This window comes from Carcharodon carcharias, chromosome 6, assembly GCF_017639515.1.
Source record: "Carcharodon carcharias isolate sCarCar2 chromosome 6, sCarCar2.pri, whole genome shotgun sequence".
NCBI lineage: Eukaryota > Metazoa > Chordata > Chondrichthyes > Lamniformes > Lamnidae > Carcharodon > Carcharodon carcharias.
In genome coordinates this window covers 71,233,106-71,652,106 of record NC_054472.1, presented here as the reverse complement: position 1 = coordinate 71,652,106, position 419,001 = coordinate 71,233,106, and the positions used below count along the sequence as shown (strand labels likewise).

General features: G+C 43.0%; 3 protein-coding genes, 1 long non-coding RNA gene and 1 other non-coding gene across 9 annotated transcripts; 1 reads left to right on the top strand and 4 right to left on the bottom strand.

Moving 5' to 3' along the window:
- Window positions 1–2,109: 2,109 nt before the first annotated feature.
- On the bottom strand, window positions 2,110–234,078 carry pag1 (phosphoprotein membrane anchor with glycosphingolipid microdomains 1). 4 transcript variants are annotated; one of them, XM_041190024.1, is made up of 7 exons: window positions 233,872–234,076; window positions 220,121–220,197; window positions 62,466–62,677; window positions 53,317–53,368; window positions 46,580–46,673; window positions 45,610–46,133; window positions 2,110–5,383 (listed from the first exon to the last, which is right to left on the bottom strand). In XM_041190024.1, exons 3-7 carry the CDS (start codon window positions 62,612–62,614, stop codon window positions 5,012–5,014), a joined length of 1,191 nt encoding a protein of 396 aa, XP_041045958.1. In that variant the 5' UTR covers window positions 62,615–62,677; window positions 220,121–220,197; window positions 233,872–234,076; the 3' UTR covers window positions 2,110–5,011. The 4 variants fall into 4 exon arrangements, with proteins under 4 accessions (XP_041045958.1, XP_041045957.1, XP_041045959.1 ...); XM_041190026.1 differs by lacking the exon at window positions 220,121–220,197 and adding an exon at window positions 20,514–20,621 and having other exon boundaries at window positions 5,341–5,383; window positions 233,872–234,078; XM_041190023.1 differs by lacking the exon at window positions 220,121–220,197.
- LOC121279430 lies at window positions 180,436–180,554 on the bottom strand. The gene has a single exon (XR_005943383.1). It is a non-coding gene; the product is annotated as a 5S ribosomal RNA (ribosomal RNA).
- Window positions 234,079–234,254: 176 nt separating the features above from the next.
- Window positions 234,255–262,062, top strand: mrpl53 (mitochondrial ribosomal protein L53). The gene is made up of 3 exons (XM_041189076.1): window positions 234,255–234,408; window positions 254,009–254,121; window positions 261,584–262,062. Exons 1-3 carry the CDS (start codon window positions 234,317–234,319, stop codon window positions 261,709–261,711), a joined length of 333 nt encoding a protein of 110 aa, XP_041045010.1. The 5' UTR covers window positions 234,255–234,316; the 3' UTR covers window positions 261,712–262,062.
- Window positions 262,063–272,632: 10,570 nt separating this feature from the next.
- On the bottom strand, window positions 272,633–285,178 carry LOC121278771. Its single transcript, XR_005943279.1, has 3 exons — window positions 285,118–285,178; window positions 281,742–282,007; window positions 272,633–272,779 (listed from the first exon to the last, which is right to left on the bottom strand). It is a non-coding gene; the product is annotated as an uncharacterized LOC121278771 (long non-coding RNA).
- A 77,097-nt stretch (window positions 285,179–362,275) lies between these two features.
- Window positions 362,276–366,769, bottom strand: zbtb14 (zinc finger and BTB domain containing 14). Of its 2 annotated transcripts, none has more exons than XM_041189006.1 (2): window positions 366,609–366,769; window positions 362,276–365,126 (listed from the first exon to the last, which is right to left on the bottom strand). In XM_041189006.1, the coding sequence occupies exon 2, from the start codon at window positions 365,108–365,110 to the stop codon at window positions 363,785–363,787; it is 1,326 nt and encodes a 441-aa protein (XP_041044940.1). In that variant the 5' UTR covers window positions 365,111–365,126; window positions 366,609–366,769; the 3' UTR covers window positions 362,276–363,784. The 2 variants fall into 2 exon arrangements, with proteins under 2 accessions (XP_041044940.1, XP_041044941.1); XM_041189007.1 differs by lacking the exon at window positions 366,609–366,769 and adding an exon at window positions 366,434–366,455.
- Between the last annotated feature and the right edge of the window lie 52,232 nt (window positions 366,770–419,001).

Sequence of the window (419,001 nt, the reverse complement as noted above, 5' to 3'; positions counted from 1 at the left end):
AACCTGCCATTGTTCTTTCATTGATCCATAGTTTCCTGCACTTGAAAGATATGTCAGCAGTACAGAAAGGACTCTTAAAATTATTGACACACTAACTCTCCATGTGGCATCTTATTGTGCATTATACATTGTCAGCATTCATATTTGAACTACAATTACAAGACATACCTTGTCAAAAAACACCAAATTGACCTAATTGACTAAACGTGCTATCAATGTTAACTGAAACTTGTGAGTTTTAAATATTTAATTATGATACGGACCTGAAACAAGTTCAAATTGAAACAACTTAAGATTCTATGTATGGCACTAATATTGAGGCTTGTGTTTCCCTAGGGGCCAATTTGTGCATAGTAAGTACCAATTCTATCTATAGTTGCCAGTTTATTTCATTGACTTCCAGGTTCTACAAAGGGGCAGGACCCTGACTTTGCTGTCTAGGCATTACCATTTTGAGTGTGTGAACAACCCAACATTGATTCAGGACCATCAAGAAAATGCTGGAATTGATTAAGGAAGTCTTAACAATGCACTTAGAAAACCACAGAATGATCAGACAGCGTCAACGTGGTTTTATGAAAGGGAAATAGTGTTTGACAAATTTATTAAGACTTTTTTTTGAGGGTGTAACTAATAGGGTAGATAAAGGAGGGGGCACAAAAGCCACTTCCCTGCCCTTGCCTCCAACCCCTTGCAACACCCCAAACCCCCCACACTGCAACACTCAACCAGCCTTTGGCCTGGAGTTTCTCATTGATCCTGGGTGAATTACCAGAAGGTGCCACTGCTCCCAGTGGCACTGACAGCAATGTGGTGCTGTCACTGATTGGCCAGCAATTCTTAATGGGTGTGATTTCCGTCCAGGGGTCCTGAATCCTGGGGAAAGCCTAACACTAGCCAGTTAAATACCTGATGGGTCCTTAATTCTGTTGGGCCTCTCCCATGGAACTGATGGGGATTCCCCACCCATTCTCCAACCTGTAGGCAAGACACCTCTTGGGCCCATTAAATCCCACCCATTGACAGGTCAAGTAAGTGGACAAGAAGGTGACAGATTGTGTATTATGTGGGGAAATGTGAGATTATTTATTTTAGTAATAAGAAGAGAAAAGCAGAATATTTTTTAAGGTGTGAAACTTTTCAATGTTGAGGTTCAAAGACACTAGGGTATACTCATACAAGCAATGCAAAGTTAGCATGTAGGCAGAGCAAGCAATTAGGAAGCATGTTGGCTTTTATTGTGAGGAGACTGTAGTAAAAGAACAAAGAACTCTTGCTACAATAGTGTAGGGCTTTTATGAGACTACACCTGGAGTACTGTGCACAGTTTTAGCCTTGGCAATGGAACAGTCAAGGTTTCCTAGATTCGTTTCTAAGATGAGAGGATGGTTCTCTGGAGAAGCTCAGTAAATTGGGCCTATACTCTCTGGAGTTTAAGAGAGATCTCATTGCAACATACAAAATTCAGAAGGGGTTTGACAGGGTTCTTTCAAGCCTGGAAAGTATAGAACCATGGGGGCAGAATCTCAGGATAAGGGGATTGAGATGAGGATTGTGACCCTTTGGAATTCTCGGTTGTGGATGCCCCACCTTTGAACATATTCAAGGCAAAGATAAATAGATTTTTGATCTCAGGGAATCAAGAGAAAAGGAATGGGTTGTAAAGTGGAGTTGAAGCAGCACATCAGCCATAATCACAATGAATGACAGAGCTTGAGGGGCCATATGGACTACTCCAGTTCTGAAAACCAGATGCATTTCTGTTACTACCACAAAAAAACACAAAATACCATTTAATGATGGATAAAGCAGTCTTTGAATTCATAGCAAATGAGTGGTAGAGGTACCACTGTTGGACTGTTAATGGCATTGGAAAAATTACAACAGAATTGGCTTCAAATTCTGAAATCCATTGTTCTTCTTCTTGGCGTGATCACAAGATAATTATGAATGAGGAAGCTAATTTGGCCCATCATAATTCATCTGTCTGGAGAAATCCCAAAGTTCATCTATTGTAGAAACCAATTGTTTCTCAAATGTTTCTAAGGCTTTTGCCTCCAATTTTTTAAGTGTTTATTCCTACATGTTGAAACCAAATTTCCTGATAGCAGTTGTACAATTACCTTTTATTTGTCCTATTACTGTAATTTGAAACAATATTCTGCATCTTTTTCTTCTATACTTTAATCAGAACACTATAATGTTTCCTTTGACTTGTATTTTACTGTTTTGCTAATGTAGTCAACATTTGCTATTTGCTGGTCTGCATTGGTCAGGCATGCTTAATGTCAAAGCTACAAAAAGTCTCCCAGGCCTCTTTCAGCTTCATCCTTAGTTATTTTGCCATAATTCATTGAGTATGCATGCAATCTATTTTACCTTCCAATCTGAAACATTTCACACTTGTCTGCATTAAATTTCATCAGCCATTATTCTGTCCACTTACATATTTTATCCACCTTGTATTGTAATTTATAAGTTTCCTCTTCCAATTCCTATAAACTTGGCCACTTTGCATCGAATTTCTAAATCCAGTGTTTTATCCCCTCTCCAACATAACTCCTTTAAATGAGCATTCATTGTTTCCTACTTATTAGCTTTTCCTATCCATTCTCAGGGTTTACTCTGAGTCCCCCCAACTTTGTGTTTAAGACTTACATATAGAACTTTATCATATGCCTTTTGGAAGACAGGGCACACCATACCATAAGATTAACTGCAGTACACATGGGTTATAACTTCCTCAAAGAAGTTCAATCAATTGGTTAGGTAGGATCTTCTCTTTCTAAATTCATGTTGATTGCAGTAAACTGATAGTAGACAATTATTCTTGATATTCCAGTATTGAATTAAATCCAAGTAATGAAAGGCTGCCTGATGTTTTGTAAATTCCGCAAATTCTACATGTATACTGTCTGTATTAAAATTTTTTTTTAGGTTATGTTAGAACAAAGAACAGAATGAAAAAATGACAACTAACATGTTCCTCCAATTATATAATCTAATTTGTGAACTAAGCTTGTGAAAATTCTAGGGGTAACACACTGTAAAGATTCTCTTTAAAAGCCAAAAATAATCAGGTAGAACTCCAAACTACTAACTTAATAATGCTATTAATCTACCGTTGTTGATCGTTTTCATGATTTCCGAAATCTATTAGGTGTTGTTTACTTAGCAGTCTTTTATCTCCATCTAATCTTAGATTACAACATTCAATCCTTGCTGGTTAATCCAATCTCCTAAACTAAGGTTCAGCAAAGTTCTTCCAAATTGCAAAGGTAATCAAATGAAACAGTGAAACATTCACCTACATTATTTGAACCTGGTGTGTTGCTTTCTGAAGATGATATTGCCACAGTTCCAGCAACATATTTTGATGCTAGACTGTAGAAATGTGATGAAGGTTACGATCCTCACAAATGTAAAAGGGCAGGAATTACAAAACAATGGAGGCACCTGTTAATTGGGATCTAGCACTCAAAGGGCACAGCAAACTAAACAAGATTATGGTTCATAATGCAAAGCACATGTTCATAATCAAACCAAGTGCCTTGTACATTTGGAATTACTAGGTCTTAACTTGGAAGCTTTTGAAGATGACTAACATCTTCCTATATCTAGAAATGCAAAACCCTTATTTAACAAACTATTTACTTGAAGAATGAATCTGGAGGAATTGTGTCAGATTTGACATGACAATATCTAAAGCAGACCCATGCTTATTTCTAACTGCCTGCCCTGTTTATCGACAGGTCAAACCTACATCTATTTAGGCCTGAAGGAGTTGTGGTGCTAACCATGTTGCTCCAATGAGTTACAATACACTGCATGTCTAACATCTGTAGGAGGCAGTGGCAAGCAATTTTTGGAGGGGCTGTACATTGAAGCTGATATATGGGGTGACTGAGTTTCTTTTTAAATATTTCTATTATATCAACATTCCAAGAGCAGTTTTCCTTTAAATAAGTGATCCGACAGTTTACCTAGTAGCTCTTTAGCTAAGTCTGAAATTAGTAGGCAGACAAGTCTCTGGTGCAAAAATGGAGGAAGACTACAGGGATATAGAAGAGAATTTGTTTACTTCCCAGTCATAACAAATGTTCTGTGTTGAATAAACATGTCCTGGAGATTTTGTGCTTTGCTATTATTTGAGCTGCAAGTGCAGTTCTGAAGGTTCATTGCTGGTACATGAAATGAGTTGGGTGAAGACATCATGTCTTGTGGCTCACTTTCTACATTCTTATGTCTGTCCTTTGAAAAGTAGAAATAAAGTTTGCACTCAATGCAAGGCAACAAAATCCTTCATGATGGTTTTCCAGTTAGAGGAACAGTAAGATACTAGTACCAGTAAGGGAAATTAACTGAGAGCTGGTTCATATCCAGGTGCCAAGCTTAAAACAGGAAAATCTCTTACTGAGATGTGTCACTGTGATTGAGCCCTGTTGAATTAAAGTACCTAATTCTAACTTATTTGGAAAATAATTGTTTAAACTTTAACTTTCTTCCTACTTGCTTATTTACACAAGTATTCACTTTCTAATGATTGTTGTACCACATAGCAATTTACTTATGCACCTCCACCAAAAGAGAAATGCTCATTTTGCTGTGCACTCAGAATTCATTAATTTATGAAAATAAAACCACCTTTCTGTTCCCCAATTAAAATATACCAAATGTAAGTGCTCGGTTCACTTTACTGCATTCTGTAAAGAACACAGCTATTTACTTCTGCAATTTAATGTTACTTTGTGCATAAAAACAGGCTGAGAGGAAAAACATCACCAATAAACTCCTCCCATTCAGACACCCAGGAAACATTCTTCTTCCCCAAAAGCCTGATTCAACAGAGATAAAACATTCATTAACGGACTGGAGCACGAGTAGGTGTAATCAGGAATTATTTCCTCCTTACATGTTGTTTACAAGGTGCTTCTATAAGAAATGCCAAGCAAATAATTTTAAAATAAAAGCCTAAAATTTGTGTCTCAGATGTGCTAAATAATTTCCACAGTTAGACATTGGGGTTATTCATGTTTTGTTTCTGTTGCAATTCATGGATGCTTTCATAATGGTTCTCGCCTTCTGTGCGCAGAGATTGGTTTCCAATAGATTCAGCTTCCTGTTCTGGAGATTCCTCTTTCAGAGCTCTGATGGGTTCATACCCTGGATCAATGTCCTCCCCCACATCATTTACAGGTTCATTCTGATCTGCAATTTTGGGTTCTCTTTCATAGTCAGCTACAGATGCATAAAGATGACTGGCTGTAGATGGACTTCTTTGAGGAGTTACCTCATCAATGCTGGCATATCCACCTTCCTGCTCTGCCTCTGCTCGAGACCATTGCTTTGCTGGTTTATTCACAGTGGAGTACATGGCTGCAATCTAGAAAGAAACAATTAACCAGCATTAGAATTCCAGATTGTCAAACCGAGCCACATCAAAAAATTTTGGGTGCATTGCATTATGAGTTCGAAAATACCACTTTCCAAACTGATGCTGACTGAACAAATATAAATGTCAACAAACTCCAAAAATAATTCATAGTTAGTATCCTTCCACTTGATTGGTACTATTGTAATGCAAAATTCAGGAACTCTTAGCTTATCTGATAACCAAGAGGTTAAAGGTACCATCCATTGTACTATCTAAAGATTTATGCTGTTTGGGTTTTGAAATGTAATCATTACTACATCTGCTACCTGGCTTGCCACAATTATGTGGCCTCTGCCATGAGAGAATGTCTGGGGACAGCCATGATACATTCAGTTCAATAAAGACACTACACTAGAAAGTCCGTAGTCTTTGAGCTCAGAACATGGTGTCAGGAGTGGAGCTGAGGTTGAGTTTTGAAAAGTTGGAAGAGCAGCCACAGCACTGTAATGTTGCAACCTGCTACAAGCTGCTGAAAAAAGACAAACAAGGAAAAACTAACACAAGCTGAAGGCTGCAAGTAAAATACTGGGCGAGAGAAAAATGACTAAATTTCCACTCCCAGCTCCTGTTGAAATGAAAGGAGATATACAACAGAACTGGCAATGTTTCCACTTGCAATGGCAAAACTACAAGACTGTAACAGATTTAATTAACAAGCTGGAGCCGATACGAGTAGCAACACTTAACACTGCTGGGGAGGGACCGCTACAAATTGTATTCCACCCTAAATCTATCCAAAGAAAAACAGACCTCAGAAACTTTGAAAGCCTTGAAGACATAGATTGAACACCAAGTGAACATAACTTATGAATGCTAGATGTTTAATACTAGGGCTCAAAGTGAAAGAGTCCATTGATCAGTAGTGGTCTGCAGTAACATAGCTTGCAGAATCATGTGAATTTGGGCAATTAAAAGATGATCTTATTAAAGATAGAATTGTTTTAGGCATAAGAGGTCTGACAGTGAGAGCAAGTCTACTGAGAGAGGAGAAACTTAATCTCAAGAAAGTGATGGACATGCGCAGAAGCATGGAGGCTGTAAAACGTCAGAACAGACCAGGAGATACGTTATACCGAGATACATTCCAGGTCAAAAAAGCAGAACAATCGGAGACAAAGGGCAGGATGCAAATATCATGAAGGGGTGGTTGGGGGGGAGCTGGCATCATGCAAAGGAAGAGCAGGATAGCAGGATTGTCCAGCATGGAGAAAGCACTGTTTTAGCTGCAAGAATTTGATTCATTTAGCACACAAGTGTTTGGCTAGAAAGAAGGAAAACAAGCCTATATAATAGCCACTGGAGGGATATCAGCCAGAGTCTGGTGAAGTAATATACACCATACAACAGGTTAGTTCCGTCAAGTCTATAGGTGATAAATGGTTTGTGACTGTTAGAATGATGACTGCAGGAGAACATCAAGTGATAAGAGAAATGTCAGGTAGACACTGGTGCAACATGCAACATCATGACCATCACAGACCTGTGCGACATGGCTCAACATGACAATCCAAAAATGAAGCCCTCGGAAGTAAGGTTGAGGCAATATGATGGCATGATACTCATATTGAGAGGACAAATTAGTCTAAGAGCCCAATGCAATGGCAAAAATGAAGATCTAGAGCTCCTGATCATTGTCGATACGCAACAGCCACTCATCTCAGTTGGAACAAGTCTGAAGCTTGGACTGGCAACCTTAACCGTGCCAACAAAGATTAACGTGATAGCACACAAAACCATTGACTGCTGAACAGATCCTAAAGGAGTACAAAGGTGTGTTTACAGGGTATGGATGTTTACCTGGAGAATATCATCTCCAAGTAGATGAGAGTGTAAGACCAATTCAGCATCTGCCAAGAGGAGTTCCACTTCCTCTCAAGCCTAAGAAACAAGATAGGAGGTCTGGAAAAGAAGGGAGTAATCAAGAAAGTGACAATTCCTACAGACTGGATTGGCAGCATGATAGCAGTGAAACAGCTTAGAAAGCTGCAAGTATGCTTAGACCCAAAGGATCTAAATAAAGCACTGAAGAGATCTTACTACCCCATGCCATCCATCGAAGGAATTTTGCTGCGACTTGCCAAAGCAAAGCTCCTTACTACCCTAGATGCTAAGGATGGTTACCAGCAAGTAAAGCTGGATGAATGCAGCAGTTTTCTAATAACATTATGGATGCCATTTGGGAAATGCACATGGCGTTTGGCATTTCCATGGCTCCAGAAGAGTATCAATGCAGGCAGCATGAGATAGTCAGTGATCTTCTCGGAATGGTAGTGGAAGCCATAGTGGATGATCTACTATTCTAGGATGTGGAGACACAATGGAAGAAGCCTTGCTGATCATGATCAGAATATAATACGACTGCTATAGAGAGCTCGCCAGATGAACCTGAAGCTGCACAAGAAAAAGTTACAATTGAAGACGCCTGAAGTCAAGTACATAGGTTATGTACTGACTGCAAAAGGACTTCGTCCAGATCCTGACAAGGTGAGAGCTGTAGCAGAACAGTGTGATGTAAAGATGACCTGGGACTCGAGTCAATTGTGGACTTGGCAGAGACCTGTGTAGAAGCATGCATGAAGTTAGCGCATAACTTGGGCTATACCCTGTACATATGTACATGATTACGCGTTTCACAGAATCACAGAATCTTCACAGTGCAGAAGGAGGTCATTCAGCCCATTGAGTCTGCACTGGCTCTCTGAAAGAGCATTCTACCTAGTCCCAATCACTTGCCTTATCCCCGTAACCTTACACAGTCTCTCTTTTCAGATAGCAATCCAATTCCTTTTCGAATACCTCAATCAAATCCACCTCCACCACCCTCTCAGCAAGTTCGTTCCAGATTCCAACCACCCTCTGTGTGAAAATGTTTTCCTCACATCACTTTTACGTCTTTTGCCAATTATTTTGAATCTGTGCCCTCTAGTTCCTGATGTATCAATAAACACTTAACGTTCAACCATACAAGACGCAGAACCTCTATGTGAGACTTCCTGAACATATTACATACGATATGATGGCAACTAATGGAAAAACCCAGAACTTCAGAGAAGCTGGAGCATAAATTCAAAAGTTGGTAAACTAAAGGAACAACATTCTGACCTGACTGAAAGCACCTGAAGTGAAGACACAGAGGGAGATCAACTGAAAGAAGCTGCACTGAAGAACTGGAAGCAGAAAGGCAGCAGAAAAAACTTCTCTGTGCAGCTGAAGGCTCCACATGATCTATTGTGAATGCCCACAGAATGCAGAATCAAGGACCTAGCCAGGATGAGCAAAACATTTAGTAAAAAGCCAGGACTAGCTTAAAAAGCTTCAGTGCTGTAAAAAAAAGGCAGAGCAGCCTGTTTCTAAAATCACTGCAGCTAACCGGGTTCAGTCTGCGTCACGTGGCTGAGCTTGTTGTAAAAGATAGATTGTAAAACGCCCGAAAATCTTCCGATACCACAGGGACGTCCCCAAATCGTTGATTTCACAAACTGCTGCTAAAAGCTAAATCCCAAAGAGGTCGGAACTGCCATCACTGTGGGAGCCTGCCAAAATATAACAAGCGCGGGACACCAGACATCACCATCACCATCCCTGGATATGTCCTGTCCCACCGGCAGGACAGGCCCAGCAGAAGTGGCAACACAGTGGTATACAGTCGGGAGGGTGTTGCCCTGGGAGTCCTCAACATTGACTCCAGACCCCATGAAGTCTCATGGCATCAGGTCAAACATGGGCAAGGAAACCTCCTGCTGATTACCATGTACTGCCCTCCCTCAGCTGATGAATCAGTACTCCTCCACGTTGAACGCCACTTGGTGGAAGCACTGAGGGTGGCAAGGGTGCAGAATATACTCTGGTGGGGGACTTCAATGTCCAGTGGCTCAGTAGCACCACTACTGACTGAGCTGGCTGAGTCCTAAATGACATAGCTCTAGACTGGATCTGCAGCAGGTGGTGAGGGAATCAACAAGAAGGAAAAACATACTTGACCTCATCCTCACCAATCTGCCTGCCGTGGATGTATCTGTCCACGACAGTATCGGTAGGAGTGACCACCACACAGTCGTTACGGAGATGAAGTCCTGCCTTCACATTGAGGGTACACTCTGTGTTGTGTGGCACTACCACCATGCTGAATAGGATAGATTTTGAACAGATCTAGCAACTCAAGTCTGGGCAACCATGAGGCGCTGTGAGCCATCAGCAGCAGCAGAAATGTACTCGAGCACAATCTGTAACCTCATGGCCCAGCATATCCCCCACTCTACCATTACTATCAAGCCTGGGGATCAATCGTGGTTTAATGAAGAGTGCAAGAGGGTATGCCAGGAGCAACACCAGACATACCTAAAAATGAGGTGTCAGCCTGGTGAATCTATAACACAGGATTACTTGTGTGCCAAACAGCATAAGCAGCAAGTGATAGACAGGGCTGAGCAATCCCACAACCAATGGATCAGATCTAAGCTCTGCAGTCCTGCCACATCCAGTCGTGAATGGTAGTGGACAATTAAACAACTCACTGGAGGAGAAGGCTCCACAAATATCCCCATCCTCAATGATGGGGGAGCCCTGCACAGCAGTGCAAAAGATAAGGCTGAAGCACTTGCTACAATCTTCAGCCAGAAGTGCCGAGTAGATGATCCATCACGGCCTCCTCTGGAAGTCCCCAGCATCACAGATGTCAGTCTTCAGCCAATTCGATTCACTCCATGTAATATCAAGAAACGGCTGAAGGCACTGGATACTACAAAGGCTATGAGCCCTGACAATATTCTGGCAATAATACTGAAGACTTGTGCTCCAGAATTTGCCGCACCCCTAGCCAAGCTGTCCCAATACACCTACAACACTGGCATCTACCTGGCTATGTGGAAAATTGCTCAGGTATGTCCTGTACACAAAAAGTAGGACAATTCCGACCCAGCCAGTTACTGCCCCGTCAGTCTATTCTCAATTATCAGTAAAGTAATGGAAGGGGTCATCAACCTGCTATCAAGCAGCACTTGCTTAGCAATAGCCTGCTCACTGACGTCCAGTGTGGGTTCTGCCAGGGCCACTCAGCTCGTGACCTCATTACGGTCTTGATTCAAACATGGACAAAAGAGCTGAACTCCCAAGGCGAGGTGGCAGTGGCTGCTCTTGACATCAAGGCAACATTTGACAGAGTTTGGCATCAAGGAGCCCTAGCATAACTGGAGTCAATGGGAATCGGGGGAAAACTCTAAGCTGGTTGGAGTCATACCTAGCACAAAGGAAAATGGTTGTGATTATTGAAGGTCAATCATCTCGGTTCCAGGACAGCACTGCAGGAATTCCTCAGGGTAGAGAGCCCAACCATCTTCAGCTGCTTCATCAATGACCTGCCTTCCGTCACAAGATCAGAAGTGCGGATGTTCGCTGATGATTGCGCAATGTTCAGCACCATTCGCAACTCCTCAGATACTGAAACAGTCCATGTCCAAATGCAGCAAGACCTGGACAATATCCGGGCTTGGGCTGACAAGTGGCATGTAACATTTGCACTACACAAGTGCCAGGCAATGACCATCTCCAGCAAGGGAGAATCCAACCATCACCCCTTAATGTTCATTGGCATTACCATCACTGAATCCCCCACTAGCAACATCCTCGGGGTTAACATTGACCAGAAACGGAACTGGGCTAGCTATATAAATACTCTGGTACAAGAACAGGTTAGAGGCTAGGAATCGTGTAATGAGTAACTCACCGCCTGACTCCCTAAAGTCTGTCCACCAACTACAAGGCACAAGTCAGGAGTGTGATGGAATACTCCCCACTTGCCTGGATGAGTGCAGCTCCAAAAACATTCAAGAAGCTTGACACTGTCCAGGACAAAGCAACTCACTTGATTGACACCACATCCACAAACATTCACTCCCTCCACCACCAATGCACAGTGGCAGCAGTGTGTACCAACTACAAGATGCACTGTAGGAATTCACTAAGGCTCCTTTGATAGCACCTTCTAACACACGACCACTACCATCTAGAAGGACAAGGGCAGCAGATAGATGGGAACACCACCACCTGGAAGTTCCCCTCCAAGCCACTCACCGTCCTGACTTGGAAATATATCAATATTCCTTCACTGTTGCTGGATCAAAATCCTGGAACTCTCTTCCTAACAGCACTGTGGGTGTACCTAGATCACATGGACTTCAGCGGTTCAAGAAGGCAGCTCACCACCACCTTCTCAAGGGCAACTAAGGATGGGCAATAAACACTGGCCCAGCCAGTGAAGCCCACATCCTGTGAATGAATAAAAAACTCTTTAAAGATGGCACCACAGTAACCATTTTTTTCAAAACTTGCACAGCATTTGAAGCTGTACTTGAACTTTAAAGCAACCATGGACAACAAATCAACATTATCAAACTAATCTGGACAGATTCAAGGGCCAGACCAAACACAAAGCTGGAGATTTTGGCAGAAAGGATTCTTTAGATCAGGGACCTTCAAAGAGAGGGTGGCATTTGTCTGTATGACCAGCCAAGGTCATACTTCATCCAAACACTGGAAGGTACAATCAGGAGGCGGCTCCTCCTCATCCCTCAAAGCAAGCTTCCTACTATACACTTGAGCAAATTAGAAGACAACCAAGTGCCAGAAACACAGAACACAACTCAAACTCTGAATCAACAAAGGTTTCCCAAATCAATACAGTTTATCAATCCTCTGAATGTGACCCAAACAATTGGGAAGAATTGTCAAGCCTGCAATCTGTCTGAATTTACTAAGTCAGAGACTTGAGGTGGAGGCGAGGGGAGGAAAGAGGGGTAGCATGGTTGTAATGTAAATACTTGGGTAAAAATTTGGATGGGCAGGTGTAGTCTAAGCGTTTCTGGGACTGGGAAACAGTACTGCCCACATCGTGGTGTAAAGATTAGAGTTGGTTGTGGACTGGACAGAGACCTGTGTAGAAGCAAGCATTGAGTTAGTTCATAGCTTGGGCTTTCCCCTGTATATATGTACATTGTTATGCGTTATCAATAAACACTTAATATTCAACCATACAAAACTCAGAATCTTTTTGAGACCTACTGAACATACAACTGCAGACTCCAAAATGGCAGCGTCACAATTCAAAGTGTTCTGAGGGAGCATCCCCATGGGAAATAAATCTCATGTCTTCCGCATATCCTTATTCAATAATTTACACATTGCTATTCCTGTGCTTTATCATACTGGACTTTAAGTAATTAAATATTGGGCTATTTGCTGATTAAATTATAACAAGCATGTGACCCATGTGTCCCTCTGCATTTCAGACTAACCCCTTGTCTTCATATGCAATAAAGTCTGTTGTCAGTGCTATTTTCAAGCAGTTAGATTGTTGGGGTTGTGTTGACTTTTGCTAGATTTGGAAGAATTGGATTTCTCAGGTGCCTGTAAGAATTTGTCATATGGACCATTTCAGATAATGGCCGATAGCCATCGTCACAGCAGATTCATCTTATCTCAAAGTAGTGCTATGATATTGCCATTCATATGTTACATGATAGATCATGTGACTTGGGGCATCAAAAGAAATGCAGAGTCATTAATGACATGGTATTAATGTTTCATAGTTTAATATCCACTAATGCTTCTATGATATGCCCTTTGACAGAGGATTAGGATTACATGCTGCAAAGTTGAAGCACATCATATATATGATCACAACTGGTTAAAATATGCTTTTATTCTACTTTCACAAGATGTTCCTGCAAAATTATGACTTGGAAAAACTAATGCCTGGGAGCATGAGTATAAATACTTGCACAAAGAGGATTAACATTGTTTTTGTCTCTTGTTGCCAATCTGGTAAGTAAGTTGTCAGGGCGAGGTAGAGATTATGCAAAGGGATATATATATATATATATATATATATATATATATAAACACAAGTGGGCAAAAATTTGGCAGATGGAGTATAATGTGGGAAAATGTGAACTTGTCCAATTTGGCAGGAGGAATAGAAAATCAGCATATTATTTAAATGGCGAGAGATTGCAAACTCTGAGATACAGAGGGATCTGGGTGCCCTTGTACGTGAATCACGAAAACTTAGTATGCAGGTACAGCAAATGATTAGGAAGGCAAATGGAATACAAACATACAAACCAGGAGCAGGAGTAGGCCACTCAGCCCCTCAAGCCTGCTCCACCTTTTAATAAGATCATGGCTGATCTGATAGTAACCTGAAATTGGCCGATAGCCTATCGACCACTTGCTTACCAAAAATTGATCCACTTCTGCCTTAAAAATATTTGAAGACTCTGCTTCCACCACCTTTTCAGGAAAACAGTTCCAAAGACTCTCAAGCCTCTGAATGAAAAAATTTTGCCTCATCTCTGTTTCACTGCCTGGGCACGGGTGTTGACCACTTCTACATACTGTTCACTATTGTCAGTAAACTCTTAAGAATGTCTCCTTGTCTATGGCTCCTTGTTCAGATGAGCATTGTCCATGTCACTCAGATGTGAAACCTTTCTGCACAAGATAAAAGCAGGTGTCTCAGTCCAGGGCCTCTTCTCTGTGCCCTGTGCAGCCTTCAGACCACAATGATGGTCCAGCCTCACACTTCCTCGAAACATTACTGACGCCTGCATCTCGACGGTGCTGGTCATTGCCACCAGAATGTAGTGGGCAGGTGCAACACACTTCTCTCATTCTCTCTGCATACTCTCAGCACCTTTAAAGTGGAGCTGGCCCCCATCACACCATCTGCGACCAGTGATCTGTGCACCAGCTCCTGAAGGGCTGAGGTGCTGAAGGCGGACACAGCATCAGACGTGTCTAAAGTTTCATGGCTGATCATGGAGCGCAAGCAAGCTGCCCTCAAGCAGACAGGAGTCAGACATTCTCAGAGGCTATGTGAAGATCTATGGAGTGTCCTCACTGCATGTTGTCATCATCCTTCTGCAATCAAACAACTATTAGGGGGCTCCACTGCATCTCCATGACAGGAGCATTATCACAGAGGGTATTGGCACTGCCATAGGCCAGACTGGAGTCAAACGTTCACAACTGCAATGTGAGGATCTATGGAGACACCTCGCTGCATGTCGTCATCATCCTCCACAAATCTGGCAGCTATAAGGGCCTCTCGAGTGCAGCTACCTCGTCTAACCAGTGTGAGAGCCTCATCCCTGTCAACATCACCACCAAGGACCCCCTCATCCTCGTCCCTGTTGGCGGCGTCCTCATCCGAGGAGACCTCTAACTCCTCAGCCAGCTCATCTCCCCGTTGCAGCGCCAGGTTGTGAGCCACCAGGTCCCTAGACATGTGCAGTAGTCAGCGACAGTGGTTTTCAGTTATCTGCAGGAATGGCAGGCAGCGTCTATAGACCCTGGGTGTCGCTAGGCACCGACCAGCCACAGCTCAATGTCGCTCCTGGGCAGCGTGTGTGGGAGCCCCTGCTGCCCCTTCTTCATAAGGCTGCTGCTCCTGCCACTTGCGTAGCCAGGAGCCTCAGTCGCTGTCCCTTCAATCTACGGTCTCTGTAGGCCATCAGGCATACAGCTGGTCACCACAATCCATGATCCTGATGTGGTCGTCCTGCAGCATGAAAGAGAGAGAGACGTGGTTATCATGGCTGCACTTAGCACCTTTCTTGGTCCTGTGTGACCACCCCTTAACGCTTCCCAGAGAGTGCTGGTCACCCCTCGGATGGCCAGAGATGAGTGCGCTGCATGGCTGCCCTGTCAACCTGCGACATGGGGGACACTGGTCCAAACCAGGATGCTGAGATTGCAAGGGGCTGTGAACGCCTCCAGCAGTGACTGCTACATGGCCAGTGTTGGCGAGGAGATTGTACATGTGCAGTCCAACTGCTCTGCTGTCCAATTAAGTGGTGGCGAACTCTAAGTCTGTGCCAGGGTGTGGGGTAGGAGGGGTAAGGTATGAAGCACATGGCGGCCCTTTGGTACCACCGAGTTGCTTGCATGGGCGGGCAGGCTAGGAACCTGACCCCAGTCACATCACTGTGGCTGCACTTGATCTGCCTCAGTTGCAGAGGCATGGTCAGTGTATACAGGTATCCCTAACGCATGGGCACTTCCCTCGCTTACCCTGACCCCCGCCTTGATTGCTTGTGCACGAGATGCAGTGTCAGGGCAGCACTTGACCTTCTAGCCCCCCTCCCTCCTGCCTGGCAAGCACTTGCCCCCAGACACTGCCCCCCCATCGGTCGCCTCTAAGGCTGGCCAGCACTTGCCCCAGAACACCCCACCACCCTCCACCCCTCAGCAGTCTCCACTGGCACCAGGCATTAGTTTCCCTCAGCGCCCCTTAGGCCTGTAAACAACAGGCGAGCTATGGAGATCGCAGTTGTTCACTTAGTTCAGTTCCTCCAAAGTGAAGGCTGCCAAGTACATGTAGCCTGCGTGCTGTTGTGAAACACGTCGGCGTGCTTTCCCGCCAATGTGGATGGATTATATTGTGGGGTTCCAAAAGGCTGGCGGGGTGGCCTTTTAATTATATGCTAATGTAATACAATTAGCTCCCCGCCAGCCGATGGCAGGAAATGTGGCCCACCATTGGTGAGCTGATCGGACGATCGCGACCTGCCTTCACGCCATCGTGAAGCAGGTCGCCCCATACTTTCCATGCACACCACCTATCACGCCCGCCTCCAGCAGGCTTTGAAAATTCCGCCCATAATATAGAGCTCTGAGTAGAAAATTGAATGTCTCACATTTTTATTAAGTGCATGGTAGGTCCCCTTTTGATCACTGATAGTTAGATTTATTTCTATCAATTCCATAGTAAGTCAAATGTTTGCTTCAGATGCACTGCAGAGTATCTTTAGTAGTTGTAGTTAAGTTTGCAAACCATAAATCTGTTTTCTAAAAACAGAAGAAGGTACACCACTATATTTAAAAAATATATACAGCTACTTCCTCCTCCTTTTCCGTCCTTCACTGCAGGATCGGTTTTGATTTTAGGCATATTTTTATTTAAAAGTTTACACACATTAAGTAAATAGGGTAGTATTTTCAGCTTACCACCATTGATCTGATAAATGATTTGCAAGGCTATGAAAATGTTGTATATTTCTAATACAACAACTGAAGGATCCTCAATTCAGAGAATAAAACATAGGATTTCTTAAAAATATGCATCAGCAATATTGCTTCTGAAAAGCATCACTAAAGACAAGTGATCCTTTTTTCTCCCCAATCACTGTCATTTCATAAATGCGTTTTTATATCTCCATTTCTGCCCACTGTTGATTGGCTTAACATTAAAACTCTTTAAAATACTTCATCGTCTAGGATTTGTCATATATAAGTAAAGAAAGAGGCATTGGAATTAAAGCTTTGCAGATTATCAAAATGCCCAATAGCATACTACTTGAAAGTCAGAGCATTCAGTAAGCAATATATTTTTCCAAATGTTTATTGGATAACTATTAACTTAAATAATCAGATAAAAAGTCAACTACTAGGATAATTCAATGGTATTTTAATTAAATGGTCATTTGGTAGTACAGATGAGTACAATACGATAAACTGTGACAAAAATTCTTTTTTTTCAGCAATTATTTGAATTAGTTATTTGACCCACACTAGTATCATATGACTTATTGTTAAACCTCAACTAATGATTTCAACTACCAGTCTGTAGACTCGCTGGGAAGCAATAAAAAAAATCCTGCTCATTCCACTCTCCTTAGGATATTAAGAAATAACATGGAAACATTAGGAGCAGGAGTAGGCCATTCAGCCCCTGAAGCAGAGTTCTAGGAGGTTTATCTGACTGGGGAAGATTACATGAACAGGAAGGCGCAAAGCCAAGAAGGGGCTTGAACACAAGGGTGGGAATCTTAAATTGGAGGCTTTGGGGCAGTACAGGTTAGTGAGCACAGGGGTGATTAATGAGTAAGACTCAGCTCAGATCAAGATATGGAAATGGTGGCAGGGCATGAAGATGTCAATTCTAGTCTTTCCAATTGTTTAACTGGGGGAAATTGCAGCTCACCCAGGACTGAATGTCTGACAAGCAGGCTGACAGCTGAGACAGTGGAGGGGGATCAGGAGACTTGAAGAGGGCGAGTTGGGTTGTCGGCATATATGTTACGAATGCTGAACTTTCTGAAATGGTTGTTTTAAACGTGATTAATTCAAGGTAAAATGGAGTTATGTTGCGAGGGGAATGGGACCTTCTTACAAGATTCTGCCTGGAGGCAAACCCATGTGACCTTATTATGGAGACTGAAACCCAAATTGGAACTTATTCAAAGGTGCAAGCTTTAATACCTAGACACAAAGGAAGAGGCAGCTGGCCCTACCATCTCTTTGAAATTCAAACTATCCTAATTTATCTATAAATGCAAATTTTCCTCACAGAATCACACAGTGCAAAAGAGGCCCTTCGGCCCATCAAGTCTGCACCGATACGTGAGAAATACCTAACCTTCTTACCTAACTCATTTACCAGCACTTGGCCATAGCCTTGAATCGTATATAGGCAGTGCATTCCAGACTGTCACCACCCTCTCACACCTCACATTCTAAAACTTCAGCGATGTTTACGTATTTAGCATTTCAAACCTAGCTTCTTGTTGATGACTCAAAACCTCCAGACCAACTGTCTCCAATTCAATTAAATCCCACATACACAAACTACTCAAACCCCACTAGTAACCTACCTTTACAATAAATCCCAATAATACTTTGGCAATTATTATATTTTCATGACAGAGTGAAAAACAGGTCAAGTAAGAATAAAAAATATCAAATTTGTCATGTTTAAAATTTATTTAAAAAATTCACAACCTGAAAGAAGAAGGAGACTCCAAACTTAAAATTATTTTCTTTCTGGCAAGAGAGGTTGATTGTTAGTCATCAACATTGATCACATTGTTAAAAGTGTATTTGCACTGTTAATTACAAGACTTAACTTTCTGACGCGTGTTTAATGGGCAATTGATGTGCAAATGCAGCAACTTCATGAAGAGTTGACCGTGAGATTCCATTTTCACAAAACTAATGGTGGAACATTGCAAATCAGCTAGCAACTTTTGAGCATTTCGCAGTTCATGGGTATCACTTCCTTGCTGCAAGTTGCTGAATTGTTAATTAATTTCATCCTGTCTCATTCATGCAGTTATTTGTTCAGGACTTTATTTACAGTGACTTTATTTAAAATAAGAATTTGGAGGAATCAAGATAATATTCTGGCATCAATTAGCCAGGACAAAATAGAAAACACATAGAAACATGAATTAGTTAGAATGCAGCAGTCTAGGTTTACAAATGGGAAGCCATGTTACAGAAATGCAATAGAATTTTCTGATAAAGTAACAAAGGTGTGGAAAAGGGCATGAACACAATATGCTTGCATTTCTACAAAGCTTCCACAAGATTCCTGTGGCAAAAATGAAATAAGTTTCATTTTAGTTTTGTAGAGATTCCTTTAATGCTGTTGCAATAAATTAGTAGTTTAAAAAAACACTAAACTAATGTAGGTGTTGCAAGGATAGTTCTATTTGATCGCCAGCAAATAGCTTCAGGGTGGATTCAAGCACAAACATCAATGAATTGTTCAGTTATGTGTATGATGAATAGATCCTTTTCAATTTAGCTGACAATTATTTAAACCCACAATTCAATGGCAACATTTTTGTGGGTATTTAATAAGCCTAAGCTATTCAAAACAATGCATCAAGTCAGCTTATATGACTAATAGATGGCTGACAGCACTGTCATCTCAGCAGTATCAGCATGAGCAGTGGTCACAGCTGGGACTATAGGTAGTAGTCCCACCATGCCACGGAACCCAGTTAAGTCTGAAGTTAGGGGCCTTGATGAGGAGGGTGGAAGGCCAGGTTCAAGAGGATGGGGAGCAGGGGAAAGGGTTAAAGAGAGGGATGACCTTTGGGAGAGCGAGTCCGATGGGTCCAAGGGGCCCATAAAAGAGACCCCCTTTCTTGTCCCGCTGCAACCTGCGCAGCTAAAGTTGTCAGGCTTCCCGCATGGTGTGGCCACGCCCCCCCCCAACCCCCCCCAAAACTGGCAGGGGCGGGATGAGGCCCCTAAATAGCCATTAACTGACTGGTTAAGGAACTCATTAGGCCCAAGGGTGGGCGGGCTGGCCACATCTCCCCCAGCCCACTTAAAATTTAAGACCAGTTGGGGCAGGAAGGCCACTCGCTGGATTTTTACATGCCCCCTGCCTTCAAATCCACCAGTTGGGGAGCGTAAAATCCAGCTCCCTATTATTTATTTTTAAAAATCTCTTTGTTGTTTATCTTATGCTAATTCAATTTGGTTTTAACTTTCAAATAAATTTCTGGTGTCATGATGTGCTACCACAAACTAGCTGTTCCACTAGCTGTTATTTATACCACTCTCTGTACCCTGAGCTGCTGTGGTTACTTTAACACATTCCCTTGTGTGTTTAGAAGAGTTTTGAATTTTTCTTCGAACGATAGGTCTGTAGGTCTTTACGAAACGAACTACTTTCTGATTAGCTGCTCTTTTTGGTTGACATTTTAGGACAGAGATAGTCCTGCATAATTTTACACAACCTGGCAGGAATCTCGAATGGCAAGTTAATTGCATGGTAGTAAGGTGTTTATATTAAATACAGCATATGCAGTGAGAAATTTTGAGTCCTTATGACTCGAAATAGTCTGAAGAAGTCATAAGGACTCGAAACGTTAACTCTGTCTTTCTGTCCCTAGATGCTGTTAGACCTGCTGGGTTTTTCCAGCATTTTCTATTATTTAGTTTGTAAGGTTAGTCTGGAGTTTTGCAGAAAATGTTAATGAAAATATCTAGCTGGCAAGTAATACGCTTATGAGTAGTCAAGAGAAATAAAGATGATACTATAATATAAATCAGTGAACCTTCTGGTGCTTGTTAAAATACTTTGAATATAGTACAACACAGTGAAGTACTAGAGCAGATTTAGCTAATTCAGGATAACACTTGAAAGACAAATCATCTGGAAAATAATACTTTATCTGCTCAATATACATCAGAAGTATTCTGAAAATCAAATGAGATTACAATTTTTTTGCAGCCTAAAGTACAGAACACATGAACCAAATTATGATTAAAGATTAATACCTACTCTGAATGAAACGAGGGCTGATTAAAGCTGATAGTGTCGATCGTCCAGATCCATTATTGCACTTGTCTTGGAATCAAACACCTCTTCACTGGTATTAAAGATAGCTGCCTATTCAAACAAGTTGCAGGATCACTTAATTATTTATTAATAGGCCAACTATTTCATTTATCAGTGTCAGCATTTACATTGCTGCACTGACAGCTGCCACACATATAGTACAGAATTTGAGGTACAAACACACCAAGTACCTGACTTTGTCTAAAACTAAATGAAGTTTATATGAGGCTAAAACTAACAGATGGATAATCATGAAGGGGTTGGAGGAAATACGACTGAATCCCAATATGTCTTCCTAGCAAGTGGAGTTTTGTGCCAGGAATGCGAGAGATGGAAACTTATCACTTGTAGTAACTAGAAAAAGGAACAGAACTTGCAGTTTTCCTTAACAATTACATATTTTCATGTATGGAATCCACTTTTAAGGTCCACATAAACAAAGCAATGGTGTTATGGCACAGTGGATGGCAAATGCCGACCTGATCAAATCTCAGAGGGAAACTTGAAACAGCTGCCACAACTATTTGCAATTTGTATTTTATTTCGAGATGCGTGCTTTGAATTCAGTAGTAAAAAGACCACCGAGTCTTAGAGGGTTTTTACAAAACTAGATTAAACATTTACTAATAGAAGAAAAGACTTTAAGCACATACATAGGTCTAGAAATTACTACTATAATAACTCCTAAATCCCCTAATTATCTAGCTCCCAGTTACACCTCTATTAAGGCAACACTAAAACAAGATAGATTTCAACAGACCCAGGCAAAGCACTCAATACCTTGGACAGGGATATTCATAGCGAGTTTTCTTAGCTTCGGTTTCTGTAGGCAGCAACTTGATGCATAGAAGCTGGAGGCTTTTCACACTTGTTAGATCTTTGAATGCCTTCTGCTTACACATAACCTCAGCTCATTTATACATGTTTCTCCCTTTTTAATGTGAATCCCATTGCTCCAAAATGTCTTTGCAACTTTACTTTTTCCATAATATAAATCTTTCAAAGCACTCATATTATCAGTAATCATTGGGAAAATAAACACACTGTTTTGACTTAGCCTCTTATGGCTAAGTGTATCACCTTGCCATACCTTTGGAATTCAAACTACTCATTTATCTAAAAATGCAAATGTTCTTCACACCTCACATTCTAAAACTTCAGCCATGTTTACGTATTTAGTATTTCAAACCTAGCTTCTCTTCTGATAACTCAAAAGCTCCAGACTAGCTGTCTGCAATTCAGTTAAAACCCCACACACACAACCACACACAGAGAAACTAATCCAAACCCCACCATTACCTATCTTTACAAAAAATTACAATAATATTATGAAAATTATATTTTCACGACAACAGAAAATCCTAACGTAACACTGACTTACCATTGCAATGCTATTTTACGGACAATGTGCTCACACCAGTAACGCATTGTGCAAATAATGAGAATCTTTTTAAAAGAAAAAGTACCTATGTGAAGCCAAAAGAAAAACAATGCAGCTCTCTACTGCAAACATTTAAATGGCCAAGCCTAATATCTTAGTTTGGCTTCATTTATTTAAAACCTTTAGTCATGACAGCTCTACTTAGCTGAAATTGGTTATTTACAATGAGGTTTACAGGTTAGGCCAGAAAGTATAATATTAATTGACCAGAAACTAAACTGAATCAACCATATAAATACTGTGACTACAAGAGCAGGTCAGAGGCTGGGAATTCTGCTGTGAGTAACTCACCGCCTTCCTGCCACCTATAAGGCACAAATCAGGAGTATGATGAAATAGTCTCCATTTGCCTGGATGAGTACAACTCTATCAACAAAGAAGCTCAACACCATCCAGGACAAAGCAACCTGTTTGATTGGCAGCCCATTCACCACCTCCACTACCCACTCCCTCCACCACCGACACAGTGGCAGCAGTGTGTGCCATCTACAAGATGCACCGCAGTAGATCACCATGGCTCCTTCGACAGCATCTTCCCAACCTGAAACCTCTTAACACATAGAAGGACAAGGGCAGCAGATGGGTGGAACACCTGCAAGTTCCCCTCCAAGCCACACAACTTCCTCACTTGGAACTATATCGCTGTTCCTTCACTGTCGCTGAATCAAAATCCTGGAACTCCCACCTAAATAGTACTGTGTATATACTCACACCACATGGACTACAATGGTTCAAGAAGGCAGCTCACCGCCACCTTCTCAAGGGCAATTAGGGATGGGAAATAAAATGCTGGCTGAGCCAATGATTCCCATATTCCATGAAGGAATAAAATTAATGTCATGTAAGAAAGTACTAAAGATATGTACAAGAAAGCAAATACCATTTAAAATACAATAGGTGTTAATAAAATAATAATTCAAAATGCGAATGATGGATAGTCATGTACATCTGCCTGCCTGTCACTAACAGTTATAATCACCAGCTACAGTTGAAAATAAAAGCTGTCAAGTGTCATTTTGGTCCAGCCAAGAGTGACAAGTGGCCTTCTGGGGGGTAAATAAAACTGGCAAAGTGCTCGAATGGGCAGAGAGGCGGGATGGAAGAGAAGGTAAACACATTTAGAAAAGCAACACAGTCTACTCATAGTAGTCACCTCACTACAATATTTCATTTGGGAGCCAGCCAAAATGCACATTATAGTGAAATACACAACATCTCAGGAGAAACAGCATGGGCCCATTAAAGGGGCTGGGAAGAAGTGCTCTAACAATGATGTTTGAAAACACTTCAAGTCTTTTACTGAAGCCAAGGACTCATTTCTGCAATAAACTGATGGTATTTCTCAGTCTCTTGTGAATTTATATTCCAGGCTTTTTTTTCTTCTCAGTTTGGTTTATGGGCTTGTGAAAACCAGCATTGTGCACATGCAATATTGAATGTTATTTTCTAGCAGGAAACACAGTAAACCCTGCAATGGAAGAAGCATTGCGAATGAATGAAAGGCAACATTTTCAGTAATTCCTGAGTGTTTTTGAACTTGTACACGGTTTTGGAAAGATAATTTGTTAAACTGACCAGAAATGGCAACCATTTTCCTGAAATGCTTTTAGTGCATCTTTGGAGTCGGATCGGGACACCTGTGTGGTGTGACACCAGTGCAGGTGAGACAGGTTTAAATTACTCCTTTGAGCATATTTTAAATGTTGAGACTGAAGATACACACAACCATACTTTCAATACATTTACAGATCCTGCAGATTTGACAACATGATGCCCATTCATGTGACACCTGAGCACTTTTGCTCATAATTTTGCACCAGCATCTGTTGTTCAATCAGTTCCAAGAACCAGGAGGTCACCCAAGGGCAGGGAAGAAGGGAAACTGATGGCAGGGATGTGGTGAGAACCAGAAGTTGGAGGAACTTTGATTATATCAGTAACAAAAACTCACTGAAAGTGATAACAGACACCCCTTATTGTCAACAGTAACACAATAGCTCACCATATTTAAATAGTTGTAATAGCTTGCATACCCCAATATCCTACCTGTATCCTTCACCTTGAAACCAGAGCCTGAATGCCCGGCATTCACACAGTGCAGTCAGGGTCCCCAGTTGATACCACCTTTAATAGGCCCAATCTCTCTTCCATTCACTTTGGACTCTCGTTCTATGTGAAGGTGACAACTTTGAACTGTGAACTTGAGTCAGAGTTGATCTACATTTAGTCATATCAAAACTGGGTGGCACAGACTGACCAGAACCAAAATAAAAGGCTCCACCAAGGGTAATGGTCTCAGTGTTGGAATAATTCTCACACGTCTTATGGTCTTATAGGACTGCACCTTAAACACAGCTCAGCACCAACATTTCTAAACCATTTCCATGGCTCAGACTAGATAAAACAAAAATTTTCACAAGATTATAGAAATTACAGCACAGGAGGATACCAATTATCTCAGTGCTGGCAATCTTTCCTGGAATCCCATTATTGCAACCAAGGATCTTTTTATATTTCTTTTAAAATATATATCCTATTGCCTTTGAAATGATAAGCACTAGCCACATACTGTTGTGCCCAAGCCCTCAGTTTAAGAACTTGCCTCCTGCCCTTCATCCTTGTCTCTTTCAATGAGAATCTTCATTTTCTATCCCTAGTTCCCCATTCCCTCACCAATGGAAACAATCTTTTTGAGTTAAGGACTTCCCAAATGTACATCCACAATTCCTGAGCCTCCTGTCAACTGAGCTCCATGTAGTTGTGACTCTCTGTTGCTCCAGTCAGGTGACATCACTGAGCTTGAGGTTTTATCATAAGGCAGTGACATCATGACGTTGAAGGGGGTTGGGGTAAAGGGGCAGGTGCACTGTGGCAAGAAATTTAAAGCGCTAGTCTCCCAGGTTGTTGGAGGCAGAATTTGTGAGGGCTAGCCCATTAGAGCTGATGGCGCTATGCACATGGCTGAGAGAATTGTGCATGTGAGGGGTTAAGATCAGACTGCTTACTGGCTTGAGGCTGCATCGGATCCACCTGGCAACATCTTAGCTTCACCGACTGAGGTTGGCCAAGGATCTCACTGCAGGCAAATGAGGGCCTTACTCAATTTGAAAAATTGCAGCTTGATGAGGTCATTGGTGCAACAATATGATTTTTATATTGCTCAGTGTCAAGATGCAGAAGAGTGGCCAGAAGACTGCAACATATGTAAGATTTTTATAGCAGGAAGAAACCTCAGGCCTTTTTTGTCCTGGTCCACCCTCTTCCTCTTCACACCAGCATGTGTTTGGGAACCTCCCCTGGAAGCCCCCCTCGTATCTCCCCCACCCCACCCCCCAACAACACTTACTCTAAGCTGGGGCCTATTCTCATTGGTCTCTGGTGACAACTGGCTCTCATCATTCCTGCTCCCACTTGCTGGTCCTGACGTTATTCCTGCCGTCTTGGAGCAGGACACCAGTTTCAAATATCTAATGCGTACCTTCAGTTAAAATCAACAGGGCCTCTCTTCCTTCAAAATTGCTGAGAGCCAACCTCCCACACTTCAAACCTGACCCGTTAAAATAAGGGCCTCTCTCCAAAGAACCTATCAGACCTAAATATAAACACTTTTTTTGGCTATAGTTTGGGGGAGGCAATGGTATTGTGATATTTGTCAGTGGTACTGGCATTGTCACTGGACTAGTATTCCAGAGACCCAACATAATGCTCTGGGGGCCTGGGTTCAAATCCCACCACGGCAGATGATGGAATTTGAATTCAATAAAAATCTGGAATTAAAAAGTCTGATGATGACCATGAAACCATTGCTGATTGTTGTAAAAACCCATCTGTTTCACAAATGTCCTTTTGGGAAGGAAATCTGCTGTCCTTACCTGGTCTGGCCTACATGTGACTCCAGACCCACAGCAATGTGGTTGACTCTTAAAAAAAAATGCCCTCTGAATGAGGATAATTAGGGATGGACAATAAATACTGGCCTTGCCAGCGATGTCCCCATCCCATGAAATAATTTTTTAAAAATACATGAAAATAAAATTACACATTTTATATAAAACAGCAGCAAATCAGATCTAATGTCTTGATTTGCTTATGTAAGCAGAAATTGTTTTAGAATCCATGATGTATTTTGCTGGTCCCAAACAATTAAAATTTTGTGGGTCCGTAGTATTTAAAACATACCACATACCCTTCATTATTCATTCTACTCTGGCAGTGAATACAGAAGTACATGATTATCAATCAATTAAAACATCAACAAAGTGTGAGGCATCTTTAAAGCAAAAGTGCAACAAGCATAACAGTAGTAACATTGGAGAAACTGTGGTGCTTTCCATGAAGGTATCATCAGGCTGTGTTTTTTTAAGTCTCCCAAATGTAAAACAAACAAATGGAACATCAGAATTAACAACTGGGGATGGCTTCATTCTCCAACTGGATTTTATTCTGCAGCGTTTTAAAGTAAAAACAAATTTTTCATCACTTGCTGCCAAGAAAGCTCTGTAAAATCAGGATGCAATCAATATGGATGGATGGGTTCACAAAGCGCGCTGATTTTTGCTTTAACAGCAATAATATTTAGCAGAGCTCAGTAAACGCCTTCAGAATCATTGACAGGACTTCAGGGCTTGCCCTTGAAGAAGTTGTGGTAAAATCTTTAATACAGTGATGGGCAGTTGTTAACACACACTTTAAAATATATTGTACCACTCAATAAATGTTACAAGAATCATCAAAATAAACAGGGACTGAAGTGTTTATTTGTTCATTGATTTTCCCTGTGGCTAATATCGTCAGGATTTCACTGCTCCTGTGTAGCAGTGGAAATTAAATCTCAGTTGGTTTTACAGACAGAGAGAACCAGCACAAATTTAATGAACTGCAGCTACTCCAGTTAATTGCAAGAAGATAGGATAGTACAAGAAAATGCCTCCTAAAATATCAATTTAAATCTGCACCTATTCTCAATCTCAATTTAAAGCTCCAAAAAAAAACTGACTTAGTTTGCTCGTGTGAATTTTGCATTCTTCAAAGTGAGTGCTATTTTTGGTCCTGAGTAGACAACCAGCATTAACATCAAGCACTCCCAGGTTAGGCAGTGCATGCCTGAAGACAATAGTAATCTTAATCTCAGAAAAGCACCCCACACTGTTCCAGTGTGATATTTCCTAATTCCCATTCTAGCTTTCCTTTGACATTTTTGAATGAGATTACCAGTTTAATGCTAAATTAAGGGCAGTTTATTTCACTGTGAGGGAATGAAATGGAGGCTGCCCAAAATCCATTTCACATTTCCTTTTCTTTTCTCTTACACTAGCTGCCAAAGGCAATATTCATCCCATCATTCCAGTTTGCATTCAGACAGGATCAGAAATGACAGGTCCGTGTCCAACTCACTCACCATCCATTTCCAAAGCATACTTTTAATGATCACATTACTCCTAATTAGCTAGAGCTGCCATTACAGTATGCTGTAAATCAGAGATTATTCAGGTAATCAAAATAAAATAAATCAGACTGCTCAGAACACATTTACATAAACTATTTGTACAAGACCCTTATAGTCCAGTTTTACAGGAAATGCCATAACCAGAAGTCTGCCACATATGTTAAACATAATTCCATAATTTTCCAGATGCACTAGATCACATGAGGTGCTTTGTCAAGTTTTGGCATTGTAAAATTAGGATTTATAGAGTAAATGTGTATTGAAATGGTATGAAAATACAGCAAGTATTTTAATTTAAGTATTGCTAGAAAAAAAGAGGTTTTCATCTTGCACTGATCAGGACACTTCACAAGAATACCAATATAAGGGGGAAAAAACAACTTATACTGTATGAGAAGAGAGTGCTGATTGGTTGGCGCTCTGACTGGCAGAGGTGTTGCCATGGAAAATGCATGACTAACGTTAACTGTCCAGTATTGTTTGAAATTTAAACCAGGCAGCTTGACCCTGATTGGTCAAAGTATCACCCTGAGGAATGAGTCAGCGAATGGCTGTCAACTATTTTGTTTAGCTGAAGTAAGCACAATATATGTACATGTTCTTTCTGTTTTCAAAGAACAGGGCCCTGTGTATTAATATATGCAGCTTCGGGTACATGCAAATGTGCCACACTGCAAGCCTGACGGACAATCTTAATTTGGTTGTCTGTGTAATTATTAGCACACTTGAGGGTTATTTAGCAAATGTTGTCCAATTGCAGAATCACAACTAATGTTGGATACTGTTTTAAGTTTTGCAACCATGGGCTGGTTGGGTACGGTTTGTACTTTGCTGTTGCGAACAGTGGCTGGGACATGCTGTTTGATACAATCCATCAGTCTTTGAGATGTACGGCCTACATACCTATCATCACACTGGCACTGAAAATCGTATAACCACATCACTCATTTGTGTGATAGGCAGAACATCTCTTTGGCTTAGCAGCAGCCTGTTAGAGGCAAATACCACTTGTGTTGCCGCTGCATAGTAGCAGTGTGAAACAGCTAGCTTCAACCGTTGCTGAAATTTTTGAAATACTGTGCCCTTCCAGGGTAACCTGAGGAAGATGGGCACTTTTCATAAATAATGTGAATGTGTTAAGCATTACGCTGACAACTAATTTAAGATCATCAGTCAGGCTCGCAATGTGGCGCATTTGCATGTACTGGTATATATATTAATACACAGGGCCCTGTTCTTTGCAGAGAGAACATGTACTCATATTGCGCCTGTTTCAGATAAACAAAGTCAATGACAGCAATTTGCTGCCTCATTCCTCAGGGCAATGTCTTGACCAATCAGGGTCAAAAGCTGCCTGGTTTAAATTTCAAACAATGTTAGGCGGTTAACTATCAGTCACCACCAATTGGTGCATTCTCCATGACAACACCTCTGCCAATCAGCACTTTCTTCCAATGCAGTATAAATTGCTGTTTTCCCCTTATATTGGTATTCTTGGGAAGTGTCCTGCTAAGCATAAGTTGAAAAGCTTTGATATGTCTCTTTTTTCAGTAATACTCAAGTTCTGTACTACCAAACGAGTATTAATTTTAATTTAGAAGTTATCAATCATAAATTAAACTTTTTACATCTGGTTATTTGAAAAAAAATGGTATTTTTAAGAAAATAAATTACAGGCACCATGATGGAAGTGTTTAATATCATGAAAGGATGGGACAGGTCAGAAAACAGACTGGTTCCAGCAGTTGAGGAATCTAGAATGAGGCCACAGAAATAAATTCAATGTAAGAGATTTAGAACAGCCAACAGGAGAAACTTCTTCACAGAGATGTGTGGCTGTGAAATTCACTTCAAGGGCTTGTGACTGAAGCAGAAACTATGTCAACACGGAAGATTAGATTGGATGGGTGGATGAAGAAAAAGGTGAAGGGATACAGGAACAGATGCAGTGGAAAATGTAATTAGGACGATTAGCTCACGTAGAGGGTAAATGTCAATGTGGACTTCCTGGGATGAATGGCCTGTTTCTTTGTTAAAGCTACCCGGTACAGAAATCCCAGCCTGTGGAATCAGTAGAAAAGATTTAATATTCCAACTATTGTGCTGGACAAATACTCGGGGTGGATGTTGGAGGAAATGAGAAAGAAAGAGTTTTGAAAACAGCTTGAAGTTATTTAACAGTAAAAACATTACCAAAATAACTGTTTTTGCAATATTAATATGGAGTCTTTAAGGTTGGTGGGCAAAAGTGGGATAAAATAAACACATTATATTCTTCCTTCACCTTATTCTAATGAGCAAACATGAAAAATTAAGTGCCAAATATATGTTTAAAGAAAACTGCACATGTAATTTTTTGAAGACTAATCACTCTTCATTTCCTATAACTAATATAGGGATTCCTGTTTTCTTTTTCCCTCTACGAGAAGAACACTCATTCAACACTTGGACCAAATTTTTATCAAGTTCTGGTGGATATCTCTTTAGACATCAGTTATTGTGCATAGCAAGGTTAGTAGCTGGTTAATGTTAGAAATCCCACAGAGCTAATTTCTATTACAATGTTGGATAGCTTGATGTTGTGGTCCCCCTGGTAACAGGCTGGAGAGTCCAACACACAGGCCTCGAATTTTCTGTATGGCTGCACCTCAGAAGTTGGACCTGAAAATATTTTCTCCATCAAACACAGGGAATTCAGCCATTCTAATTAAGATATGTCCAGGCAAAAGAAAAGGACAAATTTGCATAACGTGTCCAATGTGATCAGAATATAATCAAAGCAGAACCAATGGTGAAGAAAACATTTGTCCCTGAGTGAGGCAGAGGAGCAGCACGCAGTTCTTCGATTTTAAGATTTTTAAGCAATTAATTTAAGTAGCTCATACAGGTCTCAATTGTCTTGAATCTTTCCCTTCTCACAAGTGACCGACACACAGGATAAATGCAGCAAAGCGAAGGCATTTAATTTCTTAGATAAGGAAGTGCAGACTCTGCTTGTTGAAACTGAAAGAGGGAGGAATCGGCTCAACTCATCCCAAATATCTCAGCCCTCATATGTAATGAAGATGACGACATGCGTGGAGGTATAGAGTGTGATATGTATCCACTGTAAATAGGAAGGTAGAAGAGTGAAGAAAGAAGTTCAATGACCCGACCAGAGCAGGTAGAGCATTCACTATGCTTTCTTTTTATTCTCTGTCCACTATGAGCACCACACAAGTCCTTGGCAGAATGGTCTGATCAATGATTTTGCATTGAAAATCCCCATAGATGCAGAATAGTAGCCCTTTTGGAGCACATAAAATGAATTTCTCCTTTACTTTGTGTTTGAAGGGTAAGAATGTGCAAAACACCTGAGAAAGGGCAAAGAGTTGGGATTCTCTCCCACACGTTGGCACTCTGATGCCTCTACAATTAGGGGAAGGATGAGGAACTGTTGCTCAACTTTGGATGTTGAGGCTGGGAGAGGGTGGGTGAGAAAAGATTCCAGATTAGGTCCAGGTAAGTACCTATCTATCTGTTAACTCTCAATGCTTCAGGACAGAGGCCCAGGCTTCTCTCATCCATTATCCCCATGGGGCATGTCAGCGCTGGCAAAGGTAGCCATTATAACCCTTTGGTTTTGGTTCCCACAGTTCGCATTAGATGCTGGAAGGCTGCCATGTGGAATCTTACAGCTATCATTGTTCCACTCATGAAGGTGCTAAGTGCTGCTGCAGATCAAATCAGCATTGGAAGGGTGAGTGGTACAGCGAATGTACCTGCTGCCTCCACCTCTCCGAGCAGCAGCACCAGCCTGGTCTCTGGTTTTCCTACAGCAGACATGGTGTCACATGTCTGCAGGTTATGCAAGACAACCCTGGATGTTCCTCCTGGGATTTAGGAATAAGTCCTGGTCTCAGAAAACACAGTTGCCAGAATGGACCAACCACTTACCCACATCAACACACCAGCATCATCGTTTGGATCGAGGATTGGTTAATGGACAGGAGGCAGAGAGTGGGCATAAATGGAGCATTTTCAAGTTGACAAGCTGTGATTAGCGGAGTGCTGCAAAGATCAGTGCTGGGGCCTCAGTTTTTTACAATCTATATTAATGACTTAGATGAAGAGACAGAGAGTAATGTACTTAAGTTTGCTGATGACAAAAAGCTAGGTGTAAAGGTAAGATGTGGGGAGGACACAAAAAGGCTGCAAACAGACATAGACAATTTAAGTGCATGTGCAACAAGTTGGCAGATGGGGTATAATGTAGGGATGTATGAAATTATTCACTTTGGCTGGAAGAATAAAAAAGTAGAATTTTTTAAAAAGGTGAGGAACTTGTAGGTGTTAATGTTCTAAGAGACTTGGGTATGCTTGTACAAGGAACACAGAATGTTAGCATGCAGGTGCAGCAAACAATTAGGAAAGCAAATGGCACATTGGCCTTTATTGCAAGGGTATTGGAGTACAGAAATAAAGAAATCTTGCTACAACTGTACAAGGTTTTGGTGAGACCACATTTGGAAGACTGTGTGCAGTTTTGGTCTTCACATTTAAGAAAGGATATACTTGCATTGGCGGCGGTATAGCGAAGTTTCATTAAATTAGTCCCTGGGATGAGGGGTTGCCTTAGGAGGAGGTGCTGAGTAAATTAGGCCTATATTTTCTGGAGTTTAGAGGAATGAAACATACAAGATTCTGAAGGGGCTTGATAGGGTGGACGCTGAGAGATTGTTTCCACTGGTTGGGGAATCTAAATACAGATGAACAGTCTGAGGATAGAGGGCAAATCATTTAGGACTGAGATGGGGAGAAATTACCTCATTCAAAGAATTGAGAATCTTTGGAATTCTCTACCCCAGAGGGTTGTGATTGCTCCATTGTTGAATACATTTAAGGCTGGGTTATACAGGTTTTTGCTCTCTCAGGGAATCAAGGGATGGGGGAGTGGGCAGGAAAGTGGAGTTGAAACTCAAGATCATCCATGATCATATTGAATGGTGAAGCAGGTCCGACAGACCACGTGGTCTGCACTTGCTCTTATTTCTTGTGCTTGTGCTCTCACACCAATTCCCACTTCTCTGGTCCCATTTGCTGCAGGACTGTGCAAGGAGCAGCTGGCCAAAGAGCTTGTCCATGGCCAAGGTCAAGCAAAGTCCTTTCATGGAGTAGGGGTAATTTATTTTTTTTCTCAGCTATCTCCTCCCTTCTCAGGAAGCGTTGGGGAAGCTGCCTGACTGGACTGTGACCCTCGTTGGTGCTGTGTGTTATTGCAGCGAGTCAATAAATTCATTGGTTCCACAAAGTTAAATATTTATTAAACTTATTCAAATGTTTCAAAATATATATTAAATGTTTGCATTACTTCAATTCTGTGGCCAATGGCTCCAAACTATTTTTATTGTTCATTGAAAATTAAATTGTTGTAAAAGCTGTTCATAGAGTTTAACATTGCAATAAACCACTGGAAATTAAGTTTACTTAACACTATGTTGTAAGTTCCAAATACAGTTTAACTTTGTGAAAATAATTGTATTTTGATATAGCATTTTCCATTTGGGCTATGACAAATTTCTTGTAACAATAAAAATGTGAAGATAAATAAAACTGCCTCCTCCCCCCACCAACTTCCTCCCCCCACCAGCCCCCCTCCACCAGCCCCTCCGACCAACTTCCTCCCCCCATCAGAACTCCACCACCGACCCCCCCCACAAACCAACTTCCTCCCCCGACCGGCTGTCCCGATCAACTTCCTCCCCCAAACAGCACTTCCGATTAACTTCCTCCCAGCACCAGCAGCCCCAATTAATTTTTTTCCACCCCCTGAACCCCCATCCCCCTAAATTGCAGTTCTCTCCCTCTCTCACCCTCCCCCTCCCTTTCCCACTCACCTGTCTCTTTATGCCCTTCCCTCTTTGCCTCCTGCCCCTTCCCTCCTTAACCCCCACCCCCCAACTTCCCTTCCCTCTTTTCCCAACCAGAACTCAGTTTGCAATGCCGGCCGGAACTGGAAGTGGTGGTGAGGCCAGCCCTAATACAGTTTTGAGCCAGCATGGGAGTAGTGATGGTGCCGGCAATGAGGTAAGCATTCCGGAGGGGCGGTGGTGAAGAGAGTCGGCGGCAGCCTGGATCTTCGGGGGTTGGCGGCCAGGATCGCCAAGTTTGGCGGGACATGAGGCCTGGAGTTCGGCAGCGACAGCGGGGCCAGAGGATGGAAGGAGAGAGGGGGCAAAAGATTGAAGGGAGAGGGCTGTAAGAGTTTGGAGATTGGAGGGGGGAGGGGTAAGAGTTTGGAGAGCAGAGGGCAATGTTGGGTAAGAGTTTGGAGAGCTGGGAGAGATGGTATCAAGGGAAGATTTTAGACCCTGAGACTGAGGGGGCAGAGGGGAGGAGATGGTTTAGATCCCAAGACTTTAGGTTGGGCAGGGAGAAGAGAGAGAGAGAAGAGTTGAAGAGTTTAGATCCTGTAACTTGGGGGTGGGGCGTAGGGGTAGCATTTAGCCTCTGAGATTGAGGTGTGGGTTGCTGGAAAGTATAGACCATGAGACTAATATGAATTAAGAACTGATGGGGATCTTGGGGGGTTCTCTCAAGAATGCACTGTATAGTGGAAAGATTTTCTTTAGAAAATGAAAAAAAAAACGTTATAAATTCAGATATTAATTAAGTAATTAAATTCCTTGTATTTTTCAATGCAGGTTGTTGAGTGTATTGGATATCTCTGAGCGCACTTGATGCCTTTGAGCGTCTTTTGCCATTTGATGTCAAAGATGGTAAAACGCTGATCTGTGCTCAAACTCATTCCAAATTAGAATATTTGTTGTTAAATTATCGCTGATTATTTTAGCATTCAATGCACTCAAAACCTGGTTCAAAACTTTCAGGTAGGGATGCACTCTGATCACCTGACTTGTTCAAAACCTGCCTCCTGTTGTACTGGTTATGGCAGTACAGTATTTTCTCCTTTATTTGGCTTCTCTCTGGGTATATCAGGTTCCGGACCTCATGCCATTCCATAAATAACATATCAACTATACTCGCTAATCTTCCTGGGGAAGATTGGAGGACAACTTCCAATTCGCTCTTTGTGCACACCCCAAATTGCGTGGTTTTTCAAAGCCTACCAATTGTCAGATCTAGGTATTTGTGAATTAGATGGTATCTTAGTGGGTGAGGCCTCACTCTCCTGGTTTCCTGACTCTTAACTCTGTCACGAATGTATAGTTGTGATATTATAGATTTTGTAAAAAAAACACTAACCTTCCTTTTTAAATGGACACAAGAAGCCTTAAAAATGGCTACCAAAATTCACCTGACCTTTTCAACTGCAGTGTGGTCAAGCTTCCAGAAAGTTTTAAGAGGATTGTAAGCAGACATACCTAAGCATGAAAAGACTTTTGAAATTCGATGAATCCCCAAACAGACAATAGTTTTCCCTGAAGGTGAGAAAACCTTGGCCCCTTTTGAACACTGTGGCTGATAAGGGGTCTCCGGATTGCTAAATGGGGTTGTCCTATTAGGAAGATGACTTGACATTTTGTCCAGATCACAACACAAAATGGCTGCTAATTTTTTGAACTGCATAAAGATAGGCTGTGAATATCCATTTTGTGTGCAGAACCATCTTGAACATCAGGAGAAACACACCCTGAAATGGAAATTACTTCTCGACAGTGACAGACTGAGGAAAGTTTCCCGAAATAGCCATCAGACTGCTCTTCAAAATCAAGATACCAAAAGCCATCATCTGCAGTACCGCAAAAGTGAAAACTGGAGCCTTTACTCACTCCCAGCACCTGTTCTGCTTGTTGAGTCCACTTGAAAAGGTAAACTCCAACTCCTCAACTACAGCAGCTGCTAAACAGAACCTCAAGTTTTCAATCCTTTCACTTTGGAAAGGAGGAATTCAAGCAACAGGCCCACAATAATGTCTCAGCGAGAATCACTTGAAATCTCATTTTTAAGTATAGTTTCATCTTTATCTGCTTTTAATCTTTGTACCTGTATTTTAGGTAATAACTTTCACTTTTACCTAAGTAACTTTCAGCAGCAGTATTTGTAACAAACTAACCTCCTTACTTTGTTTAAGGCTAAAGCTTGTTTGCTGGATTATTTTTAAATTGAACCACTTGTAAAGTTAAAGGGAGCTACATAAACACAAATTCTTAGCTCACAGACCACTTTAAGTAAACATCTCTGTTCCTCCTTCTCTATAGAGCATAAAGCAGGGGTAAATCCAGCAAAAGTGATTCTATTAATCTTTAAAAATCAAGCTTAAAATAGCCATATGCACTATCAAAGATGATAATGCCTCACACCTGCTTGAGGTGACTATGCACATCTATGCACCTGAAAATCTATTATATCTGAGGGGTGCTCAGGTCAAATGCAGGTTACTTGCAGTTGCAACTGGGATAGGGCTTAGTTTGTGGATAAAGATGTGTTAGCGAAAAAGATCTGTTGACAAATGTAAAAAATAACAACTTTTAGTCCTAAGTCAGTTACACACTTATACTTAAAATTTACCACTCTTTATGCTGTGTACCTGATTTAAAACTGGATTTTGTGTGTTTCTGGGTGCAAATAACCAGAAAATTCAAGCCCATGGTTTTATATGCAGTATTTACTGACTTCAGGATTGAATCAGTTTATGCTTGACTGATAGTTTTCTTAATCAATCTGAAAAATCAGCTATCCAAACTGTGCAAGTTCTATTTTTCCACAATTCCAAACCCGCCCCCACCCTCCAACCATTCGTTCACAGACAGTGGGCATCGCTGATACTTCTTGGGTTTAGAAAGTGCTGTAAACCTTGGTGAGTTGCTACAGTGCATCTTCTAGATGACACACATGTCAGCTGTTGTGTTACTCCAACCAGTGGAGGGTTTTCCCCCTTATTGCCATCAACTTCAATTTTGCTATGGCTCCTTGATCCCACACTAGGTCCAATGCTGCATTGATGTCAAGGGCAGTCACTCTCACCTCACATCTGGAATTGAGCTGTTTTGTCCATGTTTGGGCCAAGCCTGTAATGAGGTGTGAAGTTGAATGGTCCTGGTGGAACCCAAACTGGGCATCAGGGAGCAGGCTATCGGCAAGTGCTCCATAGCATAGGTGATGACACATTCTATCACTTTCTACTGATGGACAATGGACTGTAGACTGCCAGGGCAGGAATTGGCCAGGTTGGATTTGTCCTATAAGGATTGGAAATATCTCAGCGACTTTCCACTTTCTAAAGTAGGTGCCAGTATTGTAGCTGTACTGGAACAGTTGGAGCACAAGTCTTCAGTACGACAACTAAGATGTTGTTTGGGGCCATAGTCTTTGCCGTGGACATTGTGCTCAGCTGATTCTTGATAATCACATGGAATGACTGAATTGGTTGAAGACTGATAGCGGTGATGCTGGGAATTTCAGAAGGAGGCGGAAAAGGATGATCCATCCACACTTCTGGCTTCAGGAATGCTTCAGTCTTGTTTATTGCACTTACGTGCTGAACTCTGCCATCATTCAGGATGTTTGCTGAGGCTCCTCCTCCCATTAGTTTTTTAAAAATTGTTCACTACTATTCACAATTAGATATAGCAGGACTACAGAGTTTTGATTTGATCTGTTGACTATGGGATCATTTAGCTTTGTCCATTGCATGCATGTAATGTTGTGTTGTAGCTTGACTAGGTTGGCATCCAATTTTCAGGTATGCCTGATGCTGGTCCTGGTACACTCTTCTATACCGTTCACTGAACCAGGGTTAAGCTCCTGACTTGATTGCAATGGTACAGCAAGGAATGTGCCAGGCCATGAGGCAGATACAATTCTGCTGCTAGTGGTTTAGGGAATGACAGGTTTAGAGTGATTAAATCTGTTCTGGTTCAATCCCATTTAGCATGATGATAATGCCACACTACAAGATGGAGGTTGTCAGGGTGTATTCTGTTTTGTGTTTGTTGTACCCAGGATCCTTTTTCCAAGGGGTGTTCAACATGGAGGAGCACTGATTCATCAGCCAAGGGAGGGCAGTAGGTGATAATCAGCAGGAGGTTTCCTTGCCCTTGAGTGCCCTGATGCCGAGAGAGTTCTTGGGGTCTGGAGATAATCTTGAGGACTCCCAGGACCACTCCCTCCTGACTATACACCACTTTTGATAGGTTCGTCCTGTAAGCAGAATAAGACATACTTGGGGATGGAGGAGTCTAGAACATTTGTTGAAAGGTATGATTTGGTGGCTTTGTTAGGCTGCTGCTTGACTGGTCTGTGGAACAGCTTTCCCAATTTTGCCCCAAGTCCCCAGATGTCAGAGATGAGGATTTTGCAGAGTCAACTGGGCAGAATGTGGCTTTACCTTGCCTGCTGCTTAGGTCAATGTCAGGTGGTCCATCTGGTTTTATTCTTATCAGGCTTTCTCGCAGTGTTCAGATACAACTGAATGGCTTGCTAGGCCAATTAGGAGGGCAGTTAAGAATCAACCACGATGCTGTGGGTCTGGAGTCACATACCGGCCGAACTGGGTAAGGAAGGCAGATTTCTTTCCCAAAAGGACATTAGTGAACCAGCTGGATTTTTAATGACAATCTGATAATTTCATGGTCATGATTACTGATACTGGCTTTTTATTCTAGATTTATTTCATTAAATGAATTTAAATTTCCCCAATGACCTTGTTGAGATTTAAACTCCTGTCTCTGGATGTCCAGTACTCTGAATTACTAGTTCAATAACTTTATCATTAACCACCGAATTTCTAACAGAGACTTCTCTCAAAGACTGTGGCAGTTCAATCATTAAAGGTACAGTTTTAAGGGTGACATTGTTCTCTGATATTAGCACAAAACAGGTTCATAGGGAAGAAATATCAGATGGGCACCTGCAGCCCCTGTGAACATGACAAGAAACATGAACTCTTCAACCAGATCGAAGAATACTCACTGAAAGGTGTAGTCTAAACTAGGAAGTATAAAACAGGAAATAAAATTAGATTTAAACAATGTGAAGAATGCGAAATAATCATCGGGAAATAGAGATAGAAGTAAGGGAGAGAGATAACAGGGAACAAGTACAAAAAAGCTCTTCCAATTTTCATTTAAATCTCCAACACTAACTTTCTTCTGAGGAAATGAGATTTCACAGTTGTGAAATTAATTTTTCAGAGCCAGAGAGGTTGTTCATGATTAATTATCATCTATCACACAATTTAAAAAGTACACATTTTTGAATTCAACATCCCTTACTTCTTCAGTCATCTTCCAGTGCTGAACTAGTGGGCAAATATATCAAGTTCACACTGTTGCAGTTGTTTCAATGCCAAGCCTATCAGCAAAGTCTGCAACAGCATAGGCTGTGGAGGGGCTGGGTATCTCTGATAGCAAATTCTGGAATTTCATGTTTAACTGCATGTGTGGACTGCAGAAATTGCTGTCAGATTTACAGCATAACAACTGTTGACAATGAGCGCTGATAGTCTTACTGTTATTATTACAACAAAACCCTGGCCCCACTATTTACTTAAATGCCATTTATACAGATTAGAATAGAATAGAATTGCAATCTTTGTTCTTTCATTTACTTGAGATGCAAGATATTTTACTGTGTAAAAATAACATTGCTAAACTATTTTTTGTTCTTGCTCATTAACATATGCGTTAGATTACAAACTTTTCCTGAACAAGTCTTTATAGAGATATAAAGCAATTTCATACCCAACACAAGTTATCAATCAAGGTTTCCTAATCCTTCACCGAGGTATAGTTACCAATTTGCTCAATTTCATGGCAATAACCACCATTCTCAAAGGTTTGAGCAGTTTGGACTACCCATAAGATGGATGTAAAATAATTAAGAAAGTTTTAAAAAGACTCAAAGACATTTAATACAAATCAAGTTGGGGGGCGTTGGGCTGGGGATGGCTGAGGGGTTAACTTTTTAAAAAATGGAAAACTTGGCCCCAACCTGCCGAGAAAGCACCAACTCCCAGTTTAATTAAGGTAGATTGGGGCCTGTAATCTGCTCGAGAGGGCAAGTCATTTTAATATGTTAATAAGGTTGCAAGCGTCAGATTTTAGCAGCCATGTAAATTTAATGGCTGCCAGTCAGGTTTCTCAGGGCTTGGGGAATCCAACAGCTGAAGGGAGTGAAGGATCACTGGATCCAGCAGGTAATTGATTCTTCTGCTTGCAGGGCAGGAGGAGCAGGATTGTTTCCCCGCTAGCTAAGCAGACTTAGAATTGTAGAATGGTTACAGTTCGTGTACCTGCTGGCTCTGCAAGTGAAATTTAGCTCACCCTTTCCCATAGCACTGCAACTTATCTTATCCCCTTCAGATGCTTAACCAAATCTCTTTTGAAAGCCATGATTGTATCAACCTCCACCACCCTTCCAGATTGTAACCACTTGATACGTAAAAAGATTTCATGTCACGTTTGCTTCTTTTGTCACTTGCTTGAAACCAGTGTCCTGTGGTTCTTGACCTTTTTGACAATGGGAACAGTTAATCTCTATTATGTCTAGGCCCCTCATGATTTTGAATAGCTCTCTCAAATCTCCTCTCAAGGTTCCCTTCTCTAAGGAGAACAGCCCTAGCCTCTCCATCAATCCACATAACAGAAGTCCCTCATCCCTGGAACCATACCCTTAAATCTTTTTTTCACCCTCTAAAGCATTCCCATCCTTTCTAAAGTGCAGTGCCCAATTGAAGTTGGACCAGCGTCTTATAAAATGTTCAAGATAACTCCCTTGCTTTTGTATTCTAAAAAGGGGTTTAGAGAGAGGAGTTGCTCAGGGGAGTGAGTTAATTGCTGAGGTGTTAAGTAGGTAAGGAGCTGAGGGGCAAGGTGTGAATGTGGCCCAAGGGAGAGTTTCTCAAGAGGGGGTTAAACCGATTAAGAGAGGGTTGATGCTGTGGGTGAGGACATGAAGGAGAGGAGGAGTACATTCCTGCAAAAGGTTGAAAGAGGCTGAGGGGGCTGGGGGAGTGAGTGGAGATGGAATTCTGGGTTTTAAGGGAGACTCTCTGCTCTCCCCTCACCCTTGGCAATTTGAGTTCTGCTGCTGTCCCAGGCGGCCTAAAAGCTGCACTTCATCCTGCGGCCCAAGCCTCTGGGACATAAACTGCCCAAATCTGCCCTTGTAAAGTGCACCAGTTAAACTTACCTGCCATGATTTGCTTCCCCTCCTGTGATTGGTTGACCCTCCCCATTCCCTCCAGCAATATCATTTCCAGTCCCGGCTATGGCCTTGAACCTTAAACATCAGACTTTTCCTGATGGCAGCCAGCTTCTCAATCTGGCCAGCTGCAAAATAACTCAACATTCTACTTACCTAGGGCTGTTTTGGTGCTGTGCGAAAGATGGAAGTCAACTGAGTGATTCAAAAAGGAGCTACAGGAGAAATAGGCACAAAGTTCAAAGGGGATCCAGCTCATCCCAGATTTTACATACCCAACGTGGCACCAACTTTGTGCTGATATACTCCAGACAATCTGCATACTTATCTCTGCCTACTTTATCTCATGTGCTAAACAATTCCTTTAAAATTTAGAGAAAAGCAAAATACTGCAGGTGCTGGAAATCTGAAACAAGAACAAAAATAGCTGGAAAAACTCAGCAGGTCTGACAGCATCTGCAGAGAGGAAGACAGTTAATGTTTCAAGTCCGTATGACTCTTCATCAGAACTAAAGAAAAATAGAAATGAGGTGAAATGAGGGGGTGGGACAGGTGGAGCTAGATAGAGGGCCAGTGATAGGTGGAGGCAAAGAAGAGATTGCCAAAGATGGCACAGATAAAAGGAAAGGGGGATGTTGACAGTGGTGATATTAGCTAAAGAATGTGCTAATGGTGACATCCTTAGTGAAAGATGGCCCTAGTGGGGTTGGGGTAGGGGGAAGAGATGGAAATAGGCTAAAAGGTGGAGATAAAACAATGGGTGGGAATAAATTTAAAAATAATAATAGAAATAGGTGGAAAAAGAAAAAATATGTTTAAAAAATATATAAATTATTAAAAAAAAGGGGATCGGAAAGGGGGGTGGGAATGGAGGACAGAATTCATGATCTGAAGTTGTTGAACTCGATGTTAAGTCTGGAAGGGTGTAAAGTGCCTAATCGGAAGATGAGATGCTGTTCTTCCAGTTTGCGTTGAGCTTCACTGGAACATTGCAACAGGCCAAGGGCGGACATGTGGGCATGAGCAGAGTGGAGTGTTGAAATGGCAAGCGACAGGGAGGTCTGCGTCATGCATGCAGACAGACCGAAGGTGTTCCGCAAAGCAGTCGCCCATTCTGCGTTTGGTCTCTCCAATGTAGAGGAGACCTCTTTGGGAGCAGCGAATGCAGTAGACTAAACTGAGGGAAGTGCAAGTGAAGTACTGCTTCTCTTGAAAGGAGTGTTTCAGCTCTTCACACCCTGCTTCCTGTAAGGACTCCATCCCATTCTCTCAGTTCCTTTGCCTCCATTGCATCTGTTCTGATGATGCCATTTTCCAAAACAGTTCCTCTGACATGTCTTCCTTCTTCCTTAACTGAGGTTTTCCATGCATGGTGGTTGACAGGGCCCTCAACCGTGTCCGGCCCATCTCCCGCACATCTGCCCTCACACCTTCCTCTCCCTCCCAGAATCATGATACCATTTGGTCCTCCTCATCCTCGCTTATCACCCCACCAGGCTCCGCATTCAAAGGATCATCCCCCGCCATTTCCACCAACTCCAGCAAAATGCCACCACCAAACACATCTTCCCTTCACCCTCCTTGTCAGCATTCCGTAGGGACCGTTCTCTCCGGGACACCCTGGTCCACTCCTCCATCACCCCCTACACCTCAACCCCCTCCCATGGCACCTTCCCATGCAACTGCAGATGGTACAACACCGCCCCCTTTACTTCCTCCCTCCTCACCGTCCAAGGGCCCAAACACTCCTTCCAAGTGAAGCAGCATTTCACTTGCACTTCCCTCAATTTAGTCTACTGCATTCGCTGCTCCCAATGCATTCTCCTCTACATTGGAGAGACCAAACAAAGACTGGGTGGCCGCTTTGCGGAACACGTTCGATCTGTCTGCAAGCATGACCCAAACCTCCCTGTCGCTTGCCATTTCAACACACCCACCCTGCTCTCATGCCCACGTTTGTCCTTGACCTGCTGCACGTTCCAGTGAAGCTCAACGTAAACTGGAGGAACAGTACCTCATCTTCAATTAGGTACTTTACAGCCTTCCAGACTTAACACTGAGTTCAACAACTTCAGATCATGAACTCTCTCCTCCATCCCCACCCCCTTTCTTCTAATAATTTATAAATTTTTAAAATATATTTTTCTTATCCTATCTATTTCTATTATTATTTTTAAATTTATTCACATCCATTGTTTATCTCCACCTTTTAGCCTATTTCGATCCTTTCCCCTTACCCCACCCCCACTAAGGCCATCTGTCACTTGCTCTTCCTGCTTTCTACCTTTAATGTCCCCATTAGCATCCTTTAGCTAATATCACCACCGTCAACACCCCTTTGTCCTTTTTGTCTATGCCGTCCTTGGCAATCTCTTCTTTGCCTTCACCTATCACTGGCTCTCTATCCAGTTCCACCAGTCCCACCCTCCTCAAACAGCTTATATTTCACCTAATTTCTATTTTTCTTTAGTTCTGATGAAGAGTCATATGGACTCGAAACGTTAACTGTCTTCCTCTCCGCAGATGCTGCCAGACCTGCTGAGTTTTTCCAGCTATTTTTATTTTTCCCTTTAAAATTTAAAATTGTATGCACTGGCCATACAAAACTAAAATTTAATTTGCACAATTGCTCACATAGCTATTTATCATAAAATAAGCTGCTGTACACCCATTGCATCAAAGTGGGGATACTGCCAACCTCAAGTCCCAGTCAATACAATCTTTCCCCACAGCAGCTCCCAAATCAGAAATGTGGTAAAATACTCATCTGTCACCTACGGCATCCCCTGCTGCAGAGCTCAATCAAAATCCATAATCTTGGTCCTGGACTACCCATGAGCAATCCTACTCAAGATCAACAGTGTATATAAAAAGGTTTGAGAAGTCCAATACTTAATTATCACATTTTGTTACCAACTTTAATTTGTGTTGCACTTGAACACAATAAAGAAAGACAGACAGTGGCTTCTTGCCAACTTTTACCTCCCTTTTGTGCATACAAGGAGCCAAAGATTTATAAGCAACCACCAATCTAAGGAAAATTCTTCAGCAACAGGAAGTATTTTCCAAGTGAGCCTAGGTTATGCCCAAGAGCAATAGGGTATCTAACTGACCTTAGGATGCATCTATTTACAGCAATGAGACCATGTGGCCTTAAAGGGTCGAGCTACTTTATAAACAGCTATACTTTGCAGGTTATCCTTTTGTGTATTAAGAGAGAATCTATGTCTTTAAATATAATTTGTATGTTTTTGAGGCAGACCCTAACTAAACAGAAACTGAACTGAAAAGGGAAACAGAACAGGTTAACATAGAAAGGAAACTGATCCTTAGGGAAACAAAAATAAACTGAGGCTTGGAAACCTAAACTTCTGGCAAACTGACCCTGGTTGAAAGATATACAAGGACACAGATCAGTCCAAGCTGAGCAGTGGCAGTTGATAAGTTCAGTGGTGCAGAACAAGCAAGCTGGTGAAAGCAGAGTCCAGATCCAGAAGCTGAGAATAAATTGCTGCAGCTGTTTCTGTTACAGGAAGATAACATTGGTGGGTCTAGTCAATCCAGACCAAGTTGAGCAAGTTTGGCAAACATATGCCATCTGCGAAGACTGTACCTGTAGAACTTGGGTCAGTTGTGCCCAGCTGTCAGCAGCGGGTCAGGCTAGCTCCTTGAAGGAGGGGAGCTGAAATTCCTGGTGAGGAAGATAGGATTTGAAGGGCTTTGTGACTGAGTTTGATCACCAAAATCTGAGTGGACTGCCAAGCCAATTCAAAAGATCTGTCTTGGTTGTATCTACCATTTAATGTGCACTTCATAGTTTATATATGACCACAATTTGCCTTATAATTCTTGTTAATGAGGTACATTAATTCTACATGTTAGAGTATAGAATCTAGAACTAGGGATCACTGTTTAAAAATAAGGGGTCGCTCATTTAAGATGGCAGAGGGGAAAAATTTTTTCTCTGAGGGTCATGAATCTTTGGAACTCTTTTCTTCAAAAGACGGTGGAAACAGAGTCTTTGGATAATTTTAAGGCAGAGCTAGATAGATTCTTGATTACACGGGGGTGGAAAGTTAACGAGGGTAGGCATGAATGTGAGGCTGAGGTTACAATCAGATCAGCCTTGAGGAGCCTGAGGGGCCAAATGGACTACTTGTGCTCCTAGTTCATAAGTAGGATAGATAGCATTTAGTGTTTGTTTTGTGACTTGTGTAGTAAAAATTCTTTTGTTTTAAGCTGTGGCTTCATTCTTTTAGTAAAGAACTGGGATCTTGTATTTCTTCTGTAAAAGTTACTGGTCTCTACCAAAATTTTAACAGTGTTACATAGTGCAATATATCTAGGGTTGAACCGGCCTACAATATCCTTCAATTCACTGTAAGCAACACCAGCTGAGATCTGCTAGTCACTTTATTAAAAAATTGTCTATAGGAAAATTAAGGTAAAATAAATAGCATAATAAATAGCTTTCTTTAATACAGCAGGGTTATAACTTAACTGATGCAAACTTGTAGTTCAAAAAGTGTGTGAATTTTAGTCTGAAAGTGAATAATATCCAAAGACAAATTGTTTTAAATATGGTTAAGAAAATATTTTCTTAAATAAAAACCACATTGCAAGTTTTCTTTGGTATTATGGGTACCTAAAGGCGTGAAACAAAAAGCAATGCTATGGAACGATTCAATTACTTTGATGATGAAATAGATGTGTTAGATTTTTGAAAGACAAGGGAGTCAAGGGTTATGGGGAGCAGGCAGGAAGTTGGAGTTGAGACCACAATCAGATCAGCCATGGTCTTATTGAATGGCAAGGCAGGCTGAAAGGGCCGAATAAAATGAACTTATAAACACCTTGCAATTTTGAAATTAACAGCTTTGCAACAACACTGTCGACTAAGGTGAAGAGACTCCGCTTGCCAGATCCTCCCTGGCCAAATGCGAGAGAGAGACAGCACTTCAAAGAACAGATTTAAATGAGCTACAAATAATAACAAAATGACTCACCTTTGCACTTTCACCCTCCACATGCTCATTTTCATCCAGCTCCTTTACTGGAATTGGCGGAGGATCATCTTCTGTGATCGTTATCTGTTCTGTTGAAATGCTCTGCCGATTCAGTTTCACCTTGCTTACTGTTGCATATTCTGCATTAGCACCAGCAAGTTCAGTATTTTGACCTTGTACCATGATATTCAAATCCATATTTTCGGACGGAGTGTAAATTTCATTGGTCACACTGCCAGATTCCTCTTTTAGCTCCTTTACAGTTTCATAAAGAGAGTCTTCAATGATTATATCTTGAGAAGAACTGTCCTTTAGCACCTCATAGGGCTCATAGGCTCCATGAGGGGTCTTGTTTTCAGTCACTTCTGTAGATTCAACATTTGGTACTGAATCATTTCCAGGTATTTGTGGCAGCTCTCTGCTCTGAGGGCATTTTGAAGATTTACAGGTGATATCTTGCTGGTTTACTATTGGAAGCATTGCATCATCAGAAGGATGAACAGTTGCACTCTCATCTGAAAGAACTGACAAAGTGAAATCATTTACCTACAGTTACATTCTAAAAATCAATGTTATTATGAGACATGTAGAATTCTTTGCAATTGGGTAAAAATTACTACAAAATCTAACAACCAACATAAAGCAAATGTTAACAGCGACTATTGATGCAAGTGAACAGAAACATTAAATGAAAAAAAATGTCAATGTTTGCTTTTGATATAACGTGAATAGAGCATCAGAAAATGGCAATGACCAAAGAATCAACATTTTGAAAAATGCAGGATGAAATTTAAAAGCTTAAAATTTCCACAAATGGAGCGTGTATTTAATTTTATGAACCAGGAATATTTGAGAAATACTATGTAATGAAATATTAATGTGCAGATGTGTTTTAGAGTTGCATCAAGCCAAATAATTAGAATGCTACTTTAAATGCCACTAGATTACTAAATGTTAATTGCTGGCTTACCATCTCCATTTGCAACACTGTCAGTGTGACCATTTGCTGGCATCACATTTCCAAAATTCGTGACTGAATAGCTGTTGGTCTCTTTTTCTGAAGGCTGCAAAAAGACTTGCATAATCAGTCATGTTCTGATTTTGAAGAAGTTAATTTAAGGTCTATATTAAAATATTATTCCTTCAAAGAAGCAAAATTAACTGTTTTAAAATTATGTCAACAATGACTTGACTCTTCCTGTTGCTCTAGTGCTTTTGTTTACACGATTTATTTCACCTTCATAACAGCTCTGTAAAATTTGAAAGAAAATAGGCTGCCTCAAAAAAACACTAAAGAAAAATATCTTGCAACACAGAAACTTAGCTGGTTGACTTCCAGATTAGTGTTTTTTTCATGGTCTTGCCGATGATGTGGTTATTTTAACAGATTTATGTTGCTCTGCAATGTTGAAATTGTTCAGAGGAAATTAATATTTTTTTTAAGATTATGTTCCACTAAAAGAACCGTTTAACCACAAAAGGAAAACTTTAAAAGGAAACTATCACATTTTTACCATTAGGAAACATTTCTACATAGAAAGGGTGGCAGAAGTCAGGAACTCTCTTTTACATAAGAGCTAGAAGCAGGAGTAGGCAATTCAGCCCCTCGAGCCTGCCCCGCCATTCAATATGATCATGGCTGATCTCATTTCGGTCTCAACTCCAATTTCCCGCCCTCTCCCCATAACCTTTCAACCCATTACTAATTAAAAAATCTGTCTATCTCCCCCTTAAATTTATTCAGCGTCCCAGCATCCACTGCACTTTGAGGTAGCGGATTCCACAGATTCACGACCCTTTGAGAAAAGTAATTCCTCCTCATCTCTGATCTAAATCTACCACCCCTTAGCCTAAAACTATGGCCCCTTGTTCTAGAATGCCCGACAAGAGGAAACATCCGTTCCGCATCTACTTTGACATCTTATATACCTCAATTAGATCTTTCTCATCCTTCCAAACTCTAGTGAGTATAGGCCTAAACTGCTCAATCTCTTCTCATAAGGCAAGCCCCACATCTCTGGAATCAATCTAGTGAACCTCCTCTGAACTGCCTCCACTGCAACTACATCCTTCCTTAAGTAAGGGGACCAAAACTGTGCACAGTACTCCAGGTGCTGTCTCACCAATGCCTTGTACAGATGCAACAACACTTCCCTATTTCTTGAGCAATAAATGCCAAAATTCCATTTGCCTTCCTTATTACCTGCTGTACCTGCATACTAGCTTTCAGTGATTCATGCATGAGGACACTCAGATCCCTCTGCACCGAAACATTCTGAAGTTTCTCTCCATTTAAATAATAAGTTGCTTTTTTATTCTTCCGACCAAAATGGATAACCTCACACTTATCCATGTTAAATTCAATCTGCCAAATTTTGGCCCATTCATCTAACCTGTCCATATCCATTTGCAAATTTCTTATTTCTTTGCAAAAGTAAAATTTAAAACTGGATGATTCATAGGTTTTTGAGGGAAATAGGGTACATATGGCAAAAATATGGAGTTGGGTTGCATGATTTCACAGGCTCAAGGGGATAACTCCTGTTCCTATGAGGATAAAAATATGAAACAAAAGTATGGTGGCACAATTTAACAGAGTGGCAGGGTATAGATGCTTGTAATTCTCCATGTGGCAAGCTTAGAATTAAATCTGTGACACAGGGAGGAAGACAAGATAGCCTGGAAGTGCCTTCAAAGATGGAGATAGATGGTGAATCATTTTGTTTCCTCTTTTGTTCCTAATAATTGACCCAAAAGTGATGCTCATCAAATAGGTTCAGGTCACTTGGTCACCCTCTAGGTTGGGGAAAGATATGGCGGCCAGGGCTGATGGGGAAAGATATGGCGGCCAGGGCTGATGGGGAAAGATATGGCGGCCAGGGCTGATGGGGAAAGATATGGCGGCCAGGGCTGATGGGGAAAGATATGGCGGCCAGGGCTGATGGGGAAAGATATGGCGGCCAGGGCTGATGGGGAAAGATATGGCGGCCAGGGCTGATTAACAGATGAAATAAAAATGGAGACAAATTGAAAAAAAACTTTTGAGAATTAAATACATCAGCTGGATTTTAAGGTTAGCAGCAGACGAATGGCGCTTGCCAGTCATTGCACTTCCGTGGGCTTTCATGCTGTGACTTACAGTTATTAGACAGTCAAAACAGTGCAAACTCTACAGGGGATCAGGGGCCTGTGTAAACAGGGCAACTGACAATCTGTCTCTTCAACCAATTAGAATGAAGGATTCTCAGTAAGGCATGCAGAATCCAAGCCTAGAAGTGTACAGAAGGCAATATAGTGAGGGGGATAGAATGATGGGATTGAGAAAAAGAAGTGTCTTAAAAATTTTTTTGATCTCCAACAATAATTAAAATATGAAGATGTGGCTCCACATTTATAAAATTAAATTTCCAGTATCAAATAGGCTGATTGGCAACAATTAAAATTCATCATGCTATTGAAAATTAATGATATTTAAATGGACAAGCCCCAAATTTTTTGGGTGTTTAGTTGGTTATGGATTCATATGGTGAGAATGGATATTATTTTAAAAAATATTTTTAGGGAATATTGTGTTATTCTGTGAAGAAGGCTGTGTGTGTGTGTGTGTGTGTGTGTGTGTGTTAAGACATGAAAGGATAGAGGCCTTAGGTGGGCATTTGTAATGAGATATTATGGTGAGTTTGAGGTAACAAGTAAATAGGTTGGATCTAACATTTGCAATTTTAGATAAGTTGAGACTTTGTTTAAATATCAAAGGAAAGTCAGAGGTGAAAAGAAACATTTTTGCATCTTACAGGAGATCCATGGGTAAACAGAAGAGGGTATATTATATTTTATTGAACCGAAAGCAGAGACAAAATAGAAACGCGTAAGATTTTATATTTCGAAGGATTTGAGTTTCAAAGAGTTGTGAGAACAATGGAACCTGAGATGAAAGGGGGAAAATGAATTTTAGAGTTATTGTGGAGAGCTTAGTTGGTTAGCTGTGGGCAGTTGGCTGTGTAAAGATGATCTCCTGGAAACCGCTCTATGCTGAGAGAAGATGCAGTTTCAATCAGTCATCCAGGCAAGTCTTGGGCTGCAAAAGGCAGTCTTGTTCTGAGGTCTTGGATTTCCATAGCAGAGTAGAACAGAGATTAAGAGGTTGTGTGGTGTGCCTTTAAAAATGCTACAGCAGTTTGCCTTGGGTAATATTACTGGATTTTTATAGTTAAACATCTATAAGGGAGTTTTACCTGTAAGGTGTTTACTTGTGGGTCTGACCAAGTAGGGAGTATATTGGGCTAATGTTTTCTAAGACTAATTTTAATTGCGTAACTTTAATCATGTGTGCTTAACTTTTCTTGTTAATAAAACTTTAACTTTTAATTTTTAAAATCCCAGAAGTGTCACTGGACTTCTTGCTGCTGAGATCAGTATGTTTTCTTCTTGTTTTCATAATACAAAAAAAAAAAGAGTACGGCCCGGAAGCCAAATTTCCCCCTGGGATTTGGTTTGCTCAGCAATTAACATCTGCTGTGGTCATAACAATATCACAAATTCATATCATTGCATGTATCCAAATGCATTGTCTCTTGGTGAGGTAGTGTTTGAGAAAGCTTCTGGAAGAGCTGGGAAATTCTGTGCTTAACTAAGTCTATGCAGATGTCGGAAGTTGCTGCCTGATATAATCCTTAACAATGGTGAGCACGGATGGAAACAGCGACTTCCAGTGGGTTCATGGGAATTTAAAACCTCAGGGAATGATACGGGGTTTTGTCAGTAGGAGCACACAAGATTGATATGCAGCTCCCATTCCCAGTGATCCTGTGCTCCCAGTTCAATGAAGACCAGCCGGACTGTGGGCTACTGAGACAGGTGCTTACTGGAAGATCCAATAACTCAAAGTCTTCAAAGATTTCCATTTAAATTCCCAATCGAGTGCTTTTCAAAAATATCTTATCTGTGGCTCTGTAATGGTGTTGTGCTGCAAAGATAGTTCACCCTGGAACTACCCAGGTTTGAAGGGTATGCCTGAGGTTGCCAATATTCCTGGTTCCACGGTTGGCCATCAAGCAAGAGACTGTCAGATCTCATACATTACATACAAAAAATATCACTAGGATCCCTTCCACCACATTACCTGGTGGAAAGGAGAAAGAAGCTGGGAGAAGGAAAGGAAGAAGGGGAAAAGAAAGGAAAAAAGGATTTGGATTTATAAAGTGCTTTTCATGATCTCAGGACCAATGTTCCTTCTAAATTTTCTTAAACAGAGAAATCATAAACAGCCTTAAAAATCCATTCATCTCATCAAACAGTGAAATAAAACTTCCTTAATCTGATCTCTCATCAATTATCCATTAACTTAGACATTCTCGACTAACCTGCGGCTTACAGGATGGTATATATGGCTCAGTGAATGGTGAAGGAGATGTTCATTGGTCATGCTTCGTACGTATGATCAATAATACAATCTGCTTCATAAACCTGTCAAAAAGCATTCGGTTCTCACTGTGACAAATCCATTGAGAAACTTTTACAATCTGAGGCAACGTTTTCTGGTGATGATCAGCTGTACCCACTGGTTTATCACTTGCATTTTCTGTGGTTTTTTTGGTGGGCCATTTGGCTCTATGTTGCATTCTGGGCCATTGAGAGCTGCTGAATGGAGAGAACTCTAGAGTCTGGCTATAATCCAGGGCCGGCAACCAGATACTCCGCGGGTGCCATTATGTTCAGTCAGCTCAACCCCTCCCCTTGAGGCCAAATGGCTACCGCGGCATTTTCCCTGAGTCTCTCTCTGCTTCCCACAACTCTTGACCAATAAAAACAAAAACAGAATTACCTGGAAAAACTCAGCAGGTCTGGCAGCAGTGGCGGAGAAGAAAAGAGTTGACGTTTCGAGTCCTCATGACCCTTCGACAGAACTTGAGTTCGAGTCCAAGAAAGAGTTGAAATATAAGCTGGTTTTTCTCCTTTTCCCCCCACTGCGTCCGCCCCCCCCCACACACCTTAAACCAGCTTATATTTCAACTCTTTCTTGGACTCGAACTCAAGTTCTGTCGAAGGGTCATGAGGACTCGAAACGTCAACTCTTTTCTTCTCCGCCGATGCTGCCAGACCTGCTGAGTTTTTCCAGGTAATTCTGTTTTTGTTTTGGATTTCCAGCATCCGCAGTTTTTTTGTTTTTATCTTGACCAATAAATCTGGAGTGCTCTCACCTTCTAAAGCAGAGTCATTTCTGGGGCTCTGAGGCCTTGTTTGGCTTCTTGCTTCCTCCTCTTTTCTCCCTGCACTATTCAATCCCAGACACACCTCCCCGTTTCCCCCCACTGCTCAAGCTTGCTTCTCCTCCATTCAGATTCGCTCTGCCCCATGCTTGCTACTGCTCCAATCACAGATTCCCTCTCTTCAGCAACCACTGCTCCTCCAATCATAGGTCAGAAACTTACTACGTTGGGCGGGAGCGGGCAGGGGCAGGCATGGAGCCGATCACCGCCGGTGATCAGCTGTGCGCCGCCATTTTACATGCGTGGGCCAACTAAGGCCCGCACAGCATGATGCATGGCCAGTCAGCACTACCTGTGCGGGTGGGAGGAGGAGGGAGGGTCAGGGCCTGCGCTCTTTTGCACGCGAGCGCAATCTCCCTGAAGCACAGAGATGTCTCAGCGAGATTAAGTTGATATTAAAATAATTAAATAAAGCATTAAAAAAAGTTATCTAAACATGTCCTCTCATGTGACACAGTCACATGAAATGGGACATGTTTTTAATATTTCAGGAAAAGTTTATTTTATTAAAACCTTCAGGAAACATCATCCTGCCTGTGAATGATGTTTCCCAAAAAATGTAAAGGCCACTTGGCCTTTTCGCCTGCCCGCCAACCCTAAGTTTGGACGGGCAGCGTTGTTAATAAGCTTGGTCACTTTTTTAATGGCCTTAATAGGCCATTGACAGTTCAGCCGGCGCATGGTCGCCTCTGGCGCGTGCCCGCCAAATGAAAGATCTAAATGATGCGCGATGATGGTCGGGTTGCAAGCGAATCGTCATCTCGCATCATTTTGTGCATTGGGCCTGCCCCACACACCGACAGCAATATTCTGGCCATAGATTCCCTCTCTCCCACACTCATTGTTCCTGCAATCATGGGTTCCCTCTCTCCTGTGCTCGCTGTACCTGTAATTACACATTCCCTTTCTCCGCTGGTCGCTGTTCTACCAATCACAGCTACACCTTTTCCCACTTTACTCCATCCATTTGCATTTTTAAGCTAACCTTTTATGCTTAGTCCTCCATTACTCCCACATCCCCTTAATCAGCTGCAGTCCACTTACTGCTTACATTGGGGCTTCCTTCCTATATGCCGTAATGCTCCACTAGATTTTGGCATATAAAAGTTTGATATGAAACAGACACTGAGATTTTGACTTTCTTAAAAAGCATAGGAAGAGAAGCAAGCATGTGCTTTTAGTGAAGAACGGTGTCATTTGCATTAATCCCCAACATTGAAATATATGGTCTAATGAAACCATGATAAATTCCATTTTTCTTGGAGTATTCCCCACTCTGATTAAAATATCTAGAATGCTCCAGACAAACTAAAGTTAGCACTTACATTTGAAAGGCAGTCAGGGCAATATGTTTATTTTTAGTAGCTTTTATTATACATTAGTAGAATAGGTATGTTGCTAAATTTAGAACTAGAGCAACTAATTGTATAACACATACCACACTCATTAGATTTTCATTGCCCCCATTCTGCTCAGCAGTGTTCAGGTGTCTGGTAATAGAAAGAGTTCATCATTAGATCATCTATAAATGTGCATACGATATGTTTGAACAAGACAGCAGTTTTTTTAAAATAGCAGTTATGCTTCACTCCTCATCGACTGGCGACATTTGAGTGATTTACACATTACAATGAAATATGCTTGTTTGAATGCTCCATAATATATCGCAAAGCACAATCTGAACATATCAGCTAAACTAATGATCCCAAACCAGTTTACAAAGAGACTTTATGGGCCAGCAAAGAAAAGTCCAAAGTAATAAAGAAAAGCTGTCAACATTGCCCAGGGTTCATCCATTGGCATTGTCTCTTGCATGCAAGTCTGTAACCACTTTCCATGTTAGGAATATCAGATCACTCATGAAGCCATCATAAATCTGAGTTGTTTTTGATGCATATTAATAGAAGTCTCCTTTCTGCACAGATGTATTGGGAGTGGAGTTAAAAACGGTATTTTAACAGTTGAGATATTCTCTGCAATCCAGCTTGGTACATGAAGAGTTTTCCCTATCCACAGTTTCTAGACAGAACACATTGTTAAATAGTTAATTGTCACATGAATGGTGGTGATAAGAGACCATGAAAAGCTGACACTGCCCTTCTGATTCTGTTCTGAGTGTATTTCCTGATAATTACACAGCAGTATTGCTGCTGGTCATGAACACGTCTGACGCACACTACTTTCGCTTGAATAGCTGTGAGGCTTTGCAAAGCTGAGGAGTTGACTGGTGTTACATTATTAACCCTACTTCAACACAAATATACAAACAAATATAGGTACAATTTTTGGAGAGCGTGCAGAATGTGATGGATCATAATGGGTAATTGTACAGATCTTTGAACACCCGGTGGTACATAAGGCATAACAATCAAGAAGAGGCCATACATTGGTCTGAAAATAAAAAACATAACATTCTCTCTCTGCCCAAGATAATCACAATGAGACAGGTTCATAATTTAAATGGATTACATGATGCCTAAATTACTTAAGCACGAGTTATGATCTACAGAGTTACCCATTCTAATAAAGAAATGAAAAGAAACCCACTGGTTTGAGACAATCCAATTTACTTGACCTCAGCCAGGCAACTGGTAGGGACAATACAGTTTGCCCTCAAATTTCCTGGGCTATGGCAGGAGGAAGAAAATAAAGCTGAGGTCTGCATTTCAGATTATCTAGACAAGCCTTCAGAAAAGCAGAAAAAAATAGAAGAATATAAAATGAATATTGCACCTTTTCATACAGTACTTGTTATCACACCACTTTGTTACTTAAAAACAGGTTTTTCTTTTTCAAAAAAAAATGGGCTGTAAACCCTCAAATTGTAGGCTTGGGGCAGGTAGGAAGTTAAATTGCTAAAAGATCTCCAGTTTTAATGGAGGCAGGATGATCCATTTTCAGGAGGCTGCTTAGTCAATAAGACCTTTTGGCAGGTTACTTGCTTCCATTTTAGCAGGATTCCTAGTTTTAATCATTGTCAGCCAGGTTTCCTGGGTCTTGGGAAACCTGGCAGGTAAAAAGAGGCAGGAAAGGCTGGATTCATCGAGCAAATGCCTTTGCAGGTCAGGAGGAGCAGTAGTGTAAACCACATCCACCACAATCTCTCTCCAACACACCACCCATCATTGAACCCACCCTCACATGATCTCCAACCCACTCCAATCTCAACCTGATCTTTCCCCCTCCAAACCCACTTTACTCACTTCCATGATTTCTAACCCCAACATGCAGTAAGCTTACCTTGTACAGGCAAAGCCTTATCTGAAGCATTGGTGCCTTACCAGAAGTTGTCCATACATTGTATGTTTACTAAATGGGAAAGTCTTGGTTCACTCGTTTGAGATTAATCTTAAAATTTGAGATTTAATCTCAAGAAGAAACTAATTATGGGAAAGATTATGCAATTCCTGAAGACTGGGCTAGCAAAACACTGGAGATCTTTTTTCCCCACTTTCTGGTTCATTGTATATAACTGGGATCACACAGCAATACATCTGGATGATTGTATCCTGGAAATATTTCCACAGTTTCCTGCACATTTCCACTTCAAGATATCGTTCTAATCATTCTTGACATGAGCTTGTTATGATGGTAGAATTAATGAACGGGGAAGATAATATGTCTAAGTTTACAATTAGGATAGTACAATTAAAAATATCTGGAGCCAATACTATCTAACACTAAATTTTACACCTTGACTGTTACAATATGCAGAGAGATAAAGTATGTATATTATTATGTATGTTTATGATAGAGTATTGCACTTGATCCACCATAGAAAATGTCAGTGCCATTTAAAGTTTAAGGAGCAGTTAATGAATAAATTACTCAGAGTGCAGATGTTTTGCTGGTGCATAATTTTTGAATGGTAATTGCACAATCCATCTTTAGCACTATGTATTAATTACTAATATTACATTTTAGTAAAATATAAATAAATACACAGTAGAGGCATTTCCTGTGCCCCACTGATACGGTTCCTTCGACTGGAGGCCTGGACCTTTGACAGACTCCAAACTCTGGTGCCTGCTCATGCTTGGCCTCCAGCTGCCACCGTCTCCAATTCTTGCCTTTTCTGCCAAGCGGGTCTGAAGGGGCCATATGCGGCAGTTTACATTGTGACTAAGCCAAGCTGACATTTATAGCTCTCCAGGTGTGTCTCTTTGTTTTGATACTTTGTAGTCCTCGGGATGTGGACAGTGCGGGAAAGACCAACATTTATTGTTCACCTCAAGATGCACCTCCCCAACAACCAAGGAGTTGGCCCCTCTCCGTGAACTGCTGCAGCCTACGTGACAGTAGTGTACCCAAGGTACTGTCAGATAAAGTAGGAAATTCTAGGATGCTGACCCAGTAACAAAGAAGGAATCTGATCCATGTGAGGATGATGAGAGTTGATTGAGATATGGTGAGTGTTCCATCACACGCCTGATCTGAGATTACAGATGGTTAAGAGGCTTTGATAATGTCAGGATGAGAGTCGCTTGTCACAGAATCTCCAACCTGTCCTGCTTGTAGCTGTTATAGTTCAACAGCTCTCCCAAGACCATGGGAATGGGGCTGGTCATTACTGGGCACTAAGGGAAGCTAGATAATGACACAAGGAAGAAAGTATTAGAAGGATATGCTGATAGGATGAGGTGAAGACAAGTGGGTGACGGCTCACATGGAACATCAAAACCAACAGAGCTGTTGGGCCAAATGGCCTGTTTCTGTGCTGTAAACCTAATGCCTACTCATTTAGTACCATAGAAATAGGAGCAGCTTGGAATGAATAATTCAGTTAATAGATATTGTGTCATGAAAACAATGTATCTTGAACAACATACTACTCTTAAAGAATCTAATATCATTATATGCTGAAGTTTTACATTGGATGGATGCATAGACCACAGCAAAAAGTCAATTATAAGCCTTTCAATAATCAGTTCGAGATGCCAAAATCTGCTTAGATCCTGAGATGCACTATAACCAAGGATATCATCCACTGTGAAGTTTGTATAGGCAATGTCAAAACAGAGAGAATTGTAGACTTGCTTCATCCATAGGCTTTCAATTTCTGTTCAGGGCAGATTTCATGGACTGTCAATAAATTGCTAGAGAATTACCAGAAGACAGCCCTTTCTAGGTAAGCCCTTTAATCTTCTGTTTGTAGTGTAACAAATATCTTACTATAAGATGACGTGAAAATCTAGGTCACACAAGCTCTTTCTGCTATGAGTACTCTTAGTGGTTAATTAAAATTAAATTGTCTTCATCTCCTCTCTAATATACAAAGTAGGTAGCTAAGATTTAGAACTGTTCTATTTCTTAAATTTCACAGCCCAATTAGTGAAGCGCATGATGAAAACTTTCTCCTCATTGTAGTCTGAGGAGAAGCTATTTTATGCTGCAGAGGAATGCAATATAAAAGCAAGGCAGTTTAGTGGGGAAAAGACTTGGCAAATAACTTGATTAAACTCAAAATGAAACATGGGGACATAATATAATTTCATTCAGTAATTGATTGATGATCAGGCCATACTGCAATTTTGATTTTCCTCACCTATTTTCTGCCCTCCCCTTCTCCCATATCGAAGAGAATAATCCTTTGGCACAGTACAGCTCCAGAAACACTACTGTCCTCTGGTGCTTCATCTAGATGCAGGAGAAGGAACTGGCAGAACTCTGCCCTCCACCTCAACTTGCCATTGATCCTGTCAGGATTTGGGACAACTGCTCAGGGATGGGTGGGAATTGCAGTGGGAGGGGAAGATCCAGTTGTCATGTTCTATGTGGGTAATCAGAGACATTGGAAGGACTAAGAAAAAGGTTCTGCTTAGGGATTATGAGCAGAGAGGGGCTAAAACAAAAAGCAGAACCATAAAAGGTAATAATTCTGAATTACTATCTGAGCCACGAGCAAATTGGTGCAGGATAAAAATGATTAGAGACATGAATGCATGGCACAAAGATTGGTGTTGCAGAAGTGGGTTTCGATTCATGGGGCACTGTCACCAGTATTGGAGAAAGTGGAGGCTGTACTGTTGAGACAGCTTTCACCTGAACTGTGCTGGGACCAGTGTTATAGCTAATTGTATAACTAGGGCAGTAGATAGGACTTTAAACTAAATAGGAGCGGGGGGGCGGGAGTGATCATGTAAGGGAGAGATGTGGTAGTTTGGAATTTGGGAAAGGACATAGCATTAGAGTAGGGTGGAGATATGGATAATGATAACCAGTGTGTGGCAGGAAGGGAAAGTATGTACAAACTTAGGACTGCACTAACAAATAAGGCCAGAGTTGGGAAGAATGCTAAAAAGACTAAATTAAAGGCTCTGTATCAGAATGTGCACAGCATTTGTAACAAAGCTGATGAATTAATCGCTCAAATATAAATAACTATGTATGACCTGATAGCCATTTCAGAGATGTGGTAGCAAGCTGACCAAGGCTAGGACTTAATTTTTTTAAAATTCATTTACAGGATATGGAAATCATTGGCTAGGCCAGCATTTATTGCCCATCTCTAGCTGCCCTCGAGAAGGTGGTGGTGAACTGCCGTCTTGAACCGCTGCAGGGCATCTGACATTTAGGATCAACAGGTAGCTAGAAAAAGGTGGTGCGGTAGCTCTCTTAATCAAGGCTGACATTAGTGCATTAGTTCTGAAGATCAGGATGTAGAATCAGTTTGGGTAGAGATAAGGAATAACAAAGGTAAGGAGTCATTTGTGGGTGTAGTTTATAGGCTCCTAACAGTAGTTAGGAATAGGACAGAGTATACAGAAAGAAATAATGGGGACTTGTAAGAAAGGTACTGCAATAAACATGGGAGATTATACTCTTCATACAGATTGGACGAACCAACCTGGCAAAGGTAGCCTAGAGGATGAGTTCATATGGTGTCTTCAGGACAGTTTCTTAGAGCAATATGTTCTAGTGCTAACCATGGAACAGGTTATTTTTGACCTGATAATGTGCAATGAAACAGGATTAGTTAATAGCCTCAAGGCAGCAGTGATTATAACATAATAGAATTTCACATTCAGTTCCAAGGTGAGAAGTGTGGGTCTAAGGTTAGTGTCTTAAACTTAAATAAAAGCAATTACAAGGGTATGAAATCAGAGTTGGCTAAAGTGAACCAGGAAAATATAGATTAAAAGGCAGGATGGTAGAGGAGCAGTGGCAAATATTTAAAGAGATATTTCATAATTCTCAGCAAAGATATATTCCTTTAAGAAAGAAAGACTCTGAGAAGAATGCACCATCTGTGGCTAAGGAAGTTAAGGATAGTATCAAATTGAAAAAAAAGCATACAATACTATGAAGACTACGGCCTGAATTTTACTTTTGGTGTGCGGGCGCATGTCTGACACGCTGTAACATAATATGATGCGCGTCCTGACGTCATCGCGCACTCGCATGATATTTCATTCGGTGGCCGCGCGCCAGAGTCGGTTGCGTGTCCGCTGATAATTGAAAGGCCATTAAGGACCGAATTAAGGCAGGTGAAAAGGCCAAGCAGCCTTTACATTTTTTAGGAAACCTCATCCATGAGCGGGATGAGGTTTCCTAAAGTTAATACTAATTAAATAAAACCTGTATTTTGAAAATAAAAACATATCTCATCTCACGTGACACAGTCATATGAGGGGACATGTTTCATTAAATTTTTAAAGTCTTTATTCACTTTTTTAAAAAGCGCTTCAATCTCCCTGGGGCAGCTCCATTAATTCCTCTGTCTCATCCTCTCAGGACCTTCACTCACTTTAGTTACTCTTTTGCTTTATAAATACTTATAGTAACTCTTACTATCTGTTTTTATAACTCCCTGAGGCAGCTCCATGCCTCAGGGAGATTGAAGCACTCTTTCACGTGTATGCGTGAGCTGCGCGCTAGACTGGACTCTTCCTCCTCCCCCCGCCCGCACAGGTAGCGCTCAGTGCTACTGCTCGAGTTCCACACAGGACGGGCATTAATTGGCTTGCCTGTGTGAAATCATGGTGCAGAGCTGATCGCGTGTGGCAGACGGCTCCCCAACCACCCCCGCCCGCTCCTGCCCAGCCTGTCCGACGCGGGAAAAGTTGAGGCCTAAGGATAGATCAGAAGATTGGACAGATTTTAGAAACCAGTAAAGAATGACTAAAAAGAGAGAAATTAGTGTATGAGAAAAAGCTAGCTGAAAATATAAAAACAGATAGTAAGAGTTACTATAAGTATTTAAGAAGCAATAGAGTACTAAAATGAGCGAAGGTCCCTTAGAGGATGAGACAGTGGAATTAATAATGGGAAACAAGGAAATGGTGGAAGCATTGAATAGGCTTTTTCTGTCTGTCCTCACTGTAAAAGACTCAAGAAATCCCAACAATATTTGAAAATCAAGATATGAAAGGAAGGAAGGAACTTAAAACAATCACTAGCGACAAGGTACTGGGAAAACCATTAGAACGAGAAGCTGACAAGTCCCCTAGACCTGATGGCCTACATCCTAGGATCTGAAAAGAAATGGCTGCTGAGATAGTAGATGCACGAGTTGTGATCTTTCAAAATTTTAGATTTGGGAAAGGTCCCAGCGGATTGGAAAATTGCAAATGTAACATCACTATTCAAGATAGGAGGGAGACAGGCAGCAGCGAGACTATAGGCCAGTTACCCTAACATACATCATAGGGAAAATGCTAGAATTCATTTTTAAGGAGGTAATGACAGGGCATTTGGAAAATCACAATGTAATTAGGCAGAATCAGCATGGTTTGTGAATGAGAAACTATGTTCGTCTAATTAGGGATCTTTGAACAAGCAAAGTGGATAAAATGGAACCTACAGATGTGGTGTAATTAGATTTCCAAAAGGCATTTGATAAGGTGCCATATCAAAGGTTACTGTACAAATAAGAGCTCATGATATAGGGGATAACATTAGTATGGGTAGAGGATTAGTTAGATAACTGGAAGCAGACAGTGAGAATAAATGGGTCATGGGACAAGCTGTTACTAGTGGAATACCACAGAAATCAGTACTGGGCCTTAACTGTTTACAACTTATATCAATGAATTGGACGAAGGGACCGAATGTATGGTAGCTAACTTTGCTGATGACACCAAGATAGGGAAGTAAAGCAAGTTGTCAAGAGGGCATAAAAGTCTACCAATGGATTTAGATGGGTTAAGTGAGTGGGCAAAAATTTGACAGATGGAGTACAATGTGGGGAAATGTGAGGTTGTCCACCTTTGGCAGGAAGAATAGAAAAGTAGCATATTATTTAGAAGGAGAGAGCCTGCAGAACTCTATGGTACAGAGGGATCTGGGTGTGTTGGCACATGAATCACAAAAAGTTGGTATGCAGGTGCAGCAAGTGATTTGGAAGGCAAATGGGAATGTTGTCATTTATTGCAAGAGGAATCAAGTATAGAAGTAATGAAGTGTTGCTGCAGCTGTACAGGGCCCGAGTGCTGTGCACAGTTTTGGTCTTCTTATTAAAAAAAATATATAAATGCATTAGAAGCAGTTCAGAGGAGGTTCACACAACTGATTCCTGGGATGAAGGGGTTATCTTTTGAGAAAAGGTTGCCCATTGGAGCTTAGAAGAATGAGAGGTGATCTTATTGAAACATAAGATCCTGAGGAGGCTTAACAGGGTGGAAGCTGAGAGGATGTTTCCCCTTGTGGGAGATTCTAGAACTTGGCAACAGTTTAAAAATTAAGGGTCTCCCATTTCAGACTGAGGTGAGGAGAATTTATTTTTCCAGAGCGTTATTGGGCTGTGGAATTTTCTTCCCCAGGGAGCAATAGAAGCTGTGTCATTGAACATATTCAAGGCTGAGTTAGATAGATTCTTGATCGACAAGGGAATCAAGGGTTATGGGGGTGGGGTGGTCAGACAGGTAGGTGGAGTTGAGGGCACAATCAGATTAGCCAAGATCTTAATGAATGGCACAGCAGGCTCAGGGGGCAAATGGCCTACTCCTGTGCTTAATTCTTGTGTTCTTGCATTCTGACCTAAATTCTACGGATGGGGCTTTTAATAGGGGAAGACACTCACAGTGATGCAACAGAGCACCAGATCCACAACGTTTCTGTAACTTTGGAGTGACAAAAACCCAGATTGAGACAAAGCCAAAGCTAGTTTTAAAAAGAAATTCTTAAGGAACAATGAGTTAACTTCACTTTAAAGTTTCAGCATTATTAATCCTAAAATCCCATCAAGCATTATCCACATGTCATATATTTGAAGCTAAAATCCTCTTCACTTTGATCCATTGCCAAGTGACCAGATTTCACACACCTCTTTGCTTACTGCTCTTGATACCATTACCACCTCACCACATTGCCTGCTACTTCTCCCTCTTAAGAAACATGCTCCCACTCTCACGAAAACTCAGTGCAATGTCAGAGAATGCTGTAGGTACCCAGAGAGCCACAATGATATCAAATACATTGAAAAATAAAAAAGCTGCACTTGAATAACAGAAGAGTTGCATATTGGTTACTGGTGGGCTAGTGTGAGCCACAATTGGTATGGAATTGTTTAATGTTCACTTTCATCACCTTAAAATATAACAGAGTATGATGCTGGAATCCATTTTCTCCACTAAGGGTTGTTCTTACCTGTCGCAGCTATTGCACAGAAAATTGAGAATGGCCAGGAGCAAAAAGGCACAGACAATGGCAAGCAGACTCCAGAGAATGAATTGGTGTTGTCCACTGTCAAATACACCTGGCATAAGTCCGACAATGTCAACAGAATTTGGAGCCATTAGGAAAAAGGGGACAGATTTCTACTGTCCAGTGACATCAGTGTGGAAATAATTCTGTATTACCTGTAATACATAAAGAACACAAAATAATCGTGATTAATTTTATTACTGACATTTTTTAAATGGGGGAAACCTTTGCTTGCATATACTCAAGAATGTTCAGTGCTTGCGTTAAACAGTGAGAAAGGGTAACCAAAGCAGGTCATATATTGCACATAACATATATTGCTTCATATGTTCTGGATCATGAGCTATATAAGAAAGGTGGTCTACGATGCACTTTCGGATAAGTGTTTGTTATATCCCTTTCGGCTACTTTTTGATAGATGCTTCAGGGACTAATTTGGGGTCAATACCAGAGAACTGTTTAACCACTTCTTCTTAATAAAGGAAATGTTTTCTGGATTCCACCCTCTGCTTCATTGTTAAAGAATGTCACATCTCCTTTAAAATGTCAAACTTTTAGTAGTAGATTACCACATTTCATTTGACGCAGGACAAAAGTAATTGAATTAAAGGTGAACCGATCTGTCTATTATGTTGATCATATTAGATTTTGCATGAGTTATAAACAACAGATTTGTCCAACTACAAGCAGTTTCAGTTAGGTCTCATTCTGGAGGATTATTTACGGTGGATTTAGAATTAATTCCCTCTAGTTTAACTATTCAAATAAATCTGTTCAGAAAAGTGCAGCTTGTGTTTTCCTTGGTTCTGCTTAGTAAATTAACATTAAGAGGAGGTTATGTTTTTCTAATGAAGAAAGCAAAAGCAGAATATTTTTGCAAAGGATCTGAAATACCCATTACTTATAACTTCCTAAACAAATTTTCTGGTGACCCTTTTTAATGGGATCACAACATTACAGACTTAGTAAAAAGCGAGTTTGAACAAATATGTTCTGACAATGGAATATGAACGCACAAAAGTTTAAGGCACTGGCTCCTTGGCACTTGATGAAAGCATTTGTATTCGCTCCCCTCTCATCCTCCAACAATGCATATTCTCACTGCAAACAGCTATTAATGAGTTGGATTCCAAGTTTGATTTAGCAAAAGAAAAAATAAAGCTTAAAATTTCAAATACTTTTGCAGATGGATGTACTGGAGTTGTTTGTATCTCTAAATTTATTCTCATTTCCTGTTTGATGTATTTATTTTCTGAGAGTAATAAATTCAGTCACTTTGAAGTTTTATTTCCATGCTTCATTGTCCTTAACCCCAATCTGGAAGGTTACAGTGTGTCACTGATTTTCTCTAATTATCAAATTGTACCCTTTAACCTTTCTTCCGGATGCTCAGATTCACTTTGACTGCAGAAGTATTTTTGATTCAGCCTGTCCATTAAGTGTTTGAAGTATCCATATTTTCAGTTAAGAAAGGGCATGAAACCACAGCAAATATTATAAACAGTTTTCATATATAACTAGACAGGGGGGTAGGAATAAAGGGAGTAAGTGGGGGTAATTTTCCTGCCTAACTTTTGCCTCTGAAGTATGGATCCGTACAGTTCACTGTAGCTTTGCAATGATCAACGTCACGCAAATTGTAGCTAGTTACTTCTGCTTGAATGTGTATTCTCCTCGTGTATTATTGGGTGATTACCAAATTATACACCAGATAATGTGTAAACATTTGATTGCAGCCCTCATATTCATAAATCAATGCACTTTATACATACTTAAAGATAAAAATCCATAAACACACCACAATAAAACCTTTTTGAAATTACAGCAGCCACACAAAAGACAAGCACTGAAGACCAGTATTAGGAGACAGCAGTCTGTGTGCTACTGACCTACTTAAAACAGTTGTTGACAGTAAAGGAGCCTGAACTGACTGATTTGCAAGACCCACGTGATAATTATGGATGAGAAGGGGCATTGGTTCATCTTAATTCATCCATCCAGAGAGATGCTAACATCCTAGCACTGTAGCATCTGATTTTAGTCCAGCATATACTCACTGGCTAAACTGCCTGTACATCAAAGGGTTTCTGTGTAATTAATAGGTTACTTTGAATAAGCTGCTCTCACAATTATTACTTTCTCAAACTAGCTAACATGATCCAGTGTCCACAGCTTGCTCAATTTAATGCACTAATGGACTTAATCTGCAAATGCAATAATAAATCTATCACTTGATTAGTGTGTTTACTCAGTAATCAATTATCCTTGGGAAGGGTACTTCAAACGCATGTTTAAAAATCAATGCGCATTATACCACATTTTGTATTACATTTATCCTGCAGATATCATGCGCATCAAAACTCTGACTCTGAACAATTTGTGGACATCTCAAACAATTTAAGCAATATTACAGATTTCACTTCTTTTAGCAAGCCGAACTCCTCTCATGAAATGGCCACTGTGATTTCAGGTTATAGTGTGGCACTGTAATTTATATGTACAAAATAAAGATAGTAACAGCCAACAACTCACCCATGTTACAGAATAAAAGCAAAATATATCAGTCTTCTTCACATATCTGTGCATGGACTAAGTTTTTTGGTGTTGACAAGATAACAGAGTCAGGTCTTCTACCTCTTCTCGGTTTGGAGAGTTGTGGACTTAAAAATATTTGACAGAACAGCTTTGGCTCCATTTAATCTATATCATATTGAGGTTTGATGTGTGCAGATGCTAAATTTAGGAGGAACTGATTTAGGTGTTAACCGCTCATTAATAAAATTATTTTCTGCTTTTACTTTTGACTAGGTTTTCCTTCAGAAGGAAATAATGCAAAGAAGTACAGAGCAAGGAGCTCTATACTCAGTCATCCAAGGGTTGTTCAATTATCTGCCACCTTTCCATCTTGGATGACTGTGAAAGGAAGAAAATTCTTAAAATTTTCCTTTTCTCCTACAAGCTAGATTTGGGGATCGGTGTGGGGAGGGTGGTGGTGCGGGGGGACATAGGTTGAGCGGATGTGGTGCAAACAAAATCTTTATGTTGTTCTTCCTCTTCCAATCTACAGGCTTTTACATCTAAAGTTGCTTACCCATTAATATAAATCTGATTTGTCTTCCCTCAGAATTTAATTTGTCCACCCAAAACTTATAGCGCTTAAGTCAAACTGCATCTTGAATATAATGTCTAATTTTGGTTGCAAAGAGACAAGGGAGACATTTAATCACTGGAGGCAGTGAGAAGAGCAACAGGTTGATCACTGGTGCAAGGAGTCTGTTATTTAGAAAAAGTGGAGAAAAATGGGTTTTTTTAGTCTAGGAGACAGTAAAGAGGTGATCTTCATGTTATATGAGATTGTTGATATATAAAAAGCCTTTCCATGGAAATGGACAACAGAGGAAAGGCTTTGGAAAATAATGCAATTGAGTGAACTTCAGGGAGATTGAGGAGAACAAGGAAGAATGACGCTCTACACTCACTATGAGAGGACATCTTGTAACGCAGGCCAGGCAGTCTTGCTGATGGAAGCAGGGTTGAAAACAAGACTAAATCGATTTGCATAAACAGCTTTTGGAGTGGTCAGCATGGGACTAACAGATAACAGATTCAAGAAAAGGAGGTTAGACATGAGGTAGTAGTTGGGGAGAGGGGATGAAAGGGTCAAGGGTGAAAATTTTGACAAGTGGTAGATGAAAGGAGTTGAAGGTAATTGGGTAGTTGGGATTTGATTGGCATGGAGATTGAGTATACAATTAGAGTGTCTTACGAAAGAGATGAGTTTGAACAGATGAGATGGGAGAGGAGCTGTAAAATGATAGGGGATAAGAGTAGAATGATATAAGGTTGGAGATGGTGATCAAGATTGAAAGGGGCAGGTGGCAGATAGCAACTACACAGATGGTCTCCTTCTTACACACTATGAAAGGCATGAGAGCTGTTTCCATTTGATATAGATGGTACTACAGAAATGAATGTTGAGGCTGGCTGAGCAGCTTACCAGTGGCAGCAGTGGTGTGATGGGTGGAAGGCTGAAATGGGCATAAGGAATTTGGGAGGATATTGAGGGCTTGTTTCTTTTCCAAAGAGCAGGAGATGGTCAGGTGGTTGGAGGAAGGTGGGATTAACAAAAACAGAACTGGTTCCAACAACATGGTGGCTCTTCTATTTACATATAAATAGATTTGAAAAATGCAATTAGCACAATTCAAATTTATCAGCCCGAAACTCTGGATAGACTTATTCAGGATTCTTGAATTTCATACAATTTGTTTACAAATAGCCCCAAATTAGCATTCTTCACCTTTAGCTTATGTTTTGGCTACAACCAGAAAGACTGGAAATAAGCCACATGGTGTCAGAGTTTCAGCTCCATTATAAACCTTTTTGGTATTACAAACTCAAAACAGCTCCCAAGAATTACTAATCCTGTGACAGGATAACTTTTGGATTAAGGATCTCTTTTCCCGATACCAAATCTCCATTTCACTGCACATCAGGTTCCTAGTTGTCCAAATGTTGAGTTGTGATTTCTCTCTTGCTAAAGTATTATTTAAAAAAAAATCAACTTCCACATATACTGCTGTTGGCTATAAACACTATTATCCTAGTGAATGTGCTTTTTTTGTGCATGTGTTACTCCTGACTTCCAGCAGCTACTGCCACTTTAGTTTTAAATGTACTACCGTACGCACATGACTCCTGTGTGCCATTTTAAATTTTACCTTTAGCCCATGTTATGACTATAGACCAGATCCCCAGGTTGGCAGGATTCAGTTCAGGACCAATACCATGTTGTTTAAAGTAGACAAAGTTTGAGATTTAAGACCCTTGCTCAGTGAATTAAACCACAAGATTCCATGGGTTTTGGAAGAAACAAAAGTAAACTTTACAATGCAAGGTCAGAAAGATAAAACAATTTACGATATCTATCTCATACTCTAACATTCAGGGTAACTATGGAGTACATGTGAATTAACAAGCCAACTTTGGTCAAACACACTACACTAAACAATAAATGGCAGATGTGATTGATCAAGACAGAGTCCATGAATGTCTTAACAACCCACCCAGACGTCAGTAGCAGAGTGAACCAACCTCACTGAAACTCTGTTACTCTCGCTAGGGATTCCAGTCTTCACCCTCGAAGATCTAACCTGGGAATTCTCTCCAAAAGTCACTCCAACTAGGACGGTGTCAACAATGGCCCACCTCACAGGGTTTCAACCTCATCTCCCGAGATTCTGTTCTCCTGAATTCCAGGGTATATACTCAAACACCAAACCACAAGTGCAACTTCAGTTCTTCAGCTGTGCCAAGCACTATTGCTCCAAAGTTGCTGTTGCCCCAACAGCTCACATAATGGAACCACAAACCTTTGGTTGCCCTCTGCGACCTTCAGGCCTTCTTCTGAGCCCTCTTCCATTACCACAGCTTCCTTTAAGCCCTCTGTGCTTAAAGTCTGCTACATGCAGCCCTTTTCCTGTTTGGAGCCTTTTTATTCTGCTCCTCTCTCTAACTAAGCTGGGACTGCTTCCTGTTCCTGTCCCCTCACTGGGAAACTTCTTTTGGAACCTCTCCGTGTCCCCCCTCCCTTTGGGTCCTCTCCCTGTCCACTGCATAGGACTCTTGCTGGCAATGGCGCTCTGCACCTGGTCGCAATTTTTCTTCTGGCTCAGGTGTGCTGGGCCCACAGAATGTAAAAATGCCAGTCTGTGTATGTGCAAAAGCTCCAAGGTCCATCGGGAGTTGAAATTCCTGACCTCCGCCCTCAACGTTAGGGTAAGTTTGACTTTCATAACACACATCTGACATTCCAGTTTAGTGCTGACAGCATGCACTCTTGGTGGTGCTCTCTTTCCAATGAGATGTTAAACTGAGGTCCCATGTGCCTTCTCAGGTGAATGTAAAAGATTCCATGGCTCTATTTCAAAGAGCAGCGGAGTTGTTGTTCAACTAATATAACTAAAAACAGACTATCTGATCATTATCACACTGTTGCTTGTGGGAGCTTGGTGTATGCAAATTGGCTGCCATGTTTCCGACATTGCAACAGTGACTACAGCTCAAAAGTACTTCACTGGTTGGAGTGTAATTGTTGTAAAGTGCTTTAGGATATCCTGTGATCATAGGAGGAGCTAAATAAATGCATTTTTTTAAAAAAACACCTCCACTGCTGCAGTCTTCCAACATGTTTGCATTTTCAAGCTCTCCTAGTTATGTACCTGAATTGGCTACAGCACATATCTTGACAACTGGTGCACATTTTGTATGAAAATAACAAGATCAGCTTACATAACTGTTTGCATAGAAAAGTACTCATTTTTTAAATTCATTCAAGGAACGTGGGCTTCACTGGCTAAGCCAGCATTTATTGCCCATCCTTAATAGCCCTTGAGAAGTCGGTAGTGAGCAGCCTTTTTGAACTGCTGTGGTCCAGGTGGTGTAGGTACACTCACAGTGCTGTTAGGGAGGGATTTCCAGGATTTTGACCCAGCGACAGTGAAGGAATGGAGATATATTTCCAAGTCAGGATGGTGAATGGCTTGGAGGGGAACTTCCAGGTTGTGGCATTCCCATGTATCTGCTGCTCTTGTCTTTCTAGATGGTAGTGGTCATGGATTTGGAAGGTGCTGTCTAAGGAGCCTTGGTGTGTTTCAGCAGTGCATCTTGTAGATGGAATGCACTGCTGCGTTGGCAGTGGAGGGAGTGAATGTTTGTGGATGGGGAGTCAGTCAAGCGGGCTGCTTTGTCCTGGATGGTGTCAACCTTCCTGAGTGTTGTTGGAGCTGCACTCATCCTGGCATGTGGAGAGTATTCCATCACAAAAATAAAAATACCTGGAAAAACTCAGCAGGTCTGGCAGCATCTGCAGAGAGGAACACAGTTAACATTTCAAGTCTGCGTGACTCTTCAACAGAACTAAGTAAAAATAGAAAAGAGGTGAAATATAAGCTGGTTTAAGGGGGGTGGGGTGGGGGGGGGGGGGGGGGGGGGGGGGGGGAGTGGTGGGGGGAAGGTAGAGCTGGATAGAGGGCCAGTGATAGGTGGAGATAACCAAAATATGTCATAGACAAAAGGACAAAGAGGTGATGAAGGTGGTGATATTATCTAAGGAGTGTGCTAATTAAGGGTAGAAAGCAGGACAAGCAAGGCATAAATATCCTTCGTAGGGGTGGAGTGGGGTGAAGGAATCGAAATAGGCTAAAAGGTAAAGATAAAACAATGGATGGAAATACATTTAAAAATAATGGAAATAGGTGGGAAAAGAAAAATCTATATAAATTATTAGGAAAAGAAAAGGGGGATCGGAAACAGGGTGGGGATGGACGAGACAGTACATGATCTAAAATTGTTGAACTCAATATTCAGTCCAGAAGGCTGTAAAGTGCCTAGTCGGAAGATGAGGTGCTGTTCCTCCAGTTTGCGTTGAGCTTCACTGGAACAATGCAGCTGGCCAAGGACGGACATGTGGGCATGAGAGCAGGGTGGAGTGTTGAATTGGCAAGCAACAGGGAGGTCTGGGTCATGCTTGCGGACAGACCGAAGGTGTTCTGCAAAGCAGTCACCCAGTTTGCGTTTGGTCTCTCCAATGTAGAGGAAACCGCATTGGGAGCAACGAATGCAGTAGACTAAATTGAGGGAAGTGCAAGTGAAATACTGCTTCACTTGAAAGGAGTGTTTGGGCCCTTGGACAGTGAGGAGAGGGGAAGTAAGGGGGCAGGTGTTGCACCTTCTGTGGTTGCATGGGAAGGTGCTGTGGGAGGGGGTTGAGGTGTAGGGGGTGATGGAGGAGTGAACTAGGGTGTCACGGAGGGAACGATCCTTGTGGAATGCCGCCAGGGGGTGAAGGGAAGATGTGTTTGGTGGTGGCATCATGCTGGAGTTGGCGGAAATGGCGGAGGATGATCCTTTGAATGCGGAGGCTGGTGGAGTGATAACTGAGGACAAGGGGGACCCTATCATGTTTCTGGGAGGGAGAGGAAGGTGTGAGGGCGGATGCGCGGGAGATGGGCCGGACACAGTTGAGGGCCCCGTCAACCACTGTGGGCGGAAAACCTCGGTTAAGGAAGAAGGAAGACATGTCAGAGGAACTGTTTTTGAAAGTGGCATCATCAGAACAGAGGCGAAGGAGGCGAAGGAACTGAGAAATTGGGATGGAGTCCTTACAGGAAGCGGGGTGTGAGGAGCTGTAGTCGAGGTAGCTCTGGGAGTCGGTAGGCTTGTAATGGATATTGGTGGACAGTCTATCACCAAAAATTGAGACAGAGAGGTCAAGGAAGGGAAGTGTCAGAGATGGGCCATTTGAAAATGATGGAGGGTTGGAAATTGGAAGCAAAATTAATAAATTTTTCCAGGTCCAGACCCGAGCATGAAGCAGCACCAATGCCATCATCGATGTACTGGAGAAAGAGTTGTGGGAGGGGGCCGGAGTAGGACTGGAACAAGGAATGTTCCACATACCCAATAAAGAGACAGGCATAACTGGGGCCCATGTGGGTACCATAGCCACATCTTTTATTTGGAGGAAGTGAGAGGAGTTTAAGGAGAAATTGTTCAGTGGGAGAACAAGTTCAGCCAGACGGAGGAGAAAAGTAAAAACAAAAAACTGTGGATGCTGGAAATCCAAAACAGAAACAGAAATACCTGGAAAAACTCAGCAGGTCTGGCAGCATCGGGGGAGAAGAACAAAGTTGACGTTTCGAGTCCTCATGACTCTTCAACAGAACTGTTCTGTTGAAGGGTCATGAGGACTCGAAACATCAACTTTGTTCTTCTCCGTCGATGCTGCGAAACCTGCTGAGTTTTTCCAGGTAATTCTGTTTTTGTTGCGGAGTAGAGTAGTGGTGGATGGGGATTGTTTGGGCCTCTGTTCGAGGAAGAAGTGGAGATCCATCAGACCATCCCGGTGGGGGATGGAGATGTAGAGAGATTGGACGTCCATGGTGAAGAGGAGGCGGTTTGGGCCAGGGAACTGGAAATATTTCTTTTTCCCAATAATTGATATAGATTTTTCTTTTCACCTCTTTTCTATTTTTACTTAGTTCTGTTGAAGAGTCATACAGACTCGAAACATTAACTGTGTTCCCCTCCGCAGATGCTGCCAGACCTGCTGAGTTTTTCCAGGTATTTATATTTTTGTTTTGGATTTCCGGCATCCGCAGTTTTGCTTTTATCTTAGTACTCTATCACAATCCTGACTTGTGCCTTCTAGATTGTGGACAGGCTTTGGGGAGTCAGGAGGTGAGTTACTAACCGCAGGATTCCTAGCCTCTGACCTGCTCTTGTAGCCACAGTATTTATTTGTGAACCTTATCATATTTTACAAGAAAAATAAGAGATTAGACTCTCACCCATGAACCTTTAAAAGTATAAGCAAATTTTGGAGGCAATTTAGCTTTAAATTATCTACTACAGGTGTGTTTCAAATTAGTGAAAAACAAGAGCTTTTAACAGTCTTAAAAATAAATTGCTTATACATGTACTGCATAACTATTCTATGCCCTGTATACTGAGGTGTTACTGCCCCCCACTGTTTGTACATGGAATCACTCCACTTGTTTTGTCAAATGGAGACTGACTATGACTTGATCCTCATTTCATTTCTAACCCTACAGGTTATTGCTGATACTTTATTTTCAATTTGAGCTTTTTTTAAAAAAAAAAATTAGTGCAGCAATGAAGCACAGATATTGTGTCTCTTGAGTGCCTCGACTGAAACTGCCTCCGCCACTCTGCAGAATCCGTGGTTAGAATAGTTTGGGAATTTTTAAAAATGTTGTTCTCAATCTGATGCTGGCAGGGTTGCATTTATTGCTCATCCCCAGTTGCCCTGAAAAGATAGTAGTAGGTCAACTCCTTGAATCGCTGTGGGGCTTGCACTTCCATGCTGGTGTTAGGTAGGAAATTCTGGGAAACTGATCTATCAAAGTTGAAGTAATAGTGACATAGATCCAAAACAGAGGGGATAAGTGCTTGGGGTGATGGTATTCCCATGGCACAGTTGCACTTGTCATTCACCATGGCAGAGGTCACAAGGGAGGGAATTGCTGTTGAAATGGCCTTGGTGAGTTGCTGCAATGTATCCTCAGTTTGCATGTACTACAGCCACACTATGCCAATGGTGGGTGCATGGATATTAGGCCTAGTGACAGAGCACTAATTGTGAATAGTGCCCTGCCTTGGATTGTGCAAAGTTTATTAAGTGCTGTTGTGGTTGCACCCATCTGAGCGAATAATAGGTATTCCACACACGGGTCTTTAGTTTATAAATGGTGGAGAGGATTTGAGGGGCCCAGAGAGGTTTTATTGCGCAGGTTATTCTATCCTCAGAATCACAGAATTGTTATGGTGTTCCGACTGAGAATTATGACTCAGTGCCATTCTCCTGCCTTTTCCCTGTAACCCTGCACATTAGATGATTATTTAAATAGAAGCAATGTCCTCTTGAATGCCTCGATTGAAACTGCCTCTGCCACTCTTCCAGGCAGTGCATTCCAGACCCGAATCACTTGCTGTGTGAAAAAGTTTATTCTCATATTGCATTTGCTTCTTTTGCAAAATACCAAATCTGTGCCCTCTCATCCTCGATCCTTTTACGAGTGTGAACAGTTTTTCCCTACCTACTCTGTCCAGCCCCCTCATGATTTTGAACACCTCTATCAAATCTCCTCAGCCTTCTCCTCTCCAAGGAGAACAGTCCCAACTTCTCCAATCTAGCTTCATAACACAAGTTTCTCAACCCTAGAACTATTTTTGTAAACCTCTTCTGCATTCCCTTCAATGCGTTCACACCCTGCCTAAAGTGTGGCACCCAGAACTGTACACAATACTCCAGCTGAGGTCTAACTAGTGTCCTACACAGGTTCAGCATAACCTATTTGCTCTTGTACTCTATGCCTTATTTATGAAGCTTAGGATACTGTATATTTTATTAACTGCTCTCTCTACTTGCCCTGCCATCTTTAATGACTCATGCACATAGACACCCTCAGATCTCTCTGCTCCTGCACACCCTTAAGAGTTGCACCTCTTATTTTATATTGTGTCTCCATGCTTTTCCTACCAAAATGAATCACCTCACACTTCTCTGCATTGAACTTCACCTGCCACCTGTCCGCCCATTCCCCCTGCCACCTGTCCGCCCATTCCACTAACTAGTCTACGTCCTTTTGAAGTTCTACATTGTCCTCCTCACAGTTTACAATGCTTCCAAGTTTTGTATCATCCACAAACTTTGAAATGATCCCCTGCACACCAAGATCTAGATCATTAATATATATCAAGAAAAGCAAGAGTCCCAATACCAACACTTGGGGAACTCCACTACAAGCTTTCCTCCAGCCCATTACTCGCTGTTTCCAATTACTCTGCCAATTTTGTATCCACATTGCTACTGTCCCTTTATTCCATGAGCTATAACTTTTCTCAGTCTTTGTGTGGCACTGTATTGAAGGTCTTTTGGAAGTCCATGTACACAGTAACAGCATTACCCTCACCAACCCTCTGTCACCTCTTCAAAAAAAACTTCAGTAAGTTAAACACAATTTCCCCTTAAGAAATCCATGCTGGCTCTTTTCTAATCAACCCACATTTTTCCATATGACAATTAATTCTATTCCAACTAATTGCTTCCAGAAGCTTCCCCACCAAAGTTAAACCGACTGGCCTGTAATTAATAGGCTTATCCTTACAACCGTTTTGAACAAGGGCATAATGTTGGCAATTCTCCAGTCCTCTGACACCTCCCCTGAGTCTAGAGAAGACTGAAATATTATGGCCAGTGCCCCTGCTTTTGTAATCAGTGTTAATATAGTTGGTTGAATTAAGCTTCTGGAGAATGCGGATCCCCAAGATGTTAACACTGTGGGACTTGTTGATGGCAGTGCCATTGAAAACCAGGCTGTGTGTTACCTTGTTCAAGTTGGTCAACATGCAGCATTTATATGGCTCAAATTGTACCTGTCATTTTGGAAATAGATCAATAACATTGCCTGATTACACTGGACTGATTTGAATCTATGCATAATCTTTGTCAATTAATAAAATGAGAAATGGAACCATAAGCATGTGGGTATACTTTGCAGGTTTCCCCAGTGTCATTAACCATTGGTTCTGAGGATGTGTGGTCAACAACTGACCAGTCATTGGAAGACCATCACCCAAAAAATTCTCTTTCCAGTCTCACTCTATCCTGACTTGAACACATCATAGAAACTTAGTTCAGGAAGAAGCTATTCAGTCCAGCATGCCTGTGTTGGCTCTTTGAAAAAGCTGTCATGCTTAATTCCACATTACTGCTTTTTGTCTGTGACCTTGTATGTTCCTCAACCTCAAGTATCTGTCCAAATCCCTTTTAAAGTTATGGAAGCAGGTTTCAACATCTCTTCAAGAAGTGCATTCCAGATCCAGACAATTCGGTGCAAAAAAAAATCCTCATCTCCCCTCTAGATCTTTAATCAATGATTTTGAATCTGTAACCTTGAGTTATTGATCCAATCATCAGAGGATAATGATTTTCTATTTATACTATCAAAACCTCTCATCGCCTTGCTAACCCCTATCAGGTCATTTCTTAACCTTGTCAATTCCAAGGAGAACAGTCCTAATGTTTCCAACCTCTCCTCATACCAGAAACCCCTCATCACTGTCAACATCCTGGTAAACCTCTCCTATACCCTTTCTAAGGTCTTTACAGCTTTCCTGAAGTATGGTTCCCAGAATTATCCATAATACTTGTTACAACATGATCTCTTTGCTTTTATGTTCTATCCCTCCATTTATAAATGCTTTTTTAATAATCTATCAATTTGTCATGCTATCTTTAAAAGTTCGTGTGTGTAGGGACGCCAGGTTCTCTCTGTTCACTTACATCTTTCAAATGGTATTATAGTAAATTGTCTTTGTATATCAGTCGTACCAAAGTGCATCACTTCACACTTCTCTGCATTGAACGCCATCTGCCGTGCTTCTGCCCACTTCATGAGTCTGCCAAGTCATCTTGAAAATAATAATCCTCATCACTACCTACTAAATTGCCAAGTTTCATATTATCTGCAATCTTGGTAATGCTACTCCGAGTCTAGTTTCTTTGTAAAAGTTGAAAAAAACATATTGGAGCCAAACTGCCCATTGTGAACACTGTTACATTCTCTCAGCCTGAAAAACGCCCAACCCCTACCACAACCACCACCTTTTGCATCCTGTCACTGACCTAACATTGTATCAATGTTGCCATTTTCTCTTTACTTCCACAGGTTTCCCCTCCTCAAAAAAAAAATCAGGCATGATTTGCCTTTAATAAATCCATGCTGGTTGTCTTTGCTTTTCCAAATGAAAGGTTATTTTGTCCTTGATTATGATTTCCCACTGCCTATAACTTATTGGTTTATCCCTCTTTCCACTCTTGAATAGTGATATGACATTAGCAACCTCCAGTGCTCCATCACTCCTTTTGTATCTAATGGGAATTGAAAGCTTTTTTTAAACAATCATTGAAGGGATGTGGGTATCACTCAAAGCCAGCATTTATTCCCCATCCCTATGATGGAGTGACTTGCTAGGCCATTTCAGAGTCCAGTTAAAAGTCAACCATATTGCTGTGCGTCTGGGGTCACATATAAGTCAGACCAAGGAGGATGGCAGATGTCCTTCCCCAAGGACATGAGTGAACCAGACAGATTTGATGACAATCTGGCAGTTTCATGGTCACCATTGCTTATACTAACTTATTTCAGACTTATTTAATGAATTAACTGAATTTAAATACCCTACTGCTGCAGTGGGATTTGAACTCATGTTTCAGGATCATTAAGCAAGGACCCTGGATTACTTGTCCAGTAACATGACCATAATGCTACCACACGCCTAATGCCACGGTGACTAATGCCTCTGCTATATTTGCCTATATTTCCATCAGGAGCCCAGGATGCATTCCATCTGGACCAGGTGTCTTGCAACTTTCAGTAATACTAACCCTTGTAGTGCAATTTCACTATTTCTATATTATCCATAACTTCCTTTTTTTCTTAGTGTGAACTTCACATCACCTGCTCCTTCTATTAAGACAGATGCAAAAAAAAAAACTCATTTATTGCTCTACACATGCCCTTGGTCTCTATCCTAAGATTTTCTTTTAGGTCCTCAGCAAGCACATCCTTTTCCCTTGACAGCCGCTTACATTTTACAGGTTTAGAAAATGTTTTAGGATTCACTTTAACATTGCTTGCTATAAAAAAGATAAACAATTTGCTGTTATAATCAGGTCAATAATTACTAATGAGATGTGTATATGAATAATGCGTAACTTGAACAGAACCATTGTTGCAATGTCTACAAATTAAATCGGCACAATGGCAGGAAAAATAGATGCCACCAGTGTAGCATGTTAGAGTTTTGAAATTGTAATATGAATATATTGTTAATTTGAAGTTACTATACAGAATTGTATCAGCACAGGGAGTCTGCAAGCAGAAGTGAAGTATGAAGAAGCTGTTTTAATAAAAAAGCCATGTTGCTTGTGGACCTTTAATTCTAGCTGTCCCTAGTTGCTTCTAGTTCCAAGAACCTCACACTGTCTAAGAGGATGATGCAAAATAAAATGGTATGAATCTTTGTGGAAGGTTTTGCCTAGTCTCTGCACAAAAAACAGCATTTTAAATTGCAGGCAGCATTTTCAAGTTGCAGCCTTAGAGAAACACTCAGGTTGTCTCAAAGGCACACACGATCTAGTCTTAACAAGCAGGAAAGCTTTACAGAGAAGTTTTATCATTGCTGCTGATTAAAATGGCATGCCTAATGTACCATTTTTTGAAGTACATCTGGAGCCACATACTCCAACGTTGGCAAAAGTGGCTGTGATGTTTCAAAGGGGCAATAGTAGGGTTTGCCATCACAGAGAATAAAAGGAAAGAGGCCTTACTTCTCTACTAATGGTGTTGAAGAATTAGAAGGTATTGCTAAAAAAAAGAAATTTTTTGTCGAAGCTTTTCATCTTGCGCTCATCAGGACAATTTGTAAGAAAACACCAATGTATCAAACAGCACGTCCCTTCCGTTGTCCACAACGGGCAAGTTACAGACCGTACCCAACCAGGCCATGCTTGCAAAACTCAAAACAGTGGCCAACATGAGATGTGATTCTGCAATTGGACAACATTTGCTAAATAACCCTCACTGTGCTGTGAATTATGCTGACACCAATTTAAGGTTGTAGGTCGGGCTCGCAGTGTGGCATATGTGTGTACTGGAAGCTACATATGTTAATACACAGGGCCCTGTTCTTTGTAGACAGAAAGAATATGTATACATTGCACCTGTTTTAGCTAAACAAAATAAAAGACATCATTTGCTGATTCATTCCCCAGGGCAATGCATTGACTAGAGTCAAGCTGCCTGGTTAAAATTTCAAACAATGCTTGGTAGTTAACTGCCAGTCACCATCAACTGGTGCATTCTGCATGGCAACACCTCTACCAGAGTCCACTTGTCAACCAATCAGCACTCTCTCCTCATACAGTATAAATATGTTGTTTCCCCTGAAATTGGTATTTTTTTGTGAATTGTCCTGATGAGTACAAGACAAAAAGCTTTGACCAAAAAAATAAATCTTTTTTCAGCAATACTCAAGCTCAGTGCTACCAAACAGCAATTGGAAGGTATTTTGAAACACTTACACCCATGACTCAGCTACACTCAGCTACAAAGGCACTAACATCCTATTTCATGCCCAAGAAAAATCACAGTATATGAAATAATCATCTTCATATGCATGAGGCAAATCAGACAATGTACCAGTATTGCATACAATTGAAGCAACTACCATCTACAAGATGCATTGCAGCAACTCACCAAGGCTCTTTTGACAGCACCTTCCAAACTCATAACCTCAACCACCAAAAAGGACAAGGCAGCAGGTAGATGGGAGCACCACCACCTGCAAGCTGCCCTCCAAGCCACACAGCATCCTGATTTGGAACTATATCACCGTTCCTTTACTGTCACTTCCTAACAGCACTGTGGGTATACCTACACCACATGGGCTGCAGTGGTTCAAGAAGGCAGTTCACCACCATCTTCTCACGGGCAGTTAGGGATGGGCAATAAATACTGGCCCAGCCAGCGATACCCACATCCCATGAAAGAATTTTTAAAAATGATTTTGATGATGAACATCTTGAGGGAAATCAGAACTCAAATAATAAAAGGTTGCCTATTCAGACAACAAAACAGAACTGTAGGTGGTAGCAAGATCACTATCGCTTTGGGTCCAGGGCTACTGAATTTGAGGCTGCCAATTACCACAGTCCAACTTCAACAGTCCAACACTGCTCATCACTCGCATGCCAGAAAATCATCTGAAAAGCAACAATAGCAGTCTCATATACAGAATTGCGACCTGTCTAAACAATGTTTCCACTGTGGCGGTGATTGGGGGGGAGGCGATGGCGTAGTGGTATTGTCACTGGACTAGTAATCCAGAGACCCAGGATAATGCTCTGGGGACCTGGGTTTGAATCCTGCCACGGCAGATGGTGGAATTTGAATTCAATAAAATGAATTAAAAGTCTAATGATGACCATGAAACCATTGTCAATTGTTGTAAAAACCCATCTCATTTACTAATGCTATTTAGGGAAGGAAATCTGCTGTCCTTCCCTGATCTGGCCTGAACTAGGATGGGGGGGTGCAACTAGGGACAGGTAATAAATGCTGGCCTGGCCAGCAACGCCCACATCTCATGAATGAATAAAAAAAACCCCACACCATACAGCGTCCTGCTACTGGTAAACAGTGCAAAGCTTGTGGAAAAGATAGCCACTTTGCTCGTGTTTGTCACTCAACAGCAAAATCAACTACTAAGGGCTATGTGAATCACAGTAAAAAGGTGAGAGAATGTAGCCAGAATAGAGGCAGATGACACTGAACTGAACTTTTATGCTCTCTTTCAGACACAGCAACCAGCCACGGTTGAGTGACCATTGGCTGCTCAGATGTAGATGCCCTTGTAAATACAGGAGCATCTGTCATTCTGTCATGGGAGACAAAATGTACAACAAACTTCAGGATTGTCTCATTCTTTGCAAACCAGTGAATCCAAAAATTTTTCCTTACAGCAGCGACAAGCCACAGAAGATTCTCAGGACAGCTGAAATGCCAATCTTATTCGAAGACACCAGAATGAAGGCTGTATTTTGTATCATGTCTGGAGAATGTGACCCTCTTATCAGTTTCCACGCTGCAACAGATCTGCACATGATTGATGTCAGTTACACCATCCCTACACAAAACAACAACATTCTCGAAGTGTATGCTGACTGCTTCACTGGCTCATCAAACTGAAAGGTGTTAATTGCAAGCCTAAATAGCCAAGTGGTTATGGTACTGGGCTTGTAACCCCAAGATCAAGAGTTCAAATCTCACAATAGTGAAACAATGTAACTTCATAAAATTTTGCTTGGCCTAAATAGCCAAGTGGTTATGGTACTGGGTTTGTAACCCCAAGATCAAGAGTTCAAATCTCACAATGGCAAACCATGAAACAATGTAACTTCATCTGAAACAGATGGAAACGGGTTTGTACTCGAAAGAGTTATAGGGCTTGGCCTAAATAGCCAAGTGGTTATGGTACTGGGTTTGTAACCCCAAGATCAAGAGTTCAAATCTCACAATGGCAAACTATGGAACAATGTAACTTCATCTGAAACAGATGGGTTTGTACTCGAAAGAGCTGCATTGTAAATGTTGGCTTGGCCTAAATAGCCAAGTGGTTATGGTACTGGGTTTGTGGCCCCGGGATCGAGAGTTCAGATCTCACAGTGGCAAACTATAAACTTGGCCTAAATAGCCAAATGGTCATGGTACTGGGTTTGTAACCCCAAGATCAAGAGTTCAAATCTCACAATGGCAAACTATGAAACAATGTAACTTCATCTGAAACAGATGGAAACGGGTTTGTACTCGAAAGAGTTACATTCTAAATGTGCCCCCAGTTGCACATCCACAGTAACAAATACCATGTCATCTCAGGAAACAGACTGAGAAGGAATTTCAATGTCTACTTGACATGACATAGCTGAAAAAGTTGGGGATCAGCCTACCCTTTGGGCCTCACTCATAAGTCGTCAACAAGCCCAAGGAGTGAGAATCGGATTAGAATCTGTATTGATATGCAGTTACCAAGCCGAGCCATACAACGAGAAAGTTGACAGTTGACATTAACATCATAGAGAAAATGCATGGTGCTACTGGTAAACTTGACCTCAAAGCAGGAAAACATCAAATCAATGTTTGAAGAATCAAGGTAACTTACAGTATTCTGCACTCACATCAGACTTTTTCAATACAAGGGGCTCAACTTTGGAGTCAATTCAGCAACTGAGGAATTTCAGCACATGACTCAGTCTGCACGTCAAGAATTTGAAGGCATGCTGAATATCAGTAATGACATTCTCATCTACCCTTGCACTGAAAGTGAACTTAAGATATGCATGCATGTTATGTATACCTGTAATGTCTTAGCGAATGTAACCTCACCTTGAACAAAAACAATTGCTTGTTAATTAAAGCAGAAACAAATTCTTCGGTCATGTGATCAGCAGTGAAGGCATATCACCAGATCCATGAAAATTTAAGCCATTACAAATGCTGTGGATCCCACAGGCATGCAAGTCCAGAGTCTGCTAGGACTCATCACGTACTGTAGTCGCTTCATTCATGATATCGCCAAGCTTTCTGCCCCCAGTACGCGATCTGACAAGAGACCAACAAATGGAAGCGGACTACATTACACATAGCAGATCAAACAGTGGTTGTCAGTAAGTCAACCTCATAAAAACTACCCAGCTAGTCATGGATGCAAGCCTAGTTGGCTTACATACAATTCTCATGCAAGGCGACAAGGCAGAGACCCACCAACTGTTGTGATGGCAAACAGATCGCTAACACTAGTATGGCAACGTTATTCACAAACAGAGATGTTCTCTCAGTCACATGAGGTATCTTACATTTTCATTTTTATGGCTTCAAATTCGCTTCCATACATATAATCGACAGTAGGTCACTAGTAAGCTTGTTCAGCAATCCACATAGCAAACTACCTCATCGAGGAGAGCATTGGATACTCAAGCTATAAGAGTATGAGTTCCATGTTGAGTATCATTCAGGCAAGCTCAACCCAACAGACTATCTTTCGTGACATCCGTTGCCACCAGTCAGTCCTACTAGCCAAGAGGAAAAGTTGCTGAACAACATCTTAACTATGCAAGTCTAAATGCAGTGCCAAAGTCACTAAAATTAGCTGATATCAAAGCAGCAACAAAACAAAATGAGGTGCAACAACTATGTATGACGGCTATGGAATCACAAAACTGGGAAGGCGTCATCTAAAGAGCATCTGCAAACAAAATCGCTCAAACACAAGGTCTTCATAATGTTTGAAGTGAGCTCACTGTTACAACCACAACTGATCCTGTGTTACACAACAACTGTCTATCATTCCACAATTATTGAGGGAATATGTTGTTGATAGGGCACATGAAGGTCACCAGGGATTTGTCAAAACCAAGCAACTCCTTAGGCATAAGGTCTGGTTCCCAGGAATTGAACGCATGAGCACAAAATCAGTGCATGCCATGTCAAGCAACCGCAATGTAAAATCTTTGTGATCCTCTCAGGATGTCTGAACTACCTCCAGGATCATAGATTAAGGTTAATGTTGATTTTGCGGACTTGCACACTGGTGAACACTGGTGTCACTGATGACTTCAGCAGATTCTCAGTCATGGAAATAGATACGTCTACTTCAACGAAAGCTGTCATCCAAAAGCTTGAGCAAATTTTTGCCTTGCTTGGAATCCTTCAAACAGTCAATAGTGTCAATGGACCCCCATTCAACAGCAGAGGGTTCAATAAATTTGCAAACTATCTAGGTTTCATTCATCAAAAATCACAGTCAGTTGGCCAAGAGCTATTGGAGAAGTCGAGAGATTCATGTGTACCTTGAAAAAGACTGATACATACAGCTGCGGCTGAGAGCGAGTTATGGAAGCAAGACAAATACAGACAATTATAATGGCAATTACAGAGTTGATCTGCACTCAACTAATGGAAAGCCTTCAGCTAAACTCATCTTTGTACATCTTATGCACACACGTATTCCTGAGCTACCCTGTAGAGCTAATGATCAACATGTATGCCAAGAACAGACGATTGAATGAGAGTAAATGCAGAGCAAAACATAATCTCCTAGCTTTAGTGTTGCATTTAAAGTGTTCAAGAAACATGATGATCATGTTAGAAGGCAAACAGCCCCTTACATCCAACCATTTGTTGTGGCCGACACAAAAGGGTCAGCAATCACTGCTAATCATCATATGAAACTCTTCACTCTTCAAAGCACCAAAAACACCAATCGTAAACATTGATGATGGAGAACATGAATTAAATGAGACCACACCTGACGTTAGACCACATCCTATTTGCAAGAGAAAAATGTCCACCATACTTAAGTGGCTATGTGATGAAGTGAACTGTTTTCAGTTGAACAAATATTTCACCTCATTGTATATGACTAAGCACATTGTTAAATTAATACAAAGTTAGAACGTGTAATAAGCTGAATGTTCAAGTTAAGTTATTGTTTATACTTTGGAGACAAATTATTGAAACATGCAATGTCTCTCATTTACTAAGAAGGGGAGGGACATATTAGTGTTCTGAAAATTGCAATGTGTACATTTTGTTCATTTGATGTTACCATACAGAATTGTACCAGCAAAGGGAGTCTGCAAGCAGAAATGAAGTATGAAGAAACCGTTTTAATAAAGAAGCCAAATCGCGCATGCACTTTTAATTCTGACTGTTTCTAGTCCCAAGGACCTCGCAAGTATACTATGGATGGCATAGAAATTGCTAAAAGTAAAGGGATTGTGATTGATTGTAGACTCAGCATTTAGCATGTCAAGTCACTGTACATCAAAAATTATATTGTTAGCTCAATTGAGTATAATTTAGAAAATGTCATGCTAAAACTGTTTAACACCTAGATCAGAATGTATCTTCAATATGGTGTTCAGAAGTGATTATTAAGATGCAAGGGATACATTCAAATATGGATAGTGATCCAGATAATAATGGATTGAGTTTAAAGCTCTTTAGCTTCAAAGGGAGGTGACTGAGAGTCAATTAGATGATGTGAAAGGGGAAATGCAGTTTTATTTATACTGGGTGAAGATAAATGTATAGCCACAGTCATCTGTATCATTCCTTTCATCTTAGATATGTAAGAAAATTAAATCACTGGATGGATCCAATGTTTTTTTTAAAAACACAAATTTTAATATTTTAATTTGAAAGTTTTAATTGTACTTCATATCGGATACCCAGTGGAAAGCCTTTTGAGCTGTGGCTGACCTTCTGAGAGTTACACATTGTTCAATATTATAAGACAGTAAGCAACATTCTTATAGGTACCTTCAACAACACCTTTCAAACCTGTGACCTCTACCACCTAGAAGGACAAGGGCAGCAGATACATGGGAACATCACCAACTGCAAGATCCCGTCCAATCCACACACCATCCTGACTTGGAGATATATTGCCGTTCCTTCACTGTCGCTGGGTGAAAATCCTGGAACTCCCTCCCAAACAGCTTGTGGGTGTACCTACACCAGATAGACGGCACAGTTCTAGGCAGCAGCTCACCACCACCTTCTCAAGGGCAGTTAGGCATGGGCAATAAATGTTGGCTTAGGCAGTGATGCCCACATCCCTTGAAAGAATAAAAATAACACTGGCATCATTGTCCAAAAGGCTGAAAAAGATCGCACAGTTAAAGGGTTGATAATGTGCCCCCTCCAATTCAGGACAAACTTCTATATTCAGACTTTATTACTGGAGTAAAACTTTTAGGTATGTGAGAAAACTGGCTAGTACAAACCCTAAGAGAACCTGCCAATTAGAAACAAATGCTTGGCTTTGATACATCTTCTCTTGATCCCTTCCAATGAAAATTGGAAGGATAAATCAGGGGACAGTTCCAGTAGTTCAATCCCAGTGATTCAGTGCTTCACCAACTGACTTCTCAAATGAACATTATTCACCCCTGTAGATGATGCATGTCTTAACAACATTGCTACCTATTCTACCAACCAGCTGCCTTTCAATTTCCAGTTTCTTGGGAGCTTTCTTCTACCTCACTTAACATCCCACCAGTGAGGAAAAAATTGTTCCTCTAAACATGTGGCTACAGATGGATCCTCATTATGCTACCAACATCACGCCTAAAGTATAAAACTTGGCTATAGCTTCTATTATATTTGTATTCAAAACAAACGTACTCTCTATTGATGGGCCCAATATGGGTCTGCTTATTAAGTTTCTTTGCAACTGTTGAATATCTGGGTAATGATATCCAGTTTCTCTGTAAAATTGAAATGTTAAAAAAAAAAATCTGGTTGTGAATAGTGGAATGTCTATTATCTAACGCAATGAATGATCTCCCTCATTCTCCATGACAATGGAAATTGGTATATAACTGAGGGTTCTGTTTAACATTGAGGTTTTTGTTTCTATTTGGTCTATTTAAATTTGGGAACTTGGTTAGATAATGTGCAGATAAGATTAACAAGGTATTCTTGAAAATTTGCTGGCAGCCAAACTCTTGAAATGAAAATCCAATGTCAACTAGTCTCTTGACCTGGAGTGAAATATCAAAGCTCCATTTCAAGGTATTGTAGAGGTATTATATATACAGATAACTTCTTTCTGTCTGTATCAAGAAACCAGGTCCATTCACATAAAATATGGTCTAATTTGTTTAATTACATTTTAGCTGATTCATGCAAAACCAGGAACCAATTCTAATTAAGTCATAATCAACTGTAAACAACATGTGATGAGTTGTTAGTAGAGAAAATATACAACTCATGATATTGGTCTTAAAACCCAATTTTACCCAGATTACTTTTGCATTATTAGGATGCAACATTACTTGAATATGTGGTTTTCATCTTCCATTTTACCCAGTGCATTTTGGTTACAGTCATGCACAAAGAGTTTTTCTGTACCATTCTCCAATACAAATAAGCTGTTTACTATAACCTGAAATAGCCAATTCTCTCTCATCCCCTCATGAGGACATGCATTCTATATACACATGGGAGAAATTTGCTCACAATATCAATGAAGAACGCCAGTGGCTTGCAATGTTGCTGGCCCTTGAGAACTGGCTCAAGGTTTACGCAGCACCGCTTCCGAAAGCAATTGGCTTCCTAAAATGTTAAAACATCTCTGATTAACATAATACATACTTAAGTGCATGAGGGGGGCTTAGTTTGCTGAGTTGCTTTCTTTGTTTAAAAGATCCCTACTTTCCAGCCTTCAGATGCAGAAGATATTCCACAAGTAAGGCTGATCTAATAAGTCAAGGTCATCCATAAACAAAAAATACCCAAGAACCACAAAGAGAAAATCCACAATCAAGTTTAATGACACACTATGTTTCAACACATGCTACTCTTCAGGGATCGACTGGCTTTTACAGTCTATGTTTGTAAAGGTGATTAGTCGGCTGCAAGTAAAAATCATAAAACTGCAGGCACACTACCAGTGAGTTACCATTCACTTCTTATGGATTTTGAAAACAGTAGTCAGTCCTTACAGTCATATTATTCATTCACTATTAATAGGAGGATCATTGTTACAACACGGACAACAAAATTGCAATTTCTTTCTTTTAATAAGCATGTGTCCAATGATCTGGATGTAGTTACGCTGCTACTTAATGTTGGCAAAATAACGATTTAAGCGTTCAACAACACAGGCTTAGGGCCAGCTTTCAATCTGACTCAAGCATTGTAACATCACATCTGCAAGATAAAAACAAAAAACTGTGGATGCTGGAAATCCAAAACAAAAACAGAAACAGAAATACCTGGAAAAACAGATAGCTCCAGTGGGGGAATACTAAAAGGTAGAAGTAAACCATTGGAGACACCAAACGCAGACTGGGTGACCGCTTTGCAGAACACCTTCGGTCTGTCCGCAAGCATGACCCAGACCTCCCTGTTGCTTGTCATTTCAACACTCCACCCTGCTCTCTTGCCCACATGTCTGTCCTTGGCTTGCTGCATTGTTCCAGTGAAGCTCAACACAAACTGGAAGTACAGCACCTCATCTTCTGACTAGGCACTTTACAGCCATCCGGACTGAATATTGAGTTCAACAATTTTAGATCTTGAACACTCCCCTCCATCCCCAACCCCTTCCTGTTTCTTCCCTGTCCTTTTTGTTTTTTCCAATAATTTATATAGATTTTTCTTTTCCCACCTATTTCCATTAATTTTAAATGTATTTCCACCCATTGTTTATTTCTACCTTTTAGTATTCCCCCACCCCCACTAGAGCTATCTGTACCTTATCTGTCCTGGCTTCTACTCTTAATTAGCACATTCCTTTAGATAATATCACCACCTTCAACACCTCTTTGTTCTTTTGTCTGTGACAGCTTTTGGTTATCTCCACCTATCACTGGCTGCTTGTCCCAACAAACCCCCCCCCCCCCCCAAACCAGCTTATATTTCACCCCTTTCCAATTTTTACTTAGTTCTGCTGAAGGGTCATGAGGACTCGAAACGTCAGTTGTGCTCTTCTCCACCGATGCTGCCAGCCCTGCTGAGTTTTTCCAGGTATTTCTGTTTCTGTTTTTGTTTTGGATTTCCAGCATCTGCAGTTTTTTGTTGTTATCTCTGTGTTGACTGCCACTTCTCTTCAAGAAATGCCTACCTTGAAGAAGTTTTATTCCATTCTCCATCAGGATTTTCGAATCTCTCTTTTGCCTTGTTCACCTTCATTGCTTTCCATTTCTCTCCTGGTGTTTGACAAAGTGGTTACTAAAACCCGCTTTCACAGCCATATTTCCTTCCTCAGTGACTGTCTCTGTCTCCAGCTTACCCCACTTGGATTTCAACTGAAATTCCATCCTTCATGTTTCGAACCCACCCAGGATTACAGGTATCTCTGGGACATAAAACGTTTCTCGGATTGCTGTTCTCATCGCATTCTGAGATCCACACTCAGTGCCATGCACTGGCATATGAACACACTCGACCTCTCCCTCCAGCAGCACTCCTTTTCAAAGATGCGCGTGCCCCCAGTTTCATTTTATTCTTCGTCTCATCCGACGCATCAACAAGAAACTTTTTCTCTTTCTCTCAAGTGCTAAGGAACGCAAGCTCCAACAACTCATCAACACCAACACCCCTCCACCCTTGCCTGTCCCTCTGTCCCCACCCCATCTTCCAATCCCAGCCCCGGCTGTATATTCACTATACCCCCTGACCTTCCCCTCTCCGACGCTGAACGTTCAGTGCTCAGCAAAGGACTTCGTTTCATACCCTTACGCCCTCATCTCAATGAATTTCGGGCTCGGCACGATGCTGAACTCTTCTTCCGCCTCTTTTGTCTCTGTGCTCACTTCTTTGGGCAGGAGTCCTCTCCCCGTTCAATGGATCCTTTTACCCACCCCCAATATTCTCCCTCCACCTGGACCCCTCCCTCTGGATTCTTACCTTCTCTTGATCTTTTCATTGAGAACTGTTGGTTCAATTTCTCTGCTCCTCTCACCCATTCTAACCTGGCTCTCTCTGAACTTATTGCACTCCATTCTCTCAGGTCCAACCCTAACATTATCATCAAACCCGCTTACAAGGGTGGTGCTGTTGTTGTCTGGCGCACTGACCTCTACTTCGCGGAGGCTGAGCGTCAACTCGCAGACACTTCCTCCTACCTCTCCCTGGACCATGACCCCACCACTGAACTTCAAGCCATTGTTTCCAGGACTGTCACTGATCTCATCTCCTCTGGAGATCTTCCTTCCACAGCTTCTAACCTGATAGTCGCCCAACCTCGGACAACCCATTTCTACCTCCTACCCAAAATCCACAACCAGGACTGTCCCGGTAGACCGATGGTGTCGGCCTGTTCCTGCCCCACGGAACTCATTTCTCGCTATCTTGACTCCCTTCTCTCTCCCCTTGTCCAGTCTCTTCCCACCTACATCTGTGATTCCTTTGACACCTTATGTCACATCAATAATTTCCAGTTCCCTGGCCCCAAATGCCTCCTCTTCACCACGGACCTCCAATCCCTCTACACCTCCAACCCCCACTGGGATGGTCTGAGGGCTCTCTGCTTCTTCCTCGAACAGGGGCCTGGACAATCCCCATCCACCACTACTCTCCTCCATCTGGCTGAACTTGTTCTCACACTGAACAATTTCTCCTTTATCTCCTCTCACTTCCTCTAAATAAAAGGTGTGGCTATAGGTACCCGCATGGGCCCCAGCTATGCCTGTCTCTTTATGGGGTATGTGGAACATTCCTGGTTCCAGTCCTAATCCAGCCCCCTCCCACAACTCTTTCTCCGGTACATTGATGATTACTTCGGTGCTGCTTCATGCTCTCGTTGGACCTGGAAAAAATTATTAATTTTGCTTCCAATCTCCATCACTCCATCATTTTCACATGGTCCATCTCTGACACTTCACATCCCTTCCTTGACCTCTCTGTCTCAATTTCTGGTGATAGACTGTCCACCAATATCCATTACAAGCCTACCGACTCCCACAGCTACCTCGACTACAGCTCCTCACACCCCGCTTCCTGTAAGGACTCCACCTCATTCTCTCAGTTCCTTCGCCTCCATCGCATCTGTTCTGATGATGCTACCTTCAAAAACAGTTCCTCTGACATGTCCTCCTTCTTCCTTAACCGAGGTTTTCCACCCACGGTAGTTGACAGGGCCTTCAACAGTGTCCGGCCCATCTCCCGCGCATCCACCCTCACGCCTTCTCCTCCCTCCCGGAAACATGATAGGGTCCCCCTTGTCCTCACTTATCAACTCACCAGCCTCCCGCATTCAAAGGATCATCCTCCGCCATTTCCACCAACTTCAGCATGATGCCACCACCAAACACATCTTCCCTTCACCCCCCCCGGCGGAATTCCGTAGGGATCATTTCCTCCATGACACCCTGGTTCACTCCTCCATCACCCCCTACTCCTCAACCCCCTCCCACAGCACCTCCCCATGCAAACGCAGAAGATGCATCACCTGCCCCTTCACTTCCTCTCTCCTCACCGTCCAAGGGCCCAAACGCTCCTTTTAAGTGAAGCAGCATTTCACTTGCATTTCCCTCAATTTAGTCTACTGTATTCATTGCTCCCAATGCGGTTTCCTCTACATTGGAGAGACCAAATGCAGACTGGGTGACTGCTTTGCAGAACACCTTCGGTCTGTCCGCAAGCATGACCCAGACCTCCCTGTCGCTTACCGTTTCAACACACCACCCTGCTCTCTTGCCCACATGTCTGTCCTTGGCTTGCTGCATTGTTCCAGTGAAGCTCAACACAAACTGGAGGAACAGCACCTCATCTTCTGACTAGGCACTTTACAGCCTTCCAGACTGAATATTGAGTTCAACAATTTTAGATCTTGAACTCTTTCCTCCATCCCCAACCCCTTCCCGTTTCTTCCCTGTCCTTTTTGTTTTTTCCAATAATTTATATAGATCTTTCTTTTCCCACCTATTTCCATTAATTTTAAATGTATTTCCACCCATTGTTTATTTCTACCTTTTAGTATTCCCCCACCCCCACTAGAGCTATCTGTACCTTATCTGTCCTGTCTTCTACTCTTAATTAGCACATTCCTTTAGATAATATCACCACCTTCAACACCTCTTTGTTCTTTTGTCTGTGACAGCTTTTGGTTATCTCCACCTATCACTGGCTGCTTGTCCCAACAAACCCCACCTCCCCCCCTTAAACCAGCTTATATTTCACCCCTTTCCTATTTTTACTTAGTTTTGTTGAGTGAAGAAATAAAAAAAAAGACAGGACTAGAGGAGTATGAATGGCAACAGAAGAACCATTATCACCACCTACCATATGAAGAAATGGGAACAGCAGTTATGATCTCATGCAGCAAGACTTGGGCAACATTCAGGCTAGGGCTAATAAGAGATAAGCAACATTCATGCCACAAAGTGCCAGACAATGACCATCTCCAACAATAGAGAATCTAAACCACTTCACCCTGGCCTTCAATGGTATTACCCATTGTTGAATCCCCGAATCAGTGTCCTGAAGGTCACCAGGCTGTGCCTACAGGAGCAGGTCAGTGGCTGGGAATTCTGTGGTGAGTAATTCACCTCCTGCCTCCCCAAAGCATCTCCATCATTCACAAAGCACATGTCAGGAGTATGATGGAACAGTCTTTGCTTGCCTGGATGATTGCAACTCCAACAATACTTCAGCTCGGCACCAGCCAGGACAAGGCAGCCTGCTCATTGGCATCCCTTCCACAAACATTCACTCTCTCCATTACCAGTGCACAGTGGCAGCAGTGTGTACCATCTACAAGATCCACTGCAATAACATGCCAAGGCTCTCAATGGCACTTAGAAGAACAAGTTCATTAGGCACAAGGGAACACCACCATCCACAAGCTCCCCGCCAAGTCACACATCATCCTGACTTGGAAATATATCGCTATTCCTGCATCATCACTGGGTCTAAATCCTGGAACTCCCACCCATATTGTACAGACTACAGAGGGTCAAGAAGGTGATTGCAGCAGTTAGGAAAGGAGAATTAAAGCTGGCCTTGTCAGCAATGCCAACAATGAACAAAATCAAAAGGTTGTTAAATTCAATGTTGATTCTAGAAGGTTGTAAGCATATAATTGAAAGAGCTTCTGTTGAGTTTCATTGGAATAGTTGTTGCCATCCCTGCACTTTCATGGGAAGATGGAGCATGTGTTGGGGAGGTTGGAAAAGTGGACTGGAGTGTTGTGGAGTAAACAGTCCCTTCAGAATGCTTAAAGGACAGGGAAAGATGCATTTAGTGTGATATCATACTGGAGGTGGCAGGAAGGATGTAGGATGGCCTGCTGAAAGTGGGAGCTGTCGCATTGCAAGGCAAGGACTAGGGTCCTCTTTCATGGTTCTGGTAGGAAGGGAAAGGGGGGAGCTTATAAGTGCAGAAAATGGGACAGACAGTCAAGATCCCTGTCAACAACTGGGGAAACCTCAGCTGAGGGAAAAAGGAAGACAGACATGTTTGTGGAAGTACTGGTACACCTTTTCAGAAAAAATATCAACTTTGAGGATGCGCTTCAATCAAATCCAAAGTAAAAATAAACTCTCATCAGCACTAACTGCTCCATGAGGAGAGAATGTCCTGAAGTCACAGGACATTGAAACACATTTTCTCTGAAAATGAGCTATTGGATTCCATAAGAAACTACAGCCAAAAATTATCGGTGTTGGGAGGGCAGTGGAAGCTGAGCAGATGACTTAATTGTGAAGTAGCGCTAAAAAACAAATTAATGAAAAATCAATAAATTATAGCTAATAAAAAAACTAAAATGAGCTCTGAGCTCAGAATTTGAAAGGAATTTGTCAAGTGAGAATCTTAAACATTTTAATAAGCTGATGAATTTGGTAATGCCTCAGCAGGGTTAGTTACACTGCAGTTGCCACTCAGCTTACAGCTAGAGCTTGTACAGATTTATTGTGGTAACATTTCAGATTCAGGTCTATTTTTAAAAAATAGGTTTTAAAAATATTGTAGGCATGGCAAAACCAGTGGCTGGGATTGGAATTTTATTCCAGTGCTTCAGTCCCCTTCAGGCTATTATTGACCAATTCCAGGTCTATCACCCTGTTCAATGAAATAGAATTTCAGCCTTTGAGGAACTATTTTGTACCAGCATTGCATTCGGTTTCTAACGTCATTATGGGTCCCTTTAAAGGAGACTGCTCAAATAACACATTCACAGATAATCTTATAGTGTGCACTTTTGATGATTTGGAACTGCACCAAAATTGCTTAAACTACTTTCACAAATGCAGTCATTAAAATACATTTACTAGGTACAATACTCAATTAAGGTTGTACAGAGCCAACTCACAGAGCTATGATGAAATTGGGGGAGGTGGTGTGTGGGGTAGTTTTTCAGCATTCCTTGCACACACAAAGCAAGAATTACCAGCATTGAATACTGCTGAATTTTCTGTTGGGGGAAAAAAGGTGTGTGTTGATGAATGCTTAAATCTCTATTCTATCACATAGCCAAGCTACCTCTTGCAAGTACCAGAATATTGTGTGGTTGCAAAGCAGGCTGAAGGTTAAAAAGAGAGAGAGATGGCTTTGTACAACCTGAAGATGTGCAGAGTTGGTACAAATCAACCTCAATATGAAAGTAGCTGCTTAGGAAGTTTTGCTTTCATTAATATTTTCAACATAGCATTGAAAATAGTGAGCTTTGATGGACCAAATGATCTTTTTTCATTGTTGACTTTTCATATGTTCCACAGGCACACATTAGTTTACTGCCTGATTAATGAAAATCCTAATTTGACAGTAACACCAAAATTCTAACATTAAAATGGTGTTTGAACCCAAAAAGCCTACAAAGAGAGGCAAAAATAATACACAGCTACCTCGACTACAGCTCCTCACACCCCGCTTCCTGTAAGGACTCCATCCCATTCTCTCAGTTCCTTTGCCTCCGTCGCATCTGTTCTGATGATGCTACCTTCAAAAACAGTTCCTCTGACATGTCCTCCTTCTTCCTTAACCGAGGTTTTCCACCCACGGTCATTGACAGGGCCCTCAACCGTGTCCGGCCCATCTCCCACGCATCCGCCCTCACGCCTTCTCCTCCTTCCCAGAAACATGATAGGGTCCTCACTTATCACCCCACCAGCCTCCGCATTCAAAGGATCATCCTCCGCCATTTCTGGCAACTCCAGCATGATGCCACCATCAAACACATCTTCCCTTCACCCCCCCTGGTGGCATTCCATAGGGATCATTCCCTCCTGGACACCCTGGTCCACTCCTCCATCACCCCCTACTCCTCAACCCCCACCTATGGCACCTCCCCATGCCCACGCAAAAGATGTAACACCTGCCCCTTCACTTCCTCTCTCCTCACCGTCCAAGGGCCCAAACACTCCTATTAAGTGAAGCAGCACTTGTATTTCCCCCAACTTAGTCTACTGCATTCGTTGCTCCCAATGCGGTCTCCTCCATATTGGAGAGACCAAACGTAAACTGGGCGACCGCTTTGCAGAACACCTGCGGTCTGTCCGCAAGAATAACCCAAACCTCCCTGTCGCTTGCCATTTTAACACTCTACCTGCTCTCTTGCCCACATGTCTGTCCTTGGCTTGCTGCATTGTTCCAGTGAAGCTCAACACAAACTGGAGGAACAGCACCTCATCTTCTGACTGGGCATTTTACAGCCTTCCGGATTGAATACTGAATTCAACAACTTTAGGTCTTGAGCTCCCTCCTCCATCCCCACCCCCTTTCTGTTTCTTCCCCCTTCCTTTTGTTTTTTTTTCCCAATAATTTATTTAGATTTTTCTTTTCCCACCTATTTCCATTATTTTTAAATCTTTTATGCTCCCCCACCCCCACTAGAGCTATACCTTGAGTGCCATACCATCCATTCTAAATTAGCACATTCATTTAGATAATATCACCAACTTCAACACCTCTGTGTTCTTTTCTTCTTTTGTCTGTGACATCTTTTGATGATCTGCTCCTATCCTAACACCACCCCCCACACCCACCTTAAACCAGCTTATATTTCCCTCTCCTTGTAAAGAAAGATCAGTTCTGTTGAAGGGTCATGAGGACTCGAAACGTCAACTCTTTTCTTCTCCGCCGGTGCTGCCAGACCTGCTGAGTTTTTCCAGGTAATCCTGTTTTTGTTTTGTACAAAGAGAGGCAATTTATCCTATCATTCCGGGCTAGGTTGAAAAACAGACCCTGGCTCAAAGGCCAGTTACCTAACTCATCATACTTTTTGGAAATAAGTATTATTTATGAGCTATTTGAGATTTCCTCCCTATCAGTAAACTTACGTTTCCCTAAAAATAGCGACTAAACTTCTCCAATAATCAATTGGCTGCGAAGAACTTTGAGAGTTTTGTAGTTAGGTTTTATTTTTAAAAAAATGGAAAAGACTGTGGATGAAGGGTTAATTGAAAGTTTCATGATTATTACTACTTAACTCCATATTCCTTGAAACCCCTAAGAAAAGCAAATGGAATTGAGATTAAGGTCAGCCATCATCTAACTGAATTAGAAGCAGATATAATTTGTACAGAATTCCAGGAGAATGGAAAAATCAATCCACACAAATCTACGCAACAATTTCCATTACATTCAATATAGAGATGGCTAGGGTACAGAAAGTAAAGCATGGGGTACAAGTGAATATTTTTCAGATTGGCTAGATATAGGTTTTGGAATAAGAACTCATGCTTATAAAGTTTAAGAGAAATGATCAGGACATAGATAAAAGAAGAATTAAAGCAAAGCTGTAGGGGTGTGGCAGAATGTGAAGTTGAATGCTGGCGTTTGCTCATGTTAGTTAAATGAGCAAAGGGATGGTACACAAAATTCATTGCAGGGAAATATGAATTAGTACATTTTTGGAAAGAAAGTATAGGCTAAATAGTAAGCTTTTAAAATTAAAAGTAACTCAATCTCCATTTTAAAGTGATAACCTTGTGTGCTTATTTTATGTAATACTTTGATTTTTAATTTATGGTTAATAGCAAACTTGAGGACAATTTGGGAAGCACAGAGGTTAAGTGGTTGAAGCTAAGAACAATGAGATTCAGAACTAAGGTCCTGAAGCATTCCCATTGGCAGGAGGGTGAATGACAGTTTTAAATAAGCAGTTTCTGTTATGAGCGTGAACAGGTATTTACAATTGGAAAGTTGTACAGGAAGTAAAGTCTTCTAGGCAAAAAATACACAGAAATAATATTGTTTATTTATAATAGAACATTTTGCTACAACTGGTTATCAAAGTAATTTTGTGGTCAGTGGCAAAGCAAGGGGTGCTCGCCAATGACCTTGAAGAAAGCTGCCCACAAAGATCTAACGATCTGTAGTTTTTTTTTCCCTTTCCCAACAGTATTTTGAATCTTTTGCCAAGCCAAGGGGTTATCTTGGCATGCAGCAGCAGTGATGTCAGCAAGTAAGCAAGCAACCAACCAATAACTGTGAAGCATTCTCACAGAAAAAAAATTCAAATCCTTCACTTTTAATTTAAATTTTCAGATAGCGAAATAAATAATAATTGGATTAAGGCAGAAGCTAAAATGAAGATAAATAAAACTTTAAGTAGGAAAATATATTTTTTAAAATGTGAAATTTTATCACAATGGAGAAATTTGACATTCCACAAATATAAAATTATCTTTTTGGGGCCAGTGAAGGTGTTTAGCAGGAAGTAAGTACGAAGCTAGCATACCAGTAAAAACAAAATCAACCTCATTCAACAAGGGTGCAATTTTTTCAACGGTTTTTACAGCAAGACTAACAGCATCAGAGTGAAAGTTCTTGTCAATTCAAACTGATTTCCATGGTTGCCGACTGGGACGATGTGTGCGTCAACATTGTAACTTCTGGAGAGGCACAGAATCACTGGCAGCAACTACTGTATTTATACACTATTCTACACATATGTGAATTCCAGAAATTGCTGCCAGTTTCAGTGGTGACAGAATACTGACAGTTTCGCTGTCATTACTAATGCAAAATCCAAGCCAAAAACATTAAGATAAATATTTGAAAAGGAAGACTATAAAGGTGTACAAGTAAGGGTAGGGATGTGGGTTTACAGTAGATTGTTCATTCGAAAAACTGACATCGTGCCTAATTGCTGCCTTCTGTATTATAATTTCTATGATTTCATGATTATCAATTCATTTTAAATGTAGAAAAAAAGCCAATTCAAGTGGAAGAACATGTTATAAGGAGTGAGCTACAATTGTGTGAAACAAAAGTCTGCTAACATTAAGAAAGGTGTCCCTAATGACTGCGGACTAATGCACCTGGGGTGTTACTGATCCAGACAGAGCAGGGAAGTTCCAGATTCAATATCTGAGTTGTGGAAATTCAGTTGCGTGGCGGTGAGTACACTACATTTAGCCTGTTTCCTGGGATTAGACACAAGGTTGGAATCAAAGAGAAGAAAATTGCCAATGGTTACACATTTGGAACTATAACCCCAGATAAGTGAGTTCCTTAGGGCAAAAATGGCAAAGCAAAAGTGGATTCAGAGAAGCCCAGATCAGAAAAAAGGCATATCTAGTGACTATATTCAAAAGATTTCACAGCATGAGCTTTTGTGCAGAAAAATAAGGAGGCTGCAGTTACAAAGCCATGTATATAGCAACTTGAAGATAAAAAGCTCCCAGAGGGTTTTCCCAAGACATGTAATGAAAACACAGCCAGAGTCAGAAATTAAGAAATTATGAAGGGTGGCTGAAGGCTAGGCTATATTGTGAAGGCTTTTAAATGTGGAGCAAGAAGTGCAGAGTCTGTGAAGTTTGGGGAAAGACTTCCAAAGTGGCTTACTGAAGCACCTAAAGTCTTAATCACCAAAGGGAAAAGGTTACACAGAAGGCAACAGTCAAAAGAATGGAACATTTGGGGGAGATTGCAGAGATAGGGTGAGTATAATCCTGAAAAGAATTTTAGACAATGCCAATGATTTTAAATTAAATGTGTTGGGGAACAGCTTGCCAGAAGAAATCAGTGAGAATGGGAACAATGAACTAGTGGAACTTGGTACAGCAGAGTTGGAGTTTATAATGAGTGACCAACAAAAAATTGTTAGTGTAGTCAAATATGGAGACATACACAAATGTGACAGCAGCAGAAGGATAGAAGAGTTGTCGAACCCAAAGTCTTGATGATGGATCAGATATGGGCTTTAAATCCCAGCACAGGGCTCAACACGGTGCCAAAATTACCAGGCATCTTGTTAAGTCTGAGCATAGGTTGGGGAGGGCAACAGAGTCATTGGCAAAGGAACAGAGTTTGCTGAGGAGGCCAAAGGTAATGGTTTTGGTCTTAATGTTGCTCAGGAGGAAGTTGTAACTAGCCTGTGACAATATCAGATAAGCATTATTACAGCATAGAGGTTGTTCAGGAGTTGCAACGCATCGAAGAGGTAGAAATCATGAGCATGCATGTGAAAGGTCACTATGATTGTGGATAATGTAAAGGATAACATGTTGATAGAGAAAAGTGAGGTTAGATCCCTAGAGATCATGGGGGTGACTCTGTGGGCAAGGGAAATGAAACCATTGCTGGAAATGGCCCAGCTGCATCTGGGTTAAGTCAAATGGAACCATGCAAGAGTAAGCCCACAGAATTCGGTGATGAAGGAGGAGGATATTGGAGGAGGATGGCCTGGCCAAATATAGTAAACACTTATGGAAAGAGGACAAGACAGGAGGATGAACCATGGTCACAGACAATGCCATTCATGACTCTGACTAGGGCTCCTTGTGTTGAAAAGTAAAGAAGCCATGCAGGCTGGAGACATTTGAATAGGGAGTTTTGGGAGAGATGAGAATGGAGCTGGAGATGATGATCTGTTTGAGGACCTTCAGGAGGAAAGAGATTTTAGAAATGTTAGTTGGGGAAAATAGTTGGCGGTGAGTTTTTTTTTAACGATGGAGAATTGACAGTAGTTATGAAGGGGAGAAGAACAGTGCCTGAGCAAACAGAGCCATTGCCAGTACAGTTTAACATGGGTGGAGAGTTAATTGGCAAGGGGATCATGGAAGCAACAGGCGGTACTCATAAATATGATGAACTTGGAGAGGGCAGGCTGTGATGGCATATTAAACCACAAAGAGACAGGAATACTTGGCCAGGCACAATCATTCTGCTAACTTTTGATTCATTGATGGGGTTAGATTTGAGATACCAGTTCCTAGGGGTGCACTAGATGAAGTGATTGCCAGGAGCAGATGATAAAAACTGGAATCTCCATTCTCCTCCTTCTTGGCAGTCGCATAGACACAAGGATGGCTTGCTTCCACTCTGGTTTGATTGCGCATTGGACTTAGCAGCCATCTCAGAACCAATCTGCAGACTCTGCCACATGCAAGGCAGATAGTGATTGAAGGGTTAGGTAGATGTTTGTTTGGAGGTTTGTACGCTCCTTCCAAAACCTCAACTTCGCCTCTGCACGTTCCCAATGAAGTTTTTCAATATGTTTGGTGCCTTCCCAGATGCCCCTTTTCCATTTTGGTCGGTTACAAGCCAGGGACACCAGTGCAGGAATGTTTGGTCTCTTCAGGGATGCTTTGAGGACTTCCCTAAAGTATTTCTGCTGTCCACCTGGGAGTCTCCTGCTATAACCATGTACTTAGTAGAGCAGTTGCTTTGGGAGCCTGATGTCAGAACAACATGTCCTGCACAGCAGAACTGGTCTTGAGTGATGAGCACCTTGATGCTGGGCAAGTTGGCTTGGGAGAGGATGCTGCTATTGGATTGTCTTTTTTGCCACATGACTTGGAGGATCTCGTGAAGGCACCACTGGTGATGCTTCTGCAGTGCTTTGACATCATCACTGTAGGTTGTCTCTGAAGCATATAGAAACATGGGGAAAACTTGTCTGGTAAACCATGATTTCAGTCTCAGGTCTGATATCCAAGTGCTCAAATACTCCTTTCCTTAGTCAGCTGAAGACTGAGCTGGCACATTGGAGGTGATGATGAATTTTGTCATCTATGTCTGCCTTCATCAAGAGAAAACTCCAAGATATGGAAAATGGTCCACATTTTCCAGGATCTCATCATTGATATCAATCAATGGGGGTAGGGGGGGAGGTGTTGTGCTGTGGGAGCTGGTTGGAAGAGGACCTTGGTTTTCTGGGTGTTTAGTGAAAGGCCTATTTTAATATATACTTCAGAGGAGTTGACAATGAGCTGGAGCTCAGTTTTTGAGAGAGTGACACACACAAGTATCACCTGCATACTGAAGCTCTATGACCAAGGTTGGAGTGGTTTTAGTTTTGGATTGAAGGTGATGTAGGTTGAACAGTTTCTTGTCTGTTCTTATCTACAGGCCTATGAGTAATTTGCTGGAGATGAGGTGCAGCTTTGCAGCAAAGAAGATGGGGAACAGAGTTGGTGCAATGACACAACATTTTTGACCCCAGTCTTCACTGAGATAGTGTTTGCAGTGGTTCAGTTGGTAAAGATTGCAGCTTGCATGTCATGGTGGAGTAGGCAGAGGATGGTGACAAATTTCTGAGGGTAGCCAAGTTTGGGGAGGATACTCCATAAGCCTTCTCAGTTGACAGAGTTAAAGGCTTTTGTGAGGTTGAAAAAGACCATGTGTACTGGTTGGTGCTGCTCTTTGCACTCTTCTTGAATTTTCCACACAATGAAGATCATGTCTGTGGGCCCTCTTGATAGTTAGAAACCCCACTGTGACTCTAGAAAGAGCTCCTTGGCCACTGGGACCATGAGGAGGATCCTTGCTCTAATCTTCCCTATGGCAGATGGCAGTGAGACGCCTCTGTAGTTACCGCAATCAGACTTCCTCCCTTCTCGAACAGTCATCTCAGTGTCCTGAGATCCCCCAGCATGCGCTCCTCTTCCCAGATGAGGGATAGGATAGTAAACCAAAGGGAAATCATAGTCTTGATTGAGGAGTTCATGCCTGGAAAAAATAGTGATATGTGGGAGGAGGTTTAAGGGAGGCATGGTCCTGGACAAGACAGATGAAAGGTGTAGTGATCAGGTGAGAGAAAGAGAAGGAAAAAAGTGAACAGGGCTTAAATAGGGCTGACAAAACAAACTAGGAGTAGCCAATGTACATATCAAAACTGACACAGCAACCTTTCACATTTCAAGAACATAGTATCTTTACCAAATAATGAAACAAACAGGCCTTCAAAACCATAAATTTCAATTTTGTTATGCTAAGGTTAAACAGAAAAATCATGTGCTTGTAAACAGCATAGCCTAAAGAGCTATTCCCATGGAATGACTAAACAACACATTCTCAAAAATCAGACGTGAAAAGGATTTTCATGCGAAAATAGCCAGTTGTAGAGTTCTCAGCTTTGGATCACAACACACTCGATAAATATCCATGCACTGAGGCAGAAGCAGCTGTTGTGCTGCTGCCCTGGCAAAATACAGCATACCTCAATGAATATTTCATCTACAGGGATTCTACTTTCCACTCTTGGGTCATGTTTAGAAAGATGCTACACTGAACACGTTGCTTACCTGCTGGTTTCAGAGGTGACAATGTTATGCTTGAAATGACTGTATATTCTTAGTGGTAATAATGGCACAAACACTTGCTCCTTTGAGCTTCACCACTGGAATTTAGGTGTGGCTCTATGTTAATTGACAATACCATACGACGTAAGCATAAAATAGTGACCCCTTGAATTGGTCAAAGCATCACTGCCTGGGGCTTCAACTGAATAATGATGCACTCTTCAATGAGTGTATTCTTGCCCACATTATAATAAGGAGGCTATACAAGTTTGTCATTTGTGTTTTTTTAAGGGCAGAATCATTGAAAAGCACAAGTTACAGGATACATTACTATACAAGACAGAAATGGCCTGATGAGGAAAAATTGAATTGTTACTTTTGAAACAGGGGTCAGCTGGTATCAACAGCAATAGAATTCCTCAGAGCTCCCATCATTACTGGATGATAGGTTAATCGGGGCTGTTCGGGCCAATCACAGAAAACACAAATATACTCTTCTTGAAATAAACTAATTTGCATACGTCATTAAAAATAACAATCACATAGCTGGCAGAATATCACAATAACTTATCAGAGCTACCCTTACAATTCTAAAATCTGAGTCTATGGGCAGAATTTTCCCAGTCTCATGAAGGCAGGAAGGGGAGCCAGTAAAATACATCGGGCAGGCTCCCAAATCTCTTCTCGCCAGGTGGGAAGGCACTTAACGTAATTAAGGAGCCAATTGAGCAGGTTTTACCAGCTATTAGCAATCTTACCAGGGCACACGGGAAGCATGGACGGTCAGAGACTTACCAAGTGCAGCGAGGCAAGAAGTCAGCCAGCAGTGACAGAAGAATAAATGATAGATTTGTGAAGCTGGCTGAGGGGTGTGTCCTCATCCAAGCCAAGCTATCAGGTTTGGTTGCTCTGTAGAGGACTGGAGCCAAGGAAAGTTGCTGCTGCTGAAAGTATGCCTCCCAGGTCATAAGAAGCCACTGGTGGCAGAACAAAAGTCATCAGAAGCCACAAGGTAGTGGAGGCCTCATCTGGTGATAAGGTTAGCATTTTCAGACTCTGATTCATCTTCCAGTGTGGAGGAGAGTGGCCCAGAGACGGACACGCAGCCATATGTTGCGGCTTTGCAAAGGGGAGCCCTCAGGGCCAGAGGAAGCCATTGGATGTGAATGAGGAAGTCAGTGGGCAATTATGGCAGCCTTGTTATAGAAGGAGGCGCTACCCAGCTCAAATCTGTACCAGTAGCATCTCAGTTTAATTGACATGTCCAAGCAACAATGTCTACACAGATTGCGCTTTTCCAGGGAGGCGGTGACAAAGCTATGTGGAATATGCAGAAATTCACCAAGGCTCCTTCGACAACGCCTTCCAAATCCACGACCGCTACCATCTAGAAAGACAAGGGCAGCAGATAGATGGGTAGATGGGAACACCACCACCTGGAAGTTCCCCTCCAAATCACTCACCATCCTGACCTGGAAATATATCACTGTTCCTTCACTGTCTCTGGGTCAAAATCCTGGAACTCCCTTCCTAACAGCACTGTGGGTGTACCTACACCACATGGACTACAACAGTTCAAGAAGGTAGCTCACCACCACCTTCTCAAGGGCAACTAGGGATGGGCAATAAATGCTGGTCCAGCCAGCAAAGCCCACATCCCGTGAATGAATAAAAAAAAAACAGGAGTTGAGGCCACTGGGAAGTGTAGAGCACCCAATGCCATTTGCCTTAACGGTGACACAGTCACTCAATTTCTATGCTAGCAGGTTGCTCCAGGAATTGCCTGGAGATCTATGTGGCCTCCCTCAGTCCACAGCCTATCATTGCATAAAGGACGTCATGGATGCCATGTGCTGTCAGGCTGGCCAAATATCAAGTGTGCAACAAATCAGAACAGTCAGGCAGAGAGGGCTGTCAGCTTCTGGGTCATGGCTGGATTTTCCAAGATGCAGGGAGTCATTGACTGTACTCATGTGGCCTAAGGGCTCCCCTTATGAACAGAAAGGGCTTCCACTTACTCACTGATCAGATGATGTTTGACCACCATTAGTGCTTTATTGTGTTTTTGGTAGAAAAGGTTGAATTGTTCACCTGCCAAATCCATAGAGTTCGGCCCTGGCTTTTCAGAGCATACACCACATCCATGGCATGTTCAGTGTAGGTGAGCGCATCCCTGATCACATTCTCCAGGAAAACCTTAAACACCCCATGAGTCTCCTCATAGATCAAACCTGAGATCCGCTCGACACCACCACAGCGAGCCAGGCAGCAGATTGCTGGTTTGGTGATGCCCTGTATATTATCACGAAGCACTTTGTGGTGCTGCTTTGCTCTGCCTTTACCCAGTCCTTTGCCTCCTTTCCCTCTGCCAGACATGATTCTTCACTCGGATCACTGCAGAATATGCAGGTGTATGCAAGGTTTCTAGGAAACGGCCACAACTTGAACATAATAAGAAAGTCCCAATTGCCTCAGCTCTTCAATCCACGAGAGCGCCTTTGGGGCTGCATCCTGGGAGACATGGGGTATCCACTGAAGTCATGGCTTTTGACCACAATGGACAGGCAGAAGGCAAATATAACTGCTGCCACATGGTTATAAGGGCCAACACTGGGCAGGTCATCAGCCTCTTGAAGATGAAGTTTCCATACCTTAACAGATCTGGAAGAAGCCATGCAATAAGCACTCTGCAGCATCATCATCTGCTGCATGACCTGGTGCACCAGGGGAAGTAGCACTGGAGCTGGAGAAAGGTACTGAGCGAGCCAAGTCCACAGAGGATGATGATCATGAGTCACCTCAAAAGATGTCATTAATGAACATGGGGCCTAGGCATCAGGACATTGTCACATGTGGTAGGGAGATTTAAGACCCTTATCAGCAGGTATTTTACTTGAGCACAATTGGAGGGGGCCAATGAGCCAAGAATTTCCCTTCCAGGAGCGTGGGTTCTAGACCTGTCATTGGAGGCACTCATAATCTGTGTGCCTGTACTGCAATGTGTAAAGGCCGTCATCAAAACAACTGCTTGAGTGCTCGGTTTTACAGATCATACCCTTATTGGATTTATCATTTGGCATAAAGCTCATCTTCATGAACACGGAGCAGGAGTAGGCCATTCAACCCATTGAGCTTGCCCTACCATTCAATCAGATCATGGCTGATCATCCACCTCAACGCCACTTTTCCGAGCTATCCCCATATCCCTTGATGTCATTAGTGTCTAGTAATCTGTTTCTGTCTTGAACATGCTCCACAGCCCTCTGGGGTACAGAATCTCAAAGATTCACCACCCTCTGAGTGAAGAAATTCCTCATCGGAATCTTAAATGGTCTGTCCCTTATTGAGACTGCCCCCTGGTTCTAGGCTCACCAGCCAGGGGGAACATCCTATCTACACGTACACTGTCACACCCTGTAAGAACTTTGTAAGTTTCAATGAAATCACCTCTTGTTCTTAGAAATTCCTTAGAATATAGGCCCAGCTCCACAGTCTCTTCTCATAAAACAATCCTGCCATCCCAGAGGTTAGTCTGGTAAACCTCCATTGCACCCCCTCTTTCTTCCTTAGATAAGGATAACTGTACACAATACTTCAGGTGCGGTCTCACCAAGGCTCTATACAATTGTAGCAAGACATTTTTACTCCTGTACTCAAATCCTCTTGCAATGAAGGCCAACATATCATTTGCCTTCCTAATTGCTTACTGCAATTGCATGCTAGCTTGTAGTGACTCATGAACAAGGACACCCAGGTCCTTTTGGGCATCAACACTTCTCAACCTTTCACCATTTAAGAATACTCTGTCTTTTCTACCTAAGTGGATAACTTCATACTTACATTATATTCCAGCTGCCATGCTCTTGCCCATTCACTTAACCTGTCCAAGTCCCCTTGAAGCCTCCTTGCATCTTCCTCACAACTTATGTTCCCACCTAATTTTGTGCCATCAGCAAATTTTGAAATGTTACATTTGGTCCCTATATCCAAATAATTTATATAGATTGTGAACAGCTGTGGCCCCAGCACTGGTCCTTGCAGTAGCCCACAGCTTGCCAACCTGAGAATGACACGGTTATTTTTACTCTCAGTTTTCTGTCTGTTAACTAATTCTCAATCCACACCAGCATGTTATCCCCAATCCCATGTGCTCTAATTTTATTTACTACCTCCTGCGTGGGACCTTACCAAAAGCCTTCTGAAAATTCAGCTACACCACATCCACTGGATTCTCCTTTATCTAAGCTAAAAGTAACATTCTCAAAAAACTACAACACATTTGTCAAACAGGATTTTTCTTTCATAAATGCATGTTGACTCTGCCCAATCATATCATTATTTTCCAATTGTGTAGTTATCACATCCTTTTTAGTAGAGTTTAATATTTTCCTTATGACTGACATCAAACTAAAGGTCTGTAGTTCTCAGTTTTCTCTTTCCCTCCTTTCTTAAATAGTGGGGTTATATCTGCTACTTTCCAGTCTGCAGGAACATTTCCAGGATCTATAGAATTTTGAAAGAAAACCACCAATGCATCCATTATCTCTTTAGCCACCTTCTTCAACACTCTGGGATGTAGCTCATCAGGTCAAGTGACACTTACAGTAACTTTGACAAGGTGCTCCCCCTCTGCCTTGATTTGATGTGGAGACAGGCAGCTGCCTTTCTTGCTCCAGTGCATTAGATGGTTGTGGCCTAAGCCCTTGGGGTGCCTGAACCTTATTGAGGTTTGGCACATTTGAGGGTAACCTGCATGTGCACTGAAGGGGCTGAGGATGGTAGTCTTCAGCTGTGGAAACACCCTGAAAGGAGCCCCCATTGCTTAAAACCTGGCCCTCTTCTGCACTTTGAGGCCTCACATTAACTCCTGCGATCATCTGGAGTGGCTGATTGCCTGCTGATGGGGGGCTATGTGGCTGACCCATATCAACTGCGCGTCACTCCACTGACCTCAAGGACTGTCCATTTGACGTATCAGCTGCAGCTCTGCATGGAGCTAAGTATTGCTGGGTCTCTCCTCGCTCCCCAGAGACAAAGTGTCCACAACTGTCATTGTCTCTGCTACCTTTTCCAGATAGTGCCACCAATTCTACACATGTAATAGAGTTGTGTGTGTGTGTGTGTGTGTGTGTGTGTGTGTGTGTGTGTGTGTGTGCGCGTGTGTGCGTGTGTGTGTGTGCGTGTGTGTGTGTGCGTGTGTGTGTGTGCGTGTGTGTGTGTGTGTCTGCACTGATGGAGAATGTGCCGGGATGAAGTGACCTCGTGTCCTCCAATAGCATTACATCCTATGAGCTTTCCATTATGGCTGTATCACTGATCTATCCCTCATCTGCTGCTGGACCTAGTAGAGATAAAATATCAAAGTGAAACATTTGGTTCTTCAACCGAGGCCGCCGACCTCCCCTTGCTGAGGAGTTCCCAGTGACAGTGAAGACCCTCACAGATGGCTCATGCCATACAAGGTCTAGGGAATGATGGATGTTCTTCTAGGCCTGCCTTGCCCTTAGGCTACTCTGTGATGATCTATCTGATCTGCATGGCCTCCTCTTCCATCCACATCAAGATAGCGATAACAGCTACTCCACCTCCGGTCCACTGGCACTCCAGGGCGTTCTGAGCACGCTTCTCCTCAAAGCATGGACAATGTCAGTGCTGTCTCATGGTGCCTATGTACTGCTCACTCTGAGACAATGTAAACGCTCAGAAGCACGCTACTGAGATGGCATGGTGAGGTGGCCATTTAGCCATCTTCTCGTAGCATTCACTTATGCGTGAGCATGGGTCTCGGGTGCATGTTGACTGGATGCCTCAATCCCAACACTGGTGCTTGATTTGATCCATGCATGGGTCTACTACCTGGCCTCCAATTTAATGGGCACCATTCACTTAATAAATTTTATTAACACAACATTTCCATCATAAACTGTTTACTTCAGAGAGAAGAACCTGGAGGAGTGAGTGGCACCGATACCAGGTATGCCATACTCGACAGGCTTGTAGGTGATGGAGAACTCTCCAAAGTAATGGCCAATCATTTCAGGCTTGATTTCAACCTGGTTAAAGGTTTTCCTATTGTACACACCAACCATGCTGCCAACCATCTCTGGGAGGATAACCATATCCCGAAGATGAGACCATTCGCTTAATATTGGGCTTCCAGATGCCAACTGTTAACGTCACTCACTTTTCTAGGCCGCACTTGGGCATTAAATCTCCTTACCCACTGAATCCAGGTTCTGGCAACAACTCCTTGGCTGCTCATGACTTCTGTCACCTCCAGTCAGGCCTTCTTAGATGAGGCTGATAGCTTCTTCCTCCCACTTTTATGGAAATAGGGCCTAACTCCTTTCATAGATTGTTTCCACAAGAGCCGAAAGGGAGGTGGTGCTGATGGGTGGGGCAACCCTTCCTTTCCTTACTGGAATCTCAGCAGTGCCTTCTCAGCTGTGTACCCTCCCGTTCTTGCTTCGGGGTTGCAGCTGCAATCTGGGTTGCCAGTACCAGGACCCAACCACTGTTAATTGGACAGTTCCCTCGCTGGCTGTCCCTTAATTGGCTGTTGATGGGAAAATGAAAGGAGAAGCCCTGCTGCCTGCCCCTGCATGTTGGCAACATGCATTTCCTCCCGATGTCAGCGCTTCAATGTGAGTAATAAAATCCAGCCCCATAAATCTACTCTCTACCAATTGGTAGGAGCTACAAAATGAGTTTGCATAATCCTAGTTCAATTCAGTGGTCTCAAGTTTAGGACAAAAAATTGTTCATAACCCAACACATATTGGTGTAATTGCTCAGCCAGAACTGGTGTGATAAGTAGAAAAAAATACACCGATGAGGCAAGGACTGCTTCTCTTGGGCTGAAGCAAATAGCTGGCTTTTACTATAAACTTAGCCCATGTGATACATGATGCAAGAATACTTGGTGAGGAATTGAGATACTTTAATTTTTAAAAATGAAAACCCACAATATCAACAATTAAATTTTTTACCTATGAAACTGTTCAATACCAACTGCAAATTACATAGTTTGACAAAGCTCCTCCATGCTCACCAACAGGCAATGAAGTACAACCAATGAATACAATAATTGTAGCGTGGGAGCAATTCAGAGCTTAATATGTACTGCACATCCTTTATTAAACTAATTTATAATGAACTTGACGTCTTTTACACCGTCTTCATTTTAGAGTTCAGTTGGTCAAAGTTATAAATTTATTTGAATTATTGTCTAGTTGCATGCTATGTTCCCTGACTTCTATACTACACTCCAGTGCTCAACTGTTTATGCTGCTTTGCTATTGTACATATAGCAGATTGAGATCCTAACTGTTTACACATGGTATTAAATGCTACATGCTGGTACTACATGACTTTTCTTGAAATATAGATCTATTCCTAGAATGTCCAATTATGCTAGATTGTAACTTAAGAACCCAACAATGCACGGAACTAAAAGGTTATTTTTTAATCAATAAGCTTATGTCTTTGTAGATTACTTAAATATGCTTCATTATGGACTCCAAGGATTTTCCAAAATGTTTCCTAAGCTCAACTCTCATAGATGTATTACCACTGTTCAGTTTTCTGTCTGACTCGACATTTCCAAGGTCCCAGAATTTCAGCAGCCACTGTGTTCTATGAAGCATTTAATCATCTAGTCTGGCCTTAGTACAATAAATATTTTACATAAGCATGCAACGTCCTTTAAATATATTTGTAGTATAAACCTGTCATGCTTTTTAGGTTTGATAAATGTTTTAAAATTTACTTTATTGTCTTTGAATACATTTCACAAGAGTTTTCAAATTTCATATTTGCTTGCCATTTCTGATCTCTCCCTACTCTCATGTATTACACAACACTGTTTATTGCATCTGACTTAACATGATGGAAGAATCACAAGTTTAATCACATTAATTTTATATCTGAAGAAAAATCCAAGATAAAATATTTATTTGATTAACAAAATTCCTGTGTGGGGGGAAAAACTTTCAGGACTCTTTCTGACTAACTTTACACAGGCCCCTGTCTTCTTGGCTGGTTGCTGTATGGAGCAGGGTCTAATTCTCTGTCTATTTAACCTGCTTGCTAACTATTTCCTGCAAGTCGTGCCAGCTTCTATCAATCCCTGCTGCAGGGTAATGTAAAATAAAACTAAGCAGCAAGGTAAGTCAAAAAAGTACAGTAACTATAAGAAAACATTTAAATTAATATTTCTAATCAGAATGGTTATTTATTGAATACAACTTGATACAAAAGAGACATATTTAATAAACGTTGAGATCACACAACTCATTTTTGTGAGTAAGAATACCCCAGTACAAATACCATTGACTATTTAATGTATGTGAAGTAAATTAAACAGGTGTGAAAGCTTACAGAAATCGGAGGAACAAACAACAGTATGAAGAAAACTGAATATTTCTTTTAAATCAGGGAACCATTTGTACAAATAATGAGAACTCAGTCTGAAGAATCTGCAATGACGTAATCTTCCATGTGATAATTCATTTTTAAAATAATTTTCACTTGTACTGAGAACGTAAAGTCAACTTACTGTCAGGAAATTTACTTGCAGAATTTTGTTCCCCATGTTACTACTAAGCCTGAAATATTCTTGTGTAACAGTATTTAATTATATTCCACCATATTACTTTGAAATACCTTGAACTAGACCCTTCTGTAAGCTACACAAAGTGCATCACCGTTGTATAGGCAACTTCAGCAGCAGCATCAGGCAGATAGCAATGAGATGAATGACCAGTTAATTTATTTCTGTGCTGTACCACTTGAGGGAGAAATTCTGCTTATGGCACCAAGAGAACTCCCTACTCTCCTTGAAGAAGTCGCACAGAAAATGGATGTGGGGCAAAAAAATTATTTCCCAAGTGCCTCAGAGAAGTCTCAAGCACTTGACATAATGAATGGTTTTTGGGAGCACAATGACTTTTACATAGACAAATGCAACAGCCATTTTGCACACAGCAAGGTTCCATAGTAGTAGGATGATCAGTTCAGGGATGAATTCTGGCCAGAGAGGAGGACTCCCCCTTACTTACTTTCAAAAAATGTCATGGTTTCTTTGACATCTACCCAAAGCTCTCGCATGGGCAATCATTTATCGAAGGAAGGAAAAATCATAGAAGAGCACAGCACAGAGCAAGGTTATTCAGCCCATTAGGTCTATACTGCGGACTTAAATAAAAACAGAAAGTGTTGGAAATTCTCAGTCCAGCAGCATCTATAGAAAGAGAAACAAAGTTAATAATTCAAGTTGCTGAGCTTTAATCAGAACTAGATGATGTTAGAAGTGAACAGCTTTTTAGCAAGTGCAGAGCCTGGGGAAATGGGGGTTGTGGGGGGAAAAAGAGGGAGGAAAGAAGAAAGGAATTAAATTGATATCAAATTTTTCATATTCCAGAACATCCCAAAAGTGTTTCAGTGTCTGAGCAGTTTTTTTTTTAAGTGAAGTTCCTGCTGAAATGCAGGGAGTTCAGCATACTAAAGCGCCTACAGACAGCAATGAGAAAACTAACCAGGTAATCTGTCTGACACTTTTGGTTGAGGGATAAATGTTGGCCAGCACACTGGAACACTCTACTATTCTTCAAGTATTGCCATGTGATCTTTTACATTCACCTGAGAGGGCAGATGGCTCCTTGGACAACACTGCAGTACTCCCTGACAATCACACTGAAGCAGCAGACTGGATGATGTAATAGTGTCTCTGGACTGAACCATGAAAATAAGAGTGCTTCCACTAAGACTGACACCACGGGGCTCCAAAGAATATGGCCCATAACTTCCGAGCTCCAGGGCGTCGTAACTGGAGGGGTACCCCAAGGATGCATTGGAGGACACCCCGCTCCAGAAGTCCCCAGGTAAGAATTGCCTGCCAATTGTCCAGGGAGTTCAAACTTCCTTTGGGCAATTGCCCTGCAGTTGGAACTATATGAAAGTGTGATTTAAATCAAACTTCAGATGGTCCCAAATGTCTTACCAGTATAGTCACCCAGGAAAAATTAGAAGAAATAAAACCATTTCTGACTCCTGAATAACAATAGTACTCCCGCCACTCCACCACTGACATCCCCACAAGATTCGCCCCACTCCTTCCATAGGACATACCCCCAACCAACCAAGGCCCCCTCCCCCAACTGACCCCAATCCTACCCACTTATCTTACAAATTTACCTTCTCCCTGGCTTCCGAAAGTGGCTGGACCTTTAAAGTTAGCGGCTTTACGACAGCTAGTACCATAAAAGAGACGTGGCTTCCATGGCTTCCATGCTTCCGACTCTTCAGCCCTCAACACAAGGCCTCAGGAACGTGCTGCACGAGAGAGTTCTCGAGCTGCCTGAGTTGGAAGCGCGGATAGGAAAGTAGTAGCTGGATTTCCAGGTAAGAAGCTAGAAGTGGAGTGGCAATCCAACTCTAATCGCCATTCCATGGAAGTTCAGGCCCAGAAAGAAACAAACTGGAGGGGCAAAGCAAGTAAAATATTTTATTTTTTGTTTGGCGGATACTCTTCTATTCTCCCTATTCTGACAGACCCTAAATACACCAATTCCGTCAAGAGAAGATAGTGAGCCTTCTGCTCTTAAGCTTAAGAAAAAGCTGTTCAATAGTAAACCAGATTAATTTAGCAAATTTTTGTTACTTCATTCATTACTCTCCCTCCCAACCCACCAAGCAATTTTGGTCACAAAGATACAACAATTGAAATATAATCTTGTACATCTTGTTTAGGCTTAAAATAGTCTCAGTAAGTCATTGACCGCTCTCCATGTTCCCCTACCCACTTAAATGTTAATACCAATTTTGGCAGTACAGTAACTCCCCTTTTTAAGTCGCCTCATTCAGCATCATTTCGCTTTAGCATTGCAAATATAATAGGACCAGTGTGTGCACTTAGCACAAGACTTTCACTTTAACATTGTTTCACTATGGGGCCCACAAGAGAGTGCGCCACGGATCAGTGCCATTTTGCAACGGCCTCTCCAGTTTCCCCAAGACTCCTTCGCGCTGCTACCTTGCCTGACCCTCCTGCTCACTGGCTCCCTGCCCGAGCAAGAGAGCAAGGCAGCATGTGTCAGTGAGCAGGGTGGGGCAGCCTTTGAGACAGGCTGTGGATGGGTAGTTAAGTTGAAAAAGTATGTGTATTTCTTTTATATTGTTAAATTTATTATATTTTAAAAGTTATTTCATTTCAGAATATAGGAATTTAGGAATGTACACATTTCAACTTACAAGATATAATGTTTACATTTTTTTCTAATAGGAAACGTCCTTCAGAATGCAACTAAAGCCTTTACATTGATCGTAATGGGAAAATTTGAATTACAAAGTTGTTTTACTTAAGGTTGCACTTTTCGGGAATGCAACTACAACTTTGTGTACTGTAATCCACCACAAAATAATAGCCATCACCAAATTTCCCTCTCTTTCTGTTAAAAACAACAATGAATTAAAATGTACGATAGGCACAGGGCTTGAAATTAGTACTGGTCTGATGGGCCAAAACTATTTAATTTGCCAAGAGACCTGTGATGATAAAGAATACCTTGTCCAATGGACAGCTGAATGTACTTCGACACCATACTCAGAGTACCATCATCCAGGAACTAAAAAGCTTCTTGTGTAAGGCACTTCTTTTTTAATTAGACAAACTATCTCCACCAAGTGTTGCCCTTTTAGTTGTCAATATATTGGTAAACCAGAGTTTTTTTTTAAAACAGCAGAATGGTGATCATCAATTTATTGATACTGCTGATTAATAACCATGTAGTTCCAATTTCCAGCTCTGCATTCTTTTGGTTGTATTTTCTAACAATTGGATGACTTTTGTTGCTTTAGGGTAATGGCTTTAAAATCTTTGAGGGAAGCTGACAGTATTGATGAACTCCTAGAGAACACGTTAATTTCTGAAAGACCACCATTCTTAGCTCCTGAGGGTTTATTCCTGTTCTTTTCTGTTCTCAATCTGGTAACTTGCAATCCCTTTCACGGTCAGGTTCTCTTTTCCCAGAGACTCTCCTTCCAGCCCAATATTGGCAACTCTTCCAGTCTCATTTTAATCCCCACAAATTTGATCTTTTCCACTCAAGCACGAGTTCCCACCTGCATTCCTGTGTGGTGAACCATAGAGACCTTGCTGCTCTCTCTCTCCTGGACCATGCAGACTAAAAAAACTCTGTCTATGATATTCAGTAATATTCTAGAAAAACTTGTAACCTTATCTTCACATTCGTTTCTTCTGCATCCTTCCCCCTAGCAAGTTGAATCATGTGGGCCTTGTATCTAGGTAGAAATGCTAATTAGCTATTTTTGAGAGCCCAGCGCTCTTTCATCTTGAAACTAAACAGACAGTTTAAAGCACAACTGTTTGAAAACTGAAATTCTCAATATTTTTCTGGGACTTGAGACTCAATCTTCACTGCCATTGTCTACAAGTGTAAACACCTTGTACCTTCTTCCCAGTAAGACAATTTAAACCTTCCTTTGATCTCAAATAATCAAACCACCCAGGCTTACTGTCAAGACAACTTCAGAACAGGTTATATGACCCCCTTCATTTTACCTTAAATTTAAAGATACAGTCCCAAAACGTAATACCCTTGTAAATCTCACAACTATAACAGTTTGTGACAGAAATAATGCTCTCAAGTCAAGAAAAACTCAAATCTGATGGCAGATTTGATGATCTGTGTCTTGCTGTGGTCCAGGGATCCTAGTGGAAAATATATGCTTTAAATCTTAAAGTGTCATTGTGCCAGTTCTTCAGGATTTATAATAAGAAAAATATATACAAAAAGTGGTCTGCTTCAGGATTCCAAGAGTTATCTTCCAATTCATTTTCATACAAAGTGATGTTTTGAGTCAATACCTGCTACAATAAAATAATGGGTTATTGCTGGTGAAGATGTACTTTATGTGACAAGTGCCCATTCTAAAACAATGTTGGGGACCAACTATGAAGACCACAATGACCATAATCATTGGTCTGAGGTTGAACACAAAGCTTTCCAATGTTCACTGTTAGCTGTTCACTGCCTTGAGCAGCTGGGCCAACATATGACATATGTGTGAACTGGTCCATTTTTTTCTCTCACCATACAAGTGTTTGAATATACTGCAGCCATATAAAATTCCTTCTGTCATTATTAAGCCTCTAGCTACAAAAGTACTCTTTGCAAATTGCAAGAGATCTATTTTTGCGTCAAACGTGCAGATGTGCTGTGCATTAGGAGTTGCAATTAGACAAACACATTACACATTTCTTAGGCATTGCAGAAAAACCAGTGTAAAATGTGGTTCCATCCAACACACAAGTTAATCAGTTGGGCTTATTTGGACATCATTATCCAGATAGCTATTCATTACAATTACTTTTCCATCTGCCTGCTTGGTAAACATTGACTATTAAACCCATACAAAATGCAATAAGGACGAATATAATACCTATGACTGATCCAAATGCATAACAACATTAGACAAAGAGGATTATAGAATGTAATGAACTAGAACTAATGTGATTTTTTAATACAATAATAGTCATTGAAGGAAGCAAGCTGTTTCCCTAGAGATTCCTTGGAACAATTCAAACAGCCAACTGTATAACAGTTTTCCACCATCAGTGCATAAGATTCTATCAAGTAATATGTTTGACTATGAGCTGAATCTTCCCCACTCTGAATTTAACACAATACTTGCTTAATCATTTTCCATGCAACTGCACATGCAGACGTTACAAAACAAAAGGCCCTCTGGATAGACAATAATTATGATACATTAAGGTAGAAGTTTTTTCATAAAGACTCAAGCAGTAATTAGCAAATGCTCATTATCAGGTTTTAATTGCCTTTGACTCCGTCATGAACTCTTCCCAAACATAAGTAAATTGTTGTATCTTCCACCGACCGTTTTCAAAACTCTCACAATCATCCCAGAATGAAGGGAAAGTCAATTATACCTGGACACTGACAATTTCAGGTTGTTGTAACAATTTTTGTGAGCTCCATGATGTAAAAGCAGATCAAGTTTACATCTGGATGAATGTCACCATGATTATGAACTATGTAAGTGATATTTCCAAGTACATATAGGCTCTCTTACTTACACTGTCTTTAAACAATTAAGTGATGGGATGGGATCAGAAGTGCAGTAAACACAGCAAAAGAGGTAGAAGGGGTATAGAGAGTGGAATGTAGAACACGTTAATAACATTTACATGGTGGGGGCAGCGCGCAGTAGACAGAGTGCATTTGCAATGTGGAAGTGAGGTACTTTGGGTGGCTGCAAAGAGAGCCAATGCCATGATGTGCACAGCTGACGATCCCCGGGTAGCCACATGGGAATCCTATATATCTGTCCACTTGACATTACAGTTTGGGTTAAGAGCAGGATAGAGGTTCAGTGAGGGAATAACAATGGATGCAACAGTAAATTGCACTGCACCATGTGTGTGCTATCAGGGAAAGAGAATTTGAATTGTTCCAAAGAGATCAAATAGAAGAGAGACAGCAGCAGCAACATGCAAGTGGGCCAGTACAATTAGTGCATCAGCAATGTATATACCTGGCTTAACCCAGCCAGAAAGTGTTTGATTTACTGTGAGATGCTCCTGGTCCAAGTGCAGTCAAATGCATGTTACTAGGTAGACATATTTATTTTCATAAAGAACATCAGCTCCAATGGTTCCCATTACAGAATACTTGCACTGAATTCACACTTCACTGGTACCAATACAGTAAGTCCTCACTTTAAGTTACTGTGCTTAAAGTTGTTTCATTTTAGTTACTTTCTCAGGGTCAGTATCTCAGAACTACGCCACGATTTCTATTTTTACTTCGTTGCACGTCATTGTCGGCGGTGTCTTCATTGCATGTCGGCTCACTTAATGTTCATTTTACATTAGGTCCCGTGAGCCCAATCAGCACCATTGTGAAAAGAAGTGTTTATAATTGAGGGAACTTAAATTTTTTTTTAAAACCCCTTCAACAAAGTTCTGAGGAAAGCAAAATGTTTTTCTTTTGTAAGCAAAAAGTTGAAGGCTGGCTGCTCATCTTTGAGAGAGAGAGAGAGAGAGAGAGGTGTTTGGTACTGCACACAGGTAAAGTAACATTGCTTACAAAAACAAAAGTTGCTGGAAAAACTCAGCAGGTCTGGCAGCATTTGTGGAGAGGAAGACAGTTAACATTTCGATTCAATATGACTTCATCAGGACTAAAGAGGAATAGAAATGAGGTGAAATATAAGCGTGGGACAGGTGGACCCGGATAGAGAGCCAGTGATAGGTGGAGGCAAAGGAGAGATTGCCAAAGATGTCATAAACAAAAGGACAAAGGGGTGTTGATGGTGGTGATATTAGTTAAAGGATGTGCTAATGGTGACATTAAGGGTAAAGAGCAGGGCAAGCCAGTGACAGATGGACCTAGTGGGGATGGGGTGGGGGAAGGGATGGAAATAGGCTAAAAGGTGGAGATAAAACAATGGATGGAAATAAATTTTAAAGATAATAATAGAAAAAAGTAAAATTGCTTTCCTGATCTCAGGATTTGTTTGGGGGAAAAAGACAGGGTGTATCCTCCAGGAGGCTGACTCTGCAATCATCTGATTAATTTTGGAACTCCCCTGAGCATAGAAATACGAGTAGGACAAATTTCATTGTGCTTACATAACCAAGTTAAATAAAGTTCCATTCCCCCCACCCCCCACCTTTCCGCATTGTAGGCATTGACAAAAAAAATTTAAATGAAATTTTTAAAGTTAATTGAAAGTGTCATGGTGGGAAGCAGAAGAGTAGAAGGATTTCTATAGCTATTAGATCGTTCAAGAACTTCCTAAATTGCTTCATGTACAATCAATTACTTGGTTGCGCTATTAGCCAAGTGGTTATGGTACTGGGCTTGTAACCCCAAGATCAAGAGTTCAAATCTCACAATGGCAAACTATGTAACTTCATCTGAAACAGATGGAAACGGGTTTGTACTCGAAAGAGTTACAATCAATTACTTGGTTGCGCTATTAGCCAAGTGGTTATGGTACTGGGTTTGTAACCCCAAGATCAAGAGTTCAAATCTCACAATGGCAAACTATGAAACAATGTCTTACCGGGGTCGAGTTCTGGTCATAAACCAGCTGATCGCCGCCATGTTGTGGTATCGGCTGGTCACTTTGACCCCTCCCCCGGACTTTGTCACAAGAATCCAGAGATTGTTAGTCGACTTCTTCTGGGACAAAAGATTGCACTGGGTCGCTGCCGAGGTTCTGAGTCTCCCGCTTAGGGAGGGTGGTCAGGCGCTAGTGTGCCTACGCACACAGGTGGCGACTTTCCGCCTTCAGACCCTGCAGCGATACCTCTACGTTGAGCCTCCTCCTAGATGGTGTGCCCTGATGACGTATTTCTTCCGTCAGGTGCACGGCCTGAATTATGACGTGCAGCTCCTGTTTATAGAACAGCTGGGCCTCGGTGGCTCCTTGCAGGCGTTGCCCGTCTTTTACCAGGACCTGATCAAAGTCTGGAAAGTGGTCGCCTCGCGACGCAGCTCTCCCCCGTCAGGAGTAGCGGCTATCGTCAGAGAGCCGCTGCTCAGGAATCCGCCCCTCCGTCCTTTTCAGTGGTTGGCGGAGAGGAGGGCTGTGGCCGCAGGGGTGACCAGGATCGGGGACGTGCTGGGTGGCGGAGGACTGGGCTGGATGCTCCCGCAGGAGTTGGCGCGACGCGCGTCTGTGAGTGTCCAGGTCGCAGCCGATGCCATCCAAGACCTGAGAACGGTCGTGCTCGGACCCGACGTTATTTTGGGTCTTGAGGTGGCCCAGGTGCGCGGTGGTCTTCCGTCTGAGCGTTCCCCTGTTCGGACGGAATTCCACATTGGCCCCAAGCCCCGAACCCTCCCTCGGGTGCTGGTGCCCCGCAATATGAGCCGCCTCGGGGACATGCCCTCTGTGCCTTTTGGCACAGCAAAGAGGGGCTTTTTGTATGGACTGCTGCTGCACACCTTCCATTTTCTCGCCCTTGTCCGTCGACCGGACACGCCCTGGTGTGCCTTGTTGCCGTCCGGCGGCGGAGGCCCTCGATGGGAGGCCCTCTACGGAGGTGTCCTCCCCCTTTCTATCGGGGACCTGGGTTGGAGGGTGTTGCATGCGGCAGTCCCTTATAATAAGAGGATGCATAGGTTCACGGACTCTCAGGACACATGCCCTTTTTGCGGTCTTGTGGAGTCCGTGGACCATGTATACATAGGGTGTTGTAGGCTGCACTCCCTTTTTAGTTATTTGAAAAACCTTTTATTGATGTTTTGTTTGCACTTCAGCCCCACGCTCCTGATCTATGGGCACCCGGTGCGGAAGGGGGTCGGGAAGGAGGAGGACCTCCTCGTGAACCTGCTCCTGGGCCTGGCCAAGTTGGCCATTAACAGGTCCAGGCAGCGGGCGATCGACGGGGGAGTCCCGCCTGATTGTTTGTCCCTCTTCCGCGGCTACGTTCGCTGCCGGATGTCCCTGGAGAAGGAGCACGCGGTGTCTGCTGGCACTCTCGAGGCCTTCCGTGCTCGGTGGGCACCGCGGGGACTGGGGTGTTTTGTTGACCCCTTTAATCACATTTTGATTTAAAGTTTGTAAGTTTCCTTTAAACTTTGTTCTTGGTTTTACAGCTGACCTGAATTAGGGGCTGTGCCTGATTTATCCCAATTTTGTTGATTTGGTTTTCATTTAAAAGATTATCAAGAGTTCAAATCTCACAATGGCAAACTATGAAACAATGTAACTTCATCTGAAACAGATGGAAACAGGTTTACTCAAAAGAGTATCAAGAGTTCAAATCTCACAATGGCAAACTATGAAACAATGTAACTTCATCTGAATAGGAACAGATGGAAACGGGTTTGCACTCGAAAGAGTTACAATCAATCACTTTGGAGACACATGAATGCAGGTGGAGTGGTTGGCAGACATGATCCTGGTCATGGGAGTCATTTTCTTGAGAAAATTAGAAATGAGGGAAAGAGAAAAAAAATGGAAAGAAAAGCGCACAAACAAGAAATAGAATACAGATTACTTAATGGTAATAGATTAACTGGGAGGGGTGTGTACACAAAAGAGAACTTGATGGAATAGAACAAAGATGAAAAAGAGTTCTGTGAATAGGGATGAGAAACGAGGAAACTAACTTTGGGTACTTGCCATAAACAAAGCATTGCTTGGGAAATACTATACTTAGTAAAGATCGGGTACATACCATTGAGAAGAATGGCAGTAGAGGAAGATCATTAGCTTGAGCAAAGATAAAGAAAAGAAAGGCTTGCAGTTACACATCATCTTTCATGACCTCTGGATGTCCCAAAGTACTTTTGAAGTGTAGTCACTTTTGCAATGTAGGAAACTCGACAGCCAATTTGTGCTCAGCAAGCTCCCACAAACAGCAATGTGGTAATGGCATTTACTGGATCCTTCTGGTGTATTTGTCACCCGAGTACCCATTCTAAGCAGTTGTCCTTTGGCTACGATAGCCCTATGCACCAGTGCCATTCTGTCTATTGCCATCCGCCCCCTTATCTATCGTATTCCGATCTTCATAATTGTTGAACATGAGTATGCAAGGTACAGGGTGCCTCACTGCCTTGTATTAACTGCTCAGATTATGAAAGTTTACAATCAATCGCAATTAACTAAGATGAATGGACCTTGATAGTTTGACTATCATGTTGGAGAATTACTGTCTTACCATCACACCCAATCACATAACCCAGATTTTTCCACTCTTTATGACCCTCTCTTTTAAAGTACACTAAATCCCCAGGATTAAAGTTAATCTTGGACTGTCTTAAAAGATGCCTTAGAACTCTCCGAGGCTTTGGCCTTGATGAATGCCCTCCTCTCCCTGCATGTAAGTGCCCAGGTAAAATGAAGCTAATTGTAGCCCCTTCTAGGTTAGGTGGAGTAACACATAGCACTGAGGTATTTTGGGATTCTTTCCTTAGGCCAATTGATAAGGACTATAGCTGCCAACCATTTGAAGTGGCTCTACACGGACTGCCCATGCCAGGGCAACTATTAACTTGCAGTTTGGTTGATCGGCCAAGATCTCACGAAGCATCTCATCAATCACCAAATGATTTCTTTCAGAGTCCATTGCTCGAAAGGACTTTTAGCTGCGGTGTTCATAACCACAAAGGGATGCCTACAGATGAGAGATAATCTGAAACCATGGAATTTGAATTAGGAGTGAGGAATGATGGAAAGAGGAAGTATAAAAAATAAAAAGAATTTAGCCAAGTATAAGTCTGAAGTGGAAGTCTAAAGGAAGCCAAGACAGGAAGGGATAGACTTCACACAATGTTGCTGTGTAAGACGTAGGGTCCCTCGGCCCAAATGGTGCCATTTTGGTAGAGTCTCCTGCTCCCCAGTTCTCCGACTGGTTGATCCTCCTACCCCTCCAGCTCGCGGTTTACCTCCATGGCCCTGCAACTCAAAGCTGCCCTCACTCCATAGGTTGATTTCTGCCCTTTGACACTCATCTCCCAAGCCCTCGCTCACATGAGAGTTCGGGAAGGGGAAGCGTTGCGCAGGAGGGCCAGGTAGCAGGATCGGCAATGAGCCAAAGGGTCTAGGAGCGTGAAAGGTGTAAGCAGGAGAGCGAGGAGTGGAAGGTGCAGTGAGCAGGAGAGGTGGCAATCAGGAGGCATGAAGACAGAATTCGCATATTTCTTTGATGTTGTTAAATTTATTTTATTATAGAAGTTATTTAGTTTATGAATACAGGAATGTAACTTCTGAGTCCCAGGGCAGTGTAACTGGGGGGGTACCCCCGGCCATCAGGCCTCCACCACTCCACTGTCCGACCGACCGTCTGACCACCCCCTCTGCACCCTTAAGCAACTGCCTGCCCGCCCGCCCTGCTGCCGCGGCCCCCCCACCTCAACTGGCCAACCTGCTTTCCCAATACTCTCCAACTGGCCAACCACACCCACCAAACCACCGCTCCCCCCACATTCTACTCACTTGTCTGAAAAACCTACTTTGTCCCTGGCTTGAAAGTGGCTGGATCTTTAAACTTCCCTTATTTATGGCAGCCAGTGCTGTAAGAAAAAAGGAGGCGCAGTTTCCTTCCGTCCAATTCTGCAGCGCTTGACCGAGGCCTCAGGAGTACACTGCCATGCACAGTTCTCGCCTGGCCTGAGTCGCAAGGTTGGGGGTGACAGGATCAGGAAGATTCACAAGTAAGAAAGCAGAAGCAAAGTGACAATCCCACTCTGCAGAATTTGAGGCCCATAGTAATTTAGCAACGTACAGTATTTAAACTTAGAAGGTATAATGTTTTGATCTTTTTCTCTGACGGGAAAGGTCCTACCGAACCTATTTAAAGCTTTTACATTGGTTGTAATGGGAAATTTAACTTACTCGATTAATGTCCTTCCATTTAAAGTTGTACTTATTAGGAACGCAACTACAATTTTAAGCAAGGAATTACTGTATTTGAAGTGGCCAGTGAGTTCAATTTATTTTTAGGAAATCAGAAAAAAATTGAAGTCATCCCAGAGAGCTGATGAACAGCTAACACAACACCAATCTTTATAAAAAGCAGAATAGGGATCCAGGAAAGTTAAGACCGATGATCCTAATATCTGTTGTAGATAAAGTATCTGAAAGCATCCCACAGGTGAATAAAGAAACAGCTAACCAGGTATAGTATAGCAATTCCTTTTGAAAGTTACTATTGAATCTGCTTCCACTACCCTTTCAGTCAGTGCACTCTTGACCATAAACGTGCATAAATGGAATGGTATGTGCATCCAGTGGCTTGGGAAGTCATGGATGCACCATGTGTCCTAGACAAACACATCTTCAAGATATGTCACCAGCTGCAGAACCTTGGGCTTTGGGTTTCAGAACTCAAGCAGCAGTTGGAGTCACTGTAGTGCACCATGAGGCAGAGAATTATGTGGATAGCATATTTAGGGAGGTGGTCACGCCACAGGTTCAGAGTATGCAGGCAGAGAGTGAATGGGTGACTGCCAGGCAGTCTAAGAGAACAGGCAGGTAGTGTAGTAGTCTCCTGAGTCAATCTTACTGGCAGACCATTTTTCCATTTTGGATATTGATGAGGGCACTGGTCCCTCGGGAGTAGTATACCCAGGGCCAAGTCCGTGGCACCACAGGTGGCTCAGCTGCACTGTAGAGGAGAAAGAAGCAAGGAAAAGCATGAGTTACTGGGGATTCAATAGCTAGAGGAACAGACAGGCATTCCTGTGGTTGTAGACATGACTTCAGGATGGTAAGTTGCCTTCTGCAGGATAATGGCTACCCTGACCAGATCATTTTGTGCTATATATCATGCAAACTCTTGAACGAGCTTAACGCTACCACTTTCGGTCATGAAAAATGCCCAGTCTGCATGGATTGCCCTGGAAGGGCAAGGTATCTCAAAAACTTGAGCAACAGGTGAAGCTAGCTGTTTCACACTGCTACTATGCATTAGCAATGAGTAGTAATCGCCATTACCAGGATGCTGCTGTCAAGCCAAAAAGATGTTCTGCCTATCACACAAATGAGTGATGTGGTATATGACTTTCCGTGCCGGTGTGATAATAGGTATGTAGGCCCAAAGACTGGCAGACTGCATCAAACAGCATGTCCCAGCTGCAGTTCGCAATGGGCAAGGTACACACTGTACCCAACCAGCCTATGCTTGCAAAACTCAAAACAGTGGCCAACATTAGATGTGATTCCGCAATTGGACAATATTTGTTAAATAATACTCAGTGTGCTAAGAATTACACTGACAATCAATTTAAGATTGTCATTTGGGCTTACAGTGTGGTACATTTGCGTGTACTGGAAGCTATATATATTAATACACAGTCTTTGCAGACAGAAAGAACATGTACATACATTGCGCTTGTTTTAGCTAAACAAAATAAGTGACAGCCATTTGCTGACTCATTCCTCAAGGCAATGTCTTCATCAATCTGGGTCAAGCTGCTTGCTTAAATTTCAAATGATGCTTGGCAGTTAACTGTCAGTCAATATCATTGGTGCATTCTCCATGGCAACGCCTCCATTAGAGTCCTCTTGGCAACCAATCACCACTGTCTTCTTCTACAGTATGAATTGTTTGCCCCTTATATTGGTTTTCTTGCGAAGTGTGTTGATGAATGCAAGGCGAAAAGCTTAGACATATATTTTATTTTAGAAATACTCGATTCTGTACCACCACACTATAAATATACATTCCTCTGAGACACAAAAAGTCAACAAGAAAGGTGAATCTAGAAGGCCAACAAAAGAAGTTAAAGACCACAGACCGCATTAGATCAAAGGAAGTGGCTTATAAAGGTTGCCAGAAAAAGTGGTAAACCCGAAGATCAGCAGCAATTTAGAATCCAGAAAAGGATGACCAAGAAACTGATAAAGAAAAGGACAAGAGAATATGAATGCAAATTAGCAAGAAACAAAGGTGGATTGTAAAAGCTTTTTTAGGTTTGCATAAAGGAGAAGATTAGCAAGGACAAATTTGGGTCCATTACAGATGGAGACAGGAGAATTGATAATGGAGAATAGGGAAATGGCAGAGAAACGAAACAATTACATCGTGTATCTGTCTTCATGAAGGGAGATATAGAAAGTCTCCCAGAAATACTAGGAAATCGAGGGTTTGTGAAAATGAGGAACTTAAAGAAATTATGAAGAGGTAGTACTCAAAAAATTTATTGGATTGAAGGTTGATTAATCCCCTGAACCTGATGGGGAACACTCCAGAGTGAAGGAGCTGGCTACAGAGATAGCGGATGCAGTGGCGGTTATTTTTCAAAATTCTAAAATTTCTGAAAAGGTTCCTGCAGACTGGAAAGCAAATGTAACCCATTATTTAAGAGAAGGAAAGAGAAAACTGAACTACAGCTCTGAAAAGGAGTCATACGGACTCGAAATGTTAACTGTTTCTCTCTCCACAGATACTGCTAGATCTGCTGAGACTTTCCAGCATTTTCCGTTTTTATTTCAGATTTCCAGCATCCGCAGTATATTGCTTTTATCTTACTGAACTACAGACTTGTTAGTTTGACATCAGTAGTAGGGAAAATATTGGAATTTATTAAGGATGTGATAACCAGACACATGGAAAATAATGATGCGATTTGGCAGAGTCAACATGGGTTTATGAAAGGGAAATAATGTTTGACAAACCTGTTGGAGTTTTGAGGATGTTACTTGCAGCATACAAACATTCGAATTAGGAACAGGCGTAGGCCATTCAGCTCATCAAGCCTGCTCCGCGATTCAATAAAATCATGGCTGATCGGATTACAGCCTCAACGCCACACAACTGCCTACTCCAATAACCTTTCACCTCCTTGATTATCAAGATTCTATCTGCCTCTGCCTTAAAGACTCTGCTTCCGCTGCCTTTAGAGGAAGGGTGTTCCAAAGACTCACAACCCTCAAAAAAATTTCTCATCTCTGTCTTATATAAGCAACCCCTTATTTTTAAACAGTGTGCCCTAGTTCCAGATCCATCCACATGAGAAAATATCCTCTCCACATCCAAGCTGTCAAGACCCCTCAGGGTCTTATGTGTTTCAATCAAGTCACTTCTTACTCTTCTAAACTCCAGCGGATACAAGCTTAGCCTGCCTAATCTTTCCTCACAAGACAACCCACTCATTCCAGGTATTAATCTAGTAAACCTTCTCTGAACTGCTTCCAATCATTTACATCCTTCCTTAAATAAGGAGACCAATACTGTACACAGTACTTCAGATGTGGTCTCACCAGTGCCCTGCATAACTGAAGTATAACCTCCCTACTTTTGTACTGAATTCCTCTCCCAATGAACGACAACATTCTATTTGTTTTCCTAAATACTTGCTTTACCTGCATGAGACAATTGTGATTCATGCACTAGGACACCTAGATCCCTCTGCATCTCAGAGCTCTGCAATCTCTCACCATTTAAATAACATGCTACATTTTTATTCTTCCTGCCAAAAGGGACAATTTCACATTTTCCCACTTTAGACTCCATTTTCCAGGACTTTGCCCACTCACTTAACCTATCTATATCTCTTTGTAGCCTCCTGTATCCTCGTCAGATCTTACTTTCCTACCTTTGTATCATCAGCAACTTTAGCAATCATACCTTTGGTTTTTTTTGGTCCCTTCATCCAAGTCATTTATATAAATTGTAAAAAGATGAGCCCCAGCACTGATCCCTGTGGCACACAGAATCTTAATGGCACAGGAAGCGGCCCTTTGGCCCATCACATTTGCACTGGCTCTCCAAATGAGATTATGACCTAATGTCATTGCCCTGCCCTTTCTCCGTACCTCTGCACATTGTTTCTATTCAAATAATCATCTAATGCCCTTTGAATGCCTCACTTCCAGGCAGTGCATTCCAGACCCGAAGCACCCGTGTGAAAAAGCTTTTTCTCGCATCACATTTGCTTCTTTTACAAATCACTTTAAATCTATGCCCTCTCGTTCTGGATCCTTCTACGAGTAGGAACAGTTTCTCTCTATCTACTCTGTCCAGCCTCCTCATGATTTTGAAAACTTCTATCAAGTCTTCTCTCAGCCTTCTCTTCTCCAAGGAAAACAGTCCCAACTTCTACAATCTATCCTCATAGCTGAAGTTTCTCATTCCTGGGACCATTTTTGTAAGCTTCTTCTTCTCTCTCCAATGTGTTCACATCCTTCCTATAATATGATATCCATAACTGAACACAATATTCCAGCTGAGGTCTAATGAGGGTCTTATATAAATTCAACATAACCTCCCTGCTCTTGTGCTCTATGCATCTATTAATAAAGCTCAGGATACTATATGCTTTATTAACTGCTCTCTCCATCTGTCCTGCCATGTTCATTGATCCAAGCACATATACACCCAATTTTTTCTGCTCCTGCACCCCCTTCAAAGCTGCACCCCTTATTTCATATTGTCTGTCCATGTTCTTACTACCAAAATGCATCACACCGTCCTCCTCGCAGTTCACAGCTTCATAACTTCCGCAAACTTTGAACTTGTCCCCTGCACACCAAGATCTAGATCATTAACATATATCAGGAAAAGCATGGGTCCCAATACTGACCCCTGCCCGAGGAACTCAATTACAAACCTTCCTCCAGCCCAAAAAACATCCATTGGCCATTACTCTCTGCTTCCTACGTTTCAGCCAATTTGGTATCCACGTTGCTACTGTCCCTTCTATTCCATGAGCAATAACTTTGCTCACAAGTTGGTTGTGTGGCACTGTGTCAAATGCCTTTTCAAAGTCCATGTATACCACATCAACAGCATTACCCTCATCGACCTTTACTGTTACCTCTTCAAAAAACTCCAGCAAGTTAGTTAAACACGATTTCCCCTTTAGAAATCCATGCTGGATCTTCCTTATTAACCCATACTTTACCAATGTGACTACTAATTCTATCCCAAATAATTGTTTCTAGAATCTTGCCCATCACTGAAATTAAACTGACTGGTCTGATCCTTACAACCTTTTTTTGAACAAGGACGTTATGGTTCGCTATTCTCCAGTCCTCTGGCACCACCCCTCAGTCTAGGGAAGACTGAAAGATTATGGCCAATGCCTCTGCAATTTCTTCTCTCACTTCCTTCAATATCCTTGGATGTATCTCATCTGGTCCTGGTGCCTTGTCAACTTTAAGTGCCGACAGTCTATTCAACACTTCCTCCTTATCAATTTTAAACCCTTCTAGTGACAGAGTTTCTTTATCTGTCACTAAGGCTTGGGTAGCATCTACCTCCTTGGTACAGAGAAATGCAAAGTATTCAATAAATACCTCAGCCACTGCCCCTTCACAGTGTGCAAATTTGCTTTTAGGTCCCTAATCAGCCCTACTCCTCCTTTTACTACCCTTTTACTATTTATATGTCTATAGAAGACGTTGGGATTCCCCATTATGTTGGCTGCCAGCCTTTTCTCATAATCCCTCTTTGCTTCTCTAATATGCTTTATCGCCTCCCCTCTGAACCTTCTATATTCCTCTTGGTTCTCAAGTGTATTTTCTACCTGACACCTGTCATAAACGCACTTTTTCTTCTTTATCTTAATTTCAATCTCCTTTTTCATCTCGGGAGCTCTGGACTTTTTTGCTCTACCTTTCCCTTTCAATGGACTTGACTATGCCCAAACCAATTCTTTTTTGAAGGTGGCCCATTGTTCAGCTACAGTTTTTCCTGCCAATCTTTCATTCCAGTCTATCTGGCCCAACTCCATTCTTGCCCAAAGTCGGCTCTTTTTTACTCTGGATTGCCTATCGTCCTTTTCTGGCATCATCCTAAAACATATAATACAATGATCACTGTCTACTAAATGTTCCCCCACTGACACTTGATCTACTTGGTCCACCTCATTTCCAAGGACCAGGTCCAACAGTGCATCTTTTCTTGTTAGATTGGGCACATACTGCTGTAGAAAATTTTCCTGAAGACAATCTACCCTCTCTACCCTTTAGCCCACCACTGTCCCAGTCTACATTTGGGAAATTAAAGTCCTTACAACTACTCTATAATGCCCGCATCTCTGTTATTTTCCTGCAGCTTTGTTCTTCTACGTCCTTCTCACTATTTGGTGGTCTATAGACGACGCCGAGCAATGTATTTGCACCCTTTTTGTTCCTTAGCTCTAGTCAAATTGATTCTGTCCTTGAACCCTCTGGGACATCCTCTTCCTCCAGCACTGCAAAGCTCTCCTTAGCAATACTGCCACCCCTCCTCCTTTCCTGAACACCTTGTATCCGGGAATATTTAACACCCGGTTCTGCCCTTCCTTGAGTCAGGTCTCTGTTATCGCCACAACATATTTGCACATGGCAATCTGTGCCTGTAACTCCCCAATCTTAAGATATAGGCAAAATACTGCGGATGCTGGAAATCTGAAACAAAAACAAAAAACGCTGAAAAAACTCAGCAGGTCTGACAGCATCTGTGGAATGAAAGACAGTGTTAACGTTTCGAGCCCGTATGACTCTTCTTCAGAGCTGAAGAAGAATCATACGGACTTGAAACGTTAACTCTGTCTTTCTCTCCACAGATGCTGTCAGACCTGCTGAGCTTTTCCCAGCACTTTTTTTGTTTCAACTCCCTAATCTTATTATACTCCATGTATTCACACACATGCATTGTAAAACTGATTTAGATTTTGTTACTTTCTCCCTTACCCCGACTTTACCTATTAACTTACTATTCCCTATACTAATGCTATCTGTCCCGCCCAGTATTTTGTGTACCCCGGTATTCCTCTCCAATACTTTTTCTTGGTTCCCACGCCCCTGCCGAGTTATTTTAAAACCCTCCCAACAGCACTAGCAAAACGCTCCACAAGGAAATCAGTCCCAGCTCTGTTCAGGTGCAACCCACCCGGCTTGTAAAGGTGCCACCTCCACCCCTCCAGAGCCAGTCCCAGGAATCTAAAGCCCTCCCTCCTGCATCATCTTTCCAGCCACGCATTCATCTGCCTTATGCTCCCATTTCTGTACTCACTGGCAAGTGGCACCGGGAGCAATCTGGAGGTTACTATATTAGAGGTCCTGCTGGCTAATTTTCTACCTAGCTTCCTAAATTCTGATTGCAGGACCACATTCCCCTACCTATCTAAGTCATTGGTCCCAATGTGGACCACGGCCTCTGGCTGATCACCCTCCCCCAGAAGAATGTCCTGTGGTCGCTCTGTGACATCATGACCCTGGCACTAGGGAAGCAACATACCATCCTGGAGTCATGTCTACAGCCACAGAAACACCTGTCTGTTTCCCTGACCAATGAATCCCTATCACTATAGCTCTTCCTTTCTTCTTCCTCTCCTCCTATACAGCAGAGCTGCTCGTGGTGCCATAAACTTGGCTCTGACTGCACTCCTCTGAAGAATCAGCGCCCTTATCAGCTTCTAAAACAGACAGCCGATTTGTGAGCAGGACCCCATGAGACTCCTGCACTACCTGCCTATTTCTCTTGGACTGCCTGGTGGTCACCCATTCCCTCTGTCTCCAGGCCCTTAAGCTGCAGTGTGACCACCTCTCTGAACGTGCTATCCACGTAGCTCTCAGCCTCGCAGGTGCGCCAGAGTGACTCCAGCCGCCACTCGAGCTCTGAAACAAGAGCTCAAGTTTCTGCAGCTGACAGCACTTCCTGCACATGTGGTCATCTAGGACACCAGTAGCGTCCATGACTTCGAACATATTACAGGACATGCATTCCACTTGACTGAGCTGCCCTGCCATGCCTTAACTCTATTTCCCTTACGTTAGTTTTATTCTACTTTGGATTATTTATATTACTTTATTATATTGGCCCTAGATTCCCCTTATTCCTGACGTTTCGTGGTTAAATCCAAGTATATGAACTTGAAAAATATTACACTTTTCTAATTTACTCACCAGTTCTTATCAAGGACGCCACTCTTCTTTGAAGAAAGGTGGAAAAAGAAAGGAGCACCTCCTCCCTTCTTACTGAACTCCCTGTCACCGATCTCCAACTGAAGCACTCTGCTTCAGCCAAACATAGCACTCCAGGGCAGACAAAGTCAGCACTATAACATAGCCTGCTTTTATACTCTCTGAACCTAGCCTCTGAAAACCTGATTAAGCCAGTTATCTAATTAACTAGCTGCAGTTGCAAGCAGAGCCTGTATGAGCCTTTTTTAAGGCTGGACTGAAACTCATCCTTCTTCCAACCTTAACAGCAAGTTTTAGTTAATTGCTAAATTAAAGACAAACTAGACTTTAGATAGAATTTAACCCTTAAACTGCCTCCAGTCACCGAGCTCCAACCGAAGATCTCAACTGCAGCCAAACACAGCACTCCAGTGCATGCTACTTGCGACATCTTGCCAATCAGCAAAATACTCATTTATGCCTCCCCTCTGTTTCCTGTTACTAGCCAATTTTTATCCATGCCAATATGTTACCCCCCACACCATGAAATTTATTTTCTATAATAACCTTTGATGTGGCACAATATCAAATGCCTTCTGGAAATCTAAGTACAGTACGTCCACGGGTTTCCATTTATCCACAGCATATGTTACTTCTTCAAAGAACGCCAATAAATTGGTTAAGCACAATTTCCCTCTCTCAAAACCATTTTGACTCTGCCTTACCTTGAATTTATCTAACTGCCCTGCTTTTAACATTTTCCCCATGACAGATGTTAAGCTAACTGGCTTGTAGTTTCCTACTTTCTGTCTCTCTCCCTTTGAATAAAGGAGTTACATCCGCTATTTTCCAATCTAATGGAACCTTCCCCAAATCCAGGGAAATTAAAACCAGTGTATCAACTATCTCACTAGCCAATTTTTTTTTAAGATCCTAGGATCAAGTCCATCAGGACTTGTGGACTTGTCAGCCTGCAGCTCCAACAATTTGCTCAGTATACTTTCCTGTTGACTGTGATTTTCTCAAGTTCCCCCTTCCTTCCATTTCTTGATTTACAGCTATTTCTGGGATGTGACTTGGGATGTGATCGAATGGGTAAAGGAGAATCAGTGGATGTGACATATTTGGATTTTCAGAAGGTTTTTGATAAGGTGTTATGAAATAGCAGTTTAAATCCCAGAGGGAAATTTTTGTCACAGCCTATATTTTCAATTGGTGTGTTTTGAGTTGCAGCTCTAAACTCAGGAATAAGATCTCGAGATGATTTTATATCAAACTAAATGAGACATTTATTAATTTACAATAAATTAAACACATACACATGGCTACAAATTACTACTATAACTTTTAACAAATTCACAAATTAATCTCCACTAAGGCAACAATAACCATTAGATTTAACCAGACACCAGGCAAAGCCTTCTCATCTTATGAATTCAAAATGAGCTTCCTTTCAATTTGGTTCCTTTGCAGGCAGTTGTAGACCTACAGGCTTTGATCTCACACACCTCTGCCTTTCACACACAAACTCCTCTCAGATTATAACTAGCCTGCCCTTTAAATGCAATTTCTCATTGTATCATCAGGCCCTTTGAAATCTGCCTCTTCTAACAATAAAACCCCTTTCATAGTACCAATTTTATTAATAATATAAACATTGTTTGGTGTCTCCTAGCTAGGTTCAAGATTTCACTCCACTTTTTGAATGCTCTATTCAACAAAATGCAAATGTACTCTTTACCTCTCTGTTTACATCTCAAAACTACTATACGTCAAAACACCCAGACTGGCTGGCTTTAATCCAATAAACACACACACAGACTAAATCGCTATTAAAAAAATATTTTCCAATAACATTGTATACATTAATAGCTTCATGGCATAAGGTCACACACAATTGACTGTGATATAATTAAAGAAATTAGCATAGAAAGGGAGGAGGTTCTAAGTGGTCTGGCAGACTTAAAAGTGGATAAATCTCCAGGCCCAGATGAAATGTATCCCAGGCTGTTGAGTGAGGCAAGGGAGGAGGTAGCAGAGGCGCTGGCAATAATTTTCAATACCTCTCTGGCCACAAGAGTGGTGCCAGGGGACTGGAGGACAGCCAATGTGGTACTGTTATTCAAGAAGGGAGGAAGGGATAAACCAGGGAACTACAGGCCAGTCAGTCTAACCTCAATGGTGGGGAAACTGCTGGAAGCAATTCTGAGGGACAGAATTAATCTACATTTGGAGAGGCAGGGATTAATCAAGGACAGGCAGCATGGTTTTGTTAAGGGGAGGTCATGTCTGACCAATTTGATTGAATTTTTTGAAGAGGTGACCAGCTGTGTAGATGAAGGCAATGCATTTGACATAGTCTACTTGACTTCAGCAAAGCTTTTGATAAGATCCTGCATGGAAGACTGATAATGAAGGTAAGAGCCCATGGGATCCAAGTCAATTTGGCAAATTGGATCCAGAATTAGCTGAGTGGCAGGAAACAGAGGGTGATGGTCAAGGGGTGTTTTTGTGACTGGATGCCTGTGTCCAGTGGGGTTCCACAGGGATCGGTGTTGGGTCCCTTGCTGTTTGTGGTATATATAAACGATTTAAGCTTGAATGTAGGAGGGTTGATCAGTAAATTCACGGATGTCATGAAAATTGGTGGGGTAAATAGTGAGGAGGATAGCCTTAGATTACAGGAGGATATAGACGGGCTGATCAGTGGCAAATGGAATTTAATCTGGATAAGTGTGAGGTGATGCACTTAGGCAGGACAAACAAGGCATGGGAATACACAATGAATGGTAGGACCCTGGGAAGTACCGAGGATCATGGTATTGGTGTGCATGTCCACTGGTCCTTTAAGGTAGTGAGACATGTAGATAAGGTGGTTAAGAAGGCATATGGGATATTTGCCTTTATTAGCCGAGGCATAGAACATAAGAGCAGGGAGGTTACGCTGGAACCGTATAAAACACTGGTTAGGCCACAGCTAGAGTATCGCGTGCAGTTCTGGAATCCGCATTATAGGAAGGATGTGATTGCACTAGAGAGGGTGCAGAGGAGATTTACCAGGATGTTGCTTGGGCTGGAGAGTTTTAGTTACGAGGTGAGATTGGATAGACTGGGGTTATTTTCCCTGGAGCAGAGAAGATTGAGGGGGACATGACTGAGGTGCATAAAATTATGAGGGGCATAGATAGGGTAGACAGGAAGGAGCTTTTCCCCTTGGTGGAAGGATCAATAGCCAGGGGGCATAGATTTAAGGTATGGGGAAGGAGGTTTAGAGAGGATGTCAGCAAGAATTTGTTTCACCCAGAGGGTGGTGGGAATCTGGAACTCACTGCCTGAAAGGCTGGTAGAGGCAGAAACCCTCATAACATTTAAGAAGTATTTGGATGTGCACTTGCAATGCCCTGGCATACAAGGCAATGGGCCTAGTGCTGGAAAATGGGATTAGAATAGTTAGGTACTTGTTTGATCAGTGCAGACCCGATGGGCTGAAGGGCCTTTTTCTGTGCTGTAGACCTCTATGACTCTATGACAAGGGTTTAGTAAATAAAATTAGCTCACATGAGTTTGAGGGTAAAAGACTGTTATGGATTGAGAACTGATAAAATGGGGTAGGAACAAATGGGTCACTCAGGATGGCAGGCTGCGACTATTGGGTACGGACAGGATCAGTGCTGGGGCCACAGCTGTTCAAATCTATATAAATGATTGGGATGTGTGGTCCAAATGTAACATTTCCAAACTTGATGACACAAAATTAGGTGGGAATAAAAGTCGTGAGGAGGATGCCAGGAGGCTTTAAGGGTACTTGGGCAGCTAAGTGAATGGGCAAGGCAATGGCAGATGGAATATAATGTGAATGAGTACGAAGTTATCCACTTCGGTAGGAAAAACAGAAAGGCATAGTATTGCTTAAATGGTCAGAGATTGGGAAGTGTTGATATCCAAATCCTGGGTGTCCTTGTTAATGGGTCACTTAAAGCTAGCATGCAGGTGCAGCAAGCAATTAGGAAAGCAAATGGTGGCCTTCATCGCAAGGGGATTTGAGAATAGGAGTAAAAATCTCTTGCTGCAATTGTATAGAGCCTTGGTGAGGCTGTACCTGGAGTATTGAGTACGGTTTTGTTGCTCTTACCTAAGGAAGAATATATTTACCTTAGACAGTGCAACGGGGTTTACCAGACTAATCCCTGGGATGGCGGGGTTGTCTTGAGGAGAAATGGAGGGGACTGGGTCTGTATTCTCTAGAGTTATGAAGCTTAAAAGATGACCTCATTAAAACTTATAAAATTCTTACAAGACATGACAGTGTAAATGTAGATAGGATGTTTCCCCTGGCTGGTGTCTCTAGAACTAGGGACACGGTCTCAGAATAACGAGAAAGCCATTTAAGACTGAGATGAGGAGGAACCTCTTCACCCAGAGTGCTGAATCTTTGGAATCCTCTACCCTAGAAGGCTGTGGAAGCTCAATCATTAAGCATGTTCAAGACAGACATCAATAGATTTCTGGACAATAATGACATCAAAAGAAACAGGGAAAGTGTGGGAAAGTAGCGTTGAAGTAGGTAATTAGCCATAATCTAACTGAATGGCAGACCAGGCTTGACAGGCCGAATGGCCTGCTCCTGGTCCTATGTTCCTAAACTTTACTTTCTCATGTCACCTTTGGTTCTTTTGCCAATTTCCTTAAATGCCTTGGATACTAACCCTTTTGAGAGAGAAAACAGTTTCTCCTTATCTCCTATCAAAAGCTTCATGATTTTGAGCATGTCTGTCAAATCTCCCCTTAACCTTCTTCATTCCAGGGAGACCTACTCCCCTTCCTCTTGTCTTTCCATCTGATGGAAGTCTTTCATCCTGGGTACCTTTCTAATTAATCTAATTTATACCCTCTTTAAGACCTTGACATCCTTAACTGAAGTGGGGCTGCTAGAATTGGGTGCAATATGTCAACTAGCTACAACCAATATTTTATAAGCCCTGTTTTTGCACTCTAGGTCTCGATTTTTAAAAGGTAAGGGTCCCATGTCTTCTTAACAGCCTCCTCAATTTGTCCAGCCGTCTTCAAAGGCTTCTAAGTCAACCCCCTTGTCTCTGTTCCTGTATCCCATTTAAAATTGTACCATTTAGTTTTGCCTCTCTTTATTCTTCCAACCAAAATGAACTACTTCACACCTCTCTGCATTAAATTTCTGCTATGTCTCTCCCATTTTAGGATCCTATATCCTCCTGAAATCTGTTACTATCCTCTTCACTGTTAACTACATTTCTGAGTTTTGTGTCACCTGAAAGCTTCAAAATTATGCCTTTTGTTTCCAAAAAGAACAGTGGTCTCAATATTGATCCCTGAGGGACAAAACTACAGTGACACTCGCTCCAGTCTGAATTAAAATGCTCGCCATTACTCTCTGCTCTGCCGCTTGTCCAATGTTATATCCATGCACCCTGTAATCTCATCAGCTTCAAATTTACTAACTAGTATATTATCCAACATTTTATCAAATACTTTTTGAAAATCCATATAGACAACATTAACCACACTAGGGTCCTCAACGAAGAACTCAATCAAGGTAGTCAAACATAATTCACCTTGAACAAATCCATACTGGCTTTCGTTTATTAATCAATATTTTACAAAGTGCCGATTAATTTTATTCTAGAATACTGTCCCTAAAAATTCTTCAACACCGAGAATAGGCTGACTAGTCTGTAGTTGGAGTGTTTATCCTCTCACGCTTTTGAACAGGAGTGTAACATTTTCAATCCAGCAGTCCTCTGACACCAAAGAAGTTATTGGAAGATTGTGACCGGAATTTCTGCAATTTCCACCTTAATTCCCTATGCAACCTAAAGGTATCCCAACCAGACCTGGTGACTTTCCTACTTCAAATATTGCTAACCAATTAAGTATTACCACTATCTATTTTTATCATGTTGATGCAAGTATCTAGCTCATGGTTCATGTAGTTTAGAACATAATTTTTAGTCTTAGGAATTGAAGTTTTACTTAGAAAATGGAATAAATGTAATTAAAGCAAGCTTAGAGTCTACTGGTTGGGGTTATGTTGCCAAAAGAAGTTAACAGCTAGAAAGGCAAGGTAATTTAAATGTTGGGCTTTAAAGATTACCAGAAAATCTCAAGAAATGGCAGTTCAAAAGAGGACCCGTGTTTGTTTAAGTTGGAAGAGATAGAGCTATCAAACAGTAGGTAGGCTTAATTAGCTAAAGAGCTGGAGATGTGAAGTCTACAACCTTGCAGTAATGGCAGTCCAGAGAGATGTTTTGGTTTTGGGAGTTAGAGCTAAATTAGCTTAAAAACATTCAGTAAACACTGAAAGATTGTAAAACCCATTTACTTCATCAGACTAAAGAAGAAATCATAAATGAGGGAAAATTAACTTAAAGGCCAGTTTGAGGACAGCCCAAACCAGGCTACATCATTATTGAGATGGGTGGAGCTTAGGGATGTCCTCTGGTTTCAATTTATCTGGGTGTTTGCTGAGATTTAGTTGCAGTTTGGACCTTGTGTGGTTTGCAGTGCATTGAAAGAAGATAAGCAAATTAAATGATAGTTAGGCCTGCACTGTAAGAAGAGTAAAAAAAAATCTTATTTATTCACTATGCAGAATGCAGGTGAGGCTTAATCTCAGTTTGAATCTTATATGGGAACAGAGGCTGAACGTTTGCTCAATTTGAAGCTAATGGAAGAATCTACAGTGGGCCTCAGTGTCTAATTGCAAAAGAAAGTATTCAGTTGAATTAGCTTGGAAGTATTGAAAAATAACCAGAACAAATGACTGAAATATTGCAGTTAAGGGATGGTAAATGAAAGCTTTATCTGTGAATAGCTGAAGTTGAGGAGAATTCTCCAGATGACTGTGGTATATTTGTGTGTGGTCCCTACAGAAATAAATAATTTTATGATTGATGATCTTATAATGGAGTAATTGGGGGAAGTAAGTAGTAAAGCTGCATGCATAACAATATGGTTTATAACTATGTATGTTAAGTTAATCGCGCTTGTTTTAACTAAGAGTCTGTTTTGTTTAAAAAATATAGTGAAATCTTGTGGCATAGGTCTATTGGTTAAAACAAGATATCGAATTTTGTTTTAAATGTTAGTGCCCCTAATTGTCACCTAGAGGTCCGCACAGATGTGCTGTGTTTGGCTGCAGTAGGGAACTTCAGTTGGAGATTGGTGACTGGGGGGAGTTTAAGGGTTAAATTAAGGATTAAATTCTATCGAAAGTCTAGTCTTTTTTTAATTTAGCAATTAACTAAAAGTTGCTGTTAGGGTTGGAAGGAGGTGAGTTTTAGATTGGAGGGGAGAGGCCAGGAAAAACAGTATAAAAGGGTGCAAAAGACAGAGGCCAAGAATGGAGAGGAGAGGCGTACCCTCAGGACCTTCTGGCAGTGGAGTTCGAAGTGACGTCATGATTCAAAAAGTGACGTGACGCAGGGGAGGCAGCTGATTGGCAAGTATGGTCAGGTGAGTGCTTCCACTTTTACTTTTAATTAAACTGCAGCAATCCATTGCTTAAACAAAATAAGGTGAGGACTTTGGATTGTAGTGGGAGTGTTTGGAGCAGAATAAGGCCACTAATAATAATTAGTATTCTTTAAAGGGAGTAATTAACGAGCTTAATGTAAAGGGAAGTCATGGCAGCAGAGTTCATACCCGTGATATGCTCCTCTTGCGCTATGTGGAAAGTCATGGACCCATCCAGTGTCTCTGGCGACCATATGTGCAGGAAGTGTGTCCAGCTGCAGCTACTGGCTAATCGCATTTCGAAGCTGGAGCTGCAGGTGGATTCACTGTAGAGCATCCATGATGCCGAGATTATCGTGGACAACATGTTCAGTGAGGTGGTCACACCGCAGGTAAAGACTGAATCCAGGCATAAAGGAGCTGGGTGACCACCAGGCAGAGTAGAGGAAGGCAGGTACAGCAGGAGTCCTCTGTGGCCGTCCCCCTCTCTAACAGATATGCTGTTTTGGATACTGTTTGGGGAGGCAACTTCTCAGGGGAAAGCAGCAGGAGCCAAGTCCATGGCAGCACAGATGGCTCTGCTGCACAAGAGGGGAGGAAGAAGAGCAGCAGGGCTATAGTGATAGGGGGAGTCAATAGCAAGGGGAACAGACAGCCATTTCTGCTGCTGCAAAAGAGACTCCAGGATGCCATGCTGCCTCCCTGGTGCCAGAGTCAAGGATATTTCGGAGAGGCTGCAGGGCATTCTGAAGGGGGAGGATCGTGGTATATACTGGTGCCAATGGCATAGGTAAAAGAGGGGTGAGGTCCTACAAGCTGAATATAGGGAGGTAGAATGTAAATTAAAAAGTAGGACCTCAAAGTAGTAATCTCAGGATTCTACCAGTGCCTCAAGCCAGCAAGAGTAGAAATAACAGGATATATTGGATGAATATGTGGCTGAAGAAATGGTGTAGACGGGAGGGATTCAGATTCCTGGGACATTGGGACCGGTTCTGGGGAAGGTGGGACCAGTACAAACAGGACGGGTTGCATCTGGGCAGGACTGGGACCAATGTTCTCGGGAGGGGTGGCCGGGGAGGGCTTAAACTAGAATGGTAGGGGGATGGAGACCTGAGCAGGGAGACAGAGGGAGACAAAGGAAACGAAAGACAGAAAAATAAGAAGCAAAAATGGAATGTAGAAAAAACAAGGGCAAAACACAAATTGGGTCATAATGCAAAATAAAGCTAAAATGACTAGCAAGTTTAAAAAGACAAGTCTAAAGGCATTGTACCTTAATGCACAGAGCATTCATAATAAGGTAGATGAAAAAACAGCGCAAATAGATATAAACTGTTATGATATAGTTGCAATTACGGAGGCATGGCTGCAGGGTGACCAAGGATGGGGACTGAACACCCAGGTGTATTCAATATTTAGGAAGGACAGACAAATAGGGAAAGGAAGTGGGGCAGCACTATTAGTAAAGGAGGAAATCAATACAATAGTGAGGAAGGATATTGGCTCGGAAAATCATGGTGTGAAATCTGTTTGGGTGGAGATAAGAAACACCAAGGGGCAGAAAATATTGGAGGGGGTTGTCTATAGGCCCCCAAGCAGTAATGGAGATGTAAGGGAAGGCATTAAGCAGGAAATTAGAGAAGCATGCAATAAGGGTACATCTGTAATCATGGGTGACTTTAATCTACATATAGATTGGACAAACCAAACCAGGAATAATACAGTGGAGGAGGATTTCCTGGAGTGTTGGATGTGATGGTGTTTTAGACCAATATGTTGAGAAACCAGCTAGAGAGCAGACTATCCTAGACTGTGTATTGTGCATTGAGAAAGGACTAATTAACAATCTTGTTGTGCGGGGTACCCTGGAGAAGAGCGACTATAAAATGATACAATTGTTCATTAAGATGGAGAGTCAAGAAGTTGAATCCAAAGATAGGGTCCTGAATCTAAATAAAACGGAACTACGAGTGTATGAGGTGTGAGTTGGCAATGATGGACTGGAGATTCTTAATAAAAGGGTTGCCAATGAATAGGCAATGGCTAATATTTAAGGAACGTATGCATGAATTACAATTATTCATTCCTGTCTGCTGCAAAAATAAAACAGAAAAGGTGGCTCAAACATGGATTACAAGATAAATTAGGGATAGTATTAGATTCAAAGAGGAGCCACACAAAATTGCCAGAAAAAGCAGCAAGCCTGAGGATTGGGAGCAGCTTAGAACTCAGCAAATGTGGACAAAAAGATTGATCAAGAAGGTGAAAATGGAGTATGAGAGTAAACTTGTAGAGAACATAAAAACTGACTGAAAAAGGTTCTATAAATATGTGAAGAGTAAAAGATTACCAAAGACATATGTAGGTCCCTTACTGTCAGAAACAGGGGAAATTATAATGGGGAACAAAGAAATGGCAGAAGAATTGAACACATGTTTTGGTTTTATCTTCACAAAAGCGGACACAAATTATTTCCCAGAAATGTTAGGAACCAAGGGTCTAGTGAGAGGGAGGAATTGAAGAAAATCAATATTAGTTAAAAAAAAATGCTAGAGAAATTAATGGGGTTAAAGGCTGAAAAATCCCCAGGGCCTACATCCCAGGGTACTAAAGGAAGTGGCCCTGGAAATATTGGATGCATTGGTGGTCATCTTCCAAAATTCTATAGACTCTGGAGCAGTTCCTACAAATTGGAGGGTGGCAAATGTAACCCCACTATTTCAAAAAGGAGGGAGAGAAAAAACAGAGAATTACAGACCAGTTAGCCTAACATCAATATTGGGGAAAAATGCTCGAGTCTATTATAAAAAGCATGGTAACAGAACACTTGGAAAGCATTAACATGATTAAACTGTCAACATGGGTTTATGAAAGGGAAATCATGCTTAACTAATCTACTGGAGTTTTTTGAGGATGTAACTAGTAGAATTGATAAGACAGAACCCAGTGGATGTGGTGTATTTGGATTTCAAGAAGGCTTTTGATAAGATCCCACATAAGAAGCTAGTGGGCAAAATTAAAGAACATGGGATCAGGGGTAATATACTGGCAGGGATCAAGAACAGTTTGACAGACCAGAAACAGAGTGGGAACAAATGGGTCTTTTACTGGATGGCAGACTGTGAAACCAAATGCAATATTTCCAAGCTTGCTGACAACACAAAACTGGGCAGGGTTGTGAATTGTGAGGAGGATGGCAAGGAGGTTTCAGGGCGATTTAGACAAGTTGTGTGTGGGGGCAAACACATGGCAGGTGCATAACATGGATAAATGTGAAGTTATATACTTCGGTGTGAAAAACAGAAAGGCAGAGTATTATTTAAATGGTGGTATATTGGGAAATGTGGATGTACAAAGGGATCTGGGTGTCCTTGTACGCCAGTCAATAAAAGTAAACAGGCAGGTGCAGCAAGCAATTAGGAAGGCAAATGGTATGTTGGCCTTCAATGCAAGAGAATTCGAGTTCAAAAGCAGGGATGTCTTATTGCAGTTATACAAGGCCTTGGTGAAACCACACCTGGAGTATTGCATGCAGTTTTGGTCTCCCTACATAAGAAAGGATATACTTGCCATCGAGGAAGTGCAGTGAAGGTTCACTAGGCTGATGCCGGGGATGGCAGCACTGTCGTATGAGGGGAGGTTGCTTCAACCGAGCCTGTATTCACTAGAGTTTAGAAGAATGAAAGGGGATCTGATTGAAACATTTAAAATTCTAACAAAGCTAGACAGACTAGACACAGGGAGGATGTTTCCCATGGTTGGAGAGTCTAGAACCAGGGATCCACAGTCTCAGGATATGGGGCAGGCTATTTAAGACTGAGATGAGGAAAAATTTCTTCACAGAGGAATTCTCTACCACAGAAGGCTGTGGAGGTTGGGTCACTGAGTGTATTCAAGAAAGAAATTGATAACTTTTTGGATATTAGGGGCATCAAGGGGTATGGAGAGAAAGTGGGAGTATGGCATTGAGATAGAGGATCAGCCATGATCATATTGAATGGTGGAGCAGGTTCGAAAGGCCAAATGGCCCACTCCTGCTCCTAGTTTATATGTTAACTGGATTGTAACAATATCCAATTTCTCTAATACCTCCTCATTTACTTTGACATTGGCTACATCCACCTTCACTAAAGTAGATGCTAAGTATTCATTTAGTATCTTCTGCCTCTACAAAAAGTTTTCCTTTTTGGTTCCTAACCTGTTCACACCTCCTTTGACTACTTATTACTATTTTTTGTTTATAAAAGATGTTTGCATTCCCTTTTATGTTACCCGTTAGTCTAATATCACACATTCTCTTTTCCCCTCTTATTTTCTTTTCATTTAGGTGAGGCGAGGGTGACTTCACTTGACATCAAGGTAGACTGAGGAGCACTAAAAAAAGTGAAAGTAATGGGAATTAGGTGAAACCTTAGCACTGGTTAAAGTCATACCAAGCACAAAACTGTGGTTGTTGGAAGCCAATCATCTCAGCCCAAGGACATCTTTGCAGGAGCTCCTCAGGGCAATGTCCTCGGCCACCTGCAGCTGTTACATCAGTGATCCTATCCCCATCATTCGGTTAGAGCCAGAGATGTTTGGTAGAATTTTCTGCCTGTCGGGTGGGCGGAGCTGGATAGAGCACGAACCTGATCAGCGCCAGTGATTGAGACAGTGCCACCATTTTACGCGGGCAGGCCAATTAAGGCCCGCCCAGCATATTTGCCGGCTCCCGTGAATAGTGGGAGTGTGCGGGCAGCAGGCGGGCACAGACCGACGGGTCCAATGATGACCCGGCAGTCTGTTTAAAGGAAGGCCTGGTAGCCTCCTGTAGGCTGCTCACAATGGCCTCTTCGAGGCCACACAGCAGAGGGTCGGCTGAGCAGTGCACGCTGGAGGGAAGGGCAGAGGAGTAGGCCAGGCTGCAGGGTCTGCCACAGGAGCAGGGCAGGCTGCAGGGGGCCAACGCACCCCTCGTTTTTCAGATGAATGCCTTGCTGCCCTCCTCAAGGAGGTGGCAGCATGGCAGGAGGTATTGGTCCCCCGGGATAGGTGCAGGAGGCCCCCCGACATGACCAAATGTGCCTGGGAGGAGGTGGCAGAGGTGGTGAGCTCCCGCAACATGGTGCAGGGCACCTGGATCCAGTGTTGTAAGCGCTTCAACGATTTATTGTGCTCTGGAAGGGTGAGTACCACGTTGGCATTGGGCATTTGACCCAGCAGGCATCGTTAGCCTTTGAGGCCCCCCACCCCACCTCCCACGCAAAGTCTTACTGTCGTGACTGCATTGAATCATGTTGGGCATTTTTCCTACACTGGGTGGGCAAGCAGATAGTGCCCATGCTTATATCAGCCTGAGTGGTTCATGAGGAGATGAGTTCTCCCTCGCACCATGTGTTGCTCTTGGTCGCTTGTGACTAGTCTGGGGGCAAACTGCATAAGATGCAGCTAAGCGCACACTCAGAATTCCAACACATGTCCTATTCACAGTGATGAGATGATGGAAGGGGAGCCTCAAAGTGTTGTGGCCAAGAACCATCTGCTGCCCTCGGCGCTGCATGTAGTTGCGCCTCTTTGCTATGGGAGCAAAGGCTATGTGTTTCCTAATGTGATGTACGCAGAATGTGTCCAAGGTGGCTGTTAGGGGGGTTGGGAGCAGGTGTGCTATCTTTGTGTGACCGATCAGCAGTAGCTGGCACAGGAGGCACTGGAGGCCTGATATGGGCCACTGTGGTTGGGGTGCGGCATGAGCGTGCAGAGTCCTTGTGCAAATTGCAACAATGAATGGTGTTCTCTGTTTCTCAGGAGAAGAATACTCAATGCTTCGGAGCGTAGGAGGACTGGAAGCAGCCAGGCTCACCTCATGGTATTAAGCTGTTTCAAACAGGAGGCCCTGGAGCTTGGGAGGCGCCATACACCCAGGTCAACTGGTGTCGGTGAGACTTGGGTGGAATGGCCAGGTATTTGAGGCCAACAGTGAGATCCACAATGTCCTGCCAACATCCATAGCACTGATGATTGTTTAATTTGTTATTGTTGCAACCTTGCTCAGTCACAGAGTGATAGAGTCAGAGGTGAAGATCACAGAAAAAGGTCCTTTGGCCCTTCAAAGATGCGCATGTAAAACATGTTCCTAAGTCTACTAATCCCATTTCTCATCACTATGACCATGGCCTTGTATGCCACAGCATCACAAATGCACATCCAAATACTTATTACATGTTAGAAGGGTTTCTGCGTCCATCACCCTTTCAGCAGTGCGTTCCACATTCTCAACACACTGTGTGCGCAAAAGTTGCCCATCACATCCCCTGTAAACCTCATGCCCTTTACCTTAAATCTATGCCACCAGGTTACTGATCCCTCCACCACGGGGAAAAGTTCCTTTTTGTCGACCCTATCTATGCCCCTCAAAAGTTTATAGACCATAAGACATAGGAGCAAAAATTAGGCCATTTGGCCCATTGAGTCTGCTCTGCCATTCAATCATGGCTGATAAGTTTCTCAACCCCATTCTCCCGCCTTCTCCCTGTAACCTTTGATCCCCTTACCAATCAAAAACCTGTCTATCTCGGTCTTAAATACACTAATGACCCGGCCTCCACAGCCTTCTGTGGCAATGAATTCCACAGATTCACTACTCTCTGGCTAAAGAAGTTTCTCCTCATCTCTGTTTTAAAAGGTCTTCCCTTTACTCTGAGGCTGTGCCCTCGGGTCCTAGTCTCTCTCACTAATGGAAACATCTTCCCCACGTCCACTCTATCCAGGCCTTTTCGTATTCTGTAAGTTTCAATCAGAGCCCCCCTCATCCTTCTAAACTCCATCAATTATACACCCAGAGTCCTCAAACGTTTCTCGTATGTTAAGCCTTTCATTCCTGGGTTCGTTCTCATGAACCTCCTCTGGACCCTCTCCAGGGCAAGAACATCTTTCCTGAGATACAGGGCCCAAAATTGCTCACAATATTCTAAATGTGGTCTGACCAGAGCCTTATAAAGTCTCAGCAGCACATCCCTGCTTTTATATTCTAGTCCTCTCGAAATAAATGCAACATTGCATTTGCCTTCCTAACTACCAACTCAACCTGCAAGTTAACCTTAACAGAATCCTGGACCCGGACTCCCAAGTCCCTTTGCACTCGATTTCTGAATTCTCTCCCCATTTAGAAAATAGTCTATGTCTCTATTCTTCCTGCCAAAGTGCATGACCTCACACTTGCCCACGTTGTATTCCATCTGCCACTTCTTTGCCCATTCTCTTAACCTGTCCAAATCCTTCTGCAGCCTCCCCGCCTCCTCAATACTACCTGTCCCTCCACCTATCTTTGTATCATCTGCAAACTTAGCCAGGATGCCCTTAGTTCCTTCATCTAGATCATTAATGTATAAAGTGAAAAGTTGTGGTCCCAACTGACCCCAGCGGAACTCCACTAGTCACCGGCCGCCATCCTGAGAAGGACCCCTTATCTCCACTCTCTGCCTCCTGCCAGACAGCCAATCTTCTATCCATGCTAGTACCTTGCCTCTAACACCATAGGCTCTTATCTTACTGAGCAGCCTCCGGTGCAGCACCTTGTCAAAGGCCTTCTGGAAGTCCAAGTAGGTAACATCCATTGGCTCTCCTTTGTCTAACCTACTCGTTACCCCCTCAAATAATTCTAACAGATTTGTCAGGCATGACCTCCCCTTGACGAAACCATGCTGACTTTTCCCTATTTTACCATGCACCCAAGTATTCTGAAATCTCATCCTTAATAATGGACTCTAAAATCTTACCAATGACCGAGGTCAGGCTAATTGGCCTGTAATTTCCCATCTTTTGTCTCACTCCCATCTTAAACAGCAGGGTTACATGAATGATTTTCCAGTCCTCTGGCACCCTTCTTGACTCCAGTGATTCCTTAAAGATCACCACTAATGCCTCCACTATCTCTTCAGCTATCTCCTTCAGAACTCTGGTGTGTAATCCATCTGGTCCAGGTGATTTATCCACTTTCAGACCTTTCAGTTTTCCTAGCACCTTCTCCTTGGTAATGGCCATCATACTCACCTCTGCCCCCCGACTCTCTTGAACTTTAGGGATGTTACTCGTGTCTTCCACCGTGAAGACTGACGCAAAGTACCTATTCAGTTCCTCCGTCATTTCTTTGTTCCCCACTACTACTTCTCCAGCGTCATTTTCCAGCGGCCCAAAGTCCACTTTTGCCTCTCTCTTACTCTTTATATATCTAAAAAAACTCTTGCAATCTTCTTTTATATTACTGGCTACTTTACCATATATTTAATCTTCTCCCTCCTTATTTCTTTTTTAGTTGTCCTCTGTTGGTCTTTGTAGGCTTCCCAATCCCCTCGTTTCCCACTGCTCTTTGCCGCATTGTATGCTTTCTCTTTAGCTTTTATGCTGTCCCTGACTTCCCTTGTCAGCCATGGTTGCCTTGTCCTCACTTTAGTATGCTTCTTCTTCCTAGGGATGAATTTTTGCTGTCTCTCCCAAATTACTCCCAGAAACTCCTGCCACTGCTGTTCCACGGTCTTTCCTGCTAGGCTCATCTCCCAGTCAATTCTGGCCAGCTCTTCCCTCATGCCTCTACAGTTGCCTTTATTCAACCGTAATACCGTTACATCTGATTCCAGCTTTTTCCTCTCAAATTGCAGGGTAAATTCTATCATATTATGGTCATTTCCTCCTAAGGGTTCCTTCACCTTAAGCTCCCTTATCAAATCTGCCTCATTACACATCACTAAATCTAGAATTGCCTGTTCCCTAGTGGGTTCCACCACAAGCTGCTCCAAAAAGCCATCTTGTAGACATTCCAAAAATTCCTTTTCTTGGGATCCACTACCAACCTGATTTTCCCAGTCTACCTGCATATTGAAACCCCCCATGATCACTGTAACCTTGCCTTTCTTACACGCCTTTTCTATCTCCTGGTGTATCTTGTGCCCCACATCCTGACTACCCACACAGATTCTACATCATCTGACCCTATGTCATTTCTTGCTATCGATTTAATTTAATTTCTTACTAACAAAGCAACCCCACCCCCTCTGCCAACCTATCTTTTTAATAGGATGCATATCCTTGGATACTTAGCTCCCAGTCCTGATCCCCTTGCAGCCATGTCTCCGTGATGCCCACCACATCATACCTGCCAATTTCAATCTGTGCCACAAGCTCATTTAACTTATTTCGTATACTGCGTGCATTCAGATACAACACCTTCAGTCCTGTATTTTGCATCCCCTTTCTCATTGTCTTCCCTTTATCTGATGTGTTTAAAGTTAGATTCCTAGCCCTTTCCAAACACTCTGTCCTATTTTGTGTTCTGGAGACTTTAATAGCCTCTCCTGGGCTCTCCTTTCTTTTCAGTTTTTTCATAATTTTCCATGAAGTTGAATCCACCTCCCTACACGCTAACCTGCTGCTTTGTTTCCTATTAGTCATACTTCTTCGAGTTTTACCCTTCCCTTCCCCACCACTTTCTAGTTTTAAAGTCCTGTTGACCACCCTAGTTACCCTTTTCGCTAGAACATTGGTCCCAGATCGGTTCAGGTGGAGACTGTCCCAATGATACAGATCCCTCCTGTTCTAATACTGATACCAGTGCCCCACGAATTAGAACCCCTCTTTCCCGCACCACTCCTTTAGCCACGTGTTTACTTCCCTTATTCTCGCGTCCCTATGCCAATTTGCATGTGGCTTGGGTAGTAATCCGGAGATTATAACCCTTGAGGACCTGTTCTTCAATTTAGTTCCTAGTTCCTGATAATCCCCAAACAGGTCCTCTTTCCTAGTCTTACCTATGTTATTTGTCCTGATGTGGACCACAATGACTGGATCCTCCCCCTCCCTCTCCAATATCCTTTCAAGCCAGTCAGAGATTCCCTCACCCTGGCACCGGGCAGGCAACATACCATGCGGGACTCTTGATCCTAATTACAAAGGATGCCATTTATAGAATCCCCTACAACTACCACTTGTCTTTTTGATCCTCCCTCGAGTGGCCTCCTGTGCCAAGGTGCCGTGGTCAGCTGGCTCATCCTCCCTACAGCCCTGTTCCTCATCCACGCAGGGAGCAAGAACCTCGTACCTGTTGGACAAGGTCAAGAGCTGAGGCTCCTCTGTTCCTGAACACAGGATCCCTCTACCTGCCTCACGTGCAGTCACACCCTGCTGACCCTGACCACTGACCGAACTTGAGGTACTTAATCTACTGAGTTTGACCGCCTCCTGAAACAAAGCGTCCAGGTAACTCTCCCCCTCCTGGATGTGCCGCAGCATCCGGAGCTCGGACTCCAGTTCATCATTCTGAGCCGGAGTTCCTCCAGCAACCAACACTTGCTCATGTGGCTCGCAATGGGATCTGTCAGCTCCCACATCATTCAGCAATAGTACATCACCTGCCCAGCCATCTCGACTTAGATAATTAATTCATTAATTAGCTTTGCAGTGTTTCTTTTTCAAATTTGGTGCAGATTTCCTACCAACCAATCAGGTCACAGCTTTCCTTTGATGTCACTTTTTCAGTTTTGGCTTCAGTTATTCTGTGCCCCGAGGTCACCACTCCGGTGCTCCTCCCTCAGAGTCTGCTCCCTGGAGACAAGGCCATGAATCCCCGAGGTAAGCTAGATTTATTCTCACCGCTCTGGTGCTCCTCCCTCCGAGTCTGTTCCCTGGAGACAGGGCTGCGAATCCTCGAGCTAAGCTGGATTTATACTCACCACTCAGGTGCTCCTCCCTCCGAGTCTGCTCCCAGGATTTAGTCACCAATCAGCTGCTTTTTCTTTCAACTCCACTTTCAGAAGTGTGTCCCTCACAGGTCTGGTGCACTCCTGAAGGCACTGCCTCTTCCTCTCTCTTTTTTATAAGGTTTGGGGAGGGAGGGAGGGACGGAAACACTACAGCAATTTAATGTTTGGGGCTATTCCATTCTTTGACAGTGGGTCCTCCTCAATTCCCTCCTGAGTCCTACACCTCAATCATGACACCCCTCAATCTCCTCTTCTCCAGGGGAAATAACCCCAGTCTATGCTATCTCTCCTCATAAGTCAAACTCTCCAGACCAGCCAGCATCGTGGTCAGACCTCTGTATTCTCTCTACTCCAATCACATCCCTCCCATGAAGTGCATTTCAGAACTGCACGCAGAGCTATAGCTGTGACCTAGGCAGCATTTTCTGCACTTGAAACATTACCTCCCTGCTCCTATTTTCTATGCCTCGGCTAATAAAGGCAAGTATGGCATTTGCTTCCTTAAACACCTTATGTACCTATCCCGCTACCTTAAGGGACCTATCGACATGCACAGCAAGATCCCTCTGATCCTCCTTACTTTCCACGGTCCTACCATTCATCGTGTATTCCCGTGCCTTGTTTGTCCTGCCCAAGAGCATCATCTCCCACTTATCCACATAACATTCCATTTGGCATTCATCAGCCCATCTGACCAGCCTGTCTATATCCACCTGTAATGTGAGGCTATCCTCCTCACTATTTGCCACCCCACCAATGTTCATGTCCATTGGTTCTGGAAAGTTGAGTGCATAATGAACCAGGGGGGAAGGGATGAAGTGTGTCACTGTGTGCACGCTAACTGATCCACCGTCCTTGTTGTTCATTTCAGCATCATCAGAGCATGGCCGGCAGGAGGAACTGCAAATGCCCCCTCTCACACCTGAGGGCCCTCAAATGTCACTTGCATCACACCATTTCTGCAAGGCAGGCATCAGCGCAGATATGAGCACGTCGGTGGGCATTGGAACATCAGCTAGTGTCCTGGGGCACAGTGGAGAGGGCACTTCACAATCGCTGGAGGAACTGACAGAGACAGAGTGCCAATGGCACCAGCAGTCGGAACATTGCAGGGGACCTGGCACATGCTCAATCAGTGCCTGATGAGGTGCCTCCGGAGTTGTCCGCGATGCAGCAGCTGCAGGAAATGCGATCCGGTGTGCGGGAGCATCTGGGATTGATACATGAGGCTATGCTTTGCTTGGTGTCTGTGGAGGAGGAGTCCGAGTCCACACAGAGCATCACTGATGCAATAACCCTCATGGCAGAGCATCATGCTTCCTCCATGGAGAGAGTGGTGACTCTTGTGGAGAGGCGCCTCCAGGAGAACAATCAGGTCCCCCTGGGGATACGCTCGGACCTGCAAGCCCTCACAGCGCAAGTGGCCACAGCTGGTCAGTGCCAATATGGGAGATGGTGTGGGCTTCAAGCTTCCCAGCTCGTTGCCTATCCATCCGCGGTGAGCAGGGAGGTCCAAGGCGACCTCATGTCAGTGCAGCACCTGCCTGTTATATCTGTTGGCTCCTTCCATGGTGCTCCAGATGAGGGCACCAGCTGCTCCGTCCCTCTCCCAGTGACCACTTCATTGGGTGAGGCTGCAACGACTGGGGAGATGCCAGCTGTGGAACTAGCAGATCCCTCTCAGGCGGGCCTAGCACAGGCTCCACGGGCCAGAGAACGACCACCAAGGTCATCGAGGCCAACAGGGCAGCAGAGTCAGCAGGCTGTCTCAGATGCCACTCCAAGCAATGGGGCAGCACCAAGACATCACACCCATAAATGAAAGCATAAGGCACCTTAGGCACACCACGGGTTTCTCACTGGTGCTTTTGTGTTGGCCCGAGATTAGGTTCTTATCATTTTTTTCTGTTTGCTTAATGTTTTGTTTTGGCTTTGAGAGAACATCTGATGTTTAAAATTAAAACCAGATGTGTTACCCATGGCTGAAGGTGGCTCCTTTGTTCTGCATGTGTATGTTTAAGATAAATGTCATGAGTGTTTGTTGGGACGTTCAAGTTTATGTCCAAAGCCCTTAGGTCCTGCTGGCCTAGCAGATTTAGCACTTAGGTGCTGAGTATGGAAGCGCCAGGCAAGGCTGGTCCTGCTGATCCATTTGTGTTGAGCTAGCTGAAGGTTTGTTGGATTAAAGCTTCCCGGATGTCCCTCCATCCTTGGTGTAGTCCCGGGTCAGCGTCCAGCCCCTCAGCATTCCCCTGTGCTTGCTCATCCTCAGAATCAGTGCTGGACCTATCGTGTGCAGCCACAGCCACTGCGTCAACGCCTTCATTGTCCACTGTGTCCCCCCTTTCCAGCGCAAGATCATGCAGAGTGCAGCATTCAACCACTATCACCGACACACGATCTGGGGGGTACTGGTGTGCGCCCCCTGAGCATTCCAGACACTGGAAGTGCATCTTGAGAAGACCAATGGTTCTCTCCGCCACAACCCTTGTCGAGGCGTGGCTCCTATTGTAGCGCTGCTCAGCTTCTGATATTGGATGGCGGAGAGGCGTCATGAGCCAGCTCCTGAGGGGATCACCCTTGTCATGCAACCGCCATACATCAAGCCGAGCCGGAGCACTGAAGAGCCCTGGCACCTGGGAGTGTCTGAGGATTGTAGGCATCATGGGAGGTGCCTGGGTACCTTACACAGACTTGTAGAATCTACATCTTGTGATCACACACTATCTGCATTTTCATGGAATGGAAGCCCTTCCTGTTGACGAAGGCTATCAATTCCTTTGATATGCTGGCGCCTCGATGGCCACATGTGTGCAGTCAATTGCACCCAGGACACGGGGGAAGCCACCAATGGCCACGAAGCCTCTGGCTTGCTGTGCCTGGCTTGCTTAGTCCCAGCAGAAGTGGATGAAGGTCAATGCCCGTCTGAACAGAGCGTCTGTAACCTGCTAGACAAAAGTGCGGACAGCTGATTGGGAGACACCGCAAAGATCACCCACCAAGCCCTGGAAGAAGCCAGAGGCATAGAAGTTGAGGGCAACTGTGACCTTCAGAGCCACTGGCATGAGGTGTCTGCCCACACAGTTAGGAGAGATCTCAGGGCCAATCATCTGACAGACTCCCTTGTTGATCGTCTCCCTTGACAGTCGGAGCCTCCTTCAGCATTACACCTCAGTCATATCGAGGTAGCTGCTTTGCTGCCTGTGTACCCCGGCAGCAGGATAGTAGCATCTTCTGCCACCCCTTCCACCCTGGACTACCTCTTGGCCCTGCACCTGTACTCCCAAAGATGGCTCCCCTGGAGGCCGATTGTGCACTCCTGGCCTCCTCCCTTCCTTCTCAGAGGAGCTGCCTCAGGTGGACATGTCACAACTCATACCCAAGCTAAATGGAGGCCTCCACAAAGCGGCCCAATAAAGATTACTGATTGCAGTGTACTGACCTAAAGGTTCAAAGTACACAGAAAGCTGCTGGAATTCATTCTGAACTGCTGCAGATCACACAGGCAAGTTTAAAATATTTTCTCCAATAAATAACTCCACAAAGCAGATTGACAACCCTACTGAGCCCTCTTATCCCGCCTGTGGATGAGGTTCATAGAAAAGTCTCTTACACACCTACCCGTTGCGCCGACCCGAAGAGTGCACGGGAGCCTGAAAATCGCAATCGATTGACGAATTAAGGCCTTAACTAGCCCGTTAATTAATGGCGGGCGCACATAGAACTTCATCACTCGCCCATCGAAATATCATGATGGCGCGTGGTGACATCTGGATGCTTGCCCAACATAACCACGCGTCATTTTATGAGCTGACATGCAGTGCCCGCTCATGTACGTCAAACAGAAAATTCTGTCCCTGGAAAATATTCGGACTTGGACTGATAATTGGGAGATAATATTTGTACCATACAAGTGCCAAGCATTGACCAACTCCAACAAGGGAGAGTCTAACCCTCTCCCCTGGACATTCATTCGCATTATTATTGTGAAATTACCCACCATTGTTATGCTGAGATACAAAATTCGGAGTCATAATTAGGAACAGGGGTAGGCCATTACTCCGATAAAATAAGAGTGCAGTCCCCTAAAGGCCAATATATCTTGTAAGATGTGGCCCCATAACTGCTCATAATATTTCAGGTGTGAGCTAATCAGGGCTTTGTAAAGCTGTAGCATGATTTCTACTCCCTTGAATTCTGGTCCTCCAGATGTAAAAGCCATGAGCGGTTTGATTATTTTCTATAATGACCCATTGCATTTGAATGCTGCGAGTATCTGGACTCCCAAATCTCTTTGGAACTCCACTGTTCTACATTTTCAACATTTAGAAGGAACTCTGATCTATCCTTTATAGGTCCAAAGTGGATGACCTCACATTTGTTGACACTGAAATCCATTTGCAAGTTTTGCCTGTTCACTTAATCTATCAATATTGCTTTGTAATCTCATGCCTCAATATTCTCGCTGCAAAGATCAATGCTATGGCCTCAGCTATTTATAATATATATTAATGACTTAGACAAAGGGACTGAGAGTAATATATCCAAGTTTTCTGTTGCTATAAAGCTAATAAGCTGTAAGGAGAACACAAAAAGGCTGCAAAGAGCTACAGACAAGTTAAATGAGTGCCCAATAAGATGGCAGATGGAATATAATGTGGGGAGCATGTGGCTATTCATTTAGGTAGTAAGAATAGAAAAGCAGAATTTTTTTAAAAGACGTGATTGTAAATGTTGATATTCAGAGCAACTTGACTGTCTCCTTATAAGGATTGCAGAAAGTTAGCATGCAGGTATAGCAACCAACTAGGAAGGTAAATAGCGTGTTGGCCTTTATTGAATGGAGATTGTCAAATACAGGAATAAGAAAGTTTTGCGCCAGTTGAACAGGGTTTTGGTGAGACCACACCAGCAGTACTACATGCAGTTTTGGTCTCCATATTTAAGGAAAGGTATACTTGCATCAGGACCAGTGCAGCAAAAGTTCACTAGATTGGTTTCTGGGGTGAGAGGGTTACACTGGGGTGAAAGGCTGAGGAAATCGGGCCTGTGCACTCTGCTATTTAGAAGAATGAGAGGTGATCTCATCAAAACTGACAAGATTCTAAAGGGGCTTGATAGGGTACACACTGAGGTTGCTTCCCTTGGCTGGGGAATCTAGTAAATGGGAGCACAGTTCCAGGAATAATTAAATAGAAAAAAAACCCATGAGCTACTTGTGCCTGCCATTCTGTTCATCTATGCACACAGTCAGCATCGCAATTCCCCTGTTCTATCTATCTCTTTATGTTTGTTATCTGTGCACCGTCTAAATTCCTCTCTAATGTTTCACTTCAGTGCCTAACCCACTGTCAAATTAGTTTAATCCCTCATTAGCTAATCTCCCTGCAAAAGCAATTATACCAACCCTGTTGAGGTACAACCTATCCCTCTTGTGAAGATCCCACTGCTTTAGAACTGTTCCCAATTAGCTCCACAGGAATCTGAAACCCTCCACCCTGCATCATTTCTGCAGCCATAACATTATACTGTCTCATCTTATTGCTCTTATACTCACTAGTATGTAGCACTGGGGTTAATCCAAAAATTAGTGCCTTTCAGGTCCTGCTCGAGGAATTCATCCCTAGCCCTGAAACTGTTTGTAGAACCCCAACTCCTTTCATTCCCATATCATGGTTCCAATCTGGACTACGACTTTGGTTGATCCCCATCTCTCCACAACCCCCATCTCCTCATAATATTCTGCACCCATTCAGTGATTCTGGCAGCAACACACCATGTAAATGCCCTGAACTCAAATCTTCTCCCTCTAGGTTATTTTTCATCAATTTGTAGGTGCAACAATTTTCATAACTTTTAGGCTTTGAGCTGAATCGTGGAACATGCTTCAGCTGTTTTGAAACGTAACAGCTTTTCAAGTACTACAGGCATCTTTTTCTTAAAATACAATGGTAGAGTTTGTAGAATGTAAAACAGTTAGCCATTGTGTGTTAAGCACAGCACAGTTACTTAATAATTGTGCATCTAATATGTGCCACTCCAGGTACATCCTTGCTATATGTGTGAACAGTCTTTTTTAAAAAAAATCAAGTAATTGACGGAAATCCTTAATATTAAGCAATCTGCTAATCTGAAAGCTTCCTTCACCAATGGGCAATTGACGCTGATTTACTTTGTCCTGTTTTTACCCACAAATTAAACTTATAGTTTTAAAGGGTGCAGCTTCACTTTAGAAGGAAAAATAATTGTGCCTTGTGGTTTAATGGCCCTACCTTTGCAAAACAACATGTTGCTTAGCCATGAGCCAAAGAGAGATCTGCCACTGAATCTTTTCTTTCAAGAAGCAACATGATGCAGATGATGGCAGAATAAAAGTACGACTATGTAGGACAGGGATGTGGTATAGGACAGAGTTTTTAAGAGGGAATCCCTCACAGATTTTGTAATTTTCTAGGATAATATACCAGATGTTACTGAAGAATAACATGGTTATTTTATCAAATTACATTGCATGCTATAGAAATAAGCTCTTTATCTTGAAATTGCTTTATTTTTCTGCTTTTCAATCCAGCCAACAGGTATACCTTTAAATCTTGTAAGTAACATATATTAAAGAAATTCTTTCCTGTCAATATGACTTATTTGCAGTTTCAATTGAAACATATAACTGCATGCTCCATACTTACATATACTATGCTAACATATGGCAAAATAAAGGAAGCCATGAAATTTGGCTTCATGTTTAGATTTATTTATTTTGAAGTACATCTAAAAGAATTAAGGTAAACATAAAAGAGACAGAACTATCGATATTTTATACGGACAGTAATTGAATTCTTACCTGTTTTGAATATATTACAAACAAAAATTCACTTCAAAATACCTAAGATTCAAAATAATTGAATTTCTTTATTTAAATGATTTTGATAGGATTTGACTGATATAAAAACAGGGCTCCTTTGTCTCCTTTGAAAACAGGTAGAAGTTGAGGGGAATCTTTTATTTTGGTCTCTCGTTCTACTGCAAATTTTACACAGCACATGTTACCAACATTTGGAGAGGCCTGTCCAACACCAAAAAGATTAAAGTGCTAAGGTATACATATGATTACACTATGGATTGAAAAGTAAAAGGCATTATGCTGAACTTTTTAACTGTAAGGAAGACATTAAAACTAAAAAATTAGTTTAGTCATAGATATATTACTCAATTCAAAAGAGAGAAAAGGAAAACTTGGTCTATGGTCACCAGTTTAATACAATTACCAATAAAGGACAAATTCCTAGAATCCAAAATTGGGATAAAATTAATGAACATTTAAAACTATATGGATTAATCAAACCCAATTAGCATGGGTTTGATTAAGGCAAATCATTTTTGAAGTGGTGATCAATTAGACAAAGGGAATGCAGCAGATATAGCCTGTATGAATTTTCAAAGGGCATATAAAGCTTCCCCCAAAGGGGGATGGTTCCAAAATTCAGATTTATGGTATGATACTCATGCTGTAACATTTTCTCAATTTATAAAAACAGAAGATGCTGGAAACACTCAGCTGATTAGGCATCATCTGTGCAGAGAAGCAGTGTTAGTGGGCTGAATTTTACCAACCCCCAGGTGGAAGGAGTGGGGGAGGAGGGCTGGTGAAATGTTGGTGAAGCATGTAGGAATGGCTCACTATGCAGTCCCTCTATCAGGAAGCTTCCCAGTGGTGGGAATGGTGGCAGCTCAACTGCCTACCGAACGGAGGCGGGCAGTCAATTTAAATAATTAATAGCCCAATTAAGGGTGACGTTTCCTGGGCTGCTGGCATTTTGCCTGTAGCAGAGTGGCCCCTCGCCGCATCGGGAGGCTGCCAGCTGCATGGGTGCAGCATCCCGGGGGTTTCCCTAGAATGGCGATCGAAGCTGGAGCCTCCACGACATAGTGAGGTGGCTGTGGCAGCAAATGATGCCTCCATACCCAACACTCAACTGGAGGCATTTTCACTCCATTCTCCAGGCCTTGCCTGCTTGACCATGTAAAGGTTTATTTATTGCTTACCATTCTGAGGGCACCCAAAATGAAGGTGCCCCTAGATTCTCTTTGCCGTCTCAGAAGCAGCCATCTCTCGCAGTGGCACTGCTGAAGCTTCAGAACTGCTGGCCCTCGGATTGGGCCGGCAGTATGGGCAGTCCGCCTACTGGCTCTTAATTGCCTCCTCCTGGCACTATCGTGGGGGACGTCCCGTCCCAGCTCTCACCCAAGGGTGCCATCAACCTGAAAACCATGCAGACAAGGGGATCCTCCACTGTTCTGGCAAGATCATGCCTGACTTGTCACTTCATCTGATGAAACGTCAGTTACCTGAAGCATCGACTATTTCTCTAGCCACAGATGCTGCTTGATCTGCTAAGTATATCCAGCATTTTCTGTTTTTATTTCATATTTCCAGCATCACTAGTATTTTGCTTTTGCATGGATATTGAGCTGTTCGACAGATCTAAGCAAATTGCCAGGCATGTTACTCAGACAAGAAAAGGATTGAAAATGATGTACCCAAGTCATTAGTACTGGATCTTCCTTCGTTCTTATATAGGTAATTTGGACTTGAACTGAAACACAATATTGAAATTTGTTGAGACGCTTAAGATACAGGGCTTACATATTTAACTTTAACTCAGTGGTATTGCTCTCAATGAATCAGAAGGGCATGGTTTAAAACTCTACTTCAAGGATTTGAGCGCGTAAAACATACTGAAATTACAATATGACTGTACTTCAAAATACTTGAGCTTCAAAACACTCAAGATCCCCTAAAGTTGTGAAATATGCTTTATAAATACAAGCCTTTCTTTCTTTTCTTTAATCAAGACTGATACTTCACTGGTGGAGTTCCATCTTTCAGATGAAACATTAAACATTGGTTAGCTGTCTGATCTCAGAGGAACATAAAGGACCCCAGAGCAGAAGTCAAAGAAGAGCTAGGAAATTTCCCTGGTATCTTGGCCAGAAGTTACTTCATAAACTTTATCAAAAAGCTATTAACTGGTCATTTATCTTATTGCTCCTTATGGAACTTTTCTGCCCACAAATTAGCTGTTGCATTTCCTTATAGTAGTATCTAAAAATACTTAATTGGTTGCAAACCACTTTGGGATATCTTGAGGTGCGATATACATGCAAGTCATCTCACTTATGCTTGGGCTTATGCCACTGGAGCATTAAAAAAAAGGAAAATTTAATAGAGATTCCTAAAATATAAACATTTTGGCTATTTCCTCTGGTTATACAGTCTGTGACATGTGTTACGAATGAAAGGCATTATAAAACAGTTCTGTTTTAAAATGTCCCCTTTAAGTTAGGGTGAAATGGTGTGTCCTGGATAGGGGGGCAATGTTGAGATCGCACAAAATCTTTCTGGAGACATGCCCATGTGCTCTGTAACCAAAACCAGTAGAAAAATCAAGAGACAGTTTTCACACCTTGACACAAAAGAGGGGCAAGCTGGTTTTCTGGCCACAGAGAGAGCAGAAACAGCTTTTCATGTGAAAATCAGAGGAAGAGATTTTCTTTGTGTTGGTCACCAGGTGAGATACTGCTGAGAAATGGTTCTCCATTGGCAGGGATGGGACTTGTGGAGATTTAAGGAACAAGGAGTCTCAGAAGTGGTCATTGCTGCTGGAAATCAACTCGGGGATACCCAGGAGACTGAGTGGAACAATTTTCAAAGGACATTGGAAGACTCGCTCTGGCGTGGCAAGGAGAAGGGAACCTGCTGAAAAGCTGGGAGGAGCATGGAACTTAATTTTCAACGCTTCATACCTGCGGGGATCATGGCATAAAGTAAAAATGTGTTGGAAAATATTTTGGTTGTGTCAATTTATGGGGAAATATTGTCCTTAGTTTGGTGTATTAGTTGCTTGTTAAGAAGTGTTTAATTTATGTTTGGTTTAGTCTACCTTTAGTTCATCTGTTACAGTAAAAGTCTTAAAACATTGAATCCTTGTCCTGAGATTTTTTCCATTGCTCGCTGGAATCTTTCTTTTAAGTTATCCATCTCTATGGGAAACATAACACAAGGATCAATTTAAAAATTGACATTAAGGGCAGATTTTTTTTCAGGCAAGGGTGGGTGGATGTGGGTGCATGCAAGGTGTTACATCCCCTGAAATTTTTCACAGGTCATCATCCCAAACTCCTCAGAGTTTCTGCAGGGTGGGATTGAAGATGCCAGAGAGTGGAATCCATGGACCTGTCAGTTAAGTAATTAAGGTGCTTAAATTGCCATGTAAGAACTGTTTTAACCCTCAATTCTGAATTTAACAGCCAGGGCACTTGTTTCCCAGCCTGTCAGCAACGTACCAGAGTCACCAAGGAGAATGCACAATGGGAAGAGCTTCTTCAGTGAAGCTGACAGGCTGGGAGGCCTTTAAATCAGTGACATTAAGAGTTCATGATGATTGAGGGGCTGCTATGTAAAACACTTCTCTCAGAGTGCTATCGCTTTTTGACAAGTGATTGCCAACTTCTTTACCTACCTTGCATTTGACACACTTTCAGCTGCATTCCCTGCTGTTAGCTTTCAGCACAGCAGTTTATGCAGCTCCAACTTTCACCACTGCTGAGGAAAGAGGGTAGAAGCAATACCACCACCAATAGCACCAATGAAAGCAAAAGCAACAACTAGCTGCAGCACCTTCTCCAGCTGTTTTCTCCTGAGTCCCATGCTCGTTCTCAGAGGTGGTAGTCCAGGTCAGGTGGAAGGTGGTAAGACCCCCAACACAGGGCCTACAGGGAAAGGATTAGCTCATTTGAAATGTCTGTGCATGAGTGCCTCAGGAGGTTCAGTTTCTCATGACAGGCCACTACTAACATCGCCAATACTGAAGACTAGATGTTACAAAGATTACAAAAAGGAAAAACTAAAGACTCTGTATCTGAATGCGCGTAACATTCATAACAAAGTAAATGAACTGATAGCGCACATGATGTAAATAAATATGAGCTGCTAGCCGTTGAGGAGACATGGCTTCAGGATGACATGGATTGGGTCCCGAATATTGAGGGATATATGACATTGAAGAAGAATAGGAAGCTAGGCAAAGGTGGAGGGGTGGCACTGTTGATCAAGGATGGAATTGGTGCAATAATTCAGATGACCTTGGTTAAGATCAGGATATAGAATTGGTTTGGATGGAGATGAGGAATAGTAGGAGAAAGAAATCACTAGTGGAAGTGGTCTACAGGCACCCTAACAGTAACCACGGTGTAGGACAAAAGTACCCAAGGAGGAATATTGGGTACGTGCAGTAACGGAACAGTAATAATCATGGATGATAAAATGGAAAAATCAGATTGGCAGTAGTAGCCTGGATGAACAGTTCATAGAATGCTTTTAAGATGGTTTTGTTTAGAGCAGCATGCTCTGGAACCAACCAGGGAGCAGGGTTTTTTAAGCTTGGTATTGTGTAATGTGACAGGATTAATTAATGACCTCGGTGTGAAGGCACCCCTATGTAGCAGTGACCACAATATGATTGAATTTTGCATCCAGTTTGAATGGGAGTAGAGTGGGTCTAAGACTAGTACTTTAAACTTAAGGGAAGGTATGTGGGCATGAAAGCTGAGCTAGCTGAAGTGAACTGGGATATGAGGCAAGGGGATAGATCAATAGAGAAGCAGTGGCAGACATTTAAGGGGTTATTTCAGAATACTCAATAAGTATGTTCTTACTATAAAGAAAAATTCTAAGGGGAGGTCCCACCATCCATGGTTAACTAAACAAGTTAAGGAAAGCATCAAACTTAAGGAAAAAGCATATAACTGTGCAAAGAATATAAAGAACAGCAGAGAATGACAAATGTTAATCAGGAAGCTAGCTACAAGTGTAAAAACAGATAGCAAGAGTTTCCAAAGGTATTTTAAAATGAAAAGAGTAGGCATAAAGTGAGCGTCGGTCCTCTAGAGGGAGAATGGGGACAATAGTAGAAAATAAGGAAATGGCCGATGAAGTATTTTGCTTCCGTCTTCACTTTGAAGGGTACAAAAAACATTCCAGTAATAGCTGTAATTTGGGAGGTGGAAGGGAGAGAGGAACTTGGTGAAATTACAAATCATCAGAGAAGCAGTACTAAGCAAACTGACAGAGCTGTGGGCAGACAAGTCTCCAGGTCCTGATGGACTTTATCCTAGGGTCTTAAAAGAAGTAACTAATGATGTAGTAGATGCATTGGTGTTAATTTTCCAAAATTCAGTAGATTCTGGAAAGGCAGACTGAAAAGTAGCAAATATAACCCCTCTATTCAAGGAGTGAGACAGAATACAGGAAACTGTAGACGAGTTAGCTTAATGTCTGTCATGGGGCAGGTGTTAGAATCCATCATTAAGGAGGTTATGGCTGGGCATTTAGAGAAACTCAAAGAAGGGACAGTATAGTTTTGTGAAAGGGAAATCATGTTTAACTAAGTTACTGGAGTTCTTTGAAGGAGTAACATGCACTGTGGATAAAAGAGAGCATGTAGATGTGCTGTACTTGGATTTCTAGAAGGCATTTGATAAGATGCCATCATCAAACGTTATTGCAGAAAATAAAAGCTCATGGTGTAGGGGGTAACATATTAGCATGGATAGAAAATTGGCTGGCTGGCAGAAAATAGAGTATGCATAAATGGGTCTTTTTCTAATTGGCAGGATGTGATGAGTGGAGTCCCACAGGGGACTGTGCTGGAGCCTCAGCTTTTTACAATTTATATCAATGATTTAGATGAGGGGTGTGAAGGCATGGTAATTAAATTTGCGGATGACAAGATGGCAGGTAGGAAAGTATGTTGTGAAGACATAAGGAAGTTGCAGATGGGTATAGATAGGTTGAGTGAGTGGGCCAAAATCTGGAAGATGGAGTATAATGTAGGAAAATGTGAAGTTGCTCCCCTTGGCAGAAAGAATAAAAAAGCAGAGTATTACTTAAACGGAGAATGACTGCAGAATTCCAAAGTGCAGAGGGATCTAAGTATTCTAGTGCATGAGTCACAAAAAATTAGTATGCAGGTATAGCAAGTAATTAAAAAATCTAATGGGATGCTATATTTTATTACGAGAGGAATTGAACATAAAAGAAAGATATTATGCTTCAGTTATACAGGGCACTGGTGAGACCACATCTTGAATAGTGTGCAGTTTTAGTCTCCTTATTTAAGGAAGGATGTAAATGCATTGGAGGCGGTTCAGAGGAGGTTTACTAGACTGATACCTGGAATGAGTGGGTTGTCTTATGAGGAAAGGTTAGACAAACTGAGGTTGTTTCCACTGGAGTTTAGAAGATTGAGTAGTGACTTGATTGAAGTATATAAGATCCTGAATGGTATTGACAAGGTGGATATGGAAAGGATGTTTCCTCTTGTGGGTGAGTCCAGAACTAGGGGGCACTGTTTTAAAATTTGGGGTTGCCCTTTTAAGACAGAGATAAGAATTTTTTCTCTCAGAGGGTTATGCAATTTTGGAACTCTACCCCAGAAAGCAGGGTCATTGAATATTTTTAAGGTAGAGGTAGATTGATTCCCTTGCCTAACAAGAATCTATGGTTTTTGGGGGGTAGTTGGGAATGTGGAATTTGAAACACAAACAGATTAGCCGTGATCGTATTGAATGGTGGAGCAGGCTCGAAGGGCCAAATGACCTACTTCTGCTCCTATTTCTTATGTTTGTATGTACGTTCGTATGCAGCCTCCTGGAACAAAACATCCTTCCCATTGGAGCAGATGGAAATGCATAGTCAATGACTAATAAGTTGTCTGTCATTGGAGGGCCACCACCACCATAAACACCACCCGCCCCAACAAACTCTCTGCTCAACCCGAGCCTCTTGCCAAGTTGTGTTCTCTCTTACCCTGCAAAGTGAAAAAGTAGAAAGGTGTTTGTTCAAAATCGCTCGTGTGAAGAAGAGGGTAGGAGAATATTTGTATAGGGTGACTGTGAGGCATGAGTTCGAGGTGGCAACAGGCTGAGGATGGGTGTCTGTGTTGACTGTTTGGATGGGTATGAGAGGTACCTAGGGAGAGGGGAATGAGCTGAGCTGCAAGGTGTGTGGTCCTAAGGGGTGCTGTGCATGAGACCGCTGGAGAAATCAGAGTGAGGGTTAGCACCTGAAAGTGTTATGCCACTCACATTCCTGTCCTCCTGTGCACTGTCTCTAGGTTAGAGGGACCATACTTCCACCCATGCTTACTTTATTGGAGAGGTTGTCCTCTTCCTCCTGTCCTTGGGAGGGTCATTTCACTGCAGCCTCTCAGAATCCACAGTAGGAGATCCATGTTAAGAGTGACACACTCTGGGAGCAGCCTTCCTAGGTCTCCTCTCCATTTCTGTGGTTGCTGTAGCCTCAAAAAATCCAAGTGCTGTTAAGCCCTTGTAGCTCATGCCATAGCCGGTTTAAGTATACATTCTCCCTTTGACAGAACGGAGGTGTTATCCTATCTACCCCCCCTAAATAATTGAGAAACCCAGAGGTGGGATTATGCCATGGCTCTGGTAAAGAGCCTCGGCAGAGCCAGCTCCTTCACCATTCATATCCTAACCTGCAAATGACCTGCCATTCCGGCAAGGACTAAATTATAAAATTCTGCAGTAAGTGTTAAAGGAGATGTTTGAAGAAATTGTGTAAAAAGTTGTTTTTGTGCAGAATACATTTGTTACCAAAAGTACTTGAGGCAAAGAACATTACATTTTTTAGGGAAAGTAGATATTATTAGAGGTGGAGAAAGGAAGATGTGGAGAACATAGCAAAGGGATTAATTCTGACAATTCTGACAAGAGCATGCATGGACACAATGGCCGAAATGATCTGTGCTTTAAATTTCTAGGTTCCACATAGTTGCTTATATCATTATGAAACAAATTTAAAACAAATTAAAAGAGTTGAAAACCACACTCTCCAGTACACAGAAATCAGGAGCAGCAGTAGGCCATTTGGGCCCTCGAGCCTATTCTGCCGTGGTTGACCTGATTATGGCCTCAACGCCACATTCCGCCTACCCCCGGTAATCTTTGACTCCCTTGTTAGCCAAAAATCTGTCTACCTCTGCCTTAAAAATATTCACTGACCCTCCCTCCATGTTGTCTAGGGAAGAGAGTTTCAAAGATTCACGACCCTTAGAAAATATTTCTTCTCATCTCAGTTTTAAATGGGAGACCCCTTACTTTTTTAAACTGTGTCCTCTAGTTCTAGTGTCTCCCACAAGGGGAAACATCCTTTCAGCATCCACCCTGTCAAGTCCCCTCAGGATTTTATATGTTTCAATAAAATCACCTCTCAATTTTCTAAACTCCAATGACTACAGGCTCAGCCTGTCCAACCTTTCATCATAAGATAGCCCCCCAACCCATATGTCAGTAGAGTGAACCTTCTCTGAACTGTATCTAACCCATTTATATCCTTTCTTAAATAAGGAGGCTAAAACTGTACACAATATTTCAGATGTGGTCTCAACAACACCCCATGCAACTGTTCCATTCCCTTGCAATAAACAACAATATTCCATTTGCCGTCCTAAAGTAACTTTGGTTCTCCTCATGCTATCCCATGAAGAGAACCATTCATTGTCAGCTTATAGTTCCAACGTTAAGCCAAAAGTCATTTTATCTGGAATTTATGAATGGTTAATGGAAATGATCTTATTTAGCATCTGGTCTAACTATTTCTCATTTAAAGATATAATTCTCTTTCAATAATCAAATATATTGTTTAAAAATACTTACATAAGAATTAATAAGGATAACCAGTGGATCACATTAATACAATAGAAAACCAAAAATGCATGGAATCCTTGAAAGTAAAGGCAAAGATTACTGTTCACAAAATTGTTACAGTGCAGGAGGCCATTCAGCCCATCATGTCTGCACCAGCTCTCCAAACGAACATTTTACTTAGTGCCATTCTCCTGCCTTCTGCCCGTAACCCTGCATTGTTCCTTTTCAAATAGCCGTTTAATTCTCTCAAATGCTTTGATTGAACCTGCCTCCAACACACTCCCACGCAGTGCATTCAAGACCTGAACCACTTACTGCGGGAAAAAGAAATTCTCATATCGCTTTTGCTTCTTTAGCCAATCGATTTAAATCTGTGCCCTCTCGTTTTGGATCCATGCACGAGTGGGAACGGTTTCTCCCTACTTATCCTGTCCAGACCCTCATGATTTTGAATACCTCTATCAGATCTCCTCTCAATTTTCTCTTCTCCGAGGTAAACCATCCTAACTTCTCCAATCTTTCTTCATAACTGAAGTTACTCATCCATGGAACCATCCTTGTAAACTTCTTCTGCGTGCACTACAATGTCTTCACATCCTTCCTAAAGTGCAGTTTCAAAACAGGATGCAATACTCCATCTGAGGCTGATCTAGTGCCTTATACATGTTCATCATAACCTCCGTGCTCTAGTACTCTATGCCCCTATTATTAAAGCCTAGGATACTGATGTAAAGGTGTCCAAGTTGCTTCTATTTTTGATAGAGTTGATCTGCAGACACTTCTTGGGTGGAAACATTAAACTTATTTACAATGTACTCAGCAGCAACTACATGTGTGCTTTCAATTCCAACTCTATGTCTACAATGACTACTGAGGTAACCTGCACTACTTTCCTAGTGACTACTACAGATCATGTGATCTTCCTTAACAAGTATTATTCGTAAAAGTACATTACACACAATTACTACATTCCTCCCCCTTTAATTCAGCTATACATATTGGGCAGAATTTAGCCCATCTGGCGGGCTCGGTTGGGAAGCCCACCACCGCCCACAATTGGAGCTAGGCTGCGATTTCATGCTGGTGGGCCAATTAAGGCCCACCCAGTGTGAAACATGAGTGGCAGCACTCAGTGCTGCCTGTGCAGGCAGGGGAGGGTGCGGGGGAGGAAAAAAGTGCAAGCCCGAACTTCACGCATGCAATCTCTCCGAGGAACGTAGCTGCATCAGGGAGATGACCGTTCTTCCAAATGCAAAATTAAGATTTCAAGAACGTAATAAAACATCTCCCCTCATGTGACTCTCTCAAATCAGTAGGGGCATCTTATAAATGAAAATGTAAAATATTTTATTTTTATTTGCTGTTGGTAACTTCATCCCACCCGTGAATAAGGTTTCCTAAAAAGTGCAAAGGCCGCTTGGCCTTTTCGCCTGCCCGCCAAATATAAGTTTAGACGGGCAGTGAAAAATTTATTTTAGTTACCTTGTTAATGGCCTTAATAGGCCTTTTAATTGTCAGTGGGCGCGCTGCCAGCTCTGGCGCACACCTGCCGACCGAAATATCGTGTGACTGCTCATTGACGTCAGGACGCTTGCTCAATGTCAATGCGTGTCATTTTATGCTCGAGTGGGTCAGGTGCGCACCCGCCTGCCTAGGTAAAAATTTTGTCCAATATATTTACAAGTACATATTTTTCAAGACAACATAATATTTACACTGGGTAAGGAATTTACAAGCTCAGTCTTTTCAAGTGGTTTCCTGATACTTGTGGAACAACTTCAGATTCTTTGTCAGGAACCTCCTTTTCTGGAATGAAGCAAGGAATCTAAGAAACTTAACAGTAAAACAAGTCCCTGTGGAACTGGGACATGCTCATCATTTTCTTGTAAATGCAAACAACTAAGGAAGTCGTCGTTTGTGATTTGATATGTATGAAAGTGTACTTGTATGCTGCGAGAATTAAAGCCCATCGTTGTATTCTTGCTGAGGTTTTGGATGGTATAGCTTTATCCTCACTAAACAATTTTAGCAATAGGTTGTGGTCTGAAATGATTGTAAAATGGCAGCCATGTACCAACTGGTGAAATTTCTTGATGCCAAAGATGATGGACATGCCTTCTTCTTCTGAGAGTGTCCCTTCTGTTGTGGTGAGCGTTCTTGAAACAAACCTATTGGCCATTCTGTGCCTTCATCCATCCGATGGGAGAGCACTGCTCCTGCTCTGTAGGGAGATGCGTCACATGTCAGCACCAATTCTTTCATCTGGTCATAGTACACTAATAGATTGGGTGAGTGAAACAATTGCTTCAGCTTTATGAAAGCTTCTTTCTGTGGCGCCTCCCAAGACCAACGTTGGTTCTTTTTGAGTAGAGAATGCAGGGGGGCCAGCACTGTAGACAAAATGGGTAAGAACCACCCATAATAGTTGATCATTCCTAGGAATGATTTGAGCTCTGAGGTGTTCTTTGATGCAGGTGCCTCTCTTATGGTTCTCACTTTCTCCTCAATCGGGTGGAGGCCCTATGAATCTACCCGAAAACCCAAACACATAACCTCCTCCACTTGGAATGTGCACTTTTAAAATGTTTGTTTTAATATACACACACTCCAGCCTGCAAGAAACATAAGGCTTCTAAGTTTGCCAAATGCTCTTTGTCAATGAACCCTGTCACCAATACATCGTCTAATTTTTTTTTTCTATTCATTCACGGGACATGGACTTCGCTGGCTGGGCCAGCATTTATTGCCCATCACTAATTGCCCTTGAGAAGGTAGTGGTGAGCTGCCTTCTTGAACTACTGCAGCCCATGTGGTGTATGTAGGTAGGGAGTGCTGTTAGGAAGGGAGTTCAAAGATTTTGACCCAGCGACGGCGCAAGAATGGCAATAGCTTGGCTAGGGGCATGGCAAGTTCTGGAGCAGAATCTTTAGTACTATTGCTGGAATATTATCAGGGCCCATAGCTTTTGCAGTGTCCACTGCCTTCAGCCGTTTCTTGATCTCACGTGGAATGAATCAAATTGGCTGAAGACTGGCATCTGTGATGCTGGGGACCTCCGGAGGCCAAGATGGATCATTCACTCAGTGCTTCTGGCTGAAGATTGTAGCAAATGCTTCAGCTTTATCTTTTGCATTAATGTGCTGGGCTCCCCCATCATTGAAGATGGGGATATGTGTGGAGCCTCCTCCTCGAGTAAGCTGTTTAGATGTCAATGGAAGGAAAAAAAGGATAGAAAATGAGATAAATAACAATAAGAGCACTCAATTTTTTAAAAATGTCATTCACTAAAAGGCTGATGGTTTCCACTTTTATTAAAATTATTCTTCGATTTCGCTGCCAAGTTATTTTTCTTTATTCTTTGGCTCGTGGGGGCTGTTTCCCGCTCTTGGCATTTAAGCCCTTTTCGGCTGGAGTTTCCCACCCAATGTGGAGGACAGCATCATTTTGCGCATCCTGTATTGCTTTTGTATCTCTTGCTGCACCTTCCATGGCCAGTGCCATCTCTACTGCCTTTTTGAAATCCAGATTCACTTCATACATTAATCTTTAATAAATAGAGTCCTCATTCATACCACATACTAAATGATCTCTGAGCACGTTGTTCAGAGTCATACCGAACTCACAATGTTCTGTTAGCTGCTTCAAATTTGCCGCGTAGCATGCAATTCTCTCACCCAGGACTCTATTTTGCGAGTTAAACCTGAACCTCTACATCGTGACTGAGGGCTTTGCTTCAAAATGACCCTTCACGAGGTCCACCAATTCATCGAAATCCTTCGAATCTGGGGCACTGGGTGTCATCAAACTTCAAATCAGACTGTAGGTTTTGCTCCCACAAGTACTCAAGGGGATCATTCACCTCTTCTCTTCCTTCGTAATCTTGTTCACTTGAAAAAAGAACTTGAGGCTATGTAATGAGACCAATCGTCTGTGGCCAGTTCAAAAGGATTAATTCTCCCAAATTGTGGCATTTTGAGAGGGGATAACTTTTTCAATTTTAATAGAGCTTGCTACTTACAATCACTGGGCGAGGTAGAGTGCCAGTTTCTTTCTAACTTGATTTTTTCTGTTCTGTTTTCCTGTTTTATCCTCGTCGCCAATTTGTTGTAGGGTGGCTGAGTTGCTACAACTGTTGATAGAGATGACCTGCAGACACTTTTTGAGTGGAAACATTAAGTTCATTTACCATGTACTAAGCAGCAACTATGAGTATGCTTTCAACTCCAACTCTGTCTACACTAACTGCTGAGGTAGCCCACGCTACTCTCCTATCGGTTACTACAGATCATGTGATCTTCCTTAATACGTATTATTCTTAAAAGCACATTACACACTAAACAAAACCATGATTACTACAGATACAGTATGCTTTATTAACTGCTCTCTCAACTTGTCCTGCCACCTTCAATGACTTATGCATATTTTTTTTCATTCACGGACATGGGCATCACTGGCTGGGTCAGCCCATTCCAAATGCCCTCTGAACAGTTAAAGAGTCAACCATGTTGCTGTGGGACTGGAGTCACATGTAGTCCAGACCAGGTAAGGACAGCAGATTTCCTTCCCTAAAGGACATTAGTGAACCAGATGGGTTTTTACAAAAATGTTCTTATGTTCATCCTTAGACTTTCAATTTGAATTTTTTTTTACTAAATTCAAATTCCACCATCTGGCATGGCGGGATTCGAACCCAGGTCTCCAGAGCATTACCCTGAGTCTCTGGATCACTAGTCCAGCGACAATACCACTACACCATCACCTCCCCAGCACACAGATCCCTCTGCTCCTACACTCCCTTTAGAGTCATTCCCTTTATTTTATATTGTTTCTCCATGTTCTTCCTACCAAAATGTATCACTTTATTTCTACACATTGAACGTCACCTGTCATCTTTCCGCCCATTCCACCAACTTGTCTAAGTGCTTTTTAAGATCTACACTATCCTCCTCACAGTTCACATTGCTTTCATGTACCATGTCTGCAAATTTTGAAATGGTGCCCTGTATACCAAGGTAGATCATCAGTCTAGATCAAGAAAAGCAAGGGTTCCAACACTGACCCCGGGGGCACTCCACTACAAACCTTCCTCTAACCCAAAAAACATCCATTAACCACTACTGTTTCCTGTCACTCAGCCAATTTTGTATCCATGTTGCTACTGCCACTTTTATTCCATGAGTTCTAACTTTGCTCAAAAGTCTGTTGTGTGGCACTGTACCAAATGCCTTTTAGAAGTCTGTGTACATCACATCAACAACATATCCTCATCAATTCAGCTATCGCTTCAAAAAAAACTCCAGGCAGTTAGTTAAACACAATTTTCCTTCAAGAAAGCCATGCTGGCTTTCCTGAATTAACCCACATTTGTCCACGTAATTATTAATTTTATCATGAATTATTTTTCTAGAAGTTTCCCCAGCACCAAAGTTAAACTGACTGGCCTGTAGTTGCTGGGTTTATCCTTACCCTTTTTTTGAATGAGGGCGTAACACTTGCAATTCTCCAGTCCTCTGGCACCACACAGGTGTAAGGAAGACTGAAAAACTATGGTCAGTGCCTCCGCAATTTCAACTCACATTTCCCTTCATTTCCTTGGATGCATCTCTTCCGGTCCCAATACCTTGTCAGCTTTAAGTACAGACAACCTATCCAATACCACCTCCTCTTCAATTTTAAACCCTTTTAGTGACTGAATCTCCTTCTCTTTCATCATGGCCTGGTAGTATCTTCTTCATTGGTAAAGACAGATTCAATAATTCAGCCATGCCCCCGTTTCCATGTGTAAATATTCTAATCAGCCCTACTCCTCCTATTACCACCATGCACATGCACATCATTACAGTAGCCTGTCTTCATTTGCCCAGTGATCTTTTCTATTGGCTCAAATTTCAAATAATGTGCCATTAATAATACTTGGATGTAAAGTAGATAATGAACTCAATCATTGACAAGCTGTGGGCTGTCTAATGCAAAAGTACAGAAATGACCTGTTAACCAAGAATGACAAAATGAAGCACTTGCATCTTTGTTAGGTTATCTATTGGTTCCATCACTGTTGACATTTTTTCCATAATTCCATTATATCAATTATTGTTAGCTGTTTTCTACAAACTGGATTGAATTTACACATCAGTCTGGTTAATATTGGCTATGCCTGGTCTGATTGATCCCTGCACTGGTATAATACAACCAAACTAGCTGGTATTGCAAATTATTTAACATAGATCATTCATAATATATACGACATTATGGTTTCCCTGTCACTAGCTGCTATGCAAAAAACATGCTAAGGATTTTTGTAATTCTACATCCAATAGTAATATTCAATTATCAACCACCTAAAGGTTACTGTTAATATCAAAGCACACTTTTAAAATTCAATTGTAATTTGATCTCCAAATGCTCATTTTGTAGCTACTCCTTAAATTACATTTTTTTTTATTAAGACCATTTGAAAAGTATCTCTAGGAACAAATCGGATTTAAACTGTGAATTGATCATCAACGTAACTCTTAAAGTTCACAACCAATGAAACGAAGTTATAACTAAAGCAAATAGGGTACTGGCTGGCTGCATTCACAGAACTTTTCAATATAAAATGAAAGATACCATTTGGCCTTGTATAAGGCCTTTGTTAGGATTCATTTAGAATAATGTGCCCAGTTTCTGTCTGCTCATGTGAAAGGTGACATTGAGGCTTTTGAAAAGGTTTAGAGTAGGGTGACAAAATTGCTTTGTTTAAATCACCTTTACTATTCATATAGGCTTAATAAACTGGGATTATTTACTTTAGAACCATGCAGGCTCAGGGGGGGTGGGGTGGAGGTTTGATTGAAGTTTATGAAATAACCAAGGGATTAGATTATATCCATATTCACAAATTATTTCAATTAGATTAGTTGGGGAGGACCAATGGGTTGTGATTATACGTTACACAAGGGGACAGCTAAGTTATATATTAGGCAGTCCTTCTGTTTTCAGAGAATTGAGCGCTTTGGAATAAGTCACCAAATCATGCCCTAAGACTATATTTGCTGTACACCTTAAAAAGATGCCCTAGATGTATTCCTGGCTGCAGCACAGATCATAACTTAAGAGATAGGTGCCAAGTAATACAGTCATGATCAAAGCAATCTCCTTATCTAAAATAAAAGCAAAAAAAAAATGCGGATGCTGGAAATCCAAAACAAAAACAAAAATACCTGGAAAAACTCAGCAGGTCTGGCAGCATCTGTGGAGAGGAACACAGTTAATGTTTCGAGTCCGAATGACCCTTCAACAGAACTAAGTAAAAATAGAAGAGAGGTGAATCTTAGTGTTTAATTGGCTGCCACTTCTCTTCAAGGAATGCCTATCTTTTGTCTTGTTACCACCACCACCGCACCCCCCCCGCCCCCCCGGCAACCCTTAAACCAGCTTATATTTCACCTCTCTTCTATTTTTACTTAGTTCTGTTGAAGGGTCATTCGGACTCGAAACTTTAACTGTGTTCCTCTCTGCAGAATCTCCTTAACAATTTCAATTGCTAGGGGAACTGGTGAGGAATTTTCTTTGTCAAGATAAATGAACCAGCACAATTATTCCAGAGTGTTATTTTAGTAGAAACATCTGAAAGGAATCACAATGGACCTACAATAATGATGCTTTAACAATTCTGTAGCAGTTAGAGGCACTAAACAGGTAAAAATGTCTGAATGTTGGTTATCCCAACTGTGAAGTACTCAACAATAATAGGTAATAGTTTCTTTGCTGATAAATTATCAGTTTACCAATCAGACTGCACAAATCCTGATGAATTCTGAGTGTTGTGAAGTACACTTTGGAGGTAGCAGCTGTATGGCAGGGGCGGGGGCGGAGGCAGGGCGGGAGGGGGAGCGGGTGGGGAGTGATCCCCAAATATACATAGCTGGAGGCAGCCAAGAGCATGACAGATATTGAACACCATCCATGACAGGTATTGGTCTCAAGCAAGGAAGAAATTGCACAGCTTCAAGAAAAATACAAAAAGGTAAGGCTGCTGTATAGTGGTGGCACAGAACATACAAACATATAATGAAAGTCAATAAAAGTTTTATGCAATAAGCTATATTCAGAGAAATATTAGCAAGAGTTCAGTAAGGAGTGTATTTGAAGTGAAAATTATTGGTTATACAAACTGTATTATACATGCCATATTGAGGACAGAACGTACAGCAGGAAGTGAGTTTAGTCAGCCTAATCATCCATCACTGCTCTCAAGAAAGACAAAGCTTGTATAAAATAGAAAAAGAATGTGAAACAAGTGATGGATCTCTATAATATAAACCACTGGAGTCATTACAAATAAATTGTCTGTTTGAGAAAGAAAGCTTTAACACCTGTGGAGATCATAGCATGCTATTCACATATTCTGAGTTGCATGATGTAATACATTAGCATACCCAAACATCATTTTTAAAAATTCATTCTCAGGATGTGGGCGCTGCTGTCAAAGCTGGCATTTATTGCCTTTCCCTGGTTGTTAGGAGGTTGGCCTCCTTGAATTACAATAGGCTATGTGGTGTTCCCAAAGTAATGCTAGCTTGGAGTTCCAGGGATTTGACCCAGCAATAATAAAGGAATAGCAATATAGATCCAAGGATTGTGTGAGACTTGGAGAAAAACTTTAAGGTAATGGTGCTGCCTTGCACCTGTTTTTCTAAGTGATAAAGGTCACTAGTTTGAGGAGTGCGGTCAAAGAAACATTGGTGACTTGTAGCAGTTCATCCTGTAGGTTATACACAATGTAGGCACACTACACCAATAGTGGATGTGGTGGTGTTTCAGGTGGTGAATGGGCTACCATTCAAGCAGACTGCTTTGGCCTGGATGAAGTTGAGCTTCTGAAGTATTGTTGAAGCTGCACCAGCCAAGTAGCGAGAGTAGTCCATCATACTCAAAACAAAAACAGAATTACCTGGAAAAACTCAGCAGGTCTGGCAGCATCGGCGGAGAAGAAAAGAGTTGACGTTTCGAGTCCTCATGACCCTTCGACAGAACTAGGCGAATCCCAGGAAGGGGTGAAATATAAGCTGGTTTAAGGTGGTGGGGGGGGTGGGGTTGGGTGGGGGGAGAGAAGTGGAGGGGGGTGGTGTGGTTATAGGCAACAGCAGTGATAGAAGCAGATCATCAAAAGATGTCACAGACAGCAGAACAAAAGAACACATAGGTGTCGAAGTTGGTGATATTATCTAAACGAATGTGCTAATTAAGAATGGATGGTAGTCCATCATACTCCTGACTTGTGCTTTGCAAGTGGTGGTATTTGCAGAGATAGGTAGTGAGCCATTTGTGACAGAAATTGCACCCTTTAACCTCCTCTAGTAACTACAGCATTTGTATGTTGTCCACAAAAAAACAGACCAAATCCAACTCTGCCAATTATTACCCTAATCAACTTACTCCCAATCAGCAAAAAAGTGACAACAGGAAACAAAAAAAACCACACATGACTCACCTCTGTCACTGCTGTGGCTTGTGAAGCCTACTAACTCAAAGTCTAAGGCATAATATCTTTTGATTTTACTGTGCAGCTGTAGAATGCTGCACATTATTCTCATTAATAACCCTAATGAGTTATTAAAAAAGGTCTTCCTTCCAAGCACTTTTTATAAATGTTCAAAAGTCTGCTTTTGGAGAAATGCTCAGAACAGTATTAAACCCTTTAACATTTTCTGTCTGCAGTTTTTTAAAAACTCGTTTTTTTTTACATAATTAGAAAAGTAAAAAAATTCTGCACGATAGTTGGTACAAAGGAGAATATTAAAGAAAAAAAAACAATTAGAAGATGGTACTGGGCCTTTCCGTATTTTCTTTAATAGCATCAATTTATTTAATGGTCCTGTGTATCTCATTACACATGTCAATAATCCCAGCAATCACATGGATGAAGTTAAAATATTGCTCATACATGCTGGACAAGACTCTAGAAGTCCATATAGATAAAAAAACCAGTTTCCTCTGTCTGACAGCATTCATTATATCCACCTGCCCAAAAAGAGAGATCAGATAGAATGTAAACTGAATTCACGTAACTTTTCACAATTTAGCTGTTGGACAGGGATCCTAATCAATTTCAATATTTGAATAAAACTGATTATTTCAATAGCTTTACTTCTGTTCATCTCAAATGAAAAGATTTAAAGAAAATTAATACATTTAAAATTCAATTAGCTCTCAATCTAGTCATTAGTGACTAGAAAGAATAGTTGAAATAGCATCTAGCCCAAAATTGTGCAATTGAAGTGTATTGTTATTTTGATACAGTTGCGTGCACATACACTTCTTTACTTTCTAGTCTGAAAATGTAAACAAAGCCACTTAATTTTCTCCTTCCTCAGGTGACAGCACTGATGAGTAAAAGAAATTATAAAGCCAATTCTTGTATCAGAATCAATCGAATAAGTAAAATGTCATGCCACCTAAATTGTAATCTTACTTTACATTACTAAAGAATAGAGAATACAAAATGACAACATGATTTTATACTGCACACAGGCTCACATCAGACATACCTTGCGTTTCTGTTAACAATCCAGTAGCAATAAAATGTAATCTTTCTTCCTGATGCAAAGTCATGCCTTTCTGTTCACCCTCTTTAGTTTTAGGGGATACTGCAATGAATCAACACCTCTATCTCCAACACTATTGGTTTAATGGTTTCACAGCTGCATGTTTCAATCAGTGGGAGCTGAACAAACAATAGCCCTGTATTTGAAGAGATTGGATCAATTACACTGGATCTTCTGACAGCCCGGAATTGCTTTTCCTGATGTTCATCCACAGACAGCTTTAATGATTGCAACTCAAATATGTTGCTGAAATGCCAACAGAGGCATAGTAATGAATCAAAAACTGGCAACTGCCCTTCTCAATTTTCATCAATGAGCGAATGATTAAATGTGTAGTTATGTAGGACGTAATGTATAATGGACAAATTTTGTTTCTAAGCAGTAGCACAGAATTAACACATGTATATTTGCACTCACACATATGTACCAAATGGACTTAGAATCATAGAATGTTATAACTCAGAAACTGTCTCATCAAGTCTGTGTGGGTTTTCCTCCATGAGGCACCAAATTTAAGCTCACTTGCTGTGCTCCCAGGATCCTTTAATGTACCCTTTTTAAAAGGTCATACAGCTGCTTAAATAACAGCATCAAAAATGTTTTATATGGGGATTACCACATTTTAACTTAGCTATATTCACTACATTAGCCATTGACCACGTGTGGCTAATTGGAAATCTGATGTAGCTAACTGAATTTTGAACTAATAAAATTGAATGATGGACACCATTTTAGGGTACTCGATCTCAATACCCATGCACACACTGCAGACTTATATATTTGGATTTTGTCCTATGTTAATTAGTAAAATGGCAAGATGAAAAGCAGTGTACAAGTGCTTTTTTGATCATTATACACACTTTACTTCCTTGTGTTTCACAACAATCTAGTGTAAACAGTAAGAGAGTGAAAAGTCCAGCACTGTAACTTCAGTAACATATGGATCAGATAGGGTAAAGGAGTATCATTGCAGTCAGCTTGACCAATCAGAATAATTGTTTCATGCCAGAAGCAAATAGGCCCAGCCGATGATAAGCAGCTCCAACAGGGCTCGTCATGGCAAAGGGCAAGCAGTGCCCAACTGCATTCTGGATAGGGAGAGCAGGTTGGGTCTTGTGTATCTCATTACACATGTCAATAATCCCAGCAATCACATGGATGAAGTTAAAATATTGCTCATACATGTTGGACAAGACTCTAGAAGTTACATTAGAATGTACATGTTGTGTTTGATAGCTTTCCTCTTTCATCAAAGCTTGGAATTCTGGCATGAACCTAAGTTTTTTGCACTCAATGGTGATAGCTGTTTAAGTAAACATTCATGTAAAATGTATTTACCTTTATTGTGTGTAAGGCATTTATCATTAAAGCAATCATCGAGCAAGTGGCTAAAATGGTATTGTCATATCCATGCCTCTGGTAGTTAGCAATTTCTACTGGTCAAAACTGTTCTAACCACTCTCTACGTAAAGAGATTTAACATTCCCCTTTAATTTGCTTAATGATTAATTTTGTCATTCTCACTAACCACTGAAAACAATCCATCACTACTTAAGTTAATAACTTTTCACAATTTTATAGAATCACACAGCACAGTAGGATGCCGCTTGGCCCATTGTGTCAGCCCTTTGAAAGGGCTACCCAATTAGTCCCACTCCCCTGCTCTTTCCCCATAGCTCTGCAAATTTTTGTAGAAACATATAGACCAGCTTAAGGTTTGGGATTTTAGGGCAAACTGTTCCTCGGTCACTGATACCAACTTTTTCTTCAGATGTATTCATTTTTTAATAGAACCAAATTCTTAAACTTGCAAGGAGCCACAACATCAATGTGATAATTATCACTTGTTACTTGATGCATAAATGTCAGCCATGAAACTGTGGGAATAGTGGTGGGGGGGGATTCTCCCTTGTTCTAGTGCCTTGTGATTTTTCTTTTAAGCACCCACCAAGAGGATGGATGGAGTCTTGATTTAGTGTCTTATTTGAAATACAGTATCGCCAATAGGGCAGCGCTCCCTCAGTACTGCATTGAAATACTGCTGAGATTTTGTGCTCAAGTCTCCGGAACAGGACTTGGACCCACAACCTTCTGACTCAGGCAAAATTTCTATCACTGATCCATGGCCAACTCCTATCTCATCCCTTACAAATTTTTGGAACTGATAAAACATTGTTTCTCTGACTGTTTTTAAATCATTCCTATAATGACATGCCAAAAATTGACTTCAGGTCACAAAATACACACATGACTCCTGTTATTTATTAATCCGTTACTTATTACTTTACAATTACATTTTGATTTTTGAAATATCCAATTGCTAATTAGTTTTGAAAATCACCACAATATCAAGCCTGAGAATTACCTAGGTGGAAAAAACAAAGAATTAGAGGAACGTAGAATATCTCAACAGATCATAAATCAATAATGCAAATCCATGCCAGCCACATTGGATAATTAAATCAAAAAAAATATATAAATATAAAAAAACCATAATTAAAGTAGAAAAGAGCTTAAATATCAGTTAACAGTCATATCCACATATAGTCTAGAAATTTAAAAGCAAACACAAAATCAATAATAGCATATGATGTGGTCTCACTGACTCTCTCATTTAAGAGTCACATGCCACTGATGTGTTTCTAGTTCTCAACTTACACGAAGCTTGAAAGGATTCCCTGATCACTGGCATTCAATCTTTGATGACTTGCTGCATTGTAAAGATGATCAGGTAAGCATAATTAGCCTGTATAGCAATATGATGAAAGGCTGTCAAACTGAAACATTAACTCTACTTCTCTCTCAATAGGTGCTGCATGACTAGCTAAATAATTCCAGCATTTTGTTTTAATATAACAGTATGTTTTGGAGTCAAAAGATGGCAGCAATCACACTTCCTGCTATTTTACAATGTATAGTAGCACACAACTCTTAGACTTTTCAAACAAAATTATAATGTTTGTACTTTTGGGTGAGATTAATATTGTACAACACAGTTGTATAGGAAACTGGAGCACAAATACACATGCACTGAATGGAAGAGCAAAGGCTTAATTCCCCACTCCACTGAGCTCTTGATCTCAATGATGTAGAGCCCAAAAGGAAGGAAAGAGAGAAAACGAAAGGCAGATTAGTTGCTGGACAACTATCATTCACAGGGTTTAAAACAAATTCCTGGGAAGCAGCATCCATGGATGTTGAAAACAGGTTCTCCAGCTGTCAGAACTGCAGGAGTAGCAATCCACCAAAGCAGATGAAAGGAGAGGGGAAAAAAATAAGAGCGTAACATTTCAGCAAATGGTAATGCATTCAACATTAGACCCCAACTGTGCTTAGTCTCCTTTCGCGTTCTTTGACTGTAGGGTCAGGGGGCACACTCATGCACCTTCCAGTTCTACATTCAGGACAGTACACTATATAATCATACTTTGCTTCTGCAACTGAATTTTCTGAATGCAACTGGTGCTGGCTGCCTCAGGGCAAACCAATTTTGCAGAGGTGCTCTCAACCAGGAATCAGTTCTCTTATTTACATATGCAAAGGATAATATGCAAAACCTGTTTTGCACATAGGCACGACATATTTTTTAGTCTTTATCATGAGTATGCTGGGCATCACACTTCCAGCTCATAAGAAGCTTTTGCTTCCTGCCTGTCATATTGGAGGCTTAGGAAATCATTCAGCACACCAATTTCAAGCTCCACGTTCTTACTCTAAGATTGGAAGAAAACAAACAATTCAAACTGTCAGTCTTTTCTCAATTAGTACTATCATATACTTGCACTTCATTGTTATTTTGCTTGGTGGGTTCAGCAGTTGCCAGTTTGTTTAACAAAGTTACAGCCAAAGTAGAGAGACAAAGGACCCAATTTTAACTCCCACTTCACCAGATGAGAACAAAGCATGCAGAGGGTTCAAATCATGCCAACATAGTAGAATCAGTTTGAGTAGTGACAAGAAATAACCAGGGAAAGAAGTCACTGGTGGTAGTAGTTTATATACTCACTAACAGAGGCTGCACTGTAGGACAGAGTATACATCAAAAAATAATGAGGACTTGTTAAGAAAGGAACTTTAATAATCATGGGTGATTTTAATCTTCAAATGATTGGACAAATCATTTTGGTAAAGGTAGCATTGAGGATGAGTCCATAGCATGTATTCAGGACAGTTTCTTAGAACAATACGTTCTGAAACCAAACAGGGAACATGCTCTTTTAGGCATGGTAACATGTAATGAGACAGGATTAATTTATGATCGCATTGTAAAGGATACTGTAGGCAAGAATGATCATAACACAATAGAATTTGATACTCAGTTTGAAGGTGAGGAACTTGCATCTGAAACTAGTACCTTAACTTTAAATAAAGGCAATTAAAAGGTATGAAGACAAGAGTTGGCCAAAGTGTTCTGGGAAAATAGATTAAAACATAAAGCGGTAGAGGAGCAGTGGCTGACATTTAAGGAGAAATTTCATAACTCTTAATAAGGATATATTCTATTGGGAAAGAAAAACTCAGAAGGATGCACCTTTGGTAGCTAATTAAAGTTAAGGATGATATCAAATTGAAATAAAAGGCATACAATGCTGGGAAAATTAGTGGTAAGCCAGAAGATTGGGAAAAGTTTAGAAACCAGCAAAGGATGACTAATAAAATAAAGAGGGAGAAATTAGAATAGGAGAGTAAACTAGCAAGAAATATAAAAGCAGACAGTAAGAGCTTTAAAAGTACATAAAAAGGAAGAGAGTAGCTAAAGTAAAAGTTGGTTCCTTAGACAAGGGAATTATTAATGGAAAACAGATACTTTGAACAAGTATTTCATATCTGTCTTCATGGTAGAAGACACAAAGAGCAACCCAACAATAATAGAAGAAAATCAATGGGCAAAAGGAAGGGAGGAACTTAAAAGAATCACTATCACAGAAGAAATAAGTACTAAGCAATCTAAGGGCTGACAAGTCCCTTGGACCTGATGGCCTGCATCCTAGGGTTTTAAAAGTGGCTGCAGAGGTAGTGGATGCATTAGTTATAACCTTCTAAAATTTCTGATTATGGAAAGGTGCAGCAGATTGGCAAACCGCAAAAGCAACACTCTTATTCAAGAAAGCAGGCAGACAGAAAGCAGAAATCTATTGGATTGGTAGCCAATCTGTCATTGGGAAATTGTCGGGATCCATTATTGAGGAAGTAATAGCAGGACATTTAGAAAATCATAATACAATCAAGCAGAGTCAACATGCATTTACAAAAGGGGAATTGTGTTTAACAAATTTATTAGGAGTTCTTTGAGGAAGTAGCAAGCAGAATGGATAAAGGGGAACCAGTAAACCTAGTGTATTTGTATTTTCAAATGGCATTTGATCAGGTGCCATATAAAAAGTTACTACAAGATAAGAGCTCATGACTGTTGGGGTAATGTATTCGCATGGATAGAGGATTGGCTAATAGGAAACAGGGTCAGGATATATAGATTATTTCAAGTTGACAAATTGTAACTAATGGGGTGCCACAGGGACCAGTGCTGGGGACTCATCTATTTATGATCTATACTAATTACTTGGACAAAGGGGCCAAGTGTGTTGCAGACAAATTTGCTGATGACATCATGAAAAGATAAGAAAGCAAGTTACAAGGGGGATACAAAATACCTGTGAAGGAATATAGATAGGTTAATTGAGTGGGCAAGACTGTGACGGATGGAATATAATGTGGGAAAACGTGAAGTTGCCCACTTTGTTGGGAAGAATAGAAGAGCAGAATGTTATTTAAATGGAGAGACCGCAATATGTTATAGTACAAAGGAATCTGGGTATATATGAAACACAAAGTGTTAGCACTCAGGTACAGCAAGTAATTAGGAAAGCAAATGGAATGTTGCCCTTTATTGCAATGGGAATAAAGTAGGGAAGCCTTGCTACAACTGTACAGGGTACTGGTGAGACTACAACTAGAGTACTATGCACAGTTTTGGCCTCCTTATTTAAGCATTCAGAGAAGGTTCACTTGGCTGGGGCAAAGGGGCCGACTTATGGGGAAAGCTTGAGGTTTGGAAGAATGAGAGATAATCTTATTAAAAGATGTAAGATTCTGAGGGGACCTGACAGGGTAGATACTGAGAAGAGGTTTCTGTTTATGGGGGAATCTATAACTAGGGGACACAGTTTCAGATCAAAGGTTCTCCCATTTAAGACAGAGATGAGGAGGAATTTCTTCCCTCAGAGGGTTGTTAAATCTTTGGAATTCACTATCCCAAAGAGCAGTTCAGACTGGGTCATTGAATATATTCAAGGCTGAGTTGGATTTTTCATCTACAAGGAAGTCAAAGGTTTTGTCGGTGGGGTGGGAGGCAGGGAAATGTGGTTAGGTGACAGTCATATCCACCATGGTCCTATTTCTAATGTCCTTCTGTTCTTCTGTAATTCAAATTCATAAGATCATAACCTCAATATGCCTGTCTCTGTTACAATCCCCAGCTGTGGTTATCCCTGGACAAGCCTGATCCCAGAGTGGAACCCAGCTTGATGGAGTCTAACTCTTCATTAGTTTGTTTAGATATGTGGAGAGGGGCTAATGAACAGAATCACCAAAGTCAGCTGATGAAATTTTAACAAAAAAAACTATGACACAAGAAAGACAATCTAAATTACAATGCTCCTTCACCTACAACTATACCTTTACCAATATATACAGATTTGTAACTCTTTCGAGTACAAACACGTTTCCATCTGTTCCTATTCAGATGAAGTTACATCATTTCATAGTTTGCCATTGTGAGATTTGAACTCTTGATCTTGGGGTTACAAACCCAGTACCATAACCACTTGGCTATTTAGGCCAAGCCTTTTTTAAGCCTACTGCACCTGGTATTCCCAGGAGGTCTCCCATCCAAGTACTAACCAGGCCTGAGTCTGCTTAGCTTCCGAGATCAGACGAGATCGGGCGTTTTCAGACTAGTATGGCCGTAGGCAAGGATAATACAAGTTACAAAAGCTAGCTTATACTCTAATGTTCACAGTAAGTACACAGTCCATGTACCAATGTGGTCAGAAACTCCACACTGAAACCAGGTGACACATGCCACCTCAACCAGATGCTATGGATCTCTCCTCAACTCTCCCCAGACTCTTGTCACACTGTGAGCCAACCAGTCTCACTGGATTCCATCCTTCACATGAGGGTTTCCAATATCCACTCTCCAAAACCTCGCCTTGGAATCTTCTCCCAAACCAACATTTTCCCTCAGGCGCCTTCCACAAGGGTTCACCTCCAGGATTTCAAACCCTCCTTCTGATATTTCTCTTTCCTGGGTCACCACATGCATTCAAGCTGTCTTCCACACACCCTCTCTCTCACCAACTCAGCCATCGACAGTACCACTACTTCACTTGCCCATAGCAAAGAGTTACAGAACTTCTTACCTCTTGCAAGCTGTTCTCGCTTTAAATCTGCTTTCAGCAGCTTTTGTCTCTTTAAATCTTAAGCACGGAGCCTTTCTCTGCCCTCACCATTAACAGGGCTTCTTCTAGGTTCCTGTTCTTCCTTTGACTAGGAGGTCTTCTTTGGACTTTCCCCTCTTTCACTTGCCTGGATTTTGTGGTTTTTCTTTGCTTTGGACTGGCTATCTGTCCCCTTCTAGGCTTCTGTTTGGCAGCTGTCTTCCAAACCAACCGCTTCCAAATCAAACTGCTATCTTTCTTTGTGTACACGTCTGTAAGAGAGACCTGCCTCTCCAGACACTTGTTGGTAAGTAACAGCCCAATTCTTCTTACCTTGTGTTTGCTTAACTTCTTAAGTTGTAAACTCTTATTAGAAATGCAAGCACCTTTTTAAAGTGAAACTAAAACTTCATTTGACCTTTCTTGGCACACAGATACAGAAATACAAATTAAATTAAACTTTAAAGTTAAAACTCATTCCTAACACCTATAAATACTATCACAACTCAGCCAAACAAGCTCCACTTCGTAACACTCCCCACCATTTTGTTTTTGGTCCATGTACCCTCCTATCCTGAAATGAACAACCTGAGCTAACATTTGGCTTTAGGACACCAACAATCCTTTGACAACTCATAGAAACTGCAATTTATCATTCTTGAGCCTCAGTGAATCACAGCTGACCTAAATTCAGTCCAACCTAATGCTACACACATGAATTTTCCAGCAGAGGTCACTGGATAGCAATGAGGCGCAGCACATGTTGCTCAGTTTTTATCATAGGACAATGATCCCAATTGTAATGATCCTATTGAGATGAGCTAATTTGGGCACCATATCTGGGACATCCGTGCTCTGTCTAGTTTCAGTATCTCACTTATCCATTACATTTAACCAGGCCTTCAATTTATTAGAACATACAAAATTAACATTCTTCTTGTTATTTCAGCATAAAACTTGCCAAACTCACTCTCAGAAGGGAACTTAAAAAACTGGAATTACAACCATTATATGATTTGTTATAGGAGTGGCCCTGATCCCATACCACAAATTGCAAATCAGTTGAAGTGAAAAGTGTACAGTAAGACACACTTGACTAAAGTGAATACTTCTTTTCCACGTCAATTTAACCTCAGTTTGCCTTTTATGAATCTTGAAAATTTTTCACATCATGAATTGTACAGCACAAAAGGATGCCATTTGGCCCATCAAATTTGTCTCAGCTTTATCGAAGAGCAGTCCAGTTAGTCCAAAGATGTGCCAGAGACATAATCAGACAAAAAACAATGTCAACAAAAGGATGAGATAATGAACAGTGAAAGATGCTTGGTCAAAGAAGATGGGTTTTAAAAACGGTGTTAAAAGAAGAGATGGAGATGGAAGTGGAGGTCTAGGAATGTGGTTTTGGTTGCAGGGTTTGTGTTGGCTTAGAGCATGGTAATGGGGCAAGGTGTGGGGGGGGGAGAGAAGTGTGGAGTGGATGCACATGTGGCCAGAGTCAGAGGAAAGGCAAAATTGATGGCAAGTGGTTATATGGGTGGAGGTGGTTACAGAGATGGTGGAAGGTAGGCAAGAGGAATTCTACATGAGCGAAGGATAAATAAACTGAAAGCTGTGGGTTCCAAGAAGTTTGGATCAACTGAAGCTTACAGAAGCCTCCAAATGGGAGCTCAAACAGGAAATCATTTGGAATAATTGATTGTAGAGTCAATAAACGTATGCATGAGGGCTTCATTAGAACATTATGTGAGGCAGTGAGGAAATGGGTGATGCTACAGAGGTAATTGTGGGTGGTCTTAGTGATGGAGTGGATATTGGGGGTTGGAAGCTCAGTCTGGAGTGAAAAATGGTCAAGAGATTGTGCACAGTGAGGTTCAACTGAAGACATTAACCAGAGGGGAAGGTGAAATCAATGATGAGGACACAGAGCTGAGGTGATGCTAAGGTTGTAGAGTTTGGCCTCCTAAGTATTTAACTATAGAGAATATTGAGACTCATCCAATACATGACAAGCAGTCTGATGACACAAAGTCAGTGGAGGAGTACAGAGATAGGAACAGGAGTAAGCCAATTATCCATGAGCCTGCATCACCATTTAATGAGATCATGGCTGATGTGATCAAACTCCATATGCTTGCCTTTGCCTCATATCCTTTAATACATTTGGTTAACAAAAATTTACTAATCTCATACTTAAAATGAACAATTGACCAAGCCTCGAATACCATTTGTCGAAGATGGTTCCAAAACTCAAACACCTTTTGCACGTAGAAGTGTTTCACAACTTCACTCCCGAAAGGCCAGGCTCCTTCCCTCCCAAAAGGCTATGTTCCCCAGTCCAAGGTTTCCCAACCGGCAGGTAATGTTTTTATCTATCCTTGGATATCTTGAGAACTTCAATTAAATCACCCTTTAATCTTCTAAATTCTGGGAAATATAAACCTGGTTTGTTAAAAAAAATGTTGGGGGGGGGTGGCGGTTGTACAGTGAAGGCAATTTTTAATGTAAAGAGAAAATTCATTGCAATAGAGCAGTACAGTGATTTTGAGTCAAACAGCATGTCCCAGCCGCTGTTTGATACAAAAGAGACTGTACCCAACCAGCCCATGCTCACAAAACTCAAAACACAGTGTGCAACATTAGATGGGATTCTGCAATTGAGGCTTATTTAGCAAATGTTGTCCAATGTGCTAAGAATTACGTTGACAACCAATTTAAGATGGTCAACTGGGCTCACAATGTGGCCTGTACAGCATGTACTGGAAGCACATATATTAACACACAGGGCACTGTTCTTTGCAAACAGAAAGGGCACATAGATATACCAAGCCTGTTTCAGCTAAACAACATAAGTGACTCATTCCTCAGGGCAATGCCTTAACCAATCAGGGTCAAGCTGCCTGGTTTAAATTTCAAACAATGCTTGGCAATTAACTGCCAGTCACCATCAGTGATGTACTGCCATGGCAACGCCACTTGCCAACCATCGGCACTCTCTTCACAAACAGTTTAAATAGTTGTTTTCCCCTTTATATTGGCATTCTTGCGAGTGCCCCAATGAGTGCAAGACGAAAAGCTTAGACGTGTCGCTTTTTTCAGTAATACTCAAGTTCTGTATTACCAAATAACTATTTATAGTGATTTGGGTAAAGATAACAAGGTGTCGAGAAGAGACAAAAAGTTTAATGGTAATAATGCATCAGGGAATAAGTCAAATTAAGGAAGAATTGTATAAAGTGAAATTTTAATATACTTTATCTGAATACACAAAGCATTTATAACAGGATATATGAATTAATGGCATAAATAGAGATAAATGGGTTTGATCTAATAGCCATAACGGCAACATGGTTATATGGTGGCCAAGGTTGGGAACAAATTATTCCTGTGTAATTGATGCTTCAAAAAGACAGTCAAAATGGACAGGAAGGGGGAGGGGAGGTAATGGGTAGCCCTGATAATAGGCACAAGGATATGCTACGAAGATGTGCTATATAGAATATTAATTAGCAATATCATTTGCTGAGTCTATAGAGCTCTTAGAGGCAATGGCTAAGATAAGCCTCAGATAGAAACCAGAGAAAGATCACACGACCCAGCTCTTGGGTGTAAAATATACTGGATAAGGCTGCCACAGGGACACTAGGGACAACAGCCTTACCACCACCTCTCTCTCTCATTGAAATCTCTAGCAACAAAGCTGAGCCCTGTCTGCTGTTTTGAAATCCATCAGAAACCCTCATTGCTGCAAATAGAGTTCTCAACACGACCGTCTTCAAGGAAAGAGAGAATCAACCAGCCCTGACTGCAGAGTGACTGCTTTAGTGAGAGAAACCAAGTACCAGCAGTTGTCATGGTAAATGACTCTATAAGCTGTGAACAAACATTCAGACAATTCATAATAATTTTTCTGACTTTACCTTTTTTTAAAAAAAACTTGCACAAGGTTTAACATCTGAAACTCTGGCTTTCTTTCTTTTTGTGCACGTCTGGGGAAATTGTGTGCGTGTTTTTTGCATTATGGAGAAGTTGGACACATTCATATATTTTAAATCTTTGTTAATCATTTCTGTATCTTTACCCGAGTGAATTTAACAATAAAACCACTTCTTACTTGTTAACTTAAGGAATCTCGTTGACTTAATTCTCACACCAAGCTACACACAGTTAAGTACATATTGAATATCACATTTGTTTTAAAATTCAAGCTCTGTTATAACCAATCCAGGAATGAGACAAAGAAAGGAGTCAGTTCATCCCTCCTGACCTGGTCAAAACAGGTAGTAGTGAGAAAAGGCCTTCTCTCAGAAAAGCAGGAGGTTGAATAAATATGGCAGAGTTAAGAAGAAACAAGTGCAGAAAGGCTAGTGGGAATAGTTTATAAGTTCCCCAAGAGTAGGTATACTGTTGGATACAGTATTAATCAAGAAATAAGAGCAGCTTGTAATAAAGATAATGCAATAACCATTTAATTTTCATATCAACAAATCAAATCAGCAAAAGTAGTTTGGAGGACAAGTTCAGGGTATGTATTCAAGATAGTTTCCTAAAACAATACCATGTGGAACCAACCAGAGGAGTGGCTATTTTAGATCTCATCTTGTATAATGAGATAGTTAATTTGGAATCTCATAGTAAGGAATCCTCTGGAGAAGAGTGGTCATAATATGATGAATTACAAATAGAGTTCGAGTGTAGCGTACACGAGTCCGAACTAAAGTATTAAACTTGAACAAAGTCAATTGTTTAGCTATAAGGCAGTGTTCTTCATTGTAAGGCCCTCGAGCCAGTGGTAGCTCCATCCATCCATTTTCAGTAACCGTTTTATCCTCAGAGGGTCACGTTGAGCCGGAGCCCAACCCAGCATTATATTCTTATTTATTTTATTTTTAACACTAAAAAATGTCTACCAAGCCTATCAAAAGCTTTCTACCCTTAATGTCACCTATTATCACATTCCTTAGATAATATCACCACGTTCAACACACCTCTTTGTCCTTTTGTCTATGACATCTTTTGGTTATCTCCACCTATCACTGGCCCTCTATCCAGCTCTACCTGTCCCACCCCCCCTTAACCCAGCTTATATTTCACCTCTTTTCTATTTTTCCTTAATTCTGTTGAAGAGTCATACGGACCCGAAACGTTAACTGTGTTCCTTTCCGCAGATGCTGTCAGACCTGCTGAGTTTTTCCAGCTATTTTTGTTTTTGTTTTTGTTTTGGATTTCCAGCATCCGCAGTTTTTTGCTTTTATCAAAAGTCAGCCTTCTTTACATGTGACATTGGTGTACATTGTACCATGTGGTCAAGAAGTATATCTAAGTATTTGCGTTGTATAAGTAACAGTTATATTACTATAGCAACCATAGAATTAGCAGAGTGTTCAACCAATGGTGCTGTGTAATTTTTTGGCCCAAGTGAGATATTGGAGTAGTAAGCAATGATAATTTAGTAGTCAATGTTACTCTCACACTCTAGGTTTTTTGCTAAAGTGATCCTTGCTTGAAAAATAGCAAAGACAACTGCTATAAAGGGATGAGTTGGCTAGAATACATTTTAAAATTAGATTAAAATTTTTAGGCAGATGAGCAATTGCGTACATTTAAATAAGTATTTCATAATTTTCAATGAATATACATTCCAGTGAGAAAATAAAAACTCTACAGATAAAGCTATCCATTCATGGCTAACTAAAGAGGCTAAGGATAGTATTAGATTTTAAAAAAGGTTTATAATATTGTCAAGGGAAGTGGTAAGTCTGAGCGTTTAAAGAATTTTAGAAATCAGCAAAGGGTGATCAAAAGATTGCTAAAAGAGGGAGACAACAGAATATTGATTCCTCAGACGTTGCGACAGGAGAAATCAAATTGGAAAAAAGAAATGGCAGAGACATTAATATTTTCCTAACATGTGCCTAAATTCACAATAGAATATACAAAAACATACCAGAAATAGTGGGGAACAGAGGGTCTAATGACAGTTAGGAACTTGAAGTAATTCGTATGAGAAAAGCAAAAGTTCTGGAAAAATTAATGGAACTAAAAGCTATTGAATCTGATAGCCTACATCTTAGGGTTCTAAAAGATGTGGCTGCAGAGATGATGGATGCATTAGTTGTGATCTACCAAATTCCCAAGATTCTAGAGCGGTCCCCACATAACAGATGGCAGAAAATGTAATGTTGCTATTCCAGAAAGGAGGGAAAGAAAAAAAAAGAGAAGTACAGGCCATTTAGCCTGACATCAGTTGTCAGGAAAATGCTCAAGTTCATTATTAAAGAAGTGGTAACAAGAAAATCACAATACGATCAGACATGGCGTTATGAAAGGTTATTTGTGTTTCACAAATCGGTGAGAGATTTTTGAGGATGTAACTAGCAGGATAGATAAAGGGGAACCAATGGAAGTAAGACATTTGGATTTTCAAAAGACATTTGATAACATGCCACACAAAAGATGATAATAAGGATTAAAGCTCATGGATTTGTGGGTTAATATATTAGCATGGATAAAACATTGGTTAAAAGACTTTTTAAAGTAGGAACAAACAGATCATTTTCAGTTGGCAGGCTGTAACGAGTAGGATGTCACAAGAATTAGTGCTGGGGTCTGAGCTATTTACAGTCTACGTTAATGACTTAGATGAAGAGGATGAGTGTAATGTGTCCACGTTTGCTCGCATTACAAAGATAAGTGAGAAAGTAAGCAATGGAGAGGACATAAAGAGCCAGATTTGCCCCTTTGAGATAGGAAGAGTGAGTTAGGAGATTTCCCACCATTACGATCCTGCCTCCTGCCCCTCTATGCTATCATTGTGGAGCCTGTAATCAGGGCCACTGCCTCCAGAAGGAGGCCCGAGATGGAAATTGAGGCAGGCAGATTAAAAGGCCCGCTCCTTTTGCTGGAATGTCAGTCCAGTTCATTGATAGATAGGAAGTCCCCTAACCCTCATCCCATTACCTCTTCACCCCCATTTTCCCTCATCCAGCATTCACTATGTACAGAATTCATGAGCCCTATAAGATCATTGGGAAATCTTTGAGATGCTCACAAAACTGTGAAAATAAACAAACAGCACTTAAAAAAACCATAATCCCTACTAGAATCTCAAAACTGTCAAGATAAACAGTCATTCAAAAACCACTTTAAAAACATTATCCTATTAAGGAGTCATAAAACTGTCAAAATAACCAAGCTCACAGTGCCCTTGATAGCTGTATCAACAATTCCTGCTAAGCTCAATGCATTAGTGGGTTTGAAGCTCAACCATTCATTTTGAGATTCTATTGACTGGCTATCAGCAAAACCTCCAGAGCTGAATACATTAAAACCTTTGAAGACAGCCAAAAGCTCAGCCATGTGTTCTCACTTTGAACCAGTGAAACAGATGGCCGAACTGAAATTAAATGAAAAGATTAAAGCATGGGACAATTAAGACAGTCAAATCTGAATTTCAACATTGTTCAATACAGAAGAGGACTTTATCCAGTAGATAATGTACTCTAATGCATTTGAAGACCTCTGCACTTTCACAATGCTGGTAAACTTAATTGTCACTTAGATTTCAAGAACAAAGCCCTATCATCACTGTATTAAAAACATATAACTTTTCATACAGCATTTCATTATGATATGTGAAGTCGGCAATACTTTTAGAACTCGCCTGTCAAAAGGTTCTGAATTCCAGAACAGGATTCCCCCAAGCTTCATGATACCTATGTGCTGATGTGTACCAAGTTGCCTTCAAAAGCAGGCCCAACTCCAATGCTACAGGGGTCTGAAATGCCCACCTCCTCAATGGAGCTGACAACTTTGGGTTGATTCATTTTCTTTTACTTTCTCTTTGCATTATTTTTGCTCTCCTTAAATAACTGCAAACACCTCATTTCACTCTTATTCAAAGCACGTCTCTTGGTGCTTGGAAGGTTAGGAACTACCTTTTTCCAAAGATTTCTGCCAGTGCTGACCGAGGTTGTGGGATAACAATCTAGGGCGATTTACCTATTGGTTCTTCTTCCATCAGTATGAATAAGAATCAAAGTTAGGGAAAGCTGAACTCACCTATCAGGACAAGTGAAGCACTATAAGAATGGGGAACCCAGACCCTTTATGGTACTACCTGTTGTTGATGCAATTAACATATCATGGTTTCACGTATTTAACAGAAATTCTGAACATTCTTTTGATGTCTTTTTTTTGGAATTGGTCTGAAGTACATTCTTCACAAACCAATAAAGTTCCAAATGAATTTTATGAAGCTTCTACATATTTCACATATTATTCTACATAAATTCACATTTTATATGAAGCTATTATATCAAGCTATTGTATGATTGTGCAATATAAATAATCATAGAATCACACAGCATAGGCCGTTTGACCCATAGTTGGTTTCGGTCCCCTGCGATATTTTCTCCTTCAAGAATTTATCCAATGTCCTTTTTTGAAAGTTATTACTGAATCTATAATAATGGCATTTTATAATAATAAGGGTATTTTATTCAAGAAACACATTTGCAGCCCAACGGTCAAATTGCATCAAAAATTTCATAAAATTGATATATATAGACTAAGTAGTCAAGTTTAAAACATGCAAACCTATGAGAATCATTTAATAACAAATATATACAAATTCAGTCGGTAACAGGGAAATGGTGGACAGTATATTAAAAGAAGGAATATTAAATTAAAATTACAAACAATACACCAATCCCTACATTACAGACACTGAAGTATATAGAGTTCATAAGTTAAGTACTTCATTGAGGACCTGAACCATGCAAGGAATAGGGCTAAATTGATACCTTTCCATCCTACATCTTACAGAGTTGAATTTAACCAAGCCTCTGAGTTGGCTTTGATTGCCCTGGGCTTGGTTGTGCCAACCAGTTCTGAAATTGGATAGACTGCATAAGGGGTTTTCCAAGCTTGGTACAAGTATTAGCTCTTGTTGTAGACTTTCAGGTTTTGTGACATGAAGGATGTTGTCGTACAACTGGTACTGAGGGCCTAAGATCTGCTTCAGCATACGTTTCTGGATTCTTTCCATCTGAGCGGTTTGCGCATGTGAGAGACAGAAATTTGATGAAACAATGGATGTAGATCAACAACAGGTCATGGAAAATGAGTCTGAAAGGGATGAGGGATCTGAGAATAAACATTTTTTTAAAATCATACTATCCACTTGGCTTTCCCACCTCAAAAGCTTGAAAATGTCTACCTAAGACTTTCAAGGCTTCCACCACTGCCAGGGTGTATTTGCCCAATTTTATGTCAAGGGGCACCTGTTCATGTAATTCTATGTGAGTAGACTCTAGTAGGCATTTAGTAGCATTTAGCTGCATACTGTTTTCCTCACACCATTCATCAAAAGTGAAAATTTCCTGATCCTCACTGACCACACCCCATGACCTAAACCCCACAACTGTTACGTCATCTACGTTCATCCAGTATTTGAGGCCAGAAGAATAGAGGGCATAACTAACTTTTTTTTTCATTCACAGGATGTGGGCCTCGCTGGCTGGGCCAGCATTTAATTGTCCTTCCCTAGTTGCCGGGGGTGAGCTGCCTTCTTGCTGCAATCCATGTGGCGTGGGGTACACCCACAGTGCCGTTAAGGAGGGAGTTCCAGAATTTTGACCCAGCGACAGTGAAGGAATGGCGATATATTTCCAAGTCAGGATGGTGAGTGACTTGGAGGGGAACTTCCAGGTGATGCTATTCCAATCTATTTAAGTGGTAGTGGTCGTGGGTTTGGAAGGTGCTGTCTAAGGAGCCTTGGTGAATTCCTGCAGTGCATCTTGTAGGTGGTACACACTGCTGCTACTGTGTGTCGGTGGTGGCGGGAGTGAATGTTTGTGGATGTGGTGCCAAGCAAGCAGACTGCTTTGTCCTGGATGGCGTCCAGCCGGATTAAGAAAAGGATAGAAAAGAATTGGCCCTAGCCAAATGCCCGGAGGCAAACCAGCTGTTAATTGAATGCTTTCATACAGGCAACCACAGGCCTGACACACTCGAGTGTGGCCAGTGAGGAAGATGGCAATATAGCAGATACGAGATTCGTGTCCACTTAATATTATCAACCTACCAAAATTGTATGATAAAATCTGTCAAATGCCTTTGAAAAGGCTGTTGTAATAATGGTTGAGGTTGTTCCCAGCTTACCGGTTTTTTTAAAACAAAGTAAGTTCACAACATCAACCAGACTGTGGGCTATCAATCTTCCAGCCTAGCTATCAAACTGATGACAGTCAAGTAAGAAATCTGTATCAACCATCCTATTGGGTAATGCATTCCAAAGTTTAACCACTCACTCCATGAAACAGTTTATCCTCAGGCATCTGTGGTTCTTTTGCCAATCACGTTAAATCTGTGTCTTCTGGTTATCTACCTTTAGCCTTTGAAAACAGTTTCTCTTTATTTACCCTAAGCTTTCCATAATTTTAAGTCCCTTTCTCAAATTTCCTCTTGGCCTCCTCTGCTCTAAGGAGAACAACCTCAGTTTCTCATGTAATCTTATTCTCCCAGAACTGGCACTTCTGCACCATCTCCAAAGCCTTCAATGTTCTTCTTAAAGTGCAATTCTCCAGAATTGGACACAATGCTCCAGCTGGCGCTGAACCAGGGTTTTATATAATTTTAGAAGGGCTTCCCAACGATTATACTCAATGCCTCTATTTATAAAGTCCAGGATTCCTTATGCTTTATTAACTGTGTCGTTAAATTGTCCTGTCACCTTCAAAGATTTATGCACAAGCCTCTCTTCTTGCATCCTGTTAGTTTATTTGTCTCATTCCTACCAAAATGCATTACCTCACACTTGTGTGTCAAATTTAATCTCTCTGCCCATTCCATCAGCCTATCTATGCCCTCCTGAAGTCTAGTACTCTCTTCCTCACCATTTTCTACAGTTCCACGCTTTGTGTTATCTGCAGATTTCAAAATCATGTCCTGTAACAAACTGCCTCCCACACTCCTGCCCCATGCCAAGTCATTAACATATACTATAAAACGCAGTGGTCCTAGTACTGAAACCTGGGCAACACCATGGTATGTCACCCTCCAGAATGAAAAAACAGCCTTTACCACAGCTCTGTTTTCAATCACTTAGCCAATTTTGTGCCCATACTGCTATTGCCTCTTTTATTCCATTGGCTTCAATTTTGTCATTAAGGATGAGTGCAGTTGGAGCAGGGAAGAGGTGAACATACTGCATGTTTAGTCCTGATTTTTGTAGTTAGGTAGGTTTAAGAACAGTGAAGCACTGCTGAAATTGGCACTCAAGTCTAATGGTAGATTGGGTTATTGTGTTAAAGGAATAGCTTGTCTTGAATGGTTCTTCGAGAACTGAGCCTAGACTGCCGTGTTCAAAGTGAAGACGAAATAACATTCTCTTTCATTAGCAGATCCCAAAATATATAATGTGTTTGTTGTGAGTGGAGCTACGTTCGAACACCAAGCGTCAGGTGTATCTTCTTGCAAGACATGAGTTAGTCTGTTTTGTTACGAGGCTCCCTTCTCCAGTGAGCAAGCTGAGCAAATACTGAACTAGTCCTCTGGAATCGTAAAGGACAGTCATGTTCCTATTGATTTACTAGGTTTTTGTCCAGCTGAGCGGATGCGGAGGCATGACACCCCAATGTCTTTTAAGCATCAACCATCTGGTATGGATGGAATTTTTGGAAGATGAGGGGAGTGTGGTATGTGCAATACATAATTTTGACTAATCTTTTATGCCAGGGAGAAGGTGGCATAGTGGTAATGTCATTGGACTAATAATCCAGAGGCCCAGGCTAATGCTCTGGGCACATGGGCTCAAATCCCACCATGACAGCTGGTGGAATTTAAATTCAATTAATACAATCTGGAATGGAAAGGTAGTGTCAATAATGGTGCATTCTGAAATTATCAGATTGTTGCATAAACCCATCTGGATCACTAATGCCCTTTAGGGAAGGAAATCCGCTATACTTATCTGGTCTGGCCTATATGTGACTCCAGGTTCACAGTAATGTGACTGACTCTTAATTGCCCTCAGAAATGGCCTAGCTCAAGGGCAACAAGGGATGGACAACAAACCGTACCCTTACCAGCAACACCCATTTACCATGAAAGAATAAAAAAATTGTAGATGCTGGTGTTGAAAGTACTGCTACACATTTTTTTTTGTCTTTCTCCCTTCTTTGACTGTAGGCATAGGTCACATTTCCATCCATTCTCTCATCCTTCTCTTCTATCACTAAGTATGAAGGTAAGAATGACACAGAGCAGCAATGCGTCCACAAGCAACCATTCGCAATTGGAGGACAAGTTCAGGGCACATACTAAACTGAGTGGATTGCTCAACTGCTTCTATCTCAGGACTTGAAGTTTTTAAGCAACTATGCCACTCATAGCGCGTTTTAATTGTAAGGCAACCACTGGTTGAAATAGCAGGATCTTTTACTTGTTGTAAATCTGATACTTTATTTCACATTATGAAGCTTGATATGCATTTTGAACATGATCCACACTGACACTAAGGATTTCATTGGAGAAAATTCTTTAATTTAGTCAAATCTTAAAATGATGCCAAATACATTTAATTAGAAAAACTATTAGGCAGAAGTGGAATATGCAAGGGGAGGAAAGGGGCGAAAGAGAGAAATAAGTGCCTTTTAGGAGCACCAGATGCCTCAAGAAATGCTTTTCAGGAGGCAGAGGAGACGACAAACTTCCATTCATATAGCACCTTTAAGGTCATATTCACAGGAGCGTTATCAGGCCAAATTTGATACTGAGTCACGGAAGAACAGATGACCAAAAGCTTGATCAAACAAATAGGTTTTTGACAAGCATTAGAAGAGGAGAACAGAGGGCAGACTGCAAGATTTAGCAAAGGAATTCCAGAGCTTAGAAAGTAAACAACTGAAGGCATGGCTACCAATGGTGGAGCGAAGGAAATTGGGGATGCATGAGGTGCCAGAATCAGAAGAGGGCAGAGATTTTGGAGGATCATAGGGGCACTGTACATGGCAGAGGTGTGGAGGGGTGAGTCCATGGAGGGATTTGGAAACACTGAGGAAAGTTTTAAATTTGAGTTGTTGACATAACTGGAGCCAATGTAGGTCAGCAAACATAGGGGTGATGTCTAAACAGGGCTGAGTGTAAATTAGGTGACAGGCTGCAAAGTTTAGCATAGCTCAGCACATGGTCAAGTAGAACAACACTGTGAACAGTTTGATTCAGCCAAAAACAGTGGTTAAGGAGACACATGCAATCAGTGGCTAAGGAATGGAGTTTGGGGTGAGGTCTTCCCAGTGATTAAAGGAGATAATGTCCACTCATTCAGCACTGGATGATGAACAAGTAGCCTGACGCAAGGGTAGCTGGATGGTTTAAAGGAGGTGGTGAGGTAGAGTTAGGTGTCATCAGCATGAATGTGGAACCTGACAACATGTTTTCAGATAATAAATAGGGAGGGCCAGAAATAGATCCTTAGATGCCTCCAGAGGTATTAGGTGGATTAGGAAGAAAAACAATTAGAGATTACTCTTTAGCTATGATTGGATAGTTAAGAATGAAAGCAGACAAGGGCAGTCCCATTTAGCTGAAGTAAGTATAAAAGTGGAGAGGTTATGGTGCTAGCTTAGTGATTAGTCATGAACTCAGACTCACCACGGCAAGTTGTGAAACTATATTCAATAAATTTAGTCTTTTATAAATTGGTACTAGAAAAAAAGCCAAGAAAACTGCTGGATTGTTGTGATAGCCCAAGATATTCATGTCCTTCATTAAAAGGAACTTGAGACCACTGTCTGTCTTGGCTTAAATATTATTCCAGTGCCACTCTATATGGTTAATTGTTAATTCCCTAAAGGCAATACCAACAAGCAATACATTCTGCCTTACAAGCATTGCCCACTCACCAGAAATAAAAAGTATTAGTCTTGGAATACAATGTATGGGCCACTTCTTAATAACATGTAGTGTGTCAACGGCAAGTTGGGTGAAACTGGCAGGGGAGGCGATGGCGTAGCGGTATTATTGCTGAACTAGTAATCCAGAGGCCCAGGATAATGCTCTTCAAATCTCGCCACGGCAGATGGTGGAATTTGAATTCAATAAAAACTTGGGCTTAAAAGTCTAGTGATCACCGTGAAACCATTGTTGATTGTTATAAAAACCCATCTGGTTCACTAATGCCCTTTAGGGGAGGAAATCTGTCCCACACAGAAATATTGTTGACTTGTAAATACCCTTATATCAAACTGCTACAAAGACTCAAAAAAGGCATGAAACCGGACGAACATCCCAGCATCAGCCTAGGCACTAGAAACGACAACAGTAAGCTGAACCTGTCAATCCTGCAAAGTCCTCCTTACTGACATGTGGGGGCTAGTGCCAAAATTGGCTCTATATATCTTAGAGGTGATGTCTGGGGCCCTGGAAATGTCCTGTCCAGCAGGACAGATCCAGCAGAGCTGGTGGCACAGTCGAGTGCAGCCTGGGAGTCCTCATGGCATCAAGTCAAACATTACGTGATTATCACATTCCGCCCTCCCTCAGCTGATGAATCAGTGATCCTCCATGTCGAACACCACTTGAAGGAACACTAAGGGTGGCAAGGGTGCAGAATCTACTCTGGATGGGGGATTTCAACATCCATCACCAAGAGTGGCTTGGTAGCTGCTGGATTGGGTCTGCGGGAGGTGGCGAGAGAACCAAAGGGAGAAAAATACTTGACCTCATCCTCACCAACCTGCATGCCACAGATGCATCTGTCCAAGACAGTATCAGTAGGAGTGACCTCCGCACAGTCATTGTGGAGACAAAGGCCTGCCTTCACATTGAGGATACCCTCCATCGTGTTGTGTGGCACTATCACTGTGCTAAATACGATAGATTTCCAACAGATCTAGCAACTCAAGACTGGGCATCCATGAGGCACTGTGGGCCACCAGCAGCAGCAGAATTGTACTCAAACACAATCTGTAACCTCATGGTCTGGCATATCCCCCACTCTACCATTACCATCAAGACAGCAGATCAACCCTGGTTCAATGAAGAGTTCAGGAGGGCATGCCAGGAGCAGCACCAGGCATACCTAAAAATGTGGTGCCAACCTGGTGAAACTATAACACGGGACTACTTGCGTGCCAAACAGCATAAGCAGCAAGTGATAGAGAGAGCTAAGTGATTCCGCAACCAACGGATCTGATCTAAGCTTTGCAGTCCTGCCACATCCAGTCATGAATGGTGGTGGACAATTAAACAACAGATAAAAACAAAAAACTGCGGATGCTGGAAATCCAAAACAAAAACAGAATTACCTGGAAAAACTCAGCAGGTCTGGCAGCATCGGCGGAGAAAAAAAGAGTTGACGTTTCGAGTTTGCTTATCCCTACAACCACACCACCCCCCTCCACTTCTCTCTCCCCCCCACACGCCCACCTTAAACCAGCTTATATTTCACCCCTCTCCTTGGATTCACCCAGTTCTGTTGAAGGGTCATGAGGACTCGAAACGTCAACTCTTTTCTTCCCCGCCGATGCTGCCAGACCTGCTGAGGTTTTCCAGGTAATTCCGTTTTTGAATTAAACGACAGTTCTATCTGGCGGCACTGGCTTAGCAATAGCCTGCTCACTGACACCCAGTTTGGGTTCCACTAGGCTCCTGGCCTCATTATAGCCTTGGTCAAACATGGACAAAAGAGCTGAACTCTCAAGGTGACGTGAGAGTGACTGCCCTTGACATCAAGGCTGCATTTGACTATGTGGAATCAAGGAGCCCATGCGAAACTGGAATCAATGGGAATCGGGGCAAAACTCTCCACTATTTGGAGTCATTCCTAGCACAAAGGAAGATGGCTGTGGTTGTTGGAGGTCAGTCATCTCAGCTCCAGGACATCACTGCAGGAGTTCCTCAGGGTAGTGTCCTAGACTCAACCAGCTTCAGCTGCTGCATCAATGACCTTCCCTCCATCATAAGGTCAGAAGTGGGGATATTTGCTGATGATTGCACTGTGTTCAGCACCATTTGCAACACCTCAGATACCGAAGCAGTCCATGTCCAAATGCAGTAAGACCTGGAAATATCCAGGCTTGGGCTGACAAGTGGCAAGTAACATTTGCACCTCATTTGCCAGACAATGACCATCTCTAACAAGAGAAAATCCAACCATCGCCCCTTGATGTTCAATGGCATTACCATCACTGAATCCCCCACTATCAACATCCTGGGGGTTATCATTGACCAGAAACTGAACTGGACTAGCCATTTAAATACTGTGGCTACAAGAGCAGGTCAGAGGCTAGGAATCCTGTGACTGACTCCCCAAAGCCTGTCCACCATCTAACAAGGCATTAGTCAGGAGTGTGATGAATGCTCCCCGCTTGCCTAGATGAGCGCAGCTCCAAAAACACAAGAAGCTCGACACCGTCCAGGACAAAGCAGCCCACTTGATTGGCACCACATCCACAAACATTCACTCCCTCCACCATCGAAACACAGTAGCAGCAGTGTGAATTATCTACAAGATGTACTGCAGGAATTCACCAAGGCTCCTTAGAAAGCCCCTTCCACCCACGACCACTACCATCTAGAAGGACAAGGGCAGCAGATAGATGGGAACCTGGAAGTTCCCCTCCAAGCCACTCGCCATCCTGACTTGGAAAAATATTGCCGTTCCTTCACTGTTACTGGGCCAAAATCCTGGAATTCCCTTCCTAACAGCACTGTGGGTGGACCTAAACCATATACGCTGCAGCTGTTCAAGAAGGCAGCTCACCACTACCTTCTCAAAGGCAAATAGGGGTGGTCAATAAATGCTGGTGCAGTCAGTGAAGCCAGCATCCTGTGAATGAATAAAAAATAACCTGATGCCGTCCCTACTGATATGGAATGGAAGGGAGCAGCAGCAAAATATGCATAATTTTGGAATAGGCCCAGGAAAAGTTGGAAACCCAACAGATCCAAACAGTGTTTTAAATTTATATCTACCAACCCAATACCATCCCCTTCTCCCCCACCAGACACTGTAAAAAGCCCAATTCTAAACCTGTCGTCACATTCTGACAGGTAAATCATTTTCAGAGGAAAAATTGAGTAATTTGAGCTATGTAGTGCATGTAAATATTTGGAGGGTCCAAACCTAAGTTTCCAAATAACTGCATCGTGGTGATTATTCTAAATTAATTCTTGCATGGATCTGATAGAACGTTTAGCTCATAAGAGATAACGAGATGCTCAAGATCAAAAAAACATCAACCTCACGTTTTCACTAATTACATCAGGATTGTGCATAAACCTTTTCTCTTAAACAAAATCCATTATGACCTACACCGTTCAACAAGGGCAAGAACCTTGCTTGAATCCTAATATAATCAATGCACCATATACTCCTTTATAATATTGTGACATGCATGTTTATCAATTGATCATTTGGAACAAAAAAGCAGCCATTGCTTGGTTCTTTCCCTGTTAAACACTTATGGATGTTATTTACATTAGGAATAGTGTTAAGGTGCACCTAAATGCTAGATTCAAAACCAGAGTTAATATCACCAAGGGACATAGGACAAAAACTTTAGTTGGCAGAATATAAAATTCTACCAAAAAGGTTAGAGGACTTTTATGGTACACGTTGGATCTACACGTTAGTTGGGGCTAAAGGATCCGGGATGCATGCTTGTTTCGGGGTAACCGAGTTGGTACCAAGACAAAGATCAGTAAACCGTTCTTATAAGAAACGCATTGCTTATTTACAAAAGGAACTCAGCAGCTACAATTGTGTGCTTACAATCAAAACTCTGTCTTTCCTCTTCAAACTCTAACCCAACACTCCTGACTACAGAGGTAGCCCGCGCTACTCTGCTATTGGGTATCAAATGCATATGATCTTACGTTATAACATTTAAAAGGTGTATTGCACATCAGATTACTACAGTATACATTTAGCTTTCAGAAAGAAATTAAGGTGAACATTTGGAACTTAGAAACACGAGCAGGAATAGGCAATGCAGCCCCTTGAGCCTGCTCCACCATTCAACTAGACAATGACTGATCGTCTACCTCAACATCAGTTTCCTGCACTATCCCCATATCCCTTGATGTCATTAGTATCTATAAATCTATTGATCTCTACCATGAACACACTCAATGACTGAGCCTCCACAGCCTTCTGGGGTAGAGAATTCCAAAGAACCACCATCCTCTGTGAAGAAATTCCTCTTCATTTCAGTCCTAACTCTATGGCCTACCTCTTAGAACCACAGAAAAGCTACAGTGCAGAGAGGCCATTCAGCCCATCATGTCTGCACCGGCCAAAAGGGAAAAAAGAAACTAGCCACTCATTTTAACCTCACTTCCCAGCACCTGGTCCATAGTCTTGCAGACTACAGCACTTCAGATGCAGACCCATGTACCTCTTAAGTGAGTTGAGCACTTCAGCCTCAACCACCAACTTAGGCAGTGAATTCCAGATGCCCACTACCCTCTGGGTGAAAAAGTTTTTCCTCATGTCCCCTCTCATCCTTCTACCAATCACCTTAAATCTATGCCCACTGGTAATTGACCCCTCAGCTAGGGGAAACAAGTCTTTCCTGTCTACCCTTTCCAGGCCCCTCAATTTTGTACACCTTAACTAAGTCACCCCATAGTCTCCTCTGTTCAAAGGAAAACAATCACAGCCTATCCAATCTCTCCTCACAGCTGTAATTTTCAAGCCCTGGCAATGTTCTTGTAAATCTCCTCTGCATTCTCTCCAGAGCAATTCTGTCCTTCCTATAATGCAGTGACCAGAACTGTACACTAAATCTAGCATTGTGTCCCCTGGTTCTCGATACCCCAGCCAGGGGAAACATCCTTTCTGAATGTATTCTGTCTAGTTCCTTAAGAATTTAGTTTCAATGTGATTTGCCTCTCATTCTTTTAAATTCTAGGGTATATAGGCCCAGTCTCCTCAAAGACACCTTGGTCCTTTGGTGGGATTAGATAAAACAACTTCCACAAGGATTCCAAACGTGAGTTTGCCCATTAATGAGACCTTAACAGCTCATTAGTATAATTCACTTATACTGTTTGTAGCAAAATTGAACATTTCAGGCAATATCAAGATGGTCCAAGGAACAAAACAGATAAATTTAGAAGGTTAAGAAGTTCTTATAATGTCAAAGGTAAATATGTAAATAAGTGAAATTGATTTCGTTGACCAATAAGAAGTACAAATTGTAGTACAGAACATTGTACAATTTTGCTTTCTAAGGACTTAATTCTTCAAATGAAAGCCAGCCATCACACATCACAACAAACTGGAGCTTGATCAGTTGTCCAAAAACCATGCAGCAAATGTACTGCTAAGCAACTGCAACATGATATTCTGCAGGCAGCAATTGATGATGTGACCAGCTCCTTCCTTGCATAATACTCCAATAAAGTGCAGCATGTGAATAGAATGCTCAAATCGAGGGTAAACAAGAACATGGGGCTAGATCCATGTGGAGTCATGGAGACTCCGGGACCTTTAAAAGTGGTGGACAACAAATCCAGAAGTCCCGCCTCCATTTTCACCAGTAGGGGAAAGGGGACAGGGAGTGACTCACACGAGGGGAACCCAAACTCAGCAGTACCATTTGGACTCTGTGCTGAGTTCAAACAGATCTCATTTTCTCTGTAGCTAGGGCCTTATGACACAGTGCGGGAGTCACAAATTTATGGAGATGTAAATGATAACGTACATAGAACTGTCAAGATATCAAATTTAAATTCCCAACCCTTTAAAAATTTGAAAAACAGCCTGCCTGTTAGTGAGAGTTGAAAAAAAATCTGTTCTAACAATTACAAGAGCTGTTTGTTGACATTACTCCAAGGGCTATCATTAGTAATGCTTTCCACAACCAACAATTATCCTGTTGGGAGGATTTGTAAGTTCACAGTTTTATTAACAACTCAAAGAGGTTATTAAAAGATTAGCTGTCTTTGATGCTATGAATACAAGTCAGTTCGTTTTGATAAGGGATTAAGTATGGGCGGGGCTTTCAAATTTTTGAATGGGCTTTCATGAATGGGAATGTTTGTATATTATAGCGAGAGCTATAATACATATTTAGATCTTTATTTTATTTCTTCTCAACATTGCTCCTGAGGTCAGCCTATGGTGGATACTATGGCATGGGAAGCATAAGGGCAAAGGATGGTGGGTAGGGTCATGAGTTGGCATTAAATTGGCATGGAGGCTATAAGGGTGTGTGTGTGGGGGGCATGAGTTGGTATGGATAGTGCATGGGGAGCAGGTGGAGGGGGGTGAAGGGTGAGGGCTAGCGGGCCTAATATTTAACAGGAAAACTGGGACAAATGTTGCACAGAGCCCAGGCAGGCCTTTTAAACAGCCCGCCTCAGCACTCGGCAGCCCCCCTGGCCATCACTGATCTGCATTCAGGGGTAGCAGGCCTGAATTCATCCAGCACCTACCCATGCCTCTCCCCACTGACCCCACAAGAGTGAAAATCACGGGTGTGCCAAGTCAGGAAATTTTCTGAATCAAGTTACCTGCTGTGGGAACAAAAACTCAGCCCATAGTATCAAAAAGACTTATGATAGAAGTCTTAGTTTTGATGCCATTTCTACCTCCTGCATCTTTCTAAAGATCCATTATTCTTGGTTTCAGGTGATCACAGAGATTCAATGGTCATCAGTCATCGTTCTTAGCCCTCTCTGTGAACTGAACTGCACCAAAAGCCTTCAAAACAGAATATTTACCAAATACACAACAGTTGCATGTATCAATGATATTAACACCCAAAACTGAATTGTTCACATGGTAATCAGACCCAATTCTGATTATTTGAGTCTTCATTTTTTAGTAGTGCAAAACAATATTACATAAATTAATAATGATGCAACATGTATGATTGAGGTATCACAATTAAAGCAAAAGCAAAAAATGTTGAATTTAAAAGGGGAGAGAGATTTGGAGTACAAGAATAAAATCTGTTAAAAACTATTTTTTGAACGAATGAACAAACTTGCATATGCTGCCTGCAAAGCTTTCGGACATCCCAAAATACCTCACAACCAACTTCAAGATACAAAGGTACTGTTGATTGTTGTATAAGCAACTGAAGCAGCAAAATTTACACAAAGTAAGATGTCATAATACAAATAAATAACCAGTTAATATGGTTTTAGTGATGCAGGATGAGGAACAAATGTTGTCCAGTGGACTGGGGAAACTCCCCTGCTCTTTTCTGAACGGTGCTGTGGAATCTCATTTTCTATCCATCTGGGCAAGCATCTTGGTTTAATACCTCATCCAAAAAATGTTATTTCCTCAGAATTACACTGAAGTGGCAGCCTAAATTATGTACCAAATTCCTGGATTGTAACTTAAACCCACAACTTTCTGATTTAGTAGTGAGACACTCACATGGTACACAGACCTTCATTTAGATAAGTGTCCATAACATTGTTATGGTCTGTTTATGTAAAGTACAGTAAGTATACTGTATCTAGTCAGTCTTCAAGTGAAAGTTACATAAATAAGGTAATTGAATTATAAGTCAAGTGGATGCGAAGTACTTCTCCCAGCAGAAAACTAAGAAAAAAGGAACTAAACCAGGAAATGCTGAAAAAAAAAGCACAGAGCAAGGCGGTCAGCAAATGTGGAGGGTCAGGTTTACATTCTGGGTGTAACCCTTAACCATAACAGAAAATAAATCAAAAAAAGGAACAAACATTTAAGTAGAATTAGAAAATGAAACAAAGTCAGTGGAATGATGTAATCGGTTTGTAAGAAAAAGATAGATAGTGCAGGCGATCTTAATAGCAGGCATTGGCAAGAAACAAAAAAAAACCTAAGAGAATTATGTGAATAAAACTGAGATAGTGGCATATAATCAAGTCTGAAACCGAAACAGAAGCCAGAGTCTGATGACCCAAGATGGCCTATGGGCCCTGACAACATTCTGCCCATAGTACTGAAGACTTGTGTCTAGGGCTTGCTGCGCCCCTAGCCAAGCTATTCCAGTACAGCTACAACATTGGCATCTACCCAACTATATGGAAAATTGCCCAGGTATGTCCTGTGCACAAAATGCAGGACAAATCCAACCCAGCCAATTACTGCCCTGGCAGTATACTCACGATGACTAGTAAAGTGATGGCGATATTAACAGTTCTATCCAGCGGCACGTGCTTAGCAATAACCTGCTCACTGACACACAGTTTGGGTTCTGCCAGGGCCAATCAGTTTCTAACCTTATTACAGCCTTGGTTCAGACATGGACAAAAAAGCTGAACTCCAGAGGGGAGGTGAGAGTGACTGCCCTTGATATCATGGCAGCATTTGACTGAGTGTGGCACCAAGGAGCCCTAAAAAAACTGGAATCAATGGGAATCAGGGGGAAAACTCTGCTGATTTGCATCATACCTAGTACAAAGGAAGATGGCTGTGGTTGTTAGAGGTCAATCATCTCAATTCCAGGACATCACTGCAAGAGTTCTTTAGGATAGTGTCCTAGGCCCAACCATCTCTTCAGTGGCCTTCATCAGTGGCCTTCCTTCCATCATAAGATCAGAATGGAAAGGTTCGCTGATGATTGCACAATGTTTAGCACCATTAGCAACTCCTCAGATACTGAAGTAATCTATGTCCAAATGCAACAAGACCTGGACAATAGCCAGGCTTAGCTGACAAGTAATAAGTAACATTCAAGTGCCAGAAAATGACCATCTCCAACAAGAGAGAATATAACCGTAACCCCTTGACATTCAATGGCTGAATCCCCCACCAACATCATCCTGGGGATTACCAATGACCAGAAACTAAACTGGACTAGCCATATAAATACTGTGGCTACAAGGGCAGGTCAGAGACTAAGAATCCTGCAGCGAGTAACTCATGTCCTGACTTGCCAAAGCCTGTCCACCATCTGCAAGACATAAATCAAGAGTGTGATGGAATACTCTCCATTTGCCTGGATGAGGGCAGTTCCAACAACATTTAAGAAGCTTGACACCATCCAGGACAAAGCAGCCCACTTGATTGGCACCCCATCCACAAACATTTACTGCCTCCACCACTGATGCACAGTGGCAGCAGTGTGCACCAAGTACAAAATGCACTGCAGGAACTCACCAAGCCAACTTGGACAAGACCTTCCAAACCCACGACCACAACCATCTAGAAGGACAAAGGCAGCAGACACAAAGGAACACAACCACCTGTAAGTTCCCTTCCAAACCACTCATCACCCTGACTTGGAAATATATTGCCGCTCCTTCACTGTCACTGGGTCAAAATCCTGGAACTCTCTCCCTAACAGCACTGTGAGTGTACCTACACCACATGGGCTACAACAGTTCAAGGTGGAAGCTCACCGCTACCTTTTTAAGGGCAATTAGGGATGGGCAATAAATGCTGGCCTAGCCAGCGATGCCCACATTCCATGATGAATTAAGAAAAAGATGGGGGTGAAAAGGACCAAAAGTGCAGGCTCCTCTGCCAGGGCATTCTAACCAGTCTCTACCCCACGCATCAAACTCTCCTGGACTCTGACAGGCTCATCTCACATTGTTCGAAAAAACCCTCAGATTAAGTTATCTTAGATCACTCCTGAAAATCAGAGTATTCTGGCTGTAGGTCAGTATTAGCAAATGCCTGAGAGATAGCTGCCTTCCAGAATAATTTTCAAAATATGCCTCTGTGGTGAGTATAGGTATCAAGGAAGAAAAAACTTGACCAGAAGAATAACGGGAGTTAAGTAAACACATTTAATCAGAAGCTTACCCACTACTCCTGTCATCTACCCATACTTCTGCCGATGCAAATTAATTTTCTCTGACAGTCGTTCTGAAACAGCTCCCCTCATCCAGTTGTCAGCAAATTTCACTTTTAAAAAACATGTCAATTATTTTTAACTTTTAATATTGATGGGAATGCTCGTCTTAATGCAATTTTCTTTCAGTTTGATTCTACTACTTCACCTCCTTTTGAAGATCGAGGGTTAAACTTTCACAGTAAACTGAATATTGTTTTGATTAGATGGTTTTACCTCTTTCCCTCTTGGATTTCTTTTTAAAAGGTCTGTTCCTGGTTAGGCAACTATCTGAATATAGAGTTCTGTAGTTGCAATAGGCTTGCTGTCATATTTTGAAGTACTATAAACAGTTGATCACATATTCCCAGTTGCACATTAACCACAGGAACTTAGTGGTCAGCATACAGATGAAGTTGGAAACTTGCATGTTTCTATTTATAGTCTAAAAAGGACACAAAAAAACGAAGTTTATTTTAAAAGAAAAAGAAGTTTGCAAGATGTCCCTATTACAAAAACATGGACTTTTCTATTCCTGTTGTATTGGCAGTGTCAGGAAATTAAGCATAGTTTTTGTTAAAACCACAATTTTTCCTTGATGCAGTAGGTTTTATACTTTGGTTTTGTCTGGTTTTTAACTATGCCCTGAATTGTAGAGCTACAGAATTTCCATGTGGATGGGTTTTCCTCACTGAGGCAAGACAAGTCAGCAGATTTACCCTACACGAAAAATATTTTCTGTGCATCACCATATTGTATGGTAAGCTAACAAAAGCACTCATCGCTGCTGGTAAAATTTTCTAGGTCTAGTTGATTGACAAAAAAAGTAAATATGCTGTAGGCAATTGGGATCTGGAGATTCTGGGTGCCTTTTTCATCAAGCAACATAGTTAACGCCTGTTCAACATCTTCATGTTCTGCATTTTTTCTTTTATCTGGGACACACATGTTCCTACTTAGTCGTTGTGTTCAGCAGATTTCCACCAGCTGCTTAGCGAATTGCACTTCACAGGATAAGTTAAGCAAACATGTTTTATAAGCTTTCCATTCTCAATGGTTTTATCCTGAAATGTTCTTGTCAGATTTACCCTTATTCAGCCCTGGTATCCATTTAAATTAAGTTGTGATGGGCATTCACAACATAATTTCTTTATAGACCTAATAAGCATGTGACCACTCACGCACATGTCACATGTAAAGATAAGGGCCTGCCAACAAACATCATAATAAAAGGCCTTTAACAGTGTTATGGACTGTAAAAATTTGCAATTTGGTATTAAAGCTACATTTTGATTAGTGGTGTGCAGAGGAGGGACTAGGATTTCATTTATTTGTTGTTATAATGACAACAGCCTATAACGTCCAAGCTCTGGGATGTCGTAACTGGGGGATACCCAAAGGATGCACTGGGGAACCCCTCCTGGAAGTCCTGAGGTAAGGATTGTACGGCAACCATCTGGGAAGTTCAAACTTTCATTGGGCAATTGCAACCATCGAAAAGTAGGATATAAATTGCAAACTTTGGATGGTTCCCTCTGTCTTAACAGAATAGTTAATCAGGAAAAGTTAGAAGAATTAAAACCACGTCTAACTCCTAGGTAACTATACCACTGATCATTCCCCCTCAACCCCCACCCAACTCCCCATGGGTCTCCCTCCCCATACCCCGACTAAATATCCGACCCTTTAAAGGGACTCCCCCAATCCCCCACAGGACCCCCAGACTACCGCCCACCCTCCCCACTATACCCCTTCCAACTATCCCCCTGCTCCCCCCAGGGACTCCACTCGCCACCTGACCACCAGATACCACCCGACCACCAGACACCCCCAACCCCTGACCCCCCTGCCCCAACCCAATCTCACAACAGCCCCCACCCCCAACCTCCCCCTCCCCAAAGACCTTCACTCTGGTTTCTCAAAGTGGCTGGACCTTTAAACTTACCTGTTTTACGGCAGCTAGTGCAATAAAAAAAACGGGCATTGCTTCCTTATCTTCAACTCTGCTGCCCTCAACACAAAGCCTTGGGAACCCACTGCACCAGACAGTTTTCACCTGGCCTGAGTTGGAAGGTCAGGAAAGGAGCGGCTGGATTTTAAGTAAGAAACTAGGGGTGGAGTGGCAATCCAACTTGAGTGCCACTCCATGGAAGTTCAAGTCCAACAAGTTTGAGATAAGTGGTTAGGATGGTATATGGGTCTTGCAAATCATTGGGCATAATATCAAAAAAAATTAACTTTAAGGTTTGTTGTGCATTTTTATCTCAAGCTGTGGTATCTACAAACCCCATGCCATCTATCCCTTGAAACAAAATACAAATCACAGTCGAAATAAAATTATGTTGAAAAAAATATTTGAAACAGTTTTTGTTTGAAATGTAAAAGAAAATGGAATTGAGATGCATTAAGTCATAAATAACTTTAAGCAGAAAGGAGAAAATTGAAGGAGGTTAACGCAATGTGTACAATCACTGAGGGCCTTAATTTTTTCTTATCCAACACCAGTTTGTTCTGCCAGTTTATTCCGAGCAGATCACTGGCAGTTTAAAGCTGTGTGGAGACACAAAGCAGAAAGCAATCTCATGCAAATGGAGCCTCGTGCATTAAAAGAACTAACTCAGTTGAATAAAATTAACACAGTAGCTGCTTTGTGACTACTCTAAGTGAATGGACTAGTAATAAAATATACAACATATGCAAAACAGAGCTCCAAAGCTTTTATACAGATTGATACTGAGATTTCAATAATAACCCTGATATATTAAGTGCAACACATGGATGTGGAGAGAAACTATACAAGGATGAAATAAGATCAAGGCTTAAAGAGGTCACAGCAGATACAGAATACATGTTTTTAGATCAATGCATTTCTTCAAGTATGACAGCTGAAGATGTACTGCTTTTATTAGAAACTTCTACACAAACTGTTGTATCTTTAAGGACAGATTTATATACACACCTGGAAAGTAGTTAAAAGGCAGTAACTCAATCAAAAAGTTTGAGCGTTTGCAGTTCACATCATCAGAATTCCAAAAATGAAATGATTTTCTTTATATAATTTCCAGTGGGTTCTCTTATATTTGAAATTCCATTTATCACTGGGAAACAGCAAAACGTCATTATAGCTAGAAGTGACTGATTACCCATTTTTGACTCGCAGTTTATCAGAACTGAGACATCAATGCTTCTACACTGAACCATAAATTGGCATTTGTACAGATTAACAAAGCTTAAGATCCAAAGCCTGAAAACTTTAGTTCAGGCTGTAAATATGACCTAATCAACCGCACACTTCACAAAAAAGATAGCAGCCCTTTATTCCACCACCCCGCCCCCATCCAATGATAAATGGAACTTCAAATATAAGAGTACCCATTGTACCAGGAAGTTAGATAAAGAAAATAATCTCATTTTTAGGATTCTGATGTGAACTGCAAACACTCAATCTTGACTGAATTACTGCCTTTTTACTACTTCCCAGTATATAGAAATCTGTCCTTTGGGGTACAACAGCTTGTGTATAAGTTTCTAATAAAAGCGATACATCTTCAGCCATCATGCTTGAAGAAATTTATTGATCTAAAAACATATATTCTGTATCTTTTATGACATCTTTAAAAAAACAATCTCATTTACAGACATGAAATTGAACTGGAAAGAATATCTCGAAACATAGAAATTGAGATTCAAACAGTTGTCATGCATTGAGCAATTACTTGTATCATTTATAATAGGTGGCAATGGTGTGCTGGATTTGAAAAGCTAACTTAATTGCTTATTATGCACAAAGTAATGAAAGATGAGCCCTCAAAAGTTCATCAATATTTGAATTATTCAATTACAAGTGAATTTGCACCATTTTCACCTTAAATGGTACGCGCACAAACTGATTGCACACCAAACAGAGTTTATTTCCATGCCAATTTATGGAAGATTATGTTAGCTATAGAGAGCAGTTCTCTCATTTAGGTTCATGTTTTCTGCTGCTGTGAGCAAGAGAGAAACTGCCTCACTTTCCTAATGTTTTAGAGACACCTCTCTCCAACTTCCATAGTGACATTTTTTCTCTCTCCAATTCAACCTGGTTTTCATTTCCATCTTCAAAATATTTAAAATGCCCCTCTTATTCCACTCTCCTTATTCAAACTTGTTCCCTTCCTTCCCGTCATCTCTCCCAAAGAGCTCACAAAGGTACTTTTTTGCTCCATATGCCCAGCTCTTACTACCATTCTGCCTCTCCACTCACTACTGACACTGTCCTTCCACCTCCATCTCCAGTGCCACACCCAGCGTCTCATACCCCCTCAAGCATAGATGTTACCCCTTTCCTTCTTCCCTTTATTACCACCCACTTTCTATTCCCTCTATTTATTTCCTCTTCATTGGCAACCATTTCCCCTACCATACACGGCATTTCAATCCTTTCACCCCTTTTATTGCCATCCACATTCCACTTCTTTATGTACACTCCCTCTCCTTATAAACCATTTCTTCCCCCAGTTTATTAATTATTTCCCCCAGCAAATCTTTGTTCACTCCAACCCAAGTCCAGTGGCTTATTCATCAGAGGTTATCCATCTTTTTTTTAAAAACTTTTTTGAAAGCAGATAACAAACATTAAAAATTAATTGTTAAATTCATCCTGCAATTCAGTAAAGCCTTACTCCTCCTTTCAGTGCACTCCTGGTGCTCATATCTGGGATTGTCTTCTGTGAATATTCTAGGCAGGAAATCTACTCAACAGTTCCCATCTCAAAGTAAACAAGCATCAATCCTGTCAATTAGTGCAAGAGGAATGCTGAAAGGTGAAGCGGGGCTCTGTCCATTGATTAACTTGGATGGAAAAGAACCAGAGATCTGAGAGTAGAAAGAGGTCCAGTAGCACCAAGTTGTGCCAGCAAATGCTGACCAGGCCCTCAGGATGCTGACTGTCAAGAGAAAAGACTATGTATTTCAAGAGGTACTTGGTGGGATATAATGAATCAGGTCTCTCTGCAATGAGGCCAGCAGTACCTAGACAAGGAGGACAGGAAAATCAGCCAAGCAACTTCATGCAGTCCTGTATTCATTTATTAAACCATCTAAAACTTCTTGTTCAATACCTCTTACTTGCCCCTCACCATCGTCGTTACAGGGAACATTGAATTCAGCTACAATTATATGAGAATTTAGGGTAAATGTGTGAATTTTTACATTGCATCTGTGCATTTACCAAAACGGTGCATTATGAATAAAAAGCATTGAGTAGTATGGAGAGGATGCAGAGATGGAGGTCTAAGGTCACTAGGTGAATGAAGTACAAATATGGAACTTTTTTCATGCAGCTATTTAAAATGAGTATTGCCACAATAACCACATGTAAGAAATTACAGAGCATAACTTAAAAGGAATTAAATAGGTATTTGAAAAAGAACACAAAGGACAGACAAACGGATGACTTTAAATGAAGAGCTAACATCAGATACAATAGCTGAATAGCTTTTTACTGCCACTAGTTTTTCAAATCGTAGGATGAATAAAATACATTCATTTTATTTCTCATGTTCGTTTGAATCAGCATCTGGCAAATAATAATTCAACAGTAACATCCCTATTATTACTAGTTTGTGTGGTCTAACCATGCAACATTCCCATATGAGGCATTGGCAACAATTTGGAGGAGCACATTCATAATTGTAATCAAGTGAACATATTTGAGCAACTTGTTTATTTTACAGAATGGTTTCATCTATAGTTACACAGCAAGTAGATCAATTTGAAGATTAAATCCCTTGATAACCACAGTTTTAAAAAAATGTGCGTTATTTATATCCTGACAAAACATGTACATCCTGTATGCACATTTTAATCAAGAAAGCAGAATATGGTCTTGAAAAGTGCTCTATCGCAGAACATGCCATCAGTAAAGCACTTTCTGAATGACACTCTCTGATGAAAATGTTTCTCAAACTCTCCTCTAATCCTTCCAAATATTAATCCTTCTACCGATTATTTTAATCTATACCTACCTATATGCTAAGGGAATAAAGTCCTTCATAATTTTATATACCTCAATCAAACCTCCTCTCAGCCTCTTCTGTTCCAAAGAAAACAACCCCAGCCTATCCAATCTTTCCTCGTAGCTAAAATACCCCCATCCTGTGTCACAAACAAAATGTATTTGCTCTCTTACTGCCCATAATCAGTATGTTTTGTATGGAAAGAGGCGTGTCTTTTCTCACCCTTTGAATATGTATCCCAATTATATGATTCAGCAGCAAGCTTTCATGAGTTTAACATAAAGATGATTATTTATTCTCATACATTATCCCCAAATTAACGCGATGGCATACACTCAGTCACACTCACACAAAGAGTAGACACAGATAAAGATAGCACACTTTTATAGATTACAGTTAAATCAGTCTCCAATTTATGATTTCCAGTCTCTCACTTGGCAGGCCTGTGATTTCTTGAATGGATTCAATGATTTAAAATTGAAGCAAGGGTCCTGTAAAGTGAAAGATTCACAGCAAGTTGCAAGGTTCCGTGTAGTCAGACATCTTAGGAGGTTGGTTCTCAGGTTAACTTTCAAACTGGAACACATTAAGTACTTTGGCTGCTTGATGACTGGCAGCTAGTTTGAGTCTGGTTTTCAGACTGGCTGATGACTGATGGTTCTTAAAAGGTAAAGATGGCACAGCCTTCCTCCTTCTGCAGTTTGCCCAGGTCTCTTCTAGGTCTTGGGGTAATAAAGGATCTCAGGTTCAGACACATGGTCAATGGCCTTCGTCCACCCAGAATAGCTTAAAGCTAAAAGGCCATTGACGTACAAAAGGAGATAGATGGTGATCTTTCACATTTAATGGATGGATAACTCTACTCATTGGCTTTCTTTTGTTAAATTGCAATGTCTCTCAAAAACAAGGGATGTAGTACTGAGCTTTGAGGAACTCCACTGAAAATAGCCCGTCACAGAACCACCCATTGACCCTTTCCTTCCTGCCATTGAGCCAATTTTGGATCCAACTTTGCTACGTTTTCTTGGATCCCATGGGCTTTGACTTTGCTGACCAGTCTTCCTCATCAAACAAACTACTTTCGTCAACTTTCCTTGCCACTTTCTCAAAAAATTCAATCAAGTTAGTCAAACATCATCTTCCATTAATAAATCCAAGCTGACTGCCTTTGATTAATTCACGCTTTTCTAAATAATGATTAATACTAGCCTCTAGAATTGTTTCCAATAATTTGTCCACTGCGGAGGTTAGGTTGACTCACCTTTAAATCACTCAGCCTATCCCTTTTAAAACAGCAGTCTGGCACCGTAACTGTAGCCAAAGTAGTTGGAAAATGACGATCAGTGCTTTGGCTATTCCCTCCCTTGCTTCTCTTAGCAACCTGGGATACATTTCACACAAGTTTGGTAATTTACTCACTTCCAAAGATGCTGATCACCTTAATAATTTCTTTCTCACTATGTTTATCCAACATTTCACTCCCTCCTCCTTAACTACAAATGTCTACATCATCCTATTCTTTCGTGGAGACAGATGCAAAATATTCATTAAGAACCAGGCCCACATCTTACATATCCAAACAAAGGTTCTATTTTTGGTCTTCACTTGGCCCTACTCGACCTACATTATCCTTTATGTAGTTATAAATCATCTTTGGGTTTTCATTGATTTTACTTGCCAATATTATTTATGCTTCCTTTGCTTTCCTAATTTCCTTTTTAATATCATCTCTGCATTTTCAATATTCCTCTCTGCTTTCTGCAGTGTTGAGCTTTCGGAATTGACATAAAATTTTATTTTTCGCCTTACCCTACCCTGTATACTGCACCCTTTTTATTTGTGGAAAGCAGGACAGGTTGAGAGAACAATTAATAAAGCAGACAGTATCCTAGGTTTTATTAATAGCAGCATAAAGTACAAGAGCAAGGAGGTAATGGCCTTATATAGGACACTAGTTAGACCTCAGCTGGTGTATTGAGTACAGCTCTAGGTGCCACACTTTAGGAAGGATGTGATCGCGTTGCAGAGGGTGCAGAAGAGGTTTACAAAAACGGTTCCAGGGACAAGAATCTTCAGTTATGAAGATACATTGGAGAAGTTAGGACTGTTCTCCTTGAAAAGGAGAAGACTAAGTGGAGATTTGCTAGAGGTATTCAAAATCATGAGGGGACTAGACAGAGTAGATAGGGAGAAATTGTTCCCGCACGTAAAAGGCTCGAGAATGAGAGGGCAGAGATTTAAAGCGATTTGCAAAAGAAGCAAATGCAATGTGAGAAAACTCTTCTTTTGCACAGCAAGTAGTTCAGATCTGGAATGCATTGCCTGGAAGGAATTGTAATGGAGGCATGTTCAATCAAGGGATTCAAAAGGACATTAGATGGTTATTTAAATAGAAACAATGCACAGGGTTATGGGGAAAGGCAAGAGAATGGCAGAGTCATAATATTCATTCGGAGAGCCAGTGCAGACATGATGGGCCGAATGGCCTCCTTCTGTATCATAACAAGTCTGTGATTTGTTGTCAGCCCTCACTATTGCCTCCTTGAATGCCTCCTACTCCTCTGACAATGATTTACTTTCAAGTAATTGCTTCCAGTCTACTTCCAAAAAATCCCACTTTAGCTGACCTTCCCCCAATTGAAAATGCATCCTGGTCTATCTTTGTCCTTTTCCATAACTATGTTGTATCTACCTAATTATAATGACTACCACTAAAATTCTTTCCCACTGATAACCCTTCCACATGCCCAGTTTCATTCTCTAAAATTACGTCTAAAACTCCATGCCCTTTCTCTTGTTGGGCTTATTATATACTGGTACTGGCTAGAAAAAATTCTCCAGCATGCATTTGTAAGAATTTGGCGCACTCTATATCTTTTGGTTTGATCCTATCCCAGCTATTAAAAGGTAGTTGGGAACTTCTACTTCTACTAAACCATTGTTCCTGCACTTCTCAGAAATCTATTCACACGATTGTTCGTCTATCTTCCTCAGACTCTTTGGGGTCTATAATACACTCCTAACAGAGCAATTTTCCCTTTTTTTGTTCTTCTATTCAACCCATTTGACCTAATTTGGTGATTATTCCAGCATATAATCCCTTCTCACAACTATAATCGTTAAAGAAGCAATTATTGTGACCACCTTTTTTCATTCCCATCTTTACTTCATTTGAAAACAATGCAGCTAAGAATATTAAGTTGCATTCCTGCCCTTCTTTAAACCATGTTTCAATAATAACTGTGCTATTGTACTTCCAAGTGCAGTGTCCTCAGCTCATCTACTTTATTCACTACAGCCTTTGCGCTGAAGTAGATACCTTTAAGCACTGCCAAGCTCCTTTGTTGTCTATTTTGCCTTCCACACTCAACTTTCTGCCTTTCATTTCTAGCTTTGCTTCTCTCCCTCTGCATCTACACTTGGGTTCCCATGCTCCTACTAAACTAATTTAAACTGTCCAACAGCAGTAGCAAACCTCCCTGCCAAGATATTGGTTCCAGCCCCGATGAGGTACACCTCACCTGGCTTGCACAAGTCCCACCTCCCCAACTGCCAGTCCCAATGTCTCAGGAATCTAAAGCCCTCCCTCCAGCACCATGCATTCATCAGCACTATCCTCCTATTTGTGTACTTAGTAGCAAATAGCACCGGTAATAATCTGAAGATTTCTCCCTTTGAGGTCCTGCTTTTTCATTTCTTTCGTCGGTCCTCAATATCTGCCTGCAGGGCCTCATAAATCTTTCTATCTAGGTTACTGGTGTCAACACGGACCACAATCACGTCTGGCAGTTACCCTTTCTCATCCTACCTGCACATTCTGAAGCCGCAGTGAGACCACCTCCTGAAACATGCTGTCCATGTAGCTCTCAGCCTTGACAATGTACTGCAGTCATGTTAGCTGCTGCTCAAGCTCTGAAAACTGAAGCTCAAGCTCCTACAGCTAATAACACTTCCTAGATATGTGGTTGTCGAGGACACGAGAAGCATCCTGGACTTCCCACATGGCAGAGGATGTGCAACCAATTGGGCTGAGATGTCTGTCCTTGCCTCTAGTACTATCTTAACATACCAGAAATAAACTTAGAGCTTAGGCATAGATGGTAGGCATTATTTTGTGCACTTCATATTTTATCACAGAGCATGCCTTTATTGCAAAACTCAGTGCTAACTTGCAACCCACCCCCAACCCCCCCCCCAAAACCTATCTATACCCCCCACCCCAACACTATGACACACACCCTCTACCCTTCTCTAAATTTCTATTCTTCTATTATATAACTCTTGGGCTGAGTACAAGGTTCATCAGCCTTGTGTTCATGTCAACTCCAGAACGAATCTCACCACACCCTCTCTCCTCAAGTTCTGTCTTTCTCTTCAAAAGTTTGCCTATCCTTTGCATTTCCTTAAAAGGTAAAATAATCTCTGCCTTGACAAGTCACTGTAGCAACATGTTCCACGCTCGAACAATTTGTTATCTGAAGGGATTTTCTTTGCTCTGGTTGTTTTAAAATGATAAATCTGCATCAATGATTCCCCACCAGAGGAAAAGTCATTTCCTCATCACTCCATCAAGACCTTTCATTGTTTTTAAAATTTCCATTAAAAGTCATCTTGCCTTTTCCGCTCCAGTGGAAATAGTCCCATCTAAATCTATACTCTCTAATTTGGAAGATCATCCACCATCACTCTGTGGAAGATTCAGTGATGATAAATAATGATGATCCATTTAATGCTCCATAAGTAGTGTTTTATTATTCATGTAACTTACATTACTTCACAGATTAAAAAGTAGTCAGGTGTCAAAGTTCTACAAACAAATAAAACTAATTTTATTTTTAAAATGGTTCCCATGTGGTGACACTATTTCTGAATTTATGTTATGTCTTTGAACTTGTGTCTAATAACTTGCTTGTACATGGCACTAAAGACTATCATGCAAGCATACCCTTGCTCCCCCTGAAGGATAGGCCTTTACATACATCAGCATCTGCATAATTGTAATTAGCTGTGTGGTTGAACAAAAGTCTTTTGTCACTACAACTTACTAGCTATATCACATGCTCACACATGATCTGTTCAACTTTGAAAAGTGGTGCAACAAAATCCATTGGGCTGAAGCTTAGGCTATAAAATCCTGAACAAATTTATTAGAAGGAAAATGTAGCACTGAGGAAGAGTAAACTTATTACAAAAAAGCTCATTTAGGTGTTATACAAAATAAGCATTAGACCAGCTAAAACTGGGCATGAAACAAGTTATCCGGTAATAAATTTACAGCTATTCTTCAAATCACCAAAACACTGCTGACCATATCCTAAACAGAAGCAACTCCTGCTCAATCATCACCCCTCCAGCTCACTGATCTTCATTGGGCCTTTTTTTAAAAATTCATTTATGGGATGTGGGCATCATTGGCTACGCCAGCATTTATTGTCCAACCATAATTGCACTTGGTGAGCTGCCTTCTTGAATTGCTGCAGTACTTGTGGTGTAGGTACACCCACAGTGCTATTAGGCAAGGAGTGTTCCAGGATTTTGACCCAAAGAAATGGCGGTATAGTTCCAAGTCAGCATGGTGAGTGGCTTGGAGGGGAACTTCCAGATGGTGGTGTTCCCATGTGTCTCTGTCCTTGTCCTCCTAAATGGTAGTGGTCATGGGTTTGCAAGGTGCTGCCTAATGAGGCTTAGTGAGTTCCTGCAGTGCATCTTGTAGATGGTACACACTGCTGCCATTGTGCATTGATGGTAGAGGGAGTGAATGTTTGTGGATGGGGTGCCAATCAAGCAGGCTGCTTTTCCTGGATTGTGTCAAGCTTCTCCAGTGTTGTTGGGGCTGCACTCATCCAGCCAAGGTGGAGAGTTTTCCATCACACTCCTGGCTTATGCTTGGTGGATGTTGGACAGGTTTTGGGAAGTCAGGAAGTGACTTACTCACTGAAGAATTCCTAGCCACTAACCTGCTCTTTTAGCCACAGTATTGATATGACTAGTCCAGTTCAGTTTCTGGTCAATGGTAACCTCCAGGATGTTGATAGTGTGGGATTCAGCGATGGTAACACCATTGATTGTCAAGGGGTGATGGTTAGATTCTCTCTTGTTGGAGGTGGTCATTGCCTCGTACTTGTGTGATGTGAATGTTACTTGTCACTTGTCAGCCCATCTGGTCCTCCAACGCCTCCAATTTTAAATTCTTTAACTCGTGTTCAAATCCCTTCATGGCCGCAGACCAATACTGTCTTTCCTCCACCAGATAACTTGTGTCCTGCAAACATCAGGAATCATGACATTCTGTTTTTGAGGTATCAGAGCAGCAAAATAGAATGCTGCTAACCCGGCTGAGTCTAACCAAGTTCTTCTATCCTACTAGGTGCTAAAATCACAGGATATGTCAGCACACAACAATGTTCAGCTGCATGGGAAACCGAGCGCACAAACTTGAAACTGGTGTCTACATTGGACCCAGCTCCAAGCAGACAGAGTGGATGGATGCAGAGTGATAAAGCTATGTAAAACACTGGAAATTGGCTTTAATGGTCCTATTCTGACTTCTATCTTTGGCCTCCAAAATGGTTCCAGCCAACACAAGCATAGGGAGCTTAATTCCCTCTTTCTCCTGGACACTGTAGTCCTCTGGTTTAAACAGTAGCTGCAGACCTATTATATCCCTATAATGTCGGAGTCACACAATTTCTGAGAGGAATAACAATTCAGGCTTTTTACTGAGCATTAACAATATTTATGACATTGCTATTCTGGAATTAGGAAACTACACTAAACCCTTCAACTATTCATCATACTCTAAACACCTGTTTTTTCAGGCTATTCTGTTTGAATCATGAATGCAGTTTACTTCAGAAGCCTCCTTCCACAATTTTCAATTAAAATTAATGATGCACAAATGATATTAAATGATTAGTACAATTCTTGCAAGTAAACCTCTAGAGAGCAATTAACTTTTTTTGTATTCTCAATATTAGCACACTCAGCTATGTAAATGTGTACACAGGTGGTAATGCTCACCAAAATAACGATGGTGAACTTTAGGTAAAATATAGGTTGGTCTATAATCATATGTTACTGTATTTAATACCACAGATGGACATGAGATGAGATTGATATTTCATGCCAACATTTAAGATAAAACCAAATTTCTTTGTACATTTATATGCATTAAAAATTATATATGGCATGCACCATGGCATGCATGTCCATAAACTTTATTTCAAAAGTCATGCTTTTATAATTTCAATATGCCACATAAGCATCAATTTCTCGCTGTTGCACTCTGTCATCTCACAAAAGATTGGTCATGATCCATATGTCGTGTATAACCAAAAGCAACAGACTGAACTGAGAGGCCTGACGATTGCCCGAAATTGGGTTCACGCCTCACTATAACTTCAGCAAGCTTTTGCCACTTGTTGTCACTCTAGAGACAACTTGTTCATCATAATGATTTCAATTTTCCTGCCTGTTTCACCAGCAGTAGCCCTAAGGTGAAGTCCTGGAAGGGGTTTGCAAGGACAAAGGAAGGGGGAGGGTAGGACAATTGCATGCTGACAAGCACGGGCAGCCTCCTGTTTCTGGGTCTTCAGGTGTTTCTGTGCAATAGAACTTTTAAGAAGTCTGAAGACTCTGCCGATTGCTGCTTCTAATGACAATATATTTTCAACATCTACTATGCAACACAATTTTATCACGATAGTTCAACACCTCAAAAGTGGAATAAGATTGAAGTTAATGGAAAAGACTCTTGAGAATCATGTGCAGTGTAAAAGAGATTACTGATTCACTATGAGCCCAGTATGCATTCCTGCCCTGGTAATCTCACCCCACAAAGCCAAAACATACAAACACACTAACAAGGAGCAGGAGTAGGCCATTCGGCCTCTTGATCTTGCTCCGCCATTTAGTAAGATCATGGCTGATCTGATAGTAACCTCAAATCTGCATCCTGCCTACCCCCTTGCTTACCAAGAATCTATCTAGCTCTGCTTTAAAAATATTCAAAGACTCTGCTCCCACCACCTTTTGAGGAACAGAGTTCCAAAGACTCACACCCACAAGAAAAAATGTCACCTCATCTCTGTTCTAAATGGGCAACCCCTTATTTTTTAAAGAGCGACCACTAATTCTAGATTCTCCCACAAGAGGAAACATCCTCTCCACATCCACGCTGTCAGGTCACCTCAGGATCTTATATGTTTCAATCAAGTCACCTCTTACTCTTCTAAACACCAGCGGATACAAGCCTAGTCTGTTCAATCTTTCCTCATAAGACAACCCACCCATTCCAGGTATTAGTCTGGTAAACCTTCTCTGAACTGCTTCCAACACATTTACGCCTTTCCTTAAATATGGTGACCAATACTATAAGCAGTACTCCAAATGTGGTCTTATTAGTGCTCTGTATAACTGAAGCATAACCTCCCTACTTCTGTATTCAATTCCCCTCAGCAATAAATGACAACAACAGTAAACTTTCATTCGCAACAAAATAAGCAGAACTCCAGCTATGATTCCACCGGATTTTCTCATCCATCCCAGAATGATATATGAAAATACGTATTAGGAGCAGGAGTAGATCAGTCAGCCCCTCAAGCTTGCTCTGCCATTTGCTAACATTGCCTATACGATACCGGTGACTGCAACTCAAAAGTACTTAATTGGCTATATGGTGATTTGGGGCATCGTGAAAGGCGTTATATCAATGTAGGTTTGCCTTTTTTTCAATACACTTGCGTGTAGTAGGCAGAGTGACTGAAGCAATGGTGAAGCTCAAGGCTGATTCTCTATGGGTAATTAATCACAGAGCAATAAACTGATGTTAGGAAAGTGGCTACAAAGAAATCACAACATTTACAAACACAATTCAAGTCTGTAGCTAATCTCCCAAATGCCCCCCTCTAACCTCCGCCCAACCCCACTCCAACCTCTCCCCCAACATTCCTCTTAGGCTCCCTTCCAAACTTGACCCCCGACCTAGGCCCACATTCCAACCTTGACCACCCCCCCAACCCCCGGCCCACCCTCCAAACTTGACCCACCCCCCCACCCCGGCAAGCCCACCCTCCAACCTTGCCCAACCCCTCAACCCCCAGTCCACCCTCCAACCTTGACCCCCCTTGGCCCCCTCCCCAGCAAGCCAACCCTCCAACCTTGCCCCCAAAGCCCACCCAAACCCTCCCTACCCCCCCCTTCCCTCCCTCCCTACGCCCCCCCCTTCCCTCCCTCCCTACACACACACCCCCCCCCCAACTCCATACAGCTTCCAATTGGTTGTAAAATTACAGGGGTTTGACTTACCATTTTTCAAGCGGGAACACTCTCAGTTGAAGCTACTGCTTTTCACCCTTGGACAGGTTCTTGGTTTCCTGCCGGGCCTTTCAAAAAGAAAAAAATCGGAATTGCAAAGCTGCCCAATGGTTGGAAGCAGCAGCAGCTCACAAATTGACCTGACACAGAACTCACAGCTTAACAGATCCAGTGTTTTTAAGCCAGTCTTTCAAGTCTGCAGCTCCGGCCGCTCAGCATGGATGACGAGAAACTGTTTGAAACTCCGAGCCTGGCACGGGCCGTGCCCCAGACCCCATCATTTGGCACCGTCTGCGCCGCCCTCGGGCCCTGCTGCTAAGCAACCCTTAGGAGTGGTGTGGAGCCAGAAGGAGCATGCCAAGCACCTCCTTGCTCCACTGTTTGTGGTGGATGGTGATCACTATTTATTTCACAGCAACCACTGAAGAATTGGTGATCAATTTAACTTACGCTTGTTTCAACAAGCATGAGGCCCTATTATACCAATATGGTGGTGTTTTTACCTGTTTACCAAGCACACATTGCTCCTGGGAATTAGCCCTTGTTGTGCCCATTTTACACCATAAAAAATGTGTAAATTCCAATTTTTGCCCCAGCTCATTTCCAAAAGTTACTGAAAATGCTTTTTGAAGAAAATGTTATCTTCCATTTTTCTTTTCAACTAATTTTTTGCATCAGGAATTTTAAACAAAAAATCCAAAAGAAATAATTAACCATAATGATTAACGTGCCTTTTATATCTTTTAAAAGGATGTTTAAAATGTTTTAGCTCACTGTTTCAGGCTGGCTCAAAAACTTAGATATTTTTACTTCTCAACCACAAGACCAAGTTTTCAACCACATCTGCGCATTCTGAACATGTGCAGTTTTCAGAACGTTCTATTGCATAATGTGTACCAGCGTGACCTGAATGGTAGAACAGATCCCTCATCCTGTGAGTTTGAGAGTTTTTCCCCTCCAATTTTCAAAGGAATATCAAATAAATTTGAGATTGAAACTTTGCAACAGGAGTAGGCCAGTCAGTCCCTCAAACCTATACTACATTTCAATTCTATCATGGCTCAGCTGCATCTTAACTTCACTGATACACCTTTTTCCAGATATCTTATATCCTGCCCAAAAGTTTTGAAATGTTCAACTGAACTAACTTCAACAGATTTCGGGTAGCATGTCACAGATTTCAGATAGCGTGTTACAGATTTCAGATTCTACTACCATTATGCGAAGAAAAGTTTCCTGACTTCTCACCTCAAGGGCCTAGCTTACCCCTTGTTCTGGGTTATCCTATGAGTGGAAACATTTCTATCTACCCTATTGAAATTTCTATGATCATCTAGAACACCACAATTAGATCATAGAGTTGCAAAGAATGTACAGAAGAGATGGAGGCCATTCAGCCCAAGTGATCTATGCCAGAGTTTATGCTCCACACAAACTTCTTCCCAACCCCTCTGTATCTTACCTCACCACCATATCATTCTATTCTTTTCTCATACAAATGCTTACTTAGCTTCCCCTTAGTTGCATCATTGCTATTCATCTCAACTATTCCTCATGGTAGAGGGTTCCATATTCTTACCTATCCCAGAGTAAAGAATTTTCCACCAAATTCATTATTGGATTTATTGCTGACTATCTTATATTCCACACCCCCAACAACACCACCACCCTACCCAACCTCCTCCAGAAGTGGAAACACCTTCTCTACATGTAACCTACTAAATCCCTTCAGAGTTTTAAAGGCCTCTATTGGCATATCCTCAGTGCTCTCTTTTTTTTATACTTATCAGCCGTTACTGAAAAGCAAATGCCACCCCACTATTTAAAAAAGGAGGGAGTGAAAACAGAGAAAATAGAATTGTTAGCCTGAGTGGTAGGGAAAATGCTACAATCTATTATAAAGGGTGTGATAAATGGACACTTGGATAATCATGATCTGATTGGACAGAGTCAGTATGGATTTGCAAATGGGAAATCATATTTGATGAATTTGGGAGTTTTTTGAGGATGTTACTAACAAAATTTATAAAGGAGTCAATGGACGTAGTATGCTTGGATTTTCAGAAGGCTTTTGATACGGTGCCCCACAGGAGGTTGATTAGCAAAATAAAAACGAATGGGATAGGAGGCAATATACTGGCATGGATTGAGGGTTGGCTAACAGAAAACAGAGAATAGGAATAAATGGGTCATTCTTGCATTGGCAGGCTGTGATTAGTGGGATACCCCAAGGATCAGTACTTGAGCCACAGCTGTTCACAACATATATCAATGATTTGATGTGGGAACCAAATGTAATATTTCAAGTTCACAGGTGATACAAAGCTAGGCAGGAGTGTGTGTTGTGAACAAGATGTAAAGCAGCTACAGGAGAATTTGGACAGACTTAGTGAGTGGGCAAGAACATGGCAGGTGGAATACAAGGTGGAAAAATGAGAGATTATCCACTTTGGTAGAAGGAACATATGTGCAGCGTATTTCTTAAATGGTAAGAGATTAGAAAGTGTAGATGTACAAAGGGGCTTGGGTGTCCTTTTCCATAAGTCACTGAAAGCTAACATGTAAGTGCAGCAGGCAATTAGGAAGGCTAATGGAATGTTAGCTTCTTTCGCAAGAGGATCCAAGTACAGGAGTAGTGAAGTCTTGCTTCAATTGTATGGAAGCTTGGTTAGGCCGCAACTGGAGTAGTGCGTGCAGTTTTGGTCCCCTTACCTCAGAAAGAGTTGTATAGCCATCGAGGGAGTGCAACAAAGGTTCAGCAGACTTGTTCTGGGGATGGCGGGACTGTCTTATGAAGAGAGATTGGGCAAACTGGGCCTGTGTTCTCTAGAGTTTCGAAGAATGAGAGGTGATCGCATTGAAACCTACAAAATACTTAAAGGAATAGACCGGGTAGATGCAGGTAAGATGTTTCCCCTGGTTGGGGAGTCTCGGACTAGGGGACAATTTCAAAATAAGGGGGAAGCCACTTAGGAACAAGACAAGGAAAGATTTCTTTACTCAGAGAGTTGTGAATCTTCGGAATCCTGTACCCTAGAAAGCCATGGAAGCTCAGTCATTGCGTATGTTTAAGGTAGAGATTGATAGATTTCTGATTAACAATAACGTAAAGGGTTATGGGTATATTGTGGGTAAAAGGCATTGAAGTATTTGATCAACCAAGATCGTAATGAATGGTGGAGAAGGCTCAATGGGGTGAATGGCCTTCTCTTATTTCTGCGCTCCTAAGTGAAACCTCAGTATTCTGGCATCAAAAAAGATTCACCTTCTCCAATGTCTCTATATTCATTTTATGATATGGAGACCAGAACTGTGCATAGTACTGTAAAACAAAAACAGAATTACCTGGAAAAACTCAGCAGGTCTGGCAGCATCGGCGGAGAAGAAAAGAGTTGACGTTTCGAGTCCTCATGACCCTTCGACAGAACTTGAGTGCAAGTCCAAGAAAGAGTTGAAATATAAGCTGGTTTAAGGTGTGTGTGTGGGGGGCGGAGAGATAGAGAGAGAGAGAGGTGGAGGGGGCGTGTGGTTGTAAGGACGAACAAGCAGCGATAGAAGCAGATCATCAAAAGATGTCAACGACAATAGTACAATAGAACACATAGGTGTTAAAGTTAAAGTTGGTGATTTTATCTAAACGCATGTGCTAATTAAGAATGGATGGCAGGGCACCCAAGGTATAGCTCTAGTGGGGTTATTTTTTAAATAATGGAAATAGGTGGGAAAAGGAAAATCTTTATAATTTATTGGAAAAAAAAAGGAAGGGGGAAACAGAAAGGGGGTGGGGATGGGGGAGGGAGCTCACGACCTAAAGTTGTTGAATTCAATATTCAGTCCGGATGGCTGTAAAGTGCCTAGTCGGAAGATGAGGTGTTGTTCCTCCAGTTTGCGTTGGGCTTCACTGGAACAATGCAGCAAGCCAAGGACAGACATGTGGGCAAGAGAGCAGGGTGGAGTGTTAAAATGGCAAGCGACAGGGAGGTTTGGGTCATTCTTGCGGACAGACCGCAGGTGTTCTGCAAAGCGGTCGCCCAGTTTACGTTTGGTCTCTCCAATGTAGAGGAGACCACATTGGGAGCAACGAATGCAGTAGACTAAGTTGGGGGAAATGCAAGTGAAATGCTGCTTCACTTGAAAGGAGTGTTTGGGTCCTTGGACGGTGAGGAGAGAGGAAGTGAAGGGGCAGGTGTTGCATCTTTTGCGTGGGCATGGGGTGGTGCCATAGGAGGGGGTTGAGGAGTAGGGGGTGATGGAGGAGTGGACCAGGGTGTGCCGGAGGGAGCGATCCCTATGGAATGCCGATAAGGGGGGTGAAGGGAAGATGTGTTTGGTGGTGGCATCATGCTGGAGTTGGCGGAAATGGCGGAGGATGATCCTTTGAATGCGGAGGCTGGTGGGGTGATAAGTGAGGACAAGGGGGACCCTATCATGTTTCTGGGAGGGAGGAGAAGGCGTGAGGGCGGATGCGCGGGAGATGGGCCGGACACGGTTGAGGGCCCTGTCAACGACCGTGGGTGGAAAACCTCGGTTAAGGAAGAAGGAGGACATGTCAGAGGAACTGTTTTTGAATGTAGCATCATCGGAACAGATGCGACGGAGGCGAAGGAACTGAGAGAATGGGATGGAGTCCTTACAGGAAGCGGGGTGTGAGGAGCTGTAGTCGAGATAGCTGTGGGAGTCGGTGGGTTTGTAATGGATATTGGTGGACAGTCTATCACCAGAGATTGAGACAGAGAGGTCAAGAAAGGGAAGGGAAGTGTCAGAGATGGACCACGTGAAAATGATGGAGGGGTGGAGATTGGAAGCAAAATTAATAAATTTTTCCAAGTCCCGACGAGAGCATGAAGCGGCACCGAAGTAATCATTGATGTACCGGAGAAAGAGTTGTGGAAGGGGGCCGGAGTAGGACTGCAACAAGGAATGTTCCACATACCCCATAAAGAGACAGACATAGCTGGGGCCCATGCGGGTACCCATAGCCACACCTTTTATTGGAGGAAGTGAGAGGAGTTGAAGGAGAAATTGTTCAGCGTGAGAACAAGTTCAGCCAGACGGAGGAGAGTAGTGGTGGATGGGGATTGTTCGGGCCTCTGTTCGAGGAAGAAGCTAAGGGCCCTCAGACCATCCTGGTGGGGGATGGAGGTGTAGAGGGATTGGACGTCCATGGTGAAGAGGAAGCGGTTGGGGCCAGGGAACTGGAAATTGTTGATGTGACGTAAGGTGTCAGAGGAATCACGGATGTAGGTGGGAAGGGACTGGACAAGGGGAGAGAGAAGGGAGTCAAGATAACAAGGAATGAGTTCTGTGGGGCAGGAGCAAGCTGAGACGATCGGTCTACCGGGGCAGTTCTGTTTGTGGATTTTGGGTAGGAGATAGAAGCGGGCCGTCCGAGGTTGGGTGACTATCAGGTTGGAAGCTGTGGGAGGGAGATCCCCAGAGGAGATGAGGTCAGTGACAGTCCTGGAAACAATGGCTTGATGTTCAGTGGTGGGGTCATGGTCCAGGGAGAGGTAGGAGGAAGTGTCTGCGAGTTGACGATAGTACTGTAAGTTTGTTCTAACCAAGGTTTGATACCACTTTTAACATAACTTATCTGCTTTTCAGTTTTATCCTTCTAACAGTGAACCCCAGTACTCTGCCTGAATTTTAACCAGCCATTTTAACCAGCATCACTGCTTTTAGTGATTTGTCTATCTGTACCCCAGATCCCTTTACCCCTCTAACCCATTTAGATGCTTATTTTCCAAGGCTGTGTCTTCCTTATTCTTCTGACCAAAATGTAACACCCTACATATATCGATATAGTAATTTATGTGTCAATTACACACATATTCAGCAAGTTAATTATTATCCTGTTGTATTTTACCAGTTTTCCTCATTATTAACCATACTCGCAATTTGGTGCCACCCAGAAATTTTGAAATTGTACTTCTGATGCGAGAACACAAATCATTTATGTAAATGGTGAACAGTGGCCCCCAACACCAATTATGATGAAACACCACTTCCCCTCTTTTGCTAGTCTGAGTAGCTACTCTTAACCCCACTATCTTTCCTTTTCTGTCGTCAGTTTGCTATCCATTTTCCTACATTTCCCCGAATCTGCATGATCAGACCTGAGCCATGAGTCAGCTATATAGTAACTTATTGAAGCCATAGTGGTATTATCACAGGACTAGTATTCCAGAGACCCAGAGTAATGCTCTGGGAACCCAGGTTTAAATCCCACCATGGCAATATTGTGAAATTTGAATTCAGTAAGAAACTGGAATTAAAAGTCTGATGATGACCATGAAATCATTGCCGATTGCCATAAAAACCCATCTGGTTTACAGAGGAAAATCTGCTATTCTTACCTGATCTGGACTACATGTGACTCCAGACCCACAGCAATGTGCTTGACTCTTGAAAAAAAAATGCCCTCTTGAGCAAGGGTAATTGGGGACGGGCAATAAATGCTGGCCTAGCCAGTGACTCCCATATCCCATGAATGAATATTAAAAAATTATCCTAGTCTTCTCTTTCTATTACTTTTTAAAGAATTCAAGAAGGTTGGTCAAGCTTGGCCTTTCATTTTGAAATGTGCTGACTACTCTTTATCATATTTTATTCTTGTCCTTTCTACTCTGCCTAGACATTCAGGCATGACTGCCCACCGTCCCCCCATCCCCTCCAATAAATGTTATTATGAACTTGGATTTGTTCTGGGCAAATCTAAATGGTAGGCTTGTTTTGTTAATTACTTATTCATGTCAGAGACTTTACTACATGACAGCCCATTTCTGGGTTGTATACAAAAAAAAATCCCTGCTCACAATGTAACAGCAATTTGTTTTGGCAGACAATTAGTCAAAGATAAAAATCAAAATCCCAAAATCTCAAATCCCGGATATGCCCAATCACAGTATTGAACAACCTTAGGCACTGTTCCTGGATCCTAAAACCCCCACTATGCTGTGCCTCTAAATATTATTTTGCCCAATACCTATCCCTTATACAATCATCAACTACTGTCAGCTATGTTGAGGGGTCTGCTAGTATGTTGAATAGGTCTTATCCATTAGTAAGAAAGTCCATCCTTATTTAACTCATTAACAATGTTGTGTGACCAGAGTCACATGTAGGCCAGCCCAGATACTTTTGACAGATTACCCATTCCTGATGGAAATTAAGTGATGCTGCTGCATTTTTAACAGCAGCTTTAATGCAGCACATTTAATGGTCATTTTCTGGGGCCAAATTACAATCCAACAAATTTATCCAAATCAGTTTTGCAACGTGTCATGGTAGATTTTGAATAATCAAATTCCCCCTGATTAATTCACATATTTCTCCCATTCCTTAGTAACTTCATACTGTAATACAAACTCTAGTAGTTCTCCAAATATTGAGGAGTAACTGGTCTGTAATTTCCTGGCTTATCCACACCTCATTTTTTTGGAGGGGGGAAAGGAAGTCACATTTGCCATCCTCTAAGCCTCAGATGGTATTTTATTTTTCAAAAATTCATTGAAAAAGATGATTAGATTCTCTTACTTCCCTCTGGATCCTCAGATGTAAACAAATCAAGTATCAGTGATGTGCCTTAATTTGAGTAACTTCTTTTGTAATATCTGTTTGAATAATAAACTCCATTATCTGTCCTACAGCCAGCTCTTTGGTTCTTTAATCTTAATGTCCACCTGTTCTGTGAAAACTGGGGCAAAGTATTTTTTAGTATCTACCATTCCCTCACTACAAACTTGTATTCTTCCTCTTTTAGCAACCCTACCCATCTTGATTATGCTCTTACTACCATTGCAGGATGCTTACTAAGTTCCTGCGCAACTTTAAAAACTTTGATATACACATGATAGAAGTAAACTCCAAATGCCATATGAAAACATAATTCATAAGGTTTTAGCACAATTCAGCTTAAATTTCTAGGCTTTAACCTACCATTTTTTGAGCTAAGTCAGAACTATTTTCCAATAGTTCACCCTTCATTTTACTGTTGCTCTCTTCAGTTTTAGCAGCATTAATAACAATACTAATGTTAAAAACCAGGGTGCAGCAAGAATAACTTGAATTTATATAGTACCTTTAAATGTAGTAAACCGTTCACAAGGTACTCTGCAGGAGCATTATCAAACAAACCTGAAACGAGCCACAGGAGGTGATAATAGCACAGATGGCCAAAAGCTTGGTCAAAGAGGTAGGTTTTAAGGAGCTCTTAAAGAAGGAAAGAGAAGTGGAGAAGCAACGAAGTTTAGGAAAGGAATTTCAAAGATTAGGGTCTTAGCAACTTAAGGCACAGCTGCCAACAGTGGAGAAGTTAAAAGTGAGGATGCTCAAAAGGCCAGAACTGGCAGGGTGCAGATGTTTGAGGTTTCCAGGTCACAGAGACAGGAAAGGGCACAACCACAAGGGATTTGAAAACAAGGATAGGAATTTTAAAATTGAGATGTTCCCTAACCAGGAGACAACATAAGTCAGTAAGCGCAGGTGGCAGATGAACGAGACTTGATGCAAGTTAGGACACGGGTAGTAGAGTTTTATTTACAGAGGGCAAATCTTGGGAGGCTGGTACGGAGTGTGTTACAATAGAAATAACAAAGACAAAAAGATAGTTTCTGCAGCAGATGAGATGAGGCAAAGGCAAAGTCAGGCAACATTACAGAGGTAGACAGGCCATCTTAGTGAAGGCAAGGATATATAATCAGAAGCTCATCTCAGGAACAACTTTGACACCAGGGTTGCAAACAGTCTGGTTCAGCCTTAGACAGTTGTAGGGAGAGGAATGGAGTCGACGAATAGGGAACATAGCTTGTCACAGGGAATGAAGACAATTGCTTAGGTTTTCCCAATATTTAATTAGAGGAAATTTCTGCTCATCCAGTGCTAAGTGTGGGATAAGCAGTCTGGCAATTTAGAGACAGTGGAGAGATCAAGAGAGGTGGTGGTGAAGTAGAGCTGGGTGTCGTCAGCATACATGTGGAAGCTGACACTGTTTTTAGATGATGTCACCAAGGGGCAGCATGTAGATGAGAAATAGGAAGGGGCTAATGAAGGGACACTTAATAGGCATCAGTTTGGGAGTGGGAAAAGAAATCATGCAGGCGATTCTCTGGCTACAGTTTAATAGATAAGAATGGAACTAAGCAAGGGCAGTTCCACCCACCTGAATGATGGAGCAGCGGTGTTAGAAGAGGATGGTGCTGCCAACTGTATTAAGGCAGCAGGTAAGTTGAGGGGGATGCAGAGTAATAGTTTATTACTTAATTTGTAATCTTATAGCTAACTTTTCTTTGAACTTAATAGGAAACTCACCTTATTTTGCTTAAACAATACTTGATTCTAAATTTGGCTGTTTGAGAAATAATGCTTTGTTGTTGCTACTTTTAGATCAATTAGATTAGGGATCAGTGGCTGGCTAGTCTTCATGTGGATCCCTTGGCACCTGCAACAGTTGTCTCAATACAGCTCCAGGAAAATTTTAAATTATTGGAAATTCACACCTCAAAGCTCTCAAATAGCCCCTGGTCTCACCCATCAGTCTCGGCACCTAGGCATCAGTTCTCCACCAATTTCATCCAAGTACATCAACTTTTCCAGACTTCTGACTTGAAATCTAGATCTTCCCCACCTGTTGCCTCCTCTCTACTCTCAGGTATTTCAAAGCATAACTACCTTGATTTAGCATGTAACCACATCTATGTACTTAGTTTTCTCCATATGCACTCACATGCACTTTTTGGCTGCTGTTCTAGACCTGAGCCTTTCACTTCTATATTCCCTTTTTCCCGTCATCATGTCTCCATTCTTTTCTCCAATCTCAAACTCCAATACTTCAGCATTCACTGTATTTCTTAATTTCCTGCTGCCTTCCCAGGCTTAATTGCCTCTTAATTAACTATACAACTTCCCTCAGTGCCCCTCTTGCATCTTCTGAAAAGCTTACCAAGGACTTGCCACTGTAACAAGCAGCAACCCTGTCGCACCCTATTTTCTCCTCTTCCTGCACACCTAACAATGGTTAATCTTGCCAAGCACCTTCCCATCCCTATCAACGCTCAGAGCTTTGCCTCTTTGGATTCTGCCAGTGGATTGGTTATTAGCGCTTCTTTCTGTATTTACCTCCAGAATGTACATTGGGGGCGACAGTGGCATAATGGTAATGTCACTGGACTAGTTATCAAGATACCCAGGCTAATGTTCTGGGGACATGAGTTCAACTTGTGGAATTTGAATTCAAACTAATAAAAATCTGGACTTGAAAGCTAGTTTCATGGTCATCATTACTGAGACTATCATCGATTGTCATAAAAACCCAGGTGGCTCACTAATATTCTTTAGGGAAGGAAATCTGCCATCCTTAGCTGGCCTGGCCTACATGTGACTCCAGAGCCACAGTAGTGTGATTGACTCTAAAATGCCTAGCAAGTTACTCAGTTCAAGGGCAATTAGGGATGGGCAACAAATGCCTGCCTTGCCAGTGACACCCACACTGCATGAAGTAAAAAAAAATTTTAACAAGGCCCTTGTCGTCCATTAACTTATTGTGGATCATTGCCATCATGATCTTGACAGAGACATGGCTGAGGGGTGATTTCCCCTTAATGAAGTTTCCGCTCCTGGCTATACCTTCCACCACTTGGCCCACTCAAAGTACCATGCTGGTGGTGTTACTTTCACCCCTTACACCTTATTCTGTCTCCTTATTCTTCTGGCAATTTCTCCTCCTTATTCCACCTTTCATTTAAAATCCCTGTTCTTCACTACCCGCCCAAGTATCACACCAAGTTTCTCTCAGATATTTTCTCCACTTTCTTCCCTCAGCCTCTGAGTAATTTCTCATCCCAGTGATTTCATCTTCATTTGAACTCTTCTTACTCTCTCTCCTGAGATCACTGCCCTTCTTCTTCCCCAAATCTCACCCTACCAGCCAATTCTCCTACCCATATTCATCCCCTCGATCTTGCCATCTCATGTGGCCTTGCTACCCCCATTGCAACCACTGATAAAACAATCTGATTTTTTCCTTGTATCACTCTCCACTCATAATCCCCTTTCCCCTCCCTAGCTACTTCTCCCTGTGTCCTTCTCTGGAAAAACTTTCCTTCAAGTCACTTACCATTACAATTTCTAATTCCTAACTAATTAGGCTTTGGACCACAATTCATCATAACATTCTGCTGCTACCAATCTGCTAAATCACACCCTCTTCATCACTTCTGATACCGTTAGCACCATTAAAGCCATTACGCTCTCTCACCCTATTTGTTCCCCTTGATATTCCCCTCATTTCCCCTCAAGTCCAAAGGGCACAGGTTTGAATATTTTTGGAAGACAACTGGTTTAACCATCCATTCAGATCTAGCTGGACCACAAAGCAGCAGGGTTCCTAAAGACCATCCAGGAACGCAAAAATAATTCTGACCTCTCTTCTCCACCACAAACAGTTTTCTTAAATTATCCTCAACACCAATAAGTGTGAGGAACTCATGGACTTTTTGGTCACAAAGATCAAGACCAGCTGCATGTGCTGCTTCCCTCCTTTTCCCTATTCCAGTTGGCCAGAGTTCCATTAATATGTGCTACTGCCCTCGTCCTGAACTCACACCCTTCACGAGATAACTCCCATCTCCTGCCTTGTTTTCTGAGCTTATCTTATCCGTGAATTCCACCTCCTATTCCCTCGATCTTATTCCGACCAAACTGTTGATCATACAACTTCCCTTCCTGTGCCACATGTTAACATATATTAATGCAGAAATAGAATTCATTCTTTGTATAATATTTTGAATTGATATTATAGTTAAATAGCAAAAATAACACTGATTTGGCAAACGGAGGTAGAAGTGATTGGAGGTAGAAGTATTCCTCTTCAGTACGGACTGAGTAGCTAAATGAGATGAAAAACTTAACTTGCACCACTACTGGTGGGAGGGTGGTTGCAATTTCCACCAACAACTACACAGAGCTTTCAGCATGGAAAAGTATTGTAAGATGCTCCAGAGTTATAATTAGACAGAAATGGACACTACAGCATGGACCAAAATATTAGGAAGCTTGGTCATAGGACTAATGGTGATTCTTAGAGGGGAAGGTCTTAGGGAGTTAATTTCAGGACATGCAGTTAAGGCATCAAGGCCAATAGTGGGCTACAGGAGAGAAAAATAAGGAGAGGTGGACAGCAATATTACTTAATAAGTATAATTGCACTAAAGCACAAGGATTTAAATAGAAAGGTACTCATACTTCTAGAATCCTTTCAGGTTGATCTAAGGAATATTGGAAACAAACAGTAGAAAGGAAATGGAGAATGAAATTTAACAAATTAGGAAGGTATTCATTAACAATTGAACTAATTTCAGATTTTAATTATTTAGAATAACACTAGAACTGAGAAAACATTTGCAGCGAGAAACACCTGTTACTGAATGTCACACCTTCTAAGGCATATTTTATTCTAAATTTACATCTCTTTAAAGTGGAATGAGATGTTATTCTAGATCAAAGATGCTAAATAAATGCAAGTTGTTGTTAGTTCTCCAAGAATTCTGAACCAGCTTTATTATGTCTCTTACCCTGACAACGTTCAGACAGCATCAGTCATAACTCATTTACAGTATGGCAATGAGTGACATCACTCGAATGAAATGAACCTTACATGTACGTGCAAGTAGTGTAGCAGGCATTTTGTCATATCATAACTTGAGAAAGCATGCAATATTTTCCTGTTTAAAAGTACTGTAATGCATCCAACTGGAAACATTTAGATGGAACCTGCAAACAATTTAATCAAAAACCACTTAGAACTGCATTTAAAGGGGAAAATGCATTTAGAAGTTTGTGTCTTGATTCTGGAAAGAATTTCCAAACCATACCACATAATTTCAGTATATTAAATCCAGCTTAATTTAATGACAGATATTTACAATCACTTGCCATTTAGTCCCTGGAAGATCAGCTAAACATGTAATCCCCAAACAAGCATTTGGTTTTGTCACTCAACATACTAAAATAAAATCAACTGAACATATAACAAGTATCTATCATATAATTACTTAAACGATTGCAGTTTAGCCTATGTTCAAGTCACTTAAATAGATTGCTTCATAAATGTAAGAATGATAAACGCTTTATATTTAGCTAAACAAGTATACGAAACTAACAGGTATTTAACATACAAAGGCATCTTTATCTAAAACTGGTGACGGATAAATTACATTTTAAAATATAATACCTTTAAGTGATGCTCGAAAACACCTCTTTAGAACTCCGTGCGCAAATAAACAAAATGATTGTGTATATCATGCAACATTCAACACTACACAAACTGCAGATTTGAACCCAAGTCACATAGACATCTGTAACGGTTTCTAATGAAAAACCTACAAGGTTTATTTAGATGACTGTATGAACTGCGTAATGTTTTTTTTCCGTTACTATAAATTGTATTTACCAAGTTCAAAATAACTAAAATATCATACAAGACTATACATGTTCATTTTATATTTCAAATGTCCAATTTTTTTAGCCTTGAGATATTCCACAAACGTCAGTTTTTCATTGTACTCAAGGCAACAGCACAAAGTATTACACTGCCTGTACATCTTATGCGTGGAGTACTACCACCAAACCATGAGACTTTCTAGATACTAGTTCCTACATGTTATGCACTCAATTAATGATTGCCATATTTCAAAAATTTGTTTGCAAAACTAAATATTTACAAAGGATGTTTAAAAAAATCTTACCATGAAAAATGACGAAAGAAGCCGCTAATTCGCGCAGCTGCTTCACAGTCAAGTTGATGGAGCTCAAGTACTGCACAAACATCAGTTGAAGCAGTAAACTGCAACGTGCTGTATTAAGAATAGTGATCGCGCTTTCTCTATGCTGCAATAATTTGCACCCCACCAGCTCTCCAAAACAGCGAGATTGCTGCGTTCCTAAGCTCTAGCTCTGCTCCTCCCACATAGCGCGAGAGAAGCAGCTTCAAACAGCTGGGCAGTGCCAGGGCGCGCATGCGTAGTACTGACAACCGCACGCAGACAGAAAACCCCACGACCAGGCGCGCGGCGCTGTTGTCAAACTGCGAACTCAGGTCGCCAGAGAGACTACAATTCCCAGTGTGCACGGCGGCACAAACCACCCACTCATCGCCCCGCCAGCGGGTCGGTCAAAGGCAAGTAAAGTAAGATGGCGGCAGGTAGAGGAAGAGTGATCCTGAAAACAGTGAAAGAAGTCATCGTGCAGTTCTGTCCCTTCGAGTCTAATGTGCGCGGCGCCAGGTAGGAAAGGCTTTCAGATAAAACTCCATCTCCCACTCACTTCTGCGGTGATTTTAGGCCTCGATCTGAGGTAGTTTCTATCCTTGGGGGAAAAAAAAACTAACTTCAGAAATGAATAAATAAAATTCTTAGACATGTAAAGACAAGTAATCACAATGAAAGGGCGGTGTGACACTGGCTTATAGTTCATATTGAAACACAGAATCGTTACAGCACAGAAGGAGGGTATTCAGCCTGTTGTGTCTGCACTGACTCTCTAAATGAATAATTCACCTAATGTCATTCCCCCATAACCCTGCACATTCCTCCTTTTCAAGTTGCAGTCGGATTCCCTTTTGAATACTTTGATTGAACCTGCCTCCATGACACTCAGGCAATGTATTCCAGATCTTAACCACTCGTTGCGGGAAAAAGTTTTTCGCATATCACTTTTGCTCCTTTAGCCAATTACTTTAAACCTGTGACAAAAGCAAAATACTGTGGATGCTAGAAATCTGAAACAAAAACAGAAAATGCTTGAAAACTCAGCAGGTCTAGCAGTATCTGTGGAGAGAGAAACAGTTAATGTTCAGAACTCTGAAGAAGGGTCATACCGACTCAAAACATTAATGCTGTTTCTTTCGTCACAGATGCAACTAGACCTACTGAGTTTTTCCAGCATTTTCTGTTTTTGTACTTTAAACCTCTCGTTCTTGATCCTTTCACAAGTGGGAACAGTTTCCCCCTATTTCCTCTGTTCAGACACCTCATGATTTTAACTGGACACAATACTGCAGCTGAGGCTGAACTAGTGTCTTATATAAATTCAACAATTAATAAAGCCAGTGATACTCTATGATTTATTGCTGCTCTCTCAACATGTCCCTGCCACTTTCAATAACTTTTGCACATATACACCCAGACTCCTCTGCTCCTCCACCCCTTCGCAGTTGTACCCTTTATTTTTTATTGTTTCTCCATGCTCTCCTGACCGAAATGAATCACTTCACGTTTTTTTGCATTGAACTTAATTTGCCATCTGTTAAGCCATTCCACCAACTTGTTCTTTTGAAGTTCTATACTATCCTCCTCTCAGTTCACACTGGTTCCAAGTTTCATAAGCTGCAAATTTTGAAGTTGTGCCCCGTACACCAAGGTTTAGGTCATTAATATGTAAAAGGAAGAGCAAGGAACCTCAACATACACCCCTAGGGGCCTCCACTACAAACTTTCCTCCATCCTGAAAAACATCATTAACCACTACTCTCTGTTTTCTATCACTCAGCGAGTTTCGTAACCATGTTGCTACTGCCCCTTTTATTCCATGAGTTATAACTTTGCTCACAAGTCTGTATAACTAATGCCTTTTTGATGTCCATGCATACCACATCAATAGCATTGCCCTCATTAATCCCCTCTGTTACCTCTTCAAAAAACTCCAACAGGTTAGTTAAACTTGATATTCCCTTAAAAAAAATCCACGCTGACTTTCCTTATTAACCTGCATTTATCTATGTGACTTAATTTTGTCATAGATTATTGTTTCTAGAAGTTTCCCCACCATCAAGTTTCCCCACTGACTGGGTTGCTGGGTTCATCATTACACCCTTTCATGAACAAGGGTGTAACGTTTGCAATTTTCCAGTACTCCGGGACCATCCCTGAGCCTAAGGAAGATTGAAAAATGATGGTCAGGGCCATCTAAACTCACTTCTTTCTATATTTGGATGCATCTCATCCGGTCCAGGTGCCTTACCAATTTTAAGTATAGAGAGCCTATCCAATACCTTTTCCATTGCAATGTTAAACCCTTCTAGTGTCTGAATTACCTCGTCTTTCACCATGCCCTGAGTAGCTTATTTTAGCTTGGTAAAGACAGATGCAAAGTCAGCTATGCCCTCTGCCTCGGTGTATAAATCCTGTCCTTGGTCACTTATCAACCATACGCCTCCTCTTACCACCCTGTTAATAGTTATATGCCTATAGAAGACTTTAGAATTCCCTTTTATGTTGCTAGTCTCTTTTCATTTTTCTTCTTTGCTTCTCTTAATTGCATTTTCATCTCTCCTCTGAACCTTCTGTATTCAGTCAGGTTTCCCAATTGTATTTTCTACCTCACATCAGTCATTCACACACTTTTTCTTCTATCTTAATTTCTCTCTTTTGTTATCTGGATTTGTTTGCCCTACCTTTCTCTTCTGAGGATTATACCTTGACTGCCCAAATTATCTCTTCTTTGAAGGTAGCCCATGGTTCAGCTCTCGCTTTTCCTACCAACTCATTGACTCCAATTTATTTGGCCAAGATCTGTTTTTATCCCATTGAAGTTGGCTTTCCACCAGTTAATTATCCTTATTTTGGATTGTTCTTTGTTCTTTCCCATAGCCAGCCTAAACCTTATGATATAATGATAACTGTCCCCTATATGTTCTCCTACGGACACCTGATCCACTTGGCCTACCTTATTTGCAAGAACCAGGTCTAGCAATGCCTCCTGTCTTGTTGGACTGGAAACAAACTACTATAGAAAATTTTCCTGAACACACTATAGGAACTCTTGCTCCTCTCTGCCTTTACACTACTACTATCACAGTCTGTATTCAGATAACTAAAGACCCCCATTATAACAATTTTCTTGCAGCTTTTTGTCATTTCCTTGCAAATTTGGTCCTCTACATCCTTCCCACTGCACAATGTATTTTCACCTTTTTTGTTCCTTAGCTCTAGCCAAACAGATTCTGCCCTTAACTCCTCTGGGCCAACCCCTCTCTCCAGCACTGAAATGCTCTCCTTAATCAATACTGCCATGCCTCCCCCTTTTCTTCATTTCCTATCTTTCCTGAACATCTTATATATTTAACATCCAGTCCTGCCCCTCTTTGAACCAGGTGTCTGTTATGGCCACAACATATCATATTTTCACTTGTTAATCTCCGCCTGCAACTCACCAATCTTGTTTACCACACTTCGTACATTCACATCCATGCACGGTAACCCTTGACGTTATTACTTTCCCCCTTGCTTTGACCCCACCTATTAACTTATTATTCTCTATTCTAGTGCTATCTATCCTTCCCAGTATTCTGTGCACCTTGGTGTTCCTTGCTGATATTACCTCCTGGCTCCCACACCCTTGCCAAGTTAATTTCAACCTTCCCCAATAATGCTAGCAAAAAGCCCCACAAGGAACTCAGTCTCGGCTTTATTTAGGTGCAGCCTGTGTAGGTGTGTGTGTGTGTGTGTGTGTGTGTGCGTGCGTGTGTGTGTGCGTGCGTGTGTGTGTGCGTGCGTGTGTGTGTGCGTGCGTGCGTGCGTGCGTGTGTGTGTGTGCGTGCGTGTGTGTGTGTGTGTGCGTGCGTGTGTGTGTGTGCGTGCGTGTGTGCGTGCGTGTGTGTGTGCGTGTGTGTGTGCGTGTGTGTGTGCGTGTGTGTGTGCGTGTGTGTGTGCGTGTGTGTGTGCGTGTGTGTGTGCGTGCGTGTGTGCGTGCGTGCGTGTGTGCGTGCGTGCGTGTGTGCGTGCGTGCGTGTGTGTGTGCGTGCGTGTGTGTGTGCGTGCATGTGTGTGTGCGTGCGTGCGTGTGTGCGCGTGTGCGCGTGTGTGTGTGTGTGTCCCAAGCTGGTCTCAATCTCCCCAGCATCTAAAGCTCCCTCCCCACCTTAAAGCAGTGAGAGGAGAGCCAGGATTTTCACAGATTGAAACAGCGAGGTGAGCCAGGAGCTCGGATATGGAGAGCGGACCTGTGTGATAAGGGCAGCGGCAGCAGAGAGCCCCTTCAACTTGTTTCTACCTATCAGAGACAAAGTGTGAGTCAAAGGAAAACAGGTAGGTGATTGGTGGGTATCTCTTCTGTGTCTCTTGATTGGCCAAGTGATTTAAATCAGGGGACGCTATTTACAGCTGAAGAGTACAGTTAAGAAATTCACTTTTAAAATATTTAACACCTAAGTTAATTAATTAAATAGAATAGAGAAGGCTGGGCAGGCGATGTGTTGCACCTGTAGTATGTGGGAGCTGGTGGACGCCGGTGTGATCTATGGTGACCATATCTGCAGCAAGTGTTGGCTGCTCAAGGAACTTCGGCTCAGAGCTGATGAGTTGCGACACTGCAACACATCAGGGAGGGGGAGAGTTACCTGGACACTGTTTCAGGAGGATGTTACACCCCTTAGGTTAATTACATCAAATTTGATCAGGGACAGCAGGGTGTGACTGGGAGTGAGGCAGGTATGGGGATCCAGAACTTAGCTTTAGAGGAGCCTCAGCTGGTGCCAATGTCCAATAGGTATGAGGTTCTTGCTCCTGGTGTGGACAGACTGCAGGGAGGATGAGCAAACTGACCACAGCACCATGGTACAGAATGCCATCCAAGTGGGGGAGAAAAGAGAAGTGTAGTAATAATAGGAGATAGCATAGTTAGGGGAATAGATACTGTTCTCTGCAGCAAAGGCAGAGAGTCACAAAGGCTGTGTTGCCTACCTGGTGCCAAGGTTAAGGACACCTCTCCTGGGCTGGAGAGGAACTTGGAGTGGAAGGGGAAGGATCCAGTTGTCGTAGTTCACATAGGTACGACTAGGAAAGAGGTTCTGCTGAGGCACTACGAGCAGCTCAGAGCTAAATTAAAAAGCAGAACCACAAAGGTAATAATCTCCGGATTACCACCTGAGCCACTTGCAAATTGGCATAGGGTAAATAAGATTAAGAGAGGTAAATGTGTGGCTCAAAGACTGGTGTGGGAGAAATGGGTTCTGATTCATGGGGCACTGGCTCCAGTACTGGGGAAGGAGAGAGCTGTTCCTTTGGGACAGGCGTCATTTGAACCATGCTGGGACCAGTGTCCTGGTGAATCGTATAACTACTGGGAACTCAATATTCAAGGGTATTCGATGTTCCAGAAAAATAGGCTAAAAGGAAAAGGACGTGGTGTAGCTTTGTTAATTAAGGAAGGTATCAGTGCGATGGTGAATAGTGATATAGGTGCCATAGATCGTGATGTGGAATCAGTTTAGGTAGAAATAAGGAATAGCAAGGGGAAGAAGTCATGGGTAGGAGGCCCCAAAGAGTTTCCTCACTCACAGGACAAAGTATAAATGGGGGCATGTAAGAAGGGTGCTACAATTGTCATGGGTGATTTTAATCTGCAAATTGACTGGACAAATCAGATTGGTAGGAGTAACATGGAAGACGAATTTTTAAAGTGTATCAGGGATTGTTAGAGCAATACGTTGCAGAACAGGCTATTTTAGATCTAATCATGTGTAATGAGGTAGGATTAATAAGAGATCTTGTAATTAAGGATCCTCTAAGGGGTAACGATCACAACATGGTAGAATTTCAAATTCAGTTTGAGGGCGAGCAACTCGGGTCTCAAACAAGTGTCCTCAACTTAAATAGTGGCAATTACAGAGGTAGAAAGAAAGAGTTGTCTAAGGTGGGCTGGGAAAATAGACTAAGGTGAAGGTCAGCGGATGAGCAGTGGCAGACATTTAAGCAGATATTTCATAACGCTCAGCTAAAATTTATCCCGGTCGAAAAGAAGGCCTCGATGAGAAGGATGAACCACCAGTGGTTAACAAAAGCGGTCAAGGAGAGCATCCAGTCAAAAACTAAGGCACACAAAGTGGCAAAAACTGGTGGTAGGCCAGAAGATTGTGAATTTTTTAGGAGCCAGCAGCCGATGATTAAAAAGTTAATAAAAAGGGAGAAAATTGATTATGAAAGTAAATTGACAAGAAATATAAAAACAAACAACAAGAACTTCTATGGGTATATAAAAAGAGAGTAGCTAAAGTCAGCGTGGGACACTTGGAGGATGCAACTGGAGAATTGATGACAGGGAACGGGGGAATGGCACATAATTTAAACCAATATTTCATGGTGGAGGACACTATAAATCTTATAAAAATATCAAATAAGCAAGGGGCTAATGGGAGGGAAGACTTTGTAACAGTCTCTAACATGAGGGACAAAGCATTTGACAAACTAATGGGACTAAAGGCAGACAAGTTGCCAAGACCTGATGGCCTGCAACAAGTGTCTTAAAGGCAGTGGCAGCAGAAATAGTGGAGGCATTGGTCAAAATATTCCAGAACTTACTGGATTCCAGGAGGGTCCCAGAGGATTAGAAAACCGCTAATGTGATGCCACTATTCAAGAAGGGAGGGAGACAAAAAGCAGCAAACTATAGGCCAGTCAGCCTAAGATCTGTTGTTGGGAAAATGCTAGAATACATTATTAAGGAAGAAATAGCAGGACATTTCGAAAAGCTTAATGCAATCAAACAGTCATCCTGGTTTTGTGACAAATTTGCTAGATTTCTTTGAGGACATAACAACCAGAGTTGATAACGGGGAGCCAGTAGATGTATTGTATTTAGGTTTCCAGAAGGCATTCGATAAGCTGTCACATAAAAGGTTGTTGCACAAGATAGGAGCTCACGGTATTGGTGGTAATGTATTTGCGTGGATTGAGGATTGGTTAACACACAGAAGATGGAGAGTCGTGGTTAATAGGCCTTTTTCAGGTTGGAAAGATGTAACTAGTGGGGTGCACAAGGATCAGTCCTGGGCCTCATTTATTTACTATTTATATTAATGACTTGGAGGGGGCAGGGTGTAATGTATCCAAATTTGCTGACGATACAAAAATAGGTGGGAGGGCATGTTGTGATGAGGACATAAGGAATCTGCAAGGGGATATAAACAGGTTGAGTGAGTGGGAAAAAACTTGGCAGATGGAGTTTAATGTAGGAAAGTGTGAGGTCATGCACTTTGGTAGGAAAAATCAAAAGGCAGACAATTATTTAAATGGCGAGAGACTCCAAAAAATGCAGCACAGGGATCTGGGTGTTCTTGTGCATGAAACACAAAAGGTTAGCATGCAGATGCAGCAAGTAATTAAGAAGGCAAATGGAATTTTGGCCTGTATTGCTAGGGGTTTGGAGTTTAAAATTAGAGAAGTCTTGTTACAACTGTACAGGGTGTTGGTGAGGTCACACCTGGAATACTGTGTACAGTTTTGGTCCCCGTATTTAAGAAAGGATATACTGGCATTGGAGGCAGTTTCAAAGAGATTCACTTGTCTGATTCCTGGGATGAAGGGTTGACTTATCAAGAACGGCTAAACAGGTTAGGCCTTTATTAATTAGAGTTTAGAAGAATGAGGGGTCATCTTATTCTGAGGGGGCTTGACAGGATAGATGTTGAGAAGATGTTTCCATTAGTGGGGGAATCTTGAACAAGGGGACAGAGTTACAGAATAAGGAGACATTCATTTAAAACTGAGATGCAAAGGAATTTCTTCCCCTCGCCTCGTGCCATGCCCCCGGGGCCCTCGCTGCAAATCAATGCAAGTAATTAATATCTGATAGCCTTTCACTTTAACTATGAGAAAACCTGAATGGCAATATGCATGGTGAAGCTAAAAGCAGAAACCAAATACTGCAAACATGAAACAATAATAGAAAATGCTAGAAACAATCAGCTGGTTAGACAGTATCAGTGGAGAGGGAAACGGAGTTAACAATAAATCACTGATCTTAAACCTTAACTCAGTTTCTGTCTCTCTTGACAAATGCCTTTTCTCACAAAACCATAAGGAGACACTGGGTTGCCCAGTGCCATCAAGAAGTGCTATGATTTTAGAGGCGCACAAATAATAAGGAACTAAACCTAAAATGAAGAAAACTTATAGAAATTAACTAACATTTCAGCTAGTGTCCATTCTATGATTCTAGGTGTTGACGAATCTTTGTGAACGGCTGCAGTCCTTATGATGTACTTGCGCCTTCTGCACTGTTAGGTAAGGAGTTCAATGATATTCACCTAGAATCATAAGATGGTTACAGCACCAGAAGAGGACATTCAGCCCATCAAGCCTGTGCCAGCTCTTTGCAAGAGCAGTTTAGCTAGTCATGCTCTCCTACACTGTCCCTGTAGCCCTGCAAATATTTTCTCTTCAGGTGCTTGTACAGTTCCTATTGGAAAGCCACTATTTCATCTGCCCCTACCACCTCAGGTAGTCCATTCCAGATTGCAACTACTCACTGTGTAAAAAGAACTATTCCTGCATGTCATCTTTGCTTCTTTTGCCAATCATTTTAAACATGTATCCTTGGGCTTTTGAGCCTTCCACCAGTGGGAATGGTTTCTATCTACTATGTCTAGACACCTCATGATTTTGGAAACCTCTATAAAATTTCTTTTGGATCTTCTCTTTTCAAAGGAGATGCTGAAAGAATGGCAATACATTTTTAAGTAAGGATGGTGTGTGACTTGGTGGAAAACTTGGAGGTTATGGTGTTGCCATATGCCTACTGCCTTTGTCTTTTTAGGCAGTGGAAGTCAGTGGTTTGTTCGATGCTGTTGAAAAAGCCTTAGTGAGTTGCTGCAGTCCACCTTATAGATGTACACATGGCAGCCATGTTGCTCTATTGGTGGAGGGAGTAAATGTTTAAAGTGGTGGGTTGGGTGCCAAACAAGTGGACTGCTTTGTTCTGGATAGTGTTGATCTTATAAGAACATAAGAAATGGGAACAAGAATAGCCCATTCAGCCCCTCCAGCACTTATTAAGATCATGCTGATTTGATTGTGGCTTTAATGCCACTTTCCTGTCTGCCCTTGACTCCCTTGTAAATCAAAAATCTGTCTAACTCAGCCTTGAATAGTTTCAATGACCCAGCCTCCACTGGGTCATTTGGAAGAGAATTCCAAAGACTTAACGACCCTCTGAGAGAAATTGGTGACCCCCTATTTTTAAACTGTGCCTCCTAGTTCTAGATTCCCCTAGGAGGAGAAACATCCTCTCAGCATCTACCCTGTCAAGTCCCCTCGGAACCTTATATGTTTCAATAAGATCTCCTCTTATTCTTCTGAACTCCAATGAGTATAAGCCCAACCTGCTCAACCTTTCCTCATAAGACAAACCCCCATCCCTGGAATCAGCTATGTGAACCTTCTCTGAACTGCTTCCAATGCAAGTATAGCCCTCCTTAAGTAAGAAGTCCAAAGCTACACACAATACTCTAGCTATGTTCTCACCAATGACCTGTACAGTTGTAGCAAGACTTCAAACCCCCTTTCAATAAAGGCCAACATTATGTTTGTCTTCCTTACTATTAGCTGTACCTGCATGTTAACTTTTTGTGATTCACGTACAAGAATACCCAGATCCCTCTACTGCAGCATTAGCCTCTCTCCATTTAAATAATATTCTACTTTTCTATTCTTACCAAAGTGGACAACCTCACATTTTCCCACATTATACCCATCTGCCAGATTTTTGCCCACTCACTTAACCTATCTATATCCCTTCATAGGCCCTTTGTAACCTCCTCACAATTTGCTTTCCTATCTGTCTTCATATCGTCAGCAAATTTGGTTAAGATATGGCTGGTTTCTTCATCCAAGTCATTAATATAGATCATAATAGTTGAGACCCCAACACTGATCCCTGTGGCACTCCACTAGTTAAAATTTGCTATCCTGAAAATGACCTATTTATCACGACTTTCTGTTTCCTGTTAGTTAGCCAGTCCTCTGTCCATGCTAATATAACGACCCCAACACGATAAGCTTAAGTAGCAATTTTTTTATGTGTCACCTTATTGAATGCCTCTTGGAAATCCAACTATATTAGGTCTACTGGTTCCCCTTTATCTACGCTGTTTGTTACATCCTGAAAGAACCCTAATAAATTCACTTTCACAAAACCATGTTGAATCTGCCTGATTGTATTCTAAATGTCCTGCTACTTACTGTTTAGTATAGGATTCTAGCATTTTCTGAATGTCTGATGTTAGGCTTCCTGGCCTATAGTTTCCTGCTTTCTGTCTTCCTCCTTGCTTGAACAGAGTGTTGCTGGGACTGTACTTATCCAGGTAAATGAGAATATTCCGTTACACTTCTGACTTAATGCCTTGTAGATGGTGGAATGACTGGGGTTAGGAGGTGAGTTGTTCAATACAAAATATCCAACTTCTGATCTGCTCTTGTTGCCACAGTATTTATGTTGCTGCTCCAGTTAGGTTTCTGTTCAATGGTAACTTCTAGGATGTTGATGGTAGGGGATTTGATGATGCTAATGTCATTGAATGTCAAAGGGAGGTGGTTAGATGCTCCCTTGTTGGAAATAGCCATTGCATGGCACTTGCAAGTGTTACATGTCATTTACCAGCCCAAGCCTGAATGTTGCCCAGGTCTTGCTGCATGCTTCATTATCTGAGGATTTGTGAATGGAATTGAACATTGCGTAATATCACAAGTTCCCACTTCTGACGTTATGATGAATGAATGGTTATTGATGAAGCAGCTGAAGATGGTTGCGTCTATGACACTGCCCTGAGGAGCTCCTGTCACGGTGTCCTTGGGCTGAGATGATTGGCCTCCAACAACCACAACCATCTTCATTTGTGCAAGGTATGACACTAGCCAGTGGAGTGTTTTTTTCCTGATTCCCATTGACATCAATTTTACTAGAGCTCCTTGATGCCACACTCGGCAAATGCTGTCTTAATGTCAAGAGCAGTCACTCTCACCCCTCATTTGAAATTCAGTTCTTTTACTCAGACCAAAGCCGTAATGAGGTCTGAAGCCGAGTGGTTCAAGAGTAACCCAATCTGGCGATCAATGAGGTGAGCAGGTTATTGCTGAGTAAAGGTTGCTTCATAGCAATGCCAAGAACCCCTTCCTTCAATTTGCTCATGATTTAGAGCATTCTGATGGGGCAATAATTAGCCTACTTTTTGTGGGTAGGACTTACCTGGACAGTTTTTCATATTGTCGGGTCGATGCTGGTATTGTAGCTACACAGGAATAGCTTAGGGAGAAGCATGGCTAGCTCTGGAATGCAAGTTTTCAGCACCACAGTTGGGTTGTCATCAGAGTCCATGGCCACTGCTGTATCCAGTGTTTCTTAATATCACTTGGAAAGAATTAAGTTGGTTGAAGACTGACAACTGTGATGGTGGGGATTTCAAAAGGAGGCTTCCATGGATTATCCACTCAGCACACCTGACTGAAAATGATTTCAAACGCTTCAACCTTATCTTTTTCACTCACATCTTGGGCTTCACCATTATTGAGAATGGGAATGTTCATGGAACTTCTGCCTCCTTTTTAAAATTAATCACCACCATTCTTGACTGGATTTGGAAGGACCGAACAGCTTTGATCTGATCTATTGACAATGGGGTTGTTTAGCTCTGTTTGTAGCAAAAAGCTTTCACTGTATACCAGATGTGTAGTCTTGTGTTGTAGTTTCACCAAGTTGGCACCTTATTTTTAGATATCCCTGGCACTGCTCCTGGCTTGCTCTGCTACACTCCTCATGGAGCAGAGTTGGTCCATTGGCTTGATGGTATAGTAGATTGATGGAAATGCCAGGCCGTGAGAGTACAGATTGTGGTGGAATACTAATTCTGCTGCTGAAGATGGCTACAGCACTTCATGGACGCCCACTTTCAATCTGGCGGATCTGTTCTGAATATATCCCATTTAGTACAGGTAGTGCCACACAATGCAAAGGTGGGTGTCTTCAGTGTGAAAATGGGATGACTTCTCTACAAAGAATGTGCAGTGTTCACTCTTACCAATGCTGTCATGGACAGATGCATCTGCAACAGGTAGATTGGTGAGGATGAGGGCATTAAGCTTATCCCTCATGTTGACTCTCTCACTACATGTCACAGGCCTAGTGGCAACTATGCCCTTTAGGACTTGGCCAGCTTGGTCAGTAGTGGTGCTTGAGCCACCCTTCATGATGGACATTGATATTCTCCAACTAGAGTGCATTCTGTCTCCTTGTTACCTTCAGTGCTTCCTCCAAGTAATGTTTGTTCAACATAGAGGAGTACTGATTCATCAGCTGAGGGAGGGTGTTAGGTGGTAATCAGCAGGAGGTTTCCTTGCCCCTGTTTGATCTGATGCCACAATACTTCATGGAATCCAGAGTCAATGTTGAGGACCCCGGGGCACTCCCTCTTAACTGTATAGCACTGTGCTGCCACATCTGGTGGGCCTTTCTTCCAATGGGACCAGACATATCCAGGGATGGTGATGAAGGAGCTTTGGGCATAGACTGAAAGGTATGATTCTGAGAGTATGACTATCAGGTTGTTGCTTGATTAGCCTTTGGACCAGCTCTCCCAATTTTGGCACAAATCCTTAGATGTTAGCAAGAAGGACTTTGTAGGGTCATTGGACTGGGTGTGCCTTTGTCATGCCCAATGCCTAGGCTGATGCCAGGTGGTATATCTGCTTTTATTTTTATTAGACTTTTTTGTAGCAGTTTGACAAAACTTGAGTGGGTTGCAAGGCCACTTCAGAGGGCATTTAAGACTGAACAAGATTGCCGAGGGTCTGGAGTCTTATATAGTCCAGACCAGGTGAGGACGACAGAATTCCTTCTCTAAAGGACAGTAGCGCAGATGGGTTTTTATAACAGTCCTATAGATTCAAGGTCACCATCATTGTTGCTAGCTTTTTATTCCAGATTTATTTAATTAACTGGATTTAATTTCCCAGCTGTCGCAGTTGGATTTGTCTTTTCTCTTGGGATAATTAGTCCAGGTCTCTGGATTATTAATTCAGTAACATAACCACTATGCTATTGTGCCCATAGGTACATAGCATGCTCCCTTACCAAGGCCACCCGAGTGTAGACAAGACCACAGAAGTGAGGCAGGGAGTCAGAGTGAACACCTCCTCAAGTCATGCACAACCAGAACCTATAAACGGTTCTCCACTGATGCTGCCTAATCTGCCGAGTGTTTCCAGCATTTTCTGTTTTTATTTCAGGTGTTTTATAAGTAAGACCAAATGATGGTGAAGTACAAGGAGGAGTTCCTGCGAAGTGAATGTCAAGTTCTAAGTGCTAAAATATAAAGCACACCCTCAAGGATGCGAATCCCTCGAATACCTGAGCCATATCCTAATTGGCACAGGGAGAAACTGAGCAAGAAACTGAATGTGTGGTTGAAAGAATGTCATGGGAAGGAGGGAATTTAGTTCACGAGACACTGTGATAGAATTGAATTATACTGCTTGGTCCTAGCTGAAAGGATAAGTAGGATTTTAGAAATAACAATAAAATAGTAAAGGGGGGAAACTTGAGATGGATATAATTGGTGGGTGTAATGTGAAGATAAGAAAAGAAGGATGAGAACAAAGGTGATACAACTAGATAACAAATATTAAGGAAGAAAAATCGGTATATAGAAGCAATAAATTACCTGACAAAAAAGTATTGAAAAATAAGAACACATTAAATTGCCTCTATAGAAATGTAGTAAGGATCAGCAACAAAACAGGAGAATTGGAGGCAAAAATAAAATGTGAGGAATTAAATGTAATTGGAATAGTAGAAAATATTGTAAGTTATTATGTATTTAGAAATGATGGGGAAGGAGGAAGGGGTGGGAGGGGCTTAGCTGTGTTAATCAGAAATGACATAATGACAGGAACAAGTAAGGACATAACTAACAGAGATAGAATCCGTACGAATTGAGATAATGGATAGGAAGGGATTGGCCACACATACAACAGGGACCACATAGTAGAAAGGAAGTAGAGTGGGCAGTAGTTAAATGAAGAGATCACCAAAGCCCAGGGGAAAAAAATCCCACTCAAAAGCAAGATGAAACTAGCAAGGAATGCAACACCACAGATAAATAAGGAGTCAAGGGTAAAATTGAATCTACAGAAAAGCATATATAAAATACATACACAATAAAGGAGATGATACAAGAGGGAATATGATGAGCTTAGGAAAGGGGTAGAAGGAAAAATAGGAAAGCAAAGAGGAAATATTAAATGACAATATTGAAAAATATAAAAATAAGTAGTGGTGTATTCTGTAGACACTTAAGAATTAATATAGGGTTAAAGTCACTTAGAGATGATTAAGATAAGCTCATAAGAAATGGCACTAAAATGGGTGGATACTGATTAGACATTTGCCTCAGTTTTCCGTGAAGAGACCAACCAGTGGAAATAAAAACAGAATAATTCAAGAGGGATGTTGGCCTGAGTTTGGCTGTAGTAACAATGTAACAATGAGGCTATCGTTGTTATTGCAGGGTAAATCTGATAGCAACTTCTAGTGGTCACACATGCGCAGTTTAACGTGCAAATGTGGAAGTTACTGCCAGATATACCCTGCTCCTCCACACAGTCCTTTAATCGTAGTAGTGATTTGTGGTTTCCTAATAGGTACACTACTGCGATTAAAGCAGCAACAGTCCACAATTTGTTCATATATAGCACTACCAATTACAAGTTAACTCACTAACTGTTACCAGTAGCTACCATGAATTACTATTGAGAGGTAAACATGCAAATATGAACTTGAAAATACTGTGATTAAAGTGGCGATCAATCCACAATGTAAACACAAAAATTGATTTCTAGCAACACTACTTCGAATTAGCATTTAGGTTAAGCACTATGGATTACTACTGAGGTTAGGTACAACGCAGAGCAGACCACAGAAACAGCAAGCAACTTCAGAGACCACAGCTGCACAGCTTCAGGCAAGGCAAGCAGCAAGCAACTTACAGTCTATATGTTTCAGGCTCCAGGCAAGATATGGCAGACAGCTTCAAGCTTTAGGCTTCAGCAAAGCAAAGTGTTTTGCAGACGCCACTTCCAATGTCCTCTCTAGTATGCTGTCCAGAGTCCAGGCACATTCGTGAGTGCAACAATGGAGTGCGCATATGCAGTCCCAGAGCAATTTTCATGCTCCCTGATACAGGTGCACATTTACAGAATGGCTGATATGCCTTGCAAATAATCACTCTGATTGAAATCTGTGTAATGACATGAATTTGTGTTCTTACCCACTAGCTGCACACTAAAGATGGATGTAAAAATTAGGGCTGGACAATTTACAAGCAAAGGGTAGTTACTGCTGAACATACTCTATTGCCCTAAGAAAATAATTTTAGAACTGTGGAGCCTCATTCCCCCAGAAGAATATTAATAGTGCAGAATTTTTTTTTTAAGTTTGTTTTTCCAAGAAACAGCCATTCGCCATTACTCCCTCTCATTCAGCCAACTTTGTATCCATGCTGCCACTGTCCTTTTTATTCCATGGGCTTCAACTTTGCTGGCAAGCCTGTTAGGTGGCACTTTATCAAATGCCTTTTGGAAGTCCATATACACCATAACAACCGAATTACATCGTCAAAGACCTCAATCAGGTTTGTTAAACTCAATTTCTCTTGAACAAATCTGTGCTGGCTTGCCTTAATTAATCTACACTTGTTAAAACGAATATTAATTTTGATCTGGATTATTATTTCTAAAAGCTTCCCCACCATTGAGGTTAAACTGTTAACTGAACAAATGTGTAACACTTACAATTTTCTAATCCTCTGGCACCATCTCCATATCTAAGGAGGATTTGAAGATTATGGCTAGTACCTCTGTAATTTCCACCCTTACTTCCTTAGGCATCTTCCAATACATCCTATCCGGTCCTTTTGACTTGTCCACTTTTACACTCAGCTTTCCAATGTTCCTCTTTATCGACTTTTAGCCCATCCAATATCTCAACAACCACTTATTCACTATGATTCTAACAGCATTTTCTTTCTTGGTAAAGGCAAATGCAAACTACTCATTCAGCATTTCAGCCATGCCCCCTGCCTCAATGCATAGGTCCTTAATCGGACCCACTCCTCCTTTTACCACCTGTTACGGACAGGGGAGAGATGGAAGGATGTTTCCCCTTTTCTGCACCTCTCAACTAAGTGCAGCAAGATGTTTTCAGGATGAACGGCCATCCCTTATTTTTTGAGACTGACCTGTAATTGAGCCCACTCTACTCCTGTGTGTACCATCTCACGGGCCTGACAACCCACTACCCCATGCCTCCTCTTTCTCCCCCCACCCCCCCAATTCTGCTCTCAGCCCTGGTTCTGGCAGCACCCCTGCCCTAATGGTCCTTTAATTTTCTCCATGAGAGTTGGCAACTCTGCATGTTTTAAACAAGAAGAGCTTTAACCCCTTGAGTGCTGTGACTCTTAAGAAAAGAGACAAGACAGGTTTACCCCTAAGTTTAAATTAAAGAAAGAATACATTTTTATATCTCAAAACTCGAAATGTAGTTGCAATTATGCCCCCTCACTCATTCACTCAAGACAGACACATAAAAGAAGAGGTGATTACAAAGGAGGTGACGTGCACTTAGTGACTTTTTGGACTCTTTAAACATCTATTAAGCTTATTTTTGAGACTGATGCTGGAAACACTGCAGCCCTGATCATTTTCTTTCACTTCACTGAAGAAAATGAAGGTTGGAAGTTTCTGCTGATTAATTCACAGTGGCTTACTTCTTGCAACAGTAGGTTTCTTGGCCTTGTTCCAGTCGAAGTTGTAGTCTGATTGACATCTTGAGCGCTTTCAATATGCGTGTTGGTCTGTCAGGTATCAATGTTCCCATTGTCCACTCAAGTTGGCCCTGACTATGTTAACATTAACACACAATGGGATTTGAATCTTAATAATAAAAGCAAAAAACTGCGGATGCTGGAAATCCAAAACAAAAACAGAAACAGAAATACCTGGAAAAACTCAGCAGGTCTGGCAGCATCGGCGGAGGAGAGCACAGTTGACATTTCGAGTCCTCATGACCTCGAAACATCAACTGTGCTCTCCTCCGCCGATGCTGCCAGACCTGCTGAGTTTTTCCAGGTATTTCTGTTTCGGGATTTGAATCATTGTCACTTCCATCCCCTTGTGAGAGGATGGTTTTTCTTTACACGCATTTTTTGTGGAATTTCAATCTGTAAACATTAAGTCTATGTGGCCATTGTACATCAGTTTCTGTAATCCTGTAGACAATAGTCGATGTTAACTCCACAAGAAAGATGTTGCATTTTTAATGTCTCTTCAATGGAATATCTCAAAAGGTTTCTTACATTTTAATGTCCTGTCCAGACCAGCAGGCTACATCCAGCCGAGGGCAGTTTCATTTATATTTGCAGACAAGGAGAGAAGTCACCTAATCTCCTTGACTCCATCTTGTTTCAACGTAAATTGTCCATTTTCCATTCTGCTCTTTTAAAAAGTAGTGTTCATTTTTTCCATAAATTTGCTGGCATAATTATGTGGGCATGACAGATCTTTTTACTATTTATATGCCTATAGAAAATTTTTGGATTCCCTTTTATGTTCGATGCCATTCTCCCTTTGCCACTCACATTTCTTTTCTTACTTCTCCTCTGAGCCTTCTATTTCAGCTTAGTTCTCAGTTGCATTATTAACCTGACATCTATCATATCCACCTTTTATCTGTTTCATCATACTCTAACTCTTTGGTCATCCATGGACCTCTGGCTTTGGTTGCTCTATTCTTTCCTCTATGTAAGGGTGTATATTAAGTGTACCTGAACCATCTCTTTAAAGAACATTGTTCCTTTATAGTTTTGCCTGCCAATCTTTGATTCCAGTTTACCTGTATTGGGCTGTTCACAACCTAATGAAATTAACCAACTTTTACTCTAACTTGTTTCTTGTCCTTCTTCATAGCTCACCTAAATCTTAGGATGCTGTGATCACGATTCCTTAAATGTTCCCCAGTGACACTAACCTACTTGATCCATCTCATTCCCCAGAACCAGATCTAGCAATGCCTTGTTTCTCCTTAGGCTGGAAATATACTGATCAAGAACATTCTCCTGAACACATTTCATAAACACATCATCATTCCTGCCCTTTACTCTATTACAAATCCAATCTATAGTAAGATAATTGAAGTCCCCTGTTATCACTACTCCATAGTTCTTGTATCTCTCTGTAACTTAGCTGCAAATTTGCTCCCCTGTCTTTCCAGAGGCGGCCTATAGCATACACCCTGTACTATAATGGCACCTCCATTAGGTAAAGGTTATTCCTTTACCATAACCAAATAGATTATGTCCTTGACCCCTCAAGACCATACTTCATCTCCAGCACTATAATAGTCTCCTTTGCCAACCCTCCTCTATTCCTCCCCTATCCTACTTGAGCATCTTGTGTCCCAGGTATATTTAGTACACAGTCCTGCCCTTTTTGAGCCAGGTCTCTGTTATTGTTTGCTCATGATTGTCATGAAGGTATAATAATTTTCAGAATATTTTTCTGGTTTATTGTAAAATAAGTAGTTGAGTCCGTCTGTGTGTGTGATTTAATTACATTTTGTAGCCAAGCAGACCACAAGTTGAAGTTAACAAAAGAAGGTGTAGAAGAGGCTTGAAGTGCTAAGTAGGAAAACCTAGTTGGGGTCTTAGCATGTAAGATGTGACAGGAATTTGCATTTTTAGATAGATGAAGGGAGGTTTGAATTTCAAAGAGATTGATGAGAATATTGGCAACATGAAAAGATTTCTATTATGAGAAAGGTAAAGTTCCAAAGACGTGGAAACTATGGAATTTGCATATTAAAAATGGAGAGACATGTATAAAGGCATATGAGGCTATATATGAGAGAAGGCACTGTGAGCTCTAAAAGAAGTATGTGAAATATGCATAATGAAGGCTCCAGTATTTGTGCATAAGCCTGCTGTCTGCAGAAACTGGAGCTGGAAAAGAGTCATTTGAATTCCACTGTCCAGGGTATTGTGTTAATTTGCTGGATCTGTTTAAAATCTTAAATCTATTTTTAGACCGTTGCCTTAAGGGGGTGTAACTGGGTGTCAGGTTAATTAGGAATTTTAGGAGTTGTTATAGTAATGTGTAGTCCTGTGTCTGTGCTTGAAATCTTTTGTTAATAAATATTTTAATTTAGTTTTTTTTTTAAATCTCCAAGTCTTGGTGGATTTATTACTTGCGAATTCAGTGCACGCATCTCACAATAAATACAAATTACAAAACCATTGTGATAGCACCATCAGGTTTCCCTCATGAATTTGATCTGCCTGGCACATATCATCAGCCACATCACAACATGATTGAGAGTAGACTGATGGGGCGGTAACTGTTCAGATTGGATTTGCCCTACTTTTTGTGGACAGGGCATACCTGAACAATCTTCCACTTTGTTGTGTTCATAGTAATACTGGAACAGCTTGGCCAGAGGTGCAGCTAGTTCTGGCGCACAAGTCTTCAACATTATAGCTGGCATGTTGTCTGGGCCCATAATCTTTGTTGTATCCAGTGCACTTAGTCATTTCTTGATACCTTATGGAATAAATTAACTCAGCTGAAGATTGGCATCTTTAATGGTGGAGAACTCAGGGGGAGGTCAAGATGGTTAATCCTTTAGGCATTTCTGGCTTAGGAGGATGCAAATGCAAACTCTTTGAAGAATGTTTTTAAAGGACTTGTGGAGGGATTTTGACAGTTTAGTACCTGAGTTAATAATGCTAAATTGGCCATTATTATGTTTATTTATATAAGCACCTGAACGTGTATGTTTCAGAGTTCAGTAATCTGTGGGTTTTGCTAACCGCCAAAGAAATACTTGGGACCATTTTTTTAAAAATGTGAAATGTCTTGCAAATATGACCCCTGTACCTGGATAATTATAACAATTTATGACAGTGCACATCTCACCTGAATAGAGAAAAGCATGAAAAGACTTGATTTCTTGTTTATATTGACACAGTTTGTGTCCATTTACATTTCATTTCCGACTTTTTTGTAGAGAATTTCTTGCTGCATTAGGAACAGAAAAGGCACGCCTAACAAACTCCAACTGTCGGATTGTAGCTGATGTAAAGCATGATGAGACGGAGCCTGTTATAGCTGTCACGTTCAGTAAGTTTTGCCCCATCTTTTAGCCCATTAAAAGTGTAGGTATAAAAAATAGTAAAAGGAAACCCACATTTCGTTCCCCAGAAGTCCAGAGACATGTCAGTGTAAACAAAGTAAGCAAATAACTGTAACAGTCCAAGGTTCAATAAATATCCTGTTCTTTTGTAATTTATCTGATCACGGGTAACTTGTTTGGACATGCAGATTTTGACAGTAATGTACAGCTTTCAAAGAGACACTTCACATTTTTCATCCAACCTTTGTTTTACCATCGGGGGACTTTTGCCTTTTATATTATTTTCCCATAACTGATTGTCAGTCTGAATACTGACTAATATCTGCAATTGAACATAAATTGCTTTTTCAGGTTCATGGTCATCCTCTAATTATCTTTGAACCAGAACAGCACAAAGTTGGACTGTTCAAGATGAAGCCTGAAAGTTTATACATAGAGTGCTAAAACTTGACTAAACATATTTAAGCAGAACTGATCTTTTTTTTCCATTTAATATTAAATAATAGTTCTGTACTAGTTCCCAAGTGAACATAAAGTATCACTAGAGGTGGATTTTGTCTGAAATAATTTGGAAAAGATTGATCAGTAGCTAGCCCAATAAAACAATTTTAAAATAAAATTGATAACCGCCTACTTTAATTTGGTTAGGTTGGTTTATTATGAAAGAGGCTGAATATGAATCAACAAATCGCTTAATTTTTCATGAAATATCCAATTAAACAGAATACTGTTTTCCAGTGAGCCACATATGTTTTCTACTTTTGCCATGTTAAAAAACAACAAACTCTTGTCATGTTGAAAAATAACAAAGTATGCTACTTTCTATACAGAATCTGCTTACAAGCTAGCTGCCTCTAGGCTAGCTGATGCCTAGCTTTCTCTGTTTTAGCCCATTTGTGTTCATATCAAAACCTGGAATCTCTGGCATAGAATAGAATCATAGAACTTAAGAACAGAATAAATAGGAGCAGGAGTAGGCCATTCAGCCCCTCAAACCTGCTCTACTATTCAATAAGATCAGGGCTGATCTACCCAGGCCTCAACTCCTCTTTAGGGCTGATCTACCCAGGCCTCAACTCCTCTTTCATGCCAGCTCCTCATAGCCTTCGACTTCCTGATATTGCAAAAATCTACCTCCTCTTTAAATACTTCCAGTGATCTAGCCTCCACAACTCTCTGAGGAGGAAAATTCCAGACATTCACTACTCTCTGAGAGAAGAAATTCCTTTGCCTCTCAGTTTTAAATGAGTGTCCCCTTATTCTGTAACTATGCCCCCTATTTCTAGATTCCCCCACTAGTGGAAACATCTTCTCAACATCTACCCTGTCAAGCCTCCTCAGAATCTTGTACGTTTCAATAAGATGACCCCTCATTCTTCTAAACTCTGATGAATAAAGGCCTAACCTGTTTAGCCGTTCTTGATAAGTCAACCCCTTCACCCCAGGAATCAGCCAAGTGAATCTCTTTAGAACTGCCTCCAATGCCAATATATCCTTTCTTAAATACGAGGACCAAAACTGTACACAGTACTCCAGGTGCGGCCTCACCAACACCCTGTACAGTTGTAACAGGACTTCCCTAATTTTAAACTCAAACCCCCAAGCAATTCAGGCCAAAATTCCATTTGCCTTTTTAATTACATGCTGCACCTGCATGCTAACTTTTTGTGTTTCAAGCACAAGAATACCCAGATCCTTCTATGCTGCACTTTTTTGGAGTCTCTCTCCATTTAAATAATTGTCTGCCTTTTGATTTTTCCTACCAAATTGCATGACCTCACACTTTCCTACATTAAACTCCATCTGCCAAGTTTTTTCCCACTCACTCAACCTGTCTATATCCCCTTGCAGATTCCTTATGTCCTCATCACAACATGCCCTCCCACCTATTTTTGTATCGTCAGCAAATTTGGATACACTACACTGCCCCTCCTCCAAGTCATTAATATAGATAGTAAATAATTGAGGCTCTAGGACTGATCCTTGTGCACTCCACAGTTACGTCTTTCCAACTAAAAAAGACCATTAAGCCCAACTCCCTGTCTTCTGTGTGTTAAAGCACAAATGGCTCCATCGTGCTTGTATGGTAGCTCTTTGAAAGAACTATCCAATTAATCCCACATTCCTGTCCTTTCCATCTTTTTCCCTTCAAATTTTTATCCAATTTTTGCAAGTTACAATTGAATCTGCTTCCACCACCACTTCTAGCAGTGCGTTCTAGATCAGAACATGCTGAGTAAAAATAATTCTCCTCTGACCCCAGGTTCTACTGTTAGTGAAATATATCACTTTAACTGACTAGGGATCAAGATATTTCAACGCTCTACAATCCCCTGAGAACTCTGTACTCCTCCCAATTCTGAACTCTTGCACATCCCCCATTTTTTGCCCCACTTTTGACATCCGCACCTTCGGCCAGCTAGGACTTGAGCTCTAGAATTCCTTCTCTAAAGCTCCATTCCTCTCCAGCTCTCTCTTGCCCTTTGATCCTTAAAATCTTACTTTTGGACCAATCTTTCAGTCTTTTTTCCTTCTTTAGCTTGGTATCAGTTTTTGTCTGATTGAGCTAGTGTGAAGTGCCAACTTCTGTTTCCCAATCTCACTTCTACTACTTTGAGAAGCATGATGCAGAGGCCAAAACAAAAACAGAATTACCTGGAAAAACTCAGCAGGTCTGGCAGCATCGGCGGAGAAGAAAAGAGTTGACGTTTCGAGTCCTCATGACCCTTCGACAGAACTTGAAGTTCTGTCGGGGGTCATGAGGACTCGAAACGTCAACTCTTTTCTTCTCCGCCGATGCTGCCAGACCTGCTGAGTTTTTCCAGGTAATTCTGTTTTTGTTTTTGTTTTGGATTTCCAGCATCTGCAGTTTTTTTGTTTTTATGATGCAGAGGCCAAATGTCTATTTGTAAGTGATGAATAAATAAATAGCCAACATTCATTGCCTCTCACTCAAACATCTCCTGGTTGCCAATCAATAGTCAACAATAGCATTGGTGATGGTTTGTCAGGAAACATTCCTTCCATCTCAAACTATACCATATCCAAGGGGAATTAGTAAGGAGAGAAAACTAGAGGTTAGGAAAAGAATGTGTCTGATAAAATTATGCAGCTTACTGTGTCAGACTAGAATATATGTTTGCACCAAAAATCTGGACCTGGTTTAGAACGTTCTATTTTATATAATTTTATCAATTTGTTCTTTAAATATTTTCATTTATGAACTGTATCTTTATCAGTCTAAAGCCTAGATGGGCTCGTCAGCAAAACATTTTTTATGCTGAGCAATGATATTCTAATCCACTGGCTGGAAACCCGAATTGAGCTTTTTAAAACAGAGACTTTAAAAAATATATACTTTCTTGAAACAGAGACTAAGTGTGACTTGAGCTGGCAGACAAAGATGGCTACCTAATTAACTTCACTGTATCCTCCACATTATAATCCACTGAGATGGAGACACCATGTCTGCAAAGACCCATCAAGGACAGTGACCTCAGAAGAACATGATTGAGCCACATATCCTATCCCCATTATCAAGGTGATCATCTGGGATTTTCATCAGGTGGTTCCCAGACATGAATGCATCAAGCTACAATGGGAATATACTTTAAACCCAATCACTTGAACAATGGGACCCTGGCTGAGAGAAGGGATTCCAGGCATGAACTGATTAAGTTTCAATGAGGAGTACACTAATAATGGCCATCTTTGAATCACTGGATCATGTGACAGGCCCATTCTTTGTGTGAATAAGCTGCTTTCTCTGCATGAAGGGGACGAGTAGCTGAGACACTTAACGAGAGCGAGGTCCCTCCTTCCTCCCTCTCTCTGCAACCCAACTTACAAGCTTTCAAACCCTATTTGATGACCATAACCACAAACCCCTGCTGCAGACTAAGTTTTTTTTGACAGAAATCAACCCTACAGTACTGCGTTCAATTTTTCAGTGTATTTACTAGAGAAGATTTAACTCACCTACCCAGTTTGGACATAACTACTTGTCAGACATACTGGATCTCGTTATAAGCAAAGAGACTGTTTTGAAATTATTGCAAGAAATAAAGCTCTAGGTCCCAATGAACTACCTTCCTGGATCTTAAAGTTGGTAGCTGAAGAACTGGCTCTAATATTGACCAACTTCTTTCAAGAGTCGATCAACACTGGCTACTTACCGAAGCTGTGGAGACAAACTAACCTCTGTGACATAATCAAAAAGGGGATAAAAGTCAGCCAGAAAACTACAGACTGCTTTCTCTCACCAGCATCATTTGCAAATTGCTTGAACACATTGTTCATTTTCATATCATGAAGCACTGAAGCCCTCAATATTCTGGTAGATAGCAAGATTTTCAGTCAAAAAGATGTACCAAAATGCAGCTTTTACAGGCTGTTGATAACCTGTCATGAAGTCTAGAAAGAGATTAAACTACTCACATGGCAATATTGGATTTCTCAAAAGCCTTTGACAAAGTTCCTCCTGAAAAGTTCTTGTTCAAACTTCACTACTATGGAATCAGGGAGACATTATTAAATTAGATCCAACATTTCCTAACCAACAGAAGACAATGACATGTGATGCAGAATCACCGTCTCCGGTGTACCGCAGGGAACTGTGTTGGGACCCTTACTCTTCTTGACATACATAAACAAAGTTCCCAACAAGTTTAAAAAACAGGGTGCAACTATTTGCAGATGACTGCGTGTTTTACCCATCAGGGGAAACTCAAGATCATATCAATTCATTGCAAGATATTCAAGAATTGCAAAAAATGTTATCTCATGTGCTTCACCAACAAAAAGGATCCATGCTTTAAGATCTGTAATCAAATTCTCCCAACAAGTAGATACATCATACAAGTGGAGGCTGGGTCATTAAATATAGTCAAGGCCAAGTTAGATAGAGTTCTAATCTACAAGGGAGTTAAGGGTTAGGGGAGGCAAGCAGAAAAGTGGAGTTGAGCCCACAATCAATCAGCCATCACCCTTAATGAACGAATGACAGAGCAGGCTCAAGGGGTCAAATGGCCTATTCCTGATTCTATTTCTTATGTTATTGTTCTTAGAGTAGTAGATGTCAAGTCCAACCAGGTGATAGAAATAGATGATGTCAATCAGTAGGCTATCATTTGCATAGATTTATGCCTGTGGCCTTTGCAATGGTCCCAGGAGCAAAGATATTGTAAACAAGGTTCTTGCAATTTTTCTTTGCTTGTCAGGTTTGAAGAGGTCTTGGAGCCTTCAGAAATCTATTTTCAATTGACAGTTTTGGTTAATCATGAAGTTAACCATTTAACTGTCCTTTATATCCAAATTAACTTCAAAAAAATAAAGGCTTATAAACTAATTATCAATTCAATTTAGTTGTGATTTACAGCACTCCTTTACAACCTTAAGACAAATGGAGAACTTAATTGGTCATGCAAAACTGTTACAGTGATGACGGAGCACAATCCAAAAGAAAAAGCATATAGTCGTGCAAAGATAGGTGGCAGGTCAGAACTTTGGACAGAGTATAAGGAACAGCAAAGAATGGATAAAAGACTAATAAGGAGGAAAAAATTAGAGTATGAGAGAAAGCTAGCCAGAAATATAAAAACAGATAGTAAGAGTTTTTAGACATATTTAAAAAAGAAAAGAGCTAACAAAGGGGAGGGGAAAATGTGTTTGGTGGTAGCATCACGCTGGAGCTGGTGGAAATGACAGAGGATGATTTGTTGAATACTGAGGCTGGTTGGATAGGAGTTAAGGACAAGGAGAACTTTACGCTTCTGGGAGGGAGGAGAAGGGGTGAGAACAGAAGTGTGGAAAATGGGTTGGACACAGTTGAGTGCTCTGTCCTAGTGGGGGAAGGGAATCATCAGTTCAGGAAAAAGGGAGATATATCAGAAGTGCTGGAATGGAAGGTTGCATAATCAAAACATATGACAGAGATAGAGAAACAGGGAGAATAGAATGGAATCCTTACAGGTTGCAGTCTGTGTTCGTTGCTTCAGCTCAGCAATAGCACATTGTGGAACATAAAGCATGAATTATAATAAACTTCTATTCTTTGTGAACATTGGTGACTGGATTTTTTTGTTTGCAGGTGATAGTTCCTTTTTGGTTTAGATGTGGGGGGTGTGGTACATTTGATTTTATACATTATTATATGTATGACATCTTATTCATTGAACACAGCCATTTTGATATTATGCTCCACACTCTACATCTCTGTAGTGACTACTATAAATTGAATATTATTGGCACAAAGTGTTACAAAATATTAAAAATGTAAATAGTTCTCAAACTCAAAAGACAATTCATTTTTATTAAGGATAAATATACTACCAGCTCCTTCCTAGCATTTTCTCCTCAGCTGGTCCCTTCTAGGCTGCACAGAAAAAGCAGGGAACTTCAATTCTTGTCACAATCAATGCTGCTCTTAGCTGGCCACTAAGCAAGTATACAAGAATGTACCAATTAAAAGTTCCCATCCAACTTTCACTTGTTTCTTGATTATATCTTGAATTGAACAATTATTTAATTTGTAGAATTTACTTCTCCTTACTGATTGGTAGGTTTCAGAAGAAATGTTCTTCTGTACAATCCAGTACTATGCACAATGTCATGTCCAGACCTGTACTAGAACACATTCTCTTTAACATTGGGTGTGATAAGCACTTAGTTCTTTACAAGTCTGTAACTTAAGCAGCATGAAATGAGATATAAGCACGTCATCAGGCTTCCATGTTTATAGTCAATGGCAATTTAAAAAGTCAGAACAAAATGTAATGAAGTTTCATATTCTGTTGCCTTTGGAATTCTCACCTATATGGACTTGTCATCTGTAACTTGATCTAGAATGCAGAAGTTCAAATTCAGAGTTATTGATCACTTGCTGAGCCTGTGTTCAATTGATTTTGGAGAATCTCTGAGTTGGTATCTCAGTAGAAATTCTCTAAGTTTTTGTGTCCCATGGCTAGTGGTGTAGTGGTATTGTTGCTGGACTGGTAACCCAGAGACCCAGGATAATGCTCTGGGGACCTGAGTTCGAATCCTGCCACGGCAGATGGTGGAAATTGAATTCAATTAAAAATCTAATAACCATTGTTGATTGTTGTAAAAAAAAAACACATCTGGTTCACTATTGTCCTTTAGGGAAGGAGATCTGCTGTCTTTGCCTAATCTGGCCTACATGAGACAATGTAGTTGACTCTTTAATTGCCCTTGTTCAGAGGGCATTTGGGATGGGCAATAAATGCTGGCCTAGCCAGTGACGCCCATGAATAAAAGCTAAAAGCATACTTATGAAAATGAAACGCCAAGATTGCATTTAATGAAGTAAATTGTGCAAATGCTCAGCTTTCATGAAAAAATGTCAACCTCAAATGGTCACAAGTTGGCTTGTTTATTTTAGAGTTGCTATAACCCTTTTAACTTTAAAAAAAATGTTTTTTCTGTCTTTAGATGATGGAGAAAGATTGGTAATGAAAGCAGCAAACCTGACAACCAAGGAGATGCTGTCGTTTTTCAATGAAAGATGCTTTTCAAAGGACCCCCAGGCACAAGAAACAACATCAAAAAAAAGCCACTAGCTTTAAATTGGACATTCCTGTTATGTATTCATGTGCATGCATACAATTCAAACCTGGTCAAGTACTGAATGATGCTTGACTGGTTTAGTTTAAAAATAGCAAATGGCATGCTTGCAGAGCATGGAACTGATCAATATATTAAAACATCTTATCAGTTCATCATTCAGCTGGATCCTCAGTCATCATTTTAAAAGATTTTTCTTTCAGGGATAGGACCAAAACAAAAAATTCATTTGCCAGTAATATAGCGAATTGCAGTGTCCCAGTAACTGTCAAAATACTTGATTGTGAATAATAATTTATTGCACATTGTACCTGTATTAACTACTTAATAAAGTCCTGTCCAGATAAGTATTTACTAATTAGTTTTTTTATTCATTCATGGGTTGTGGGCTTCACTGGCTGGGCCAGCATTTATTGCCCATTCTAGTTGCCCCTGAGGAGGCGGTGAGTTGGTGAGCTGCCTTCTTGAACTACTGCAGTCAGTGTGGTGTAGTTACACCCACAATGCTGTTAGGAAGGGAGATCCAGGATTTTGACCCAGCGACAGTGAAGGAACGGTAGTATATTTCCAAGTCAGGATGGTGAGTGGCTTGGAGGGGAACTTCCAGGTGGTAGTGTTCCCATCTATCTGCTGCCCTTGTCCTTCTAGATGGTAGCGTCCGTGGGTTTGGAAGGTGCTGTTAAAGGAGCCTTGGTGAATTCCTGCAGCGCATCTTGTAGATCATATGCACTGTTGCTACTGTGCAACAATGGTGGAGGGAGTGAATGTTTGTGGATGTGGTGCCAATCAAGTGGGCTGCTTCGTCCTGGACAGTGTCAAGCTTCTTGAGTGTTGGTGGAGCTGCACTCATCCAGGCAAGTGGGGAGTATTCCATCACACTCCTGACTTGTGCCTTGTAGGTGGTGGACAGGCTTTGGGGAGTCTGGAGGTGAGTTACTCATCGCACAACTCCTAGCCCCTGTCCTGCTCTTGTAGCCATAGTATTTATATGGCTAGCCCAGTTCAGTTGATAGTTCAGGATGTTAATAGTGGGAGGTTCAGTGATGCCATTGAACATCAAGGGGCAATGGTTGGATTCTCTCTTGTTGGAGGTGGCCATTGCCAGACACTTGTGTGGCACAAATGTTACTTGCCACTTGTCCAGGTCTTGTTGCATTTGAACATGGACTGCTTCAGCATCTGAGGAGTCACGAACAGTGCTGAACATCCCACTTCTGGCCTTATGATTGAAGGAAGGTCATTGATGAAGTAGCTTAAGATAGCTGGGCCAAGGACACTACCCTGAGGAACTCCTGCAGTGATGTCCTGTCGCTGAGATGACTGACCTCCAACAACCACAACCATCTTCCTTTGTGCTAGGTATGACACCAACCAGCAGAGAGGTTTTCACCCTGACTCCCGTTTTGCTAGGGCTCCTATTTTTATTGAATTCAAATTCCACCATCTGCTGTGGTGGGATTTGAATCCAGGTCCCAGAGCATTACCCTGGGTCTCTGGACTACTAGTCCTGCAACAATACTGCTATGCCATCACCTCCCCTACTACTTCTTAGTACTTTTCATTAATAAATTTGACTTATAGCACCCTTTTGTGACTATATCAGTGATTCTGAAATAAAACTGAGGACAACAGAAAGATATCTGCAGTGAAGTGATTCATCTTCAGGTATTAAAAAAAAAATTGCGAGATACATGCTATATTTTTCATTATCAAATATTAGAATTTTTTAGATTTGGGACATTTCTTCCCATGAATAAAACTAGCAGAGCCTGCTTTACAAGTTTAGATATTAGCTATTTGAGGGCTGCAGTGCTACTATTTGCATATTTTCTAAAGTAATTTGTTCGTGAGAATTTCCCAAAGACCTTGCCGTGTTGAACCTCCATGGAGCAATAAATGGACATGCTCACTTCCCCTGTCATTACGTAGGAAAAAAGAAAGACTTGCATTTATATAGCACTTTTCATGATCATCAAGCTTCTCAAAGTGCTTTACAGCCAATGAAGCACTTCTAAAGTGTAATGTAGGAAATGAGGCAGCTGAATTGCACTCAGCGAGCTCCCACAAACAGCAACCTGATAAACCAGACAATTTTATTTTCTGTGATGTTGATTGAGTGATAAATATTGGCCAGAACACTGCAGATAACTTCCTGCTGTTCCTCAAAATAATGCCACGGGATCTTTTACATCCACCTGAGCAGGCGGATGGGGCCTAAGTCTAACCCGAAAGAAAGCACATCCAAAAGTGCGATGCTCCCCCACCAAGGCACTGGATGGTCAACTTTGACATACATGACAGAAAATATTGTGCAATTCAAAGCATGGACTTTGTTATAAAGTTGACCAATTTCACCGCATTGCCCAGGACTTCCTTCAAGTTAGTAGGCATGCTTTTGACAATGAGTGCTTTCCTTTATATATTGCAATGCACCCACATCACATTGAGAGTGACAGCTTTGATGTGCACCACTACTCCACTGTGCCTACCAGTCATGGACTCTATTCCACTGGTGCAGATGCTAAAGCCTTGTAATCGAGACAATATAAAGCTGATTTATGAAGTTGTTAGGCAACTGAGAAAATCTCTTCAGCTGTTGTTCTGATAGGCAGCGCCTGGCAAAAGACAATGTCCTCATGTCTTATATTTATGAAGGCACAATACATGTACACTAGAAGGCGAGCTAAGCCTCTCACATCTGTGGGTTTGTCCAGCTGTAGAACAAATTATTAGGAGCTAATGCCATGGTTCATTAATTGAGTTAAGATGACATTGGCCGTTTCATTAATTGGACATGACACTGTTGTTTGATAATAGCACTAACTGAACTAATTTTTGGATTTTCTTTCCAAACAGTGCTTACCATGATTGTGGCTACTGTAGTATTAGCTCCTCTATTTAAGAGGTGAGGTTTTCCCGACTTCCCCACTAGGTATGAGGCTTCAAGGGCCTTAATATTGTCATCAGCAGCAGATAATTGCAAAACTGCCTTGCTCATATTAGCTGCAGTGAAAAGTTTTGGCTCTTTGTCCTTGTATTCATGTTTTATTTCCAAATGTCAGAGTAGAAGATGAGGTTTTAGACTGTTATTTAACAGGGCTGCACCAAATAACAGCCTCATGTCAGGGTATTCAGCAGCCCCAGTACAAGGAAATGCCATTTCTATATTACTTTTTGTCAGATTTGCGTCTCTGATATAGATCCTGTTTTGTGTACCATGTCAAGAATTCATTTCACAGCCTGAGATTCACGTGTTGAGTCAGCAGTGATTTTCTCATTTGTGATTGCAACAAGTGAACTGGCACTGGCAAGACAAATTTCATCACTTTTGCTTTCATCACTGATACTTTGCGTGTTCATATTATTACTACCCAACATTTGCCATCTGTCCATTTTTCACTGTTATGACCCAGAAGATATTGTTATGGTGAAATGTATACAACCAAAAATAAAGCCCCAGACCCCAACCAACACCAACAGCCCTCATTTCAACCAAACACCATCTGCCAAAATATCGCCCAATTATTTCCAATCCCTATTAGGATTTGCTATCAGATGCAAAGCAGTAATAACTCACTCATCAGGAGTTGTAGACATGGCTGGCATGAGACAGTCAACATTTATTGAGTTTCTTGGAGGCTTCCACTGCAATGGATTACTTAAACACCTGATCCAAGTGTAGGAATGATGTCACACCAATCATCTTGCATGTTTGGTGCATCCAAGGACTTCAGAGCCTTTCATGTGACATCCTACCAAGTCAGCTGATTTCAGGCTATGTAATATCCACAATGGTCCATGTTAGTGAGGGGAAAATTGATTTTGAGGGTTCTGATGAAAGGTCATCAATCTGTTTCTCTCTCCACAGATGTTGCCAGAACTGATGAACACTTCCAGCATTTTCTGTTTTTATTTCATATTTCCAGCATACACAGTATTTTATTTTCGTACCACTGGGGTTGAGCTGAGCAGACTATCAATCTGTGTGTGAGCACACATATTTAAATTGTATTTTGTTTGTATCAAATTGTCATCAAGCTTTCTCTAGAACATGTACTGCACTGTGAAAATTTGAAATTCTTCATGTTTCTTTTGTGGGTTTTGATCTTGTCGTTTGAAATATGAAAAAGTGCTGAGCTAACTTTTAATACTTTTTTAAAAATTCGTTAATGGATTTGCACGTTGCTGGCTAGACCAGCATTTATTGCCCATCCCTAATTGCCCTTGCGAAGGTGGTGGTGAGCTGTGCTCTTAAAGTGCTGCAGCCCCTGTGGTGTAGGTATACCCACTGTGCTGTTAGGGAAGGGGTTCCAGGATTTTGACCTAGATAGTGATATATTTCCAAGTCAGGAAGGTGAGTGTCTTGGAGGGGAACTTGCAGGTGGTGGTGTACCCTTGTGTCTGCTGCCTTTGTCCTTCTAGATGGTAATGGTCGTGGGTTTGGAAGATGTTGTCTAAGGTGGCTTGGTGGGTTCCTGCAGTGCATCTTGTAGATGGTACACACTGCTGAAACTGTGCGTCGGTAATGGGGAGAGTGAATGTTTTTGGATGAGGTACCAATCACATGGGCTGCTTTGTCCTGGATGGTGTCAAGCTTTTTGAGTGTTGTTGGACCTGCACTCATCCAGGCAAGTGGACAGTAGTATTCATCACACTCCGAACTTGTGCCTGGTAGATGGTGGGTCAGGAGTTATTCACAAAATCTCAGAATCTTTACAGTGCAGTGGCTCTCTGAAAGAACATTCTACCTAGTCCCTGCCCCATCCCCATAACTTGGCACATTCTGTCACTTCAGATTGAAACCCAATTTCCTTTTGAATATCTCGATCAAAACTCCACCACCTTCTCAGGAAATTCGTTCCAGACTCCAACCACTCTCTGGGAGAAAAAAAATTCCCTCATCACTTTTACCGATCATTTTGAATCTGTGCCTTCTAGTTCTTGATGCTCTCTTGAGTGGGAACAGTTTCTTACTATTTACCCTGACCATGCCCTTCAGAATCTTGAGTACCTCTATCAAGTGTCCTCTCAGCCTTCTTTTCTCCAAGGAAAACAGTCCCAAACTCTCCAATCTATCTTCATAGTGACAGTTCTTTATCCCTGGAATCATTCTTGTGAATCTCCTCTGTACTCCCTCCAACGCCTTCAGATCCTTCCTCGAGTATGGCACCCAGAACTGGACGCAGTACTCCAGATGAGGCCTAACTAGTGTCTTTGTTCAAGTTCAACATGATGTCCTTACTCTTGTACTCAATGTCCCTATTATTAAAGCCCAAGATACTATATGCTTTATTAACTATTCTCTCAACATGGCCTGCCATCTTCAATGACTTATGTACATACACACCAAAGTCCCTCTGTTCCTGCATTTCCTTTAGAGGCTCTCCCTTTATTTTATACTGTCTCACCATATTTTTCTTGCCAAAATGAATCAACTCACACTTCACTGCATTGAACTTCATCTGCCAATTGTCTGCCCAATCTACCAACATGTCTATGTCTTTTTGAAGTTCAAGACTATCCTCATCACAGTTGACAATGTTTCCAATCTTCATATCATCTGCGAATTTTGAAATCATGCCCTGAACACCACAGCCTCGGTGTTAATATATATCAGGAAAAGCCAGGATCCCAATACTGACCCAGGGGAACTCCACTACAAGCCTTTCTCCAATCTGAAAAACAACCATTTATTCTCTGTTTCTGTCACTCAGCCAATTTCTTATCCAAGTGCCTACTTTCCTTTTTATTCCATGAGCTAGAATTTTGCTCACAAGGCTGTTGTATCAAATACCTTTTGATAATCCATATATATTTCATCAACTGCATTGCCCTTATCAACCTTCCCTGTTACCCCCTCAAAAAAAAACTCCAGCAAGTTAGTTAAACATGATTTTCCCTTAATGAATCTGTGCCGGCTTCCTTAATTATCTTGCACTTGTCTTAAGTGATTATTGATTTTGTCCCAAACAAGTTTCCAGAAGTTTCCCTAACACTGAAGTCAAACTGCCTGGTTTGTGGCTGCCAGCTTTATGTTTGCACCCTTTTTTGAATAAGGGTGTGACACTTGCAATTCTCCAGTCCTCTAGCACCTCCCCGTTGGAAGACTGGAAGATTATCACTAGTGCCTCTGCAATTTCCACACTCGCATCTCTCGGTATCCATGGCTGTTTCTCATCCAGTCCTGGTACCTTATCAATTTTAAGTAAAGATAGCCTATTTAACACTTCATTTCAATTGTAAATTGCTCAAGTGTACCAGTTACCCCCTTCCTCACCTTGGCCTGGGTAGCATCTTCTTCCTTTGTAAAGACAGATGCAAAGTACTCGTTTAATACCTCCACTATTTCTCCTGCCTCCACATGCAAGTCCCCTTTTTATCTCTATTCAGCCCTACTCTTTCTTTTGCCACTCTTTTATTATTTATATGCTTATAGGAGACCTTGGGATTCTCTTTTGTGTTCGCTGCCAGTCTCATTTCAGGCTCTCTCCTTGCTTTTCTTATTCGTTTTTTTCACTCCCTCTCTGGTCCTTCTATATTCAGGCTGATTCTCCATTGCATTTTCTACCTGATATCTGTCGTAAGCTCACATCTTTTTTCAGCTTCACCCCTAAATCTCTTGCCCTCCAGGGCGCTCTGAATTTATTTTTCCCCTCTTTCCCCTTCAAGGGAATATACCTGCGATACTTTTTCTTTGAAGATGGCCCATTGATCAGCCACCATCTTTTCTGCCAACATTTCATTCCACTTGACTCATCCCATCGAAGTTGGCTTTCCCCCAGTTAATTATGCCTGACCTGGCCTTTTCCTTGTCTTTTTCCATAGCCAGCCTAAACCTTATGATACAATGGTCACTGTCCCCTAAATGCTCTCCCACTGATATTTGATCCACTTGGATCACTCCCCAGAACCAGGTCCAATAGTGCCTGTCCTCTCATTGAACCGGAAACATACTGCTACAGAAAATTACCTTGAACAAGTTCCCCACAGAATTCCTACTCTTTGACCTGCTCTCGGTAGCCACAGTATTTATATGGCTAGTCCAGTTCAGTTTCTGGTCAATGTAACCCCCAGGATGTTGATAGTGGGGGATTCAGCAATGGTAATGCATTTGAATGTCAAGGGGCGATGGTTAGATTCTCTCTTATTGGAGATGGTCATTGCCATGCACTAGTGCAGTGTGAATGTTACTTGCCACTTGTTAGCCCAAGCCTGGATATTGTCCAGGACTTGCTGCATTTGGACATAGACTGTAATCTGACAATTTTCACCAGCAATGCAACTGATCTCACAGACCTCAATGGTTGGTTGATTGTTGTATTGATAAGTAGTATTTTGGAAAATAGAATGCCACCTTTGAAGCTAATCTGCTACAAAGCAGAATACTTCTGACGCAATGAGGAATCATGAGGCTTTCTCTTTATTCTTTTTGGCAGTGGATGTATTGCTTTTGGGACCCACTTTAAAAGGTTAAGTAAAGAAACTGGACGTGTGATTTGTGGATTATTGGCTACATCAATCTCTCCTGTCCTTTGATGCCAGTCACAGTACTAATTCCTTTTTTTTTGTTTAACTATGCTTTGAGTGTAATGGATTGATAATCAAAAGTGCTTTGGAACATGGACACCAGACATTCAATAAAAGTGGCTATAGATCAAAGCAATGACCTTCCACACATTGAATTATAGGAATTCCTTATACTTTTAAATAAGACTTGTCACCCAAGTCAGGATCTTTCAGCAGGCAAAATACTGTGGATGCCAGAGAATACATCATGATGTAGTTTGGAAGCTAGAATCGAGGGAATGCTGAGAGACATTACCTCACATAAATAAAACCAATAACAGAACATTTCCTAGTTATTTGTGTTTTCTTAACTGAGCAGTATTCAAATTATCCAAAAAAGTTAAATAATACAATTTGCCCTAGACCAGTTAGTTTAAATAATTGAAGTTCCACTACATCAAGCAATGTTATTGTTCAGTGGCATTGCTTGAGACTTGACAAATCAATACTTCGTAATCCATCACAATGCCCCCTCCCTCCACACCCCCACCTACGACCACCACAACCACCCCCCCCCCCCCCCCCCCCCCACCCCACCCCCCCCCGCCCCTCAAAATATAAATTTCCAGATAGTAAAAGTGGTATATTATAGATAACATTCCTCAGGAAGCAAGCTGTATTGTAATAACATTGACCTGTAGTGCAATATTTTGTTTAAGGCCCATTTCATTCCCTCTGAAGCAAACCATTGAAAGTTATCCCCTCCCTCTGTTGTGATATTGCTTTGTAGTGCATGTAGTTTAACATACTGTTTAACATACAGCTGCATGTGTAAATAGTTTGGTATACATCATCATAGGATGTGTGGCAAGTTAACATGTGATACAGTGGTTGGAGCAGTATTGATCAGCAGGTAACAAGTGCATGAAGAGCTCTCTAGGAGTCCTGTTATTCTTCAATAAAGGATTCTTTGTTAGAATACCAATCATAGTGTTTGGTACATTTATGTTAAAAGCCAATAACACTCAAGCACTGCTCATGCACAATAAAGCATTTTTTCTTTGATGAAATCTATATGCTAATTTATGAGCAAAGGGTCAATAAAGAAAGATGACAAACTAATTTTATTTTTTTAAATATTGAAACTACCTACATTTTGTTGTTAAAAGCTTGAATGCTTTCCACAGCTCTGACAGTGATTTCAAGTAGCTGTTTCCAGCCAAATCACACCTCGGCTTAATAAAATTGGCCTTTCCCCAGTTAATTTTTTTTTCTCTTTGTCTACATTTATCCTTTCCCATAACTACTCTACATCTAACTCAATTATGATCACTACCACTAAAGTGCTTTCCCATTGATATCCATTCTACCTAGCCTGATTCATTCCTTAAAACTAAATCCTGAACTGCCCCTTCTCTTGTTTGGCTTGCTACACACTGGATGAAAAAGTTCTCCTGAATGCACTTTAAGAATTGTGCACTCTGTACTGTTTTGACTGAATTTACCCCAGTTAATATTAGGATAATTGAAATCCCGTACCATTTTATTTAGGCACTTCTCTGCTTACATATTTACACTTCTATCTCCCTCTGACAGTATGGGAATCTATACTATGCTCCCAGCAGTGTGACTGCCCTTTTTTTTTTGTTCCTAAGTTCAAGCCATGTAGCCTTGATTTTATGCTCTTCTAGCATATTATACCTCTTCATAGCTGTGATCATTCTTTAAACAATATTGTGACCATCCCCCCACCTCCCCTTATCTACCTCTCAATCCTGTGTGAAGGCCCTGGAACCAAGAATATTGAACTTCCATTTCTGCCTTTCTTTAAGGCACATTTCAGTAATAGCTATGATATACTTCCAAGTGTCTGTCTGTGCCTCAGCTCATCTGCCTTAGTCACTAGACTCCTTGCATTGAACTATGTACCACTAAATACCGAACAATTCCTTTGTTGTTCATTTTGTAGCCTTTGTTTCCTCCACTTTCCAAACTTGCTTACCAATATTCTGCCTTCAATTTACAGCTTTGTTCTTTTCCTTCTGAAACAATGTTCAGGTTCCGCCCCTCCCAACAGCACTAGCAAACCTCCCAGCCAAGATATTGGTCCCAGCTCTACAGAGGTCTGACCCATTGAGTGTGCGCAGGTCCCACCTCCCCAAAACCAGTCCCAATGCCTTAGGAAGCTTCCTGCACCATCTTTCCAGCCATAAATTCAGCTGCATTATCCTATTTCTGGACTCGCAACAACTTGACACCAGGACTAATCCAGAAATTACTACCTTTGAGTTCCTACTTTTTAATTTCTTTCCTTGCTCCCTGAAATCCACCTGATGGACCTTTATCCTTTCTATCTAGGTCATTGGTAGCAATAAAGAACATGAGCTCTGCCTGATAACCCTCCCCATCTTTGAATGTTCTACAGCTGCGCAGTGACATCCTTGACCCTATTGGCGAAAGAATCTAACTGTGATGTAGCTGTATTCACAGTAAGAAGCCTCAAGTAGACTAAAGTACTTAAACAATCACCACGGGAATGAGTCTAATCTTTTATAAAAGGGACCTAGAAGTCTTAGCAGACTTGACATTAAACACGCAACCAGTAAAGACCAACAATCAACTAAAAACAATAGCATATTGAACTATATAGCCAGAATAATATATGTCAATGGAATTGATAATCATACTCTAGAGTGTTCTGATGAAACTTTATTTTATATCCAGTTCTGGCAACAGTGATACAAGCTGCAGGCATTTGAAAAGTAATCTTACAGAGGTAGAGTTATATCAGAGCTAAGGGCATAAGAAAATTTTCATCTAGAATATAAATTAAGGTTAGGTGGCACAAATTCAAACTTTTAAAAGGCAAAGTGATGAACACATGAAATTGAGTCCCAGATTGTGTAATGGAAGTGAAAATCCTGAAGTTATGCACTGAACAATTTGACGCTCTAATGCTGAGGGATTTTAAGGCTGTTCTGGATTATTTTAGATGGGTTGAATGGCATTATTGAAGCATAACAACCCTGTGCGCAACTTCTTCACAGTACCCTTTTTCAGGTACATCAAACTTCCTGTCCTTTGCAAACTGCTTTCAAAAAAGAACATTTAGTCATGTAAACAGCTAATCCTGAGATCTGTATCAATATCTAATTTTTTTAATAAAAGTTTTGCGTGAAATTACTGTCTACAAATGTTACTTCCTGTTATGCTTTTTGTTTGCACTTTTCCTTTTTAAATTTCTGTGGCAACATTTCCCAGTAAATATTCCTACATCAACTTGATCTTGTCACAATGTAGTTACAGGACTGCACAATTTGTTTTCTGAAAAAATACACCCACCATTTTGTTTTTCAATCACTGAAATTTAATTTTAATTTTACATTAACAAGATTACATTTTTCCATTGATGTCTTTTAACACATTCATTAAATATCTTACTTGAAAGCCTCAATGTGTCCCAAAATCCTGGCCTTGGATGTGATATTTCTGTTCAGAGCTGTAGTTGTTCCCTGAATTCAGTACACTGCACATGTTCATGATGCACAATTTCACAGCCTGCATCAACAAAAACTTGCATTTATATAGCAACTTTAATGTAGCAAACACCCCAAGGAGCATAATCAGAAAAAATTGACACTGAGCCAGATGAGATATTGGAAATGTAAAAGCTTTGTCAAAGGTGTATGTTTCATGGAGTGTCCTAAAACAGGAGACAGATAAGTTCAGAAAGAGAATGCCAGATATAAGGGCCTAACAGGCTGAAGGCATGACTGCCAATGGTGGGACAAAAAAATAATTGGTGCTACATAAAAGGCCAGAGTTGAACGAACAGAGTTGTCAAAGGGTTGTAAGTCTGGAGGAGGTTAAAGAGATGGGGTGGAACAAGGCAATGGAGGGATTTGTATACAACTTGAGAATTTTTTTTAAAATTAGCAATGCATAGTTGAACTTCTGGGATATTTTTCTTTAGCAAGTTCTGTTCAGTTTTTCAAAAATGTGAAGAACAGATAGGGGACAATTTTTGAAAGCTTTTTTGAGGTAGTGTTTGTCAGCAGAGCGGTTGCTAGTGAAGCAGAATATGAGAATGCGAGTGACAAAATATACTGATTACACAATTTTGCCTCAGGTTCTATAAAATTCAGAAAATATTTTAAGCCAAGAGACATTGTGTCTTTTCTGCTCCAAATGTAAGCTTATTTATTAAAATATATCAATCATATATTAAAATATATCAATGAAGGATTCCAATTATCTTGCCTTTGTTTAGTTCACAGTTTGAAAACAAATATCTAATACTGATGTAATTAATTACTCTGAGAAAGTATATTTCATCATTCTAATTTCAGTTTCTTTAAAGTTGAATTTTAAAACAGAACCTCTGCAAAATGGATGAAAGGTGGGGGAGAAGGTAAATACACTGAGGATGAGGAAACTTCCGACATCTCACAAACCGCCCTCGGGGATATGAGAAGAGAAGGAGATGGATGGTTAAGAGTGAGGCAACTAATGGGAGTAAAGAGAAGGGGACAATATAGGTTTTGAACGGTAATTCAAAGGAGATATAAGTGAGTAGGTGTAATGATGAGATTGAAAAGGTGATCAGAAGCAGATTGCTTAGAAGGCAATGGGACAGGGAATGTGTTGAAGCAAGTGGATTGAGGAAGCTTAGGTTTTGGAGTAAGTCTTAGGAAGGTAACTGTTGACTGCCTCACAATTGTAACAGATGGAAACTTCATGTGGCCTTCAGTAGCTGCAGTCCCAATCACATCACACCACCTCCCATTTTGAAGAAAAAGAGAAAAGTAGTAAAAGAGGACAGATAAAACATGAGAGTTTGCACTTCAAGGTGATTTGGCGATTGACTGAAAGAATTTCATTTAAAGCAGTGGCCCATGTTTCCCCTTTACTGAACTAGAACTCTTAAGCACATGGAGGACAATAAGCAAGGAGATAAGGTTGCCCTATAGAGAAAATCTTGATGTATTTAGAACTCGTGTGGAAATGTGATTGAGAATTTAAGCCTTATCACTTTGTTGCATGGTATGCTTACAGGTTACTTCACAAATATACTGTGCCACTGGCCCCATTCTCTAGTTGCTGATAGTAGAAAATAACTTTATAAATATATTAAAAAATAAAGATCAGCAAGTTTTAAATTTGTGATAACTTGTCTATCAATAACTGAGGTTGATTAGCCTGTCCTCTCATTCAACTATCAGTAGATCAGACTAGCTGCGTTCAAAACTGCTGTTTGATAGAAAATAAATTCATTTTGTATGCTACGTGAGTCTTATGTAGATAGTACGTTGCCTTGACAACCCATGCAGCAAGCTGGCACAAGTGACTGTCAGGCCTCTTGAGGTGAATAAGTTAAGATGACCTAAATGGCCTTGTTTATTCTATTCAGTTCATAATTAGGAAGGAGCTTAATAGGAAGACTGAGGAGAATAACCTTGGAAAAAAACATTATAAATGCTTGGCAGGCAAACATGGTTGAAAAGTCTTGATAGTGATATAAGGAGATTTCTTGGGAGAACCTACATGCTGCAATAGAGTGAAAACCAATTAGAAGAATGCATTAATGCCAAATTCATCTAACCACTAAGTGTTCTCAAAGTATGGAGACCCATGCAGATAATGTCAATCATTTTGTGGTACTTCTTGTGGCAAGAAGAAGAAAGGTTTTTTATAATTTGTTCTGGGGATGCAGGTAGCATTGGCGAGGCAGTATTGCTCATCCCTGGCTATTCTGAAGGCTTTTGGAAAGTCAAAATGCAATCCATCAGAGTCAGCATGGTTTTATGAAGAGTAAATCGTGTTTGACTAATTAGCTAGAGTTCTTTGAAGATGTGACAAGCAAAATGGATAATGGGGATCCTGTAGATGTAGTATATCTGGACTTCCAGAAGGCCTTTGATAAGGTGCCGCACAAAAGATTAATACACAAGATAAGATCACACGGAGTTAAGGGTAATATATTAGCTTGGATAGAGGATTGGCTAACTAACCAGAAAGCAGAGAGTCAGGATAAATGGGTCTTTTTTCTGGATGGCAAACTGTAACTAGTGGGGTGCCACAGGGTTCGGTCCTTTGGCCCCAACTATTTACAATTTATATTTATGACTTGAATTCAGGGGTAGAAGGTACTATAGCTAAATTTGCAGATGACACCAAAATAGGTGGGAAAGCAAGTTGCAATGAAGAAATAAGAAATTTACAAATGGATATGGACAGGTTAGGTGAATGGGCCAAAATTTGGCAGATGGAGTTTAACAAGGATAAGTCCATTTTGGTCGGAAGAATAAAAAGGTGACTTATTATTTAAATGGAGAGAAATGTCAGAATGCTTCAGTGCAGAGGGATCTGGGTATCCTCGTGCATGAATCGCTGAAAGCTAGTATGCAAGTACAGCAGGTACTAAGGAAGGCAAATGGAATTTTGAAATTTATTGCTAAAGGAATAGAGTATAAAAATAGGGAAGTGTTGTTGCAACTGTACAAGGCATTGGTGAGACCGCACCTGGAGTACTGTGCACAGTTTAGGTCCCCTTACTTGAGGAAGGATGTAGTTGCACTGGAGGTGGTTCAGAGGAGGTTCACTAGATTGATTCCAGAGAAGTGGGACTTGTCTTATGAGAAGAGATTGAACAGTTTACGCCTATACTCACTAGAGTTTAGGAGGATGAGAGGTGATCTAATTGAGGTATATAAGACGCTAAAGGGGATAGACAAAGTAGACATGGAGTGGATGTTACTCCTTATGGGGCATTCCAGAATGAGAGGCTATAGTTTTAGGCTAAGGGGTGGTAGATTTAAATCCAAGATGAGGAGGAATTACTTTTCTCAAAGGGTCGTGAATCTGTGGAATTCACTACCTCAGAGTGCAGTGGATGCTGGGACACTGAATAAATTTAAGGCGGAGATAGACAGATTTTTAATTAGTAATGGGTTGAAAGGTTATGGGGAGAGGGCAGGAAATTGGAGTTGAGGCCAAAATTAGATCAGCCATTATCGTATTGAATGGTGGGGCAGGCTTGAGGGCCTGAATTGCCTCCTACTGCTCCTAGTTCTTATGGTCTTATGTTCTTATGAACAGTCAATCAAGTAGGACTGGATCAGCAAATGGAATCATGAATGGTGGCAGGCTCCCTTTCCTAAAGGACACTAGTGAACCAGATGTCTTCATGGTCCTTTACTGGTGGCAGTCCACAAATTCCAAGTAATGAATTATTAGATTAGGAAATCTGAAGGACTAGAACCACATAAAATATGCAGATATGGCAGACTGGGATGGGAATGCTCTCCACAAACTCCCACATGTTGCACTTATGGCACGCCACCTGCCCTGGCATGTCTGTCTAACCTTATTTACTTACTTGATTAGTTAACTAGTTACTAATTTAGTAAAGGAAGCAATAGCAAGTTATAGTCTCCTAGCTTAGAGAGAAAAGAAAAAAACAGCTACTGGAGGTAAAACAAAAAAGGATAAAAAACAGTAGCTCCTTCCTCCTCTGCACTGAATTTCCAACTTCAGCACTCAGTTAAATAAAGGACTCTAAGCCCGATGATTCTGTGCTCCAGATAATGGCCAAAGGGCCGCTCACCATCCAGTCAAAGATGGCTGGTGGGTTCTGGATCCTGGAGCACCAATCGGAGGCTCCCCAACGTGGAAGGAGCTGCAGCCTGCCACTACTGGCACTCTCAGTCACTTTAAAAGTTTAGAAATAAAAATGGCCATGGCGGCTGGGCCACCATTGTGGGAGTGAAACTTCTCCACCAGGTAGCCAGTTGCTGCATTTGTAGCTAAGTAGGTGTGGGGGCCTGAAAAGAATCCTGGAGCACTGGCTTCCTGGTTTGTCGCCGGGAGGCCACCTCCCGGCGGCCTGCAGGTCACCTGGAAAATTCCAATAATTAGCTCAAATTGGCCTTTAAATTATCTTAACAATCTACCTGTCACTCGTGGGCATGTATAGCTATTCTGCCCCGGTGCAGTACACAGGAAAATGTCTTGAAGTGGGATGTTGCCAGAAAACTGGCATGCCACCTGCTGGTGCAAAATTACCCAGCTGCCCACCTCTATTCCCACCCCATAATCAGGATGAAAATCCTACCCAGTATCTCTGAATTGAAGCCTGAAGGATTAGAATTTTTGGGTAACCTTTATGAAAGTGAAGATTTGGTTGGTTTGTTGAAAAATAAATGTGACTTTGATTTTCTTACCAAAAATGAAAGCAAAAGTGGGGGAGTACTGGGAAAAGTACAACCACAACCTATTTTTAACAGAGCAAGCCAATCTACAGGGCTGAGAACAAAATTGATTGTAATATTCATTGTTTGTACTGATACACCTTGTGATTCATGTTGTAAAAGTTGAACCTGATTGTATTTTTGTAATGGTGATATTGAAATGGTTTGAAATGTTTTTGAAGATTTATGAATAAAGTATATTTTTGCAAAAAAAAAAGTCTTAATAATAAGAAGGATTAGTAGGTGCCTGAAGAAATTATCAAAGATATAAATTTTAAAGGCGTGCCTGTAGTGACAAATGGAACTATGGGTTTTTGAAGAGGCAGGGAGCCTCACAGCAGTGGAAACATTTGTAATGGGGATCAGGATTTTGAATTCATTGCAATGGAAGACAGGAAGCCAAGGGATGTTGATAAGAACAGGAACAATAGGGAAGTGAGACTTGGGGTGGAATCGTCCCAGATTCGCACCAAGTGCAGTAGTGAGCGGATAAAACGATGTTTTACCCAATGGCCATGATAGTGGGTTTTCACACCGTATCCTCCCAAACCTGCCACAATATTTATGCGCTCCTGGGAAACATGCCGATTCCATGATGAGCAGGCAAGGTTAATACTGGCAGGATGGTGGCCGCCATGAAGACCTTGACCCAGGACTTCACTCCTGCACTGCTCCACGGGCTCAACTCCATCACAAATGCCATAGCTGGCCTCCGACAGTGTGTACACAAGAGGGGTGCCGGGCAGCTCAATCTCACTTCAGCTACCCCTACTCCTCAAGGAGTCAGCCTGGGACCCTCAAGCACCCATAGGGAGGAGGATCAGCAGGTGCACACTCCAGGCCCATCCATCCAGATGACTCCAAAAGTATCAGGCATATCCAACTCCCCTCTTCCTGTGATCTCAGCAGCTCCAGCTCCACAGGCCAAGGAGGGTGCCACTGCCACACAGCATGACCCCGAAAGCAGGCTGGGGCTCTCAAAGTTTCGGCCCTCCAGAAGACAACCGCCAAGATCATCACAGACAGGGCGTCACAGTCAGTAGACTGCCTCCACCTCTGCTGTGAAGGTCCAGGGAGCACCAAGACGTAGTGGCAGGGCTAGGACAGTTAAGGAGAATTAGTTGCACAGCCTGGGCATGGGTGTTAATCACTTGTACATGCTGTTCACTATTGTCAATAAACTCCAAAGAATGTCTTCCTGCCAATGGCTCTTTGTTTTGATGAGCAGTGTTCGTGTCACTCAGTTGTGAAACCTTTCTGTGCAAGATAAAGGCAGGAGTCTCAGTCCAGGGCCTCTTCCCTGTGCTCCGTGCAGCTTTCAGACCAACGTGATGGTCCGGCCTCACACTCCCTTGAAACATTACTGATGCCTGCACCTCGGCAGCGCTAGTCATTGCTGCCAGAATGTAGTGGGCAGTTGCCACAGAGTTCTCTCATTCTCTCGGTGTGCTCTTAGCACCTTTAAGGAGGTTGGACCACTGATGCTGTACTCCAGCTCCTTAAGGACAAAGGATCAGATACTTCTAAAGTTTCATGACTGCACCTCTATAATATGACCCCAATTACAGAGCGCAAGCGATCTGCTCTCAGCCATACAGGAGTCAGGCATTCTCAGAGTCTATGTGAAGATTTATGGAGTGTCCTCATTGCATGTCATCATCATCTCTCTGCAATTAGTCTGTGCCGGGTATTGGGGGGGGGTCGCGCGGTGGTGGGGGCGGGGGGCGGGGGGCGGGGGGCGGGGATGCAGGGAGTGAGTGGGCAGTGGGAAGCTCTGGAGCACTTGGTGGCACCTTGATGCCTCTGCCTTACTTGAGTGGGCAGATAAGCTAGGAGTCCAACCCTGTGTCAATGTGGCTGTGCCTGAACTGTCTCAGTTGCAGAGGAATGGTCACTTTATACAGGTTTCGCGAATGCGTGGTCACTTCCTTTACCCACTCTAGCCCCCCACCTCAAATGCTTGAGCACTATATTCAACGGCAGGGCTTCCCTTGCCCTTTCCCAACCGTCGCCTCAATGGCACGGCTGCCCTTGCCCTGCCCCCACTCCCTCCCCACCACCAGTCATCTCAATGGCAGGGCTGCCCTTAACCACTGCCCCACCACTCCACCACCACCACCGCCCCCACCCCCCCCCCCCCCCCCCCCCCCCCCCACACCACCCGGCACTGTGAGTCGTCTCAACAACAGGGTTGCACTTAACTCCCCCCCACCATCAATCGCCTCAATGACAGGGCTGTCCTTAACCCCGACTCCCTGATGCCCCTGAAGCTTCAAGTCGAACAGGCGACACTGGCAAGCGCTGCACAATGTTACCATGTACTCACCTTCGAGTTCCCCTCCTATTGCCTTTTATGTGCTGTTGTGAAACACTTCGGCGAGGATTGATGATCCAGTGGGGGTGGGGGGATGAATGTGGCAGGCTGGCCTGATAATCATATGCTGGCATATTACAATGAGGTTCCCGACATTGGCGGGCTGAGCAGACAATCGGGAACTAGTTTCCCGCCGTCATAAAACCAATCGTGGAATATTGTCCGCTCACGCCACCGATCACGCCTGACGCAGTGGGCATGGAAAATTCCGCTCTAGTTAGGGGATGGAATACAGGCGGGGGGGGTCTTTGGAATAAATAGATATCAGACAAGGGCTGGGAAGTAGAAATAGTATGGAACAAGAATAAGAGTTGGAGCCTGGAAGACCTGGAGGTTTGGCCTTTTATTCATTCCATGCTTATATATGAAAGGAGAAGATAGTATCTGAGGTCTCTTGATTGGTTAGGTGGAACTGGGAATGCTGAGGTTTAGTAGAAGTCAAAAGTAGTATTGTGGAAACACGTGAGGAGTTAACAGCAGTGAAGAAAGGGTTTCCAAAGCTGGGACAGCCACCTGTAATTCCTGAATACTACAGGATTTTCCCTTGAACTCAGAAGACTCAGTCTAGGTAGATGCCTGTAGGTGTTTACCAAAACTCGCCCTCACAGCCACATCTCTTTTCTCAGCAATTGTCTCCAGTTCAAACTTATTTTCACATGGATTCCAGTTGAAATTCCACTCTTCATGGTCTTGATTTTCAAATTGATGTCAGGAAGCCAATGCCCGGATAATTTTTGTGTCCCAGCCGGGCGCTACAACTGCGTCACGCACATGACATTATCTTGAAATGTAAATGCCCTAATTGAATCGGAGGCAAGCTCGGTGTTCATTTGTGGCGCTAACAAAGCCAGGAGGCAAGAGATGCCTGTAGAGGGCGAGCTGCAAAGGCAGATGGCAGCCATGATGGGGCCTGCCACTCTCTTGCAGAAGAGAGCAGGCAGCACCTCAGAGGTCCAGCAGCCTCACCAAGTACAAAAATGGTCAAATTATCAAATGAAGATCAAGCGCAAAATCCAGCGCAAGATCTCCCAGCTCCTGAAACTTTTCAACTGCAAAAACCTTTAACTTCTGCCCACTTAGAACCCAACAGCTGTGCACTAATGCGCACCAGACTGTTTGAGTTTGGCAATTTAAGTTTTGAAAATTACATTCTTGCCCTCCATGATCCGTTCACAAGCTCCTCAAAGAGCTTGATGGTATATTAATTGGAGACAAGCAGGGTCCCCATGCCAGCCTTCGGGAATGCAATTTTCAAAATTGCGCATGTACCGCTTGTTAACCCCACCAGCAATTGAAAATTCCAGCTCATGTTTTGGACCCACCCTTAATTTCAGATATCTCCAATATCTAGGGTTCCTCAAACCATGGCTGTCACCGCATCTTGAGATCCATTTGCAATACCATGCACTTTCTTGACCTCTCTCTTCAGAGGCACACGTCAGAGGTACTCTAGCTCAAAGTTTTCCTGGTCTGCAGTTTGATTTCATTCTTCACCTCATCCAGCACTTTAACAACAACAATTTTTCTTCCTTTCAAATGCCAAGGATTGCAAGCTTCAACAACTCTTAAAAGCCATTGCTTCTCGAGACCCTTCTTCTCCTTCACTTTATTCTGACCCCATCCCTCCTTCCAATCTCACCCTTTGCTCTGCTTTCACTATTCCCTCTGATCGTCCCCTCTCTAACCCCATTTGATCAGCGCTTGGCAAAGACTTCAGCTCACCCCCTTCCCCAAGCAAGCCCTAGCCCTGCAGCCATTGAAAAGCCACTTCTGCCTTATGGCTGGTCTGGTACATAGAGGCCTGCCAGTGAGACCCCCTAAAAGTGATGTGGTGCTGTCGGTGAAGCCTTGTGCTGATGACAGCAAGTACTACCTGAAGCAAGATAGGCAAACAAACCTCGGAGTCCTGAGCAAAGTATAGCTCGCCAGGTGCACGTCACTCATGTACAGTTGTGAAACACGTCGGTGTGATTGCACACCAACATGCTTGGATCATCCAGGATGGGGGGATAATTCCGGCGAGCTTGGCTTATAATGGTATGCAGATCTATTACAATGACATCCAATGGTGGGAAACGTGATCCGGCGTTGATGGACAGAGTGGACGATTACAAATTGGTTTCACGACTTTGTGTTTGCTGTGCAAGGCTCCATGGTACATACCTACGTGGGCCAAAAACAAAGAAAGGATATCAAGGTTATATGGAATGAGGCTTGACTGATCTGGAAATCAGTCAGATATTAATTATTTTCTATTATGGATAAAGAATTGGCTGATTCTTCAGCCATATAGGTGTATACTATGTACACGTTTGTGATATATGAGAAACCTTTTCATCCAAAAATCTTGCTGTTTATCAAATCCAATAAGAAATATTCTCTAAAATTGGAGACCTACTGGCAACCCAAGAGATGAAGACTAACATGCCCAACAGATCACCGAGGAGAGACCTATCCTGTCAAATGACTGTATCGAGAAACTCGGCCAGTTTTCATGATCAGATCTTATTTACTTTACCATCACACATTTTGAACAGCTGATTGTAGAGGGATGAATATCTAGTAACCCCAACACAGATCCCAGCTGGTACAGGTAAGTGAAGGACCACAGGGATTCACGTAATACAGGGATTGATCTTTGAGGGACAGAAAGAGTATTAGTCCTCCTGTTGACACTCAAAAATCAATCATTGACCTGACAACAACCTGTTATTTGAGTGATCTGTAGTAGTGGCCAGGGTTCTGTTGATTTATTAATTTACTGATTTTGCCGAAATGTCATGTTGGCCGGGCCTATAATGTTCATCTGGCACTTTCCAATTTTGTCACTGTGCAAGTAAGTAGCCTCAAACAAATCCCAGGAATACTTGTGGTAATTTAATGTCTTCATTTTATTCTATTTATTTTTAATCTTTATGTTACTATAATTGATAGTTTCTATACTCCAGCGTTTAACTGTTCAGTGTCATCTCTCACATATTCAGGAACATTGATAGGGTACTTTTCCAGATGTTTCAGCTCTTAACTCTTGTGTTTAATAACACAGAAGGTCACAGTGATGCATCAAAATATTTATGCCCATTTGCACTTCCTATTAAATGATTTTCCAAAATAAATTTCTAAGTCCACTTTTAATACATTACCACCTGTGTAGGCTTGTTGTGGGTGTGGAAATACTGCAGCAGGTTGTGTAAAGTGGTCAGCAATAAGTACCCCAGCACTGACAATGTGCCAGGAGTGCAATTTCAATCTGATTGTGTCATGACACTGACACATTTGTGGGGCATTAATTTGAAAAAAGAGTTATTGGTATGGAAAAACTTGTAAGGATATTGAAGTAGTTTAGCATTTACACCAAAAATGGACAATAAGTGGGTGGGTATCTGCTGCTGATAATTGTAAATGAGGGCCAACAGGCAATTGAGCTCTTGAGTGTTTCAGACAGGAGTGCTGGCTGCCCATTTCAAGGCCTACATTAAACAGGCCTCAGGCACCCAATTGGGAAGGATATTTCACCCTCCCCATTTTTTAATTGCCAGCCACCCCTTCCAAACTGGAGGACGGGACAGGAAGCAGTTGAAGATCGCCACCATTGTATATGCCCATGAAAAAATCAGGCAAAGGAAGAACTTAGGTTTGTCCTGAGACTTCCTCTTCAGGTGGATGCCTCAAGGTTTCATGGTGAGGACAAAATGTTTATGTAAGCAAACATAGCAGCTAATTTGTGCACAGCAGGGTTCCTAAACAAGTGATCAGTCAAATGATTGGTTATTCTGTTTGATTTTAATGCTGACAGAAGGATATGCCTTAGTCAGAACATGTTCCTTTGTGACGAGGCAGTGGGATCTCTTGTATCTCCCTGAACAAGCAGGCAGGGTCTCATTTTAATTTCTAATCCAAAAGGCAGCATCTCTGGCAATGCTGCATGCCCTCAGTAATCCATTGACGTGTCAATTTATACTATGTGAAGCTTGGATCACTGTTCTGACTCAGAAACAAGAGTGATATCAGGGAGCCAAAACAGTATTACATTAAACAGAATGACATATCCATCTTTAGCTTTGTAATATGATAAACTAAACTGGAGGGCACAATGAATTGGTCCATCTCTGAGACTTAATTCAATTTAGTCCAGGCCAATGGGATAAATGTCGCCTCTCTCTGTTGGCTGCAAAAGTCCTTTACCAAGACTCCAAAAGTCTCATTTTTGTTTTCACAACTCTCCATGGCCTAGCCCCTCCCTATATCTGTAATCTCCTCCAGCCCACCTTTGGTGGTCAGGCCGTCAGTTGTCAAGGCCCCAGTCTCTGGAATCCTCTCTCTACATCTCTCTACCTCTTTACCTCGCTTTCCTCCTTTAAAACACTTCTTAAAACCTATCTCATTGACTAGTTTTTTGGCCATCTGACCTAATATATCCCTATGCGGGTCAGTGTCATAACTTGTTTTATAATGCTCCTATGAAGCACCTTGTGATGTTTCATTATGTTAAAGGCACTGTATAAATATAATTTGCAGTTATTGTTGTTCACAAAATGGGTTTGAGAAATCTCAGCCTAGTTCTATTGGGTTTCCGTGCAGCACACAAAAATATCCATAAGTTGGCATACCCTCTCAGAGCAGCCAGGAGTTTTGCTAATGTAGGAAATACAAATATGAAAATTGAAATTAAAGCACAAGCAGCATATGGCTAGCTTTACTTTGCATCAGGCCTTTCTTAATGATATCAGATGTTTAAATGGAAAATTGTTCCATTCACTTGCAGTAACATTACTTAGCTTAGCACATCGCCCAATAAATACATTGCAAATTATATCCTGTTTTTTAGGTTTGAGTCATCTATCCAATTAATGTTTGTGCAACAGTTGATGTGTTCACATAAATTCCTGCCTTGTATGATCTTCAACCATTAACTTCTTTGAAATATACAGGTCAGTAGTTTTAAATTAACTCAGAGAGGAATTTACATGAATGTGTTAGTGAGTGTGCTAAAATTAAAAAGCAGAAGTATTGAACATGCCACAATTTAAATAGAACAGCAAGAGTAAAGCATAATTATAAAAAGCTCAATTTAGAAAAGAAACCATCAGCGCCACCTGCTGGCTAAGAATAGTAAGATACTAGCGTGTTTTATTTCAACATAATCGCCGAAAATACAAGTATTTAAGCTGAAATAGTTTGGCAGTCAATTCAGTATTTCTCAGGTACAATATGAGGAAATGGAGAGACAAAATATCCGACAATCTGAAAAGACTTGTTAATAGTACACTTACATTTAGATTTTTTTCTCTTTAGGTCCCTTCCTGCCTGTTCGCAGCTGTGCTCCCTCCGTCTGCCAACAGGAGAGTATTTGGATCACAGGCTTTTCTAGACCATCTGCACAGTGAGGGGTGGAATTATCCTGTCAGTTTACTTTCCCATTAGAGTCCTCTTTTACGATGAAATGCTCTAAATGATGGCCCACCTGAGCATTCATTGTCCAACCTAAGAACTGATGCATCTCAGTTTGACAAATTCAAAAATCAGCAAAGGGTCTTTCTGTAGATGTCAGTTTCCACAAATGCTTCTTTTTCTAAGCATTCTGCATCTTTGTGGGATGATGAGATATGACCAAGCATTAGCATCGGGCCTTTCCTTCATCAAAATATTAGCGAAACTCACAGGTCTGTAAACTCTCCATCCAATTGCCAGCTTGTAACTGGAGGCCTTCCACCATTTTCCACAGCTATTTCTGGTCTGAGCTCAGGTTGCAGATCTTACTTCCTCGTTTGTCCGCTAAGGGCCTGGTGCTAGCTAATCCTCCACCCTTAGCTGGCTCTTGCCTCTAGTTGGGCAGATGTTTCTCCATGTGTTCACACATGGAACAGGGTATTTTTAATGTGTTTCCATGCAGGTGTTTGCAGATATTCCCTTGTGAACATGTCAGTGCAACCACATGGTGATGTTATGCTTTCAGCAGCAACTCAACATCTCAAGAGAACGTGTGCCCTCATTCACCTTGGCTAACATGCTGAAAGTTTTAAAATCTTTCCATCACTAAGTTGCTGATCTTGGAATAGTAAATTTAGTACTGTCCCACCCTGGGTCCCACAACCATCCACATTGCCTACTCATCCTTTACCTGGAATATAATTCCCTGGGTGCCAAAGCCTTACTGGCCCTAATCGCTGACAGAAATTTATCTTATCAATGTTAAAGTCTGGTTACAATTTTCACTCTCTCAGTTCCCTTTTGTATTGACCCTCTAGTACTTCAGCTTTTCAACAGCTGTGGCCTGCCCTGGATTTCCCTTCTTCCTGGCAGTGATGACACGGTCAGAGGTGGCTTTCTCACTGGAATCCACAGTGTGCTCTCCCAGAAGATGCAACCAGCTGCTGGTGTGATAGCATGAGCAGGTATAAGTCTCACCCTTCTATTCCAAAACACCATCAGGACAATCCCTTAGTTAGGCCCAAACTTGTCACTTGGCCCTGACTGACAATGTACCCATCAGTGATGCTGCAGTGACAGACCCAACACACAAATTGCCACCTCCAGCAGGCAAAACACCCAGATCATCAATGCATCAAATGCCCTACAAACTCTTAAGCCCATACTAATTTCCTTTGCAGGTTCTTGTCCAGGGAAATAATGACCCAGTTACCCAAATGGGCGTCTGAAGTTCTACCAGTGTGCAACCTTCAAAATTACATCAAACTATCCAAAGACAATATGTCGACCTGACTTTCGTCTCACAGCCTGAGGAGGCAAATTACTGCAGGCTGGCAATGAATTCCAGACTGGCACTCGCTGTCATTCCAAAACAGTTACAACTTCCTTCACCAGCACTACTCTAAACTTGGTCAAAATGAACCAAGGAACCAAGAAAAGTTACAGCACAGAAGGAGGCCATTCAGCCCATCTTGTCCATGCCAGCCTGAGGACACCCAGGTGCCCTTTCTAATTCCACCTTCCTGCACTTGGCCTATAGCCCTGTAGTTTACAGCACTTAAAGTGCAGATCCAGGTACTTTTTAAAAGAATTTAAAGTTTCTGCCTCCACCACCAGCTTGGGCAGCGAATTCCAGACACACACTACCATCTGCATAAAAAAGTTCTTCCTCATGTCCCCCCTACACCTTCTGCCACTTATCTTGAATATCGCCCCTGGTTCTAGTATTCTCCACCAAGGGAAGCAATTTTATCCTGTCTACTCTATCTATTCCACTCATAATCTTGTACATCTCAATCAAGTCACCTCTCAGCCTTCTTTGTTCTAAGGAAAGTAATCCCAACCTATCCAATCTCTCCTCGTAGCTACACTTTTCTAACCCTGGCAACATTCTTGTAAACCTCCTCTGCACTCTCTCCAGAGCTATTACGTCCTTCCAGACAGAATTGGCTACGTACTCAGGAGTGGAAATACAAAAACCTCTGCTTGATTATGTGACTGGGACCTGGCTGAATTTTCTACCGGGGCGGATTAAGTGGAAATGGTAGGACGTTTTCTGCCACGTCAATCCAGTAGGGAAGTAGATTAGGGCCTGAGACGCCTAAAATTGAATGTTTAAAACTGCTTTTTAAATTTCTTTGTGGGCCAAGAGCAGAAGGAGGCAAACTGTAATTTTCAAAGGAGGCAACTCTGCTCCACAGGGAAATATTTTAACCTCTCCAGCGGCAGCTAATTCAGCCACGTATCTGGGCTCACCTGGTGAGCTCCAGCCTGCACAAATGTCCACCACTTTCCCCTGACTCCCTGCCCAGAATAGGCGGGAAGTTGGCTAATGGAATTTAAAGCAAGAGTTAAAATACCTGGGGTATCTGTTTTGTTGTCCTCTGAATTAATACCAAAACTCACCCACCTGAATTAGTCTGTAGTTTAAATGGGGGCCCCTAGACATAGTGAAGCATTTGTTTATCTCAGTAGCAAAAAGGGAAAAGCACAGACACATTTTGTTCAGAAAAGCAAATCTTTCTTTTGACCAGTGTTCAAATTCCACATTCAGATGCGCTATGCTGTCCTAAGATATTTTTTCAAGTATTTCACAGGGGACAATGATAAACAAGAACGTTTTATACTCTTCTGGGGAAGCTTAAGTAAAAAAATATTTTTACATGTTTCAGAAGCAGAAAAAAATAATAGATCAAGTCAAGCCCAACCATCTTCAGCTACTTTATCAATGACCTTCCTTTCATCATAAGGTCAGAATGGGGATGTTTGCTGATGATTGCACAATGTTCATCACCATTCGCAACTCCTCAGATACTGAAGCAGTCCAGGTCCAAATGCAGCAAGACCTGAACAACATCCACATGTGGGCTGACAAGTGGTAAGTAACACGAGTGTCAGGCAATGACCATCTCCAACAAGAGAGAATCTAACCATCGCCCCTTAACATTCCATGGCATTACCATCGCTGAATCGCCCACTTTCAACAGTGGGGGTTACCACAGACCAGAAATTAACTGGATTAGCCATATAAACAATGTGGCTACAAGAGCTGATCGGAGGCTAGAAATACTGCGGCAAGTAACTCACCTCCTGACACCCCAAGGCTACAAGGCCCAAGTCGGGAGTGTGATTGAATACTCTCCACTTGCCTGGACGAGTGCAGTTCCAACAACACTCAAGAAGCTCAACACCATCGAGGACAAAGCAGCCCGCTTGATTGGCACCCTATCCACAAACATTCATCCCTCTACCTCCAGTGCACAATGGCAACAGTGTGTATTAGCTACAACATGCACTGCAGGTACTCACCAAGGATCCTTAGACAGCACCTTCCAAATCCATGATTGCTATCATCTAGAAGGATAAGGGCAGTATCCTCAGATACTGAAGCAGTCCAGGTCCAAATGGGAACACGACCAGCTGGAATTTCCCCTCCAAGCCACTTGGAAATATATCGTTGTTACTTCACTGTCGCTGGGTCAAAACCCTGGAACTCCCTTCCTACCAGCACTGTGGGTGTACCCATACCACATGGACTGCAGTGGTTCAAGAAGGCGGCCCACCTTCTCAAGGGCAACCTATGGTGGGAAATACGCCACCGCTAATAAAGGGGGAAGCAAATCAAACACCTTTCTGTTTACGGACGGGTGGTGAGAGGAGAAATTATCGCTGTTTAAATGAATGTCCGTAACAGAAATTGGGACCTCAAATCCGTGATCACCCATTTGAATTTGACCAGAGCCCATGTTAAGACACAAGCCAAATCTAATATGAAAGGGTCAATGGAAACTAAGAAGAAAAAACTCAGTGGCTGGAACAAATTTTAATACATAGTCGGCAGAATTTTGCCCTCGTCGGGCGGGCTCGTTGGGGGCAGACGGGAGTGGTCAGGAAGCCGACCGCCACCCGCAATTGGGGCCCGACCACAATTTCACAGTTCGTCACTGGCCGGGAAGGCTGAGCGGGGTTGGGGGCCTGTCGGCTGCTAGGTCCAATGGCCAGGCAGCCCCAGAAAGGCTGCCATGGAAGAACATCAGTCTGCTGTTGTTAAGATGGACTCAAGCGCGGCAGCAAACACCAGGCAGAAGGCAGGTCAGGTGGGCACTCGGACCCCTGTTTTTCCGATGAGTGTCTCGCTGCCCTCCTGGAGGAGGTGGCTGCAAGAAGGGACGCCCTTGCCGCAGAGATGGGAGGAAGAGGCCACTGCACCTCACCAAGAAAGCATGGGAGGAGGTGGCAGCCTGGGTGAGCATCCATGATGTGGTGTGGTGTACCTGAGTGCAGTGCCAGAAGAGGTTCAATGAACCTGCTGCGCTCAGGAAGGGTGAGTACTGTGTTGGCATGGGTCAATGTGTTCAATTGCTTTGGGCTGGCCATCCTCCCATGGAGCTCAGGGGTGTTTGAGTTTGAGTGCCAACTGTCAATCATACCGGCGCTGACCAAGGGGGTGAGCCCTGGCTGCTTTGACTGAGTGCCTTGCGGCTCGAGGGCCATGACCTCGATGTGCTCTGTAAGGTGCTCCTCAGCTCGGGTTGGTCAGGCTGCAATGGTGCTGCAGGTACAGAGTGGACTAATCAATGCTCCTCTGCCCTTTCAGGAGAAGAAATCCCATAACAATATTGAGAAGTTGCGGACTGGCTGAGGAACCTCACACCTCCTTATCCTCTTCCTGTACAAGCAGGAGGCCTTGGAGCTCAAGAGGCGCCATGCACCTTGGTCAAGCAGCCGTGGTGAGGCTGGGGTGTCAGTGCACTGAGGTGAGAATTTCAGCTTCTACAAACATTCTGACGTAGTCTCTTCTTTGATGTGAGCCTCGAACCTGGAATCCTTATTGATCATTGAAAGACGAGGGCACCATGATGCAGCTCTCCATTGTCTCACCAGGGTGCCTGGCATGCACAGTGACAGTGTGATGACTTTAACTAATGACATGTCCTTCTTTTCCCTTTTAGGTTCACCAGCAGGCGTGCGGTCTCCGGAACCTGAAGGACCACCCCTGACCCCAAAGGACCACCATGATCCCCAAGCACTTGTGTCACTTCCACTCTCTGAAGCAGGCACCAGTGCAGATACAAGAACCTCAGTGGGCATCATTTCGCCAGCTAGTATCTCAGGGCACAGTGGTGAGGGCACTTCACACTCGCTTGAGGAGGCAGAGAGTGCCCAGGGCGACAGCAGTCAGCGGATTGCTGGGGACCAGGACGATGCTCAGTCGAAGGCAGATGATGAGCCTCTAGAGTTGTCCATTAGGCAGCAGATGCTGGACCCCCAGCAGGAGGATCTGGTGGAGATCCAAGAGGGTATGTGTGCCACGGTCTCCTTTGTGGAGGAGTCCCTGTGGAGCATGAGCACTGCGTTGACTGCGTGCACTGCCTCCTCTGTGGAGAGAGTGGCAACTCTCATGGAGAGACTGTTCCAGGGTCAGAATCAGAGGTTGATGGGACTGTACTCGGGCCTGCAAGCACCCTGACCACCCTGCATGGTGGTTAGTGTCCATGTATGAGAAGGATGCGGCACCCAGTATCCCAGCTAGGTGCCCGTCCATCAATGGCGAGTAGGGAGGTCTGGAACGACCTTACATTGGCCACGAGCTGCCTGTCATCTCTGCAGGCTCCTCTCACGGAGCTCTGGATGATGGCAGCAGCTCCTCCGCTCCTCTACCAGTGACAGTTGCATCTGATGAGACTGCGGCGACTGGGGAGGTGCCAGCCATGGCACTGGCCGCTCCCTCCCAGGCGGGGCCAGCACAGGCTCCACTGGCCAGAGGGCGACCGCCAATGTCATCAAGGCCAACAGGACAGCAGAGTCAGCAGGCTGTCTCCAATGCCGGTGCCAGCGAAGAGGTAGTAACTAGACGTAGCACCTTATTTAAGCACCTTAAGCACAAGAGGGATTGGTCACAGGAGATCTTTCGTTCCCCCATTTTGGTTTTCTTTTGTTAATGATGTGACTACCAACACTTTTTTTTCAAGACTATGTGAGTTCCAACATAAAATTACATTTGCTTTTGTGTTATTGGCCTCAGTATGCTTCATTTATTTTGTAGGTGCAGGATAGGCCTGTTAGGGGGAAATAAAGGAATACAGTAATGGTCAACGGACTTGACTTTAAATATCCCAGCATGCAAAACCATAATTGCTAAGTAGTTAACATTTAAAGTTCAGGCTGGGACAGAGAGAATGCTGAACCTTGCACATACTCAGGGCTTGCAAGCATCAGCAAGACCACATTGGACAAAGAAGAATGTAAATATGATAGAGGAGTTAGAATGGAGTCAGGGAATGGCAATAACATAGATTAAGTGTGCTCTTCAACAGAAAGAGGAAGAACAGATGGTCCCAGCTTAGTTAGGAAGGCAGGTCTCTGCCTGGGTGTAGGTGGGGCCAGATGATGCATGTACCTTTGTACCAGAGACTTGTCTGTTTAATGTAAACCTATATGTTGACAAGATTGAAATCTGAGAACTGTTCTTGTACGTGACCAATAATGTATAAATATGATGAACACTTGTAGTTTAGCAGAGTACTGTCTCAAGCTGCATTGAGATGGTGCCCTCCTTGCAATTGCCCGAATAAACGGTCATAACCTGTATCTGAGTCTCCTGTTCATCAAAGACACCACAACAGGCCAGTATGTAATGCTGGACAAGGGAGGCTCGAAACTTTATTGTGCAGGCACTGAGTGTATCTTGGGGGAAGGAAAGGATCATTTCTGCAGTGATTGCTGGGTTCCGCCTGCATCCAGGGTGCAGTAGACTGCAGATATGTAGGCATCAAGGCCTTCGTCAACAGGAAGGGCTTCCACTCCATGAATGTTCAGATAGTGTGTGACACAGGATGCAGATTCTGCAAGTCTGTACAAAGTACCCTGGTAGCTTCCATGATGCCTACATCTTCAGACACTCTCAGCTGCCGAAGCTCTTCAGTGCTCCAGCCCAGCTGGATGGATGGCTTTTGGGTGACAAGGGCTATCTCTTGAAAAGGTGGTTCATGATGCCTAGATGGAGCCATGATGATGGAGGCAACAGCACTGACATGAGGTGGTGGTTCTTATTTGGCAGCCTAGCTGAAAGATCATTGGATCAAAGTGCCCTTGTGTCCCTGCCTCCCTGAAGGATACCAAGGTCTGGCTCCACACCCTCAGTATTCTCCTCACCAAGCTTCTCTTCTGACTCACTACTGCACTCATCCTCTATGGCCTATGCAGATCAGTCAAGATCCTCTTCCTCCAGTGGGTGCCCCCTTGCCAGTTCCAGATTGTGGAGAGCGCAGCATGCAACCACCATCAGTGACACCCGCTCTAGGAGAGGTATTGCAGTGCAGCCCCTGAATGCTCCAGGCATCGGAAGCGCATCTTAAGAAAACCTATGATTCTCTCTACCCTTGTGGTGCCCTGGCTCCTGTTGTACCATTGCTCAGCTCTTGTTCTTGAGTGGCGGAGAGGCATCATGAGCCACCTTTTCAAGGGATAGCCCTTGTCACCCAGCAGCCATCCATCCAGCTGGGCTGGAGCACTGAAGAGCCTCAGCACCTGGGAGTGTCTGAGGATGTAGACGTCATGGGAGCTGTCTGGGTACCTTGCACAGATCTGTAGAATCAGCATCCTGTGATCATACACTATCTGTACGTTCATGGAGTGGAAGCCCTTCCTGTTGACGAAGGCACCGGGCTCACCTACTGGCATCTTGATGGCCACGTGTGTACAGTCTATTGCACCCTGGACACAGGGGAAGCCAGCAATGGCCACAAAGGCTCTGGCTCGCTGTGTCTGTAAAGTGAAAAGAAGTGACTGATCCAGTTGTTGGTAGAACATTTGGATCTCACATTACCATTAGAGCAATTAGCTGTAGAGCTCAACCATGACTCTGAATCTGCAACTATACTCCACCTCCCCGAGCCCCCACTACACCACCAACCCCCCCCACCCCACCCCCCCACCCCACCACCACCACCACCCCGCCAACCCTCACTCAGCCAAATTTGAGCTGGATTGCAGCTCGAATTTCAGGAGCAGGAACAGGAAAGAGAAAGAGAATTGGAAATGGAGCTGGCAGCAGAAATCGACTTCCTCCGTAAAAACGTCTTGGCTGGCAGCAAGATGTTAGCCAGCAAAAGAAGAGGCCAATGGAAAGAGACAGCTGGAAGCTGCAAGGGTAAACCTTCCTCTGCCCAGTAGCACCCTCTATCTCCACCCGAGAACAACTCGTTGAGGCCCTCAATTATGCTAAATTCATTCCCAAATTCGATGAGTGATGTGGAGTCATTGTTTTGCCAATTTTGAGAAAGTAGTTGGACAGCTAAAATGGACATCGGAGATCTGGACGTTTCTAAATCAAGGGCTGCTGGCAGGGAGAGACCAAGAGGTCTACTCCATGCTGATTCCTGATGTGTCCATGAATTATGAGCAGACTAAGGCTGCCATCCTAAGTGCTTATGAGTCAGCCAGGGAGTCATATCGACAGCAATTCCGGAATGCTGGTAAGAAGCCCGCACAATCCAACATTGAGTTCAAACGGCTGAAACAAATCGACAAATGGGTAAGGCCCGTGAGAATCCCATGCATCTGGGATGGGGTGCATGAGTTGGTATTGTTGGAGGAATTCAAAAATTGCTTATTCCCTAACCTGCGGGCGCACTTGGAGGAGCAGAGAATCCTCACAGCCAGGGATACAGCCATCACAGCAGACAGCTACAATCTCATCCATAGGGCTGGACACTCAGGCAGACCCTTTCCAAACCATTCCCATGGGCATTCAAAAGATAAGCATGGCAATCTAGATAGGAAAAGCCCCCCACACAGAAAAAAAAACACAAAGAAAGATGCGATAAACCCTCCTGCAGCCCGAAAGGAGAACCCCCAGGGACTGGTGTGTTATCATTGCAATAAAATAGGGCACTCCAGACCTGAGTACTGGAGATTGCAAGGGAAGCCGTGGGTCTAAAAGGACTCCAAATGAGTAGCTCTCAGAAGGACATCCTAATGGATAGTGCAGCAGAGCAGGCAGAGACTCCCGCTACAGAAATCTACCCCTTGGAGGGCATGGCACTATGTGTTTCTGAGCCGGACAAACTCCCAGAGAGCTTCCACAGTTTTGTCCTTTCAGGAATAGTGTCCCCCTACTCAGGAAACAAGGTCACACATTCTAGGAGCAGCCCCTGGAGCAGTCCCTTACACATCCCAAAATGTGAGCAAGTCCATTATAATGCTCCAGGACACAGAGCCCACTCAGTCCTTAATGTTAGAGAAAAACCTAAACCTACCCCCCAAGCCCTCCCTGAAGGCCAAAGCACTGATCAGTGGAGTGAGAGGAGGATCTGTGTTTACCCCCCTTCCATAAGGTCCACCTAGAGTGTGACCTTGTTTCAGGCCCTGTCATGGTAGGAATTGTCCCTGAACTACCAGTAACCAGTTCCAAGGGTTTCCTCCTTGAAAGTGATCTGGCTGGCAGGAAGGCATTAGCCAGTGAAAGAAAAGAGGCCAACGTCAACCAGCAGAAATCTGAAGGAGAGCAGAAAGCTGGGGAAGTTCCAGAGGCTGAAAAGGGTGAAATAGCACCCATACATATTGAGTGAGGGCTGCTCGAATGTAGCCAGACTGAAGCCAGGCCAGTAAAGTTAAAGGAGGTCTGGGAGGAGCCAATAGAATTTAAAAGATACTCACAGAATATTCCAGAATTAAGCAAGGTCCAGATAAGTCCCAGAGCAGGGAAAGAGATAGTGATGAAGATGCCCCACGTATTCAAAGAGCCTGAAGGAAGGCAAGTTCTTAAACCAGGAAAGGAAAAGGTTAAGGAATTGCCTGAAACATGGCTGGCAGAAACATTCTTCCCAAATTTAAAGAGGGACAAAGGGAGTCCACAAACAGACAAGCAGGTAGGGAGTGAGATGCCTCACCCAGTTTAAAAGCCACAAAGGAGTGTAGCTGGAGCCACACCTCCACTTGAGAGCAGAAGTAATCCAGAGGACATGGAACAAGTTATGGGAGCGAGCCCTCCAAAGCCAAAAGCCCAGCGAGAAAGCCAACGATTGGTTTAGCCAACAGCTTTACGGCAAATTTGAATGGCGATGAGGAATGTCCCCAAATTGGTCCAGATAGACTGAGAGTGATGCCTCACTTAGTTGAAAGACACCAGGAGGTACAGCAACAGCTGACTATCCACCAGAGGGCAATAGTGTTCCAAAAGACATGGAGCCTACTACCCAACTGACCAGCAGAGGGGTCCCAACCAGATTGGATCCCCTACCTACCACCATAAAGCAGAATCGAGAAGCAACCTGACAGGGTTGCCCACTGCATTTAAAATGATCCACAACAACCCACCAGGCTACAGCACTGTAGCCTTACCCAGTATGGATGCGGGAGAGGCCCCTTCCAGAGGGCGGTCTTCCTATCATTCAGGAGCAGAAAGGCTGGCCATGTTCAGGAGCTGGTTGCCGTGCCAACCTATAACACCTAGCAACCGAAACTGGAACACTCCAGTTGTGCCAGCGCCTGAGTCAGATACTGAACTGAAATCCTGGAAAGAGGCCAAACACCCCAATCTCCTGACAACCAGCCTAACTACAGTCCCTGGATTTGAAAAGCTGAACCCACAAGTGGACAGGGAAGAGCTAAGTTGGACAAGAGAAGCTCAGCCCTATGAGCAAAAGTCCTGGCACCCACAGAGCGAGAGGCCCAGCATTTTCCTACGGATAGCCCACAGCAGCTTGACCATCACTCACCACCTGAGTACTGAATGCCCCGTAAAACCCCCAGACCCTTTAGAGGACACTTAATCAGGAGTTGGGCAGGCAAAGTTTTGAAACCAATGGCTTTACTTAGGCCTGATCACCAACAGAGGAAAATTCAGAACTCCAACCCTGAATAGACTTCCCCAAAAGACAGATTTTAAACTGTCCCAGGTCAACGTACCAATGTAACAATCCAAGAAAGGATAATGTCCTTGCTGATGCAATCACTTAGATTTAAACCTTTAAAGAAGATGCAGCAGGGAACTGCCATTGCCCCTGCTAGCTGTGTGTCTGATGTGCCGGTATGAATGAGAGAATTAATGTATAATCCCTTACTTCCTAATATTCCTTCATATGATCACATATATAAAAAATGAAATAGAATACATTTTTATTCCAGAGGCTGCAAGGGAACTAAGACCTCACAATGTGTATTTTTATAAAATATATATATATAGATATCCTCATGGCTATTTCAAAAATATTTAAAACTGGACAAAGACTTTTTAAAATGGTTGAAGATATGTCTGTCTGTGACCCCTGAACAAAAGGCGCTATCTGGCAGTATCGACAAATCTTGTACCTGGTTATCTCTGAAGAGAACTTACAAAGGCCATCTGCATTTCATAACCTTGGTGGGCCAACTGGATTGCTAGGACAAAGGGCCCACAACCTTCCTTTCAAGTTTTAATGGTTGAGACATTTAACCTTCTCATCGATCCAGACAAGGGGTATACATCCCATGTTAAAGACAATGTAGAGAGGTAGGAGTCATGTGATGTGAACCTCTAGCTGATGGAACCAGCTACATTGCCTTGCTGTACTGCAAATTCAGTCTGCCATTTTACCATCTAACTAGCAGCATCACAGAAAAGGGGCTCTGCCCAGTTGAATACCTGGCCCCATTGAGTCTGCTGGAACTTCTGTACTATCACCTACAAGACTGATTCATTTCCATGTGCCTATTTCATTGTATGAAGTCAACTCCACTGGAAAAGTGAATTATACCCCATCAGTTTTCAACCTGCCTTCTTCTGTGAAGGAATACCGCATTGGACTTTGATTCTGGACTCTGGACTCTGGTCACATGTGATGCAATATTTATTTTCTTTGTGGTCTCTGCACTATAAAGCTTTCTTTTCTCTATCCCTCTTTTACTGTATGGCTGCAAAGGAGGCAAGATTGCGACCCCCCCATGCATTTGAGTGTGTGCAAATAAACTAACTTGAGTTCATCCTACATTGAGTTTGCTGTGAGGTTGTTAAGAGAAATTATATCACACCAAAACCGAGGAGTTGGGAAATACGCCACCACTTATAAATGGGAAAGCAAATCAAAACACCTTTTTGTTTATGGTGGATGGGAAGAGAAATTAGTGCTGTTTAAATTAACCCCCCTCTTGTCGATAGCAACAGTTTTCCTTTTCTGTTGTGTTAACTTAGGTCTAAATCATTTCAGTAAAGTATTATACCTTTTGTATTTTATTACTGGAGATAGCTGTTTAGAGTATCTTAAGTTTTTGCAACTATAAATATGTTGTCAATTTATCCATCCACCTATTCTCTCTATGTAGCGGGGCCTCTGGAAGCAGGTGGCGATGATTGGGGAGAGCACCAAGCAGAGGAATTCGTCGGCTCTGTGGGACACTGAGCAGTATCTTTGACAAGCTAAGGGGTGGAACCAGATGCCATGAGGTGAGGGAGAAAGCAGCCAAGATATAACCAAGGCTTGTAAAGTATGTGTGGCAGGAACTTAGGGTAGTTTAAAGCCCTGAGAGTGAGTGAAGAGCCAGGAAGGGGAATTGGGACTTAGTCAGACTGATTGGCAGTACCCCTGAGTCTGAGAGGCTTCATGGAGAGAGATGGGAGCAGAAATATAGCCAAGAGATGGGCTGCAGGACAAGCCTGAACACCCCTAGTGGGTGCTGCACTGAGAAGCAAAGGCCTCAACCAGGAGAGAGATCTGGAGCATCAGCAGTGAATGTTCTCTATGATTGTAAATGGTTGTTTCTTGGAGTTATGCTTTCCTTGACAATTTAAACAGCTTTGATGCCGGTGGAATAAAGGAACCTTGATTTTTTTTAACCTTAGTGCATTCCATGTGCTTAAATCAGATGTTACATGTACATAAAGTTTTGCATTTTCTGTTAATCACACTTAATTCCTCTTGCTATATTTCTGCCTTTGCACTTTTGTTGTAATACTTTGCTGATTGTCTCAAAATAAAACAGCAATAAATCTGAGGTGAAGATGCAGGAAACGTACAAATCCTAACCAAGTTGGTGACTATTAAATGCCAGTGACTATTAGTGACTTACAAAAATAACCAGTCTTGAATGATCCGCCAGGAGAATTTATTCATTTAAAACATTAAATATTATTTTGAATCATTCAAAATTATTTCAGAAAGAAAATTCAGATATTTTCTTCTTGGTAATCAAAATTTGTAATGCCAAAAATAAGGGTTTAAACAAAAGAAAAACATTAAGAATTAGGTTTCAGAAATTTACTGAATTGTCCTTTATATAGTTATATATCTTTGTTAAAGTTTTTATTTGAGATCTCAGATTCTCCTACAAGCCTGACCATGAGCTTGATATTTTTAACCATAATGTTGACTCTCTTTAGCTGGAGGTAGGTTATACAGCCTAAAGGTTTGCAGTGTGATCAATTGCTAGGATGTATCAGCAGCGGTTCATTAGGGTGGAATTTAATCCAGGCGCAGGGGTCTCTCCCGATGACTGACTGGAGAGATGACGAGAACCCCCGCCTCATCTCCAGTCAGGCACTAAAGTGGCCAGAGGTGGGCCTTTCCCAGGATCAAGGACCCCAGGGGCAGATAGCCCGGCCAATCAGAGGCCAGCATCTCCTCATTGCCATCAGTGGGGAGGGGGTGGTGCCAAGACTTCGCTGGCTAGGGGGAGGAGGGTTGATGGAAGGCACAGAGGGGTGGTTCTCAGCAGCTCACCTCACCCCATTCCCAATGCTGGGTCCTTCAATCAGGCACAGGGAGCCTGACAACAAGGGACAGCCCCTACCCCCTTGAGACCCTGCAAGCAAACATGACAAGCTTTGTTTTTTGGGCTCCCTGCATGGCAACTGCTTTGCCTGATGCTGTTTGAATACCAGCAAAGGTGGGGTGAAGCCCTTAAATTGGCATTAATTACCCACAAGAGCCTCAATTGGTGTATAGGAAGAAAACTGCCCATGAGCTTCCCCGCTCCAGGCTTAATTGGGGTAGAGATGGGAAGGCGGTGGGGTCCCCATGTGGCACTATCCCACTCAGTGGAATGTTTCCCACCTCCAAACTAGCCTCGGGGGCGGGCATTAAATTTCACCCCATGTTTCTAGCAACAAAGATGTCATCAAACAGGATAAGCAGCCAGTCGCATTGAAGTATTCTAATATACAGCAAACAAGGAAGCAAAACCACTGAGTCCCTTCACCTTTAATTTCAAATTTATAAATAGTGAAGTAAATGATTGGGACATACAGATGGGATTAAGAGAGAAGCTAGAATATAATAAACAAGCTTGAAAAAACAAAAATGTGTTTTTTGCCATAATGGAGACATTTGACATTCTACTCAACAGTGCCCCCCTATAGAGAATTTCACTGTCATTGCTTCCAAAAAGTCTGGGCCAGTGTTTCCTTTCAGTCTCTAAAAATGTTTTATTTTTTTTCAAAATTGCATAGAATTACATTGAATCTACAGCATAGAAGCAGATCATTCAACCCAATTGGTCTGTGTTGGCGTTTATACTCCACATGAACCTCCTCTGTATCTTAGTATTTCTTAACACCTGCTTCCACATTCCTCCACACCTTTCCTTCTCATGGGAGTATTAAGCTTTCTCTGAAAGGCATTGGTGCTACTTGCTTCAACCTCATGTCACAATGAGTTCCACGTTCTCACCACTTTCCTTGGAAGGAAAATCTTCCTAAATTCTTGATTAGATCTGTTGATGGTTATCTTATATTAAAGTCTCCTTGTTCTGGACTCTTTGACAAGTTGAAAGTTTCTCCGCATTGAACTTCTTCATAATTTTAAAGACTTCTACCAGTAGATGTTTTGCTCTGCCAGCAACAATATCCACTTTAATTTCTATTGTTATTTCCATTAAACAGTTGATTACTCAACTTCCCTTCCTGGCCCTCATATTTGCCGATATTATTCTCTCTCTTCAGGTGTTGTCCCCCTCTCCTTTAAATTTGTTGTCATCACTCCGCTTCCTAAAAAACTAACCCATGACCCAACTTCCCTGCAAACAACCGTCCCAAGTTCGACCTCTCTTTCCTCTCCAAAGTCCGTGAATGTGTTGTAGTGTCCCAATTCTGTTCCTATCTTTCCCAGATCTCCATGTTTGAAGTCCTCTAATCGGGTTTCTGCCCCTGCTGCAGCACCAAATGGCTTTCATCAAAGTCAGAAGTGACATCCTATGTGAGTGATCAAGATAAACTTTGCCTCCTTATCCTTCTCAACCTGTCTGCAACCTTTGACACGGATGACACACCATCCTCCTCCAATACATCTCCACTATCATCCAGCTGGATAGGACTGTTCTCACCTTTTTCTATTCTTATCTATCTAACCATAACCAAAAAGTCACTTGCAATGGCTTTGCTTCCTGCTCCTGCCCTGTTACCTCTGACGTCCCTCAAGGATCTATTTTTGGCTCCCTCCTATTTCTCTCTACATGATGCTCTTCAGCAACATCATCCAAACGCTCATCGTTAGTTTTCAAATGTACACTGATGACACCCAGCTCTAACTCACCACCACCTCTCTCAACTCCTCCACTATTATTAAATTATCAGATTGCTTTTCTGACATTCAGTACTGAATGAGTATAAATTTTCTCCAATTAAACATTGGGGAGACTAAAGCCATTGTTTTTGGTCCTCACTCCAAACTCTGCTCCCTAGCTACCAACTCCATTCCCCTCCCTGGCAACAGTCTGAGATTAAGCTAGTTTGTTTGCAACCTTGGTGTCACATTTGATTCCAAGATGAGCTTCCAGCCTCATGCCACCACTAAGACCACCTATTTCCACTTCTGTAACATCGTCTGACTTCACCCTGTCTCAGCTCATCTGCTGCTGAGACCTTCAATCATGCCTTCGTTACTTCTAGACTTGACTATTCCAATGCAATCCTGGATGGTCTCCCATACCCTACCCTCCATAAACTTGTGGTCATCCAAAACTCTGCTGCCCATGTCTTAACTCAAAGCAAATCCCATTCCCCCATTACTGCTGTGCTTGCTGACTTACATTTGCTCCTGGTCAAGAAATATCTTGACTTTAAAATTCTCACCCTCATTTTCAAATCTCTCCATGGCCTTGCCCCTCCCTATCTCTGTGATCTCCTCCAGCAGTACAAGCCTCCAAGATATCTGCGCTCCTCTAATCCTGGCCTCTTGTGCATTCCGAATTATAGTTGCTCCACCATTGGTAGCTGTGCCTTCAGTTGCTTAGGCCCCTCTCTCAATCTCTCCGCTTCTATCTCGCTTTCCACATTTAAGTCACACCTTAAAACCCACCTCTTTGAGAAAGCTTTTTGTCATCTGACCCGATATCTCTTTATGTGGTTTGGTGTCATACTTGGTTTTATAATGCTCCTGTGAAACACCTTGAGATGTTTCATTAAGTTAAAGGTGCTATATAAATATAAGTTGTTGTTGTGTATGCCCTCCGCAATTAATTGCACGTTACCCTCAAAGTTTTTGTGCAGCATCTCAAAGAGGCAATTTACCCGGAACCACAGAGCTTAGACAACATTGGCCAGCAATTTCTCCTACACATACAGATCAAATTACCTCTTTGGCATTATTGCTAGTATCGACTTGCTGCAGTGGTTGCAATCCTGCTTTTCAATCAGCAGGTTCAAGTCCTACACAAGATGTCACCCTTTGGTCCCAACTGCCTGGTATTTCAGGTGGAAGCCAAAGATTTAGTGTTGTCACCTGAACAACAGAAAGCTTACACATAGACTTGGCCAAAATTCCTACCCCAATAAACAACAGCAAAATACATTAACCAGTCATTCATTGGAGAACTTCACCTAAAAATTTTTCCTGAGAAAATTATGCTATTGTGAACTGTGAGGAGGATAGCGTGGAACTTCAAAAGGACTTAGACAAATTGGTGGAATGGGTGGACAGGTGACAGGTGAAGTTCAATGTGGAAAAATGTGAAGTGATTCATTTTGGTACGACGAACATGGAGAGACATTATGAAATAGGATACAATTCTATAGGGGGTGCAGGAGCAGAGGGACCTGCATAAGTAATTGAAGATAGCAGGACAAGTTGAGAGCAGTTAATGAAGCATACAGTACCCTAGGCTTTAATAATCGGGGCATAGAGTACAAGAACAAGGAAGTTATGTGAACTTGTATAAGACACTAATTTGGCCTCAGCTGGAGTATTGCATCCAGTTCTCGGTGCCACACTTTAATGAAAGCATTGGAGGGAGTGCAGAAAAGATTCACACGAATGGTTCCAGGGATGAAGAACTTCAGTTATTGATGTGGGGTATGAAATAATTTGATATTAAAACTGATATTAAGATGTGCATTAACAGCTCCAAGAGTAGATAAATGTAGTTATTAATAGCTTTAAGTATAGTTATGAGAGCTCTTTCTGAGCAAGATTGGAAATATAGACAACACATAGGCATGAATGGTATGATACTGTGGGAACCCAACTAATGATCACAAGTCATAAAACTAATGACTTTCACAGGATGGGTAAATAAATGTTAAGGCAATAAGGGCATAGACTGGGAGGCGTTAGAACCAAGGCATTTCTCAGCCTCCCGGTGAGCCAACAGACATCTGCAACCTGAATAATTCTGCTCATAAGATATGAAATTGGAGGTTGTACTAGACAGTATGGTGAAATGTGATAACTAAAAGATATAAATTGTATCACAGACTTTGCTTTGTGAGAAACACACTGTAGAACCAGGCTATGTCCTCTCAGCATAAGCTTGAATGAAGACCTTAGCTACTGGAACTCTCAGATTTGAATGGTCTCATCTTTATACCACAACAGTTATGAAGATAAACTGGAGAAGTTAGGACTGCTTTCCTTGGAGAAAAGAAGGCTGAGAGGAGATTTGATTGTGGTATTCAAAATCATGAAGGATCTAGACAGAGTAGATAGGGAGAAACTGTTCCCACTCATGAAAGGATCAAGAATGAGAGGGCACAGATTTAAACTAACTGGCAAAAGAAGCAAAATGATATGAGAAAAAACTTTGCACACAGTGAATGGTTAAACTTTGGAATGCATTGCCTGAGAAAGTGGTGGTGGCAGGTTCATTCGAAGCATTCAAAAGAGAATTATTTGAAAAGGAGGAATATGAAGGGTTACGGAGGGAAGGTGGGAGAATGACAGTAAGGGAATTGCTCATTCAGAGAGCTGGTGCAGAAACGATGGGCTGAATGGCTTTCTGCGTTATCAAAAATTCTATAATTCTATGATTCATATGAATTGCAGTTCATGGACTTGAGTGTCTCTGTCTGAGCCACTTACAGGACAATTAAGCAGCACTTAACAAAAGAGAGGAGACTAGAACCTCAGGAGGACTTACAACTATAAATATTCATAGATTCATAGAATTCAGAGGAATCTTTGGATGGAAAAAGAGCAAGGCCCATCTAAATCACTGCCTCCATCCTGGGAATCACATGATACAATAAAGGAATTTTCTATTATTTTATGAAAGAAACCTATCTAATTTGCTTTTGAATTAATCAATGTAAATTGCCTCTGCCATTTCCATAAGGAGACTGTTCCATAGATTGACGACGCTCTCACTAAAATAATGTTGCCAGATTAGTTTTGAATTTATCCCCTCTGGTTCTATATTTTTGGACAAGGTGACAAAGCTGGTCATTGTCTACATGATCTAGCCCAGTATTTGGGAAGAATGCTATCAAAATGCAAAGAAGTGAGAATGGATTAGACAGGCTGAAGACATGTTTTTCCCAAGTACAATGTCAGTATTATTACATAGAATTGACAGCACAGAACCAGGCCATTCGACTCAACTATGCCTGTCTATGTTTTGCATGAGCTTCATCCTCCCCTCTTTATCTAACCCCCATCAGCATACTCTTCTACTCCTTTCTCCCTCATGTGCTTATCTAGTTTCTCCTTAAAGGTGTCTGTACACCTCAATTCACCTCAGCTACTACTTGTGCTAGAAAGTTCCACATTCTTATCACTCTGAAGGAATGCTGCTGATCTTCCACTGAGATCAGTTGCGATGCCAGTGGTGGGTGACCTCGATTAGCTCTAGCCTCTGGGCCAGAGATTGGCAGGGGAGCAAGTGTGCTGTCATCCAGAGAACCTCTCCTGTAAAGCCAATGCCATTGCCACGGGGCTGCACTTTTTTACTCGGTCCACTCTGTGTGCGAGCAAAGTGTAGCCTTGTTCTGGAAGCCTCTATCTATGCTCTCCACCCTCCTAATTAAAAACACTGTTGTATAATTAGCTACACAATTTATGGACGAGATATCATTAAAAGATTCAAAATATCACTGGATTAGGCACTGGAAACTGGACTCAAATTCAGTCCAGACTGATGTGATGAAAACTTCCTCTACCTGTTGATTACAAGAGTCCCATGTGGAGTGAGTTTGAGCAGTCTTAATCCAGGCCTTAGTGGGAATGGACCTACTGTACAAAACTACCCCAAATTCAGCAACTTCACACCAAGGCAGCAGGAGGTACTTTTGTGAGGTTGGGGCTGAGACATATTGTTGGTGCTCAGTGAAGGGAGGTTTCTTGCATCTAGCTGTGCTTTCCATAATATGTGAGTTCTTGATGCCAACACTGGGTGTCTAAACTAGGAAAAGTTCCATTCACCGGAAATCACATCCCTCACAATGAGCTCTAGAATTCAAGAACAAATTAAAATAACAACAGAAAAGATCCAGTGAATTGTGCTGAATTGGATATTTTAATAATGTGAAACATTGCTGTTCTTCAGTGAATGTTGAAAGTAATATCACAGACCCCGAGAGCTACACTTTGAGCTGGTTCTTGATGTTCATCTCATTCAGCTCTGTCATGACAGGTGTGCTTTATAGTGATGCGATTATTTTGTCAGCTCTTGAACCTTAACCGTAAACATGTTATAGTAAAGTGTGTTTCATCTTAAACATATACCAAATCCTGACGTTAGGGATGGCATTTACCCAGCTCCATGGAGGTGGTTTTGAAGGTGAGTGGGCCAGAAACATTGCACTTAGAAGCACTGGACTGCCTCCTCAATGTGCTCCCACCTCCTTGTGCTTTACCTGGAGGCAGAAGCACAGAGGTGATGGCAACCCACCCAGCAACATCGGGAATGAAATCAAGCTAATTAAGGAGACACTTAATGATGATTATTGACCGAAACCTATGTCAGACCTCACATGGAGATGTGTTTGGCCTGCTCATCTCCTTATCAAGGATGGCAGTAGATTCACATAAAGGATTTACAACCAAAGTGCATAGGACATCATTGAATGACTGGAGTTTTACTGCATGAGGAGAGAGACAGAATAGAATGGGCATGTGTGCTGGACCATGCCAAGCACTGTGAGGCCATCTAGGTGAAGCATCAGCAGCTCTAACAGGTCTTTGTAGGGTCCATGAAGGAAAGAAGTTTACCTTGGCTGGGGTGTCCACAATGACGGATCATAGTCTTGCACTTTTAGGAGTCTCTGCGATTGGAGGGTCTGGAGTGGTTTCTGCTCAGCAACCCATAGTGCAGAGGAGGCACTCTCAGTGAGTGGACTACAAAGTAATTGCGAAACTTCTTGGCATAATAAAGATGGCAAGGGATATGGATTTCCTATGGGTGGGTGGCGATCAGGGGGAGGGGGGTGCGGAGCACAACCTTGCTTGATCTGCATGGCGGAGCAATCTCAGGGGCCAGATGGTGTTCTCATGCTACACCTCACTGTGGACCCATCTGTCTGGTCCTGCCTGAAAGAGCTCTCTGCCAGGAGATTGCCTCACCTGCACTATGAGTTGCTGAGTTAAAACCCATTATGGACAGTGAACTGGTGTCATCAGCCATGTCTTCTGGGGATATACCTTGTCCCCAAGGAGCCAGCCCTTCAATCGCTGAGGTCCTTCAAAAACTTGTGGCATCTGGGAGTGTGTCAGAATGTAGGCATTGTGAGAGCTCCCTGGGAACCGAGCACAAACATGCAGGGTTTGCCTTCTGTGATCACATATCAACTGCGTGTTATAGAGTGGAATCCTTTTCTATTGATGATATGACTGGCTGTTGCCAGGGAGCTCTCAAGGCCTCATGGGTGCAGTCAATAGCACCCTGCACTTGTGGGAAACCTGCAATTGCTGTAAACCCCAATACTCTTGAAACCTGGCTTTTGGGGTCAAGGTGATACTTGACAAATTGGTGCATTCTCCTGAACAGAAAATCTGTTGCACAGGTCCCAAGTGGAGCCCTAGAAGGAGCCACTGGCAAAGAAGTTTAAGGTGGTAGTCACTTTTATTGCCACTGGCATGGGATTCCCTCCAAGTCCTTATGGCCGTAGGTCATTGTGGAGAAACAGGTGTGTGCAATCACATTCCAGGACATTCCAAGATGCCTCAACATCACCTTCCACTCATTTCTAGATAGCTGCATTGCCTGCAACATACCTGTGCTCGGGCCATTGCTCGCCATTGCAGTGGACACTGTTCACCAGCAATCTGGCCTTCTCGAGGCCCCGCTGCCTCTTGCTGCTCAGCCCATTGCTCCTCCTGGCCCTGTAAACAACAGGCCCTCCTTTTCCTCATCTGGATGAGAGGCAGTCGGAAGGCAGTGTTGCCTGCAGTCTGCATCATCTAGGTCTCAGTGGATCAGTGAATCAGTTAGAGCAATAAATCTAGTGAGCATATTATTTGCAGGTTTGCCTCCATCTCAGAGCCACCAAGCCATTGCTAAACCTTGTGCCTCGTTTCCGTCTAGACATGGCATCCCCACCCCTGGGAGGACCAGAAATGGGTGTTCCTCACGTTTATATGTGACTGCTCATGGAGACATTGCTCTTTGACCAGGGTGATGAGAGCCATGTGTGAGACCCTCCCTCTGACACTACCCTGCTTGCCTCCACTATCCTCAAGTCATTATCGAGAGACCATTGTCTTGGCAGCTTAGAAAGAGTAACCACATGAGCCCCTGTCAGCCATGACCATTTACCTGGGGGGGATGGAGGTTTGGAGTCGGGAGCTTGCTGCCGTCCACCAGCCATGACACTTGGAGGCATCCACCTCCCTCCCTCCCTTCATCCCTGCCCCTGACAGCAGCAGATGGCAGATGGCATAGAATGAACAGCAGCTCCACTCCCTGCTGGCATCTCGATGTTATGAGACCCATAGATCAGGGAGCTAGACAGCTGCTGTGTGGGCTTCACCACAGAGAGGAGAACACAATTCAGCACGGCTCTCATCCAGTTGCTTCATGATTATTAGGGTGTTGCTTTAGTCACCCACTTGTGCTGACCCCTGAGCTCCACCCACCCGAAAAAACCCTCCTCCCACTTCGAGGGATCCCACTTGCTGACTAAGTGCATTCTCCAGGTCAGATTTAAAGAATGGTGCGCATCACCTTTTAACCTTGCTCCATGACCTTCTACCCTCCCCCCATCACCCACAAACTTATCCCTCACCAGTCTTGACCCACCCAATATAACCATTCCTCTCCCCTCTGTCACCCTCGAACCTCCCCCCGTTACCCTTGCACTTATAATCACACCCTCCACATGCCTTCCCTCCCCTCTGAGCCTACACAAATTACCATCTCCATGCCCACCCTGAGCCTGACCCCTCTCATTATCCAACACGCTTGTTTTGTCTGCTTCCATGACCCCCACCCCCATGAAACTTTCACCTATGTGACTATTACCTTTGACATGCCACGCTACTGCATCCCACTCCCCCCTCTATGACTGTTCCCTCCACTGCCCAGTACCCTCAATTCAAACCCAAGGGCCCCATTGTCGACAGCACTGACCCTGCTGTCTAGGACCATCTCTTGCCCACCATCCTTGCCTGGAAACCCCCCTCCACCACTCAGCCACAGGACCACCAGGAAAGACAATTCCCTCCATGTCATGTCACTGCACCCTTGTGTTTCCCCACTGCCTCACCCGCTTCCCCAGACAGCCTCCCTCCCTTCCCCCCTTCACCTGTCTCCCTTGTCCAACTTCTGCTCCAACCTTCCACCTACCCCCTCTTCCCTCTGTAGGGGACATGCTCACCTAATGTATCGCTTCAATTCATCCACACATCCACTGAGGCATCGATGATGCAGGCTGCATGCAAGCTGTGTTGGTAATGCAGCTGCAGCTGCACTGGTAATGGCTCTCATCCAGATGAGGAGGTGGAGGCCCGACACCTGTTGGCACAGGGCCAGGAGGAGCAAGGGCTTGAGCAGCAAGAGGCAGCAGGGCCTTTTAAGGTCAAGATGCCGGCAAACATGACCACTGCAATGACGAGCATTGGCCCAACCATATGTGTATCGTTGGTGATGTTCTTATCTAGAGATGAGGGAAAGGCAATGCTGGAGGAGCCCTCATATGGTCCCGGGATTTAGTTGCTCACATCCGCCACCTTCTTCTGTATGAGCTGTGGCTGCAAGGACTCTGGAGGAGTAATGCAGACCTCCTGGCCTGCAGTGAATGAATGTCTGTCCGGGTGCCCTTTAAAAAAGGCGCCAGGACCGTCAACCCCATGAGATAAAGGCAAGGCGGATGACTTCCTTCCCACCCCTCCATGGGATTTGCCAAGCTCCTCGCTGTTGCATAATTAATGAGCTGAAAGCCAGCAGGCAAGTGCTAAGCCCTTCAGCTGGCCTCTGTCTAGACATGGCATCCCCACTCCACCCATTCAGGTGAAGGACATCCTGGAGGACCAGAGTTGGGTGTTCCTCCCATTTATACATGAATACGCATGGAGACGTTGCTCTTTGACCAGCGTGATGAGAGCTATGTGCAAGAAGCCTCACATGGACACTTTTCCACTTGTCTCCACTACTCTCAAAACTCTGTAAAGAGACCATTGCCTTGGCAGCATAGAAAGACTAACTGCATGATCCCTTCTCAGCCATGACCATTCATCTGGGAGGATGGTGGTTTGGAATCGCAAGTTGGCTGCCCTCCACCAACCATGCCCCTTGGAGGTATTCCATTTACCTCCCTCCCTTCATCCCTGTCTCTGACTGCAGCCAGTGGCAAATGGCACAGAATGAACAGTAGCTCCAGACTTTTCTGGGATCTCGATGTTATAAGACTCATGAGTTGGGAACAAACCTGCTTTAGTGTGGATTCACCATTGAGAGAAGAACCTCAGTGAGCATCTTTGACATCCAGTTGCCTCATAATTATTAAGCTGTCCCTTTAGTCATTCACTTGTGCTGACTTTGAATTCCACCCACCCAAAAAGAACCTCTTCCCATCTCAAGGGATCTCACTCCCTGACTAACCGAGTGGTCAAGGTCAGTTTGGAAAAATGGTGCTTGTCGCCTTTCAAACTCACTCCACCGCCTTCCACTGTCCCCCTGTCACCCACCAACTTTCCCCATCATCATAGACCCAGCCAATATCACCATTCCTCTCCCTTCTGTCACTCTTGAACCTCCCCCCTCCAACACCCCACTACCCTGGACCCTCTCATGAACCAACTCCACCTGCCTTTCCTCCCCTCAGAGCCGACACCCGTTACCATCCCCATGCCCACCCTGGACCCTGCTCCCTCCTGTTATCTGAGCCACCTGTCTTGTCCCCCTCCATGATCCACCTGATGAGACCTTCACCTATTAGGATCTTACCCTGTACCTGCCACCCTACTGTATCCCATGCCCCCCCTCTGACTGTGACTGTTCCCTCCTATCACCAGTACTTTGAGCTCTCCCCGTAGGACACCTCCGTCAACACCACCAACTCTGCCCTCTAAGGCACTCCCTACACTCCCCGGACATTCTACCAGCCCTTCCCCAAACATTCTACACTTCTTCCCCGAACACTCTTCCCAACATTCCCTCATAAGTCTGCCTCCCAAGTCCAGCCTTGGTGTAGCACTTGTTAACGGCACTGAAGTGAAGTTGTGCGATGTCCCCAAGAAGCAGAAAGCAACACCTATGGACCTCAAAGTCATGGAAAAGGTGAAGCTCGCCAGCTGCATGCCAATTATATACAGTCATAAAACCGAATGTTGTAAACTCTCGCTGGCGGGAACTTAATTTGGAGGATGAAATTAATTCTGGCGAGGTGGCCTATTAATGAATATGCATGAGGTGCTAATGCATGAAAATAGAGTTCCCGACATTGTTCGTTGGGAAGCTCTACCCATCTTCAACCCGCCTTGAAACTCGAGAGAACAAAATTCCAACTGTTTATCCTGCCTTCGGGAAACAGATTTTTTTTGTCTTCTGCCAAATTAAGTGCCCAGCCTGCCATGATTCCTGCTGCTGGTGGGAGTGGAAAATTCCACCTAATAGTCCTAATTTTTCCAACCCCTCCTCATAACTGAAACCCTTCATTTCTAGAAATATCCTGGTCAACTTCTTTTGGACCCTTTCTATGATCTTTACATCTTTCCTGAAATTTGGTGCCCAGGACTATCCACAATACTCCAGCTGAGGTCTAACCAGTGATTTATAGAATTCTAGCATGTTCTCTTTGCTTTTATATTCTATACTTTCATGTATAAGTAAACCACATGTTTTTTATCCACCGCATCGACTTCCCCTGCCACCTTTAAGGATTTGTGCACATGGATACCAAGGTCTTTCTGCCCACCTGCATTTTTCAAAATGGTGCCACGTATAGTAAGTTGCCTTTCCATGTTAGTACAAAGTGCATCACATTACTCTTCTGTATATCGAACTACATCTACCATGCTTCAGCCCATTTCACCATCCTTTCTGCTATCCTAAAGTCCAAAACTATCCTCATCACTATTGCTATGTAACCAAGTTTTGTACCATTTGTGAACTTTGTAATGCTGTTTCCTATACCTATATATAAAGGTAAGTTATAAAAATTCAAAGTAATGGACACTAATGGACTAACATCTGGGGAATATCACTACGAGCCGTCTACTGGGCTGAGAAATATCCATCCACCATCACCATCTGTTTCCTGTTACTGTTACTGAGCCAATTTCACATCCAATTTATCCTTAGGTCCAGAGATTCTTAAGGGGAGGCAACATACCATCCTGGTGTGGCCACAGATGTGACACCTGGATGGCATGTTGCCTCTCTGGTGCCAGGGTCAAGGATGTCACTGAGCGGCTGCATGACATTCTGAAGGGGAGGGTGAGCAGCCAAAGGTTGTGGTCCATATCGGTACTAACGACATAGGTAAAATGAGGGATGAGGTCCTGAAAGTAGAATATAGGGAGTTAAGAAATAAATTAAAAAGCAGGACCTCAAAGGTAGTAATCTCAGGATTGCTCCCAGTGCCATGTGCTAGCAAGATAGGAGAATATACCAGATGCATGCATGAAATGGTGTGGGAGGGCAGGATTTAGATTCCTGAGGCTTTGGGCCCAATTCTGGGAAAGATTGGACCTGTACAAGCTGGACGGGTTGCAACCCAGCAGGACCGGTACTAAAATCCTCGCAGGGGTATTCACTAGCACTGTCGGGGAGGCGGGGGATGGGAACCTGAGTGGGGAGAGACAAGGGAGGGAAACAAAGATAAGAATGAAAGGCAGAAAAGTAGAAAGCAAAAGTGGAAGGCAGGGGAAACCAGGGCTAGCAGCAAATAGGATCACAGTATAAAAAAGATGCATAAAAATGTTAAAAAGACAAGTCTAAAGACACTGTATGTGAATCCACAGAGCACTCACAACAAGGTAAATGAATTAACAGTGCAAATAGATGTAAACAGGTATGATATGACTGCGATTATGGAGACATGGTTGTAGGGTGACAAAGGCTGGGAATTGAATATCCAAGGGTACTGGATATTTAGGACGGACAGGCGAAAAGGAAAAGGAGTGGCATGGCTTTGTTGGTTAAGGATGAATTCAGTGCGATAGTGAGAAAGGATGTTGACTCAGAAAATCGAGATGTAGAATCAATCTGGGTGGAGCTAAGAAGCAACAAAGGATGGAAAATATTAGTGGGTGTTGTGTATAGCCTCCAAACAATAGTGATAAGGTAAGGGACAGCATTAAACAGGAAATTAGAGATGCATGTAACAAGAGTGCTACTGTAATCATGGGTGACTTTAATTTACATATAGACTGGGCAAACCAAATTAGCAATAATGCAGTGATGGATGAATTCCTAGAGTATGTACAAAATGGATTTTTAGACCAGTATGTCGAGGAACCGACTAGGGAACAGGCTATCCTAGATTTGGTATTGTGCAATGAGAAGGGATCAGTTAATAATCTTGTTGTGCGGAGTCCGTTAGGGAACAGTGACATAACATGATAGAATTCCTCATTAGGATGGAAAGTGAAGTAGTCTGATCTGAAACTAGGGTCCTAAATCTTAACAAAGGAAACTACAAAGATATGAGATGTGTGTTGGCTAAGATAGACGGTAGATAGACAATGGCTAATATTTAAGGAATGAACGTATGCATTGCAACAGCTATACATTCCTTTCGGGTGCAAAAACACAACAGGATAAGCGGCCATGGCCAACAAAATAAATTAAGGAAAGTATTATATCCAAAGAGGAGTCATATAAAGTTGCTAGTAAAAGTACCAAGCCGGAGGATTGGGAGCAGTTTAGAATTCAGCAAAGGAGGACCAAGAAATTGATCAAGAGAGAAAAATAGAGTATGAGAGTAAACTTGAAAGGAACATAAAAACAAACTGTAAAAGCTTCTGTAAGTGTGTAAAAAGAAAAAGATTGGTGAAGACAAATGTAGGTCCCTTACAGTCCGAAATGGGAGAATTTATAACAGAGAACAAGGAAATGGTGGAGAAATTAAACAACTACTATAGTTCTATCTTCACGGAGGAAGACACAAATAACTTCACAGAAATACTATGGAACCAAGGGTCTAGTGAAAAGGAGCAATTGAAGGAAATTAATATTTCTCAAACAATGGTGCTAGAGAAATTAATGGGACTGAAAGCCAATAGATCCCCAGAGCCTGATTATCTACATCCCAGGGTACTAAAGGAGGTGGCGATGGAAATAATGGATGTGTTGGTTGTCATCTTCCAAAATTCTGTAGATTCTGCAACAGTTCCGGCAGATTGGAGGGTGGCAAATGTAACCCCAATTCTTAAAAAAAGGAGGGCGGAAGATAACAGCGAATTATAGGTTAGCCTAACATCAGTAGTAAGGAAAATGCTAGAGTATATTATAAAGGATGTGATAATAGGACACTTAGAAAATATCAACAGGATTAGAGAAAGTCAACATAGATCTATGAAAGGGAAATCATGTTTGAAAAACCGGCTGGAGTTCTTTAAGGATGTAACTAACAGAATAGATAAGGGAGAATTAGTGGATGTGGTGTATTTGGATTTTCAGAAAGCTTTTGATAAAGTCCCATGTAAGAGGTTAGTGTGTAACATTAAAACATTTGGGATTGGGGGTAATATATTGACATGGATTGAGAATTGGTTAGCAGACAGGAAACAGAGAGTACAAATAAATGGGTCTTTTTCAGAGTTGCAAGTGATGACCAGTGGGGTACCGCAGGGATCAGTGCTTGGGCCCCAGCTATTCATAATATATATCAATGATTTGGGTGAGGGAACCAAATGTAATATTTCCAAATTTGTTGACAACACAAAACTTGGTGGGAGTGTGAGCAATGAGGACTGTGTTAAGCGGCTTCAAGGCGATTTATACAAGTTGAGTGAGTGGGCAAATACATGGCAGATGCAGTATTATGTGGATAAGTGTGAAGTTATCCACTTTGGTAGGAAAAACAGAGTGGCAGAGTATTATTTAAATGGTGATAGATTGCGAAATGTTGATGTACAAAGGGACCTGGGTGTCCTTGTATGCCAGTCACTAAAAGCAAGCATGCAGGTGCAGCAAACAGTTAAGGAAGCAAATGGAATGTTGGCCTTCATTTCGAGAGGACATGAGTACAAGAGCAAGGATGTCTTACTACAGCTGTACAGGGCCTTGGTGAGACCACACCTGGAGTATTGTGTGCAGTTTTTGTCTCCTTCTCTAAGCAAGGATATACTTGCCATAGTGGGAGTGCAGCGAAGGTTCACCAGACTGATTCCTGGGATGGCAGGATGAGGAGAGATTGAGCTGTCTAGGCCTGTATTCATTGGAGTTTAGAAGAATGAGAGGAGATCTCATTGATACATACAAAATTCTGACAGGGATGGACAGACTGATGCAGGGATAATATTTCCTCTAGCTGGGGGTTTAGAACAAGGGGTCACAGTCTCAGGATACGGGGTCGACCATTTAGGACCAAGATCTGGAGAAACTTCTTCACTCAGAGGGTGGTGAACCTGTAGAATTCTCTACCCCAGAAGGCTGTGGAGGCCAAGTCACTGAATGTACTTAAGAAGGAAATAGATAGATTTCCGGACTCTAAAGGCGTCAAAGGGTATGGGGTGAGAGCAGGAGCATGTTGTTGAGATAGAGGATCAGCCATGATCATATTGAATGACAGAGCAGGCTCCAATGGCTGAACGACTTACCCCTGCTACTATTTTCTATGTTTCTATGGGCAGAATCTTGTGTCTCACAGGCGGGGGCACACCCGACCTGATCGGGCGTAAAATCGCACAAGATGATGTTGGGCGAACATCCCGATGTCATCGAGCAATATTTCGCTTGGCGGGCATATGCAAAAGTTAGAAGCGTGTCCGCTGACTATTAAATGGGCAATAAAGCACATTAACACCACAATTGTCTGGGATTTTTCGTGGCCCATCCAACCTTACAGTCAGTGGACAGGCGATTCAGCCAGGCGGCCTTTACATTTTTCATCAAACCTCAACCAAGGGCGGGATGAAATCTCCGTTAGGAAATAAAATAAATATAAATATCTGGGGACAGCATTTTTATGAGGTATGCTCTCAGGTGCTTCATTGTGATACTTGGACGTATTTTTGGAACTGTTTCCAGCTTTATTTCATTATTTGCAGGCCTGCAGCTCCCTGAGGCAGCTGTCTGCCTTCAGGGAGCTCTCTCACAGCACTCACCTGCCCCCACAGTGACATCATCACCTACCCTCTTCCCGCTCCCACCACAGCAGCACTGAGCATTTCAGTATGCGTTTCACACTGGCTGACTGTTAATTGGCCAGCGAGTGTGAAATTGTGGTCAGGGGCCGATCGTGGTCAGGGGTCTGATTCCTGGCCACTCCTGGGTCTGCTGATTGCACTCGCCCGACAACTGAAAAATTCAATTCTATGTTTCTTTATGGGATGTTGTGGGTTGGGAGTTCAAATCCCACCATGGTAAGTTGGGATAAATTTATTAAATCTGGTTTTGATTTTGATAAAAATAACCATGAAGGCTGTGGGATTGTTGCTTGAAATTTTTATTTAGTTTAGGTTCCTTAGCTGAATTCATGAGAGTAGGCCAAATACTGCCCACAGTTGGAGCTTGCCCATTCTAGATCAGTGCATCAGAGAGCCACAGATCATCCCTACTCAGGAAGACTGTGCCCTATGGTGAGCTAGCAGCTACGCTGTTTAATCCTATTGGGAAACTAATGGGATGAAAGGCTGACAAGTTCCCTGGACCTGATGGCCTGCATCCTAATGTCCTGAAAGAGATGGCTGCAGAGATAGTGGATGCACCGGTTTTAATCTTCCAAAATTCCCTAGATCCTGGAAAGATCCCAGCCTTTGGGAAAACAGCAAATGTAAAATTGCTATTCAAGAAAGGATGGAGACAGAAAACAGGAAACCATAGGCCAGTTAGTCTAAAATCTATCATTAGGAAAATACAGGAATCCATTCTTAAGGAAATAATAGCAGGAAATTTAGAAAAACATAATACAATCAAGCAGAGTCAACATGGTTTTGTAAAAGGAAAATCATATTTAACAAATTTATTTGAGTTCTTTGAGGATGTAACAAGCAGATTAGATAAAGGAGTATCAGTAAATGTAATGTATTTGGATTTCTTAAAGGCATTCGATAAGGTGCCACATAAAAGATTAATGCACAAGATAAGAGGGGTGATGTATTAGAATGGATAGAGGATTGGCCAACCAAGAGGAAACAGAGAATCGGGATAATGGATCATTTTTTGGTTGGCAAACTGTAACTAGTGGAGTACAACAGGGGTCGCTGCTGGGTCCTCAACTATTTACCATCCAAATTAATGATGTGTATGAAGGGAGTGACTGCATTGTAGCCAAATTTACTGATGAGTCAAAGATAGTAGGAGAGCAAGTTGTGAGGAGGATACAAAATGCCTGCAAAGGGATAGAGATAGGTTATATGAATGGGCAAAAAAAATGCAGGTTATGTATAATGTGGGAAAATGTGAAGTTGTCCACTTTGGTAGGAAGAATAGAAAAGCAGAACATTATTTAAATGAGGAGAGACAGCAGAATGCTGCAGTACAGAGGGCTTATGGCTGTCCTTGTACATGAATCAGAAAATGTTAGCATGCATGCAAGTAATTAGGAAGGCAAATGTAATTTATTTTTCTTTCATGGGATGTTGGTGTCATTGGCAAAGCCATCATCTGTTGCCCATCTCTAAATTGCCCTTGAACTGAATGGTTTGCTAGGCCATTGCAGAGGGCAGTTAAGAGTCAACCACATTGCTGTGGATCTGGAGTCATATGTAGGCCAGACCAAGTAAGGCTACAGATTTCCTTCCCTAAAGGACATCAGTGAACCAGATGGTTACTTATGACAAATGATGATAGTTTCATGGTCACAATTACTGAAACTAGCTTCATATTCCAGATTTATTAATTGAAGTTAAATTCCACGAGCTACCATGGTGGTACCCTTCACCCAGCACATTAGCCTAGAGCTCTGGGTCGCTAGTCCAGTGACTATGCCACCATCTCCCCCTTGTTGCAAGGGGGATGGAGAATGAAACCATACTTAGAGTATTGCGTACAATTTTGGACACCTTACTTAAGGAAGAATATACTTGCATTGGAAGCAGTTCAAAGAAGGCTGTTTCCTGGGATGGAGGGGTTGTCTTATGAAGAAAGGTTGAGCAGGCTGTGTCTATACCCATTGGAGTTTAGAAGAATGAGCGGTGATCTTATTGAAACATATAAGGTTTGGAGGAGACTCGACGGGGTTGATGCCGAGAGGATGCTTCCCCTTGTGGGGGAATCCAGAACTGAGGGCATAGTATAAAAATAGGGGAGCTCCCATTTAAGACAGAAATGAGGATTTCAGAGAGCCATTAGTCTTTGGAATTCTCCACCCAGAGAACAGTGGAGGCTGCGTCATTTAATATTTTCAAAGTTGAGTTAGATAAACAAGAGAGTCAAGGATTATGGGCGACAGGCAGGAAAGTGGAGTTAAGCCACAATCATATTAGCCATGAATTTACTGAATGGTGGATCAAACTTGGTGGGCCGAATGGTCAATTCATGCTCCTAATTCTTATCATCTTATGGCCTAACTCCTCTGTTCTTGTGCCTGGTGAGACTGTGTGTAGACAACTCCTCTAACATTTGTATGCTGCTGGTAACTGAGCTAGTCCTTGCAAGAGTTAAACTGAGCGCTAGTGCCTCTTCTTCCACTGACACAGGGACTTCCATGTTCTCAGCAGCTGAAATAAAGATGGATGAGAGTTGTTTGATGGTTTGAAAGAAGAACAGAGAAAGAGAAGTGGATGGTGAAAGCAACTATAGCTTGCATGCAGTGTATGTGGGCTAAGAGAGAAAATGGAAGGTTTAGAAAGAGGATTAAATGTGATGAAACCTGTGAGCCATCTTCTCCAGCAGCGCCAGTTACCATGGCCTCAACTCTGCCCCTGTGCATGAGAGCAAGCACACTTTTTCAAGGGGGGAAAGGGTGTGTATGCAGCGGTCCAGAGCTGTGTGTAACATTCTCCTGCAAGAAAGAAAGGAGTGTGGTAGGGAGAGTTTTCTGAGGTTTTTTGGAGAATGCGCCTGTTTGGGAATAGATGACAGTCAGTATGTGTGGATAAGTGAGGGTTGTAGAGTGTGAGCATGAGAGCAGGGGTTTTAGTGAAGCATTCTGCAGTGATTGCAGGTAGTTGGAAACAATGCTCCTGACATTCACATTTCTTCCCATTGATGACAGTGTAGATATCCGAAGAGCTTCCTGGCTCCTGGGGGAAGAGCTTGTCCCTCTTCCTCTTCAGTGCCTGTAGCAGAACCTCCAAAAGAGCATCAGAGAATATTGATGCCCTTTCACTAGTTGTTAGAGCCACATCTGTACTGAGAACAGACTACAGCCAGAATGCACCTTCCCTTTAAGAGGTGTGGATTCTTTAAAGTGGCATCAGAGACACACACAATATCCAGCCTACCCTACAGGTGTGCAGCCATCGAGTATGCTGGTTTCATACCTGCATAATGATTATGGCCAGGCAGCATGAATATTATGTACTGTCTGAGTCACTTGCAACAGGTGCATAGTACATCCTCATCCTCTGAGCATTCAATTTCTAGACCATGGTATTTTTGGTCATCACTATATTCAGTCATGCAAACAATTTCTTTTATTTGGCTGAGTGAAGGTCGTTCATGTGGATGAAATAATCATAGAAAATCAATGGGAAGCTTTCACCCTTTTGATGAGCTGCATAGCTTCTTATGGCTTCCTATGGTCACACACTGTAACTACCAGATGTCTTTCTCCAATGGAAGCTAAATGCACAGCTACTGATACATGAAAAATATATCTTATCTCCTTGGTGGTGCATCAATTTGAAAAATGTTTGTACTACAACAGTTTCACTTCTGAATTGTCTAATTATTTTATAATCTTTGTACATTGATTTATGATTATGTCGCCTGGAAGGGATTTTTAGGTTAAATTATAATATGCAAATTATATCATGTTTTTAATATGAAGTCAGTTTGAGGATTCTAAGGATTGATCCCCAAAGGAAATTGGCAAAGCAAAATGGCTGGAGAAATTGAGGGAAAAAAGTAGGGTTGGTATGTGAATGAACTCTCCCAAAGGGAGATGGATCAGACAATATGGATTGTTACCCATATCTATTTGGATCAAAAGGGAGATCTTTAACAAATCCAATAGTTCCAATAAATACACACATATGGCATGTTGCAATGGCTACATTAATGTGAGCCCAGCTTGGATTGGCTGCCATAAACCTATTCCAAGGAATTAAGCAGTTCAACTGCCTAATCTCAATCATGGAGAGATGAGGGATGGTCAGAGGTTAATCTGTTGGCATCTCCTCCAGCAGAGGAACCAAAAAGAAAATATTGTTACTAAGTGCGGTAGCGGTGTGAGGGGGGGTGGGGAGTGGAGAATGTTTTACCCACCAGCCGCAATGGCAGCTTTTAATGCCATAGCATCTGCTTCCAGCCTCATTACTTTTGCAGCCACGGGAAATACGCCCTCTTGCTGGCGGGTGGTCTCTGAATTGCCCGCCATGCCGTTACCTCACCGTTTCCACACTCCAGGTGCCATATCTAAACAGCAGCCCTGCACACAGATCTCAATACTTGCAGCACAGAACTGTTCCAGTGAAGACATGACCCCGAAAACCAAGAAGATTTCAATGACCCATCACTGGAATGCCTTTTGGAGGCCCGCTGTGATGTCCTCCACCCACACTCTGGCAGTAGGTGGTCCAACAATCTCACCATTCTGGCTTGGAAGGTGGTGGCAGTGATGGTCAATGCCAATGCTACACAGAAGAGGTTGGCCAATCAATGCAGAATGAGGATGAATGATCTCATCTGTGCCGCCAGGGTAAGGCAGCCATCTCATCACTCTAAGCTCACACACTCACAGATCTCCATTCACTAGCATCTCACTCACTGCCAGCTCAAGGTACATCACCACTCACTTTCTCACACACACCCTCACAACTTCATTTGGCCTCATCTCCTCTGGAGACTGCCTCCTCAGCCCTCACCATCTTGAGGCCATTTTCACAGATCAGCATGTGTCCCCACACACACCCCAGGATACCCCCTTCCCCTAACAAACCCTAGCCCTGCAGCCATTGAAAAGCCACCCCTGCCTTACGGCTGGTGTGGTAGAAAGAGATCTGCCCGTGAGCCCCCACTAAAAGTGATGTGGTGCTGCCTGCAAAGCTGATGACCACAAGTGCTGCCTGAAGCAAGGTAGGCAAACAAACATCCAAGTCCCAAGTAAAGCGCAGCTCACCAGGTGCATGTCTCTTACGTACAATTGTGAAACACATTGGCGTGATTGCATGCTGACATGCCCAGATGATCGGCCATGGGGGCTGATTCTGGCAGGCAGGGATTATAATTTTATGCAATATAATTACAATATATATAATGACTTTCCTGATGTCCGGTGGCAGGAAACATGGCCTGCCATTGATGGGTGGAGCAGACGATCGCAAACTGGTTTCACATCATGAAACCGCTTTTTGGCTTCCCACTATATTTTCCGCTTACGCCCACCATAACGCCCGATGCCAAAGGGCATGGAAAATTCTGCCAATACCCTGCAGATGGAGTCTGAGAACTGGGAATGAGGTTAAATCCAAAGAGAGAAAGCTTTCTTCACAAGCATTGTAAATTAGATTTGGGGAGAATGCTACTCTAAAAAGAATATTTAGCCAACAATTGGGATAGTGTCATGTACTTTCTTATTTTCTGTTACTAGAAGCATTACCAAATAAGTGGAAATTCATTGTATCATTAATCTGTTCTTTCACATATTATATAAAAATAAATTAGCTTGTTGATTAGACTTGTCTTGCTAGAGTGTTCATCTGTCCATCTTTCAATAGCATGGGGAACTACAAATAAAAGTACCTAATTGTAAAACCTCTGGGCTGGAGTTAATGCCCCCCCACTGGCGGGTTTGAAGGCAGGGGGCACAATAAAACCAGTGGGCACTGAGCCTGTCACCCACCCACCAACCCGGCAGCTTTCTCTGCACAGACTGGTGGCAGGCAGAGGAAGTGCCTCCTTAATGGGACCCATAATACTATGAGAGGATGCTGCCCCGCCCCCCCACTTCAAAGTGTAAACCCCTCCCCCTGCTGTTCCCCTTCCCCCTGGCCACCCCACCAACTCCGGCAAGCCGGCAGGCTCCAGCGAGACTCCCAGATTTACATCCTGCCTCAGCGCTAGTACAGCATTCCATCCTGCAGGCCTCATTGCAATACTGACAATGGCCACAACTCCCAGTGGCACTGGTGATACTGGAGATCTCCCAGGCTCCGATTGGCTAGCAGCTCCCTGAGGCATGACTTCCTGTTGTTAAAGGGCAGTGTTGCCATCCCCTTAGAGATGGATAACTTTTAAAAAGAGATTTGAATTCCCAGTGAACGACTTGAAGGAATCACATGACAACATTTCAAGTTTTCAGACTTTTACTGTAACGAGTAAACTAAAATTAACAGTAACTAAACATTACTTAGCTGCCAACTATATCTAGCCCGAGTTTTTGTAACTCTTTCGAGTACAAACACGTTTCCATCTGTTCCCGAGTTTTTGTATCCTGACAACCATATGTCAAGAGACTAGACAAATCCTTAACCCTTATCACTTAATTCCTCAATAAGGGACTATTTGGGGCTTACCCACCCCAAAACCACCCATGCCAAGCACCCCCTCTTCCCACCCCCTACCCCATTATCACACATAGTTGTGTATAGTAGTATAACAGGTCACCTAGCAGTTTGAAGAAGAAAGAATAGTTGCTTAACAAAATTTATTACAGAGCTTCTAAAGTCAATTCAACGTAACTCTTTCGAGTACAAACCTGTTTCCATCTGTTTCAGATGAAGTTACATTTTTTCATAGTTTGCCATTGTGAGATTTGAACTCTTGATGAAATCTATCAATGTATCAGTCATTACATTGTTTCATAGTTTGCCATTGTGAGATTTGAACTCTTGATAATCTTTTAAATCTTTTGAGTACAAACCTGTTTCCATCTGTTTCAGATGAAGTTACATTGTTTCATAGTCTGCCATGGTGAGATTTGAACTCTTGATACTCTTTTTGAGTAAACCTGTTTCCATCTGTTTCAGATGAAGTTACATTGTTTCATAGTTTGCCATTGTGAGATTTGAACTCTTGATTTGAACTCTTGATAATCTTTTAAATGAAAACCAAATCAACAAAATTGGGATAAATCAGGCACAGCCCCTAATTCAGGTCAGCTGTAAAACCAAGAACAAAGTTTAAAGGAAACTTACAAACTTTAAATCAAAATGTGATTAAAGGGGTCAACAAAACACCCCAGTCCCCGCGGTGCCCACCGAGCACGGAAGGCCTCGAGAGTGCCAGCAGACACCACGTGCTCCTTCTCCAGGGACATCCGGCAGCGAACGTAGCCACGGAAGAGGGACAAACAATCGGGCGGGACTCCCCCGTCGATCGCCCGCTGCCTGGACCTGTTAATGGCCAACTTGGCCAGGCCCAGGAGCAGGTTCACGAGGAGGTCCTTCTCCTTCCCGACCCCCTTCCGCACCGGGTGCCCATAGATCAGGAGCGTGGGGCTGAAGTGCAAACAAAACATCAATAAAAGGTTTTTCAAATAACTAAAAAGGGAGTGCAGCCTACAACACCCTATGTATACATGGTCCACGGACTCCACAAGACCGCAAAAAGGGCATGTGTCCTGAGAGTCCGTGAACCTATGCATCCTCTTATTATAAGGGACTGCTGCATGCAACACCCTCCAACCCAGGTCCCCGATAGAAAGGGGGAGGACACCTCCGTAGAGGGCCTCCCATCGAGGGCCTCCGCCGCCGGACGGCAACAAGGCACGCCAGGGCGTGTCCGGTCGATGGACAAGGGCGAGAAAATGGAAGGTGTGCAGCAGCAGTCCGTACAAAAAGCCCCTCTTTGCTGTGCCAAAAGGCACAGAGGGCATGTCCCCGAGGCGGCTCATATTGCGGGGCACCAGCACCCGAGGGAGGGTTCGGGGTTTGGGGCCAATGTGGAATTCCGTCCGAACAGGGGAACGCTCAGACGGAAGACCACCGCGCACCTGGGCCACCTCAAGACCCAAAATAACGTCGGGTCCGAGCACGACCGTTCTCAGGTCTTGGATGGCATCGGCTGCGACCTGGACACTCACAGACGCGTGTCGCGCCAACTCCTGCGGGAGCATCCAGCCCAGTCCTCCGCCACCCAGCACGTCCCCGATCCTGGTCACCCCTGCGGCCACAGCCCTCCTCTCCGCCAACCACTGAAAAGGACGGAGGGGCGGATTCCTGAGCAGCGGCTCTCTGACGATAGCCGCTACTCCTGACGGGGGAGAGCTGCGTCACGAGGCGACCACTTTCCAGACTTTGATCAGGTCCTGGTAAAAGACGGGCAACGCCTGCAAGGAGCCACCAAGGCCCAGCTGTTCTATAAACAGGAGCTGCACGTCATAATTCAGGCCGTGCACCTGACGGAAGAAATACGTCATCAGGGCACACCATCTAGGAGGAGGCTCAACGTAGAGGTATCGCTGCAGGGTCTGAAGGCGGAAAGTCGCCACCTGTGTGCGTAGGCACACTAGCGCCTGACCACCCTCCCTAAGCGGGAGACTCAGAACCTCGGCAGCGACCCAGTGCAATCTTTTGTCCCAGAAGAAGTCGACTAACAATCTCTGGATTCTTGTGACAAAGTCCGGGGGAGGGGTCAAAGTGACCAGCCGATACCACAACATGGCGGCAATCAGCTGGTTTATGACCAGAACTCGACCCCGGTAAGATAGCACTCGGAGCAGTCCTGTCCAGCGCCGCAGGCGAGCGGTGACTTTCGTCTCCAGTTCCTGCCAGTTTGCCGGCCAGGATTCCTCAGCGGGGCAGAGATGGACCCCCAGGTAGAGGAGGCTGGTCCTGCTCCAGGTGAAAGGCCTGAGCTCCTCGGGTAGGGGATCCATCTGCCACTGACCGACCAGGAGTCCAGAACACTTACCCCAGTTGATCCTGGCAGAAGAAGCGGCAGAGTAGACCTCCTGGCACTCGCGCATCCTCCGCAGGTCAGCCGGGTCACTAAACATAAGGAGCACGTCATCGGCGTAAGCCGAAAGGACCACCCCGATGCCCGGCCCGCGCAGAACCAATCCCGACAACCTCCTCCGCAAGAGGCGCAGGAAAGGCTCCACGCAGATAGAATACAACTGGCCAGACAGGGGGCAGCCCTGACGTACCCCTCTCCCAAAGCGAAGGGGCGCCGTCAGGGACCCGTTAACCTTCACTAGACACTCCGCGGCGGTGTACAGAAGTCGGATCCGGGCGACAAAATGCGTCCCGAACCCGAAAGCTCGCAGAGTTCCGAGTAAGTATTCGTGATCCACCCTGTCGAACGCCTTCTCCTGATCGAGAGACAGGAAGGCGCTCGACAGACCAGCCCTCTGGGAATGGTGGATGATGTCCCGGACCAGATGGATGTTATCATAAATGGTTCGGTCCGGGACGGTGTAGGACTGGTCAGGGTGGATCATGTGGTCCAGCACGGTGCCGAGCCGAGAAGACATGGCTCGGGCGAAGATTTTGTAGTCCGTGCTGAGGAGGGAGACCGGGCGCCAGTTTTTAAGAAGGCGGAGATCCCCCTTCTTCGGCAGCAGGGCAATCACGGCCCTGCGCCACGAAAGGGGCATCTCCCCGGTAGCAATGCTCTCCCCCAGGACCCCCGCGAAGTCGCTCCCCAAGACGTCCCAGAACGCCCTGAAGAACTCCACGGTCAGCCCGTCTAGTCCCGGGGTTTTGCCCCTAGAAAGACCGTCGAGTGCGCCGGTCAGCTCCCCCAGACTTATAGGGGAGTCGAGCTTTCCGGCGCACTCCGGGCCGACCTGCGGCAGGTCCTCCCACAAAACTCTGCAAGCTTCCTCACTGGACGGATCCGGAGAGAACAGGGCAGTGTAGTAATCTCGGGCAATGGCCCTGATGCCCTCCGGATCCGAGACAAGGGATCCGTCGTCGGCCAGCAGCGTAAAGAGCTGCTTACGGACCCCGTGCCTTTTTTCCAGTGAGTAGAAGAAGGGAGAGCCACGGTCCATCTCCTTAAGGAAACAGATCCGCGACCTCACGAACGCGCCCCGAGACCCGACCAGTTGCAGGTCCCGCAGCGCGCCCTTCTTCTCATCGTACACCGACCGCAGGGCCGGGTCCGCGTCGGGCTGACGGAGACGTGCCTCCAGGTCGAGCACCTCCTTCTCCAACTCCTCGACCCTGGATTTGCGTCTCTTTGTCGACCCCTTCGCGTACTCTTGACAGAAAACTCGGACGTGAGTCTTGCCCACGTCCCACCATAGCCTCAAGGAGGGGAAGCCTCCCCGCTTCCTTCTCCAGCCGGCCCAGAAGCGACGGAACGAGTCCAGGAACCGCTGGTCTTCCAACAACAGGTTATTAAAATGCCAGTACGCGGACCCCGTCCGAGCGCAGAACGAAGTGAGCTCCGCCCACACCAGACGGTGGTCCGTGCACGGAACCTGCTGTATAGAAGCAGCCGGAACGCAGGACACGTACGCCTTCGAAACGTAAAGGCGGTCGAGTCTGGACGCTCCGACTCCAGGTGACACAAAGGTGAACACGCTGGAGTCAGGATGGAGATTTCGCCAGACGTCCACTAAGTCGAAGGACCTGACCAGGTCCCGCAACTTACTCACACCTCGCGTGCAGTGCGGGGTACCGTGACGGTCCCGGACCCCGAGGGTGCAATTGAAATCCCCCCCGAGGACGATGCACTCGCCAGCGTCGATGGAGCCGAGATGAGTGGACACTTCTTCAAAGAAGCTCGCTTGCTGCTGCGTGCCCAGGGGAGCGTACACATTCACAAAGTGAAGCACCGCCCCCCCCAGACGCACAGTCAGGTGCAGCAACCGGCCTGGCACCGGCTCCTTGACCCCCAAGATCTCCGGCTGAAAATGCGGGGCCAACAAGATAGCCACCCCGCCAGAATTGGAGGCTAGGTGACTCATGTAGACCCCCCCTCGCCATTCCAGGAGCCACGTGGCTTCGTCTCCCGGAACGGTATGGGTTTCTTGCAGGAAGCACAACGCATACTTCCCGTCCCTGAGGACCGAGAAGTTCTGGAACCTGCGCTGTGCGCCCCTGCTGCCGCGGATGTTGAGGCTGGCTATAGTGGTCTTCATTGTCAAAGGTACATCAAAACTTCACCTTAAGTCATTTAAAAAGAAGAAGAGGACTTTTTAGTCCTTCCTCTCCTTCAGGAGCCCAGCGAGAAACGTTTGGACCCTCCGCCGCGCGTTCCTATCCAACTCGGGAGACTTGAGAGCCTCGCGAGTGGACCAGAACACCAGCGGAAACGAATGCCACCGGTCCAAGGCCAACTGAACCCTGTCTCGGCGACCGCGGTGCCCCGACAAAAAGTCCCGGAGTTCCCTTGGGGGGATGAGGGGGGAGTCAGTAGAGGGCACCAGGGGATCCACCGCCTCGCTTGAGAGCGACTCCGCGTAATCCCCAACGCTCACCACCGACACCTCGTCCTCCTCCGGGTCGTCGCCTCCAGCTTCCGACCCCTCCCCCACATTGAGTATAGGGGCTGAGTCGGAGCTGCCAGCTGGCTCTATCTGTGCCTCGATCCCACCCCCAGGATCAAGGCCAGAGGAGTCCTCTCTGGTCTCCTCTAAACTTTTTGGGCCAGAGGGCAGCGGCAGTTCTGATGCCCGCTCTCCTCCCGGCACCGGGTCGTCCGGGGAGCTCAGGACAAGCTCCTGACCTAAACATAGGACGCCCGGTGTCAAGGTTTGGGAGGGAGCGGGAAGGCCCTCCTTTTCGCCGCCACCCAATGACACATTTATATTTTTTAAATTTTCAAAGTTGCAGTCCCCCGACGAGCCAGAAGGTACCTCAGGGGTGTTAAGTGCACTGGAGATGGACACCACCTCAAGGGAGGTGCCCTCAGTGACCCCCGAGGGGTCCTGTTCAGGGGACTGCAGCAGACTGGTAGGGGGAACAGTGGTAGGGGTAGGAGTTTCGGGTTCCCCCAGAGGGCAGGGCGAGGTTTTACTGGGTGGAGACGCCACCACCTCTTCATCAGGGGAAGGGACACGCCCAACTTCTTCAGTTTGGGCGTCGCCCACTTCCTCCTCCGAAGCGTGACGTCTCTTCCGGGTCAGGCTGGGGGCTAGGGAGACCTCCATTTCCGAGGCCCCCTCCTCCTTGTCCAGCCCTCCCGGACACTCCACCCTCTGGGTTTTTGATGTTTGTTTCCCCGGCTCGGGGTCCCGCGTCTTTTCCCCGCCGGCCCCGGGAGCACGCGCAGGGACGACGCCGGGCCCAGCACTTGGCGCCTTAGCGCCCACGGACCCGGGAGCACACGCGGACATGACGCCGGGGCCGGATGATGTTTTTTTCCCCCGAGCCGGTTTTTCCATGTGTTTGGGGGGGTTTGGGGCGTTTCAGGGGCCGCCTCCAAATTTCGGGTCTTCCTCCGCGCCTTCTTACGGCGCGGGGGCTCTCCCCCCGCCTCACCGGCAGCCGAGATGGCAGCTGCTGCCGGGGTCGCTTCCCCTTGCGGGGAGGGAGATGGAGTGGTGGCGGGGGGAGGAGGGGCGGTGCCAGCCGCGGCCGCTTGGGTGGGGCTCGTGGCCTTGGAGGCGGGGCAGTTCTTTCTTACGTGCCCCACCTCCTTACAGGCATGGCACCGCACACCCTCCGTGGTCCAGAAGACCCGATAGGCGGTCCCCTCAAAATTAACTGAGAAGGCCCCCTCCAGGCACTCCTCCCGGGCCAAGCGGACGAAAACTTGGCGCCGGAAGGAGTACACGTGGCGGAGGGCCGAGTCTTTGAGGCCGAGCGGGACTGGTGCAACCCCCGACCTGACCTCCCCCAGCTTATTAAGGTGGGGGAGGAGGAGCCCACATGGTATAAAGGGCGGGACATTTGAAATAACAATCTTCTGGGCGGTGGCCTCAAGGGGATCCACCGCCAGAAAAGTCCCGCCCACAGTGAGCCCCTTCTGCAGGGCGAGCCGCACCGCCCGCTCGGACCTCAAGAAAAAGATGGCCCTCCCATACATCTTTGAGGCCGCGACAATGGCTGAGGGGCCGACAACCCCAGCCATAGCCTTAACGCAGGCCTCAATAGTCATCTCAGGGTGAGCGTAGCATTTTACCCCGAGGGCCCTGGTGAGGAGACGGAATGGCGACAGGGCAGCGGGAGCAGCAGGAGCTGCAGAAGCAACCACCCCCGCATAAGTCTTTTTTGTAGGCCCTGCCACCGGTGACAAAGCCGCCTCCACATTAGCCCTCGAGGGCCCGGCCACAGGAGATGTTGAACTGGCTTTAAGGCCAGAGCCACGCCCACCCTGGGAAGGATTGGCCATTTTTTTTTTTAAATTATATATATTTTTTAATATATATATTTTTTTTTTTATTAAATATACAATGTTCCTCCCTAGGGAGGGAGGTAGTAATAACCTCCCCCTTTTGTACAGGAGAGGAGAGGAGGGAGAGGAGTGAAGGACAGGGAGGCACAGGAGGGAAAAGGGAAGAGTCCAGGTGGGTGTCTCCAGTGAAAGGTGGATGTTGGGTGGGGTGTGATGATCTTCTTGCAGGGGGAGGCGATGTCTTCACCAGCCACCGCTGGCCTTACTGGGAAAGGGCTGGGTGGGGCGGGGGGGGGTAGCAGAATGGTGGTTTTAACCACACACCCCCCTCTCTTCCTTCCCCAAACCTTCCTGCAGTCTTCTTTCCTCCCCCTACAAAACACAGTCCTTTATTGCCCCCACCTTACACAAACAATAATGTTGGACACCCACCTAGGATGTTATTTTCAGACACAGTCCTGGCCTCCTGGCCTTCCTGTCCTGTAGCAACAGAAGCTGTTCTTCTTCTCTCCCTCTCTCTCCTTTTGCTCCACACGGGCAGGTCCAGCAGCAGCAGCAAACACCTTCAAGTGCAGGTCCAGCAGCAGCAGCAAACACCCTCAAGTGCAGGGGCAGCAGCAGCAGCAAACACCCTCAAGTGCAGGAGCAGCAGCAGCACACAGCAGAAGCAACAACCCCAAAGGCAGCAGCAGAAACAGTTGAAACACTGAGGAGCAGCAACACCAACACCACACACCTTCTCTCCTCAGTACCAGGAAACCAACTGAATCCACAATTACCTCCACGAGATCGTTAGGAAAATGAACTCTTGATACTCTTTTGAGTAAATCCGTTTCCATCTGTTTCAGATGAAGTTACATTGTTCCATAGTTTGCCATTGTGAGATTTGAACTCTTGATCTGGGGGTTACAAACCCAGTACCATAACCACTTGGCTATTTAGGCCAAGCTTCAAGTACAAACCTGTTTCCATCTGTTTCAGATGAAGTTACATTGTTTCATAGTTTGCCATTAGTAAGATTTGAACTCTTGATACTCTTTTGAGTAAACCTATTTCCATCTGTTTCAGATGAAGTTACATTGTTTCATAGTTTGCCATTGTGAGATTTGAACTCTTGTTCTTGGGGTTACAAACCCAGTACCATAACCACTTGGCTATTTAGGCCAAATGTCAATTCGATGTATCAGTGTATTAACTGAATCACTGACTATTAGCCTATAATTAAGTTAAGTGTCTGAGATTGTTATAAATTGGAGGGATTAAATTAGCATTAACAGGGTACTGGTGATAGTTTACAGGCTAACCGCAATCAGTCTGTTGAATGGATTGGAGTCTTTATGCTGGTGTTTGGAAATGTTTTCAGATCTTATACGACCTCAACAGCGTGATTGAGGTAACCTTCTTCCTGACATGGTGATGTGAGGTTTTCAACCATTGGATTATTGAGTCCCTTTGATGATGAGGTTACCTGTTCCACTCAGAATCTTTGCCTGTAACTAGCTTGTGTAGTCATATAATCAGAACAATATAACTTTTTTGCTCTGGCCTGGATATATTTTCATTTGTAACGGTACTTTTCTACATCTGTTTTGAAAAGATTACTATAGAAGAAAGGATAGAGAGTCTGCATGTAACAAGGCAAAGAAAATCTTCTTATAATTAAAAAAGAGAATCTGAGTGAAGTGCTGAACATCCCCTTACCCAATTTAAATTTTTGAAAAGCATTTCCGTTCAATTGATAATCCAAGGGACATGTGTCAGAAGGATTTAACCTCTTTTGGGGCTAATTACTTCTAATAACCAGGCAATTGATCTGGAACACTCCTAAGTTAATGAGGTATGAATTCCTAGGAATGTCAAGTTGCACTTTCAGTCCCTGAAACTTTCAATTTTTTTAATAAAGGGCCCTACAGATAGTGTCATGCCTTAACAGCTTTCCCAGAATAAATCCTTATTACTGCCCTCTTATTATTTTTGACAAATGTGCCATATACATAAGCCTTCCACTTGGTTTTAATTAGTTTCAAGTTCCCAGAATTCAGTTAACTATTAATTCCATTTTCTTGGACACCATTAAGCTGACATTTCATTTTGAGGGCATATTTCAGGCAACTTACAGGACATTTTTCCCTACACAACGAAGAAGGGTCATATTGGATTTGAAGTGTTAACTCTGTTTCTCTCTCCACAGATGCTGCCAGAACTGCTGAGTTTTTCCAACACTTTCTGTTTTTCTTCCAGATCTCCAGCATCTGCAGTGTTTTCCTTTTATTTTTATCTCATTATTATGACCCCAGGTCCTGCAAGTATGTATCTAGATTTTGGGCAGTAAAGATAAACTCCTGAAATTAAGGTTTGGGGGATCCACTTATGGGAGAGATGGTGACAATGAACCTGAGAGAATACCTATTGCAGATCCAGAATCTGTAATAGGGAGGTTTGAGCAAGTAAGTGATTTCATGATTTACGTTCACATCTGTAAGAAACATCTCTAAGGAAAGATAGATAAGAGAGTATTGGGTAGAGATAACCTCATAACTCTTTAAAAAATAAATTAAAGTGCTCAGAATAGGGTCGGCAGCAGAACAAAATGTATGTCACCATCAGCCATTTTTATTGATTTTCATTCATGTTGCTGTAATTAAGTATGAAATTCTCTCTTCTTGATCTATTTCTTTTCCATCAACCTTTTCCAAATCTTTAAAGATCTTGACAGCCACTTTCTGAATTCCCCCTCAACTTACTGGCCATGGTTTTCATTACAAAAGCTGGCAATCTCCTCAAGCCCCACCTATAGATGAGTTTTTAATGTGTATATCATTGACAATTTTCAACATGATATAAACCGAATAGTGCTTAAGCCAGTGTCCTGATGTTACAAAAGTGGTTTAATAAGTCCATTGAAAATTCAAGTATCAGACCGACGATTTTCATAATGATAGCTGAAAACATAAATACGTTGTGTTTTGAATTCTTGCCAGGTTCATATTTTGAGAAGCTTTTGTTTAAAACCATGGAAACTCTAGTTAAACATGAGTATAGATCTACCTTTTGTATGTAAGTTCAAGGCTGATCCTCAGTTTGTGCTAAATTAACTGCAGAGAGTATTTGGGAATGTGACTACTGGCTTCAGGTTAGGGAGAGATTGAATTAGTGAATGCTCCAGCTCTTGGTCTTTATCCAATAATTCCCATTAGAAAATTGGGCAAGGACAGTACCATGTGTGACTTGATGCATTCTGACTATTGAATAGCTTGGTGGCAAGAATTGCAGATGAAGATTGGTCACTTGGGTGAGTTAGAGAGTGGTCACTGCCTATTGAACCATTACCCACCAGTGCCTTCAGTAGATAAAAAAAGGGGAAAAAGAAGTAAAATTGGAGGTGGGGTTGAGGATGTTGGAATCCAGCCGAACAAGCCAGTGAGACAAGTGACTTGTAGAAATCCAGTTTTATCGTAATACTTTGAGATATTCTGGATTTTTTTCAGATCCTGGATCTAGAAAGGATTTTCCATATCCTTATTTATAGTATGAACTTGAATCAATCTCAGTTGATTTTTGCCAATTCTAATTCATACTGACAAAAGATATACTAATTTGGGTGTAGCTTGGGGGCACAGCACCTTAGTGTTTGTATATGACTATGGAGTGACCATAAGGACTCTCACACCTGATAGCGCTCATATAGGCCCAGCTGTCCAAGCAGCCAATCAGATTAAAGCATTTTCACAGACAACCTACCAGGAAACAAATAAAATAAAATTGCTTTTAAAAGTTTTTACGTAGAGCAAATAAAAGATTGCACATGCATTCATGGTGAAGGTAGAAGCTAAAATATTCTGAAAAAGCTTTGTAACAATGTTATTACAGTTTAGCTTAAAATATATATTAATTAATTGTTTAACAGCACTCCACAAAGAGAAAATTATTTTTCAGGGCTAGTTCTGTTGTTCATCAATTGTTATTAATCACATCACCATTAAAAACCCAGTTACACCTTATTAAACAAGGAGAAATTTTTTATGGTGTTTATGATGACAAGGTGGGAGTGGGAAAGTTGATTTTATGACCACCACCTCTGGGTAGGTGGTAGAGATAGAGGGCCGGAGACAGAGCACAGCCGGTGTTGGAACACTGAATGACAGACCACGGTTTCAGGGTTTCCTTATGTTACAGACAGTTTCAGAGGGGCAATGACAGTGAACACTGACATTTTGCTATCAATCTTCTCAGCAAAATGCAGGCCAAATGATTTCCCCACATCAGTCAAGACAATTGTGGTGAGGCACCAAGCGAATATGATGTTTCCAGTACTGTTGTTTATACATCTGCTGGAAGCTGATACAAAGCAGTAGAGGTTAGAATCAAAGAATAGAATACATGTCCATCCTCTTGATAATTATATCTACCTAAAAATAACATTCAAAATGAAACAGAACAAAGAGATTGAGGAACCTGAAATGTGAGTATTTGTTGGCAAAAAGATCCATATTGGGGATTTGTGGTACCATCACTGAAGGATTACTGGAATTTAGGTGCTGTCAGAGAGTGGAGTCCAATGTTAATAAATCCCAATGAAACTAATAAACTAACTTTACAGGGCTTTCTAGTACAATAATCCTTCAATGCCACTCAGCATTTTCAGGGTAAATCAGAAGAATTAGGATTGCAGCAATATAAAGAGGCACATATATTGAGATTTGATTAAAGTATTTCAGTATGCTTAAAGGATATGAGCCTATAATGGTGAGTTACAGCAGTTCTTTTACAAATGGTATATCCAATATTTGTGAAAGTAAATGAGCTGTAAGTCACAGACACTGTAGACATATGAGAGTTATGATTATGATCCCCTCTCATATGAGTAAATGATTGCTTGGAACCTAATTCTGTTGGCAAGATATTCTACTTACTCAATGGCTGCACCTCAAGGCTATCCCCAAAATTCTGGAACATATGAATTAGGAACAGGAGTAGGCAATTTGGCCACTTGAGGCCTGCTCCACTATGCAATAAGAATATGCCAGATCTGAATTTGGCTTCAACTCTACATTCTCCCCTACCGTTGATAACCTTTGACTCCCTTGTTAGTCAAGGATCTATCTTTCTCTGCCTTAAAAATATTCAATGATCCTGACTCCACCGCCCTATGGGGAAGAGAGTTCCAAAGACTCATGACCCTCTGAGAGAAACGTTTCTCCTCATCTCCACCTCAAATGGGAGACCCTTTATTTTTAAACTATGTCCCATAGTTCTAGTCTCTCCAACAAGTGGAAACATCCTTTCAGCATCCATCCTGCCAAGTCCCCTCAGGATCTTAGATCTTTCAATAAGGACACCTCTCATTGTTCTAAACTCCAGTGATACAGGCCCATCCTGTCCAATGTTTCCCCATAAGATAACCCCAACCACTCACACCACCACCCCCCCAAGTCATTCAATTGAACCTTCGCTGAACTGCTTCTAATGCATTTATATCCTTTCTTAAATAAAGAGACCAAAACTGTACACAGTACTCCAAATGTGATCTCACCAAAACCCTAAACAAAAGTAGCAAAACATCCCTACATTTATATTCCATTCCTCTTGCAATAAATGACAACATTCCATTTGCCTTCCTAATCACTTGCTACACACAGTACTAAAATTTTGTGATTCATGTACCAGGACACACAGATGCCTCTGTACCTCAGAGTTCAGTAATCTCTTCTCCATTTAAATAATATTCTGATTTTCTATTCTTCCTGCCAAAGTACACAATTTCACATTTTCCCACATTATACTCCATCTGCCAAATTTTTGCCCATTCACTTAACCTATCTATATCCCTTTACATCCTCTTCACAACTTACTTTCCTACCTATCTTTGTACCATCAGCAAATTTAGAAACCATACATTTGGTCCCTTCCAATCCACTCATCCAAGCTATTGATATAAACTATAAATTGTTGAGGCCCAACCCAGATCCCTATGGCGCTCCACTCGTCATAACTTGCCAACTGGAAAATGACCCATTTATGCCTACTCTCTGTTTCCTATTAGCTATCCAATCTTCTATCCATGCTAATATGTTACGGACAGCACATACAGACAGAAATCACCGAATGCTATACATAAAACTCAAGTTAGATGAGAAGTCTAAAGGACAAGTGTTTTTTTGTCACTATTCCAAACAACATTAATTTTTGGATGAAAAGCATTATTAAGATTTTTTTTCTATTTTGTGATACCTCAAAGGGATCCTATCTTTGTGAAAAAAATGTTTTCAAACCTTTTTGTTTCAGTGAAAGGCCAGAAAAACTGCAACAATTTCATCAGAATAACATTATTTACTTACCCAGCAGGGGAGAGACCTTTGTCGCGTTTCTGCCAGGGAAAGACCAATGGCTATAACCAGTCGAACTCCTTACCATGGGGTACCTAACACCATCTGAGTCATGGTGAAGGGCAGCGAGCAAGGAACAGGAATGGATAGGACCTTCTTCACCTAAAGGATTCTATTCAAGCTGTGTGGTTTCGAAGCTGCGGAGATCTACTGCCTACAGGATTTCCCCAGCGCTGGATTTTTTGATGTGACCTTCAAGCAAGTGGCAGCTTGTGTCAAACTCCTGAAGGTGTTTGAGGAAAAGAAAGACCTGCCAGAAATGAAGATCCTGACGGCTGAGCCGCTCTTTGCTCTGCCGTTGCAACGAGAACGGGTTGCGACGGTGCACCTTTACAACTCCTTCGTCCCTGTCACTGGCTTGCTCACCTTCCTTACCAGGTACTTCGATAAGGTTGGGAGCTGCACCGCGGTTAGAGATGATTTGGGGATCTGGACATGTAAACGCCAGGTTAAGGTAACGTTCAAGACCGACGGTAAGGGAGCCGTCTTCCACCCCCCTTCCAGATTCGCTATCGGGGGAAACCGTGGGTACCTTGTCTATGCTGGGCAACCCAAACTTTGTCACTCATGCGGCAAGTCTGGTCATGTGGCGGCCAACTGCAGCGCCATCCTCTGCAAGAACTGCAAACAGGAAGGGCACCAGACAAAAGACTGTAAACAGGCTAAGTGCCGCAACCTGTGTGGCGAGGCAAGTCACCTCTACAAGACCTGCCCCAAACGTTGCCGTACTTATGCACAGGCAGCCAAAGCCAATGAGGAGGAAGCAGAAGAAATGCCTCGTGTCACTCCAACTACCAAGGCCCCCAGGGAGAACAACGGGACAAAGGAGGACACAGAGAGAGACAAGGTGGAGGAAAAGATTGGGGCAACAGACAGCTAACCAACAGCACAGCCCCCTGAATCTCCCACTCCTCAGGAGAGCGAATCAATGGAGGAGGAGGAGGCAGCAGTGGGAAAGCAGCAGGGGGAGTGGCAGCTGGTGAAGAGAGCCAAAAGGAAGAAGGGGCTAAGAAGAAACCAAGCCACTTCCCAGACAAGAGGCAAGAGGCATCTCCTTTCCGACACGGATAACAAGAGCAGCAGCTATTCGGACGAAAAAGGGCCAGGGCGGCGCCAACAGAAGAATCGGCAAAACGCTAGGGAGTTGGAGGATGAGACACCGGAGCTCCAGAACATTGGAGATGATGAAGAGACCAGCGCACTCCAACTTTGCCCACAACCTGAAGAGGCCAGTGCACCATAACCCCAGGAATCTGGGAGCAGTGAGGTGCTCAGCGCACCCAGCTCCGGGAAGCCGGGAGCAGCAACGCCCCAGAGGGGGAAAGGATTGGAGAAGCTTCTCCAACAGAGGACATTTCAAACCCCACTCTCTGCACGGACCCCCAGATGCCACCCGAGCAGAACATCTCCAATGGGGAGGTTCAGGACGCTTTCCTCAGCCCATCCCAAGTGAAGCAATTTGAGCACACCACGGGCATGAAGGAGCAGACCAAAGGTCTGGAACTTTCAGAGACAACAGGTTTGGTAAGTGACTAACTGCTTTAAAATGGGTGTAAAGATTGTATCCATAAATGTGCGTAGCATTAAATCTACTACGTGATGTGTTGCGACCTTGGACTACCTTGCCAAGGTCAAAGCTGACCTGTTATTTCTGCAGGAGTGTGTTATACCGCACTTCAGCTCCTACAGGCAATGGTCACGATGGTGGTCCCATGGGCCATCGATCTGGTCGGGAGGAAACGACCCTCGTTCCTCCGGCCTGGGTATTCTGCTGCGGGGAGGCAACTTCACCGTCTCCCAGGTTAAGGAGGTGGTGGGCGGGCGCCTCCTCATAGCAGATATAATGTACAAGAATGCTCCACTCCGGTTAATTAATGTCTACGCCCCATCACAAGGGGCTGAGCGGCTGGAGGTTTTTCAGCAGCTCCCACTGCTGCTGGCAACCTCCAGGCCGGTCACTCTGGGCTTCAACTGCATTATCGATGCGGCTGGACGATCCGGCAGGGCCGACAGCAGATTGGACGCTACGTCCAGATCCCTGATGGAAACAGTAAAGGATGCCAAGCTGTATGATGTCTTCAGCAACCCTGCAGACGGAGCGCAGCGTAGATACACCTGGTCGCGGCCTGACGGGTCCGTCTGTTCCAGGATAGATTTCCTGTTTGTGTCCCGTGCATTCGCAGTCAGATCCACCGACGTCAAGCCGGTGTTCTTCTCTGACCACTGCCTCCTACTGGCTGACTGTCACTTAGAGGAAAACCAGAGGGTGGGCAGGGGGCATGGAAGCTAAACGTGAAACTGCTGACCCCAGAGAACATTGAGGAACTCAAGAGGGATTACAAAGGTTGGAGAACAATGAAATCCCAATTTGAGTCCCTGACACACTGGTGGGAAGCAATCAAGGGAAACATCAAGAGGTTTTTCATCCTCAAAGGCACCCAGAAAGCTAGAAAGGAACAGAGGGAAATGTCCCGACTCCAGAAAAACATGCAGAATCTGCTCCGGCTGCGGTCGATGGGGGTTGATGTCAAGGAGGAACTCCAAGAAGTGAAGAGCCAGCAAGCCTCGCTCTTTGCCTCGGAGGTCTCCAAGATCATCTTCCGTTCCAGAGTCCGCTCCGTGGAGCAGGATGAGACGTGCTCACGTTTCTTCTTCCAAAAGGTACACAGAGAGAGCTCTGTGATCAGCAGCCTGAAGGAAGAAGATGGCTCAGTAAAGTCATCACAGTCCGACATTTTGAGGATCAGCAAATCCTTTTATGCCGGATTGTATGATGTGAAGTCCACAGACAGCACGGCCTCCCAGTCCTTCTTGTCCTCTATCATGGAGGTCTTAGACGACAGTACACGGGAGAGTCTGGACAAAGCACTAACTCCTGATGAACTGACTGAGGCCCTTGAGTCCTTTGAGAAGAGTAAAACTCCTGGAAGCGACAGCTTGCCGGTGAAGTTGTACTCGGCTCTGTGGGACTGGATCGGCCTGGACCTGCTAGAAGTGTACGAGAGTGTGCTCCTGGCTGGCATTATGTCAGAATCCATGAGGAAAGGCATTATCACCCTCATCTACAAGCACAAGGGGGAAAGGGAGGAAATTAGAAATTGGCGACCCATTTCACTGTTGAATGTGGACTATAAGATTCTGTCTAAGGTCATCGCCAATCGGGTCAAATCCTCTCTGGAATTGGTGATTCACCCTGACCAGACCTGCACTGTGCCGGGCAGGAAGATCTCTGACTGCCTCGTGCTGCTCAGGGATACAAATGCCTATGTACAGGACAGGGGTGTGGACACCTGCCTCATCAGCCTGGATCAGGAGAAGGCCTTTGACAGAATATCGCACGCCTATATGGTGGATGTGCTCTCCAAAATGGGGTTTGGGGATGGAATTCACAATTGGATCCAACTGTTCTACACTAACATAAGTAGTGCAGTCTCTATCAATGGGTGGGAATCAGATAGCTTTCCAATTAAATCTGGAGTCAGGCAGGGCTGCCCTCTCTCGCCTGTTCTTTTCGTGTGTTGCATAGAACCCTTTGCTGAGTCCATCAGGAAGGATCCGGGCATAAAGAGGAGTGACGATCCCAGGCAGTGCAGGCATTCAGGTCAAAGTCTCCCTGTACATGGACTATGTCGCCATCTTCTGCTCGGACCCGCTGTCGGTGCACAGACTGATCCACATCTGCGACCAGTTCGAACTGGCCTCGGGAGCCAAGGTAAATCATGGGAAGAGCGAGGCCATGTTCTTTGGGAACTGGGCTGACCGATCCTTTGTCCCCTTCACTGTCAGGGCTGACGGCCTGAAGGTGCTGGGGATATGGTTCGGAGGGACCAGGGCACGCGTTAGAAACTGGAAGGAGCGAGTGTCTATGGTGAAAAGGAAACTGGGCATGTGGGAGTGACGCTCCCTCTCCATTGCGGGTAAGATCCTGGTCATCAGGTGTGAGGCACTCTCGCTGTTGCTGTACGTGGCGCAGGTCTGACCCATTCCACATTCCTGTGTGGTGGCGATCACCCGAGCCATCTTCCGCTTTATCTGGAGGTCAAAATTGGATCGTGTCCACAGGGACACGATGTACAAGCCTCTAGATAAAGGGGGAAAAAAAGTGCCCAACATCGCCCTCATACTGATGGCCACCTTTGTGTGCAGCTGCTTCAAGCGGTGCGTAGACCCTCAGTATGCAAACACCAAGTGTCACTACATGCTGATGTTCTACCTGTCCGCAGTGTTACGAAGGATGGGTCTGGCCACGCTGCCGTGGAACGCTCCAAGTAGTTGGACCGTGCCGTACCATCTGTCCCTTGTGGGAAAATTTATGCAGAGCAACACCTTTGACCACAAATCCATCAGGCAGTGGTCGGCACGTAACGTCTTAAAGGCCCTGAGGGAAAATGAAGGGGTGGATCCTGTAGGATGGTTCCCTGAGTAGACTGACAAAGTCATTTGGCAGAATGCCTCATCACCAGAACTTTCCAACAAGCACCAAGACGTAGCTTGGCTGGTGGTGAGAAAGGCTCTCCCTGTAAGATCCTTCCTACATGCCAGGAGTTTCACCCCCTCTGCACGTTGCCCTCGAGGTGGCTGTGGTGGGGAAGAGACCGTTGTTCACCTCCTTGTAGATTGTGTCTTTGCGAAGAAGGTCTGGAGACAGATGCAGTGGTTTCTGTCGAGGTTCATCCCAAGCAGTTCTGTGACACAGGACTCTGTGCTCTACGGGCTGTTCCCAGGGATACACACTGAGACAAACATCAACTGCAGCTGGAGGATCATCAACTCGGTGAAAGGCGCTCTTTGGTCTGCCCGAAACTTGTTGGTTTTCCAGCGCAAAGTGTTGTCCCCGACCGAGTGTTGCAGACTGGCACATTCCAAGGTCCAGGACTACGTGCTGAGGGACACAGTTAAGCTTGGGGCAGCCGCCACAAAGGCGCAATGGGGAAGGGTCGCTGCCTAAGACCTTTCTGCCACAGTGCACTGGGGGGCTGGGAACTGTAAAGAGCCCCTCAGGCTGTACAGCTTAAAATGAATGTCTGCCAATGATTGTAATGTTCATTGTTTGTACTGATACACCTTGTGATTCATGTTGTAAAAGTTGAACCTGATTGTATTTTTGTAATGGTGATTTTGAAATGGTTCGAAATGTTTTTGAAGATTTAAGAATAAAGTATATTTTTGCAAAAAAAAACATTATTTACAAGTGACCCAAAGATACATTTTTACTGAGATTTGTGTCGCTGCATTTTGTGTAAATAACAAACAAAGATTTGATACATTGACTCAAAATTCTGCCTCTTTAACAAAATTTACAATCAGTTCCATAATCTCTATTCGAATTGTAAAAGTGCTCATCTTCTGGGAGTTGTGGTAGATGATCAGCCATGATCCTATTGAATGGTAAAGTAGGCTCGAAGGAATGAATGGTCAACTCCTGCTCCTGTTTCTTCTGTTCTGACTTCCAGCTGATTAAAACATTATTTAGACTGGTGGCCAACATTCTTAAATAAATCTTTCTCAGGGTGGTCAGAGCACCCTCCTTTTGTAGACAATTGGGTCTCCTAATATGTAATTCAGGGACTTATGACATACATAGGAGTCTGATTGCAATTCTGGCTAAAACATGCATGCTGAACATTTATGCCAGGTTTTATAAAGGAAGAGGCATCAATAGATTAAGTTTAAAATTATTTTTGTATGGCCATGAGGAACAGGAATATTCTTCCCTTCCCATTCCTGCCCTTCCAGCTCTGGAGGCCCCCAAGAATTTACCCTTGGCCCATATTTTTCATCTACTTGAAGCCCCATCGACATGGATTAAGGTTCTGATGGCACCTCTCTTAACCTCTCCACTATCTCTGTGCTGCCAGCCTGCTTATCCACTCCTCACCTTTGTCTACAAACTCTTATCATTACTATCAATTCAGTCCCCCTCCCCAGCTATTTCCTCAGGTTTAAACTGACTGTTCACAACCTCAACATCCTACTTGATCCTGAGTTAAGCTTCTGATCCATGTTCTTCTTAAACTCCTCTCCCATGTCTCCTCCACCCTCACTTCCAATGACAAGTCTGAGGAGCTCATGGATTTTCTTAGCTCCAAGATTGAGACCATCCAAATGAAGGCATCTATCACTTCCCTCCCTTCTCCAGCCAACCAGGTCATAATTCCTCTAAGGCTCTCCATGCCCGATCTCTGATCTTGTTTCCCTCTCTAATTTCTCTCCAACTTCCCATCGTGTCATCTCTGAGTTCATCTTATCCATCCGACCCACTGCTTGCTCTCTCGGAACTATTCTCACTAAACTACTGACTGCCCAATTTCTCTTCCTGGCCCCCATATTGGGTGATATTATTAACAATGCTCTTGTCTCAGGTTCTGTTTCTTGCTCTGTCAAACCTATCATGGAACCCCTCTCCTAAAGAAAACAACCTTTGACCCTTCCATCCTTGCAAATGACTGCTCCATCTCCAATCTCCCTTTCCTTTCTAAAGTTCTTGATCATGTTGTTGCCTCTCAAACTCATGCCCATCTTTCCTGGTACCCATGAGGTGAATTTTACAGGGCGGGAGGAGGGAGGCGTGGCATATTGTTCTTCCCCCTCCTCCCCCATTAGAAAATTCAGCCACGTGAACTGACCAACTTTAAAAAGGATGTCCATAGCTATAATATATTATTGGTGGCCTTAACAAACTCAGCATGGGACTTCCACCCTTCAGTGAAAGGAAGTCCTGCTTTGAGACCTCCCAGCCAATCTGATTGGTTGGCAGCTCTTGCAGTCCCTGCAGCACCAGAGCTCAGTAGTGGGTGCTGCTGGGATTAAAAGCAGTCCCTCAGAGAAGACAACATGGACACCAGTCTAAGGTTAGTCTGGCAATTTTGGGCAGGGAATGATCGAGCCTCCTAGGAAGGGTGGGAGTCTGGTTTTGGAGGCTGGAGGGGAGGCACAAACCATTGTTTGTGATTCCATCTTGGGAGGGGTAGTGCCCCCAATGTGAACAGATATGTCCCAAAGGAGATACCCCCCCTTCCTGTTTGTTTTTTAACCAGAGTTGGTGAAAAAGCGGCCTAGCCACTCCCACCTGCCTTCAACAACCAACTGTATTATGGCGGTGGAAGCAGAATCAAACCCTTAGCTGCCCAATTAAGGGGCAGTTAAGGACCTCAATAGCTGTAAAGGGTGGCTAAACTAAGCTAAGGGTGAGCTAGCAGGCACTTTACCCACCTTCCATATTATGCAAAACAGGTCAAGATGGGCAGGAAGGCACTGGGATAGCCACTCATTATATTTTACAGGCTCCCCTGCCAAAAACATGCCCGGCAGAGGGCCATAAAATTCAACCCCATGTTTAAAACTCTTCAATCAGGTTTCCAGTTTTGCCACAGTACCAAAATGGTTCTTATCAAAGTCACAAATGACATCCTATGTATCTGTGACAAAAGTAAAATATCTCTCCTTGCCCTCCTCAACCTGACTGAAGCCTTTGACACAGTTGATCACACTATTCTCCTCCGACACCCTACCATCATCATCCAGCTGGATGGGATTCCACTCGCCTCATTCCACTCTTATCCAATTGTAGCCAAAGCATCCCCATCAGTGGCCTCACTTCCTCCTTCCTAGTTATCTCTAATGATCTATCCTTGGACCCCCTCCTATTTTTCATCTACATCCTTCCCGTTGACAAATCATCCAAAAACAGGCCAGCTCTACCTCACCATCATATCTCTCTACCCCCTTTCTTTAAATTGTCAGGCTGCTTATTCAACACCCAATAGTGGATGAACAGAAATTTTCTCCAATTAAATGTTGGGGAAACTGAAGCCATTGGCTGGAATTTTCCAGCCCCATTGGCACTGGGGGCCTTGGCGGGTGGGGGAAGGGTGCGAAATGACAATATGGCAAGGCCAAAACTTGGTTTTATGCTATTGCGAAACCAGTTTACGATCGTCCACTCCACCTGTTAATGGCAGGCCACATTTCCCGGCGCCATACTTTAGGAACATCATTTTAATACATTTGCATCTAACTATAAGCTGTGCTTGCTTAGAATCATCCCCCAACGTCAAATTTACCACCCAAGTTGGCATGACTTCAGATCAGCTACTTCACGACTGCCTTTAAGAAGCGTGCACCTGGTGACCTGAACTTCGAGGGGAACTTGGTGGTGAGTGCAGACAACCTTGTGCCGTGCTCATGAACATCACCCGTAGGACATCAAGGAAGAAGTGCCGTGCATTCACTGGGGGCACAGGCAAGTTACTTTTTCCCAGCTGGCTTTCAGTGCAGTGTTGGGGCAAAGGCTGCAGTGTGGGCCGGGCCGGGGGTGGTGGTGGATGGGGGTCAAGGCAGCACAGACAGGCTGAAAGAAATACTCAAGCACATGCCAGAGGTGCGGGGGCCAAGGCAGCACAGACTAAAGGAATAACTTAAGCATGTGCCGGAGGTGGGGGGGTGGGTTGGGCTGAAGGGTGGCAGGGTGGTGTGAGAGAAGTGGCCAAGCACTTGGAAAAGCTTGTCAAGAGTGATCATTCTTCCACTGCTGAGACCGTTCAGCAGCAGTTCCATTGACATGCTTGGAGTCAGGCCTCTGAAGCTTTTCTGCCCAATCAAACAACACAAAATTATGAAAGTGCCACCAAATGCTCCAGATCTTTTCACCTCTCAGGCACAGACAACAAATTAATGAGTATTTTAGGGGGCAGCAGAGCAATTGGCCGACTGGGCAAGTTGTAAGGTGGCCATGGCAGAGTCACTTTTGGAGATGCTCACAGCCCCTTGCAATGTCTTTATTAAGGTTTGGACCAGTATCCATCATGGTTCAAGCAAACAGTGCAGCCTTGCAGTGCGGGTTAGAGCTGAGAGCACAGCATGCAGTCCAGTGGCTGAAGCTGCCGCCAATCAGTCAAGTGGAGTGGGGTGGAGGTGGGTGGGGTTTCGGACAGCCAGTGAGCGCACTACACACTGGCCATCCAAGTGGTGGCCAGCACCCTCCTGCATACATGAAGGGGCATTCAGAATTAACCAAGAGAGGTTCTTAGTACACCTATGATAACCCACACATCTCTCTCCTTCATCCTGCAGAAGGTGATCAAGATAATGGAGCCTGGTGATTTAGTGGTATATCTCATGGCTTACAGGGAGCAGAGAAGAGGAAAGAAGAGAGCAATGGAGATGTCTGGCTCAGGAAAGGGAGGAGCACCTCCTTCAAGATGAAGGGGCGGCAGGTTCTGTTGCGCATGCAGCTGAAGACCTACAGCGAGCCATCACTCATGGGCGTCTTGCTAGACCCAGGGTCTATAGACAGCATTGGTCATTTATGCAGATGACTGAGAGCCACTGTTGCCAAAGACTGCACATATCTAGGGAACTGGTCAGTCACATATGCCACCCGCTGCAGGATTTGGCGCCATGGGGACATGGAGGGCATCCACTGCCAGTGTCTGTGAAAGTGACCACAGTACTCAATTTTTATGCCAGTGGCTCCTTCCAGGGCTCCACAGGTGACCTGTGTGGATCTCGCAAGCCTCCACATACAAGTGTATCCAGGAGGCCACAGCCGCCACCTTCGTGAAGTGACAGAACTTTGTGCATTGTGCCCGGATCAGGAAAGTCAGGGAACAAGAGTGCTGGGATTTAGGCAGATCTCTGTTTTTTGACAGGTGCAGGGAGCCATCAACTGCACTCACATGGCGCTTAGATTTCCGTGGCAACAAGCAGTCAACTACATCAACTGCAAGGACTTCCGCTCGCTGAATGTTCAGCTGGTGTGTGAACACCACAAACACATCCTGCAGGTCTGCGCACAATTCCCAGGGAATGTCCAAAACTCCTACATCCTCAGCAGGTCTCAGATCCCTGACATCTTCCAGGGTCCAGAGAGGTTGCAGGGTTGGCTCCTAGGGGACAAGAGCTACCCATAGAGGACATGGCTCATGATACCCATGATGGCCTCACACTGCAGCAGAGCAACGGTACAACAAGGCTCATGCTGAGACCAGGACTTTGGTGGAGCAAACGATAGGCATATTGAAAATGAGGTTCTGGTGTCTGGGCCAGTCCGGTGGCGCACTGCCATACAGCCCTCAGAAGGTGTTGCGCATCATCGTCATTTGCTGTGCACTGCAACATAGAGAGGGCCTGGCTGAGTAGCAGGAGGAGGAGGAGCTGCACATATCCTCCGATGAGGAGGACACCGATGTGGATGAGAGTGAGGAGGTCCTTGAAGGCGAGTATGCTGGCGATGAGGCTATCACAGTGGCCAGATGAGATGGGTGTGGTTGGGAGGCCCTCATAGTCACTAGATTCCAGAAGGATGATGCCGACATGCAGTGAGGACACTCCATGGATCTTCACATAGCCTCTATGAATGTCTGACCCCTGTCTGGCTGAGGGCAGCTCACTTGCGCTCTGTGATCAGGGTCATATCATGGTGACGCAGCCATGAAACTTTAAATGCACCTGATCCTTCGTCAGCCTTCAGCACCTGACCCCTTCAGGACCACAGCATCATTGGTCACAGATGCTGAAGGGATGGGGTCAGCCCCACCTCAAAGGAGCTGAGAACACACAGAGAGAATGATGGAACTCTGTGACACCTGCCCACAACATTCTGGCAACAATGACAAGCACCATCGAGGTGCAGGCATCAGTAATGTGTCCAGTGATTGTGAAGCTGGACCATCACTTTGGTCTGAAGGTTACACACTGCACAGGCAAGGGGCCCTGGACTGAGACACCTGCCTTTATCTTGTGCAGGAACCAAGGTTTCACATTTGAGTAAGACAAACACTGCTTATCATAACATGGAGCCATAGGCAAGGAGATATTCTTGGGACTTTATTTACAATAGTGAACATTCAGTTCAAATGATTAACACCCATGCTTAGGCTGTGCAAATACATCTTCTTAACTTTTCTAATCCTGCCGCCATGCCTTGATGCTCCCCCGACATCTACAGCGGAGGTGGAGGCAGCCTGCTGACTGCTACACCCTATCTGTGATGACCTTGACAGGTGTCCTCTGGAGGGCTGAGACCTGGAGGGCCCCAGCCTGCTTTCACGGTCCAGTGCTTTCCACTGTCACTCTTCTCAGCCTGTGGAGTTGGAGCTGCTGGAGTCACAGGAAGAGGGGATTTAGATGAGCCAGACACTCCCAGAGTCACCTGAATGGAAGGCTCCAGGCTGTGCACCTGTTGATCCTCCTCCTCATATGTGCTTGAGGCCTCTGGTTGACTCCTTGAGGAGAAGGGGAAGCTGGAGTGAGACTGAGCTGCCCCGCGCCCCTCTTGTGTTGGCACTGTTGGAGGTCAACTATGGCATCAGCAATGGAGTTCAGACTGCGCAGCACTGTGGGAGTGATGTCCTGGACCATGCTGGCTGCCATCTTAGTAGTATTGACCTTGGTGCATTGGCATGCAGATGCTATCACTTCAGACTGAAGGCGAATGGACTTCTACATCGTGCCTTGCAATCTGAGGAGTGCAGTGGACTTCCCTTTCTGACGTTCTTGAGCTTGCCATGTTGTGACCCCAAAGCTACTCTAGAGCTAGGTCCCACTGAGGTGTGTGCCTCTGCACTGGTGGAGGGTACGGGTGAGCATTATGATGTGTCTTCAATTAGGGTATCATCAGATTCTTCTTCCAAGGTGTCTTCAGGGCTTGAGTTGAGGACCTGGCTCATGGATCCCCAAGCTGTTTCCCAGATGTACCTGCGAAAGCAAGGAGAGATAATTAGTGCATGGCAGGGACTGCAGAACAGGGGAACTCACTCACAGCATGGTTTTTTGATGGTTGTTGTACTGCTGCATGTTGTACTCACTTGGTTGAGCACCGCTGATCTCACAGTCAGCACAGCAATGGCCCAGATCTTTGCTGGCCAGCTGGATGGTTCTTTTTTCAATGTTTGCGAGGACCTTGATGTCAGGCATTCCTACACCAGTCTACCTCTCCCTTTTGTTGTGTGCCAGCTTGTCTTGCATGAAGACTGATGGAGAGAGTATAAGCTGGACAGATGAGAAGGATGCCTGGCATGTGTGGGTGGTGAGTGGTGCCATGAACAGGATGAGGACACAATCTGCAGGGCAGATAAAGGTGTGTGTGAGAGAGGTGTGTGGTGATGCCCCTTGAACTGGCAGTGAGTGAGATCCCTGTGGATGTGTGATGGGTTTGTGAGTGTATGAGTTGAGAGTGATGAGGAGAGAGACTTACCCCGGTGGAACAGAGGAGATCATTCATCCTCTTTTGGCACTGGGTGGCTGTCCTCTTTTGCAGGGCCTTGGCACTAACCACTGATGCCTCCCATGCTTGATTGGTGATCTTGTTTACTGGGCTTCACCCAGAGCAGGGGTGCAGAACTTCGCAGCAGGCCTCCACAGCATCCAATATGGTGCCCAATGGAGGCATCGCTAAATTTGGGGTCAGCATGTTTCCCCCCCTTTGGCAGCCATGACTTTCCAGCAGCTTCTGATGCCTTAGAGAGAGCTAGCTCTGTGCAGGGGCGCCTTTAAATATAGCGCCCAGATTACTGAAGGCTTGAGGTGATGGCGGGGCAGGCGAATCAGAGGCCACACCACCAGTTATCCAGCATGTTTCCTGAGAATGCATTATTAATGAGGTGGGATGCGCTGGGAATGGAACAATATGGCGTGAAAACACAACATCGTGGCCGGCAAGTAAAACCACCTTTTTCCCACCCACTACCACACTTTGTGCAAACGTGGGACGATTCCACCCATTGTCTTCGGTGCCCAACACAAACTCTGCTCCTTTGCTATGGATTCAATCTCTCTCCTGGCAACTGTGTGAGGCTGAACGAGATCTCTTGCAACCTTGGTGTCATATGTGACACTGAGATGAGCTTTAAAACACATATCTGTGTTGTCAATAAGATACTATTTCCACCTCTGTAACATGGCCTAACTCTGCTCCTGCTTCAGCTCTTTTGCCTTTGAACACTCATCCATGTCTTTGTTACCTCCAGACTTGACTACTCTAATGCACTCTTGGACAGCCTCCTACATTCTACCCTCCATAAACTTGAGGTCATTCAAAACACTGCTGCCTGTGTCTTAACTCGCATCAGATAGCATTCACCTATCATCTCTGCACTCGCTGATCTGCACTGGCTCACAGTTAAACAATGCCTCCATTTTAAAATTCCCACCCTTGTTTTCAAGGCCCTCCATGGTTTGGCCCCTCCTTATCTCTGTAATCTCCTTCAGCCCTACAAACCTCTGAGATATCTGCACTTTGCTAATTCTGGCCTCTTGAGCATACCTGATTTTAATCACTCCACCATTGGTGGCCATGCCTTCAGTTGCCTAGGCCCTAACCTCTGGAATTCCTTCAGTAAATTTCTCCACCTCTTGATATCTCTGCATCTCTTTCCTTCTTTAACACACACCCTAAAACTTGCTTCTTTGACCAAACTTTGGTCATCTGCCTTGATATCTCTTGTATGGCTCGGTGTCGTAATTTGTTTTAAAATTCCACTGTGAAACTCAATGGGATGTTTTATTATGTTAAAGATGCTATATAAATGTAAGCTTTAGCTGTTGCTTACATCCATCTCTCGAACATTACCTGACTCTGCCCACCTCAGTTCATCTGCTGCTGTAAGCCTCATTCATTCCTTTGTTACCTCCAGACTTGACTATTTTGAAGCTCTTCTGACTGCACTCTCATTATCCATCCTTCACAAACTGCAGCTCACCAAAATCCCTTCTGCCTGTAACCTAACCTGCACCAAGTCCTGTTCACCAATCACCCCTATGCTCCGTGATAGTGGTCGTGGATTTGGAAGGTGCTGTTGAAGGAGCCTCGGTGAATTTTTGCGGTGCATCTTGTAGATTGGACACACTGCTGCTACTCTGGAGGGAGTGAATGTTTGTGGCTGTGGTGCCAATCAAGTGGGCTTCTTTGTCTTGGATGATGTCAAGCTTCTTGAGTGTTGTGGCAGCTGTGCTCATCCAGATAGGTGGGGAGTATTCCATTGCACTCCTGACTTGTGCCTTGTAGATGATGGACAGGCTTTGGGAAGTCAGGAGGTGAGTTACTCATCACAGGATTCCTAGCCTCTGACCTGCCCTTGTAGCCACAGTATTTATATGACTAGTTCAGCAGTATTTGGTCAATGGTATCACCCAGGATTTTGATAGGGTGGTGGTGGTGGTGGGGAGGGGGGGGTGGTGGGGGGGGCGGTGGGCACGTTCAGTGATGGTAATGCCGTTAAACATCAAGGGCGATGTTTGGATTCTCTCTTGTTGGAGATGGTCATTGCCTGACACTTGTGTGGCACGAATGTTACTTGCCACTTGTTAGCCCAAGCCTAGATATTGTACAGGTCTTGCTGCATTTGGACATGGACTGCTTTAAGTATCTGAGGAGTCACGTATGGTGCTGACCATCGTGCAATCATCAGCAAACATCACCATTTCTGACCTTATGATGGAAGATCATTGATGAAACAGCTGAAGATGGTTGGGCCAAGGGCACTACCCTGAAGAACTCCTGCAGTGAGCTGACTGACCTGCAACAACCACGACCTTTGTGCTAGATGTGACTCCAATCAGCAGAGAGTTTTCCCCCCGATTCCCATTGACTCCAGTTTTGCTAAGACACCTTGATGCTACCCTCAGCCGAACGCTGCCTTGATGTCAAGGGCAGTCACCCTCACCTCACCTCGGGATTTCAGCTCTTTTGTCCATGCTTGAAGCACGGCTGTAATGAGGTCAGGATCTGAGTGGCCCTGGTGGAACCCAAACTGGGCATCCGTGAGCAGGTTATTGCTAAGCAATGCCGCTTGATAGTACTGTTGATGACCCCTTCTATTATTTTGCTGATGATCGAGAGTAGGCTGACGGGGCGGTAATTGGCCGGGTTGGATTTGTCCTGCTTTTTGTGTGCAGGACATACCTGGGCCATTTTCCACATAGCCTGGTAGATGTCAGTGTTGTAGCTGTACTGGATCAGCTTGGTTAGGGGCACAGCATGTCCTGGAGCACAAGTCTTCAGTACTGTTGTCTGAGTATTGTCAGGGCCCATAGACTTTGCACTATCCAGTACCTTCTGCCGTTTCTTGATATCACATGGAGTGAACCGAATTGGCTGAAGACTGGCATCTGTGATGCTGGGGTCCTCCGGAAGGATCGGCACTTCTGGCTGAACATTGTAGCAAATGCTTCAGCCTTATCTTTAGCACTGATGTGCTGGGCTCTTCCATCATTGAAGATGGGGGTTATTTGTGGAGCCTCCTTCTCCTGTGAGTTGCTTAATTGTCCACCACCATTCAAGACTGGATGTGGCAGGACTGCAGAGCTTAGATTTGATCTGTTGATTGTGGGATCGCTTAGCTCTGACTATCACTTGCTGCTTATGCTGTTGGCATACAAGTAGTCCTGTGTTGTAGCTTCACCAGAGCTGCTAAAAAAATGACCGTCTTCAAGGGTGAACTTGGAAAAATCCAAGGCCAAGATTTCCTGGACCCAGAAGCAACCCCTCACTACTTGAAAGCAAGACCAGTGCCATATGCCCCGAGAGAGAAGGTTGACACTGAGTAGAACCGGCTAGAGAGGCTGTGTGTCGTAAAAGTGGTTCAGTTCTCAGACTGGGCAGTACCCATAGTCCCTGTCCTTAAACCAGATCAGACTGTCCGGGTCTGTGGGGACTATAAACTAATGGTCAACAAAGCACCCAAACTGGACAGGTACCCCATTCTCAAGATTGAAAACCTCTATTCCAAACTAGCAGGAGAGATAATGTAAACAAAGCTTGACATGAGTCACGCATATCATCAACTGAGCTGAATGATACCTCCCAAGAATTTATGACCATAAGCACCCACAAAGGGTTATATCAATATACACGCCTGCCCTTCGGTGTTTCCTCGGCCTGTGCCATTTTTAAGAGGACGATGAGTAGTTTATTACAAGGGCTACCTCAAGTTGTGGTCCACCTGGATGATGTACTGATAACTGGATTCACAGAAAAGGAACACTTCGCTAATCTACAGAAAGTCCTGAGACGATTTTTAGAAGCAGGAGTGCACCTAAAGAAGGAAAAATGCACTTTTCAGGCAAATGAAGTATTTTATTTGGGCCACCAGGTAGATGCCCAAAGGTTACACCCTGTTGAAGAGAAGGTTAAAGCAATCAGAGACGCATTTGCACCTAAGGACATCTCTGAACTTAAATCATTTTTAGGGATGGTAAATTATTATGGCCGAATCCTACCAAATTTATCAACGGTTCTAACCCCTCTACATTCATTACTAAAGAAAAAACACTTTTGGGTTTGGGAGCCACCCCAAGAAGAAACCTTCATGAAAGTAAAACAGCACTCTTCACATTTGTTAGCCCATTATGACCCGACAAAGGAATTGGTGCTAACCTGCGATGCGTCCCCCTACGGAGTGGGAGCAGTACTACTTCACAAGATGGACGACGGTTCAGAGAGGCCGATAGGCAATGTATCCAGGACACTTACCACAGCTGAAAAAAGGATATTCTCAGATTGAAAAGGAAGGTCTGTCGATTATTTTTGGTGTAAAAAAATTCCACCAATATGTGCATGGGTGACATTTCACAATGGCATCAGACCACAAACCACTTTTGAGTCTGTTTAGTGAGGAAAAGGCTATACCTCCCATAGTTTCTACAGAAATACAAAGATCGGCCCTAATTCTGGCGGCATATGAATACACCTTTGTACATGGACCAGGGATTCATATAGCAAATGCTGATGCCCTAAGTCGCCTTTCTTTGCAAGAGAACAATGACCATGTTCTGATTCCCTAAGAGCTCGTATTAGTGATGAATTTCCTGGATTCCTCACCAGTGTGTGCCAGGCTGATAAGAAACTGGATAAATCGTGATCCAGCCCTGTCTCGAGTGAGAGACAAGTGTTACATGTTTGGTCCTGGGAACCGGTCTCTGATGAATTGAAGCCATTTTTCAACTGAAGACACGAGATGAGCAGTCAAGATGGCATGCTATTATGGGGCGCACAAGGAAGCGAACCACTCTTAGTAGAGTTACACAGTACCCATCCAGGAATCTCACGAATGAAGATGATAGCACAAAGTTATCTTTGGTGGATGGGGATTGTCGGCAACATTGAAAAGGTGGTAAAACACTGTGCATTGTCAACAGCTACAAAAGTTGCTGGTGGCAGCCCCATTACATTCATGGGAGTGGCCTGGTAGACCCTGGGTGAGATTGCATATAGATTACATTGGTCCTTTCCTTGGAACCATGTTTCTACTGATTATAGATGCCCATTCCAAGTGGTTAGACGTTTATGAGATAAAGTCGCCAATGTCAGGCACTACTATAGAAAAACTACTCCAGAGCTTCGCCATCCACAGGTTGCCAGAGGTAATCATCTCAAATAATGGTGCTGTATTTACGAGTGCTGGGTTTCAACAATTTGTCAGCCTCAATGGTATAAACCATGTGAAGACTGCATCGTACCATCCATAATCTAACAGACTGGTGGAAAGAGCAGTACAAACTTTTGAGGCGGGAATGAAAAAGTTAACAGATGAATCATTAGAAACTAGACTTGCTCATTTCCTATTTCACTACAGAACAACACCCCCCCCCCACACTATGATAGGTGCAACACCTGCAGAATTACTAATGAGGCACCATTTTCGAACAAGACTAAGCCTGATACTTTCAAATTTGGAGGGGAAGGTGGAGGAAAGTCAAGGGAACCAAAAAGCAACTCATGATTTGCATAGTCATGAGCGACTATTTACTGTTGGAGAAGCAGTATACATAAGGAATTTCGGTGGAGGACTGAAGTGGTTACCTGGTAAAGCAAGCTCTGTGACCAGACCATTATCCTGCCACATGGAAATAGAAGGCCGGATCACCCGTAAGCACGTGGATCATTTAAGAAGAATGATGTTCCACCTGTAACCATTGCTGAACCTGCGGTTCCTGTTGAAGTTCAACCAAGGATAGACATGCCCGATGTCTCTGTCGTAGTGGAAAACATTGAACTGCCTGTGCCTAATGAGGTACTTGATGTTAATGCGGTTCCAGAGAATGTACTTCCTGCAAAATAATCGGAAGTCATGGAACTACAAGGTTCCACACAGATCAGGAAACCACCTGAAAGACAAAACTTGTAATTTCAAGACCTGTGTAAATATTGTAATGTCATGAGATAAATATCCTTGCAAATACAAAATGTACAGAAAAGTTAAAGGGGGAGGAATGTAGTAAATGCAGTTTTGATAAATGTTAGGACTGTAGCTCTAAGAATAATCCTGTGTTGTAAGATCACATGATCAATATAAACCAATAAGTTAGTAGTGCGGGGAATCTCTAGGAGAGAGTTCTTCTTTAGATTTAGAGTTTGAAGCTCAAATGTAGTTCCTGCTGCTGTCTTGTTAATAAAGTTAAATGTGTCCAACAAGAAAAGTTGCCTGGAAAATCAACACTAAAGCAATAAGAACATAAGAAATAGGAGCAGGAAAAGATCATTCTCCCTGTCAAGCGTGCTCCACCATTCACTATGATCATGACTGATCTTGAACTTCAACTCCATTTTCTCACCCCCCATATCTCTTGATTTCCTGAGAGACCAAACATCTGTCTCTCTCAGCCTTAAATATATTCAGTGATGGCGTAGAGAATTCCAAAGATTCTCAACCCCTTGAGTGAAGAAATTTCTCCTCAATGATCAGCCCCTTATCCTGAAACTGTGCCCCCGTGTTCTAGATTCCCCAGGCAGGGAAAACAATGGGCAGGATTTTTCAGATGGCAGGTTTTCCCAAAGAGTCGGGATTTAACATTGGGTGGGGCAGTAATTGGCTGGAGGTGAGACTTCTACCCCTATCTGGAGAGGAAGTCTCACCTTAGACAGCTGCCAGCCCAATTGGATGGCCAGCAGCCCTGTAGTCCCAGCAGTGAGTGGTTCCAGTGCTGGCCACTGCTTGGACTACAGCCAGTCCCCAATGAAGAGGGGAGTGAGGTATTCATGTTGGGGCTGGGTTTGAGAAGCATGGGGCGGGATGCTGCTGAGAATTAAAGACTACAAGGTTTTGGGCACAGGGGACACTCATAAGAGGTAACTTCCCCTTGCCCAACACTGGCCCATGAACCAAAGCTGCCAGGCTACACGCATGGCATGGGCCTTCCCCTGCTACTGGTAAAATAATGGTGGGGGGTGTAATGAAGCACTTAAATGGTCATTAATTGATCACTTAAGGGCCTCAATAAGCCTGAGGGCAGGCAGACTGCCCAACCCCTACATCACCAGCCTGTAAAATGGGAGACTGGTTGGGTCGGGTGGGTAGGCAGCAGGAAAGCCATGTGCTGCATTTTATGAGCTCCCAACCTTCAAACCCACCAGTGGGAGACTGCAGAATTCCACCCAATCTCTCAGTATCTACCCTGTCAAGGCCCTTCATAATCTTGAATGTTTCAATAAGATCAACTCTCATTCTTCTAAACTCCAGAGAATATAGACCCAATTTATTCAGCCTCTCATGATAGGACAACTCTCTCATCCCAGTGATGAATCTAGTGAACCTTTGCTGTACAACCTCCTATGCTTGTATATCCTTCCTTAAATATGGAGACCAAAGCTGCACACAGTATTCTAGGTGTGGTCTCACTAATGCCCCAAAATACAATTGTAGCAAGGCTTCTTTATTCTTGTACTCCAGTCCCTTTGCAATAAAGAAACACACCATTTCCTTTCCCACGTGCTTGCTGTACCTGCTGTAGAAGTTCCTCCTTTCCCTCAGAGACCCTCCCCACACTCAAATTCATGACAGCAGATTCACACGTGTATGGCTTGAACAGAATGACCAGCGAGACAAGTTTCTTCTGATAATTCACAATCGCTTTATTGAATCACTGACAAACCCACAGTACAAAACCCAAAATTTGAAGCAACCCATTCCTAGTGCCCAACACAAAGTCACCACAACTTGGGCTTAAACTTACAAAAATGCTAACTACACACAGAGTCACCACGACTCAGTTTAAACTTACAAAACACAGGCAAAACACCATGCCTTGTCCTGAAACCTTAAGAAAAAACCCTCAGACCATTATCACCAAGATATGGCTAAAACAATTTACAAGGGTCTGGCAAAAAACATCAAATTTTCACCCCAAACCTTCACAAAACCCTCAGACAAATATCACTACAATTTGGCTGAAACTTACATTCCCCAATATGGCTGGTCTGTCCAGTGTTGACTGTAGGCCTGAATCAAGGTGACCAAACCCAACCCTTCTTCTGCCACTATTTTACCAGCAGCCAACTTTAGCACCAGGAGCTGACCTAGTAAAACACGGTTTAATTTATGAATCTCCTGGTCAAATCCTTTTGTTTTTCATACTTCACAAGTTTAGATCCTGTTTTGCAAGCAAAAATTGGGTGCCAAAGTCCAAACAGACTCTGAAACAAAGCAGAGTAAGATTACCTCAAGAATTCTCACTCGGCTTCTTCTTGGTGTCAAGTCAGGCTCTCACAACTGGGTTCAGGATTTATTTATATTGTAACTGCAACAGCAGTGAGCAGCCAAATTGTTTTACACTGAAATTACAGTTGGAGCATAAATGCTCCTTTAAAGATATAAATATAGAAATTCCAAACTGTAGCAACCCAGGACCCGGGACAAGATTGATATACAGCTTATACAGCACCACATGCACAAGAGTTGGCAGGTATATAACCATGCCAGAATTAAGTGACTATTGTATTCAGATCTATACATTAACATGAAAGTGGAGAGAATCTGGTAGTATCTACTGTGATAATAATCATGGTTGTTCCAGCGTGATCATCAATAATAAGCCTCCGGAACATGGTTTGGTTACTATATTTAGAGGGCTATTTTAGTCTATCTTAATAGAGTCAAGAACCTCAGTTTCTTTCTCAACCAGAGGGTGCATTAATCAGTTTTATATTATGAACCACAAGATGGGACTTAAATTAAGATTTTAAGATGAACTCCAGCAAAGCTTTTTATGCCCAGCTTTTGATAAAATGGTTCCATGTTGCAGGGTATTATGCATTTCTAAAACACACAGGCACCATACATTAATATGGGATGCCAAGATAGTTCATTATGCATCAATAAAATGTGACACGTGACTACAGAGGATGGAATATTTGAAAGTATTCCAATCATAATTGAGATAGCGCTGTGTCAGGAGCAAAACTGAAATATTAAAACTGAATAATAAATATCCATTACTTTCAGTAGAGTACTTCCCTTCAAATGAAATGACAAATAGTAACTGATCATTATAATTATATGGTGGAATTAATTTGTACATGTGTGACTGCTAAGCTGTGTTAAATATAAAACACATCCCAGCTCAGTGCCACATTCAAAAGATTAAACTTGGCCTAAGGATACAAAACTGGAATATATTGTCATTCTGTTTCAGTATTTTAATGTGCAAAAATATATTTTTTATGTTGCCATTACATCTCAGAATGTGAAGTTAAAAAGCCTACAGTTAAATACTTCCATTGCAACTTTTCATCTTTCATCTGTGGCTCAGCTGGTAGCATTCTCCCTTCTGAATCACAGGGTTCCAGGCTCAAGTTCAACTCCAGGACTTGAGCATAAAGATCAAGGCTGACACATCTGTGCGTTAGGTGCTGCCTTTCAGTTGAGACATTAGATCCTTAAATGCTCTCTTAAATCAATGGAAAAGATCCCATGGCACAATTTTGAGAAGGAGTTAGCCCTCAATTAGCATCACAGATTATCTGGCCATTATCGCATTGCTGTTAATTTGAGTTTGCTGTGTGCAAATTGGCTGCTGTGTTTCCTGCATTACAACAGTGACTACATTTCATAAGTACTTCATTGGCCGTAAATTCCTTTGAGGTATCTGGCGGTTATTAAAAGCACTAAATGTACGTCTTTCTTAATCTCCCTAAAACAACAAGGGGAGCAATTGATTTACTTTTATGATTAACAGGGCTCTTGACCGGCTCTGTGCTTCTGCCCTGACCCTCAGTTCTCACCTTCTAACACATTCAGCAGGTCATCTATTATCTCTGTCAATTATGTCATGATGCCATTACCAAACTTGCTCTCCCTTTCTATCATTCCTACTTCCAGATGGACTGGTGCCTTCCCATGTAAACCATAAGATATGGTTCACTTGCCCATTTTTTTGGCCTAATTATCCAAGGACCACTAAGATTTTAAGATAATAATGTTTCAGACTTATAGCATGAACATTACATCTGACCAGAGCCATCCCTTGGGTACAGCGAATTGGGGCCACAGCCCCGGGTGCTACGCTTTGGGGGGCCCCGCGCTTCGACATCATGGTGTCAGATGTAATACAGCCTGTGGTACATACCAGCTGATCTGCTTTCTATCGCACTGTAAGCTCAAAATGAGTGTTTACTGGTGGATATAAATGAATAAATGAAGCAGGTACCCCCTCTCTAAAACACGGTGCGGGATCAGCACTGTCACCCTTGGAGATGGCAGCGCTGACCTCAGCAGCAGTGGTGGAGCAGATTCTATTCCAACTGTCATTCACCGTTGAGGAGCAAGATGAAATATTCCGAACTAGTTAACATCTTTAAAGCTGGCATATAGCACATAGCATCTGACCTGCAGGGTAAGTCACCCACTTGCTGTGTCTATTTTCAGTCCTGGGCAATTTAAACCCTTTGCTTCTTATTTTATTTTTCTTCCAGTACGCATTTGCAACTAGCATTTGCTTAATGTTGGAAGATGGACAGTCATTTTTTTAAAAAAAGAATGATTTATTGTATCGTGTTTGTAATTTTAAAACTAAGTTGGAAGGCCGGAATTTTCCAGCCCCCCTGCGATGGGGCCAGCGAGCCATTGAAATCTCGATTCACATCGGCGGGACGGAAGATCCTGCCGGCCTGAGGGACTGGAGAATTCCAGCCTTTTTCTCCAGTTGGTGTGGGTTGTTTGTTAGGAAAAATGTTATAATGGAATCCCATAGAGATCATGGATTTCTCCTTAACAAAAGGAGGGCCAACAATTATGTTCAGCCATGGAAACAAAGTGTAGTTTCACATGTGAGAGTTATCACAGTCTATAGTGTAATACATGCTTGTATCCGAGAGCTCAGTATCTGGGGATACTGCTGGTGCTCCTTTTCATGCACATTGTATGGCCCCCCGTCAGAAGAAACTTGTATAAACATGTTACGGGGGGGTTGCTACGCAGTGTGATTTGCCCCGGACCCCGCTAGGGACGGCCCTGCATCTGGCATTATGTTAGAGAGGACAGGCAACACCTTATGTAGATTACTTTGGGGAAAAATATTCAAAATGTTAAAGCAATGCACAGACGTGGTAATGAGGGCATTCTCTGATCTGTGTATCAGTTTCCAAAACAATGGTGCAGTACTGTTTTGTTCATGTGCAGTGCAATATTTCTGAATAAAACTCGCACATCCTCATTTTAAGAAAAAGATTTTCTCAATATGGCAATTGTGCAGAAGGGTCATGTATAAATTTCTTCTCACTTTCAAAACACTGGAACAGGGAATGTATATGCCAATGCAGCAGCAGTCCTTTTGAAAGCTAATTGAATTTTCTATCTTATTTGTTTTTTTAAAATTTATTCTTTCAGTGGACGTGGGCGTCACTGGCTAGGCCAGAATTTATTGCCTATTTTTAATTACCCTTGAGAAGGTGGTGGTAAGCCACCTTCTTGAACTACTGCAGTTGACGTGGTGTAGGTAAACCCACAGTGCTGTTAGGAAGTGAGTTCAGGATTTTGACCCAGCAACAGTGAATGAACAGCAATATAGTTCCAAGACAGGATGGTATGTGGCTTTGCAGGCAACTTGCAGGTGGTGGTGTTCCCATGGATCTGCTGCCCTTGTCCTTCTAGGTATTAGAGGTCACAGGTTTGGAAGGTGCCATTGAAGGAGGCTTGAAAGAATTGCTGTAATGAACCTTGTACATGGTACACATTGCTGCCACTGTACACATGTGATGGAAGGAATGAATATTTAAGGTGATGGCTGGGGTGCCAATCATGCAAACTACTTTGTCCTGGCTGGTGTGGAGTTTGAGGGTTGTTGCAGTTTCACTCATCCAGGCAAGGGGGAATATTCCCATATTCCAACAGTCCAGACTTGTGCCTTGTAGATGGTGGACAGGCTTTAAGGAGTCAGGAGGTGAGTTATTTGCTGCAGAATTCCCAGCCTCTGACCTGCTTTTGTAGCCACAGTATTTATATGACGAATCCAGTTCAGCTTCCGGTCAATAGTACTCCCCAGGATTCAGCGATGCCATTGAATGTCCAAAGGAAATGGTTCAATTCTCTCTTGTTGGAGACAGTCATTGGCTGGCACTTGTGTGCTGTGAATGTTCCCACTTATCAACCCAAGCCTGGATGTTGTCCAGGTCTTGCTGCAAATAGGCATGGTCTGCTTCAGTATCTGAGGAGTTGCAAATGATACTGAACATTATGCAATAATCAGTGAACATCCCCACTTCTGAACCTTATGATGGAGAGAAGGTCATTGATGATGGATGGGCCTAGGACATTAGCCTGAGAATCTCCTGTAGCAATGTCCTGGGGATGACCTCCAATAACCACATCTTCCTTTGAGCTAGTTATGACTAACCGGTGGAAGAGTTTTCCTCCTGATTTCCATTGACTTCAGTTTTGCTAGGGCTTCTTGATGCTACACTCAGTCAAATACAGTCTTTATGTCAAGGGCAGTCACTGACAATCCAGAGGCCAAACTAATGCTCTAGAGACAAGGGTTCAAATCCCACCACAGCAGCAGGTGGAATTTAAATTCAATCAATTAATATATCTGGAATTTTAAAAAGCTACTTGTCGATTATCACCTGGTTCACTAATAGCAGTGAAGTCTGCCATCCTTACCTGGTCTGACCTAGATGTGACGCCAGACTCGCAACAAAATGGTTGACTCTTAAATGCCCTCTGAAATGGCTTAGCAAGCCATTCATTTGTATCACACCATTACAGATAAGTTAAAAAGGAATGAAACCAGATAGACCACCTGACATCGACTTAGGTACCGGAAATGACTACAGCACACCCAGCCCTTTCGAACCTGCAGAGTCCTCCTTACTAACGTCTGGGGACTTGTGCCAAAATTGGGAGAGCTGCCCCACAGACTAGTCAAGCAATAGTCTGACATGTTCATACTTCCTTAATCATACCTGACAGACAATGCCCCAGACACCATCCCTCGATATGTCCTATCCCACCAGCAGGTCAGACCCACAGAGGTGGCAGAACAGTGGTATATGGTTGGGAGGGAGTTGCCCAAGGAGTCCTCAACATTGACTCTAGATCCCATGAAGTCTCTCAGCATCAGGTCAAGGAACCCTCCTGCTGATTACCACCTACTGTAACCCCCAGCTGATGAATCAGTACTCCTTCATGTTGAACACCGATTGGAATCAGCCTGGAGGGTGGAAAGCGCACAGAATGTCCATCATAAAGAATGGCTTGGTAGCATCACTAATGACCAAGCTGGCCAAATTCTGAAGAACATAGCTGCAAGCTAGGGTCTGCGGCAAGGGTAAGGGAACCAATGAGAGGGAAAAATCGACTTGACCTCATTGTCACTAATCTGTCACAGATGCATCTGTCCATGGTAGCATTGATCACCACACAGTCCTTGGGGAGATGAAGTCTGGTCTTCACATTGAAGATACCCCCCATCGTGCTTTGTGGCACTACCAGCATGCTAAATGGCATAAATTCAGAACAAATCTAACAATTCAAAACAGGGCATCCATGAGGTGCTGTGGGCCATCAGCAGCAGAATTGTACTCAACCACAATCTATAACGTTGTGGCCCAGCAAACCCCTCACTCTACCATTACTATCAAGCTAGGGGATTGACTGTGGTTCCATGAAGAGTTCAGGAGAGCATGTCCCCAGGAGCAACACCAGGCATAACCAAAAATGAGGTGTCAACCTGGTGAAGCTACAACACAGGACCATGCCAAACAGCCAAATATTTCATGCCAAACAGTGGAAGCAGCATGCAATAGACCGAGCTAAGCAATCCCACAACAGATCAGATCAAGCAGCACTTACACATTAAATAACATGCTCACTGATGCTCAGTTTGGGTTCCACCAGATCCTGACCTCATCAAAGCCCTAGTCCAAACATGGACAAAAGAGCTGAACTTAAGGGGGAAAACTCTGATTAGAGTCAGACCTTGTGCTCCACCATTCATTAAGATCATGACTGCTCTTCTTCAGCTCCACCCCACCTTCTCACACCATCCTCATAAAATAATTGAAGCTAAAATCAACCATGCAGAATGTTGGAAAAGCAATTTTCTTCACACCCAGTCCAATTCCGTTTGTTCAATTCACCAGGTTGAGGGATATCTAAAATCCCAATAGCAATGTATTGGCAAATTTTCAATGAAAATTTAGATGCACAATTTACTTATAAATTATACGGTTAGAAAATTTCCCCTTACGCTCAAGGATTTAGACAATGAATAGATGAGGTATGAGTTTAAAGCTTGGTAACTGTTCAGTTATCTGATCTCAGTGGTGAGGATACTATAATTAGTTTCAATACCCGGGGGTAGAGGAGGAGAAAATATAATAAAAGACGATTCCCAAAACGTGTGCACATTAAAGAACAACAGGATTGAGCATTTTTACGATGCTTCTCTCCTGATACCTCCAAGGATAACTTGCCAACAGTTAACAAGAATGTACAACTTGAATAAATAGCCACTTGGCACTGAAAGTTGTGCATGGCCATAGAACTGTATCCCAGCAGGAATTAATGCTTTCAGGAATTAAGAAAATTGTTGAGGAGGAAATAAAGTGGTAACCATACTGTTAGATTTCCAATATCTGGATACAATATCAACTGAACTTCTTGGCTGAATCCTTGCTCCAGGTTTCCAAGTAGATCATAAGGAAACTCAATCAGGTGGGTAGGTTTTCACAGATTGGCGCTTCCAGTGCAGATATATTTATAATGGGAGCACAACATCAGCAATTCAGGTGGGGACATCAACAGGTCTGGTAGGATTTCCATTAATTATTGGATGGAAACTGTGCTGATCTGTGCACACAAATTTCTTATTTTCTTTCCTGTGCCCATCTCTAATTACCTTTGAGAAGTTAGTGGCCAAACTCTCTCACCATGTGGTGAAGGTACTCTCACAATATTAGGTAGGGAGTTTCAGGATTTTAATCAAGCAACATAAAAAAAAGTGACATAGGTCCAGGTCAGGATGACATGTCTTGGATGTGCTGGTGTGTGCATGTACCTGCTGTTCTTGTCTTCCTAGCTGGTAGAGATTGAGAAATAGTACACACTGCATTCACAGTGGTGAAGGGAAGCATGTGCACGCATGGCTCATCCAGTTATTCTTCTGGTCAATGGTGATCCCCAGGACGTTGATGGAGGTGATAATGACAACAGTAATAAATTCATAAAATGCAAAATATATGTTTCAAAAGGTAAATAAAATCAGTAGCATGTCTTTCTAAAATGTTTACATTTTAATTTGCAAGACATTTTTCAGACAATAGTGAATGTTCTGAGAAAGGCAAGTTAATTTTAGTCCAACACTGATCAAACCAATTATAAAACTGAAAACAAAATATTTTCAAATGACCCAACTCAAATTTCTACATATTGTGTTGATTACGAAACATTCATATCAAAACACTGACAATTAATTTGAGAGTAAGCACATCGCTTACATAACATCACTACAGGCTTGACACATGAACGCAGACACTGGCACAGACTAGGGTGAAAGCACTTTGATAATATGCAACCTGCATCATAAGCTGGTATAAAGTAAGACCAACATGTTATGTAGGCTACTGAAAAATATGCGTATGTATGAAAATTTTAATCATGTTTTCTAAACTTTGAACTGGGCAAGACAACTTAACCTGACGTCAAATCTAACAGTAAATTTTACAATTATTCAATTTTTAATTAAAAATATTTACAGACATCTATTTAAAATTTTACCATAAGAATTATCAGATAGCTGCTTTAAGGAGAGATTTCTTAAGTGCAGGCAAAAGTATTAAATGCAGCATTGCTCCATTGTTAAGTTGTTAAGGATCCAGATTTTGTTCGAAAGCTTTTTTAGGGAAATGGCAAGTATCTTTTCTGAGTCAGAAGCTTTGCTGTTGTCAAGGTCTGCTGCTATTTATCGAAATCCACAACTCAAGCTTCAATTTAACAAGGGAGATACTGTATGCAAATTTATCTTATTACATCATATTCTGCATTAAGAACACTAAACATTAATTGATACTTATGTTCTTTTACCACTATGCAATATGTGATACAAAGGAGTCTGTGCATACATCACAATGTATGCATCCTGCACCATTAGCTGGTATAAAATAAGACCAACATGTGATATAGGCTATACATAAATTGTCTTTGCTTCCCTTAAAGAAACTTATTTAAAGAAATAGTGGTACAAAAAACAAACACCAACAGTAGTTCTTTTAAGAATGCTTAAAAATCAAGCATAAAATTGTTCAAACTAAATTAGCAACATATCTGTGGGCAGGTGTCCTTTGAAAAGAATGGGTATCAAAAATACTTTAATCTTATTCCTAAAGGGTTTTGACCCTAGTGGCTCATATGCTACCACCAAATATAGTCAAAAAGTCTGCAGTGGCAGGCTGAAACATTAAAAGCAACTTTATTAAAAAAAATTAAAACTGAAACACACCAAAGTATGCCATAAATACATTATTGCACTATACAAGGATTAAAGCATTTATAACATCTGAAGTGTTCAATTCCATAATTTCTGTTGTCCCAAGTGGCCAACCCTTTTAACTCCTTATACAGTGCAACAATTCTTCCTAAACATTTAAATAATATACACAAATTGTGAAAAGGAACAATTTAAAGGCAAAAGTACACAAGGGTCATATTTATTAAAGGAGTCACCTATATTTGATAGAAACCCTTTACAAAAACAAAAGGGAAATGGGGAAAGTAGCATTAATTTAGCTTCAACTACAGGCTATACTTTCGAGGTTTTGCTCTGTTTCAGCTGCCATCGCTGCAGCTTGCAACTGCTCTGTTTCACTAGCAATCACATTTGTAGGCACTTGTTTGCGTTCACTATGCATATTGTTCTCATGCCTCTTTAGATCCGAAGCTTTGGCAAAAGCTTTAGTACAGGAACCACAAACAAATGGCTTTTCACCTCGGTGCCTCCGCTCATGATCTTTAAGGTGAGACTTGTGCTTGAAGGCTTTGTCACACATGTGACATGCAAAGGGTCTTTCATTACTGTGAACTCGTTCATGTTTTTTTAGGTCAGGTGCTCGAATGAAGGATTTTCCACACACATCACACCCGTAAGGTTTGAAACCTGTGTGAATTTTGAGATGTTCTTTCAGGTGAGCTTGCGTGGTGAAGGCTTTCGAGCAGATGTCACACACAAATGGTCGATCAGCAGAATGCAACTTCTCATGTTTCCTCAAACGTGTTTCATCAGTGAAAGACTTGCCACAGGTCTGACAACTGAACTGTTCCCTGTCCCCATACAGCAAATATTCAAATTTCACATCAGTGTTTGCTGTCCAGCCTGGTGGCTGCTCTTCCTTGACTCCACTCATGCTGTCATTGAAAGCAAGAGTTGGAGGTGGTTGGGGAGTCACATCCTTTGGCTCAGTTGTCTCAATGGTTTCCACTTCTGAAGCAAAGCAACTGACTTTACGAACTTCTTCACTTCCAAGTTCTTTTAAAATGGCTTCCTGAACCCGCAGGCCATTAGCTTGGGACTTCCCGTCATCTTGATTCGGTACGGTTTCTTCCATTGCTTCTTCTGACTGGGCTTCAAGTTGATCTCCAATTTCTTCTATCTCCTCGTCGGTGCTATTTACTGAGGGCCGATGGATTTTAGCACTTATACTGTAAGGGTATCGGCTTTTACGACGAGCTGCGTTCTGCTGAGGAGACACATCACGCTTCTGAGTGCATAGCTTATCTAAAAACTTTATTCCAAGGATTTGACCAGAAGACATCATCAGATTCACATCTTCTCTCTTCACAGAGATTTTGGAGGTGTACATATAATTCAGTACTTCTTCAAATATATCTGAACGCAGAAAATCAATCTCAATCACTGAAGAACTATCAACCTCTAGCTTTTTAAACAGTTTCTTAAAGTAAGTGCTGCAAGCTGCCAAAACACATCTGTGTGCTCGGAACTTAACATCTTCCACCACAATGGCTATGTCACAGAATTCTCCTTCTAAACGCTGTTCATTCAGGGTCTTCAGAAATGCATTTTTATGTTCATCATCAATGTATTTCACTACTTCACCCATTGTGCACTGTAAGCAACTGCCAGAAAAGGATTACAAAAGGAACAACGTAATTTAAGTTTCTGAATATAGCAAAGAAACAGGATGCATTTAGAATTTCAAAACCAAATTGGACAGCATTAATCGTGGTTCTTAAAGAAAAAAAGGCATCTAAAATTGGATGTTTTAATATTTAACCTATGACTGCTCTCCATAACAGCCCATATTAAATCAATCTGCTTTATTCTAGGTTTTACATATTCCCTAATTCTGCTATTGAACCTTTTTCTTCAAATTTCTGTCTGCCTTAGTTTCTTCCACAAAGTGCCCATCCCTCTTGTCGTGATTTCATTTTGAATCTCTCTTCAGAGAGAATCTCTGTGGTAAAATATAGCTACACATTTGTTAGCCAAGTGAAGCTCACTATTTTCCCACCGATTTCTGAACCCTCGAGGGCAGGCACTCACTCACTCTCTCAATGCACATTTTTATGTCCAAGTGGACGAGAGCCGCACCGTGGTGCTTCCCCCCGGGGTGGTTGGGCGGGGGGGGGGGGGGGGGGAGGGATGTGACTCTGCTTGCAGCGTGCACTCTGCAGCCCGGCTGCCGGCAAGTGATGTGCACTGCCCGCCTCTGCCCAGCGCCTCCCGGGCGCGGCGCTTCCCGCCTTCGGCTCGGGGTCGCGCATTCGCTCGCTCGCTCGCTCCCGCTTTTCGCCGGTTTGTTTCGGATTTCGCATTAATCATGTCCGGCAGGTATTAATTTTAACAAAGCAGCGAGGAACCCATTGCGCTGTGACAAGCAGAAAAGATAATGGGGGGGGGGGGGGGGGATGTTATGTGCAGCGAATTGTGAATTGACGTTTGATCTTTCCGTTGAGACGTCATTGGTAATATTCGCACATTTTAATTCGTTCGCCGATAACACTGGAAATTTCAAACGGAGGGAGGGGGGGTTTAATTCTTAAAAGTAGCACAGCTCAAATTTTTTTTTTCGCTGTTTTAAAATGGAATAAAAACGCCGCGTTGATGTTTCTTTCGCTGATTCCAGTCATTGCTGGGGGTGGGTGTGTGTGTGAGAGAGAGAGAGAGAGAGAGAGATCGGCCGGTGCACTCAGTGTAAACCTACTCCCTGAGCGGAGGGAGAGGGTGAGGAAGCCTCACCCCCCACCCCGCGCCGCGCCAGCCGGGAGCCGGGGCCGCGCCCGCCTGGCACGAGTACCGCTCGCACCGACCATCTTGTTGGGGCCGCCCGCGTTTCGCCGGCCTCGGAACCCACTTCAGGCCGCCTGGAGGCTGCAGCCAGTCGGGGGGGGGGGCGGGGGGGGCAGGTGAAAGGCCCACTTACCTCCTCCTCCCCGCATTGACAGGACGGTGTAAGCGACGAGGAGGAGCCGAGAGGGAGGGAGAGAGAGAGAGAGAGACAGACAGCGGAGCAGCGGCGGGGCCGCCGGGCTCGCTCGCGCGCGCATTCCCCTCGAACCCGGGATCCAGTGAGCGGCCCCGAGCCGCCGCTGCCTTACCTGGCTCGGGACGGGGCTGCGGCTGCGGCTCCGGCTCCGGCTCGGCCCCGGGATTCACTCTGGCCCCGCGCCCCACGCTGCACACGGTCTCCGGAGGAGAGAGTCAGCTCTCGGGGCAGCGACTTGTAGATGTGGCCGCTCCGCCCGAGCGCGCACCGGGTGACGGAGAGTGACGCGCTGCGCAGGCACGGAGGGCGGCGCGAGCTCGGCGGGAACACGCACGGGGGCGGATACAGCGGGGATGGGAGATGAGGGGGAAATCCGGCCCCAACCCGGGGTGGGGGTGGGGGAGGGGATCCAGCCCCAACCCTGGTGGAGGGGATCCAGCCCCAGCCCGGGGGAGGCTGGAGGTGGGGGTTACAGCCTTAACCGAAGGAGGGTGAGATTCAGCCCAAACCCAAGGGGGGGGGAAGGGTGGGGTTGTATCCAGCCCCAATTGAGGGGGGAGTGGGGGAGGTCAAGCCTCAAACCGAGGGGCGGGGAGGGGGAAATTGAGCCTCAACCCGAGATGGGGGAGTGATCAAGCCCCAACCTGAGGCTGGGGGAGGGGGATCGAGCCCCAACCCGCAGAGTGGGTAAGAGGGATGATCCAGCCTCAATCCTAAGGGGGTGGGGGGGGAATCCAGCCCCAACTTGACAGGGGGAGGAGAGGGAAACCAGCCCCAACCTGAGGGGGGAATGAGGAGGGTTCTAGCCCAACCCGAGTGAGGGGTGGGGGGATCTAGCCCCAACCCGAGTGGGGGGTGGGGGGGGGTGGGGGGATCCAGCCCCAACCTGATTAGGCTTGGGGGGGAATCCAGCCCCAATCCAAGGAGGAGAGAATCCAACCACAATCCAAAGGGGGGGCAGTGACAAGGGGGGGATCCAGCTCCAACGTGAGTAGAGGGGATCCATCCCCAACCCAAGGAGGGGAGGATCCAGCCCCAAACCAAAGTCGTGTGGGGAGGGGAGGGGCAGCGGTGAGGGGCAATCCGGCCACAACCCCAGGGTCGGGAATCCAACCCCAACCCAAGGGTGGTGGTGGGGTGGTTTCAGCCCCAAACCGTGGGGAAAGGGGATCCAGCGCCACCTCACAGGGAGTGGGGGGGGGGGGCGCGGGGGAGCAGGAAGTGGGGTGGTGGAGGTGTTCCAGCCTGAGCGGGGTGCAGGGATGGTGGATCCAGCCCCAAACAGAGGAGGGGAGGAAGAGGGAGGATCCAGCCCCAACCCGGGGGTGGCAGGATCCAGTCCCAAACTGGGGTTTTGGGGGGGGGGGAAATAAAGACCCAGCTATGGAGAGGGGGGGTGTTGGTGGGAACCACCCAGAACCCGGGGTATGGGGGGGGGGTATCAAGCCCCCACTTGAGGGTGGGTGGAGGGGATCCAGCCCCAACCCCAGGGTCAGGGGAATCTAGCCCCAACCCAAGGCTGGCGATGGGGTGGTTCCAGTACCAACTGCGGGAAGTGGGGGATCCAGCGCCACCTCACAGGGAGGGGGGGGCAGGAAGTGGTGGGGGGAACCAGCCCCAGTCCGAGCAGGATGGAGGCATGGTGGATCCAGCTCCAACCCGAGGAGGGGAGGAAGAGGGAGAATCCAACCCTAACCCGGAGGTGGAGGGGATCCAGCCACAAACCGGGGGTTGGGTAGGGAATAAAGACCCAGCCTGGGTTAGTGGGGGAGGCGGGATCCTGCCCAAACCCGAGGGGGAGTCCAGCCTCAACCCGTGGTGGTGGGGAAGAGTGGGGATCCAGCCACAAACCGCGGGGGCTGGGTGATGTCGTGGATCCATCCCCAACTCGAGGGGGGGGGATCCATCCCCAACCCGAGGGGGGGGGGGGGGATCCATCCCCAACCCGAGGGGGGGGAATCCAGCACAACCTGAGTTGAGGCTGGATCCAGGCCCAACCCAAGGAGTAAGGGGGGGGGATCCAGCCCCAATCCAAATGGGAAGAGCAGTGGTGTAGGGGGATCTGGCCCCAACCCGGGAGGAGGGGAACCCTGCCTCAACCCAGCAGGGGGGTGGGGTGTGTGACGGAGATCCAACCCCAGCCTGCGATGGGGGCCAAGAACCAGCCCCAACCCAGGGGAACGTGTAATCCAGCCACAGCCCAGTGGGAGCAGGTATCCAGCCCCAGGCAAGGGGATGGGTAGGATCCAGCCCCAACCCGAGTGTTTGGGGGGATCCGGCCAGAACCCAGGGGATGGGGCAGGTGGGGGGGAGCGGGATGAAAGCCCCAACCCAAGGGTAGCAGTGGAGTGATTCCAGTCCCAACTGCGGGGTAGGGTATCCAGTGCCACCTCACGGGGTTGGGGGAGGTGGTGGTGGAGAAAGTGTTGAGGGGAACCAGTACCAGCCTGGGCGGGGTGGTGGATCCAGCCCCAACCCGAGGAGGGGAGGAAGAGGGAGGATCCAGCCCTAACCTGGAAGTGGAGGGGATCAGGCCACAAGTTGGGGGGTGGGGAATAAAGCCCCAACCTGAGGGGGGTGTCCTGCCCAAACCCGAGGAGGGGGAATCCAGCCCAAACCCAAGGAGGGGAGGAGGAAGGGGGATCCAGTCCCAACCTGTTTGGGGGACGGGTATCCAGCCCCAAACCAAGGAGGGGGAATTCAGCCCCACCCTGAGGGGGTGGATACAGCCCCAACCTGCATACCTGTATGGGGGTGGGGGGGGTGCGGCTGGGTATCCAGCCCCAAACCAAGTAGGGGGAACCCAGCCCCAAACTGAGGAGGGGGGCAGGGGGATCCGGCCCCAACCCGTGGGAGAGAATCCAGCGCCAACCCGGGAGAGATAGGGATTCCAGCCCCAACCCAGGAGGGATAGGGATGCCAGCCCCAACCCAGGAGGGATAGGGATGCCAGCCCCAACCCAGGAGGGATAGGGATGCCAGCCCCAACCCGGGAGGGATAGGGATTCCAGCCCCAACCCGGGAGGGATAGGGATTCCAGCCCCAACCCGGGAGGGATAGGGATTCCAGCCCCAACCCGAGGAGGGATAGGGATTCCAGCCCCAACCCGAGGAGGGATAGGGATTCCAGCCCCAACCCAGGAGGGGTAGGGATTCCAGCCCCAACCCGAGGAGGGATAGTGATTCCAGCCTCAATCCGAGGAGGGATAGGGATTCCAGCCCTAACCCGAGGAGGAATAGGGATTCCAGCCCCAACCCAGAAGGGATAGGGATTCCAGCCCCAACCCAGGAAGGATAGGGATTCCAGCCCCAACCCAGGAGGGATAGGGATTCCAGCCCCAACCCGAGGAGGGATAGGGATTCCAGCCCCAACCCGAGGAGGGATAGGGATTCCAGCCCCAACCCGAGGAGGGATAGGGATTCCAGCCCCAACCCGAGGAGGGATAGGGATTCCAGCCCCAACCCGAGGAGGGATAGGGATTCCAGCCCCAACCCGAGGAGGGATAGGGATTCCAGCCCCAACCCGAGGAGGGATAGGGATTCCAGCCCCAACCCGAGGAGGGATAGGGATTCCAGCCCCAACCCGAGGGGTCGGAGAAGGGAGGGATCCAGCCATAACTCAGTGGGGCTTAAATCCGGCCCTAACCCAAGGGGTGGGGGACACGGTGGGATCAAGCCCCAACCTGACAATGTGAGAATAGGCATTCAGCCCCAACCTGGGAGGTTACGGGTGGGGGGTGGGATCCAGTCTGAACTCGGGAGTGGATTGGGGGGGCGCGGTGGCTGGGGTTGGAGGTGTATCCAGCCCTAGCCTGTGGGGTAGGGATGTCTAGCCCAAACTCGAGGGAAGAGGGATCCAGCCCCAACTGGCGGGGAGGGGGGGTGGTGGGAAGGTTGCGGTTAGGGATCCAGCCCCAACCTGGGGGAGGGGAAATCCAGCCCCAACTCTGATATGTGTGGCGGGGGATCTATTCCCTATGCAGGAGGAGGGGGTTCCTGCCCTGATCCAGGGGTCGGTGGGATCCAGCCCCAATCCAGGCGGAGTGGGTTGAACCCCAAACCGGGAGTTGGGGGATCTAACCACAACCCAGGGAAGGAGGGTACCTGCCCAACTCACAGGGAGAGGGATCCAGCCCCTGGAGAGACAGGGAAGGATCCAGTTCTGGCTGGGGAGGTGGGGGTGGGGGTGGTGTGGAGAGAGGGGGGTGTTGGGGGTGGGGGTGTGATACAGGGAAGGATCCAGCCCCGGATGGAGATGGGAAAGGATCCAACCCTGAGGAGATGGGGGGGGAAGAGATCTGCTTCTCTTCTCCCTTTTTCCCTGCCCCCCACAATCACCCTTCCCCTCCCATTTCCCTTCCCCCAACCATGTCCCCCTCCCCTTCCACTTCCTCTCTCCCCTTCACTCTCTCTCTTACCCACTCTCCTTCCCCCGTGCCCCCAATCTCTCTCCTTCCCCCTCTTCCCTCCCCTTCCCCCACTTAGCTCCCATTCCTCCTCTTCCCCTTGCCCTTCTTCCTCTGCCCCCCTTCCATCTTGCCTTCATTCTCCCCTACACCCTATCCTCCTCAACCCTCGCCGCTCCTCCTCCGGCTCTCTTCCTCCCGCCCTCCCCCTCCCGTCCTCCCCTGCCCGTCCTTCCTGCCCGCTCTCCCCCTGCCGCTCTCCCCTTCCCGCTCTCCCCCTCCTGGTCTCCCCCTCTCTTTTCCCGCTCTCCCCCTCTCTTTTCCCGCTCTCCCCCTCCCCTTCCCGCTCTCCCCCTCCCCCTCTCCACCATCCCCCTCCTGCTGTCCCCACTCATGCTCTCCCCCTCCCTCTTCCCGCTCTCTCCCTACCCTTCCCGCTGTCCTCCTTCCGCTTGCCCTCTCCCGCTCTCCCCCTCCCTCTTCCTGCTCTCTCCCTACCCTTCCCACTGTCCTCCTGCTTGCCCTCTCCCGCTCACCCCCTCCCCCTCCCGCTCTCCCTTCGCACTCTCCCTGTCCCACTCTCTCCCTCTCCCCCCTCCCCCTGCCGCTCTCCCCCTCCCTCTCTCCCACCCCCAGCCAGGCTAATATGAGTAACTGCTCCTGGCCCAGTTTGCAGTTGGAGATCCAACAGTTTCATTAACACTTATAGAAAGTGCAAATAGTCCATTCGGAAAATTTCTTGCATCTCTCTTGGATGAGAAAAAATGTTTATTTGAAAGTGGACGAGAAACTTAAATGCTGCACTTATTTTAGGGGGGTGTCAGTTTAGCTTCTCACTCTTGCAAGCTGTAAAATTAGAGCTACATCTTGCAAAGATTTGCATGTTTGGTTTTATAGCTAAGTTTTATTCAAATAAATGTCTTTCTTTTGACAAGTCAGATCTTCTGACAGAATAACTTAGTATCCTTATTTCAAATTACTGTTTTAACAAATGTATCAATCTTTCTATGGTACCTACTAGATAGTGGTAACAAGGTATGAATTGCTTATTGTAACTCATCGTCCAGTTCATGGCCATCTTCAGTAATTGCAAAATCCACTTCAATTGGGAGATTAATGAACTATTTCACACATAAGGGATGCATTTACAGTATTCTGCTCCTGTCAGAGAGCCTTCGGCACTGAGAGTAGACGCTGAGGATTTAGGTATCAGCTGTCTGATTTTTTATAATGTTAAGAAAATCTTTTGAGCAAGCACCTGTTATTCCTGGTATGAGCTCCCGGTAGGAAAGTAATTTTATAAAGTGATCCTTGAAATACGAGCATTATTGCTTTTACTATCTTGTTTCCTGTGGTGTCCCTCATATATGGGGACACAACTGCAATGTTTAGACACTGGTGAAGTTATCTTTGGATTGCTATGTCTCTTTAGGTTTGTCTTATCCCTTAAGACCATTGCTCACGTGATCCCTGTGGGACAGTGATGTATAAATAAGTACACCTTAGGCAATTTAGAAATGAATTAGTGAGGGAGTTTTGAGCAGCTGTTTATAAATTCCCAGTTCCTTGGGATTGGCCCATGATCAGAAAACCCAGCAGGAAATGGTTAGCTTTTAAAAGGAAAATATTTTTGACTCTAAAATAATGGTGGGAACTTTCATAAGCATTCCCATCCAAAATTAAGTGGGATTGTGTTGGAAAATGTCAGAAAATTTGGATGGTGATGCCCATCATCATCACCTTACTGAGGTTTCTCTTACCCCATCACTGCCTATTCCTTCTCTATCCACCATGTATAAATGGCAGCAAGGGAGAATGTGGTGCCTGGGATCCTGGCAAATTTTCTGCCCTCTGCCACAATTACAACCATTTTCCCAGGCCAGCTGGAAGATAGCTGTAGGCCTTGGAAAGTGGCAGAAAATAACCAAATGAAGGGCCTTGAATCCCTCCAGATACCCCAACACCTTCTTTATTAAGATCTCAGGCTCCAAGGCCTTCAGTGGGAGGCCTCATTCTGATTTAAGGGCGCTTCGGCCCCATCTGCCTTTGTAAGATCTTTGGTTGCAACAGCAACATTACAGCTGCAGCATGATTGGTGCTTCAAGGCTGGTACTGGTGGGCTTCCACTTGAAGATGGGAATCCCACCAAGAGCCCACTGTATGTGTCTAATGACCCCAATGCAAAAAAAGGGTCAGTGCTATGTGGGTGAAAATACTGCACCACTGCAACTCCACTGTGACAGATGTCATTTACATTGAATGATGGGCTGAGTAATGATATAAGTGCATTTAAAATAAAAAAGGATGTATTGAATAAACTAATCCAACACAAAGTGGATAAAGCTAATGATTGCAACCATGCATTGTAAAAGAATCTAGGGAAGAGTTAGCAGAGGTATTACTACACATATCTAATAATTTTCTAGAAAACATGTGGTGGTGGAGGACTGGTAGATAGCTAATGTAATTCCTATGTTTAAGTAGGGGGACAGAATATGTTCAGGGAATTATAGACTATTCAGCTTAACATCAAGGGTGGGAAAAATAATGGAACTCTAGAAAAGGAGAGAATAGAGAACATTTTAAAAAAAGAATAGTTAGCATGGATTATTAAGTGAACATTTTGCCTGAACAACCTAATTGAATTTAACAGAGCAGACAATGGTAATGTAGTGCATGTAATTTATCTAGATTTCCAAAAGACTTTCAATCGGGTGCTCCATAATAGATTAATGAATAAGGTCAGAGAGTGTCCATTAGAGGACAAATGGCAGAATGGATAGCTCGTGGCTTCAAGACAAGGGAGAGAGTTGGAGTAAAGGGTAGTTATTCAGAGTGGCCAAAGGTGGGATGTGGTGCTCTACAGGAACAGTGTGGGAACCACTGCTATTCACAATTACATTAATGACTTGAACTTTGGAATTAGAAATACAATTACTAAATTTGTGGATAACAAATTGGGGGTGTAGTCAATACTAAGGAGGATTGCTTCAAATTACAGGAGGGCGTTAATAAACTTGCAGAATGGACAAATAATTTGCAAATGAAATTCAACAGAAAAATGAGATAGTACATTTTGGTAGGAAGGGACATCACTTATTACTTGGAAGGTGTGAGTCCAGGTGGGGCAGAGTGACAAAAGGGTCTCCAAGTACAAATATACCAATCACTAAAAGTTGCACCATAGGTTAACAATGCCACATTAAAACACCAACCAGTAACTAGGCTATATTTTAAGAGGGATAGAATTGAAAAGTATGGAAGTTATGCTAAATTTGTGTTGAACTTTGGTTCGACCACACTTAGTGTAGTTCTGGTCACCATATTATGAACAAGGATATAGAGGCACTGGAAAGGGTGCAAAGAAGATTTACAGGAAAATGCATGGGTCTACATATCAGGGAAGGATGAATAGGCTGGGCCTCTTTCTCTTGAAAAAAGAAGACTGAGGGGTGATTAAAGGTTTTTAAAATTACGAAAGATTTTGATAGAGTGGATACAGAGAGAAAATGTTTCCACTTGTGGTAAAGAGCACAAATGGAGGCCATCAATATAAGATAGTCACTAAGGAATCCAATTGAGGATAATCCCTTGTATGCAACAAGAGCTCCCTTAACAGCTGATGACCCTCCAATATTATTTGGTGTGACTGTGAGTGGTGGTCTTTGGGCAAACACACAGTTTATTTGAGGTTGTAAGGACTGTCAAGAAGATATTAATGTATATAATGTTATTGGAAATTATTTTAAATTGGACTTGTAAGGTCTGTGGATGTGAGTGTGTGGTGTCTTAATTGGATTAAAGCCAGCTAGTTGGGTGATTCGATGTATAATAGTTTTGAGATGTTAAACAGTAAGGTAAAGGGTGCATTTGCATTTTGTTGAATAAACCATTCAAAGACTGGGGTGAAATCTTGTACCCAGCTAGGAGACACCAAGCTTATCTTTACATTACTAATAAAATTGGTACTATGAAAGGGGTTTTATTGTTAGAAGAATTAGAGTTCAAAGGGCCTGGTGATACAATGAGAATTTGCATTCAAGTTTGCATTCGAAGGCCTGGTATATACAGAAAAAGGGTTTTGTGTGGAAGTCAGAGGCATGTGAGATCTAAGCCTGTAAGCCTGCCCCTGTGTCTGCGAAGAAACAAATTGAAAGGAACCTCATTTTGAATTTGTATGATAAAATATGCTTTGCCTGGTGCCTGTTTAAGTCTATGGGTTATTGTTGCCTTGGGGAAGATTACCTGGGAGTGATTAATTTGAGGATTTGTTTAATAGTTATTATGGTAGTAATATGTAGATGTGTATGTGTTTAATACCTTGTAAAATTAATAAACATATAAAAAAAACCTCTGGAGGCTTGGTGGTTTCATTTCTGAATTCAGAGTTGCACCTCAATTGAAAATATAGGTTATGAGAGTTGTTTAAAGTTGCCCTCTGGGATTTTAAATAACTCAGCCTTTATCAACTGCTGTGTCATAACAGGACTGGCACAGATCTAGAACTGGCACAGATATTGGACTTAACACAGGGCAACAGAGATTGTTCTGTTGCATTGTTCTTTATTGAGCTGCTGCAAGAGTGCTGCCAATTATTGGATACCCCCCACCCATATACCATCAGTGTCTTCTTCCACATCATGATGAAGGCCCTCATGTAATAGTTCCTGCATGTGTTGTCCTGTTGCAGAGAATTTTAATACAACATAACACAAACCATTATTAAATAGATCCTCTTCGTGGGCTCTATTTCAGGAAGTCACCAGACATGCCCAGGTATCAGAATCATTGCTATGATCTGGAATGTATTGCCTGGAAGGATGGTGGAAGCAGATTCCATCGTAACTTTCAAAAGGGAATTGGATAAATACTTGAGGAAAGAGCAGGGAAGTAGGAATTTCAAAGAGATGGCACATGCACAATGGGCCAAGTGTGGGTCAGTGGTAATAGTCTTGGATGGAAAACATTGGGTCTGACATGCCACTTACTTTGTATTTGAATCAAATATTCAGTATATGGATCTGATCCATCTTTTACAAAAAGTCAAAATTGAATTGAATTGAAGTCAAACTTGACAAAGTAGAAGCGACATAAAGTGTGCTTCACACTGATCTGAGGGTGGTTGGCCCTGTGATTTTGCAATTTCTTGACTGCAGTGAGACAGTTTCTGAGATTTGCTCAATTCATCACTGTAGTATTACATTGTAACACACTGTAACCTGAGATATTTCTTAAACATTTCCACAAAACTTCTACTTGATATGGAATATTCAAAACTTATTGCCTGTTTGTCAGTCTGTGATTTACATGCAAACTCCTAGATTGGAAGATGTGATATGGGTGTTGACATAAATAGACTGAAATTTACTGATTGTTTCTTTTGTTTCAATAGCTGTTTGAAAATAAAACTATTCTTTATTTTGCACAGAATATGAATGTTTTGAATTAATCAAATGAAAAATGAATACACCACATTATTTAGTTTTATTATTTTATTCAATTCTTAGTAATATGCAACTGTAACTGCCTCTTGCATTACTAGGAAGTAGAAAAATGTATACTGCAGAAGGAGGACATTCAGCCCATCATGTCTCTGGCAAACAAATAAGAATTGTCCAGTCTAATCCCTCTTTGCAGCTCCTGGTCCTTAGCCCTGAAGGTTATGGCACATCAAATGCATATCCAATTTTTTTTAACGTGATGAGCATTTCTACCTTTAACTGCTCTTTCAGGCAGATCCTCACTCCCTCTGCTGAAAAGATTTTTCCTCACCTCCCCTTTGATACTTCTGCCCTTTACTTTAAACCTACGACCCTTGATTATTGACCTATCTGCTAAGGGAAATAGGTGCTTCCTATCCATTCTATCCAGGAGCCTCATAATTTTATACGCCCCAATTCAATTTCCCCTCAGGATCTTCTCAAATACTAATAATGGGTTGCTGCAGTTTCTCCCCATGAGGGAAGAAATTCATTTGCATTTCTCTGACTTTCATCATGAGGCAGGTCCTTGGCTCATTATTTGCTGATGCTTCATCCTGAGATATTTCCTTGGCAGTTTTTGTCAACAGTAGTTTGCCATTGCCTCCCACTCTCAGGGTTGGGGGTAGGCGTAGGTCTAAGAGACAGGTCCCAAGCCTACCTCAGCTAGAGCAGGAAATGAACTTGTACTGTTGGTGCTATTCTGAACTACACACACCAGCTATCTAGCCAACTGAGCTAATAGGCCCTTTAAGGGGTGGTAAAACAACAAACTACCCCCAGAACCATAAGTATAACCTTGTATTGCATACAAGGTGTCTCCAGTGGCTGCTGAAAGAAACAATGGCATCATTAAAATATGGTAATAAGGGCCCGTGTGCCTGCGTCAGGTCTCTTTTGAGAATTTGCATTTGGCAGCACATCTTTCATCACTTCTTAAGCCCCCACCCCCCAGCAAATTATGGCAGGAACAGCTGGGAAGCAGACAAATTTAAAAGGATTTCATCTCCATTAAGGTTAAAATCATTCTCACTGCTAAGTGTACTTTCCAGCCAATTTTTATTTTTTGGTTCATTTGGATATTAAGTACATTTGGAGACTGAGTTTCAGAGAATGATGAATTTTTTTCACAGGGTGGCTTAAGAAGAATTGTTCAACAGGAGGATGTTGCTGGGCCTATTGTTAAGGCTGCCAAATCAGGAGTGAAAGCAGCTCAGGAAGGCAACAAAGACCTGCAGTAACTGCAAGAGGGTGAAGGAGGGAAGTATGTAGGCTGCTTTACAGTCTTCCAAAACAGAACATCATACCTCAACCACACAGATGGGCAGTGTGTAAGGCAACTGAGCTTCAAGAGTAAGGCAAGTGACTCATTTATGTCACCTGCTGTGATGAGATTTGAAGCCCAGCATTAGCACATGCAGTGCAATACGTTTGGCAGCAGAGGTCACTGTGATTCTAAATTTCTATGTCTCTAGCTTCTTCTAAATGGAAATAGATGATATTAATAGCATCAGTAAGTTAGTGATAAATTCACTATTCACAAGGCACCAAAGATTATCTACTTTCCTGACTGATGCTGGAAGCAGAAAGAAAGAGTGGTAGGATTTTTCCGCATTTCTGGATTTTCACAGGTGCAGGGCATCATAGACTGCATACATGTAGTCCTGTGTACTCATCATTACAACAGGAAGGATTTTTATTCATAATTTTTTTATTGTGCCAGTCCTTAGTACCCACTGTTCCACCCAGATCATCGGGTGGCAGGCTGGCTGCTGGGGATGAGGGGCTTCTTCTCATTGACTGTTTATATTATCAGGCACACAAGCACAGAGGTGAAGTGCTAAAATCAACATTACGCTAAGTGCTTCTGTCTGTCTTCTGTGCTGTTATACCTATTGTCATGCTTCCATGAAGTAGTTTCCCCATGGCTAGAAGATGGGAAGAGGAAATCTGTTGAGCGACAACTGAGTGTACTTGAAATGACCGTGGTAAGTGAACTCAAGTTATCTGCCCTCACTGCAACCTGCTGTGTCTTGACATTGCTGGAGCAATCTGTTACAACTGGTTAAATAACAAAAAAAATGCTGGAAAAACTCAGCAGGCCTGACAGCATCTGTGGAGAGAGAAACAGAGTTAACATTTTGAGCCCTTCTGCTGAGTTTTTCCAGCATTTTCTGTCTTCATTTCAGATTTCCAGCATCCGCAGTATTTTGCTTTTATCTTACTATTACAACTGGTTGTCAAGTGTCAATAAGGGCACTGGCTGAAAGGCTTGCAGGGGAGTAGGTATTTTGTCATCTTGAGAGGTGACACCATGAACCTCTGCAATGGAACCAATGTCACTGTTAAGGATTGCGCCTCAGCACTCCCACTGCTCTGTGCAAGAACAGAGCAGAGTAATGTGACCCTGTGAAAGCACCTGTCCATGCTCCTTTTTATGTTTCGAAAGCCTGTAAAGATATTGGACCCAAGCCAGTATTGCAGCAGTCTGAGTTCTCATATTTACAAAGCTGTCACCAGATGTTCCATCAGTGTGGGCTTTACTGCATTGTTCAGAGAGCTGGTCACTTTTTCCATGACTGGCTACATGGTCATGATGCCCTGCATGAAGAGACCACACAAGTTGGCAAGTTAGATTAGTGCATTAAGCAGCCCCTCAAATATAGTGATCAGTTCTTTTATGTAGGCTGTGGCCTGGAGGCCTCTATTGATACCTTTTGCAGCAAGGCTAGAATGCAAGTACTCCCTCTTGCGAGCTGCTTCATGGACCATCCTAGTCTCCTACTCTTGCTTTGGCTCAGTCAAGGACTCTTAAGATGTTCTCTACTCCTGGAGACTCACCCTTCTTGAGTGTGCATCTTCTCCCTTGTATTGTACACGAGTTTGGTCTCCAAGAAAAGCGTATGTTAGTGGTAACAGTGAGATGATTTGAGGATGTGCATATCAGGATTGAATGGTATAACTTGGTAATGATGTGGGAAGTAGCAGCATGTAGAGTGGCAGTAGCAGCAGGTGGAGGCGGAGTGAAGTGTACAGCAGCGATTGGAGGAGACTGATGAGAATAAGGGGCTGGGGAAAGGCTTAAATGTGCTGAAGCTACTGGTAGCACAGGACTAAGCAGAGATGAATGGGAGGCATGAGTTAAGAGGTTTACTTTAGCAATGCTTGTCGATTCAATACATTTTTTGCCACACTGTCCCCAAATCCTCAGAGTGATGACCTATCCTGCTGCCTTTGAACACTTGTGTCAGGGAGCTGACCTTGAGAACTTCTCCGAACAGTATATACCTCCTCCTGTCGCCTTTCTCCACCAACACCTCACAGGCAACTTCTGATAGTTGGGTTTCCTTCCAGTTTTTCCTCTCTCTGCCATATCAGCCTCTTCAATTTGAATTGAGTGGATAGCACATTCATTTTAAAAGGTAAAGGCTGCCTTTGAATGGACTGGTCAGGGTGCCTTGCACACTGCCCCCTCCTTCCCCCCACTCACCCACTCTATTAAATGCCACTGATAGGCACACTGGCAACCCACCTATTTAATTTAAATGAGGGACCTGAAGCAATGAGCCACTTACGTCCACAGTGCCTATTTTGTGCCTGAAAAAGGGCTTAAATCAATTTCTATCTCTCAGTGTAGTTCTACTCACAATACAACAAACACAGTACTCCAAATTGCGTTTAAACAAAATAGTGAAACTATGAAATGTTATAATTGTTGAGCAAGTGAAAGGATATTACTCTTCAAAATAATGAAAGCAATTACAATGCACAGTAGAATTGCTCATTGCTGTTGATCTCTGGGGCCTAGTTTTGATTCTAGCCTATGCAACTGAAATGAAAGTCATTTTGCTGACTACATGAAATGAGATCAACAGTCTCAAAATAGTTCCTAGTAGTTCAAACCACAATCAGGCACAAAAACTGATAAACTGACTCAGAATATAGTGATGGTTTTCAAAATGTAAAAAATTCACAATGATCTCCTGAGATTGGGAGCATTGAGAACATCAGTAGCCATCTTCCCTTCCCAGTCAGCTCAGCAGCTATAGCTAAAAATAACATGGTGAAATTTCTATGGGAGTTTTTCTGATCGTCTGCCTTAACTTTGGCAAAAGAGCTTGTTATATAACCTTGTTAACTGTTAGACGATTGAAGCTAGACAGACTGCAACCAATCAAGACATGTACAATGCCCCTTTAACTGTTAGATGGGCCTTAACTTCGTTAATTGTTAACAGCTTATTCGTTGCTCGCTTCAACATGATAAAGGGGAATCACACCAGGCAAACAACTAGTCTGTGAAAAAAAATAGCTAATTAAAACTAGACAGAGTGGAGCCAAAGAGTTTCAGCTGATGCAACAATGTACATGTGCCACAGAGCCATAAAGAATGAGATATAGATGAAAGAGCATTGATGGGATTAAAATAGCTGAATTGAACGAGACCTTCCACACTGCATTGCTGTTCAGAGATTTGGACTGAATAATACTGACCTTGGCTCTGTTAATTATTGCTTGAATACTGTGTATATGATAGATTCTGCTAATGCTAGAATAAAGCCTTGTAATGCCCATTAGGATTGCCAAGCTAAATCATTGACAGGATACCCTGGGGCTAAGTGTCCCTGCCACAAGGGAACCTTGTAAAAATTGTCCATCAGTGGCAGAAATTGGCAACTAACAAATTGAAGTGTTGGGAGAACAATTCCTTCTGGTTAGGGTCACTGCTTAACTCCTAGAGATGGAAATTAGTTTAGTGGATGCAAGGGTGAGATAGGGGAATCTAACTGGATCCACTAATATAAGGAAGTGGTCAAGTAATAGCTAAAGTGGACAAGCAATACAAGGAGGCATGTGGGCTGGGTACAAGAACAAGTTGGGACAAAGAAAATAAAACCAGACAAGAAAGCAAGACTTTTGGGCAATTATGCTTTGTAGTTCTGCCCAGTTAAACAATTAAAATAGGGATAAAAATTTAAAGATGGAAGTGAGAGAGCAGAAGTGCCAGAGCAAATGTGAGAAAAGGAAAAAACCACAGTCAGCTGAGAGCTTTCATCAAGTTAAGTCCTATAGGAAACCCAACAGGGCTAATGGGATTTGCCAGCCACACAAAGGTCAGAGCAGACTGCACAGGAGTGTAAGAGAAAGAAGTTGAAAAAGGAAGTACTAAAGTTAAAACCACAATTAGAAGATGCAAGAGGGAAGGAAGAGTCAGGAAGTAACATGAAATGGGGAAAACTTGGCCATCGACAGTGTCAGATGTAAATGGAAATACTCAAGAGTAGGTTGGAGAAGAGAACAGCTATGGTAGAGGCACTAACCCGAGGAAATTGCAGCTTTAGAAATGATGAGACTGACTGGGGGGCAGGGGCATTGGAAGCTGTGACGTATCACTACCAGGATTATAATGATCCCCCTGCAGGAGCACAAAAACGGGTAGAGAAGGTATACAGGACAGCCTGGATTAATCGGCCAGCTGAATTAACAAATCATTATCAGGAAGATTGTGGTGCAAATGAGAGGTCCAATTGGATGTAGTCCAAGGGGCCCTTTAGAGATTTAGGATCATTATGAATTTGGTGGTCCTGATCTTAATTGCATAATATTGTGGACCTCCTGCACAGATGGAACCAGCAGCCTTTATTTTCGCCACTCAAGCCACAAAGGGTGTAATTCTTGCAGTACTGGAAATGAGTCAGATAGATGCTTGTGGTGAGATCAATGGCTGTGAACTGGAACAGTAAGAGCACCCATAGACTTTTGAGCAACCAATGCACGAGCTACCCGTAACTTCTGAGCTCCAAGGCAATGTAATAGGGTGCTGGGGAACCCTACCCGCCGCCGTGCGACCCCCCCCTTCCCCCCTCCACCATCTCCTGCCACCTCCCTTCCTCCCCAGATGTCCCCAGGTTAGGATTGCACAGCAATTGCCCGGGAACTTCCTTTGGGCAATTGCCCCACACTGGGAACCATCGAAAAGTATGATTTAAATCGCAAACTTCAGGTTGTTCCCACTGTCTTACAGCAATAATTACCCAGAAACAGTTAGAGGAATTAAAACCATTTCTAGCTTCTGGGTAATTATAGCCCTGATCCACCCCAACCCACTACCCCCCCCCCCGGGACTCCCCCCATGGGACTCCCACTAATCTGACTCAATTGCCACTTCTCCAGAAGGTACAGCCCATTTATGTCCCAGCAGCTAGTGCCAGTAGGAATCGATCATCAGAATCAGGAGGCTTATGGAATTTGTTCCTCTTAGATTTAACCCTGGTAATAGCCCTGGGAGTAGTAGAGACTGAAATGTTATTGGGCCACAATCATGATTGTGGCACCTGAGGCACATTAGAATATACAAATCTTTGGTCTGGAGAGGAGAATACTAGGGGAAAGCACAGAGTGAATTGTGAAGACCATGGGATTAGGTAGACAACAGTTCTATGGTGCCGGACCAGGGACCAGAAATCACTGCGGTGAGGAAGGCTATTTTAATTTAATAAACAGGGTCACTTGGTGAGAGATTGTGGAAATTCACTTGCTCCATGTAAGGGTGGAGGAGGCCCAGGCCCAAGTTTCCACTATATTCTACTCTGCCCACCTTCACAGATAGCAGTATTGGCTTCTCAGTTACTAATTGGGTCGGCTGCCTTCAGGTCCATTTGATCATGGTTTAAGTGCCACCAGTGAAGAATGATCTAATTTGTCTGGAACCACAATGGCCGGGTTCTGGTCCCCATAACTATCTGGTAGTAAAGTTCTGGAGGACCTGTGACAATCAGCCTTTGATCACTACCGCTGATCAAATAATGTCTGCTGTGGGCCCCACTGGTTGACAGTGGATCTAATGGCACTGTTCAACATATCATACACTCTTCTGACTTTGCAGGAACCGCAGGGGTTATTCATTCACTGCAAGATTTTAGCAGCTCTGTATAAGAAACTATGCGATTAATTCATATTGATCTGAATATGGATAGCATTCACATGTGAATACCTGATCTGGCCATGATGACTATGCTCAGGAGGATAGAGTTAACATATCGAGTCCGTATGACTCTTCATCAGTCATACGGACTCGATACGTTAACTCTGTCTTCCTCTCCACAGATGCTGTCAGACCTGCTGAGTTTTTCCAGCAATTTTTGTTTTTGTTTCAAATTTCCAGCATCTGCAGTATTTTGCTTTTATGATGTCTATGCTAATGGATGGGTGAGGTGGATGGTGGGGTTTGGCATCGATTCAATGCATTAACACAGAATGGGATAGTAATTATGCTAACCAATGTTTGTGGATAAAACATGTGACAGGAAACAGTCTAATGCGTCTTCTGGAATTTATATCTGATGTTTTTTGTCATACATGCAATTGAGATACCTGAACGATATCGTCTCTCATTCGTTCTGACCCAGGCATTCAAGCAACCTTGGACCTGGTGAATGGGGTAACAGCTAAACATAAATGTGAATGTGCTGGGTTAGATGAGGAAACAAGGGTTAATGGTCCACCTCTTGATAAATGTAAACAATGTATGTGTGCTACCCAGTCACAGAGGAATGTTTCACTCCCTATGTGAAGTCATGCAATGGACACTTTGTGGCCTCCTCCCTTGAATTTGATATTGTTCCTCAAGTTAGTCGATGTCCAGTTTGTCTGCAGCATAACTTAGGTGCTAATGCCAATACAGCATTTATAGGTAGGCATTGCCATCAGACAGCTCTTCGATCATATTCAAATTGATTTTATTGTGCCGTTACTATAAGCGCTGGGTGGTTTAGTTCACTGTCTGGTCCTCTTGGATAAGGTTTCTGAGTGAATAGAGGCTTTCCTGGTATGCACCAACACAGCTTTAATTGTAACTCGTGTGTTGTTGCACCAGGTGATATAATGAAGAATTCCACTACACATGGACTGTGACCGGGGGTCTCATTTCACAAGGAAAATTTGTGCTGGATACAGACAATTGTGGGAATCAAACTTACACATTCCATCACCTGCAATCCTCAAAGGTTGTGGAGAGTGGCAACTGAACCCTAAAATGATGCTCAAGAACTTTTGTGCATAACAGATAAATATGCTTCCTATGTGTTTAGTGGCTCAGACATCCCAGGTTCTACAACTGCCATATCACCATATCAGGTTATGTGCAGAATGTCAATAAGAACACTAGTTAACCCCAACAGCTACACCAATTTTATAGGGAGCACTTAATGAAAAGTGGGTTCAAAATTGGAGGAATCAATCAGAAACACAAGCATGTATATGACTAAATGATTGAACAAATCATGTCAGTAGCACAGCAAGGGTAACAGAGTATGGCAGAAAAGAACATCCCTTTCCATGTAGATGAAAAGGTCTGTTATGAAGCCATGCTTTATAAAAAAATAAATTTACTGGCTGGAAACAATTAATTGAATTTTTAAAAAGTCTAAAACCACATTCTAATGACTTGAAATCATAAGGCACAGATGGCTGAACATGTGCATGATTATACCTTTGACATTCCAAACCAGACAGTCCTGTCTGCATAGCTTCACCAAGAACAATGGCCTTGAAGGAGTGTGAATGGGGGTCATCTCCTACCTATTAGCAAAGCATCCAGTAAACCACCTGAGTACACAACTGGGTGGAGACAAACCATTCCATGTAATCAAAAATAGCTGGAAAAACTCAGCAGGTCTGACAGCATCTGCGGAGAGGAATACACTTAACGTTTCAAGTCCGTATGACTTGAAACATTAACTGTATTCCTCTCCGCAGATACTGTCAGACCTGCTGAGTTTTTCCAGCTATTTTTGTTTTTGTTTCAGATTTCCAGCATCCGCAGTATTTTGCTTTTACATTAGATGTAATCACTTGGATAATGGGTCCCTGGCTTGGAAAGGTATGTGCCCAGGTATAACCTAATTATGTAAGCCAAGTAACTGGAATCCACAAGGCATGACCATATTTGGGTCTGAAGAAGAGTCATACGGACTCAAAACATTAACTCCTGTTTTTCTCTCCACGGATGCTGTTGGACCTGCTGAGTTTTTCCAGCATTTTCTGATTTTGTTTGGGTCACTGCGCAGTTGGAAAGAGAAGATCATGTGATGAGTCAGCTAACCCTTTGTGCGGTTAAGCACCTGTTTTCTCTGCAGACCAGGGCACAAGCATGAGTGGGTGCTCTTTCCCTCTCTCCCTCTCTTTCCCCTGATTCCCTCCCTCTCCTGCTGTCTTGACAAGAACAGATTAATTGTCCATCTAGATCTTTAAATTGCTTTGATACCAAACCCAAGAGGACCACTGAGTTCAGTCTGAAGCCAGTCAAGTTGCCAACCTTCAAGAGCCATATACCCTTAAACCTTACTGGATTTTAAATTACTTAAGATACTAACAAATTCCAAGCCAGGTTTACAGAACTAAAGCTGGAAATTAATACATGATAGTATCTACTGCTGGAATATATTCATAAATTAATTTTTAGGGGGGGCAGGGATGGCATAGGTCCACAGAAAATAACTCCAGCATGTAGCTTCATAGTCAATGGTTTGGAGTTTGGAGTTCAGAGAGGAACCAACACAGCTGGATCAGTCACAAGCAGGACTAAATATGGGGGCGGAAAGCTTACAAACTGTATGTTGAATTAAATCAAAATAATTCGTTAGATCTTGGAAGGGTTGAGAGTTTGTACTCAGCATGTGTGCATTGGTCAGGAACCAATACTTGCAGAGATGCAGGGTGTACACATTTTTGGGAATGGCCTACTAATAACTATGTCCTGGATAGAATTGAACCTGAGAGAAAGGTGTATAAGAAATTCCCAATAGAGGAAGTAGCACTGGCAACCAGATTACTGAGAAAATGTTTTTTGGAGTATAACAAGGGTTATGTCAGATATTTACTAAGATCAGGAGTCAGTGGCCAGTGGAATTTATAACAAGTTTGGAAGCTTACTATCAAATGAAAAGTGAGAAACAAATGCAAAAGGCCTCCTTTTCATATTTGGCGTTTCTCATAATGTCAAAGGCTTGATTTCAGCTGCAATCCTATAGTTGGACATAGACCCTGGGCTATTCCAGTTATGTAATAATCAGCAAGAAAATGAATTGTTGATTAGAAAAAAATGGGTTAATAAATGATAGCCAATGTAGATTTGTTAAAGCAAGATCATAAGAAATAGGTGCAGTAGGCCATTAGGCCCATCAAGCCTGCTCTGCTATTCAGTGGCCAGAATTTTCTCGTTGGCGTGCAGGGGGCGGGCCCCACAAGCCAACATGTAAAAGGAAGCGCGGTGACATCGGGTGAGTGAACCGACATCCCCGCGCGCCATCGCGATATTTCGGTGATGATTTTCGATGTGCACCTGCCATTAATTAATGGGCCACTTAAGGCCCTTGAGGCAGCAATTGATGCCAATTTTTCTTGCAATCTTCAGGTCATCGCACAGGTACAATGGGCAGACAGGTAGGTTACATTTTTATAAACCTCATCCACGGGTGGGATAAGAGGGGTGAGTGGGGTCGTGAATGTGATATTTCAGGTATTTAAGTGTGAAAGTTACTGATATTTGCCTGTGTGAGCAGGAGTATTTCAAAACTCTTCAAAACTGCTTGGACAGGAGTAACAGGCTTCAGGTCAGGACTCTGGAGTAAACAACATTTCTGGGGTCTTGACTGGTTTCAGGAAGTCTTCCCTTACCCTGGGAATGGGATTTGTGCTAACCACTGGAGGCACCTCCTCTGAGGAGGAAGGGAGGGCCAAAAGGGGGAGGAGGCCAGGAGTCCACATTCAGCCTCCAGGGGAGCCACCTTTGGGAGGAGGGGCGCAGACACTAGGGACGCAGAGCCAACAGAAAGTCCAAGGCAGAAGGGGCTGAAAAAGTCACCACTAGCCTGCTGGGATACTTGGTGCTCAATCCATCTCCCACACTGGCACTAGCCAGCTGAGGTCAATGCCGCTCTGAGGGCTTGCAGGTCTGAGCGGATCCCCAGGAAGTCCTGATTGTTCTCCTGGAGGAGCCTCTCCACGAGAGTCGCCACTCTCTCCATGGAAGAAGCATGGTGCTCAGCCATGAGGCTCATTGCATCGGTGATGCTCCACGTGGACTCCTCCAGCACGGGCACCATGCCACGCAGTGCCTCATGTATCTCCACCAGATCCTCCCACATACCCTGCTGCACTTCCAGCATTCGCTGCCTCACGGACGACTCCAGAGGCACATCATCAGCCACCTACTGAGCATGTGCCTGGTCCCCAGCAGTCCTCCGACTGCCGGCGCCATGGGCACTCTCTGTCTCCGCCTGCACCTCAGGTGAGTGTGAAGTACCCTCACCGCTGTTCCCCAGGACACTAGCTGACAATCTAATTCCCACCGAGGTGCTAGTGTCTGCGCTGGTACCTGCCTGGCAGAGATGGTGTGACGCTGGTGATTCCATTTGTTCAGGGTCCTCAGGTGTCAGAAGTGGTCCCTCCACCTCCTCCTCCCAGCCCTGCTTCGGTGATGCTGAAAGGAAGAACAACAACATTTGATTAGTTCAAGTGGAGACAATGTCAATGTACATTCCTGTCCTCCGGATCAGTACGCGCTCATCCTTCCATAATCAATGGTCAATCTATGTTGCAAACTTCAATCACTGAACATTCAGCAGTGGCATGGCTGCTGGGACACACATGGTGACCTCAGCGCTTGGCAATCATACCTCCCCGTGGCACCCCAGCCTCACTTTCACCGGTGGACATGGGCACATGGTGCCTCTCCAGCTCCATCACTTCCTGCTCGTATCTGGTGATTATGGCCAACTGGGCCTGGCCTCTGCCAGTCCACATCCGCTCTGCAGTGTTGTGTGCGGTCTTCTCCTGAAAAGGAGAGAGGAGCATTGATGAGTCCACCCTGTGCTTGGATTGCCATCACATCCCTGCCAACTCAGCCAGAGTGGGACATTGCAGGGCTCCAGTGCTTTGTCACCCCGCAACTGCTGCACATTCACCAAGAAGCCAGGACTGATACCCCCACTTGCCCAAATGCTGCCTGCAACACATTTGCCACCACATGGCCTAACCTTGCAAAGCAAGGATGTAAAAGCATGTGGAATGCCAAGGGCAGCAGATGGATTGGTGCCCGCCACCTGGAAGCTCCCTTCCCAGCATGTCAGCACCCTGACTTTGACACTGCCCCTAGGTGTAGATCCTTGAAGTTGACCCCAAAACTATACTCTGGGTGTCAGTCTAACACAAGCTGCGGGTGCAGAACCCATCTCAGCACAACCCTCTCGGGGTGAACTAAGCATGGGCAAGATCTGCTGGCCCACCCAGCGAGGGAAACATGCCGTAAATGATTCAATGCTGTAACTGCATTCAGAGTTTGGTGGGGGGGGGTGGGGTTGGGGGTTGCTGGGGGGAAAGCCTACCTGCTGTGTTAAGTGACCTCAGCCAACATGGTACTCACCCTGCCCAAGCACAAGAGGTCATTGAATCGCTTGTGGCACTGGACCCATGTCGCACCACATCATGGGAGCTGACTATGTCTGCCACCTCCTCCCAGGCACGTTTTGTCAGGTGGGGGGGCCTCCTCCTCCCGTCCCCTCCCACCTTGCTGCCACCTCCCAGGAGGGAAGCTAGGCAGAAAACCGAGGGGCACAGTGCCCCGCTGCCCTACTCTCTGGCCTGGCCTGCTCTCCAGCCTTTGCAAGGCTGCCTGCGATCTATTTGAACAGGCCGCCGGGTCGCCATTGGACTCCGTGGTCATTGCACTTTCGACGCTGCCCGCCCATTCCCACTATCCTCGGGAGTGGGCATGCCCACCCATGTAAAATGGCGGCACGGAGCTAATCGCGGGTGGTGATTCGCCCCACTCCCGAACGGCCCGCCCAATGGGGAGAAAATTCTCCCCAGTAAGTTCATGGCCAATCTGATTGTGGCCTTAACTCCACTCTCCTGCCTGCCTTCCATAACCCTTGTCTCCATTGTAGGTCAAAAAATCTGTTTAATTAAGCCTTGAATATATTCAATGACCCAGCCTCTACAGCCCTCTGGAAGAGATTTCTAACATTCAGAAGAAATTCCTTCTCATCTGTCTTAAATGGGAGACCCCTGTGCCCCAGTTCTACATTGCCCCACAAAGGGAGACATCCTCTTAGCATCAACCCTGTAAAACCCCCATCAGAGCCTTACATGTTTCAGTAAGATCACCTCTCATTCTTCTAAACACCAATGCATATAGGCTTGACCTTTCCTCATAAGACAACCCCTTTATTTCAGGAATTAGACTAGCTAACCTTCTCTGAACTGCTTCCAATGTAGGTATAACCCTTTTCAAGTAAGGAAACCAAATCTATACACTATACAGGACCCTAGGTATGGTCTCACCAATGCCATGTATAGTTGTAACATGACTTCCCTACTTTTATACTTCATCCCCCTTGCAATAAATGCCAACATCCCATTTGCCCATCTAATTACTTGTTGTATCTGCTTGCTAACTTTTAGTGATTCATGTACAAGGACACAGTAGCATTTTGCAGTCTCTCCATTGAAATAATATTCTGCTTTTCTATTCTTCCCACCAAAGTGGACAACCTCAAATTTTCACACGTGATACTCCATCTGCTGAATTTTTGCCCACTCACTTAACCTATCTATATCTCTTTGTGGAGTCTTTGTATCCTCCTCACAACTTACTTTCCTATTATCTTTGTAGTGTCAGCAAATTTGGCTGCAAATCAGACACCCCCTTCAAACAAGTTATTAATATAGAATGTAAATAGTTGAGGCCACAGCACTGATCCCAGTAGCATTCCATTAGTTACAGTCTACCAACCTGAAAATGACCCATTTATTCTGATTCTCTTTCCTGTTAGTTAGCCAGTCTTCTAAACATGCTAATATTTCACCTCCAACACCATCAGCTCATTGCTTGTGTAGTAACCTTTTATGTAGCACTTTATCGAATAACGTTTGGAAATCCAAATGCACTACATCTATTGGTTCCCCTTTATCCATCCTGCTTGTTAGATCTGCAAAGTATAATCATAAATTTGTCAAACACTATTTCCCTTTCATAAAACCTTGTTGACTCTATTTGATCATATGATGATTTTCTAAATGTCCTGCTATTACTTCTTTATAATGAATTCCTTCATTTTCCCAATGGCAGATGTTAGGCTAACTGGTCTAAAGCTTCCTGCTTCCTGTCTCCCTCCTTTCTTGAATGCTGGTGTTATATTTTTGGTTTTTCAATCCATTGGGTCTTTTCCAGAATCCATGGAATTTTGGAAGATTACAACCAAAATATCGAATTTCCCTGAAGTCACTACTTTTAAGACCCTAGGATGCAGACCACCAGGTGCAGGGGACCTGTCAGCCTTTATTTCCATTAGTTTGCCAAGTACTTTTTCTCTTGTGTTAGTGATTGTTTTAAGTTCCTCCCTTCCTTTCTCCCCTGGATTTTCTTCTATTATTCTTGGGATGCTTTTTGTGTATACTACCATGAAGACCGTTCTAAAATACTTGTTCAAAGTCTCTCCATTTCTTGTTTCTCGTTATTAATTCCCCAGTCCCATCCTCCAAAGGACCAATGCTCCCTTTAGTCACTCTCTTCCTTTTTAAGCACTTGTAATAGCTCTTACTGTTTTAAAAAATATTTCTTGCTAGTTTTCTCTCATTTAAGTTCTCCCTCTTTTTAGTCAACCTTTGCTGGTTCCTCAAGTTTTCCCAATCTTCCCAGCACTGTATACTTTTTCTTTCAATTTGATACCACCCTTAACTTTTTTACTTCACCAGGTGGTATATCCTTCTTATAAAGTCTTTATTTCTCAATGGAATATATCATTGAGAGTTATGAAATATTTCCTTAAATGTCTGCTACAGCTTCTCCATTTTCTCCATCATCTTATCCTTTAACCTATTTTCCCTCTCTATTTTAGCCAGCTCATACCATTGTAATTGCCTTTATTTAAGTTTAGGACCTAGTTTCAGATCCACGTTTCTCACCCTCAAACTGAATGTCCAGTTCGAGCATGTTATGATCACTCTTGCCTCAACCCTATCTCATTACACATTCTGAAATAGCCTGTTCCCTAGTTGGTTCCAGAGCATATTGTTCTTAGAAGTTGTCCTGAATGTACTTCATGAGCTCACCCTCCTGGCTATCTTTGCAAATTCGATCTGTCCAATCTATATGAAGAGTAAAATCGCTGATGATTATTGCAGTACCTTTCTTACAGGCCTCCATGGTTTCTTGATTCATACTTTGTCCTATAGTCTAGTTACTGTCGGGGGGGCTATAAACTATTCCCAGTGACTTCTTTCTCTTGCTATTTCTTACCTCTCCCCAAACTGATTCTATAGCTTGATCTTCCAAACCAATATTATTTCGCACTGCTGTACTTATCTCATCCCTCATTAACAAAGTTACTCATCTCCTCCTCCCTTCTTCCTGTCCAAAATATCAAATACCCTTGAATATTCAGGCCCCACTCATAGTCACTTTGCAATCACGTCTCTGTAATAGCTATCATATCATATTCATATTTCTGTTTGTGCTATCAATTCATCCATCTTATTATGACTCCTGCATGCATTCAGATAAATTAATTCTGTATTTTTACAATTTTTCTTTACTCTCATCTTATTTGGTGCACTCTTATGTTTGTACACTCTTTCCCTTCCTGTCACACTCTGGTTATCATTACCCACATCACTACTCTGCATTATTCCCTTGTCCTTTTTCTTTAAATTTTCAAATCCACCCCCCCACCACTATTTAGTTTAAATCCTTTCTAAAGCCCCAGTCCCATGAATTGAAACCCATTTCTCCCAAATCAATCTGTGAACCATGCATTCAACTCTCTGATCTTATTTTCCCTATGCTAATTCGCTTGCAGCAGTAATCCAGAGATAATTGCCTTTGTGTCTCTGCTGATGATACTCCTTCAGCAGAACGTCTTTCTTAGTGCCACCTATGTCATTGGTAACCACATGGATCATGACAACTGGATCCTTCTCCTCCCACTCCCAAGTTCCTTTCAAGCCCTGAGGAGATGTCCTTAATCATGGCACAGGGCAAGTGACACAGCCTTCGGGACTCAGCTCTCCGCTGCAGACAACAGAATCCATTCCCCTAACCATACTGTCCCTACCACAACTAGTTGCCCCACACCCACCTTGAATAGCCTACTGCACCAAGGCACTGTGGTCAGTTCGCTCATCCTCTTTGAAGCCCCTGCTCTTGTCCACACAAGCTGCAAGAAAATCAAATCTATTGGACAATTGCAAGGGATACGGCTTCTCTATTGCTACCTTCTGAATCCCCTCCCTACCTCTTTCGCAGTCACATCCTCCTGTCTCTGACCACAGAACAAATCTGAAGGACCCAGCCTAAAGAGCATGACTGCTTCCTGGAACAAAGTGTCCAGGTAACTCTCTCCCTCCCTGAAGCCAATTAGGTATTCAAGTTTTGAAATATCACTCAACAATTATCTGTAGTTATGTTATGGAGTTTAACTAGTTATGCTATAAATTTAATACAATACATATTTCTCCCCAGTACTAGTTAAGACTATTGGCCCAGCTTAGAGAGAAGGAAAAAAAATTAACTCAGCAACCAATCATCTACCTGCTCAACTAATTAATACCACCAAGCCTCAGGTCCCACTGTCTCCAGCTCTCTCTCTTGGACCACTCATTTTTTTGTAAAAGATCAGGATAGCACCTCCTCCCTCACTTACCAACTTCCCAGAGTTAAGTATTCCATCTTGCTGCAACCAGTCATGCTGCCATCTTTGTGCTACTTCATTAGTCTGAAAAACCTCTTGTATTTAAATTAGCTGAAATTCCAGTGACCTACGTCAGGCATAAGTTGCTGGCTAGGGAGCCAGTTTGAACTAGCTACCTAATTAACTAACTGCAGCTGCCCCTCAGCAGGGAGCTTGTTTATACGGACTAAGATTGAAAGGAACCACTATTAACTCTTACAGTTAAGTTAAAGCAAATCATACCTGACAAATTTGCTTGACTTCTTTGAAGTAATAGGAAATGTTAATGAGAGCAATGTAGATAATATTGTTTATATGAACTCTCAAAAGATGTTTGAGAAGGTGCCACATCTTCACAAGATTGAAGATCATAAGGTTAAAGGAGCAGTGGCAGTGGATACAACATTTGCTTTTTTTTATTCTTTGGAATGTTAGTACTGCTGGCCAGCATTTTTTGCCCATTCTTAATTGCCCTTCACCCCAGAAGGTGGTGGTGAGACTTCTTGTCCATGTGGTGCAGGTACACTCTCATTGCTGTTAGGGAGTTCCAGGATTTTGACCCGGCGATGGAACAGAGATATTGTTCCTAGTCGGGATGGTGTGTGGCTTGGAGGGGAACTTGCAGGTGGTGGTGTTCCTGTGTGTCTGCTGCCCTTGTCCCTCTATGTGGCATAGGCTGTGGGTTTGGAAGATGCTGTTGAAGAAGCCTTGGTGTTTTGCTGCAGTGCATCTTGTATATAGCACGTGTTGCTGTCACAGTGCATCAGGAGTGGAGGGACTCAATGTTTAGGTTGATGGATGGAGTGCTGACCAAGCGGGCTACTTTGTCCTGGATCATGTCGAGCTTCTTGAGTGTTGTTGGAGCTGCACTTATGCAAGCAAGTGAAGAGTATTCCTTCATACTCCTGACTTGTGCCTTGTATACAGTGGATAGGCTTTGGGGAGTCAGGGGGTGAGTTCCTCACCTCAGAATTCCCAGCCTCTGAACTACTTTTGTAGCCACAGAATTTATATGGCTGGTTCAGTTCAGTTTCTGGTCAATGGTAACCGCCAGGATGTTGATAACGGGTGTAAGTCATTGAGCAGAGAGAAGTGCTGAATGGTTGCGTTTTGGGAGCAAGAATGAAGAGCGATAATATAAACTAAGCTCTACAATTTTAAAGAGGATGCAGGGTTTTAGGGATTCACACATATTGGCATGACAAGTTTATGAAGATGCTAAAACAAGAGGGTGATCTTTGGCTTTCTAAATAGAGGCAGAGAATATGAAAGGAAGGAAGCTATGCCAAATCTGTATAAATCATTCACATTGAGTTTGGCTCAATGTGCCAAATTCTAGGCACCCATACATTGGGAAGGCTGCAAGGTCTTGAAGGGGCTGCAGAGGAGATTTATTAGAATGATAGGGATGAGTTATAGGGAGAGACAGGACAGCTGGAATTGCTTACCATCGGGCAGAAGTTAGGGAGGATGTGATAGGCCAGCATTTGCCATAGCCATATCTGCTGTTGTTAGACTTATCCCTGCACCCTTCAACTCAAAAAAATCTTCTTCCCACTGTCATGACGTGGCAGATGATGTATGCCAGGTGGATCCGATCCACTTGGGAAACTTGATCACGTGGTCACAACAATTTTGCAATTTGCATTTTATTTCAGGATGCGTGCCCTTAATTCAGTAGTAGAAAGTCCACCAAGGCTCTAGAGATTTTTTTTACAAAACTATGTTAAATATTTATTGACAAAAGAAAAAATTTCAAACACAAACAAATGTCTACAAATTGCTACAATAATAACGCCTAAAACCGTGAATTAATCTGGCTTTTAGTTATACCCTCATGAAGGCAACAGTAAAAAACAAATAGAGTTTAAACAGATCCAGACAAAACACCACAATATCCTGGACAGTAGAATTCAAAGTAACTTTTCCCAGCTTCGTTTCTGTAGACAGCAGCGTAATGCATAAATACTGGAGACTTTTCACACAGATCTGGTAGATCTTACAATGCCTCTCTCTGATACATAGCTTCATTTTCCTTTATACATGTTTCTCCCTTTTAATGCAAATCCCGTTGTTCCCATATGTCTTTGGAACTTTACTTCTCTCATAATATAAATCTTTTCATGGAGCTTTGGGAAAAATAAACACATTGCTTGGCCTAGCTTCTCTGACTAGGGAAAACATCCTATCTCTTTGAAATTCAAACTACTCTGATTTATCTACAAATGCAAATTCTCCTCACCTCACATTCTAAAACTTCGGGCATGTTTACGTATTTAGCGTTTCAAGCCTAGTTTCTTTTAATAAGTCAAAGCCTCCAGACCAGCTGTCTAATCCCCACACTCACACAGAAACTATCCAAACTCCACAACTAACCTACTTTTACAATAAATCACAATAACATTATGAGAATTATTATTCTTTCGAGGCACCCCCTCCTTTGGAGAAAATGAACCATCATAATTTAAAAAGACGACTTCATTTTCTTAACCCTTCTTACACTACCTTCTATACTTATATACTTGCACTATTACATTACCAGATGCATGCACTAACATAACAATATATATCTATATACAGAAATCATTCCAGTTCAGTGTCCAAGTTTTAAATATCCACTTTCCCTTTGAGCTTCAAACTCTTGACTATGCATCTGCAATTAGATTTTCTCATCCAGCCACATGTATAATCTTAAATGGTTGAAGTAATAAATTCCATCTGAATAGCCTTACACTTCAGTCTCAAAATTTGCCCAGAAACTTCAAAGGATTATGGTCTGAATAAACAATTGTTTCTGATGAATTGTTTGCAATGTAAATCTTGAAATGCTGCAATGCTAACACCAGACCCAGAGTTTCCTTTTTAATGGTTGAATATCTTCTCTGTTGTACATTCAACTTCCGTGAAAAATACCTTATCTGTTCCTCAATTCCAATTTCATCTTCTTGAACAGTATATCCGAATGCCCATATCGCTTACGTCAATGGCCAACTTAAATTGCTTGGCATAATTGGGTACTGTCAAAACTGGTGTTGTAGTCAATACAGTTTTCAAACTATCAAATGCCTTCTGACACTCCTGTGTCCATTGAAACTTCTTGTTCTTATTTAATAGTTCAGTGATTGGAGCTACTAAACTACTACTAAAATTTGGTACAAATTCCCAGTAAAACCCACTCATGCCCAGAAATCTCAAAACTTCATTTTTTTGTAGGCACAGGGAAATCCGCAATAGCTTTGACTTTCACATCTCTCAGAGCCACCTTATCATGTCCAATGGTATGGCCTAAATATGTAACTTAACACTTTGCAGATTTAGTTTCAGCCAAGTTCATCACCAAATTAGCTCCTTGTAGTTGTCTAGATAATTCTTCCAGATGTTGTAAATGCTCCTCCCATGTTTGATTGAAAAATATCAAGTCATCAGTATAAACAGCGCCATTGCTCAGTCTTGCAATTATTTTGTTTGTCAGTCTTTGAAAGTTGCTGGTGCATTTTTCCAATGTTTTCCAATGCTCTGTCCAATCTTTCTCTGAAGTTTGATACATAATCCAGGAGAGTAGTTTCTGAATTTTGACCCACCAATTTCTCATGAATCAATTTCAGGGGTCCCCTTACCTCATGACCATAGATTAATTCAAAAGGACTAAATCCAGTTGATGCATTAGGAGCATTCCTAACAGCAAATAACAAGAATGGAATTCCCACGTACCAACCCTGTGGATAGTCCTGACTATATGCCCTCATCATAGTTTTTAAAGTTTGGTGCCATCTTTCCAAAGCCCCTTGTGATTCAGGATGGTTAGCTGTTGACTTAAACTGTTTTATCCCCAAACTGTTTATTACTTCCTTAAACAGTGGTGACATGAAATTTGAACCCCGATCTGATTGTATTTCTTTAGGTAAACCATATCTTATAAAAAATTTAGTCAACTCTTCCACAATTCTCTTTGTTGTAATATTCCCCAAAGGTAGTGCTTCAGGAAACCTTGTAGATACATCCATTATTGTCAGTAAGTACTGATTTCCACTTTTAGTCTTAGGGAGGAGTTCTATACAATCAATCATGACCCTAGTAAAAGGTTCTCCAAATGCTGGAATTGGAATTAAAGGTGCCGGCTTAATCACTGCTTGCGGTTTCCCTATCACCTGACATGTGTGAAATGTTCCACAGAATTTGACTACATCCCTATGCAATCAAGGCCATTAAAATAGTTTTGTATTTTCACCTGTGCCTTTCTAATTCCGAAGTGTCCCCCATTGGAATTTCATGAGCTATTCTCAGGATCTCATTTCTATATCCAATCTGATGTACTTCCCTCCGGTTTTCATTTGATGAAATTTGATATGGCTGCAATTTTCTCATTAACATGTTACCCTTAAGGTAGTAACATTCTGGAATACATTCTGCCTCTGTTTCTGAGTAAGCTTTCTGATATAACTATTTTATTTGTGGACCCTTTTACTGTGACACTACCAACTGCCTCGAGCTAAATACTTCAGCTGCATTATCCCCCATTCCTTCTCCCTGAACAACCTTATCAAAGCAAGTGGGCAGAATTTTCCGTTCCCACTGGCAGCGCGTATGAAGTGGCATGTGCGGACAATATGGTGCAATCAGTTTCACGATGGTGGGAAGGCAGGTCACGATCATCTACTCAGCTTGCCAACATTTCCCTCCAACGGTCGTCAGAGAGCTCATTGAAATACGTTAATATATTATTAAAAGGCCAGCCCACCAGTCTCTTGGACCCCCACCGGATCATCCGTCCATGTCGGTGCAAAAGCACGTCAATGTGTTTCAAAACAGCACACAGTCGACGTGTACTTGGCAACCTTCGCTTTGGAACTGAAGGTGACTGAATAGCAGTGTTCTGCAGAGCTCGCCATTGGGGGGCCGGGGTGAAGAGCCACCATGCCGCGGAGGCAACAATTGTCAGGGGTGGGGCAACTGCTGCCCTGGTGTTGGATCCCACGCACAAGAAATTGAGGTGGGGGCAAGGTAGACAAGGGAAGTGGCCACGCAGTAGGGACACCTGTATAAACTGACCATTCCACTGCAACTGAGACAGATCAGGTGCAGCCACAGTGATATGATTGGGACCAGGCTCCTAGCCTGTCTGTCCATGCAAGCAACACAGAGGCACCAAAGTGCCACCAAGCACTCCAGATTTTATCAACCCCACCCCACACCTCTCCCCGGCACAGACTGCGAGTCTGCAACCACTTTACTGGAATGTGGAGCAGTTGGGCTACACACGTTGTACAATCTCCTCGCCAACACTGGCCATGTAGCAGTCGCTGCTGGAGGCACTCACAGCCTCTTGCAATCTCAGCATTCCGGTTAGGAGCAGTCCTCCCCATGTCGCAGACTGACAGGGCAGCCAAGCAGTGCACTCATCTGTGGCTATCCAAGGGGTGGCCAGCACTGAACGGGAAGCATTAAGGGGCGATCACACAGGGCCAGGAAAGGTGCTAAGTACACCCATGCTAACCATGTCTCTCTCTCTTCCATGTTGCAGGAGGACCACACTAGGAGCACGGAGCTTGGTAACTTAGCTGTAAGCCTGATGGCCTACAGAGAGCAAAGAAGACAGAGGAGAGAGCAACTGAGGCTCCTGGCCATGCAAAGGCAGGAGCAGCAACCTCAGGAAGAAGGGGCTGCTGGGACTCCTGCACACACTGCCCAGGAACGACAGTGAGCTGTGGCTGGCCGGCGCCTAGCAACATCCAGTGTCACCGTTGACTGCACACGTCTAGGGATCTGGTCGCTTACACCTGCCACTTACTGCAGGACTTGGCGCCACAGGGACATGGAGGGCATCCACTGCCAGCGGCTGTGTAAGTGACCATGGCACTCAATTTTTATGCCAGTAGCTCCTTTCAAGGCTCCACAGGTGACATCTGTGGGGTATCACAAGCTGTCATCCACAAATACATCGATGAGGTCACGGATGCCATCTTCTTCATGGCACACAACTTTGTGCAATTCCCCTGGGACCATGACAGCCAGGATGCAAGGGTCATTGGATTCTCCATGATCTCAGGATTCCCACAGGTGCAGGTTGCGATTGGCTGCACCCATGTCATGCTCAGGTCTCCGTCACTACACGTGGACTACATCAACCTCAAGGGATTCCACTCACTGAATGTGGAGCTGCTATGTGACCATTACAGCGACACCTACAGGTCCTTGGAGTCTTCCAGGGTCCACAGAGGCTGCAGGGATGGCTCCTCAGGGACAAGGGCTACCTGCAGAGGCCGTGGCTGATGACCTCCGTGCGGCAGCCTCAGACTGCAGCAGAGTGACGCTATAACGAGGCTCATGCTGCAACCCACAACTTGGTGAAGCAGACCATCGGGACGCTGAAGATTAGGTTTAGGTGCCTGGACCGGTCTGGTGGAGCCCTGCAATACAGTCCGCAGAGGGTGTCATGCATTGTCATCATCTGCTGGTCCCTTTACAACCTGGCACTGCAACAGGGAGAGGAGCTGTCTGAGGAGGAGATGGAGGAGCTGCACGTCTCCTCCGATGAGGAGGACACTGACGGGAATCAGGGTGAGGAGGTCCTCGGAGGCGACGAAGAAGGGGTGAGGCTCTTGCACTAGCTAGATGAGATATGTGCACTCAGGAGGCCCTCATGTCTGCAAGATTTGTGGAAGATGATGAGACAAGCAGTGAGGAGACACTATAGATCCTCACATCGCATTTGTGAATGTTTGACTCCAATCTGGCTTATGGCAGAGCGAATACTCTCTGTGACAATGCTCCTGTATTGGAGAGGGGTGGAGGCCGTAATAGTCACTTGATTGCAGGAGGATGATGATGACATGCAGGAAGGACACTCCATAAATCTTCACATAGCATCTGAGAATGTCGGACTCCAGTCTGACCGAGGGCAGCTCATATGCGCTCCGTGATCAGAGTCATATCATAAAGACGCAGACATGAAACTTTAGAAGTTCTGATGCTTTGTTCTCTTTCAGGAGCTGGAGCACAGCTTACAGCACAGACAGTGTGATGTGCTCACTAGATTGTGATCCTGGGGCTACTCTGAAGCTAAGTTCCACCGAGGTGTGTGTCTCTGCACTGGTGGAGGGTGTGGGTGAGCTCTGTGATGGGACTTTAGGGAGGGGGCCTTCAGATTCCTCTTCAGAGCTTGATTGGAGGCCCTGGGTCATGGAGTCTGTTGGCTGTTCCCCAGATGTGCCTGTGAAAGCAAGGAGAGATAATTAGTGCATGGCAGTGGCCTGTGAAACAGGACACATCATGGCATGGTTGTCTGATGGATGTTGCATTGCTGGATCCTCACTTGGTAGAGCAGCGCCGACCCCACTGCCAGCACAGGAACAGTCCAGATCGTGGCCGGCCAGCTGGATGGCTCTATTTTCAAAGTCCGTGAGGACCTTGGTTTCAGGCATTCCTCCACCGGTCTGCGACCTCTCTCTCTTGTTGTGTGCCAGCTTGTCCTGCATAGATAGAGATGGAGAAAGAGTAAGCAAGACGCCTGCCAGGCCAAATGATAAGTATACCTGGCCTGTGTGGGTGGTGAGTGGTCCCATGGACGGGATGAGGACAATCACGGTGTGTGTGAGAGAATGAATGATGATGTCCCTTGCACTGGCAGTGACTGAGGGCCCTGTGGATGTGTGATGGGTTTGTGAGTGTGTGAGTTGGGAGTGATGAAAAGAGTGACTTACCCTGGTGGAACGGAGGAGATCATTCATCCTCTTACGACACTGGGTGGCTGGCCTCTTCTGGAGGGCATTGGTGCTGACCACCACTGCCTCCCAAGCTGGATTGGTCACGTTGCTGCCCATCCTGCAGCCAGACCAGGGGTACAGGACATCCCGTTGGGCCTCCACAGCATCCGGCAGTCGCTCATTGGATCCACCTTTGAAGCGGGAGGCTGCAGTCATTTTTCCTTTGCTAGCCATGTCTTCTGTGTAGCAGTGGAGGTCTGGAAGCATTGGGATGTGTGCTAGCGGCTGGACTTTAAACATGGCACCCGGCGTGATGCCACGGCAGGGTGTTGGCCAGCGGGTGAATGAGAGCCAGCCCGCCATGGAAACGACATGTTTCCCGGGAGTACATAAATAACAAGGCGGGTTTGGGATGATATGATGTGAAAACCCACCATCACTGGGGGATAAAACATCTTTTTATCTGCCTGCTACCACTCAGTGCGAAAATTTCACCCAGTGTCAGCTAATTGAATTTCAACACCTTCTCCCTGCCTTTTAACCTCCTTTGCTTCCTGTTTCAAACTGTGAGCCTGTGATCTTGTTAGCACACAATCTAGAAACAATCCAGGATGCTCCTTTATAACATTTCTGTTGAAAACACCTCCACAGGCTGCTCAACTACCATATGCATCGCCCACATCTGTGACCCAGCTATATAATTACCTAAAGTAAATTGAACACCTGCAATGGGCAATTTTTCCACTGCTCCAACAACCACCTCACCTATTTTCCACTTATTCTTTAAATTTACTTTAGCATCTCCATTAACTCCACTAATTATCACCTGTCAATGCAATACTCTCTCTGAACAACAAATATCACTATCCCACAACATTAAGAATTGATTAGCCCCTGTGTCTCTTGAAATTTGAATATCTTTAGCTACTCCACCCTGTAAACATGGAAAGACGTCCCCTTCACATGCAAAACCTTTAAACATTTCTGCAACCTGCTGCTCAAAATTCTCTTGGGTAAATTGTGAACACATTCCCAATTTTTAACTTATCACTAGTTCTTCCTGTTTTACCTGTACACAAACAATTGGTTTTTCCTGTGCCTGAACCTCAGAACCAACATTAGTCTTACTTCCAGAACTTTTCTGCATCCCAATAATTCCAACATATTTTCCCTGTAATTTTCAACACACTGACTTCGTGTGCCCAACTTTATTACAATGAAAACACCTCAATTTTCAAGTGTTACTCCTACCCTTAGCACCTTCCTTTTTAGTCTGAGAAAAAACTTCCTGGGAATTTCCACTTACTTCTTCTCTTCCCTGTACCCACCTTCTTTTCACCTTCCCACTTTCTATCCTTCTCTGATTTAAAAGGGTGATGAAATAAAGGTTTAGATCAATGAACTAACTCATAATCATCAGCTATTTCTGTTGCTTATCTTATCATTTTAACCCTCTGATCTTCCACATGAGTTCTCATTACCAAAGGAATTGAATTTTTAAATCCTTCCAAAAGAATTACTTCTCTAAGAGCTGCACATGTTATCTCTATCTTTAATGCACATATCCACTGGTCAAAATTACATTATTTTACTCTGTCAAACTCAATATCAGTTTGCCCAGGCTGATTTCTTATATTTCTAAATTTCTGCCTGTATGCCTCAGGAACAAACTCATATGCACTCAAAATAGCCTTTTTTTAACCACATCATAATCCACTGACTTTTCTTCTGACAGTGGTATAAATCTCCTGTGCTCTACCCACTAACCTAGATTATGACAACAATGTCCAGTTTTCTTCTGGCCATTTCATCTCTTTAGCTAACTTCTCAAATGAAATAAAGAATGCTTCCACATTCCTTTCTTCAAACTTCAGAAGAGCTTGCACAAATTTAAACATCTCCCCGCCTGGTTTTTAGGTTAAAGGTTTTTTCAGCATTTCATGTCTATTTTTTAAAGTCCAGCTTTTTAAGCCAATACTCTCTGCCTTTTTACTTCTCTCTTTCCTCCATTCTAACTTTTCCCTCTGGAGATTAAGTTTTCACATTTCCATTTCATTTTGAATTAATCTCTTTTTCCCATTTTTCTTCTGCTGCCTCAATTCCAATTCTTTTTATTTTGCCTTCAAATCAAGTTTTTTCAGTTCCTTTGATTGTTCAAATTCAAGTCTCTTCAGTTCTAATTAAGTCTCACTACCTCCCGCTGTGACTCACCAGTGGCAGGTATTCCTTGCAACTTTAAATGCTGTTCTATCACTTCAACTATGTCTGCTTTCTGTCACCCTACAGGCAACCTCAACTGCAACTTATCCACCAATTTTGTTAACATACCCTTAGATGCTTTTTGTAATCCAGTTAGAGTTATATCTTCTACTTCCAAAAATGTTTAGCCATGGATACAACCATTTTTGCAGCCTCACCACTTTAAATAAAATCCTTCACACCAACTCCTAATTAAAAGCGCTTCTCGTACTTGTAACCCTAAGATTCACCAACTCCAAACCAATCAAGGAATTTCAAATATCCCGCAAAGAGCCCCAAGTTTGTAGTAATGCGACAGATGATGTGTGCTGGGCGGATCAAATCCACGAGGGAAACTTGATTATGCAGTCACAATGATTTCGCAATTTGTATTTTATTTTGAGATGCATGCCTTGAATTCAGTAGTAATCAGTCCACCAAGGCTCTAGAGTTTTTTTTATAAAACTAAATTAAACATTTATTGACAAAAGAAAAGATTTCAAGCACAAACATAGGTCTGCAAATTACTACTATAATAACTCCTAAGATCCCTAATTAATCTGGCTTCCCTAATTAATCTGGCTTCCAGTTATACCCCTGTTAAGGCAACAGTAAAAAACAAATGGATTTTAAACAGATCCAGGCAAATCACCACAATACCCTGCACAGTAGAATTCAAAAGTGACTTTTCCCAGCTTCGGTTTCTGGTAGATCTCTGACACATAGCTTCATTTCCCTTTATACATGTGTCTCCCTTTTAATGCAAATTCCATTGTTCCCATATGTCTTTGGAACTCTACTTTTCTCATAATATAATTCTTTTCATGGTGCTCATATTATCAGTAACCTTTGGGAAAAATAAACACATTGTTTGGCCTAGTTTCTCTGGCTAGGTGTAACATCCTACCATTTCTTTGTAATTCAAACTACCCTGATTTATCTACTAATGCAAATTCTCCTCACCTCACATTCTAAAACTTCAGCCATATTTACATATTTGGCATTTCAAACTTAACTTCTTTTTATAAGTCAAAGCCTCCAGACCAGTTGTCTCCAGTTCAAATACACGGAAGAATTTTTACCTAATCGGACGGGCACACGCCCAACCCGAACAAGTGTAAAATGACACGCGATGACGTCAGGCGAGCATCCTGATGTCATTGCGCACTCGCGTGATATTTCGGTCGGCAGGCACATGCGGGAGTCGGCAGTGCACTCGCTGACAAGTAACAGGCCTATTAAGGCCATTAGAATACCAATTAAATGTAATTTATCACTGCCTGTCCAAGGCGAGAAGGGCAAGCGGCCCTTGCACTTTTTAGGAAACCTTATCCAAGGGCGGGATGAGATTTCCAACAGCAATTAACAATAAAATAATTAATAACATGCCCCTGCTTTTTTTCAACATTTTTACATTCTTTATTTTTGATTTTTAAAATATTTTCAGCTCTCTGGGGCAGCTCTGTGCCTCAGGGAGATATTCCTGTCCACACACACACGCGTGTTTGAACTTGTGCATTTGCCCTCCTTCCCCCACCCCCCCTCCACACAGGCAATGCTGCAGCATGCGTTACAGGCTGGGTTGGCCTTAATTGGCCCACCCAGCGTGAAATCGCGATCACAGCCCAATCGTGGGTGGCGGTTGGCTTTCCGAACGCTCCCGCTCACCCCCACAAGCCCGCCCGACGATGGCAAAATTCTGCCCACAGAGAAACTATCCAATCCCCGCTATTAACCTACTTTTACAATAAATCACAATAATATTATGAAAATTATTATACTTTTGTGACGCCTCAAACTTTGCTAAAATGCAAGTTGATAATGACCCAGCAGGGGAAACAAGGCATCTGTGACCTGAGTGAATGTGGCAAACAATATGGTATCTAAAAACAAAAATTGCTGGAAAAACTCAGCAGGTCTGACGGCATCTGTGGAGAGAAAGGCAGAGTTAACGTTTCGAGTCCGTATGACTCTTCTTCAGAACTGATGAAGAGTCATACAGACTCGATACATTAACTCTGTTTTTCTCTCAACAGATGCTGTCAGACCTGTTGAGTTTTTCCAGCAATTTTTGTTTTTGTTTCAGACTTCAAGTATCTGCAGTATTTTGCTTTTATAATATGATATCTAACCTTACCAATGTGATTTAAAGATTGAAAATAAACCAAAGACTGAAAGAGATGAATTAAATGTCACATCATTTGCATAAAATGGACAGCAAGAAAGACTGAATTGAGAGAGAGAGACAGTAAGAAAAAGTAAGATGTTTTTAATATCCCTAAAAATATCAAAAGCTGAAGGAATCAGACTCCACACTTGGAATGGTTAATTTTCATTGCCATTAAGGTTGATTAACAGTAACTGATAATTATCACATCATTAAAATAATCATAGGGAGTTTCGCTAAACCCAAGAATTAGGAGCAGGGGTAGGCCAGTCGGCCCCTCAAGCCTGCTCTGCTGTTCAATAATATCAGGCTGATCTGATTGAGGCTTCAACTTCAATTTCCCGTCCATCCCTCATAACTCTTGATTCCCTTGTAGCTCAAAAATCTGTCAAACACAACCTTGAATATATTCAATGATGCAGTCTCCACTGTTCTCTGGGGAAGAGAATAGCACAGACTGATGACTCTCTGAGAGAAAAATTTCTCTTCATCTCACTCATCTCGCCCCTAATTTTTAAGCTGTGTCCCCTAGTTCTAGACTTCTCCACAAGGGGCAGAATTTTGACTTTGGTGAGCGGGTGTAATTGGCCGGCCCAGGAGTGGCTGGGAAAGGTGTCACTGCCCCTGATTGGCTCCTGACCGCGATTTCATGCTGGCGGGCCAATTAAGGCCCACCGTGCATGAACAGCAGCTATCCAATGGTTGGGAAGGGGCAGGGGGGGAGGGGGCCTGTTGGCCGCTGGGTCCAATGGCCACCCAGTGGTTGGTTTAAAACCAGCACAGTCAGGCTCTGGCAGGCTGCCAGCAATGAAGACATCTTCGGTGTTGTCAACAGGAGATCATAAACTATGGATTGAAATGCAGCTGCAGACACCAAGCGGCAGGGCTGGTCAGGTGGGCACTTGGCCCCCTGGTTTTTTGATGAGGGCCTCGCTGCCCTCCTGGAGGAGGTGGCTGCCAGGAGGGACACCCTTGTCCCCAGAGATGGAAGGAGGAGGCCACTGCACCTTGCAAAAAGATCTTGGGAGGTGGAGGCAGTGCTGGTCAACAGCCAATATGTTGTGTGGTGCATCTGGGTCCAGCGCCATGAGATGTTTAATGTCCTGCTGCATTCAGGAAGGGTGATTAAGTACCATGTTGGCATGGATCAGTGTGTTGAAGTGTTAAGGCTGGCCATCCCCTCCCTGAAGCTCAGGGGTGGTAGAGTCTGATTGCGAATTGTCAATGACACTGGAGCTGGCCAAGGGGGTGATCCCTGGCTGCTTGGACTGAGTGCCTTGCGGTTCAAAGGCCACAACTCAGATGTGCCCTGCAAGGTAGTCCTCAGGTGGGGTTGGCCAGACTGCAATGGTGTTGCAGGTAGAGAGTGGACTAATCAATGCTCCTCTGTCCTTTCAGGGGAAGATGGCCCAAAACAACATTGAAAGGCCATGTACCGGCAGAAGCTCTGCTAACCTCCTAAACCTAACCAGATATGAGCAGGATTCCTTGGAGCTGGAGAGGTGCCACAGACCTCAGTCACCTGGCTACAGAAAGGCTGGGGTATCAGATGAAGGTGAGAATGTAGTGCACAGCTGAGAGAGTTTCAGATGGTGCAAACATTCTTGTGTAGTCCCAACATTGATGGCAGCCTCAAAACAGGATTCCCCATTGATCACTGAAAGATGATGGCACCATGCTGCAGGTCTCCATGGTCTCACCAGGGTGCCTGACATGCACGTGACAGTGTGATGACTTAAACTGATGACATGTCTTTGTTCTCCCTTAGGTTTGTTACCACACACCCAATTGCAGGACCCCGAAGACCCACCCCTGATGCCAGAGGCCCACCATGCTCCCGATGCACCTGCGTCATACCCGCTCTCTGAACCAGGCACCAGCGTAGATACCAGCACCTCGGTGGGTGTTAGATCTTCAGCTAGAATGTCAGTGCACAGCGGTGAGGGCACTTCACACTCACTTGAGGTGCAGGCGGAGGCAGAGAGTGCCCAGGGTGCCGGCAGTCGTAGGACTGCTGGTGACCAGGACGATTCTGAGTCCGAGGCAGATGGTGAGTTGTTCATTAGGTGGCAGATGCTGGATGTCCAGTGAGATATGCGGGAGGATCTAGCAGAGGACCATGAGGGTACTCGTGTCATGGTCTCCGTGATGGAGGAGTCCATGCGGAGCATCAGCACTGTGTTGACCTCATGACCGATGCACTGCCTCCTCCATTGAGAGAGTGGTGTCTCATGGAGAGGCAGCTCCAAGAACAGAATCAGAGGCTCCTGGGGTTGCGCTCAGACCTGTAAGCCCTCACATAGTCACTGAGCTCAGGTGGTCAGTGCCCGTGTAGGAGATGGATGAGGCGCCCAGCATCCCAGCTAGGTGCCTGCCCATCAATGGTGACCAGGGAGGTCCAGAACTACCTCACGTTGTTGCACGAGCTGCCTGTCGTCTCTGCGGGCTCCCCACAGGATGCTCTGGATGACGGCAGCACATCCTCCACCCCTCTGCTAATGACTGTGGCATCTGATGAGGCTGCGGCGATTGGGGAGATTCCAGCGTCGAACTGGCCATTCCCTCCCAGATGGGCCAGCAAAGGCTCCACTGGCTGGAGGACAACCACCAAGGTCATCAAGGTCAACAGGACAGCAGAGTCAGTAGGCTGTCTCCAATGCTGGTACAAGCTAGGGGAGTGCATCTAGATGTAGCATTCACAAACACAAGCTTAAGCCACCATGAGCAAAAGAGGGACTGGTCATGGGTGATATTCTGTTGTGCAATGTTTTGTTTATGTTTACTGATCTGGGGTTGAAGATCAGAGGAGGTTCTGTTAATTTGTTTTGACTGTCAACTTGAGATAAATTTTCTTTTGTCATAATGACCTGAGTATGCTTCATCTTTATCTTTAATGTAGTATAGGCTATGCCAGTCTGTAATGCTGGTCATGGGTGGCTCGAAACAGTGCAGGCACTGAGTGGACTTTGGGGTAAAAGGACAGGATCATTGTAGACATTTGGGATGGAGGCGGCAGCCCTGGCATGAGGTGGTAGCGCTTATTTGGTAGCCTAGCTGAAGAAGCATTGGATCAAGGCATCCCTGGTGTCCCTGCCTCCCTGGAGGTTACCCAGGTCTGCCTCCAAGACCTCAGTGTTCTCCTCACCATGCTCCTCTTCTGACTGCTGGATTCATCCTCTGGGGCCTGGAGCTGCTTCAAGATCCTCTTCCTCCAGTGGGTCCCCCCCTTGCCAGTGCCAGATTGTGGGGCGCTATCAGTGACACCTGCTTTAGGAGGTTTTGTAGTGCTCCCCCTGAACAATCCAGGCATCAGAGTGAATATTCAGAAGAACTATGGTCCTTTCTATCACTGCCCTTGTGGAGGCATGGCTTCTGTTGTACCGCTGCTCTGCCTCTGTTCTTGGGTGGCGGAGAGGTATCATAAGCCACCTTTTCAAGGGATAGCCCTTGTCACCCAGCAGCCACCCATCTAGTTGGGCTGGAGCACTGAAGAGCCTCGGCATCTGGGAGTGTCTGAGGATGTATGCATCATGGGAGCTGCCTGGGTACCTTGCACAGACTTGTAGAATCAGCATCCTGTGGTCACACACTATCTGCACGTTCATGGAGTGGAAGCCCTTCCTGTTGACGAAGGCACCGGGCTCACCTGCTGGCACCTTGATGGCCACATGTGTGCAGTCTATTGCACCTTGGACACGGGGGAAGCCAGCAATGGCCGCGAAGCCTCTGGCTCACTGTGCCTGGCTGGCCCCGTCCATACAGTAAAGAATAAAGGTTAGTACCTGCCTGAACAGAGCTTCTATCATCAGCTTGATGCAACTATGAACAGCTGGTCGGGAGACTCCACACAGATCCTCCACTGACCCCTGGAAAGAGCCAGAGGCATAGAAGTTGAGGGCCACTGTGACCTTCCGAGCCCCTGTTATGGGGTGTCCACCCATACAGTTGGAGCTGATCTCAGGGCCGATCATCTGACAGATGGAGGTTACTGCCTCCCTTCAGAAGCAGAGCCTCCTTCGGCATTGTACCTCGGTCATATTGAGGTAGCTGCATTGCTACCTATATACCCTGGCGGCAGGATAGTGGCGGCGCATCCTGTAGCCCCTAACGCCTTGGACTGTCAGCTGGCCCTGTGTCCACTGTGCCTGCGCTTCTCCTCCCGCAGGTCACCCCCCTGGAAGCTGCACTGGTACACCTGGCCTCCTCTCTCTTCTGCCCCTCTCTTCCCCCTCAGAGGAGATGCCACCATAGGAGACCAGAATCCCCATTACCAGGGTAATGGAAGGCTGCCTGAGACCTGGAAGGGTCCACATGGTCTAAATGCTCCGGTGTCCTTGGAGACACCAAGGAGTCCTGAAATGAAGCCTGGAAATGCTAACAATGAAGCCCCGAACACAGATGAAGCTTCCAAGTACAATAAATCACCAGCAGCAAACTATCTACCAAACTCCTCGCTACTCACACTGGAAATGCTGCTGACCCTTTTTATCTTGCCCATGTGGATGAGGTTTTTGAATTTGTCGGCTGGCTGCCTGCTCATTTTGCTCATGCGTTGAGTGCAAAATTGCATGGGCAACGAAAAATCAGCGTCAATTGCCTTTTTAATGGCCTTAACTGGCCTCTTAATTAATGGCGAGTACGGCTCCAGCACCCACTCGTGCCCACCAACCGAAATATCACGCGAGTGCGCAATGATGTTGGGACGCTTGCTTGCTGTCATCACACGTTATTTTACACTCGAGCAGGTTGGGCACATGCCCGTCTGCTCAGCGAAAAATTCTGCCCAAGGGGAAACATCCTCCCAGCATCCGCCTTGTTAAATCCCCTCTGATCTCGTCTCATTCTTCTAAACTCCAAAGTATATAGGCCAACCAGCTCAACCTTTTCTCATAAGATAACTCCTTGAACCTTCTCTTAAAGTACTTTTAATGTAATTACATCCTTTCTTGAGACTAAAACTTTTTTTATTCTTTCATAGAATGTGGGGATCACTGGCAGGGCCAGCATTTGTTGCCCATCCCTAATTGCCCACTGGGCCATTGCAGTGGGCAATTAAGAGTCAACCACATTGCTGTGGGTCTGGAGTTACAATTTGCCAGCCTTATCTGGTGTGCTGACATTTCTTCCCTAAAGGATATCAGTGAACCAGGTGGGTTTTTACAACAGTCAATAATAGATTCATTGCCACCATTTGGAAAACTATCTTTTAATTCCAGATTTCTTTATAATTAATTGAATTTAAATTCCATCAGATGCCATTTGAATCCATGTACCCCTGATCATTAGCCTGGCTGTCTGGATTACTAGTCCAGTGACATTACCATTACATCACCCTCTTCCCTGTGTACTGTACAAATACTCCAGATGTTGTCTAACTAAGGCACTGTTCAGCTGCAGCAATACTTGCCTACTTTTAGACTCGATTTCCCCTTGCAATAAACACCAACATTCCCATTTGCCTCCCTAATCACTTGCTGCAAATACATGCAAACCTTTTGTGATCCATGTACTAACACACCCAGATCCCTCTGTACTTCAGCCTTCTGCAGTCTCTCTCCTTCCAGATGATATTCTGCTTTTCTATTCTTCATGCCCAAGTGTACAACCTCATATTTTCCCACACCATACTCCATCTGAGAAATTTTTGTCCAATCACTTATCCTATCTAAATCCATTTGTAGAGTCTTTATGTATGCTTGACAGCTTACTCTCCTACCTAACTTGGTGTCATCAGCAAATTTAGCGACCATACATTTGGCCCCTTTATCCAAGTCAGTGATGTAGATTGTAAATAGTTGCGGCTCCAGCACTGATCCCTGTGGCACTCCACTATTTACAATTTGTCAACCTGAAAGTGACCTTTTTATCCATACTCTGCTTGCTGTTAGCTAACCAATCCAAGCTAATATGCTACCCCCTAGACCATGAGCTCTTATTTTGTGCAGTAACCTTTGCGGCACTTTATTGAATGCCTTTTGGAAATCCAAGTACACCATATTTTCAGGTTCCCCTTTATCTACCTACTTTGCTACATCCTTGAAGAACTCTAATAAATTAGTCAAACATGATTTCCCTGTCACAAAACCATGTTGACTCTGCCTCATTGTATTATGATCTTCTAAGTATCCTGCAATAACCTCTTTTAATAGTAAATTCTAGCATTTTCCCTAACACAGATGTCAGGCTAATTGTAGTTTCCTGCTTTCTGTCATACTCCTTTCTTGAATAGAGGTGTTACATAAGTGATTTTCCATTTGCTTTGTCTTTTCCAGAACCTAAGATCTTTTGGAAGATCACAACCAATGCATCTGCTATCTCTACAGCCACTTTTTTTTTAAGGCCCTAGGACTTAAGCCAGCAGGTCCAGGGAACTTGTCACTTTTTAGTTCTAATTGGTTTCACAACACCTTTTTCCTAGTGATTGTGATTTGTTTTTTAAGTTCCTCCCACTTTATTTTCAACTATTCTTGGTGTAACTATTCTTGGTTTTTCTGTCTTCTATGGCGAATACAGGCACAATACCTGTCAACGTTTCTGCCATTTACTTGTTTCTCAATATTAATTCCCCTGTCTCACCTTCTTATGGTACCAACATTCACTTTAGTTACTCTTTTCCTTCTTAAACATTTGAGACTCTTACCATCTGTTTTGATATTTCTAGCTGGCTTTCTCTAATACTCATTTCTCCCTCATTTATCTTCTGACCTACCACTGATCTTTACAGTATTGTATGCTTTTTCTTTCAGTTTGATACTATCCTTAGTTAGCTACGGATAGTGCATCCTTCTCATAGGGGAGAATTTTCTCCCTGTTGGGTGGCCTGGGTGGGAGTGGGCGTGCAGCCGATCGCCACCCGCAATCGGCTGCGTGCCCCGATTTTTCATGGGCGGGCCAAGTAAGGCCCGATCAGCGTGACGCGCACCTGGAAGTGCTCAGCGCTACCTGTGTGGGCAGGGGGAGGAGGAGAGTCAGGGCCTGCACTCTTTCATGCATGTGTGCGAAAGAGCACAGAAATCTCCCTGAGGCACAAAGCTGCCTCAGGGAGATTAAAATCTGATTGTGAAAAATGGAAAAAATGAATTAAAAAAATTAATCAAACATGTCCCCTCATGTGGCAGTGTCACATGAGCTGGGACATGTTTATGTATTTCAATAATTTTTTTAATTTAATTCATGAAGCCTTCATGAAACCTCATCCCGCCCATGGATGAGATTTCATGAGAAATGCAAAGGCTGTCTGGGCTCTTCGCCTGCCCGCCAACCTTAAGGTTAGATAGGCAGCCCATACAGTTAGCTCAATTAGTTGATAAATGGCCTTAGTAGGCCTTTGACAGTTCGGCAGGTGCGCAGCTGACTCCGGTGCGCACCCGCCGAACTGAAATCGGAATGATGCGTGGTGACATCGGGATGCATGCTGACGTCAGCACGTGACATTTTACATGTCGGCGTGTGGGGCTGACCAGGAGATTCAGGCCATAGTCTTCCTTTCTCAATGAAATGCATCTTTGCTAAGAGTTTTGAAATATCTCCTTAAATGTCTGCCACTGCTCCCCTGCTGTCCTACCTATTTTCCCAGTTCATTTTAGCCAACACTGTCCTCATGCCTTTGTAATTGCCTTTTATTTAAGTTTTAAGACACTAATCTTAGACCAACACTTCTCACCCTCAAACTGATAGAGTTTCACAATCACGTTATTATCACTGTTGCCTGGAGGCTCCTTTATTATGAGGTCATTAATTACTCCTGTTTCACTGCACAGTAACAGATCTAAAATAGCCTGCTCCCTGGTTGACACTAGAAAGTACTGCTCTAAAAAGTAGTCCTGAATGCATTCTTAATAACTCATCTTCTGAGCTACCTTTGCAAATCGGATTCATCCAATCCATATGAAAATTAAAATCACCCATGATTATTGTAGTGCTTTTCTTACAAGTCCCCATTATTTTTTCCTGTATATTCTGTCCTACAGTGTAGCTACTGTTACGGGGCTTGTAAATACTCCCACAAGTGACTTTTTAGCTTTGCTTTTTTTTTATCTCTACCCAAACTGATTCAACATGCTGTCCTTCAGAATTAAGGTCATCTTTCACCACTGTACTAATGTCATTCTTAATTAACAGGGTGACCCCATCACCTTTTCCTAGCCTCCTGCTCTTCTGAAATGTCAAATACTCTTGAATTTCCAAGGTCCCAGCCTTGGTCAGCTTGTAACCACCTCTCTGAAGTGGCCAACAGGTTATACATATTTATCTCTATTTGTGCTATTAATTCATCCATTTTGTTGAATACTGCAAACATTCAGACATGGCGCCTTTAATTCTGTCTTTTTACCACTTTTGCAAACTTTGGCCTTTTCTGCTGGTGTACCCCTGCACTCACTCTGCCTCACTCTGGTTATCGTTACCCATGTTGGTACCCTGCTCTATTGCTTTACCCTTTCACTTTATTTTACCACATCTCCTCTCTTGTGAACCCTCACCACACCATCCCCTACTATTTAGTTTAAAGTCCTCTCTACCTCCTTGAATATACCCAGCATGGTTCAGGTGTAGACTGTCCCAGAGGTACAGCTCCCACTTCCCCAGTACAGGTGCCGGTGCCAGTGTCTGATAAATCGAAACCAATTTCTCCCACACCAATGGTTGAGCCATGCATTCAACTCTGTAATCTTATTTACCCTACACCAATTTGCTTGTAGCTCAGGTAGTAATCCAGAGATTATTACCTTCGTGGTTCTGCTTTTTAATTTTGCCCCTAGCTGCTCATACTCCCTAAGAAGAACCTCTTTCATTGTGCTATCTATGTCATTGGTACACATGTGGAGCACAACAGTTGGATTGTCCATCCCCCACTGCAGGTTCCTCTCGAGTTCTGAGCAGATGTCCCAAACCCTAGCACCTGGACTCACATTCTTAGCTGCAAAGAAATGTGTCTGTCCCCTGACTATACTGTCCCTACTATCACTACATTTCTATTCACTCCCCCCACTTGAAAGGCTCACTGCACCAAGGTCAGTTCATTCATCCACCCTACAGCATTCTCTCCTCTCATCCATACAAAGTGCAAGAACCTCAAACCTGTTGGACAATTACAAGTGCTGAGGATCCCCCACATCTACCTTCTGCATCCCCATACTTGCCTCATTCACAGTCACACCCTCTTATCCCTGGCCACAGACCAAATCAGAAGACCCTAGCCTAAGTTGTGTGACTGCCTTCTGGAACAAAGCGTCCAGGTAACATTCCCCCTCCCTGATGTATCGCAATGTCCGAAGCTTGGCCTCCAGCTCATCCGAAGTAGCTCGAGCTGCCAATACTTATTGCAGACATGGTTGTCATGGATTATGCTCATGATCACCAGTTACCACATATAACAGCTGCAACACTTCATCTGTCCTTCCATCTTTACTGTATTTTAATTAACTAATTAATTTCTTAATTAAATTTGCATGAGTGCTTCTGGTCCTGCTTGTGCTTATTATTATTTCAATTAATGTTATACTTACCCTGATTATTTACCCAAATTATGCAACAAGTTATGATGATCTGGAATGCACTGTCTGAAATAATCATGGTAACAGATTTAATAGTAACTTTGAAAAGGGAATTAAAGATGTACTTGGAAATGAAACATTTATAGGGCTATGGAGAATGAGTAGGAGTATTTGGATAGCTCTTTCAAAGTGCTGTCACAGGCAACTTGGGCTGAAGATTTCCTCAGTCAGATATAATTAAGGTTTTCATTATTTTTAACTTGTTGAATAATGTGGGATTCTAATATAGTCATGGGTTTTCAACATTTATATTTAAGAATGATTTTTATTTCAATCAAAAGGAAAAACGTCAACATGATAAACAAGGGCAGACCGATGCCACATAATAAAATATTTTAATCCTATTTCCAGTATACCACTGTAATCAATCATTCCCTCCCAGACATCCACCCCCCAAAAATAATTAAGAGTAAAGAATAATGCATTCTAAATATTTATAGAATAATCTTCACCCTGGTGAAAGGCAAACAATGCCTGGTCTCAAGTTCAATTGAAGCATGTTGAATTTCTAGTTAATATATGCACATCTTCTTGAGTAATGTCCCGGAAACCTTTGATATTGAGTACTACAAAAGGTTTCAGGTTAAATGGCATGGGTAGCATCTCTCCTTTACTTTGACAAAATGGTATGCCATCATAGTATTTGGTTTAGAATAGTTCAGCACAGAGCCTGTCTTCTGCACATATTTTCATTTTCCTTTTTTCTCCTTGATTTGTTTTGCAACAGTCAACCTTTCTATCAAGCCAATAAGTGCAAGAACCTCATTCTCTATTTCAATCAGATAAGTTCCACTGCAAGTTAGAAAAAGCTTATTAAATGTTTCCTGATCATTAACAGGAAAATAGTCCCAAAACAAAAGCAAAAACAAAAATACCTGGAAAAACTCAGCAGGACTGGCAGCATCGGTGGAGAGGAACACAGTTGATGTTTCAAGTCCGCATGACTTTTAGATATAGGAAAATAGTCCCATTGTGTTTTGTTTTCCGTCAGTTCTTTTAAAAACTGTAATTTCTTTTCAGCATAATCGGCTCTATCCAGTCTCTTCCTCTTTGTTGTTTATTCAGAATAGAAGATCAAAAAGTCCATTAAACCCACTCCATTTGAAATCCACGCATAAAGACTTCACCACTGCCTGTTGATTCTCTAATTTAAAGAACACTAAATGAGTGATTTTTTTGTTTTAATGTTTATTCCCAGCATGGAGCTTGCCCACCAAGACTATATAATGGGGAAAGAGAAGGCACGCCCCCATGATTTTCCATCCTCTAAAATTAGCTTGACTTTCCAGGCTGCTGCTCTATTACTCATTGAAAGTGTACTTGTAATTTGAAGTAGGACTCTGTCATTCTTCAGATAGGATAACTTCTGCATTCTATATGCTTCTTAAAATTATTTCAGAATGGGCAGAACAATCATTTTAAAGCTGACTTTGGTTGACTCTGGCTGAGATAATACAATGATGGCTCTCCAATATTTGTGTGTAGAGGCCCGATGACTGGAACAACCTGGAAATTGGAGACCATCCATAATGTTACAGGGGCAGCATTATGACTGTGCAACCTATGCAAATTGAGCTTGGGCCCCAATGGATGTAGTGAAAGGGCACCTATGCAATAGTAATGGCATTAAACCTTTCTCCCCATTCCATCTAGTTACACCCTAAAAACATGAAAAATGCATTTTTAAAATAACCTATGCAAATGATTGACAATGAGAGTATTTTGGTGAAGAACTTTCAATCTCCAGATGGCCACACCTTGGACGTAAACCCCCACCTGCCCCCAAGATGTGCTAGGGGACCCCTTGGAAGCCCTGACTACATGGGAATTGCCTGGGAAGTTTAGACTCCTGATGGGCTATTCTCCTGCGTCTGGAACCCTCTGAAACTATGAGATAGAGTCAGAGGCTTCTGATGGTTCTGACCCACTTACCAGAATAGTTACCCAGGAAAAATCAGAAGGTTAAAACCAATTCTAACTCCTGGATAACTATGCTATTGAAGCCCTAACTACCAGCCCCCCCCACCCCACCCCCAACAACTCCCCATTACAACCCCCCCTCACCTGCTTGTGTTACAGAATCTTAATGGCACAGAAGGAGGCCATTCAGCCCATCATGATTGCACCAGCTCTCCAAATGAGCATTATGACCTCGTGCCATTGCCCTGCCTTTTCCCCATTACCTTGGACATTGTTTCTATTCAAATAATCATCTAATGTTCTCTTGACTGCCTCGATTGATCCTGTCTCCACCACACTTCCAGGCAGTGCATTCCAGACCCTAACCACTCGTGTGAAGAAGTTTTTTCACACATCATATTTGTTTCTTTTGTAAATCACTTTAAATCTGTGCCCTCTCGTTCTTGATCCTTTTACAAGTGGGAACAGCTTCTCCCTATGCACTCTGTCCAGGCCCCTCATGATTTTGAACATCTCTATCAACTCTCCTCTCAGCCTTCTTCTCTCCAAGGAGAACAGTACCAACCTTTCCAATCTGTCCTCATAGCTGAAGTTTCTCATCCCTGGAAGCATTCTTGTAAATCTCTTCTGCACTCTCTCCAATGTGTTCACGTCCAAGCTATAATATTTGCCCAGAACTGTACACAATATAGCAACTGAGGTCTAATGAGTATTTTATATAAATTCAGCATAACCTCCCTGTTCTTTACACACTTACCTTCTCCAAGTTGCTTCTCAAAGTGGCTTTTGGACCTTTAAACTCTCCACTTACTAGAATACAGAATAGTGCCACAAAAAGGGTGCATGGCTTGGCTTCTCCTGATGATCCTGCACTACAAAGAAGAACTCCTCCGAGAACAGGTATGCTGCGTATTTCCGAAGAGGCTGGGTTCAGAAGTCCGGGCCAGAAATGCGGAGTTCCATTTTAGGGTGAAAAAAACAGGAGTGTAGAGGCAACCTAACAGTAATTGCCACTCCTCAGATTTTTCCACCCAATATTTGACTTACTGTGAGGAGACAGGCATGAGGAGAGCAGAGTCTCCTTTAAGAGGCATAATCCAAGGAATATGAGGCAGCATACAGCAACCTCTGACCTCAGTGCTTAGAGAAAACAATATTCAATTCTTACTATTATACGATGCCCATCCTGGTATCCAAAGCACAAAAAACTAGTTTCTCATTTGTCATGTGTAGTATTAGGGTATTCAGGGCTGAAAACAGTTAATGTGTAAGTGACATCCATTCGCTGACTCATTCCTCACGCCAAGTCCTTGACCAATCAGTTTCAACTTCCTGGTTTAAATTTCAAACAATGCTTGGTAGTTTACTCTCAGTCACCATCACTGGTGCATTCTCCATGGCAATACCCCTTCCAATCAGAGTCCACTTGCCAACCAATCAGCACTCTCATCACATACAGTATAAATTGTTTTCCCCTTATATTGGCATTCTTGTGAAGTGTCCTGATGAGTGCAAGATGAAAGGCTTCTTTTGTCTCTTTTTTTCAGCAAGTCTCACTTTCTGGTACATGTAGGCCCCAAGCTGAACATTTGCACATGCCCCACAAAGCAAAAGCTATCCTGTTCTTTTGATTTATTTGTGCATGGGATGCAGACAGCGCTGGCTAGACTGCATTTATTGCCAATCCCTAATTTTTTTGTATTAATTCATGTTCTCCTGACTATAGAATCCCTTTTACTATTGCTCTTCCTCCCCTCCTGTACAGACAGGCTGCTTGTGCTGCCAGAAGGTTGGCTCTGTCTGCACTCCTTGGAGGAACCAGTGCCCTTACCAGCCTTCAAATGGAATACCGGTTTGCGAGCAGGACCCCAGGGAACTCCTGAACCACCTGCCTGTTTCTCTTGGACTGCCTGGTGGTCACACATTCCTTTCCTTCCTCAAGTCCCTTCATCTGCAGTGTGACCACCTCTCTAAACGTGCTTCAGCCTTATCTTTTGCAATGATGCTGGGCTCCCCATCATTGAAGATGGGGCTGTTTGCTTACTCCTCCAGTAAGTTGTTTAATTGTCCACCACCATTCATGACTAGATGTGGCAGGACTGCAGAGCTTAGATCTGATCCGTTGGTTGTGGAATCGCTTAGCTCTGTATCTCACATGCTACTTATGCTGTTTGGCATGCAAGTAGTCCTGTGTTGTAGCTTCACCAGGTTGACACCTCATTTTTAGGTATGCCTGGTGCTGCTGCTCCTAGCTCCTGCACTCTTCATTGAACCAGGCTTGATAGTAATGGTAGAGTGGAGGATATGACA

Bases quoted from the DNA above. Each gene is read 5' to 3' on its own strand.
- mrpl53 (XM_041189076.1), top strand. From the start codon at position 234,317: ATGGCGGCAGGTAGAGGAAGAGTGATCCTGAAAACAGTGAAAGAAGTC. The intron at 234,409-254,008 runs GTAGGAAAGGCT...ACTTTTTTGTAG, and splicing joins TCTAATGTGCGCGGCGCCAG to AGAATTTCTTGCTGCATTAG. The intron at 254,122-261,583 runs GTAAGTTTTGCC...TTCTGTCTTTAG, and splicing joins TGTTATAGCTGTCACGTTCA to ATGATGGAGAAAGATTGGTA.
- pag1 (XM_041190024.1), bottom strand. From the start codon at position 62,614: ATGGCTCCAAATTCTGTTGACATTGTCGGACTTATGCCAGGTGTATTT. The intron at 46,134-46,579 runs GTAAGCCAGCAA...TCACTTTGTCAG, and splicing joins CAGTGTTGCAAATGGAGATG to TTCTTTCAGATGAGAGTGCA. The intron at 5,384-45,609 runs GTGAGTCATTTT...GTTTCTTTCTAG, and splicing joins TGGAGGGTGAAAGTGCAAAG to ATTGCAGCCATGTACTCCAC.
- zbtb14 (XM_041189006.1), bottom strand. From the start codon at position 365,110: ATGGGTGAAGTAGTGAAATACATTGATGATGAACATAAAAATGCATTT.